Source organism: Pongo abelii, chromosome 10 (genome assembly GCF_028885655.2).
Source record: "Pongo abelii isolate AG06213 chromosome 10, NHGRI_mPonAbe1-v2.0_pri, whole genome shotgun sequence".
NCBI classification, from domain to species: Eukaryota; Metazoa; Chordata; class Mammalia; order Primates; family Hominidae; genus Pongo; species Pongo abelii.
Window position 1 is genome coordinate 93,087,549 of NC_071995.2, and position 532,701 is coordinate 93,620,249.

The 532,701-nt window shown below is 42.1% G+C and overlaps 3 protein-coding genes, 1 long non-coding RNA gene and 2 pseudogenes across 14 annotated transcripts; 2 read left to right on the top strand and 4 right to left on the bottom strand.

Moving 5' to 3' along the window:
• Positions 1–9,037: 9,037 nt before the first annotated feature.
• TMCC3 (transmembrane and coiled-coil domain family 3) lies at positions 9,038–320,103 on the bottom strand. Of its 3 annotated transcripts, none has more exons than XM_024256096.3 (4): positions 320,029–320,103; positions 22,342–23,258; positions 19,183–19,318; positions 9,038–12,525 (listed from the first exon to the last, which is right to left on the bottom strand). In XM_024256096.3, exons 1-4 carry the CDS (start codon positions 320,035–320,037, stop codon positions 12,223–12,225), a joined length of 1,365 nt encoding a protein of 454 aa, XP_024111864.1. In that variant the 5' UTR covers positions 320,038–320,103; the 3' UTR covers positions 9,038–12,222.
• On the top strand, positions 31,485–31,994 carry LOC112135866 (U6 snRNA-associated Sm-like protein LSm3; annotated as a pseudogene).
• A 17,729-nt stretch (positions 320,104–337,832) lies between the features above and the next one.
• On the bottom strand, positions 337,833–402,466 carry LOC129049194 (uncharacterized). 2 transcript variants are annotated; one of them, XR_008512050.1, is made up of 5 exons: positions 402,211–402,466; positions 375,964–376,211; positions 372,703–372,863; positions 371,836–371,948; positions 337,833–343,708 (listed from the first exon to the last, which is right to left on the bottom strand). It is a non-coding gene; the product is annotated as an uncharacterized LOC129049194 (long non-coding RNA). The 2 variants fall into 2 exon arrangements; XR_008512051.2 differs by lacking the exon at positions 337,833–343,708 and adding an exon at positions 363,256–365,441.
• Positions 402,467–418,761: 16,295 nt separating this feature from the next.
• NDUFA12 (NADH:ubiquinone oxidoreductase subunit A12) lies at positions 418,762–462,645 on the bottom strand. 3 transcript variants are annotated; one of them, XM_054527501.2, is made up of 5 exons: positions 462,468–462,621; positions 461,612–461,694; positions 450,329–450,416; positions 433,560–433,710; positions 418,762–419,052 (listed from the first exon to the last, which is right to left on the bottom strand). In XM_054527501.2, exons 1-5 carry the CDS (start codon positions 462,551–462,553, stop codon positions 419,026–419,028), a joined length of 435 nt encoding a protein of 144 aa, XP_054383476.1. In that variant the 5' UTR covers positions 462,554–462,621; the 3' UTR covers positions 418,762–419,025. The 3 variants fall into 3 exon arrangements, with proteins under 3 accessions (XP_054383476.1, XP_009246395.1, XP_054383477.1); XM_009248120.4 differs by lacking the exon at positions 433,560–433,710 and having other exon boundaries at positions 462,468–462,645; XM_054527502.2 differs by lacking the exons at positions 433,560–433,710; positions 450,329–450,416 and having other exon boundaries at positions 462,468–462,619.
• On the top strand, positions 438,534–439,199 carry LOC100441199 (MOB-like protein phocein; annotated as a pseudogene).
• Positions 462,646–478,090: 15,445 nt separating the features above from the next.
• NR2C1 (nuclear receptor subfamily 2 group C member 1) lies at positions 478,091–531,786 on the bottom strand. Of its 6 annotated transcripts, NM_001133804.2 has the most exon segments (15): positions 478,091–479,070; positions 480,093–480,223; positions 482,960–483,065; positions 486,185–486,322; positions 489,135–489,274; positions 498,306–498,427; positions 506,917–507,082; positions 509,594–509,775; positions 515,026–515,116; positions 515,204–515,351; positions 516,368–516,547; positions 517,970–518,051; positions 520,572–520,802; positions 525,444–525,517; positions 531,512–531,728. In NM_001133804.2, coding segments are annotated over 14 exon segments (1,806 nt in total). In that variant the 5' UTR covers positions 525,498–525,517; positions 531,512–531,728; the 3' UTR covers positions 478,091–479,035.
• Between the last annotated feature and the right edge of the window lie 915 nt (positions 531,787–532,701).

Sequence of the window (532,701 nt, forward strand, 5' to 3'; positions counted from 1 at the left end):
GAAAGTTTTAAGAAGTGGAATAAGATGATCTGATTTGCATTTGAGATCACACAGGTAGTTTACATGGTGGGTGGATTGGGTATGGGCAAAGCTGAAGACCCGGGATCACATAGGAAACTGTTACAACTCTCGTGGGGGGAAATAATGGTGCCCTGAACCAAGGTAGGAAAGAGTAAGGTGGACAAGTTTTGGGTATCTTTAGAAGGTAGAGTTTGACATGATTAGATGGCACTGGTTAGAAAGAGGGGGAATCGCTTTAAGATTTCTAGCTTGGGTGGGTGAATAAATGGATGGTGTTGGTGCCTTTATGGAATGAGGTAGTGTAGATAGAGCAGATTTGAAGTAAGGGCAAAAAAATGAGGTTGGTTTTATATTTTGAGGTGCTCTAAGGATGTCTATGTAGAGACGAAGGGGAAATAGAAATATGGTCTGTGGCTCGGAAGAAAAGCAGGTACTCACTACATAGAGGCGGTGGAATTAGTCTTAGAGATGATGGCTGAATCACAGGGAGTCTGTGCAAAGGGGGTAAGATGGAGATAATGCAGCCAAACAAGACTAGAGGGTGGTCAAGAGGTGGCAGGAGAACCAGAAAGCGGCATCAAGGAAATACCCAACAGGCTGGGCGCAGTGACTCACGCCTGTAATCCCAGCACTTTGGGAGGCTGAAGTGGACAGATCACTTGAAGTCAGGAGTTCAAGACCAGCCTGGCCAACATGGCGAAACCCCATCTCTACTAAAAATACAGAAATTAGCTGGGCGTGGTGGCGCGCCTGCAATCCCAGCCACTTGGGAGGCTGAGGTAGGAGAATTGTTTGAACTCGGGAGGCAGAGGCTGCAGTGAGCCCCACTGTACTCCAGCCTGGGCAACAGAGTTAGACTCTATCAAAAAAAAAAAAAAGAGAGAGAAAAAAAGAAAGAGAGAAAGAGGGAGGGAGATAGAGAGAGACAGAGAGAAAGAAAGGAAAGAAAGAAAGAAAAGAAAGAAAAAGAAAGAAAGAAAGAGAAAGGAAGAAAGGAAGGAAGGAAGGAAGGAAAGAAGGAAGGAAAAGAAAGAGAGAGAGAAAGAAGAAAGAGAGAGAGAAAGAAAGGGAGAAAAAGAAGATATCCAAGGGAAGCAAAATGTTTCAGATGGGAGGGAGCACTGCAAAGGGAAATGACTAGAAGTTTAGTAAAAACACAGGCTGTGAAGCATGCACCAGATGTGCAAATGGGTCCTCGGTGACCCCATTGAGAGAAGTTTTAGGGGAGTGTTGGGGGCTGACACTAGTTTTTAGTAGATTAAGAAATCCTGGGAGAGAGGAGTGGAGACTATTCTTTTAAGAAACGTGATAGTGACAGGGAAGAGAAGGAATAGTGAGCTGAGGAAATGCAGATCATAAAAGTGGGTTTAGGACAGCAGCAGCTGGACATTTGTGTATGCTGAAATGAACCCACTGGAAAACAGGTGCTGATGAAGGAGGTGCCAGCTCTCAGAAGAGGCAGGAGGCCCAGGTTGGAGTCTGTCTTGGACAGAGGCCTGGAGTGGTATGAAGAAGGAGGGGTGAGCCAAGGGGAGAGCTGAGGCCTGATGAAGTGGGGACCCCAGCCCTCTGCAGAAGGGAAGCTATTCAGCAAGGGGGTACCAGGGAAGGCAGCGGCTTCCTCAGCACTTGCTGTGGGAAGAAACACTGAAGTCCCAGGCTTCCAGGTAACGCCGTTTTCATCAGCAGAGCCCCGCTGGCCTGAGCTGGAATTCTGACTGGGCAGGTGTCATGGGCAAGGGCCAGGGGTGAGGCGCAGAGTCTGCTGCAGAAGCATCTCAGGGGTGCAGTAGCCAGCATGGGCGGCCCTGTGTATGCCTCGGGGCTGGGCGTCCCACAGAGGGGGTTACTCACTGCTGACTCAGCCCCAGGTGCTCATTTGCATGTTATTCATTTCAAGCCAAAAACACTGGAGCAGGAGTACAGAAGCATCTCATCCCCTTTCCAAACAGAACCACCCCAGGTCTTCCCAGCACTCCTGCTGTTGTGCTAAGTCTCTCTGACCCAGAAATATTTCTACTTTGGAAGAGTCTACTAAGCTGTGCCGTACAGCTATCTGTGAAATTGAGCTGAAAAATTCAAAGAAACACTCAGAAAGTTCATTTTCTCTGTAAGGATATCAAGGTAAGTTTAACATGCCAAGAGCCTGGGTCTTCCCCCTTCCAAATAGTATCTTATTTTCATCTGACTTCTCCCCCTCCAGAATGTAACCTCCAAGAGGATAGGAACATTGTTTTGTACTCTGTGCCTAGAACAGTGCATGGCATGTAGTAGGTGCTCAATAAATGGATTAAATTCTGTAATCCCAGCACTTTGGGAGACCGAGATGGGCAGATCACTTGAGGCCAGGAGTTTGAGACCAGCCTGGCCAACGTGGTGAAACCTCGTCTTTACTAAAAATACAAAAAATTAGCCGGGCATGGTGGTGCATGCCTGTGGTCCCAGCTACTCAGGAGGCTGAGGCAGGAGAATAGCTTGAACCTGGGAGGCAGAGGTTGCATGAGCAGAGATTGTGCCACTGCACTCCAGCCTGGGCAACAGAACGAGACTCTGTCTCACATAAATAAACTAATTAATTAAGGCATTAAATTATTGAAGGCCCTTGGGCACCCCAGGCCTTCAATAATTTAATGCATTTATTGAGCATCTACTATCTCATCTAACCCCTATAATCCTAGGCAGTTAACAGTTTAGGAAGGGGAGATTCTCAGAGGTGAAACACCGCCCCTCCCATCCCCTCATCCTCATTTAATCAAATTGCCAGTAAGGGGAAAGCCCCCGAGTTTCGAGCTGGGCTTCCCACATGTCGTGGAGTTCAGAAATGTCTTTATCAGTTTATTAGGTGCCCACTCCTGTGAAACTGATTCATGCTAACAGATTCACTCTGACAAGAATATCCCCGAGAAGAGAAAGCAAATGTAGTGATTTACATTCAAGCACATACAGCTGCCAAGGAGCTGAAACATTCTGCCCTGTCGGACAGCTCAGTCTGTCCCCAGTAGAAAGAGTTCACTGAGGCTGCCAAGCAGCCGCCAGCTTGGCTTGGTGCCTGCACAGAGTCGATAGCCTCAGGGAGGCCATGAACAAGCTCTGTGAACCAGAAACCCAGAAGACCGAGTGCAGCTGGCCAGGCAGGATCCCCGCCTGCTCTAGGGACACAGCTGCCACTCTCCAGCTCACCCAGAGAGCCAGCCACCGGCCTCCTGCATCCCTCTACCTTCTCCTTTGAGAATGATTGCTTATTGACTGAATGGGTCTCCTCCATTCCCTCTCATTCATGGTTTCCATAGACTTTCCTTTTTCTTTCTTTTTTTTTTTTTTGAGACAGAGTCTCACTCTGTTGCCCAGGCTGGAGTGTAGTGGCATGATCTTAGCTCACTGCAACCTCTTCCTCCCGGGTTCAAGCGATTCTCCTGCCTCAGCCTCCGGAGTAGCTGGGAATACAGGTGCGCACCACCATGCCCAGTAATTTGTTGTTGTTGTATTTTTAGGGGAGATGGAGTTTCACCATGTTGGCCAGGCTGGTCTCGAACTCCTGACCTCAAGTGATCCACCCGCCTCAGCCTCCCAAAGTGCTAGGATTACAGGCGTGAGCCACTGTGCCCGGCCTCCATGGATTTTCTTAGTCAATTGTTTGTTGTTGACAAGGCATAGCAGGAAGTCACCTTGCAACAATTCTGACCATGTTTGGGGACAGCCACCTTTCTGAATCCAAGCATGTCTTTGCGTCTCTGCTGGCTTAAGCCACTGTGTGTGGGGATGTATAAACTTCTACCTGTGGCCTAAGTTTTGGGGTCTTACAGTTCACTGTTCCCTGGAGCTACAAGACCTGGGCATCAAAACACAGAAGAAATACGATGAAGGAAGAGAATTCAAAACCACTTTGGGAGGAAACTCCTGGTAGAAGGCTAGGCTAGCACTGTTGCTTGTGACGTTGACAGTCCAAGAATCAGAGGATCCAGGCCTCCAAGAGCATCTTTGGCAAACGGAGTCCCTCACTGCTAGTACAGACCAGAAAGTACATGACTTTATTTTCTTTCTACTACTCAGTGGCTTATTTTAAAGCAGAACAAGAAAAAAAAAAAAAAAAAAAGAAAGAAAGAAAAGAAAAAAAAAAGAAATCCAATTCTCAATGCCTAAGTCAGAGTGGAGTAACCACCAAATAAACAGCTGTTAACATGGTTGACGCATGTTCCTGTTAACTGCTTTAGTTAAGTTAAAGGCCTGGCAAGGGAGAGATTCTGGCTGGCTTAGCAAGGAGAGAGATTTCTGAGGTAGCCACCACAGATGGTAGCAGATGTCACACAGCCTCAGAGCAGAAGCCACCAGGGACTTCACTGTCTTGGAGCTGAGCAAAAAAGCTGAGAAACACTCAGCCACGTCAACTGCCAATTACACACCTCAAGAATCTCAGGAAGCCAGGGAGTGTGTAAAAGTTTCTGTAATTAATTGCTTTCCGTTCTCTTTATCCACAAATCTGTCAGTTCATGGCTCTTCAAAAATCAAGGATGCTGGCTTCAGGTATCTCTGCCCTCACCTTGTATGGCCAGCAGCATGAAGATGGAAATGCACAATTTGTAACCACATTATTGACTGCTATAGTCCTAGGATTAAAAGTGATCCCTGACTGACAAGAAGCCAGTTGTTCAATTCCTTCTATTACAGTGTAGGGTAGCGGTCACCTGTATAGGCTAGAGTCACACAAGTTTGGGGATCCCCCAGTACCTGCTGCCTGATGCTGCTCATTGTTTTACCTCTCTGAACCTCAGTTTCTTCATCTATGAAGCAGAAATAATAATGCCTGTCTTGTTGGGTGTTGGAATGATTATATTTGATAGTGCAAGTAAAGCACCTGGCACAGTACATTGTACACAGTAAATGTCAAAGAATGCCAGGTATCATTCCAAATCTACGAATGCCCAGAAAGGTGCTGTTTGGTATTGCCATGTTCCTTACATAACCCACAAATTTCTACATCTCATAATCATACCTATTTAGAAAATAACTCTGTATGTGGGGCTGCAGATATTCATAAATTTAATTGCAAATTTTAAAAGGCTATTATTGTTATTAAGACTTTAAGTTACTTTGTCAAATGGTGACTATGGACCTCCTCAGACGTACAAGATAACTTCTTTTTTTTTTTTAATTCTTTTTTTTTTGAGATGGCAGGGGGTGGGGTCTCACTACGTTGCCCAGGCTGGTCTTGAACTCCTGGGCTCAAGCAATCCTCCCACCTTGGCCTCCCAAAGTGCTGGGATTACAGGCATGAGCCACAGCACCTGGCCCAAAATAATTTCTTATATTAGAAATTCCGGTGGGGCATGGTGGCTCATGCCTGTAATCCCAAAACTTTGGGAGGCCAAGGTGGGAGAATCACTTGAGCCCAGGAGTTCAAGACCAGCCTGAGCAACAAAGTGAGATCCTGTCTATACAAAAAATAAAATAATTAGCTGGGTATGGTAGCACTCACCTGTAGTCCCAGCTATTTGGGAGGCTGAGGTGGGAGGATCACTTGAGCCTGGGAGATGAAGGCTGCAATGAGCTATAATGAATGGCACCACTGCACTCCAACCTGGGTGACAAAATGAGACCCTGTCTCAAAAAAGAAGAAATCCATACATTACTCAAAACTGGTAAATCTTGCTTTATTCTATAGCACTACGCTTAATGAAGCTTGAAACCAACTAACATAACTTCTCCCCATTTATTTTTTTTTTCAGGGAAACACAGAATTGGTAAGGTGTTTTCCCTAATGCAACGTTTAGGAATATGCTGGGCTGGACACATATTTCATTCAATCACTTCCATTGTCTGTATTCATCCTCAGACATCAAATGACAAAAGTGTGCAAAATAACACTTGTTCCCCATAAGATTTCCAAATATTCAGCTATGCTCCATTTTCCAGGGGCTACTGTAGTTAAGAATTTTTCTATCATCTGAAAGTTCTAGTTAGTCTGTCTGTACAGGGTGAGTGACCAAAGTAGAAAACTGGTCAGGACAGGAAGTGACTGGAAGCAGAGGGCTAAAAAGGCAGGATGAGGAAAACAGAGTCGTGAATTCTTCACCAGCCAAGACCTCACGAAAGGCTCGTGTGTCTGAGCTTCCATTTCACCCGCTGATACAGCAGTCCCCTCTCAGCCACGGTGCTGCTTCTGTGGTTTCAGTCACCCGCAGCCCACCAAGATCCAAATATAGCAAATGAAAAATTCCAGAAATAGGCCGGGCGCAGTGGCTCACGCCTGTAATCCCAGCACTTTGGGAGGCCAAGACAGGTGGATCACTTGAGGTCAGGAGTTCAAGAGCAGCCTGGACAACATGGTGAAACCCCGTCTCTACTAAAAATACAAAAACTAGCCAGACGGGGTGGTACATGCCAGTAATCCCAGCTACTCGGGAGGCTGAGGCAGGGGAATCGCTTGAACCTGGGAGGCGGAGGTTGTAGTGAGCCGAAATCGCACCACTGCACTCCAGCCTGGGTGACAGAGCTGTCTCAAAAAAAAAAAAAAAAAGAAAAGAGAAATTCCAGAAATAAACAATTGGTAAGTTTTCAACTGTGCGCCATTCTGATCTGACGGTGTCCTGTACTGTCCCAACTGGGACCTGAATCCTCCCTTTGTTCAGTGTATTTACACTGTAGACCAAGCTTGTCCAACCCACAGCCCATGGGCTGCATGCGGCCCAGGACAGCTCTGAATGCAGCCCAATGCAAATTTGTAAACTTTCTTAACACATTATGAGTTTTTTTGTGATTTTGTTTTAGCTCATCAGCTGTCATGTTAGTGTATTTTATGTGTAGTCCAAGACAATTCTTCTTCCAATATGGCCCAGGGAAGCCAAAAAATTGGACACCCCTGTAGACGCTTCCCGACTGTGAGTCACTTAGCAGCTGTCTTGGTTATAAGATCAACTGCTTCTGCTCAAGTAATCTTTATTTTACTTTACTACAGTACATGGTCATAATCACTCTATTTTATTATTAGTCATTAATCTCTTACTGTGCCTCATTTATAAATTAAACTTTATCATAAGTATGTATGTATAAGAAAAATGGTATATACAGGGCTCAATTCTATCTGAGGTTTCAGGCATCCCCTGAGGATAAAGGGGGAATATTGTAGGAATAGCGTTGGTATCTGTACCACTGGACTGGTTCATGAGTTCACACACTGTGAAATCAAGTGCATTGTAGACACCAAAGCCCCAGACAAACTGGAGACAGTCCACTAAACCAACTGCTGGAGTCAGGCATCTGCTCCCTCCTGTGCTGCTGCCCTGTGCCCACCCGGATTGGCATTGCCCTTGGTGTCTCATTCCAGCTCATGAAGGCTGTGCTTTGTCCTCGCCATCACTTCCCCTTTTTCAACACAAGGACATGTTTGCTAGCATCTTAGCATGACTGTGAATAAACCACCCTTCCTTCTGCCGGGGCTCAAGCAACGGGCCACCCATCATCAACTTCCTACAATATAGAAGACTTGAGATTCATTTAAAAATTGACTACAGGGGGAGAGAGGGATGAATAGATGGAGCACAGGGGATTTTTAGGGAAGGGAAACTATTCTGTGTGATACTCTAATGGGGGATACATGTAGTCATACATTTGTCCAAACCCACAGAATGACACCACCATGAACCCTAAACTATGAACTTTGGATAATGATGTGTGTCAATGCAGGTTTATCAACTGTAACAAGTGCACCACTCTGGTGGGAAATATCGCTAAGGCGGGAAGCTATGCCTGTCTGGGGGCAGGGTTATAAGGGAAATATCTGTACCTTCTGCTCAATTTTGCTGTGAACCTGAAAGTGCTCTAAAAAATAAAATCTATTAAAAAAATTGGTCAGACACACACATTTGCTACTGAGATGGGCTCCAACAAATGTGAAAATTTAAGAAATCTACCTCTTTATTTAACACCAAAGCTAACATCAAGTGTTTATTTAAAAAAATAATGGCACCTGCTTTGGATTCACTGATGACACGACAATGGGGTGAAGATCTACAGGGAATTTACAATTTTAGGCTGACATGAAACTAAGTAGTAACTCACAAAATGAAAATTCTGCAACAAGCCTCACAATAAACATTTCCAGTTTCTACTTTCAGAGTTGCTAACTACTGCCTAAACATATCTTAAACACAGAGCACGTTTTGTTGAAATATTTCTCTTAGGACAAACACAGTAGACATGCTTTAAATAAATTAAAATTGCAACACATAAATCATTCCTAAAACAATCAAGGTGCATTACTTTCTAGCTTCTTATAAATAAAACTGTACTGATTTCAGGAAACTATAGGTTAGTTCTGTTTCATATCTTTTTTTTTTTTAGCATCTTATCTGGTTTTGATGTGAATAAGCCAATTTCATTCTTTGCAGTGATTTATCTTTTTAAACCAACTCGTTCCTTTGTGCATGTGCTAACCTTAAAACACCTCTTCATATAAGCCCTGAATTTTAAGTGATGCCATTTCTTCCTACCCCCAGCCTACTCCTCAGAATTACAGAAACATGTAAAATAGGTTGTTTAATCACACATGTTCATATGAATAAATATAAATATTTTTCCAAACCAACACAGCTATATCTGGATTCACTACAAAAACGTTCCCATTCAATGCAAAATAATTTGGTACAATCCGACCAAAAAAGACAAAAGTAATTAGTTGCCTGAGGGAAGCTAGTTCCTCATTATTACTGAGCCCATAATTAAACCTGATATGCTAGAGAAATGGCAAGGCAATAAACACAGAGTGGGGCAATATTTAAATGAAAACAAGAGTGACAGAGCTGGAAAGAGCGAAAACCACATGAATGCTAATTGACAGAGAAGGATAACAGCCTCACCGGCTGAAATGAAAGATGGAGTTTCGGAAGATTTCCTTCTGTGAATAGCTGACAAGGATCACGCAGGCAAAAAGGCTACCGTTCCAAGCTAGAAACTTGGGACTAATCCCACGTTCATTGTCCAAACCCAGCAACCGAGTGCTTTTTTGCTTTTTCACTATGGATTTCCATTTTTTTTTTTTTTTTGGCAGTTGGGGATGGGGTGTTCTGGTTTAATCATATTCAAAGTTTGAGCTTGAAATAACCAACTCAAGACCCACAGCAAAGTATGTCACCAGATAAACCAGTGCTAGAATCCAATGTCCAGCATCTTCAACCACTCAGGAATGTTTGCTGAGCGACCAGGTGGTGCTTACCCACCCAACAAGCACTTTCCATCTTTAGGTTTGCCCAAGATGTTTACCATAAATGAAAGGTGTGGAGAAAGGATTATAGTTGACACAAACATAAATTAAATATCCAATTCCAGCATGTGTCACAGCTACATCACTATTTTTAATTGTAATATTACTAAAATGTCATTTAATCTCCTTACGCATTGAAGAGAACAAACAGTGGGAGTGTTTATTCCTTAAGAGAGAATAAACTGCAGAGATTAAAAGTTTCCTTCGAGTGTATCATCTTATTAAAAAGTACAAAGTTTCATGAACTTTCAACAAGACTGCGAAATAAATATGCCAGGTAGGTTGAGCCTGTCCAAGTGAAAACAAGGTTATTTGACATTTAGTGGGAGTCAATGAAAATATGAATTATTTCAAAGGAATTCATGATCCAGGTAGGAGGATTTAGACCCTATGGTATGTTAGAATAAAGCTAGTTTCTAGCAGATTCTGTTAACAGCTCCAGACTAGAGGGGATGGAGTGTGCTGCTTTCCATTCTCTTCTCTACTTCTGTCACTGGGAAGAAGATACACGGATCACAGGTCTGAGAAGTGTGCATTAAAACACATTTGCTAGGGTGAGCACTGGAATGGTGTGGGCTGGTGTGAAAATGAGGCCTACATCTTCTTGGACCCTCCCAGAGCCCTTCACCTCAAGGGTTAGAAATCTCTCCTTCTCTAAACTAACAGCAGCACTCAATCCCTGGTGTGTCCGAAGTGGTGCTTGGAAAGATTCACAGATACCAAGAGGGGCCCACCCAGGCCCCAGCTTGATTTAGGAGTGTAAGTTACACTCAGCACTCAGCCCACGCTAAGTCTGATGCCCACAGGTAAAGGGTAATGCTGGCCATTGAAATACAAAAGCTAAAGGAAGCACAGCATTCTCTCTGCCTCCCTGCCTTGCACCTGGTCTCCTTATCTGTCCCTGGACTTGAAAGATCAGTGTATACACATCAATGTGGTAGACCAGCGGGAGTCTGACAATGAAAGGACAGACAGCCATGAGATCAGGGTGGGACTGGTAAGGGAGCTCTTCCCTGAATCCAAAATACTTTATCACCAAAGATTTCATGAAATGACATTTATTGTTTAAAAAAGTGTGAGTCTGGAATTAGATAGTGGTGATGGTTAAACAAGTTTGTGAATGTACTAAAACCACTGAATTGTACACTTAAAAAAAAAAAAAGCAAGCTTGAGCTGCATAAGTCCCATTCATACACACTGGACTTGTACTAAATGCTCAACTATTCCATTCGCTCAGACTATGGAACATTCTGTCACATTTTTTTCCTTCAGGAGATTTCCCTAAGAAGAGCTGTTTGCAAAATATTGCACTTAATTTGATTCCAGGAGACCTGATGTCTTCTGGAAGAAAATGTACACTCACATGCCTTCCTGCCTGCAGCAGATGGTGGGAGTGGTGGGACAAGGGGCTCAACAGCAGTTTCCACGAACATTGTTTACATCTTCCTCTTTGTTATACACACAGAGACACAGATTTAAAGGAAAGTACCACCTGGGCTGAAGGTGGTGAATGGTATCCCTCAAACAGGGATGTGAACTTTTGAATGTTTTCAGCTCAGAGGCAGTGTGGCCATCCTAATACCTCAGGACTTACGTTCAGTGAGATGTTGAGACAGGTGGCAACCTTGGCTCAAACACTGGACTTAATTTATTTTATTCTTGCTAGCCTTTCACATCTCGAAGAGGATGCTCTCAATCTTCATCCAGGTGAATTGCTCCCACTAATCTAGCCACCATTCAGTCACACCCTATGTCCTCATTTCCTCACGCTTTCAGCGTTCCGACACCTCGGTGCACTTTAACTTCAGAGGCTATGATTCTGTTGTCCTTCAAGGAAAAAACTGCAACATGACCATCACGTTTTCATTTCCTGAGTAAGCTTTGCAGTCCCTCACAGATCTGTGAATAAAATGAATCACATAAAGTGAATCATATCCTCCAGGGGGGCTTATCACAATCAAGATTTGCCAAAAAACAGCCAGGCATAGTGGCTTGTGCCTGCAGTCCTGGCTGCTCGGGAGGCTGAGGTGGGAGGATCCCTTGAAGCAAGGAGTTTGCAACCAGCCTGAGCAATATTTAGCAGAGCCCTGTCTCAAAAAAAAAAAAAAAAAAAAAAGATTGGCCAAAACACAAACCTTCAGAATAGTGCTCACAGGATTCCAAATTAATTTTAAAGTCACAGTCTGATGAGGGATTTGAAAACATTCCTGCACACTCTGAAGGCTGGGCATTTGCTAGCCAGTTGAGACAAAATCAGGTGTTGGTTGCCTGGGTATGAGAAGGTGAAAGCCCCATTCATAAATCCCTACGCCTTCCCATTTAAAGTGTAACAAAACCCCTCAGGTAGACTTGTTGGATAACAGGTGTGTGATAAGATTTCCATGTTACAGGGTCATACACGACTGACCGCTGTGGACACTGAGTACATGACAGGACCTATGGTCGCCTGGAGACAAGCAGGGTGGATCACACGGGGACCATAGGTCACAGTGTTTAACACTGCCCAAGCCTGTGATTCTTCATTCCCTGAATCATGCATATCCTTGCTTTTTATAGGACTCACAGAAAACAACCATTAGCAATCGTGAAGCTCAATTCTGACAGAGACTTAGGAGAGAGACCTCTTTCTTCTGGATCACCAATTATGCCAAGGTCTCAATATACAGAGGTTTACCACGCTGGGCTAGTCAGGTGGGCAGGAAACCGGTCTGATTAAGGCAGTGAGCAAGGTAGGAGAGCTCTAAAACAGATTCGTGTTAATGAAGTACAAGGACTGAGTTGGCAACTGCTACCGAGTTAAGAGAATTGTAGTTATTTACAGCACATAGCGCTAGTTTTTCTTACACACGAGTCCACACAATCATTCATTGTAAAATTTGGTAGTATGCACAGAGTTTTCTTTAAAATAAAAACTTGAAAGAACTTGAAGGCAGGAACCAGTGGCTTCATCTTGGTAGTATCATCCTTTCTATGGCACACAGGATATGGTCCCAGTTTTTACAAAATATAGCAAGAAGAGTCACGGCAAAGAAGGTGCCAAGAATGTGGCAGCGACTCTTCATCATGGGTGAGACGAACTTCGCGATGGTGGACACACACACTAAGATGACAGTCATGAAGGCCAGGATCACGTTGATGCACTTCCCCAGGAGAACTTTAGCATTCACGGTGTCTGTCTGCAGAGCTTGCTGCTCTTGCTGGTGGAGCTCCAGCTTAGAAATGCGAGTCTGGCAGGATTCCAGGGCTTCCTGTGGGCAAGAGGGAGAGCAAGGGTCAAACGGTGTTGGGATGGTGAGCAATATGTGAGTGCTCGCTCAGCTGTACACAAAAGCCCCAGCTCAGAAAGCTCAATGCCCAGGCAGCTGCGAATCCCCAAGCTGATGATGATGGTGATAGACAAAGATGTGAAACAAGAATCCCAGGCTCATTTTCTCCTGTTGTTCATGAGTAGAAGAGCATGTGGATACAACCACAAAATACCATAAATGAGGAAGTATGGCTAAGTTTTCAGACTTTATCTTTTTTTTTTGAGACGTAGTCTTGCTCTGTCGCCAGGCTGGAGTGCAGTGGCGCGATCTCAGCTCACTGCAACCTCCGCCTCCTGGGTTCAAGTGACTCTCTTGCCTCAGCCCCCCGAGTAGCTGGGACTACAGGCACGCACCACCATGTCTGGCTAATTTTTGTATTTTTAGTAGAGACGGGGTTTCGCCATATTGGCAAGGATGGTCTCGATCTCCTGACTTCGTGATCGGCCCGCCTCGGCCTCCCAGAATGCTGGGATTATAGGTGTGAGCCACCATGCCCAGCTGACTTTATCTTTTTTTTTTTTTTTTTTTTTTTTGGAGACAGAGTTTCACTCTGTCACCCAGGCTGGAGTGCAATGGCGTGATCTCGGCTTACTGCAACCTCTGCCTTCCCGGTTTAAGCGATTCTCCTGCCTCAGCCTCCTGAGTAGCTGGGATTACAGGTGCACGCCACCACGCCTGGCTAATTTTTGTATTTTTAGTAGAGACAGGGTTTTACCATGTTGGCCAGGCTAGTCTCAAACTCCTGACCTCAAGTGATCTGCCTGCCACGGCCTCCCACAATGCTGGAATTACAGGCGTGAGCCACCATGCCCAGCCTGACTTTACCTATTTTTGAAATAAAGTGATATAAAATATTGGCGCCTGTTGGTGCCATCAGGGACAAAGCAGAGAAGGAGGGAGGTTCCACTTTGTGACTACTCCACCTTCAGCCAAGGAGTGGCCAGTCCTTATTTCCACTGCTCAAAGATTTTTGTCCATCAGTTAGAGATTGGCGGAGAAAGGCAAGAGAAGAGAGGGGAAGGGACTGGGGCTGACTGTGGGGCAACTGTGCTTTCACCTGCTCTCTGAATGCGGTGTTACTCAGGACACCATCCGAGGCTATCTCCCTGGATCTCATCCATGCCAAGTCTTCAATTACTAAGACACAGATGGCTACAAGTGTATCTCTAGGCCAGTTCTCTCTTCTGAGATTGACTTACAGATCTCCGTGCCTCTTTGACATCTCCATCAGAGCTTCTTGAAAGCACCTCAAATGCAACACATGCAAATGTGGCTTCATGTATTGCAGCTACCCAACACCTGCAGTCAACCCTGTTCCCTTCCAGTGTCCTTCTTCTCAGAGTACAGCACCATGATCCACCCAGTTCCTCATACCAGAAGCCTAACGGGCAAACCCTGATGCCTTTCTCATCCAACCCATTGCCCAGCCACGGAGGCAACATCCAGTTTCTAGCTCAATTGGTCCGGTTCTCTCTCCACCCGGTCAGCACCCCAATCTAAGTCACCAGGATCTCTTGCCTGCAATAACCTTACATGAATTTCCCTATATTCCCTTTTGTTCCCCACCCTCACAAATCCATTTTCCACAAGTGGTCTTTTAAGGATGCGTATTTGATATCACTCCTTTTCATAAAACCTTTACAATCTTTAACATGGCCTTCTGAGGCCTTGCAAGGCCAGGTTCAGCTCCCTCTCCTCCCTCACTTAATGACTTCATGCCAGCCCCTTGCCCTGTCACAGTACTCTGGCCTTTTCTAAGTTCTTTTTTTCCTTTAAGAGACAGGGTCTCACTCTGTTGCCCAGGCTAGGGTGCAATGGCATAGTCAGAGCTCACTTCAACCTCAACCTCTGGTCTCCTGCCTCAGCCTCCTGAATGAATGGAATTACAAGTGCGAGCCACCACACCCAGCTTTATTCTAAGTTCTGAAAAGGAGCACAGACTCACCTCAGGGCTTCTGCATATTCACATATTCTGCCTGAGACATGTGCCTCCCCTACTCCATCCCTTCTTCACCCCTGGATCTCCCACTCATTTTTTAGGTCTCGCCTTGATTGCCACATCCCTGGGGAAGCCTTTCCTGATCCATGAGATGAGGTCAAGTCTCCCTTCAGCTCTCCTCCCCAACCACAAGACATACGCTGCCTGAGGACAGGAACTAGCCCATTTTGCATTTGCTGTCCTCTCCGGCACAGAGCCAGCACCAGGCATGCAGCACGTGCCACACACTGGCTGAATATGAAAGGGACAGCTAGGTGCCAATAAGAGAATGTGAGGCTTGACGGGTACAGTGGCGCATGCCTGTAATCCCAGCATTTTGGGAGGCCGAGGTGGGTGGATCACTTGAGATCAGGAGTTCAAGACCAGCCTGGCCAATATGGTGAAACCCCATCTTTACTAAAAAAATTACAAAAATTAGCTGGGTATGGTGGCACACACCTGTAATACCAGCTACTCAGGAGGTTGAGGCAGGAGAATCACTTGAACCCAGGAGGCAGAGGTTGCAGTGAGCCAAGATCACGCCACTACACTCCAGCCTGGGCAACAGAGCAAGACAGTCTCAAAAAAAAAAAAAAAAACCAGAATGTGAAGCTTGAGAGAGAAACCTCCAGGCCTGCTGGGCGAAAAGGATCTAACTAGAGGTAGTACAATGTGCCCCTCTCTGTTCTAACTCATTTGCCAATCTGTGTTTGCTCAATTAAAATATAGTCATCTTTTCAGGTTTTAAACAAGAATAATGGCTCCAAGATTGATTTGCTTTTCTTCTGCTGAATAACTCTATGGGCCAAAGAACAGGTTCTCTGTTACTATAGTAACTTCTATTATAGTAGGCTACCAACGAAAAGGATAAAACTTCTTCAGATCTTATATTCTAGAAAGTGCTGGCTTTCAACAATAACAGGCATGTACCTGAAATCATGTGTTCTTTTCAACTACTTGGGTTCAAGGTTTCTTCTATTTTAGGCGTAACACAGAAAAGGTGATGGAACAAGACAAAAGACCAACCTTTTAGGAAAATCCATGAATCTTTGATTATAAGATGAATTACGTGTACGAATAGACCGATCTTAGGATTGTCTACAACTGCTGTCAATTTTTTTTAACCAAAAGAAAAATCCAAGAAAATTAAGGGTGAATTCCAAGGAATTTGAGTCACAGCAGCCAGAGTATTCAGCCCCACAATTTTTGGTACTTCCTTGGGTCCAGTAATTAACTTATTGGGGATGATGACCACAAAAAGGGGTTATCTTGAAACATTTTTTACTGGGAATTCAGGGTTTAAAAAACCACTCAGTTGTTTAAAACAACAAAACCCTGACATCCCTGCAGGCAACAGCCTCCCTGTCTCTGGCAGCCCATTCCCTTTGTGTAACCCTGCCTGTAAGAACAAAACAAATAAGAAATAAAGATGAAGTCAAAAGGCACAACTGCTAGAAGCCCTGAAGAATGTGGCTACTCCCGGATGTAATAAAAAGAATGGCCAGTATTTATTTTTTGACTGTTTACTATGTGCCAGGCAAAGATTTCAATACTTTACATGATTATCCCACTTAATCTTCTTGACAACCTTTTGAGGTAGAGCTCGTTAATATTTCCATTTTATTAAGGAGGAAACTGAGGCACAGAGCACTAACTCATCCAGGGTCACACAGCATAGGTGAGGAGGGCCGGGATTCTAACCATCATGGCAGGGAAGACACTCCAGTCATTCACACAGATGTCCTCTTTGCACTTCTGAGTGACAGATGAAACCAGAAAACATCAAAATGAACCTCTCTGGATTTTTAAGTTCCCTTTTTGTGGTCCCTCCCTTTATCTGTCCTCCTTCACTACTAAAATATGTTTGTTAAAACACAGAAGAACAATATTAACCCAAACTATCCCCTAAATAAGAAAACCATGCATTCAGATACCACCCAGTGACACCCGAAACATGCTCTAAAATAGAACGACTTCGTGAAGCAATTGTACTGTTCACTTGGCAGCATTTTTATTTGTTTGCTTTTTGGAGACAAGGTCTTGCTCTGTCGCCCAGACTGGAGTGCAGTGGTGTGATCATAGCTCACTGTAGCCACAAACTCCTCCCTCCTCGGCCTCTCAAGTAGCTAAGGTTATAGGCATGCCACCATGTCCAGCTATAATAATTAAAAAATTTTTTTTTTCTAATTATGTTGGCCAGGATGGTCTTGAACTCCTGGCTTCAAATGATCCTTCTACCTCAGCCTCCCAAAGTGCTGCGATTATAGGCATGAGCCACTGCACTCGGCCCACTTGGCAACATTTAACACTTAAACGGGTTCAAGTTTCTCGAATAAGCCAGTGGTGAAGCGAACTCTCCTAATGTAGAACAGGGCCAGAAACCTCCCAAGTATCTTTTGAGATGCGGTCTCTGGGGGCAGAATTTCCCATCAGCTCTGATGTGCTGGTTCCCAGAATTGTCCAAGTAGGCATCTGGGATTAGCACAAGCTCAACCCTCAGCAGAGTGGAATAAAATGTGGCCAGTTGAAACTCCAGCTCACACATTGCGGGATAAAGTGCTATCTTTATGTTTAATTTTCTCCCTTGTAAAGTGGGGGGCTTGGACTCACAGCCTTCAGCCTTCCTAGAGCTGGAGAAAGTGACTACTGTCCACAGAGAAAATCCATGAAAATGAAGCTGGGCATTGCTTGAAGAGTACTTTTTTAAGAGACACAGGACCTCACTCTCTCACCCCCCAGGCTGGAGTGCATTGGCACAATCACTGTAACCTTGAACTCCTGGGCTCAAGCCATCCTCCTACCTCAGACTCCTGAGTAGCTGGGACTACAGGTACACACTGCCACACTCAGCTAATTTTAAAAAGTTGTTTTTAGAAATCAAGGGGTCTCACTATGTTGACCAGGCTGGTCTCAAACTCCTGGCCTCAAGTGATCCTCCTGCCTCAACCTACCAAAGTGCTAGGATTACAGGTGTGAGCCACCAGCCCCAGGCAATTTTTTTTTTTAAGGCAATCAAGGAGCCTGGGGTTGTTTCACTACATGTTAGGATCACATTAGGAAATATTGGAGCACAACTTTGTTTATATTGATCCCATTATCCTTTCCTTCCTTCCATCCACCCAGATCCTACCCATTCCTTCCAGTCCCGCCTTCTCTAGGACATTCAATTACATTCCTTCCTTAAGGATGACTTGCAAGACCTTGTTCAGGCCACTTAACCTCTCTGTGCCTCAGTCTCCATATCTGAGAAGTGGGAATAATAACAGAAACTACCTTAAAAGGTTGCTGAGAAGTAGATGGGAAAAAAAGAAACCTGTGAAGTGCTTTGCTAGTATTGAGCACACAGTATGCACTGCAGTGCTTTAATTTCTTACAAATACAAATGCTATTATTATTATTTTATTTATTTATTTATTTTTTGAGACAGACTCTTGCTGTGTCATCCAGGCTGGAGTGCAATGGCGCGATCTCGGCTCCTTGCAACCTCTGCCGCCCGGATTCAAGCGATTCTCCTGCCTCAGCCTCCCGAGTAGCTGGGACTACAAGTGTGTGCCACCATGCCTGGCTAATTTTTTGTATTTTTAGTAGAGACGGGGTTTCACCGTGTTAACCAGGATGGTCTCAATCTCCTGACTTCATGACCCACCCGCCTTGGCTTCCCAAAGTGCTGTGAGCCACTGCGCCTGGCCATGTGAATGCTATTATTTTACAGATGACTGAATAGGCTCAAGTCTTACTCAGGGCCACACAACTGATATGGCAGACGTGGGACTGAACGTGGAAATGTTTTGCCACTAAATGACTGACTGCTCCCATGCACAGCTTGCTAGGCACCACATGGCTAAATTTCTGTGGCTCACAGAGTCCGTGTCGTGTAACTTGGCCCATGTTTGTGCTGTCTTGAGTTCTTTGGCAGTTGCGCTATCCCACACTCTCCACCTAGGCAGTGAGCTTCTTGAAGCCAGAGATTGTCTCCTATTTTTACATTTTACAGTTTTGGTGGTGATGGGCTTGGGGTGGATAATAAATACTTGTTAATTGATTTAGGCATAAAGTATAAAGAATATTGTCTCTTAGCTAGGCACGGTGGCTCACACCTGTAATCCCAGCACTTTGGAAGGCTGAGGTGGGCGGATCACTTGAGGTCAGGAGTTTGAGACCAGCCTGGCCAACATGGTGAAACCCGTCTCTACTAAAAATACAAAAAAATTAGCCAGGCATGGTGGCGTGTGCCTATAGCCCCAGCTACTCAGGAGGCTGAGGCAGAAGAATCGTTTGAACTCGGGAGGCAGAGGTCACAATGAGCCGAGATCACCCACTGCACTCCAGCCTGGGCCACAAAGTGAGACTCACCTCAAAAAAAAAAAAAAAAGAAAAAGAAAAAGAAAAAGAAAAGAAAAGAAAAAGAAAAAAAAAAGAATATTGTCTTTTTACTTAGTAATGTCTATAACATGAACTAGTGGGGTTAATGTGGTGCAGATAAAATGTTTGTGCAGAGAAAACATTTTGTCCCATGTGCCAGAAACCCTCTAGGACTTAGGCATAAACATTTAGACTGTTAAATGAATTAAGGCCCGGGAAGAGGCCAGGCCTGTGTCTAATCACGAAGGGAAAGGTACCTGGATGTCCCGCGAGCGCTCGTAGGCCTGGTAGGCCACCTTCTCCTCAATGCTGGCCAGCTCCTGCTTCAGGTTGGCTGTCTCATGCTGATGCAGGTCCGTCAGGTCATGCAGCTGGTCCTCCAGTCGCTCATACCTTTAATAGAGAGGAGCCGATTCCGAGTGTGACATTTCACAGCACATTGCGGAACGATGTCCTTTTTATCTTCCTGCGCCAGTACCTTTTGGCTTGCTCTCATTCCCTGATGGGCTGTTTTTCTAAAAGAGTAAGGCTAGCTGTGGGAATTGAGCTTTTGGATAACACTGAGTCCCAGCTCTGGAAAGATCCAGTGTCTGGGGTCTTCACTCTCTGTCCTTGCCACTGAAGGTGCACACGGGTCAGATTAGCACCTTAGCTAGCTGCAGTGACCTCAAGATAGAGCTCATCAACTGATGCATTCGCCAGGGCCAGGCAGGAGACAGGGCTCTGTGGGATCCTGCTAAAGGAGGGCCAGAACCTCTGGTGTCTGTGGTGCCTTCTCCCTATTCTGCCCTGACACTGCTGTTGGGGTTCATGGCCAGAGAGCCCACAGGGAAAGCACCATGCTTTTAGTATCACCTTCTACTCTGGAGTCAACTCTACTATTTCCCAGCACACAATCACGTGCTACTTATGGATTTCAGCTCTTGGAATCTAAGTGACAATACAAAATTAAGCTTATTACAAATTACAGATGGTTCATCTTGCAGTGTTTCAAAATGTCCAAATCAAAAGGAACAGAAGTACAAAGATTCTCATTCCTGTGCCCTGCCCCTCTCACTGAAGATGATTTTTCTCATATTTGAAACACTAGCTGGGTGCAGTGGCTCACGCCTGTAATCCTAACACTTTGGGAGGCCAAAACAGGTGGATCACCTGCGGTCAGGAGTTCGAGACCAGTCTGGCCAACACGGTGAAACCCCGTCTCTACTAAAAATACAGAAATTAGCTGTGTATGGTGGCACGTGCCTATAATCCCAGCTACTCGGGAGGCTGAGATGGGAGAATTGCTTGAACCCAGGAGGTGGAGGCTGCATTGAGCCCAGATCACGCCACTGCACTCCAGCCTAGGCAACAGAGCAAGACTCCATCTCAAAACAACAACAACAAACAAAACAAAACAAAAAATCTTATACTGTGTATTTTGAAACAGGATGCACTGTTTGGAGAAGATGCATTCATTAGACTGGAATGACTTTGATCAACGCCAATTTCAGATGCTTACATAGGTCACCTGACAAAATCATTTTATATAGAGGACCAAAGAGCTTCATCCAGATTTAATGCTTATTCTCAGGCATGACTTCTCAGATGTCAAATGCTGTTACTGCTGTGAATAAGCCTTTAAAGGTCTCTTCAGTAATACAGGTGGTGACTGTAACACACGGGTCACCAATGTAACCACAGGACAGATGCAAACAGAAGCCGTCCTGAACTCACGTAAATAGGGATCCGTAACTTGGGAGAAAATGTGCATCTAGAAAGTGCTATATCCCAGACTATTTGGATAGAATTGACGTTCATACTCTGGAAAAGCTGTGACTTAAAATATAATTCTTGTGTGACAAAGATTCCAAAGATGCATATGGAAAAAAATTTTGTGTCATAAAATTGGAGAATTGAAAAGGCCACATTTCTAAATTAATACAGACATAAAATCATACATCAATTATAAAACAATAAGTAAACTAAATTTAAACTTTTAATGTTATAGTATGTAATAGGCATTTTACTATTTTATCTACATTTTTAGAAGTTAATGTATTATTAACTTTGACTAAAAAACTTTTGAAGTATCTCTTTATTGGAAAAAATGGGAAAAATGAACTTATATTTGGGCTTACACACTTTTTGTTAATAAGCTATAAGCACCTAAAAGCCAGCCTACAAAACATCTACTTTTAAAATTACCTAATATAAGCCAAAGGTTTTGAATGTATACTTTAATCTTAAGATGACTTTGGAAAGTTCTTTATTTTAGTTTAGAGTAAAAAGTTTAATGAGCAAACTACAGAACATAAAAAAATACATTACATAGGCTGGGCGCAGTGGTTCATGTCTGTAATCCCAGCACTTCAGGAGGCCAAGGCAGGCGGATCACCTGAGGTCAGGTGTTTGAGACCAGCCTGGCCAACATGGTGAAACCCCGTCTCTACTAAAAATACAAAAATTAGCTGGGCGTGGTGGCGGGTGCGTGTAATCCCAGCTACTCGGGAGGCTGAGGCAGGAGAATCACTTGAAACCAGAAGGCAGAGGTTGCAGTGAGCCAAGATCGCACCACTGCACTCCAGCCTGGGAGAAAGAGTGAAAACTCCATCTCAAACAAACAAACAAACAAAAAAAATTACATAAGGACTTCAAGATTGATGTACCAAATAAAATTAACTTTGTTGGGTAATGAGTAAGTGTGTACTTGACAGTTGTTATGGAGGGAAATCAAATATAGATCTCTGAATTAGCGTAATGACACTATAACGGAAGTCTACTGAATCAGAATCTTAAGATGCACGTGAGTTGTTTCCTGTATCTGATAATTTAAGGACCCACACATAAATCCTTCTCTAATTGTCAGCTAAAAGCCACAAATTATAAACTTAGAATCATGAAGGATGGAAATTGTTGGGTATCCCTTATCTGAAATGCTTGGGACCAGAAGTGTTTCAGATTTTGATTTTTTTTCAGATTTTGGAATATTTGCATATATATATGGAGATACCTCAAAAATGGGACCCAAGTCTAAAGACAAAATTCATTTGTTTCCTATGCACCATATACATATAGCTTGAAGGTAAAAGTGTACCATATTTGAAATAATTTTGTGCCTCAAGTTTGTGTTAAGTATTTATTTGTGGAATTTTCCAGTTGTGGCATTGTGCTGACACTCCAAAAGTTTCAGATTTGGGAACATTCTGGATTTCAGATTTTTGGATGAGGGATGCATCAATACATTAGGGATGTATTGATTGCTAAACGCCTTTTAATCCATATCCATATTTATTGAAAATGTAACCATAAGGCATTCTCATTTCAAGCAGACAATCTCTCTGCAGTAACTCATCCTTTTAAAAGAATGCCACACCTATCATGTATCCACTAAAATTAAAAATTAAAAAACATGCCAATGGAGTACTCTGAAATACCTGTATCTTTCCTCTTGCAGGGTCTGAGAAATAAAACCATATTCTCTCTTAAACTGCATCTTCAGTGCCTCGATGTCCTCAGCCAGCTGAACTTGGGTATCCTTGATCTCCCTCAGTTCCTCCAGGATTACGGCAAGCTTCCCCTGGCTGTCCAGCGTGCTGGCTCCACCAGCCCCAAACGACTGGTTTCCGTTACTGTCGGCCGAGCCTGACGTGCCACTCGAACATTCATCATCACTGCCATACTTGGGTTTGTTCACGATGGTAGCGCTGCCCCCGTAGGCCCTGGCACTCGCCTCTGGCCTAAACTCCTCTAAGGAATTTTTCAAGTGAGCAATGTTGTCGGCGCTGCCAAACTTATTCCGGATCAGGTTGGCAAACTCTCTGGACTTATTGAAAACAAACACAGGTGGAGTAAGCGAGACCCCTGGCATGCCCGATTTGCTGCTCTCCATGCAATGGGGGGCAGTTCGAGATTTCACGTGGGCATCTTTCAAAGAGCGATGTATATCCTTCAGGTGGTCTTTGGAAATGTCCTTTGAGCTCCTGGAGGCTCCATTCTGCTCGATCTCTCTGAGCTTTCGATGATACTGCTCTAACTTCTTCTGCAGCTGGGCGATGGAATGAGCTGATTTCTGATTCTTCTTCTCAAAGACTTGCTTGATACGTCCCGCCTGCTGCTTGTCCGCGCTGTTCACTAGTTTCAGATACTCCGCAACATTCCCATCGCGCGATGTTTGCTCAATTTTTATCTGCTCTGTTACCTTTAGAATTTTTTGCTTCAGGCTGTCTGCAGTGAGTTTGACCTTGTGGAAGTCCAGGATGCCATCCGGTACATCAAAGTTGAGGTTCGTGTCTGACCCCCCTCGGCGTATGTTCAGGGGCAGGCTTAAGGTATTCATGTCATGACGTTCTACCTGAAAGAGACAGGAAAGAAGCACATTAAAATTTGAAGTCAAAGAGATATTTACTGTGATAGAATCTGTGCACATACAAGACACATAGCTTAAGTCCCAGTTTTTCGAACTACAAGTGTTACGGGATAAAATCCCCCTGCTGTCTCCTCCAGTTGAACATAGGGGCAGCCTGGCTCCTTCCTGCATCCATCTACACTAAGTAGCTGTGAGATTAGGATCTCCCAGTGTATCCACTTTTTTTGTGTGATGAGACTGTAACCTGGCTCCCAGGGTAGAAAACGCAACATAGAATGAGGTCACCAGTCAGTCCTGGTCTCCCAAAGTGCCCAGGTAACTGGAATGCCTGTCACACCACATTCACTGGGAACTTCACCACTATGGGGAACGCATCCAACTCAGAATTCACTCACTTAATAGAAGGAGAATCTTTTTTTTTTTTTTTTAAAAAGAGAAACATGGGGAAAAATAGGGAAAAAGATACGAGCAGGTACATCCATCAAACAAGAACATTATTTTCTTAATGGAATCATTAAATAGATGTGATTGAATAATATGGTACAAGACTAACTTTAATAATTGGGTAATACAACAGTATTTAGACATGGAAACAACCCCAAACCACACCACAGTGATATTAAAAAAAAAAAAAAAAAAAAAAGGCTGGGGTGGGGGGGTGTGCTGGGCGAGGTGGCTCACACCTATAATCCCAGCACTTTGGGAGGCCCAGGCAGGTGGATTACTTGAGGTCGGGAGTTTGAGACCAGCATGGCTAACATGGTGAAATTCCATCTCTACTAAAAATACAAAATTAGTTGGGCATGGTGGTGGGCACCTGTAATCCCAGCTACTTGGGAGGCTGAGGCAGGAGAATCACTTGAACCCGGAAGGTGGAGGTTGCAGTGAGCCGAGATCACACCACTGGGCAACAGAGTGAGACTCTGTCTCAAAAAATAAATAAATAAAATAATGAGAAAACTAAGACCACATAAAATAGTTTTCTCACTCAAGGGCCATTTAGGGAAAAGAACTGCAAGGTAGCATTGAGTTTCCTGGTGAAGGGGGTGGCACGTTTGTGCTCTAAAAGGAAAAGGCAGAAGTAGACCATATCCCAGGGTCTATGGATGTCTCTCATGGGTTGTCTCACTTCACTACCATGCCAGACAAAGAACATGCTAGATTCATAAACATGTAGAAACCAAGGGTTAAGGCCAGGATTTGAATCCAAGTCATCCTAACTGTAACCCTCTTTCCGTGTCAGGTCACTCCATTGTTGATGTCTCTGGAGGAAGAAAAACAGCTCTTTGTAGAGTTCAAACACAATCTACAAACAAGTCTTAAGATCCAAACTGAAGCATCTCATTTGTCAATATCCCTTTGATTAGATTAATGACTTGATATACAGTCTTAATAGAAATCAAATGAGAAGCAAGACAATATTCAGCATGTTACCTTTTTTTTAAGGAATTAGTGGGCTGATAGCAAAAAAATTAGTAAAAAATTCATGAATCTCCCACTAAGTGATATGGTTTGGATCTGTGTCCCTATCCAAATCTCATGTTCAATTGTAACCCCCAATGTTGGAGGTGGGGCCTGGTGGGAGGTGATTGAATCATGGCGGCGGATTTCTCAAGAATGGTTTAGCATCATCCCTCTGCTGCTGTTCTCATGGTAGTGAGTCCTCCTGAGATTTGGTTGTTTAAAAGTGTGTAGCACCTCCCTCTCTTGCAGGTATCCTCCTGCTTTCGCCATGGGAAGTGCCTGCTCCCGCTCTGCCTTCCACCATGAGTAAAAGCTCCCTGCAGCCTCCCCAGAACCAGATGAAGCCATGCTTCCTGTACAGCCTGCAGAACCGTGAGCCAATTAAACTTCTTTTCTTATAAATTATCAGGATTCAGGTATTTCTTTATAGCAATGTGAAAACAGACTAATGCACTGGGTGATCCAGACTTGAATATGGACCATATCCAACAATGGGTATTAACACTTCACCATGTAATAAATCCTGCCCAGTGCTTTATTCCAGAGGAGGGAGCACAGCAGCACAGCGGGACACCACCCTAGATGGGCGGGTCAGACCTCCTCCACAACTTAGAAACATTCGTTAGCATTAGCTCTTAGCCCGTCTCTTCCAATGCACAATTTTGTCATGAATGAGAGACACTGGTTGCTTTATCCGGCAGAGGAGCACCATATAGGAAAAGCTGGAGGGAAATAAATGCCCAATCACTACAAGACTAGAAAACAGGATATATGAAAAAAGGATAAAAAAGTTGTGACTTCACCTGGTCAAGAGGGAAGGATGGGGATAGGGAATAAAGAAGGTATACAACAATCTTTAAGTCCTGAAGGGTCCACCACAGGAAGCTCAAGTAATCTATGTACCTGTGGCTCATTAGTGGACCCAAACAGGAACAGGTTCAAATTATAGCAACAGAGAATACATGAAACTTAGAAAATGTTTATTTTTGGCAGATGGGCAATTAATGGTAACTGTACAATCACTGAGGCTAAAAATTTGATTTTACTGGAGATATTATATCTGATCATGCTACTCTATGTCTTAGAAACTTCCTTTGGCTTCCTAATGGCTACTGAATGAAATAATATAACCTGGCATATCATTTCATTTAGCAGGCATTAGGAAGGACCTTATAGGGCTATAAGGCCCTAGCCCACCTTTCAGGCGTCACCTCACCTGAAGGACACCTTAAGAATATCTTACAACCTAAATTTCCAGAATGTATATGAATTTTCTATGGATTTTCTCACATGCATGATACTCACAATACCTGCCACCCATTTACTTATGCTTATCAAAATCCTACATATTCTTTAAAACCCATTTCAAGGGCCAGGCGCAGTGGCTCACGCCTGTAATCTCAGCACTTTGGGAGGCTGAGGCGGATGGATCACAAGGTCAGGAGATCGAGACCATCCTGGCTAATACGGTGAAACCCTGTCTCTACTAAAAATACAAAAAAATTAGCCAGGCATGCTGGCATGAGCCTGTAGTCCCAGCTACCCGGGAGGCTGAGGCAGGAGAACTGCTTGAAGCCGGGAGGTGGAGGTTGCAGTGAGCCATTGCACTCCAGCCTGAGTGACAGTCTCAAACAAACAAACAAACAAACAAAAAAACCCATTTCAAATGCCCCTTCTGCCATGAAGCTTTTCCCAATCCCAGTGGAACGCCCCCTCTGCATTCTGTGACACGCCTGTTGCTCTGTGTTGTCTTGTGGCACTTCCTGACTCCTCCTTTGATCACCACCCATGCACTTTAACCCCCTGCAGACTGCAAGCTCCTTGGGGGAGGCATGATGTCATAGCTGTACCCAACTTGAAGTTCTAGCACTTCCCTAGGAGGCTGTCAATAAATGTTTGTCTACTGAACCAAACTGCCATCATTCTTTATTCCAAGGAGTCCGCCCTGGAATCATTTAAGACACATTTCCATTGAGCCAAAAAATCACCTCAGCAGTTCTGCTCGCATAGCCCTGACATTTCCAGGTGAAGATGGTTTCCCAATACCTGGATAATAAATCCGGCACCATTTGAAACTGATTCAACTAAACAGAGATTTTTTTCCGAGTATCAATGTGCAACAAGATACACAAATACAAATAAGGACTTTTAAACTTTAACTGAAGCACAATTTATACTCAGAAAAGAGCACATTTAATAAGTACAAAGTGAAATAAGTACTCGATGAATTTTTACAAGCTGAACACATTGTGTGACCAGCAGCCAGTTAAAGAAATAGAACAGAAGCCTCCCTTGTGCCCTCCTTCAATCACAATGACATCACCTCCACCTCCAAGGGCAACCATGATCCTCACTTCAAACCGCATACATTAGTTTCGCCTGTTGTATACATGTATTCTTCTTGTCATTTTTCACTCAGCACTGTTTGTGAGTTTCATAAGAACTTGGTTTTGCCCTCCTGGAGCTCACAGATAAGACAAGATGAAGTTATTTAAAATCCGGTTGGCATTCTCTATTGAGAAGTGCACAACAACATCTAGAGGTAGAAAGGTTTTCATACTTTACCTTACCAAACCGAGCAGTAAATAAACACCTGTTCTTACTCCTTTAATTCTCAACTGCACCAGGGCTGGTCATCCAACTCTGAGTCTCAAGGCAAAGTCTCATGCTCTCACAGACCTCTCGTTACAGGACAGCCTTGTATGCAAAGGAATGTTTATGCACAGATGGCCAAATGACTTTTGGCTTACTTTATGATTTAACAATGCTTGGCATGTTCTCAAGAGTCCAGGTTGGAGAAAGCAACAGCATTTAAAGCCCCAAATCAATCAATCTTACCTGCTTGTCAGCAAATCTCAGTTAAAAATGTTTGATGAGGGTATAAAGTTGGAACTATTACTAGGCTGCTCCTTTTGCCCTTTTATAACCCTAGCACTGCATGGGATAATTGAGAGACAGCTGTACCTATCATTGTTAGATGCCTGTAAATTCCCTGAACACAAACTGAAATTACGTGTGTGTGCCAGAAGAAAGCTGTCAGAGTCCTCCACCCTTCATTTAATCCAGACTTGGCACTGACCCTATACAATACAGTATACAGTGCAGCTTGGTTTCAGGGTTAGGACGCAAGGTTCTGGTTATCTAGAATCAGTGTACACCATGTGGATCAGGACACTGTGTTCCTGTTTGGGCGCTGACATTTACTATGTATGTGTTCTTGGGTAAATTGAGTCACCTCTATGGGCTTCCATTTCTGAATCTATAGAACAAGGAGACAGAACCAGACAATTCAGAACTAATACTGCACAACTCCATCAAATGTAATCCAAGCTATCATTACTGTGAGACAGTACTGCATCATAAAAAGACCAAGGGCTCTGGAAACAGACTGCTTTGGTTTCCATCTTGGCACCACTCTTAAGAGCTATAGGACCTTGGAAAAATGACTTAGCCTCTCTGTGTCTCAGTTTCACTTCTGAAAATGGAGATAATGATTCTTCAAAGAGTTGTGAGGAATAAATGAGAAAATGTATGTAAAGTGTTCACCTCTTCAAGTGTGACCTCCTGGCACACTGAATGGTTTCAACAAATGTTTGTTACTGTTATCATTCCAATTTCATTCTAAAATGTACCTAAATTCAATTTCATTTAAAAATGTATGTAAAAACTGAAAGTTAAACAAACTCCAGAGTGTTAACAATGCTGACCTTTGCACCGTGGGGTTATGGGGGGTCATCTTTTGTATTTTCAAGTTTTTTAAAAATAAAATGTATTACTGTTTTGGCAGAAAAGATTTTGCTTTTAAGAATGACTACTAGCCTCTTTCAATTCTTCCAGAATACTTGGCTGTTATTACTTTAGATGAAAGGCAGATCCGCCTACTGAAACGCCATTCCTCATTGTGTTTTCTTTCCGGCAGTGGAGACATTTCCACTGTCACCCCAGTGCTCTGGAACAAAGGCTGAGGAAAAGCCTGAGTCCCGGACAGACGTCAAAATCTAACCCTGCACCACCTCTGCAATGAACCAGGCCTCCAGTACAACACACCAAGTTAGCTCACCTTACTCACCGGACACAGGCACAGCAACTCAGTCATCACCAGTGTGGCTTGGACACACTGTGCAGGATTCACGGAAGGCTGTCTCCCAGCACACTCTGTATTAACCCGCTAAAGCTCCAGAGGGAGATGAACCAAAAAGGAAGGGTACCAACACAGAGGCACATCTCCCACCCCTCAGCAAAGAGAACCAGAATCTAGGGCTCCTGTGGACCCTGGAATGACAGGGGCTGAGGCAGGAGTCCTCTGAGGTTCTGGAGGCCACAGAGTAGCCAGAATGTGTAGGGATGCAGAGCTATCAGAACAATGTGACAGATGACAACTGCCTGCTTAGTCTCAAGGCTGAATACAATGAACCTTTGCTTAAAGAAAGGCTGTTTGAGCCTCAGGCATTACAAGAAAAGGGTCAGATCCTTCAAATGGGCTGGCATTTCCAAGGCAACAGGTATTTCCAAGTACATGTGAGTGAAGATTTGTGCATAGGTCCACAAGGACCTGCATGTTCAATACTTGAAGGCTTTTACAAGTCTTCATGGCCTTGGTATATAAGTCAGTATCACTGACATTTTTTACTATTAATCATTTTAGTTGAAGTCTATTTCAGGTCTAGAGTCTAGGCCAACCTTGTCCAATCCATGGCCCAGCATGGCTTTGAACGCAGCCCAATACAAATTCTAAACTTTCTTAAATCAGTATGAGATTTTTTTTTTTTTTTTTGAGACAGTCTCACTCTGTCACTCAGGTTGGAGTGTAGTGGCCCAATCTCGGCTCACTGCAACCTCCGCCTCCTGGGTTCAAGTGATTCTCCTGCCTCAGCCTCCTGAGTAGCTGGAACTAAGGCAAATGCCACCACACCCAGCTAATTTTTGTATTTTTAGTAGAGATGGAGTCTCACAACGTTGGCCAGGCTGGTCTCCAACTCCTGACCTCAGGTGATCCGCCCGCATCGGCCTCCCAAAGTGCTAGGATTACAGGCACGAGCCACCACACCTGGCCAGTATGAGGTTTTTTTTTTTTTTTTTAAGCTCATCAGCTATTGTTAGTGTTAGTGTATTTTATGTGTGGCCCAAGACAGTTCTTCTTATTCCAACGTAGCTCAGGGATGCCAAAAGATTGGAAACCCCTGGTCTAGGCTGCTCCTATGATATGCCACCCAGAATGTGCTAGGCTTTGCCATCGTATTAATGTCAAAATCTCAGTGGCTATAAAAGAAAGGCTTATTCCATGCAAATGCTAAAAAGTTGGCTGTGAGTCAGTGGGGGGACCCAGGTTACGGTGGGGCCTCTACCGTCTGGACAGAGAACTCACTACACTGACCCTACCTAACTTCTAGGGGACAGGGGATTATAATCCTATTACATGCCCAGGAGATAAAATATCATGTTAGTGACATGTGTAGTAACTTTCTTAATTGTTAAAAACTCTCTGAGGTAGGTTCTACTATTATTACTATTTTATAAACTAGTCACAGAGAAGTTAAGTAAATTGCCTGGGGCACACAGCCAGTAACCGGCAGAGCCAGGCTGGAAATTCTGGCTGTCTGTCTCCTACCTGCCTAAAAACGACTGAATACTTTTATTGTGAGTCAGGCACTGTGCTAAAGATTTTTTAATGCATTCATATATTCTTCACACCAACCCGTTTATGAGAAAACCGAGACTTGTAAAGGGTATGTTTCTTGAAGCCCATGAATAATAAATAGCTTAGGTGGGGCTCAACTCAGGTTTATGAAATATGCAAGACTTAGCAAGATCTGTACCAGCTCAGCCCCAGATCCTGCGAGAACCTCTGCAATGCCCTTAACATGGTCATCCATTGCATGGATAATCTGGGCTTGGTTTAGACTACTCTGTCAGAAAATTCTCCCTCAGGCTGAACTTGAAATAATCGTGGCTGTAACTTTGTGTCCACAGCTCTGGTGTGGCTTCCTGGAGCCACATCAATCAGGTCTGATATAGTCTATAAAATCTATTTTTTTTTTTTTGAGACAGTCTCTCTCTGTCGCCCAGGCTGGAGTGCAGTGTCGCGATCTCCGCTCACTGCAACCTCCGATGTTCAAGCGATTCCCCTGTCTCAGCCTCCCGAGAAGCTGGGATTACAGGTGAGTGCCACCACGCCCTGCTAATTTTTTTTTTTTTTTTTTTTTAGAAGAGATGGGGTTTCACCATGTTGGCCAGGCTGGTCTTGAACTCCTGGCTTCAAGTGATCCACTTTGCTGCATATTCTAAAATATAAACAGTGATTTGGGCCAAATAACTTTATGAAGATAAAAAAGCTTACTGCTTGTATTGGAACAATGCCTACGCATTTACAATCACTAAGAGAAGAGAAAGAATGAGATAAAAACAGAAGATAAAAATAAAAGATGAAGGACCTCTGGAGAAAGAAGCCCTGTCCCTAAGGGCCTAGCAAGTGAGGGGTTCATACCTGCCCATGTAGGAAAAGGCAAACAGCAGATAAGCCCTGGATCTGCCTGGAGAGAAGGGAGAGTGCCCTTCTCTGTGCTGGCTGATACAGCTGGGAGACCGATGTACTGCTCAGCATGGCCCCACAGAGGGGTACCTTTGTGTGTTCTCCCAGAAGAACAGGAGCTTTTCTATCAGAAACAAGCGGGGTTGTGTCCTCACGCTTCGAGAGACTGGAGTTGCTCGTGTGTTCTCGCGATACGCGGGAGACGCCGCTGGGTCTGAAACGACGCGGACCCGCAACAAACTACCAACACTGGAGAGGAGCCCTTGGATGTTATCGGGCTCAGCCTAGATGAGCGAGTTTATGTGAAAATGAGAAATGACCGAGAGCTTCAAGGCAGATCACGTGCTTATGATCAACATTTAAATATGATCTTGGGAGATGAGGAAGAAACCGCGACTACTATAGAAATTGATGAAGAAACATACGAAGAGATATATAAATCAAGGAAACAGAATATTCCAATGCTCTTTGTCCTGGGAGATGGTCGTGCTGGTTGCCCCTCCATTGACAGTTGGCTGAAACAATTTGTCCTGTATGGAAAATAGGAGACTTTGTACAGTAGCCTTTCTAAATGTACAAGACATTCAAAAGAGAAACCTGCATACGTTCTGATATTAAGAAATAATTCTGGGGATTCTCCCACTCCTGAAATGAATTTATTTGCAGATAATTCACAACTTCTTAAGCTACATGGCATTTTAATTTTTCTAAAGCTCTTCAATAAATATGACCACCAAGATGCAGAGCTCTTTTTCAGGACTTGTTTTGCTCTGTTATCCTTACAGACAATTTCTGATTTTTTTTTCTTTAAATTAAAATTGGTGTTTCCTCATAGGAAAAAAAAAAAAATATATATATATATATATATATATATAAAAGATACAGTGGCTGGGTGCCATGGCTCACACCTGTAATCTCAGCACTTTGGGAGGGGAGATTGCTGTAGCCCAGGAGTTCGAAACCAGCCTGGGCAACATGGTGAAACCCTGTCTCTACCAAAAAAAACCAAACAAACCTAAAATTAGCCAGGCATGGTGTCATGCACTTGTAATCCTGACTACTCGGGAGGCTGAGGCAGGAGGGTCAGGAGCCTGGGAGGTGGAGGTTGCAGTGAGCATGAATCGCACCACTGCACTCCAGCCTGGCAGCATGGGCAACAGAGGGAGACCCTGTCTCTAAATAAATAAATATACATATATGAGAGATACCCCTAGCCCATCTCCCTCTTGCTATCCTGGGGTCACACTTGACATGCATTTACAAAATGTCTAGCCAGAGTCAGTGAACAGGGAACCCAGGGAAGCTAACTGAACCACCGGATCCCAGCATCCTTGCTAACAGAGCTAACCTATACTGGAAAAATAACTCCAGAGGCTGGATAAGGCTCCTTGTCATCTGTTACTAGAAACATATTAATACCTTCATGGGACACCTACACAGAATATTCGATACCTACATTTGCTAGAAGAAAGCTGCACTTTCCCCCACTGCGTGCTGGAGAGGAAAAATCTTAAGGACCTTCATATGGTATCCAGAAGGACATTTTATTAGGAGAGTGTCTTAGCACAGTGTTTGTTCTAATTTGTTTAGACAAGGAACATTTCCTTTCATAGTTCAGGTCTGACAATAGCACACTCTGAACTTTAAGTAAGTGCACTGTGTTCAGCACGGGAACTGAGTCAATAGTTTTGCCATAAAGGTTTTATTCCTCACATCCCCCCTTCTTCCTCTCTTGGCATCACTGACAAAAGAAATTCTGTAGCCTCAAGAATTCTATTTCCTGCCAGGCGCTGTGGCTCACACTTGTAATCTAAGTACTTTGGGAGGCTGAGGCGGGTGGATCACTTGAGGTCACGAGTTCGAGACCAGCCTGGCCAACACGGTGAAACCCTGTCTCTACTAAAAATGCAAAAAAAATGAGCCGGGCGTGGTGGCAGGCGCCTGTAATCCCAGCTACTTGGGAGGCTGAGGCAGGAGAATCACTTGGACCCCAGAGGCAGAGGCTGCAGTGAGCCAAGATTGCGCCACTGCATTCAAGCCTGGACAACAGGCTCCATCTCAAAAAAAAAAAAAAAAAAAAAAAAATTCTATTTCCTGAGAGCAGGTAAAGTAAAATCTCATTACTCTGGAATTAGGGATCATTTGGAACAGGAGCTAGAATACACATATCTTTGATGGCCCAATCCTTTCTCCAGACACTGCAAATTAATAGTGTAAAGGAGATTAGGCAATGTTTAAGAGTCTCAAAAACAAATTCTTCAAGCATCCTCAAGCACTCACAAACACCTGATACTGTAATTAGAAATAATTATCTTCGGCCAGGCGCGGTGGCTCATGCCTGTAATCCCAACACTTTGGGAGGCTGAGGTGGGCAGATCGCCTGAGCTCAGGAGTTCGAAACTAGCCTGGCCAACATGGCGAAACCCCGTCTCTAATAAAAATAGAAAAATTAGTCAGGCATGGTGGCAGGTGCCTGTAATCCCAGCTAATCGAAAGGCTGCGGCAGGAGAATCGCTTGAACCTGGGAGATGGAGGTTGCAGTGAGCAGAGATCGTACCACTGCACTCCAGCCTGGGTGACAGAGCAAGACTCTGTCTCAAAAGAAAGAAAAAAAAAAAAAAAAAAAGAGCCAGGCATGGTGGCGGGTGCCTGTAATCCCAGCTACTCAGAGGAGGCTGAGGCAGGAGAATCACTTGGACCCTGGAGTCAGATGTTGCAGTGAGCCAAGAAGGTGCCACTGCATTCAAGCCTGGACAACAGGCTCCATCTAAAAAAAAAAAAAAAGAAGAAGAAGAAGAATTCTATTTCCTGAGAGCAGGTAAAGTAAAATCTCGTCACTCTAGAATTAGGGATCATTTGGAACAGGGGCTAGAATACACATATCTTTCATGGCCCAATCCTTTCTCCAGACACTGCAAATTAATAGTGTAAAGGAGATTAGGCAGTGTTTAAGGTTCTGAAAAACAAATTCTTCAAGCATCCTCAAGCACTCACAAACACTTGATACTGTAATTAGAAATAATTATCTTCTCATTAAGCCTCTACCAGGAAACAGTGGTAATCTACTTTGAGTTGCATGCACTTAAAAAATGTATCTTTCTTCAAAACAGCTTATAAATCACACTTCCAATAAATACAAACTAATCCTTTACAAAATTAGTCTGACCCGGTAAAGATTTCTACGTACTAAATCTACGTAAGAATTAAAGGGGGAGGAAAGGCCAGATTCAGCATGAATGTCCCTTGAAAAGTAGAAGGGAAGGCTACGGTGATGAAAATAGACCAACCTTACATGAGCACCAATTGCAAGGCAAGGACAGCCATAGTCCCTGGGGAGGAAACTGTGGAGGGATGTGAGGCAACACCCAAAAAAGGCAACTTCTAAGAGGAGCAGGGAGTCTCTGGGGACCCTGTGTACCTTGAAAACGAGCAAGTTTGGGAAAGGGAAGTGTACATTTATTTAATATCTGCCCCTTACCTCTCCAGGCCTGGGAACTAAGAACCATGCCTTTTAAATTTATATATATATATATATATATATACACACACACACACACAGAGAGAGAGAGAGAGAGAAAGAGGTCTCTCACTCTGTCACCCAGCCTGGAGTGCAGTGATGCAATCACTAGCTCACTGCAACCTTGAACTCCTGGGCTCAAGCAATCCTCTCGCCTTAACCTCCCAAAGTGTTGGGATTACAGGCGTGAGCCACCGTGTCTGGCAGAACCAGGCCTAATTTTAGGACTAAACACAGAACAAATGTCCACTGAAGCTTTTAGTTCCTAACTCAGAAGGAGAGAAGGGGTGAGCAAGAGCTGCTAGGCACTAAACTTAAGGTCTTTTGGGGGCAGTTCTGGAAAATTTCCCATCCATGCTTGTTCATTCCCATAGGTTTCTGGCAGTGTCTGTCAGTAAAACCTCCCCAGGAAGAGGGGAAGCCAGCAAGGAAGGGGATGTGGAAATATCGAGTTTACTCTGGGAGAACTGCCCCCAGGAAAAACGAGTCTCCGAGGCCCTTAGTCAGAGAGCAGAGAAAAGAGGCCAAGCCTGGGAGCAGAGGGTCTGCCTACTGCCCTGCCCTGGCGGCCCAGTCTTCTACATTTCCCATCACATTCATTCACCACCTCACTTACCCCTAAAACACACATGGTGGGCCTTCTTAGAAGGGACCTGTACTTAGTGTAAGTTTCTAAACGATAGTTACAAATCCAGCACCTGTCTTGCAGAGTCTTTCGGCATCTCCAGCCTGAACGAGCTCTATCAGGCCATGCTGTGTTCATTATAGGCACCCTGCACAAAAGGGAAAGTAACTTGTCTCCTAAAATATAGCTTCCTAGATAAATAAGTGAATATAACAAGGGTGTGCAGTGTTATCTATCAGATAACAATAATTGTTTCCCTTTTTGCCTTGGACGCTAGGAAATTCAGAATCAAACTCAGAGTAACTGTTAGATCTGGTGATCAGCCTATATGTTTTCCCCTCCTTTTTCAACTTTTGGATATTAGCACTACTCTAACTGTATTTTCCATGTGTCTTATCATAATCATAATCTTAGTGGAAAGAGGTGGGTATACTTTAACCTGCTTATTAAAAGGCTAGGTATGTCATCTTGCCCAAAGATGAACACTATACCAGCATTCCTATGTTTAATAGTGGGAATGTGGTCAAACATACGCAGCTCATGAACCTGCACCACGACTTCCCCATCCCCATTCCCAGGGCATCCAGAGAAAGCCACATAATGGTCACAACTTGGCTCATGTCCTTTGAAAAGTTGCTATGTAAGACTGAGTTAGGAAACAGCATTTGGTACTGGAGCCCCAAAGTGCATTCCCAAAGCATCTGCAAGGCTTATAATTACATTTTTTTCTGAGGGTGAGGGTTTCATTTATTTTTGATAGTAGAACAAATACTGGAGGGAAAAACATGTACTGGATGATTTGCAGTATAGAATTTTCTTATAAATGGATCAGAATACTACTAGCTATCAGACAAGGCTTAGAAATAAGTAGCTATTCAAGAGTAGAAGAAAAACTGATCAACAGTCATTTCTTTCCCTTTTGCGATGCTGAAGCTAATTTTGCGCAGTTTTATTTTGTCTAATAGATGCCAGCAGTATTATCACCAAATGGCAATTAGAACTAAAAAGCTGCCTTTAGTTGTATCAAAATAATATAGCATTCAACTTAAAGAAAAAAAAAGTCCATGAAAAGTACATTCAATCGATATTTTGGTACAGCATTTATTTCTGGCATAGAAAAACAGCCTTACTTTGAAGTTGTGCTCGGCCTTCAAATGAGGCCATCAACATAAAAACTGATTTCCTTGGGTTGAATAAAATCATCTTTTCAAAAGATAAATCAGATTATACCCTGTTCTTTCCCAAAGATCTTTAATGTTGCCTAAAGTGTGAAATACTTAACAAAGAATTTAACGCTCTCTTGATCAGGGTCCTATCCTAGTCATTTTCCAGCAGGCCCATCCATCACGATGTTTTGAGCACATCTATGTATAGCCCCTAGGGTAAGGCTGGACCTTTATATACACTCTCCTTTAATCCTCATATCTCCATGTCATTAGCTCTGCGTTGCAGATTTGAAAGGGGGAGGCATCAAATAAGTTATGGTGACAGCTAAGAAGACACAGAGCCAGGATTTGTACTAATGCCTAGTTTTTAACCTCCATCTTATTCCATGTGTGTGACGAGCCAGTTACACCTGAACACTGCATGCACTTTGCTATTTCTGTGTCTGTTCCTCACCCTAGCATGGTCTCCTTCCCAATTCACCTTTCAAGGACCAAGTCAATGTCTCTTCCACAGAGGTTCACCCACCCCCACGCCCAGCTAGGATTGACTGCTTCCTTTGTGCTTCCCCCCATTTGCACTGACTCCTCATACAGTGCTTATTCTTCCAGGTATGACAGGTGTTTGAATAACACATTTGTTCCTCCAACATTTGGATGCCTCCTTGGAGAGAAGGATCATCTGTCATCTACTAGGCCACCTGTGTCTGCTCCACACTCTTTCCTCAATAGGACCTTAGTGCTTATTAAGTGAATCAGTTGTTGACTAGCAGCCAACTAGGGCAGCCAGTTGTTTAGGGACAAGTGGCTGCCCTAGTTGTTTACATTTGCTCAGCTGTTTGCAATGAGATCAAGAAGAACCTGCAACTGAGGTTGTACTGGGTTGCTTTCAAAACAGACCGGACCATGAATCGTTCATGGCTTGCAACACATGTGAGAGGTCAAATAGGAAACTGATGTTTCATGGCTCTTCACTGCTCCAAGCAGAATATAGGTAATCAATTACCAAATGATAAATATTGCCAGGCATGGTGGCTCATGCCTATAATCCCAGCACTTTGGGAGGCAGAAGCAGGAGGATCACTGGAGCCCTGGAGTTTGAGACCAGCCTGGGCAACACAGTAAGTTCCTGTCTCTATTAAAAAAAAAAAAAAAAAATTAGCCAGGCCTGGTGGTGTGCCTGTAGTCGCAGCTACTCAGGAGGCTGAGGTGGGAGGACTGATTGAGCCCAGGAGTTTGAGGCTGCAGTGAACTATGATTGCTCCCTTGCACTCCAGCCTGGGTGACAAAGCTAGACTCTGTCTCTAAGAAAGAAAAAGAAAAAGAAAAAAAAAATTAAGATCTCCCATGTACAGAATATGCAGGTATGATCCTTTCCGCCCTAAGGGCCCTTTTCCCAGTGGGGACCATTGTAATTGTGGCAGACAGCTCAGGTGCCTCCTCCTTTGGACACACCCATATGTTCTGACTCAATCCATTATTTGTGATGGCTTAAGGAAGCAGTCTTCAATAATTTCTCAGGCCAGGTGCAGTGGCTCACGCCTGTAATCCCAGCACTCTGGGAGGCTGAGGTGGGTGGATCACCTGAGGTCAGGAGTTTGAAACCAGCCTGGTCCAACATGGCGAAACCCCGTCTCTACTAAAAATACAAAAACTAGCCGGGAATGGTGGTGCATGCCTATAATCCCAGCTACTCAGGGGGGCTGAGGCAGGAGAGTCGCTTGAACGTGGGAGGCGGAGGTTGCAGTGAGCCAAGATCGCGCCATTGCACTCCAGCCTGGACAACAGAGAGAGACTCTGTCTCAAAAAATAAATAAATAAATAAATAATAAAAATAAAATAATTTCTCTAATGCACCAGCAAGGTTCTCAAATGTAGTTTCTTGTCACTTAGGAAATCATAATTTGATAGAACATGAACACAGAAATGAAGGAGTTCTTTCACCCTCCAAAGTCCAAGAAGGCAATGACTTGTTTAAAGGACACAAGCAGGCCTCAAGAAGAATGGCTCAAGAGAGGACAGAATCTTGCCAGGATCATTCAAGTTTATCAGAAAAGAGAAGCCACCAGTTACTAAAGACTTATCAGCATCAAATAATTTCCTAAATGTTTCCGGTACCTTATTTTTCCTTTCAAGAATCTGATATTAGAACTAAAACTCCCATCTTCTCAGAAAAGTGACTTACTAGGACTCAAAGCTAGTAAGTGGCAGAGCCGTGTGATTCCAGCCCAGGTGCACCTGGCTCCAGGAATATCCTACCTTATCTTGAGTTCTTTCTGTGTATGCCAAACCATTTATCACACATATACCTGTTTCCTATAACCCCTAAAACCTCTCAAATCTACTTAGTTTACTCAAATCATTGTGCTACCATTAAATACTGCAAATGTGAAAAACATGTATGATAGAGAAACCAGAAGAGCAAAAACAGACTCCTTTAGACTCCTTGGTGCCATGAGGCAATTACTGGAGATGTTCTCAATTTGGCATTCATAAGTAGGAGAAGAAACGAGCTTAAATCCCAAGATACCTTGCATAATAAAAAATGTGGGTTACTTCTGTTTTACCCACTACCAAAGATCCTCAAGGCCAGCTTATACATAAACTCCCTCTTTGGCTAAAGCTCCAGGAGGTTCTACAGTCATTAAATGCTCTGCCGTCAATAAGAGCAGACTTTCTTCTCCCACAGCCACAGACATTTAAAGGCTCCAAAGATTCGTGTTTCAGGCAGAGAACAGTCCTCCTCTAAGATCATACTGTTTTGTGATCTGGGATAAAAGAAACGACAAAGAAATAAAACGAATGGTGGGCTGTGATTTTAAAGATAAACACTGTATCATGACCCTTCTTAGAACCTAAGTCTATATTTGGGTTGGCTGTATTTCCAAAACACAGGCAACAGACTTCCAGGACCCACTCACAACACTCGCAGCAACCAGGCAGCTCAGACCTCATGGGAAAGCTCTGATTCCAGAGCCATGTATCCTAAATAAAGGTTTGCTTCCAGGGTGGTAGCATAAGTTAGTGGTTAAAGGCACAGATTTCAGAGCCAGACTGCCTAGGTTCAGCACTGCCATGTGAATTGCCTCGTCTTGGGCAAGTTACTTTCTCTATGCCTTGATTTTCTCATCTGTAAAATGAGGACGGCAGTATCTACTAGTTCACAGTGTGACTGTGAGGATTACAGGAATTCATGATAGGGTCTTGTACAGAGTAAGTGCTATAAGTGTTGGCCATGGTTTATTAAACCTAACACACCCCAGATAGGTGGGTTCTTCAGAAGACTCCAGAGCCAAGAACAGTGATGCTGCTGTCACCATCATTAAGCTCTTTCAACAGAAGCCAATCATTGTCCCCATTGCCCCCACATGCACAGAGTGTTTGTGTGTACACAAACTGCTGCTTATCTATGCATCTTGCAGCAGAAAGGAGGGTGGAGAGTGGAGAACAGGGTCTCAAATTCATACCAGGAGGTCCCTTAAGAATCAAGTTTCAATGAACCTGAACAGGAAAGATAATTTTTAAAAGATACCCCCGCCCCCCCCACACACAAGCCTAAGATACTGCTTTACAGAGTCTTACCTAGTATTTAATTTGACTTGTAAAAAGGTACTTTATGTAAAATGACTAAACTTTACATTCTCAACAGCCAGCTCTTAATGCTTTTATAATTGTCATGAGTTTTCTATGTTGCTATTTTCAGTAAAACTAGGACTCTGAAGACCCTAAAGACAGATGTCTAACATTTTCCACCTCCAAGTCTTTAAGCAAAACAAGAGAAAATCGTATTAGAAAGACATATCTAATGATTATAACTTGCTACTTCCTCTATAAAACCTCCTTAGCCTACTTTTTGAGAGTATTATGGCATGACCAGGCACAGTGGCATGTGCTTGTAGCCCCAGCTACACAGGATGCTGAGCCAGGAGGATCGTTTGAGCCCAAGAGTTGGAGGCCAGCCTGGGTAACACAGCAAGACCCCATCTCTAAAAAAAGGAGTGGTGGTGGGGGGAAGAGAGAGAGAGGGAGAGAGAGAAAATGAATGAATATGAATTATGCTTGGAAGCTTGTTTTTACAGATATTATGTTGGGGGTTTGGGGACTGGGTTATACTTAATTCCATGACCTTAGGGGTAAACGGCATAATTATTTTATTGATGTTCTCTCTCCTTCATCTCTTCTTTAAATCTGTCACCAAATTCTGGTTTTTTTTTTTTTTTGGCTTGGTAGTTTCTCTCCAGAATGACCTTTCCTTGCTATCCTCAGGGCCATCTACCTTAATCCACATCCTCATTTCCTATCTCACCTATAGCAAGGGCAACAGTTTAACTGGGTTTCCTTGTTTTCAGTGTTCTGTTCCTTCCATCTAGTCTATAGGAAGTCATTACACTGATCTTCTAAACTCCCACTTCCATCACATTAAAACACTGCTCAAGATGTTCAATGATTCTTCCTTTAATAAGGAGATTGGATTCCTCCCCTTGCTGGTACTTAAGCCCTGAGTAATTTTTCCTATTCAACTTCCAATGTCTTCCTCCTTCCTTCACCACGCACCAACTGGATCTCAGCACTGTGGTACATGAACATATTTCTGGACTTTCTGTTTCACCTCAATACTTAACACCATTCCCTTCTGGACACAGCATCTCAAGGCCTCTGTCATATCCAAACCCTACCATTCCTTCAAGATCTCTTCCATGAGGCCTTTCCAAAGGACTTCTTCTCCTTCCTGATCCATTTTGGCTCTTATGTATACTGTTAGGTGAGTCCCTCTTTGTTTTATCGTCTTTGCTGGGTTTTTTACTAGTTACTGAAAGCATTCACTTTCTCAGGTGCCATACAACACTCAGCATAGAACGCGCAGTATCACTGAGCAGCAAATACCTATATACAAACCCAATTTCTCTATGCCATAACCCAGTATATTACAAATTCTGAATGAGACATCCAAGAAAGAAATACATGTTTACCAATATATACATACTTATGTATGTGCACATATACATGCACACACCTAATTAAAACACAAGTTTTGTAAAATACTACTTATCTTTACTACACACAATGTAACTGTATTTACAGTTACCTAATTTTCTGGACAACTGGATATTAGAAATTATAATTACTTTTGTTAATTTTATTATGTAGAAAAAGTCCTTGTTTGCAGATACATATTAGAAACAAAGTGTCCTGGCCGGGCGTGGTGGCTTATGACTGTAACCCCAACAGTTTGGGAGGCTGAGGCTGGCAGATCACTTGAGGCCAGGTGTTCGAGACCAGCCTGGCCAACACTGTGAAAGCCCATCTTTACTAAAAATACAAAAATTAGCTGGGCAGGATGGTAGATGCCTGTAATCCCAGCTACTCGGGGTGCTGAGGCATGAGAATCACTTGAACCTGGGAGGCGGAGATTGCAGTGACCCAAGATCATGCCATTACACTCACTACACTCCAGCCTGGGCAACAGAGTGAGGCTGTGTCTCAAAAAACAAAAAAAAAGGCTGGTCGCAGTGACTCATTCCTGTAATCCCAACACTGTGGGGGGCCGAGGTGGGTGGATCACATGAGGTCAGGAGTTCGAGACCAGCCTGGCCAACCCTATCTCTACTAAAAAATTGGCTGAGCATGGTGGTGCGCGCCTGTAATCCCAGCTAATTGGGAAGGTTGAGACAGAATTGCTTGAACCTGGGAGGCAGAGGTTGCAGTGAACTGAGATTGTGCCACTGCACTCCAGCCTGGGTGACGGAGTGAGACCCGGTCTCAAAAAAAAAAAAAAAAGAAAAGAAAAAAGAAAGTGACCTGATGTCTGTATATCACTCACTTTTAACAGGTTACAAACACACACAAAGAAAATAAGAACATTTTAAATTGTTGACTCTGGGTAAGGTAGATGAGTATTTGCTGTGATGTTCCTTCTGCTTTTCCATATAAGAATATAAAGTGATAGTTGTTACTCATCAAATTTATTTCATGACCATAATCCTGTTTGAAAAACAGTGCGTTATAATTAGAAAAAAGACAAGCCACTTGTCCCTGTGTTTGTTAATCATACTTAAGGAAGGCTCTAACATTCTGAAGAACGTTCTGTGGTTACTTCCTGGCCAATAAAGGATTTAATGTTCCATTGCTGAGTCTACTAATCTCTCCTTCAAAATCCTTTCTACGAAACTTCTGTGAATCATTAAGACCTTAGCAGAAAGGTATAAGATTAGGGATTGGTTTTTTACTTGCAGAGATCAGACTCAGAACTTACCCTAAGACCTCCTATACTGAGAACAATCCTTGTGGTTTTCACAGGGCTTTAAAATAACTAAATCTAGGAACATCAAAAGTTCAAGACAGTGCGCTAAAACTGAAAGTGCCACAGCAAACATGTGCACTGGTTACATTTTCCCCTTCCTTTTCCTTTAAGAATAGGTTTTAATAAAAGACGAAGTTCCATGAACAGTCAGTAACATTTCATTTAATTGACACTAAGGGAAGTATTCTAGATGAGTGAATGAAATTCGTAGATAACTGAAACTCCAAGTCTTGCTAATTAGAGATTTCTAGATTTTCTTCTTTCTTTTAATTTCTTTTAGAGACAAGGTCTTGCTCTGTTGCCCAGGCTGGCTTCCAACTCCTGGGCTCAAGTGATCTTCCTTCCTCAGCATCCCAAGTAACTGAGGCTACAGGCATGCACCATCATGCCCAGGTGGATTTCTAAATTTCCAAGATTGTTTTCCTGTTGACTATGGACATCCACATAATCAAGTCTGAATTGTGACACAGCAACAGTGACCTCAAGAAGACAACTGAACTAGATCACTCGGGGGAACTGGGATCCAATTGACCTTAAGTCCTCATGAAGAAGCAAGGTGGCTGAACTCTGCAAACTCTAAGGGCCTTGCAGCTCTTACACGCAGCAGTTCTGTTACTACTAGGTCTGTAAGGCTGGCACCCCGCACGCAAAATGCCAATAGTCTTGTTCACAAAATTATTAGCACAGACCAACTGACACAAACTGAGTATTACTCTTTATAATGAATCTTATTTTTTATTTTTTTGAGACAGAGTCTTGCTCTGTCACCCAGGCTGGAGTGCAGTGGTGCAATCTCGGTTCACCGCAACCTCTGCCTCCCAGGCTCAAACAATTCTCATGCCTCAGCTTCCCGAGTACCTGGGATTACAGATATGTACCACCACGCTTGGCTAATTTTTGTATTTTTAGTAGAGATGGGGTTTTGCCATCTTGTATTTTAGTACAGACACTGTTTTGCCATCTTGGCCAGGGTGGTCTTGAACTCCTGGCCTCAAGTGATCTGCCTGCCTTGGTCTCCCAAAATGCTGGTATTATGGGCATGAGCCATCCCTTTATAATGAACCTTATTTACCAAAATAAAATTTAAGCAACAAGTCATTAAAAACCATACGTAACAAAAGGAATGAAAAACTGTTCAACAAACAACCCAGACAAATCTCATGTGTGTAATACTTAATGAAAGAAGCCACACACAAAAATGTGATGGTGTATGATTAGCGTGCTACGGAGGTGAGAACAGTGGTTACCCTTTGGGGTGAAGTAGGGGTAGGGAGAATGATTCACCAGTAGGTGGCACCAGGGAGCACCGGGGCGCTAACAACATTGATCCAGGTGGCAGTTACTCAGGGCATATACACAGGTAAAAATTATCCAGCTGTACATTTAAGATGTATACACTTTACTGTAAGTGAAACCTCAAAAAAGTAATAAGATGCAAAAAAACTTAGATAACAAAAATGCAGGAGCTGTCAAAACTATTGTCTTTATAGTACCTGTAACATTACAAATACACAATGAATAAATGTTTACAGTATTGCTCAATTCTAGCAGGAAAAAAAAAACCTTAAATTTCATTAGCATGTCAACCTGTAATGCATTTTGTCACCTCTTTAACATTTTTAAAGTTTCCCAAACTTTCATGACACTGTCTCATAAATATTTGTTTTTAGAATACAAAAGAGCCAATGAAAAAGAACAGAAATCCACATCGTGTACTAGCAAGGCATTAATATCTGTGGTTTAACTGAATACATCAGATTTAGATACAAAAATATGCAATTTAGAATTCTGCAAAATGCAGCAAAATCCTAATACCATGTTGATCCAGATTGCTAATGCCTTGTTTTATTACATAATAGGCATTTAGAAAGCCAATGTTTCTCAATGAGGCTGAATTCAACTAAAAGCACACAAAGTACAATTAGGGGTTGCTTACTTAGACCAAATTGTTTTTATGATAGCTAATGGAACTGATTAATTTAGGTTGCAAACCAAGCCCCCTAAAATACAGAATTGCTACTCGAAAATGTTTTTCTGGGCATCTTTTGCGAACTAAGTCCTGTGTTGAAAGAACTGGAGTCAGAGAAATATGATAAGCTCTGTCCTAAGAGGTCACTCTTGGGGCAGGGAGGTGTACAGAATTAAAAAATGTAACAAGGCCAGGCACAGTGGCTCACGCCTGTAATCCCAGCGCTCTGGGGACTGAGGCAGGAGGATTACTTGAACCCAGCAGTTTGAGACAAGCTAGGGCACAATAGTGAGACCCCATCTCTACCAAAAAAAAAAAAAAAAAATGCTGCGTGTGGTAGTGTCTGTGGTCCCAGCTACTTGAGAGGCTGAGGTGGGAGGATTTCTTGAGCCTAAGAGGTCGAGGCTGCAGTGGGCCATGATTGTGCCACTGCACTTCAGCCTAGGTGAAAGAGTGAGACTTCATCTCAAAAAAAAAAAAAAAAAAAAGAAGTAATAAGTACTATAGGAACCAAGGGGAGGAAATAAGTTAAGCAGGGGGCTTCAATGAGAAGCTTCTGAGAAGGTGATAATTGGCTTAGAGGCGGCTCAAAAATCTGCTGAGAGCCTAGCAAGGAGCACATTGTATCTGCAGAAGGGAAAACTAGAATATGTATTTAGGAAACTAAAAGTTGGAGTGTCTAAAATTGAGAATGGCTAAATGGGTCATTCTAAATCAAGGAATGATTGAGGGCTGGGGCGAAAAAGAGGTGCATGGCAAGCATTCCTAAAGGGAGGCGGCACAAGGCTCAGAAGAACACAGACAACCTGCAACAGGCTCTGTAAACCATGCTAGGCTCAACACCTGACCATGCAGCCAAGGGGAAGCCAAGGATTTTAAAGCAGGTGGCATTTTTATAATCATGAAAATAAAATACGGAGAAATAGAGAATTTGGAACATCAAAAAGAAAAGGAGGCTTATCTTAAATACAGATACTGTTTAGGTTCTTATTAATTTTTTAAAAATACAGCACTGTGACTATACTATACAGAGGGATTTTGGATTTAGTTCAGGTCACATAAGAATGGTTCATTCATGAATCTGTGTAATTGGTCATGACATGCGTATACACTTGTTGCATACCAACATGAAGTAAGCTTCTGTCTGCGATGCTGGGATCATGTAATTTGGACTTTTTCTTTTTTTAAGCATCATTTGAAGCTAAGGATAGCTGAGTTCTTACCTAAAAGGACACTGTCCATCACGTATGGAAAATCAGGCATTTTGACTCATAAATACACAATTCATAATTTATTCCATCTCCACTCATCTCTCTTCTACAGGCTCAATACTAATCGAACTCCAATTATTATCACAGCCTTGGTACTTTCCATCAGGGGGCTAGATAAAGAAGAGCAAAGTTTTCACCTATGGTGAACAAAATGGCAGGACTTAAAGATGACTTTCCTGAAGAGTGCAATGCCTTCTGTGTTTTATTTATGGACTGAAAAGAGAAATCCCTCAATGTACACGGCAAATCACATTCCCCTCACTCTAAGCCATACTTACGGAAGACATCCCAGATTCTCCTGAATGCAGGAAAGTACCATGGTTACACCTGTCTACTCTGTTGAAACAGGTACTAACTATGACTAAAATTATATGTGGAAAAAAAATCCAAATGGGATTAGTAACAGAAAAAAACAAAACAAACAAAAAAAAACAAGTATGTGTGTAGGGGGGTGGATAGAAGGCAGTCTTGAAAGCGTCAATGCTAGATGCTTTTTTTTCTCTTTACTGGGAATTGCAATCAACCAAACCATGCGTCTGTACCTGACCTAGAGCCTTAACAATGCAACAAGACTGTGAGAACTCTCACTCACGGACACCTGCTCTTAGCCTATTATGGAACTACTGCCTGTGTGCAGAAGTATCATTTGGAAACATGAATTTTATGCTCAAAGGGTAAAATGCCCAAGAGGCTTTACTCATGCCAAGTTCCCTAAGAACCATGGGGCTTCTTTTTGCCTTGGGAAAGGAGGTAAACTTTTTTCTTATTCTTTTTTTTTTTTTTTTTTTTTTTTTTGAGACAATCTTGCTCTGTCACCCAGGCTGGAGTGCAGTGGGGTGATCAGCTCACTGCAACCTCTGCCTCCCAGGTTCAAGCGATTCTCCTGTCTCAGCCTCCTGAGTATGTGGGACTACAGGTGCACACCACCATGCCTGGCTAATTTTTGTATTTTTAGTAGAGATGGGTATCGGGGGAACCAGCCCCAATATTTCAACATAGGTTCTATTTTCCCTGTTGGCCAGTCTGAGAAATAAAGAGTACAAAGAGAGGAATTTTACAGCTGGGCCTCCGGGGGTGACATCACATATTGGTAGGACCGTGATGACCCCGAGCTGCAAAACCAGCAAGTTTTTATTAGGGATTTTAAAAGGGGAGGGGGCGTATGAACAGGGAGTAGGTCACAAAGATCACATGCTTCAAAGGGCAATAAAGATCACAAGACAAAGGCAAAATTAGAATTATTGATGAGGGTCTATGTCCCGCTGTGCACGTATTGTCTTGATAAACATCTTAACAGGAAACAGGTGAGAGTAGAGAACTGGTCTGACCAAAATTTACCAGGCCGGAATTTCCCAATCATAGTAAGCCTGAGGGTACTGCAGGAGACCAAGGTGTATGTCAGTCCTTATCTCAACTGCATAAGACAGACACTCCCAGAGTGGCCATTTACAGACCTCCCCCCAGGAATGCATTCCTTCCCCACGGTATTCCTTGCTGAGAAAATAATTCAGCGATATCCTCTTACTTGCACGTCCATTTATAGGCTCTCTGTAAGAAGAAAAATATGGCTCTATTCTGCCTGACCCCACAGGCAGTCAGACCTTATGGTTATCTTCCCTTATTCCCTGAAAATCACTGTTATTCTGTTCTTTTTCAAGGTGCATTGATTTCATATTGTTCAAACACACGTTTTACAATCTATTGTACAATAGTGGTCCTGAGGTGACATACATTCTCAGCTTACGAAGATAACGGGATTAAGAGATTAAAGTAAAGACAGGCATAAGAAATTATAAGAGTATTATTAAAGAAGTGATAAATGTCCATGAAACCCTCACAATTTATGTTCAGAGATTGCAGTAAAGACAGGTGTAAGAAATTATAAAAGTATTAATTTTGGGAACTGATAAATGTCCATGAAATCTTCACAATTTATGTTCTTCTGCCACGGTTCCAGCCGGTCCCTCCATTTGGGGTCCCTGACTTCCCGCAACAGATGGGGTTTCACCATGTTGGCCAGGCTGGTCTTGAACTGCTGACCTCAAGTGATCTGCCCACCTCAGCCTCCCAAAGTGGTGGGATTACAGGCATGAGCCACCTTGCCCAGCCTGAAAGAAGGTGAACTTAATTAGATGCCAAGGATTGCTAACTACATAACAGTATTTACAACGTGGTACACTTGATTAATCTGACTCAGTCCACCTACCTTAATCAGCATTTCGAAATGTTAGGGGACCATCTGTTCATGAACTGAGAACATTATGAAGTCTCTCATTCAACTCAGGATATCACCCTGAACTTGATGAACTAAAATTTATTTGATTTCTATACTTTAATGACTCTGATGTCATTCATTGCTTTCAATGTTATGACTGATGTTTTTATAAGGCCATTGTAAATATACTGTAAGTACCACAATCTCTGTGTCAGAGAAACACTTTGCTTGATTGCTTTTCTTCCTGGATAAACATGTAGTGAACAATCAGTGAATATATACTTCATATTATAGGATTGACTCAAAGAGTTCAATAATATCTATATCAGAGGCAAGGGTATGTTTATTTTATTAAGGGACACATCCTTCAAAGGAATCAAACTTTATATATAAACAGAGGTAAAGCGACAAGCGTAATTAGACAAGAATTAAAACACAAACAGATTTGGGTAACATCATTTATTTTCCACTTATATAGCATCTTTCATCAAAAATGTCAATAAATCTTTCCAACTGTTCTTGTTCCCACCTAGGATATGATGATCCGAAAGTCTTACACATCTGTTCTGAATTTCACACTCCATAACTGACAGCTATTCAGTCTTTGGGACTCATCACTCAATCTCCCCTCTCCCTTGCCTCCCACATACTCTAACATCAGACCCTTTTGCTCCCTCCAACACTTGACACCTGCCTGGTCTAGGTCTGTTACACTGCACACCTGGACCATGCAACAATCTAACTCCTCTCTCTCCAGGTTGATCCTCTCAGTGGTCACCACCATAGATTGGCTCCAGTGTGAGGTTTAAACTCCTGAAGCCAGTAGTCAAAGTCCTCATTATCTTGACTCAAACCTGTCTCTGTCCAGATCCTGTACTCTCAGCCTCTTAGCTGGACCACATAGTTGGATCCAGGTGAACTCTGTCCAGCTTGAGCAGAGCATGCCAAGGTCATTTTACCTAACTCACTTCACCCTTTATTCAAGAGTGCCACATGTATGTAGGCGTTACCATGCCTTCCACCTCCACCATCTACTCTGTGCCTCTATGTGCACATCAGCATGACAGATGTTTGACATATTTTATTTCTAGTTCTCACCTCAATTATACTAGTTATGTTTAGTGTATCAAACATATCAAGGAATTTGGGCCAGGCACTGTGGCCCACACCTGTAATCCCAGCACTCTGGCTTGAGCCCAGGAGTTCAAGACCAGCCTGGGCAACTAAGCCAGACGACCCCTGATGCCCTCCAGTTCTACAAAAAATTTAAAAATTAGCTGGGTGTGGTGGCATGCACCTGTAGTCTCAGCTACACAGAAGGCTGAGGCAGGAAGATCCCTTGAGCCCAGGAGTTCGAGGTTGCAGTGAGCTATGATCACACCACTGCACACCAGCCTGGGTGACAGAGTGAGACTGTTGTCTCAAAAATTAAAAAAAGAAAAAGAAAAAAGAAATCAAGGAATTTGACAAGGTCACAAACTAGGGAGTAGCAAGCCAGGGTTTGAACCCAGGTGTGATTCAACAGCCTGTGTTCTTTCTAAAACCTGGGGCATCCTCATCCCCAGCTCCCTATTTACCAAAACCCAGGGGTTCCTTCAGAGTCTGCTCAATTTCACCTCTCCCACACAGTCACTTCTGATCACCCCAAATCAAGTAATCAGTGGTTACTCAGAACTTCTGCTGCTCTGACCTCATATTCTTAGAAACTTGATTTTTTTGCAGCCCCAGAGCCTCATATTAATAGTCTCTTGAACACAGCAGGCACTCAACTATCTTAACTGAGTGATGTTGCTATTTTCATATTATTTTCTATGGGTACAATTATGTATCAGGTAAGATAACTTCAGTAACTGAATAAAATCAGTTTCAATAATAAGGGCACATCTATGGTCTCCTAAACTAAGAACAGAGGGCAGGGCTAATTCAACGGCTTACAGATATCAAAGACCCAATCTCTCTCCATTTTTTCACTACACTATCCTCGGGCCATTTGCTTCTCCTCACAGGGAGGCAAGAGAGCTACTATAGTTCTAGGAATCACATGTAGACAGTTTCTGGCTATAGATGAGGATACTTATCTTCTTTTATATTTTATTAGGAAGGAAAACATTTTCCAGAAGCTCCTCAGGGGTCCCCTTGGCCAGGGCTGAGTCCCATGTCCATGCCCTAGTTGCAAGGGAGGCTGGGGAGGCAGCAGATAACATTTTCGGCCTCCACTCCAGGAACAGGCTCTGCCAGTCAAGGAGAAAGGGAAGGAAAAGGGTGTTTGGAAAGGCACTCCACAGGGTTTGCAAACACCACCTCAAATGGATATTATGCAACGATCTACTCTGTATAAGGAAAACTCCCCCATCCAAATAGATTATCATTAGAAAGGCTTGCTAATCAGGTTAAAAACAAATAATCCAGTTACCATAGAGTGTATGTGCACTGGAGGTAGAAGAAAGGGAATCGGAACCTTCTTTAGCCACCAAGTGTAAATACATTCCTCTTCCCCAGTGTTTTGGTTACATATCATAATCTCCTTCACTATCATGATCACCACAAGGAAAGAAGGGCTAGGAAGAAAAACCATCTAGCCCTTTTGGGCTTCCATATAGTTCTGAAAACACCTTAAGGCAGGCAAAAAAAAAAAATTTTTTCAAGAGATTTAAAGAACAGAAATGGAGATGAAAATATTTACAAGTCTTCTGCCTCTTTCTCTGATTCTTCTATGCTTCTTCTAAAAAAATGATAGTCTGCCACCCCTACCACCACCACCACCACCACCACCACCCACCCCATCTGCTGCCAATTCTGCAAACAGCATAGACATCCATCAATAGGGAACCTCTTTTTAAAATTCTAGTACAATGGAAAATGATGCAGCCACTAAAATGGAAACGGATCTGAATGGGCTACCATGGGAAGCTATTCAATCTAAACTTAAGAGAGAAAAGCAAGACGCAGGGCTATGCCTACTGTGCACGCTCATCTGTGCTTAAACGAGGGGTGGAGGGATTTATGATAGATATGTACAATTGTCTACTCTATGTGTATGAACATTTCTAGAAGCTGTCTTAAGAACTGTGGATGGTAGTTACCTCTGGGGAATAGGACTGGGAATCTGAGGACACAGATACTTTTTGTTTTATATTATCTTTTTGAGAGAGTAATTCATCTTATTTTCATATTAAAAAAAAAAAGTCCCCAGTGCCTGAATTTCAAAGTGAGATTAATATGCAAATACCTGCAAAATTTCATTAGCACACTTAAGATACTTCCTTGTCTCCTCCAGTGACCTATGATTTTACTAACAGTAGCAAAATAAATAATCTATAGGATAGTAAGCATTTTTATAACTCACCCTAACTGAATTTTGTTTATGTAATTACTTTTAGAAAAGTAACTCCCTACTGAAAAGAGAAATTTTAAATCCCATTTCCTAAGGAAATAAAACCATGGCTTAAAAGGTAGTTCTAAAACAAATTTTATGGGACTAAGCTGGAATTGCCAAGTCATAAATATAAGTTTTCAAGTAAAAATCCCATTAAAATATTGTATACTAATGTTACATCTTTCTTATATAACTTCATAAAATACTGTCTTTTTAAGGGACCAATGCCACTGAAATATTTCTACTGTGAACTGGGTTGCCCAAGGCTCACAGCTTTGAATCTGTATTTCATGGACAATGATGTTTTCCACAAAGACTCTTCACTGAGAATACTCATACGAGCAGACCACGGCAGTGTATGATAGGCGTATATATACAGTTGTCCCTTGGAATCCATGGGGGATTGGTTCTAGGACCTCCTGCAGATACCAAAATCTGCGAGTGCTCAAGTCCCTGATATAAAATGGTGTAGTATTGGCATATAATCTACAAACATCCTCCTGTATACTTTAAATCATCTCCAGATTACTTATAATACCTAATACAATGTAAATGCTATGTAAATAGTTGTATTTTTTAGGGAATAATGACAAGAAAAAAAACCACTCTGTACCTATTCAGTACAGATGCAATTTTTCTTCCTAAATATTTTTGATCCCTGGTTGGTTGAATCCATGAATGTGAAATCCATGGATGTGGAGAGCCAACTGTATATCCATTCATGGCAACTGAAGGGTCACAGAGTTCATCTAGAGACTGTTTACATATAGTTCATGTGATTCCTGAGGCTAGACTGTTTTACCTGTGATTCTCACGTCTGGTGTTTTTGTTTGTGTTTTGAGACAGTGTCTTGCTCTATCAACCAGACTGGAGTGCAGTGGTGCAATCACAGCTCACTGCAGCCTTGACCTCCTGGGTTCAATTGATCCCCCTACTTCAGCCTCCTGAGTAGCTGGGACTACAGGTGCACACCATCATGCTCGGCTAATTTTTGTATTTTTTTGTAGAGACGAGGTTTCGCCATGTTGACCAGGCTGGTCTCGAACTCCTGGGTTTCAAGCAATCTGCCTGCCTTGGCCTCCTAAAGCTGGGATTACAGGCATGAGCCAGCGTGCCCAAATGGTTCTCAAGTTTATTTTATTTATTTATTTTTTTTGAGATGGAGTCTTGCTCTGTCACCAGGCTGGAGTGCAGTGGTGCGATCTCGGCTCACTGCAATCTCCGCCTCCCGAGTCCAAGTGATTCTCCTGCCTCAGCCTCCTGAGTAGCTGAGACTACAGGTGCCCGCCACGACACTCAGCTAATTTTTTGTATTTTTGGTAGAGACGAGGTTTCACCATGTCGGCCAGGCTGGTCACGATCTCTTGACCTTGTGATCCACCTGCCTCGGCCTCCCAAAGTGCTGGGATTACAGGCGTGAGCCACCACACCCGGCCTCAAGTTTTAAAGTTTGGTTTTGTCCTTCAAAAATTGTTTCTACAGCAACAACTACAAAAAAGGAATAATGTTATCTCCTTAAGGTTAAAGTCAGTTTCTCAGAAGACAAAGCAGGATAGAATTACTTGTACTTTTAAAATTTTTTCAGTGGTTCTAGGATTCATTTTAAAATGAAGCAATGCTAAAAGCAGACTGCAAGGTATATTTGCAGTGTTTGAATTTAACTGATTCTTCAAACATTAAAACCTGTTTGGCATTTGAGCATGTGCATCTCCTAGAAACCCAGAAATTCCATTTGTAGGTTAGAGGAGCAAGTGCCCCTGTTAGGAGCACATTGAAAATATACATAGCAGCATCACTTGCAAAAGAAAAACAATAAAAGCAATAACAAAAGACAACCCACAAATAATCCAAAGCCTATGGGCAATAAAATGGAGAGATATATATACACACACACTGGAGATATATATATATACACACAATAAAATGGATATACACACACACAGTGTTTATTTGTACAGTGGAATGAAATAAACCAGAACTACAAGAATTAAAATGGGCCAGGCACAATGGCTCCCACCTGTAATCCCAGCACTTTGGGAGGCCGAGGCTGGTGGATCACATAAGCCCAGAGTTCAAGATCAACAGGGGTAACATGATGAAATGCCGTCTCTACCAAAAAAAAAAAAAAATTAGCCAGGCATGGTGGCACACACGTCTGTAGCTGCAGCTATTTGGAAGGCTGAGGCAAGAGGATGAGCCTGGGAGGTCGAGGCTGCAGTGAGCCAAGATCACGCCACTGCACTCCAGCCTGGGTGACAGAGCGAGACCCCGTCTCAAAAAGAATGAAATGATTAAATCTTAAAAGAAGCAAATCAAAGAACACATACTTTATGAATTCTACTTTATAAAGGTCAAATGCAGGCAAACTCTTTTTTAGGTATGAACACACATGTGATAAAAAGAGAAAAATCTTGAGAATAGTTAAACCTTATGGCAGTGATGACCTCTTGGGGGTAGGAAGGCTTGTGATGTAGGGATGCTCAATCAGGGAAGGTCACAGGGTCAAGTTCATCTCCTTACCCTGGGTATAACGTACAGGGGTGTTTCATGTATTTTTTAATGGAATATCTTCTTTGTATAATATTAGTTTACAAACATTTTAAAATAAAAACTATGGAGTAGGCCGGACGCAGTGGCTCACACCTGTAATCCTAGAACTTTAAGATCCGCTGAGATGGGCGGATCACGAGGTCAGGAGATCGAGACCATCCTGGCTAACATGGTGAAACCCCATCTCTACTAAAAATACAAAAAAATTAGCCGAGCATGGTGGCGGGCGCCTGTGGTCCCAGCTACTCGGGAGGCTGAGGCAGGAGAATGGCGTGAACCTGGGAGGCAGAGCTTGCAGTGAGCCAAGGTCGTGCCACTGCACTCCAGCCTGGGCCACAGAGTGAGACTCCATCTTCAAAAAAAAAAAAAAACAAAAAAAAACAAAAAAAAACTAATGGAGTAAATTACACAGTAAAATAAAATGTGTGTGTGTGTGTTTGCTTAAGCTGTAGAATGAATGTCTTCTGTCAATCCTATTGCTTTATCTCTGGCTCTATACTTAACTCGTTGGGTAATAATGTTAAAATCTAAATTTGAGACCCTACTTAAATTGTGACCTGGTCTCAAAGGTCCTCAGGTCACCACCGTAATGATCTTCTTGGATCATTATCCTCACTGGTTACACACAGGAATGTGAAGCATGTAGTCAGGAGAAAGCCCTGTAATTTCCCCCAGGCCACAAGTAATCCCCCTGGAAGCAAAAACAACCTCCTCTCCATAAACTGACTGGAAAGGAACAGGTGGGAAGGAGAGCAGAGGGGCGGCCAGCATTGTCAGGGTTTCTCCAGAATGGCCTGTAAACCAGGACAAGCCCTGTTCCCACATCTTTTTGAACAGCCTGGCACAGAAAGCAGCTCTGACTGTTTTACAAGCAGTGCTCTTGCAGTGTGGGGAGTCATTTTCCCTTTTATTCCAATTGAAACTGTGTGAATCAAGCTCTGTCAACTGTTGCACTCACAGTGTTACGAGGCTATTGGATGATATGCTGTCGGAACAACTGGCCTGACTTTTTTCTTTTTTTAAACAACAGATTTTTGTTTTGTTTTGTTTTGTTTGAGACAGAGTCTCACTCTGTTGCCCAGGCTGGAGTGCAGTGGCGCGATCTCAGCTCACTGCAACCTCTACCTTCTGGGTTCAAGGTTCTACCTCAGCCTCCAGAGTAGCTGGGATTACAGACGCTGCTACCACTCCCAGCTAATTTTTGTATTTTAAACAACAGAAATGTAACCTCCAAGACCCAAACGATCAAATGACAAGCAGCAAACTTTTCCAACTTTCCCTCCTCTCCCACCCCCAGGTGTTTTGGTTTCTGAAGACTGGGGATCACTATCAACAATGGGCAAACCTTTGCTACAGAACTGATTAGGAAAAAACCACCTGAATTAATAAACGGGTACAAATATTTTAATGTTCAGGGAAGGAAAGAAAGATTGCATTTTGTGTCAATATACAGAAGTCTTCTATGACAAAGAGCCACAAGTGAATACAGATTTCCTATGAGATCAAAGGCTCCCCCAGGCAGAGATCACATGAACCTGAGCCTTCACCACCCTATGGGGAATGAATCCCACACTATGGGGTGTCCAAGCATGGTCCGAGGAGGCCCAGTTCAGACGCACTCTCCATTTCCCCTACGGCTGCTTCCTCTCCCGCAGCTCGAGGCAGCCACCACACCCTTCTTCCACAACGTGGGCTGGGCAGCGTCACACAAAGTCAGTTTTACAGTTTCAAGTTTCCAGGCAAAGGCAGGACGACTCAAAGATGCCCACTTGTCGAAAGACCAGATGTTAAAGTACAAAGTTAGATTCCAACTCAGAGCCTGGTTAGACCCGGGGTTACTTTCGAACTCCCAGGGAGGTGGGAGGAGACCTGGCTCTTCTCCAGCCAGTAGCCGGCACAATCCAACCCAGATATTTGTCCATCTGTTAAATCACTCACACTGGACTGACATTTTTAAAAGGACATAACAATAAGGAGACTGGTGGTTCATTAGGCGCGTAGGCAGTTTAAATACCTAGAAACCCACTGAGAAATTAGGGAGGGATTTGGGCAAGCACAAAGATAACTATTAAGAGCACAAAGACAAATTGTATTTCTTTCCGGCATCTCCCAGGATATTAAAGACCACAAAGCTCCACAATACATATTTACACACTCTGGCTGAAACGGAAGAGTTGTGAAGAGACTTACCAAGGGCCACACAGCAAAGCCAGGAGCACAGCAGGATCGGCAGCCAGCTCACCCTCCTGCCCGAGGCATTTGAATCTGCAAGGCAGGCAGGCTAGATATTCCAAACAGCACCTACTATATGACTCAGCCTGGACTTTGGAGATACTGCTCACTTTATCTCGGGGTATTCCTGTGTTTGTCTCAGAGAAACTCCACGCCCTGCACTGTACCCAATACAAATGTCAGTAATAATGCACCATATTCAACACATTGCTGTACAAATGGGCTCTTTGTGCTGCCAGCAGAAGAGATCCACATTCTATATCTTTGCAGGGAGGACGACTAGAAGGGCGCCTGCTATCAATCACCCCGACTCTGGGATTGCAAGAGGACATTCGGTCTGGTACTCTCTCTTTACCAATAAGGAAATGGGCTCGGCTCAACAAACCTTGTTAGGCAGAGCAAATGCCAGCAGTGGACTGGGCGCAGGAAACACCAACGTGATGAAGGCAGAGCAAAGGGGCCAGCCAGCACCAAGGGAAGTGAAGTGGCTTAAAGACAGTGAGCAGTCAGGAGACTCTCTGTTGATTCATTCATGAGACAGACACTTGCTGGGTGCCTCCTAGTGTCAGGCGCGGCGAGGCGTGCTGGGGAGGCAAAGGGGCACAGCCGCCTCCTGGCCTAGTGGCCAGGGGGAGAGACACAATGACAGCCACTGATAAGTGTCAGGAGAGTACTTGGTGCTAAGCGAGCACTTGGAAGGGGCTGCTAAGGGGGAGATAAGAGGAAAGGGGGAGGGGAAAAAGTCAATGGAAAGCAGAAAGAAAGGCTTGTCAGAAGGTGAATCAGTTAGACAGAGAAGCAAAGATTTGGAGGACTTGGTGCAGATGAAGACTGGGACAGCAGATGGGTCACACCCGGAGGGTCCCACTTAACTCATGCAGAGGTGTTTGGGGTACATCCTGTAGGTCCCTTGGCAGCCGCATAGAGGATTAGGATGATCACATCCCTGTTTTAAACAAGTCCTTCTGAGAAAACAAGATGGAAAATGCATTTTCATGGAGCCAACTGGAGCCTGCTGCAGCAATCTATGGCAAGAGCTGGTGAAGGCTGGATGTAGGGTGGTCGCGAGAGGTCTATGAAGGAGGTGGAATGAGAGGACTTGACACCACCTGGATGTGGGGGTGAAGGGGCGAGTCAAGGAAAACCCCACTTCTGTTTCATTCCTTCTGGTAGCTAAGATTATTCACAAGATAGGCAAGAGGAATTTTCAGCCTCAGACATGATAAACTTAAGGTTCCTATGGGACCTTCAAACACAGACGTCCTGATGAACGCAGAGAGAAAGGGACAGAGGAAACAGCACTGGAGCCCATCAGTGACAGCGCCTTAGGCACCTCTCTGAGGAGACAAGCATAGACAACCAGACCTAATCAAATCCCAGCTCTGCGTCTTAGCAGCTATATGACCTGGGGCAAGTAAATTAACCTTTTTGGGACTCTGGTCTCACCTAAGGAAATTCCTTTTGGGATTTAATGAAATCAGAAAAGGACATGATGTCATGGCAAACAGAAGAGATTTAATATTTTCCTCTTGCCCTTTTGTGATCATACACTGCTTTGTATTATAATTGAGTACTTAACCTTTGCAGCAGATTACAAGTTTTCTTGCTGTCACTCATCTTTAAATCCCTTTTGACCATATTTGTAGGCACAGATTCTCAAATATTTGAATTGCCACAAGTCATATGAAAAACTAAGGCCAGACTGTTCTAGAGGACCAGGGGTTTCCTGCTTTTGATATTAAATAACAAAGGCAAAGATCTCAAAATTGCTATGTGGCTTAAGTGGTGTTGATTTAACTCTGTGTTGAGGGGTGGGATGGAGAGAAAAGGGCAGTGGGGTTTGGAAAAGAGGGAGAATTTTGTCAGCCTAATAAAGGCTAGTCAAAGCCTACTCTGTGAAAACTCTACTGTAATATTTAAGAGGAAGAGTGTCTACCAAAGTTAATATTGCATAGCCTCTATCCTCTGGCTCAGTTCAAGTAAAGGTCTTAAGTCATGTTAAATAATAAATTCCAGCAAATGAATCTTGCCTTAAACCAAATGTTAAGTCAATAGTACACTCTGTATATGAGACGTATATACTTTCTTTGCTAGGTCATTTTGCTAATTCTAACTCTTAAAATGAATATTTTAAAACTACAATAAGATTTTTAAAACCAGACTGACCAGTAAGGCATACATAATTCAGTTCCACAGAGCTAAGCTTGTTCATTTTTCTTCAGGGTTTGCCTTTAAATTTGGGATCCAACTTGTCTTTACCTATTTTTACGGCTGCCTTCCTAGTCTGAAAATATCTTGGTCACTAGATATTTTGTTTCATCTCCAGCTTAGCTCCTAAAATACATTCAGGATCACTTCTTCCTTCCCCATTCTTCACTGGTAGCTTCATATATTCCCATCCATTCACTCATAGCCCAGTTCAGTACACCTACCTCACATTCTGTGTCTCAGTCACAAATATCTTTTTTAAAAACCTGCCCAAGTTTCTAATATAGAATGATTTGGCAACTGCCTCAAAGTTCACTGTTTGGCTCATTTAATTATTTGGATTAAACATAGATAATGATCCAATTCAGAGCTAATGGTCTTTAGGACTACTCTTATTCCTGGCTGTCTTCAACCTGGGCACATGTGACATGCCTCAAGCATGACCAGTTTGAGAGGACACTTTGGTCCCCAAGGGCCAGGGAAGAACAAGTTCCTCCTCGCTCACATATGTAGTCCGAACCTGAGGTTCTTGCCTCTCTACGATGTTTCTGGACTCTGGGTGGCTCCCATTAAACACACAATACACATCTCCATCCTTCTTAGCCACCCTCTAAGATTTTGACACCCCACTGACATGTAGACCCAAGATACCTTCCAGTTCTTCTCTGCCTTGAATAGACTTGAACTTCTCAGATGTGAATAGACTCAACTTTTTGGCGTGTCTACAAGATGCTCTCCTATCCCACTGCCAATAGGGGGAAAAATGAAAGCAGACAGATGGCCACATTAGATGGAATCTGCCATTGAGATGGCAACTGCCCCATGGCACCCAGCCCCTGGCCTACTTGAGTTATTCCTCAGACACTGACGAGAGGTGCACAGCCTCAGGGAGAGATTACTGAGACGTAATCCTTTCCCTTTAAACATGACTTTGACATATGCATTACACACACTTACACACGTCTGACTCCACCATGACTCACATTGGAGGTGGCGTTTAAAATGAACAGCATCTCAGTGCTATTATGATGCTTCACTCAAAATTGCTCTATGGCTTCTACTACAGGAGCAGGTCACATCCAGGAAATGGTTTGCCTGATCTAGAGCAGGATTTTCTCACTATTACCTTATGCCCCAGGGCTGCCTACTTTCTTCAAAACCCAGATCAGGATCTGCGACCTATGACCCAAAGCACTCTCCTTGTAAATTCAGGATTCCCTACTAAGCCAGTCCCTATCCTTTTCTCTCTCTGAACACTTGAAATACCTTTTATATTCTTCTCTTTCTCACAGCTCATGTCATTCCTCCAGGCAGAGGCCCCTAAGGTTCCTGTGGTTAGTAGACGTGGATAGCTGCCTGCTGCATCAGACTCAGCTGAGCTCAGGAATCCTTCTGAAAATAAAAGATTTATCCTACAAATTGGTGCAACCTTTGGGAGAACAATGTGTTTGCCTCTATTCTCATTTAAAAGACACATCCCTTTGACCTAACAGTTTTGCTTTTGGAAATTTATCTAAATATGGTTATAGAGAAAAATGTACGCAAGTTTTCAATACAGCATTACAAAGCAAAAGAAACCTGAAAAAACATCATCCTGGGAGGAACTTAAATTGTATATCAATAGGCAACTGGTTAAATAAATAATAGATATGTATATTTTGTGTCAAGACTATTTCTGTAAAGACACATAAAAAACCTAACATTGCAGCCGGGTGCAGTAGCTCACGCCTATAGTCCCAACACTTTAGGAGGCCAAGGCAGGTGGATAACCTGAGGTCGGGAGTTCGAGACCAGCTTGACCAACATGGAGAAACCCCGTCTCTACTAAAAATGCAAAATTAGCTGGGCGTGGTGGCGGGTGCATGTAATTCCAGCTACTGGGGAGGCTGAGGCAGAAGAATCGCTTGAACCTGGGAGGCGGAGGTTGCGGTGAGCCAAGATCGTGCCATTGCACTCCAGCCTGGGCAACAAAAGCGAGACCGTCTCAAGAAAAAAAAAGAAACATAACATTATTATCATTGCTATCTCTGGGGAAAAGGACAAGAAGCTGGAAAAAGAGACTTTAATTTTGCTTTAAGCCCTTTAGTACTGAGGAATTTTTTTTTAATAATTATTATTATTTTTTAAGACAGAGTCTTGCTCTGTCGCCCAGGCTGGAGTGTAATGGCACGATCTCGGCTCACTGCAACCTTCGCCTCCCAAGTTCAAGCGGTTCTCCTGCCTCAGCCTCCCGAGTAGCTGGGATTACAGGAGCCCGCCACCATGCCCGGCTAATTTTTGTATTTTTAGTAGAGACGGGGTTTCACCATGTTGGCCAGGCTAGTCTTGAACTCCTGACCTCAGGTGATCCATCTGCCTCGGCCTCCCAAAGTGCTGGGATTACAGGCATGAGCTACCTCGCCTGGCCTGTGGAATTTTTTTTTCAAATGAATTTGCACTTAAGCTACTTAATAGAAAAAAATGTGAACCTTTATAATTTAGAGCTACTAAACACTTCATTAAACAATATCACTTAATCTTTGCTAAACACGAACTAGAAAAACTAGGCACAAATAGAAACTGTATAGACCAGATATACATTAGAATGGGTCTGCTTTAGCAGTTAATGGTTTAATCATTAAATATTCTCAGGTCAGGGTATTTTTCTCTAAGGCACTTTATGTGTTGCTGACTCTTCTACAATCTAAGTGGCTCAATGTAAACCATTCCCCTTGTGCTAAACATGCGTGTTTATACTTAAAGTCAATTTCACTGACGAAATTAGGGTAGGGTCAGTTTGTAAGGTTTTGCCCTAAACCTTAAAAAGAACACAAAATCCTTCAGGTCTTAAACAAGATTGATGCCCAGGCCCTACGAAGGACATATTGAATCTTCTGTATATTTTTTAACAAGCTCCACAGGTAATTTGGATGTGGCTGGCATTGCCTCGTGCACACCTAAAGTAACCATGCTTAGAAAACGCTGTGTTATCCAAAAGAAACACAGCATAGAGAATTCTATGAACAAACTATTGCAGTACTCCAAGATTTTAAAATAAGTAACTTTTTCAAACACTGATATGGGGTTTGGAGTTAACACTGCGGGTAAGCAAACCCACCAAGCTCTCTCAATTGACACAGCTCTTCTGGCTCCTTCGAGGAAGTGAGGACCAGTAAGTGGAAGAGCCTTTGGGGCTGGTGTTTCTCAAGCTATGGCTTCAGGCAACCTCAGGGACAGAACCTGGAAAGCGCATCTGACAGCCTCCTTTCTACCTCCCATCTCCACCCCATTCTTATGTCCAAATAGTTTGAAACTATTGAGCTAGACCAGTATATCCCGAACACCAAATTGTTAAGAGTGGATGGGGCCCCAGCGATCTTTCCCACTCCCCAGACCAGTGAATCAGAAATCTCTACTACTGGAGGTTCTGCAGTACCCCAGGTTCTTTATCTAAACAGGAAAGTTAGGAAACACCAATTTAGGTCAAACTCATTTTAAGATAAGGAAATCAAGGCCCAAGAAGTTTAAGTGATTTCAGCAAGGACTTATAGCTGATTAATGATAGCTGGGAGCCGTGAAACCTGGTGAGCGAATTCTTCCCTCTTAGACCAATACTGCTTATTATGTGTAATCATGAAAGCCCCAGTATCTGTGCAGTTTCTGATTCACCACGAGGAGGTCCCAAGTGATTAATAAAGCCTGAACCCAGGGGCATGTCAGAATGCACCACTGGTTTAAAGGATGACTGACACAGTAAAGTGTCCAACATCAACCTTGCCCTCGGAGTTCTTTCACTTTCAATATCAGTAGGAGGAGAAATATACAATTGTACATTTCCTAGAAAAGTAAACCCAGCCCCACACAGTTAACAACCAGGTGAAGGGGGAACACAGGACAATTCAAAGTTTTCGGATCATGCCATTTCTTGGTCAAATATTAGTACCTTCAGCAAAAGACCTCTAATTACCACACGTTTCGTTATGGCAACAGCCTGCTCCTTACTGCTGGGAGAGAGGAGTACTCCACACCCATGGCCTGAAACCAGGATCTCCAAACCCATCAAAGAGAAACATGGATGGGAAACCAAACCCCCCAAGCTTGGAAAGCATCCAGCAAGCTTTAATTCAGGGAGAGTTCAATCGAGATATAATTGCCTCTAATTGGCCCTCCCACACGGTCTCACAACATACAGCTGTAATCAGTTCCACAAAGAATGTGTTATATTTCTTTTCTCCCTTGAAAAGTCAGAATCCTCTCTTGTTAGGTACTTACCATCACTGTTTTGATTTTTGTAAATATACCGAGACATTAAAAAAGGAAGAATGAATGGGTAAAAGCAAAGAAGTAGATGGATTTTTTCTTTTTTTAAATAAGCACTGATCCCTATGACCTTAATGATAACCCAGTGAGATTCAAATCTGTAATGGAGACTGATGTCGACTCAGGAAACCTTTCTAGTCCAGGGCACATGTGATCCAAAAAACACATTCATCTGGTCAGACATTTTCCATACTCTGATTTTTATCTTTCTTGGCATGCTCAACTCTCCTTTAATAAAGTCACAACCCTTTGTTGCCATGGAACCCAATCAGACACGGAGCCTGTTACTATGACTTCCCTGCAGATATAAAAAAAGACCCAGTGACCAAAAGACCAGCAATTTCTTAAAAAAAAAAAAAAAAAAAATTACAAGGCAAAGAGGCTCCAAAAAAACCTCAACACTTCTGTATTTACTGAAGTTTAATCTTTTATGTAGGCTCACCTGAACTCTTCAGCCAAAGCTAGCTCATGTTTCAGCTGGAACTTTCCAAAGAAAATGATTTTACAAATAAATACCTGGGCAAAGAAGGTAAAAATATTCTTGGGATATCTTACTTTTTTTCTTCTTCTAGGCAAGCTTTCTGAAATTTGAGTAGCTGTTTAGCAAACATGTGTCAATCAGCAGCTGCCAAATTGCAATATTCATTTCCATCAATACTTAACGTTGCCAAGAGCTCATTATTTCTCTGAAAAGATATTCTAAACAATACAATCAATCCTGTGTTCTGGACCTGGACTAAATCTACAGGAAAAAAAAAAAAAAATCTGAGACTAAGCAGAGTGGACTGAGCAGAGCTACTTAAGGAAAGAGAATTAACATTTGTTGAGTACCTACCATGAGCTGGGCACTTTTACGTCATCATGTGAGGACCCTGTAACTGAGGCAATGCCACCTCTGTTTGGCAGATGAGGGACCAAGGCTCAGAGAGCTTAAGTACTTAGGCAGCTTGTTCAAGCTACCAGGCTAGAATGCTGCCTGGCTCCCAAAGCCAGAGCTATTCCTTCATTCAACCAGCATTTATTTCTGCTCTCACAGGTGTTGTACATTTTGTTATGCTTCTTATTCTTCAGGAGCGAATTCACAGCCTGTAAAGCTTGGCTGTAAAGACAGCATGGTGTCCATCTTTACTGGCACAGGGGCCAGTTCTGGCTACACCCACGTACAACTACCACCACATCTATACAACAGCAGCTACCCCTTGGGGGAATCCCGAATAAATGCCCTGGCTACTTGCCTAAGGAGACACGTGTGGGCTAGGCACCCATTACAACCTTCCAGAGGTTGGGCCATGGCCCAGGGCCTTCCAACCCTGGACCTCATGGTGGGGAGGACCAGGAAGCTCTGGGTGGCCTTTTCATGTGCAGTGTCATCGGCAAAGTAAAAGTCAAGCCATGCAAACCACAACAGTTTCTCCAACCTGGTTTTGGACAACCAGCTTAAAGAAATGACTAGTAAGAAGGAATGTGGCAAGGCATAAAAGTTATAATTTATAAGTATATTATTAATTATACCAGCCTCTCAGCTACTCTCAGCTAAAGAAAATTTACCTATTTCATGTACAAAGATTACAACAACTGCTTTCATTAAAAGAAATTTTTTAAATCACCCAAAACTGCAATATGATACCACTTCATACTTACTAGGATGGCTGTAATTAAAAGACAGATAATAACAAGTGCTGCTGAGGATACGGAGAAATCAGAACCCTCATACACTGGTAGTGGGAATATAAACTGGTGCAACCACTTTGGAAAACACTCTGGCAGTTCCTCCAAAGGTTAAACAGAATTACCATATAACCCAGCAACACTCCTTCTAGGTATGCACCCAAGAGAAATAAAAACATATACCCCCACAAAAACTTATACAGAAGTGTTCATAGCAACATTATTCTTCATAGCCAAAAAGTGAAAACAACCCAAATGTCCACCAAATGTCATATATCCATACAATGAAATATTATTCAGCCATGGCCAGGCACGGTGGCTCATGCCTGTAATCCCAGCACTTTGGGAGGCCGAGGCGGGTGGATCGTCTGAGCTCAGGAGTTTGAGACCACCCTGGGCAACATGGTGAAAACCCGTCTCCACTAAAATACAAAAAAATTAGCCAGGTGTGGTGGCATACGCCTGTAGTCCCAGCTACTCAGGAGGCTGAGGCACGAGAATCACTTGAGTCTGGGAGGCAGAGGTTGCAGTGAGCCGAGATCATGCCACTGCACTCCAGCTTGGGCTACAGTGAGATTCTGTCTCAAAATTAAAAAAATATATATTGTTCAGCCATAAAAAGAAATAAAGTACTGATTCATGCTACAACATGCGTGAACCTTTTAAGAGAGGGGGAAATGAAGAATAACTGCGAATAGGTATCTTTCTGAGCTGATGAAAATGTTCGAAAATGGGCCAGGTGTGGTGGCTCATGCCTGTAATCCCAGCACTTTGGGAGGCCGAGGCGGGTGGATCACTTGAGGTCAGGAGTTCGAGACCAGCCTGGTCAACATGGTGAAACCTTGTCTCTACTAAAAATACAAAAAATTAGCTGGGTGTGGTGGCACACCCCTCCCTCCTTGCCTACTGGGGAGGCTGAGGCAGGAGAATCGCTTGAACCTGGGAGGCTGAGGTTGCAGTGAGCCGAGACTGCACCAATTCACTCCAGCCTGGGCAACAAGAGCGAAACTCCATCTCTAAAAAAAAAAAATTTTTTTTTTACAGAGGTTTGATTACCTCTGTAAAGACTGTATTTCCAAATAAGGTAATGTTGTGAGGTAGTGGGGGTTAGGACTTCAACATATCTTTTGGTGGGGGACACAGGTCAAATGATAACACTGACTTTAATAGGAAATGGGCTAGGCGCAGTGGCTCATTCCTGTAATTCCAGCACTTTGGGAGGCTGAGGTAGGCAGATCACCTGAACCTGAGGTCAGCAGTTCTAGACCAGTCTGGCCAACATGGTGAAACCCTATCTCTACTAAGAATACAAAAATTAGCCAGGCGTGGTGGTGCACGCTTGTAGTCCCAACTACTCAGGAGGCTAAGGCAGGAGAACTGCTTGAATCTGGGAGATGGAGGTTGCAGTGAGCGGAAATCGTGCCACTGCACTCCAGCCTGGGCAACAAAGCAAGACTCCATCTCAAAAAAAAAAACAAAAAAAGTAAATGATATGGCAGTTCCAGAAGAAGGGCAAATAGTCTCACCGTGAACGAAGGTGTCATCACACACAATTTTTCTAACAGAAAAGTTATGCAAGGGTTGAGGCTTTCCATCACCCAGGAGGCAACAGAAGCATTCCAGATTCCACAGAAAACCTGCCCTGCAGCAGTCACTACTGTACTGACACGTGGGGAGCAATCTAGAGCACCAGTAACTTCAGTTAACATTAATTTAAATTACTACCTTTGTATTTTGTATGCATTTGTTTGAGATTTTCATAATAAAATGTTGAGGTAAAAATTTCCTCAGAATGTTGATAAAATCTGCTGTATTAGTCTGTTCTCACACTGCTATAAAGATACTACCCGAGATTGGGTAATTTATAAAGGAAAGAGGTTTAATTGACTCACAGTTCCGCATGGCTGGGGAGGCCTCAGGAAACTTACAATCATGGCGGAATCAGATCTTGTGAGAATTCACTCACTATCACGAGAACAGCATGGGGGAAATTGCCCCCATAATCCAATCACTTCCCTCCCTCGACATGTGGGGATTACAATTTGAGATGAGATTTGGTTGAGGACACAGAGCCAAACCGTATCATCTGCTAACAAAATCTTTATTCTTAAAGAACACCTAAGTAAAAACACCAATTAGCATCTTCAAACAAACATTTTTCACAAGCCAAAAGTAGAGAGAAGATAAATTTTCAAATATAGAAACAAGAGTACATGTCTTCCCTGATTAGACTTATTTAAATTAATGTAGCCAAGGCCTTACAAATCCTTTGATGTACTTAAACACTGAATTCTGGGGAAAAAAAGTCCTGCTTTCTGTTGAAATCGTGAACTCAAATATTATACCAATATCAATGCATGAAATTCTTCATGCATTATTTCTTTCCTTTCATGCTTCCTTCCATTTCTCTACCCGTTTATTCTGCAATCTCTGCCCACCTCTGGGTAGAGAGGGACAAGTGAGTCACAAGTTACAAGGATGCCACGGCTCATGCAGACTTGGGCACAGGTTGGGTGGAAGAGCACCCAAGCCAGGTATGAACTGAGAAAGGGACTCAGGGACGACCTTGTATTTACGTTATCTTGCATAAGCCTTCCACATCCTTATAGGGAAACAATTACATTTAATTTGTTGTTGTTGTTGTTGTTGTTTTTGTTTTGACAGGGTCTTCTTGTTCTGTCACCTAAGCTGGAGTGCAGTGCAGTGGCATGATCTTGGCTGACTGCAACCTCCACCTCCTGGATTCAAGCAATTCTCCTGGCTCAGCCTCCTGAGTAGCTGGGACTAAAGGTGTGCACTACCACACCAGGCTAATTTTGGTATTTTTAGTAGAGATGGGGTATCACCATGTTGGCCAGGCTGGTCTCGAACTCCTGACCTCAAGTGACCTGCCCACCTCCCAAGATGCTGGGATTACAGGTGTGAGCCACCACACCCAGCTACACTTATGGAAACTGAAGCTCAAATGGGTTAAGCAAACTGGCTAAGATGATTTCATACAGCTTGTAAGAGCCAGGGTTTTAAAACCAGGCCCATTGCCCCCAAAACCCTGGCACCATGCTGCTTCCTCACTTCACCATGCACAGCTGTCAGCACACTAGGGGAGGGCTTTACCACAGCCTGCATTTAGAAGACCTGACCGCTTCTCATCACCTCCACCATCAACATTCTAGTCCAAGCCACTCTCATCACTCCTACAGGTCTACCTGGGCCAGCCCATGCCCACCTACAATTTCTTCTCAATCCAACAGCCCAGGAGATCCTTGCAAGGCCTCTACTGGCTCAGGAACTGGCCTCCCCACCACCTCTCAGACCCCATGTCCCAGGACTCAACTCCCTGCTCACACTGCCCCAGCCACACAGCCTCCTTGCTGTGCCTCAAACACAACAGGCACACTGCTTTATCAAGGAGTCCATGCATGCTGTTTTCCTGCCCTGGAATGTTCCTCCCTTAGATGGCTGGCTGCACAGCTTACTTCCCAGGTCTTTTCTCAATGTTTCCCCTGACAAGAGCTTTCTTTGAGCGTCCTGTTTAAAACTTCTTCCCTCTACCTCCACCTTGGGCCTCCCCAGCCCTCTTGTCTATTTCTCAGCATTGCACGTATCCACATTTAACATACTATATATTTTATGTATAGGTCTGGCTTCTCTGCCTTGCCCTATCAGAATACATATTCCACAAGGGTAGGGATTTTTGTTTTGTTCCCTGAGATGCCTAGCACATAGTAGGTGCTCAATACACATTTACTGAATGAATGTACTGAATTGGGCTGAAAGCCCAATCATTTTAAGTACAATCCACATCTGTACTGCTCACGAATGGACTCTGGCCTAACGTGCCACACAGCCCGCTCCTGACTTGGTGGAAGGGTGGGCAATGAAGAGACAATTATTCAACCCAAAGAGCTAAAAGGAGCCCGTTCTTAAATCCAGTGCCATGAAAGGTGCCTGAGTGACTCCTTTCCCATACCACGTGTTGTGGAGGCATAGGTACCACTAACCTCAATGCTACTCAACCTCAAGGTGTGGTCCTGGGTGAAGGGGACTCCTTGGGCCAGGACATTAGGGGAGGCAAAGAGCAGCCTACCTTTTTGTCTTCTCTGCCCAAAGGGCTCATCAATAAAAAACCTGCCTGGAGGCTTGGGGGCATCTCTGTTTTCCCTGGTGAAGCTCCACCTATCCACAAAAGGGCTCTTTTCTTACACTGACCTTCTCATACTCACCATCTATGAAACCTCACCAGAGCTACCAATGAAAGGCACACGGGTTCTATTCTCCAAGAGGTCTCAGGCAGCAAAGGGTGAACTCTGAACCTGCCTACAGAACGACTGGCAGGAGTGAGCTATTCTAAGCATCCCAGTGTCTGCTGGATGATGAGGACACAAGCGCAACAAGGCTGCACAAGGTCAAACAGCAAAAACAGTGCAACAGCGAGATGGACCCTTTCCAAAGGGGAGCCTGCGCTGCAGAAGGTACAATGTCTGCCAGCTCTAAACTCATCCTCATGCTAAGTCCCTTGTGGGTTAGACTGGTGGTGGAGAAATGGGGGTGACAAATAATGGGAAAGCCATAAGCGCGTGACTTTTGTAAAATTCTAGGGCACTTAAAGGGTGCCATTCTGTTCTGAAATTCTACGAAGAGACTAAAATCACTGCAAGATTGCTTCCAAAAAGCAAATAAAACCTCACTGAGAGATGGTACTATAATTTCTTGAGTTTGCGTCATTCTGTTTTCTGTAGTTAGAAAAAAGGTGATGGATTTGGGTTACAAAGGCAGTGTTCCACTATAAAAACCTGCTGGTTGCCATGACAATTAACATTCCTGTTCCTCCCTCTTCTGCAGCACCCTTCTTCCATCTGAGTCAAATCAAAGAACCTAGCTATGATGCCCATGATTTAGTATTTCCTCGGCACAAGGATATAAATATATACACACATATACAAAATACATATCAAAGGCTAATCACAGGTGAACCAAAGCCTTGAAAATTGATACCATCTGTCCTCTCCCAACAATGTCTTACAAACAACAAGAAACATCCCTGCAGGAGGGTCCAAGCAGGAAGGGAGGGTGGGCCAGGAAGGCTTAACAGCCAACACCCAGTCCTCCGGTCTAGAGTCTTTCAGGATGGACTCTGGGGGGAGTTCTCCCTTGGTGGGGCGGGGCGGGGCCCATGAGAAGCCAGGGCACCGTGGAGAACAGTCTCTGCCACTCTGCACTGTCATTATCTGTCCGGGTCTGTCCTCCCCAGCCTAAGCTCCTTGAGGGCAGTGCCCACATGTGACCGATCTCAGGGCCTCGCACAGTGCTGGGCACACCGTGAAGCACCAAGCGCAATGGAGGGCACTCTGGGGTAAAGCAGCCTCCCCTTACATTTTCTACTGAGACCTCAAGATCGGGACTAGCCTGCTTCTAACTGGCCCTGTCAGAGAATAAAGCCAGGGGAGAATTCTAGATCAAAGCTCTGAGGTATGAGCTTGGGACACCTACAGCACAGTGCTGCCATGAGCTCCCATCCCTGGGGTCACAAGTCTTGACCACCAACTTCCCCAGACCTGGAGCAAAATTAAGAATAACTTAGGAAATAATAGCATGAATGTGCTTTATCTTCTTCTCAGGACAAAGGCTGACCATTCGAATTTCGAATAAGGTTCAATGGAGACCCTGCTATTTGACTATCATTATCACTCTGTTTAAATTTATTTTAAATAAAAGTTATATATGCCCATTTAACATTTAATTGCAAAACATGCTTGTTCTACAAAAGGTATGAAGATACAGGCCAGGCATGGTGGCTCATGCCTGTAATCCCAACACTTTGGGAGGCTATGGCAGGCGGATCACTTGAGGTCAGGAGTCCGAGACCAGCCTGGCCAACATGGCAAAACCCCGTCTGTACAAAAAATACAAAAATAAGCCGGGCATGGTGGCAGGCTCCTGTAGTCCCAGCTACTTGGGAGGCTGAGACATGAACCCAGGAGGTGGAGGTTGCACTGAGCCAAGATCGTGTCACTGCATTCTAGCCTGGGTGATAGAGAGCAAGACTCTGTCTCAAAAAAAAAAAAAAAAAAAAAGATACGTACGAAGATACAGAAAAGGCAGAGGAGGAAAATAAAACCCCCATCATCCCATGACCTGACCTGGAGGTAGCTCGAGCCTACATTTAGGTTTTTATGAGGCCATCCTTGCAGATGTCTGGGCGGTTCTGTCTACTGGTTTAGGTGCACAGGCTCTGGAATGCAGAGCTACCTGGGTTCAGGTTCTAGCCTTTTCACTTAGTGGGATGATCCTGGACAAGTCGCTTAACCCATTTGAGCCTCAGTTCTTCTTTTCTAACAGGAGGATAGTTGTGTCTCTTTCCTGGCACTGCGTGAGAGCTGTTTTAACCCAGGTGAAGCCTTGTCATAGTGCTGGCAATGGCACTCCTACCCATTTATGCTAGCTTCATTAATATTCTACTTGTATGTGGCACTTTTTAAACAAAAATGGTATTTTCTGTGTATATCTTGTAAACGTTTTGTTGTTGTTTTTTTGTTTTTGAGGCAGAGTCTCGCTCTGTCGCCCAGGCTGGAGTGCAGTGGCACCAAACTGGCCCACTGCAATCTCCACCTCCCAGGTTCAAGCGATTCTCGTGCCTTGGCCTCCGGAGTTGCTGGGATTACAGGCACCCGCCACCACACCCAGCTAATTTTTGTATTTTTAGTAGAGACAGGGTTTCACCATATTGGCCAGGCTGGTCTCAAACTCCTGACCTCAAGTGATCTGCCCACCTCCCAGAGTGCTGGGATCCCTCCCAAAGTGCTGGGATTACATGCGTGAGCACGGTGACCGGCATAAATGTTTTCAATCAACATAAAAGCATAACCACTTGACATGTCAATAAATATATTTTTATAACATTGATGGTTTTTCTTCTGAAACGAGCTCACTTTAGACCAGTTCTTCCTCATCTTTTTAAAAGGTTGTCTGCCACAACTGAGAATCATTCCAAAGAAAGCTATGGAACCTCTCCCTAGAAATATGCACGTATGCATATACACACATCAAATCCACAAAGCCTAGGGGATATGGGCTGACTTGTGTACTCTTAAAAATTCATATTGAAATCCTAACTCCCAGTACCCCACAATGTAACTGTATTTCAAGATAGCGACTTTAAAGAGGTAATTAGGCTCAAATGAGATCATTAGGGTGGGCCCTAATGCCATTTGACTGATGACCTTATAGGAAGAGAAAATCTGGACACAGACACGTAGAGGGAAAATGATGTGAAGACAGGACAAAGACGGCCACCTACAAGCCCAGGAGGACAAAGACGGCCACCTACAAGCCCAGGAGGGAGGCCTGGAACAGCTCTTTCCCTCTTGGTTCTCAGAAGAAACCAGCTCTGACAACACCTTGATCTCAGACTTCCAGCCTCCAGAATTGCATGAAAATAAATGTATTGTTTAAGCCACCCAGTCTGAGACACTTTGTCAAAGCAGCCCTAGCAAATTATCACATTAGGTTAAGACAACACTGGCCCTAATCTCATGTAGTATATATAGTAGTGTTTAATGTATAACCTTTTCTATTCTGAAGTAACAAAACAACATTTAAAAAGTAACAGGATTACAAACCAACCTACTTTCTAACTGTGGAAACTGACACTCCAAACTTTACATAATGCTGCAGTAGTAACATGAAAAAACAGGTAAGTTCAGAAAAAACAGATGAGGTGTGGGATTTCAGCCTTCTTCATCTCTGTTCATAGATGCATTACTCTTAAAAGTATATTGACACTACTCACGAATAAAAAGGAATGAACTCCTGTTATATGCAACAACATGGAATTGCAAAAGCATTATGCTAAATGAAAGAAGCCACACTCAAAAAGGCTGCGTATCATATGATTCCATTTATACTGCATTATGAAAAAGCAAAACTGTAAGGACAGAAATGAGATCAGTAACTGTCAGGTGCTAGGCAGAGAGAGGGCTGACTATAAAGAGGTGAAAGAGAACTTTCCAGGGTGACAGAAATATTCTACATCTTAACTGAATGTGCATTATAAGACTGTATGTGTTCTTCATAATTCATAAGACTGTGCATTTAAAGCAGGAAATTTTACTGTATGTAAATTTATCTCAATAAATATTGACACATTTGTTTTATTAGGCATTAACAAGAATAGAGATGTAAAATTATTGACTAGGTACAAAAACTGCCTAATAGCAAATTCAGAACAACTTTATATTTGCTTTCAGGTAAAATTAAAATACACATACTATATACAAATACTATTTAACACCTACATAGACAATCTATCAGCATCATAAAAATTTTCTATTACAGATATTAAAATGTGGCCTTAAAAAATCACTACTCTAAGTACAGTAGTGATTACAGTACTTGAGAAAGCTCTTTAAGAATGGATGTCAAAGTTGAAGAAATTCTTTTTCCTTTGCCCCAGTAATGTCACTTCCTGGTATCTCCCCTTAAGAAACTCTCCCACGAGTACAGAGACTGTCCCAGAATCAACCTACCTGTTCACCATTAGAAGAATGGCTGTAAACACACTCTGGTTTTATTCATATAGCAAAATAACATACAGGAGTAAAATATAAAAATGAAGTAGGATAAATTATAAAAATACCACATTAGAAAACTGTAATTACAAGGCTGGGCATGGTGGCTCATCTGTAATTCCAACACTTTGGGAAGCCGAGGCAGGCAGATCACTTGAGGTCAGGAGTTGAAGACCAGCCTGGCCAACAGGGTGAAACGCCATCTCTACTAAAAATGCAAAATTCGCTGTGCGTGGTGGTGCACACCTGTAGTCCCCGTTACTTGGGAGGCTGAGGCAGGAGAATCACTTGAACCTGAAAGGTGGAAGATGCAGTGGGCCGAGATTGGACCATTGCACTGCAACCTGGGTGACAGAGTGAGACTGTCTCAAAAAAGAAAAGAAAGAAAAGAAAAGAAAAGAAAAATTGTAATTACAAGAGATGCCATGTATGTAGAATTGTAACCCAAGAATACACATATTTAATTAAATACATGTAATACAATAAATTGTTTATGGATTCATCCAGTGTGTGAAAACACACGAAGGAATGATACACAGCTTCAGGTTATGGAGGCCTCCGAGGAAGCAGGAAGAGAGAAAGGCATCTAGATAGCTGTTTATGGGACCATTTATTTCTTAAAAACAAGTGACAGAAATTTGATGCAAACATGGCAAAATGTCAACATTCATTAAATCTAGGAGGTAGATATATGGGTATCATAGTTTTAAATTTTTTTTTCCATGTTTGAAGCACTTAATAATTCAATTTGTCTGCTTACTATTTAATCACAGAGTCACTTGGTTAATGATTACGGTTTTCTCCAGGCACCAAACATTTGCCCCTCTTTGTGAAACAGTTGCTGTTTCTGATGGGCCATTTCATTACCTTATAATTTTGGAATCTGATGTCACTGCATTTACTTCTACATTAACTTCAACCTTAAATTAACAACCATAGCAATCATAAACTTAGCAAAATTAAAGTCCACTGAGAAGTTAATAAGCTTGCTGACCTAGAAAAATATCCAGGCTCATTTTAGGCTGTTGTGTAAATAAACTAAGAAGCAATTATTTTAAAGAATTATTCACTAACAATTCACTGAATGAGTTACTAACAAGTAACTGTGATTTCTGAAATATCCAAAGTATCAGGAAACATTAACATAATCTTTGTATTCAGATTTGGTATTCTTTGTTTTTCAATAGTATATATATATTATTCTTTTTGTTTTTTATTTATTTATTTATTTTTTTGAGACAGAGTCTCGCTCTGTTGCCCAGGCTGGAGTGCAATGGTGCGACCTCAACTCACTGCAACCTCCGCCTCCCGGGTTCAAACGATTCTCCCTAACTCAGCATCTCAAGTAGCTGGGATTACAGGTGCCCGCCATCACGCCCAGCTAATGTTTTGTATTTTTAGTAGAGATGAGGTTTCACCGTGTTGGCCAGGCTGGTCTTGAACTCCTGACCTCAGGATGATCCATCCGCCCAGACCTCAGCTGGGCCTCCCAAAGTGCTGGGATTACAGGCATGAACCACCATGCCCGGCCCAGTATATGTATCATTCTTATTTATCTATCTGTTACCATTCTAATTACCCCAAACATGCAACAAATTATTTAAAAAATGAGGGTTGGGAAGGATCAACATTTAATTTAAAGAAAGCCACAAGAATGCAAGACTGCTTCATCCATTTCCTATTTGGCCAAAAAAACAAAAGTTTAAAAAAAAAAAGTCTGTTGGAATGGTAGGCTCACTTTGCAAAACTGTCCTTAAACTGCAACAAGTCTCAAGACCTCTCATTTTAAGTCTTTTTTAAAAATAAGAGCTTCATTTGAGCCCTGAGTACTTCAAAAACTTTCTTGGTATTAGATCATTTTAAACAGCCAGAGCGCTAGTCAAACTTCTCAACAGTTGAATTTAATATGCTCCCACCTACCCAAACAATAAAGCATTTCTAGGTGGTAGAAACAGATGCTGATTTTGCATAAGTAAGTGTCCCTACTGCTCCCCAGGTAGGGCATAAACGAGCCACCTGAATGAAAGAGACTCACTTTAATTTTGGTGCCCACATGCCTAACAGACACCAATTCCGTGAATGCCTCTAAATTGCCCAGCACACGAGGTAAGCTTTGGCCGGCTTTATGCAACAAATAGTACTTGATAATTTGCTTAAGTCAGGAGGCTTCTACAAGCATGGTGCCTTTCCCAAATGAAAGCACATGTAAACAGCATATTCATTCCACCCTTAATAATCAGGTTATAAAATGTTAAGTGTTAGTTTCTGGGCACAGCCCAGTTTTAACCTCCTTCTGTGTCAGATGCAGAGATACAAGGCAGGTGGACCGTTCAACAATTAACACAAGTGCATCTAGTGGTATTTAGGAAGGCACAGGAGTAACATACAAATAAGAATTAAGCCAAATAAGGAAACAGATCATTACCTACAAATCGGAAATCTTGTTATATTCGCTATCCTAACATAAGTGACAAACCAACTTAAATTTCTCAGTACAAATCCCAGCACAAGGATGTTAAATATGTTTATTAAATAGGAGGAATGTGCAGGCTTGAAAGCGGTCTGGGGCTAACAAAGCAGAAGCAGTAGCCCTGTGACCTGCAGAACACAAAGTTAGGCTGGGTTCCTGCTCTTCCATCTCCCGAGCTGCGAGCTGCGACGGTGTGTCACAAATTACTTAAGGTGGCAACAGTGGTTTGGGAAGCAACAATACACATTCTTTGTACTATAACAGTTTTTGCAAACTGTAGAAGGGCAGGATTTTATAACATTAAGTCGAACTTGATGAGAGGTAACACTTAGTTCAAAAGAGAATTAAAAGCAAAATTTTAAAACACACACGCACAAAACTTTGCTATCTTTTCTCTCTGCCTTTTGGTCTTTCCTTACTGCAAATAATACTGGAGTTATGCCTGTTTTTGCGTGTGTATGTTGGTTTTTTTTTTTTTTTTTTTTTTGAGAAGGAGTCTGGCTCTGTTGCCCAGGTTGGAGTGCAGTGGCACAATCTTGGCTCACTGCAAGCTCCGCCTCCCAGGTTCAAGCAATTCTGTCTCAGTCTTCCAAGTAGCTGGGATTACAGGTGCCCGCCATCATGCCCAGCTAATTTTTTTGTATTTTTAGTAGAGACGGGGTTTCACCATGTTAGCCAGGCTGGTCTGGAACTCCTGACCTCAAGTGATCCACCTGCCTCGGCCTCCCAAAGTGCTGGGATTACAGGCATAAAAGCCACTGAGCCTGGCCTCAAAATATTCATTTCAAATCCCTGGGGGCAGAGGTTGGGAAGGGAAGAGGAAGAGGACTATCAATCCAGAATAAGTGTGGCAGAATTACAACCTTCTGAGTTCGACAAATTTAAAACCCATGAAAAAAGCAGACATTTATAAAAACAAAACTTGATACATATGAACAGCGGTATATTTTTAAAGAGAGGTAACAATGCAAAAAATTGCCCTGGGATAACTCTAAAGACATCTGAAGAGGAATTGAATAATTCTAACTCATTCAAAGATTCAAATATACAAAAATAAAAATCATAAAATATATTAGGAGAACATGGGCATGTGGGCTTTTAAAAAATCTCAAAGTACAGAGGCCATTCTAAGAATGATACAAACCTATAAACCAGAAAATGTGTAGATTTCTTCATGGCAAAATATGGTTAGCATTTATTCAGCGCTTGCTATCCACTAGCTCTATGTTCAGCACACACAAAACATATAATTCAGGGCAACAGGCAGAATTCTAAGATGATTCCCACGATGGTACCCTCCCACAAGCAAGACTTTTGAACATGATGGAATTTCACTCCTATGGCTACATTATGTTATATGGAAAAATAAAGGAATTTTGCAGACATAATTAAGGCCCCTAATCAGTTGATCTTAATTAATCAAAAGGGAGAGTGCCTAGGTGGGCCTAAACTAACCAGGTGAACTCCTTAAAAGAGGATCTAGAAGTAAAAGACAAAATGCAACAAAGATGCTGTCCCATTGGCCTTGAAGAAACAAACTGTCATGCTATGGAACATGCCCTGTGGCAGAAAACAGTGAACAGCCTCTGGCGGCTGAGGGCCTCAGGTCTAGAGTTGCAAGAAACCTAATCTTGTAAATATCCAGTGAGCTCGGGAAAGGATCCCAAGCTTAAGAAGAGATTGCAGTACTGGTTGACACCTTGATTTCAGGCTGATGACACACTTGGCAGAGGATGCAGTTAAGCTGCACCTGGACTCCAGGCCTATGGAAACTCTGAGATAATTAAATGGGTGTTGTTTTTTGAAGTTGCTCAGTTTATGGTACTTTGTTACACAACAGTTAAAAAAAAAAAATAGAGTCAGGAATGACAAGCTGGGAAAAATGTACTTGCAAAGCAATTAATTTAATTAGTAGAAAACCAATACAAATTATGTAAAAGACCAACAGCCAATAGATAAATGGCAAGAACATACATATAAACAGCTCATAAACACAGACAAATGTCTTTTTAGTCTATGAAAATATAATCTACCGTACTATAGTTACATAGGATGCAATCATTGAGAGAAGCTGGGTGAGGGGTACATGGGACATCTCTGTATTATTTTGTGCAGATTTCTGTAGATCTGTAATTATTTCAAAATAAAAATTTTAAAAATATGACCAACCTCATCCATACCAGGAAAGATATACATTGAAATGGGCTAGGAGTTTTCACCTATCAGATTGTAAAGAATCAAAACAGTTGAAAACATGCTGTGTCCAAAGCGATGTGGGTAAAAGCATGTTCACACATTAATGATAGCTATACAAACTTTACCAGTGTTGTTCAGTGCTGCATCCTTAGCTCCCAGTGTTCAACACAGAGTAGGTGCAGTGTTCAGCTTGGTAATATCATAATTTAAAATGCACATGCCCTTTGGCTGAGCAATTCGACGCTTATGAATTCAGCCTGCTAACATATTCCTCACATGTGCAAAAATAAGTCATGACCAAAGACTGGAAGCAATATACTTGTCCTTTAACAAGAAAATGGTTAAATAAATGATGGTATAGCCATACATGGGGATCTTGTGCAGCAATTAAAACAAGGCAAATTAATCTGAATTGATATGGATCAAGAGTAGAATACACTTTCCAGCTTCTCAAGTCTCACAGTAAAATTTCACAACATACACACATTCACTCATTCAGTCAATATTTACAAAGCTCCAACTATGTCCAATGCTCCATGCCCAGATAAAGAGAAAACAACCATCTCCATGAGAGAGGATGGGGTGGGTATCCACAGGCACAGAGGGAGGCATGGGAGTCCACAAAGAAAGGAGATGGGAGTTCAAGGACCAAGAGTGGGTGAAAAGCAAAGGTCAGATGAGAAACTCTGGGTGTCTAAGAAGCTGGGCTTCTGTCCTATTGAAGAATTTGAAGCAAAACATTGACAAGACACTACGCAAAATATACATTCAATGTAAAAACAAAACAGTGATCCAGCTGCAGAAGGTCATAGTCTGGGGACCATCTCTGATGTCACTAGAGGTGTCTAAGGTATCTCAACTTGAGCACTTAAGCTGAGTCACGTGGGACATGCTCTTCCCCCATGCCTGAATATGTGCTCATATTAAAAACATGAGGACAGCATGAGGTCCTCTTGCACCATGCCATCTTACGGGGTGGATTCAAAGGAGACATTTGCCACCTCTTCCTCCTCTGGAGAAATATCTATAAGCACCCCTGTGAAGCATCTTCACATGCATCCCTCGTCCACATCCTTTCACCCATTCTGCACTCAACATGTAGGATGGAATGGAAGCAGCACGCTCTTCCTTGCATTTCTTCCATCTTCCTTCCTGTCTCCATGCTTTCTAGTGGGGCTTTCAGGCACTTTGCCTGATGCCAATACATAGAGCCTGAACAGCTCTTACTGAATGGGCTTCATATTGTCAGATAAATTAAATCTATGCCAACCAGTGATTCAGCTGCAAATAGAGGCCACCTGTTCCAATTAGTGAGATTAAAATAGTACCCTGCTGACTATCTGAAGCCAAGTTCAGGCTTTCTGGATGATCACAACATCTTGACAAAGGCAGAGAAAAGGGACTTTTGGCCCCAACACAGAATTGAACACACTGGAGTAAATATATTTAGGTGCTGAAGCACAGCTTTCACTAAAGGCATTCTTTATTTTTGGACAAGTGCTTATATTGAAATTTCTGTGCAAGGCTGCAGCTCAAGGCACCATTTAATTTCCTTCCATTACAACAAGCCTACATACACATCTTAATTAGGTTCAACTTTACTTCAGAAAAACATGTAACTCAAATTTCTTCTCCACCCACTATCTGTCCTTGCCTGAAATTCCCAAAGAATTCAAATTTTCTGGATTTTCCACTCTTCGGCCTACCGTCATCCATTACCTCAGTTTCTCCCAGGTCATGGTCGTCAGAAGACTAAAGAGGAAATAATACAGAGAGAAGCAAGCTCAGCTCATTTCCAAGCTCCTTCAAGTATTTCCACCTAGATGAGACTGCCTTCGACTTATCAGATTGGGCTTCTGTTCATCCCAGTAACAATCGTTTATATTGAATTAAATCAATTGATGAGGCCGAGTGTGGTGGCTCACTCCTATAATCCCAGCACTTTGGGAGGCTGAGGCGGGTGGATCACTTGAGGCCAGGAGTTTGAGACCAGCTTGGCCAAAATGGCGAAACCCCATCTCTACCAAAAATACAAAAAAATTAGCTGGCGTCGTGGTGGGCACCTGTAGTTCCAGCTACTGGGGAGGCTGAGGCAGGAGAATTGCTTGAACCCGGGAGGCGGAGGCTGCAGTGAGCCAAGACTGCACCACTACACTCCAGCCTGGGCAACAGAACAAGACTCTATCTCATAAATAAATAAGTAAATAAATAAATTGATGAGTACCTCATTTGGTACACAAGGATTTAAGATAGATTACAGGAAACACATATATGTAAACACACACACACACACACACACACACACACACACACATTGAAACCAGGCCAGAAAAAAATATAAATTAGAAAAGGAAGCCAAAATCAAGAGGTAAGAAAAAAAAAGAAAGAAAAGAAAAGAAAAAGAAACAGGCTATAAAAATCTCACTCGGTTCAGCTGAAATTTGGATCTGGGCTCCTGTTGGCCAAAATAAAAAAGGAAAACACTCACTAACTCAAATTTTCACAACCCATGAGTGGGAAAAATGTTTCTAAGCATCTTCTAGACCATGGGTCTAAAGATAAATATTTCATGAAGGAACGAAAGGAGATGATACATTAAGACCAGGGTTTTCCTAGATGATTCTGAATTATTTTAGGTGACATAAGACAAAAGCATTAAATAACATAGAATCACAGTGAGCGAGTTATTTCCTTTTCAATCCTCAATCCAATTCAGTTGATTCAGTCCAGGAAAAGTCTCTGGTGCTAAAAACTTTCTAACATTGCTGCAACACTTGCTAACTAGTTTTGTTGAGACAGGGTCTCGCCATCACCCAGGTTGGAGTGCACTGACGCAATCAAGGCTCACTGCAGCCTCACCCCTCCCACCTCACCCCTCCCAGGGCTCAGGTGATCCTCCCACCTCAGCCTCCTGAGTAGCTGAGAGCATATGTATGCATCACCACGTCCAGCTAATTTTTGTATTTTTTGTAGAGATGGGGTTTGGCCATGTTGCTCAGGCTGGTCTCAAACTCCTGGGCTTAAGCAATCCACCCACCTTGGCCTCCCACAGTGCTGGGAATACAGGTGTGAGCCACCACACCCAGTGCTAATCTACTTAATCTGGTGCTGGGAGGCCTCAAACTCAGAAAATATGTAGCTAAAATAGTGACACTGATACTTTGAAAATAAATTTAAGTTTTAAGGAGATAACTGATTTAGAAATATCGAGCAAATAACAGTGCAGGTGGTATGAGGCTGTGTGTCGTAGATGTGGGAATGACTGAACTTTGGGAAACTGTGGTAGACCACAAATGACTCAAAGTCAGAACAACAAATGCTGTAATGGGTTTCCCAACACTGCTTCTAATGGCTGCTCACAAAGCCACTAAGTGAAAGAGCTGACATTCAAGTTTCACTCCAGAGTCCATTTCCTGATGCTTCACTCTGTTGCTCAAATCCAGAGGTAAGCTTAAGAGAGTGATGTTTGGGGCAATGAGGAAAAGATAGATGATCGACATTTAAGAAGTAAACCATTGGGGCCAGGTACAGTGGCTCATGCCTGTAATCCCAGCACTTTGGGAGGCCAAGGCAGGCAGATCACCTGAGGTCAGGAGTTCAAGACCAGCCTGGTCAACATGGTGAAACCCTGTCTCTACTAAAAATACAAAAATTAGCTGGGCTTGATGGTATGTGCCTGTAATCCCAGCTACTCAGGAGGCTGAGGCAGGAGAATTGCTTGAACCTGGGAGGCAGAGGTTGCAGTGCCACTGCACTACAGCCTGGGCAACAGACCCAGACCCTGTCTCAAAAAAAAAAAAAAAGAAAAGAAAAGAAGTAAACCACTGGGTGCCTGGGTAGGGTGGGGGATTGAGGGAGCAGCTCAGGCACCTGGTTTGCTGACTGGCTGTATGGGAAAAGTATAATATTAACCAGGAATAGAAGGGCGGTCGAAAGAATGAATTTGATATACAGACTTTGAGGTGCCTGCGGAACAAGAGGTAGGTGGAAATGTCTTGCAGGATACAGTAAAAGCCACATTTTACTCCCAGACTGGGCTCTCAAATCGGCGTGTAAGGCAGAAGTCACACGGGCTTTTTCTAGGGGGACGCTGCACTGGGGATTGCACCAGACAGGCTGTCTCTCCATGGGCCATCGGACTCAAGTCCTGTCTTTCCCCTAGTGTTGGAGCAGATAATTGTTTCTTTGGTCAGGGACTAGGTGAAGTTTTAGGCTTGGGTTTAGGGGTTGTGTTATATTGTATGCAAATTTTATATACTGAAAACACTTGGTGCTAGAAGAGACTCTTAAGGTGAGACTCACAGAATGGGGAGCTTTGGAGACCAGGGCAGACTCGGGTTGAATTCTAAGTCAAATGCACATATGATGAGCTCCATGGCTTATGCATCTGGCATACTTTTTTGCCCAATATCCCACCCCAACAAGTGGAAGGTCAGGACATGGATGAACTCTTCATTTTGCAAAACTTTATACTGAAAAAATGAAGACACTAAGAGGAACCACAAAAAAAAATATTTTTAAGTAGCAACAATTCAGTGCAGCTAAGTAGTTTGATACATGAATTGTCACCCCTCTTTTCCCCAGTGGCCCCCAAAAACCTGTAAATACATTCAGAAGAAGAATGGCCTAACATCGTGTCATTCAAATTCACTTTTTTAACCTAGAAAAGTCACAAAAACTTAAATTAGTTCATACCTACTGAAAATAATTTTAAATTCTCATTCCACCCCTATAACTCAGCAATTAATTTGATATTTAAAAATTATGTAAAGCAATCCTTTTTAAAGACAGAAGATGGAATAATGGTTAGTCCCAATCAGTCTGTATTAAATACATAATTTTACTGGTTACAGTCTGGCTGGTGTCATTTTCTGCTTCTGCAAATGGAATGGTCTGGAGTTAATAATGTCTAAATTCCCTTCCAGTTCTACCATGGTAAAACCTTGAATCTAACTTTCCAACCCTCTGCCTTCGTACCTTTAATCCAGTCAAGCCAGGGTTCCACAGGGAGTTCTGGTGTGGACACCTGGCTATGTTTTCTAGTTGCTTTAAGCTGCCCTTTGTAATGTTTTTAGTTGGCACAGTCTCCTCGAATGCCTTTAAGACCTGAGGAAGATACAGGTTTTACAATCAGCCATTTAAAATGTGGCTTCCTCAGGGGACCGGCACTAAATGGGATGCATTTCAGGAAGCAATCCCTGAAAAGATCTGGTCTCTGGAGAGAACTCAAAGTCTTGGAAATCATACCCACGGTCTCTGCTCACTTGCAGCTCCTGCAATGGCCAGATGGCTATACCACTGTTACATACTGTTATTATTATTCCTCTCCCATCTGAACATTAACTGAGCACTTAGCAGGTGCTGGCACTCAACAGTGCTTTACACGTACTACACCGTTTAATTCTCACAACAGTCCTCCAAGGGAAGTATTGTGACAACCTTTGTAAAAACCTAACTTTGGTACCATGCGGCAGGGTACACTATAGAAAGTCAACTGGGCCAGGCGCAGAGCCTCATGCCTGTAATCCCAGCACTTTGGGAGGCCGAGGCAGGCAGATCACGAGGTCAGGAGATCAAGACCATCCTGGCCAACATAGTGAAACCCCGTCTCTACTAAAATACAAAAAAATCATCTGGGCATGGTGGCGTGCACCTGCAGTCCCAGCTACTCGGGAGGCTGAGACAGGGGAACCACTCGAACCTGGGCAGCGGAGGTTGCAGTGAGCCAAGATTGCACCACTGCACTCCAGCCTGGCAAAAGAGTGAGACTCTGTCTAAAAAAAAAACAGAAAGTCAACCGAGGCAGATAACTCCACGACTGGCACTCTTAACCACTCCAGTGCACTCCTCCAAAGTGTGATGTTCTGCAGGGGACACAAGAAGGCATGGTTTAATATTACAAGAGCCTTCACAGAAAGATCACCAGGTAGGTGACTGATGACATGGCTCAAAAGAAGGTGTGAACCCATAGGCCAGTCATGAGGATCTACTGAGGAGACACGTTTGCAGGCATGTCTTGAACTCAATGGTCACAAGGAAGCACCACCTTCATCTTGCTATTCAACAGTCCATCCTCAGGAGACCAAACATCAGGCGAAAACACGGTTCTTTAATGATCTGAAATCATGAGCTTATTTGACAGCCTTTAAGACTTCAAACTACTAGCAAAATTCTCATATCCTAGGCATTAAAGTTCACGAACTATCATTCTGTATCATTCATTCACATGTTTACTGGGAATATATGACTATGTGCAAAAGACTGGCAATGTGTATGTCATAAGAATTAGAGCACATAATTAGGGTAAGTGCCCAGCAGATGCTGTACACATCCATCCCCAGGCACCCAACTAGTTTAGAAAGACTGGGCTGCTCTCCAGTGTTCGCCATGGAGGCAGACAGGGAAGTGGTGAAGAGTCAAGCTCTGGAGTTGAGACATACACAGGTTCAAACCCTAGCTCTACCATAGTTTCCTAATAGCCACAAGATCTTAGAGAAACTATTAATCTGTCTGGGCCTCAGCCTCCCCATCTGTAAAATGGAAAAGTGGGATACTGTGGAAGATCAAGGAGATCATGTATTTGAACTGCTTCATGTTGCCTGGTATAGAGTAAGCACTCAGTACACATTAACTATTATTGTGACTGCATTCTTCCTTTCACCTATGTTCTTTTTACCTCCTTACAGAGGAATAATCCACAAATATACTATGGTTTCTTTCAGGCAGCACCCCTCCCAAGTCGATGGAAGCAGTTGGCCTATGCACAAATCATATATCCTGATGTTCTCTTTCGAAGGAATGAAAAGTCCTCATTCTGATTCACAGTACAGTGATTCATGGTTCTCTTCCTTTTCTTTTGTCACCCTCCTCCCCTCCACTGAAAACATGAAAACACAATTAAGAAACTGCAAGGCTGAAAGCTGCAGACTCTTCTAAGTCAAGCTGCGGGCATTTTCCAAGTAGGACTAGGTTGATTTCTGACTTTAGCAGCAGCCCTGGAAATTCAGGCAGAGGGTCTGAAGCAAAACACACCCTGAGATCCAACTTGGTAGCAGCTGTCTTGGTGCTCTCTACAGCGGATGTGACAGGCAGGTGAGCTGCTGGTGGCTGGCAATTCCTTCTCCTCTAAAGGGAGAGCCTTCAACAAAGTACAGATCGAAAAACACATACCGCATTACTTTGCTCATCCTAAATGTAAGAAAAACCTGGCTTGAGACACTCACCATTATTCATTCTCTTTAACGAGGTCTTTAGAATAAAACAAATCACTGGTGAAAACGGTATCTGTGTACTACTCAGCTTACCACTTCACTGGGTCAGTGTCCTCCAGGACAGAGGTCAGTTTCCACTCCCTCTATTTCCTGCCCAGGGAGTAAGCATGTGATCATCAACTTACTACATCACTACCCAACCAGTTCCACTGTGAGAAGGGCTACAGCATCCGCTTCTTCATTGCCTTTGGTCATTACTCATCGATGGATTTCCAAACCACTGAACACTTGAAGATATACTACAGGTGGCACTCACGCTTGACACAAATTTTACCTCAGATGTTAGAGATTTCTGCATGTATTATCATCATGTCTTCCTGTACAAGACAGGGGTATTGTCTGGAACCACAAGAATAAATGAGATACACCCACCAGATATTAAGTTTCCACAGAGACCAGACTGTTTCATTTACCATTGTATTCCTGATGCCTAGATCAGCAGCCAGCACACAGAAGGTGCTCAGTAAGTATTTTTTGAATAAACGAAGCATCTTGCTCTCAAAGTGCCAATGTCTATAGTTTATAAATACATGTAAGCATTAAACACATAAACAGTCAATGTCATGAGAAACATGATGCAAGGAGGCACAAAATGCTAGCAAAATGCTAGAAAAGTCTATACTTTTCACAAAATTAGCAGCCTTTCCATTTCTAACCTCACAAACCCCTCTTCCATATAGTACAGGTCCCCTATTCAAAATGCTTGGAACCAGAAGTGTTTCAGATTTCAGATTTTGGAATTTGTTTTGTTTTGTTTTGTTGTGGAGATGGAGTCTCGCTTTGTTGCCCAGGCTGGAGTGCAATGGCACAATCCTGGCTCACTGCAACCTCTGCCTCCCAGGTTCAAGCGATTCTCCTGCCTCAGTCTCCCTAGTAGCCGGGATTACAGGCACCCGCCACCATGCCCAGCTAATTTTTTTGTATTTTTAGTAAAGACCGGATTTTACCATGTTGGCCAAGCTGGTCTCAAACTCCTGAACTCAAGTGATCTACCCACCTGGCCTCCCAAAGTGTTAGAATTACAGGCATGAGCCACCATGCCCGGCCTAGGAATCTTTGTATTATACTTACTGGTTGAGCATTCCAAATAGAAATATCTGAAATCAGAAATGCTCCTGTAAGCATTTCCTTCGAGCATCATGCTGACGCCCAAAAAGTTTTGGATTTTGGAGCATTTTGAATTTTGGTTTTTGGATTGAGATGCTCAGCCTATAGTAAAAGTGGTTACCATCTATTGATTTCTTATTGTGCACCTGGCATGGAGTTAAACATTTTATAGACATTATTGAATTTATTCCTCAAAACACCCCTATTATGTAGAAGTGGGAACTAAGGCTTAGAGTGATTACAGGATCCAAGATTGCACTGGTAGCAAACAGCACTGGTACAAGATCTGTATTCTGGGGACTATCCTAATGAAAATGGTTCTGTAGGGAAAATAATATGGTCCTTGCATGCAGGATGGAACAGAAGTTGGTGAAGGTCACAAGTGACTAAGGTGGGGGATGATTGGGAGATATGGAAGAAACCAATTCCAGAGAAATGTCAGAGAAAGGTGCGCTGGTATTGCTAATAGGTTAGAGAGATGGGGGAGGGCAGGCACTCAAGATGACTAGCAGTTCTGATTAGTAGCACCAACAAAATAGAAAAAAAGTATTAACCTGACATACAGACAAATACAGCTTTTTCACCCAATGAGAGAACATAAATTTAAAAAAAAATTTTTTTAAATAGCTAATATTTGAGTGCACACACTTTTTTTTTTTTTTGAGACGAAGTCTCACTCTTGTCCCCCAGGCTGGAGTGCAATGGCACAATCTCAGCTCACTGCAATCTCCGCCTCCAGGGTTCAAGCGATTCTCCTGCCTCAGCCTCCCGAGTAGCTGGGATTACAGGCACCTGCCACCACGCCTGGTTAATTTTTGTATTTTTAGTAGAGACAGGGTTTCAACATGTTGGCCAGGTTGGTCTTGAACTCCTGACCTCAGGTGATCCACCTGCCTCGGCCTCCCAAAGTCCTGGGATTACAGGCGTGAGCCACCGTGCCCAGCATTTTTTTTTTTTTAAACAAATACTTTCTTATTTAAGACACGCAATCACTCCCAGAAGAGTGGAGTATTACCTCTTTTACAGATGGGAAACCGGAGGCTCAGAAAGGCTATTTAGGACCCTGCCCCAGTGGTCACCCAGTTACGAAGCTCGAAGAGCCAGAATACAACCCACATAGATCCAGAGCCCCAGCTGTCCACCACTATACTCAAGTGGCTGGAGAGGGCATTTTAGAACATTTAAAATGAAAACCAACTAAAAGAAAACCTAATTCACACATCATTAATAAAAGCCAGTTACTGTACAGAAAGCAGACGGCCTGTATTCTTAAAAAGATGATAGGCTTTAACTATCTAGGGCATGAAAAAAAAGTAGGAGTCTAATTATGGATGCTCTTTCTTTTAAAGTAGAGAGATATGTGCATCAAGTTAACAAGCACCATTTCTGAGTTTTACAAAGATGAAGTTTTAAAATGTGAATGATCCTGACTTGTCAGCTTAGCAACAATTACAGAATTCATTACTTACATTTTCACTAAGGGGGGAGGGGTTATCTAGCTTAGTCCACCTGGCTGTAAAAATAGATTTCTGCAATGTTGAAAGAGTACACTGCCTCATTATTACTCCAGTCTCAAAGGCTGAAATAAGCCCAGCAAGAGAGACCATGTAGTTTCCCTGTTATCTCAACAGGTATTGATTTTGAATTTAAAAAATGACCATTCAGTAACTAAGAACTTCATCTCATGGAGTCTTTGCCCACTTCTAGGCAGAAACTCCGTATCCCTGAAAGATTAATCAACTCTTCCCATGAACCCCCAGTTCTCGTTAGCATTTTTAGGGGAGCTAATTCACCAAATGAGTTCATAAAAGGGTTCTTTTTAAATCCTATACTAGTTTCCTCCCAAGGAGATGGTGACATCAAGAAATTAGCACTTGATGTCTTCCTCTCTCATCACATACTTTCTGGGTGTCAGGAAAACATATCTTTACAGCTGCATCCAAGTGAGTTCCACAATACAGGAACTACGATCATTTAAGGGGATGAATACTTTCTGCACAGTAAAATTGTTGCTTTCCCTTCATTACAACAGACTTATTGTAGCCTCAGGACAGACTTGAAATTACATCAAACCTGCTTGAGAAAAGTTCTTATTATGAGTTTACAAAAATTTCACTAGTTCTACCTATTCCTCACTGTCTCAACAATAAAAAACCTAAAAGCAGATAGTTGATAAGTTTAAACTGGGACCTCAAGAAGTCCAGCATCACTGTAGTGGAATTTGTGATTACGGTCTGCTAAAGTTCTAGCCCTTCTCTGATTTCCTCTCTTCACTAGATCTGACTGGCCCAATGTGCTAATTTAGGATAATCAGCACATATAATGTCTAACTCAGTTTTAATACACAGCTTATTTAAAAATCGGGTATCTCCATGCTAACAATACAAGGCAGCAGGTACAATAACATTGTCAGTAGAACTGTTTTATTTTATTTATTTATTTATTTAAAGACAGAGTCTCGCTCTGTGCCCAGGCTGACGCGATCTCGGTTCACTGCAACCTCCGCCTCCCAGGTTCAAGCAATTCTCTGCCTCAACCTCCCGAGTAGCTGGGATTACAGGCGCCCACCACCACGCCCGGCTAATTTTTGTATTTTTAGTAGAGACGGGGTTTCACCATGTTGGCCAGGCTGGTCTTGAACTCCTGACCTGGTGATCCACCCATCTCGGCCTCCCAAAGTGGTGGGATTACAGGCGTGAGCCACCGCCCCCGGCCCGTCAGCAGAATTTTAAAGAAAATCAAGAAATCTCCTTCACATAAGGTTTTGACCTTTTAATAGAAAAGACTGGCGTAGACAGGGAACAGTGGCAGATGCGGCAGAAACAGTCTGCAGTTACCTTACACACTTGCTTTACCACATTCCACCTAAGCAGTTGAGGCACAAACTTTATCACCACCATTTTACAGGTTGTGAAGAGTGAGTTTTGTAAAGTTGCATGAGTTTTGCCAAACCACTTAAATGAGTTGACAATGAGCCATCCATCCCGCTAAGATTACTAATCTTGTTTACACAAAGAAGATCACAGTTGTGACAAGAAAAAACAAGCTTTCACATTTCAAGTCTGCAACATTAACTTTACAGAATCCTCTCAATTACAAATGCATTCGAAAATGATCTCCTTTTCTTCATAGTTCTGTTAACTAGTATTACAGCTATCCAAGAAGAAATGTCTACCTGTGGGTAAGCACATTTCTTCAATGTTTATTCCAAATGGAGTTTGATTATTTTCATAGCAAACTGTTACGAAACTTTTAAAGAAAGTGCAAAAATAAGAGAATTATAAGGTTGAGATGAGTGCATGAGGTATTATTCCACCAAATATATTCAATCTGTAAAAACTAAAATCATTCTTCCAAAATGATTAACAGATGCTAAAGGAAAAAGGGAAAGCGGGCAAATAAACCAGAGACTCATTGCTTCACTTCTGGGGCAATCGATTACTATTTCAAATTATGAGTGAAGACCTAAATCCTGCACAAAGGGCCGCGACACAACCCCGTCACTATTGCTACTATTTCCATCCATTTGGTCTCTCGATCTCGGAGGTGGCAGGCCAGAATCTGAGCCCGGCTCTCCCTCCGTGAACTTTACACAGAGGCTGACACCCAAATCCCCAGTTCTCGGACAAGCGAGTAAGTAGTTGGCGGAGCAAAGAACAACTCCAGGTGCCTCCTGCCAGAACAGATGCCAGCGTGGAGGAGGTGCTTTGTTAAATGGCACTTCAATCAGCCGTGGGGAGAACGGGTTACAGAGCCTCACATCCAGCCTCGACGATTCAACAGCCCGGGAGGGCAAAGGTATTCACCGGGGAGGGCGAAGGCTTCCTCTCCCAGGAGAGACCCGCGCTTGGGCTGCGGCCTCCGTCTTTATTTTGAAGCCCTACAGGGCTCGTCTCTGCAGCAGGCTCAGAATGAGTTATTTTCGCCCACAGCCAAAATCAGCAACAGCAAATTACACTGCAAACAATGGCGAGGGCGCCTGCTCGGCTCGGCTCGAAACTCCGGAGAGGCAGCGCAAAGATTCTGACTTTTCACTTGGGCAGAGCCCGTCCGCCGCCTCCCCGCGTTCCGGCTGCGCACCGCGCTCGGGTTCCGGCCACACGCCCCGAGGACCGGGAGACAGGGCGGCCGCCGGGACATTCGGCGGGGAGGGCACCGTCACACCCAGGGCGAGACCCCGGAGACCTGGAGACGCGGGGCCGCGGGTGGCGGGATTCCCTCGCGGAGCGGCGGGCGCTCCCTGGCGGGGAGGACAGCAGAGCGCGGGCCGTCGGGGAACCGGGCGTCCCGCATAGCGCGCGGGGACCTGGGCGCCGTGAGGGGCAGGCGGACCTGGGATCCCAGAACCGCAGCCCGGGCTCCGACGCCCCCGACGCCTACCCTTTTAGCTCGGAGGATCGGGGAGGCACGGACCTCCGGCGGCAGCGGAGGCCGGAGGCGAAACGCTGGGGGCGCGTGGGTTAGCACTGAGCCGCCGCCCCAGCCCGCCTCGCCCCCGGGCCCGCGCGCACCCGCCGCCCCCCAGCCCGCGGCGCTCACCCGGCTCTTGCAGCGGTGGTGCCGGCCGGGGTCCGAGTAGGTCCGGTCCACGGTGAGCGCCGTGTCGCTGCCCGGCATCTCCGCGCTCCGGCCGCGAACTTTCCCGTCTTCTGGGGCTGCCGCGCCGCGAGCCGCCGGCCGTGCTCGGGCTCACCCCGGGAGCCACGGGCGAAGGGGCGGCGCGGCTGCTGCAGCTGTTGCCTCTGGTGCCAACACCCGCGCGGCCGCCCTGCGCCGCCGCCGCCGCGGGGTGGGGGAGGCGGGGCAGGAGGCGAGAGTCTCCTCCCCCTTCCCTTCTCCCCGCCTCTCCCGCGCCCCGCAGCCGTCGGGACCCCCCACCCACCCCCGACCCGGGAGGCAATGTCTTTGCCTCCCTTCCTGGCTGAAACTTGATTCCACCCGCTCCCACACAGCCCTCTTTCTCCCCAAAAGATGAGCGACATCCACACTACACTATCTGTTGACTTATTTTGTATATAAAAGGTGGCTGTTACTGCAAGAAGTTGACAGTTGCCTTAAATGCCTCTTTTTATGTTATTCTCCATTCAACAGGCGCTTACTGGGCAGCTGCCATGTACCAGACCCTGGACTAGAGACCAGAGATTTAAAGTTAAAAAATGAAATAAAAGACTCCCCCCGACCATGATTGCCCTGAGCATAGAGCATACTTCCACTTAAACTAAGATCCTACCGTGTTGTGTATTTTAATTTTGCATATCTGGCTCACCTTTATTTTATTTTATTTTATTTTTATTTTTTGAGACGGAGTCTCGCTCTGTCACCCAGGCTGGAGTGCAGTGGTGCAATCTCGGCTCACTGCAAGCTCCGCCTCCCGGGTTCACGCCATTCTCCTGCCTCAGCCTCCCAAGTAGCTGGGACTACAGGCGCCTGCCACCACACCCAGCTAAATTTTTTTGTATTTTTAGTAGAGACGGGGTTTCACCGTGTTAGCCAGGATGGTCTCGATCTCCCGACCTCGTGATCCACCCGCCCTAGCCTCCCAAAGTGCTGGGATTACAGGCGTGAGCCACTGCCCAACTTACCTTTATGTTTTAAGCTACTTGGAAGTCAGGATATCTTTTCATTTTAGTATTCCCCATTCCCAGTGATCAGTCCCTGCCCACAAGGAATTTGGAGTCTAGAAGAGAAAGGACCATTGGTGAACAATTTAAATATCAGTAACCCCAAACAAAATTCAGAACACCTGTTCTGGCTCTGTAGGGTGTACAGTGGGAGACTGGGCTGAAATATTTAAAGTGCAGCTGTTCCAGAGAGGACCTGGAGCCCAGTGTGACCAGCCCAGGGGGAGGGAAGGATTTCCCTCATAGGGTTCAAGGGGGACGGTAGAGCAGGCTGAAGAAAACTTTGGAGCCCCTAAAATCAGAGGTACATTTGGGAAAACCTCAAGTCATCAGTTTTGGGGAGTGTCCTCAGGAACAGGAAGACATGATGGAAAAGAAGGCAGAGACCATGCAGGATCTTCATTCAAGGGTAAGAAGTTCAGCCTTATTCTGTGGGAACTGGGCAGCTGCTGGAAATTCTTGAACAGGGAAATGATAGCATGGGAATGGAAGTTTAAGGAGAAGGTATATCTGACATCAGGGTGAAGCAGCGATTAAAGATGGGCAAAACACACTGGCTTCTTAGATGGCCACTGTAAAGGCAGAATAGCCTAATTATCCTTCAGAAGGAGACTAAGTAAATAAATGATGATACATCATCCAATAGAGTATTAGATAACTGGAATAGAAATGAGGCAGCCCTCTATGAATAGCTTTGGAAGCAAATCTAACATACATGGTTAAGGGGAAAAAAGGCAATGTGCAGGATAATATATATGGCATTCCACCATTTATGTAAAAACAATATATGTTATGTGCTTCTACATGCACGACATATATCTGGGAGGATAAACAAGAAACTAGGGAAACAGACAAGAAATTGATGCCAAGAGAGGGGAACCAGGTAGCTAGAAGGCAGAGATAGGAGAGAGATCTAATTTTCACTGTGTATACTTTTGAAACTTGAATGTTTATACTGTGGGCATGTATTAACTATTCAAAAAGTAAAATTTTTTAAAAAATGTTTTTTAGAGATAGGGTATCTGTTGCCCAGGCTGGGGTGCAGTGGCACAATCATAGCTCACTGCAGCCTCAAATTCTTGGTCTCAAGGGAGTCTCCCACTTCAGTTTCCCAAGTAGCTAGAACTACAGGTGTGTGCCACCATTTCTGGCTAATTTTAAGAATATATTTTTTATACAGAAAGGGTTAAAACTAACTTAAGAAGAAATTGAAAGTCCCATGTAGTCCTTAAGCCATTCAAAAACTTAAATCAACACTTCTAAAAATACCCATCTACCACTACCCCAACACACAACATACCAGGCCCAGAGAGTTTTTCAGGTAAGTTCTTTGAAAGAAGAGAAGAGAAATACCAAACGCTGGTGTGTGTGTGTGTGTGTGTGTGTGTGTGTGTGTGTGTGTGTGTGTGTGTGTGTGTGTGTGTGTGTGTGTGTGTGTGTGTGTGTGTGGAGGGAGATTTTAGCTAGGGTGGCTAGAGAAGTCCTCCATGATAAGGTGACCTTGAGCAAAGACTTGGGAAATGAGGATGCCATAAGTATAGACATTGAAAATTTCCAGCAGACAAACAGAAAGTCAAGGGCCCTGAACATTTCGGGAGTGTTCAAGGAAGAGCAAGGAGGCCAGTGTTCACTGGAAAGAGATGAGGTCAGAGACATTTCAGAGGGCCAGATCATATATGGACTTTCATTCTATTTTAAGAACTTTAATTTTAGGCCGGGCGTGGTAGCTCACGCCTGTAATCCCAGCACTTCAGGAGGCTGAGGTGGGCCGATCACCTGAGGTAAGCAGTTCAAGATCAGCCTGACCAACATGGAGAAAACCTGTTTCTACCAAAAATACAAAATTAGCTGGACGTGGTGGCGCATGCCTGTAATCCCAGCTACTCAGGAGTCTGAGGCAGGAGAATCACTTGAACTCAGGAGGCAGAGGTTGTAGTGAGCCAAGATTACGCCATTGCACTCCAGCCTGGGCAACAAAAGCAGAACTCTGACTCAAAAAAAAAAAAAAGAAAAAAGAAAAAAGAAAAAAAAGAACTTTAATTTTGGGGAATATGGGAAGATTTGGAAATTTTTGAGCAAAGGAGGGGCATGATCTACCTTTTCACTTGGATAAAAAAAAAAATTGATCTCTACCTCACAGCATAAACAAAAACCAATACCAGATAAAGGAAAAATAAAGAAAAAAAATTAGCTGGACATGGTGGCTTGCACCTGTAATCCCAGCTGTTGAGGAGGCTGAAGCAAGAGGTTCACTTGAGCCCAGGAATTCAGCCTGGGAAACAGAGCAAGACCTGTCTCTAAAAAAATTAAAAATTAAATTAAAAAAAAACAGATTAAAGACTTAAAGTGGAAAAAACATAACTTAAAATTGTCAGAAGAAAATGAAAGAATATCATTATTATCATCTCAAGTAAAAAAAAAACAGGACACAAAAAGCATAAACCACAAAGGTTTGACATTAAAAAAATTAAACTTCTGCTTATGAAAATAAACAATAAAGTAAAAAAATAAGCCACAGACTGAACTCCAGCTAAAAAAACTCAATATGGACAAATTTCACAAACAATACTGAGAAACAAAAAAAGCAAGCCACAAAAAATTACTTGCAGTAAGATTCATGTAGGCTGTGTGGTAGCTCATGTCTATAATCCCAGCACTTTAAGAGGCTGAGGTGGGAGGATCACTTGAGCCCAGGAGTTCGAGACCAGCCTGGGCAATATAGTGAGACCTTGTCTCCACAAAAAAAAAAAAAAAAAAAAAAAGATTCATGTAAAGTTTTTGTTTGGTTGTTTTTTTTGTTTGTTTGTTTTTGGTTTTGAGACAGAGTCTCACTCTGTCGCCCAGGCTGGAGTACAGTGGCACGATCACAGCTCAGTACAACCTCTGGCTCCCGAGTTAAAGTGATTCTCATGCCTCGGCCTCCTGAGTATCTGGATTACAGGTGTGCAACATCATGCCTGGCTAATTTTTGTGTTTTTAGTAGACATGGGGTTTCACCATGTTGGCCAGGCTGGTCTTGAACTCTTGCCTCAAGTGATCCACCCGCCTCGGCCTCCCAAAGTGCTGGATTGCAGGCGTGAACCACCATGCCCAGCCTTCCTGTAAAGTTTAAGAAAAGCAAGAGGATAATAAACACAAATTTCAGGACAGTATCTCTGGTGGGGAGATGAAGAAGGCTTCAATAGAAGAGGGGTACACAATTATAAATATATAATGCTCTTTAACAAATGACTGTTGGTACACTGGATGTACATTCATTCATACATACACACAATAGTTAAGAATAATTTAAAATTTTAAAGGTAACAGAGACTCAAAGGAACAGATATGGTGATATCCTTAATTCTGGAATTCAAATCACCAGTTAGGGGTATCTTCTCAAATAAATAAACGTAATAGCACTTTACGTGTGAATAAACTCAGAGAGGCCCTGACAAACAGGGTTGGGCTTTGCTTGGGGGTACCAACAGGCATCTACTTTCCATTTCTATTACTGTCTTGTTGTTTCTTAGATTTCCATTCTGGAATGCTGACCCTCAATGAGAAGGATAAATTAAAACTTTATTAGGCTCATTTAAATTTCAATTAACAAAGGATGTTCTTTTTTAGATCATTTAAATTTATTTCATAAGCTAGTTGCCCAAAAGCTGCTCTGCTGGGCACTCATACAAAATTATTTTTTAAAAATATACAAATTAAATAGCACAAGAGCAAGCTCCCCAGAACAGAAAGAAAACAAGCAGTGCTGATCACCATCTGGGTCTCCTTTTGGGAGGCAGAACCCAAGGGGAAAATAGACCACATCCCCTCCTTTGGACGCAATGCCAGTGCCTAGGGTTTTGTCAGCCCTGGAGAGAGAGAGAGAGGGAGAACGCAGGTGCAAATTCCTCCTGTCAATGTAAGAATTCTGTGCCTTTGATACCTCCAAGAGCCTCTCTCTGCAGAAAGTAATGGAAAATATAACACTGTTAAAATAACAAATGCAGTCAGAACAATCAGAAATACAAAGGTTCATACCTAAGGTGTGAAATAAGAATTTACTTGCAAAATATAAGGAAGGAGCACAACAAGGCAGCAGATGCTAAAAGCACCAAAGAAGAGACCAGGTCATTTGAGCTGTAATAGTTAAAGTTTGGAGTGATGGTGAAAGGCCTATGAAAAGAGGTAGGATTACACTTGACTTTTGTAGTGCGTGTTTGTTGTTTCAGCCTGCCCAGGATCCCACCCCTTATTCTGAAGAGAGTACCTAGGTTTTCTTTTGGGACCTACCCTACTCCTACTTTTAATCCAAATGGCTTAGATAAGGTGGACCATTCCCATCCTTAGATCCAGAGAGTGGCATGTCATCCAGCCTTGGCCAGTCAGAGTCACCGTGGCTTGTGCAGGGATGGGCACATGAGCTAATCAGAGCAGATGAGAGTCATCCCCAGACTTTTGCCAGAACTGCTGGGAAAGCCTATGCCCTTCCAGTGGGCATTGCTAAGCTGGCACAATGCAAGCCTGATGCTGTAGTGGACATCCTTCCACCATACAAAGACAGCCTCCCTGGGAAAGCAGGCCATGAAACAGAGAAAGACTTCTTACTAAATCCTTAGAGCACTAGATCCAGCATTTTCCATCTGCTATCGCTGCATGAAAAACCACCTTAAAATGCTTTGGCTTGGCCAGGTGCAGTGGCGCACGCCTGTAATCCCAGCACTTTGGGAGGCCGAGGCGGGTGGATCACCTGAGGTCAAGAGTTCGAGACCAGCCTGGCCAACATGGTGAAACCCCGTCTCTACTAAAAATACAAAAATTAGCTGGGAGTGGCGGTGGGCACCTGTAATCTCAGGAGGCTGAGGCAGAAGAATTGCTTGAACCCGGGAGGCGGAGGTTGCAGTGAGCCAAGATCACCCCACTGCACTCCAGCCTGGATGACAGAGCGAGACTCCATCTCCAAAAAAAAAAAAAAAAAATTGCATTGGCTTACAACAATAACTACCTCTCATTAGCTCATGATTCTGCAATCTGGGCAGGCCTCCAAGGGAGGTGAGGTGGCTTTTCCCTGTTCCATGTGGCACTGGGTGGGGGTAGGGTGTCCAAGATGGCTTCATTCACATGTGTGACATTATGATATATATATATATTGGTTTTCATCCATGGTTCCTGGCTCATAATTACCAATGCCCCCGTAATAGTCTCTTGTCATGATTTTGGGGCACTTTAGATCCCAGAAGCCAGCCTCAGAAGCCTTATCCTCCCCTCGTTCCACCTGCTCTTTTCTCTCCCGAAGGAAGGAAACTTCCCCCGCCTTTCTGTCATGCAGCTGGCCATGAAGAAATTCTCTGACCTACCTTGTCTGACTGTAGGACATAAGGCTCATTTCAGAAGGGGTCCTGCCCCATACCTTGGAGGAAAGAATGCTGCACAGAGAAGCCAAGAAGAATCTGAACAGACAGGCCTTGCTGGGTCTCGCCACTCAGTCTCTTAGTATTAGATCATATTTCCCTTTTGTCCAATCACATTTCTACATGGTTGTCAATCATGCCTATCCAGTGACGTCTCCATAAAAGGCCGAAGAGGACAGGGTTCAGGGGGCTTCTGGATAGCTGGACATCTATGGAGGGTGGTGTACTCAGGGAGGACACAGAAGCCCTGCGCGCCTTCCTCTACCTCGCCCCATGCATCTCTTCATCTGTATCCTTTCTTTTTTTTTTTTTTTCTTTTATTATTATTATTATTATTATACTTTAGGTTTTATGGTACATGTGCGCAATGTGCAGGTAAGTTACATATGTATACATGTGCCATGCTGGTGCGCTGCACCCACCAACTCGTCATCTAGCATTAGGTATATCTCCCAATGCTATCCCTCCCCCCTCCCCCCACCCCACAACAGTCCCCAGAGTGTGATGTTCCTCTTCCTGTGTCCATGTGTTCTCATTGTTCAATTCCCACCTATGAGTGAGAATATGCGGTGTTTGGTTTTTTGTTCTTGCGATAGTTTACTGAGAATGATGATTTCCAATTTCATCCATGTCCCTACAAAGGACGTGAACTCATCATTTTTTATGGCTGCATAGTATTCCATGGTGTATATGTGCCACATTTTCTTAATCCAGTCTATCATTGTTGGACATTTGGGTTGGTTCCAAGTCTTTGCTATTGTGAATAATGCCGCAATAAACATACGTGTGCATGTGTCTTTATAGCAGCATGATTTATAGTCCTTTGGGTATATACCCAGTAATGGGATGGCTGGGTTGAATGGAATTTCTAGTTCTAGATCCCTGAGGAATCGCCACACTGACTTCCACAATGGTTGAACTAGTTTACAGTCCCACCAACAGTGTAAAAGTGTTCCTATTTCTCCACATCCTCTCCAGCACCTGTTGTTTCCTGACTTTTTAATGATTGCCATTCTAACTGGTGTGAGATGGTATCTCATTGTGGTTTTGATTTGCATTTCTCTGATGGCCAGTGATGGTGAGCATTTTTTCATGTGTTTTTTGGCTGCATAAATGTCTTCTTTTGAGAAGTGTCTGTTCATGTCCTTTGCCCACTTTTTGATGGGGTTGTTTGTTTTTTTCTTGTAAATTTGTTGGAGTTCATTGTAGATTCTGGATATTAGCCCTTTGTCAGATGAGTAGGTTGCGAAAATTTTCTCCCATTTTGTAGGTTGCCTGTTCACTCTGATGGTAGTTTCTTTTGCTGTGCAGAAGCTCTTGAGTTTAATTAGATCCCATTTGTCAATTTTGGCTTTTGTTGCCATTGCTTTTGGTGTTTTAGACATGAAGTCCTTGCCCATGCCTATGTCCTGAATGGTAATGCCTAGGTTTTCTTCTAGGGTTTTTATGGTTTTAGGTCTAACATTTAAGTCTTTAATCCATCTTGAATTGATTTTTGTGTAAGGTGTAAGGAAGGGATCCAGTTTCAGCTTTCTACATATGGCTAGCCAGTTTTCCCAGCACCATTTATTAAATAGGGAATCCTTTCCCCATTTCTTGTTTTTGTCAGGTTTGTCAAAGATCAGATACTTGTAGATATGTGGCATTATTTCTGACGGCTCTGTTCTGTTCCATTGATCTATATCTCTGTTTTGGTACCAGTACCATGCTGTTTTGGTTACTGTAGCCTTGTAGTATAGTTTGAAGTCAGGTAGTGTGATGCCTCCAGCTTTGTTCTTTTGGCTTAGGATCGACTTGGCGATGCGGGCTCTTTTTTGGTTCCATATGAACTTTAAAGTAGTTTTTTCCAATTCTGTGAAGAAAGTCATTGGTAGCTTGATGGGGATGGCATTGAATCTGTAAATTACCTTGGGAAGGATGGCCATTTTCATGATATTGATTCTTCCTACCCATGAGCATGGAATGTTCTTCCATTTGTTTGTATCCTCTTTTATTTCCTTGAGCAGTGGTTTGTAGTTCTCCTTGAAGAGGTCTTTCACATCCCTTGTAAGTTGGATTCCTAGGTATTTTATTCTCTTTGAAGCAATTGTGAATGGGAGTTCACTCATGATTTGGCTCTCTGTTTGTCTATTATTGATGTATAAGAATGCTTGTGATTTTTGCACATTGATTTTGTATCCTGAGACTTTGCTGAAGTTGCTTATCAGCTTAAGGAGATTTTGGGCTGAGACAATGGGGTTTTCTAGATATACTATCATGTCATCTGCAAACAGGGACAATTTGATTTCCTCTTTTCCTAATTGAATACCCTTTATTTCCTTCTCCTGCCTAATTGCCCTGGCCAGAACTTCCAACACTATGTTGAATAGAAGTGGTGAGAGAGGGCATCCCTGTCTTGTGCCAGTTTTCAAAGGGAATGCTTCCAGTTTTTGCCCATTCAGTATGATATTGGCTGTGGGTTTGTCATAAATAGCTCTTATTATTTTGAGATACGTCCCATCAATTCCTAATTTATTGAGAGTTTTTAGCATGAAGGGTTGTTGAATTTTGTCAAAGGCCTTTTCTGCATCTATTGAGATAATCATGTGGTTTTTGTCTTTGGTTCTGTTTATATGCTGGATTACATTTATTGATTTGCGTATATTGAACCAGCCTTGCATCCCAGGGATGAAGCCCACTTGATCATGGTGGATAAGCTTTTTGATGTGCTGCTGGATTCTGTTTGCCAGTATTTTATTGAGGATTTTTGCATCAATGTTCATCAAGGATATTGGTCTAAAATTCTCTTTTTTTGTTGTGTCTCTGCCCGGCTTTGGTATCAGGATGATGCTGGCCTCATAAAATGAGTTAGGGAGGATTCCCTCTTTTTCTATTGATTGGAATAGTTTCAGAAGGAATGGTATCAGCTCCTCCTTGTACCTCTGGTAGAATTCGGCTGTGAATCCATCTGGACCTGGACTTTTTTTGGTTGGTAAGCTATTGATTATTGCCACAATTTCAGCTCCTGTTATTGGTCTATTCAGAGATTCAACTTCTTCCTGGTTTAGTCTTGGGAGGGTGTATGTGTTGAGGAATTTATCCATTTCTTCTAGATTTTCTAGTTTATTTGCATAGAGGTGTTTGTAATATTCTCTGATGGTAGTTTGTATTTCTGTGGGATCGGTGGTGATATCCCCTTTATCATTTTTTATTGCATCTATTTGATTCTTCTCTCTTTTTTTCTTTATTAATCTTGCTAGCGGTCTATCAATTTTGTTGATCCTTTCAAAAAACCAGCTCCTGGATTCATTAATTTTTTGAAGGGTTTTTTGTGTCTCTATTTCCTTCAGTTCTGCTCTGATTTTAGTTATTTCTTGCCTTCTGCTAGCTTTTGAATGTGTTTGCTCTTTCTTTTCTAGTTCTTTTAATTGTGATGTTAGGGTGTCAATTTTGGATCTTTCCTGCTTTCTCTTGTGGGCATTTAGTGCTATAAATTTCCCTCTACACACTGCTTTGAATGCATCCCAGAGATTCTGGTATGTTGTGTCTTGGTTCTCGTTGGTTTCAAAGAACATCTTTATTTCTGCCTTCATTTCGTTATGTACCCAGTAGTCATTCAGGAGCAGGTTGTTCAGTTTCCACGTAGTTGAGCGGTTTTGAGTGAGATTCTTAATCCTGAGTTCTAGCTTGATTGCACTGTGATCTGAGAGACAGTTTGTTACAATTTCTGTTCTTTTACATTTATTGAGGAGAGCTTTACTTCCAAGTATATGGTCAATTTTGGAATAGGTGTGGTGTGGTGCTGAAAAAAATGTATAGTCTGTTGATTTGGGGTGGAGAGTTCTGTAGATGTCTATTAGGTCCGCTTGGTGCAGAGCTGAGTTCAATTCCTGGGTATCCTTGTTGACTTTCTGTCTCGTTGATCTGTCTAATGTTGATAGTGGGGTGTTAAAGTCTCCCATTATTAATGTGTGGGAGTCTAAGTCTCTTTGTAGGTCACTCAGGACTTGCTTTATGAATCTGGGTGCTCCTGTATTGGGTGCATATATATTTAGGATAGTTAGCTCTTCTTGTTGAATTAATCCCTTTACCATTATGTAATGGCCTTCTTTGTCTCTTTTGATCTTTGTTGGTTTAAAGTCTGTTTTATCAGAGACTAGGATTGCAACCCCTGCCTTTTTTTGTTTTCCATTTGCTTGGTAGATCTTCCTCCATCCTTTTATTTTGAGCCTATGTGTGTCTCTGCATGTGAGATGGGTTTCCTGAATACAGCACACTGATGGGTCTTGAGTCTTTATCCAGTTTGCCAGTCTGTGTCTTTTAATTGGAGCATTTAGTCCATTTACATTTAAAGTTAATATTGTTATGTGTGAATTTGATCCTGTCATTATGACGTTAGCTGGATATTTTGCTCGTTAGTTGATGCAGTCTCTTCCTAGTCTCGATGTTCTTTACATTTCGGTATGATTTTGCAGTGGCTGGTACCGGTTGTGCCTTTCCATGTTTAGCGCTTCCTTCAGGAGCTCTTTTAGGGCAGGCCTGGTGGTGACAAAATCTCTCAGCATTTGCTTGTCTGTAAAGTATTTTATTTCTCCTTCACTTATGAAGCTTAGTTTGGCAGGATATGAAATTCTGGGTTGAAAATTCTTTTCTTTAAGAATGTTGAATATTGGCCCCCACTCTCTTCTGGCTTGTAGGGTTTCTGCCGAGAGATCCGCTGTTAGTCTGATGGGCTTCCCTTTGATGGTAACCCGACCTTTCTCTCTGGCTGCCCTTAACATTTTTTCCTTCATTTCAACTTTGGTGAATCTGACAATTATGTGTCTTGGAGTTGCTCTTCTCGAGGAGTATCATTGTGGCGTTCTCTGTATTTCCTGAATCTGAATGTTGGCCTGCCTTGCTAGATTGGGGAAGTTCTCCTGGATAATATCCTGCAGAGTGTTTTCCAACTTGTTTCCATTCTCCCCGTCACTTTCAGGTACACCAATCAGACGTAGATTTGGTCTTTTCACATAGTCCCACATTTCTTGGAGGCTTTGCTCGTTTCTTTTTATTCTTTTTTCTCTAAACTTCCCTTCTCGCTTCATTTCATTCATTTCATCTTCCAGGGCTGATACCCTTTCTTCCATTTGATCGCATCGGCTCCTGAGGCTTCTGCATTCTTCACGTAGTTCTCGAGCCTTGGTTTTCAGCTCCATCAGCTCCTTTAAGCACTTCTCTGTATTGGTTATTCTAGTTATACATTCTTCTAAATTTTTTTCAAAGTTTTCAACTTCTTTGCCTTTGGTTTGAATATCCTCCCGTAGCTCGGAGTAATTTGATCGTCTGAAGCCTTCTTCTCTCAGCTCGTCAAAGTCATTCTCTGTCCAGCTTTGTTCCGTTGCTGGTGAGGAACTGCGTTCCTTTGGAGGAGGAGAGGTACTCTGGTTTTTAGAGTTTCCAGTTTTTCTGCTCTGTTTTTTCCCCATCTTTGTGGTTTTATCTACTTTTGGTCTTTGATGATGGTGATGTACAGATGGGTTTTTGGTGTGGATGTCCTTTCTGTTAGTTTTCCTTCTAACAGACAGAACCCTCAGCTGCAGGTCTGTTGGAGTACCTGGCCGGCCGTGTGAGGTGTCAGTCTGCCCCTGCTGGGGGGTGCCTCCCAGTTAGGCTGCTCGGGGGTCAGGGGTCAGGGACCCACTTGAGGAGGCAGTCAGCCCGTTCTCAGATCTCCAGCTGCGTGCTGGGAGAACCACTGCTCTCCTCACAGCTGTCAGACAGGGACATTTAAGTCTGCAGAGGTTACTGCTGTCTTTTTGTTTGTCTGTGTCCTGCCCCCAGAGGTGGAGCCTACAGAGGCAGGCAGGCCTCCTTGAGCTGTGGTGGGCTCCACCCAGTTCAAGCTTCCAGGCTGCTTTGTTTACCTAAGCGAGCCTGGGCAATGGCGGGCGCCCCTCCCCCAGCCTCGCTGCCGACTTGCTGTTTGATCTCAGACTGCTGTGCTAGCAATCAGCGAGACTCCGTGGGCGTAGGACCCTCTGAGCCAGGTGCGGGCTATACTCTCCTGGGGCACCGTTTCCTAAGCCCGTCGGAAAAGCACAGTATTCGGGTGGGAGTGGCCCGATTTTCCAGGTGCCGTCTGTCACCCCTGGAAGGGGAACTCCCTGACCCCTTGCGCTTCCCGAGTGAGGCAATGCCTCGCCCCTGCTTCGGCTGGCGCACGGTGCGCTCACCGACTGACCTGCGCCCACTGTCTGGCACTCCCTAGTGAGATGAACACGGTACCTCAGATGGAAATGCAGAAATCACCCGTCTTCTGCGTCGCTCGCCCTGGGAGCTGTAGACCGGAGCTGTTCCTATTCGGCCATCTTGGCTCCTCCCCCCATCTGTATCCTTTCTGATGTAAAATATAAGATTCCCTGAGTTCTGTGAGCTGCTCTAGCAAATTAATCAAACCCAAAGAGGGGTTCATGGGAACCCCAACATGAAGCTGGTTGGCCCGAAGTTCTGAAGGCCTGGGCTTGTGACTGGCATCTGAAGGGCAGTCTTGGGGACTCAGCCTTCAAACTGTGGGGTCTGACGCTATCTCCAGGTAGAGTTGGAGGACACCCAGCTGGTGTCCAGAACTGATTGCTTGCTTGGTGTGCGGGGAAACCCCTCTCCCATATTTGGTCACAGAAGTCTTCTGTGTTTATTGTTTTTGTAGTGTGAGAACAGAGGAAAAACATAGTTTGAGTTGATTTTTCTACAAACGTGTCAGCACCTATAAGACTTAGGGTGGCTGGAATGGTGGGGGCTGGCCGGGCCTCTGTCTTTATTTTTATATGTTTATAGTTTTTTAAAAAACCTTTTATCTTACTCTGTCACCTGGGCTGGAGTGTGATGGCATGATCATAGCTCACGGCAGCCTCAAACTCCCAGATTCAAGCTATCCTGCCACCTCATTCTCCTGAGTAGCTGGGACTACAGGTACATCAGCACGCCTGGCTAATTTATTTTTTGTAGCGACAGGGTCTTGCTGTGTGCCTAGGCTGATCTTAACTCCTGGCCTCTCCCACCTCAGCCTCCCAAAGCTGGGATTATAGGCATGAGCCACTGTAGCCGGCCTGTTTATACTTTTTTAAATACAGTTTTTTATAGTCTCTCATCTCTCCATCAGGGTAGTTGGATTTTTTTACATGGTGGCTGCCTTCTAACACAGCAAAAACAAAAGCTGCCAAATCTCCTAAGGCCTAGCCTAGAACTGGCAGATTATCACTTCCATCACATGCTATTGGTCAAGGCAAGTCAAAAGTCCAGCTCAGACTCCAGGGGAGGAGAAACGGGGTCCACCTGTTGAGGGAAGGAGTGATGTGTACATAGATGGGAGAAATTGCTGACTGCCATTTTGGCAGCCGATCCACCACACCAGCCTTGCCTAGACCCCCTTTTCAGTGATATGAAGCAATGGATTCCTCTTTTTGCTCAGGCCCGTTAGAGATGGGTTTCTGACTCCTGCAACCCAAAGAACCCTGTCTAATGCAACATTCAATGCAGCGTATAGGCAGAAAGAAGACAAGGAAAAGGGCAGCATTTCAAGAGAAGGCAAGAACTTTGAACAGCACAAATAAAGGGAGAATCAACAGAGGATTCTAGTGGGGGCACCGAGGACTCTAGAGTTTTCTCAGGCCACTAGCTTGAGTCTTCTGTGGTCAGTCCACACCAGATTACCTGTGAACTGCTCAACTATTTACAGTCTGGACTAATTATTTCAATACAAAGGTTACAATACATTATATTCTTTAAATATTTCATGTGATAATTTCTATGCTTACCCCCTACACACACTAGAGTGTAGGTTACCTGAAGGAAAGGACTGTACTTTCTAGGTACAGGTAGGTATTCTGGACAGTTCTTAATATAGTATTCAATAAATGTTTGCTGAGTGAATGAGATCAACAGCCCATCTAGACAGTGTCTAGAAGGGCTAGCCCTTCTAGAAGGGACAGCCCATCTAGACAGTGAGGCAGACACCTCCAAAAACGTTGCTGTAGATGCCAGGATAGTTATGTGCTTGGCATGGTAGTAGGACAAAGGAAGGAGGTGGTCTCCTCATGCAGCTCACTTCCTTAGATGTTTCAGTCCTATGGTCATTGCAGCAGGGAGAAGGAGAGACAAGGAAAGCCAGATGTTGAAGACAACAGTGCAAGCCTCTTGGAAAGGAAAATGTATTTCTTTTCATATTCCAGTTTGATTTAATAGTGCAGGGAAGTGTTCCCTTTGGGGGAAAGATTCATAAGACAAAAAGTACAACAAGCTTCCCTCCACAAGGATATAAGAACAGAGCAAAAGGAAGAATAAATCAGGTTTTTAAAATGTATTCTACTAGCTTGAGGTGAACACATGCTGATCAGCTCTACATACCTATATTACAGATAGATAGATAGAAATGCTTATGTTGTGGATCAGCAGCTTTCCGGCCTGATGCAAACATGAATCTCTAACTACCTGGTTTATAGCCAACTAAAAATGACCACACTCTTAACATTTACATTTAATTTCTAACATAGCATGTTCTATGTGACTGCAAATAAACAATCACTGCTACTTATTTAGTATTAGCAATTATCTGGCACAGAAGCCCGAAACTTCCACTTGGCAAGATTTTGATTAAAAACAGGAAAGTAGACAGACTCAATTGAAACTCTGCAGGCTAGGGAACTTGCCTTTGAATATTCCTTTTTTTAGCAAATGCAACAATTCCATGCTATTGATTTCTCAAGAGCAATGAGAAAATTCTCCAGGCTGCCTTCAAGTGTCCTGGGAGATGGTCTTCAACATGTGCCTTGCCTGCAGACTTGAGGCTACATTAAGTACAAAAATGTATTTTACTTCATCAAAAGTAAATGCTTTTGCTTCTCAAAAAACTCTGATAAGAGGATAAAAAGACAAGACACAGATGGGAAGAAAATATTTACAAAACCAAGCATATAACAAGTGATGAGTACCTAGAATGTATAGAGAATTCTCGAAACTCTATAGTAAAAAATAAACAATACTTGGCCCGGCACAGTGGTTCGTATCTGCAATCCTAGCACTTTGGGAGGCCAAGGCGTCAGATCACTTGAGATCAGGAGTTCAAAATCAGCCTGGCCAATATGGTGAAGCCCCGTCTCTATTAAAAATACAAAAAAATTAGTGGGGCGTGGTGGCGGGTGCCTGTAATCTCAGCTGCTTGGGAGGCCAAGGCAGGAGAATCACTTGAACCCAGGAGGCGGTGATTGCAGTGAGCCGAGATGGCGGCACTGTACTCCAGCCTGGGAGACAGAGCAAGACTCCATCTCGAATAACAATAAAAATAAAAAACAATCCAATTAAAAAATGAGCAAAACATAGGAACGGACATTTCACTGAAGAGAATATACTAATGGCAGATAAATACATGAAAAGATGTTAAATGTCATTAGCTATTAGGGAAATGCAAATTAAAACCACAATGAGATGTTACTGCTCACTTATCAGAATGGCTACAATAAAAACGAGTTATAACACATATTGCTGGCAAGGATGTGGAGAAACTAGATAAATCATACATTGCTGGTAGGAATGTAAAATGGTTCAGCCTCTCTGGAAAGTAGTTTGACAGTTTTTTATAAAACTAAAACATGCAAATTCCATCTGACCCAGCAACTGCACTCTCAGGCATTTATCCCAGAAAGAAAACATGTTCAAACAGAAACCTATACACAAATATTCATAGCAGCTTTATTCATAATTGCCAAAACCTGGTAGCAGCACCATGTCCTTCAACATGTGAATGGTTAAACAACTGTGGTACATCCATACCATGGAATATGACTCAACAATAAAAAGGAACAAACTATTTGATATGCATCTTTTTTTTTTTTTTTTTTTGAGATGAAGTCTCGCTCTTTCTCCCAGGCGGGCGTGCAGTGGCACAATCTCAGCTCACGGCAACCTCCGCCTCCCAATTCTCCTGCCTCAGCTTCCCAAATAGCTGGGATTGCAGGTGCTCGCCATCACACCCAGCTAATTGTTGTATTTTTAGTAGAGACAGGGTTTCACCATGTTGGCCAGGCTGGTCTCAAACTCCTGACCTCAAGTGATCTGCCCACCTTGGCCTCCTAAAGTGCTGGGATTACAGGCATGAGCCACCGCACCCAGCCCCACTTACATAGCATTCTTGAAATGATAAAAGTATAGAAAAGGAGAAGAGATGAGTGGGTACCAGGCTCTAGGAATGGGAGGGGGTAGTTGCAGGAGGGAGGTGGGTGTGTTTATAAAAAGGCAGCACCAGGGATCCTGTGGGATGGAACTGTTCTGTATCTTGAGAGTGGTGGTGGATAGAATTGCAGAGGACTAAATACACACATGCACACACACAAACAAGTACTGGGGAAATCTGAATGAGATTGATGGATTGCACCAATGTTAATGTGATATTTGTACTGAAGTTTGACAAGATACTACCATGGCAGACAGAGATACTACCACTGGAGGACAGGTAAAGTGTACAGAGTTCCTCGGGAGTATTCCTTACAAGTGCATGTGAATCTACAACAATCTCAAAATTAAAAGTTTAATTAAAAATGTGTTTTAAGGCCAGGCATGGTGGTGCACGCCTGTAATCCCACCACTTTGGGAAGCCAAGGTGGGCAGATCAGTTGAGGCCAGGAGTTCGAGACCAGCCTGGCCAACATGGCAAAACTTTGTCTCTACTAAAAATACAAAAACTAGCCAGGTGTGGTGGTGGGTGCCTGTAATCCCAGCTACTCAGGAGTCTGAGGAAGGAGACCTGCTTGAACCCATGAGGCGGAGGTAGCAGTGAGCTGAGATCGTGCCACTGCACTCCAGTCTGGGTGACAGAGACTCTGCATCCAAAAAAAAAAAAAAAAAATTAAATTTAGATGCAACTGTAGTCATTTTCACAGAAAAAACTGGGTTTTGGGAGGAGGGGAACAACACAAGCAGGAGTGAACTTTTTCTCTGAAGAAGTTGTTCACAGAATATTCTACCAGGTTATGGCCCTTTGCTGCACCAGAGGAATCGACCAGCTGTGGAAACGGAGGGCAAACAAAGACTGTAGGTGGTGCTCATTAATATGACCACAAATGTCAGTACCTGGCCACAGTGTATGCTGTGTCTCAACCTCACAAGTTCAGGGCCAAGGGCAATGTCCATTATCTTTGGCCCATCAGTGTGGAGCATAGCGCCTGGCACAAAGCAGTGATTCTACAAGGATTTTGTGGAATAAATAATGGATAATTAAGTCCTGATTTGGTTGGAAGAACATATTAACGTTCATAGATTTGGTTCAGGTTCAAAACGACTCATTATATCAGTTGTTTAGTAAAAAGTTACATAGCAAGGTTGAGTAGAGAATTTTGCAAATTCCTTTGAGAGGCGGAGACGGGCAGATCACTTGAGCTCAGGAGTTTGAGATCAGCCCAGCCAACATGGTGAAACCCTGTCTCTACAAAAAACACAAAAATTAGCCAGGCATGGTGGCACACACCTGTAGTCCCAGCACTTTGGGAGGCTGTGGCATGTAGATTACATGGGGCCAGGAGTTCGAGACCAGCCTGGCCAACATGGCAAAACCCTGTATCTACAAAAAATATAAAAATTAGCTGAGTGTAGTGATGCACACCTGTAATCCCAGCTATTTGGGTAGCTCAGGCATGAGAATTGCTTGAACCCTGGAGGCAGAGGTTGCAGTGGGCTGAGATCATGCCACTGCACTCCAGCCTGGGTGACAGAGCGAGACTCCATCTCAAAAAAAAAAAAAAAAGAAAAAAGAAAGAAAATTTTGCAAATTCTTGTGCTTTGCAATATGATTCCTATATTGGTTTGAGTCTTTATATCCTGCACACACACATTATAATATAAGTGGTTTGCTATTTCTAACCTCTTGACTCTACCACTTGGAAAGAGTTTCACTGTCTGATTACCGTGTATGACTACTGGCTATTTGCTACTGCAGTTTTCGAGAAGTCTACAACAGGGTTAGAAAACAAATGTAGATAAAAATGCCTTACTTTGTACTAGGCACGGAATGTTCCATTCAGTTAAACCTGTAACTGGACTTGTGATGCTTGGGTTCCTACTTCACACAACCACAGAGAAAGCAGTTCTCTGGGGACCTCTAGCTGACTCCATTCTATGCACGGCCAGCCCAGGAGAATTGTCTTTCATTAAGCACATACTGAATCTGAAGGATGAGCTAGCTACACTCCAGGAACATATCGTCCGTGAATTCACTTTTTATCAACTCACTTTGCAAGATAAGGAAAGTGGGAAATGAAACTGCCAGAAAAATCTGATGTGATGTTGTTTTTAAACAGTCCAAGTCACAGTCCTTTCAAAAGAGGATGCTGCTTGCTGAAGCCTTCCTTGTCCACTCTGTTATCTCTCTCCCTTCTCTGAATTCTGACAGTATCTGTTGCTTAAATCACTCACATAAACATTCAATTATAAATGATCATGTGCTGTTACAGGGAGGCGGTATGGTGTACTGGAGACAGACTGCTTGGATTCACATCTTGGCGCTGCTCCTTACGAGCTCTAAAGCCTTGGTTCTCACATTCGTAAGCTAAGGATAACAATAGTACCCACCTCATACTGTTGTTGAGGATTAAATAATGTAATATATGTAAAGCACTTATAAAATAAAAGCTCAATAAATGTCTGCACAAACAAAACAAGACCTAAAATCTGTCTTCACTTGGTATCTCTTTCTCCTTACCAGTAAGACTTCAGTAAGGATGTATGCTGTTATCCTGGAAAGTGTCCTAGTAAGGTGGAGGATGCATTTTGATGCCGTGTGTCATCATCACAAATTTTGTGAATAGAATTAGGATGAAGGTAGGAGCCTGTGGACAAGCTCTGGACCCCGGCCATCCCTCCCCCTCTGCCTCTGCCTGTGCTGTTCCTACCATCGCAGAGTCTGCAAACTTGCACAAGTGAGAAGGGCACACTTCCTCCTTTTACACTAACCTCCAACTCTTTTCATTCCCAAGGCCATAGCTCCCATGTAGAATACAGAGTGTCTTTTTGCTGGTACACTTTGACCAAAATATTCTACTTCTAGGAAGCTATGCTAAAGAAATAATAGGCTGGGTGCGGTGGCTCACGCCTGTAATCCCAGCACTTTGGGAGGCCAAGGCAGGTGGATCATGAGGTCAGGAATTCAAGACCAGCCTGGCCAAGATGGTGAAACCCCGGTCTCCACTAAAAATACAAAAAATTAGCCAGGCGTGGTGGCATGCAACTGTAATCCCAGCTACTCTGGAGGCTGAGGCAGAGAATTGCTTAAAACCTGGAGGGGCAGAGGTTGCAGTGAGCCGATTGCGCCACTGCAGTCCAGCCTGGCAAACAGAGCAAGACTCTATCTCAAAAAAAAAAAAAAAGAAGTAATACAGGAAAATATAATACAGAAAAAGTTTTACACACAAACATCACACATTTTATCATTCTGAAAAAATTAAAACAATTCAAAGGATTATTTACTGTTTATGAAAAATCATGGACTGATTATATAAATTATGATATATTCATAAAAAAATGCAGTGCAGCTATTGACAATTATACTTAGGAAGAATATGTAATCATATGAAGAAATGTTTCTGTAATGATATTATAAAAATTATAACAGGCCGGGCATGGTGGCTCACGCCTGTAATCCCAGCACTTTGGGTGGCCGAGGTGGGCGGATCACAAGCTCAGGAGATCGAGACCATCCCAGCTAACATGGTGAAACCCCGTATCTACTAAAAATACAAAAAAATTAGTCAGCCATGGTGGCAGGCACCTGTAGTCCCAGCTACTTGGGAGGCTGAGGCAGGAGAATGGCGTCAACCTGGGAGGCGGAGCTTGCAGTGAGAGGAGATTACACCACTGCACTCTAGCCTGGGTGACAGAGCGAGACTCTGTCTCAAAAAAAAAAAAAAAAAAAATTATAATAAAAAATCAGTATAACTCTACCAGATTGACAAAAATTGAAAAGTATTATGATACTTAGTGCTGGTAATGATCTGGAGTAGCAGGAACCCTCATGCCCAGCCACTCCACTCCTCAGTATATATATATCCCGGAGGCCACACATCAACCAGGACACACGTACAAGAACGTTCACAGTGGTAACAGTCCTTATCTAGAAACAACCCAATCGTCATTCCACAACAGAATGGATAAAAAAATTGTTGTACAGTTATTTACCAATTAAGTTCGGTCATTTGTTGCCAAAAATCAAATGTTCCGTGTGAAAATGCTAACTGGGAGCCTGTTATCTTAACTCATTTTGCAAAGTAGGGGTTTTCTGTTATGTGTATCAAACCTAATACTGACTGCTACAGAGCCTAACAAAATGCTCCATGCAAAGTATCACAAATGTCGATATCTTCTGTCCCACCCCACCCCCAGAAAATATTCAGGGCAAAATGGTCAACAGAAGTCCAAAATATTTTGTTACTGAAGAGTAAGAGAAACATCTTTCTCCATTTCTTCTGTGTCTTCCTAGAGCATCTCTATAGGACTTTGCACAGAGCCAGTAAATTGCAATAGTTATTTATTTTGCCTGCGTCTTCTGCACCAGACACTCTCAATACATCAACAGAGTTACTGCCAAACTCTTGCCCTCCCATCTCTATGATGGAAGGTGCTATGATTTTCCCAATATCCGGAGTAGCAACCAGGACATCTGAATAGATCAAGTGATTTGACCAAAGGTACTCAGCTAATAAATGGCAAAATTATTGTCCAAATTCCAGGTCTAAGCTTATTTACTAGGTGCCTATCCTTGGATGAGCTCTTTAATCTTTATGAGCCTCAGTTTCCTCAGTTGTAGAATGGAATTGCAGATGGAATTCTAAAAATTATACCCATTAAACGATAACTATCTCTTGACTAAAAGTCAAGGCTGGCACTGCTGAGAACATGAACAGGGAAGAATCTCAGTGCATCTGCAGAGTCCACTGCTGCAGGTTCCCTCTCAAAACATTTAACTCAAATGAGCCTGACTTGTCCCCACTCCCTGTCCAGCCTTTCTCTGCTTCTCCCAAACAGTTTAACACACATCCACTATTGCTAATATTCCCATGAAGATGATTTCTACATTCTAAGCCTCTTGTTTCCTGTTCTTCCCAAGAAGAAAGAAAACAAAGCTTTTGAAATTCAAAATTATATCATCATGACTTTATCCTTTATCTGAAGGCTCCTTGTAAATCTTTTCCATCATTTCTAAGCACTTCTAGATTTTCAGTTTTGCATTTCAAGTTTCACAAAATTAGAAGTCAATTCTCCTATCACTTTGGAAGTGAACATTCAATTTCCTGCAAGTATTTAGAAGTCCTCACTGTCCTAGCTGACAATTTTGAAAGGTATTCTATAGTTCTATTATTTCTCACTGCTTCTTCCTACATCAGCTGTGGCTGATGCACTCCCAGTTAATATTTCTGACATTCTATTGATTTTCTTCCATTAGAAGGAACGTCTTTCACAAAAGGGGAAGAATGCTATACAAGGCACAAGATTTAAAGTATGTAATATAATACCATGGAGTGTAGGATACCCAGCAGGCAAGTACACCCACTAACATGCATGTACACACACATACAAAGGAATTAATAGAAGTTATCAGGGGCCAGGTACAGTGGCTCACACCTGTAATCCTAGCTCTCTGGGAGGCCAAGGCAGGCGGATCACTTCGGCCAACACAGGCGGATCGCTTCAGCCCAGGAGTTCAAGACCAGCCTGGGCAACATGGCGAAACCCTATCTCTCCAAAAAAATACAAAAAATTAGCGAGACATGGTGGCTCGCGCCTGTAGTCCCAGCTACTCGGAGGCTGGGGTGGGAGGATGGCTTGGGCCCTGGAGGTCAAAGCTGCAGTGAGCTGAGATGGCGCCACTACACTCCAGCCTAGGTGACAGAACAAGACCCTGTCTCAAAAAAAAAAAAAAAAAAAAAAAGTTATCAGGAAATCAAGAATATAACATGTAGGTTTTTCAGAACATTAGCAGGATTTGGTCATTTGGAGTTTACAACAACAACAAGCTTCCTTTTCAATTGCTAAAAGGAACTGAGGTAATGGAAAAAACAAATAAAAGATCCAAGAAGTTGCTGACCAATTTATAGAGCTCTATTTTGAATTTCTGCTTCAATGAAAGAGACAGAAAATCCATAAATTTCATTGCTGCTTCTTGACACTCATGATTGCAAAACCATTCTCTGGATAAAGCTCTACTGAGATGGGGCTTTTCCCATTGTCCATTGTTTCCCTCTAATCCTTTTACAAAGGGAATCATACTTTCCACAATCCAAAAATGTTAGAATGTTTTACATATAACCAATTAGAAGACAGATGATTAGAATATGGATTATTCATAAAACCGCAGCCCAGGACCTATTTAAACTACTATGCTTTAAATATTTTCCCTCATTTAGATATCAAGATTAAGTGTACAATAAATGATTGTCTGAATCTGCATACTGAATACAGTAGATGCTGGTCACATGAGTGCACCGAGGACTCGAAATGTACCTATTGTGACTGAGGAACGGAGTTTTAAACCTTACTTAATTTTAATTAATTTACACCTTAAAGACAGTACAAACAAAAGAATGTAAAATATCTCATAAATATTCTATACTGACTACATGTCAATATGAATCACAGAGCCCATGTTTAATTATCAAAATGTCAAAACACAGAGACTGACAAGTATTCTTCACATCTCATTATATAAAATGAGCCAAACATGAGCTAAACATACAAATACTAGTACTATACATGGCTCTGAGAGGGATCCCAAGGGATCTCTCAGGTTTAAATTAATCCTCCTTCCCCGGTAGCATCTTATGTATAGCTTTAGCATCATACTTATCACAGTCTAATTTATGCGAAGTAACCTGTATGTACGTCTACCATGCCTCCCTTTAGTAGACTGTAATCTTTTTAAAATAGAGGACTTATTTGCTCATTCTAAAAATCCATCAGTCCCCAGCATGGTTGTTATATTGGAAATCCTTCCATAAATGTTTGAGGATTTAAATATAGTGTATACTAATATTTTTTAAACATTCATTTTTCTATAAAAGCAAGCCTAAAACTAATATTAAGGTCATACTCATGGAGGAAAAGATGCAGTATCAAACAAATGTCAGTTTTCCCTAAAAGTCAATCAATAAATGAAACACAATCCAGTAAAAAAGGATTTTTCCAAAAACTTGACAAGCTTATTTTAAAATTTGATGGAAGAGGCCAGGCACAGTGGCTCATGCCTATAATCCCAGCACTTTGGGAGGCCAAGGCAGGTCGATCACTTGAGGCCAGGAGTTGGAGACTAGCCTGGCCAACATGGTGAAACCCTGTCTCTACCAAAAATACAAAAAAATTAACTGGGTGTGGTGGCACGTGCCTGTAGTCCCAGCTACTTCTCAGTGAGCCGAGATCATGCCACTGCACTCTAGCCTGGGCGACAGAGCAAGACCCTGCCTCATCAAAAAAAAAAAAAAAAAAAATTCAGTATAAGAGTGGGCCAGGCGTGGTGGCTCATGCCTGTAATCTCAGCTCTTTGGGAGGCTGAGATTAATGGATTGCTTGAGACCAGGAGTTACAGACCATCCTCGGCAACATGGCAAAACCCATCTCTACGAAAAAAAAAAAAAACTGGGCACGTGGGCATGATGGCACCGCACGCCTGTAGTCCCAGCTACTTGGAGAGGCTGAGGTGGGAGGATCGCTTGAGCCCAGGAGGTGGAGGTTGCAGTGAGCCAAGATCAGGCCACTGCACTCCAGCCTGGGTGACAGACCGAGACCGTGTCTCAAAAATAATAAACAAACAAAGTGAAAAATAAAATTCAATGGATGAAAAAATACAACTTGGGGGAAAAATATGGTGAGTAGGGGCAGACAGAGTAAGTTCTTCCTACTAGGTAGCCAGACATTTTATGGCCAATAGTTCAGGTGATTAGGAATTGGCATAGAGACCCAGGAAGAGAGAGCCCAGAAACAGGCTCATGCATATATAAAAGCACAAGCTAGGATGGAGGTGGCATCAGAAATCAATGTGAAAGGAAATAATTGGTAGTTCATATTGAAAAGAGTGAAACTGCAGTAGATCCCTGAATACCAAACCAAAATTTAAAATGCAGGTGCAATTGTTTCATCTCAGAATATTCTTGGTTTTTTTGCTGTTGCTGTTTTTGCTTGTTTTGCATTTTTTGAGACAGAGCCTCGCTCTGTTGCCCAGGCTGGAGGGCAGTAGAGCAATCTCTGCTCATTGCAACCTCCACCTCCGGGGTTCAAGCGATTCTCCTGCCTCAGCCTCCTGAGTAGCTGGGATTACAGGTGCCCACCACCATGCCTGGCTAATTTTTGTATTATAGGTACACATTGTAATACACCCAGCTAATTTTTGTATTTTTTGTAGAGACGGGGGTTTCACCATGTTGCCCAAGCTGGTCTAAAACTCCTGATCTCAACATCTGCCCGCCTCAGCCTCCCAAAGTGCTGGGATTACAGGCGTGAGTCACTGTGCCCAGCCCACATTTTCTATTATTGATAATTCATTGGGAATTCTAAATGGACTGTATAATACATAAATTATACATTGATATCCATTGTTCCTACCTGATCAATAGAAATAAATAGGAATAAATTAAGAACGATAAAAGGAACAAATGATTTTTAAGAACCTATCTTGAAGAGGCCTACACCACAGGGTATAAAAACACATTTTGTTCCTTCTTTAAAGTACTGAATCAAGAAAAAGTCCCTTATGGCTTTATAAAGGTCACACTTTTAGAATGGAGCTGGAGGCCATCAAATATACAGAGGGACTCCATGACTGTGCAAAGTACTTCTAAAGACTTCTTTGAAGCTAACTCTATAAAGCTGAAACCAAAATCCAGCTAAACAATGACTGCTCTGGTGCTGCTAACAGCACCTCTCCACTTATCTCCATCTGGGCTGTTAACTGAGCGCAGCTTGGTTTTATCTTAATTCACCCGGATCGAAGCGGGTTAATTCTCAGTGTAACCCCATGCATCAGACATTCCTAGCATTCAACATCAGCATGAACACAGCTCTCTGAATGCCACATAGTTTCCTTACACTTCCGTATGCCTGAACCTGTGGTCCAAATTTTTCCCTGACTTCAAAGGAGGTCAAAATTCCAAAACTGGGCTTTGATGGGGAAAAAATGTTCCAAAGATGTTATACACCTAGAACATGTTTCACACATGTGCTAGATCATCTCTCCAGAAAGTTTATTTCCTGCTTGAAAGTGGTTTCTCCTGTTTTTCTAGGTCTCCTTCTTGGATTCTCCTGTTTGATCCTGCGGCGATCTCATAACAGAAATGTGATATTGCTATAACTATTTGTATTACTTTGCTCAGGCTGCCATAACAAAATACCACAGACTCGGGGGCTTAAACAACAGAAGTTTATTTTCTCACAGTTCCAGAGGCTAGAAGTCTAAGACCAAGGTGCCAGCAGGGTTGGTTTCTCTGAGGCCTCTCTCTTTGGTTTGCAGACAGCTGCCTTCTTGCTGTGTCCTCACATGGTCATCCCTGGTGTCTCTCAGTGTGTCCAGGTTTCCACTTCTTCTTCGTTTTGCTTTTTTTTTTTTTTTTTTTGAGAAGGAGTCTCACTCTGTGACCCAGGCTGGAGTGCAGTGGCATAACCTTGGCTCACTGCAACCTCCACCTCCCGGGTTCAAGCGATTCTCGTGCCTCGGCCTCCTGAGTAGCTCAGATTACAGGCTCATGCCACCACGCCTGGCTAATTTTTGTATTTTTAGTAGAGATGGGGTTTCACCATGTTGCCCAGGCTGGTCTGGAACTCCTGACCTCAGGTGATCCACCCAGGTGGATTACAGAGGCGTGAGCCACCATGCCTGGCTGGTTTCCTCCTCTTATAGGGACATCAGATAGATCAGAACCCAGCCTAATGGTGTCGCTCTAACTTTATTACCTCTTTAAGGGTCCTATCTCCAAACACAGTCACATTCTGAAGTACTAAGGTCTAGGGCTTCAACATACCCATGTTACAGGGACCCAGTTCAGTCCCTGACACCACTCATGCGATGATGAACTTGGCAAATGTATAGAAGCAGCTGTGCCCGGAGATAAGGGGGAATAGCAGCTGGGGAATGAGAGAGTAGGGATCTTGAAACCTACAAAGAAACTCCACGTTCCTGGGAAAACAAAGCCCTGATTTCCTTTGTTGAAATCTGCTCATTTTGATTAGGTACTTTCTTAAACCCCTACTTTAATTTTACACAGAGACAGAGCTACATAAAAATTTTCATCCAAAGAGATAACTAAAGTGGTAATGACCCATAGAATGTCTTTAACAGCTCTTCCTAGTATGCAGTCTTCTTTTCTTAAGAACAGCTACAATTCTCAATATGCCATTTCTCTGCATAAAGTATATGTGCACAGCCTGTGATATATGAATAGAAAGGGAGAGTGTGGGGAGAGGAACAGAGGAGATGAGGGAACAAAGGAAGGCAGTGAATGGGGATTTTTAAAGAAAGAAGTTCAGTGTGAAAAATACACACAAACTCCTGAGAGGTAGGAATGTACTGCAAAGATGCTTCTCTGAATGAGAAGCCAGGGCAGGCCCAACCAAGTGAATTTCTGGTATGAAAAGAGGTACCAGGACGGAAAAAGAAGTATAAAGTTTTTAATAAGACCAAGTGATTCAGTTTTGAAATGAGATATAATCTAATTTAAAGGACATGGGAGACAAGTGAGAACGTGGAGTTATCAGTGGAGACAGTACCATAGCAGCTTGGGGGCAGAAAGTTCTGCCTTTGTCTGTGGGTTTTGCAGGTCAAATAAACAGTATCCCCAAAGATTCAAACCTGAGGCTTGCAAAGGACTCTCCAGTTCCAGATTCTGGTGTTAAAAGTCTGTATCATGCCTAAATAAATATATTTAAAGAGTTGTGGCCAAAGATGTGGTTTTATAATTACATATTGATTTATACTGGATTTCTTGGTTGGCTGCAGAGTTTGGAATCTTTCCAGCATTACTTTCTTGCCAATTTCTAGGTAGCTTATAGCAATTACAAAGTACCTCCAATTATACATTTTCAACAGATGGGATTGTTAAATGCTTAGTGCAAACAATGATCCATAGATGTGTTACCACCCACCAGTAGACAAAGCCGAGCTTCTCTCTGCTCCACTCTCATTCCAATAAATATTTACATCCTTCCATTTACTAATTTCAAGACTGTAGGATATGGAATTTTATTGCTCTTTTAAGGTGAGTGCAAGAAATTGTTAATGGTTTCTGGATTTTCCAATTAACTTGCTCTCAGAAGAATTTATCTTTAGTATAAATAACAGAATGGTTCATGGTCTGTAGATATTTTCATTTACACATCCGAGTATGGTATCAATTTTTAAGTAGGAACCTTTTTTTTTTTTTTAAGCATTTATACTTTTAAAGCCTAGACTGTAGGACTTTTCAGAACAAGGTGTGTGGTCCAGCCTTCTTTTTCAGATGAGGAAACTTGAGGTACAGATATTTAAAATGGCTTGCTACTTGGTAGCAGAGCTGAAGGAATAGGCAGGAGAAGAGGGAGAAGAGACTCTGCAGTTAGTGTGGGCACCTGCTGGGTGGCCAGGTCCTCATCTTTGTGGCTTCACAAACACACACCTTGCAGCAAGTATCCTTGTCACAAACTCAGGATAGCAAGGCTGAGACGGAGACAGGTTAGGACACTGGCCCACTGTCATTCACAGTAAGCGATTTAAACCCAAGTCTGTCTGACACCCCAGACCAACGCTTTTCCATTTCCCTACACTGTTCCCTAAACAGAACCAAGTTATATTATTGAGTTTAAAACTGATATTTATAATGGCATTACATAAAGTTAGATTCAATAGCTTCTCCAAACCCTAGGTTTATTTCCTAGTATTCAATCTCTGAATTGTTGTTGGTTTCTGTTTTAGCAGCATAACTGACATTTACTTAAGAAGATATGAATTAATACATATTTAGGTGTAAATCAAGTGAAAGCCTAGCTGTTTGACCTTAATTAATCATTAATGGAAAAAATTCCCTCATCCTTTGAGCCTTTCTATTTTGAATGCAATTATTTAAATGAAAATGTAGTGCAGTCTTCTTTACCATGTCTTACCCGAATAGGAAATTCACGGAGTGTATCTCATATGTCCATCCCCAGTGTTCACGGTGAGAGACATGACAAGGTACAAGAATCAGTCAGCTAGTAAGTGATTCAAACTCAAGACCACCTGACACCCGAAACCAAGCCTTTTTATTATCTAACGTTTCCCAGGTAAAGGAAGAAATACATACAAGGATGTATAGAATGCACCTTTAAAACATTATCAAGCATATTCAGATGTAAAAGCTTCTTAGAACCTTGTGCACTGGTATTCAATTTCTGTGAAGCTATCCATTAGAAATAGTTTTACTTAGCAGAGAGAAAAAATTATAGTTATTTGATATAGTTAGGTAATTAATTACTCATCCACAGCTAAACTCGCTGCCAAACACAGGTGGACCACAGGGCTATGAGGCCTAATGCTTCACACCTATCGACCCAAAATGCAGTGGACACAAAGGGCATCCTTAACCTCCATATGGTAATTCTGAACTGCACGAGCAATTAGGTAAGAGTGTGACCTACTACCACTGACATAAAAACAGCTCAAAGGCCATGTACTATTTACTATTCATAGGAGTCCCGTGGCATACATTGGTTTTCAAAAGACAGCAGGTGACATTTATCAGCAGACTTTTTGTGTCCCTCTGCTCACACTTAAAGCACAATTTTAGAGTCTCAGGTTAAGGCTGTTTTTCCTTAACAATACTCAATTTTCTTCTGAATCACTGAGAAAATCTAAGTCTACCATGGGGTCATCCTCACTAGACTGGAAATGGGGAAGAGAACGAACTTCTTTTGTTTTTATATCCTCGTGTCTATAATTAGGCAATATTTTTAAAAGAGAAAAACAAAAACGTTCCAAGCACAATAACCTTGGTGCCGTTCTGTAACCCAGAGTGGCATACTGGCAAACTGGGTTATTATTCTTTTTTAATTTCAGATAACCTTCTCTCAATTGCCAAGGGTATACTCAGCAAATCAAATCGACTTCCCTCAGCATCATAAATCCCATTTGTATCCTAGTAGAAACACACATTTCCTGAGAAAGGGAGCTGTGTCTTAAAAAAGGAAGTTGAAGTTTTTAAGCTTGAGATAAGGCATTTCAAAAGGGAAGAAACTTTTGGCAGGACTCGAGTGCATCCTACACTAATGGAAATTGGAAACCCGTCCTTCATTTCATGGACATTACTATACCAAATGTAAAACATATTGGTACCACAGCAACCAACTCTGCATAATGTACTTGCAGCTTCAAATGGCAACCCTGGGGGGGATAAAAGTTGATTTTTTTTTTGCTATCATGAAATGTTGGAATTTCTTAATTCCACAGATATTAGCAAGTGTATATTTCATGCCAGGAAATTTCCTTGGCTCCAAGGATATAGCAGTGAACACAATTAGGTTGCTGGCTTCATGGAGTTATATTTGGAGGTGGGAAATTTTAAAAATTACTGTATAATATAGCAGATTATAATATATAGGGATGGTACAACATATATTATGGTATATTAGTATATATATTTATAATTATTGTATGTGTCACATATAGAAACATAGTATATAATACTATATTATATAATATAACAAAATATGTCAGGTAGATATAGATCATATCAGATGCTAGTAAGTTTTAGAAAGCAGAGAAAAGGGGATAGATGAGTGTTGAATAATATGTTTTGGGAAGTTCTCATGGATAGGCTGGGATATCTAATTAGAGAACTGAAGGAAGTGAGGGGGTGATACATGTAGAATATCTAGAAAAAGACCATTCTAGGCATATGGACCAGCAAGTGCAAAAGCTCCAAGGAAGGGAAGCACTTGATCCATTTGAGGAACAACAGCAAGAAAACCAGCAGGGGTGGACCAGAGTGAGCCCAGCAGGAGAGCGGGGAGGGTGGAGATGAGGTCAGAGAAGCAGCCTGGGGCTAGGAGAACAGCAGGGCAGATCCTGTGGCATTTTCTGGCAGAGTAAGGACTTTTTATGGGGGGCCAGGGTGGAAGCCGGGAGACTGGCAGGGAGGCTGATCATGAGGCTATTGAAACAGTCCAACGTTTCTCTGCATCTGTCCCAGACCCTTCCCTTCCCATCTTGCTTTCTCTCCCAGACCACTGCTGGCTTTTTTTTTTTTTTTTTTTTTTTAGATGGAGTCCCACTTTGTTGCCCAGGCTGGAGTGCAGTGGAGCAGTCTCGCCTCACTGCAACCTCTGCCTCCCAGGTTCAAGCGACTGATTCTCCTGCCTCAGCCTCCCAAGTAGCTGGGACTACAGGCATGTGCCACCACACCTGTCTAATTTTTTGTTTTTTGTTTTTTTTTGAGATAGAGTTTCACTCTTGTAGCCCAGGCTGGAGTGCAATGGCACGATCTCAGCTCACTGCAACCTCCACCTCCTGGGTTCAAGCGATTCTCCTGCCTCAGCCTCCCGAGTAGCTGGGATTACAGGCTTACGCCACCATGCCCAGCTAATTTTTGTATTTTTAGTACAGACGGGGTTTCACCATGTTGGCCAGGCTAGCCTCGAACTCCTGACCTCAGGCGATCCACCCGCCTCAGCCTCCCAAAGTGTAATTTTTGTATTTTTAATAGAGACAAGGTTTCACTATGTTGGCCAGACTGGTCTTGAACTCCTGACCTCGGATGATCCGCCCACCTCAGACTCCCAAAGTGCTGGGATTAAAGGCGTGAGCCACCATGCCCGGCCATGAAGCCTCTTGCTCCTATGTCTCTTCTGACCTCCAGCCTTACTCACCCATCCATCCAGTTCATCTACACATGGATGGCTCAGTATGTTCAAATTTGCCTGCCTTCCTCCATGCCCCGCTGGCTCCTCTAGGATCCCACCTTTCAGCAAATGGCACCACCACTCAGTTGCTTAAGACTTCTCTTGGGAGTGTCCCTCCTTTAACACCTCACATCCAGGGACTCACATCCAGAGTCCTGTTGCCGCAGACGCATTTCATTTCCTTTCATGATAACACAGAGGAGTAAAAGGGGCCAAAGGCATAGGAGGAAAAGAAGAAAATACAGTGTCACCGGAACCAGGGGAAGTGTGCTGATAAAAGCAGTGGTTAGCATGTACTTCTCACTGTAGCAGACACTATGCTCACCACTTCCCACAAACTATGTCATTTAGACCTCGCTACAATTCGAGGAAGAAGGTGCTATGCCCATTTTGCAAATAATTTAGAGAAGTAACTTTCCCAAGGTCACAGTGTGTACTAAATCCCCTAAGACAGGAAATAAATTGAGTCTGAAAAACTCAAGTCCACTGAACTGAGTCATGTGGAGACCACCGGTGACCTTAACAAAAACCTGGCCAGTGTCCAGCCGGAAGAAGAGTGAGAAACAAGAGGGAGATGAGAAAATGAGGACAGGAAGTTAGCCAACTCTCCCCAGGGTTGGCCTGCAAAGCAAACAAGGAAGAAGATAAGGCTATGGTTGAAGGGAGGGCAGAGGGGCTGGGCATGGTGGCTCACGTCTGTAATCCCAACACTGAGGATGAGGTGGGTGGAGAACTTGAGGCCAGGAGTTCCAGACCAGCCTGGCCCGCATGGTGAAAGCTTGCCTCAAAAATAAAAACTAAAAAAGAGAGTGCTGGGGGAGTGTCTAGGGAAGGTTTTATTTTAGGTGACAACAAAGTAATTTAAATTTCTAAAACCCAACCCCTTTGCAGAGTGTGGGTTAGCATGTCTATGTGAGCAATCAACACAGAGAAGGTATTTGTTTTCTCTGCTTCCTGCTCCAAAGAAATTCAGATTTTGCTTATGAGTTTGGCTTAAAAAATCATTGGCTATGCATAAAATTTGCGTCCCACATCCTAGAAGATGGTAAAATCTATAGAAGAGAAGGTATATAACTGGGTCAACAAAATAAACAAAAAGAGGATCTACTCTGGTTTTCTTGGGAAGCTGAAAAATCAGTGCTTTAGAAAAACCAGTCAAGCCAGACTATTCTGTCACAATGTGGTGGAGAAACCCCAACACTGAACCCAAAAGCAGATGACCTAGTGGGCTGCTCCTTCCGGCCAGCCACTGTCTAGTTTTGTCATCTTGTATAAGTCACTCAACTCAGGGTCAGCATCCTCTGTGGATCAAGGGGCTAATATTTATTATACTGCACTTGGTTTTGGGCAGAATCAAACAATTGAATCAGCCAGAAGATTGACAGAGGATGCGTGATTTCAAACAATTGAAATCAGCCAGTGAAAACACTTTATGCAAATACAAGGTATTCCCAATATCTATCATAATTGAAGGTAAACATTAAAAGATATTTATGGGTTAGGTACAATGGCTCACACCTGTAATCCCAGCACTTTGGGAGGCTGAGGTAGATCGCCTGAGCCCAGGAGTTCGATACCAGCCTGGGCAACATGGTGAAACCCCATCTCTACAAAATATACAAAAACTAGCCAGGCATGGTGGTGTGCGCCTGTAGTCCCAGGTGCTTGGGAGGCTGAGGTGGGAGGATCACCTGAGCCTGGGAGGTTGAGGCTGCAGTGAGCTGTGATGGCACCACTGCACTCCAGCCTGGGCAACAGGGGAGACCCTGTCTCAAAAAAAGAAAGAAGATATTGTACACAGTCTGGAAGCAAGCTGTTTGGATACATGTACATTCACCAACTGATTCAAGATTTTTAAAAAATTCAGTGATAGCTTAACAATGCCAAATATATAACACCAAACACCTGCATATTTACTTTTCATTACAGCTGGTGCTGTTGAAGCTGATTTCCAGTGAATCAGGTTAAGCCAGGCCTAAACTTGTGGCCATGACTGGTCTGTGAAAATGCTCAAAGTGTGACATACTTTCAGTTTGCTCTGGATCTCACAGTGTACCAATTCGGTACACAGGTCCTGCCACAGAGGTGTTTCTGGCCTGTGATTTAACAAGCAAAGAAAAACCAGTAGAGCCAGTCTAATTATTAGAGCAGCCAAGCTTTCAGACTCTCTTAAATACTTCCAACGTCAGGCCTCCCTCAGGCAGGGCAAGATTACACATGACTCCAGCCTGGTACCAATTCCCTAACTGTCCATTTCCTGTGGAGACATGGATATGGCCTTCTCTAATTAGAGGGACAAAGACAGAAGAGAACCATTATTAGGACTTTACCTTTTATCCCCTTTTAGTTCTAAAACATTCAAGTCCTGCCCTTCACTGATCACTATTGCAAATATTAAAATGGGGGTAGGGGTGGTGGATTAAGTGCCACAGAGACCAAATGCATCAAGCATTTCACTTATGGAACATTCTGGGCTCCGAGAACCTCGGAGGAGGAGTGAATCAATCGTACATCCAAGCAGGTAACAGCTAAAATCACCAGCTCAGCACAATTCTTCTGGGCACCCTCTTCTCTATCTGCAAAAAGAGATTGGCTTTCCTTCCTCCTCTTGCCCTCCGTCCTGCCCCCGCCCCACCCCAAGCCTGGAGTCTAGGGCTGCCCAGTGACAGGAACACCCAAATCAGCACTGTCTTCTGGGCTGCGGTGGCTTCTGTGGTTGTAGCTAGGAATGGCCAGCAGAGCAGGGGTTGGGTGGGGTGGGATGGGGGCCGTGGGGTTGGCTGCACAAGGAACCATACACCTTTGGTAATACACTTAAGGTTTACAAAAAGTTGAGAGTCCACGTAACCAGGCATGCGTAATTCATGCAGCTTCCTAAAACTGCCAGGGAATTATTCTTGCCTCCAAGTCAGCCCTGGCTAGGATCATAAGTATTATACATGCAAAAAGAAAAAAAAAAAAAGACAGTGCAATTCTTATTTAGTGGGTATTCAGCTCTCAAACCTGAGGCATGGACTAGGAGATTAACATGATGCTCACCATCCTCTGACTGAGACCTTCCACAAACGCCCTCTGACCAGTCTTTCCCACCTTCCCTCCTGCACTCCCGCACCCTCTGCCCCGCAGTCATTCTGCCTCACTCACCGCGCCCTGCACGTGCCTTGCCTCTCCCTTTGTGCTTTTGCAGGTTATGGTTCCGCTGCTGCATAGAATAATTCCTCCTCTCTCACAGAAATTCCTCTCATCTGGGCCCAGATCAAATGCTCCTCCTCAAAGAAGACTTCTCTGATTGCTAGGAGCAGTATCTCCTTCTTCTTGCCACAAATAATATTTTGTTTACAGCAACAATAAGAGCTACTTATTGAACACATACTATGGGATGGGAATCCTATGAAGCACTTGATACATTTTATTTCATTTAATCCTACTACTATTCCTTGTTATAGCTGAGAAAGCCATGATTGAGAAAGGTTAAGTACTATCTCTAAAATGGCAGTGGCGACACTGGACTTGGTCAGGCAGTCGGACACCAGAGCTCCCACACTCTACTACACATTGCCTTATACTGTAATGATTTGTGCAAGGGTCCCATCTGCTCTGTGAATTTCTGAGGTCATATATCTTTGGATATCCCATTATATGAACTCATGGCTTGGCCTAAAGTGGTCACTGGAATTGGAGCAAAAGTGCACTTAGAGACAGGTTGCTATGGCTGATTCTTCCAGGCATGCTATTTTATCTTTAACCCAGCTCTGACCTTTAGGATGGGTCAAGAGCAGCAACTAAAATGGCCTCACAAAGTCAAGGATCCAAGACCCAGGAAGCAGGAGAAATCTGACCCTTGGAACGCTCTGGAAGCACTGAGGGGCCCCACAGGATATGGGCACCATTGTGTCCTAATTTGGATAACAGGTACCTGAGACATACAAGCCTGCCTCTGTGCATATCAGCTAGATCTCTTAGAATGGTGAGTCCCGGAGCAAGGGGCAGGGTAGCTTTCTTTTCCAGTATATAATAAAGGCACACTTGTTGCAGTCAATGTTTCTTCAGACTCTGTTTTCAATCTCCCAGAGAATAATAAATTCTTGTTGAGAGGGTAAGACAGCATGGCTCAAAGGTTAAAAGCAAATGGGCTCAAATGTTAAACAGACTCAGTCTGAATGAGTACAACTTTGCCCCAGTATTTGTGATCTAGGACACGATACTTAACGTCTGTACTTCAGTGTCCTCGTCTGATAATAGAGATAATATCACCACCCATTCATTCATAAGGTGACTAGGAGGACAGAGTGAGATAATGCATGTAAAATGCTTACTATAGTCCACTCAAAAACGGTTAGCTCTTATTATTTAACAATTGCTCTTTTCACTAATGCTAATTATTGTTGTTGGTTAGTCGGTTTATAGCTAATGAGAGTACATTTTCCATCTGAAAAATTCTTTACTAAAATTCACTGGTTAGTGCTACTCTTTTCTGCCCTACAGAGCTAGCAGTGAATATAGAGATCAACAATTCTGAACATAAAGAATGAGAAGATATGCCAGGCATGGTGGCTCACGCCTTTAATCCCAGCACTTTGGGAGTCTGAGGTGGGCGGATCATCCGAGGTCAGGAGTTCAAGACCAGCCTGACCAACATGGTGAAACCCTAAGTCTCTACTAAACCCTTAGTCTCTACTAAAAATACAAAAATTAGCTGCACATGGTGGCAGGCTCCTGAAATCCCAGCTACTTGGGAGGCTGAGACAGGAGAATCACTTGAACCCAGGAGGCAGAGGTTGCAGTGAGCCGAGATTGTGCCACTGTACTCCAGCCTGGGCAACAAGAGCGAAACTCCATCTCAAAAAAAAAAAAAAAAGAAAGAATGAGAAGATATATAGTGATATAGTTTGGCTGTGTCCCCACCCAAATCTCATCTTAAATTCCTACATGTTGTGGGAGGGACCTGTGGGAGGTAATTGAATCATGGGGGCAGGTCTTTCCCATGCTGTGCTTGTGATAGTAAATCTCATGAGATTTGATGATTATTACAAGGGGCAGTTTTCCTGCACTAGCTCTTTTTTCCTGCTGCCATCCACGTAAGATGTGACTTGCTCCTCCCTGCCTTCCGCCATGATTGTGAGGCCTCCCCAGCCATGTGGAACTATAAGTCCAATTAAACCTCTTTGTTTTGTAAATTGCCCAGTCTCAGGTACGTCTTTATCAGCAGCATGAAAACAGACTAATACATATAGCCTGGGCAACATGGTGAGACTCTGTCTCTACAAAATATAAATAGCCAGGTGTGGTGGTGCATGCCTGTGGTCCCAGCTACTTGAGAGGCTGAAGTGGGAGGAGCACTTGAACCCTGGATGTCAAGGCTGCAGTGAGCCATGTCTGCACCACTGCACTCCAACCTGGGTGACAGAGTAAGACCTTGTCTCAAAAAAAAAAAAAAAAAAAAAAGATATAAACATTAGGCGTATCACTTAACAAAGCTGTTCAAAATATGGTGGCCTCTGAGAAAAATGAGCTGCCCCCTTTCCCTACCCGGCAGAAACTGCCTCCTATGGCCGTTACCTTTGGTTCAATTTAAGACCCTGATATGGTGTGGATTTGTGCCCCTGCCCAAATCTCATGTCATCCCAGTGTTGGAAGAGGGGCCTGGTGGGAGGTAATAGGATCATGGGGGCAGTTTCTTGTGAATGGTTTAGCACCATCCCCCCTGGTGCTGTTCTCATGAGAGAGAGTGAGTTATTACTAGAGCTGGTTGTTTAAAAGTGTGGAGCACTGCCGCCTCTCTCAATCCTGCTCCTACCATGTACAATGCCTGTTCCTGCTTTGCCTTTCGCCAGGAATGAAAGTTCCCTGAGACCTCCCCAAAAGCAGATGTCGCTATGCTTCCTGTACAGCCTGCAGAACTGCGAGCCAACTAAACCTCTTTTCTTGATAAATTATCCAGTTTCAGGTATTTCTTTATAGCAGTGCAAGAATGAACTAATACAGACCCCAATGGTCTTACTTCTTCTAATATCCTATTTTGCTCCAGCCACTTACGGTGATGATTCTCAAACTTTGGTGGACATAAGAGTCACTTAGAGTGTTTAATACTCTTGTGTCTATTTGGGATTATGATTTAATTTTATTTACTTTTTAGAGACAGGGTCTTACTGGCTGCCCAGACTGGTGTGCCATGGCCTGATCATAGCTGACTGCAACCTTGAACTCCTGGGCTCAAGCGACCCTCTGGCCTTCCCTCTTGAGTAGCTGGGACCACCGGTATAAGCCCGACTGGGATTATGATTTAATAAAGAACATCCCAGGTGATTTCTGATACCAGTGGTCCTGTGAACCAATTCTCAAAAACAGGGTCAGTAACTGACAGCTTAGAAATATTTTTCTGTGTAGGCCAGGCGCTATGGCTCACACTTGTAATCCCAGCACTTTGGGAGGTCAAGGCAGGAAGAACGCTTGAGACCAGGAGTTCAAGACCAGCCTGGCCAACATGGTAAAATCTCGTCTCTACTAAAAATACAAAAATTAGCTGGCCGTGGTAGCATGTGCCTGCAGTCCTAGCTACTCGGGAGGCTAAGGCTTAAGAATCGCTTGAACCCGGGAGGCAGAGGTCGCAGTGAGCAGAGGTAGCGCCACTGCACCCCAGCCTGGGTGACAAAGTGAGACTCCATCTAAGAAAAGAAAGAAAGAAAGAAAGAAAAGAAAAGAAAAAGAAAGAAGGAAGGAAAGAAAGAAAGAAAGAAAGAAAACAAAGAAAGAGAAAGAAAGAAAGAAAGAAAAAAAAATTATCCGTGTAAATTTATTTCCTGTACCAGAAAAAGATGGAAAAACTTTTAATTCTCCAAATCTGGGTCTGCATTTTTTGAAAATAATGTTCCCTAAAGCCTAATCCTTGGATTCTATAATAATGAGTTTGTCTAATAGTTACCACTTATTCTGGTGAGTAATTTCTAAAGTCTCGTTTTACTTCTTTTTTTTTTTTTTTTTTTTTTTTGAGGCGGAGTCTCGCTCTGTCACCCAGGCTGGAGTGCAGTGGTGTGATCTCGGCTCACTGCACGCTCCGCCTACTGGGTTCACACCATTCTCCTGCCTCAGCCTTACAAGTGCCTAGGACTACAGGCGCCCACCACCACGCCCAGCTAATTTTTTTGTATTTTTAGTAGAGACGGGGTTTCACCGTGTTAGCCAGGATTGGTCTCGATCTCCTGACCTCCTGATCTGCCTACCTTGGCCTCCCAAAGTGCTGGGATTACAGGCATGAGCCACCACGCCTGGCTAGTCTCATTTTACTTCTTATTGCTGATGAAGCACCAGTTACTTTATTGTTTCTTCCCAAAGCTGTGTACTAGTAATAATTTTCTATAAGAGAGGCCAGGATCTTGACATAGTCCTGATTCTGGGGCCAGGAAGCCTCAGTCTTGCTTTATTACGAACTCTGAGGCTTCTTTTCAAATGGCTACAGTCAGGCTGACATTGGCAATGATGAATATGACGCAGAAACAGCTGCAGTCTCTGAAGCAGAAGGTGCTCACAAACCTGCTTCCTAAAATTCACTAACATCCAATATGATATACATCCATCCCTCAAGGGTCTCGAATACAGGATGTCAGGAGAGAATGAGGTTGTAAATATAGAATCTGCTCCAGCACTGGCCAGTCTGAACATTTCTTTCCCTTGGCTCCAGCATAGCATTAAAGACCAATAAAACCACAGACTCTAAAGGCAGAGACTTCCTGAGTTTCAAATCCCCAGCTCTAATACTTACTACTGTGTGAACCTGAGCAAGTTACTTAACTTCTGTGTGCCTCAAGTTTTAAGTTTTTCATCTATAAAGCGCTGTGGGGGGAAAATATATTTTCTTCTATCCATCTTAGGTGCATTGGCTAGTGCTCCTGTAATAAAAGCCAAATTAATAAGAGAGAAGCACACAAATTTATTTAATATGTTTTACATGACACAGCAGCCTTCATAAAGAAAGGAAACCATAGAGAAGCAATTAAACCTGAGTGTTTTTCATAGTAGGTTGATGAAGAGGATGGTGGTGGAGAAATATGATAGGGCAAAGGGTGTAAGGTGAGTGCAGTGACCTGAAGGGACTTAGCAAGGCCAGTTTGGATTCTTCTGTGTCCCATCCTCTTCAGAGATAAGGATGCTCCTTCCCTTTGAATATAGGGAAAGCAACTCTCACATGAGTGTTTCACGACCCTCTTCAAGGGAAGCTCAGAAAATCTGTCCTAGATTTTATGATGTGCTTCAGGAGGGAAGGGTAGAGGAAAGGTCAGAGAGACCTTCCTGTGTCTGCATTTTCTCATATTCCTTCAGATTAAAATATGCAGTATGCCAAAGTGCCATATATTGGGGTAGTGTGTTCTGATCCCCATCAACAGGATGTTACAAGAATAGAACTGGCACATAGTGCTATGTGAGCGTTTATTAGTATAGGATGGTCACATGGCCCAAGCTATCCATGACACTTCATTCCAGTACTTTTGCTGAATGAGATGCTTCTGCTAGAGTTGATAAATCGGTAAATATTTAAGCTGAGAGCTGCCAGGGGCCACCTGTGGAGAAAGCCTTCCTGAGAGTGAAGCTACTGCAGAGGAATGAAGGCTGAGAGGTGGAGACAGTGTGGGATTTAATGCTAATGCTTAAGACCTGGGTCCAGTCATGCCTGGATATCTCGTGTGGACTTTTCAGTGACATGGACTGTGAACTTTCTTTTCTCATTTGAGTTGGCTTGGGTTGGTTTCTATTGTCAGAGGCATTTGAACCAGAGTGACTCCATCTTGAATAGGGGCTGGGTAAAACGAGGCTGAGACCTGCTGGGCTGCATTCCCAGGAGGTTAGGAATTCTAAGTCAAAGGATGAGACAGGAGGTCGGCACAATTTACAGGTCACACAGACCCTGCTGATAAGAGGTTGTGGTAAAGAAGCCGGCCAAAATTCACCAAAACCAAGATGGCCACCAAAGTGACCTCTGGTTGTCCTCACTGTTCATTATACACTAATTATAATGCATCAGCATGCTAAAGACACTCCTACCAGTGCCATGACAGTTTACAGATGCCATGGAATTTCAGCAAGTTACTCTATATGGCCTAAAATGGGGAGGAACCCTCAGTTCCTGAAATTGCTCACCCCTTTCCTGGCAAATTCATGAATAATCCACCGCTTGTTTAGCATATAATCAAAAATAACTATACATATACTCAGTGAAGCAGCCCATGCCACTGCTCTGCCTATGGAGTAGCCATTCTTTTATTCCTTTTCTTTCTGATAAACTTGGTTTCACTCTATGGACTTACCCCAAATTCTTTTTTGCACAAGGTCCAAGAATCCTCTCCTGGGGGTCTGGATTGGGACCCCTTTCCGGTAACATTATCACCTTCCAACAAAAGAATTCTGACCTAGATTTATTGAGATATAATTCACATACCATCCAGTCCACCTATTTAAAATGTACGATGCAGTGGTTTTTAGCATATTCACAGAGTTGTGCAACCATCACCACAATTGTTGGATTGTTGATCTAAAGATCCTCAGAGGTGGCTCAGTAGGCCTGGGATGTGGAATGTGGACAGGCATGTGTGATTCTGCTTCCACAGACACTACGATTTTGTTTTGTTTTGTTTTTGAGACAGGGTCTCATTCTGTTTTCCAAGCTAGAGTGCAGTGGCTCACTGCAGCCTCGACCTCCTGGGCTCAGGTGATCCTCCTACCTCAGCCTCCTGAAAAACTGGGACTACAAGCACACACCACCACGCCTTTTTTTTTTTTTTTTTTTTTTTGGTAGAGATGGGATTTTGCCATGTTGCCCAGGTTAGTCTCAAACTCTTGAGCTCAGGGGATCCTCCCATCTTGGCCGCCTAAACTGCTGTGATTACAGGCATGAGCCACTGTGCCAGGTCTCACAATTTTGAAACTACCTTTTTTTTTCTTTGAGACCGAGTCTCGCTCTGTCGCCCAGGCTGGAGTGCAATGGTGCGATCTCGGCTCACTGCAACCTCTGCCTCCCAGGTTCAAGTGGTTTTCCTGCCTCAGCCTCCCGAGTAGTTGGGATTACAGGCACACACCACCATGCCCGGCTAATTTTTGTATTTTTAGTAGAAACAGGGTTTCACCATATTGGCCAGGCTGGCCTTGAACTCCTGACCTCATGATCTACCTGCCTTGGCCTTCCAAAGTGCTGGGATTACAGCCATGAGCCACCACAACTAATTTTAAAGTTGGAATTATCAACTTTTTGATTTGGAAGTAATGAAAGTTCAGCAGAGTATAATGGAAAAGGAAACAAACTAAGAGTTAGCACTCCTGCTTTCTTTAAAGAGACATTAGAAAATCCCTACAGTCCCCTTATACTCTCAATAACTTGACCAGGCACAGTGGCTCACAGCATTAATCCCAGCACTGTGGGAGGCCAAGGCAGGTGGATCACAAGCTAGGGAGTTCTAGACCAGCCTGACCAACATGGTGAAACCCCATGTCTACTAAAAATACAAAATTAGCTGGGGGTGGTGGCGCATGCCTGTAATCCCAGCTACTCGGGTGGCTGAAGCAGGAGAATCGCTTGAACCTGGGAGGCAGAGGTTGCAGTGAGCTGAGATTGCGCCATTGCACTCCAGCCTGGGCAACAAGAGCAAAACTCTGTCTCAAAAACACAAACAAACAAACAAACAAATAAAACAAAAAACCTCTATAGTTTTCATCAAATTATCTAATATTTCAGATGACAAAACTGAGGGCCAGTGAGGGTAACTAAACCGCCAATAAAACTGAAGGCCAGTGAGGTTAAGTAAACTGCCAGAGCTCACAGAGGTACTCACTTTTAGACACATTCAAGAATTCAGTTCAGTTTTCTATGTCGTTAGTTTCAAGCAGTTCTTACTTTTTCTGCAGGATTTCATACTTAAGACTCAAGTCAGTCTCTTGAAATGCCTGGAAGTTAAGAGAGTCTTTGTAGTACTAATCAAACATTCATTCAATTCTGTTTTGATTCATTCAAGAAATACACTGTGATTATGATATTCCCTATATTTATGTTAAATTCATTGCGTCTGTCTCTTTAGATAAAATAGTGTTCTACTTACAACCTAGAGAAAAATCAATATACTTGCCCTAAAGCAGGATATAATAGGAAATTTCAAAAATATTCTATGGTATTTATTGGGTTAGGTAAATAATAAATTGGCAAGTTTCCACAAACATTTATGAAATAGTCTTAGTTTGTAGGACTAGGAGGTTTAATTACCATGTAGTGATGCTGGGGATAAGGAAGGATGATGGTTAGGAGAGTAACTGCACTCTTTATCTAATAAAAATAAAGAGATTTGATAACCAAACTGGAAATATAGAATAATTTGACTTCTAATAGCCCTTGAGGCTTCAGATAACTTCTCAAAAACATGAAAAACAACCCTTTAGCTATTGCTAACTACAAATCTGTGTATCTGGGCACATAAGGACTCTCTACATCGGCTTCGGAAATTTTGAGAAACACATTTCCTGGAAGAACCTGAGAGGTTGGATCTGGCCAAAAAAATATAATACAGTCTGTGGCAGGATGCATTGTACTTAACCATATTCAAGGACAGAAAGGCATTTGCTGTATCTGGGATATCCTGTGAAAACACATTAAGAACATGCAGGGAAACATCGTCAGCAGGGATATTATTTGTGGTCATCGTTGTTTTTAATGTGTGTTTTTTCCTTAGTAAATCCTAGACAAAGTAATTTGAACCTTGTAAAAAAGTACTGCAGGCCAACCTGGGCATCGTAGCAAGATTACGTCTCTAAATACAAAATAAATAAATAAATTACAAGCAAGAGATGGTAGAATCTTTAAACTGAGTTCATTGGTGAGGATCTTGGATGGAGTTCAAGGGAAAACAGTGAAAAGGAGATGAAACACTGTCCCTAATCCCACCGTCTTGATAGAACTACTCTGAGAACTTTCATGCCTTTTTTGTGTTACTTTTCTTCTAAGTATTCCTTGTATATACTTGTAACTGGGAAGTGACAAAGTTCTAAGAGATCCTGGCAAGAACTGCCACCCCCAACTCATCACCACAACACTATCCTTCCCTTCCCCACTCCCTTCCAACACACATACATTCTCAGCCTTCAAAACCAACAAGATCAATCCCATCATGATTTGTTTTTAAAACTTTTTTTAGAGTCAGAGTCTTGGTATGTTGCCCAGGCTGGTTTCAAACTCCTGGGCTCAAACGATGCTCCTCCTCTAGCCTCCCAATTGCTGGGATTACAGGCATTTTAAATTCACGACCAGAAACTAGGACTGCCAATTGGCAATCCTACCACATTCCCTGGTCGATTTACTCGGCCACGCTGCTAGATGGTTAATTCATACTCCTCTTTCCTCAAACTTCCGACACCTCTTCTCCTCCTCCATCTTCACTCTTGGCTCATGATCTTGTTTTCTACTTCTCTGAAAAGCAATTGAAGCAATCAGGAGAGAATTTCCACACATTCCCTCTACCACATCTATTCCCACCTGCTCCTGTGCCCATATATACTCTGCCTCCCTCCTGCTGCCATGGATGAACTGTCTGTGACCCTGAGGCCAACCCCTTTCCTCATCTTCTGCAGTCCGAGCCCCCTTCCCTACCTAGGGGCCCTGCACCAGCAATTCTGCCCTCTTTCCTGCTTTGTCATATTTTCTCTCTCCATGCCTCACTCCCAATAGCATACAAACATGCTGGGATTCCCCTACCCTTAAATATCCCTCTCTTGACCCCGTTAACCTCTGTCAAAACTAAGTCAAATCTGGTCATTCCTGTTTGAAACCCCCTAATGGCTCTCATCTCACTTAGAGAAAAGTCAAAATCCTACAAGACCCTATATAGTCAGAGCCCATCTACTTACTACTCCACCACTTGTGTTCCCTGTTCCTAGAAAACACACCGGGCCTCCTCCTTGCTCAAGGCCTTCGTATCTGCTGTTTCATGAAAGGCTCTCTGGGTATCTGAATGTTCATTCCCTCACTTCACATCTTCACTCAAATGCCATCTTTTCAGAGAGGCTTTCTTTGGCCTCCCTACACAAAATAACAACCACACTGCCTCATATTCCCCATCTCTCTTCCCTGCTTTATTTTTCTTCTTAGCACTTAACGCTCTCTAACCTACCATACCAACCTTACTTATTAGGTTTATTGGCTATTCCCCCTATTTGAATATAAGCCCCATGACAGGAAAAAAAAATTTTTATCTGTTGTGTTTGCTGCCAAACATATTCCGTAGCTAGCACTGCAGTGCCTGGTACATGGGAGGTGCTCAATAAAAGACACAGACATAATGTAGATCATCTTAAAGTTTGCACAATCATGCTCATTTATGATTCTTCTGCAGCCTCTGTTTAGAGTTCTCTGAATCAAACCCATGGACCTTGTCTTACCATAGTTTACTGTGTACGTGTCTTTTTGTCTTTCAAATAAAGTCTGACTGTAGAACGAGAAAAGCGAAGGACCTGGAGTGCCTTCAGCAATGCACTGAGTCTCTTTCCTCACTTTCATTTTGGTTTCTACTAAGTTTGGTACGGAGAGAGGAAGCAGTTGTGTCTATCTTGGAGAGAGAGTAGAGAAGATCTTGCAGGGGGTTTCGGCATGAGTATTTGGCAACAGAAAGGATGATTCAGAGCTTGAATGTGAAACTCATACAGAGGCTAAGGGGAAAAAATAGGAGCTAGAAAGAGAAGGGAGAATCAGTCCTATCGCCTGAGAATACGGTTCTCTGGATCAGAAAGACACTGTGGCCCAAAGCAGATTCCAAAGATGAAAGGAGAAGCGGCATTCCACACCAGGAATAAATGTTTTAGCCTTGGTTAAAAGTAAACATAAAAGCAAATCACCACAGGATTAAGATTTCAAAACAATAAGGAGGCAGTGGGCTCTGGAGTCAGAAAGACCTCACTCTAAGTCCAGCTTCCACCACCTCGGAGCGCTGGGACACAGTTCTCAGGGTTGCAGAGGATTTCAATGCAAGCCTGGAGCACTGTCTGGCAAACGGTGGGGCCTCGAGGGATGTTAGTTCCTTCCCCCGCTACAGCCTCCACTGCATCCCCACAGCCCCGCACCACGTAAGACAGATAGCAGATGCTCAAGAAATACTAGTTTGATGAACGGATGAGTAACACAAGAGGAATCAGTTCCCAATCAAGTTGCCTCTCCCCTCACACCAGGCTTCATAGAATTCACTTGCTTTTTTATCACTTTCCTGCATCCCCTTGCCCTCTGCTCACCCACTCCCAAAACCATCTTCACGTTTGTTGTTTGTGTTCCCACTCCACAATGGAGCCGGCGTCAGCTACGTCAATCCTTGAGCTGCCAAACGTTCATTTCCATTTAAAAACATCATGTTTCAGCAGAGAAACGTGGACTAGGGAGGCACGGTGCAGACACCAGCCTCCATTTATTACTCCAGGCTGACAGATTTTTTTTAGCAGAGTCTTGTTTTTCTCCTCTGAAGGGAAAGCTTGTTTCCATAGAAGGATTTCCCCTCTTTGTGTTCTTGCTTCATTCACAGTTTCAGTGTTTACTTTTGCTTTTTATCTTTGCATAATCCTTGCCGTTTTAAGAATCTGAGGAGACTCTGGACTAGAGTCCCTCACCCTCCCCTGTAAATATCTCTGGTTCATGCCAATAGTGGCTGACACATTTCCCTAGTTTTCCTTCACATCTTTGTCATGTGAAAAAATGCTGGTAAATCATGTGGACAAGCCTCAGATGACTTGGTATTTGTTCACGGGACGTTTTTCAAATCCTTCTGCCAAGATTTTGTGCAATAATCCGTTTGTTTTAATGCAGTTCATGGAGAGAGGGTTCCAGTTCTGCACTGGATGCACAACCACCAACCTGTCTGTAAGTCCACCAAGGGTCTGGAGGTGGAGGGCCTCAATGCTTGGAAGGCCAGGAGGCCTGCTGCTTAGGGAACAGCTGTGCTCATGAAGTAAGTGGCTGGCCTCCAGGACTAGCTCATAAGCAATGGGGAAACTAGGGTTGGGAACTGTTTGGTGGAGCAGCAAAAAAAGTGATGCCATCAGGGCAACCCCAGTGTGAGTGAGGGCAGGGGACCCTTCTTGTCTTGTTCTCAATGTCCCCAGCACCTACCTGTGTGCACAGCTCAGGACTGGTGTTCTGTAAATATTTGTGGAATGAACAAATGAATGAATGAGGTAGAAAGGGTACCACGAGAATCCTCTTGAATAAAATGGAGAGTTTTGAAAGGGATTAAATTGCTATTGTCATGTTTAATTTTACTAGAAAATATTTGTAATTCTACTGAAACACCAGGTTGGTGTGGTCTAGAGAAAAAAAATACTAGTCACCATTTTTTTTTTCCATGTAAGACAAACCAAAGCAAGGAACTTCATTTTTAAAAATTTATTTTTTTTTTATTTTAAATGTTTTTTTTTTCTGGGTACATGGTAGGTGTATATATTTATGGGGTACATGAGATGCTTTGATACAGGCATGCAATGTGAAATAAACACATCATGGAGAATGGAGCATCCATCCCCTCAAGCATTTATCCTTTAAGTTACAAACAATCCAATCACATTCTTTAAGTTATTTTTAAAATATACAATTAAATTATTATCAACTATAGTCACCCTATTGTGCTATCAAATAGTAGGTCTTATTCCTTCTATTTTTTTTGTATCCATTAACAATCCCAACCTCCCCGCCAACCCTCACTACCCTTCCCAGCCTCTGGTAACCATCCTGTTACTCTCTATGTCTATGAGTTCAATTGATTTGATTTTTTGATCCCACAAAATAGGGGACTTTAGGCAAAAAAACAATTGATGCCTAGTATGTGCCAAATATGGTGTTAAGTAGGAGGTGAGAAACCAAGATAACTTGTATATATAAAGCTATACACCTGGAGTTATTATGTATGCAAACATACAGAGTTACAATAATTGAGCACTTGCTGCATGCCAGACACTATGTAATTCTTCTACTACCACTAAGATGTTGTAGCATTATTATTTCCATGTTACAGATTCAGAAACTGAAGCTCTGAGACATTAAAAAAAACAAAAAACCCAGCTCAGTACAAGGTAACCTTGAAAATAATATGACACTCGAATTTTCCAATGAAAAAATTACCCTCTTCCAGAGATTTTTGGCTAACCTGAATTAAAAAGCTTTTAGAAATGACAGCACAAAATCTCATACACATTGTTCAAAATAAGAAACCTACCAAGGTCACTGACTTAATTTTTCCTTTGGTCAAAAGAAGAAGAGGCAGAAATAAGTTTCTGAATTTATTTCTCAGAGAATAGCTGTGCCCACTGATCAAACTTAATGTAATCTTTGGGAGTTACAGTTACCAATTTGAATAATGTTACCCCATGACAATTAATTAGCATGTAATGTTATTTCCATTGGAGACATTATTAAATTTTAGAAAGTCTAGATGTCTCCAAGTGGGCTTCTTAGAGATAACTCTGAAAGGATATTTAATGGTAACGAAACACAGGGTAGGATTTTACTGTGGGAATGTTTTCAGGCTTCCATTTTATCCAGCAGCTTTCCTCTGAATGGCTTTACTGTTTAGCACTCAGTGTCATGCACTCACTTGCACGCTCTCTCTTTCTCTCTCTATATATATATACATATATTTTTTTAATACTGAGTCTTGCTCTGTTGCCCAGACTGCAGTGCAGTGGTGCGATCTTGGCTCACTGCAGCCTCCTCCTCCTGAGCTCAAGTGATTCTCCTGCCTCAGTCTCCCAAGTAGCTGGGACTACAGATGCACGCCACCACGCCTGGCTAATTTTTGTATTTTTAGTAGAGACAGCATTTTGTCACGTTGCCCAGGCTAGTCTTGAACTCCTGAGCTTGGGTCATCCACCCACCTCGGCCTCCCAAAGTGCTGAGATTACAGGCGTGAGCCACCACAGTCCCTATATTTACATCAACAGCCTCTCTTAGAGGCCTGGAGTTTCTTTATGATGTGGTTTGTCTGTGTCCCCACCCAAATCTCATTTTTAATTATAGTTCCCATAATTCCCACATGTTGTGGGAGGGACATGGTAGGAGATCACTAAATCATAGGGCCAGTTTCCCGCATACTGTTCTCATGGTAGTGAGTAAGTCTCACGAGATCTGATGGTTTGATAAGAGGAAACCCCTTTGGCTTTGTTCTCATTCTCTCTCGTCTGCTGCAATGTAAGATGTGCATTTCACCTCCCACCGTGATTGTGAGGCCTCCCCAGCCACATGGAACTGTGAGTCCATTAAACCTTTTTCTTTATAAATTACCCAGTCTCGGGTATGTCTTTATCAGCAGCATGAAAACGGACGAATACAACCAGCAATGCTAAAAAGGAAAAATACACTTTCAAGACCACAGGCAAGATTTTATTTGCTGGGTCTGAATCAGATACACAGACCCCAGACAAATCTAAGGCTAAGTGAAAGAATACGAGAAGAAACAGATTTTCAGGAAGGAATGTGAGACCTATAGCATTTTTCTTCCAGGGATGTAAATCATGTGATAATCGGACATCTACTATCTATCAATTTCATTCAATAAACATATTTCAAATGTCTTTATCATGATTACAGCCAGCCACTTTTGAGCCAACTAACCATTTTCTGAAGTCTTTGTCCTATCTACTTTGTTTCCTCCATAGAAACACACATGAAAGCAAACACAGCCCCTTCCTCCACTACATTTCTTAAGTAGCCGCATATTATTGCAGAATTTATTACCAATTATCTAAATTGAACATTGGGTTATTTCCAAATGCTCAGTATTACAAAGGACATTGAAATGAACATCCCTATGAAGAAACTTCTACACATGATCTTAATGATTTCCATAGAATACTGTTATGCCAGAAGTGTGCATGTGCCTAAGGTTTTCAATACACATTGCCAAACTCTCCAGAAAGATCACGCTATAGTTAAGGCAAACTTTTCACTATGTTTCTTGGTATCATCATTGCCACATTTGCCAGGATTTGGCTGTAACACTCAATACATTTTTTTCAAAACCATTTTTATTATAGTATATAAGAAGCAAAGCAGGTAAAGTACACAAGCTAAACTATATAATCTGATGAATTTTTACATAGGTGTGCCTCTGTAACATCACTTGTATCAAAATACAGAATATTTCCAACACCCAGAATGTTTCATTATGACTCTTCCAAATCAATACTTCCCAGCCCCACCCTGGCATAAGAGGTAATCTTTTTTTTTTTTTTTAACTTCCTTCCATAACCATTAACAAGTTTTACCTCTTCCTGAACTTCATAAAAGTACTCTTTTAGTGTCTGGCTTATTTCACCCAACATGATATCTTTGAAATTCATCCATGTTCCTGCATGTTTCATTAGTTTATATTTTAATTCGTTCATTATTTATATTGCTATGAAGTATTTCACTGTATAGGAAGCAGCACATTTTATTGTATCCATTCCCCTCTTGTATCCACTTGGATTATTAATTAGTTTGGGGCTGTTAGGAATAAGGCCGATATGGACAATATTGTGCATGTCTTTTAGAAGACACATGTACATATTTCTCTTGGTTGTATACCTAGTAGTGGAACTGCTATTCTTGGAGTGGGTATACGTTTAGCTTTGGTGGAAATTGCTGGTTTTTCAAAATGGTTGAACCAACTCAAATTCCCACCACAAATAATGTGTGAGAGTTTCAGTTACTTCACATAGTTACCAACATACTGCCTAAACCTTAAGGTACTTGGTAGATATATGACATGACAGTCTTTACGTGTTCAATTTTTACATCAGTAATTTATTCTAGAGTTTACCTGTAGTATACAGATTACAATAATGAGGGAGGAAGTTTAGTCAGTTGATTTAAGTGGTTGATCCTAGGTAGAGGGGGTCCCAATTATCCTGGTCAGCATGTCTGAGACCATCCAAAACAAGGGTCCCCCACTCCGGGCCCATGGACTGATACCCGTGTATGGCCTGTTAGGAACTGGGCTGCATAGCAGGAGGTGAGCGGCAGGTGACCAAACAAGCAAGCGAGCAAGTGGAGCTTCATCTGTATTTACGGCTGCTCCCCATCACTCACATTACCACCTGAGCTCCGCCTCTAGTCAGATCAGAGGCAGCATTAGATTCTCATAGGAGCATGAAACCTATTACGAACTGTGCATGCGAGGGATCTAGGTTGGGCACTCCTTACAAGAATGTAATGCCTGAGGATCTGTCACTGTCTCCCATCCCCCTGAGATGGGACTGTCTAGTTGCAGGAAAACAAACTCAGGGCTCCCACTGAATCTACATTATGCTGAGTTGTATAATTATTTCATTATATATTACAATGTAATAATAATAGTAGAAATAAAATGCACAATAAATGTAATGCACTTTAATCATCCCCAAACTATCCCTTCCCCTCAACCCGCCCACTGTCTGAAAAATTATCTTCCATAAAGCCAGTCCCTGGCGCCAAAAAGGTGGGTGACTGCTGATCTACAGTGCAAAAATGTCAAAGAAAAATCCATATGACCTTTCAAGTCAAGTTATTCACCTCCAAGATGAACCTCTAAGATGTGACAGTCTATAATATGCCACAGAGTCAACAATCTAAAGAAAGATACAGGCACCTGTATCTCAAATCTAATTTAAGAGGGCCCATGTTACTCTGCACATTAAGACTTCTCATCTCTGTGAGAAGTCTCAAAAATTGTTTAAAAAGTCTATTAAAAATTATAATAAGGCCTATAAAACCTTTAGACTTTACCTAGTTGAGGCCTTACATGTCCCTGAGAAGGATGTATTACTATGTTCATTTTACAAATAAGTGAACTGAGGTTTTTTAAGAGATATGGCTACTGAGATAATGAATCAGTCTCAAAGTCTATGTAGAAGAATCAATTTCAATTCGTTACCCTCCAACTAATCCATTGCCAGACTTTTTCCAAATGCACACTTACAAAAAGTAATTTGTAACCGTCTACCTGGAAGATCTAGCCATCTGTTAGACACCTGGAGCCAAGAATGTCTGAATCTGCACGAATGCCAAGAAGTGTGCAAAACTGAACTTGTGATCTGCCCCACCATTTCCTGGGCATACCCAGGGTGGCAGTGGGTGCTGATACCTTCCACTTGCCCCTCAAGATCCACCCCATCTTCTCTGGGAGTCCAGTGTACATGGCTGCATCCATGGACAAGGCTTCCAGCTGGGCTCGCCCCTGAGGAGCAGCAGCAGGGGGAAGGAGGGAGAAGAGGGAGGCTGGGGTGTTCATTTCCCCTGTTGCCTTCTCTATGGCTCACTGTGGGCTGGCTCCATCCTCTAACTGAAGGGCACAGCTTGGGTCAGGAAGCCCCCTCCACAGAGCCTCTTCGCCCCCAGATTTGGGTAAGTACTCCCTTCCCTCCTCAGGTCTAGGGCTGGTGTTAGCCCTTCTGTGACTAACCTGAAGGAGCTCTGCAATGATCTGCATTTTCTCTCTACCTTTGTAAGAAGTTACTTCATTAATGCTCTTCAGGTTATCTGATTTGGGTGTATCATCTGTTTCCTGTTTAGACTCTAGGTGATACTGTAGTCTTGTCAAAGCCCGGGGCTGAAGCCAAAGAAGGGCTCCATTGGAAATATCATAAGTGACACCTCTAGTCTTAGGAGGCCTGGAGGAGGAAAAAGGAATGAATGAGCTTTTCCCTACTGACTCATAAACCACCCAAGAAGAGTTGGTGGTCTCCTCAACACTGTTGCTACATAGCAAGGAGAGGGTGGGAAAAGGAAGAACTCGGAGGCAAAGAGCCACACAGTGAGCACTTATTATGTGCCAGGTGCAGTACAGGATTTTCACACACATCATGTGATCACGTGCTGTGTAATCTTATTTCGACTGTAACCTCTCTTTGTTCCAGTTTTTCATCTGTAAAATGAGAATAATAGTAGGATCTATTTTGTAGTGTTGAGATAATTAAATGAGATAATACCTGTAAAGTGGCTAACACAAGACATCATACATGTTCAGTAAGTATTACCTATTAATAATGATGATCAGGATAATAGTAATGATTTTAAAAGCCTTATAATCATCTTCTAAAGTAGATATTATTTTGCCCATTTTAAAAAGGAAACTAAGGCTCCACCAGGGATGTCACAAAGAAGAGGAAGAAGGGAAATTAATCTGAATCCTGACACCAAATCTTTACCAATTTCACCATCACCACATCACCCCGCCCCTCAGTTGCCTCCCATGTGCCACAATTCACAATCTATATAAGGGATGGCATATATGTGACCCATGTGCTGTCATACTCTTCTCCCAGATGAGTGATGGACAAGGGTCCTCTTTTGAGTTGACTCTCAGAATGCCTCCTAACGTACTCCCTGTCTTAGTCCTTTTTCTGCTGCAATAACAGAATATCACAGACTGGGTAATTTATAAAGATCAGAAGTTTATTTGGCTGATGGTTCTGGAGGCTGGAAAGTCCAAGACTATGGCAACGGCAACTGGCCAGGGTCGTCACCTAGTGGAAGGTATCATGTGGCAAGGAAGCAGGCACACAGGAAACAGAAAAAGGAGGTCAAACGTATCCTTTTAACAGGAACACATTCCTACAATAGCAGCATTAATCCACTCATGAGGGTAGATCCCTCATGGCCTAATAAGCTCTTAAAGGCCTCACCTCTTAATACCGTTACAGTGGCAATTAAGTTCCCAACAGATAAACTTTTGGGGGACACATTCAAACCACAGCACTACCTAAGCACCCACTAATAATCAATCCCAGTTGACCTGTGAGGTAAAGCTAATTTATCCTTGAGGAAAAACATTAATGCAGATGAACAGGACAAAGTCAGATTCAACAAAGACTGTGTGCTCCACAGATCAAAATTTTGCTTTGTTCGCAGCAGTATCCCTAGGGCCCAGAACAATGCTTGATATGTAGAAAGCACTCAGTAAATACTTGTTGAATAAGTGAATGAATAAAAGGTATTATATAAAGACCCATGCCTTCAGGGAACTTACAGAGAATAAAGATAGACAAAAAGAAGAACATAAACAGACCTAATGCAAACTAGCCTAAGATAGGTACCGTAAAACCATAGTCAGTTGTGGGTAAAATAAGAAGAGAGGGAAGTCTGAATTAGTCTGGGTAACAGCATTTAAAAAAGAATATGGTGTTGCTTTCAAGTTATCTTAATCTAAGCTCACCCTCTTCTCAGGCAGATATTCTAATAGGCCTGCTTTAACAAGCAGATGAAAATAATTTATAATTAGTAACACTATTTACCTTAAACGGTTTACAACTTAAGTTCATAAATCTCTTTGGAGAGAACAAATGGGACTTTCAACCCAATTCTGGGTGGGTCATTGTGAATAAATGAGATCTTGAATTATTTGAACAAGAGCCCTAAGGTGCTATCACTTGTCCTTTTCTCACTGAAACCTAACAGGGGCCCACACAGAGACTTCCTCCTCTTCCTTTGCTCTAACATGGAAATATCTTTATTTTTTTTTTTATTTTAAGAGTCATAGGCCAGGTGCTATGACTCACATCTATAATCCCAAGACTTTGTGAGGCAGAGGCAGGAGGATAACTTGAGCCCAGGAGTTCAAGACCAGCTTGGGCAACATAGGGAAACATCACATCTATTAAAAAAAAAAAAGTTTTTTAAATTAGCCAGGTGTGGTGGTGTATGCCTGTAAGTCCCAGCTACTTGGGAGGCTAAGGTGGGAGGATCACTTGAACCCAGGAGTTTGAGGCTGAAGTGAGCTACAATCATGCCACTGCACTCCAGCCTGGAAAAGAGTAATAATTGTTCTAAAAAGTTCCAAAAATACAAAAATTTAGACAGTAGAGAATGAAAGCAAGCCACCAACTTCTCCCCAACCCAAATGACAACAGGCGTCAGCAGACTATGGCCTGTGGCCAAAGCCAGTCTGCACCTATTTTTATACAGCCTGTGAGCTTAGGATTGTTTTTATACTTTTAAATGACTGAAGACAGGAATAATATTTTGTGAAATGTGAAAATTATATGAAATTCAATGTCCAATGTCCATGAAGTTTTGGTGGCACATGGCCATGTCCATCCCTTTATATACAATCTGTGGCTACTTTCAAGCCAGAGCTGCAGAGTTGAGTAACACCCCCAATCTAAAAGAATAGATTCTTTGGCCTTGCTAAAACACACTTCTCTTTCTAACTCACCATCTCTTTTTTTTCTTTTTGAGACACAGTCTCACTCTGTTGCCTAGACTGGAGTGCAGACAGTGGCATGATCTCAGCTCACTGCAACCTCCGCCTCCCAGGTTCAAGCAATTCTCCTGCCTCAGCCTCCCAAGTACCTGGGATTACAGGCATGCACCACCACACTCAGCTAACTTTTTTATATTTTTAGTGGAGACAGGGTTTATCATGTTGTCCAGGCTGGTCTCGAACTTCTGACATCAGGTGATCCGCATGTCTTGGCCTTGCAAAGTGCTGGGATTACATGTGTGAGCCACTGCGTCCAGCCCTAACTCACCGTCTCTTATTCATCCATCTATACATCAAACAAGTTGTGTAATATAACACCTCCCATTTGTCAACCTGTTTTTTTTTTCATTTAACTATTTACTGTGGCTGTCATACTCCAATCAGGTTGCTATAAAAAAATGCCATGGATTCTACATGACTGAAATTTATTTCTCACAGTCCTGGAGGCTGGGAAGTTCAAGATCAAGGCATTGACAGACTCAGTGTCTGGTAGGACCTGCTTCCTCATAGATGGAGCCTTCTTGTTGCATCCTCATGTGGTGGAACGGGCAAACAAGCTCCACTCAGCCTAATCGCACTCATGAGGACTCTACCCTCTTGACCTAATCACCTCCCAAAGGTCCCACCTCCTAATACCATTGCACTGGGGATTGAGTTTCAACATAATGACTGGGAGTGGAGGCACACAAACATTCAGACTAGAGCAGTGGCCATCATTCTTTAGGTTTTCACAGAATAATCAACTTTCTAATATGTATGTCAATATCACCCATATCCCTATCAAGTTTCTCACAGGCATTTCACGACCAGCCACGCATTCAAAAGCATCTCTTCCCTACCTCATTTATCTTGCTGGGGAAACAGCACAGAGAGTACATACTGCAAAGGGCTCATAAGAAATGGGAGCTATAACCCTGTGATTTCCCTTTGCAGTAAACACATGACCCTGGTAATCAGTCACTCTCCAACTTGGCTGGTCCGGTGTGGTAGAACACACCCTGGGTGACTGTGCAGTTTGGTTGGGAAAATATTTGCCAAGAAAATGTCTTGGGTAAGTGGGGAGTCCCAACCAAAAATGTGAGATGTTAGTCTCCTGCTCATTTAGCTAATGTGAAGAACTAGCTTTAGACTGTATAGTTTTCATACCTAATTTCTAGCAACTCACAGATTCATAGATAAACTGATTTTACATTGGCTTACTTCCTACAATTATTTTGATGGCACTTTGTTGATATTCTACTAGCAAATGTGTTTTTTCCTAGAAAGTTTCAATTTAGTCAGTAAATATGTACTACTGTAGGTGGTCTTTGGTATTTGGTTTAGTGAGGATAGAGAAAAAAACATTTTTAGCATGCGAAAATAATTCCTGGAATAATTTTCAGGGATGGCTTAATTCAGAGTTAAGTTTTTGCTAGAAGAAATTTTCTATGATAGCCCTAATATTAAAGAAAGCAAAACATTTTTTGATCTCACATATGATTCTAACGTATATTAGTTAAGCAAAATTGGCTGGTGTTCCAGTTACTGCTATATAATATGCCATCCCAAAAATTGGTGGCCTAAGACAATACTAGTCATTTATTTTTCTCATGAAATCTGCAATTTGGGCAGTGCTCAGCGGGAACAGCTCATCTCTGCTCTACGGGGCATTAACTGGGGTCGTTCAATTGAGGTGGGAGGATCCACTTCCAAGATGGCTCTCTCACATGGTTGGCAAGTTGCTGCTGGCTGTAGGATGGGAGCTAAGCTGGGCTGTCAGCCAGTGTCCATATTTCCTTTCCATGTGGGCCTCTCTATGGGCTTCTTGCAGCTTGGCAACTGGATTCTAAGAGTCAGTGTTCAAAGAAACCAAGGCAGATGCTACAAATCTTCTTACAGTCTACCTCATAAGACAAGCAATGTCATCTCCACTGCATTCTACCAGTTAAGCAAATTGTTAAGACCAGCCCAAAGTCAAGGGGGGGATAATAAGATCCCACATCTCAGTGAAAGGAGTTGCAAATAATTCATGGCCACCTTGAATCTACCACAGCACATAAAAGAAACAATATAAATGAATCTCTGAAACTCATGGTTTGGATATCGAAGTGGCAAAGAGAAGCCAAGAGTAGAATCAGAATCTCTCATGGTTGGACCAACTCTCTTGACAAGAAGGAAGACACAGTGGTCAAGCGCACAGGCCAAGGCCAGGAGCTATGGCTCACTCACACCTGTAATCCCAGCACTTTGGGAGGCTGAGACGGGCGGATCACCTGAGGTCAGGAGTTTGAGACCAGACTGGCCAACATGTGAAGCCCCATCTCCACTAAAAATACAAAAATTGGCCAGGCATGGTGGTGCACACCTGTAATCCCAGCTACTCAGGAGGCTGAGGCAGCAGAATCACTTGGACCTGGGAGGCAGAGGTTGCAGTGAGCTGAGATCGCGCCATTGCACTCCAGCCTGTGTGACAGAGTGAGACTCCCTCTCCAGAAAAAAAAAAAAAAAAAAGCACAGGCCACCCAAGTGTGACTCCTATGTTCTGTCATGCACCAGCTGAATGACCATAGACAAACTGTCCTTTCCATGTTCCCATATCTTCATCTCCAAAATGGGGAAAATAATGATGTCCACTGCAGGGTTTATCCAGAGAAATCAAGATTCTGCTTTTTAATTAACTTTTAAATTTTTTTAACCTGGTATATAACGTGCTCACAGAAAACTGCAAAATAAGTGCTCTGTGAATTTTTACTAGCTGAACAGACTTAGCTGACTACTGCCCAGACCAAGACACGGAACACAGGAAGGACTGGGAAACAACAGGGAGTGGGAACAACAGGGAGTGGGGAAGGGGAGTAGGAAACAACAGAGTGCTGGAGACTTCAGCAAACAGGAGACCACAGATTCTTGGCTCTTGCCAGTAATAAAGGTGGGATGTGTAGATTAAGCAAAACATGGCAGAGGCCAGACTTAGTCCACAGACCCCTGTTTGGAACCTTGCAAATAGGTGTTAGCTGCTTGAAGAAGTGGGGAGGGTTTTGAATAGTGTTAATGGATGAGAAGATGGAGGTGCGTGAAGAACAAGAAGGGGATGTCAGCATAGGAGAGGCTGACAACGTAGGTATAGCTCGGCATGGCAGGGTTAATGGGCATGGGGTTAACTAGGCTCAAGGTTCCAGAAGGAATCTTGGTGTGAAGTTGTCCTAATACAGGAAGAAGCCTACCAGGTGCTGAGAAAGGCTCAGAGACAAACCTCTTGCCACAAAGCCAAGTGATCACCCTTCCTAGCTGTCACCTGTTTAATCACTAAAAATCATAAGGAGCTCCACTCCCATAAGCAACTGTGCTCAGTCTTTCTTCCCCTCTCCTTTTGCTCATTCCCACACATAGTAAGACGTTTGTTTTCTCTCCCTTGCTCACTTTGTCTTGCTTTTGTGTATACTGCCCCTCTGCGTAGAGTTCTAAAATTTCTCTCTCTTATGAAACATCTCACAGCGCACACACTGTTGGAAGATTTTGGCACTTCAAATCCTTTTTGGAAAGAGGCAGATACAAATGAGGAACATGAAAAGTGAAGTCCTGTTCACAACTCTGGCTCTGAAATCCAAGGTATCTGGTAGACCTCTTGAAATAATCCCAAGCCCTCCTCACCTTGGCTACGGCAGGCAGTTTAAGAAGTGGCTAATGAGATACTCAAGAGTGGTGGGAGGAGGGGAAATTTGGAATCATTAGCAACTAACTTGGGTGACTGGCAGATCTGGAGATGACGGCCCATGGCATGCAGCTGGCAAGGGTAACATCAGGAAGAAGACTAATTTATTTAGAAATATTTAGATCAAATTCCTATCTGAACATTAGAACATGCCTGCACCTTACTAGATGAGACAGCACACAATAAGCATTTCAGTTTAGTGCTTGGCAAAGAGCAGGTGCCTCTAAACCTTTTCCCCTTACTCACCTCTTTTCCTTTCTTCTCCTACTCTATCAAGCTGTATATGGTTACGTGAAGCCTTATTTACTTAGGGACCCTGCTGGCTACAGTCAGCTCTTCTTCTCAAGCTGTGCCCCTGGCCTGATCTGAACTACATGGCCACACTAGTTTTTAATTGACTTTGGAAGAAAGATTTTTGAATCATTTCATGCATGTGTTAAAGGTGAAGTCTCTAGTTCACAGATCTTGAGTGTCTTTGGAAATATGTTCTGCCTTTTATCATACTACCCTGGAGGCAGTGTGATGGTGCAGCTGGTTAGTTCATGTGTGTGAACACTTTTTTATGTTCAGTGCATGTTCTATTGAAAGATATAGGTACTTTACATATATTTGGAAAGAGGCAAGACGTAAATTAATGAAATCAAAGTGAAGAAAATCCCATTTTCCACTGAAATCCCATTTGTCACCCTGTATTTTTAAGTATAGTGTTTTTTTGTTGTTTTTTTTTATGAAGCCCTGTTTTGGGTATTTTAACTACTGTAGTATAAAATAAAACTAAGGAATAATAACTATTTGCAGGCTTCTCTATAACACAGCTCTGGATTCTTCAAACTGTGAATGAAAATTCTTACTCAATAATTTAGGATGAACTATAATTTTTATTTAAGAAATTCAGGATTATTTTGGAGAGGAAGCATATGGGTGGTGATGGGAACATGTTTTAGGCTCTACAAAAATAATAGTAATTTATGAGAGGACAGTTTACATCACTCAGAATTTAGCACTGAGAGTCCACATTTTGGTTTAGAATTAAAACATTTTTATTTTCATTTACAGTTTAAAAGCACTTAAAATTTAGTATATGTTCTTTTAGAAGTGTACATGCACATGTACATTTTGTATAAACTGGACTATACGAATGCATTTTGAAATATGTTTTTTCAAAAACTTAATGCAAGTCTTTCTATTATGATTGCTGTATCTACAACACTGAAGCTAACCAGTGTCTGTCTTGTTGGATGTTATCCTCAGTGCTTTACTATTTTAAACAATGCTTAGATGGTCATTCTTTACATATATCTTTATATGCCTATCCCATTGTTTCCTTAGGATAATCTCTAGAAGTGGAGTGACTGAAACAAAGGATAAATACATTTTAAAGTCTGGAATATATATTTCAAGCTGCCCTTCCCCTAAATTATGTTGATCTATACTCCTGCCAGTGTACTCTTCTTCATACTCTTGCCAGCACTGGTTCCTGTATTTCTTTGCTATCTTCACAAGTTTAATTATATATCTTTTGTTATTTGCAAAGTTTAATTTTGTTCACACATGTATTGCCACCTGAATTTCTTTTTTGGTGAAGTGCCTGTTCATGACCTATGCAGGCATGAGGTCTTGCCTGTGGTTTGATCCTACACTGATAAATTTCACACATTTCATATATTGTTAATGCACAGCAGACATCGCAGGCCTCTGATGAACGGCTGTGTGTATTTTTGAGGCAGTTCTGGCTGTAAAATATAAATAGGGTAGAAAAAGGAATGACTCAAAGGTCTTACTTCTTGTCTGAAGTAAACAAAACATGCGCTCCAGTATATTTGGGTCAACACAGCCAGCATTTCTAGCTAAAGAAAAAGGGCTGGCTCTGGCTGCTGAGTCACTTAAATCATGTTTCACTTGGCAACATGACTCTAAGTCCTTCTGCAAATAAAGAGGGGCTGATAGCTACTCCAAGCTCCAAGCAATGCATTAATGACAAAAAGATAAATTTACCCACATAGAAACATAGAAACAAGAGCAGGAGTCCAGCTATTTATACAAGTTCAATCACTATTTTATTTTTAATCCAGTTCCTCTTTCTTTTTAAATTAGAATTTAAATGCCAAATGCTGTGAGGCTAGAGGTCATTTTAAACCAAACATCTGAAATCCAAAAGCCCTTTCCGGCCATTTTTATTACTTTAACTGTTAAACGGTACATCGCATTCATGGATATATCCCTGGTACCACAAGTTCATTATTTCCTATTGCAAGCCAGACTGCCTCCTACATTCTGTCATCTCTGTCCATTCGCATAGCTAACTTCCGAGGTAACCAGGCCAAAGACTTTGACAAAAATCTCTATTTCTCCTTCTCCCTTGCCCTCCTTACCTAATCAATTGCCAAATCCTAGAGATTTTTCTTAATATTTTCTTAATATAAAGCTTTTATTGTAGAACAGTTTTAGATTTATAGCAAAATTGCAAAATTCACCTATTCTAACCTAGGTCCCTGTAATGTGAACATCTTACGTGGCCACCGTAAATTTGTCACAACCAAGGAACCGACACTGATACATGACTATTAACTAAGCTCCACACTTTGTTCAGATATCACCAGTTTTTCCCTAATGTCCTTTTTCTCTCCCAAGATCCCATGTCCAGGATACCACATGATGTTTAATCATGTCTCCTTAGTCTCCTCTGATCTGTGACCGTGATTCAGTCTTGCCTTGTTTTTGATGACCTTGGCAGTTTTGAGGAATAACGATCAGGTATATTGTAGACTGTCCCTAGGTCTACCTGGTCATTTTCTCATGCTTAAACTGCTGTCAATGGCTTTTCTGGAGGATGACCACAGGGCTGGGGTGCCATTTTCATCAAATCCTATCAAGGATGCATGCTATCAACGTGGCTCTCGGCTGCTTCACTCACAACACTTCTAACACCAACCGTGGGGGTTTTTCCTCACACTAATTCTCCAGTTTTCCGGACAGCAGCCAGGTATCCTGTAAGTCAATTCAATTCAGTTCTGACACTAACTACCCAGAGTTAACACAGAGTCCCACAAGACTGCCCCATTTCAGACACCAATTGCAAGTCCTGAGCCCTCCATACTTCTGACTGGCTATAAATCTGGGGTCAGGGGAGTCCTAAAACTCCCTCCTCAGGGCTCACAGAACTAAGGAGAATACTTTCCTACTCTTACTTGTTTGTTACAAAGGATACACATAAACAGCTCAAGGAAGAGGCACACGGGGTGAGGTCCAGAAGGGGCAGAGTACAGAAGCTTCCATCCCTGTGGGGTTGGGATGTGCCCCATTCCTGGTACAAGGATGCATTCATCAATCTGGAACCCTCAGAACCCTGTCCTTTAGGTTTTTTAATGGAGCCTCCATAACAGAGGTATGATTGATTACATCATTGACCACTGGTGATCAACTCAATCTCGACCACTTCACCCCTCCCGGAAGGAAGGGTGGCTACATTAGTCTCTTCTCGTGCTGCTAATAAAGACATACCTGAGACTGGGTAATCTATAAAGAAAGAGTTGTAATTGACTCACAGTTTCATATGGCTGGGGAGGCCTCACAATCACAGCAGAAGAATAAGGGACATCTTACATGGCAGCAGGCAAGAGAGAGCTTGTGCAGGGGAATTCCCCTTTATAAAACCATCAGATCTCATGAGAGTCATTCACCGTCATGAGAACAGCACGGGAAAGACCTGCCCCCATGATTCAATCACCTCCCACTGGGTCCCTCCTACGACACATGGGAATTGTGGGAGCTATAATTCAAGATGAGATTTGGATGAGGACACAGCCAAACCATATCAGTGGCCCTGAAAGTTCCACTCTCTAATTACATGGCTGGTTCCTTTGGCAACCAGCTCCATCCTGGAGCTATCTAGGGGCCCACCAAAAGTCACCGCATTAGCAGAAACTCAGGTAAGGCTGAAGGGGCTTGTTATGAATAATAGAAAATGCTCCTATCATGCACATCACTCAGGAAATTCCAAGGGTTATAGAAGTTCTGTGTCAGGAACCAGGAACAAAGACCAAATATGTCTTACTCTATCGCGACTTGGCACTGATGATGTTGACGATGACCACCTGACTGAGGTAGTGTCTGCTGGGTTTCTCCACTCTAAAGTTCCTGTTTACCCTCTTTTCATACTCATTTTTCAGATGGGGAAACTGAGGTTAGAAGTTAAATGATTATGTCAAAACTAAAAAGTAGTAAAACCAAAATTGGAAGGCAAGGCTTCTCACTCCTTGTTCTGAGTTTCTTCCACTCTACCAGGAGTTGGCAAACGACAATGGTCCAGGGGCCAAATCTATCCCAGCACCTGTTTTTCATAAGGGCTGTAGTTTTAAGCTGTTGGGGAAAAAAATCAAATGAATAATATTTCATGACATGTAAAACTTACATTAAATTCAAATTTCAGTGTCCATAAGTTTATTGGAACATGGCTATGCTCACCTGTTTACATATTGCCTATAGTTGCTTTCATGATACAGTGGCCAACTTGAGTAGTTATGGCAGAGACTTATGTCCACAAAGGTTAAAATATTTCAGCTTAAAAATGTAAAATATCTGGCCCTTTACAGAAAGTGTTTGCCAACACTGCACTATACCATGATGCTAAGCTGCCTCTTTATCTATCTATCTATCTATTTATTTATTTATATATTTTTGTCAGGGATAGAGAAAAGCAGCAGCTTTTAATCTCTTAAGATGGCTTAATTGTGCAATACACGAAGTGTAAAACAAAATCCTCTAAAACATTTCTTTAGGGGCTCAGACTTGAGGTTTGCTCAGCTTTCCCACTCTTAGTGATGAAATCACATAAGTGCAGTGGAGAGCTTGGGTGTGGGAGAGAAGAAGAGATGCAGAGACAGGGATACAGAGCAGGGAGAGGCAGAGACACATACATTACTCTGGACATTAGAATTGTAGAGAAGAAGAGGGACTCCCCCAATTAACAGATCATAGATAAAATTTGTGCAGTGAGCCAAAAACACCCCAAAAACCAAAAAACAAAACATACCGGGGAGGCTGTGACAGGCCAGGGGTCTTTTAAATGCAAGCCTGAGATCTTCCTCCAACATGTACAGCAAAGACATTCTTAGAAATGTTTTCTGCATGTTTCCAAGTCTCAGCTGCTCCAACAGCATGCTCAAGAGACTGCCTCTCCACTCTCTCCCTCACTCAAACATGACCCCCATCATTCCTATCCGCAGACGACAAGGCTGGCTACGCGCCCAACTCCAAAACTGTTCTCTGTTTATTTCTAACTCTAGGAAATGACAGAGATGTCTCATGAGAACTGTATTCTGGGGTGTTACATTCTGATTTTTATTGTATGTATAATACAGAAAGCTACTTTTCGTTTTTGTCTCAGTATCTTTTGTGAATAGTCACTTTTCTCTTTCTAAGTTCATATCAAATACCCATGAAATTTCTTAGGAGGCCCCTCCTTTAGAAAAATATTTTGCAAGGCAAATAAAAAGCTGGCACTGTTCAAGAATCAGGAAAATGGGATACTCCTTGGAGAGGAAAATGCAACTGTCACAAAAAGACAAAGGGCGAAGTGAGGGCTGTGTGAGGATAACTTCATGAAAGCAGATAACAGAAAAAAGAACTGATGTTAGAAAGTTCAAGGTCAAGGACATTGCTGAAGCTGTGTCATCATTATGACTTCAGGAACTCTGCATTTAATACTTTATACTTTCAAAAATGTGTTTCACCATCACAGCAATCCAGTGAGGTTAGGAATTAGCTTCATTTTTCAAGTCAAGTCCAGGCATTAAATGGCTCATTTAAGTTACCTCCATGAGGTCAGGGCTCAGTATGCTGGATCATCACTATATACCCAGAGCCAACCATTATGCCTTGGAACACAGCAGGTGCTCAATAAAGACTTGCTGGGAAAATGTCATTAGGCCGATTGACAAATCCCCAAATCTTCTATCTCCTGGTATTTACAACACTAATGGATAAAGACGACCCCCTGCTACAATAAATACCCCTGTCCTTTCTGTTCTACCATGAAGGTGCAATTTGTTGATCAATGACTTCCCAGCTTAGGCATCCTCTAAGGGCAGCTCTGACACTCAGCGAATCAATCGCAGACACAGAGAGCAAGGAGAGGGCCTCGAAATCCCATTTCTTACAGGAGAGGATGGGTTATATTAATCTTAAAACACAAATGTGGACACCACAGTATTTCTAGAGGATCAGTATTTATGGAGGAGGCGTTACCTTTTAATAATTAAGTCCTAAAGCGGCTTTTCAAACTTACGGATGGGACTGGCTTACTTAACAGTTTAGCAATAAGAAAATAAAGCACAAGATGAGAATTCTGCACACTCGCCTTCTGGTAGAAGTCATATCTGTGAAGCAGAATGAGTATAAGGATTCCAAAAAAAGCAGAAGAAAATCCAGCTGTCTTTCTGTGATCTTCTCATAAGAACAGCAACTCTCAATCACAGTCTACTTTGTACAATCAATTCATTAACACCTATTTACATAATAACACCAGGGTTTGAGGCCACAGTTTTCCTTGCAGGAGGCATGATTTTAAAGCAAATGTCTTCACAATGCCACACAATGATCCTCAAGGCATGAAGATATCTAGCAGACAATGCCATGGGCTTCTGGAGCCCCCTTTAAAATTTTGTTTTTGCTTTTCAGTCCCAGGAATGAATAGGGACTTTCTGGAAATGCCATCTAACCTTGTATTTTAGAGACATTGTTGGGGATAACAAGGCATGAAATTGCTTTCCCAAAGAAATCATTTTTCTGTTTCAATAAATGGTGCTGGATATTGGGGGAGTCCATTCAACAGCCGATTTGAATAAGGGAGAGCAAAGAAACTCTTTAGATGCTGTTCAAGTTATTCCTGGATTGAGATACTGGTACTGAGAGATGATGAGAAAAGAATTTATTTAAAAAGAAAATGTAAAAAGCAGTTGGTCACGAGAGAGAAAGAGAGTGACTGTGTTATTCTCAAGAAAACAGTAGACTGTCCCCAGTTTTTGCCACCAGGCCACCCAGCTATGATGGGATAACTACATATATAAAGCCCAGTGTCTGCCAAGGGCAAATTGGTTCCTCAGGTAAAGCACAAATAAGTCACTATCTTGACAGTAGAATCAGCAGCAGTTTGTTTTGTTTTTTTGTTTTTTGTTTTGTTTTGTTTTGTTTTTCCAGTAAGACAACAGAGAGCTCACAGCCCCCAAAAGAAAAAGTTACTTTCTTGCCAACATTGGTCAAAAGTATGATTCTTTTAGAAAAAATCAATGAAGGTTTCCTTTCCCAACCCCATCAAGGCAGGAAATGGAATTGTATTTCTTAAATGAATGAATGTTTTCATAATATTTATGTTTTTAGATATATGTGATCATTAAAATGTGACTTCTATTTGCTATGTGAAGTGGAGACAAATTAGAACTGATTGCATGTGGAGATTTTGTTTGTTTCGTATCCTTTTGTATATGCTATGAAATCTTAAAATCATTAGACCAGGAGGAGCCTGGAGGGGCCATTGGATCCACCTTATGTCTCTCTGCTTCAATGTGTGGCCCTTGGACTAGCAGCATCAACATCTTCCGAGACCCTGTTAGAAATGCAGTGGACCCCATCTCAGACCTAATAAATTAGAATCTGCTTTACTACAAGCTTGCCAGGTGATTTGTATGCACTTCCATCTCGCATCTTCTTCAGCTGTAACTCTCCTGAGTCTCAGACAAACTCATCTAGCCTACAGATGGGTTAGTGTCCAAGATTCAGAATCACTTTGGCCGTTGGTAGGATGGGTGCTGACTGGCCATGCCTAGGGTCGCATGCTCAGCCCTGGATGAAGGAAGGGCCCTAGAACCATGGGGACTTAGAGTTGAGGAAGAAAATCAAGGGGCTACTATCAGAAGAACAGGGAATGGATGACAGGCAAGCAAACCAAAAGACCTTCCCAGAAGTGATCAATTACTTGGGATGAGTATCTGACCAAAGTCAGATCAACAAAGAACAATTGCATCAATGAAGAACAGAGAAGAGGAGGCTCTCAGATTGAGGTTATAAAGTTCATAGAACATAAACCTAGAGCTGCCACATGGAGAAAGCCTGCCTGCGAACAAAGCAAACCCCAAGGAAACAGGGCTGGGAAATGGAGAGAGACCAGGTCCCTGTAAGCTTAGTTGTGTCCCTGAATGTATGGCCACTAACTCCAGGGGGCAGCCTTCACACTGTTTTCTAATGCAATGTGACTGTGCCCCTGAAGCTGTGCCATGACATGCCAGCCCTCCCTAGATCCAGCTACACCTGAAGCACATTTTCTCTCTGGACTTTTGTTATATGTGCCCATCAACTTCTCCATCTTTTTTTTTTTTTTTTTTAAATTTTGATTTAAGTCGGTTTGAGGCAGATTTTCTGTGACTTGCAACTGAAACACTGCTGACACCCATGGGGTGAGTTTTAAAAATATTCATGCTCATCCCAGACCAAAACTTTTTCTCCTGCAAAAGACAGACTCTGATATGGCCAAGGCGGAGATGGGGAGAAGGGAAAGGGGTTGGAGGATGCATTTTTATGCACTGCCAGGAAGAAGTCAATGAAGAAATCCTCTACAGGAGGGCAATATGACTATCTCTATATTTAAATATTTTAAATATTTAAAAGTATACACCATTTGGCCTAGTGGTTCTATTTCTTCAAACTGATAATATAGATAAATTAGCGTATGCGCTGAAATATTTATGTTCAAGGGTAACATTTAATTACTGTTGGGACAGCAGAAGATTGTACAGCCAAAATGTCCAGCAATAAAAGGCTAGTAAATGATGGACCATCTAAACAATGTTTAACAAACATTCCTGTAGTTATTAAAAAGCAAATATGGAAGGTCTACATGTGCTAACCTGGAACAATCCCCAAGATAAGTAAAAACAAGTAAGGTGGCCGGGTACGGTGGCTCATGCCTATAATCCCTGCACTTTGGGAGGCCAAGGAGGGTGGATTACCCGAAGCCAGGAGTTCGAGACCAGCCTGGCCAACATGATGAAACCCTGTCTCTACTAAAAATACAAAAAATTAGCCAGGCATGGTGGTGGGTGCCTGTAATCCCAGCTACTCAGGAGGCTGAGGCAGGAGAATTGCTTGAACCTGGGAGGCGGAGGTTGCAGTGAGTTGAGATTGCACCACTGCACTCCAGCCTGGGCAACAAGAATGAAACTCCATCTCAAAAACAAAAACAAAAACAAAAACAAAACAAAAAGAAACAAGTAAGGTATGGAATTATATATATGTTACCATCAGTGTGAATGAAAAAGATAAATAGGTCTATATGTGTATATATATATATATATATATATATATATATACACACATTAAATGCACGTACATGGATATATCTCTAGGAATAGACAGAAAGTTAATAGGGGTTGTTTCTGGGAAGGGGACAGGATTGGGACAGAGACCTACTTTATGTCTTTTAAATTTTGAAAATACTATATGCATCCATTATATATTTAATGCCTTGGCAGATTTGGAATGTTTCCCTCCTTTTTCTTTCTTTTTTTGAGACGGAGTCTCACTCTGTTGCTCAAGCTGGAGTGCAGCGGCACGATCTCGGCTCACTGCAACCTCTGCCTCCCGGGTTCAAGCAATTCTCATGCCTCAGCCTTCTGAGTAGCTGGGATTACAGGCACGTGCCACCACACCTGGCTAATTTTTGTATTTTTAGTAGAGACAGCGTTTCACTATGTTGGTCAGGCTGGTCTCGAACTCCTGACCTCGTGACCTCAGCCTCCCAAAGTATTGGGATTACAGGCGTGAGCCACCGCACCTGGCCCCCTCCTCTTTCATTAATACAACTACTGGTCTAAAGAAACTGAGAATGCATGTCCCAAGCAAGAAGTCTGGAGACTGAGCAATCAGCGGCCCCCTCTTGTCTAATTAGGCCAAGAGCTGAGCATATCATACTCACAAATGAAAAATCACTGAAATAACTTCATTAATTGGCTAGGGTAGAGCTGCAGTGGGAGTGGAAATTATTTTCCCCAGGAGCAGCAGGGCAGAAAGATTCAGCCTTGAAAACATCTGTCCTGCTGTTAGGTGCTGCAGGGCATGTTGCAGAAATTCCCAGGACCCATCAATCAAAGCAACCCTACTGGTAAATACTTTCTCTTCTGTGATGTGAATCCTCAGTGGCCTCTGGCCTGCCCTACTGGCCATTTAGAATTACCAAGCCCTCCTTTGGAACAACACTGTTTTCTGAAGCTCTCCCCTTATTCTTTCATCCCTTCTAATACATGCGCAGCTGGAAACATTTAAAGCTTCAAGCATAGTTTAAATGAAAAGTGTAAGTAAGGCTGTGTATTGATCCTTAAGCTCCAACTCTCCTGATTATGAGGGTTAGACAGTCTCTGTCATGAGTCTGTGCGATGTGTAGTGGCCACGGTGTACTCACTGACACTGAAACAGCAAACACTGGAACACATCAGGGTGACCTGAGACACTCAGAGCCAAGTCCACCACACAGTGACAGCTGCTGTTTGGGAAGCTCATGATTGGCATTCGAGTTGGCTATCATTTTACGGGTTTAAAATGTGCAACCCAAGCATGACGATGTGATTGTTTCCATCAAGCTGTAATTAACCTACGAATTAACCACTGCTACACTGATTCAATCCAAGGCTATCTTAGAAAGAGTTTGATCCCAACTTTTGGGATTAGAAACTCGTTCTCCGCTTCTTTTTTCCCAACAAAGCTCCTCCTCCTCTCCAAATTATATATTTTACCAGTTAGAAGAGTTATTACTTGGTAGCCTTCTGAAATGATACATGCGGGATGGGTGGGGCAGTGGGAAGTGTGTGGAGAAGGTGGCCCATGTTTGTTACCAGAGGACCACAATTGATTTTGATGCTACCCCTAATGAACATTCAAAGTTTGCAATATTTATCTTCCCAGGCCTCAGCCTTCTCATCTGCCAACTTTCTTGGGGAATGAGATAGATGATCTCAGAGGTTCCTGCACTGCACCATCAGCACTTGGAACAAAAGCACCCAAAAAGGCGAGGTGGCATCTAAAAAATCCCAAAGTTTGGTTGTTTTGAATATTACTGTGGATTTGAGTGTGTGTGTTTCACAGTGCTTTTCTTAGGAAAATGCTTAGCAAATACTTGTGGAGCTGAGCAACCTTTGTCTCTAGTCCAGCTGCCTATAAGACTGTGTGTGTTCAGTTTAAACATTAAAGGACAGTTCAAGTATGAAAATTTGCAGACCACCCCATTTAAATATATTCAACATGGACTACTGTCTATTATTCTTTATAGCAAGCTGAGAGAAATGTGTAGTTCTTTTTCAGTTGGGGAGATTTTTAAAATTACACAGAAAGTCCTAGTTTAAACTAGAACTAGTTTAACTTTGAGCCTCTCAAGTTTGGGCAGATTGTGAAGCCAGCCAATGAGGGCTACAAATCATGCCGTGGTGTCTAGGGAAACAGCTTTGCCTTTGCTTCACTGCAAGCCTTCCGGTTCCCTCCTTTATTCCACAGAACATGATACGGTCACAACAGGTGCCAGATGCCCCATCTGTCCAGAGATTGCTTTAAGCACATCAGTCTGGGCAGCTGCGAACACAATCTGACCTCATTCACTTATATATGTAGTCAGTTAGCATGTGGTTGGGTTAGACTACATCATGGACAAGAGCCCTAACAAAAAACATCCTGAGCAGTCTGTGACCAGGTCTGAGTCATTGTTTTACTTCCAGCAACAATGTCAATGCTTAGGATATAGTAGGTACTCACTCAATCAAGGTTAGCTGAACGAATGAAGTATGACAGCTTTCATCAGTGTTATGACAACATGGCTGGGAGAAAAAATGATCTACGACTATGAGTTTGAATTGAGGGTTACAGAGCCTAGCTTGTAGCACCAAGTAGTTTTTAGTTTCAGACGTCATTCCCAATTGAAAGAGTTTACACTAAGTACAGTCACACACAGCAAGAAGCTAGCAATATATTGAGATATTCATAGCTTTAAGTAGAGCATATGTACATAAATATGCACATATGCACATTGGGAAACATATACATTCACTCACTAAAGCAAACTTCATGATAAATAACTAAAAGACATAAAATTGATTTAACAAAAATAGCCCAGGGGATTTCTTTTCATCACAACTGAACACTGCAAGTAACAGAAGAAGATTCATTCCTAAATGACTCTAGACTCACTAGACTCACTACAAGTGAAATTTCATCCCCCAAAATAACAACACACAGCAAAAATTTGATCAGTTTTAAGTATAGAAAGAAATTAGTTTGGACCCCATGCTGCAGTATGACACTGTATCTGTTGAAAGCCCTTCAACATGTTTCACAGCTTGAAACATCAACCGATTCCAGGGATATTGATGGTTAACAATAATCAAACTTTTTTTTTTTAACTGGAAGCTACTAATAAAATATATCAATAAGGCTGGGCACGGTGGCTCACGCCTGTAATCCCAGCGCTTTGGGAGGCTGAAGCGAGCAGATCACTTGAGGTCGGGATTTCGAGACCAGCCTGGTCAATACGGTGAAACCCCGTTTCTACTAAAAATACAAAAATTAGCAGGGCATGGTGGCATGCACCGTAATCCCAGCTACTCGGGAGGCTGAGGCAGGAGAATTGCTTGAAGCTGGGAAGTGGAGGTTGCAGTGAGCCAAGATCATGCCATTGCACTCCAGCCTGGGTGACAGAGTGAGACTCCATCTCAAAAAACAAAAACAAAAACAAATCAATGAGCCAATAGATTCCTTAGTAATTCCATAATAAGCACATATTGTGGAGTTGGACTGAGTTTAAATCCAGACTATACTGTGCTCTCTTCGGCAGCACATACACTAAACAAAACAAAAAGCAGATTACATCACTTTTTAGCTGTGTGATTTTGAATAATCTGTTTAACTTCTCTGTGCTTCCCATCTATAACAGGGGGATAATAAAAGCATGTACTTCATAAGGTCATGGTAAGTATCAAATGAGATAATTGACATAAAAACTTTTAGGAAGGAAGTTAGCACATGGCAATCAGTAAATGGTTTTTATCATTATTACATCTATCCTCAAAACATGCCCATTTAACAAATGCTCACCATTCTAATCATAACCCCATCCTTCCTAGATGCTCAACCTCAGTGTTTCCACCAGCACAATAACAACGGGAAAACCAATTTGTCTTGCATCCCTATTCCCAAGTGCCTGATGCTGTGCCTAGCCCAGAGTTCAGTAAGTCCTCACTTAATATCAGCCATAGGTTCTTGAAACTTTGACTTTCAGTGAAACAGCTGAATTGGTATGATGAAACCAATTTTAAGAGTTAAATTCCTACATATTTCTGGTCAGAAAAACATCACCAAACTTCTAAGTAAAGACCCAAAACACTTCTATATTAAACACTGAAATCAATGTGAGCTAAATATACACTTAAGAAAGATTAATGAAAACAAGTAAGATAATTAGTTACCCAGTTATTCCAGTTCAGGGTTTTATGTGGCTGGAACCTGTCCCGGCAGCTCAGCTCAGGGTGCGAGGCAAGAACACACCCTGGACAGGACACATCCCATAGCAGGGGGCACTCACATCCACATCCACACTCACACTCACTCAGACTGGGCCTATGTAGACACGCCAATTCACCCAATGTGCACATCTTTGGGATGTGGGAGGAAACCAGATTATCGGGAGAAAACCCACGCAGACATGGGGAGAACGTACAGCCTCCACACAGACAGTGGCCCCGGCCAGGAATCGATTTCTTTCCTCATCAATGCAATAACAAAACAATGTTGAACAAAATGACGTGATTCAAGGACCCACTATAGTTGCTCCAAAAATTTTGGGTAAGATAGTGAAATGATGATAGCAATATTTTAAAGCACTTTGAAAATACATCACAAAAAGTATGATATTCACTGTGTTCCTTAAGGGTTAAGGGAGAAAGAGAGGAATCCTAAGCTTAGATTGTTTTTCTTTTCCCACGGGGACGAAAGGGAAATGAACAACAGCAGATACTGAAAGGTGCACTGGCATTAAATTGTGTCAATTTCCCAGCATAATAAAACCAGAAAGTCCATTCTGGAGCCAAGGCTGATCACCTATTCATCCACTCTATTTTTTTTAAAAAACAAACCACTCTCTCACACAAATACTCTCTCTTACCAATATACATGACTCACTAAGAATTCACATTATATGAAATCACAAAAAAGCAATAGGAATTCAACAAGGCATTTTCTAACTCTCACAAAAGTTTGGCCCCCAGACAGTCGGCAACAGACAGTGCTGAATTTCCAACGGATTTACCACTGCTGTCTGACAGCAAGATCCTGTGAAAGAGGTTGGGGCTGACGCTTTGATGCTTTGTATGGGGAGGGGATCCTGTGCTGGGAAAGGGTCTTAATCAGACCAGTGGGAGCTGCCCACGGCTTGCAATTAAGGCTCTTCCTGGCCAAAGCCCACAGAGATGCCAGGCTTCAAGTACAGGTATTCAGCATAAAAAGCCAAAATTATCCCCCGGAGTGCAGAGGTTACACTGTTACAGAAGCCGAGGATTTTTTTTTTTTTTTGTCCTCTTTAGAGAAATACAATCATGAACTGCTCCAATATAAAATTAAATGGCAAAATGTCCATGATATAGCAAGCTCCCTTTCCCAAAATAAAGTTGTAGACAATATGTATTAGTGAGTCCATTTAATTAAGCAAAGCCAAAAACCAAACCCTCTCCACTATCCCCTTTCTCTCTGTAATGCATACATTGAAAGCTTCCTGAAAATAGATATCAAAGTGTTAAAACTGATTACCACTGGAAAGTGAGGGGGAGTCTTTAAATTTTATATAATCTTTCATCACAGGAAAAGTAAACAGATTAGTTTAATGAACCCTGATGTACCCATTACTCAGTTTCAGCAATGATCAATTCATGACTAGTTCTGTTTCATCTATACCCTCCACTCACTTCCTTTCTTCAGTATTGCTTTGGAGCAAATCCCAAATACTATTCACCCTTAAATATTTCAGTATGTATTGTTAAAAACAAGGAAACTTAAAAAAAAACCATAAAAATAATACCATCATTATACCTAAAATATATCAATGATAACAATTTAATACTTCAAATATCCAGCGTTTAAATTTCCAATTGTCTCAAAAATGTTTTTTACGTAAAAAGAAAAACTTGATACAAATTAATTTAATGAAGTTTAATTGAGCAAAGAACAATTCATGAATCTGGTAGCACTCTGAACCAGAGGAGGTTCAGAAAGCTCTGCTCCATAACTGGGCAGGGAGTATTTATAGAAAGAAAACAGAAGTGAGGCACAGAAACAGCTGGATAGGTGGCAGCTCAGCATTTGCCTTATTCGGACATGGTCTGATCAGTTAACAGCCTGTAACTGGCTAACACCTAACACCCAGCTCCTTGTTACAAAATATACTCCTAAATTAGGCTTTCAAGTTTCTTTACATTCCAAGTTAGGTTAGCTCGTTAAGTAGGGACTCATGGTATGGAGGCAGTCTCAGGCCAAATTTAGTTTAACATTTGTTTTGTTTCACAGTTGTTTGAATCAAGATTCAAATAAGGACCATATATAGTTATTGGTTAATATGTCCTTTAAGTCTTTCAATCTATAGGTTCTCCTTCTATCTTACTGGGTTTTTAAAAAAACAATTTATTACATTTAGAATTTTATGTATCTATTAATTTGAAATTGATCACAAATAGGTTTTCTGTTTTGTTTTGTTTTTGAGATGGAGTCTTGCTCTGTGGCGCGATCTCAGCTCGCTGCAACCTCCGCTTCCCAGGTTCAAGCGATTCTCCTGACTCAGCTGCCCGAGTAGCTGGGATTACAGGTACGCGCTACCACACCCAGCTAATTTTTGTATTTTTAGTAGAGACGGGGTTTCACCATGTTGGCCAGGATGGTCTCGATCTCTTGACCTTGTGATTGGCCCACCTCAGCCTCCCAAAGTGCTGGGATTACAGGTGTGAGCCACTGCACCAAGCTCTGTTTTTTTGTTTGTTTTTAATGAGGAAGGAAAGAAAAATTAAATAGCTGAGAGCACAGCACTGAGTTCCTTCATTGATGAAAAAATAAAAAAGCAACCCATGGTAAGAGATACAGCAGTCATTACAGGATATTCCTCTGTCTCCCAAAAAGCAACTGGACAAGAGTCCATCAATATATAAAACTTGCTTAAGAGGTTAACTTTATGAAGCTAGTGAACTATCAGTAGCACAGTAAGACCAATGGCAGTGTAAAATGTCATCAGAGATGTCATCACAAATCCATCTGAGGCAACAGACAAATCAGCTTAACTGTCAGTGTGTCTTGGTTCTGCCCTAGTTAAGAATGGAAATGGGGGCTATTAGGAAGACAGAAGGGAGAAATCATATTGGGGAAGCAACGGATGAATGTTTACTGTCATCACTGTTTATATTTGTTGTGCTGTGATGCTCTTGTTAAATATGGGAGGTGGTTTCAGTGCTGAAATTAATTTCCAATTGGTAGAAGTTGGGGAGAGAAGGTTTCCAATTGTCAAAGTACAGGATGATGCCTCACACTTGGTACGTACTACACACATTTGTTGAAAGGAACATAAAATAGCTTAAATTTTTAAGGCAGATAGCCAATGATACTTCCCAAACTTCAAGACCAAGAAAAGTAAATTTACGGACTCTCCATGTCACTCCACCTGCATTAAAAAAGAGTCCGTATTTACATACATGCTTGAATCTCTTAGTTGGTTATGCAAACAAGCAGCATTCATTGATCAAATATTTGTCATTGTGTCTTTCCTTGTAATGGAAATCAGAGAATCATACCATTAAAAAAGCCAAACTCATAGAAGTAGAAAGTAGAATGGTGGTTACCAGAGGATGGGGGTAGGGATGAGGAGATGGATGGGGAAAGAAAAGATGTTGAACAAAAGGTACAAAGTTTCAGACCATGCGCAACGGCTCACACCTGAAATCCCAGCACTTTGGGAGGCTAAGATGGGAGGATTATTTGAGGCCAGGAGTTTGAGACCAGCCTGGGCAACATAGCGAGATCCAGTCTCTATAAAAAAACATTAAAAAAAAATTAGCCAGGCATAGTGGCATGCACCTGTAGTCTTAGTTACTCAGAAAGGGGAAGTGGGAAGATGGCTGGAACCCAGGAGTTCAAGGCTGCAGTGAGCCATGATTGTACCACTGCATTCCAGCCTAGGCAACAGAGTGAGACCTTGTCCCAACTTTTTTTTTGTTGTTGTTAGACTACAGAAATAAGCTTTAGTGATCGATTGCACAGAATTTTGACTATAATTAATAATAACATAATATGTATTTCAAACTTGCTAAAATAGATTTTAGGGCTGGGTGCAGTGGCTCACACTCATAATCCCAGGACCTTGAGCAGCCAAGGTGGGAGGGTAACTTGAGGCCTGGAGTTGGAGACCAGCCTGGGCAAGATGGTGAGACCTCCATCTCTACAAAATAATACAAAAATAAGCTGGGCATGGTGGTGTGCGCCTGTAGTCCCAGCTACTTAGGAGGCTTAGTGTGAGGATCTCTTGAGCCCAGGAGTTCAAGGCTGCAGTGAGCTATGATCATGCCACTACATTCCAGCCTGGATGACACAGCAAGACACTGTCTCTCTTTTATTTATTTATTTTTAAAGTAGATTTTAAATGTTCTCACCACAAAAAGAAGATAAGTATGTCAGGTGATGGCTATGTTAATTAGCTTGATCTAATTGTTCCACAACTTAAACATATATCAAAATATTTCATCATACCCTTTACATATATACAATTATTGTCAATTAAAAAGCTTTTAAAATAATTTTAATAATTCTAGTTTCTTACTTTTTTTTGGCATATCCCTTTAAAAAATAAAATCCAGCTGGGCGCGGTAGCTCACGCCTGTAATCCCAGCACTTTGGGAGGCCAAGGCGGGCAGATCAGGAAGTCAGGAGATCTAGACCATCCTGGCTAACACAGTGAAACCCCGTCTCTACTAAAAATACAAAAAATCAGCCGGGCGTGGTGGCGGGCACCTGTAGTCCCAGCTACTCAGGAGGCTGACACAGGAGAATGTCGTGAACCTAGGAGGCAGAGCTTGCAGTGAGCCGAGATGGCGCCACTGCACTCCAGCCTGGGCGACAGAGCAAGACTCTATCTCAAAAATAAATAAATAAATAAATAAATAAATAAAATCCTACAACATATTACACATTTAAATCAAATAAGAGTTGAGTTGGGCCTGTTAGAATAAGACTGGAGGACTTGAAACCCTCTCACTAATCTAGTCCTACTTACCACATAATACTAGTAACTCTTACAATATCAGCTTGAATATCTCTAGTGACAGGGAGTTTACTACCTCACAGGACATAATCTTATTCTAGTTTCAGTTCCTGACACTAAAGCAATTTCCTACTATTGACCAAAAGTCTGATTTCCTGTAATGTCTACTCAGTGGACCAAAACCCTCTTCTACAAGTGAATATTTCAAGTATCTTAAGACAGCTGTCATCCCGCTCAGCTCTGCAGTCTGCAGCTCACCACCGCCAGTTCTTCAACTGTTACTCACCAGACATGGTCACTGCTCCTTATCCTGCTCCCCTTTCACTGGGTATGTTTTGGGAGTTTTAAATATGCCCTTGACCCAGGGGAGTATGCTAACTGCTCAGTGTCTGTTGAATTTATTTCTCAACTGGCTTTTATCAACACACACATTTTCTGTCTTTGTCAGTCAACCCTGTTTCCAATTTTCAGCCCTAAGCCTGAGAGAATGCCCATCAAAACTCATTTCTTGACTTCTTGCTGTACTTCCTGAACTTGGATTATCTTCTCCTCTCCATATACTGCAGGCTCCCCAGACTCATCATTCATGGCAAATGAATGATTTTCTTGACGCTGCTACTTTTCCCAGCTCAATCCAAAGGCCCAGAAAAAAGTTCTCCTCTTGTCCGTATTCTTCCTAAAACAAAATACAACACTCCAGATGTGCCTCGGTCACCTCAGAGTTCAGTGGGACTGTTGTTTCCTCTCTCCATAGAGTGCTTCTCTTCAAGTAAATGGGTCATATTAGTGAATGTGTCTGTGGGGTTTTTAGCAGCTGCCCCTCTCTGTTAGCTCATCTCAAGCTCACAGCTGGCTGTCAGTCTCCACTGGCCACAGCTACTCCTAGCTGTCTCCAATGAGGTGGCCCCCTGCAGATTTAGTTGGGCCCTGAACCAGTGACAACCAGGATTGATGATAGAGTAAGACAACAGCTGTCAATGCTAGCTGCACAGTAAAATCATCTGGAAAGCTTTAAAAACTATGAATGGCTGAGTCCAACCACAGAGATTCAGGGTCAATTGTTCTGAGTATCCTTTAAAAAAATCAGAGTTTTAAAAAATGCTCCCAAAGTGATTCTAATAGACAGGATTCAGAGTCACTTCTGCAAGAGGAAATGCCTCCTAACAGGTAAATATGTTCTAGAATTCATCTGTGTCTGTAAAATAGAGCCCAAAGTGCCTGGTAGAACTTCTATTCCACAATTCAAGGAAGCTGTCCTAACCATCTAATAAACCATATTTAATTTTCCCAACAATTCCCCATTGAATCAAGGCAAAAACTCAGCCTCAGAAATGTCCAGTAACCAGTGGAAGGCACACTGGAAGGAAGGGGTGAATACAGAGTAGTCTGGCGGGCTCCAAAGGTAGTGTCCTTAACCCTCATACACATTCCCCAGTGTAGCCCATTCCTTGGCCTTGCTGGAGTGCTCACCCTTTCTTCCCCGAGTCCTGGGACTCGGGCTTTCCTCAGTTTCCAGGGGGGATTAGAGTTCAACTTTGAACCTCTACCTAGTTCCTAGCAGCCCTTCTCTGTTGCTCCCGATATGTTCATCATTTTGAAGGAACTCTGTCGACATAGCCTGGATGCTTCAAAATCCAGTCACTAGGTCAGTCAGTCCCTCGGGTGCAATTCCTTCTAGCCACTGACCCAGCACTCTGTGAGGCCAAGGTGGATCTCTTTATTCCTTTCCCTTCTCCCCGATCATGCCCTCCCCACTCAATCTATCCTTTTCTCCCAGATTCTGCCCGTAGTCAGTCCTGGTTTACTCCCAGTTGTTTGCATGCTATGTGGCAAGGCCTAGCCAATTACAGCACCAATTAAATCCCTCTGATTTCTTCTTTCCATATGAAGTGCCATAAAGCTGCTTCTATTTCATCGTGTACATTTATGATCACTCTTTGAAACCTAAATGTAGGACTTCACAATTTTTGCTTTTTTATTTAGCTTTATTAGTTTGTGCCCATTATGTCAGCACTTCCATAGAATCTGAAATTGTCATTTATCATAATGAGGTATCTTTCTGAGGTGTTTATATCAGCTGCATTTTCTGTTTTTTTCTTTTGAGACAGGGTCTCGCTCTGTCGCCCAGGGTGGAGTGCAGTGGCACAATCACGGCTCACTGCAGCAACTCGTTTGACCTCCTGGGCTCAGGTGATCCTCCCACTTTAGCCTCCTGGGTAGCTAGGACTACAAGCGCATGCCACAATGCTAGGTTAATATTTTTGTATTTTTAGTAGAGACAGCATTTCACCATGTTGCCCAAGCTGGTCTCGAATTCCTGGGCTCAAGTGATCCACCCACCTTAGCCTCCCAAAGTGCTGGGATTACAGATGTGAGCCATCACGCCCAGCCCAGCTGCAAATTTTTTGATAAAGTCTTCTTTGTTTTTATCCAAGTTAGTAATAACATAGCTCTTTATTACAGGCATTACTTTAGTTTGGTCTAAAACCAACAGAATCCACATTTTCTCGCAAAAATTATCCACTTGGCTGTCTCCAGATAACTATACAATCTTATTCTCAATATTTTAATGAGGAGTTTTGTGACTGCTTTGCTGAAATTGAGATTCACTATCTAGATATTGTTCCCTGAGCCTGGTTACCATAATGAGTGTTGTTAGCAAACTCTTATGGGTTCCTGGTGATCTCTTTATTCTTCTCCAATTGCTGACATCTATTTGAGAATCTATTATAAACTTGTCAGGGTTTAAATGAAATGTCAAAGACCATTTGTGAAAAAGTGGAACAACACTCTGCATTTTCCTATATTTTGGGATCGCCCCTATTCTCCATAATTTTTCCAAATTTACTAATAGGGCCAGGCGTAGTGGCTCATGCCTGTAATCCCAGCACTCTGTAAGGCAGAGGTGGGGGGATGGCTTGAGGCCAGGAGTTTGAGACCAGCCTGAGCAACATGGTGAGACCTCGTCTTTAAAATAAAAATAAAAAATTATAAAAAAAAAGAGTACTAACAGTTGCTTTAAGGTCAGTTCCTTTACACGTGGGATGTAATCAGCTGGGTTTTCTTCACATCTTTCCACCTATCCAGTGTTTCAGTGTCCTTTTAATTCATTTATCTTTTTAATTGAAAACTTTGCTGAGATAATTAAAGATTTGCATGGAGTTGTAAAACATAATACAGTGGTCCCTTGTACATTGTACTGTTTCCCTCCATTGTTTTTGCAAAACTATAGTATGATATTGCAACCACAAAATTGACATTTGATATAATTCCCCCCATCTTACTCAGATTTCCTGTTTGACCTGGATTTGTGTATGTGAACCTCTATACAATTTTATCATTCATGTATAATTGTGAATCCAGTTAAGATATTCACGGTTCTAACTCTGCAAAGATTCCCTGTGTTGCCTATTCATGACTCTTAAACACTGCTTGCTTTACTCTCTTTGGTTTTTAGATCAATTTCTGTGAAGGAAAAAAGAGATGCAAAGTAAAAGTTGAGAGGCTGTGCCTTCACTGGGCTACTTGTTAACATTATCACTTTCTATTCCTTTTCAGCATGGTTTCTTAATCTGTGTAAGAATTTCTTTTTAAATATTATTGCTATTTTTTCCTAGAATTTTAAAAATGCTTTCATGTCCTTAGGTTTTCTTTATCTGATGTTCATTTTTATAATTTCTTTGAAATGTAGCTTGGTAAGCGGGTAGAGTGGTTTGCCTGTTTTTCTACTTTGTAGTAGAATGAAATAAATAACAGCACCCATTTGGGACACAAATTAATCGACATTGTTTCCTACATAGTTTCCAATTATAAATATGTATGAAATATCTTTTATTTGGGTATTAAACTATAACAAGCATTTGTAGCTATTTAATGCACTAAAATATCATTTCTGGGCCAGGCATGGTGGCTCACACCTGTAATCCTAGCACTTCGGGAGTCCAAGGCAGGAGGATCACCTGAGGCCAGGAGTTCAAGGTTACAGTGAGGTTACTATTGCACCACTGCACTCCAGCCTGGGCAACATGGCGAGGCCCCATCTCTAATATATATAAAATTTCCCTCAGTAATCTCTTTGAGGAATAAGATCACATTTTATACCTCTTTTGTATCTACAGTGGCCGCTGTGCTTGCCTTTTCAAGATATACGTCCCAAATGATTAGTTTAAGCCAAAGATTAGCCCTTGCTTTACAAAGTGGCAGACAGTACATATTTTAGGCTTTGTGGGCCAGTCTCTGTCACATTACTCAACTCTGCCACTACAATGCAAAAGATAATATGTAAATGAGTGGGCGTGGGACATGCCAATAAAACTTTATTTATAAAAACAGGCAGCTAACTGTAGTTTGCCTACCCCTGATCTAAGCCAACAGTGGCAACTTCCTCAGCCAGTGACTGGTTTACAAATGCACATATGATCCAATCTGGTGAAAGGGATGTGAGAAAATCTGATGGGGGCTTCTGGGAGAGATGATTTCACATGTAAGACACACAAGGAAGAGACAATCCTTTTTTCCCCTTTGGATGTTACCAAATCTGAATGTGATAGCTAGGATTGCTACAGCCATCTTGTTCCTGATCTAAAGATGAAGCCATCAAACATAAGGGGGTCGGGCCACGAGAATCACAGAGGAGAGCAGCAGCTTGGCATACTGGGCCTGGAGACAGCCCCACTTCTTAGGGAAGACAATGAATTTCCTTATTGCTTAAGCCAATGCGTTGGCCCAAAAGCATCCTAATTACTGTAGCACCCCCTCTGGCATTTAGCAAAGTACTTCACAGAGAATAGATGTTCAGCAAACAACAGTTTGCTGGTCTGGCTAACAATCTGAACCATGAATTTATGCAAATCAGAATTCCTTCCGCTGTAAATAAACTAGCTCCTCTTATAATCTTCTTTTTTTCTTAAAAAAAAAAAGAGATTAAAAAATAGAAAAACACCAATGAGAGGAATAATATAGTAAACCTATATTGTTTAAGATGAACAGAAAAGTGGTAAGTTTTCATGTTTTCTGAAAATAAATGTGTTTTAGCTTATTTATCCATTCCCTGCAGTTTTCCTCCTCTTACTTTAAGCCTCTCTCTCCGTGGTTGGCCCTTGGAAGGCCTGCCATATGCAAATGTGTGTATACTCATCAGTCTTATTAGGCGTAGTTCCAACTGGCCACCCCACATGAACACAATTAAAAGTTAAACATCAATTAAAATTCACAGAATCCATTTAGCTTTCTCAAAAAGCACTAAATAACGGTACACATTTGGGACACAAATTAATCTGCATTGTTTCCTTCATCACTCTTTAGTTATCAAACATCCTGGGCCTCATTTTAGACTCTGTTAATTGCTCATTCAGCCCACACTGAGTAAGCAATGAAAAACCAGCCCAAGACAAAAGATAAGAACAAAAGAATGAGATGCCACAGTGGATCAAGTTTAGTCAGCCAGGTGGTTCGTCAATGATGGTGGCACTGGAGAAATCCTGTGTGAGGACAAACACCGTCCAAGTGAGGGGCATGTGGGTGATCTCTCTTATGAGACCTCCACTGATACATGCAACTGCTTATTCATGGACATCGATATCTAATAGGCATGTCAAGTTGCAACATGGCCCAAACAGAATGCATAATTTTCCCCCTAAATCTATTCCTTTTCCATCTTCCTCCATTTCAATAAATGGCACTCAGTTGCATAAGCCCAAATTCAGCATCACCCTTGATTTCCCATTTTCTGTATCCCCACGACTAAGCCATCAGCAATTCCTATCGGCTCTGTATCCAAAATCTGTTCATCCCTCTTCATTCCGCTGCCAACTCCTTAATCCAGGCCTCCGTCATGTGTCCCCTGTGGTGACTGCCTCCACTTCCTGACTGGCCTCCCTCTGCTCCTCCTGCCTCTCAACAACCTACTCTGCTAGAAACTAAATACCATCCCATTGCTCCCCTCCAAATGTGTCTCCACTGCATTTTAGAATTAGAAACCTGTTTACTTTCCTATTGCTGTAACAAATGATCTCAATTCAGCAGCTTAGACTAACGTACATTTATTCTCTGACAGCTCTGCAGCTCAGAAGTCGAAAATCAGAGTGTTGGCAGGGCTGTTTTCCTTCTGGAGGCTTCAGAGGATAATCCAAACTCTCACCTGCTACAGGCTGCCTGCACTCCTTGGCTCATGGCCTCTTCCTCACTTTCTCTGACTCTGATCCTCCTGCCCCGCTCTTATAAGAACCTTTGTCATCACACTGGGTCCACCCAGATGATCTCCCCACATCAAGATCCTCCACTTACTCACAGCCTCAGCGTCCCTTTTACTATGTAAGCTAATATAGTCACACAGCACAGGCTCTGGAATGGGACACAGACATTTAGCAGGGCCTCATTCAGCCTACCACAAAACTAAAACACAACACACAAAAAAAACAGTTCCTTCCTGTGACCACCGGGACCTATGTGCCCAGCCTTGCACGTCTCTCTCAGCTTGTCCTCTACTGCTCTCTCCTCACTGCTACACCAGCCTTCTTCTGTCTGTTCCTTTGATGTTTCAGCTCGCCCTTACCTTAGGGTCTTTATCCTTGTTGTTTTCTCCATCTGAAGTGTTCTCCCTCCAGAGGTCCACATAGTGGTTCATTCATGAGAGCTCAAATGTCCTTTCCTCACTTCCCGTCCTTCGAGATCATCTCGTCTATTCTCCCAGACCATAAGCAAACTCAGAGGGAAAAGTCCCCATCTGTCTTGCTCATGCTCCACCCAGCACAGTGACTGACATACTTACCAACTTAACAGTTGCTGAAAGAATGAACTATCTAATTTCAAAATGTTAGTGATCTCTGGCTGGGTGCAGTGGCTCACACCTGCAATCTCAGCACTTTGGGAGGCCAAGAAAGGCAGATCACCTGAGGTCAGGAGTTTGAGACCAGCCTGGCCAACATGTTGAAACTCCGTCTCTACTAAAAATACAAAAATTAGCCAGGCATGGTGGCGGGCACCTGTAATCCCAGCTACTCAGGAGGCTGAGGCAGGAGAATTGCTGGAACCCGGGAGACAGAGGTTGTAGTGAGCCGAGATGGTGCCACTGCACTCCAGCCTGGGCGACAGAGAAAGACTCCATCTTAAAAAATAAATAAATAAATAAATAAATAAATAAAATTATAACCCATTTTGGTTTTATAATCCATATATTTATGTAAGTACTTTTTAAACACATCAACATTTTGACCCTAGATCAGCTCACAGGATAAGACTAAACAAGATGAAATGTAATAAAAATGACTTTGGAGTATTACTTGAGACCAGGAGTTTGAGACCAGCCTGGGTAACATGGTGAGACCTTATCCCTACAAATAATAATAACAATAATAATAATAATAACAGCCAAGGGTGATGGCTTGTGTCTGTAGTCCTAGCTATATGGGAGGCTGAGGTGGGAGGATTGCTTGAGCCCAGGAATTCGAGGTTACAGTGAACTATGATCATGCCACTGCACTCCAGCCAGGGCAACAGAGTGAGACTTTAAAAAAAAAAAAAAAAAAAGAAAAAAAAGACTATAAAGCCTACAAAATATTGGAGAGGTGGAAATGGAGTGAGGCGATGGTGCTGAGAAAAATATGAATAACAATTACTATATAAAGAAGACTTAGAAGGATTAATTATAGTTAACTCAAAACTCCATGTGACTTTTCAGCCTGGTGTGGGTACCAAAAACATGATCTTCTGTGCACTGCAGATTCCTAAGCAAAAAGAGGAAAACTAATTCTTGGACACACTAAGATGTTTTAAAATTAAAGCTAAGTTTCAACTAATCCTTAATTGTTACGGTCCTGTGTCATTTTTGTATGAGGGCCATCATCACTAAGATCTGTCATTATTGTAACAGGAATAGTGATGCTGTAAAACGGAACAGGACAAAACTGGATGCTGTGGAAATGGTAGGGAGCATGCCAACATCTCCCCTGTGAAGGACAAGCAGAGATACTCAGATCCCCAGATTAACATGGCATTAAATGGTCAATTCAAGCCAAGATAGACTCTAAGGTCCAAAGGCAAATGAGGTATCCAAGAGAGGAAGCAGAGGTCCCACGCGGTGAGGGGTGGGAACGGGAAGCACCACTATATTGCGCTGTGTCAGGTCTGCCATAGTGGAGGCGTGGAGGGCCCCACCTTGTGAACGATTTGTGTTTTATCCTAGAATGCAAAGTAGGTTCCCTCTTGACTGACAAAGTACAATGCTCCTCCTCTGCTGGTACCACTGATAGCATTCATAATATGCTTTTACAAATAATGCAATCTGGAGACATCTGAAGGATACGGCTTTTGGTCAATAAATCCAACTCTAAAAGCCCATTTTTTTAAGCTTCGCCCAACTACCTCGGCCTTCTTTAATGGAATTACTTCTGTTTTTCGCAGAACGATTTCTCCTCTGATCAAGAACCACTTCAAACTATAGAAGAGATGCATATGACAGATGTGTGTATCTTCAGGACTTTTGTGATGCTAAATGGCAAACACATGTGGGTCAGAGTTGAATTTCTTAGGACAATAGTGAAAAGCTGAGTGCCATCTCCTCCTCTCCATGTCACCCCTCTTCAGGATATGCTGAAAAACTGTTTTAAAATATCATTTCAAAGCTGTCAAGTTATGAGCTAGCTGAGCTAGATGTTCATGTGTCTCGTTTTTGTGTGTGTGTGTGTGAGGATCTCAAGAAAGCTATGGATCTTTCTGCAGAAAATACACGTGTACACATCCTTACAAATTAATGGTGCTCTTGGACTCCTAGTGCATGGCCAGGGATTCCAAGTTAAGAAACTTATGTCTTATTCCATTTTGTGTTGTGTATTAGTCTGTTCTCACATGGCTCATAAAGGCATACCTGAGATGGGGTAATTTACAAAAGAAAAAATGTTTAATGGACTCACAGTTCCACATGGCTGGAGAGGCCTCACAATCACAGCAGAAAGTAAAGGAGGAGCAAAGTCACATCTTACATGGCAGCAGGCAAGAGGGTGTGTGCAGGGGAAATGCCGTTTATTTTTATTTTTTATTATTTATTTATTTTTTTGAGATGGAGTCTAGCTCTGTCGCCTAGGATGGAGTGCAGTGGCACAATCTTGGCTCACTGCAAACTCCGCCTCCCGGGTTCAAGCAATTCTCCTGCCTCAGCCTCCTGAGTAGCTGGGATTACAGGCACCCACCACCATGCCCAGCTTATTTTTGTATTTTTAGTGGAGACAGGGTTTCACTGTGTTGGCCAGGCTGGTCTCGAACCCCTGACCTCATGATCCACCCCATTTGGCCTCCCAAAGTGCTGGGATTACAAGCGTGAGCCACCACACCCAGCCAGAAATGCCCTTTATAAAACCATCAGATCTCGTGGAGACTTACTCATTAGCATGAGAACAGCATGGGAAAAACTTCCCCCCATGATTCACTTACCTCCAATCAGGTCCCTGTGGACATGTGGGGATTATGGGAGCTACAATTCAAGATGAGATTTGGGTGGGGACACAGCCAAACCATATCATGCTGCCATAAAGGAATACGCCAGGCCGGGTAATTTATAAGGAAAAGAAGTTTATTTGCCTCATGATTCTGCAGGCTGTATGAGAAACATGGCACCAACACCTGCTTCTGGTGAGGGCTTCATGCTGCTTCTACCCATGGTGGAAGGTAAAGGGAGGCCAGTGTGTGCAAAGATCACGCGATGAAAGAGGATGCAAGAGAAAGCAGGGAAGGGCCAGACTCTTTTTAACAACCAGCTTTCAGGAGAACCAATAATGTAAGCACTCCCACGCACCCCCAGGGAGAGCATTAATCTATTCACAAAGGATCCACCCCCATGACCCAAATGCCTCCCCATGACCCAAATGCCTCCCATTAGGTCCCTCCTCCAACATTGGGTATCAAATTTCAACATGAGATTCGCAGGAGACAAACACGCACACTTATAATATCTTACTACAGTGGGTAAGTATACCTAGAGAGACTATTTTAAAGACACTCTAAAATGGCTTATGAACACCCAAGAGGCTTATTTTTCCAGCTTCTAGGTTTGTCATTGTTCAGACCTACCACAGGCACATCTGACTACCTGTGGAGCCTACCCTAGATGGAGCACGCACTGGCCTGCAAATGATTGGGTTTTTTTCAGTATAAGATTTATAAACAGATTTTATTTTTGTTTTTGTTTTGTTTTTTTGAGACAAGGTCTCACTCTGTCACTCAGGCTGGAATGCTGTGGCACGGTTTCGGCTCAGTGCAGCCTTGACCTCCCAAGCTCAAGTCCTCCTCCCACCTCAGCCTCCTAAGTAGCTGGAACTGCAGATGCGCACCACCATGCTGGCTAATTTTTGTATTTTTTTGTGTAAATGGGGTTTTGCCATGTTGCCCAGGCTGATGTCAAACTCCCGGGCTCAAGCGAGCCTCCCTCCTCAGCCTCCCAAAGTGCTGGGATTACAGGCATGAGCCACCACCACTTCCAGCTATTAACAGGTTTTTAAATTATAACATAGCTTGTCTTTGGAGAAAGAATGCCAGTATTTGAGAACAAATTAATAAACTGGCATTGTAATGTTGTATGTATGTGTTTGTACATGTGTGAGTGCCTGTGACCGCTGTGTATGTTGTATGTATGAGTTTATGTGAGTCTTCCCCTAAGAGATGAATCATCCATCCTCCTTGGGTCTGCCATTTCCTGGTTTACCAGACAGATGATTCACTCAGGTAAGAGCCAACCTGTGGGTCCCCAAGCAGCCTATCCCCTAGGAGCTCAGCTAACCTCCTCCCATCCACAACCACCCCATCATCAGGGACGCTATCATGTTGGAGACACCCGCCCACGCTGAATCCTTTGCAGCAGCTTTGAAAAGTTCCAATCCCTTCTTATCGCAAAGGACTAATCTGCTTCTTATCGCTAAGCTTCCTTAACTACATCCCACTGTGTGGCCTAAAGGGGATTACCAGCTGTCAAGTCGCTTTTATCTTTCCACCTACCCAACAGCAGACAGGAGAGCTCAAAATGGGACAGAAATAATAACTAAGAGTAAAGGAATTCCCAAAGGGGCGAATCTGTGTCTCTGAGGCAATGAAAGCATCCTACACAAAATGTAAAACATGAGTCTTGGGTTTTCCTAAATTCTGCTGTCTTTTCTTGGCTGAAAGCATGAGACTGATAAATAAGTGTCTGCCAACTGCTCGCTCTGACCAGCAAAGAAAATCGACTGGGAAAAGAAAGTCAAATCAGGAAAGGGAGTTGAGCATGGGCTTACATATGGGCAAGCAGGCACACACGCACATACACACACGCGCACATGTATGCATGCTCACACGTGCAGGGAGAAAGGAAAGGAAAGGCCACCACCCTTCCTGAATTTTCTGAGACAGACCTATAACTGTTCCAGACAACACAGGAACTCTTGGAAGTTCAGCTAAGGAAAGAGAATGTTTCCACTTCACAGGATCATAAGACACTGGCTCTGTTTCTAGGTATATGTGTACACAGAGGTTCACAGATAATTCTGCTGTCCTGTGGCAGCAAATGTCACTCTGCTGACCAGCACTTTAATTTATTTTCCCAGTTCTGATATGTTTTCCAGTCATCCTGGAGACCAAGAGCATGATGGTCCGAGTAAAACAAAAGATCTTTTTATTGCGCAAGGTCAAGTGGCCCAAATCAAGCCAAATAACTGTCAACAATGTGCATTTGTTTAAAATTTTCAATGGCTTCCCACTTCCCTAAGGATAAATTCTCAGTTCCCTAACTGTAAGAAGGGTGGGCCACATACTTTAATGGTCCAAATCAGGACATTTTTGAGAGTGAAAGAGAGTGCTATTAATAATAGTGCTGGGGCTGGGCTCGGTGGCTCACACCGGTAATCCCAGAACTTTGGGAGGCTGAGGCGGGCACATCGCTTGAGCCCAGGACTTTGGGACCAGCCTGGCCAACATGGCAAAATCCGTCTCTACTAAAAATACAAAAATTAGCCAAGTGTGGTGGCACATGCCTGTAATCCCAGCTACTCAGGAGGCTGACATGGGAAGATCACTTGAGCCTGAGAGGCTGACGCTACAGTGAGCTGTGATGATGCCACTATACTCCAGCCTGAGCAACAGAGTCTCAGAAAATAATAATAGTGCGAGACAACTGCCACACGCAAGAGCTGTCTTCACTGAGAGACCAAACTATGGGCAGCCTACCCTGAGGTATCTGGCTCTGGCTTGTGATCAACCCACTTTTCTCGCCGTCCTCTGCTCACTCTCTCCTCTAGCCACACTGGCTTCTCTCCGCTTTTTGAAAAGGGCTAACTTTCTCCAGCCTCCGGGACTTTGGCATGCCCTTTCCTTTCCCTGCTCCATGGGTTTGCAGCTTCCTCACCTGGCTCACTCCTGCTCATCCCTTCTTCAGGTCTCAGCCTAGATATCACTTGGGCAGGGAGGTGTCCTCTGCCCCCCAGGACAAGGCTAGCTCCCTCTTATGGGCTCCCACAGCATCCAGAACACCCCTCATCACATCTGCGATGATTTAATGCTTGCTCCTGCCCCCAGAGATGCTCGGTGTTCCACCACAATGAATAAGCAAGCCACCGAGCCAGCTTTCCTCACTGCCAAATCCCTGGTGCCCAGTGCAGTGTTGACCCAAGGAGGTACTGGGTTCAAGTCCCACCTCAGGCATCCCCACTCCAAAGCTTGAACGCCACTGCCCTTCCCCACACTGCTGTGATTGTGGGCTGCCCTGAGTGTTCCCTTGGACTGAGGTTGCCTTTGACCTAGTCTGTCACACTGGACTGACATCAATCCACTCAGTGCTGCGCGTTCCTCCAAGGCAGAGACTGTAATTCACTCACCAAGGCACGTGCTGATGAAGATACTGGTGAAGGAAACACAACATCACGACCCCTCATCTGAAACCTAGGGCTTAGATGTGTTTTAGAATTTATAATTTTTCACTTGACAATGATAATAATATGTAATATTGCCCGTGGGGCTGGGGCAGCACCCTGTAATCTGCCACACTGATATTTCTGCAGCAAAATGGGTGAATCTTCACACTAAACAGCAAAATAAAGCCTCAAAATCATCTCACATCCTTTCAGGTCAGGCTCTGCAAGTCATTTAGTTCAGATCAGGTGAGAATTTCTGCCCAAGTATGAAGAAACTTTGGTTTTCAATAGCTTTTAAATTTTAGAATTATGGGCAGGGCATAGTGGCTCACATCTGTAATCCCAGCACTTTGGGAGGCCGAGGTGGTCAGGTCATTTGAGGTCGGGAGTTCAAGACCAGCCTGGCCAACATGGTGAAACCCTGTCTCTACAAAAAAAAATACAAAAATCAGCCAGGTGTGGTGGCACATAGCTGTGTCCCAGCTACTCAGGAGGCTGAAGCAGGAGGATCATTTGAGCCTGGGAGGTTGAGGCTGCAATGAGCCAAGATCATGCTACTGCATTCCAGCCTGGACAACAGACAGAGACCCTGACTCAAAAAAAAAAAAAAAATTTTTTTTTCTAGAATTGTGGAAAAGGACTGTGGACTTGTAACAGCTGACATTTCATTAACACTTATATGCTAGGCACTGCTTGAGGTTTACATACTTATTATATCTCATTTAATCCTCAAAACAGTCCTACAAAGTAAGTATTATGCCTTTGTTTATTTTTCAGATAAAGAAACCAAGGCATAAATACTATAATGAACACTCAGAGAGTAAGCAGCAGAGCACAACACTGGACGCATGATCCACAGCAGGTGCTCAATGACTTCTGAATAAATGACAGGACGCTGTGAGTGTGCATGTGTTATGCATAGTAAGGTAGGCTCGAAGCAGTTACGCAGGTAGACTGCTGAGATGGCCTTGCCAGTTCCTATGGAACTGTCTGCCTCAATTGCATCTTCCAGGCATAGCTTCAAGCCCAGCTTGATGTTTACAAACACGACATGACCATATGGCCTACCCTCCTGGGCGCAGATGACTGCAGCAGGGGCAGGCTCCTGACCCGTGTTTGGGCGATCATAGCGATTCCCTAAGACTGAGGAACTGGAACCACAAAGTCATTTTCTTTCTTGGTCCCTGGACTCTAAAACATAAACATGTTTCAGAGAAAAACAAGGAACAAACACATATCATCTATATGTGTGTACCTATATTTACGTTAAAACGTAAATACCCAAATAAAGCCTGACATATTCTAACAAATAGCTTACGTTGTCTAATTTTTTCCCTTAAATAAAACATTGGCTAGCACAGGAACTACTAGGCCAGTTAGGACTGCTTCTGCTGCTGAAATGTAACTGATCGTTAGGAGTCATTTGGCAATTAAATTATTCAACCCACGTTTACTGTGTACCTACTACGAGCCAGGAACTCTGTGAAGCAGACGGTAACAAGACAGATGTGGTTCACATCCTCTCAGATCATACAATAGTGGAAAGTAACACTACAGTGTGAGTGTTATGATCCACGGGAAATAAGAGGAACAGAGAGAATTCAGAGCAGTAGGTTTAAACCAATTAGTCATTGAAACTGAAGTGGAACAAAAATTACACTGCTTATGAGTTGTTCGAGCCCAACAAATTCTTATAAAATTGAATGATTATGAAGAATTATTGATATAAAATAAATACTAAATGTATAAATAAAGTCTTATATAAACAATACTAAAACTACAAAGTCTTCATATGCATATTGAGTCACTCTAACAATCATATATCAAGCATGGACCATCCAGTCTCACCATGATTAAACAGAATATTAATAAGATTTGCATATGCATTATGAATGTCTGATTAAACCACTTGACAGTGAAAAACTAAGTGGTTTTCAGAAAACACTCAATCCAACCAAAACCTTTTCCCGGTTTAACGCCAGGGCTAGCCTAATTAAAACTACATTCTGCAGGAAGCACTTGGCAAAAATATTAGAATATATTTGAAGTTCGCAAGCTAAAAGGGCAACACTAAAAGGATTTCAGCAATAGTAAACAGGATGAGTAGCTACGGTGATAGAAACACATTTGATGTAACATATGACAGGTGCTATTAACTGTGAGTGCATTAACCTTCCTTCCCTCCTTTCTTCCTCATTAGCATAACCCCAATTTTGTTCAGGTTATTAAGATGCCGTGCTAAATATACTCTTTTCTGGCCTCTCTTGAAATCACAGATGGCCTATATCATAGTTCTGGTGAATAAAACCTAAATAAAAACCTGTTTTGAGGTGTTTTTTTTTTTTTTTTTTTTTTTTTTGTGACGGAGTCTCGCTCTGTCACCAGGCTGGAGTGCAGTGGTGCCATCTCGGCTTACTGCAACCTCTGCCTCCCGGGTTCAGGCGGTACTCCTGCCTCAGCCTCCCAAATAGCTGGGACTACAGGCATGTGCCATCATACCCAGCTAGTTTTTGTATTTTTAGTAGAGATGGGGTTTCACCATGTTGGCCAGGATGGTCTCGATCTCTTGACCTCGTGATCTGCCCGCCTCAGCCTCCCAAAGTGCTGGGATTACAGGCGTGAGCCACTGCACCCAGCCAAGTTTCTTAATAAATGGAGGCAGAGTTGGTGAGAGAAATCCTTTCCCTACCCTTCTTCTCTTCCATGCAGACATGAGCTGTAGCCACCATGCTGTCACCATTAGGACAAAAGCCAACACACTATGTAGCTCTGATGAAGCCCTGAACTCTGCCTACCTCTAGGTATTGTGTCATATGAGAAAAAAATGCCCGTTTGTCTAAACCACTATTCTTTGATTTTTCTGTTATTTGCAACCAAACATTCCTAATAAGGTAGTGCAAGACAGAAGGCTGTACTTAAAATGTTTGAACCTTGGGCAACCGTAGCTATAGAGACTGAGAATTCTGTGCAGTGAGAGACTCGGCACAGATACCAGGAAGTAGCCCATTTATGGTGAAACAGTGTAAAATATTGATCATTGTGGGACACCAAATCAGGGCTGTGGTAGAAACTGGTGCTTGTTTACTCAACGTACACTCTCCATATTCTTCCTTATCAACAGAATCCTGTATTTGTTCCCATGGTGGGCACTCACATGTCCTTTCCTAGCCCCAGGGCAAGTCCCATTTCAGGCATCTAGGCAAAGCCTAGTAGAAGACAGGAAGGGCAGTGCTCTGCCAACTGTGTAGACATGACGCTCCCTCCAGCTCCCACCTTACGTTCAGGAGATTTCAATATGGAATACAGATCTAACATGTGACTAACTCTAGGGTATGTTTAATGACATTGTCGGCCCCTTCAGGACTTTTTTGGTTTGGGGTAGAAGTAGGTGTACAGGTACCTGGTATATCTGATACAGAGTTATTACTATTCTTGAACTCAAGTACAGTTTTTTTTTTTAATTTTTTGAGTTAAGTGTTCTCATTTTGTTTTGCAGCATAATATTCCTTTTTCTTAGCTTTCCTATGACTTTACTTAGCAACCTTTGCTAAAAGAAATACAATATATGATAGACTACTTTGAAGACACATACATTGGACACCTAAAATCAACAAGAGCAGAGAGGTATGGCATAATCTTTTTCATTTGTTATGTGTTGTTCCTCGAGTCAAACTAATCATCTTAATGGCAGAAGCTAAAGCAAAATGATCCTCAAGTTAACTTTTAGGAAATTATATTGTAATATTACAGATATCTGATACCTTCATATTTTAAGTACATTTTAAATAATAATAATTATTATTATTAACAATAATAGTGCAGTGGTGCAATCTCAGCTCACTGCCAACCTCTGCCTCCCAGGCTCAAAAGATCCTCCCTCTTCAGCCTCCCGAGTAGCTGGAACTATAGGTGCATGCTACAATGCCCGGCTAATTTTTATAGTTTTTATAGAGATGAGGTCTTGCTATGTTGCCCAGGCTGGTCTTGAAATCCTGGGCTCAGTCAATCCACCTGCCTTGGCCTCCCAAAGTGCTGGGATTACAGGCATGATCTACCACACCCAGCCTGTTTAAGTACTTTTGCTAACTGGATAATTTTTAAAAATCATTATTTAAAATTTTGGCAACCTCAAATTTTCATGCTCTGGTACAAAACTACACTTTTTGCTCACTTTCGTCTTTGAATACCTTATGAAAGTTTGCTGCTAAACAGAGCAAAGCACTGGTGATTGATCCATAGAAGAGTATCTCACCAGGCAGCCAGCATGGATGAAAAATTATGGTGAGTAACTTACACTGAAGTAATAATGATTACCTGCTGCATTAGGTACAAGGTTTACAGGACAAAGTAATATTTTAATTTAATAGCAGTAGTTACTTATATGATATCTTGAGTAAATTTAATAAATAGCAATCCATTATATCCAAATTACCATTTCAACATGTAAGTATTAGAAAAATTACTAATGAGATAGATTCCATTTCTTTGAAGGCTTACAAAGCCTTCAGAATTCAGTGTGTGTTTCATACTTATAAAACATCTTATTTCAAGAGCTAAGTTTTTACTAGACATACTTGAGATACGTTAGATTTCATAAAACTTACATTTATAAGAGTGGTTTCACATACCTAAATTGTTTGAAACATATTTAAAAGTTTCCGTAGCTGAACTATCAATAAATCATTTTTCTCTTATATTCGCATCTACTTTGACAATTCTTTATCTTAGCAAAAGCATATCAACTTGAAAACTATATATGTCCAAGTATATTTAAATAGCAGATTTTAATTTAAAATTATTAATATCAAATTCAAATTTGAGTTGAAAAGCAACTCCCTAAATTTATCAATATAAATAAGTGTTTCTTTTTTTTTTGAGACGGAGTCTCACTCTGTCACCCAGGCTGGAGTGTAGTGGAGCGATCTCGACTCACTGCAACCGCCGCCTCCCGGATTCACGCTATTCTCCTGCCTCAGCCTCCCGAGTAGCTGGGATTACAGGCGCCTGCCAACGTGCCTGGCTACTTTTTGTATTTTTAGTAGAGACGGGGTTTCACCATCTTGGTCAGGCTGGTCTCGAACTCCTGACCTCGTGATCCACCCGCCTCAGCCTCCCAAAGTGCTGGGATTACAGGCGTGAGCCACCACGCCCAGCCCTTTTTTTAACTTTTCTTTTGGGTTCAGGGGTACATGTGCAGGTTTGCCATATAGGTATATTGTGTGTCACAGGGGTTTGGTGTATAGATTCTTTCATCACTCAGGTAATAAGCATAGTACCTGATAGGTAGTTTTTCAACCCTCTCTCTCCCCACCCTCCACCCTCAAGTAGACTCGGCATCTGCTGTTCCCTTCTTTGTGTCCACGTCAGTGTTTAGCTCCTACTTGTAAGTAAGAATATGCAGTGTTTGGTTTTCTGTTCCTGAGTTACTTTGCTTAGAATAATGGCCTCCAGCTCCATCCATGTTGCTGCAAAGGACATGATCTCATTCTTTGTTATGGCTGTGTAGTATTCCATGGTGTATATGCACCACATTTTCTTTACCCAGTCTACCATTGCTTGGCATTTAGGCTGATTCCATGTCTTTGCTACTGCAGCTTTTTAAACAGATATCATAGAGATAAGTACATTGCCCCTGAATATAATGATCTGTTCTTTTCCCTCTATAATTTGAGAAGTGGTCTATACTTTTTTACTCTTATATTAAGGCTTCATTTGTAAGTAATAAAGCGTAAGTTTTTAAAAAAGAAAAGAAAGCATGAAAGGGAATCTTAGAGAGCAGAGCACATTCAGAAACTGCTAATGGGCCACAAAGGCTGTAGAGAAAGCAAGAGATGAAGACAGGCAGGTGGGCAATGGAGAGTTTTGTATATCGCACATCAAAGTGTGACTTTCATCCCAGTAGCAATGAGGAGCCACTGAAGGATTTTAAACAAGGGACTGACATAACCAGATTCTTCATATAGGAAGATTAAATGGGCTGCACTATGGGAAAGCAAATTGCAAGGTGGCACAGGAGTCTAGTACAAGACAGTAAGGCCTGAATTAAGGCCACAGCAGTGGATGGATTTCAGAGGTGTTTAGGAGGTAACGGGGAAAGGGTCTGGTGACAAACTGGATTTTTTAGGTAAAGAACAAGAAGCAGTGAAAGTGACTCCCAGATGTGACAGGGGATGGCTGGTGATGCCGTCTACAGAGGCAGGGAATGCAGGAGGCTCAGGTGAATGGGAAGAAGGGGTGAGAGACACAAGGCACATTCAGTTTTTTGCACTTGGGACATCTCATGGAGATGATCACCAGACAACAGAATCTATGGGTCAGGCACTCTGATCCGAGCAGTAACTATAATTTGAATGCAAATAGCAATTGAAATCATGGGACTTCATTGGATCATCTAAAGAAAATGAAAAAATAGGAAGAGCTTCAGTGAAACTACAGAAAATACTAATATCAGGGATGGATGAAGGCAGCAGCATCCACAAAGAAAATACCGGAGCCAGGCGTGGTGGCACATGCCTATGGTTCCCGCTACTTGGGAAGCTGAGGCAGGAGGATCTCTTCAGTCCAAGAGCTCAAGGCTGTAGTGATCACACCTGTGAATAACCACTGCACTCCAGCCTGGGCAGCACAGCCAGACCCTGCTTCCACAAAGAAAAGAAAAGAAAGAAAAGAAGAAAAGAAAAGAAAGAAAAGGGGAGAGAGAGACAGAGAGAGAAAGAGGAAAGAAAGAAAGAAAGAAAGAAAGAAAGAAAGAAAGAAAGAAAGAAAGAAAGAAAGAAAGAAAGAAAGAAAGAAAGAGAAGGAAAGAAAGAAAGAAAGAGAAAGAAGGAAGGAAAGAAAGAAAGAAAGAAAGAAAGAAAGAAAGAAAGAAAGAAAGAAAGAAAGAAAGAAAGAAAGAAAGAGAAAGAAAGAGAGAGAAAGAAAATGAAGAAATGGCCAGAGAGTCAGGAAGAAAACCATAGGGGACGTGGAGTGGGGAGCAGGGTGGGAAGGCCAGGGAAGAGGGCTGTAAGGGCTGAGTAGCCTGCAGTGCTCAATGTTACAGAACTCAGCTCATGCTGACCTAAGGGATTCTCTTCCCCAAGGCACATGGGCTTTGCCCCCCACCATGTGTACATGTGATCCTGCTTCCCTGGCCACAGTTAATTGGTCAAGGGGTGATCACTGACCCAAGTAGCATAGAAACCTTCCCTGGGCTGAGCTCTTAAAAGGCAAAGGTGGGCCAGACCTGGAATTTGTGGAATGTCACCTGCTTCTGCCACATGGATTGGAAACAGACAGAGAAAGGGGAAAGAAGAGCAGGGACAGCCAGGAACAATCTTGGTCCAGGGAAGACACCCTATATTCTGATAAATGACTCTTTTATGCTGCGGCTGGTTCCAGTTGGTTTTTCTTACTTGGAACGATAAAAGTCCCAAAATACATCCAACAAGAGAGATAGAAATATAAAGGGCAGTATTACCTGACAGAATGAAACATGTGCTGAATGGGGACATAAGAGGGGGCTGTGGGAGCTCAGGAGCAGGAGACAGTCATTCCAGCTGGGCGGAGGGAATGCCTCTAGAAGGGAGGCGGCACTTCAGCTGGCACTTTAAGGATGAGGGGGTGTTTTATGGGGAAAGAAAGAAAAGGGTGCCCTATAGCCGAAGGAAGAGCACCAGCAAAGGCAGAGATGAGAGTAAATGGAGCATTAGGGAAATGGAGGCAGCGGCTGTGCCTCTGACAGTTTCCTAGTCTGGATAACTCCAATATGCCTTTCAGGACCCTAGGAAGCCTTCCTACCCTCCCACAGAACCTGGCCACCCCATCACAGCCTCTCCCACACTGTATCAAAATGCCCCGTTGACTGGTCTGCATCCCACACCAGACCTGAGGTACTGCATCTATTGATCTTTGTATGTCCTGTGCCTGACCCAAGGCAGGGCTCAATACAGACTTGATCATCTCAAACCATCTCCATTCAACCAGTGCATTCAGAGGAGGGAAAGCCATAGGAGACTGAGAAGAGGGTTTGGGGTCCTATTCTAAGGACCAGGAGTGGCAGGAAGGCTGCTATTCGGGGTTAGCTTGTCAAGACTTGCAGGTATGGAAACATTAAGACGATTAACATTTTTAAAACATTATAGTAAAATATATACCACAATTTAAACCATTTTTTAAAAGGGATGGGACTCTCTCTGTTGCCTTGAACTCCCAGGCATAAGCGATTCTCTTGCCCTAGCCTCCAGAGTAGCTGGGACTATAGGTGCACGCCACCGCATCCAGCTTATGTGAACCTTTTTCTTTTTTCCTTTTCTTTTTTTTTTTTTTTTTTTTTGAGACGGAGTCTCACTCTATTGCCCAGGCTGGAGTGCAACGGTGCAATTTTGGCTCACTCAACCTCTGCTGCCCGGGCTCAAGCGATTCTCCTGCCCCGAGTAGCTGGGATTACAGGTGCCTGCCACTGCGCCCAGCTCATTTTTGTATTTTTAGTAGAGATGGGGTTTCACCATCTTAGCCAGGCTGGTCTTGAACTCGTGACCTCGTGATCCACCCACCTCAGCCTCCCAAAGTGTGGCGATTACAGGCATGAGCCACCGCGCCCAGCCCATGTGAACCATTTTTAAGTGTACAGTTCAGTGGCATTACACTGATATACAGCCATCATCCCAAACTGAAATTCTCTACCCATTAAACAACAACTCTAAACAACAACTCTCTAGCCCGTCTCCTCAGGCCCTGGCAATCACCACTCTACTTTTTGTCTCTGTGAATTTTATTCCTCTCAGGTACCTTATATAAGTGATATCACACAGTATCTGCCCTTTCAAAAACAATTTACATTTAAATGTGTTTTCAACTGTAAACATTTACCAAGTATGGTCACTTCCTCCCCTGTGAGGCAGGCAGGGCAGAAACTATTGGTCTGGGTTTGGAGGCCCAGGGAGCTGAGGTTCAGGAAGGTTCAGAGATCTGCCCAAGCCTATGGCACATAAGATACCCAGCCTATCTGACACCCACACACTCCTCAGAGGCTGGTACAGAATCCGAATGAATCTGGATAGGCACAGGGCCATGACCACAACTCTCAGCCCACACCAGGTAACCTTCCTGTACCCACAGGCATGGTTTGAACACGTCACTGCAGATTGGCAATCAGAACAGGAAATAATCAATGCAGTAGGGTGAAGCTAAAGGAAAAGGATTCAACCTAAGGACACTCAGCCAGAGGCCAGGATGTATCTATCTATAGTTGGGTGCAGAGATGGCTGGAAAGAAGACCTTAGTTTTTAATTACTCTTTATCTATGGCCATGACTAAATGTTTGGCTAATCAGGGAGACGACTCAGGGAGGTCAAAGTCGTTGCCAGCATGAATTATTGATCTGCACACTTGTTTGGAGTCCACTGGAATAGGCAGCATAGTCGAGTCACAGTGGAAGGTGCTAAATGATTAATCTTCTTCCTGCCTGAGGCCCCCAGCTCTTGAGTGGGCATTCTTCATACTGAACAGCAGGGGAAAGATCTTGTTTTCACACTCAGGTCAAAAGGTTTGCTAACTTTTTTTTTCCTGCATAATAATGGTTGATACTAATGATCTATTTGCAAACTGCCAAGAGACTGTAGGGTTTCTTCACGTTTGTTTGTTTTCTGGAATCAGAGATGGTTCAAACTGTGCATTACCTTCTAAATCAATGTACTGCAGAAAGCTCTTAGTGAACCTGAAGAAAATGAGTGATATGCATTTTGTTCTCATCAATACTTACTAAAATAATTTATTAGGTGTTTAAATTGTTGGATGAGACAAAGTTATCAGACTGGAATGAAACTTAGTTTTCCTCTGCTATCCTGCTTAGGAGAAAAGAGGGGCTCAAGTGAGGATGGGGCTAGCTATAGAAATATAAGCTATCCTTTCTTTGCACGTAAGTGTAATGTGAATACATTTTCTGCCCTGTTACAGGATTAATAATTACTGAGTGCCTACTACATACTGGGTCCTTTCATACATATCCTCATTTCATCATCACAACAACCCCATGTAGGAAACACTATTATTTTCCTGTTTATAGATTAGGAAACTTAGGCATAGACAGGTTAAGGTTGAGCAGCATTCCCAAGGTTCCACAGGTAGCAAGTGTCTGAATCCTTACAGGAATTTACAGACTAAAAGAGCACAGAACCCATAAAAAGGAGACACTTACAATACAGTGTACTAAGTGCAAGGACAGAAATGAGTGCAGGGAGTTGGGGACATAAAGAGAGGCTAAATTTAGCCTGGGAAAGCTTTCTGGAGAAGATTATGTACGTGACTTATTTTTTGAAAGGTATTATTAATATACAACAAAATGCACAGATGTTAAGTATTCAGTTTCGTAAGTTTCAACAACTGCATATGTTTGTGTAGCCACCATCAAAAACAAGGTTTAAAACACTTCCATCACCCCCAGAAAGTTCCAGCATATCCCTTTCCTATCAATCCCTCCCTCTTCTCTGATTTCTGAATTCTTTCATGACAGATTAGTTTTGTGTGTTCTTGGACTTCATAAAAACAGAATCTTCTGATGTACACTTTTGTGCTGGCTTCTTTTGCTCAGTTGAGTCTTAAACAATGAACAACCCTTTAGCTGAGCAAAGGGCCAGTGTAAGGCAGATGCAGGGAGGTGAGAGGCAGCCTGGAGCCAGGACATTGGGTGGGAGGTAATGGGGGTGGGAAGGAAGACAAGGGGAGGGACTGAGGACCCCGAGTTTTAATCTAAGAGGGCTTGGATTTTATTCCATGGGCAAAGGGGAGCTACTGAAGGCTTAAAGCAGCTACAGATGCACCATTTTGCACCTATAATATCTCAAACTCAGTAGTCTTAGGACAAGGTTATTAGTGATCCCCATTTTTTTGGAGTCATTTTATTTTTATTATTATTAAACAACAACATTGTCATGTTTTCTTGAATATTGACAATTTGCAATTTAACTTGTTCATGAAAATAAATCTGGAAAAACCTCAAAGAGGCTAATTTCCAGCCACAATTTAAAAAAACAAACAAACAGAGCCCCAATTGAACTTTAGATTTAAATTCATTTTAACTTTATCCCCAAGACTCCCAATTTTGTCCTCCTAGATGCACCAAGACTACACAACATCCTTTGCTAATGGTGGAAAATAAACAGCTTCACAGGAAACAAGACTTCATCACACAAAAATTTATAGACTTGTTAATGATCCCCATTTTTAAGTAAAATTTCCTAGCTGGTAAGTCAGGATTCAAACCCAGACTGACTCCAAATATCCTGCTTTTTCCACCCGGAGAAAGCTTTGAAAATAAGGAGAGAAAAGCCAACATAAGCTATGAATTGCTGCCTGAGAAAGGCAATGAGGAGACTGCACAGGATGAAAAGTTACTCAGTGCATATGGCAATGGAACTGAACGGGGCTGACCCGCAGGAAAGGCAGAAGGCAGGAATCCTGGCAAATCCAGGGTGAGCAGGAGCCAGGCAGTTCCTGGCACTCCTGCTTCTCTTCTTTAAGGTGCTGCTAATGACTCCACTGAACATGAGCATGACGGCTCTGGCTCACTCAGGTGGAACAAACTTAAAGCGATAACTTATTTTCCTGGATTCTCTTAGCAAGCAACTTCAAACCTGTTTGTATGCCGCCCTTATATTGCATTAAGCCAACTCTCCATTGACCAAGTATACTCTACAACCTTGCAGATAGGTTAAAAAGAACCTCCAGGATTACTAAAAACTATATCAAATTCATATTTACTAAAGATTTTTAAACTGATTTACCTTTTTATCCTTCCCACTGCATTTCTTCACAGCATTCCTTCTACAATGAACCAAACGAAGGTAACAGAGAGTCAGTTTCTAGAAAACGTCCTCAGAATTACGCCTTCTCTAACTCCATACTCAAAATCTGCTCCAAAATGTGATAAAAAGTAATAGTGAGGAAAAGGAGGGCTAATAATATGTTTCAATTAAAAACTTGAAAAACAATTGAATTTGTCTATGTCACATGATTTAATGACATTCTGGAGATGAATTGAACAACATGAGGCCCAAGAGCTCAAGAGAAAGGCAATCTGGTAATATAATATGCAGAAAAAAGAGCTGAAGAAAGTCTGGGACATGCAAAAACCTGTTAAGCTTTCCTAACCTCATTTAACCATAATACCTATTTTCCAGGAAAAAATATTAGCACCCTACACCTTCAGATATGCTTTAGGAAAGGTTGCAATTGTTTTCTTGTGCCTGGAAAGCTTCCCTGCCTTGTCTTTCTGCACTCCTCTTCTGAGTTAGCACCTTTTTCTTTTTCCTATCTTTGCTTGGAATGACTTCTTTATGGAGACCTTCCTAGAAACATACCCCTCACAAGACCCCACCCCAAAGGCCAGATTCGTACCCCTTCTATGTTCCCAAGCCTACTCATCACAGCAGGAACTCCTCTGTGTTACAACTGCTTGTTTACTCCTCAGCCTTCTGAGCCTATGTGAACTTTTTCAAGTCAAGGACAATGTCTTGTCCACCATCATATTCCTAGTAACTAAAACAGTGTCTGACAATAAATGTTCAATAACTAATTGACAAGTGACTGACTGATTGAGCAGCCAATGAACTGTCAACCTAAATAACAGACAAAGAGGGAGCCGCTTTCAAAGAAAATAATACTTATTTGGGAGTTGCATTGCAATGGGAATGTGCATGGATATATTCAGGGAGGTCAAAGGAAGACAACGGCTTTTAAAGGAAAAATGAGGAAGATTCCATAATTTTTTTGAGACAATTATCGTTGGCTACAAGGATCATTAACAGAGGTGACATCAGTCCAAGGTTAGCCAGCGGGTTGCTGGGCAGATGTCCTCATAGAAGTATTTTTTGTATATGTCAAGTTGCAAGGGCCTTTGTGCAAGGTTGTGTTTTTGCAGTCTTTTGTGACAGTCCCGTGCTCGAGAACCCTTCATTCATGGCCTTCTCTGGCTCCATCTTTTAGAATTTTGACATAAATGACTCCATTTTGATTCTGACAGCTTTCACAGCCAATATACCTTAGATGTCAATAGTTTGAATGAGAGAAGACATTTATCATCTGTCAGGGAACGCCAAGTACAACACAGAAGGAAGAGGAGGAAGTTAGGACATGGCTGGTTAGGAGGATTTAAAAGGCCATGCTCAATTTGGAATGGGTCCCAAAGTAAAGAAATGGTATTAAAAAAAAAAAAAAAAGTATAGCAGGAATCCCTTTACTGGGAACTGAGACACCTGGGGCCTGGCCAAGCTCTGCCTCTCTCTGGATATGGGACTTGGGACAAGTTCCTTGTCACTTGATTCTCAATTATTTGTGAAATATAGAGGTAAGCAAAATAAAAATTTTAAATGTCTTTTTGCATGTCTTGAGGTAACATTTAATAAAACCATCTTTCATTGTTTTTTAAAATAAAAGTGACATGTGCTTATGCTATGGGTTGAATGTGTCCCTCAAAAGTTCCTTTTGCCATTTATTGGCAACTTAATCCCTCTGCCCTGGTGAATGGATTAATGGCAGCTCTAACTTCAAGAATGAATTAATGTTGCTATTGAGAGAGTGGGTTTGTTACTGTGAGTGAATGTGTTATCAACGTGGGCTCTCTCTGGCTCTCTTGCTCTTGCCCTCTGCCATGTCATAACACAGCAGGAAGGCCCTCACCAGATGCCAGTGCCATGCTCTTGGACTTCCCAGACTGCAAAGCAGCGAGCTAAATATACTTCATTATTTCTTTATAAATTACCCAGTCTGTGGTATTCTGTTACAGCAACGAAAAACAAAGACAGCTCACTCTATAGAATTTTTTTTTAATAAAGGATAAATAATCCTATAATCTCACTCAGAATCCCATCACCCAGAGCTTCAGGGCTTTTAAGGTGGTTGACAGGGAGTTAGAGAGTCATTTTAACTCTGCATTATATAAAACATTGAAAATATAAAACAAGAAAATGAATAACCAGGAATAAAATTTTGGAGTATTTCCTTCTAGTTTTATTTATTTATTATTTTTATTTTTTTTGAGACAGAGTCTTGCTCTGTCCCCCAGGCTGCACTGCAGTGGCGTGATCTTAGCTCACTGCAAGCTCCGCCTCCTGGGTTCATGCCATTCTCCTGCCTCAGCCTCCCAAGTAGCTGGGACTACAGGCGCCTGCCACCATGCCCCACTAATTTTCTTTGTATTTTTAGTAGAGACGGGGTTTCACTGTGTTAGCCAGTATGGTCTCAATCTCCCGACCTTGTGATCTGCCTGCCTCAGCCTCCCAAAGCGCTGGGATTACAGGCGTGAGCCACCGTGCCTGGCCATTTCCTTCTAGTTTTTAAAAATTTACATGATTATGCATTTTACTTTATACACTTCAATGGGATCACAAACTACATTCTTCACTTAACATTGGAGGGCAGACCCTGTGGGTCAGCTGACCCAACGCTCATTTCCAACCCTCATCTCCCTTGCCTGCCTATACTCTACAGTTGTGAAAAGCTATATACTCACTTTATTAACATCCTTTGCAACCAGCTGTGGCCAGGTGACATGGTTTTAGCTGATAAGATACGAAGATGTGTCAGCTAGGGAGCACTCGAAACAGTTTTGCTTTTCTGAGTAAAGGTAGAGAAGCCGTAGTTGCCAACCCCCACTCCCTCCCTACTTTGGCAGTGAACTGGACGCCCATAGCTGCAGCAGGCCTCTCGTGACCACAGGGTGTCAAGCATTAGAAAGTTCACGGGAATAGCAGAGATGTTGGTGCTGATGTTGCTGAACCAACTGAGCCAACCCCAGAAGCTGCCTATGTTGGTCTTCCTGTTACGTGAGAAAAATAAATCCCTATTTATATCAGCCCAATGGAAATAATTTTTACTAGCTGTAGCCAAATGTATTCCTGACATAAAATGTAATGTAAACAGATTTCCAGGCCATTAAGTTTACAATATCATTTTAAATGGCTACAGAGTACTCTATCAAAGCGATGTACCACAATTCATTTAACCAGTTTTCTATTGTTCAACTTTTAGATCACTTTCCATTTAACTATAATATACACTGGTCGAAGATTTTTGTAGACAAACCTTTGCAATTTTCATGATTGTTTTCTTAGAATGAACTCCTAGAGATGGAATTTCTTGATGAAGGGGCATGTATATTTTTTAAGGCCAATACCAACTTGTACTCTTCTTGTTCTCTCCCTCATACAAGGAATGCCATTTAAAAAAAATTAACAATCAGATGAGCCAAAACCAATACCTCATTACTACATAATTTCTAAGTTTCCTTTTATATCTAAACATCTCTGATCCAACTTGTGAAACACAGTAGAAGATTTGGATGTGGGTTTTAACGGGCTTTTGGCTGACTTCAGATTCATTTCCAAAGCAAAGAAAGCATTGCTTGGCAGTGTGTTACAACTCTAATTTGTACAAATCTTCCCATTATTGTGAGCCTGGTCTCATTTCAGCCATATAGGGCTCCTCAACCAAAAGTCAATATAGAACATATGTGGGGGCTGGGAGGAGAGCTACAAATGACTGGAAAACGGAACCCAGAGAGATGGGAGATTTCCGGGAAGAAACAAATTTTAACATGAATAAGGAGAGAAGGGAGTAAAGAAAAGCACGAAAGCCAACCAGAATCAGGGTCCACACACTCACCTTTCAGGCACTCGCATTCTGGTTTTCCGCCTTGCCAAGGTTGCTTCCTGGCTCTGCGGTTCTGTTTGGAAAGTTATCCCCTTAGGCACAGCAGCTACGTCTTTCTCATCCTTCGTGGGTCACCCCAAATAGTGCCTCTTCAGAGGAGTTTCCTCCAATCACCTGACCTAAAGTGGCTCTCATGTCTTCCCTGACCTTCGTTATCATCCTATGTGATTTTCTTCATGGCACTGAAATGGTCTTGCTCACTGACAAGCATCCATGTTGATTGTCAACCTCCCCCAGCAGAATGTACCCTCAACCTGAGCAGAAACCTCACTCTGTATCCTCAGCATCTACAACAGTGCTCGGTCCCTACTGAATGCACAGACTGAAAATTTCCTAACATCTAACCAAACACATACTCAGAGACGATCATGGAAAGCAAAGGATGAACTAACTGCTCCGGGGTCTTGGGAAGTCTGCAGCTCCTGAAACCACACTTCAGAGAGCAGTAGAGAGTCCAGTGTCCCTAGGCAGCTGCCACTTCTCCTTCCCTGGTTCATCTACTCCCACTCCCACTCCACCCCCACCCACACCCACACCCACACCCCCACCCCCACTCCCACTCCCACTCCACTCCCACTCCCACTCCACTCCCACTCCCACTCCCACCCCACTCCCACTCCCAATCCACTCCCACTCCACTCCCACTCCACTCCCACTCCACTCCCACTCCCACTCCACTCCCACTCCACTCCCACTCCACTCCCACTCCACTCCCACTCCCACTCCACTCCCACTCCACTCCCACTCCCACTCCACTCCCACTCCACTCCCACTCCCACTCCACTCCCAATCCACTCCCACTCCCACTCCCACTCCACTCCCACTCCCACTCCACTCTCACTCCCACTCCCACTCCACTCCCACTCCACTCCCACTCCACTCCACTCCCACTCCACTCTCACTCCACTCCACTCCCACTCCACTCCACTCCCACTCCACTCCCACTCCACTCCCACTCCCACTCCACTCCCACTCCCACTCCACTCCCACTCCACTCCACTCCCACTCCCACTCCACTCCCACTCCCACTCCACTCCCACTCCCACTCCACTCCTACTCCCACTCCACTCCCACTCCACCCCCACTCCACTCCACTCCCACTCCACTCCACTCCCACTACACTCCACTCCCACTACACTCCCACTCCCACTCCATTCTCACTCCCACTCCACTCCCACTCCACTCCCACTCCACTCCCACTCCACTCTCACTCCACTCCCACTCGCACTCCACTCCCACTCCCACTCCACTCACACTCCCACTCTACTCCCACTCCCACTCCACTCTCACTCCCACTCCACTCCCACTCCCACTCCACCCCCACTCCACTCCCACTCCACTCCACTCCCACTCACACTCCACTCCCACTCCACTCCCACTCCCCACTCCACTCCCACTCCACTCCCACTCCCCTCCCACTCCCACTCCACTCCCACTTCCACTCCCACTCCACTCCCACTCCACTCCCACTCTCCACTCCCACTCCCACTCCACACCCACTTCACTCCCACTCCCACTCCCACTCCCACTCCCCTCCACTCCCACTCCACTCCCACTCCACTCCCACTCCCACTCCACCCCCACCCCACTCCCACTCCCACTCCCACCCCACTCCCACTCCCAATCCACTCCCACTCCACTCCCACTCCCACTCCACTCTCACTCCCACTCCCACTCCACTCCCACTCACACTCCACTCCCACTCCACTCCCACTCCCCACTCCACTCCCACTCCCCACTCCACTCCCACTCCACTCCCACTCCCACTCCACTCCCACTCCCACTCCACTCCCACTTCCACTCCGACTCCACTCCACTCCCACTCCACTCCACTCCCACTCCCACTCCACTCCCACTCCCACTCCACTCCCACTCCACTCCCACTCCCACTCCACTCGCACTCCACTCCCACTCCACTCCACTCCCACTCCCACTCCACTCCCACTCCCACTCCCACTCCACTCCCACTCCACTCCCACTCCCACTCCACTCCCACTCCCACTCCACTCCCACTCCCACTCCAGTCCTACTCCCACTCCAGTCCTACTCCCACTCCACTCCCACTCCACTCCCACTCCCACTCCACTCCCACTCCCACTCCACTCCCACTCCACCCCCACTCCCACTCCACTCCCACTCCCACTCCACTCCCACTCACACTCCACTCCCACTCCACTCCCACTCCCCACTCCACTCCCACTCCCCACTCCACTCCCACTCCACTCCCACTCCCACTCCACTCCCACTCCCACTCCACTCCCACTTCCACTCCGACTCCACTCCACTCCCACTCCACTCCACTCCCACTCCCACTCCACTCCCACTCCCACTCCACTCCCACTCCCACTCCACTCGCACTCCACTCCCACTCCACTACACTCCCACTCCCACTCCACACCCACTTCACTCCCACTCCCACTCCCACTCCACCCCCACTCCACTCCAACTCCCACTCCCACCCCCACTCCACTCCCACCCCCACTCCACTCCACTCCCACTCCACTCCCACTCCACTTCCACTCCCACTCCCACTCCCACTCCACTCCCACTCCCACCCCCACTCCACTCCCACTCCATTCCCACTCCACTCCCACTCACACTCCACTCCCACTCCACTCCCACTCCCCACTCCACTCCCACTCCACTCCCACTCCCACTCCACTCCCACTCCCACTCCACTCCCACTTCCACTCCCACTCCACTCCACTCCCACTCCACTCCACTCCCACTCCCACTCCACTCCACTCCCACTCCCACTCCACTCTCACTCCCACTCCACTCCCACTCCACTCCACTCCCACTCCTACTCCACACCCACTTCACTCCCACTCCCACTCCCACTCCCACTCCACTCCCACTCCTACTCCACACCCACTTCACTCCCACTCCCACTCCCACTCCCACTCCACTCCCACTCCCCTCCACTCCCACTCCTACTCCCACTCCACTCCCACTCCCACTCCACTCCCACTCCACTCCCACTCCACTCCCACTCCCACTCCACCCCCACTCGCACTCCACTCCCACTCCACTCCCACTCCCACTCAACTCCACTCCCACTCCACTCCCACTCCACTCCCACTCCCACTCCACCCCCACTCGCACTCCACTCCCACTCCACTCCCACTCCCACTCAACTCCACTCCCACTCCACTCCCACTCCCACTCCCACTCCACTCCCACTCCCACTCCACTCCCACTCCACCCCCACTCCCACTCCCACTCCCACTCCACTCCCACTCCACTCCCACTCCCACTCCACTCCCACTCCCACTCAACTCCACTCCCACTCAACTCCCACTCCCACTCCACTCCACTCCCACTCCACTCCACTCCCACTCCCACTCCACCCCCACTCCACCCCCACTCCCACTCCCACTCCACTCCACTCTCACTCCACTCCCACTCCACCCCCACTCCACCCCCACTCCCACTCCCACTCCACTCCCACTCCCACTCCCACTCCACTCCCACTCCACCCCCACTCCCACTCCCACTCCACTCCCACTCCACTCCACTCCCACTCCCACTCCACTCCCACTCCACATCCACTCCCACCCCACTCCCACTCCCACTCCACTCCCACTCCCACTCACACTCCACTCCCACTCCACTCCCACTCACACTCCACTCCCACTCCACCCCCACTCCCACTCCACCCCCACTCCCACTCCACTCCCACTCCACTCCCACTACACTCCCACTCCACTCCACTCCCACTCCACTCCCACTCCCACTCCACTCCCACCCCCACTCCACTCCCACTCCACTCCCACTCCCACTCCACTCCCACTCCCACTCCACTCTCACTTCCACTCCACTCCCACTCCACTCCCACTCCCACTCCACTCCCACTCCCACTCCACTCCCACCCCCACCCCCACTCCCACTCCACTCCCACTCCCACTCCACTCCCACTCCACTCCCACTCCCACTCCACTCCCACTCCACTCCCACTCCCACTCCATTACCACTCCCACTCCCACTCCACTCCCACTCCCACTCCACTCCCACTCCCACTCCCACTCCACTCCACTCCATTCCCACTCCCACTCCCACTCCCACTGAAGTGGTGGGTCCAGGGGAGGGAGTGCCCAGTATCTGGGTCTGGCCGTCTCCAAAGAGATGAGAGGGGTTACTGTCACGTGGGGCTTTTCACACTTATTTCTGGTATTTTGCTCTTATCAGTCTTTCAAATATTTTAATTTTTTTCTTATGAAGATTTTCAAACAAACAAGGTAAAGGGAATGGTACAATGAACTAATGTATCCATCACCCTTATTTCATCTCTTCTCTTACACTGTGTATGTGTACTGGAGCATTTTAAAGCAAAAATCAGACACGTTGACAAAATGTGTTCCTGTGTGCTGAGACTGCCTTCAGAGCCCTGGAATTGCATAGTACACATGCTAAGAGCACCAAGGTGTCAAGGTTTCTTGCTGATGCTCAATCTAATGGCAGCTTGCCACTTTCTTCTCATTGACATGCACAAAAAGGAAGATTTCCAACTAACTGCTTAAGAAAACATTCGGAGCAAACAAAGCCTTTGATCCCTGTGGAAAGCTTAGAAGACACCAGGCAATTCTGCAAAAGCACTAGATGCTAAACAGTAATAAACCAGGTCAAACGGACATGTCTGCCTGACACCCAGTTGTTTTGGTTGTCACTTCTCTGTTTAATTTCCCTGCTTACTGCCTTCTAGATCCTGGAAGGTGCCATGTTCACCAACTGGTACTGCCTTTTCCTTCTTCTCACATGAACAAAAGGAAAGTATTAAGTAGAGGTGTCTCTGAGAACAAGTGAGTGAGCAAATGTTTTTATGTAGCCATGGAGGGATGGGTCTTGGGAGAGTCAGAGCGGCTGGGCTCTCTGACAGATGACTCAGTCAGCGATGGACATGCAGACACAACTGATCCTTGCTGGCTCAAGCACAGTGCCTGGAACAGGGCAAGCCTGAAATGAACTAAGGAATCAATGAAGCAAATGCGTGAATCGGAATTGAAGAGGCTGGGGGCTCAGCAGAACTCTGGATCCTGATCTCCCAGGCAATGCACTGTAAACAACAAGCAACTAAAACAAAACTTACAAAATAAGACATTAAAATACATTTTAAAATCTATCACCGTAACAGAAGAGTTACTTTCCTTCTTCCGTGTAAGTCTCTGTCATTTGAGGATTAGTTTTTATGCAGCTGCAATCTTGATACACAGGCAGTTTTATAAACACTCTTCCTCACTTAACACAGCAAACACGACCTGTGTTGTTAGTCTTCCTCAGAATTATTTTAAATGGCTGCATGTTTGCAGGTGTGCCAACACAGCCTAGCTTAAGTTACTTGTCTGCTCGATTCCTTTCCTTTTTTTTTTTTTAAGACAGTCTTGCTCTGTCGCCCAGGCTGGAGTGCAGTGGTACGATCTTGGCTCACCACAACCTCTACCTCCCAGGTTCAAGCGATTCTCCTGCCTCAGCCTCCCTAGTAACTGGGATTACAGGTACCTGCCACCAAGCCTGGCTAATTTTTGTATTTTTAGTAGAGACAGAGTTTCACCATGTTGGCCAGGCTGGTCTCGAACTCCTGACCTCAGGTGATCCATCCACCTCAGCCTCCCAAAGTGCTGGGATTACAGGCATGAGTCACCGCACCCGGCCTTCTTTTCCTTTTTCTTTGCACATTCATTTCCTTTTTTTTAGAGGTTAAAAGAAACTTCCCCTTGGCCTCGTCTCCCACTCCCTCTTGCTGCGACGCACCCGAACCATGGGTGCTTCCTCCCTCGAGGCATCAGCACACGCTGTTCCTTCTACATGCAACACTCTCTCAAAGTCCATTCGTTTGCCTAACCTATTCCTACCTACATTTCAGGGATCGGATTGTCACCCCAGGAAGCCTACTCTGACCTTCGTAGATGCTTTAACATCCTGTACTTCAAGGGTGATGGCGCTCATCGTGGTCTGTAATTGCTTGTCTTAGGATCTGTTTGTCCCACCAGATTGTGAGCAGGACCTATTTTTTTGGAGCCTTATTAGCTAGGTGATCATGGTGAGCCTCAGTTTCCTCACCTGTAAAAGAGGATAGTCATGCAGTCTTTCCCAACCACCAACAAGGATGTTAAGGAGATCACACCAGGCAGTACTGTGAAGATTTTCTGTGCAGCATAAAGATAATTATTACAAATTCTATATCTGCCACCTAATCCTAAGGAACGAAAGGCAGTCACATCATCTTAACCCTTTGAGGCTCACGGAGTCAAACAAATGATAGCTAACATTTATGAATATTTATGGGCACTGTACTAGACAGTTTATATGCACTTCTCATTTTATCCTCATTACAAATGAATGGGATAGAATCTAGTATTATCCTCACTTTCCAGAGGCTCAGAAGACTAAATAGATTTCCCAAGTCTACACTGTTTCAGAATATGCTGCTGAGCACCCAGTGCAAGCCTCTTCCCATAAAAAAATGCCCATACATACATCCACATAAAATAGTGCATACAATTTCCAAGTTCATGAGGCCCCTGAAGCCAAACTTCTTTTGATCCCTATTCTAGGCCTTGCATGCAGTAAAGTGAATTCTCCAGAGAAGCTCAAAGATTTATACACCCCACAGGGCTGGGAGGTTATGGGAATAAACTGTGTCAGCAAAAATTCTGGAGAAAACCTTGTAGCCTAGGAATGAGTTGTAAATCTTGAGGTCTCACTAGACACAGTTTCCTTGGCAACTTAAGTCACTGGGCTGACTGAAGACTCTTGGCCCAAGTAAGAGCCACATGGCATGAATCCTGCACTCTGATAAGCCAGGGGCTGGGAGAAGCTGGTAGTACTGCCAAACTACAGCCACCACCACCAACAGCCAGACACTTACTGGTATAGACAGTTGCTGAAGATACTCACTGCTTGATGAACTTCATATACTGGAGAAACAACAGTTAAATGGAACATGAGAGGCCTAAAGGAGCCAACGTGGGAGCAGGAATTGGAGTTGGTCAAACCATCTGGCCCGAGACTGTCCTAATCTCAGAATGGCTTTGGATGCAGTGAGGCATCACTGTAGGTGTGAAAGGTGTGTTTCACACTGAGCAGAGTGAGAGCCAACACTTCAGTCAGAGGGAATGGCGCAACACCACCCTCTGCAGAGGATTCCGTGGGATTGTGCCATGAGCCAAATAAGCGATGAAAACGTGAAAAGCAAACCGGTGAGCCAGGCTGCATTTTTCATTGTGGCACTGTGTTGGCAAAGCCTTGGAGACCACCTGGGAATGGGATAAGATGAGCCAAAATGGTTTCCATGGTGAATGCTCCCAAAATCAAGAAACAAAGGCTTGGGGAGAGTGCGGTGTCCAGGAAAGCTGCCTGCTGAGCAGTGCGAGCTGTGACGGTCCTCACACGGAAGATAATGGAAGCCAGCAACTCTCCAGATCCCTTAGAAGAGGAGAAATGGGATGCAGTGAAGGGACTGGTTGGGGTGAGGGTAAGGGAGAGCAGAGAGAACTCCCCACCCCTGAGAACTGTCAAGCTTGGAACTAAGCTACCAAGGGGACACACACAGGGATGGTGCCACAGCAGCCCCTAAATGTCGGGGAGGCAGGCATTTTGGTGGAAACAAAGTTTATTTTGCTTTTTAAACAAAAGAGGTGATAAGGGTCCTCTCTCAAACATATTTTATTGATGGTCCACAAGTTAAACTACCGCCAGTGCAAAACAGGAGAAAATTATGGGTCCACAATCCTTTATCTGCAATTCAGAAATCCAAAACGTTCTGAAAACAGAAATTTTTTTCCTAAGTGTGTGCAAATCATTTGGAAGCAAAAATCTGACCTGAAATGACATGAAGTTATTATAATCTTTACTTATCCCCGTCTAATATGAATATGTCTTACTGAAGACACATTAACATGTCTCATTGCAAAGTGCTAACCCCAAGTCCCACTGGAGGCATTATATAAGGTGTAATAAGCAAAGAATTTCCTCCAAAACTTGGGGTAGGCAAAATTGTGGACACACATCTCCTTTTCTATAGGTCAGTAAAAACAAAAGAAATGTTTGACCACCTGGAACAGAATGAATGTAATAAAAAAAGAACCTACCAGATCTCTTCAGCCTCCAGGTCGGAGGATGGCTTTGGGGCAATCTATGATATAGGTGTCCTCATGGGGTCCATGAACCAGACTACCCTTCTGTTTCTAATTCTAAATTATAATTTACCTATTGTGTTTAGTTCTATTAGACTCTAGCTTTGCACCCATATAAATCCAAAGCAACTCCAGATTTTTCATTCATGCAGTGAAATCTGGGAGACTTTCTACTGTGATGAAAATGAAAATATTTAATAGGTAATACTGTCATTGGCTCTCCTGCTCCCCCTCCAGGAGAATGTGAACTGGTAAACTTGATCTCTTTCATTTCTAGAGATCTATGATTTTAGAGGGGGAGAATAAAACAAAGTTAAATGAAGATGACATGTTTTCTTGGAGATTTGAATAGTGTTTTCTCGATGAACAAGAGAAAGGACTCTAGATTTCCCATCAAATGATCCACTTTTCCTGTTCCATAATAGAAGGCCCATTCGGCAGGTTAAAGGATAAGAAAGGAGGATTTAAAAGGGAGTACACAATGGAATACTACTCAGCCATAAAAAGGAATGAATTAATGGCATTTCCAGCAACCTGGATGGGATTGGAAACTATGATTCTAAGTGAAATAATTCAGGAATGGAAAACCAAATATTGGATGTTCTCACTCATAAGTGGGAGCTAAGCTATGAGGATGCAAAGGCATAATAAAGACAAAATGGACTTTGTGGACTCAGGAGGAAAGGGTGGGAAGGGGGTGAGGGATAAAATACTACAAATTGGGTGCAGTATATACTGCTTGGGTGATGGGTGCACCAGCATCTCATTAATCACCACTAAAGAACTTACTGATATAACCAAAAACCACCTGTTCCCCAATAACCTATGGAAATACAAAATTTTAAAAATAAAATAAAAGGGAGTACAGATGGTTTTTAGCCAAAAAGACCTGAATTCAAAGCCAGACACTACCACTTAATAGCTGTGTAACCTTGGAAAGTTTACTTCACTGTGGCTGAATATCATCTGCAACCTAGAGAAAAACAATATTTTCTTCATAGGGTTTTTATGAGGATTAAATGACATGTAAAACATCTAATACATGGTAGGCACTCAATATATGGTAGCTATTATTATGGCTGTTGCTAGATTCAGGAGTTGAACAGTGCCTGGCTTCACTTCTTATTTCACCAGATTGCCTGGCTCAGCAAACGCAGGGGATATTGACTTCATGAGCACAGAAACAGTGGATAATAAACACACATAGCAACAAATCACATCGGTAAACCAATCTACCTCAGCTAATAACTGCTTTCCAGGCTCCTGCATTTGCTTTGTTAGAGGAACTAAATAGTTCCTAATGGCTATGGAACCAAATCATTTAGAAGAGGGTGAATTTCATCAGCTTTAGAGTTTCTGTTGAGGGCAGTGTAGGAGACTGTGCAAAGCCACCTCTTTTTAAAGAAAGCTAAGCAAAAATAATCCATAAATCATGTGAGTACCTATTACAGGTGCTTATGTAACTTACCACATTTTCTAAGGAGAGGCTTATTTCCCATTCATTGAGGTGACATTTACTGAGCATGTCCAATGTACCAGCTACCATATTAAGTGCTAGGACACAAAAATAAAAAGACATAGGCCGAGCACAGTGGCTCACATCTGTAATCCCACTTTGGGAGGCCAAGATGGAAGGATGGCATGCGACCAGGAATTTGAGACCAGCCTGGGCAACAGAGCAAGATCCCATCTCTAAAAAAAAAAAATTGTTTTTTAATTTAGCTTAATTTTTAAATGCATAGTGGTGCATACCTGTAGTCGCAGCTGCACAGGAGGCTGAGACAGGAGGATCACTGGAGCCCCAAAGTTGGAGACGGCAGTGAACCATGATTGCACCACTGCACTCCAGCCTGGGTTACAGTGAGACCCTGTCTCTTAAAAAATAAAATAAAAATAGAAAATCAAAAAGACATGAGCCCTTCCCTCCAGGAACTCAGGCCTATGGGTGAGAGAGATGTATGTATGTGTTTTTTATGGTCCATGCTGGAAGTGCTAATGAGAGAGGAGTGCACAGGGTGACATAGGGTGACTATCCAAAACTGACAATTCCCTAATGTAAGGTAGTTCCACGAAGCTGGAATTATATACAGTGAACATGTGTTACTTTTAAAACCAGGAACAAAAAAATGTAAAAGGAGAAACAAAGAACTCAAAGTCCAGTGGTGGAAACAGATTATATAACAAATATTCAAATAGTGGGATGAGTACCAAAATTCAAGGACATCAGAGTGTTTTGGGGGTAGTAGTCTTCCTTTAGAAGAAAGGAAGGGCATTCCATACTGCCTGGGGGTAAAGGTGACAAGGCAGGTTTCCTTGAGAAGGTGACACTCAAGCTGAGACCTTGAGACTGAATGATCTGCCAGTAGAAGTGTGTAAGTACAGTTTCTCTAGAGGGCAATCTGGCAATATTTATCAGTATTTAAAATGTGCATACTCCTTCAACCAGATGTTCCTCTTCTGGTATTTCAGCTGACAGGAATGCCAGAAAACATACCAAAAGATATCTGTAAAAAGATGTTTATCACGTCAATGTAATAATAAAACACTGGAAATAACGTAAATGTGCATCAATAGGACATTGTTTAAATAAGGTATGATATAGCCATAAGCTAGAACAATAGAGTCATGAAAAAAATAAAATTTATGTGTAGCATATTAAGTTTTAAAAGGTAAGTTATAGAATAGTGTATCCTTGTTTTTGTAGAAATAATTTTACACATTTTTTACACATAAAAATGTTTGCATATAGATAGAAAAAGCCTGAGAAGATAAACAACAAACCACTAACACTTAAGGCATATTAGACCTGGTGGGGTAGGGGTGGGGAGAAGCAATTTCATTTTCTTATTTACTGTATATTCACATTTTTTACAATGAGAATATATTCCTTTTATATTTAAAAAATAATATTTTTTGGCTGGGCACGGTGGCTCACGCCTGTAATTCCAGCACTTTGGGAGACTGAGGTGGGTGGATCACGAGGTCAGGAGTTCAAGACCAGCCTGGCCAACATGGTGAAACCCCGTCACTACTAAAAATACAAAAATTAGCTGGGCGTGGTGGCGGGCACCTGTAATCCCAGCTACTTGGAAGGCTGAGGAAGGAGAATCATTTGAACGCAGGAGGCGGAGGTTGCAGTGAGCTGAGATCATGCCATTGCACTCCAGCCTGGGCGACAGGGCAAGACTCCATCTCAAATAATAATAATAATAACCTTTTTTTTTTTTTTTTTTTTAAAAGTTTACTAATTGGAAAGTTATGGGTACAAAACGACTGAGGTTTTAGAGAAGGCATCTGTTCAAAACAGCTTAGCACTGCTGGAATACAGCAGCCACATGAGTTCAGGAGACAGGATTGAAGGAAGACTTTGAAGAAGAAACAAATGGGTGTTTCAACTAGGAGTGAAGGTGTTTCAACTTGAAGTGAAGGGAGTAAGAGCTGTGGGGCAGTGTGAGCAAACAGTAAAAGTACAAGAACTGAAGGATGATGTTCAAAGATACAGGACACTGCAGAGAAAGGGGCTCCAGGAATTCTCAAGAGTGGGAAGCAGCTGTCTCATTCCGCAGGACTCATCTGAGGAGAAGCGCATTCTTTTAAAGGAGAGCATCTGCGAAAAACCAAGTTTTCACTAAATATCTGCTCTACCTTTCTTAGTTTGGCCAGAGAGAAAGTCAGAGCAAGAGAGGACTTTTTTTTTTTTCCTGAGCAGAACACCAGGGAACACAATGAATATTTTATTGAAAAATAAGCTAGATTAAATCATTAAAGTATCCATTTACTCAGAAATTGTTCCATTACAAATACCACTGGCACAATGGAAAAGGGCCCTTTCTTTTTCTTTTTTAATTTTTTATTTCCATGGGTTTTTGGGGAACAGGTGGTATTTGGTTACATGAGTAAGTTCTTTAGTGGTGATTCGTGAGATTTTGGCGCACCCATCATCCGAGCAGTATACACTGAACCCAGTTTGTAGTCTTTTATCACTCACCCCCTTCCTACCCTTTCCCCTGAGTCCCCGAAGTCCACTGTGTCATTCTTATGCCTTTGTATCTTCATAGCTTAGTTTCCACTTATGAGTGAGAACATACACTGTTTGGTTTTCCATTCCTGAGTTACTTCACTTAGAATAATGGTCTCCAATCCCATCCAGGTTGCTGTGAATGCCATTAATTCATCCCTTTTATGGCTGAGTAGTATTTCATACATATATATATATATTTTACAGTTTATCCACTCATTGACTGGGCATTTGGGTTGGTTCCACATTTTTGGAATTGCGAATTGTGCTGCTACAAACGTGTGTGCAAGTATCTTTTCCGTATAATGACTTCGGAAAAGGTCCCTTTCATCCAAGGTGAGTTTTAGACCAAACTGTGTTGTCCTCGACATCCCAGTTCCTCCTTTCTGGGTTTTCTTTCCTCTTGGTGGATCTCACTTCATCCCCTTTCTGGAGCCCAATCCTCCTCTCAGAAAGATCTAACGTAAAACATATGCACTTCTGTGTGAGTTTATAATCATTCTTCCCTTCCTTCCTTCCATTCTTTTTTTTTTTTTTTTGGAGACAGAGTCTTGCTCTGTCGCCCAGGCTGGAGTGCAGTGGCACGATCTCGGCTCACTGCAGCCTCCACCTCCCGGGTTCAAGCAATTCTCCTGCCTCAGCCTCCCAAGTAGCTGGGACTACAGGCACGTGCCGCCATGCCCGGCTAATTTTTGTATTTTTAGTAGAGACAGGGTTTCACCATGTTGGCCATGATGGTCTTGATCTCCTGACCTCATGATCTGCCCACCTCGGCCTCCCAAAGTGTTGGGATTACAGGCATGAGCCACCGCGCCCAGCTCCTTCCCTTTCAATATATTTTAATTCTAGGCCCTATCTCTAAATAAAAAAATCCTTCATTTAGAGAGCCATCTTTTTAAAAGGAGTTTTGAGCATCAGGCAACAGGTGGAAAAAGGAGGAGAGAGAAGATTCTTGGAGGCCACGCAGCAGAAGGTCACCTACATTTGGAAGCTGGTCCTCTTTTCGCATGACTAAACCAGCAGCCCTCAACCTTTTTGGCACCAGGGACATGGATGGGGGGAGGGGAGTGGTTTCAGGATGAAATTATTCTCTATCATTATTAGATATCATATCATTATTAGATTATTAGGCGTTAATTAGATTCTCATAAGGAGTGTGTAGCCTAGATCCCTCGCATGTACAGTTCACAATAGGGTCCTCACTCCTATGAGATTCCAGTGCCGCTGTTGATGTGACAGGAGGCACAACTCAGGCGGTAACACTTGCTCACCCACCGTTCACCTCCTGCTGTGTGGCCCGGTTCCTAACAGACCACGGATTGGTACTAGTTCATAGCTTGGGGGTTGGAGACCCCTCGTCTAAACAATGTAGGAAAGCCCCTCTCAGAACTCTCTTGACCCAGGATCTGTAGGATGAATTCTAAAACGTGGAAGGAGTGGGAGGAGGAGAAAATATTATTCCCTTGTACCACTTCCTTAAAACACATCAGCAAATGAACTGAAAATACGGCAATTTTCTCATTAATCTAATCTATTCTAGACAAGAAACTAGATAATTCTGCTGAAAAAAATATTGGTGGTTAAATTATCACTTTCGCTGTCTACATCTACTAAATTAACTCAAGAACTGTAACCTCTATTTCATACTGTGTTGTGTTAATATTACTGTGGCAGGTTTGAATGCAGAGGACCTGAGCACCTCAACATTCATCCCTTCTGAAAGGAGGGTCTAAAACCAATGCCCTTCTGATCACTGAGGCGGGATACCAGAAATGGCACAGTTCAAACACTGCCCCACTCTGAGCTGCAGCTTCAATTAGGAAATGTTATGATTTAAACTGCTTTAAGTTGACTTTACATTTCCCAATCTAAAAAATAAATAATTTTAAGGCATCTGGCAATGGATAGAGAGACGTATAGAGGGTTAATTTTTCTACACTACTGTATTTGAAATACTGTATTTTCTACACTGTTGTATTTGAAATAACAATACAAAGATAAATAGACTGCAAACTTTTTTTAAAAGTCTAACCTCACAAGTAAGAGTAACATGAGTTATCATTTTTTACCTATCAAATGGGCAAAAAGTTTGAAATTCTTTCCAGTGTGGGAGAGTATCTAAGAAAGCAGATGCTGGTAGGAGTATAGATTGCAACATTCTTTCAAAGTAATTTGAAATCTTGTTTAAAACATTTGTCTAATGTGCAGACCCTATGATTCAGCAATTCTGCTCCTAGGAATGCATCCTAATAAAATAAACATGGACACAAAGAAACACGTACAAGACAATCTTTCTAGTGATGCCTATAATAATAAAAGCTACTAAAACCACAAATGTCCATTCATAATGAGCTGTGAGTAAATTATGTTATAAAATGGAATAGTATGCAGTCATTAAAACTGATAACACAGTTATTTTGATTTGGAAATATATTTATGTTATTAAAGAAAAAGGTAGGTTATGAAACTATATACTATATAGCATGTGATGTCACTTTTGTTAACACATACATACATAATGAACATAAATTAAAATGTGTTAAGCAATTTATACACACCTACACGCACATATAAATTGAAAAAGTGTCTCTAATTCTCTTTAAAATACTCCAGTACAAGCAGTATGGTATATAGGTGTATGAGTCTTAATTTATACTCTAGGGGAAGTTGCTTAGCATTTGAAAGACTAACAAAAAATTTGTATTTCCAAAAAAATTGGCTATTACAAGGCTTCGGCTGCCTTTATCTTTAATAAACATCAGAGGGTTTGTTAATAAGCATAGTGGATATTAGAAATGATTTTGGATGAAAATACGTGTTCAAAATACAGTTATGCACTGCTTAACTACGTTTCGGTCAATGGACTGCGTAGAAACAATGGTGGCCCCGTAAGATTATAATGGAGCTGACAAATTCCCATCCCCTAGTGACTTCACAGCCATCATAATGTTGCAGTGTAATACATCACTCATGTGTTTGTGGTGTCGCTGGTGGAAATAAACCTACTACTCTTCCATTTGTGTAAAAGTGTAGCATACATACAGCTATGTACAGTACATAATACCTGATAATAAAACAACTGTTACCACTGTATGTATTTACTATGCTAAACTTTTTATTGTTATTTTAGAGTGTACTCCACTTACGAAAAAAAAAGGTTAAGTGTAAAATAGCTTCAGGCAGGTCCTTCAGGAGATATTCCAGAAGAAGGCATTGTTATCATAGGAAATGACAGTTTCAAATGTGTTATTGCCCCTGAAGACCTCCCAGTGGGACAAGACATGGAGGTGGAACACAGTGAAATTGATGATCCTGACCCCGCGCAGGCCAAGGCTAATGTGTGTGTCCGTGTCTTAGTTTCTAACAAAAAATTGAAAAAGTAAAAATATAAATAATAGAAAAAAGCTTACAGAATAAAGATATAAAGAAACTATTTTTTGTATAGCTATCCAATATATTTGTGTCCTAAGTGTTATTATGAAAGTATCAAAAGTTTCTTAAAATTTATTTTTAAAGTTACAGTAAGTTAAGGTTTATTATTAAAGAAAAAATTTTAAATGAATATAGTGTAGCCTTAGTATACAGTGTTTAAAGTTTACACTTGTGTGAGTGGTCATATTCACTTACCACTCACTGATTCACCCAGGGCAACTTCCAGTCCTATAAACTCCCTTCATGGTAAATGCCCTATACAGGTGTGCCATTTTTAATCTTTTATAACCCATTGTGTTTTTACTGTACCTTTTCTGTTTAGATATGTGTAAATACACAAATACCACCATGTTACAACTGCCTATTCAGTATGGTAACACTTTGTATTGGTTTTTAGCCTAGGAGCAACAGGCTACAGCATATAGTGTAGGTGTGTAGTAGGCTATGCCATCTAGGTTTGTATAAGTACACTATGATGTTTACACAATGACAAAATTGACTAACGATACATTTCACAGACCATATCCCTGTTGTTAAGCAATGCACGACAGTACAGTAAGGGCTCACTTCATGTCATCAATAGGAAACTGCGACTTTCAGTGAAGCAACTTTCAGTGAAACGACATATACTGAAACTGATTTTGCCACAGGCTAATTGAGATCAACAAGAGCTAAGTTCTTATGGCATACTTCTGATCACAAAAAAATTCACAAAACTTCTAAATGAAAACCAAAACATTTATAATATTAAACATTGAAATACATGTGAGCTATACATCCATTTAAGTAAGGTTAATAAACACAAGGAAGATAATTATTTGCCCAGTTATTCCTGTTTCAGGGTCAAGGGTAGCTGGAGCCTGTCCCGGCAGCTGAGGCTGCAACGTTGGGACCCATTCTGGACAGGATACATCCCCTAGCAGGGTGCACTCAGACCCACACCCCCACCACACACACACTCTCTCTCTCTCTCTCTCTCTCTCTCTCTCTCACTCAGGCTGGGACCACATGCCAGTTAACCAAACGTACATCTCTGCGATGTGGGAGGAAACTGGACGACCTGGAGAAAACCCACGTAGATGTGGGAGGATGTGCAAACTCCACTCAGACAGAGGCCCCAGCCAGGAACAGGCTTTCTCATCAAGGTGATCATGAAGTGACACCGAGTGAAATGACATCATTTGAGGACTTGCTGTATATGGATCAGCTGGAAAGGCTGTACAGGCCACTCTGCCTTCTTATGACCAGGGTGTGAGAATTCAGCAACGCCAGCAGCCTCCATCCCTCTAGTCTTATGTTACGGAGGATTCTGTGGCCTGTGTGACTCTAAGTGAGCTCAATGCTATGGCTACAACACTGCTGCTGCACAGGCCACAGCACAGCCTTTCATGCAAGGTGTTTGTCTAAGCGGCTGAAAGCTGGGAGCTTGGGCCTCTTCAGCACAGTTTACAGCACAGGCTGTGTGCCTGCTTGTTCATGCGTGTTTGTCCCTGTAGCAGGACTGGTTTGAGAACTGCTCTTGCTTTCTCCTTTCACCCTTAGAGAGGTTGTGGAGTAGAGATCTGTCATCACTGGAGGCTCCTGGTATCAACCATAAATAACCTGTTAGCTGTGAACCACTAAACTGGCTTAGGTCAGTTTAGCACAAAGGCTGTAGTATGCCTAAACTTCAGCAGGGATTATCTACAGATGGTGGGATTATATGATTCCAACCCCCGCCCCCCCAAATCCCTTTGTGCTTATCTGTTTTCTAATTCTTCCTATAATATATATGTATTTGTACAAGGTAGGTGGGTCACTTGAGGTCAGGAGTTCAAAACCAGCCTGGCCAACATGGTGAAACCCTGTGTCTACTAAAAATACAAAAAAATTAGCAGGGCATGGTAGGTGGTAGGTGCCTGTAATCCCAGCTACTTGGGAGCCTGAGGCAGAATTGCTTGAACCCGGGAGGTGGAGGTTGCAGTGAGATGAGATCCTGCCACTGCACACCAGCCTGGGCAACAGAGCAAGACTCTGTCCAGAGAGAGAGAGAGAGAGAGAGAGAGAGAGAGAGAGGTATTATTTAAATAATAAATAAATAACAAGAGAGTTAAGTAAACTGCACAGACAGCACTGTCACCACCTACTGGCAAAACCAGAAAAAGACCATTGTAGGTGAACGCTGACTGCTTAACAGCAGAGAAGGCGGCTTGCAGTTAGACTTTTCAGTTTCCAATTGTTTTTAACTTCTAAGTATAACATCTGGATTTTAGGGAGGGGAGAAGATCACTTCTCTTGAAGCATGTTACCTTGAAAGAGTTCTGATTTTCAAAAGCAAAATATAGTTCTGCTGACCATGGTTTAAGTCTGAAAGAAAATCATAGTCCCTGCTGCATGTAATATTAGTCATTTGGTCACCTGTCAAATAGTTTGTATGTTCTTAAACATTTCTCGCAATTATCAAGATATAAAGAAAAGTATGCATCTGCTGTAATCTTTTTTACAAAGACATCTATTAAGTGATAAACACAGATTAGATCTGAACTCTTCTCTTAGCTGTCCATCTGCAATGCCTCCTGGCTTTCTCCCACTGCCCTGTGGCATTCACAAACGTCCATCAGTATCATCTTCGGCCACTATTGTGCAGCATTCCCTGCGCAGAAAGTGTAAAGGCATTCCTTACCAATGCTATTATCCAGGGACCATGTGATCATCTAGGGATTTGCTTCACAGGGCACCATGCCCCAAACAAAATATTTTCCCATCTCTTTGCTCATCCTTTTGTTACTTCAAGCTGATGTATCCTTACCCTCTCCCTCACAATGCATGCCATCTCTTGGAGCCCAAATCAAAGGCCTCTACAACAAGGCTTTCCTTAATTTCTCCACCTAGAACTAAATGTTTCTTCCTCTGTGGTCCTCAAGTATTTTATTGATCTTTGTCCTTTTTTTTTTTTTTAGATGAAGTCTCACCCTGTCGCCCAGGCTGGAGTGCAGTGGCATAATCTTGGCTCACTGCAAACTCCACCTCCCAGGTTCAAGCTACTCTCCTGCCTCAGCCTCCCCAGTAGCTGGCATTACAGGTGTGTGCCACCACGCCTGGCTATTGATCTCTCTCGCCGCACTTCTTTCACTTTAATTTACAAGATACTGTGATAATTGTGAGTTGTATGCATGAGTAGACATGGAGCCAAACCATTCATATGGCAGCCTCCCATCATGCCTGACAAATGACAGTTGCTTCATAAACATCCACTGAGTATTCGATGAGTCGAAGGTATTGACCTTTGATTATATGGCCCAGATTTAAACATCAACAGGAGCCACTGACTTAGATATGCATGAGCACACATACACACACGCACAAACACACACGTACACTATGGACAACCAGCTGGCTTGGATGGTGATAAATGATACTAATAGCAAAAACAGAGAAAGACCATTGTAGGTGAACGCTGACTGCTTAACAGCAGAGAAGGCAGCTTGCAGTTAGACTTTTCAGTTTCCAATTGTTTTAACTTCTCAGTATAACATCTGGATTTTAGGAAGGGGAGAAGATCACTCCTCTTGAAGCATGTTACCTTGAAAGAGTTCTGATTTTCAAAAACAAAATATAGTTCTGCTGATCATGGTTTAAGTCTGAGAGAAAATCATAGTCCCTGCTATGTATCAGTTAGATACAGTAAGTATCTAACTATGATGTCACCACAGGCAGCAGCTTCAAATGAGAAGCCAAAGGCTGATCATGGGTTATAACAAGTATAAGTCATTTTAAAGGTCTGTTTCTTTGGATGTTTCTAATTAGGCAGTTGCCAAAACTGATACAATCAGTAAGGCCATAATCTCTCTGGTCTTATGATTTCTGCTAAATTTCTAATGGGGACCTAAGAGTCCTAGTTGCAGGTTTGGGTTCTATAAGCAAAGCAAACTCAGCACAGACACAAACAGCGAGAAAGGCAGCAGTTACGACAATGTTGCAACAGGCTAACTTCTTTCCAGGCTGATGCCTGGGGCACAGGAGCCTCCCTGTGTCCAGCAGCACTTGAAGTGTGGATCCCTCCACAGATGACCCGCCTGTCTTTCCTCTGCCAACCCGTTCTCCTCCTTGCCCAACCTCTGACACCACCTATCTCAGAAAATGGGGAGGCTGCTGCCCTCCAAATGCTCATCCTGCCATCTAGGAGCCACTGCCCTCAGACCCCTCCCATCCCTATCCTGTCTCCAATGGAAGAAGCTACTACAGAAACACCCTCCCCCTAGTACCCTCTACTCCCCCAACCATTTCATTCTCCTATGACACCCCTTATACAGTGCTCACCATATCTAGAAATTATTTTCACAATCTCTTTTTTTTATAAATATGATACTTGTAATCCCTATTTGAAATAAAGGGAAAACAACACACAAATGCTTTTTACTTTACGGTAGTATGCATGACACATCTGCATTTGCACTGGGGACCAACACACACACACACACACACACACACACACAAGAGTGGGACCAACTGCTCTCATATTATTCACACAGGAGGCAAACAAGATTTTACTGGCAACTTTTTTTTTTTTTTTTTTGAGATGGAGTCTCATTCTATTGCCAGGCTGGAGTGCAGTGGCGCAATCTTGGCTCACTGCAACCTCCGCCTCCCAGGTTCAAGAGATTCTCGTGCCTCAACCTCCCAAGTAGCTGGGATTACAGGCACACACCACCATGCCCGGCTAATTTTTGTATTTTTAGTAGAGATGGGATTTCACCATGTTGGCCAAGCTGGTCTTGAACTCCTGACCTCCAGTGATCCACCCAACTCAACCTCCCAAAGTGCTGGGATTACAGGTGTGAGCCACCATGCCCGGCCAGATTTGGGGGCAATTTTTAAAAATCATCATCTATTTGGGGAAAAGATACTTTAATCTCAAAAAAGAACATGCTATCAGAACGACAATGAATCAACTTAGCTTTGGGAGAAACTCACTTCATTGCGTTTACTTTGTCATGGTCCTGCACTAGTTTGGGGATGGACTCAGGAGTGCATCTTGGACTCTAGTGACCTTCTAGGTAGTTCCAAAACTTCAAACACTTCAAAAACCAAAATTTCAATAATTCAAGAACCACCAATATATCATAACTGTATTACTATTTCCTTAATATTTCTCTTAAATATACTCACATTTTTACTTACATAGTTTTGTTTTAAAAGGAGACTTTGTGTCACTTCCATAAAAGAAAAATCAATATCATGTGTCACAAATAAAAGGTAACCTATGAATAATGCAATAGAAACAAAACATGTTATTAAAGTCCAGTTAGACAGTGTTGCTGGCTGAGGCCTGATCTCGCGTGTAGACCAGGGAGGCTGGCAAGTGGTCAGCAGTGATTAAAGACCGTCATCACATCATGCTTTTCTCTTTAATAACATCAGAGGGATTGAAAGTAAATTGAAAATAAAAGTACTTTCACCCAAGGTGATACAGTATTATCTAGCGCTAGACTCAGGTCACATCTAAAGACATCTCTAGTGGAACTCATATCCCACTCTTAGAGTAACACGAATCATGATACTTTGGTGCATGAATATTGCTAATTCATCCAGCCATTTGACACACTTATTGAGCATCTACTACATTCCGAGCACTGTACACAACAGAAGGAGGAATGAATAAAACAGGCATGGTATTTCTTGAAAACCTTCCAGTGGTGAAACATACATTAAACAAATGGTTACACAAATTATATTTGTGTATATTTGTGTTGTTTTACATATATGTAAGCATACTGTGTGCATATATCTGATATACATTTTATATATATGTGTGTGTCTATATGCATCAATTTGGTAAGTGGTTTTATTTGTTTTGAGATGGAATCTTGCTCTGTTGCCCAGGCTGGAGTGCGGTGACACAATCTTGGCTCAATGAAACCTCCGCTTCCCAGGTGCCTCAGCCTCCTGAGTAGCTGGGCGTGCCACCACGTCCGGCTAATTCTTTGTATTTCTAGTAGAGACGGGGTTTCACCATGTCGGCCAGGCTGGTCTCGAACACCTGACCTCAAGTGATCTGCCTGCATCGACCTCCCAAAATGCTGGGATTATAGGTGTGAGCCACCATGCCCCGGGCCAATTTGGTAAGTGTTGTAAAGGAAAAATATGAGACGTTATGGCATGGTTTCACAGTAAGACCATCTTTAGGTAAGGGACCAGTAAAGACATACAGATAGGAGGGTGTAACAATTAAACTGAAGCCTAAAGGAAAACAAACTTTGGCATGTTGAAAGGGTGGGTGGGGGTAACCTCCACACAGAGGTAGTGATGTAGAAAAGGTTTGGTTCCTTTGGGGAACTGAAAGAAAGATATGTGGTAAGAGGGTAGCAAGCAAGAGGAGGGTGGAATCAGTGGGCAGGGGTTGGGACGGGGGCGGCGGTGGGGAAGCAGTCTCCTAACCTTTGCCTAAAGGGACCAGAAACTTTCTAGTTCTCTCTGGAAAGATCTTCCATCTTTGTATATCACCCTATAAATGTTTCCTAAAGAAAAATCTGTCTGTTGTTTTCACACACTAATAAATCAGTTCAACACTTTTGCATCATGTGCAGAGAAAGTTTAATTCCTCCTCCATGTGACAGCCTCCAAGTATCTGGAGATGGCCAAGTGTTATTCCAGAACTTTCCCTTCCATGATGAACACCACCAAAGTTCCCATGCTCCCTGTTGTCTGTGTCCCCCTTAAAAGGAAGAGTGGCTGGGAGCGGTGGCTCCCACCTGTAATCCTAGCACTTTGAGAGGCCAAGGTGGGTGGATCACCTGAGGTCAGGAGTTCATGACTAGCCTGGCCAGCATGGTGAAACCCCATCTCTACTAAAAATATAAAATTAGCTGGGTGTGGTGATGGGCGCCTGTAATCCCAGCCACTTGGGAGGCTGGGGCAGGAGAATTGCTTGAACCCGGGAGAGAGGTTGCAGCCAGCTGAGATCGTGCTATTGCACTCCAGCCTGGGCAACAAGAGCGAAACTCCATCTCAAACAAACAAACAAAAACAAAAAAAAAGAGGAAGGCAGATTTTCCAATGTCCATTTGTGTTACGGGACTTGAATTTCCTTCTCCACATATTCTTTGTTTCTAACTGCCTTCCTGGAAAACACCCAATAAGTTATGGTCAGACCTGAATTCCTTGAGAACTAGGAAATTCTCAAATGCATGCCATCAAAAATATTTATTTCTTCTTTGATGTCTCTTTCCTGCACCTTGGAAGGCAAATTCCATTCGTAGAGGGGAGGGAGGGGGCGCTAAGGAACTTTTTCAAATAATGCAATGATGGCGAACATTCATCTATGCTAAACTCAAAGACATTCCCAAAGTTTGCGATAGAAAATTTAAATACAATATTTACTATTTGAACTGATCTTCCATTTGCGGGTATGGGAATGCTACATTCAGGGAAGGTGAGAATAATGCAAAATCCCCGCTCTTGACTGCTGTGGCTACAGACCCAGATTCCCTTGAAGTGAGGGCAGGGTACTGGGGTGGTGCTGTGTAAGCAGGGCACTCTGCCAGGCTCGGATCACACATCTCCTCTTTGAAACTGGCGTGGAAAAAGACACATAAGAGCTTCATGAATAATACAGCAGCCCTGACATGCTGAATGCACATTTCAGCCAAATATATGCACATTTCAGCCAAATAAGTTGGTCTCTCCACATCCCCACCCTTCCCTCTCTCCTCCCTCCCTTCAGTGCTCTTTCACTACTTTTGCCAGATTTCTAGGTTTTCTTGCTGCCTCCTGTTGCAAAGCGAATCGTCCCAGGGAAGGAGGGCTAGCTTCCGGATTCCTCCCGTTGCACCTAAAGCCTTCTCCTCCTCTGCTGGTCTTCCAGATCGGTGACTGCAGCATTGCCCATTAGGCCTTCATCAGAGGAGGCTGTGTGTGGCCCAAGGGCAGCAGGTGAAATTCAAAGCAGACAAGTTGCTTCTCCACATCAGTGCTGATATGTTAGAGGCAGGCAGCCAAAGAAAATGAATATAATAAAGAAAGTCTGGTTTAAAGAGCGTCTGTTGCTTTTCTTGGAAAATTCTACCTTTTACTCATTAGCCTGCCCATAAGAGCTCTACCTCTGCACATAATCGGAAGAAGTAATATTCAAAAAAAGTTTTCAAATACGAGTGTAATAACAATGCAAACAGCATTAAAACTCAGCAGAGTGTAGTGCCGGACACAAGGTTCTCTCTCATGGGGAGTGCCCCTTATGTAAAGCAGCAGGAAACGGTGCTGGCCATAAAATTACCAACTCCTGAGGGAAGAGACCACATCTGTTCATCTTTACGTTCCTTCAATGGTTGATGCAACGTACCGATTAGTTGTTCAACAAAATAAGTTGCGTGAATTTGATTCTTAAGAAGAATAACATATACAGGCACTGAAAACAGTTATCTTCTGGGTGGTAGAGCGAAGGTGATTTTTATTTCTGTCTTTGCCTTTTCCACATGTTCCTGATTTTCTCCAGTGAATATGAATACATTTAGTGAGAAAGTTATCAGTAAAAAGGAGATTTTTAGAATTGGAAGGGACCAGAGAAATTAGTCCAATTCTCTCATTCCTTACATGTGGAAACTGAAGCTCAGAGAAGCTAAATGACATGTCCAAAGCCATGTAGCTTCTTAAGGAGAAGGCTGAAAGAAAACTGAGGCCATTCATGTTTCTCGGCCTACTGCCTTTCTTCCCCTATATATATCCTTTGCCTTTCCTGAAAGACAGTTTAGGTGAGACTCTAACCTAATGTTTTGAAAAGGCTTGGACCCAATTTAAAAGCAAACTGCGCTATCCAGTGAGCTTATTCCCCACAGAAGACATTATCTTAGAACATGCAAAGCATAATTTAAAAGTCATTAAGTAAAACATCCTCTACTGCTGTGACAGCAAAACGCTCGGCCACTCCGTCATGACAGATGGCCCCGTGCATTGACACACACCTCGAAATAGCCTCTGCAAGGAAGCTTAACATCCCAGAAAGGCGGAATAGTGAATGTCACAGAAAAGGGAGAGTTTGCGTGTGGGTTTGCATCTCCAGAAGTAAGAAGACTTAAGAGATATTTACTGTGGGCTCATCTTCCACCAAACTTTTATCGATGTGCGAACTTGAAACTTCTTATCATAAAAATTTCTAACATACAAAAGAGAGAATGTTAAAATGGATTCCATGTAACCAGAGTACAGCTTTATTAATCATTAACTTAGGGTCATCCCCCTAGCCACTGCCTCCCTCCCCATGGGTAATTTTGAAGTCAATCCCGAACATTATAACATTTTATCCTGAGTACTTTAACATGTACCTCTAAAAGATAAGGACCTTTAATATAAACATTCAAATGTCATAATGCCTAAAAAATTGATAATAAATCCTTGATACAGCCAAATAACCCGTTTGTGCTCCACTTTTCCTGATTACCTCACAAAAATGTTTAAGGCTGGTTTAATTTGTCAGGCACTGTGTATTATCTCAGTTAATCCTGACAATAACACTATATGGAGGCTGTAGGTAGCCTGGGGGAGCAAGACACATGATCAGATTAGAGATGTAGGTGGGAGCCTCACTCCCCCAGGCTCTAGACACACTTGACTTATTTTCTTTCTCCTTCAAAAGCCAAGCTGGTTCCTACTTCAGGGCATTTTCATATTTTTTTTTCTTCCTGGTCTTTCCATAGCTGTGAACTCTTCAGAGATCACCCCTGACTGCCCAGTCACTCTCTATTAAAATACCCTGGCTATGTTCCTCAAAACATTTGGTACTATCTACAGTTCTCTTGTTTGTTTATCTGCTTGTCTTTCTTTCCAACAGAGGAGACGCTCCATGACAATCAGCTCCTCATCTGTGGAGCTGAGGCTTCTGTACCTACAGCCCTCAGCACAGCCTCTGGCAATGGTAAGTGCTCCATGGTTGTGTGATGCGTGGATTAACATATGCCTGTAAACACAACAGGTATTTGTTGAATGAAGTAATGCACACATGCATACATGAGAAAAAGAACAGCCTTGTTTCCGCTGAGCTCCCCTCTTGGGCTCTCAGGCACTTGGCCGTGGCCTTTAGCCAAACTGCACTTTTATTATGTTCTATTGTCAACGGCTTTTTATAACTACAAAGGCAATATGTGTTCACTGTAGAAAATTTGGGAATCCACAACAAACACAAATTTGAAGATTCAAAGAGCCTAGAAATAGCCACTGTTGACATTGTTTTTATGCACATATTATACAAAATTGGAGTCATGCCATTCTTAGTGATTTGTGATCTACTCTTTTCATTTAACAATGTGGCATTAATATTTCATAGGTCACTTAACTCTCTTCTAAAATGCATTGTTTCAAGGCTGCATTGCATTCCATTGTACGGCTAGACAAGGTTGTCAATAACACCACATTACGGGACATTTCACTTGTTTCCTTTTCTTCTTGGCTACCATAAAAAATAACAATAAACATTCTTGCGTGTTTATGCACATTTCCATTATTAGTTTCTCCAGACAGATTCCCATAAGTGGACTTGCTTGACAAACTGAAATACAAATTAGAGCATTTGTAAGTATTGCTAAATTGATCTCTAGAACAACTGCATCAATCAATACCCCCAGCATCAGTGTTTAAAGATGTTCATCTCCTTTTCCCTTTACCAACAATGGATGCCAATATTTTTTAAAAATTTATAATACTATAATCTATCTTTTTAATTAGATCACAGATTTCTTGCGAGCACTTTCTTTCACTTCTGTATTACTCCCGATATATAGCAGGCACTCATTGTGTATGGATAGATGAACTGGATGAATTTTGTCAAGGATTACCAGGAAAATCATTGAGCAACATGAACAAGTTGTCTTTTTCCTGTTTCAAGAGCTCTCCTGCCCAGTTTACGTGTGCACCTGAGCACAGTCTTTCTTCCCTGCTAAACCTTGCTGACCGTCCTTTTGCCTTTGGTTTGAGAATGTTGGGCGCACATCCCACCAGATCCGGCTCTCCCGCCCATTTAGCTTCAGCAGAAGAGGTAGCAGAGTTACTAATTTTAGCTGACATGATGTTTACTGCTGCAAGTATCACTAATTAATGATGTAACCGCAGAATAACAAGTCCCAGATTTCCCTTAGCAAAGCAAAACTGAGAGTAAACCCCACACTGGACTACTCCACAGCATCTGAGCCTACCAACTGGAAAGAAACAATCACCAGGGGCTCAGTCTGACCCAGAATTTGTGCTAGGAGAAATTTAACCCTATAATGCCATGTTAAAGACCTGCCTGCTACCCACTCACCCCATGTGCAGATCCCAGTTTGTCAGCCCTCAGGGAGCCCTCAGGGAATAGGACCAGGTCTTGTTTGTTGGTACAGCCCTGTGTCCAGCATTGCTTGACATATGGTAAATACCTATTAAAAATCTGGTGAATACACAGACACCAAAGAGAGGGAACAGAGGATGAAAAGATTCATGGAAGCCTGGGCAGGGAGAGGGCAGGGTGAGGAGTATTCTCTGATGTTCTTCATTGTCATCCACACGGAGTAGAGCAAATGGACATTCAGGGAAGAAACAGCTGGGGCCACAGCTGGGCAGCTACATAGCTTGTAAATTCTGGGATCTGGATTTGGTCTTAAGTCAGAAACAACTCCATTCCCTTTGCCTGTTCTATGCTGCCTTCCAACACTAGAGAAAAATGTCTAATACCCTCCATCTGAGAATTTGTGTTCAATAAATAATGTTTATTATAATTTTAAAATTAAAACATCTTGAATAATCAACTTGTATTCCAGCTATTGTGAAGAGGTTCTCATAGCAACATTTCCCCTGAAATGGCCCTTATATGCTAAAGTGGGCCCCATATGGTAAAAAAAAAAAAATATGGAAGTGAGAACTATTGTCTGCCTACACAAATTGACAGTAAAATCATAGATTTTCTGGGCTGGAAAGACAGAGAACAAAATGAACAATAGACTCTCCAGTGCATTTTTGTTTTTTAATGCACATCTTCTTTGGCTGGAGATAAGAGTTAACCATTTTAGTAACACTGAATGCCAATAACAGCTTATGTGCAAATACAGCAGAAGGAGCTATATAATTCATTTATTCATTTATTTGGTGTTAGACACTACGGAAACAAAAACAGTATGTTCCTCCCCATTCTCATGAAGCTTACTGTCAACCAGGGAGATCCACAAGCACTCTATCACAACAGCTAACAGAGGCCTGTGCCCACTGGGTTACAGAAGTGCTTTACCAGGCTTCTCAAGGAGGTGAGAAAAGAAGGAATTCAGAAAAAGTGAGATGAAACAAGACTTGTGCTAGTTGAAAATATATTAATAATACTAACAGTTATCTATTTATTGAGTGGCCTACTATGAACCCAGTACTAATAACAACTCATTGATTACAGCATTTTGGGAGGTCAAGGCAGGCAGATCACCTGAGGTCAGGAGTTTGAGACCAGCCTGGCCAACATGGTGAAACCACATCTCTACTAAAAATACAAAAATTAGACAGGCACGGTGGTACACGCTGGTAGTCCCAGCTACTCAGGAGGCTGAGGCAGGAGGATCACTTCAACCCGGGAGGCAGAGCGTGCAGTGAGCTGAGATTGCGTCACTGCACTCCAGCCTGGGTGACAGAGCAAGACCCTGTCTCAAAAACAACAACAACAACAACAACAAACTCATTGAGGGGGAATCTATTATCTCCATTTTACAGAGGAAGAAACTGAGGCTTTGAGAGTTTAGTTTACCCAGTTCATAAGGTCCTAAACAAGAGAAGAACAATCTGGATTAGAGTTGAAAACTAGCATATAACAGTCATTGTCCCAAACGTCACTTGAAAAATAGGTGCACATCTTCTATTGAGTATCTGTTGCTACATAACAAATTATCCCAAAAAATTAGTGGTCTAAAACAACAAATATCCTTTATCTCAAAGTTTCTGTGGGTCAAGAATTCAGAGACAGCTTAGGTGGGTTGTTCTGGCTCAGGATCATTCAGATTTACAGTTCAGATGCCAACCAGGGCTGTGTTCATCTGAAGGCTTGACTGGGGCTGCACAATCTACTTCCAAGATACCCCACTGACATAGCTGTTGGCAGAAAGCCTCAGTTTCCTTGCCATGTGGGCCTCCCCATAGGGTTGAGTGTGAAGCCGTATGGCAGGTGGCTTCCCCAAGAGCCAGTAATCTAAGAGAGGGCAAAATAGAAGCCACAATGCCTTTTACAATCTAGTCTCCAAAGTCTAGCAATATCACTCCTTTAACTTTCTATTAATTAGAAATGAGTCTTCAAGTAACAGCCCATGTCAAGGGGAAGAGAATTAGGCTCCATCTTTCAAATGGTGGAGAATTTGTGGTCATGTGTTAAAACCATCACTCTAGCTTAGACTGGAAACTAGAATTGAGTAGGGGGATCCTATCTGGAGAAAACGGTTTGTGTTTCAAAAAGTAGTGGGTAGTAAATAAACTAGCTCTTGAGTGTTGAAAAAATAAGATGGTATCTACAAACCAGGCAAAGGAGGTTGCTCATCTACCAAGTGCATAAGTGGAATTTTTTTTTTTAGACAGGGTCTCACTCTGTTACCCAGGCTGGAGTGCAGGGGTGCATTCCCAGCTCACTGTGGCTTCAGGCTCCTGAGCTCCAGTGATCTTCCTGCCTCAGCCTTCTAAGTAGCTAGGACTACAAGTGTGTGCCACCACACCAGCTAAGTTTTTTTTTTTAAGATGGGAGTCTCACTATGTTGCCCCAGCTGGTGTCAGACTTCTGGCCTCAAGTGCTCCTCCTGCCTCAGCCTCCAAAAGTTCAAAGTTCTGGCATTACAGGTGTGAGCTACCACACCTAGCCATGGTGTAATACTTTTAGGAGAAGAGGTTGGCGGCTTGGTAAAATTCATAGTTTTAGGAACAGAAACATGAAGTTTAAAAATATTTTTTGGTTATTAACCCTTTTTATTGTTTTCCCTGCCTTTGAGCAAAAATTTCTTTGAAAATGTCAATTTACTTATTAGATATGCCTTAAGAAAGGGGTTTGGGCTACAAAGATAGGTGGGAATTAGAATCTCTGGTGGACCAGAGGAAGTGGGGGTGGTTGCAGAGATCAAAGGGAGGGAGCACAGAGGGGAGAAAAGGAAGAGCAGGGTCTCCTAAGTAAGCTGCTTCCACCAGAAATTCTTCTTCAGGGCTCTCCTTGGCATGTCCCAGGCTTCTGAACATTCTGTGCTCTGCTCAAAAGAGGAAGGCTCTTCCTTTCCAGAGCCTAGAGAAATTAGATAAAATGAACTTCCTAGCATAGAAACCTGAATGTCAAAAAAATCAATTTACATGACCTTACCAATGCAAAATACAAACCATGAAATGGTCTTAACATATTGAAGGCAGCATTTGCACTGTGGAGAAAAAGACAGCAAAGCCCAGAGCCAGCCCAGCATCGCCATTGAATGGAAAGCGCTGCGGCGGGGCCTGGGCTGAAACCCAAGCACCATCTATAACCAGCTGTGACACCTTGGGAAAATTCATCTTTCTCAGGTGTGGTTTCCTTTTTGTAAAGATAGGGGTACTAGTAATTTCTCACAAGGCTGTGAGGGTTTAATGAGAAACGTAAGAGCTCAACGAATGTCAACTATCATTAATGCATGACAGGGACTAAGACATGAAGTTAGCCGTTAGGAGTAAAATTAAAGAACATGTGTTCATTTTCTGCATCTCAATGTATGGTTTTATCTTGAACACTGTTCAGAAAGCAAATGGTAAATCACTGCACCTCCTCTCCCTCCTTCAACTTCCCTAACTTCCCATCCCTTCACTCTCCAGGGAAAGGGGAGGGACCTCATCACTCAGATCAGGCATGCAGAAACACAGAGAGCTGCTGTTCCTCGAATACCAGCAGCATTTCAGAGGCGGTAAGTCCCGGGAAGGAGCCACGGCAGCGGCTTCCCATGGCTCCTGAATTTCGTCTTTCTGAAACCACGTGTGTGTGTGTGTGTGTGTGTGCACGCGTGTGTGTGTGTGCATTGCAATAGCCCTATTCAACAGCAGCTTTTCCAAATCCCAGAAATTAGGCACAGGGGAGCCACTGGGGGACTCCTAGGAATTCTAGGGAGAGGGACCCCAGGAGAGGTGTAAAGGCTGGTAAGGACCCTCTCTGGAGCAAAGGGTGGGAAAATCATCCCCACGTGGCTTTTATCTCCTAATCAAGCCTCATGTCTCAAACCACAGAGCAACGTAAGCTCATGACCAGCAAGACGGTGGTTGTTTCCAGCAGCATAGTTCTCAGGCCTTTAAGAACAGGAAAACCAATATGCATTAGAAGGTACATAAGAAGGTACCTGAAAGACACTGATGAAAGAATAATCGTTAATTCCCATATTACATGGCCAAATGCCAGTAGATTAGATGACTGCCGTGGTCCCCCATACCCATTTTCCAACAGGGAGCTATTGCCCAAGCTTGGTCAGAACCCTGCAGTCAGAAACAGGCTAAAATTCCCTTTCCAGATCTGGTCCTGTAACATCCTATCAGGGAAATACTCCCTGATGCTCCTGAATACCTTGCCAGACAAACAGGTACCTTTAGCCCACACAGCCTTACCCATTTAATAACTGAAGCACTTTTCTAAAAGCTGCCAAGCCCAGTTTTATTAACGGTCCAAATATAAAACCTTCATCAACTATTCATGCCTCTCAGGGGCTTAACTAGGACCTTTCAGAGAACAGTATGAGAGACTCAGTATTTGGTTACACACCCTGCCTAGGAAATCATTTTATTCTGGATTCTTGGAGGAAGAATAGAGCATGTTGCTATTTACTTTTAATAACAAAACCCCTTGGCGTCTTAAGCCCATCTCTTAGTCAAAGTTAATTGTTATTCATCATTACAGGGTAAGGTCTGACCTTAAAGCCTGCCTCCACTGGACACATTCCTAGATATATACATGTTGGGGAACCTCAGATGGACCCTCCGTGGAGTCAGGAGAGACACCATCATGCACCCATCAGGCTTCTACGACTGATTCAAGGCCATCAACTTCTGGCCCTTGCCAAGCAGCTGGAATTTTTTTAAGTTCTTGCTGTCCAATACTTTCCTCAGCCTCAATAACCAACGCCACCACTCAGTGAGCCTTATTATGTGCCAGACACTGCTCTAAGTCCTTTTGGGTATCATCTGTTTTGTTTTTCATCACTACCCTGAGGGGTGGGTTCTATAACACCCCCATGTTTTACATATGCAGAAACTGAGATATAGGGGGATGGATAAGGAAGCTGCCCAAGGTCCCACAGCTAAAAAGTAGGAGAGCTGGGATCCAAACCCACAGTCTGGCCCCAGAGGCTGTATACTTGCTGTTGTGTTATTCAAACCCGCTTGCTATATGGGTTTCAGGGTTTTTTCGTGCCATTTAAGGATGAAGCCCCTCTCTCCTTTGGCATCTTAGCAAAACACTGGTTTGGCATTGGATGGTAGCCATCTAATACTTGCTCAGTGGCCATGCCTTAGCTGTTTCTACACTGGAAAGAACTACCGCTTCATGATTTTTTGTTTTTGTTTTTTTCACTTAATGTTGACTCTTTCAGCTTTCTTACCCTAAATGGTATTCTAGTGATGATCAAAGCGTCATTTTCCTTAAGAAGCAGAATAAAATAGTAGAACATGGATTTTGAAGACAAAGAGAAGCCGTTCTACTACTTCAAGATGAGTTACCTTGGGCAAGAGAATTAACATCTCTGAGTCTTAGCCTCCTTGCTCATAGTACGTAGGTGGCCATATTTACCTTTTAATATTATTATGAGAAAGAAAAGATATAAAATATATAAAGTATATAAACAACCTGTTATATGCAATAAAGAGTAACTCCCTGAGGTTCTTTCCTGTTCTAAAAGTCTGTAACTAGCTTTACTGCTTGGGTGATTACATATCCCCAAAGAAGAAAAGGTTCAGGTTTACTGGGTGTTTCCATCGAAAGCATGTCTCTCAGGTGTAGAAAATCAACAGTTACTGATATCTACCAGTTCTGCAGTCTCATGTTAAATCCAAGAGACATACATTCCAGGGAGCAATCAGATGCACGTACGGGGGGAAGATAACAAATGATTCCACAAGCAAATAACCAAGCAGGAAACCAGCACTGAGCAGGAAACTAAAAACTAACAGAAGGATCCTTCCCCCTGGGCCCTGTGTGAGGTCAGATAAGAGAAATTTTCAGAAAAGAGCAGATTGGGGCAGGCAGAGAAGATGAGGGGGAAAAAAATCCAGGAACGGCAGAGTAGAAAGGAGGGAAGAAGGAAGAGAGAGAGAGGATAGAAAGGAAGAGAGCAAAAGAAAGAGAGAGAGCAGCACACGCAAGCACTAAGATCTGGAATGTAAAGATGGAAGATCACAAGATGTACCCAGTCAACAGTAAGACAGCTGGCCGGGCAGGAAGTCAGGATTAAATAATCAATTGATGGTGTACACATTGCTGCATTTTGCTTTACCACTTACCAAGTGCTTTACATGTGTAATCCTACTTAATCCTTACAAAGGCCATGTTAAGCCTATACTATCCCCATTTTTCAGTTGAGGAAACACTCAGAGAGGCTCAGATTCACATGATTTCCACAACTGATTCTCAAAATAATTCTGAGAGATGAGTAGGGCAACCATTATTTCCATTTCAAAAAAAAAAAAAAGGTCAATTAAGGCTCAGAGAACCCAATGATCCATCTCAGTGCTTCTCAATGCTAAAGATGCAACATCCTTATTTATTTATTTATTTATTTATTTATTTATTTATTTATTTATTTTTGAGATACTGTCTTGCTGTGTCACCCAGGCTGGAGTGCAGGGGCATGATCTCAGCTCACTGCAACCTCCACCTCCTGGGCAAGCAATTCTCCTGTCTCAGCCTCCTGAGTAGCTGGGATTACAGGCACTCGCCACCACACCCAGCTAATTTTTGTATTTTTAGTAGAGATGGGGTTTCGCCATGTTGGCCAGGCTAGTCTCAAACTCCTAACCTCAAGTGATCCACGCTGGAATTACAGGTGTGAGCCGCCACGCCCACCCAGCACCCTCTTTTTATAATTAATATTTATAATGCCATCATTATTATCTTGAAATAAAACAAAACTCAAAAATAATATAACCATAATTGTGACAACCAAAATTGCCCCCCACAAATATCCAAGCACCCCTAGGGGATAGGATGCTTCAGGCTAAAAACTATTCAAAGACAAAGGCAGGACCAGTGCTCAACCTTGGGTTCTCCTGACTTTCAAAGAAGGGCTCTTGAAAAGGTGGGGTGTGGCCAGAGAGTGGAGGACACAGACCAGCAGAGCCATGACAGAGAAGGCTGGACATCAGCAAGGTCAGGACTTCAGCCTCTTTCCCTCTAACGCTGGCCACCAGTATTGAGAAAATGATGGCATTTACATCACAACCACTCACAGCCTCAGCTCTTCAATCTCTGAAACTCATCTTGCCAAAATGGAAATTAAGCACTGTCTTCTAAACCCTGTCACAGTACATATTCCATATGCCAGTTCTGATGCAAAAAACACAGGGACTTGAGAAGAATCACTTACGCTCTTCACAGCCAACTCAGATTAACTCATAGTACAAAACAAAACATCAGGAAACAAGACTTTTGTTTTAAAAGTCTGTGCAAGGCCCTGGATTCGATTTATCTTCCTCTTGGTCTAACCACTTGACAGGACTGATGGCTTTGATCAACCTGCCAACAAAAACCAAAAAGACATCCAGAGCTCACATTCCAGGGGCGCCTTTGGGAGATTCAGGGCTGACAAACCGTATGCACAGATTCTCAGGAAGAAAAGCCAAACATCTTCATTCTTGAGGTTTAATTTATGTGACTTAATGCCACGTTAGCACGCTTGTAAACCTATGTCATGATCAATCAAGCAGGAGGCAGGACGTCCTTCTCTCAGTTGGCTGTGCCACATTCTTTTAGCAGACATTAGATAATAAAACAAAGCTACTGGCTGGGTGCGGTGGCTCACGCCTGTAATCCTCACTTTGGGAGGCCAAGGCTGGTGGATCATGAGGTCAGGAGTTTGAGACCAGCCTGACCAACATGGTGAAACCCCATCTCTACTAAAAACACAAAAATTAGCTGGGCATGGTAGCGCACACCTGTAATCCCAGCTACTCAGGAGGCTGAGGCAGGAGAATCACTTCAACCCGGGAGGCAGAGGTTGTGGTGAGCCAAGATCACGCCACTGCACTCAAGCCTGGATGACAGAGCAAGACTCCATCTCAAAAAAAACAAAAAAACAAAAAAACAAAAAAAAAAGCTATCATGAAGAAACTGCTGGCTCACATCCTAAAGTTCCACCTACGTGGAATTATACATTCAATGAATGACTACAAAGCACCTACATAGTGCCAGGCGCTATGAGAAGTTTAACGACGTCCCTGGTCCTCCCTCCCAGGACTCCACAACCTGGTGAAGAAAATGTGCCAGGTATGCAGGCACAAGGCTCTGAGTGAGCGGCCCGAAAGGCAGTGAGAGCAAAAAGTCAAAAATAAACCCAATCAGCCTGGGCACGGTGGCTCAGGCCTGTAATCCCAGCATTTTGGGAAGCCGAGACAGGCAGATCACTTGCTGTCAGGAGTTCGAGACCAGCCTGGCCAACATGGTGAAACCCTGTCTCTATTAAAAAATACATACATACAAAAATTCGCCAGGTGCAGTGGTGGGTGCCTGTAATCCCAGCTACTCAGGTGGGTGAGGCAGGAGAATCTCTTGAATCGGTTGTAGTGAGCCGAGATCGTACCACTGCACTCCAGCCTGGGCGACAGGGTGAGACTCCATCTCAAATATATATATATATTTTTAAAAATCCAATTAATGTTTGGCTATGTGGTAACCAAAGCCAGGAATGGGGGGCATATATAAAATCCACAGAAACCACAGATTTAAATTAATTTAAGGTAAACCCTTTTCAGAATATTAACAGGTAGATCTCTCTCAATTAGCCTTTAACCACACCTTCCAACAAGACTAAGATTGACTTACTAGGCAGAAGGAAGAGGGACTGTTGGTTTATCGAAGGTCAGCTGAGCAGCCAAGACCAAACACCAACTGAGGAAGAAGGGCCATGTGCAAAAACGAGATAACTTTAGGTGGAAATTCTAGACATACAGTGACATGGATGCATATTACCTCACCTACAAAGCAAAAGAGAGAAAGATTCCTATGTCAAGGGACAGACAGACCCAAAATAGCTTTAAGGTTTGTTAAAGTCCTCTGATGCAGAGTTCAATTGCACTAATTCTGTCCTCATTTTTGAAAGAAGACATGCCACATTTTTAGGAAATGAATAAATATTGCCAAAATTTATTTTATTTCTTATAAACTTGGGAAATGTTTTTTCCTAAGTTTTTTCCCTGTATTTTCAATGACAAACTCCCTAATTTCTTCTCCAAAAAGACTATGGCATCCTATTTCATGGAGGGTTAAAAAGGCTATTTTGATGATATGACATCCACAAGGTGAGCTCGTGGAATGTGCGATAATGTCGCTAAAGTTTTTCCTTTTTAAACAGATTTATTAAGATGTAATTTACATACCATCAAGGGCATCCATTTAAGTATACAATTCAATGGTTTATATACATTTAGCATATTGCAGCCATTACTATAATTTTGGAACATTTTCATCATCCTCTAACAAAGCTTTATATTTATTAGCAGTCACTCCCATTTTCTCCTACCACCTGTCCCCTTCTCCTACCCTAAGGAAATACTAATCTACTTTCTGTCTTTATAGATCTGCCTCTGCTCAACATTTTATATAAACAGAACCATACAATATGTGGTCCTTTGTGACTGGCTTCTTCCACTTAGCATGTTTTTGAGGGTCATCCATGTTATAGAACGTACCAGTACTTCATTCTATTTGTTGCTGAATAATATTTCATTACAGGGATATACCATATTGTGCTTATCCATTTATCAGTTGAAAAAAATTGGGATTGTTTCCACTGTTTTGGCTAATATGAATAGTGTTGCTATAAACATTTGTATACAAGTTTTGTGTCGATATGTTTTCATTTGTTTTGAGTAAAATATACTCAGGAGTGGAACTGCTGAGTCATACAGTAAATTTATGTTTAGTTGATTTTTTTAGAGACAGGATCTTGCTATGTTGTCTAGGCTGGCATTGAACTCCTGGGCTCAAGAGTTCCTCCCGTCTCAGCTTCCCAAGTAGCTGGGATGACAGGTGCACACCACAGTGTCCAGCTATGTTTAGCATTTTGAGGAAGTGCTAAACTGTTTTCCAAAGTGGCTGCACGATTTTACCTTCCCACTAACAGTGTATGAGGGTTTCAATTTCTCCACATCCTCACCAACACTTGTTATTGTCCATTTTTTTATTACAGCCATCCTCATGGGTATCAAGTGGTATCCTGGTGTCATTTTGATTTGGATGTCCATAAGGACTAACGATATTGAGCATCTTTTCATGAGCTTACCAGCCTTTGTGTATCTTCTTTGGAGAAATGTCTATTCAGATCCTTTGCCCATTTTTAAATTGAGCTGTCTTTGTTGTTGAATTGTAAGAGCTCTTTATATATTCTAGATACAAGTCACTTATCAGATATATGATTTGCAAATATTTCCTCCCAATGTATGAGTTGTCTTTTCACTTTTTTGATGATGTCTTTTGAAACACAAGTTTTTTATTTTGAAAATGTGAAAGGTTTTGAAAGTACTTCTTAGTACATATCTTACAGGGGAGGTGAAATTAAGATAGGGGCATATTTGCACACCAATGTTCATAGCAGCATTATTCACAAATGCCAAAAGAGGAAGCAACCCAAGTGTTCATCAACAGATGAATGGGTGAACCAATGTGATACGTATATATAATAGAATATTATTCAGCCTTAAAAAAGAAGGAGATTCTGACACATCCTACAATGTGGATGAACCTTGAGGACACTACACTAAGTGAAATAAGCCAATGACAAAAAGACAAGTATCATACAATTCCACTTACATGAGATCCCTAGGGTAGTCAAATTCATATAGACAGAAAGTAGAATGATGGTTGTGAGAAAATTAGAAGGGGTAAATGGAAAGTTATTGTTTAATGGGTACAGACTTTCTGTTGGGAAGAAAAAAGAGATGTAAAAATGAAAGGAGATTGACAGCAGTGATGGTTGCACAACAATGTGATTGTAATAAATGCCACTGAACTGTACACTAGAACAGTTAAAATAATAAGTAATAAACAGATGAGGGGCCGGGCGTGGTGGCTCATGCCTGTAATCCCAGCACTTTGGGAGGCTGAGGCAGGAGGATCACCTAAGGTTAGGCATTCAAGACCAGCCTGGCCAACATGGTGAAACCCCATCTCTACTAAAAATACAAAAAATTAGCCGGCTGTGGTGGCAGGTGCCTGTAATCCCAGTTACTCAGGAGGCTGAGACAGGAGAATGGCTTGAACCCAAGAGGTGGAGGTTGCAGTGAGCCGAGATCGCGCCACTGCACTCCAGCCTGGGTGACAGAGCAAGACTCTATCTCAAAAAAAAAGTAAATAAATAAAAATAAACAGATGAGGGCAGTAGCTAGTTCCCAGTCCTCGGGTTTTAGCTTATCATTTGCTCTTCCCTGCTAACTTCTATGCCAATAAGTAAAATAAGCCAAAAGCACAAAAAGTAAAAGGTTCAACTAATCCAAAAACAAGCAGCATACAAAGTTCAATGAAACAGCAAAATGTGAAAATAAATTCCTTCTGCTGACTCCCATATTTGTAGAAGGTCCATACTATGTGAAGAACAATGCTGAGGGTGGAAATTCAGAAACGCCTGAGATAAGGACTCTGTGCCCTAAAGGAATTTTCAGACCAGGAATATATTTTCAGTCCCGTGAATGGCACTCAACCTAATCCGACCTGCATGCTTTTTGAATGGGAATCTTGTAGAGACTGGATTGAACAACACTGCAATCAGAGTTAGACTACATCTAGGGAAGCTCTTGTTTCTTCTTCTTCCCTCCTCTGACATAGCAGTATATCTTTCAACTCTATGAAAATGTAAAGCTCTTACTCATCTGTTAAATATAAAAGGAGGATGATTATGCAATTTGGAATCCAGATAGTCATTTTTCTGAATGAGTTCATGCATATGCTTATTTACAACTATTTCATTTTTTCCTGAATGCATGTAAAAGATCACTGCAGCTTAACAGTATGCAAATCTATTCATACTGTGAAATCATAACAGCAGTACCAGCCTGCTGAGAACTAAGAGGAAATGCCACATATGACCAAAGACTAAATTACCTACCAAATCAAGCCTTTGAAAAGCACAGACACATTTACTATGGAACAAGAATATGCAAGAATAAGAAAAAGTTCTAGCAGAGGGATTAGTTAGAATAATACATGCCAAAAAGTGCTTTAAGAAGCAGAAACATCTTTTGGACAGACAGAAGTTCATTCAATAACTTAATATTTATTAAGCACCTATTATATGCCAGGCACCATGCTAGGATCTAGAGGGTTAAAAATAAAAAACAAGACTTAGTCCTTCCCAACCCTCTCCCAGAACCTCAGTGTCTACCATGGGGGAAAAATAAGCAACAAATTCAATAAGATGTGATAAATGCTGTGATAGATAATGTACAAGATGCTATGAAAGCAATAGCATTATAGGATAGCATGGAGGGATCAAGGAAAGTTTGCTGAAGGAGAGGAGACTTAGGGTATGTAGAAGTAGATGGGCGGGCTGGGCACAGTGACTCACACCTATAATCGCAGCACTTTGGGAGGCCGAGATGGAGAAGCACTTGAGGCCAGGAGTTCAAGACCAGCCTGAGCAACACAGCGAGATCTCATCTCCACCAAAAAATAATAAAATCAGTGGGGTGTGGTGACACTTGCCTGTATTCCTAGCTACTTGGCGGGGTGAGGCAGGAGTATCGTTTGTGCCCAGGAGTTCGAGGTTACAGTGTGCTATGACTGAACCACTGCACTCCAGCTTGGACAACAGGGCAAGACCTTATCTCTAAAAAAGTAAAATGAAATAAAAAATAAAGTAGCTGGGCAAAAAAGGTAGAGAGGGTCAGTGTTCTGTGGAGAAAGACTAGTATATGCAAGAAGATGGCTCCCCTACAAAAGTAAGACTTTGGGTTCTGGAGTCAGGAAGATCCAGGAGAGAGTCCCACTCTACCACGTGTTAAGTAACCTTCACAAGTTAATTTTTTTCCAGCTCAATGTTCTAATCTGTAAAATGGAGATGGCAATTTTACCTCCTCATTGTGGATTAAATGAAATAAATACATAAGTAGAGTTCCATACACACAGCAATTATCATGAAGATAATATTTTTTTAAATAGGGGGAGTATAGCAAGAAAATAATTGAGAGAGTTACAAAAAGAACTGCATTTGATCCTTGCATTTTCCTTTGACTTTGGTCTCAAGTTTCAGCCTAACCATGAAATATTCATGTCCAATAAATGATAATGTCTTAACCACTTCAACTGTTGATATAGTCTCTTTTATATGAGCACATCTATATCAGTCAGGATTAGATTCAGTTGAGTAACACAGACTCAAACTAATGATTTAAACAAAATAAAAATGCATTTTTCTTATATGTGAAAGTCCAGAGGTAGGCAGCACAGTGACAGGTATGCAAGCTCTGGTCCCTGAAATCTTCACAGAACCAAAAGCCTTCCAGCTCACCGTTCCAATATCTTTAGAGTTTGGCCCTTCTTGTCATGATCTAATATGGTGGCTACAGCTCTAGTCATCACAACCATGTTCCAGGCAGCAGGGTGGAAGAAAGTATAAATAAGAGAGGGCAAAAGGCACACACCACTTTTTTAACAAAGGATTCCAAAAGCTACCAAACAATTCTTCTAGTTGTAACAGTAGAATGTATTCTATTGGCCAAAACTAGTCACCTGGCCTCCTCTGGTTGCAAAGGAAGCTGGGAAATATAGTCCTTTTTTTCGAAGTGTAAGATTTTCTAAGCACATGTGGAACCATCACATAACTAAAATAATGAACATATCCATCACCTCCAAAAGAGGAAATATAATCTTCATTCTGAATGGCCATGTGCCCAACTAAAACTTGTGAGTTCTAAGAAAAAGAGAATAGATGTTGGGATAATAGTCACTGTCACAACAATTGATGTGCTAGAAACTCAAAGTACAGAAAGTAGGTTTTTTTTTTTTTTTTTTGAGACAGAGTCTCACTCTGTTGCCCAGGCTGGAGCGCAGTGGCGTCATCTCGGCTCACTGCAAGTTCTGCCTCCTGGGTTCACACCATTCTCCTGCCTCAGCCTCCTGAGTAGCTGGGACTACAGGCGCCTGACACCACGCCTGGCTAAGTTTTTGTATTTTTAGTAGAGACAGGGTTTCACCGTGTTAGCCAGGATGGTCTCAATCTCCTGACCTCATGATCTGCCCGCCTCGGCCTCCCAAAGTGCTGGGATTACAGGCGTGAGCCACCGTGCCCGGCCCAGAAAGTAGGTATTTTTAAAGGAAGTGCTCACTACGAGAAATCTGAAGAACTCTAGATGCAAAGATTGACATGAATATCAGGAAACCTGGCACACAGAGGTGAGCCACAAAGGAGATAAAAAGAGCTGTTGATAAAAAGCATGAAGACAACAAAGAAGGGGAGGAAGAGGATGTGAAAGAAAGTTAATTGCTGCTTTTAGAAAGTAATACAGTGACCAAGTAGGCATATTCTTTGATTCCACAAACCCATTTCTTGCATTTTCTTCTACAGGAAAACAAACCTATGCACAAATATGTTTGCTGATGACCATTCAATGAGAAGAGAAAATAAATATTTAACTGGACAACAGGATAGACTTACTATACAAAACACTGTAGTATATTATACAGTCATTAAAAATGAAAATGCTTGTACATGGTTTTGTACATGTACAAGCAAAAACTTTGCCCTATGGAGTGAACAGAAAGTTTTTACTGATTATTATTAGATATACATTAAATGTATACAAATGAGGACATGAAGTTAAGTCATATGCACTCATCAGACCTCAGTGCACACATCACTCTCTCAGAGCAACCTTCTAAGGCCTTGGAATAGCTCGGGTGTTGTAAGTGCTGATAGCACCGTTACCTTTCTTGGGGCCATGCAAGACCGTCTGTAACTGCAGTTTTTATCTGAACTTCTCCCTTTGGACTTTAAGCTCCTCAAGGGCAGGGACCTGCAATGGGCACCTGTGTTTTTTTCCCTGACCAGCGTCCTCCTTTTTCAGTAACAGAACCTTGATACCTTGGCTTCAATGACGGAACATACCCCAAGCCTGACCAATCAGCCCATTCCATGCTCTGGTTGCTCCACGCCACAAACCTCCTGAGTGCTGGGTCCTTGTTCATCTTTGTCTTTCCAGGGCCTAGCACAGAACAAGTTTTACATGAATGTCTGATGTCCATGAATAGATGAATCAATGGATGCTCTTCTATCAACCCAGGTACGGAACAGAATTTGACTAAATAGATATGTGGGTTGATGCTTTTAAGGAAAAATGTATTCAAAAGCAACAATTTATTTTGCTCAAGAGTCATTCAGACTCAGGCTCCAGACCTAGCCCCACTCTTTGCTAGACTGTGTCTCTGCGTAAGTCACATAAGTTCTTTAGGCCTGTTTATTCATTGGCAATGAAATTTACAATATCTACTTTACATGATTGTGTGCATGTAACAAATGGAAACAAATGTGGTATGTACATAAAATAGAAGCGTTTAGCATAGAACCCAATACATGACACCTGCTCAATGTCAGCGGTGCTGTTATTACTATACCTGGGAATAGCTACAGGCAGATATAGAGACAGTGGGTGGGGATCTTCTCTTTGACATTTGGGTGTTTGGTATTTCCCTTGACCAAATGAGGTTATATTTAATTTCTCCTTTCTCACTTTCCTTGGAAATTTCACTGGGCTTTGGCTCTCTATGTCTTAGAGAACAATTATTTATCTTCCAAAGTGATGCCTGGCTTATTTTATTTACCTGTGGTAGACTGGACAATTTAGGATCCATCTAGTCACCACCCCTGGTCCCCGCAACAATCACTACTCAGGAAGCTTGTCACCGGCAGGGCAGTGACCACACTAGGGCGGCTGACTATGCTAGGACAGGGAAGAGGAGGGATTTATTTTTTCCCTTTGCAGATAGATGGATAGCAATCCCAAAGCCAGGCTAGTTACCAGAAAAACCAAGGGAGCTTAAAGCCAAAACAACAAATAAAAAACACATCCCTGGGCCTCACTACCTGAGAATCTAATCCAGTCAGTGTAGGATGGGGCTTGGTGGTATGTATTTTTAAAAAGCTCCCTGCGTGATTCTAAAGCTCCCCCAGGCTTGGGAACCAGAGAAATGAAATCAGTTTTTTCCCAATGTATGGGTTAATATATGGTCACTCCCAGACCAAGCATAGAGCTTTCACTTTTTAACACTGACCTGCTACATAGGGGCTCCAATCCTCAGCCCAGTGCAAAGCTAGATGAACTTTATATGAAGTCACAAGGATTTTTTAAAAATATAAATAATTCTCTCTTCTGTTGTCTTGGAGAATATTTATTCAATCAATAGATAGCACAACATTAGTTAAAATGACATATCATGTATGACTTTAACCAGAACTGTAATCGGCTGCAAAGCTGACTGTTTTGCATTTACCTGCTTTCCCTTCTCTGTATCACCTGATGCACTAGTAAGCAGTGCAGAGGCTTTGAAGCAAAAGAGTAACAGGCAAAGAAACAACAAGGGAAAGAAGTAAGCAAACGGAATGATCAAAACTGAATCACCAACTCCAGAATAACGAAGACTTAAAACTGCAATCTTTCAGAAAAGCTTTGCCTCTTTTGAGAAATTGGCATGCTCTCTCTTTTCGAAAAGTATGAGTTATGTACCTTATCATGTTTTCCTTTTTGCCACAGCTACCAGGAAGTTCCACGTAAAATCAGTCAAAAGGTCTAATTTAACACTTTTGGATAGTAGTTTGGCATTCTCTTCTTTTCCATGGTCCTGATTTTTTCTTTCTTTTTTTTTTTTTTGAGAGTGAGTCTCACTCTTTCACCCAGGCTGGAGTGCAGTGGCATGATCTCGGCTTGCTGCAACCTCCGTATCCCAGGTTCAAGCAATTCTCCTGCCTCAGCCTCATGAGTAGCTGGGATTACAGGCATAAACCACCATGCCCAGCTAATTTTTGCATTTTTAGTAGAGATGGGGTTTCACCATGTTGGCCAGGTTGGTCTCCAACTCCTGACCTCAAGTGATTCACCCACCTCAGCCTCCCAAAGTGCTGAGATTACAGGTATAAGCCACTGCACCTGGCCCTGATTTTCAATTTCTAGGTCCACTTTATTAATATTATTATTCATTGGTTGAGAAGTCACTCCAAATTTGTTTTAGGAAGGAGCAGGGTAAGTCAAATCAACCAACTCCCTGGAATCTCTTTTATATTCCATCAACATAGCATACCGCCTAGCTCTTCCCAAGCAAGCTCATCAGAACTATCCAGTGCTTAAAGCTCTTAGGACATGTACTTTTTTCCTAGGTTTAATTTGGTATTCAAAGGCGACAGCAAAAATTATATTCATTACAGAACAGACACTGCTTGGTGGCCATGCCAGCTGACACACCACCACCCTCTCCTCTGGGAGACATTTTACCTTAAAGCACAAACACTGTTTCATCCTGATACAGGGCCTGTGGCTAGAAAGCGATTGTTATCATTTTCTATTCATGTGTTCTCAACAGAAAAAAAAAAAAAGGACATTCCCTTATAATTCTCTATCACAGACAACTTCAAACCATCTTATGTCCCTTTAAATCACTGAACTAGCTGCTTTCATAAAGACTATTGATTTTCATCCTGCATAAATTATCTCACAAGATAGATAACAAAGGGAAAAGTACCAGGAGATTCAATAATTCTCTCTGGTTTTATTTAAAGGAAGATATATTCTCTTCCCTCTACAAAAACACATTGCTTTTCCTTTCCTCCCCATGTCTTTCATGTTGTGAAAATCAGATAAGATACAAACATCCCAAACCCTGCAAAACACTAGAAGGTTCTCATGAAAATCAATTATTATTTTAGCGCACAGGAAGGATTTCTGACACATTGTTTGGTGGCACATTCATTTACTAATTTCTTTCAGTAAATATTTATCAAGCACCTACTATGTGCCAGGAACTGCATAAGGAATAGACCCTGCCCGCCCCTTTCCTATACAATGTCATTTTGGGGATCACAAAGGGTTTTGGTTCAGAGCTGCTTTCCTGCTAGCATGCTGCAGTATGGTTGTGCCAGTTTCTCAACTGTTTAAATATTCTTCCACCCCAAGTCCCCTCACAGTGTCCCCCTGCCGACTGATCTCTTTTCCAGCACGCCAGACCTTCTGCTTGGATTTACGTCTGATCCAGCTGGGACCCCAGGGCATGCTCCAGCACTGTGGCCTTCAGCCCTTCCACGGGATAGTGCTGCTGGGCACCAGCTGATATGTGTCTTTAACAGATCCTCTCATTTCAGGACTGGCCTACGGACCTAACACTGCACTCCCATTCACCTACCTTGCCCATTGCCTCCCACGTTCTCACACCAACTCCTCCCCTGGCCTAGGCACAACAAGCTCTGCAGGAGACCAAAGGCTTTCTCTCTTTACCTCTCAAGAGGATCAGGGTCTCCGTTTCTCCATTTTACTATCATTGAACAAGACCAGTTGGAGCTTTTGCCTTCCTCCCACCCAAGGTGATGTTCGTGGTGTCCACTTTGTCAGCGGTAGCAAGCAAGTGAAGAGCGTCTTTCCTCTTACTTTTTTGGCAAATGTAGAATCATCACAGGGACTCTGTTTAAAACGAAAATGTGCAATGAAGAAAAAGCAACTGTGGGTGACTAGGCCATCCACACCAGCGTTTGAAAATGATTAAAACCAGTAACTAGAACTTTGCATGGGCAGAATTCCAAACAGGGGAGCTGCAGGGTGAGAGTGACAGATGCCAAATCTGAGCAATAGTTCCTGCAATGATTATGCAAAGCACTGGTCGTTCATGCTTTGATGGTAATGCACTCATTTCTCCAACTTCCAGCACACTAAATGCAAGTGTGGCTTAATGACGGCAACTGGATTGAAAGGTAATTGGGAGCTGAAAATAGAGACTTTGTCTCATTATCATAATTCTCTTCCAGAAATGTTTGTTATGTCAAAAAGCACTTTTCCCTGGGCACCAGTTTAAAGGAATATCCATTAAAGATTTTAAGGGTGTAAGCATTAACAGTGTTTTTAAGCCATGAATGCTAAGCTTATACAAAATAGATATGAGGGACCTTGGATAAGTGAATGTATTTCAGGCAAATAAGATGTGAGAGCAATAAGCTCAAGCCATGAGTCTATTCTGCTCACCTGATTTCCCTCTAATATTGTTTTTTTCTACTCCCCTCATTTCCTTTCCATCTCCAATGCTCCTTCCCTATCTCAGGTACCCCCACCATACCTTGTATAACCTCTTGTAAGAGGCAAGGTGTGTTGAAGAAGAGAAAGAAACAAAAGCCTTCAACATTTCTTCTCTTCTGCCACCTTCACACCTCTGACCAGCCCATGGTGATACCTTGGGGATGACAGTGATGATAGTGGTAATCACGACAGCAACTACTATTATGAATCTACTTTGTTCCAGATATGTTAAAAATATATTCCCCCTGTTGAACAATGAGAACACACGGACACAGGGAGGGAAACATCACACACTGGGGCATGTCAGGAGTGGGGGGTAAGGGAAGGGAGAGCATTAGGACAAATACCTAACATATGCAAGGCTTCAAACCTAGATGACGGGTTGATGGGTGCAACAAACCACCATGGCACATGTATACCTATGTAACAAACCTGCACATTCTGCACATGCATCCTGGAACTTAAAGTAAAATTAAAAAAAAAATGTTATATATATGTGTATATATACATGTGTATATATCTCACCGCATATATATACATATGTACACATGTATATATACATACATTCTCCCTTATTTTCACAAGAAGTCAATAAGGAATAAATACTTTTAAAACCATTTTTGTTGTTGTTGTAAATAACATAAAATATGGCTAACAGCAGCTTCCATAAATAGGGGTCCATTTCCTTGCATAACAAGAAATCTGAATGTAGACAGTTCCAGGGGTGCTTTGGGGAGACTCAACGATGGTAGGACACAAGGTTGGCACCTCTGTGATTCTCTTAGTCTTCCCCCTCATAGTCATGAAATGGCTGCAGCAGTACCAAGCATCACATCTTAGCACAGCTGCATGCAAAGCAGAGTGCAGGAAGCAGCACAGGCAGAGGTTCTCCTCCTCTACTTCCCTCTGATGTAGGAAACAAATTTTCTCCCAGAAGCCCCCCACCGCCACCAACTTCCCCTTACATCTCTTGAACCAGAAGACACTCACCTGTCTGCCCCTAGCACCAGGGGCAAGGCCCACCTTTCCCAAGTTTAGGTGACCTCTGCCTGGTTTTGCTAACAAGGAAAGAAAGAGTCATGGCTTTGTGGCAAATGACAGCTGCCACAGTAGTATTCTCTGTAATCTACAGTGAGGTGATGCAACAAGCCAAAGCTTTATTCTACTGAGGGGCCTCCCTGCCTGCTGCAGCCCTTGGCTGAGATCCAGTTCCCTCCATCTAGAAGCCTTCCTCCTTTTTTCTTTTGTTAACGCATATTTTTTCTTAAGCTAACCATACTAAGTCTGTCGACTGAACTGAAGAAGTATTCAAATTTCACCCAGGACCGTTCAGTTCTGCCCCCTCCCACTCATTTATAAGAACTAAGTCCAAATCAGTCAGGTCAAGAGCACCCTGAGGTGCAGACAGAAACATTTTGTGCAGAAAACAGCTATTCCCTAACCAATTTGTAACAGGGCTGGAAACTGCTCTCACCAAGGTCACCAGGGGAGCTGCCATCCTGTTAACATAGCTCCAGGAATTCACTGGCAACTGAGACATGGGGCAGGTGGAGCCTGACAAAAATGTCATCCTCAAAAACAGGAAGGGGCGAAACCCTTTTGTAGAACTCTGAAAATGTCAAGCTCCTGCTTGCACCCCCCTCAGGGTTAGATTGGATTTCACATTTCACTGCCGTTGGCCCCTGGAGGCACTGCGGCAGCGGGAGCAGGCGGTGAAGGTTGGAATCCCAAGGCAGACACCGCCGGTGTGGAATTCCTATTCCCTCTGTGCTTCATCATCCTTCACTGTAAAACGGACATAACAATGGAATCTATCTCACCGCATATTTTTTGAGAATTAAAAGACATAATATATGTTAAGGTATTAGAAAAATCTTTGCTCAATGAACATCAGTGTGTTAGCAATACTGGTAGCAACGATACCAGCAATAGAAACAAAACCAAATGGTCTCCCTGTAACGGCCAGGATTTATTTTAATGACTTAAAGGTACTAGCAAATCAGTCTCACTGTCACCTCAGTCCAGAGCTTGAAAGTCTAGCTACCTTCTCCCTAAACTCACTCAACAATGAACAATCACCCCAAAACAACAAACAAGCACAAAAAGTAGAACATCTGATACCATGCAGTGTCTTGTTTTCATTTCATTTTATTCTCGGTATATCTTGTGTGAAATATTCCAAGAAATCAAGAGAATGTACATAACATGCATCCACATTTTAAATAAAATAACAAAATACCTATGTACCCATCCCACAGTTTAAGAAATAGAATAATGACGCTGTGCGTCCTTCCACGATTCCAGGTACCCCAACCTTAATATGCAGGTAACCAACAATCTGAATCTTCAATTAATCATTCCTTTTCTTTCCTTCTTCTTTTTTTTTTAAAGTCAGGGTCTGGCTCTATTGCACAGGCTAGAGTGCAGCAGCACGATCTCGGCTCACTGCAACCTCCGCCTCCTGGGTTCAAGCAATTCTCCCGCCCCAGCCCACCAAGTAGCTGGGACTACAGGCAAGCGCCACCACACCTGGCTAATTTTTGTATTTTTTATAGAGACAGGGTTTCACCATGTTGCCTAGGCTGGTCTCGACCTCAAGTGATCCACCCACCTCGGCCTCTCAAAATGCTAGGATTATAGGTATGAGCCACTGTGCCCGGCCTCCTTTGCTTTTCTTTATACTCTCCTCGTCACATATATATGTATCCCTAAGCAATAAACCATCTAATTTTGCTATATTAAATTTTATGTCAATACAAATATAGAGCAGGTATTCTTCTGTAACTTGCTTTTTCATTCAGCATTTGTTTAGTTTTATCCATGTTTACACACATAATTATACTTCATTCATTTTCATTGTTATGTAATAGTATTCAATTTAGGAATATACCACTATTTATTTACCCATTCTCCTGTTAATGGATATTTGCCTTGTTTCTAGTCTAAGACTTCTCACCCGAGGATGGGCTTACACAGATCCTATTTAGGGTAACCATATAACTTACTGTCCTAATTGAGACACTTGTGAGAAGGAAAGAGAATGCTATTAATAATGACACAAGGACAACAGGCATAAACAACTACACTGTATGGTCACCTTATATACACTGAACATGTCTCAGGGCTTCTTAATTACTCCCCTAAAGTGCGGACTGAGACATTTAAGCCCAACTCTTCATAACTGATGGTGAGTTCACATCTTAAATGCTGCTAGCTTCTCCATTCAGATGAGAACCCTGAAGGAAAGCCCAAACAATTAATTACTGCTTCTATCCCAGGAAGAAAAAAACAAATTCTTTAAGACGTAAGATGGAAAAAATGCATGACTTCCCTGCCTCAGCCGTCTCTGACTTTCACAGTTTATCATCACTGTGTGAAGAAAATCCTAGCTCCAATGATAACTGCAGCAAAGAAAAAGTGTAAAAGGCCTCAAAATCTGAGTCCTTCTCCTGAGTTAAGACGGGGCTAAAGGCCTCGCACCCACTGCCTCCTTTCATCTTTACCATAACCCTGTGCGGCAGGTGTGGGAAATGAAGCTCAGAGCTGCAGCAATGTGTTCCAGGTCACAGTGCACGTAAGTGACAGAGCCTCAGTCACTTTGTCTAAGTAGGGAGCTGTATACTTTGTGATACAAAGGAGTAAAAGGGGGTGATTTAACAAGTGCCAGGAAAACAGGTGTAAACTAGTCTTCCCCAGGCACACCCGGACATGGGACACCCTAGTTCTAACTTTACCATATGCACTTATTTTCCAAGTGCAGATATAAATGATTTGGGGGACTGACGAGATGTGGGACCCAAATCTCTAGTGTTGACACTCGTCTTGTGTGGCGATACACTGTCCTCGCAGAGGTCACAGGGTGTGCAAAGTCCCTCCCCTCTTCCTCCTCAGCAGACTTGCAATGCCTGGTGACTTCCCAGTGGCATCCTTCCATCCACCACAGCAGGCTGGAGAGGATCATGACTCGCTTCCCTGAAATTCATAATTAAACTGGAGAGGCACTCTTCCTCCCAAAGCAGCTCCTGCTGGTGGCTGCCAGCAGCAGTGTTATGTCGCACTCACTGGAGCAATCGTCTTTCATGAGGCTGCGTCCACGTTCTCCAATGTGGGGGATTTGTAACCCTGTCCTTTGGCAGGGCCCCTGAAATCCCCAGCCTTGCGCCTTTCTGCATGTGCGTGTGGTCTCTCACACACACACAAACACACACAATAGTTTTTAAAAAGAAATATTTCAGCCAGCCACAGTGGCTCATGTTTGTAATTCCAGCACTTTAGGAGGCCAAAGGAGAAGGACTGCTTGAGCCCAGGAGTTTGAGACCAGCCTGGGCAACATAGTGAGACCCTGCCTTTACAAAAAAAAAATGTTGGTTTTTTTTTAAATTAGCCAGGCATGATGGCATGCGCCTGTAATCCCAGCTACTTGGGGGCCTGAGGTGGGAGGAAAAGAAATATTTCAGATATGGAAAAATAGAGAATTATATAACAGCATCCCCTGGGCCTGAGCACATACATATCTTTTGCTATACAAAAATGTTCTGGCCAGGTGCGGTAGCTCACACCTATAATCCCAGCACTTTGGGAGACTGAGGTGGGAGGATCACTTCAACCCAGGAGGTTGAGACTGCAGTGAGCTGTGATTGTGCCACTACACTCCAACCTGGGTGACAGAGTAAGACCTAGTCTCAAAAAAAAAAAAAAGAGAAAGAAAAAAAAGTTCTGTTCCCAACCACACCATTCACAGTGGTCCCAAAGGAGAAACAACACAAATATCCATCAACAAACAGCAAAATGGTACATTGTGGTACAATCACACACATAAAGTATCATACAATAGGAATGCCGTCCAGTAAGAAAAATCCACAAATTGCTGCTACACACAATAAGGTAATCTCACAATCAATATATTAAAGGCAAGAAGCAAAAACAATAAAGAATATGTGCGCTATAATTTCATATATATAAGGTTCAAAAACAGGCAAAAATGACCTATAATGTTAGAAATGAAGACTATTACTTTTGTGGATGAGGTAAAGGATATTGATTAGGAGAAGCCTAGAGAGTTTGCTTCTAGGATGTTGATAATATTCCAATTTTTAATCTGGATGGTAGGTACAGAGGTGGCAGCTCTGGTAATTCCTCAAGTAATATGCTTAAAGATGTGGACACCTTTCTGTATGTATGTTACACTTAAAGAAAAAAAGTTTACTTTAAAATAAATCCAGAATGAAAGCCTTTTTTAGTCAACTATTATGTTATTTATACACAAATAATTATCTTCACTGTCAAGCTATCTATGTGACCTTTGGCAAATCACTTAAAGATGTGTCTATTTCCTTTTTTTTTTTTTTGGGGACGGAGTCTCCCTCTGTCACCCAGGCTGGAGTGCAGTGGCACGATCTCAGCTCACTGCAACCTCTGCCTCCTGGGTTCAAGTGATTCTCCTGCCTCAGCCTCCCAAGTAGCTGGGATTACAGGCATGCGCCACCACGCTTGGCTAATTTTTGTATTTTTAGTAGAGACGAGGTTTCGCCATGTTGGCCCCAGGCTGGTATCGAACTCCTGAATTCCAGCAATCCACCGACATTGGCCTCCCAAAGTGCTGGGATTACAGGAGTGAGCCACTGTGCCTGGCCTTTTCTTTATCTGTAATGGCATATGATGTATAGTGGTGATGTGAGAAGTACTTGATGTAAATATGAAACATGCTTAGCAAGCACTTGGCACACAAATAAGCACCCAAAAATGTTAGCTATTTGAATTAGTGGTATTCTATCCACACCTCCCCTGCTTGTATTTGGGACTTATCTCCACTTATATCCTTCTGGACTGGGCGCATATTGAAACGAACAAGTTTGCCTATCTGTGTTTTGGGGTAGGAAGTGGAATGGGTAAATCCCTTCTGGAGGACAATCTGGCCATATATATCAAGAGCCCAGAAAATGTTTGTACCCAGTAATTCCATTTAGGAATCTACCCTAAGGAGATAAGACAAGTAAAAAAGATTTATGTGCTGCAATGCTGTTACTTATGTTATTTATGTACCATTGCATGTTATTTATAAAAGTGAAAAACCAGAAACATTTATTATATCAGGAAATAGTCAATAAAATAATGTTGATGAGCACTTTTAATCACATGAAAAGTTGAATATAAAAGAGATGTATCTATACCAATTTTTAAAACAATAAATACATATAAAGAAGATTAGAGGAAACTAAACCAAAATTTCAGGTAATTATCTCTGGGTGGTAGTATTGCAGGAATTTAAGTTTTCCTCCTTATACTCTTCTGTATTTTTCAATATTCTTCTCTGAGTATATATTACCTTTAATAACGAGAGACATAAATGTTAAAGAATTTCTATCCTCTTCCCATAAGGCCTTTGTCTCTGTTGTCAAGGTGACAGCCGGCTGCAATCCATCACATTTAGGAAGGACACTATACAATGAAATGTGTCTGAAGGAAAGTGACTGACAGGTTGGCAAAGTGCTTCAAAGATAAACCCCATGAGGAATGGCTGAAGGAACAGGGATGTGTACTTTGAGGAAGACTTGTTAGCAGGACAGCTGTCTTGGAACACCTGTCATGTGGAAGAGGGATTACACTTGCTCTACCAGGCTCCAGAGGTCGGAACCCTGACAATAAATGAAAGTTACAAGGAGAAAACAAGGGGAGGGTGAAGAGTACAGCTCAAGAAGCATCCAAGCTGCATGATCACAACATAAACTCCAAGTTTCCTTCCTGTCCAACAGTAAGCAGCTCCCCTGGAGGTGTCCAGTGAATTTTCTTGTTAGCATTTGGGCAACCACATGGCTCCATCCTGAGGCTGTGCTCTACCAGCCTCCCAGATCACAGCCTTCTCTGTGGACAAATCCATGAGTTAGGATCTCTGTATTCATAAGCAAACACCAGCCTGGGGATATGCAGGTTAATCCCTAACCCTTGCCCTTCAGCAAGCTCTTCAAAATTTACATAAATTGGTCTACTTTTCTCCATTTTTTCCACTTGACTATCTTAGTCTAAGTCGTAATCACCTCTCTTCCCTGTACAACTACAATGTCTTCCTAATTGGTTTCTCTCTTCTATTCTTGCTACCTCCGCTCCCAATCTATTCGCTACCTAGAAGCTAAAGTAACAGTTTTCCTAGGCTAAAGAAAAAAATCATTGACAGACTCTAAGACTCAAAGTGGAGACTACATATCCAGCCGTCACTGGATGCCACACCCCTTGCTTGGTGTACTCCGGTGAAGGTGGCCACCTTTTAGATCCCACATTCATGCTCAACCTTTCCACCTCAGGACATCTGCACATGCTGAAACATTCTCCATCACCTTCTGAACCCCAAATCTCAGATGTCATTCCCTAGTTTTAATCCTATAATGGGATCCCAAATCTGGAAGGAGACTTTGTGTGGCTTATCAGACTTTGTGTGACCTAGCCACAGCCGACCAGTCTGCACCTATTATCTCTAGTCTCTTAACCAGGCTCAGTATGAATGAGCCTCAGCCTCACTGAGGAAGGAGGGAGATGTTGGTGCATTTGAGGAACTCAGAGGCATGTACCAACATCCCCCTCATTCCTCAATCTTTATGCATCCTGCTTCCTACACCTGGAAAAATCTTGTGGCTAATTTTTTATCACCTTCAGGGCTCAGCATGAAATGTCACTTCCTCAGGAGGCCTTACCTTACCTCCAGATACTGGGTGGGTGTCTCTGGTGTGTGCTTATAGCAACACTAATTATTCCATCAGAGCATTTTTTTTTAAAACTATTCAATTGTAACTGTATTTCCTGCTATTTGGTAAATGAAGGCAGGAATCACATCCATATTGCTCAGAACTGTTGAGCAAATGACTTTATTCTTTAAATATGGCTTTCCCCCCATGAATAAGCATATTAAAGTCAAAAAGAACCCAGGAAAACAATAGATCTCAACAGGAAGCATTCCAATAAGTGGTATTTCTTCCTGGAATAATGAAGTGAATCTAGACTTCTGACTCAATTTCCCATGTCCTAAGGGAAGGTTCATATGCTGTCATTTTTATTTTCACTAGCTGGCATAGTAATTATTCTTTACCAGCATTTGAATGCCCGGGGGCAATCTTCAGTAGGCACACAAAAGGATCGATAAGTACTGAAGAGACTAAAAAGATAAATAATATTGAATTCATAAAATGGCAGGATAAAAGAAAAGTAAATTAGGAAAACACTGGAGGATATAAGACTAATAAGCAAAAAATAAATCACCCACAGTCTGCTTCCCCCAAAGGCATAAGCAGCTCCTGTTAATTTGATAAAACTGCTTCATGTGAAAGACCTTCAGAATCCTAAAACCAGAGCCCTGGTCTGGGCCTTGGTGTGGATTCAGGGTAGAAACTGAGCCACTTTCTAAAACACCTGTATCACAGATGACCTTGAGGAAGACCATTTGTCCAATGAACCAAGGCGTGCCTGAAGTGAAACACAGAGAATCCCTTTCACAGGGGGTGGAATATCCCTCCACCCGAAGTGCACCTCTTGGGTCCTCAGAATCAGATTCCCTAAAGGCTTAAAGGACTCTGGGAACAATTCTAACCAATGTTTACATGCTTCCAGAGTCTGAACTTAGTTTAAGGCCTCTATCATTCATTCAAATTAAAATGCCTGCCAGACAGAATGAAATATGTCACAGTTTGCCGGCCTATAGAGAGTCACCATTTCCTCCTAGGTGCTGACGGATAACAGCTTTCTAAAATAGATTTATTTACGTTGTCATGAAGAAGAACACTGATTGAGTATGTCACTATGCAAACTGAGTGTGTCACTATGCTTGGGATGCAGCTGATAAGACACAAACTCATTAGCACAGACTTCATTAATTTGGAATATGTGATCATTCTTAGTAATGAACTTTATTTTTCATTATCCATAAAGAAAACAATATGCAAAATAAATGAAGAAACCAGACCAATTCATCTCTTCTACCAATATTCATTGTAAATCCAGCACCAGGGTGGTAGTCATAGATGTGATTTTGTGTAATTCTCATTAAAAGAGAACCCTGTAGTGCAGAAGGTAATGTACCCATCTTAAAACAAGTTAGAAGTCTGGAAAATTAAATTATGGTACATCCATACAATGAAATGCTATGCAACTATAATGAAACCAATGGAGTACATCAGCTGGTGCTAACATATTAACAAGAACAAATGCTGAATGAAAAAGAGCAAGAGGTGGAACCCTCTTTAAAGTATCTCATTTGTATCAAAAAAACAAGGAGAATAGATTATGATGATGTATACATACATAAATGGATATACAGTGAAATTCTCAGGAAGGGCAGTCAAGAAAAATGGTCTAAGATGGAAAAGAAACTCATTTTTCACTGTACTTGTGTAACATGGAGTTCTTTACCATTTTCATGTTACTGTTTACATTATATCAAACCTAACAAAAAGAGGTTAGCATTAATTATTATTTATTGGCCCATGCCTAGTGCAATGTCTGGCATATAACTGGAATTCCAGTGTTAATTGCATGAATGTAAAGAAATGATGCCACTAATTACCATCTAAACACATTTATCTTTTCTATTCATACATCAGGTCCCACCCTAACATTAAATGCAAAAACACTTTGGAGTAAATTCAAGTTCCTGTATGTGCTTAAAGAAATACACTTGCAACAATTTTGAAAGATATTCTATAATTCATCCTTCCCCTTTATGTTCCCCACTCTCTCCTTTCTCAAGCTCTGCTCTCCACACAGGCGCGCACACACCCATGCACACAGGCATGCAGAGTCAGGTAAACAGTTCACTGACCCAAAAAAAAGGACTGGAATTAAGAAATGTTTTACCGCTATTGCTAGAGGTTTGGTATGATCAATAATTTTTTTAACCACATGCTGATTTGAGAAAGTCTATAACTACACATTACCACTTCATTGGCACTACCAATTAATTTTCCAAGTATATTTTTAAAAGAGTTGGTGCAGATTCATTGGAAACAATCTGCATTATTCCTAATAGTAACCACAAACATGTTCTAAATAGTCAGAGCAACCCTTAAGCATCTTGGAGGTCTATGAACACTTACCTGCCAGATATCAAACTCTCAGGTATACCTGACACATGCAGCTGCTCCCTCCCGCTGCTATCTCCCTAGGCGAGTGACAGCAAGCCAGGGAATTGGAAACTGACAGTTTTGTTTTCTCAGTGCTGACAAAGGGGAACAAATTACGTATTTTCCCTGAGTGTGCAGTGTGTTGTTTTAAATTTTGTCAAGAGTTTTTCCCCTAGTAGCAGCAACCAGGAGAAAAAGAAAAAGACATCTGGTAACTTCTTTAGGGTATATCTTAACAGATCTGTGGGTGTGATTCTACTCAATCTGTTTCATAAATAAAACCCAGGCAATGGCATCAATTAAAAATCTTTTTAAAGACGGTTTTAACAAGAGCAATATCCTGGAAACTATAGTCCCAATATCCTAATAATCACAAGAGCCACCATATATGGAACACGCTTGTGTACTGGCACTGTGGGGAGCACTTTATAAGCAAGCGGCAGCTTAATTTTCACAATTCCATGGGGTGCCATCATTATCCCCATTTTGCAGATGAAGAAACTGAGGCTTATTGAAAGATGAACTGGCCAGCACAAAGTCATACAGCTAGTGAGTGAAAGCGCTGGGATTCAAACCAGGTTTTGAAGAACTCCAAGCATTCTGGAGCTCTGTGTTCCATCTATGCTCAATGAGTTTATCTGACGAAAAAACAGTAAGAATTAGAGGAACAAGAAAGGAGCCATTCTCTCTCTGCTCCAGAATTGATAGTCTATGACTTTCAGCACACAGGCCAGGTGTGGCAGACAAAACAATAAGTCTGGCATTAGGAATCCCAGAATTGCTGTCCTGACTCTACCATGAACAAACCTGCTTGTCTCACTTAACCTGTGCAAGCCTTGTTCTCCACAGTTCTGAGATGAGGCAGCTGGATTACAATCTCCCTCAGCTTAAAAACTTCATCTACAAAGCCAGGCACAGTGGCTCATGCCTATACTCCCAGCACTTTGGGAGGCCGAGAAGAGTGGATCATTTGAGGTCAGGAGTTCAAGACCAGCCTGGCCAGCATGGTGAAACCCCATCTCTACTAAAAATATAAAAATTAGCCAGGTGTGGTGGTGTGTGCCTGTAATCCCAGCTATTTGGGAGGCTGAGGCAGGAGAATCACTTGAATCTGGGAGGCGGAGGTTGCGGTGAGCTGAGATCGTCCCATTGTGCTCCAGCCTGGGCGACAGGGTGGAACTCCATCTTAAAAAAAAAAAAAAGGCCAGGCGCCATGGCTCATGCCTGTAATGCCAGCACTCTGGGAGGCCGAGGTGGGTAGATCACGAGGTCAGGAGATTGAGACCATCGTGGCTAACACAGTGAAACCCCGTCTCTACTAAAAAAATACAAAAAATTAGCCAGGCGTGGTGGCGGGCACCTGTAGTCCCAGCTACTCGGGAGGCTGAGGCAGGAGAATGGCATGAACCCGGGAGGCGGAGCTTGCATTGAGCTGAGATCACGCCACTGCACTCCAGCCTGGGCGACAGAGCAAGACTCCGTCTCAAAACAAAACAAAACAAAAAACAAAAAAACCCCGCATCTACAAGGATAGGTGTACAGAAACATTTTGCTGGGATAGTAAAGCAGGACAAAATGGAATGTAAGCCACATGGTGTACAACTGAGCACATAATGTCCACTTTGCAGAGAAAAACCCTGACAGATGGCATTAATCAGCAGTCAGCTTCCGATGAAATTGCACCAATGACCTCCAGTGCCCACTGCTAAATCCAGCAGTCAATTTGTGGTCATCTCAATGGGCTGATCAACAGAAATCCACAGAATTAACATTCTCTCTTCTTGAAATCTCTCTAATTGACTTCCAAGACACTAATCTCTACTATATTTTCCTCTTCCTTCCTGGATGCGCCTTCCAAGTCTCCTTTGCAACTTTGTCCTCATCTTCCCAACTCCTGGAGTGCTCCAGAATTGAGTCCCAGTCTTCCTTGTCTACAGTAACTCTCTTGGTGCTCTCATCCAATTTCACAGATTTAAGTGCAATCCACACACTGATGGCTCCCAAATGTGTAATCTCTACCCCAGAACCAGACTTTTACATCCAGTTACCAACTTAACACCTCTGCTCAGATGGCTAATGGGCATATCATGCCCCCAAATGAGCTCCTGTATCTCCCCAACTCCGCCCTCAGAGTTGTTTCAATAAACGGGCCCTCAGCCCTTCATGGTGCTCTTCGCAGTCCCAGCTTGTCTGCAGCCACCCCAGCCAGCTCCAGCTTATGCACTTACTATTCCCATGACTTGGTGACTTCACCAGGTATCCATGAGGCTCCCTCTCTCACCTTTCTCTGGTAATTATTCAAACATCACCTTTTCAGTGAGGCCTTTCCCTGATCATTCCATTTTAAATTGTAACCCATCCCTCAAAGCACCTTCTTTCCCTTCCCCTTGCTTTATTTTTCTCCATAAAAATTTCATCACCTGATATATTTTATATTAGATTCATGTACTTCTTTATTGTCTATAATCCCCAACTAGAATGCATGCTCTAGGAAGAGGAAAGAGTTTGTCTTGTTCGCTGATACATCTCTAACACTTAGAACAATGCCTGGAACATAGCAGGAATTCTTTGGGGGGAAATGATGTAATCTACAAGCATCCATGCATAGCCTGAGTACACCAGAGCATGAAAAGTAGCCATTTCTCTCTGAATAGGAAAATGATGAAATATCTGTCTCAGACACTAGTTTCTTTTCCTCTTGTCTAAAAACTGGGGTCACTTTTGGATGTAAGAAGTATACACTGTAGTGCCCCATTTAGAAATCACAGTCCCAAAGAACTAAGATAAAATATAATAATATCATAAAAATAACTTAAAAAAAAATTAGAAACAGTGTGTTGTTTTCATGTGTACATTAATTTTTAACATATAAAATATATGGTATGTAGAGAGGGAGACATAAATATTTTTTCCATAAAATTGGGGAACTAGCCATGCCAGGATTTCTGTGGTAATCTTGAAACTGTCTTTACGTATCAACAGCCAATAATGTTATTTGTTTATCTATAGCTAGTTGTGTGTCTCATTTTTCTTTTTCTTTTTTTTTCATATTTGAAATCTTGTATTTCACCTACCATCACCCTGTAATGGCAAAGGATGGTCACTGAGTTAGTGGTCAAAGCTCAGACATTAGCATCAAAGAGACTGGGCCTAATTCACAGATCCCATCTATGAGAACTCTGCCAACTTTCTTGACCCCTGATTTCCTCATAGATTCACCATCCAGCAACATTTCTGTGAAGATCAGTGAGATAATCCACATAAAACCCTTAGCACAGTACTTGGCACACAGGAAGTATTCAGTATACATTAACTATTATTAATCTTCAGATCTTATCTGACATCTTTGGCTCTCAAAATTGAAAGGTCTTTTTGATCTCAAATGCAACTCCTGCCAGCTGCAATGAAATACAGTCATGTGTTGCTTAACAATGGGGCTTAATGGCAGGGCTACATGCTGAGAAATTTGTCATTAGGCGATTTCATCACTGTGTGAACATCCTAAAGTGTACTTACACAAACCTAGATGGTATAGCCTACTACATACCTAGGCTACATGGTATAGCCTATTGTTCCTAGGCTAAAAACCTGGGCAGCATGTTTCTGTACCGAATGCTGTAGCCAGCTGTAACACAATGGTAAGCATGTTTGCATCGAGACATGTCTAAACATAGAAAAGGTAATGCATTGCACTGCAACATTCTGATGGCTATGACATCAGTAGGCGATAGGAATTTTCAGCTCCATTACCTTATGGGATGACCATCCATTATTGACCAAATTGTCACTATGTGGTGAATGACTATATTCCCTTCTTCAGTTTATACCTAATGAAAATGCACCCATTTTCAGTAAACACAAACAAATCAAATCACCTTAAATGTCCTAATAATACATGTGAATGTCGGTTTTAAAGACAAAATTATTAAGGGTTAAGAACTGGCTGATAAGTAAATGAACCAAGTGTTCGCATCTGAAATGACACAGAAGGAGGTAAAGACCATGAAGAAAAGAGGAAAGAAAAATACTATCTAGAAAAGGGGTGAAACGAAAAATGAATCATAAGATATAAGTTCCATGCTTACCAATGGATTCTTTTAAAACAGTGATAAAAATAATAAATAACGCCTATGTAGGTAGCATAGATAAGAGTGCCCAGCATCGCTCCAAGGGCATTCTGTGTTTTATTAGCCCATTTTGTCTTCACAATGTCCTCTCAGTGGGTACATTATTATCCCTGTTATGGGGCACAGAGATAACATGTCCAGCAGCTGCTGAGTGGCAGAGTCAGGATTGGAACCAGGCAGGGCAGGTCCAGAGCCCAAGCTCATAACCACCACTGGACATACATCCTCACGTATATTCCCTGATTTCAGAGAGAGAGGTGTGTGTTGTTATTCTTTGGGAAATTGCCCCTTTCCCTGACCCTATGTGACTCTAGAAGCCTTGAATCTTCCCCTTACCCTATGTAAGCCACAAGTTGCAGGGGCAAAGGTGACCCAATATGACCAGACAGGGTCCATTCTCTGAAATTTTTTTTCTACTGATGCTGGGAAGAGACTGTCCTTATCTTCCCTCGGACTGAGAGCTGTAAGGCTATGATCCCAAAGCAGCCAGGACCCTTTTGCCCCATTGCATGGTGGTATAAGGAAGTGCTTAAAGCATGGGCCCTTCCATGAACAGGGACCAAAATGAGAGATGGACAGACAGAAAGAGGGAAGGGGTAAGCTGTTTAAGTCTCTGGATCCAGGTATCCCTGAGGTCTGCTGTACCTCCTCCTTTCTAAGTTCCATTTACCTAAGTCAACTACTTTCTACTTTGTTATTTAAGATATTAGTTTCTGTTGCTTACAGCAGAAGAATCCCAAGGAACACATTTAACTAGACATTTAATACCTCCAGGATGAGCTGGAGAAAACAAGCTGCCTCCTAGACAATGAAGTAGGTTTATAGCTAAAGGAACATATGTTCCTAGACTGAACGTGCATCTTCTGAGCACCCATCCTCTGTCCAGGACCATGCTAGACACAGGGGAATCATGAGAAATAAGACACTGTCCTCGTTCTTGAGGAGCTCACAGTCTAATGTAAGAGGACACATATGAAAACAAATAATCACAAGACAGTGAGCTAGGTGGTTAATAGAGTTCCTGCCTCAGGGTCTTTGTATTTCCTGTTTCCTTGCTGGAAACACTATACTCTCAGACCCATAACTGTCCAAGGATGGTGTATCAGTTTGCTAGGGCTGTCATAACAAAGTACTGCAAACCAAGTGCCTTAAGCATCAGAAATTTATTGTTTCACAGTTATTAAGGCTAGAAATCCAAGATCAAGGTGTTGGCAAGGTTGACTCCTTCTGAGGGCTGGAAGAGAGAATATGTCCCACCTTTCTCTCCTAGCTTCTGGTGGATATCTTGGCCTGCAGATCTCTGCCTTCATCTTCGCATGCCATTCTCCCCATGTGTTATCTGTATCCAAATTTCTCCTTTTTCTGAGGACACCAGTCATACTGGATTACAGACCCACTCTATTCCAGTATGACCTCATCATAACTAATTATACATGCAAGGACCCTAATCCTAAATCAAGTCATATTCTGAGGTATTGCAGACTAGAGCTTTAACATATTAATTTTTACGGGACACAATTCAATCCATAACAGCTAGCTTTGTCTCACCATTCAAGTCTCAGTCCAAGTATTACCTCTACAGAAAGGCCTTCCCTGACCACCCAGTTGAAAGAAGCTCTTCCCCAGCCACCAGTCACTCTACCTCATTGCCCTACTTGACTTTCTCCATGCACTTACCACTACCAGAAATCATCTCGCTTGTTTGCCTTTGGTCTGCCTCTCTACACAAGAACATAAACCTCATGAAAGCAAGGACTTTGTCTTGCCCACTTGTCTCCAGAGCTGAGAGCAGTGCCTGTGACACATGGTGGTGCTCAATCAATGTCAGCTGAATAAATACATACATAAGTTAAATGAAAATCACTTGGCCATTCATAAACATAATGCCAGGGAGTGCCACAGCTATGAATAAAAGTCAAGCAGGGTAAGAGGGTAGAGAAAGGTGCGCTGTTCTGAGTATGGCGGCCGGGGTAGGCTTCTGAGGAGCTGACACAGAAGCAGCAAGAGCGGTTTCAGTGAGAGTGAGGCTGATGGTCTGACTGGGGTAGGACCGAGGCATGAACAAGAGGCAAGGAAATGGAGACAGCAAGGAGACATGCCATAAAGGGAAGCTGAGAGTGGGGGCATCTGCATTTACTACCCAGCACCTAGACCTTGACAGCTGGCAAAGACTTTGCCATGCCTGGGGAAATAGTTTTCACTTATTCCCGAAGTTTTTACAAAGCTCTGAAGCCCTCCCTTCTCTGTCCCCCGAACATTTTGTTCTTGTTTTGGCACTGTACTTCTAGAATTTCTGTGGAACTGCAAGCTTTCCATTTTACATGGCTCTTTCCTCCTCCAAGGAACTCCTTGAGGGCAGGGACCCCAAGAGGTTCCCGATAGATATGGAACGAAGGGAACTTCTGGCTGTTGCTTCTCCCTGTGGGTGCCCCTTTCTACTACAAAAAAACAAACAAACAAGTTTTATCCCTTTACAAACAAGACTTTGAGATCTGTGTGGTGAAAATTATAAAACATTGATGAAAGAAATTGAAGATGATGCAAACAGAAAAGTATTCTGTGTTCATGGATCAGAAGAATCAATATTGTCAAAATGTCCATATGCCCAAAGTGATATATAGATTCAATGTAATCCCTATCAAAATTACAGTGGCATTTTTCACAGAAATAGAAAACACAATCCCAAAATTTGTTTGGAGCCATAAAACACCCCAAATAGCTAACACGATCTTGAGCAGGAAGAATGAAGCTGGTGGCATCACGCTCACTGATTAAAAATTATACTACAAAGCTATAGTAATAAGACAGTATAGTAGTGGCATAAAAACAGACACATAGGCCAATGGAGCAGAATAGAGAGCCCAGAAATAAATCCACACATGTACGGTCAAATAATGACCATACGGACAAAGATGCCAAGAACACATAATGGGGAAAGAATAGTCTCTTCAATAAGTGGTGCTGAAAAAACTGTATATCCATGTGCCAAAAAAGTGAAATTGAAACTTTATCTTATGCCATACACAAAAATCAATTCAAAATCGATGAAAGACTTAAACTTAAGACTTAAAACTGTAAAACTTCTAGAAGAAAACATAGGGGGACAGCTCCTTGCATTCGTCTTGGCAATGATTTTCTTTTTTTTCTTTGATACGATACCAAAAGCACAGGAAACAAAAGTAAAAACAAACAAGGGAGACTGTACCAAACTGAAAAGATTCTGCACAGCAAAAACACAGCAAAACGAAAAGGCAACCAAAGGAATGGGATAAAATATTTGAAAACCATATACATATGAGGTATTAATATCTAAAATATATAAGGAACTCATATACCTCAACAGCAAAAAATAATAATAATAATATCCCAACTTAAAAATGGGCAAAGGGGCTAGGTGCAGTGGCTCATGCCTGTAATCCTAGCACTTTGAGAGGCTGAGACAGTAGGATCCCTTGAGATCAGGAGTTTGTGACCAGCCTGGGCAACACAGTAAGACCTTGTCTCTAGAAAAAACATTTTAAAAATTAGCCGGGAATTATGCTGTGCACCTATAGTCAGAGCTGCTCGGGTGGCAAGAAGATTGCTTGAGCCTCAGAAGTCAAGACTGCAGTGAGTTACGATCGTGTCACTGCCCTCCAGCCTGGGCGACAGAGCAAGACCTTGTCTCTAAGAAAAAAAAATGGGCAAAAGACTGATATTTTTCCAAAGATGACACACAAATGACCAAAAAGTATACGAAAAGGTGCTCAACATCGCTAATCATCAGGAAATGCAAATCAAAACAATAAGATATAATCTCACACCTGTTAGGATGACTATGATCAAAAAGTCAAAAGTTAACAAGTGTATGGCAAGGAGGAAATTAACAACCCTTACGCATTGATAATGGGAATATAAACTGGTACAACCATTATGGAAAACAGTATGGAGGTTCCTGAAAAAAAATAAAAATAGAATTACCATATCATCCAGAAATCCTCCTTCTGGGTATATATCCAAAGAAAATAAAATCATGTTCTCAAAAAAGTATCTGGATTTCATGTTCAGTGCAGCATCATTGACAATAGTTAAGATATAGAAACAATCTAAGTGTCTAGCAACAGATTTATGGATAGAGAAAATGTGCTATATATACATTGTGGAATATTATTCAGATTTAAAAAAAGAAGATGAAATCCTGCCATATGTGACAACATGGATGGACCTGGAGGACACTGTGCTAAGTGAAATAAGCCAGACACAAACAGACAAATACTGCATGATCTCACATACATGTAGAATCTAAGAAAGCTGAACTCAGAAACAGAAAACAGAATGGTGGTTGCCAGGGGCTGGACACTGGTCAAGGATATAAACTTTCAGTTATAAGATGAGTAAGTCCTGGGGACCTAATAACAACATAGTGATGGTAGTTTATAACAATGGTAGTTTATAACAGTTTACATTTGAAATTTGCTAAGAGAGCAGATAGATCTTAAGCATTCTCTCCACACACATATGAAAAAATGGAACTGTGAGGTGATGAATATGTTAATTAGCTAGATTATGGTAACTGTTTTACAATGTGTGTGTGTGTGCATACCTCAAAACATCATGTTGTATACCTTTAATATACACAATTTTTATTTGTCAATTACACTTCAGTAAAGCTAGAGACAAAATAAAATAAACAAATAAAAATCAGGCTTTCAGGAGCGATGTCATGCAAACTAACAGAGCAAGAAGCTCCAGGAGCTCTCGCTCTACTGAAACAACCATTGACCTGGAAGGAGTGACTAGAATCAACTATTTAGGAACTGTGGAACCTAACTAGACACTTACAACAACCAGGGGAGGGCTTGATGAAGGGAGGGACTGCTGATCTTTCCTAAGACAGCAACATAAGTGAACCAGCTACCATTCCCATCACAGCTTTGAAGATAGCAGCCCATGTTCTAGGAGTGGCTGGCTCGTACCAGAGTAGGTAGTGGGGACTTTCTCTTCCAAAAATTGATGTTGTACATTTTTGTTGGTCTAGCAGTGCCTGAGGGGTTGACGCAGACACCCACTTTGGTTTTGGCCCTCTTGGTGGCAGCAACTTCCCCTGGCAGCATCCATATGAAAATTTTAAGAAAAACCTCCTACCCACTTTTCCCTTTTTGGAACCGGTAATTTAAAGAAATATTTTTCAGGTCACTGACTGACCACAGAGATAACAGAACAGAAACTTCAGTGACCACACAAAACAAGAAACACATATTTGCAAAAAGAGTTTGGAAAAGTCACAAATTAACAGCACTAGCCCTTAATGGAAAAAAGTCAGCAATCCCTGAGAAGTGGGAAAATGGCATTTCTAGAGTTATAATATTATAGTACTCAGAATTTCAAATTTTCAATAAAAACTTGCAAAGCATACAAAGAAATGGGAAAATATAGTCATTCACAGGAAAAAAAGAAATTTGTCAGAAATATTAACAAGCAAACTCAAACAACAGAATTACTATCAAGAGTGTTAAATCAATTATATTAAATATGGTCAATGAGCTAAAGGAAACTATAGACAAAGAACTAAAAGGAAGTCAGGAAAACAATGTGTGAACAAAATGAGAATATCAGTAAAGAGATAGAAATAATTTTAAAACCCTAGAAATTCTATAAATTAAAAGTACAAAAACTACCATGAAACTTACTAGAAAGGTTCAAGAGCAGATGTGAAAAAGCAGAAAACAGGATCAGCAAACTTGAAGATAGGACAACCAAAATTATCCAATTTGAGGAACAGAAAGAAAAAAATATGAAGAAAAGTAAACAGAGTAAGGAACCTGTGAGACACCGTCAAGTAGACCAACATATGCATTGTGGTGACCCAGAAGGAGAAGGAGAGAAAGAAGCAGAAAGAACTTTGAGGAAATAAATGCCAAAAACATCTCCAAATCTGATGAAAGAAATGAATATACAGATGCAAAAAGCTCGATGAACTCCAAGCAGGATAAACTCAAGGAAATCCACATAGAAAGGCATATAATTAAAGTGTGAAAACCCAAAGCAAGTGAGAAAAATTTGAAAGCAGCAAGAGACAAGTGACTCTTTGTGTACAGAGGAAACTTAATAAAGATTAACAGCTGATTTATTATGAGAAACTATGGAGGCCAGAAGACAGTGGGATGACATTCAAAGTCAAAGAAAAACAACTTCGAACCAAGAATTTTTATATCTGGCAATTCTATATCCAGTAATTCTATATCCAGCAAGTCTATAGCCCACAAAACTATCATTCAAGAATAAAGGAGAAATTATGACATTTCTGTATAATTAGAAGGTAACGGAAATCATTACCAGTAGACCTGCCATACATGAAATGATAAAGGTAGTCCTTTGGGCTAAAATGAAAGAACACTAGACAATAACTCAAAGCCATAAGAAAGAATAAATAAATTGGCAAAGTTAACTAAATAGGTAAATATAAAAGCCAATATTATTGTACTTTTGCTTTGTAACTATGCTTTTTTTTCCCAAAGTGATTTAAAGGAAAATGCATAAAACGATAAATCTGTGTTAATGAGCACAAACTATATAAGGATATAATCTGTGGCAATAACAATATAAAGGAGGAAGGATGGAGATCTATAGGAGCCGAGTGTATACTACTGAAACTGAGGTGACATTAATCAAACTAGGTTGTTCTAAGTTTTCTTTCAATTTGAAATGCTAATTTTAAAATAAAGTGTACAAGACATACAGTGTCATGATGGAACAACTAGAAAAACAAGGCAAAAAACTGGAATCACCTTAAATCATACCAGCTTTATCTTGGTTGAACTGAAAATTTTTTTAGTGACTAGATCTTTTTCAGAAGTGCCAGAATAAAGAGGGGAGCATGTCAGACAGCTGGAACAGTATGGGAAAAGAAGAATGGCAGAAAAGATTTTTCTTTCTTTTCCCTCAAAGAGATAGGCTCTTTTTTGTGTAAGATTTCTCCAAGTACTTTGTATATCAAAGGCATTAGAGTATAATAGTTAAGAAACAGACTCTGGGCTAGCCTAACCAGGTTTGAATTTGGTTCTATCACTTACTAGGTATGTGATGTTGGTCCATCTCTCAACACTTACTTATTTTATTTGTAAAATGGAAGTAATAATAGTACCTACTTCATGGGTTATTAAAATGTTAATGTCTATAAAACATTGAAAATCGCTCCAGGTATATGGGTAAAGCCTAATAAATACTGGCTTTTACTATAATCATACAATCATCTAGATACCCTAAGTGGCACCAATGAGGATCTACCAAAGTCTATGGCCGTAGCAATAAAAAAATTAAAAACTACTTACTCAATTTCAGAATCTAATCAATTAACCCATTTCTTACCAGATGTAGACAGTTTCCACTTAACATCTATCTAGGCCAAGTATAACGTCTGAAATATTTTGGTGCTTTAAAAAGGAAGTCTTCCATCAGAGTAATAATGCAGTTAGTTCTGAAAGCTTTTTTCTAAACCAGAATTGGAACATCTGTGTCCTTCTGTCCTTGCTGTTGACACAGGATCTACCACAGGACCAAGTCCCATGATGTTACCTGGAAAGCCAAAATGTCTAGCCATATGAGATTTATTCATTTATGTATTCATTTGTCCAACAAATATTGAGTGTCTTTTATGTGCCAGCACTGGGATATGGGAATATACAAAACAGATAAAAATCCAGGGGACAATAGTGCAGACTTCACAGGGCTGTGGTGAAATTTAACTGAGTTAAGGAGATGAAAAGTACTTAGAATAATATCTGGCACATATGAAACATTCAATAAACATTTTTCAAAAACAAAACCTCCCAACATTGCTTTTGGCCAATTATTTCATTTAGAGAGTATCGCTAAACTGTGAAATCACACAATCCATTAGACAAATGAATATTTAATCATTACAGCACACCAAATAGCAACTTGGATTTCGGGGGCATGGCACTTCCAGATTACAGTAAGGGCCGACGTTGGCTGCTAGAGTCGGCTTCTCTAAGAAAGAGCTCAGAACCCTGTCTACTGACTTAAAATGAGTCTTGGTGCAGAATTTCCCAGAGACATTGGCTCCTGTCCCCTCCCTCCCCCTGTTTTCCTTTAAAGTTGATTCAAGCAAGGAAGCATGGGCTTCATGGCCAGGGCCTAATATGAGTAAACACAGGCCTCCAGGGCCCTGGCCCCTGCTCACCATGATCAAGAATAACCTAGTCCTGGCCAGGTGAGGTGACTCACGCCTATTATTACAGCACTTTGAGAGGCTGAGGCAGGCAGATCACTTGAGGTCAGGAGTTTGAGACCAACCTGGCCAACATGGTGAACCCTGTCTCTACTAAAAATACAAAAATTATCCAGGTGAGGTGGTGCACACCTGTAATCCCAGCTACTCGGGAGGCAGAGACATGAGAATCACTTGAACCCAGGAGGTGAAAGTTGCAGTGAGTTGAGATCACATCACTGCACTCCAGCTTGGGCAACAGAGCGAGACTCCGTTCTCAAAAAGAAAACAAACAAACAAGAATAACCCAGTCCTCAGTGTCAAATGAGTTCCATCACAGCCAAGCACACTGCCAGCCTTTCTCTTTCCCTCACGAGAGAACTCTCCTGCGCTCGGCTTTCCTCTCTTCATTTGCATTACAAAAAGCACACCTGACCCTGTCGAAAAGGGCATTTAAGGAGATCATCAAAGGGGCCTGGGGTGCTCCTTTCACAGCACAAGATCTCTCTCCCTGATAAGCCCTCTCCCCAGCCTTAACAAACCCACATTCAGGAGCAACATTACGCTACCAGCTGCAGCTGAGGGCTCTGGGTGAAATCGAGCCAGGGCTGGGGAACAACTCAAAAGTCATCTGAGAGGTGTGACACCTCCCTGGCGTCCAGACCCATGGCAGGCAGCCTACAGACTTTTTCTCTTTGACTTTTTAAAGTAAGATTTATGAAACCACTTTTCCTATCATGGCATAAGAAATGATAACTGCTTGAAGGATTATACCTCTTTGCCATTTGATGACATCTCTATAAGTACAGGGAACTATGGGCTCAGTCATCTTTGCATCCCTAAAATCAAATTCAGAAACTGGCCCCCAAAAAGGCTATTGAATAAATACATAAGTAAATTCCATTTTTATACTATCTACTGATGTCTAAAAATTCCAAATTAGAAGTTAAAAATCCTGTGATAGATATCTAAAGGAGAACAAAGTAATCCAAAATCAATTATATATTACATGCTACCTACGATTTTATGAAACTGAGCTCAATCTCAAAATTAAAGAACTGTACTATAGGCTGGGCGCAGTGGCTCACGCCTGTAACCCCAGCACTTTGGGAGGCCAAGGCGGGCAAATCACTTGAGGCCAGGAGTTCAAGACCAGCCTGGCCAACATAGTGAAACCCCATCTCTGCTAAAAATACAAAGATTAGCCAGGTGTGGTGGCTGAGGCCTGGAACCCCAGCTACTTAGGAGGCTGAGGCACAAGAATTGCTTGAACCTGGGAGGCAGGCCATGAGCCGAGATCGCACCACTGCACTCCAGCCTGGATCACAGAGTGAGACTGTCTCAAAAAAAAAAAAAAGAAAGAACTTACTGTAAAATCTGCTTTGCTTTGTTACTCACTCATGAATATAGAGCCAATCACTGGTTCTAGCCTCACTATTATGCTATCTTAAGGGAGGAGACCACTCCTCATATTGTCTTACACCCAATTTCTGCCTCCAAATAAAGAAGTAAAAACTAAAAGGCAGAAACGAAATCCACAGGCAGACAGCCCAGCGCTGAGCCCTGGGTCTGGTAGTTAAAGATCGACCCCTAACCTAAGCGGTTATGTTATCTATAGATTCCAGACATTATATGGAACAGCACTGTGAAAATCCCTGTCCTGTTCCGTTCTGATTACCAGTGCATGCAGCCCCCAGTCATGTACCCCCAGCTTGCTCAATCGATCACGATCCTCTCACGCGGACCCTCTTAGAGTTGTAAGCCCTTAAAAGGGACAGGAATTGCTCACTCGGGGAGCTCGGTTGTTGGAGACGTGAGTCTTGCCGATGCTCCCAGCCGAATAAAGCCCTTCCTTAACTTGGTGTCTGAGGGGTTTTGTCTGCAGCTCGTCCTGCTACAATATTACTGTATATATGTAATATATGCTATATTACCATATTTTCTTATTTATAAAGTGGAAGTAAAAATAACAGCTACCTCATTGCATTTTTGTGAGGATTAAATTAGTTAACACATGTATAATAGTTATGGCACATAGTGACCACTTAAGAAATGTTAGCTAGTATTATTGTTGTTGTTACCAGGCGCTGTTCTGGCTAACATTCTATTAGACCAAGTTAAATATTAGTTCATTTAGTTAATCTGCCCAGAAAAGTATTAATAGAAGCAAGTTGCCCATATAACCTGTCCCCTTGACAATAAAATTTGCCTCTAAAAGTCATTAATGGATTCTCAAGGTACAAGAATTGCCTATGAATTGTTTACTTTTTAGAATATGATTTCCCCTTGAGGCAGAATATATATTTAACAGGTCCTAAATGTATACCAGAAACAGTTGAATCGCCAGCTTCACTAACAGGTTTCTTTAAAAGGAAAATCAGACAGCAATTTTACCTTCTGTTCAGGCCAGATGATGTTCCTAATCCTGCAAGGTCTGGGGTACTTTCATCTGATAAGAGCCCATGAGCTTCTGAGAGCTTCAAATGACTACTACTTAGGTTAAAAATAAGCACCGAGAAACAAAAACTGAGAAACAAAAGCAGAAGTATTTCTAAAATTGCTCTTTTCGCACTGTCTCGCTGCGGGTACTTTCCTGTCTCTCAGATCACTGACCTTCAGTCCAGCAATTTCCAGTGTCCTGCAGGCTGCTGATCCCAAGATGCTCAGCCACACAAAGGTGTTGCAGCCAAGTAAGGTTGGGGAACCCATACTATACTCTCCTCTTGCCACAATACCTTTTTAACTAGACTCCTTTTGTGATAGTAGGTAGCTAGTTAGACCTGAGCAGGGCAGAAGAGGGCTCCCCCGCCCCACTCCAGGAGTGTCAGGCAACCACTGGGGTCAGGAGTTGTTAACTGTCTCTCTAAAATAATAATTGGGCCGGGCATGGTGGCTCACACCTGTAATCCCACCACTTTGGGAGGCCGAGGCGGGCAGATCACTTGAGGTCTGGAGTTTGAGACCAGCTTGGCTAACACAGTGAAACCCCACCTCTACTAAAAATACAAAAATTGGCAGGGCATGGTTGCAGGCACCTGTAATCCCAGCTTCCCCGGGAGCCTAAGGCAGGAGAATCGCTTGAACCTGGGAGGTGGAGGTTGCAGTGAGCCAAGATCGCACCACTGCACTCCAGCCTAGGCTACAGAGCGAGAATCTAAATAAAAGAATAAAATAAAATAAAATAATAATTGGTCACAGCCAGCACCAGAAAAAGGCAGTCTCCCAATAGATAGAAACACCTGAAGCTGGGGATCAGCAGTTTCCTGATAAGATCTCAGGAGTTGGGCCAGTGGGCTCAAGCAAAAAAGAGGCAAAATGGCAAAGTTTAACTGGTATATGACCTTCTAGGAACATTCAACTGGTAAGGGAAGAATGCCTCGAGTGAGCATGCGTACAACTCCAGTAAACATACTGTGCATGCATCACTCCTAAGTGCTGGCAGCCACTGCGGATGCAGAGAGCCCACCCAAGGGAAGAATCAGGAGACAAGGGACACAAGCTCCTGGAAACATGACAACATACAAAATCCCAAGTCAAAGGTCAATCCATGCACTTGATCCCTCCAGTCACCCTCTTGGCCCTCTTCCAAGTTTACTTCCTTTCGTTCCTGCTCTAAAGCTTTTGAATAAACTTTCATTCCTCTAAAACTTGCCTTGGTCTCTCTGTCAAATATTTTCTTCTGAAGAGGGAAGAATTGAGGTTGCTGCAGACCTGTATGGACTCACCACTGCTAACACCTTTTTCAAGGAATATCTACTAGAATCTAGGTGTTGGAAATGCTGAAATAGTCTAAACTAACCAATTATTTCCACCTTAAAATGACTGTAGACTCATTCACCTGGCCTGGCAAAGTCAGCACTTACTTAAAAGCAGATGGGAAAGAATGTTGACCCTATACATAACCACAGTCCCTGATCAACATACATTTTCATGACGAGGTATATCTTGGATCAAGTCAAAAAGAAACTATCCCCAGATCCATCTGAGGTGTGTCTCATACTCAGGGAACACACCAAAAAATTCAGGAATGGCTCACAGGGAAGCATGATTTCAGAAGATCGGGAGCATAAGAAAAAGGAAGATGATGACACTATAAGAGAAATCCTGTCAACAAAAGGAATTTAATTCTCCTGTTTTTTTTTTTAAGTCAAGGAGAAGAATGCTGGTGCATTACAATCTAATTGGAACATGTCCAAAGTGATGGGAGAAATCCACTGACACCAGATTAAAGGAGTCCTGAGCTGAGAGGAAGCTGGAGGGTGGCAGGGTCCTCGAAAAACCATCTCCAAAGACTCCAATCTCTAGAGCATTATCTTAGTTCTATGACCAGAAATTTTTTCCAGAATCCTCAATATCTATCTGTAATGTAAGGCTCCTTTTTGCTAGCACCAGAACCTTACATAAAATTAGGCACTTGGGGAAGCATCTTGCCCCCCTCATCAGGCCACTGTGATAGTCACCCAACCATAACTGCCCCAATGGCCAACACGTGGGGATTATGGGAACTGTAATTCAAGATGAGATTTGGGTGGGGACACAGTCGAACCATATCAATGGAGGAATACATGGATATACATGCAGAAATCTGGGTGGCTTTAATTCCTTCCATGAGGTCTTACAATCCTACCATCACTATAAACTAGCCAAAATTAAAATATATCTGGGCAGACAGGAGACCCAGATGGGTAGGAACTAAATATACAAACATTTCTCTCAGTAGAAAGAAAAACCAAGGAAAGGGAAGAAATAAGATTCAAAATGATCCCAAGAGGCACATCCTGGGGAAAACCCAACAAGATAAATATAGTAAGTCCTCTAAAGATGCTAGTTACTCGTGTTATCATTAATATTAAATAATAATATTAACTGTAAATCCCTGCATTTACATTGAAAATAGCAATTACATAAGAAGAGATAATAGAGAACTGGCTTAGCCAAAATCCACAGGAGAAAATATAATTTGGGTTTTGGCTAATCACAAGCCCAACAAGTGTCAGCACTGCAATGTAGCTGCGAAGTAACTAACACCACTGGGCAGGCCTCACCCAGAGCAAAGGAGCTGACAGGCTCACAAAACTCTCCCAGCCAGGCCATATCTGATACGTAGGTTTGATTTAGGCACAAAAGATATAGAAATCGGAATTGTATCTAGCAAGTAGTGACTATCACGGCTGTAAGTCTGGAATCCAAATTAAACACAAAATAGTTGATAGAACAGGCAGTAACTACAGAAGTGAAGGTTTAAGGTACTCTTCGATATATGAAGAGCTGCCAATAAAGAATGGTACTAGTTGTTTTGTGTCGCCAACAGGTGAAATTTACAGGGGAGGCTAAGTTAGGCTCCATACACAAAATGATTTTCCAATACTTAAAATTATCCAAGAATTGACCCCACGGGCTTGAAAAGTTTTAAGCTTTCTTTTGGAAAGTGCCTGGGAGCCAGAGGATTATCAACCAACAAGAGCAATCTAAGGATTCCTCTGGTGGATGAAGGGATGCACTCTGAAGTTTCCAGGCCCCTTTCAACATCAAGAACCTGCAATTCTATGGTTCTGACTATGGCTGAGCTTCATCAGATTAGTAGACAGAGCCCAGTGCTACCCTCTCCTCCAACTCATTTTTGCATGGTGAATGGTAAACACTTAAAAATATTCTTGGGGCAAGGCGCAGTGGCTCACGCCTGTAATCCCAGCACTTTGGGAGGCCGAGGCAGGCGAATCACAAGGTCAGGAGATCGAGACCATCCTGGCCAACATGGTGAAACCTTGTCTCTAAAAAAAATACAAAAATTAGCTGGGTGTGGTGACGTGTGCCTGTAATCCCAGCTACTTGGGAGGCTGAGGCAGGAGAATTGCTTGAACCAGGGAGTCAGAGGTTGCAGTGAGCTGAGATCGCACCACTGCACTCCAGCCTGGCGACAGAGCAAGACTCCATCTCAAAATAAATAAATAAATAAATTCTTGGTAGACTCTGGAAAAAAATGATCAAATAATACTTGTGTCTCCAATATTAACTAATTTGTGTTAAATACCCTTTTATTCTACTTAAACTCTTGTATTTCTTATCTGCAAAAGGACCTAAATGAGAAGATAAAGGTAAATTAACTCTGAAAACCTTTAAAGCAATGTAAGGGATATTTACAATTATTGATGTTTATCAATAAGTAGAGAAGCACTCAATTAATTTTTTAAAAAAGAAAAATTTCCATATAAAGCAGTCATTTTCCTTAATCTGTCTTCAATTGTAAATTGCTGAGGAAGGTCTAATGTCACCTTCTATCTCAAGATTTGGTAGCCAAAGTTACCAAAGGCCTGCATAGTTACCACACGCCTGAACACACAATTCCAGGAAGGTGCCCAACACAGAGTATTAGCAAGAGAACTTGGAGGCTGGGCTTTGCCTTCTGTCCTCAAACAGGAATAAATGCAGATCCAGGGAGAATGAAAGAGTAAAAATTGGGACACCTAAACTAAGAATAAACCAAAGAGACAGGAATATTTGGGTGCTAAAAGGCAAAGGCCAAACACAAAGTATAAAAGAAAAAATTGATGAACTGGACTTCAAAATTAAAAGCTCTCTTCAAAAGTCACCATTAAGAAAATTAATTAATTACTCTACATATTTGCCAGTGAAAGAAAAGGAAAATAAAATGCAAGCCACAGATGGGTGAAAATATTTATAAATCATATCTGATAAGGCACTTATATCCAGAATATATAAAGAACTCTTACAACTCAATAATAAGACAAGGAACTCAATTTAAAAATAGGCCAGGCCGGGTGTGGTGGCTCACGCCTGTAATCCCTGAACTTTGAGAGGCCAAGGCAGGCAGATCACCTGAGGTCAGGAGTTCAAGACCAGCCTGATCAACAAAGTGAAACTCCATTTCTACTAAAAATACACAAATTAGCCAAGCATAGTAGAGCATGCCTGTAATCCCAGCTACTTGGGAGGCTGGGGCAGGAGAATTGCTTGAACCCAGGAGGCAGAGGTTGCAGTGAGCCAAGACTGTGCCACTGCACTCCCACCTGGGTGACAGAGCAAGACTTCATCTTAAAATAAATAAATAAATAAATAAATAGGCCAAAAATTGAATGGACATTTCACCAAAGAAAATATATAAACAGCTGAGTGGGTTCCAAGATGGCCGAATAGGAACAGCTCCAGTCTACAGCTCTCAGCATGAGCAATACAGAAGACAGATGATTTTTGCACTTCCATCTGAGGTACTGGGTTCATTTCACCGGGGCTTGTCGGACAGTGGGTGCAGCCCAGAGAGTGTGAGGTGAAGCAGGACGGGGCATCGCCTCACCCGGGAAACACAAAGGGTCGGGGACAGGGAAGCTGTGACAGATAGTACCTGGAAAATCAGGACACTCCCACCCTAATACTGCGCTTTTCCAACGGTCTTAGCAAACGGCACACCAAGAGATTTTATCCTACGCCTGGCTCAGAGGGTCCCAAGCCCACAGAGCCTTGCTCACTGCTAGCACAGCAGTCTGAGATCGAACTGCAAGGCGGCAGCGAGGCTGGGGGAGGGGCATCTGCCATTGCTCAGGCCTGAGTAGGTAAACAAAGCAGCCCAGAAGCTTGAACTGGGTGGAGCCCACCGCAGCTCAAGGAGGCCTGCCTGCCGCTGTGGACTCCACCTCTGGGGGTAGGGCATAGCTGAACAAAAGGCAGCAGAAACTTCTGCAGACTTACACGTCCCTGTCTGACAGCATTGAAGAGAGTAGCGGTTCTCCCAGCATGGAGTTTGAGATGTGAGAACGGACAGACTGCCTCCTCAAGTGGGTCCCTGACCTCCGAGTAGCCTAACTGGGAGACACCTTCCAGTAGCGGCCGACTGACACCTCATACAGCCAGGTGCCCCTCTGAGACGAAGCTTCCAGAGGAAGGATCAGGAAGGAATATTTGCTGTTCTGTAATATTTGCTGTTCTGCAGCCTCCACTGGTGATACCCAGGCAAACAGGGTTGGAGTGAACCTCCAGCAAACTCCAACAAACCTGCAGCTGAGGGTCCTCACTGTTAGAAAGAAAACTAACAAACAGAAAGGACATCCACACCAAAACCTCATCTGTATGTCACCATCATCAAAGACCAAAGGTAGATAAACCCACAAAGATGGGGAGAAACCAGAGCAGAAAAGCTGAAAATTCTAAAAATCAGAGCACCTCTTCTCCTCCAAAGGAACGCGGCTCCTTGCCAGCAATGGAACAAAGCTGGACAGAGAATGACTTTGACAAGCTGACAGAAGTAGGCTTCAGACGATTGGTAATAACAAACTTCTCTGAGCTAAAGGAGGATGTTCGAACTCATCACAAAGAAACTAAAAACTTTGAAAAAAGATTAGACGAATGGCTAACTAGAATAAACGTGTAGATAAGAGCTTAAATGACCTGATGGAGCTGAAAACCATGGCATGAGAACTCTGTGACACATGCACAAGCTTCAGTAGCCGATTCAATCAACTGGAAGAAAGGGTATCAGTGATTGAAGATCAAATGAATGAAATGAAGCGAGGAGAGAAGTTTAGAGAAAAAAGAGTAAAAAGAAATGAACAAAGCCTCCAAGAAATATGGGACTATGTGAAAAGACCAAATCTACGTCTGATTGGTGTACCTGAAAGTGACGGGGAGAATGGAACCCAAGTTGGAAAACACTCTGCAGGATATTATCCAGAACTTCCCCAACCTAGTAAGGCAGGCCAACATTCAAATTCAGGAAATACAGAGAATGCCACAAAGATATTCCTCGAGAAGAGCAGCTCCAAGACACATAATCGTCAGATTCACCAAAGTTGAAATGAAGGAAAAAATGTTAAGGGCAGCCAGAGAGAAAGGTCGGGTTACCCACAAAGGGAAGCCCATCAGACTAACAGCGGATCTCTTGGCAGAAACTCTACAAGCCAGAAGAGAGTGGGGGCCAATATTCAACATTCTTAAAGAAAAGATTTTTCAACCCAGAATTTCATATCCAGCCAAACTAAGCTTCATAAGTGAAGAAGAAATAAAATCCTTTACAGACAAGCAAATGCTGAGAGATTTTGTCACCACCAGGCCTGCCTTACAAAAGCTCCTGAAGAAAGCACTAAACATGGAAAGGAAGAACCAGTACCAGCCACTGCAAAAACATGCCAAATTGTAAAGACTGTCAAGGCTAGGAAGAAACTGCATCAAGTAACGAGCAAAATAACCAGCTAACATCATAATGATGGGATCGAATTCACACATAACAATATTAACCTTAAATGTAAATGGGCTAAATGCTCCAATTAAAAGACACAGACTGGCAAATTGGATAAAGAGTCAAGACCCATCAGTGTGCTGTATTTAAGAAACCCATCTCACGTGCAGAGACACACATAGGCTCAAAATAAAGGGATGGAGGAAGATCTACCAAGCAAATGGAAAACAAAAAAAAAGGCAGGGGTTGCAATCCTAGTCTCTGATAAAACAGACATTAAACCAACAAAGATCAAAAGAGACAAAGAAGGCCATTATACAATGGTAAAGGGATCAATTCAACAAGAAGAGCTAACTATCCTAAATATATATGCGCCCAATACAGGAGCACCCAGATTCATAAAGCAAGTCCTTAGAGACCTACAAAGAGACTTAGACTCCCACACAATAATAATGGGAGACTTTAACACCCCACTGTCAATGTTAGACAGATCCACGAGACAGAAAGTTAACAAGGATATCCAGGAATTCAACTCAGCTCTGCACCCAGAGGACCTAATAGACATCTACAGAACTCTCCACCCCAAATTAACAGAATATACATTCTTTTCAGCACCACATCACACTAATTCCAAAATTGACCACATAGTTAGAAGTAAAGCACTCCTCAGCAAATGTAAAAGAATAGAAATTACAACAAACTGTCTCTCAGACTACAGTGCAATCAAACTAGAACTCAGGATTAAGAAACTCACTCAAGACCACTCAACTACATGGAAACTGGACAACCTGCTCCTGAATGACAACTGGGTACATAACGAAATGAAAGCAGAAATAAAGATGTTCTTTGAAACCAATGAGAACAAAGACACAACATACCAGAATCTCTGGGACACATTTAAAGCAGTGTGTAGAGGGAAATTTATAGCACTAAATGCCTACAAGAGAAAGCAGCAAAGATCTAAAATGGATACCCTAACATCACAATTAAAAGAACTAGAGAAGCAAGAGCAAACACATTCAAAAGCTAGCAGAAGGCAAGAAATAACTAAGATCAGAGCAGAACTGAAGGAGATAGAGACATAAAAAACCCTTCAAAAAAAATCAATGAATCCAGGAGCTGGTTTTTTGAAAAGATCAACAAAATTGATAGACTGCTAGCAAGACAATAAAGAAGAAAAGAGAGAATCAAATAGATGCAATAAAAAATGATAAAGGGGATCTCACCACTGATCCCACAGAAATGCAAACTACCATCAGAGAATACTATAAACACGTCTACGCAAATAAACTAGAAAATCTAGAAGAAATGGATAAATTCCTGCACCCACACACCCTCCCAAGACTAAACCAGGAGGAAGTTGAATCCCTGAATAGACCAATAACAGGCTCTGAAATTGAGGCAATAATTAATAGCCTACCAACCAAAAAATGTCTGGGACCAAACGGATTCACAGCCGAATTCTACCAGAGGTACAAAGAGGAGCTGGTACCATTCCTTCTGAAACTATTCTAATCAATAGAAAAAGAGGGAATCCTCCCTAACTCATTTTATGAGGCCAGCATCATCCTGATACCAAAGCCTGGCAGAGACACAACAAAAAAAGAGAATTTTAGACCAATATCCCCGATGAACATCGATGCAAAAATCCTCAATAAAATACTGGCAAACTGAATCTAGCAGCACATCAAAAAGCTTATCCACCACGATCAAGTTGGCTTCATCCCTGGGATGCAAGTCTGGTTCAACATACACAAATCAATAAACGTAATCCATCACATAAACAGAACCAAAGACAAAAACCACATGATTATCTCAATAGATGCAGAAAAGGCCTTTGACAAAATTCAAAAGCCCTTCATGCTAAAAACTCTCAATAAACTAGGTATTGATGGGACGTATCTCAAAATAATAAGAGCTATTTATGACAAACCCACAGCCAATATCATACTGAATGGGCAAAAACTGGAAGCATTCCCTTTGAAAACTGCCACAAGACAGGGATGCCCTTTATCACCACTCCTATTCAACGTAGCGTTGGAAGTTCTGGTCAGGGCACTCAGGCAGGAGAAACAAATAAAGGGTATTCAATTAAGAAAAGAGGAAGTCAAATTGTCCCTGTTTGCAGATGACATGATTGTATATTTAGAAAACTCCATTGTCTCAGCCCAAAATCTTCTTAAGCTGATAAGCAACTTCAGCAAAGTCTCAGGACACAAAATCAATGTGCAAAAATAAGCATTCCTATACACCAATAACAGACAGAGAGCCAAATCGTGAGTGAACTCCTATTCACAATTGCTTCAAAGAGAATAAAATACCTAGGAATCCAACTTACAAGGGATGTGAAGGACCTCTTCAAGGAGAACTACAAACCACTGCTCAATGAAATAAAAGAGGACACAAACAAATGGAAGAACATTCCACACTCATGGATAGGAAGAATCAATATCGTGAAAATGGCCATACTGCCCAAGGTAATTTATAGATTCAATGCCATCCCCATCAAGCTACCAATGACTTTCTTCACAGAATTGGAAAAAAACTACTTTAAAGTTCATATGGAACCAAAAAAGAGCCCACATTGCCAAGACAATCCTAAGCCAAAAGAACAAAGCTGGAGGCATCACGCTACTATACTACTTCCAACTATACTACAAGGCTACAGTAACCAAAGGCTACAGTAACCAAAACAGCATGGTACTGGTACCAAAACAGAGATATAGACCAATGGAACAGAACAGAGCCCTCGGAAATAATACCACAGATCTACAACCATCTGATCTTTGACAAACCTGACAAAAACAAGAAATGGGGAAAGGATTCCCTATTTAATAAATGGTGCTGGGAAAACTGGCTAGCCATATGGAGAAAGCTGAAACTGGATCCCTTCCTTACACCTTATACAAAAATTAATGCAAGATGGATTAAAGACTTAAATGTTAGACCTAAAACCATAAAAATCCTAGAAGAAAACCTAGGCAATACCATTCAGGACATAGGCATGGGCAAGGACTTCATGACTAAAACACCAAAAGCAATGGCAACAAAAGACAAAATTGACAAATGGGATCTAATTAAACTAAAGAGCTTCTGCACAGCAAAAGAAACTAACATCAGAGTGAACAGGCAACCTACAGAATGGGAGAAAATTTTTGCAACCTACCCATCTGACAAAGGGCTAATATCCAGAATCTACAAATAACTTAAACAAATTTACAAGAAAAAAATCAAACAACCCCATCAAAAAGTGGGCAAAGGAAATGAACAGACACTTCTCAAAAGAAGACATTTATGCAGCCAACAGACATATAAAAAATGCTCATCATCACTGACCATCAGAGAAATGCAAATCAAAACCACAATGAGATACCATCTCACACCAGTTAGAATGGCGAAGTCATTCTAACTGTTCATATGGACCAAAAAAGTCAGGAAACAACAGGTGCTGGAGAGGATGTGGAGAAACAGGACACTTTTACACTGTTGGTGGGACTGTAAACTAGTTCAACCACTGTGGAAGACAGTGTGGCGATTCCTCAAGGATCTAGAACTAGAAATACCATTTGACCCAGCCATCGCATTACTGGGTATATACGCAAAGGATTATAAATCATGCTACTATAAAGACACATGCACACATATATTTATTGTAGCACTATTCACAATAGCAAAGACCTGGAACCAACCCAAATGTCCATCAATGATAGACTGGATTAAGAAAATGTGGCACATATACACCATGGAATACTAGGCAGCCATAAAAAAGGATGAGTTCATGTCCTTTGTTGGGACATGGATGAAGCTTGAAATCATCATTCTGAGCAAACTATCGCAAGGATAGAAAACCAAACACTGCATGTTCTCACTCACAGGTGGGAACTGAACAATGAGAACACTTGGACACAGGGTGGGGAACATCACACCAGGGCCTGTCGTGGGGTGGGGGGAGTGGGGAGGGATAGCATTAAGAGATATATACCTAATGTAAATGACGAGTTAATGGGTGTAGCACACCAACATGGCACATGTATACATATGTAACAAACCTGCACATTGTGCACATGTACCCTAGAACTTAAAGTATAATAAAATATATATATATAAACAGCTAATAAGCACATGCAAAAATGCTTAATATCATTAGTCATTACAGAAATGCAAATTAAAATCACAATGAGATACCACTACACACCCACCAGAATGGTTACAGTCAAAACAACAGACAATATCAAGTGTAGAATGGGATGTGGAGCAACTGGAACCCCCTCATACCCCAGAGATGGGAAGGTTAAATGGTATAGTCACCGTGGAAGGCACTGTAACAGCTTTTCAAAAGGTTAAACATACATCTACCATATGTCCCAGGAATTGCAATTCTAGGTGTCTACCCAAGAGAAATAAAAACATTTGTCTACACAAAAACTTGCATACAAATGATTATAGCAGCATTATTCACAATAGCCAAAATGTAGAAACAACTCAAATGAACATCAACTGGTGAATGAGTTAACAAGATGTGGTATATTCATATAATGAGATACTCAGCAACAAAAAGGAACTACCAATGTACATTACAACAGTGAAAAGTGTCAAAAACATGCTAAGGGAGAAAAAGCCAGTCACAAAACCCTATATTAAATCATTCCACTTATATGAAATTTCTAGCAAAAGCAAATGTATGAAGATAGAAAGTGGATTAGTGGTTGCCCAGGGCTGGGGGTGGGAGAAGAGACTAACCGCAAGTGGGCACAAGGCCACTTTGTGCTATAATGGGCATGTTCTAAACATGGATTACGGAGACGGTTGCATAACTCTACAAATTCACTAAAAATCAATGTATTTACAATGGAGGGACTTTAGATATGTAAATTATACCTCAATAAAGTTGTGGGCTCAGTTCAGAGGGCAGATCTTCCAGTCATATTCATTATGAGTCATAGGCAACCCAAAGATAGAAACATAATGGAGAGAAAGAATACATTTCCTTCTTCTTCAATTTTATTTATCAGAAGCACTTTCTTCAGATATCTCAAAATTTAAAGCTATAAGCCAGGCACGATGGTGCACACCTGTAGTCCCAGCTACTCTGGAGGCCAAGGCAGGAAAAACGCTTGAGTCCAGGAGTTTGAGATCAGCCTGCGAAACATAGCAAGACTCTATCTCTCTTTATTTTTTTTTTTAATTAAAGCTAAAATACCCAGATCCATTTTTTTGATTATTATTAATTTCTGAGACAGAGTGTTGCTCTGTCATCCAGGCTGGAATGTAGTGGCACAATCTCAGCTCACTGCAACCTCCGACTCCTGGGTTCAAGCAATTCTCCTGCCTCAGCCTCCAAAATAGCTGGGATTACAGGCGCCTGCCACCATGCCCAGCTGATTTTTGTATTTTTAGTAGAGACAGGGTTTCATCATGTTGGCCAGGCTGGTCTCAAACTCCTGACCTGAAATGATCCACTCACCTTGGCCCAAAGTGCTGCAATTACAGGCATGAGCCACCACGCCTGGCCCCGCATCTCTTAAAATACGATTTTGGAGGCAGTTTGCCTGGAGGTTAAGGGTTGGAACTGTGGACTCAATCTGTGTCTAAAACCCAGCACTTCTACTTACTAGCTGACTTTAGCATGTTACTTAGACTGAGTTTCAGTTTCTTGTTCCCATACAAAAAATTAATACATACTACAGGGTTGTTTTAAACTAGCACACTATCTATTAACGGCACATGGTAAATACTCAACAAATGCCGATGTTATTATTATTTTTATTATCAACACATCATCATTACCATCACTATGACTGTAGTTTCCTTGGGAGACTTAAAAACTTGACTGATATATGTATGTTCCTAGTGTACATTTAGTGCTTCATCACTGCTATATTCAATTTAATTGACTGCCCAAACATAACCATGTTACCTTATAACCCTCATTCATTATCTTAGGGACCTTATACTTTGAAATAAAATCCCTGGATCATTTCACTAACAGAACAAAAGCTGTACTATTCCCTGGCTAAAGCAAGATATTTTCCAAATCAACCATAGGAAAAAAACATTTTTAAAAGGTGCAGTTTTTGTTTGTTTCTAGGACAGGAGAACTGGACAAAGAAAAAATGTCAGCATCTCCTCAGAGAAGCCTGGCAAACAGGGGAAATAACACTAAACAAAGAAAGCCACGTGCAGAGGACCTGGCACAGAAACACAATTGCCAGGCCTTGCACTTGAGAATCACCAACACTCACAGAGTAAAGCAAAGGGCCACGTACAGTGCTGACTGCTTCCTGGGTGACAGCTGAAACCCAGCCAAGTTCAAAAACTCCTCATTGTGGGTGTGTGTTTTTGCTTTGTAACATCTATATGAAAAGGGAAGGGAAACTGCATGGGGTAAACTTTCTATTTTGTAAGACAAGCGTCTTCTTGTTCTCTTTTTCTTTTTCTGGTCAGCGAGTGGAGGGACAGAACCCTGGAAAAATATCTGTGCCACCAAGCAAGACAACCAGATCACTGATGTCAGGAAAAGCAGAGCAGTCACCTCTGGCTTGCCCGGCCCACCTCACTCGCCCACCAGCACACACTGCGACTAAAGAACCCCACTTTAGCTGACTGGAGCATTCTTCCAGCCACACACCTCAAAGATCATCTGGGAAGAGATACCACAACATGGCAAGGGGCCGGGTGCCTGTGCCAGGGAGGGACACATGCTCTTCACTCCCCACACTTGCTGGTGAGCCACAGAAACCCTGTGACTTCAGCACACTCAAGGGAAATATGTCATGGGGCTTACCCTTTGTGAGAACCGCTCTAACTTAGCATCCAAGAAAACCTCACAGCCCCTGTGGGGACTTCTCCTGGGCACCACCTAGCTCCTGCCTTAGTAAAGTGTGGAGAAAACCAACTTCCTCACAGAAATGTCTTTTAGAGCCAAATGTAAGTGTCCCTGAAATCAAGTAGACAATGGTGTTCCTATCATTCTGGGCCTGTCCTTGAATGTTGTCTCTGTTCTGTTTTCTTCCCACTACAAAGTCATAGACCCTGAGACCCGAGAAGGCCCACAGGGATCTAGAGAGGTGAAATAACTTACTAAAGGCCACAGAGGATGGAAGTGGCCAGGCCAAGACTAACACCCAGCTTTATCCACAAAATCTGGAAAATGCTATCAGGCTATCTTCAACCCAGAAAAGAAGCGCTCACAAGAAGAATATCAAGGGAGGCTAGTCCAGACTCTGAAGCTAGTGCCAAAGTTCAAAACCAGTTCTGTCCCTTACTAGGGCATGTAACCTGGGCAATCTCCTTAACTTAACATTTTCTCATCCATTAATAAGAGGATAATAACAGCATCAACCTTACAGAGCACTCCAAGCATGAATGTATCAATACCGAGAGTTTCTATATGACTGATCATCCTCCTCCTCCTCATCATCATCCTAAAACAGACGGGGGAATAAGAGTGAAGAAGGGATGATAGGGAAAAAAAAGGTAGAAAGTGAGTGTATGGTCAATAAATATAGAGCATAATTTAACTTCAAAAAATTCAAAGACATGACTAGGGTCATATTAACAGGGGTTAGTGAGAACATAAAAGCAAAACGTATTATAAACCATTAGGTACAGTATGGCTCCAACTATGTTAAATATTCATACCCACATGTATATACATACTTCCAGAAGAACGTGAAATAAAATGCATGAAACATTAATTCTCTGGGCACTGGGATTAAGGTTGATCTTTATTGTCTTCTTTATTACTTTTATTTCCCAAATTTTCCACAGCAGACATATATTGCTTTAGAAATCAAAATAAATGTGGGTTTTAAAGGCTGTTTTTATTTATTTATTTATTTTTTTTTTTTGAGACAGGTTTTTACTCTGTTACCCAGGCTGGAACGCAGTTGTGCGATCACAGCTCACTGCAATCTCCACCTCCCAGGCTCAGAAGCAATCCTCCTGCTCCAGAGCCCCCACCACCCATAGCTGGAACTACAAGTGCATGCCACCACACCCAGCTAATTTTTGTATTTTTGAAGAGATGAGGTTTCATCATGTTGCCCAGGCGGGCCTTAAACCCCTGGACCCAGAGCCATCTGCCTGCCTCCGTCTCCCGTCTCCCGAAGTGCTCACAGGCAGAGCCACAGCGCCCAGCCCAAGGCTGTTTTTTAAAAGAAGAAACTTGATACCAGGCCAGGCCTCAAATGGCAAAAGGGCTATTAGGTAGAATCCCAAGAGGCACGGCCTGTGTTTACTCAGACAGCCAAGGAGGAAGTGCCTGTGTCTGGGAAGAGAACAAGACTTAGGGGGAAGGGGGAAGCTTAACCACGAAGCTATGCCTGACAGCATCAGGCCAGGGAAGGACTCTGTAAAATAGGAATAAATTCCAAAAGAAAATAAAACAGAAGTGATGATGTCAGCAGTCCCTAGTTAAAAGAAGAAGAAAGAGAATCCTGGAGCAAGCCTCTGCGCAGAAAATTTTTTTTCCCTGGCTGGAACAGAAGATCAGTCACCAAAACTAAAAAGCAAAAGATCTAAGTGGCTGAAAAAAGGAATTATGGGCTCCTACTGGGGACAAGACTTGCCTGGAAGCCCATCTGAGGGCTTGCTGCCCTATCCTTCACATCTGAGATCATCCCCTGATCCCAGCCAGGACCAGGGATTTCCTGCTTTTTGGCATCCAGATGCGAGAAATAGATCTGCTGACTCTGAGATCACCAACTGACAGACACTAGCCAGGGCCCAGAGAGAACGCGCCGTGGGGTCTAAGATCGAGTTCACCTGGCATCTTTCTTGGCACATATCTTCCTGGCTTGTCTTCAGTCTCCACTCCTCCCAGTTTGAGTTCCCACCTTACCTCTTTTGCAGAGATTCCTTGTAGCTCATATGAAGGAGTGGACAGAAGACACAGAACAGATAGCAGAGAGAAGTACTGGGGGCCTCCCAGCTCTTGTTCAGGGCCCCACTCTCCTCTGACAAGCATGTTAAGGTTTATCCAGATCACCCCTCCAGTTCCCCTATTTCACAGATGAGGGAAATGAGACAGAAAAAGGGGGACTGTATGTCTGTGCCCATCAAAGTCAGATGAGATGATACACTGTCTTAAGACTATCTGATTCAGGACCTTGCCTGAGGTCACAAATATTTGTAGTGACAGAGCCAGGACAAGCACATAACCATCCTAATGGCTGCTCCTTCCTTCAGCACTGTGGGTGCCTATGAGCTGGACTGCAGTCTCTACTGCTCACTAGAAAAGTTCCAGTCCCCCAGCAGGCACAGGGGCTCCAGCAGCCGCGGCGTGTCTGTGTCCTCTGCCCGCTTCGTGTCCTTGTCCTCCTTCGGGGGGCTACAGCGGCATCCTGGCTGGGTCCAACGGATTGCTTGCGGGCAACGAGAAGCTCACCATGCATAACCTCAACAACTGCCTGGCCTCCTACCTGGACAAGGTGCACGCCCTGGAGGCAACCAACAGCAAGCTGGAGGTGAAGCTCCGTGACTAGTACCAGAAGCAGGGGCACAGGCCCTCCCGCAACTACAGCCACTACTACAGGACCATTGAGGACCTGCGGGACAAGATTCTTGGTGCCACCATTGAGAACTCCAGGATTGTCCTGCACATCAACAATGCTCATCTGGCTGCAGATGACTTCTGAACCAGGTTTGGTTTGAGTGTTTGGGTGCTGGATGAGGTGACCCTGGCCAGGACTGATCTGGAGGCGCAGATCAAAGGCCTGAAGGAAGAGCTGGCCTACCTGAAGAAGAAGCATGAGGAGGAAATCAATGCCCTGAGGGGCCAAATGGGAGACCAGGTCCATGTGAGGGTGGATTCGGCTCAGACCTGCCAAGAACCTGAGTGACAGGCAAAGCCAATATGAGATCATGGCCAAGTGGAACTGGAAGGATGCTGAAGCCTGGTTCACCAGCTGGGTCACAATATCAGTATGACTCATGGCATTGATTTTTGTTTGTTTGTTTGTTGTATTTTTCTGAGACAGAGTCTCACTCTGTCTCCCAGGCTGGAGTCAGTGGTGCAATCTCAGCTCAATGCAACCTCCTCTTCCCCGGTTCAAGCGATTCTCCTACCTCAACCTCCTGAGTAGCTGGGACTACAGGTGTGCACCACCATGTCTGGCTAATTTTTTTGTATTTTTAGTAGAAACGGGGTTTCACCATATTGGCCAGGCTGGTCTCGAACTCCTGACCTCGTAATCCGCCCGCCTTGGCCTCCCAAAGTGCTGGGATTACAGGCATGAGCCACCATGCCTGGCTGGCATTGTTTTATATACACACACAGATACAGAAATATAGGGATGTGTGTGTACATACATTATATATATATATACACACACTATATATGGGTGTACATGTCACATATATTTCCTAGCTTTGTCCACTCAGGCGGCCTTGAAGCTGTGATGTCCCTATAGCAACAAGCACACCTAGTATCTGGATCTTGGTTTCTAAATACCATCCTCCAGATGACCTCCAAGAGACCAGTGTTCCTTGAAGAAATGGCTGGCTCAAGAACTGCAGCAAGGAAAATACAAGATGAACCTAGACATCTTAGAATGCCAGAAAGCAAGGGAGGTGCTTTTTTTAAAAAGGCAAGGGTGAGAAAAGGAAAAAAGAAGAAAGATGGGGCATGTCAAATGGACGTATAAGCCAAACTGAAGGAGTTCCCAACAGCCAAAGCTGGAACAAATTAGAGGGAAAAAAGGGGGGATAGTAGTATAAGATCACAGAACAAAACAAATATCTGTCAGCCTATACTGAAATAAATAAGTGACTAAGTAAATATAGCAAAAGGGACAGATCTTCCTTACAAAAGAATACCAATTAATAATTGTAGAAAGAATTAGGAAAATAGAAAATCACCTGTATTTCACTGGAGCAGAAATATTTGCCCTAAAAAAAATTATGGCCTTCAATCTTCCTGGGAATGATCAGCGGTTGCACTTTCGGTGACAGCAGGATTGTGGACATTAATACAGAACTTGACAGTTTACAAATTTTTTTTAAGAAAGAAAAGAAGAAATCACAATTAGAACTCCATAGTAATAACTGGTTTAACAAGATCCACTGATGAAGATAAAATTAATGTGTGAAACTTTATGGAGAAACATTATCTGCACAACCTTAAAATATCTCCTAGCTGAATACTAATACAAATATTAATTACTGTGGTCGTTTTAAAATATGTCCACAGACTCTTTAATACCCCTCCATGAGGTGGAACTTAATCCCCCCACGCCCAGAGTATGGGCTGGACTTGGTGATTCCTCTCTACTTAATAAATGATGCAAAGGGAAAAACAGTAACCTTACAGTAGTGAAACCTAGCAGACATGAGACATCACCAGTACCAAGCCATCTTGACATCATGTATTCCTTCACAGGACGCAGTGAGAACAGCGTATCACCTGAATCATATTTGTCCCCAAAGTCCATGACCTCAGTCTAATCCTGAGAAGACACTAGACAAACCCAAATGGAAGAACATTCTATAAAACACCTGAACATGACTCTTCAAAAGTGTCAAGGTCATATGTCTCAATCCATTTAGTGTTGTTATAAAGCAACATCTGTATGTTTGGCTCATGGTTCTGCAGGCTATTCAGGAAGCATGGTGCGAGTATCTGCTTCTGGTGAGGGCCTCAGGCTGCTTCCACTCATGGCAGAAGGTGAAAGGGAACTGGTGTGTGCAGAGATCACATGGTGAGAGGAGAAACAAGAGAGAGGAGAGGGGCCAGGCACAGTGGCTCATGTTTGTAATCCCAACAATTTGGGAGGCCAAAAGGGGAGAATCTCTAGAGCCCAGGCGTTCAAGACCAGCCTGGGCAACACGGTGAAACCCCATCTCTACAAAAAATAGAAAAATTAGCTGGGCAAGGTGATGCGTGCCTTAGTCACAGCTACTTGGGCAGTTGAGGTGGGAGGATCTCTTGAGCCCAGGAGGTTGAGGCTGCAGTGAGCCGTGATCACACCAGTACACTTCAACTGGGGCCAAAGAACAAGACCTTATCTCAAAAAGAGAGAGAGAAAGAGAGTACAGGTGCTAGGCTCTTTTTAGCAACCAGCTCTCATGGGAACTAACAGAGTGAAAACTCACTCATTATCACAAGGACGGCACCAAGCTATTCACTGGGGATCCACCTCCATGACACAAACACCTCCCATTAGGCACCCACTTCCTACACTAGAAATCAGATTTCAACATGAGATTAGCAAGGGTCAAACATCCAAACTATAGCAGCCATATACGACAAGGGAAGATGAAAGTATCATTCATTGGAGGAGACTAAGGAGACATGACAACTAAATAAAATGTGGATTGGATCCTGGAACAGAAAATAACATTCGAGGAAAAACTGGGAAAATGTGAATAAAGTATGTAGTTAACAACTAAAGTTAACAGTGTTGTAACAACGTAAATGTTTTCATTTTGATAAACATACCATGTTGTTTAAGATACTCATATTAGGCTGGGCATGGTGGCTCATGCCTGTAATCCCAGCACTTTGGGAAGCCGAGGCAGGTGGATCCCCTGAGGTCAGGAGTTCGAGACCAGCCTGGCCAACATGATAAAACCCCGTCTCTACTAAAAATACAAAAATAAGCTGGGTGTGGTGGCACGTGCCTGTAATCCCAGGTACTCAGGAGGCTGAGGTAGGAGAATCACTTGAACCCAGGAGGTGGAGGTTGCAGTGAGCCGAGATCGCGCCACTGCACTCTAGTGTGGGTGATAAGGTGAGACTCCATCTCAAGAAAAAAAAAACAAAAATGTGTGAAAACTAAACGAAACAAAGCAATGCTCCAAGAAGATGCAGCACGTGTATCCTAAGGCTTCAGGTTCCCATAAAATCCCTGAGGTTGCCCAGACACCCCAAGTTTGGGATGCATCAGAGCCTCTCTCACTAATGAATACCATAGCCATGATGACCATGCATCCAGGAGGAACAGCATGTTATCTTCTATTTTCACTGGAGGCTGTACCCCAAGGGTCTTTCCTAATTCCCACTGCTGCGAGGACCTGGACGAAAAGTGATAAGCCCCCAAGCATGGTAAGACTCCAGCCTGTTGCTTCTGGCTATGGTCCCATCACTCAGCACTTTGAAGACCCGCATAGAATGAGTTATTAACACACCCAAAGAACAAATTCTGAAAGTGCATCAATATTAATTCATTTACAGGGAGGTTTTGCTTTCTCCTCTCTCTTTCTTGATTAAATGCTTAGTGCTTCCTCAAGAGATAAGCTGTCACGAAACTCTCAACCAGTCATGAATGAGAAGAAAAGATAAAATCTTCCCCATCACCTTAAAGGAAAGCATTTATTTAAAAGTTCTCATCAACCAGACGCAGTGGTTCACGCTTATAATCCCAGTACTTTGGGAGGCCAGGAGTTCTAAACCAGCCTGGGCAACATAGCAAGAGCCTGTCTTTAAAAATAAATAAATAAAAAATTAGCTAGGTATGGTGGCATATGCCTGTGCTCCCAGCTACTCAGGAGGCTGAGGCAGGAGGGGAGGCTGGGGTGGGAGAATCTACTTGAGCCCAGGAGTTTTGGGCTGCAATGAACTATACGATTTTGAGACAAAGTGACATTCCATCTCAAAAAATAAAGTTCTCATCACCTAAACGTATGCCTTTTAGTTCATATTTTATTTGTTTAATCTTTGGGTAAGACTCTTGTTGCTGTTTTTTTTTTTCTTTTTAAGATGAAGTAATAGATTGCTTCCAAAAACGGCCCCAAATCCTCCATCCCACTCCCTTGTAGCCACACCCTTTACTCAGTGTGATTATGTGGCTTCTTTCATCATGGGAGACAGTTTGTTTACCAAACCTTGAATCTGGGCTGGCCATGTGGATTGCTTTAGCCAACACAATGTGGCAGACAGAGTTGGTAATGTGCCAGTTCTGAACCCAGGCCCATGAGGCTCTGCTCTCTTATGCTCCCTCTCAGAACCCTGCTTCACAGCCATGAGAACAAGTCAAGGCTAGCTGCTGGAGAACAAGAACACATGTTAAAGATGAGCCAGCCCAGCCAAGAAGACAACTGCCCACATGGGACCAGCCTACATTGCTTGCCTGCAGAACCATGGGCTAAACAGTAGTGTCACCGCATTTTAGGATAGTTTGTTATCCAGCAAAATCTAACTGATACAATTGAAGTGTGTGATTTTAGTGCTGTTAATTATTCTGATCTTAAAAGTGTTACTAATTGGAGAAAGTCAGAAAATACAGAAAAGGAGAAAATTGCCATAATTTATCACTAGAATAAAACCAACATTCTGGTGGTGTTTTTCCCCAGTCTTCAGTATATTAGTGTGACTGAATGAAAATGAAATCCACTTAGTTTTAATTTCATATCTTTCTCCTCCCACTGAAAACATTCAATAGAGCTTTTCTTATGCCATTAGTGTCTGAAAACGTAATTTTTAATGGTTTAAATATTCTATTTATCATGGATGTACAATAATTTAAACCTGTGCATATATTTCTGTAGTTTCTATAATTAATAATGAAGCTATTCATTATTGTAAGTATTATTGTTAATTTGAGTACAGAAAGCTATGTTCAATTCTGTGCTTATTGCTTTAAAATAAGCTTCTAGAACTGAAATTCTCGATTCAACAAGTATAGATTGCTAGTCAAAGCCAGTCCCCTTACACACACACACAGACACACACACACACACACATCTTCTTTGCTGGCAGAGACACATTTTGTTCCATTGTTTACCCTACGTTCTACCATGTGCCCAGAGTGAGGAGCCTCTCCCCAACAAAGAAGAGAAAGGAGAATCCTGATAGTCTAAGCTACTAGCTAAATATAGCCCACCACCTGTTTTAGTATAGGCCATTTAATGCAATTCTGGCCAGTGAGACATGAGAAGAGGTCTTTTGGGAGCTTTTGGAAAAAGCTTGTCTTTACAAATACCCATGCAAGAAGGAATGGTTCCTTTTCTCAACTCTAGAGGTGAGTGTATAAAGATGCAATGCCCGGAACTGATGCAGCCATCTTGACTATGAGAACTTAAGTCTATGGGAACAAACTGATATACTCAGGATGGCGGAGAAGGAAAAGGAAAGACTCATGTCCTTTGTGATGTTTTTGAGCTGCTGAATTTCCTGGAAACACTCCACCTCTGGACAGTGAGATGATAAACCTAAACTTCTTTCTGTGTAAACCATTTTTACCAGGTTTTCTGTTCCTTACAGCCTAAAGGACAGAGACTCTTTTAAGGCTTTCTCCACACATTACCAAACTGAGCTCACAGAGAGATTGTAGCAATGAACTTTTTCTGCAGAACTACATGGGCTTAACATAAAATTTACAAAATAACTTGGAGAAAAATAATACATGTAAAATATTCAATGTTCTAATATCCACAAACCTGATACCTCCTTTGTTCAAAATTTTAAAAAATATCTCCTAGTAAATTCCATTATTTACTTAGTCCAGCAATGGGCTGTAAGTTTTTCTAAAGGTTTTATGCTTTTTTGCTGTTATTATAACTAGAAGCATTTTCTCTGTTATATCTAACAGATTGTTGCTGGTATATAATAAAGCTATTATTCTTCATATATAAATCCACAACTTTACTGAGTTGTCAATAAGTTTAGGAGTGTTACCATACATTTGTTTCTTTTTTATTGTTATGTAATTATGTTATTTTTAAAAAACTTTTTACTTCCTACTATCAGCTATATTTCATATTTTCATGCTTTATTGCATTGACAAGAAATTCCAGAACAATAAATATCATCTTAAGTTTTTTTATTTTAAAGGGAATCTCTAATGTTTCACTATTAAGTATGACATTAAATACTGGTTTAAGAGATATGTATGTGTGGGTGCACAGACATACAAAATTTATTTTTTGGTTTATAATATACATAAATCATGTAAAAAATCTTATTTTTAAAAGAATTATATTTTTTAAATTAACAACAGGTACTGAATTGCCAAATATAATTTAGGAATCTATTGTGATCATCATATAGTTTATCTTAACTGAAACTGACCAAAGAGTCTAGTTACAGACTTCCTTAAAAAAAATTCATATTTCTAGGATAAAATGTTACATATACATCCTGAATTACTCTTTTATGAGCATTTCTTTTTGAACTTTTTCATGTGCTTTATCTGGTGTTTTATTCATATGATTTGGATAGTTCTACTAGAGTGTGATAGCAGTCATAGAACAGGGGAATTATCTCATATCTGGAACTTGAATAAGATCATTAGTAAAATTGGAATAGCAACCCATGACTCCATGGTAAAAGGACAAAATTCCCAACAGATGAAGTTAAATGATTTATGGAGGAAGGGAAGGCAGTCCTTTGAAATGCTAGTATTACCATGGACATTTCTTTTTTTTTTTCTTTTTCTTTTTTTTTTTTTTTGAGACAGAGTCTCACTCTGTCATTCAGGCTGGTGCAGTGGCACGATTTCAGCTCACTGCAACCACCACCTCCCAGATTCAAGTGATTCTCCTGCCTCAGCCTCCCAAGTAGCTGGGATTACAGGTGCCCACCACCACGCCTGGCTAATTTTTGTATTTTTAGTAGAGACAGGGTTTCATCATGTTGGCCAGGCTGGTCTCGAACTCCTGACCTCAAGTGAGCTGCCCACCTTGGCCTCCCAAAGTGCTGGGATTACATGTGTGAGCCACCGTGCCCAGCCACTACTGACATTTCTGACAGCTTTGCTACATACAGTCCTTGCCTGAAGGTTCACTTTCCCTTTGTAGCACTTCACCAACTATGCTGTACTTTCCTGATGCTGAGAGTTGGCCATGGCTGGTTTGTTTTATTTTGTTTTCCTACTGTACCAGAAATACTGCTCCATGTTTTCAGACAGTGTTATATAGGAGGAGAGGAGAAAGTTTCTCCATTTCTGAACACAGGGCCAACCACCTGTCCATTTCCACCATCCCCATGTGTATCAGTTATCTATTTCACAACAATGCTGTGCAAAAGCAATCAGAGAACCTCACTAGCATACAGCAGTAAGGGCTCATAGCTCAAGTGTCTGGAGTGGTCAGTTAGGTGGCTCTGCTGATCCTGGCTGAGATTACTTGCCCTGGAGTAATTACCACCCTGCAATCAGCTGGTTCTTTACTGATTTAGGAAGTCTTTGGCTGGGAAGATTAGGGTAATTCAGCTCTGCTCTGAGAACATCCGCAACACAATGGTGGATGTGCAAGACAGCAAGCAGGATCATGCAGTCTCTTAAGGCCTGGGCTTGGAGCTGGCATACCCTCCATCACTACTACTGCATCATGTTGGCCAAAGCCAATGGCAAGAGGCCAGCCCAGGCCAGGCGCAGTGGCTCATGCCTGTAATCCCAGGACTTTGGGAGGCCAAGATGGGTGGATTACCTGAGGTCAGGAGTGCGAGACCAGCCTGGCCAACATGGCGAAACCCCGTCTCTACTAAAAATACAAAAATTAGCCAGGCATGGTGGCATGTGCCTGTAATCCAAGCTACTTGGGAGGCTGGGATAGGAGAATCGTTTGAACCCGGGAGGTGGAGGTTGCATCAGTGAGCCTAGATCACGCCACTGCACTCCAGCCTGGGCGACAGAGCAAGACTCTGTCTAAAATAAATAAATAAATAAAGAGGCCAGACCAGACTCGAGGGGTGTCTCTTTAGTTAAAAGAACTGCAAAGGCATGGATTCAGGGAGAGGTGGGGAACTGGCCGCCCTTGCAATCTACCACACCGTATCCCTTCTCTGTCTTCAGCTACATCTACACATCAGTGATCCTGCATCTTTTCCTCTCACATCTTCTCTCCACCATAGTGTTTGGCCACAAGTTACCCCTCCCCTGCAGAAAAGACAGTGGCTTTTGTTAGCCCAACACTTCAGCTGTCTCAGAGACCCAAAGGAGTAGCTGGGCCTTCCGGTCAGGGTAAGGAACAAGAACTGCTAAGTGAGCTGTTCAAGGCTCTCTCAGGTGGGAAGGGCATGGGGGAAAGAACACAGTCTCCACGGCTGGGTATGACTTAGGGAAGAATGGCCGTTGGGGAGCCATGTTCCACATCTCCACGTTATAGTGAATCAGGAATATAGAAAATCAACGTTGAGACTATACAGAGTAACACTCACTAGCGGCACAGCTTTGTCCACATCAGCAAGTCTAAGTTCAGGCTCTGCTGTCGCTAACTGCCTGACCTTGGGCAAGCCTTCTATCGCTTAGGATATTGAAAAAACCAATGGGTTGGACGAGTCTCAGTGAGCCTTCCAGCACCAACCTTCCACACCTATAGATTTTATTTCATTACCAAACTAAACTCTCTTCACACATATTCATTCTTCACGTCAACTTGTAGTATGACTATCTGCTCACAATTTTAAAAATCAAAAGAAACACTAACAACAGCATAACCTTCAACCCAACTTCTCCAGATGAATATCACACCACCTCAGGTGAGCAAAGGTGGGCTAAGATTATTATTCTATCAAAGCAGCTTCATGTAAAGAAAGAGAATGGAATGTGTACATTTTTCAGGGCAGTGCACGTTCATCCGTGATTGAAGAATGATTCAGACCTGTTTCAAGCAATAATTTAATTTTTCACAGTGAAAATTATCATTTCCCCAATTTTCAGTTTTCTTAATTCAACTTATTTTTTGAATAGGTGATACATGTACATGGCTTTAAATTCACAAGCTACAAAATAATATAAAGTTTAAAAGTAAGTTTTCCTGTCACTCCTGCCCCTAAGCTATTCAGTTGCTCTCCTCAGTGACAACCAGTTACCACATGCTCGGTACATACAATAAGTGCAAGTGCATGTGTGTGCAGGTGAGCAAGCATGTGTGCACACACACACTATTCTTTTTTTTTTTTTTTTTTAAAGGAGTCTCATTCTGTTGCCCAGGCTGGAGTGCAGTGGCATGATCTCGGCTGCATACTCCGCCTCCCAGGTTCAAACAATTCTCCTGCCTCAGCCTCCTGAGTATCTGGGACTGTAGGCACGTACCACCATGCCTGGCTAATTTTTGTATTTTTTAGTAAAGATGGGGTTTCACCATGTTGGCCAGGCTGGTCTTGAACGCCTGACCTCAAGTGATCCACCCACCTCAGCCTTTCAAAGTGCTGGGATTAAAGGCGTGAGCCACTGTGCCTGGCCTATTCTTTTTAGACTATAAATGGTATTATCTTTAAAACATTATTTTGCCTCTTTCTTTTTTCCCTCCTAATATTATGTCACAGACATTACTTCATAGAGAGTAGCCTCAGACTTTTCAAAGACTGTAATATATTCTGTTGTATAGCTATTCTATTTAACCAGTGCCTGAAAACTAATGAATATTTACGATGCTTTTGGTATTTTGCTCTTTTAAACAATGTTACCATGAGTACCTCTATACACAGGGCATTTTGCACAGGTGCAAGAATATCTGTAGGATAAATTCCTACATAGTCACTCTCTGCACAACCATGTATTCATAACTTAGATACAGCCAAACCACTTCCAGAGACACTAGACTGGGGTTGCAAACTATATCCCACAGGTCAAATCTAGTCCACGAGCTAAGGATATTTTTATGTTTTTAAAGAGTTGTTTTAAAAAAAAGAAAAGAAAAGAAGAAAAAGGAGAGGGAGAAGGAAGAACATGTGACAGAGACCTTATGAGGCCTTCAAATATTTACTATCTGGCCCTTTCAGAAAAACTTTGCTGAGCTCTACACCAATTTACAGTCCCATCAGCAATGTATAACACTGAATGTTTTTCCACTATTTCCATTCTAATCTTTGGTCAAATTAAGATTTAAGGTAATGCTTCAAGTTTTGTTTCAGTTGAAGAAAATAAGGCACTCATAAAATACTTACATCAGGGCACTATGATCTTTCCAGGCAAAAATACGGCTTGTTCTAGGACACAAACATAAACTGACACTTGAACTTCTTGCCTCACATTCACAGGTGGTGAGAAAAGGTTAGAACCTCCAACTGTTAGAACTGGAAGGAACTTTAAAGGTTATCTGATGTAAGAGTTACAGATTTTGTGTACCATTAAAATTTCAAAACAAATTTAAAGGATTAAAACAATGTTGTCAACTTTTTATGTTGCCAATAAAGTCATTAAAAAATAAAAACACACTGGGCACGGTGGCTCATGCCTGTAATCCCAGCACTTTGGGAGGCCAAGGCGGGTGGACTGCCTGAGCTCAGGAGTTCACGACCAGCCTGGACAACACGGTGAAACCCCGTCTCTACTAAAACACAAAAAATTAGCCGGGCATGGCAGCGTGCACCTGTAGTCCCAGCTACTTGGGAGGCTGAGGCAGGAGAATTGCTTGAACCTGGGAGGTGGAGGTTGCAGTGAGCCAAGATCACGCCACTGCACTCCAGCCCGGGTGACAGAGTGAGACTCTGTCTCAAAAAAAAAAAAAAAAAAAAAAAAATACAACCACCATCTACTTCTTTCACCATCACTTCATAAAGGAATTTAACATTAAAAGTAGGGCATACCCAATATTAGAATAAAGGAGAGTCCATTAAATTAAATATACTTACCTTTACGAAAAGCCAAACACATCACCATTTTCCTTCTGCCTTTGCTTCACATTGAGGAAAACTCCATGTCAAACCCATGTGGAAACCAACTTCACTGTTTCCTAAACAATCAAAAGACCCTATACCCAAATGAATGCTCAAGATTCAATTCTGGGCTGGGCACAGTGACTCATACCTGTAATCCCAGCACTCTGAGAGGCCAAGGCGTGTGGATCGCACAAGGCCAGGAGTTCAAGACCAGACTTGCCAACATGATGAAACTTCGTCTGTACTAAAAATACAAAAATTAGCTGGGCATGGTGGCGCATGCCTGTAATCCCAGCCACTCAGGAGGCTGAGGCAGGAGATTCACTTGAACCTGGGAGGCAGAGGTTGCAGTGAACTGAGATCACGCCACTGCACTCCAGCCTGGGCGACAGAGTAAGACCCAGCACCCCCCCAAAAAAAAAGAAAAAATAAAAGAAAAAGATTCAATTCTGATGACAATGAATTTATGGCAGACCTAGAACTAGAACCCAGGACCTATGTCTGCCAATCCCCCTAAATTTTTCCCTAAACCACATTCTCCACATGTCCCAAAAATCACAAAACAAATGACCAGCATAACTGGTCCCACAGCACCCCAGCCAGTCTCTTCCTTCCCACATCACTGCTCTTCCCTCTCAAGTGTGATCGCTTACCTCTCAGCCAAAATGTGTTTTCAGTTCTCTTCACTGGGAGGCAGGGGAGCAAACCAACAACAAAACTGGACATTTTTTCTCTTCTGAGTAGCTGGAGAATCCTAAATTCATGCAGACTCAAACGACAATCACCCATTCATTCTAAATGTGTTTTTCCCCCATCAATCCTTATAAATAGCCTTCACCTCACTCTCCTTTGCTGTGTAAGGTGGAGAGGGACTGGGGTCCCTGGAAACACATGCATGAGCTTCTATGGGCACTTAAGCATCAATCCAAGGGACTTCCAGATGGTTGACAAGAGGCATCTCCTACAGCTTCTTCCATAAGAAGAACCAAAATAGCGAGTAGATAGTCACACTTCAAATAGATCATCTAAGATAGAACACTGGAATTCAACAGAGAAATGACAGGAAACATCTAAAGCAGGGAAGGAGAGAGAAGCAAGGCAGCCTACTCTGCCAGGGTGGGCCAGGATCCAGGACAGGCTCCCCAATGGAGAGAAAGGGTAAGTGCCACGTTTCCACCACGGACTCCTGCAATCTTAGCCACAAGAGAGCCCCTCCACTCTGGGGGGCCCAGAGACTAACCTAAGGCGCTGCCTGGAGACTGTGCAACCAGAGACATTGCTCCAGAGGGGGAACTCATGCTGGGTTCCTCAAACCCCAAGTCTTAAGCACCTACAGCACAGTGCCACTTTGAAAGCCCAGCCCCCACCAGACTGCAACCAGTCCGGGCCCAACAGCCCCTGCATCTCCACATCCCTGGAGTCCCACTGACATTTCTCCCCCTCAGCCACCATTGCAGGGGCCAAGAAGGCAGCCACTGGAAACAACTCGACCCAGTCTTCACCCCCTGCAGAGGGGCAGCTGTGCATTTTCACATGCCCCAGGATAATTCCACTGACCACAGCTAGTCATGCAGGTAGTTATGGGCCAAAGCTAGTGAAGTACACATCCCTCAGACCCCTGCCTATGGCTGCTCCCACTGAAAGCAACCCTGCCCTCCCCAGTAGCAGGGCCACAGCACATAGGCTGCTGCCTGCACCTGGCCATTTCCCCAGCAGCCTATAGGGATCACCCTACCCCTGCCTACCACAGCCGGTGCCTACACACGCCACCAGGGGTGGGGCAGAGGACAGCTTGACTGAGATTTATCCCAGGGATGCAAGCATGGCTCAACATATGCAACTCATCACATAAACAGAATAAAGGACAAAAACCACATGATCATTTCAACACACACAGAAAAACCATTTGATAAAATTCAATATCCCTCCGTGATTAAAAAAAAAAATTCTCAACAAACTCGGCCTAGAAGGAACATACTTCAACATAACAAAGGCCATATATGACAAACCCACAGGTAACATCATACTGAACGGGGAAAAGCTGAATGCCTTTCTTCTAAGAACTGGAATAAGACAAGGATGCCTACTTTTACCACTCCTATTCAACAAAGTACTGGAAGTCCTGGCCACAGCAATTGGGCAAGAGAAAGAAATAAAAGGCATCCACATCAGAAAAGAAAACGTCAAAGTGTCTCTCTTTGCTGATAATATGATCTTATGACTAGAAAAACCTAAAGACTCCACCAAAAAACTCTTAGATCTGATAAATAAATTCAGTAAAGCTTCAGGTACAAAATCAACATACAAAAATCGGTAGCATTTCTATACGCCAATAATGAACTTGCTGAAAAAGAAACCAAGAAGGCAATCCCATTTACAATAGCTATAAAAAATAGAATATCTAAGAATAAATTTAACCAAGGAGGTTGTCTTAGTCCATTTGTGTAGCTACATCTGAGGCTGGGTAATCTATAAAGAAAAGAGGTTTATTTGGCTAATGGTTCTACAAGCTGTACAAGAAGCACAGCACCAATATCTGCTACTGGAGAGGGCTTCCCGGCTGCTTCTACTCATGGCAGAAGGAGAATGGGAGCTGTTGTATGCAGAGATCATGTGGTGAGAGAGAGGAAGCAAGAGGGAGGAGAAGAAAGCACCGGGCTCTTTTTAACAAGCACCTCTTGTGGGAACTAATAAAGTGAGAACTATCCACCCCGGAAGGACATTAATCTATTCATGAGGGATCTGCTCCAATGACCTAAACACCTGCCATGAGGCCCCATCTCCAACATGGGAAATAAATTTCAACATGAGGTTTCGCGAGTCAAATATCCAAACTATAGCAGAGGTAAAGGATCTCTACAAGGAAAATAACAAAACACTGATAAAAGAAATTTAAAAGAACACAAACAAATGGAAAGACATCCCATGCTCAAGGATCAGAAGAATTCATATTGTTAAAATAACCATACTGCCCAAAATACCAACATCATTTTTCACAGAAATAGACAATTGTAAAACTCATATAGAACCATAAAAGAGCCCAAATAGCAATACTGAACAAAGCTGGAGGCATCACACTACCTGACTTCAAAATAATTACAAGGCTATAGTAACCAAAACGGATGGTATTGGTATGAAAACAGACACAGAGACCAATGGAATAGAATAGAGAACCCACAAGTAAATCCACATATTTGTAACTAATTGATTTTCGACCAAGCCTCCAAAAACACACATTGGGAAAATGACACCCCATTCAATAAATGGTGTTCAGAAAATTGGATTGCCATATGCAGAAGAATGAAACTGGACCACTATCTTTCAACATATATAAAAATCAACTCAAGAGAGATTAAAGACTTAAACATAAGACCCAAAACTATAAAACTGCTAGAAGAAAACATAGGAAAACCTCACAAGCACAGGAATAAAGAAAAAAACAAAAATAGAAAAATGGAACTATTTTAAACTAAAAAGCTTCTGCACAGCAAAGGAAACAATCAGCAGAGGGAAGAGACAACCTGTTGAATGGGAGAAAATATTTGCCAACTCTTCATCAAACAAAGGACAAACATCCAGAATATACAAGAAACTCAAACAACAGTGAACAAACAAATAAATAATTCCATTGAAAAGTGAGCAAAGGACATGAATAGACATTTTTTAAAAGAGGACGTACAAATGGCCAAGAAGTATATGAAAAAAAAAATGCTCAACATCACTAGTCATCAGAGAAATGCAAATCAAAACCACGAGATCTCTTACCCAGTTAGAATGGCTATTACTAAAAAGACAAAAAAATGCTGGCAATGATGTGGAAAAAGGGAACTCTTACACACTATTGGTGGGAATACAAATTAGCATATCCATTGTGGAACAAAGTTTGGAGATTTAAAAAAAAAAACTAAAAATAGAACTATAGTATGATCCAGCCATCCCACTACTAAGTATTTATCCGAAGGAAAATAAATCAGTATGTCAAAGGGTAGGTACACGTGCATGTTTATTGCAGCACTACTCACAATAGCAAAGATATGGAATCAACCTAAGTGTACCTCAATGGATGAATGAGTAAAGAAAATATAGTATATATACATAATGGAATACTATTTGGCCATAAGAAATGAAATCCTGTCATTTGCATCAACACGGATGGAACTAGAGATCACTATGTTAAGTGAAATAAGCCAGGCACAGAAAAACAAATACTACTCATATGTAGGAGCTAAAAAATAGTTGATGTCATGGAAGTAGAAAGTAGAATGATAGACACTAGAGGCTGGGAAGGGAGAGGGGGATGAAAAGAGGTTAATGGGTACAAACCTAGACTTAGATAGAAGGCATAAGTTCCAATATTCGAGAGCAGAGTAGGGCCAGGCGCAGTGGCTCATGCCTGTAATCCCAGCACTTTGAGAGGCCGAGGCAGGAGGCTCACGAGGTCAAGAGATCAAGACCATCCTGGCCAATGTGGTGAAACCCCATCTCTACTAAAAATACAAAAATTAGCTGGGGGTGGTGGCATGTGCCTGTAGTCCCAGCCACTCAGGAAGCTGAGGCAGGAGAATCCCTTGAACCTGGGAGGCGGAGGTTGCAGTGAGCTGAGATCGCGATACTGCACTCCAGCCTGGTGACAGAGCGAGACCCCATCTAAAGAAGAAGAAGAAAAAAAAACTAGAGTAGGGTGACTATAGTTACAAACCGTGTATTGCAGTATTTCAAAGTAACTAGAAGCAAAAACCTGAAATACCCAACACAGAGAAATGATAAATACTAAAGGTGATGGGTACCCTGACTTGATCATTACATATTCTATGCATGTAACAAAATATGACATGTACCCCATAAGTATGTAAAATATCATGTATCCATTTTTTAAACCCACAATCAAAAAAATAAACAAAAAAGAATTAGCTTCCCCTGAAATTAAGAGCCAAGGATACTTCAACAGGCTTGGATACAGAGCCACAGAAACACCGCGTCTCTATCAGATCCAAGCCCTGGCCTTCCTCTGCCCTCCCTGGTGCTGCTCTTTCATCCATCATTTGGCTTTCTTCTGTGTGCACGGCACCATTCATTTGCTCCCGTGGCTGCTCATGTGTATGTCCTGACATAGGAGTCAGCCTCATTTTGTGCCATCTACCACGTGGGTGCAACCCTCCTTCTAGTACAGCTATGTCAGCCCCTGCCACTCAGACACCCAGCCCCTGCTCTGTGCTGCTAGGCACTGTGGTTTCCAGCTAGCCCTGCAGCTAAAGCTAAATGATGCTCTGGACTGCAAAGCTTCCCGTAGTCCTTCCAGCATCATAAGAAAAATCCATTTGAGAGCAGTGAGCATTGATAATAGCTTTAATAAATACAGTGTTGGCTCAATCTGCTCTATTTTCAATTAAGATTTTAGCTCTCACACAGCAGGGTTTTAATAGGAGTCCTAAGCCTGGGAGTAGGTCATTGAGAATTTATAACACCTTTTCTAATGAACCAAATAGCAAGACTTTTGCCGCCATCCCAGGTTGCTTTTGCATTTGTTTTTAAGTCTTCTTCTGTCTCCCATTGCTCCAAAACATAGTTGAGGACATTTTCCTCTCATGAAACTATGTTACTCCTTCCCCACTAGTAATTACTACCTCAGTTTCTTATTCCCTTACAAAGCTTTTTAATAGGACTAGTAATCCAAGGGAGAAACTAATTAGTAGATGGAATTTTTCCTTGTAATATGCTGTGGTCAAAAACACGCAAATTCTCACCAGGATCCCAAGAAATGAAACACATATCCCAAGAAGATTCAACACATGAAAGGGGAGATGTGATCTCTCTGCCAATACTTCATGTTTCCCTCAAGATGACTTCTGCAGGTTTTGGCAGCAGGCTCCAGATAACATCACATCCCTATAAATCAGCTCTGCCATGCAGATGTGATTTAGTTAGTTATTCCCAAGAACAACAGGAGGTTGATTTGGACTTCATATTGGAGGTAAATGAAGGGGCCAGCCTTAGAGACTCTGACCTCTTTGTTGTGGGACAGAGGGACTATCTTGCTTACTACACCAAGGTATTAGCTTCCTGACTTGAAGTTTGTATTCCAAGATGTGTCCCACTAAAGAGATGGGCAGGAGATGACAGGACTCAAATAGGCCTTCAGAGTTATGAAATGGCGGATATAGAAGAGGCCACAGGCGTTATCAAGAAAAACAGCAAGTTAAACGGACACATGAGTAGAAGAATGGTGAATGAAATAGAACAGATATGTGTGCATAAATGCAGTAAATTCCCAATGTCAAGGTTTGTGATATGCCACGTGCTTGTGCCTTTTTTCAACCTTTCCACTCATTCAACAAATAGTTATTGTGTGCCTAATGGGTACCAGGTTCCCAATAGTACTAAGCACTAGGGAAATGGTGGTGAACTAGACTTTTTTTTTTTTTTTTTTGAGACAGGGTCTTTTTCTGTCACCCAGGCTAGAGTGCAGCAACGCAATCATGGCTCATGGCAGTCTCGACTTCCCAGGCTCAAGCGACCCTCCCACCTCAACCTCCCGAGTAGCTGGAACTACAGGTGTGCGTCACCATGTCTGGCTAATTTTTAAATTTTTCTTGTAGAGACGGGGTCTCTATATGTTGCCCTGGCTGGTCTCAAACTCCTGGACTCAAGCGATTCTTCTGCCTTGGCCTCCCAATGCGCTGGGATTATAGGCATGAGCCACCATGTTTATCCAACATTTCTCTCTTTTTTTTGAGACAGGGTCTCGGTCTGTTGCCCAGGTTGGAATGCAGTGGCATGATCATGGCTCACTGCAGCCTTGACTTCCTAGGCTCTAGCGTTCTTCCCACCTCAGCCCCCCAAGTAGCTGGGACTACAGGCACATGCCACCACGCCCAGCTAATTTTTGTATTTTTTGTAGAGACAGGGTTTTGCCATATTGCCTAGGCTAGTTTCAAACTCCTGGACTCAAGTGATCCTCCTGCCTTGACCTCCCAGAGTGCAGGGATTACAAGCATGAGCCACAGTGCCCGACCGACGTTTCTTCACATCGCTTATAGTCTAGAGTTTACAGTTTAGTTAATAAACAAAATTACAACTGCTGCCCATTAAAAAAAAAAATGCAAGTCAAATGGTTGGAGAAGGGAGAGTTTAATACATTTATTGACATTCTGAACAACTGAGAATTATCATAGATACAATAAAAGGGTTCTCAATTTATCAGTAAGTAGACTTACCTTAACTACTTTACATATATATATATATACACACACATATATATATATATATATATATATATGCAAACCAAAATAACAATTCTATTCACTCAGAAAATGTTTATCGAGGACCAGCTATATGCTAGTCACAAAGTGACTGACAAAAGTCCTGTCCTGGGCAGGGCACAGTGGCTCACGCCTGTAATCCCAGCACTTTGGGAGGCCGAGGCAGGTGGATCACTTGAGGTCAGGAGTTCGAGACCAGCCTGGCCAATATGGTGAAACCCCATCTCTACTAAAAATACAAAAATTACCCGGGCATGGTGGCACATGCCTGTAGTCCCAGCTACTTAGGAGGCTGGGGCAGGAGAATGGCATGAACCCGGGAGGCGGAGGTTGCAGTGACCTGAGATCACACCATGACACCAGGCCCAAGCAACAGAGTGAGACTCTGTCTCACAAAAAAAAAAAAAAAAAAAAAAAATCCTGTCCTTAATGAGCTCATAATCTAAATAAAAAGATGAAAAAAACTAACAAAGAGCTGCAATATGGGTGACAAAGTCTTTAACGAAGGATGGAAAAGTTTTGAGAGAATGGGGTGGGGCAGGTTATCACCTTATTAGGGGTGGGAGGAGGGCAGTACTTGGGACTTGAAGCTGAGCCTTGAAGGGTGAGTGAGGTGATACCAGGCAGGAAGGAGTTGAGGAGTCCCTTTCAGACGGAGGCAACAGCATGTACATTCCTAACTGAAAATAGTGCCTGCTGGGTGGGCAGGGAGTGCATCTGGGCAGCAGCCAAAGAGAAGCCTAGAAAAGGAAACAGAAGCCACACCCTGAAGGACTCTGTCCGCCCTGACAGTGTGGCTGGACATGATCTCGTGGGCAATGGAAGGCTACCACTGTGTCTTGACCGACAACATGATTAGATCTGCATGTTGGAAACGTGGTTCTGGCTGACGTAACATGTACTTCCTCCACCACCGAAGCTGTGGCTGCAGATGGAAAAACCAGAGGAAGGGAAATGGCCTAGGTGAGCAATGTTGGTGCAGTGGCAGAAGGAGAAGCATCTTCCTTTTTTCTTTCAACTTTGATTCCAATGAAAGAAACATATCTAAAAAGAGTTTATCCATCATGACTCAGTCGGATCTCTTCATAACCACCAAATCCTACAATCATATTACAAGAGGAATAAAACTGCTTGACCTAGTAATTTCTTGTTTTGAGACAGGGTCTTGCTCTGTTGCCCAGGCTGGAGTGCAGTGACTCACTGCAGCCTCAACCTCCTGGGTTCAAGCAATTCTCCCACCTCAGTCTCCTATGTAGCTGGGACTACAGGCACACAAGCCACCATACCTAGCTAACTTTTAAATTTTTTTGTAGAGACAAGGTCTCACTGTTTTGCCGAGGCTGGTTTTGAACTCCTGTGCTCAAGTAATCTGCCCACCTTGGCCTCCCAAAGTGCAGGATTACAAGTGTGAGCCACAGCCCCTGGCTGATCTAGTGATTTCATTAAGGAATTCCCAAGAAAACAATCTAGATGAGAGAAAATAATTTTTCTCAAAGATGTTTTTAACTACGTTACTTAAAATAGCCAACAAATGAAAATAATCCAAACATCTAAAAATAAAGGATGGTTAAGCCAAATGTCATCTATCAACATGACTAAATACTACATAAACATTAAATTAACCACAGCCATGCATGGGAATGTGTATGGGAGCAAAAGCAGACTCCAAAACATGATATGCACTCAGCTATAAGCTGAAGTACCTATTATGTGCCAGGCCCAATGCTAGGTTCTGGGGACACAGAAATACAGCAGACAAGGTCCCTGTCTTCTGAACTCACAGTTCACTAGGAAAGCTGGACTCACACAATTATAACAAGAACAAAGCATGGCACAAAGAGAGCCCAGAGGAGGAGCTGCCCAACTTACAGCCAACACACAAACACAACACAAATGTGAATGTTCAAGTCTGCAGCAGAATCACTCATCAGTTATAAATTTTGATGACCCCAAACACATACCTGTTAATTTTGTTGGTCAGGTGTGGTGACTCACACTGTAATCCTAGCACTTTTGGAGGCTGAGGCAGGCAGATTACCTGAGGTCAGGAGTTCAAGGCCAGCCTGGCCAACATGGTGAAACCACGTCTGTACTAAAAATACAAAAAAATAAGCCAGTCATGGTGGCATACGCCCAGCTACTCAGGAGGCTGAGGCACAAGAATTGCTTGAACCTGGGAGGTGGAGGTTGCAGTGATCTGAGATCACGCCACTGCACTCCAGCCCGGGCAATAAAGTGAGATTCCGTCTCAAAAAACAAAAATTGTTAGATTATCCTGGATATGTAAAACTTAAGATGAGGAACACTCAAATCCCCAAGAATATTGCATGGAGCCTTTTAAGAGTCCTTGGATGCTAGTTTGAGAAACAAAGATCTAATAGCAGGAAGGTGCCTGTATTAGTCCATTTTCACACTGCTATAAAGATACTACCTGAGACCGGGTAATTTATAAACAAAAGAAGTTTAACGGACTCAGTTCTGCACAGCTGGGGAGGCCTCAGGAAACTTAGAATCATGGTGGAAGGCAAAGAGGAAACAAGGCACGTCTTACATGGCAGTAGGAGAGAGGTGGGGAACGGCCAAACACTTTTAAACCGTCTGTTCTTGTGAGAACTCACTATCACAAGAACATCATGGGGAAAACTACTGGGGATTACAATTCAAGATGAGATCTGTGTGGGAACACAGCGCCAAAGCAAATTAACTCCAGTGGACAGGAAGGAAGACAAAGGCCCAATAGCATCTGGCTCCTGATTAGGGTCAAGACAGAGGAAGAATCAGAGATGATGTCAAAGTTTGAAGCCTGTGCCTCTGGAAAAATGGCAACAGGGCTCCCTGATATAAGAAACCTAAAAGAAAAAATCAGGTTTGAGAGTAAGAATAAGTTCCATTTTTCATATATTGAGTTTAAGAAACATTAGAGAGTAGGAAAGTGGTGGTATTCAGGAATTTGCTGAAAATTATCTCTGGAGACTTGGAGACACATGGTAGAGACCCAGCATCCAAAGTCATCTTCCAGGCTGGGCGTGGTAGCTCACGCCTGCAATCCCAGCACTTTGGGAGGACGAGGCGGGAGGATCACTTGAGTTCAGGAGTTCAAGACCAGCCTGGCCAACATGGTGAAACCCCGTCTCTACTAAAAATACAAAAAAATTAGCCAGGTGTGGTGGTGTGTGCCTGTAGTCCCAGCTATTTGGGAGGCTGAGGCTGAAGAACTGCTAGAACCCGGGAAGCAGAGGCTGCAGTGAGTCAAGATCGTGCCATTGCACTCCATTCTGGGTGACGTAGCGAGACTCCATTTCAAAAAAAAAAAACAAAGTCATCTTCCAGAGATAGCTGAAGCTTGAAATGGATGCTGCACAACAGGTACGAACACATCCAACTGCATTACTACACGTACAAGATACTCCCCTGTTAGTCCCTCACATATTTGTTAGGCATCTACTTACTTTCAAAGGATTATCTCCTTAAAATTAAGAAAAACAGGGACATAGTATAAAGGATCAGAGTGAATACACTGATCTCATATTTTTTCCATGGGAAAAATTCTCTACTTTTATAATGAATACAGTTTGAAAGATGATTTGATTTTAAAAAGGATTAATATTAAAGCTCATTTTCTCTACAGTGATTTACTTCATGATCATCTTCCTTCTAACCTGTGAACTTCCAAGATAAGGACTGTGGAACTATGCCTTATTTAAATTGCTAACAAAGTACCTGGAAAATAGTAAATACTTAATATTTGTGGTAGGAGCTTTGCAAACAGAAGAATACTTTGCAGTGGCTCTCAAACATCAGGAAGCTGCCGAGTACTATATGAGAGCATTTGTGTGTATGTACGTACTACTGAATTCTACTGTGGTAAACAATCTGGGCTTCCAGTGTGGAGGTGGATGCTTTCATTCATTTGAAATCTACAATTACTCACATGTAAATTAGCAGCAATGCAGAAAATGTGAGAAATTCAGAATTAGTTTATCTTTTTAGAACTACTTAGATTCTTTTTGTGTTTGTGATCTATATGTGCCAACACTACAATTGCGTTATTTCCAGAAATAACTCCAAAAGACATTTTCAATGATGAGTTTTGAGTAGCAAAACTGGAAAGGATATTGTCAATCTGTTGTACATTTATGATGTGCACAATCTAGGCTTTCTTTCACAAATATGCTTCAATGCACAGAAGAAGGTGAAAACACACCACAAATCTAGGAGCTGCAGAGGGAGAGCTGAAGGGCTAAAAAACGCAATTTGAGTTCATTCACCAGGTTGGACAATGAAACACCAGCTCTCGCTCTACTTCTACTTGCTGAAACAGACGTCCCCGAGAAGATAAAGGGAAGATACTTTGTACCCCTCCTGACCCTCTTTCTTCCTATACCTTTATTGTTCATGAAGACAAATGGTATGAAATTTTAGTGAAAAAGTCCAAGCTTGGGTTGAGGGAAGTAATTTGGTTTACCTAAATCCATTGCTGAGGTTTGTGGAACATATCAGAGCTTCCCAAACTCTAAAAAATTTAGACTTCTAGGTCCTATCATAGAAATTCTGATTCTGTAAGTCTGGGATGAGCCTGGGAATTTGTATTTCCTGAAAGCCCCACTCACTCCCACAACTGATTCTAATAACCAGCCCAGTTTGTGAACCATGAACGAGAGACTACACTCAGACTTGGCAAACATAAACTGTCTCACTTGATCCTGACAAGTCAAGTGCATGTCAATCATCTCTATTTCACAGATGTGAAAAATAAGTCACAAGCCTGTATGTGTCAGTTTAGAGGTCATAGTGCAATGCTGCCTCCATTACACCACTATTTGAGCACCAAATTTCTGAGCATAGGTGAACTCTAACCTGATCTTGGGTCTCATCTCACAGGCTATTCATGCAACCAACCAACTAATAACTGTGGTGTGCCTGAACAGTTCTTGCACCTGTCCATAGTTCAGAGAGACCTCTGCATCCCAAATAACCACTATTCACTATATAAGCACTAAAAAAATCCATTCAAATAGAACTTCAATAAATTTGTATTAGAGCACACAGCTTGTAATACTCAACTAATTTCATTTTATAACCAGTAATGAGAAATTAACTGAAAATGAATAAAGAAAACAAATAGATCTTTCCAAACCCACTTCTGCAAAGGAAACAATATCCTTGCCCTCACTACTTCTGTAACATTCTGCTGAATGCTAATTGCTTTATTTTAATTTTAATGCATAATTCTACATTTCTGATTAATGTAACTTACCAGGATCCCAAAGAATAGAAATGAGATCCCACGTCATCAAGAAAGGGTACCATGAGCATCAAGTAGAGATGCATGAGGGAGAGAGAGAGGAGGCAGCAAGTGATGAAGGCGGAAGACTGAAATGTCCTGGTTTCAGTTGGGTTTCTGGTTTTCTATCCACGTCATTCTGCATTACCTCCTGAAAATGTAGACGGGCTTTGGCAGAAAAGGATGGCTCACATACTGGAAAACAATTGCACACATACCTGGAATACATTAGAGGAATCTCTAATGCTTTAGGGCAAAGGGTGGCAAATTACAATCCACCAGCCAAATCCAGCCCATGACCTGTTTTCATATTATCCACAAGCTAAGGATGGTTTTTACATGTTTAAATGATTGAAAAAAAATCAGAATAATAGTATTTTATGACATGTGAAAATGATATGAAATCCAGATTTCAGCGTCCATAAGTAAAGTTTTATTGGAACACAACCACATTCATTTCATGTGTTGTCTATGGTTGCTTTCACATTTTAAGGCAGAGTTAAGTCATTGCAATCTGATATACATTTCCTTTGATATTGGCCTGTAAAGTATATCACAATCTAGTTATCCCTGCGTGAGTGTCCCAATATTGAATTGAGACTATTCCTGTGGCTTCTTAGCCCAAAAACGGGCGGGGAGGGCCTTCTGCACATTCAACTCCATTATTGGAATGATGAATGCATAAAGAGAGGAGCCCAGCATACTAACTCAGCAGAGCCCTCTGCACAGGCTGCGTTTGAGCCTTCCTTTCAGCAAAGGGAATAGGTAGCTTTACCCTGTCAGCAACTATCTCGAGCACTGTTGTCATTTTCCCAGCATCAATATTCAAAAATCAGAACTGCAGGCCGGGCGCGGTGGCTCACGCCTGTAATCCCAGCACTTTGGGAGGCTGAGGCGGGTGGATCACGAGGTCAGGAGTTCAAGACCAGCCTGACCAACATGGTGAAACCCTGTCTCTACTAAAAATATAAAAATTAGCTGGGCTTGGTGGTGCGCACCTATAATCCCAGCTACTCAGGAGGCTGAGGCAGGAGAATCGCTTGAACCTGGGAGGCGGAGCTTGCAGTGAGCCGAGATCATGCCACTGCACTCCACCCTGGGTGACGGAGCAAGACTCTGTCTCAAAAAAAAAAAAAAAAAAGCCAGAACTGTGGCATGTAAAGCATAATTCAGAGCTGAATAGCAGAAGCCACTGTCCTCCCTTCCGCTGAAGGCAGGAGGGAAGCCTGTCAGAGGCCAGAGAGTTCTGGTCTATTAGCAGCAGCCTAATTTTTGCCATCTCTGAAGGCAACACAAATTATAAAGCATTTGCTACTGTTGTACCAGTCAGCTAATTCAATTGTCAGAACATTTCAAACCCCATAATTTGGATGGGAAAGAGAGGGGGAGCCTTGCTCTTATGAATTGCCTGTTGGACTATTCCATGTCACAGCTTGCTTGGGGGTGAGAATAAGAAAATATTCTCTATCAGGAAATTAACATTTGTAAGTACCCTGGACAGCTAAATAATAAGCATAATGGTTTAAAATCAAAGTAACCAAAGCGGTTCATTATTAACATTGCAAGTAAATATTTTAATTTGTGGCTTTACTACACACACGGATTGCTGGGTCAACGGTTACAGTATTTTTACTCATCTTTCAAACTACACATAATTCAGTCCTCTTTGCCAGTGTTTTTACCTAAACCCTCTGTGAATGACACTTTCTAGTTTCATGATATAACTAGTCCTTAGATTCCAAGGTAATAAAGGCGCCCTTCTACTCAAAAACTTCATGGGTTTATTTCCCTCTTGCAAACTTAAGTATGCTTTAATGAGCCATTACACTCATTTGAATTCCAGCTCTGCAAGGGACTAGCTGGATGTGTACGGATCCAAAACCTCATTTCCCTGAGCCCCACTCTCCACCTGAGAAAATGGGATTAATGCCACTACTTCAAGTGGTGGTTTTTGACTCAGTAAATTTACTTTAAAAACCATTGAATTATACATTTAAAACAGGTCAGTTTTACAATATATAAATCATTCCTCAAGAAAGTTATTAAAATTTTAATTTGAAAAACTGCTCGAGACCAGTCTGAGTAACATAGCAAGACCCCATCTCTAAAGAAAAAAAAAATTTTAATTGTACTTAAAAGAAGGCCGGGTGTGGTGGCTCACACCTGTAATCTCAGCCCTTTAAGAAGCTGAGGCAGGAAGATCACTAGCGGCCAGGAGTTCCAGACCAGCCTGGGCAACAAAAGAAGACCCCCAACTCTACAAAAAATGAAAATTAATAATGTGATTAAAAGTAAAAATAAAAAGAGGCAGCCATGAACAATAAACTATCAGTGAATAAAGCAAGACAGGACTGTCTGCAGAATAAAGAGTGCAATTGTAAGATAAAGGAAAACGTGCTGTTTGAGCAGAAGATACCAGGAGAAGGTCAGAGTAGCCAGATCATGCTTGAGGAAAAAAGATGGGACTTCGAAGAATATGTTCAGATGCCATGTCCTGTTTAAAATTAAATTCCCCTGACACCACAACACCTCTCTCCTGTCTGGAAAACTTACCTTTTTTTCTAGGCTGTATTTTAGATATGTTTTTGCTAATGCAGTCATCACACTGCATGGTAACTATTTGTTTAAAAGTCTGATCCTCAGTAAACTAAGTTCTTAGGGCTCAGGGGCCATGCATTTTGGCAGCCGTAGTCCGTAACTCAGCCTAAGAATGTTAGATAAATGAATGAATAAATGTTGCTTACTGCAAAAAGGAAAAAGATGGTTTTGAAGAGTCAGTGAAATATACATATGTATATGCAAAACGTGTGTATGTATTAGCATAATGCCTTGCACATAGCAATCATTAAGTGATTTTTAAATTATTACTAATAAAACATGCCAAGAACTGCACTACAGTTCAAGTCAATTTTGAAGCAAGTCTAGTCTAACAACAACAACAAAATGTTCAAACGCATGGAAAATAAGTAGACCTAAATTTAGATGATCCCCTGCCCTATTACTAAGGTTTAAAGGCCTAGATATGGGCCAGACTTCAAAAAGCCTCACAGAACCATCTACAATTTGAGATCAGAATCCTCCACATTCACTGTTAGCAGTAATTCTACTCTCACTAAACCTTGTGCTTGCAGGCTTGTTGCCATTTGAGTAGCAGTTGATGGGCTTTCTGAGGATTCGTTCTTCAAGATTTTGGTCTGAATAACAAAGGAAATGGATAAATTCCTGAATATACAACCTACCAAGACTGAACCAAAAAGAAACAGAAAACCTGAACAGACCAATAATGATTAATGAAACTGAATCAGTAATAAAAAATCTCCCAGAAAAAGAAACCCAGGACCAGATGACTGTCTTGTGGAATTCTACAAGACTTATAAAGAAGAATGACACGAATTCTTCTCAAAGTATTCCAAAAAATTAAAGAGGAGAAAATTCTTCCTAATTCATTCTATGAGACCAGCATTATCCTGATACCACAACCAGACAAGGACCCAGCAAAAAAAAAAAAATAGAACTACAGGTCGGGCGTGGTGGCTCATGCCTGTAATCCCAGCACTTTGGGAGGCCAAGACAGGTGGATCACCTGATGTCAGGAGTTCGAGACCAGCCTGGCCAACATGGTAAAACCCCATCTCTACTAAAAATACAAAAAATTAGCCGGGCGTGGTGGTGGGCACCTGTAATCCTAGCTACTCATGAGGCTGGGGCAGGAGAATTGCTTGAACCCAGGAGGCAGAGGTTGGAGTGAGCAGAGATTGCGCCATTGCACTCCAGCCTGGGCAACAAGAGAGAAACTCTGTCTCAAAAAATAAATAAATAAATACTACAGGCCAGTATCTCTGATGAATATAAATACAAAAATTTCTCAACAAAATACTAGCAAGCTGAATCCAACAACACGTCAAAGGGATTTATCTCAGGGATGCAAGGATGGTTCAACACACACAAAGCAATAAATACATCAATAGAATAAAGGACAAAAACCACGATTATCTCAACAGATACAGAAAGAGCATTTCATAAAATTCAACCTCTCTTTATGACAAAAACTCTCAACAAATTAGGCACAGAAGGCACATACCCTCAACATAATAAAAGCCATAGATGACAAGCCCTCAGCTACAATCATACTGGAAGGCTTTTATGAATCCTTCAGACTAGGTTAGGAACACCCACTACAGTACCCCAGTAATTGATCCTTCCTTTGCAACCATATATGCCACAATTCATGGTACTGCTTAACTGTCTTCTCAGAGCCTGCAAAGTCTGCAAGATCAGAGCCATGCAGAGCTTGCTTACCCACAGTGGATTCCTAGCACATAGAAGGAAGTCAATGTTAAAATATGTGTTTGATGAGTGTTACCACATTACATTTAGTCTACATGCCAACACCTATAAAACAGCTTCAGTTCTTTCCTTCAGCTTGAAGATATGCACAATTCTAAACTCAGAAAGTTGCATATTATCTGCAGTATTCATATTTTATTCTCCTGATGCTTTGGTGAATGCTGTCTCTACCACCAGAGCAGTTGATCAAAAGAAGCAAGAGGTGGCACGCCTCAAAACTAACCAGCTTGATTTTCGAATCTTTTTTTTTAAGCCCCATGTATTTTTCCACAGTGTCTCACCTCAGTTACAAGGGAGGCACGATGCCCGAAATCTTGTCAGAATTAAAATTATTAAAGTAGAAAGGCTTTTGGCAAAAGAATTTAAAGTTCCTATTTTGTGTGTATGCTGGGATTTTCAGCTGAAATCACAGCTGGGTGTACTCAGCCACTGCCAGGGACAGAGGCTGTAAGTTTACCAGCAGTTTATCTAGAGCAGAAGCTCTCAATTTTAAACTCCCAACCTTCCATCCCATCTTTTTTTTTTTTTTTTTTTTTTTGCATAAATATAAGAGCACAGACTCTGGCGCCAGAATGCCTCATTTAAAATCCCTGCTACATCATTTATTGGCCACGGTATGTTGGGAAAATTACTTAGCATTCAACATCTAGCTTCCTCACTTGAAAATGGGAATAAAACAGCACCTATTTCATAGGTTTGTTGCAAGGATTAGATGAGTTAATTACATGAAAGGTGCTTAGAGTAAGGGCTGAGTAAATATTAGCTATCCTTATTATTAAACACAGCTAGGGGCATAGGAATACATGTGGAGGAGAAGGGATGTGAAACAGAACAGAGAAGACAGCAAAAGTAATCTGCTGTGTAATGATGAGAATGGAGCACTTTCCACAGATTATCACAGACCTCAGGAAAACCTTTCAGCGCAGGTTAACCCGTCCAAGCCACATAGCCAGTAAATAGCTGTGCTGGACTTGAACCCAAACAGTTTGTCTCCAGAGATCCCATCCTGAACCACCAAGAAACACTGTCTCCCATCATCACACTTTCCCCTTTAGGGAAAGGAATTCCTGGGTTGTGAAGTGAAGCAAAAGGATGTGAGGAATGAAGAGAAAGAATGGATAAACAAGAGAAGGCCGGACTCATCTGTTTTTTCCATTTATAAGAGGTAAAATGACAGGTTTCCCTTTATCATCCCTTCACAGTCATAAAAGAGCCCGCTGTCTCTGCAGACACTTGGCTTTGATTTCAGTAGGCCAAGTTGAAATCAAAATCACTGTTAAAGAATTCAAAAGATTGACAGATCCTTTTCAACCCAGCAAGATCCAAATGTGAAATAGAAATGATGGACATGAAGTACAAAGGGTAGGCAGGAGAACAGTGGATGGGGTCATTAGGGACACCAGAATGTCACCTGTGTCTAGAGTGGCAAGACTAGCAGAGGTGCTCTAGAGTCAGAAAGACAAAGGATTCAAATCCTAGTTTGGTTCTGTACTACCAGAAAAATGACTTAACCTCTCCAAGGATCATTTTTTTCATCTGTAAAATGGGGATAAGAACATCTGCCTCTCCATGGATAAACCACTTTGATACAGTTTCCAAGAAGAAACCGGGAGACAGGCACTCACACTGGTAGACGTGTAAACTGGTTCAATCTCTATGGATACAGTCCGGTAATACTGCTCTTTTTTCAAACTTGACAAACTTATATAGCACTTAAAATGTGCCAGGCACTACACTAGGCACTTTACAAACAGTATTTGATTCTGGAGGCACGTTGTAAAAATGGTGGCAATGATTCCCGTCACTGTATCCCTGCATCCCTGACCTTGCAGAGTCCCCTCCTACACAGATTCTGAGCTTGACTCTTGCTTTGGTCAATGGAACAGCAGCAAATGTGACACAAGCAGAGGCTTGAAAAGTGCTTGAGCTCCACCCTCCTGGGCTACTCTATGGAACCCTGAGACCACCATGTGAAGTAGCTAGGCTACTGGAGCATGAGAGATTGCATGCTGTCCCAAATGAGTCCCCGATGACCAACACATCTGTCAAGCACCAGACATGTGAGTGAGGCCATCCTAGACTGCCCAGCCTCCAGCGGACCCACAAGCTGACCACAGAAGCAGAACCAGAAGAGCCACTCAACCAACCCACAGATTTGTGAGCCAAGTAAAACGGTTATTGTTTTAAGCCATGATGATTTGGGGTGATTTGTTGTACAACATAAACTGATAGAATCCTCATAACAATCCTATTAGGTAGCTACCATTATTATCCCTATTTTGCAAATAAAGCAACTGAGGCAAAGAGGGGTTAAGTGACTTGCACGACATGTAAATGGCAGAGCCAAGACTCAACTCCAAGCAGTCTGTCTACGGGTCTGTGCTCCTAACGCCTACACTATGTTGCTTTACCTACTGAAAATACAAGTATTCACATCACTTGACCCAGAAATTCCACTGCTATTTATCATATAAATATGCTTGCACACATGCAAAATCATGAATATATAAGATTATTCACTGCATCATTGTTGATAATAGCAAAATACCAGGAAAAAAATTCTAGTGCAGGCATACCTCGTTTTAGTGTACTTCCCTTTATTGAACTTCACAGATATTGTCTCTTTTACTAATTGAAGGCTTGTGGCAACCCTGTGTCCAGCAAGTCTATCTGCACCGTTTTCCAATAGTATATGCTCATTTCATGTCTTTGGGACAATTTTGGTAATTCTCCCAATATTTCAAACTTTTTTATTATTACTATATCTGTTATGGTGATTTGTGACCACTGGTGTTTAATGATACTATTGTAATTGTTTCGGGGCACCATGAACCATACTCACACGAAATGGTAAACTTACTATATAAATGTTGTGCACATCCTGACAGCTCTACCCACCAACTCCTCTCTCTCTTTCCTTGGGCCTCTCTATTCTGAGACACAACAATATTGAAATTAGGCCAATTAATAACCTTACGATGGCCTCTAAGTATGAAAGTAAATGGAAGAGTTGTCCATCTCTCACTTTAAATCAAAAGCTAGCAATGATTAAACTTAGTGAGGAAGGCATATTGAAAGCTGAGACAGGCCAAAAGCCAGGCTTGTTGCAGTGAATGGTCAGCCAAGTAGTAAACACAAAGGAAAAGTTCTTGAAGGAAATTAAAAGTGCTACTCCAGTGAACACATGAATAATAAGAAAGCAAAACAGCCTTATTGCTGAAGGGGAGAAAGTTTTAGCAGTCTAGATAGAAGATCAAACCAGCCATAATTCCCTTAAGCCAAAACCTAATCCAGGGCAAGGTGCTAACTCTCTTTAATTCTATGAAGGCTGAAAGAAGAGAGGAAGCTGCAGAAGAAAAGTTTGAAGCTGGCATAGGTTGGTTCATGAGATTTAAGGAACGAAGCCGTCTCTGTAACATAAAAGTGCAGGGTGAAGCAACAAGTGCTGATAGAGAAGCTGTAGCAAGTTATCCGGAAGATGTAGCTAAGATCAGTCATGAAGGTGACTACACTGAATAACAGATTTTCAGTGCAGACCAAACAGCCTTATATTGGAAGAAGATGTCAACCAGGACTTACATAGCTAGAGATGAGAAGTCAGTGCCTGGCTTCATGGCTCCAAGAGACAGGCTGACTCTCCTGTTAGGGACTAATGTAGCTGGTGACATTAAGTTGAAGCCAATGCTCATTTACCATTCTGAAAATCCTTGGGCTCTTAAGAATTATGCCAAATTGACTTTGCCTGTGTTCTATAAATGGAGCCACAAAGCCTGGATGATAGCACATCTGTTTACATCATGGCTTACTGAATATTTTAAGCCCACGTTGAGACCTACTGCTCAGAAAAAAAATAAAAAGATTCCTTTCAAAATATTAATGCACATTGACAATGCACTTAGTCACCCAATATCTCTGACGGAAATATCCAAGGAGATTGATGTTGTTTTTGTGCCTGATAATACAACATCCATTCTTCAGGCCACGGGTCAAGAAGCAATTTCAACTTTCAAGTCTTATTACTTAACAATACATTTTGTAATGTTATAGCTGCCATAGTGAGCCCCCTGATGGCAAAATAAATTGAAAACCTTCTGGAATGGATTCACCATTTTTACATGCCATTAACAACATTCTTAATATGAACATTTACAATATCAACATTAACAGGAGTCTGGAAGATGAGTCCAACTCTTATGAATGACTTTCAGAGGTTCAAGACTTCAGTGGAGGAAGGAACTGCACTGGAAACAGCAAGAGAACCAGAATTAGAAGTGGAGCCTGAAGGTGTGACTGAATTGCTGCAATCTCATAAAATTTGAATGGATGAGGCTTCTTATGAATGAGCAAAGAAGTGGTTTCTTGAGATGAAACTACTCCTGGTGAAGATGCTGTGACATTGTTGAAATAACAACAAAGACTTAGAATTTTACATAACTTTAGTTGATAACACAGGCAGGATTTGAGAGGATTGACTCCAATTTTGAAAGAAGTTCTACTATAGGGAAAATGCTATCAAACAGCATCACATGCTACAGAGAAATCTTTCATGAAAGAAAGAGTCAATCCATGCAGCAAACTTCATTGTTGTTTTAAGAAATTGCCACAGCTACCCCAACCTTCAGCAACCACCCCGCTCTAGTCAGTCAGTAGCCTTCAACACTGAGGCAAGACCCTCCACCAGCAAAAAGATATGACTCACTGAAAGCTCAGACAATTGTTGGCATTTTTTAGCAATAAAGTATTTTTATTTAAAATATATACAGTATGCCACAGGGTGCAGTGGTTCACACCTGTAATCCCAGCACTTTGAGAGGCCGAGGCGGGCAGATCAGCTGAGGTCAGGAGTTTGAGACCGGCCTGACCAACATGGAGAAACCCCATCTCTACTAAAAATACAAAATTAGCTGGGTGTGGTGGTGCATGCCTGTAATCCTAGCTACTCAGGAGGCTGAGGCAGGAGAATTGCTTGAACCCAGGAGGTGGAGATTGCAGTGAGCCAAGATCGCGCCATTGCACTCCAGCCTGGGCAATAAGAGTGAAAATCCATCTCAAAATAAAATAAAATAAAATATATACAGTGTGCTTTTTTAAACAATGCAATTGCATACTTAATAGATTACAGTGTAGTGTGAACATAACTTTTATATGAAACTAAAAAATTGTTTGATTCACTTTATTTAGATATTCACTTTAATGGGATGGTCTGGAATCAAACCTGCAACACCTTCAAGTTATGCCTGTATATTCACATTTACAGCTATAAAGAGAACTTGGGGCTGGGCGCAGTGGCACCTCACCTGTAATCCTAGCACTTGGTGAGGCCGATATGGGAGGATTCCCTGAGCTAAGGATAGTTCAAGACCAATCTGGGCAACAGAGTGAGACCCCTATCTCTACAAATAAAAAAAAAATTAGCCAGGTGTGATGGCACGTGCCTGTAGTACCAGCTACTCCACAGGCAGAGGTGGGAGGATCACTTGAGCACAGAAGGTTGGGGCTGCAGTGAGGCAGGATTGCACCACTGCACTTCAGCCTGGGAAACAGAGCAAGACTCTGTCTAAAAAAAAAAAAAAAAATATATATATATATATATATAAAGAGAACTTCATAAATCTATAAATACCAATCTTGTATGAGAGAAAAAAGCGTGGTGAAGAAGAGTATACTTATATGCTACCATTTGTGCTTTTAAAAACGAAAAGCCTGAATATATAACTGCTTATATATGCATAGATTATTTCTAGAGGGACAGAAGAGATGAGTTAACAGCAATTGCTTCTAGGAAAGGGAACTAGCTGTCTGGGCAACAGAATAGGAAGGCTTATTTTCATTGTAAGCTTTTGATAGCTTTTAAATTTTATACTATGTAAATGTATCACCTATTAATTTTTAACTTAAAAGGTTGTTATGAAAATGAAGGAAGCCAGTAGATGCCTGGCACGAAGAAAATAATCAATAAATAGTAGCTACCAGCCTGGACAATACAGTGAGATCTCATCTCTACAGAAAATTAAAAAATGAGGCAGGAGGATCGCTTGAGCCCAGGAAGTAGAGGCTGCAGTGAGCCGTGATGGTGCCACCGTACTGCCACCTGGGTGACAGAGCGAAACCCCGCCTCAAAAAAAAAAAAAAAAAAAGTAGCTATCATTATAATTATTCTCCCACAACTGCTTTCTAACTTTTTCTAACACAAATAATTTTTTAAAGCAACCAATCCTCTGTAACTCCTGGCTTGCATGGAAAGAGCTCATTTTGGATTCAAAAATAATGAAGGAAATACGAAGGAGCTATGTGAAGAGATGAAAGAAGACCCAACCATGGGGTTCTCTGGTGTTCAAAGCCCTGGGCAGCACGGTATACACATCAGCCTTTTGTCAGAGTCCATTTGGGCTGCTACAATCAAATCCCATAGACTGGGTGACTTATAAACAACAAAAATGCATTTCTCACAGTTCAGGAGACTGGAAAGTCCGAGATCACGGCCCCAGCAGATTCAGTGTCTGGTGAGGGCCCACGTTCTAGTTCAGAGATGGTGTCTTCTCACATCATGGAAGGGACAAGGAAGCTCTCTGAGGCCTCCTTTATAAGGTTCTGCCCTTGTAACCTGATCACCTCCCAAAGACCCACCTCTTAATACCATCACCTTGAGGGTTAGGATTTCAACACACGAACTGCGGGAACCACAAACATTCAGACCACAGCTTCCCTCTTCAGAGCAACCCAAATACCGGGCATCTTCTGTGCTCCTACCCTGTACATTCCCTACACACCTTCTCTTTCACTCAAGGACACCAAATGAAAGTAATTACTTTTGATTCTAATAGTGCGTCTGCACACTCTCTCTCTGCAGTTACTGATCTGCCACAGTTGAAGGGCTGCCACATGCGTCTGCCAAACTGCCAAATTATGTGCTTCTCCAGAACCAGACAGGGTCTGGGGCAGAAACAAAAAGTTTGTAGGTAACCGAGTGTAATGTCAAGAGCCAGGGCTTTGGAGTCCAGCAAACCTGGGCACAAATCCTGCTCTATTTTCTTCATAGCACTCATCACTATCTGAAACTACATTATTTGTACATTTGTTTACTACTTTATTATCTGATTTCTCAGTTTGAATGCGGCCTCCAAGAGAACAAGGCTTTTGTATGTCATGTTCCTCACATATTCCTAGAGCTCAGAACAGTGCCTGCACATAGTAGGTGCTTAATACACGTCTTATGGAGATGGGGGCTGGGGATTTAAAATGCAGATTGCCGAGCTCCAGTTTCAGAGATTCTGACTCATTAGGTTTGAAAACAGAGCCTAGGAATCTGCATTTGCAGCAAGCATCCATCTCTTTCATCCTAAGGCAGGTAGTAGGCAGATCACATGTTAAGATTCTCTGGTCAATGCCCTCCATCTCCAAATCGTGATTCTCCTTCTAACACGCATTTCTACGGATCTCATCCAGGCTCTTTTCTTTAATTACCCTGAGGCACTGAGGGTAAAAGGAGGTTGCTGACCCCTAAATTTGGAGTTCAAACAAGTAATCTCACCACGGCCAGTTTCCATTTCTGCTGCATGCCAAACTAGCTGGCCAGCCTGGCTGGAATCCTGTTCTCCCCAGAAACACCTGAGCAGGTCTGGACTAGCTCCAAAAGTATAAGCCAGGTAAATTTCCGTGTCAGCTCATTGAGAGTCTTTCCAGGGGCAGCTGGGGCCAATTCACATTTGCTCTTTACCCCTCCAAAGACACCTCCTTCGACACACACACACAGAACACTTAATTCTGGCACCACCAGCAAAAAGCGGCCCGAGTTCCCTTGGAAGCAGCCCAGCCGCTGAGAGGCAGAAATCTCTGAAAGGGCCACTCAGATGACCAAAGCAATAGGCGCCTACGTACCTTACAACAAGCCAACCTCAAGTTCCAACCTAGAGAAATGCATGGACTCTGGTGGGAGAGTCTTATTCCGTTTTTGTTTTCTTTTTTTTTTTTTTTTTTTGGTTTGGTTTGGTTTTCTTCCATTTCTTCTCAGCCTTGTCTCTTCAGAAAATACCCCTCCACCCCTTCCTTGGCGCGTAAACTGTCTTCAGGGTGGCCTTAGGAGTTCTAGGACAATGTGGAGGGTACCTAATAGGATTTCCTTAAGTTTCCTCTACTGCTTTTCCACACATATTAATGCCGAGATCCTGTATTTGATTAAAGCATCTTCTATTTCCAAAGTTAAAATACAAACGGCATACCGGGTCTGGTAACTTACAAAGTCGCCAGCATCTTCGTGTCAATTAACTTCCCCAGACAAGTAAGAACGAGCTGCACTAGTGCCCGCGCTCTCTCCGGGGCTAACAGCAAGCAGCCCCAGTCCCCCAAGCTGTCCCTGGAGGTGGAAGAGCCCCTGCAGCTGAGCCTGTTTATTTTTCGTTTTTCCACAGGCAGCCTTGGCTGGAGGGTGGGGGTGAGCGCGGGCCCCCTGGCACCTGCCGGTGAAGCAGCAGCCGCAGCCCCCGAGGGCGCCCCAGGCCAGGAGCTGCGCGCCGTCGGCGGGCCGTGCCTGGGGGAGACTCGCGCCTTCCAAATGCCGGAGTGCAGGCATCCTTCCTCTCCCCAACCCCAGCCCCGGCCTCGACCTGTCGCCCACCTGGCCCGGACCTGGGGCTGGTTCCTTCTCTGGGGTGTGCGCCAAGGGAGCCCCACCGACGCCCAGCAGAGCTGCCCGGGTTCCCAAGGAAGGACCGGGGCGCTGGGCAGAATTCTGGCAGCCAGGCGGGCGTGAGGGGCGCCGGAGAAGGGGCTCGCCAGCAGGTGTGGGGCGGAGCGCCGGGCGCAGCCCACCTCGCAAGCGCGGGCCCAGGGCTCCGACGTGCCAGCGCAGCCCCGAAGAGTGCGGGCCCGGGGTCCCCGCGGCGCCCCTTCCCCTCCTCAGTCCCCCGGGGGCGACCGCGCTCCCCGCCGAGGTCCGTCCCCGCCGCACCTTCACCATTCCCGCTGGGAAGACCCCGGCGCACGCCCCCGCCCCCGCACCCCGGGGCGACGGCGCACTCACCCTCCGCATGGTGTCTGGGCCGTCCGGGCGGGGCTCGGCGACTTGGGCGCGAGAAGGGCTGGGCGGGCGGCGACGCTCGGCCGGCCGGGAGCTCCGCGCTGCCCCCTCCTGCACACGCCTGCGCCGCGGCCGCCGAGCCGGCGGGGGCGGGGCGGGGGAGCGCTGGCCGCGGGGTCCCCGGGGCTCTCCCGGGCTGCGGCGGCGGCGCGGAGCCTGCCAGGGGCGCACTGAGCTCGCGGAGCTCCCGGGCCCCGGGGCCCTTCTGCAGCCGTCGCAGCGCCCCCGCCTCCTCGGGCCGCTTCGCCCCTCTCCTCTTCCTCGAGTTCCGGCCCCACCAGGAGCGGAGCGAGTCTCCGATGCCTGCTCCGCGGCCCCCAGAACTGAGTTGGAGAAGCTTAGGGGTGAAAGCTGGGCCCACCCTACAGGGACCCCAAGTTTGCGGAGCAAGAGGGGATTGGCGGAGAGCGCAGATGGCAATTCTCACCCGCCTTAAAAGTACCACCTTAAAATTCTCCCCATGGGATGGGAAGGTGGCTCGCTAATGTCCGTTCCTACTCTTCGTTTTCTTTTTAATTTTTCAGACAGGGTCTCGCTCTGTCCCCCAGGCTGAGCGCAGGGGCGCGATCTCGGCTCACTGCAGCCTTGAACTCCCAGGCTCAAGCGATCCTCCCGCCTCAGCCTCCCCAGTAGCTGGGACCACAGGCAAGTGCTCCACTACGCCCGGCTAATTTTTGTATTTTTATTATTTTGTAGAGACTGTCTCGCCATTTTGCCCAGGCTGGTCTCGAACTCCTGGCCTCAAGCGATCCTCCAGCCTCGGCCTCCCAAAGTGCTGGGATGAGAGGTGTGAGCCACTGCGCCGGCCCTTTTCCATTCTTTAGATTCTGCGATTGTTTTTTGAAACTCCTGAGCATTCATAAAGCTTTCCGGGGAGGGGTGGGAAGAGAGTTAAGAGTGGTAAACAGCAGGTCCACCTGGCGCTGGAGGAAACACCGTGGAACAGAGACGGTCTGGTCTCATTCAGGTGAAGGAGCTCGACAGGGGAAGGAGTCAGCATCCCCATTCCAGCGAAACCCACGGGTTTTCCTAGCAGTCCCCTGTGTGCACAGCTTTCTCTTCACAATTGACCTCTACCCCAACTTTTCCAAATAACACGGGAGCCCATCCCCAAATGCTAATGCTTCTGGGGGAAAAAAATGAGAAGGGAGAAAAATGTATTCCCCAGATCATGAAAACACTGCACACCCTTGAGCCCAGAATGCAGGATCTAAATCCGCAAGAACAGGATGGAATGATGTGGGAAGGTCTTCCAGGAAGAAATCTGATTTTATTCTGCTTCAACTGCTGAACAAAGTAAATCAAATAGCACAGAACTCAAGGCAGCCTGAATTTTGTGTAGAAAAAATATCTCTTGTTTGTCAAAGGATCCTTTGAAAAGCATCCAAGGACGCTTGTGTTTCCAAAGCGGCTGTGACAGGTATGCAGGCAGACAGCAGTGGGAATGCAAAGGCTTGTGCCGGGTAAACACTTCTCATGAGTGTTTCAGCTTTGGCATTGCTTTTATGCCAGTTATTCTGGCAGATCACCACTGTCAAAGAAATACCTTTATAATTTTCTAACATTGATTGAGTGTCAGCAGCACTATAGAGACCATAATATTACACGAAGTACCTTAATGATCTAATGAATAAAAACACATTTTGTCTGGATTTCTCTTTGGTGCCTATCAGCACAGATAGGGGGAGGAGTAACTGATGTGTGAGGGGGAAATGTAAGAAACGACAATTAATGACACTTGCCATGTCCCTTTTTTACTTTATCTTATGATCTGTATACAGTGGGTTTTTTCCTCTCTGGATATGAATCTCTTCTGATGGAGCTTTTATGTTTTTGCCTTTCTTTGGGAAAATAACAATGTTAGTAAGTGTACTTCTGAGCCATACCTGTCTTATCATTTCAATCCACACAACTCTATGAAGTACGTACTGTGATATTATGGTTTTTTAGAGGGAGATACTCCAGCTCAGAGAGGGCAGGTGATTTGCCCAAGATCATACAGCTTGTTAGTGGCACAGCCTGGATTTCAACTCAGGCAGTCTGACACGAGGACCCTCTCACTTAATGCCCATGCAATATTGCCCTCCTCTGCTTCATAGAAAAGGTGCAACTGTGTAAAGGTGTTCCTGGAAGTAAAAACGTGAGCTTTTGTCATAGATTAGTCACTTGACATCTCAAAGCCTTAGCTTCCTCATCTGCACAATGACAACTTGGACTAAATAGATGCATTAAAGGCCTAGCCAGAAGTAAAGTTCAAGATTTAGAGTATTACTATGTGAGTATTAGAGCATCAGTATTCTTGCTTAGCATTGTAAGAAATTTTAACCTGGAGGTACAGGGTTAGCCACTTCATTGGTTTGTGTGATCTCACCACAGCGCCTTGTTTTAACACTGCTTGTGCTGCTTTCTACAACATCACCTCTTCCTGCTCCTTCTAATTAATACTCTTTGCTTTGCAAATGTGATATCTAATCGAATTAATGTTCTTTTTTTTTTTTCTTTGAGACGGAGTCTTGCTCTGTCGTGCCCAGTCTGGAGTGCAGTGGCGCGATCTCGGCTCACTGCTACTTCTGCCTCCCGGGTTCAAGCAATTTTCCCGCTTCAGTCTCCCAAGTAGCTGGGATTACAGGTGCCCACCACCATGCGCGGCTAATTTTTTGTATTTTTAGTAGAGGCGGGATTTTACCATATTGGCCAGGCTGGTCTTGAACTCCCAACCTCAGGTGATCCACCCACCTCAGCCTCCCAAAGTGTTGGGATTACAGACGTGAGCCACCGAGCCCGCCCTAATGTTCATTTCTTACTAAACTTGAATAAGACTCCTGGTGTGGGGGAGGGGGGTCAGTTTCAGTTAAGTAGTTGTTAGGATGATCTTGAAGCAGTTAGCCTGAATCATTTTTAAATTCCCTTCAGAAACCAAAAATGTTATTCAACTGTACCAAATAAATAACAACACATCAATTGCTAATGGAACACAGTCACACTGGCCATCTATGGAAATCCTCATGTTTCCAATGCTCTCATTAACTACCCTGAAGAATCAATTTAAAAGTAAAACTAGATTGAATAAGATTTCCCCCTTTTTTATTTCAGGGGGAGGGGGAAAGTTCTTTGTTTCTTTCATATGTTTAAAGAATCTTCAAAATACTTTAATGATAGAGTTGTCTATCTGTTTCATATTATCATATCTCCATTAGCCTTGTAAACTCAGCCATATTATTTGATTCCTTGAAAACCATCTAATGTTTGAGAACACTATATTTTCCCCTTTTTTCTTAATTGTTTAACTTCTCCACCAGTCACAAACAACACTGTTATTCAGCCTTCTTTTTTTTTGGGGGGGGGACAGTGTTTCACTCTTGTCACCCAGGCTGGAGTGCATAGGCACCATCTCAGCTCACTGCAACTTCCGCGTCCCAGGTTCAAGCGATTCTCCTGCCTCAACCTCCCGAGTAGCTGGGATTACAGGCACCCGCCACCACTCTCAGCTGATTTTTGAATTTTTTGTAGAGACGGTGTTTCACCATGTTGTCTAGGCTGGTCTCAAACTCCTGACCTCAGGTGATCCACCTGCCTCGGCCTCCCAAAGTGCTGGGATTACAAGCGTGAGCCACCGCACCTGGCCTATTCAGCCCTCTTGATCTGCAGGCTGGATTCGTAGGTCTTCATCTTAATACAGTAGGAAGTATACTGGCATCAGGGGGTCAAGCTTACTTCTTTCATTACCTATTAAGGTAGATAGGCATTTGATATAAAATTGAACAAAAAGGAACTAGTTTACAATTTTACATAAATAGTAAAAGAGAAATAATAATTTCTTCTTTTTGTAGATAAGAAATGTTATCAACTGGCATAATTTCTTACCAGTCTGTCATCCTCCATTTAGAAAAGCATTAGTAATTAAATGTTGTTTTCCTTTACCGTGTTCCTAAATATGAATCCTTCATAAGGCATCTATTATATACCTACTATGGGGCGGTATACATTATTGATTAAATCAATCCATATTTCCCTGAGAAAGACCAAGAAAAATTTCAAGGAAACGTGTATCACAGCTACATGCATTTAGTACTTTATATGTTCCAGGCACTGTGAAAAGCCATGTATCAATCTGTTTCATCCTCACAAAACTCTGCAAGATTGTTGTTAGTATCTTCTCCATATGATAGACTATGAAACTAAGATTTATCGAGATGAAACAACTTGCCAAAGGCTGCATGTTTAACTAGTGACACACGTCTAGCCCAAATCTGACTCCAGAACCCAAGAGATTGACCAGTGATAGGTGGATGTTAATGTATCACACAGACTTCTCTCTCTGAAATTTCTTCAAAGTGGTGAAAACGTGAGCCAAGAATTTTATATCCGCTAAAACTGACTTTCAAGTATTTATACTAGAATAAAGTGACATTAGTTAAGAAAGAATTCTTAAAGGAGATGAGTTCTTAGCTTGAAAAAATATAAGATTTGAATGGAAAGAGTGAAGAATATTCTTTTTTCAGCCTCTCAAGTAGCTGGGACTACAGGTGCATGCTGCCACACCCATCTCTACAATTCTTTTTGTTTGTTTTGTAGAGATGGGGTCTTGCTATGTTGCACAGATTGGTCTCAAACTCCTAGTCTCAAGTGATCCCCCAACCTAGCCCTCCCAAAGTGCTGAGATTATGGCATGAGCCACCATGCCCAGCAAGAATATTCTTCAAAGGGTACAGTGGAATGAGCCACAAAGTAGAGGTGGTGAGTCAATAAACCATTCTTAGGGAACCCTGGGATGTGTGACTTTTTAATTTTTATTTTTTATTCCAATATCACAGTCACTTAAGGATATTCTGGGTCCTTTATTTTGCTGTAGGAGGTCTGCGTGGTTGCTATGCTATTTCTTTTCTTGCCCTTGACAAGGGCTGTTCAACTTCTCTGAACCACAATTTAGGGGCTTGACATTCTATTGATCTTTTTTTTCTTCTTCTTCTTTTTGTGGCCTGAAGATGCAGGGCAGAGTGGGAAAGAACTTACCTAGAGCTGTGTGTCGCCTTTATCATAGGAATTTAGTTTCTTCTTTCTTCTAAAGCTCTGTGCCAGAGTTCACCCCTTAGTGGATATTTTAAAAGACAAAATTCACCCAGACTTGCACCCCTAGTGCTACTTATATATTTAATTCCATGCTCCTTTTTAGTCTTCGTCCAAATGCATGTGCATCTGCAATCTATTTACACAGCCATCTCTCCTGCTAGACTCTGAACTCCTTTAAAGAAGGGACTGTCTTAATTCTTACATCTCCATGGCCTACCCCAAAATAGGTGTGCTTGGTACGTGTTTAATAAATGAATGAGTGATGTTTAAACCATATTATAGTCTGCTGTTTTCTCTTGGTTAATGTTTCCTATATTTTACATAGCCTTAATAATTACCTGTATTGGCTGCTCAATATGCACATCTCAGTGATATATTATCGTTTAACCATACCTCATGTTGCCATTTGCATTGTTTCTACTCCTTTGATTGAGCCCGAGAGTTCAAAACCGGCCTGGGAAACATAGTGAACTCCATCTCTATAAAAAATACAAAAATAAGCCAGGCGTGGTGACACGCACCTGTAGTCCCAGCTACTCAGAAGGCTGAAACAGGAGGTTCACCCGAGCTCGGGGAGGTTGAGACTGCAGTCAGCCAAGATCACGCCACTGCACTCAAGCCTGAGTGATAGAGCGAGTCCCCATCTCAAAAATAAAATACTCCTTTGAAATTCCCTTGAGTTAGTAAGTAGGGATATGACTTCATATTAAGAAGGATTTGGAGGATGAGAATGTGATCATGGTAGATTAAATGGTCTAGAGGTAGGAAGACAAGTGAGGAAGCTAACCTCAGTCACACAAAATGGAACTGGTGAAGGAACCAAGGTCAAGATTAGGATGGTGGTTGTGGAAATGGAAAGAGAAAAACAATTTCTACATCCACTGCCAAAGCTGGGAAGATGTAACCCTATATAGGGCTAAAAATATGACAAACAGTGGGGACATCGTCCTATGATGGGGAGCGCTATTTTAGCACCACGGACAGCTCCCAGGTTATCAGGTATTCGTTCTGGGTGGTATGGAACCATTATTGCTGTCCGTGATTGTGCCTTTTAATAAAAAATATTAAGTAACATTTTTGAACATACAATTAGTGAAAGCTTTACATACATTAATTAATTCTCATAAGGAAACAGGCACGTAAAGATTACATAATGTCGCCCCCAAAATCATACAGATAGCAAGTGGCAGAACTAAGTCCTGAGTCCAGGTAGTCTGGGTTTAAAACCCACTACGTCGGCCAGGCACAGTGGCTCACGCCTGTAATACCAGCAATTTGGGAGGCTGAGGCGGGTGGATCACCCGAGGTCAGGAGTTTGAGGCCAGCCTGACCAACTTGGTTAAAATCCGTCTCTACTAAAAATACAAAAATTAGCTGGGCGTGGTGGCGGGTGCCTGTAATCCCAGCTACTCAGGAGGCTGAGGCATGAGTATTGCTTGAACTCAGGAGGTGGAGGTTGCATTGAGCCAAGATCATGCCACTGCACTCCAGTCTGGGCAACAGAATGAGACTTTGTCCAAAAAAAAAAAAAAAAAATTACACCATACTGGAAAAGACACTGATGACAAAGTATGATTATATAGTTATAAAGGCTATATCTTTCCAGCTTTGGCAGTAGATATAGACACTGTTTCTCCCTTTCCATTTCCACAATCGCCATCCCAGTCTTGACCTTGGTTCTCTCATCAGTTCCATTTTGGTCACACTGGAACTAAGTTTTGAATGACAAAAGGAATTTAACTACAGTCCAGATGGCCAATAGGCTACCTGAAGCCCTGTGTTGAGAAGGGTTCTGAGTTCTAATCTAGGCCCAGCAAAAAGCCTCCTGTGAGCAGTTAGCAAATGTGGTAGAAAGTGATAGGAGACCTCAGGCTAGGAAGGTAGGTAAGCCAAATAATAAATGATCTTGGATGTGAGGAAGGAAGTTTAGACATTTTTCCTAAAAGTTTTAAAAACCTACTGAAGAGTTTTAAGCAAGATATGGCATTAGGATGAGATTTGCATTTTTAAAAAATAATCCTAATAATTTCAGGGTAAAGATAACAGAGTAAATCATGATCACAGATTCTCCTTTTCCTAATACCTGATAAAACGAAGAAAAACTGTAGCTCAGAAAGAGGACAACAAACTCATCTGAGATAAGGTGAGATGGGGGCCAAGGAGACTTCATCCACACTATATAACAGTTACAAAAAGATCTGGTTGGAGCTGCCCCTATGAAACAAGATTAAGATGAAAAGATGACCATGTACATGTGGTACGGTCAAAAAAGGGTGGAGTGGGGAGGAAGGAAGATAATGTATGCACTGTGAATAAACCAGTATGGAAGAAAACATGAACACATGAAACACATCCCCCAGGTAGTGCTTTGAACTATCAATGCCTTCAGAATATTAACCTGGGTAAATAAGACCTCAAAATTAAGATGAAAAAATGACCGAGAGAGCATAAAGGTGTCAGAGCTAAAGAAATGAATCAAAAACTGAAACAACACCGTTATAGACCTAATATATAAATTAGAAATGCCAAATAACAGGAAAGACATGATTGAAAATTGAATTAATGGATAGTAAAAGGTTTGGGATAATCACGGCAAATGCATAATTTGCCACGGAGGGAGTAAAGTAATTAGGGAGAGGATAATAAGAGAACCAAGAGAAAATCAAACATAAGATACTTGGTGTCCCTAATTGATGTAGATAATCCAATAAGTGTAACAAAATATGCATTTAGACACACAATACAGGAAGAGTTTTTCTAAAATGAAGAAAGAACTGAATCTGCAGAGGAAGATTTATACGGTATGCCAGACAGAAAGTACTTTAAACAGACATCAAAACATAGTCTGGTTAAGTTAATAATTTTCAAGGGAAAATAGCTAGTTAGGTATCTAGGCAGAAAAGGCAAATCATCCATGAACGTGGGGGTGGGTGGGGGTAGAATCAAAACAGATACAAACACGTCCAAAAAACCTCAAGCCAGAAGACAATGAAACAATGTCATCAGCCTGGACAACACAGCTAGACTCTGGTCTCTACAAAAATGTATTTTTTAAAATCAGCTAGGCGTCGTGGCACACGCCTGTAGTTCTTGCTACTTGGGAGGCTGTGGTGGGAGGATTGCTTGAACCCAGGAGGTTAAGGCTGCAGTGGGTCATGATCATGCCAGGGCACTCCAGCCTGGGTGACAGAGTGAGGCCCTGTCTCTAAAAACAAAACAAAACAACACACACACACACACACACACACACACACACACACACACCCCATCTACCTAGCTTGGAGAGAGAAAAAGTATGACCTAAAATGGTTACACATAGCCATCTGCAGATATTCTCAAGCATGAAAGAACTCAGGGAGTAAAACACACAAGCCCTTCTTGGGGGAAAAAAAAATCCAGCCAATCAGGAGCAGGAGATAAATGGAAAAAAAAAATCAGGAACAGAAGACACCAAGGTAAAAGGTAAAAGTGCTGATGGTCGACAGTTCAGTATTTAAATAGAGAACTAAGATTAAACAACTGATGGAATTCTAGCAGTGCAATAAATTGAAAATGTTACAAATTCTGACAAAGTAAAAGTAATAGAAAGATTTTTAACATCAGGAGGTGAAGGAGAGTGAAAGGAAGTGTGAGTGCTAATTACTTCATTATCTATCTGCAGAGAACCAATTGTGATCATCCAAAATTGAAACGTAAAAGAAACACTCAAACTTCTTAATGATTTCTGCAGTTTTTTCTTAACCTCGGGCATATCTTAGTAACTTCTCCCATGATGGAGGAAAAAAAAGGTTATCTGAAACTGAATTACTTCAGTTTAATTATAGATTTTTTATTGTGTTAAAGTAAAACAAACTTAAATTCAGTAATTAAAATAACCTTGGTAGTCATAAAACTCTCTCTCCCTCTCTCTCATCTTCTACCTTTATATATAAATAGAGAGGCTTTTTGAATTATGTTAACACTCATTTCTGGGTGGTGAGATATTGAGACATGTGCTGCTTTTCTTTTTTTGTACTTTTCCATATTGCTTAAAATTTTTTTTAAGGAACAGATATCATTTTTATTTAAAAATAATTACTTTTTAATGATAAGTGAATATGGCTGCTAAGTATAATTCAACATGGAAAGATATCCATGATATATTGCTGAGTGAAAATGTTGGTTTAAAATTTCATCTGTAGTATAATCTCATTTAGGTAAAACCTACATATCATACATGCTTATGTATTCATTCAAAAGTCTAGAAAGATGAACACCACAATGTTAACAGTATTTATTTCTAAAGTTGGTGTAGAGAATTCAGCTTATAATTTCTCAGTATCATTTTCTAAACCTTTTTATTTAAAAATAAAACAGGCTGGGTGTGGTGGCTCACGCCTGTAATCCTAGCACTTTGGAAGGCCGAGGCGGACAGATTGCCTGAGCTCAGGAGTTAGAGACCAGCCTAGGCAACATGGTGAAACCCTGTCTCTACTAAAATACAATATATATATATATATTAGCCGGATGTGGCAGCACGTGCTTGTAGTCCCAGCTACTTGGGAGGCTGAGGCAGGAGAATTGCTTGAACCTGGGAGGCAGAGGTTGCAGTGAGCCCAGATCATGCCACTGCACTCCAGCCTGGGCAACAGAGCCGAGATAGTGCCACTGCACTCCAGCCTAGGTGACAGAGTGAGACTCTATCTCCAAAAAAAAAAAAAAAAAAAAAAACAGATGGCCAGGAACGGTGGCTCATGCATGTAATGTCAACACTTTGGAGGACTGTGGTGAGAGGATCACTTGAGGCCAGGAGTCTGAGACAAGGCTGGGCAACAGAGTGAGATCCTGTCTCTACAAAAAAATTGTTTTAATTAACCAGGTGTAGTGGTGTGTGCCTGTGGTCCCAGCTACAAGCAAATGCTGAGAGATTTTGTCACCACCAGGCCTGCCTTACAAGAGCTCCTAAAGGAAGCACTAAATATGGAAAGGAAAAACTGGTACCAGCCACTGCAAAACCATACCAAATTGTAAAGACCATTGACACTATGAAGAAACTGCATCAACTAACAGGCAAAGTAACCAGCTAGCATCATAATGACAGGATCCAATTCACACATGACAATATTAACCTTAAATGTAAACAGGCTAAATGCCCCAATTAAAAGACACAGACTGGCAAATTGAATAAAGAGTCAAGACCCATTGGTGTGCTGTATTCAGGAGACCCATCTCATGTGCAAAGACACACGTAGGCTCAAAATAAAGGGGTAGAGGAATATTTACCAAGCAAATGGAAAGCAAAAAAAAGTAGGAGTTGCAATCCTAGTCTCTGATAAAACAGACTTTAAACCAACAAAGATCAAAAAAGACAAAGAAGGGCATTACATAACAGTAAAGGGATCAATGCAACAAGAAGAGCTAACTTTCCTAAATATATATGCACCCAATACAGGAGCACCCAGCTTCATGAAGCAAGCTCTTAGAGACCTACTAAGAGACTTAGACTCCCACACAATAATAGTGGGAGACTTTAACACCCCAATGTCAATATTAGACAGATCAATGAGACAGAAAATTAACAAGGATATTCAGGACTTGAACTCAGTTCTGGACCAAGCGGACCTAATAGATATCTACAGAATCTCCATCCCAAATCAATAGAATATACATTATTCTCAGCACCACATCGCACTTATTCTCAAATTGACCACATAATTGGAAGTAAAACACTCCTCAGCAAATGCAAAAGAATGGAAATCATTAACATTCTCTCAGACCACAGTGCAATCAAATTAGAACTCAGGATTAAGAAACTCACTCAAAACTGCACAACTACATGGAAACTGAACAACTTGCTCCTGAATGACTACTGGGTAAATAACGAAATTAAGGCACAAATAAATAAGTTCTTTGAAACCAATGAGAACAAAGACACAATGTACCAGAATCTCTGGGACACAGCTAAAGCAGTGTTTCGAGGGAAATTTATCACACTAAATGCCCACAGGCCCACAGGAGAAAGCAGGAAAGATCTAAAATCGACACCCTAACATCATAATTAAAAGAACTAGAGAAGCAAGAGCAAACAAATTCAAAAGCTAGCAGAAGATAAGAAATAACTAGGATCAGAGCAGAACTGAGGGAGATAGAGATACAAAAAACTCTTCAAAAAATCAGTGAATACAGGAGCTGGTTTTTTGAAAAGATTAACAAAATAGACCATTAGCCAGACTAATAAAGAAGAAAAGAGAGAAGAATCAAATAGACACAATAAAAAATGATAAAGGGGGCATCACCACTGATCCCACAGAAATACAAACTACCATCAGAAAGGTGTTTATATATAAAATATAAACACCTCTGTGCAAATCTATTCACTTTTTAAGGTTTGCAAAATAAAGATTTCTAATTCTGCATTTCTTTTTCGTTCATGAATTGAAATGCTTTTATAAAGAGGTAATTTCCCCCCATTGGTTAACTAGTATTACAGTTTATACAGAAAAGGCAAAATAAAACCTTGATTCTATGCATTTCTCTCCCAGTTTTCAAGATAATGAATTGGTTCCCTATCATCTTCTGAAGGTGAACAATCTTTTAAAATATTCATATGAATTCATGATTTTAAACACTTTTGATAATTTTAATCAATTACAATTATTAACTTCCATGAAAATTCAAATCGTCCTGTTTTTGGCCAATAAGAGCCCCTTCAATTTGGCTTCTCAGCTTTTTTTTCCCCATGTACCTAGATATGTTTGATATTTTTCTTGCTACTGAGTATAACAGAATGCTCTAAGCTCATCTCGTACATTTTCTGTCCCAGATAGAAATCAACCATTTCTCTGAAAATTATCAATTTTTCCAGGAAGTCTTCATTTATTTCAGTGGTAAATAGTGTTTCAAGACCACGATCTTGGTACTAGGAATGCTCCTGGCTGCTGACTTGGTCAGAAATTTTAGGCCTCTTCAGAGGACAGAGCTAAACTACAAGACTATCTATATAGATAAAATCTATAAACTATATACTCTCTCTAGCTAGTATTATGTGATATATATCATGCTAATAGCTCCAATTCCAAGTCATTGTTGTTTTTATTTAGCCTCTTATGTATTATATCTTCTTCCAAATGAGACTCCTGGTAGTTCGAGACCAGCCTGGCCAACATGGCGAAACCCCACCTCTACTAAAAACACAAAAAATTAGCCGGGCGTGGTGGCAGGCACCTGTAACCCCAGCTACTCAGAAGGCTGAGGCAGGAGAATCACTTGAACTTGGGAGGCAGAAGTTGCAGTGAGCCAAGGTCACACCCGTGCACTCCAGCCTGGGGGACAAGAGCGAGACTTCATCCGAAACAAACAAACAAACAAACAAACGAGACTCCTGGTTCTTAAGAACACAAGTGATGATAGAAGTAGAATATCCTATAATTACTTATTTATTTATCACACAACTCTTTCAGAATGGCAATACTAATACACTAAATATTACTACGGAGAACATTTAAGAACATTTTTGTATTTACTCTCCCTATTCTGCTGCCTCATTTTTTAATTTTAATTTTATTTTTTTTTAGCAACAGAGTCTCACTCTGTCACCCAAGCTGGAGCACAGTGGCATGATCATAGCTCACTGCAGTCTCAAGCGTGTGGCCTCAAGTGATCCTCCCACCTCAGCTCCCAAAGTGCTGGGATTACTGGCATGAGCCACTGTACCTGGCACTATATTACATTATCTGATCATTTACCCATTACATGATATCCTGTTTTAACACTCACATAGTCTTAATTTAAAAACAACTGTATTTCTAATTCTCACCACCATTTTCTCTTGTGTGACTCTTATCCTCAAGTAGAATCCTGGGGAACTGTTAATAGGAACAATATTTCTTAAGTTCTTACTGTTGATAGCAGTTTGCCTATTGATAACAGTCATCAAGTGCTTAAAAGTTTACAGAATAGAATGAAACAATTACCTTTTATTTAAAAGCCACTAAAACATATTAAGAGAATGACAGAAGAGATTTAAAAAAAATTTACTGAATATAAAGTTCTTGGCTCACATGTTCTTTTTTTAAAGTATCTTAAACTTGTTAAGATATATTTATTGAGTACCTTAAATATATTAAATACGCTATTTAATTTTCTCCTGGGGTAAATCATTGCTCTCAAAAATTCTGGTGTTGGTATAATTTTCTTTCCCTTGCTGTTTTTGCTTAGATGCTCAAAGGAAATTTTTCTTCTTTAAAGCACAGTAATTTTACTGGAATATGTCTAAGTGCTGTCAGTTTCAGTATGATATTCTCCAGTGTGCAGCATGTTCATTCATATGTAGCTTCAAATCTTTTTTTTTTACTTCAGGGAAAAATAATTTTTTTAATTTATAATTTCAGAATACATTGTTTTCTTCCGTTGCTTTTTGTCTTCAGGGATTCCTGTTATCTGTATCTTGGATCATCTTCTCCTATCTTCAATATCTGTCACTTTCTCTTGATATTAACAAAATTTCTGTCTTAATTTCTTTTTGACTTAAAAAAATCTGCCTTTTCACATTCTGTTTTTCTTTTATCACTCTGTTGCCAAGGCTGGAGGGCAGTGGCATGATCTGGGCTCACTGCAACCTCCGCCTCCCAGCTTCAAGCAATTCTCCTGCCTCAACCACCTGAGTAGCTGTAGCTGGGACTACAGGAGTGCACCACCACACCCAGCTAATTTTTGTATTTTTAGTAGAGATGGGGTTTCACCGTGTTGGCCAAGCTGGTCTCGAACTCCTGAGCTCAAGTGATCCACCCGCCTCAGCCTCCCAAACTGCTGGGATTACAAGTGTGAGCCACCACACGTGGCCCACATTCTGTTTTTCTGTTGGATTTATTTGTCTTTACTTTTCCCTTTAGTCTTCATTCACAAAGTTTAGTCTTAGTTTCTTTTATTTCTAATTCTTTATTGAAGTTTATCACCTCATTTAAAATTATTTTTTGTAATTTGATTTATGTTATTTTTCATATCTTCTATTATTCTCTTAATATCTTTTAGTGGCTTTTAAATAAAAGGTAATTGTTTCGATCTATTCTGTAGACATACCTTGCTGTGTGGTTTTGTCTGAATGGATGTTGTTTTGTTTCACATATCTTTTATTTATTTTTCAGAGACAAGGTCTTTCTCTGTCACCCAGGCTGGAATGCAGTGGTGCAATTATAGTTCATTGTCCCACCTCAACATCCCTAGGACTACAGGCATGTGCCAACTAATTTTTTTTTAATTTTTTGTACAGATGGGGCCTCACCATATTGCCCAGGCTGGTCTTGAACTTCTGGCCTCAAGTGATCCTTCCGCCTTGGCCTCCCAAAGTGCTGGGATTACAGGCATGAGCCACCACACCCAGCCTCTTTTATTCTTAAAATAACTTTGTGTGAGATTTGGTCTTGAGACTTTTTATTGCTTTTTTTTTTTTTATGTAAAACTCATTTTCCTGAAACTCGAGAAAGAAGTGTGACCCAGGGTAATATTTCTAACTTCATGGAACTCCCTTTTCTGATATTTTTATAAGAAGCTAAAAAATATATTGCAGCTTGTTTTCTGAGATTTCCTGGTCCTCTTTCTTTTTACCACTTATATCTGTTCCCTCCCCCCCTCCAACCGCCCCCCCCACCCCACTTACCTTCACCCCTTCTCTACTGCCTACTTCCACAGTTTCTCTTCAGGGTAGAAAATTTCAGTATCCTGAAAGGGATCCCTGGCTGGTCAGTTTTGAGAGTTCTAGGAGCCAGACTGCTCCAGCTCCTTCAATGTTTTTACAGCAAACCCCTTCCACTCACCTGCTATTGGAGTTGGCAAACCTCTTCCCAGTTACAAATGCTGTCCTCAGCTTGGCCTGCCATGCTTTCCAGTGAACGACTGTTGACTATTTGGGGATTCTCTTGTTCTCAGATCCATCAGAAGTCCCACAGAGAAAGCCCCTGTGCTTTCTCCTGCACAGATGCTAGTACCATGCAGGTCGTTGTGGATTTGGGCGTTTGCAGGGATATCGTCTCACCAAGTTTTGTTGTAAATGTGTTCATAGTTTTTGATTTGGCTATCTAGTGGTTCTGTTTTTATTTGGGAATTCAAAGAAATTTCAAAAACTATGCTGCAGCTATTATCTTCCCAGCTCACTTTATTTTAAAAATATTTTTACAACAATCATGTTTCTCTGGGGGGGAAAGCAATAATATTTCCATTTTTGGAAAAAAAAAGATGCACCTGGCCACATTCTATTGGACGGCTTTGAGGGATTTAAACAGATACAGTCAGCTGATATGAAGTAGCACAGCTGTACCATTGTCAAAATATTTAAATACTTTCATTCCAACTAGAAGGTAGCCAGTGCTCCAACTCCCAATGTCTGTTTCTCAACTGTCCTTTCCCTAGGTCCCCCTGACTGAAGTAGAAGCTAAAGAGTCAATGTCTATCACAAGGGGGGTCCTGTGGGCTCCTGCTCCAGCTCAATGGCTGATTGGTCAAAGCCCATGCTATAATGTTGGTTTAATACTTGGAATATCACCTCTGAGTAGACTCCATGAGATTTGGAGACAGTATGGGGGAGGTGAAAGTGAGGGTTTACAGGCCTTCTGAATGGGCCTCAGCAGACTATTTCAACCAACATTTATTAAGCACCTCCTGTATGCCAGGCACTATTCCAGGCAAAGAAGGTACAAAGACAATAAGACAAAGTTCTTGGCCTTGGGGTACTCACAGTCTAGTGCTCTGTCTTTGGGGCTACTTATCCACTGGAAGGATGCCAATTTCACTGAATTGCATTACACAGCTCAGCCTCTGAGCAGAAATGAAAGAAGAAGAAAAGTGTGGACCTAATGGCAAAGCTCTAACTGAAGCCATGACCTAAACAAGCTCAAATCTCTCTACCTTTGGGAACAGTGACTGCTGTAAGAGGCCTGGCAGCTAATTAAAACATGTGGTAAATAAGCCAAGCAAGGAACTCTCTGTCCTTGTACACAATGATTCGAGCGGTCTCCTTAGACACAAAAGCCTGTATCCTTATCTGTGGAGCAAATCAACTATTAAACGATTCATGTTCTGTGTCCTCAGTGGACTGCAATGCTTTGTTTAAATGAGGAAAAAGAGACCTGGAAGGAAATCTGGTTGGAAATACAGTGTTTGGCTAAATAATAACTGCAGTTTTTCTTATAAAATATTTTTACCCTCAGGAGTGCAATGCATTTGAGGAGATGCTCTGATTTTTGTTTGCCCAGTTACTGGAAGCACAAATCACTCTGTAGAGGGTGGGGTGGAGGGGCTGGGATCAAATGGGACTGGCTGTTTACTGTCAGAGCCCAATGCCATAAGGGAAAAAAGTTACCTCAACACCCTTATTTCCCCAAAGTCAATAAATTCCAATTGACCACATTTATTAAGCAAATACGTATTAAGCACTTACTGTGTGTCAACTGTAGTCCCTGCTATAACCAAATTCCACCTTAACCATCGGAAAATTAACATGCAGAAACCGGCTGGGTGCAGTGGCTTGTGCCCATAATTCCAGCACTTTGGGAGGCCAAGGCAGGAGGATTGCTTGAGTCCAGGAATTTGAGACTAGCCTGGGCAACAAATTGAGACCCCATTTCTGCAAAAAATAAAAAATTAGCCAGCTGTGGTGGCATGCATCTGTAGTCCTAGCTACTCGGAAGGCTGAGATGGGAGGATGGCTTGAGCCTGGGAGGTTGCGGCTGCAGTGAGCTGTGATCATGCCACTGCACTCAGCCTCAGCAACAGCTCAGCCTTGCCTCTGTAAAGAGGTATAGAAACCCAGTGGTTCCCAAAGCAGAAGTAATGCTTAGACAGGAATCAGATGTACATTATGAGTAGGACATTATTGTTTATACCTTCAGTTGTGACTTCTGAGAAACTGATCGCAGTCAAGACAACTTGATTAGTCTGTAGGAGTTTATGGGGCATTTGGGAACCCCTACCTCAGAGCAAGAAAAACAGGCCCTATAAATTACCATCTGACAAAATGAGAATATTATATTGGCAACTGCTATCATTAACTTCTAGTAATGTAGCAATTTTCAACGCAGGAAGGGAATGTATCAAAAACCTTGGTGGGAAGGCAAGGGAAAAATAAAAGGTGCTTTTCCAAATTACACTTCCCCTCTTAATAGATTTTTGTATGGTAGTGGTTAAGAGCACAGGTTTCGGAGTCAGACTGCCTAAATGCAAATCCTGGCTCTAATTCTTACTGGCTGTGTAACTCCGGTTAAATTAGATAGCTACTGCATGCCTCAGTTTTTGCATCTGTAAAACGGGAATGATGATATTCATGGTATCATACAACTGTTTTGAAGATGAGATGAGGTAACACATGTAAAGTAGTACTTAGAAAAGTGCCTCCCAGCTGGGCTTGATAACTCACACCTGTAAACCCAGCACTTTGGGAGGCTGAGGTGGGTGGATTGCTGGAGTCCAAAAGTTCAAGGCCAGCCTGGACAACAAGCCTAAATCCCATCTCTACAAAAAGTATGAAAAATTAGCTGGGTGTGGTGGCATGCTCCCAGCTACTCAGGAGGCTGAGGAGGAAAGACAGATTGAATCCGGGCAGTGGAGGTTGCGGTGAGCCATGATCACACCACTGCACTCCAGCGTGGGCAACAGAGCAAAACCCTGTCTCAAAAAAAAAAAAAAAAAAAAAAAAAAAAGTGCCTCCTTCCCAGGTCTTGTCCCACTGCTGCCTCTTCCTGACCTACATCAACCATCTTAGTAAGTGTCGCAAATCTCAGACCCTGACAGACTCAAGAAGGGAAAGGAGTCTTGGAGGCCAGCTGCTCTTATCCATTCAGGAATCCTCTCTCTGAAATCTCAGCCACATCATCTTGAACACACCCTAATGAGAAGGTTTCCTTCCTGCTAAAACACCCATTACATCTCTGGACACTTGAAAGGTCTTCTTTGCATTAAGCTAGAGTCTGTTTCCCTGTTTCCTCTGCCTGTTGGAATCAGAGATAACAAGGTGATTCACATCCTTTTCAACGATGGAGGCCACAGAGGGTATGCATGAGGGCTGTAGGGACAGCTTGCATGGATTGAACCTCAGCTTCACCATTTATTGGCTGTGTGATCCCGGGCAACGTAATCTTTCTACGCCTCAGATTCCTCATTTGCAAAATGGGCATCCCAATACTACCAATCCCCCAGGGTTGTTGTGAGGATCGAATGAGGTAACATATTTAGAGCTTGGTACCTAAGACTCAGTCTATTTTATCATGATGCTCATGCTGTGGATAGCCCCTCAGCATTTGCTTCTTCAGGCTACACATCCCCGTTTCCTTCAAGTGTTCCTCAATCAGTAATTCCCAACACACCTCACCCCTCTCCTTTGAGTAGCTCCAGTTGCCAGTGTTCTTCTTTCTTTCTTTATTTTTTCATTTTCTTTTTCTTTTTTTGATACAGGGTCTTGCTCTGCTGCCCAGGCTGGAGTGCAATGGCACAATCACAACTCACTGTAGCCTCGACCTTCCTGGGCTCAAGCCATGCTCCCACTTCAGCCTCCTGAGTAGCTGGGACTGCAGGTACATACCACATACCACCATGCCTGGCTAATTTTTGTATTTTTTGTAGAGATTGGGTTTCACTGTGTTGCCCAGGCTGGTCTCAAAATCCTGGGCTCAAGTAATCTGAGTAATCTGCCCGACTCTGCCTCACAAAGTGCTGGGATTACAGGCGCCCCACCAGTGTTCCTCTTTAATTATAGTCATGTGCTGTGTAATGACATTTTGGTCAACAACAGACTGCTTATACACAGTGGTCTCACAAGATTATAATACTGCATTTTTGCTGTACCTTTTCTATGTTTAGATACACAAATACCATTGTGTACAATTGCCTACGTATTCCGTACAGTAACATGCTGTACAAGTTTGTAACTTAGAGCAATAGGCTATACCATATAGCCTAGGTGGGTAGTAGGTGATACCATCTAGGTAGGTTTATGTAAGTGTCCTCTATGATGTTGGCACAATGATGAAATAGCCTAATGACACATTTCTCAGAACATGTCCCACTTGTTAAACAACACATGACCGTTTATCCCCAGAACTGAGCCCAGGACTTGGGTGGGCTGTGGTCCACAAAGACCAAGATGTGCCATCCTCTCCCCTGCTTGGTTGTTTATTCATTCACGTATTCATTCACAAACAATTTTAAGAGTCTGTATTTTTATTAAGTGACCCTAAGAGAGAAGTGGCTTTTTTTTAGTGCACTTATCATACTTTTGACTCAAAGTGAACTTGCAGTGAGCTAAAAGAAGGGTGAGTAAACTCTTCTGTAAAGGGGCAGATAGTAAATGTTTTAGGCTTTGCTGTTCATATGGTCTCTGCTGCAACCACTCAACTCTGCTGTTGTCACACAAAGGCAGCCACAGACAAAATGTAAAACTTTATTTACAAAAATAGGCAACTGCTTGAATTTGGCTATGAGCCATAGTTTGTCAACTTCTGAACTAAAACATAACATAAATGTGTTATTTTTCCACCTCTCACCTACTGCCTCGTGTTTGCAGTTGGCGGTTGTTGTTTTAACACAGTGCAAGTCCTTTCATTTACCTCTATTCAGCTTTATTTCGTTGGTTTGCCCATTCCTCTACCCTGCTGAGATTTTCCTGAGCCCTGATTGTGCCACTGTCCAAAGTAACCCCTGTCTCCCTTAACCTTGTGTCGTCATCTGCCAATGATAAATGTGCCTTTTTATATATTTATCCAGGTAATTGATTAAAATTTTGAGCTGGAAAGATCTGAGCACAGAGCCTTAATTTTTGCAACAAGCAATGTCCCTCCTTGTAAATTCTGTATATTGTTCAGGACTCAGCCCAGTGCCACTTCTTCCAGGAAGCTATTCTTACAACTGCTCTCCCTTCCCAAGCCACCCTGTCCAGTCTAAGGAGGATGCCCTTTGAACATAAGTCCATCCTACCTTCCACATACCTCTACCCTAGCACTACCACTGCCCTGGAATTATGCCTCCTCTGTTAGACTTTGTGCTCTGTTCCAAACCATGGCACAGAGTAGGTGCTCAACAAATGTTGCTATAATTAATGAATAAAGGAATGAATGAATGAATGAATGTGTGGTTTCATGTATGGGTCCTCCTTAGCTTCTTCCCTTCATCAAAAATTACTTTTGGGGGGCTAGATGCAGTGATTCATACCTGTTATCCCAACACTTTTGGAGGCTGAGGAGGGAGAATCACTTGATGCCAAGAGTTTGAGACCAACCTAGGCAACACAGCAAGACCATATCTCTACAAAAAAGTTTTAAAAATAGCTAGGCGTGGTGGCAAGCACCTGTAGTCTTAGCTCCTTGGGAGGCTAAGACAGGAGGATCTCTTGACCCCAGGAGTTTGAGGTTACTGTGAGCTATGATTGCACCACCGCACTTCTGCCTGGACAACAGTGTGAAACCCTATGTCAAAAAAAAAAAAAAAATTACTTCTTTCTTGTTGCGTTCCTTTGATCAGCAGCTTGGTTACTGGAATTTAATAAACTAATTGGAGAATGGTGTAAGTGCAAGATAACAGCTCAATGTACCATCTCTATCTCTTCCCAGATTGCCTGGGAGGTTAGGTTTTAGAAGTGTCCAATGTCCTTATCTCAAAAGTCCAAATAACATGGCAATTTTTGGTGCTATAGGAAAGAGATTTTGGAAAGGAAGGTAAATACTTTATCATCCCCCATCTAATCATACAGCACTGTGTTCTCCTTATTAGGCTTTTGCATAAGAAAAACCTGAACACAGCTTCTCTGAAGAATATGTATAAATGTTTGTGGATTACAAATAATATTAATAAACACCATCTGCACCCCTTAGAGTGTTCCAGGCTTGTCCCCAGAGAGTCTCTAACAAAACAACTCTTAGTCTCACCTTTAAAACCAATATCATGCTGTTCAATTACCAGGAAATGCCTGTCTCAAAATCCAGCCTCATCCTGAGAATAAACAACATTACATAAAGATAGAATTGGTGTTATATTGTTGTCATTGTTAATAAATTATTGAAAATTATTGAGGGTCTCATTCACACTGGTATTGGGGTAGATGAATCCTATACCCCGAAGTACTTGGAGTGACATAACTCCTCTTTGGTTAGAAATTCAATAGGCAGTTTCCTTTGTTACTAGTAGTTGAAAACTGAGGGTTAAGACCTGGGATATATTTCCCAAACACAGCTCATTCAGCTCCTTGACATATATTCTACTTTTTTTTTTTAATTAGAGTCAAGGCCTCACTATATTGCCCAAGCTAGTCTCAACCTCTTGGGCTCAAGTGATCCTCCCACCTTGGCCCCCCAAAGTGTTGGGATTACAGGCATGAGCCACCACGCCTGGACGAAAATATATTCTACTTTAAATCAGAGTAAGGGCTGCAAACTGGTGGCTCCAGGGCCAAGTCGAGGTAGGAGCTATGTACAGTGTTGTCTTCTTTCTTCCCTTGCTCCCTCTCTCCCTTCCGTCCTTTTATGTATAATATTTGAGCTAGATTTTCTTTTTTCTTTTTTTTTTTTTTTGAGATGGAGTTTCACTCTTGTTGCCAAGGCTGAGTGCAGTGTTGCGATCTCGACTCACTGCAACCTCCGCCTCCCGAGTTCAAGCGATTCTCCTGCCTCAGCCTCCCGAGTGGCTAGGATTACAGGCACCTGCCACCATGCCCAGCTAACTTTTTGTATTTTTAGTAGAGATGGGGTTTTGCCATGTTGGCCAGGCTGGTCTGGAACTCCTGACCTCAGGTGATCCACCTGCCTCAGCCTCCCAAGGTGCTGGGATTATAGGCATGAGCCACCGTACCCAGCCTAGGTTTTCTTTTAGCAGAGCATGCACCCTCCTATTCATCACAGTTTTTTCCATTCCCTGTTGCCTAGTAGCTTTACACATCCCAGGTAGCTTTACACATTTGAATCCTTTTCCTGACCCCTGAAGACATTTGAGTTCTGTATTCAGAACACTGAACAATTTGCAAAAGGGAGGGATATTTATAACAGTTATTATTTCAGCACATTTACTATGGACAGGTCGTGCACGACAGGTACTTTCCACATATTATTTCACATATCCTACATCTTTAGGAGGCTAAGAAAGATGAACTAGTCCAGAGCCACAGAGCTGGTAGATAGCAGAGGCAGGACTGATAAACAGAGCCTCCCCAGAGTAAGCCACATTACAACACATGACAGTGTGTGCTGTTCTGAAACGATCACACCTGGTCCTCTTCTTAACAATTTAAATAAATAATTACAGAGGCTTCAACTCAGCAGCAAACTACAACTGGATCTGAAATTTAAAACTTAGAAAAGAGAAAAAGCAGATAAGCCCCAGAGCAAAACTGTTAAAAAAAATTACCCGCGACGGCAGAAATCCTAAATAACATGAGAACAAAAGGTTTTTCTAGGCTGCTTTTAAACTAACTGTTCTTGTGTGCATATGTATATGTACTACATTTTGTTTAAAATGTTTTTATTTTACTAGATCCTGAGTGGAAAATTTTATTTCTCTCAGGACAGTGCAAACAGAGCATCAGAGCCGAAAGCTGGCAGCTGTGTCCTCAGAAGCAGAACCAGAATAGGGAAGGGGCAGCAGGAAACTGGGAAAATTCTGGAAACCTCTGGAAAATTCCAGGCTAGTCAATTTTCAGTGGTGACAGGAGCCCTCTTACCCTCCCTCTGGGTTCCTAACAGGGGCCAAGTGAAGGCGATACAGTAACAGTCCTGCAAACTACTAGTCTTCTATCTTCAGGAAGGGCTGTCTTTACTGAATTCACGTTTATCAGGGCCTGCTGCTGTGCTCTGTGCTGAAATACTGAGGCACAGTCCCTGCCCTCCTGGAGCTTAGAATCTAAAGATAAAGCCTTTCCCTTTAAATTCCACTTACTCAGAATTTTAAATATTTCTGGCAACCATTTTCAAGCATGAAATGTTTTCTAGAACCCTGAGATTTTTGTCAGATGCAGATTGTATCCTCCAGTATCTAGATCCCAGGATGCTAGAGACTGAGTTGTCTTCCTTCTCCCTAAATTCATATGTTGAAGCCCTAATCCCACATGTGACTATACCGGAGATAGGGGCTTTAAGGAGGACTAAGGTTAAATGAGGTCATAAGGGTGAAGCCCTAATCCGACAGAACTGGTGCCCGTGCAAAAAGAAGAGATACTGGAGCTCTCTCTCTGCATGCGAGTCCCGAGGAAAGGTCATGCGTGCACACGGTGGGAAGGTAGCTGTCTGCAAGTCAGGAAGAGAGGCCTCACCAGAACGCAACCATGCTGCACCTGGATCCAGCCCCCAGAACTCTGAGAAAGTAAATTTATGTTGCTAAAGCCACTAAGTATTTTGTACTTTGTTTGGTAACCCAAGCTGATGAATATATAGGAAAACTTCCAGACCATGTCATATTGATGAATACCAAGCTTGCTTGTGCAGTGGGGAGCTGCAGAAAGAATCGCCCTCAGTGTGAGGCTGTTGGCTTCTCGTCTTCACTCTTGTCTTCTGAACTTGCCTAGTGCATCTGAATTTGAAAAGTAAGGCCATTCCATGGGAAGCAAAACCTAGAAGAAAAAGACAAGCTAGTACACTTTTTCAACATGCATCAAAACTTGGATCCTAATCACAGCTAAGAAGGAGAAAACCTCTACGAGGAACTCTAAGGTGGTTAGTGATCAGTGAACTAACCAGGTGGTCTTCCCTAATTATAGAATCTATGAAGAGGAAAAGAGTAAGGCATATGTGTAACCATTCTGCATGTGAAGTTCTATATGGTTGTCCCTTGGTATCTTAGAGGGATTGGTTCCAGAACCTCTTACATATACTAAAATGCCCAAGTTCTGATATAAAATGATTTAGTATTTGCATATGACCTATGCATATCTCCCCATGTACTTTAAATCATCTCTAGATTATTTATAATTACCTAATACAATATATTATATATTATATGTATTATATATAATACCTGATATAATGTAATACCTAATACCTTCCTGCTAAAGGGAACACAGCGTTCCTTAAAAATCTCTCTCTCACCATCATCTCTCATCATCTTTCTATTATCAATCAGATCATTGGCCAGGCGTGGTGGCTCATACCTGTAATCCCAACATTTTGGGAGGCCAAGGCGAGTGGATCAACTGAGGTCAGGAGTTCAAAACCAGCCTGACCAACATGGTAAAACCCATCTCTACTAAAACTACAAAATTAGCTGGGTGTGGTGGCACATGCCTGTAATCCCAGATATTTGGGAAGCTGAGGCAGGAGAATCACTTGAACCTGGGAGGCGGGGGTTGCAGTGAGCCAAGATCAGATCAAGCCATTGAACTTCAGCCTGGGCAACAAGAGTGAAACTCTGTCTCAAAAATAAAAAATAAGATCATCAATGGGCTGCATAGATACCCATGCACCCTGTGCATAGTAAGTTCTCAATAAATATTTATTGATAATAATGATATAATAATTTTACTCTCACACTTGCCCTTGGCCAATGCCAGCGACAGTATCATTCAGTTTGGAATTTAGAAATCAAATCTTCATGGGATCAACCCTGGATGTCTCCAACAACAGATTTCCTGGAAGTTTTGGGATCTTGCTGATATGACCTCTCGTTGGTGCCAAATTCTATCAACCTTGAACACATCTCCAGAATTTTGTGACTATTCTAAAGAAGACTTTTGTGCTGAGGATTATTAAAAAGAAACTTCCTGTGACATCTCTAGCCCAGTTGGAAACAAAGCAATCATACTCCTGCTAAGCAGATATGCTGCTCCAGGCCCTGAGCATGTAGCTGGAAGGGTTTGCGGCTCCCTGCAGGCAATCCCCATCCATGACTGCACTTGCAGCTGGCGCCTAAGACAACTGCTCTATCCTGGGAAGCAGCCTTTCTATACCTTTCTGAGAGCTCTGCATAACACACAATAACATGTTAGATTATTTAACATTACATGTAAAAGTCAAGGGAAAAAAATGGTAATGCAATGCTAAGTCTAAATGACAATTGGGAATGAGTAAATCTGGTTGTCTTGGTAGTTGGAGACCTGCTTTCTGCTCCTAATAGTATTAGATGGCTTAGCCACCTAAGCTCTCATCCCCTATTCCATTGGATTCTCCTATAGCCTTATGCTCTATCTCTAATCTTTTTAAGAATATGCTACCAGCTTCTCAAGGACAAATATCAGAACTATGAAGGAGATAAAGGAACTCCAGTTATAATAAGATAAATGCAGATGAAAACCACACTAAGACACCATTTCTCAATCATCAGATAAGCAGAAATATAATATTGGATAACACACTCTCTCTGTTGGCCATTCCAAGGGCTAATAGGCATTCTTATACATTATCGGCAGGAATGCAAAATGGTACAACTTCTATAAAGGTTAATTTGGCAATATCAGGCAAAATTATACATGCATTTACCCTTTGATGCAGCAAACCCACATGAAGACTCTATCCCAAAAGAAAAGAACATGAAAAGATTGGAATATCACCACCAGACAAACCCTAATGAAATGAAGGATCTAGACAATGATCACCAGCAGCTGTTAGAAACACATAAAGAGAGACATCATGTGCTTCCTGGTCAAGTTCACAATAAACCCTGTAACGTATTATTGCAAAAAAATCAAACTGAGTCAGATCAAGCCTCTAGATTTAACTACCAAATTATAGGAACTATAAGGGACAGAGGAACATATTAAACAACACCATAGGCGATGCAATCAACAAAATCCAGACTGTAGGAAACAGTATAGGATAAACAGTCTGGCTGAGAATCTTCCAGAGTTCGGGAAATATATGAATCCTTAGATTTAGAAATCACAGTGAATCCTAAGCAAAACATATAGAAAAAAAATCTATATTTGCACACATTGTATTGAAAATGGTAAAAACAAGATCTTGAAAGCAGCCAGAGGGAAAAAATATTATCCAGAAAGCATAGCTCATGAAAAATAGGAGAAACTAACAGACTGAAACCAAAATCCATTGTTTTTAAATGTCATACAAAGATCTAAGGTCCCCTTCCCAGAGACAGGCTACCTATTGGCAACAAGGAGAAATAACATAGGTACATAAACTCTCTGCTTAAAATCACTATTTGTTTCAAAATCACTCTTGGATGGGCACGGTGGCTCATGCCTGTAATCCCAGCACTTTGGGAGGCCAAGGCGGGTGGATCACTTGAGGTCAGGAGTTTGAGACCAACCTGGCCCACATGGTGAAACCCCATTTCTACTAAAAATACAAAAATTAGTCGGGTGTGGTGGTGCATGCCTGTAATCCCAGGTATTCGGGAGGCTGAGGCAGAAGAATCGCTTGAACCCAGGAGGTGGAAGTTGCAGTGAGCCAAGATCATGCCATTGCACTCTAGCCTGGGCAACAAGAGTGAGACTCCATCCCCTGCAAAAATAAAATAAAATAGAAATCACTTTTGCCTATTTTTCTTATTTCTATTAAGGCATGGGAAGAAACTGTGTCCAGGTAGGAGAGTTGAAATTAGATGTCACTATTAGTCCTTGATTTCTGCTCTTAGGAAACAAATAAAAGCAGTTAGCCAGACTTCCTTGCTTGGCACGGTCACTTTGTTGTGCTTGCAAAGATTTGGTCGGGTTCTGAGCAACAACTCTGGTGTCTGCCGTCAACACCAAGTGGGAGATACCACCCCAGGGGTGAGGATGGTTTGCACAACTAAAGAAGCCACTATTTGGGCTGAAGACAGGAGCAGCGGGAGTATTACTTGGATGGTGCATCTGATAAGATAGGAGATCAGGGAAGTGCAAAACTCTTCTGGCTGGTCTCTGCCTCCTGGGATCCTACAATTTCTACTATGTGAAATCAAAAAGAACCACAGTACAAACTGCCTCAGGGAAGAGAAGCAGTCTTCATTTTGGCAGACTCCAGAACCACTTCTATGATCATTCAGGCCTCGCTGAACAATCAACCAGAGCAGGGCAATACCTGCTCTGGCTTGGAAAACCACTGAACCATGGCACTTGGTGGGCCAGCCTCAGCCAAGGCCATAGGGACCTTAACTGGCACAGACAGAGATCTGAGCAATACGGCCTCTCAGACAAAGCCTTCTACCATCCCTGACAGCAAATCACCCCATCTCAGCTTGGGCTGAGACTTTCGCTTCCTTCCCTTGTGGCACATGAGCCATGGAAAACCAGCACGGTATGTACCCGACTCAGTGCACGCAGTTATCTCATTTAGTTCCCACCCTGTGAAGTGGCACCTATCCCCATTATATGTGGGAAGAAACTGAGGCTTGGAGATACTAAATAACCAGTTGGTAAGTGGAAGAACTTGCAAGACTGGGTGACTGCAACACCCACATTCTTCACCACTGCCATAAAAGGTTTCCACATATTCAGGCCAGCCTGGCAGCTCAAGCCTGTAATCTCGGCACTTTGGGAGGCTGAGGTGGGTGGATCACTTGAGCTTAGGAGTTTGGGACCAGCCTGGGCAACATGGCAAAACCCCGCCTCAACAAAAAATAGCTGAGTGTGGTGGCATGCACCTATAGTCCCAGCTAGTCAGGAGGGTGAGATAGGAGGATCACTTGGGCTGAAAAGGTCAAGGCTGCAGTGAGCCGAGATCACACCACTGCACTCCAGACTGGGAGGCAGAGTGAGACCCTGTCTCAAAAACAAGAAAACAAAACAAAACAAAAAAGGTTTCTACATATTTAAGACTTCTGCTCCTAACGCCTTCAATGAAAGAAATTCAGGCTTGCACACCCCAACTGATTTCATAAGCTTCATCTAATAATCTTTATCCCTTTTACTCTTAGAGAGAAAACTGTCCTACCGGCACCCTTCAAAATATTTACTCTCTCAAGAGAGAAGAGGTTGTCCTCCAACACTTTCTCAATCTTGAGAGTGCCTGGCATGGCCAGGCGCGGTGGCTCATGCCTGTAATCCCAGCACTTTGGGAGGCCGAGGCGAGTGGATTGCCTGAGGTCAGGAGTTCAAGACCAGCCTGGCTAACATGGTGAAACCCTGTCTCTACTAAAAATACAAAAATTAGCCAGGTGTGGTGGTGCACACTTGTAGTCCCAGCTACTCAGGAGGCTAAGGCAAGACAATCGCTTCAACCGGGGAGGCAGAGGTTGCAGTGAGCCGAGATTGTGCCACTGCACTCCAGCCTGTGTGACAGAGTGAGACTCCATCTTAAAAAAAAAAAAAAAAGAGAGAGAGAGAGAGTGACTGGCACATCATTCCTCCAAAAAATACAATAATTTTTCTATTATTTTAGAGATGGGTATCACCATGTTGCCCAGGCTGGCCTCAATCTCCTGGGCTCAAGCAATCCTCCCACTTTAGCCTCCCCAAGTGTTAGAATTACAGGCGTGAGCCACCACGCTCAGCCATAGAAGCAGGTCTCCAGCCCTACAGCTGGACCATTTACTTCAGTGTCTCTGGCCAGGCCCACTGAGGATGATAAAAGCTGCTGATGCCAAGGCACTGACTGCCCCCTGAAGACAGCAAAGCATTGCCAAAGAAGCCCAAGCTGTTCAGTGGATGAACAGATCCCAGGTACCTGGGAGGCTGAGATGGAGGATCACCTGAGCCCAGGGAGGTCGAAACTGCAATGATCCGTGATTGTGCCACTGCACACCTGCCTGGGTGACAGAGTGAGACCCTATCTCAAAAAAAAAAAAAAAAAAGCCCGGCACAGTGGCTCATGCCTGTAATCTCAGCACTTTGGGAGGCTGAGGTGGGCAGATCACTTGAGGTCTGGAGTTTGAGACCAGCCCTGCCAACATAATGAAACCCCGACTCTACTAAAAATACAAAAAAAATTAGCCAGGCTTGGTGGCGCCTGCCTTTAATCCCAGCTGCTACTTGGGGGTGCTGAGGCAGGAGAATCACTTGAACCCGGGAGACGGAGGTTGCAGTGAGCCGAGATTGTGCCACTGCACTCCAGACTGGGCAACAGAGCGAGACTCCATCTCAAAAAAAAAAAAAAAAAATGTAGCAGGACATGCCCCGGGCTGCCTGCTACTCTGTACAAATGACACCCAAAGGCACATTTCATCAAGGGGCTATTGAGGAACACCTGGTTTACAAGGTTTTGAAAAGTTTTCAAATAACCATCACTTGAACTTCATTCAGCAGTTGGAGAATCAACCCAAAGATAGAAAGGGTGATATCTGATGTCCTGTGACTACTGCGTTTATTTCAGTAATGTCAATATTGGCAGCATGATGGGCATAAATTGGGTGGGGAGGGTGTTTGCTTCTTAATTAAAGGCCCTTCCTCACCTCATATCTATTCTCATTAGTCAGTAACTGGAGACAGCCATCTATGAAAGATTTTATTTTTCAACGGTGTTTTATTTTATTTTCCTAAAATGTCAGTTGGATGGCCAAGGAAATTTTTCCCCCAAGAGTCCTTGGAGATTATTTGGAGCCGAAATAGCCACCATCACGGTTGGCTGAGCACTAAATGAAAAATAGTGTTAGATGTCAAATTAATATTTTAGGACCGAAAATGTACCAACCCTCCCTGGCATGTCGGCCAGCGTGATAGCAAGCGTTAGCTATAAAACTGCAGGGTGACGACTGGAAGGCCGGAGCCACAAGTGGCCATCAGTTCAAGAGCTGAAATCCAAGAGCAGGAGAGAGAATTACAGGGAGTAGGTCTCTATTCATCAAATCTGGCAGACTAGAGGGGCAAGAAAAGACAAGAGTGATGGCGTTTTTAAACGGATTCATTTTGTGAGATGACTGCTGGGTGAAAAGCAGTGGATTAGGGCTTTGTCAAAACCACAGCTGAAGCCTTAAGAGAAAAATATGATATTGTAGAAAATGACAATGGAAAATATAGCAATGTGACAAAAGCAGGCTACAAACCAAATGTACAACATTGTCCAATTTTTAAAAAATAACATGAGAGGGGGAGCACACACAAGTGAGTGCAAGAAGCCTCGTTTTGCCATAGAATGTTCTAGAATGTTTTCTTAAAAAATACAGGTCCCTTGGCCCCACCCCTAGAGGTTCTAATTTATTAGATCTGGTTTGGGTCTCAGGTATATGGATTTCTTTTTTTTAATACTTTAAGTTCTAGGGTACATGTGCACAACATGCAAGTTTGTTACACATGTATACATGTACCATGTTGGTGTGCTGCACCCATTAACTCGTCATTTAGATTAGGTATATCCCTCCACCCCATGACAGGCTCCAGTGTGTGATGTTCCCCACACTGTGTCCAAGTGTTCTCATTGTTCAGTTCCCACCTATGAGTGAGAACATGCGGCATTTGGTTTTCTGTCCTTGCAATAGTTTGCTCAGAATGATGGTTTCCAGCTTCTTCCATGTCCCTACAAAGGACATGAACTCATCCTTTTTATGGCTACATAGTATTCCATGGTGTATATGTACCACATTTCTTTAACCAGTCTATCATTGATGGACATTTGGGTTGGTTCCAAGTCTTTGCTATTGTAAATAGTGCCACAATAAACATAACGTGTACATGTGTCTTTATAGCAGCATGATTTATAATCCTTTGGGTAAGGTATATGGGTTTTTAAAACTTTTTAGGTCGTTCTGTCTGATACAGAGCGAGAAAGAGAGGGGTGAGGGGAGGGGAAAAAAGATCAGAGATAGCTTTATGGGGCATTTCTTTTTTTTTTTTTCTTTTTTCTTTTTTTTTTTTTTGAGATGGAGTCTTGCTCTGTCGCTCAGGCTGGGAGCTCAGTGGCACAATCTTGGCTCACCACAACCTCCACCTCCCGAGCAAGCAGTTCTCCTGCCTCAGCCTCCCAGGTACCCGGGATCACAAGCATGTGCCAGTATGCCCAGCTAATTTTTAAAAAATTTTTATTATTATTATTTTTTTAGTAGCGACATGGTTTCACCAGGTTGACCAGGCTGGTCTTGAACTCCTGACCTCAGGTGATCCACCCACCTTGGCCTCCCAGAGGGTTGGGATTAGAGGTATGGGCCACCATACCTGGCCTCATGGGGCATTTATGATTTAAATGTTTTGCCAGTGGATTTTCTATATTTACATATTGCTCCGTGAATATGCATTGTGTCTACTCTCAGAAAATGTTATTAGTACAAATTCTAACTGAACTTCTTAGGAGAAATAGCCTCCGGCAACAATAATAATAATGATTAATGCTTACAAAGTGCTTCCTGAATGCCAGACACAGTTTTATTAATGCTGCCATTTAGTCTTGAAAATAACTCTGATGTAGGCACCAGTATTGCAGCCATTTTATAGATGAGAAAATCAGAGGCCAGAGATTCTAGCTCAGACAACTAGAAAGAGACACAGTGTGAGCATAGGGACTGTTACTGGGAGCCTGAGGCTTCACTCCCACATTCTATTTCATCCTAGTGAACAGGATGCTTTGGACAGGAAGAAGTCTGTGGTCCAGACACCCACCTGAGGCACCAAGGGCTCCCCTCAGATCACATCATCCCATGCGCTCTGGCTCCTGGGCCTCAAGGTGCCTGCTTTGAGCTTCCCTGGGAAGTCATGGGAAGTTTCTCCCTGCCTTCCCATCAGTGTCCTGTTCCTTCCAGAGACTTCCCAGAGTTTGCTACTTGCCTGACAGGAAGAATTCTATCACCAGGCAAGCTAAACAGAGGGAGAAAGAATGAAGAAATTGAACACCCCAGGACACTGGCTGGCTATTAAGGCATGCCATCACCAATCCTTTGAAAAAATTCTTAATTGGTTTTTTAATTGAAGTGGAGAATGAACTTCTGTGAAGTACCCCATGCCATTGTACATAAGGATACGGATATGAAATCTACAGGGGTTTTGACTGGAGAGAGGACAGAGCATTCACTGGGATTATTTCCCCATTTTGCAGATGGTGGTGCCAAGTCATTAAGGAATGTCCTAAAAGAGAAAAGAATGAGTTGATGCCCCTCCCAGAACCTAAGGTCTTCACTAGTACAAAAATGTTGGGAGCCAGCCCCCCAAAACCTGGCCATAAACTGGCCCCAAGACTTGCCATAAACAAAATCTCTGCAGCACTGTAACATGTTCATAACGGCCCTAACACGCAAGCTGGATGGTTGTGGGTTTATGGGAATGAGGGCAAGGAACACCTGGCGCCCCCAGGGTGGAAAACTGCTTAAAGGCATTCTTAAGCCACAGACAATAGCATGAGCGATCTGTGTCTTAAGGGCGTGTTCCTACTGCAGTTAACTAGCCCAACCTATTCCTTTAATTCGGCCCATCCCTTCATTTCCCATAAGGGATACTTTTGGTTAATTTAATATCTATAGAAACAATGCTAATGACTGATTTGCTGTTAATAAATATGTGGGTAAATCTCTGTTCAGGGCTGTCAGCTCTGAAGGCTGTGAGACCCCTGATTTCCCACTTCACACCTCTATATTTCTGTATGTGTGTCTTTAATTCCTCTAGTGCCACTGGATTAGGGTATCCCTGACCAAGCTGGTCTTGGCACAAAAGTATTCTGTGGATTTTAAAGATTTTCCAAAATCAGTAGGTATTTTAATTCATTGTCTTTCATGGTAAGGTTGCCAGGTAAAACACAGCATGCCCTGTTAAATTTGAATTTTGAATAACAAATAATTTTTTGTAAAGTATGTCCCAAATATTACATAAAACATATATATACGTTGTTGTTTTGTTTTGTTTGTTTTGTTTTGTTTTTTTGAGAGTCTCGCTCTGTCGCCCAGGCTGGAGTGCAGTGGCACGATCTCGGCTCACTGCAAGCTCTGCCTCCTGGGATCACGTCATTCTCCTGCCTCAGCCTCCCGAGTAGCCGGGACTACAGGCACCCGCCACCACGCCCAGCTAATATTTTGTATTTTTAGTAGAGATGGGGTTTCACTGCGTTAGCCAAGATGGTCTTGATCTCCTGACCTCGTGATCCACCTGCCTTGGCCTCCCAAAGTGCTGGGATTACAAGCGTGAGCCACTGCACCCAGCCAAAACATACTTATATTTTAAAATTATTTGTTGTTTATCTGAAATTCAAATTTATCTGGGAGTCCTGTATTTTTATTTGCTTAATATGGCAGCCCTATTTCATGGGAAACATGATTTATTTTCTCCTTGGAGATTGCTTTTTTTCCTCAGTGTCACTAGCTCAATGATTTGAAGAAGCATAAACCAGAAAATTAATCCCAGACCATCCTTTTGTGCCAGACACCCACAGGGTCAGCTCTTTTGGTAGTCAGTGAGTATCACATATTGCAAAAGCACACATGCATGCACACTCACCCACACACCTTCAAGCACACATGCACACACTTTCACATCAATGTTCTTACACTCATACATACAGATACAAATGGATTCTGTTTCTCCTAATATCCTAAAATAAAAATCCCTCACTCCATTCAGATTTTCATGGCTTCCCAAACACATCATTTTCCTTTTTGGTCAGTGTCTGTCTGTTCAAGGAGAAAGTCATATCCCCAGCTTGCTTTGTGTGCTCAGCTACGCTGACTCGGCTTCCCACAGAGAAGGCTGGCACTGAGACTTTATCTCTTGTATTTCAGAAAATTTGAATTTCTCTTTTCTTGCCATTGCATAAAACTGCCTGTTTTAGTATAAAGGGATGAAAGTTGTCTTAGGGTCAGATAATGAATGCAACTTACAAGAAAAAGTACAGAAATGAGAATTGAAAACTCGAGCCATATAATGAAAACATTTGAAAATGAGAGAGAAGAAAAAAATGTTACGTATTCACAGGAAGCAGTATAGCACAGTGGTTAAATCATCACTCCCATAGCCAGGCTCCTTGAGTTACTGGATGGCCAAATTATTTACCCTAATCCGTAAAGTGGAAATAATAACACCTGCCTCCTAAGGTTGTTGTGGTAATTAAGTAAATATATAAAAGATGTATGAAATTGTATCTGACACATAGTGTTTGCTTTTATAATGATCTTTGATTTGCCAGGCACGGCAGTAGCTTCTTCATGTGTATCCTCCCATATAATTGTCGAAACAAGCCTTGAGATGTGTGGACATGAGGAAACTGAGGTTCCAAGAGGTTGACTTGCCCAAGGCTACACAGGTAGCATGCAGCAAAGCCAAGATTCGAATATCAATCTCAGGACACAGCCACCCTTCTCTCAATTACCCAGTATTAAGATGACAAAATGTGGAAGGTTGATGGTTCTTTAGAGAGGTGACAGCATTCCGTCTATGATTGTTGCTTTTGTGGGATGGTGGTTCATCAGGAGATGTTTGCAGTGGTGCTTTTGGGGGAGGACAGGACCCTTTGTTTTGGTTACAGACCTCACCCAAGCGTCTGCCAACCAGATTTTACTTTCTTGTGATTTCTCCAAGCAAATCCCCAGGAAACGGGAAGCCCTGATCCCAGACTCTGCCTGGCTTTCCATCATTAAGGCAGTATAAGGCAGGGTCCATCGGCATGCGGTGGGGGCACAGTGGTGCCAGCAGGAGCCCCAGGACTCTATCCTCAACTCTGTTCTCTATTTGCACGCTTACCATAGATCATTTCATTCAGTCCCTTTGTACCATTTATAGGCTAATGATTCCCAAATTCATGTCTCTAGCCTAGACCTCTCCCCTGAACTCAGACTCACGACTGCCTACTCAGCATCTCCACTTGGATATATAATAAACATCTCAGAGTTTACAAATCCAAAACTAGATTTTATTTAAAAAAGCAAAAACCTGCTTCACTTCCAGTGTCCCTGGGTCAATCTATGGCAATTCCATTCTTCCAATAGTGCAGCCGTAAAGACTTGAGGTCACTCCTCACTTCTCTCTTTTTATGGCTTGGCTATCCAATCTGTCAGCTCATCCCATTGGTTCCACCATCAAAATGCCTCCTGAGCCACACTACCTTCCATCATCTCCACATCTACCATTTTGTCTCACCTGGACCATTGCAATAGACTCCTGGTCTCCCTGCTTCCAACCTTGCCTCCTGCCATGGTCTATTCTTCATACTGCAAAGTATTCCTGTTAAGACATAACTCAGGTTACATCACTCTTTTGCTCAAACTTCTCCAAAGCCTCCCATTTCAGAGGAAAGTCAAGATCTTCCATGACCTGAAAATCCCTCCATGGTCTTAGCCTGCCCTAGCTCTCTCCAACCTCACTTCCCGTCACTATCACCAGCTCCACCTGCACCAGCTGCTAGGCCTCCATGCCAGTCCTTGCATAAATCAAGCACACTCCTGCATTGGGCCTTTGCACTTGCTCTTCTTCCCACGGGACATACTCCATCCACCACAAAGTCCTCACACCTCACAACCCAATGTCCTTCAACCCCTGCTCAAATCTCACCCTAACAGGGAGGATTACCGCATCCACCTGCATAAAACAGCCACATGCCATCCTCATCTGAGCGTTCCCTCTCCCCTAAACTGTCTTATATTTTTTTTCACAGCATTCATCCTTTATCAGCACCTGATGGGATCCATTCATTTGTTCGCTTATTGCCTCCATCCTCTGGAAGGGACGATCTATGTGGATAGAGATTTTGTATGTTTTATTGACTGCTATATCCTCAGTGACTGGAAGGATGTGTACACAGAGTAGGTGCTCAATAAGTACTGAGTGAATGGAAAGAGCCTTCTAGATAGTCTCGTGCCAGCTGAACAGACTGCTTCAGCTTCCCTAACACGCCACCAGGCCTTCAGAAGACTCCATCCTGTACTCCTTTCCATCTAAGGAGTCACAGCTCTAGGATGATACTACATACAGTTTCTTTCTTCCTTTCTCCCTTTCTCTCTCTCTCTCTCTCTCTCTCTCTCTGTCTTGCTCTGTTGCCCAAGCTGGAGTGCATGATCATAGCTCACTATAACTTTGAACTTTTGGCTTCAAGTGATCCTCCCGCCTCAGCCTCCCAAAGCACTGGGATTATAGACATGAGCCATCATGCCCAGTCACACAGATCTTTTCTGATGGCTTGCTTTTGTGTTTTGTATCTCTGCTGTGTTTGATTTGGCAGAAAAGGCTCCTGCGCAAAGCCACGTGAAAGTCTCCCTGTATGTCTTGGCTGCTCCTGTGCTCCTGATGGAAATGTGTCTGGGGACATTATTCTAAAGGCTCCAAATCAAGCCGCAAATGATGAAAACCTCATTGCTCAAGTAGAGAAGAAAACAAATCCATCCATCCTGACTCCCACTGCCACGGAAACCCCAAATGAGTTCAAAAGGCCAGTACAGGCAATGCTTGCAGATTTTCTTATCCTCTCTCGTCATTTCAGGGGATTGTGTTTGCAGGCACATGCTGAGAAGAGGAGGCCTTTTGAATGGAATGCACAAGGAGGAAGCTTTCCAAAACCCAGGCTAATCATCTGTAGCAGGATCAACATAATTATTATTATGTGAGGAGTTTGTAGCCAAACACTTTGGTACATCTATTAGGGACCCTCGAACCACACCAAGTGCTCAGCCTCTCTGCAGAAATTCACTCACTGCTTAATCAAGCAAGGCTATTAGAGGAAAGCTTTGCTGATTCAGCTGGGAGGCATCAGCCAATCCTCTGGCTTCTGCAGCATCTCCTAACAAAGTGTTGCTTCTGGAACCCTAGAATGAACATTGAACATTCATTGCAAGTGTCAAATACTAGGACCTGTGATATCTCTGTACCCGTTCCTAAAAGGACCCAGATATATCCAATCAAAAGATCCAGGTAGGCTGGGTGCCGTGGCTCATGTCTGTAATCCCAACACTTTGGAAGGCTGAAGTGGGCAGATCACCTGAGGTCAGGAGTTCGAGACCAACCTGACCAACATAGTGAAACCCTGTCTGTACTAAAAAAAAAAAAAAAAAAAAAAAATACAAAAATTAGCCAGGCGTGGTGGTTAGCACCCATAATCTCAGCTACTTGGGAGGCTGAGGCAGGAGAATCGCTTGAATCACTTGAACCCAGGAGGCAGAGGTTGCAGTGAGCTGAGATTGCGCCACTGCACTCCAGCCTGGGTGACAAGAGTGAAACTCCATCTCAAAAAAAAAAGAAAAGAAAAGACAAAAAGATCCAGGCATAGCAAAAGATAAATGAATATTATTCTCCAGAATTATTATTAGCAAAACTGTCACTAGGCCAGAGTGCCTATTAATGGGTCCCAGGTTCAAGAATGCATGTTCCATCCACATAAAGACAGTGCCCCAGTGGAGGTGCTTAACTCTGTGGTTTTTGATACTCAGATCAGCAATGGCACCTGAGTATTCCTGAACATTCAGCCAGCAGAAATTTCTAGCTCATCTTTTAAGTATATATAATATGTTGGCCAGGCACGGTGGCTCACGCCTGTAATCCCAGCACTTTGGGAGGCTGAGGTGGGCGGATTGCGAGGTCAGGAGATTGAGACCATCCTGGCTAACAAGGTGAAACCCCGTCTCTACTAAAAATATAAAAAATTAGCCAGGCCTACAGGTGGTGGGCGCCTGTAGTTCCAGCTACTCGGGAGGCTGAGGCAGGAGAATGGCGTGAATCCAGAAGTCGGAGGTTGCAATGAGCTGAGATTGTGCCACTGCACTCTAGCCTGGGTGACAGAGCGAGACTCCGTCTTAAAAAAAAAAAAAAAAAGTATATATAATACGTCTGTGTACATCATATTTGATTTTATCTGTCATCTATTTTTAAGACAGACCATTATTTTGTGTAAAATTAAGAAAGAAAATGATTTTGTCAATTAAATTAGAATGAGCCATTGATTGTAAGATGTGTCCTCATCAGAGACTTAAATTGTAAAAAAACTGTGCGTCTTAGAATTGTGTGTGTGTGTGTTTGTGTGTGTGTGTGTGTGTGGTGTAGGGAGAAAGAAAGATGGAATTTTTAAAAACCAATGTAGGTGGTTTGGAGCAATTTTAATATTTAATATTCTTACCATTTCTAAGATTAAGGAAAGTAACGATTATATTGTTTTTACAAACCTACCTAGAGGAGTTTAATAGAATTTTTTAAATTATCAACTGCATGAGGCTGTTTCTATTTCAGACTATAGTGAACACGCACAGATTTCTGTAACGTGGAAATGAATTATCTAATTGCTCTTCCTGCTTGCTCTTCTTGAAAGGGCTAAGCCAGGGATAGTGCTGATGCCTCAGCAAAGCGCACACGATTCAGTAACGTGGCAAAATGGCTTTCATTCCAAGATCTCGCATTCGCTCCAGAGTTCACTCCCTCTCTCATAGCCTCCCCAAACCTCTTTTGCTGGTGGTCATTTTCTAGGTTTATCACTAATTTCTTATTTGCAAAATCAGAGAGTAGAACTAGATTGATTTCTTTTTTAAGTTAAATTTCTTTCTTTTCTATTTTTTTGTAGAGGCAAGGTCTCTCTATGATGCCCAGACTGGTCTCAATCTCCCAGGCTCCAGAGATCCTCCTGCTTCAACCTCCCAAAGTGCTGGAATTACAGGCACATGCCACCATGCCTCGCCTTGGTTGAATTCTAAGGACCTTTTCTGCTTTAATATTCACCTTTTATACTAATTCCTTCTGCTTTAATATTTGCCTTTATACTAATTCCTCTGACTTTACAAGTGTTGGCAGCAGGCAAATATTTAATGAGAATATTATAAAAACAGAATGAACTTTTTTAGAGCATTTACTATGTGCAAGGCACTAAGGTAATTGCTCTGTATACAGTGTTTCATTTAATCCTTGAAGTGGCTGTGTGAGGTAGATGTTGCTATGCCCATTTTATAGATGCAGAAGCTGCCAATGAATGCCAAGAAAGGTTTTTTTCTGTGTGACAGATTTATTGAGATATACTTCACATACTTCATAGCTCATCCTTTTAAGAGTATGATTCAGTGGTTTTTGGTGTATTCAAGGAGTGGTGCAACCAGAACCACAATCAGCTTTAGAACCTTTTCATCCCCCCAAAAGGAAACCCCATCTCCTTTAGCAGTCACACCCCATTCCCTATTTTCCCAGCTCCTGGAAACCACTAGTCTACTTTCTGTCTACATAGAGTTGCCTATTCTGGAAATGTCCTATAAATGGAATCAAAACCATACGTGGTCTTTCCAAGTAGGGTCTTGAACCCAGGTCTTTTTGACAGCAGTTATGTTCACTATATGCTCCATTGCTAGGTGCTTTGAAAGACAGACATAAAGTAGGAGACTTGTATTTTTTTTTAAGAAATCATTTTATATATTTTCTAGTAAAATTTCAGTTTATAAATTTATGAATAAATCTGGTCAGGGAAAAAATTACTCTTAAAACATAAAGCAATTGTTAAAGGTCAACATTCAGCAGGACAAAATGAAATCACGTTCATGATATCTGTGTTTTTTATTCGCTTACCCCCATCTTTCATCTCATGCTGGTAGTTGACAGAATTAGAGAGAACATCAAATGTTACCAAACAGAACCTGGCACATCAAACTCAGGGAGAAGAGCATTAACAGTTTTCCAAATTTACGCGTTGATAACAAGCATTTTAAGGCTCCAAAATGCAGTCGATTGCTAAAGAGTAAATACAAGAGGCTTAGACCATTTACAGGATGGAATTAGAATGGCATAATTCAGCAGAGGGGATAGACCTCTTAGCAGGAGAGACAAGAGAAAGTATAAACCTACAAAAAGACACCTTCTGGGGAAGCGCTCACATGTTTGAGTATGCTGTCTGGTTAGAGTAGGCCCAAACTCAAAACTTTTATTTCTAACCTGTGACCCCGGACATCTACACACCCAATCTGAGTCAAACAGAAGGAATTGTTCTTTTCTATTTCAAAAACTTCATGGGGGCCAGTCATGGTGGCTTACACCTGTAATTCCAGCACTTTGGGAGGCCGAGGCAGGTGGATCATTTGAGGTCAGGGGTTCGAGACCAGCCTACCCAACAAGGTGAAACCCCGTCTCTACTAAAAAAAAAAAAAAAAAAAAAAAAAAAAAAAAAAAAATACAAAAATTAGCTGAGTGTGGTGGTGCGCACCTGTAATCCCAGCTTCTCGGAAGGCTGAGGCAGGAGAATCACTTGAACCTGGGAGGCGAAGATTGCAGTGAGCCAAAATCATGCCACTGCAATCCAGCCTGGGTGACAGAAAACAACAAACAACAACAAAAACTTCATGTCTCAAAAAACAACAACAACAACAAAAAACTTCATGGGGGGTAAAAAACTTTAAGCACCTAGCATCCATTCTGCTAGCAAAAGCTAATAATATTCATGCAATGGAAACTTGTATTAATGAGGGTTCTCCAGAGAAAAGAACCAGTAGGATATATATACAGATATATTGAAAGAGATGTATTTTGAGGGATTGGCTCATGCAACTGTGGAGGCTGAGAAGCCCCACAATCTGCCATCTACAATCTGGAGAACCAGGAAAGCTGGTGGTATAGTTCCAGTTCAAACCCAAAGCCCTGAGAACTGGGGAGGCCGATGGTGTAAGTCCCAGCCTGCATCTGAAAGCCCTGAGAACTGGGGAGCCGATGTCTAAGGGCAGGAGAAGATGGATGACCTAACTCAAGCAGAGAGCAAATTCACCCTTCCTCCATCGTTTTGCTGTATTCAGCCCCTGAATGGATTGGATAATGCCCACCTGTATTGGTGAGGGCAACCTTCTCTACTCAGTCTACCCATTCAATTGCTGATCTCTTCTGGAAACACCCTGATAGGCACACTCAAAAATGTTTTACCAGCTCTCTGGGCATGCTTTAGCCCAGTCAAGTTGATATATAAAATTAACCATCATGAGACTAAGCCCTGTTTGTTTGAATGAGAAAGCAATTGCTTGAAGCAACAGCAGACAATACAAAATTCACATTTTATATTGAATCAGGAAGAGGAAGCAAAAGTATAAAATGATGAATCTCCCGTTCCCCAGTTCTGCTCGGGCTTTGCCCACTCTTTCCCGCCTGCATGTGGATATTTAGAAGGTGCACAGAGGCACTGGTGTTCCAAACAGTCACCCACCCACTCAGCTTCTTGCACTCTGTTTGTAACTCATTCAGAAACTGCAAAATAGAGTGAAGAAGAAAGAGCAGGTGATTTTCCCTGCCTTCTTTTACCAAAGAGGGGGCATGCTGTGGCCTTGTTTCTGCATCATCTTGAGCTGACAGAGTGTTCCTCAGTCATCCCCAAACCACAGCTGGGCTGCTCTTCCCTCCTGTGCCCCTGCTGAAAGTTTTGGTCTCTCCATTTTCCTTAAGCTACTGCAAATCTTGTCACCATAAGGGCCAGACACTTTGCCCTGGCATGTGGAAAGACACAGGGCTTGATGGCACTTGCAAAGGGGACTGTACTAGTCTCCATTTGTCCCCCATGCCTGCCACCATCGTTTGCCCTCCTCTACCTGCCTGAGTGCCCCCAAACAACTGATCTCTAGGGCTGAATCACCCAAGCTCCTCTGCCCTCAGGTTAGACCTGGGGGAGGGAAGGACAGGAAGTGGTTGGAAAGCTGGTGGAAGCACGGAATTAGTAGGGCATTACATAGATCAAGGTTCTTAGTTGCAGACAATAGAATTCACCATGGCTAGTTTAAGCGGAAAGAAATACATGAAAAACTTCATTTACTCAGATGTGATTATTATACATTATATGCCTGTATCAAAATATCTTATGTACCCCATGAGTACATACACCTACTATGTACCCATAAAAACTAAAAATTTAAAAAAGAGAAATACATGGAAAGAAATAAAGAGCTTATAGAATCTTTCAGAGGACCAGAGAACCAGGCTTGAACACTACTCAGCCAGAAACAATGCAGCCAGAAAAAAACGTCCTCTGATGGTATGCAGCTGTTTCCATGCACACCCCAGCAGAACCAAGTGCTTCCACCACTAAGCTTAGCAGAGAATCTGTTCTCTCTCTGGGCTCAGCCACCACCCTGCTGCTGTGCCTCACACATTGGCAGAAACTATGTCGTGAATATCAATCTAGCTGCAAGGGAGTCTAAGAATGTAGTTTTTTCTTTCCTGATCAAAAGTGATTTGAATACATATTGAGTCAACTTACAGTATCTCCCATAATAATTTTAGGGCTCCTTTCCTGTGGCTTTATTAATATGATTTGTGCCAGAAAGACTGTGAGGTACAGTGAAAAGAATATGGGCCATGAAATCAGATAGAGGTGGTTGTTTCTTTTCCTTGAACACACCAAATTTGTTCCTATCTTAGGGTCACTGCATTTGTTCACCTTTTGCCTGAAACACTCTGCACCAGTATCTTCTCATGGGTCTTCAAGTTCCAGCCCAAATGTTACCTCCTCAGAGAGGCTGCCTTCCCTGGCCAGCCCATCTACAGCATCCCACCTTACCTTCACCTCCCATCATCTCACCTTTTTAATTTTCTTTTTAGGACTTTGCTGCCATTTTCTTGCTTTTTGTCGTTTATGATCCAAGCTCCCCTCATCCCAAATAGAATATAAATTCCATAAGAGCAGGGACTTGCTCTGTCTTGTTCACAGCTGTATCCCTGGAGCCCACAAAAGTGTCTGATACATAACAGTAATAGCATTGATTATATAATTACCATCTGCCACGTATTGTTTAATCCTCATGCTACTCTTTATGAAATAATTACTGTTATCTTTGCCATTTGGCAGAAGAGAAAATAGAAGCTGAGACAGGGTAATAATTATTTGTCTCAGGCCAGACAGCAAGTAAATCATGGATTCAAACCTAGGTAGTCTGGCTCCAGAGTCTAAACTCTTAACTGCTATAGCATGCTGAATATAGTAGATGTTCAATAAATATTTTGTAAGGCTGGGTGTGGTGGCTCACACCTGTAATCCCAGCACTTTGGGAGGCTGAGGTGGGAAGATAGCTTAAGGCTAGGAGTTCAAGAGCAGCCTGGGCAACATAGTGAGGCCTCGCCTCTAAAAAATAAATTAAAATGTTGTGGCTAAGTGAATGGACACCTTGTAGTCATCTCACTGACACTGTGTTGCATTTAACACTGCTGGATTATCAATTTCTCCATCTCTCTCATGGGCTTCTCTTCCTGAAACCCCTTTCCCCCTTCCTTAAACACTAGCGTTCCCCAAACCTCCATCCTGTGTCAGCTGCTCTTCTTACTACATGCTCTCTTGGGTGATATTATTCAGCATCGTGATTGAACCATATTATATACTGATAAGTCCCAGCTCAACCATAAATCTCTAGCATCGACTCTCCCAGAGTGGAGAATTAAATGTTCATGGCTTCCTGATACCACTCTTTTTTTTTTTTTTTTTTTTTTTTTTTTTTTTTTTTTTTGAGATAGAGCCTCACTCTGTCGTCCAGGCTGGAGAGCAGTGGTGTGATCTCAGCTCACTGCAGCCTCCACCTCCCAGGTTTAAGCAACTCTCCTGCCTCAGCCAACTGAGTAGCTGGGATTACAGGCATATGCCACCATGTCCAGCTAATTTTAGTATTTTTAATAGAGACAGGGTTTCGCCATGTTGGCCAGGCTGGTCTCAAACTCCTGGCCTCAAATGATCCACCCACCTTGGCCTCCCAAAGTTCTGGGATTACAGGCGTGAGCCACCGTGCCCAGCCTGATATCAGCTTTTGAGGATCCTTTGGGCATCCCAAACTCAACAAACACAAGTTAACTTAATTTGCTGTATGTACAGTCAGGTTAATCCCAGCCAGGCTGTGAAAAGCATGCCATTTCATCTTCCCCCAAACAAAATCTGCTCCTTCTCCCCTATCTCCTACCTCAGCCAATATCACCACCATTTATCCAGCCTCCAAGGCCAAGAGTCTGGCAGGCATTTTGAAGTTTTCCTCCCTTTCCTCATTGCCCACCTGTGACTAAGTCCTGTGGATTCTATGTCTTAATTAGTTCTCCAATCCATCTCTTCCTCTCTATTCCTGCTCCCAGCGGGACTATGGAATATATTCCCAAGATCATACATTACAGTTGTGTTACAGGAAAGGGGTCCCGATCCAGACCTCAAGAGAGAGTTCTTGGATCTCTCGCAAGAAAGAATTTAGGGCGAGTCTGCAGTGCAAAGCAAAAGTCAGTTTATTAAGAAAGTAAAATGGTGAAAAGACAGCTACTCCATAGACAGAGTAGGATGTTCCCGAAAGTAAGAGGAGGAACGCATTCATCCTAGGTACAATGCTTGTATATATTGGGAGATGTGCTCTGCTACAAGGGTTTGTGATAAAGAATTAATTTTCTTCATTACTATATTTTGCAAGAATTGATATTATTATCTTTAAAGCAAAATTAGGAATGCCTTTGTGCTCCAGATATTGGGATATCTGCACACTCCCAAGTCTGGGTCTGTTTAGTAAACATTATTAATTTGTTGCCCTAACCGTAAACCTCTAGAGGCCAGGAATGCCTAACTTCTGAGAATGCAGCCTAGCCAGTCTGAGCCTCATTTTCCTAGCCCTCACTCAAAATGGGGTTGCTCTGGTTCGAATGCCTCTTACAGTAGCGTCCTAACTTCTCTACCTGTCTCTGGTCTTGCTCACTTATATGTGTTTCCTGAATACCCCAGCATGACTAACTGCAGTAGAAGTCTGCTTGCTCTACTCTAGCCTCCCCAGTGGCTCTGCCATTCATTGTCTTCAGGACAAAGTTCCAGCCTATTAAAAATCAACCTTGATGCAGTCCCTGCCTATGTCTCCAAATTTGGCATCAAGCCTCCCTCCCCCGACCTTTACCATCACCCTATGCTTCGGCAATAGCCAGTTCACAGCATTTCTCCAGCAAAACTCATACAGAGTCATGTTTTTCTCCTTATGAAACAGTGATCAGGGAAAGCCAGTCAACTTGAGAGGAGAGGGATGGACATCATTACAGCTTTTCAGCCCCCTATTTTAGTTTCTCCTTGAGGCCCAGCTGCAGTCCTGCCATTTTATTTCACCAGACACTCCAAGAGCTTTATAATTCAGACTCTCCATTTGCTTCTGCGGGCTCTCATTGAAGTCTGTTATTTGCAACCAAAAGAGTTCCAACAAATGCACTGATGAACCGAAAGAAAAGGCGTCTATTTACATGAAGTGATTTGCATGAGAGGAAGGAAGGAGCCACTTCCCAGGAAGAGGGAGATGGGACTGGGGAGGATGGTCGCGCCAGCCCCAGGGATTCACATCTGAGCACTGTGGCAAGAGAAGCTGCAAATGGAAGACAAAGCCTGTTTTACAAAGGCTCCCTCTTGAAGCACACAGTTTGTGTGCCCAAGGGACAAAGTGCCACACAGAGCAGGGCCTTCTTGATGCAGTGCAGCTTTGGCACATTTAGGGTTCCCAGTAACATGAAACTGCTCTGGCATCTCCACGGCTGGCTGTCCAGGGATCACTGGAAGTTGGCATTCTTGGGACAGTCTTAGGGTTATCCCAGGGGGCACCAGCAGTTTGGGTGGTGGAAATGCACATTCTCAAATGGCTAGCCGAGCAAAGGATATCTGTGGGTCAGAGCACAGGAAGAAGGCATCACATTACCCAGTAACTGTAGAGGATATGCTTGTTTGCAATATACCCTCTGAGAACTTCCAGAAATAACTGAGTGAGACTTGAGTGGGGTACTTGAGGCACCCAAACCCGAAGACGTTAGATAAATTCAGCAAAATATGGGTTATCACCATGAATGTGCCCCCCTTTCAACCCACAGGCAGGGGAACCTGAGGAAATCAGGTTCATGGCATTAGGCTCACTTTAAAAAATGAAAAAGAGAAAGAATAAAATAACCTACTAAACTATAAATGGAATTACATGCAGGGCTTTTATTCTTCCTTCAAAGTCTTCTCTATAGCTCTCAAGATATTTATGAGATGTCATCTGCTAAAAGAAGTAGTTTATAATTTAGCTTGTTAAGATTTTTCTTTTAATTCAGCAAAGTAGAATGGGATGAACTTATATTCCAGGGCCACAGGTCTGAAAGTCATAAAATTGTGAAATTATAAAGTCAGCCAGGTGCAGTGGCTCATGCCTGTAATCCCAATGCATTGAGACACTGAGGCAGGAGGATCGCTTGAGGCTAGGAGTTCTAGGCCAGCCTAGGCAACATAGTGGGATCTCATCTCTACAGAAAATTTTAAAAAACCAGCCAGATGTGGTGGCACGGGCCTGTGTTCCTAAGTCCCAGCCACTCAGGAGGCTGAGGTAGGAGGATCACTTGAGCCCAGGAGTTCAAGTTTACAGTGAGCAATGATCACATCACTGCACTCCAGACTAGTCAACAGAGCAAGAACCTAACTCTTAAAAAAAAAAAAAAAATCAAAAAAATCACAAGGTCTCTGGTTAATCAAAGAGCTCTTGCACATTTTCCTTTATCTCATTTTGGAAAGAAGTAGACAGGCATTTTTGTAAGCTTACTTTTAGTCCCACATTTTACATTATATTGCTTGACCCAATTGTGAAATGGCACATTTTGCACAGGCTGGTTGGGATTAACCCAACTGAACATACAGTAAATCAATTCACCCATGGAATGGATGTCAACAGAGCCTTAAAGAGAAACTTTATCTCTACAGAAAACTTTGAACTAAATTCAACTTGACACTTACATATCCTTCATGCTCTTCAAGTGCTTTTTTATTCCTATTAGTAATGAGATAATGAGTTTTTAATTTGAGCTGATTCATTATAAAAATCTTCTTTTAGGCCGGGTGCGGTGGCTCACACCTGTAATCCTAGCACTTTGGGAGGCTGAGACAGGCAGATCACGAGGTCAGGAGATCGAGACCACGGTGAAACCCCGTCTCTACTAAAAATACAAAAATTAGCCAGGCGTGGTGGCGGGCGCCTGTAGTCCCAGCTACTCAGGAGGCTGAGGCAGGAGAATGGCATGAACCCAGGAGGCAGAAATTGCAGTGAGCCGAGATCGCGCCACTACACTCCAGCCTGGGCGACAGAGCCAGACTCCCTCTCAAAAAAAAAAAAAAAAAAATCTTCTTTTAAAACATCTTAACTATGTTTATTATTTGAGACAGAGTTTCACTCTTGTTGCCCAGGCTGGAGTGCAATGGTGCAATCTTGGCTAACCGTAACCTCCACCTCCCAAGTAGCTGGGATTACAGGCATGCGCCACCAAGCCTGGCTAATTTTGTATTTTTAGTAGAGATGGAGTTTCTCCACGTTGGTCAGTCCGGTCTTGAACTCCTGACCTCAGATGATTTGCCCGCCTCAGCCTCCCAAATTGCTGGGATTACAGGCATGAGCCACGGCCACTGGCCAACTATGTTTATTCTTGTAACAGCCTGGAGACATGAAATGCAGGACCATTAGTTCACTGGAAGATTAAAAACTTGGGAAATTATGTTTTTCAAACATAAACTTTCAAGTAAATGAAATCCAGGAATCAAATGTGCTATATGATAGGAATTGTCCACAGCAATTCACTAAACCTTATGAGAAAGACACTGTTGTTATCCCTAGGTCATAGACAAAGAAACAGAAGCTTGGAGAGCTTATGTAACTGACTTGCCAAAGACCCCACAGCTTATGAGTGTTAGGGCAGGGATTTAAGGCAACCTGACTACAGAGCCCACATGTACTGATCAGGATACTCTGCAACCTCCCAGATTCTCCTACCTCCTTTCTTGAGCTAGCGTGTATGTCTTTGGGCTGTTTTGTTACCAACTCTGACTCCATCTATACGTGATCTTATCTTACCTAGCCCCTAAGAAAGTCTAACTGGCAGCCAGGTGGGGTGGCTCATGCCTGAAATGCCAGCACTTTGGGAGGCCAAGGCAGGAGGATTGCTCGAGCCTAGGTGTTCAAAACGAGCCTGGGTAACACAGCAAGATCCCATCTCTATTTTTTTAAAAAAGAAATTCTAACTGGTTTAGCTTGGATTATGGTCCACATTTAAAAGGTGAGGACATGGGCTGGAGAGTCCCTTAAATGCACCCACTACATCTTGTTGAATTCTCTGCACTCAAGACTGGAACAACCACCACAGGCAATAATATAGCAGGAGGAGAGTGGCAGGAAAACTAACCAGTGTTGATTACCCAGTAGGTACCAAACACTATGCGAAGTGTTTTAAATGCATTACCTCCTTTATCTTTATAACAACACAAGGGTTAAAGGAGACCAAAGACTACCAAAAGGTCAATCAAAACCATTTCTAAGGTTAAAGAATAAAGATAATGCAAGACATTAGAAGGCCCCAACAGCATAAGAGGAATGAAGATAAGAAAAATGGCACTAAGGAAGAGCCTTGAAAAATGAGACTTAATTTTTTTTCTTAATTTATATTTTGAATAAATATTACAGCAATGGGGCTGGGCGCGGTGGCTCATGCCTGTAATCCCAGCACTTTGGGAGGCTGAGGTGGATCATGAGGTCAGGAGATCAAGACTATCCTGGCTAACACGGTGAAACTCTGTCTCTACTAAAAATACAAAAAATTAGCCGGGTGTGGTGGCATGTGACTGTAATCCCAGCTGAGGCAGGAGAATGGCGTGAACTCAGGAGGCGGAGCTTGCAGTGAGCCAAGATTGTGCCACTGCACTCCAGCCTGGGGGACAGAGCAAGATTCTGTCTCAAAAAAAAAAAAAAAATATATATATATATATATATATTATATTTATTTATTTATTTTACAACAATGGTACAAAATTCAAAAGATATATAAGAGAGTTTTTTGTTATTTGCTTGTTTTATACAGTCAAAACAGTTTATTGATTGGGACCATAAACTTTTCTTTTCATAAAAGTTTCATAATGGACATTTGTCATTTGTGTCTGCCTCAAATCTTTTTTTGGTAGTTCTTCTATGTTGTGAATTCTCTTTTCCATAGGAAGAAAAAAAACAAACACGCCAAGTGCGGTGGCTCACGCCTGTAATCCCAGCACTTTGAGAGGCCAAGGCGAGTGGATCACTTGAGGTCAGGAGATCGAGACCAGCCTGGTCAACATGGCAAAAACCCTGTCTCAACTAAAAATACAAAAATTAGCTGGGCATGGTGACATGCGCCTGTAGTCCCAGCTACTCAGGAGACTAAGGCAGGAGAATCACTTGAACCTGGGAGACGGAGGTTGCAGTGAGCCAAGATCGTGCCACTGCACTTCAGCCTGAGGGATAGAGTGAGACTCTGTCTCCAAAAAAAAAAAAGAAAAAGAAAGAAGGAAAGAAAAGAAACAAACAAATACAACACATTTCTTAAGACTCTTTGCTGCTAGGATATAGACATTTGACTATCTTCCAACAAATCCAGACCTAAGCAACACTTGAAATATAGGTGACAGGCTGCAGACACACAATATTCTAGTAAGTCTGGACACAATGCTGCCTGGTTTTCTGCACGAACTGTAATGAGGGTCCTGGTGGTCAGTTCCGGTTTTATAGATGTTAAACATCATCTGGCAGCAACGGCAGGATTTCTGCTAGAAGAGTCTTAGGATATTTGGGACATGTGTGGGATGCTTGGACATTCCTCCTGGCTGCTTCACTTCTGGCTGTGTAATATCCAGGCTTTGTTTCTTGGCTCTCCTAGAAATTCTAAGTAACACCATGTAATAAAGTTCTGCTGAAACTAGCTAGACTGGATTGTTTCCCTGAAAGAGATTCCAAGGTATTGGGAATCTGGAATTGACTAGGTGACTTGGTTGGATTTGAAAGTAGTAAGGATAGGATACAGGAAAAACATGACATCTGGTGGCCAGGAAGTCACTAAAACCATTGTTAGAGAAGTTAGCATGACACTATTCCTGCCTCCATTTGTTTTTTATTTTTATTTTTTTAAGAGTGAGACTTGCTCTGACACCCAGGCTGAAGTGCAGTGGTGCGATCTAGGCTCACTGCAACCCCCGCCTCCTGGGTTCAAGCAATTCTCGTGCCTCAGCCTCCTGAGTAGCTGGGATTACAGGAGTGTGCCACCACGCCCAGCTAATTTTTGTATTTTTAGTAGAGATGGGTTTCACCATGTTGGACAGGGTAGTCTCAAACTTCTGACCTCAGGTGATCTGCCCTCGTCAGCCTTCCAAAGTGCTAGGATTACAGGTAAGAGCCACTGTGACCGGCCGCTGCCTCAGATTAGATTGTGGTATCAACAGATTAAATCTCAGGATGCCAAAATTAGATTGAGACCAACCACTGCACCCCCTCCCCTGCCACCTACCTCACCCCTGCCATGCGGAATTTAGAACAGGAGTGAAGGAGACCCTTTTCCACATCTCCTAGGGCTCTCAATGAAATGAAAGATACAAAAGGGGTCAGTGGGAAGATTTAGTAGAAGGTGGTTGAGGAGATTGTTTTGAAGAGGCTTTTGCTCTGCTGTGAGGATGAGAGGCAGAGGCTCTGTCTCCCAACCCTAAGCCTAGTGAGAAGGTTTTTATTTGTCCACCGGGAGAGCTCTGAAACGTGTGCCTTGCAGTTGGAAGACACAGAAGACTGGGGCGGCCTGACTAAAGAGCAAGAAACTTAGAGTGCACCACGAACCGAAGTCCAACTCCACCAAGAAAATTCAGAATGTTTTCCTCCATTGCAAAGCTGGCTATGTGCTTTGGAGATGGAAGAACAAGCAGGGCTTCTGTTTTGGGATCAGTGGGCACTCCTGGAGTTTACTGAGGCAAAGGATGAAGGAGACTTCCCAAGCCCTTATGGGGGTAACACAAGACAAGGCTTGGGTCCTGTCTACCAGGTCCTCTGAGAAGGACCTCCACAGAAAGCAGCTGAGCACGTTCAGCTAGATACTCAGAGGCTGAGGAAGGAGTTGAAAGAGACAAGCTGGAATAGAGATACATCCACTTGAGTCAAGGGAACTGCAGGAGAGGGGGCCTGCAGGGAGCCTCTCCAACATTCCTATTCAAGGGCCAGAAGAGAAAGAATTAGCTTGAGCCATCGTCCAGGCCCCCTGGGGGTTACCAGCTTTCATCAGCTGCAGCCCCAGAGAGCATGAAGCTACCAGATCAAGTAGTGACTCACTTACCCCTTTTTCTTCTCATCTCTACCCTACCTTCAACCCTGGAAGAGAAAGAAAATGACAGCTAGCGGGTAGAGGTGAGGGTGAGCAGGGAAGAGAAACCATAGAAGCCATCAGAAGTTTCCTCTAGGGCTAGAGGAAGGCCATGTTCTCTTTCTCTAACCCCTGAATAAAGTTAAAAGAGTTGGTGAGAAACAACTATAAAATTGCATTTTGATTAAATCATGAGTTGTGTTCATAGATGTCCACGTCACCCAGTGGCAGAACACCAAAATTATCACCTGTAGTGACACAGAATGAAGTGCCTATTGAAAGCAAGGCCCCGGGGGCTGCGGAGTGGGGATTATAAAGGCCACGAGGTGAGCAGTTCCATCTAACTGCACGATGAAGTTTAAAGAAAATAAATGACATTTTCAGGCATTTAAATTCTCACTTCGAAGCATGGTCAGTGAATGAGAAAGTTTCTGTGACTTCCTTCAAGTACTCTTTTATGTCATGCAGGTTCAAGGCTAATGAAGCTGAAAATTAGAGGCAGAGGCAGAGCCTGAAGATTGATGAATCTCAAAATCGACTGAATTCACAGTCCCGCTATGACTTTCAGGGCATTGATTGGGAAAAGATGGTTTTTCCCCTGAGTACTGGAGTGGAAATATTTTGGAGGTGTTAGATAACGCCAAGAATCTGAAACCCCAGGACTTACAGAGCCTCGTAGGCCAATAAAATGAGAGCAACCCTTCCTCCCATTCTGATGAGGCTGGTCCTGTTTTATGCAGAGACCCTGTACCGAGCTCACTGAATGGTCACCTTGCAACGGGATGTCCTCATGGCCCACCCCTTACTCTGCTCATGGTCTCCAGATCCACAACTAGAGTCAGATTCTAGAATGTCCTGAAATCAAAACCAAACCTGGGAAGAGAAGACTTACGTACCAAAAGAATAGCAAGATTATGAAGAGGTTTACGCTTCTTGCTTGGCCGTCTAAAAGTGAGTCTCAATGGTGGCCTGTGCAGGAGAAGTCAGATGCCACACAATCCTTGATGTGCTGTGGAAAAAGGAACCCAAAGCCTTAGAGAGATACAAATGTTGGTGTATTAGTCCATTTTCACGCTACTATAAAGATACTACCGGAAACTGGGTAATTTATAAACAAAAGAGGTTTAATTGACTCACAGTTCCACATGGCTGAAGAGGTCTCAGGAAACATATAATCATGGTGGAAAGCAAAGGGGAAAGAGGCACTTTCTTCACAAGGTAGCAAGAGAGAGAGCTCAGGGGAAACTGCCACTTTGTTTTTTTTCTTTTTTTTGGGGGACAGAGTCTCGCTTTGTCGCAGGCTGGCGTGCAGTGGCACGATCTCGGCTCACTGCAACCTCCGCCTCCCGGGTTCAAGCGATTCTCCTGCCTCAGCCTCCCAAGTGGCTGGGATTACAGGCGCCTGCCACCATGCCCAGCTAATTGTTTGTATTTTAGTAGAGACGGGGTTTCACCATGTTGGCCAGGATAGTCTCGATCTCTTGACCTCGTGATCCACCCGCCTCGGCCTCCCAAAGTACTGGGATTACAGGTGTGAGTCACTGTGCCCGGCAAAACTGCCACTTTTAAACCATCAGATCTCCTGAGAACTCACTCACTATGATGAGAACAGCATGAGGGAAACTGCCTGCATGATCCAATCACCTCCCACCAGGTCCCTTCTTCCACATGTGGGGATTAAAATTTGAGATGAGATTTGAATGGGGACACAGAGCCAAACCTTCAGTTGGAGTGGATTTATAATCACCGATCTACTCACCCACCTCCAGAAAAAACACACATTGGTGAGAGAGGAGTTGGCATTCTTGAAAAGCGGATGCCCTCTGTAGGCCAGGGATGATGGTGAGAGATGCTTTGATGGAAAGAAGTTTCCTTGGGGGGCAAACATCAGCTTTAACCTTCAGGGGCAAGCACGTCCTGATTCCTGAAAAAAAGCAGAAGACTTAGATGTGATTATCAAAAGGATTTGACTCTAAGGGATATTTGAGGGTGCTTAATAGATCCTAGGGCCTTTGGGGCTGAAATACATGGATGCTAAAGTCTGACCTAATTTGTATAACAACAAAATCTAAGTCTGGGGAAGAGAGGACTGACTAGTCATGATGATGGTGAGTCCAGTCCTTCATCCAATGCCAAGCCTGAGTCACTTTCCAAACCCAGAGCCCTTTGAATAGCAGGGAGACAAGATGCTCTTGAGGAACAACCCAGCAATGCCAGCACGGTGTGTACTGAAGTCTTCCTCCTATCCTTTCAGGAAGGCACTTGGGACAATTTACCAGGGCAATTGGACCCTGGGAAAAGGAACTCATAGACCTTTCAGGATGACTATCTTCTAACTAATGCTAATCCTGCAGGCCCCAAATGCCATCTGTGATTCTCTGGTAGGTGTATGGAATTTTATGGTAATAGCTGATAGTGGGGCTTACTCACAGGGGGACTGTTCCCAGTGACCCCAGTGGGTCCTTGAACTCAGTTATTTCCTCAGTTCTTGGGTGCTTAGTTGTAATCCAAGTACCGGCAGAAGAGTCACACTGGCTCCCTGACCTGTGATGTGAATGTTATTACAGTTGGAAGTGTTAAGAGGAAGGCTTTGGAATGGTCCCTTCCTGCTGAAATAATAAACCAAATGCTTTGGGTCTATTAACTCATTGAATTTTCACAACAACCCTATGATGTAGGAAATATGATCGTGCTCATTTACAGATGAGGAAACTGAGGCACAGAGACGTTAAGCAATTTGCCCAGGTTTACATGGCTAGTAAGAGTGAATTCAAATCCAGTCAAATTTTAGAGTCCACACACCGAGCAAAAATCCTTAGTCAGGCTGGGCACAGTGGCTCATGCCTGTAATCCCAGCACTTTGGGAGGCTAAGGCAGGAGGACTGTTTGAGCCCAGGAGTTCAAAACCACTAGGGGCAACACAGTGAGAACCTGTCTGAAAAAAAAAAAAAGTAGCTGGGCATAGTGGTGCATGCCTGTAGTTTCAGCTACTCAGGAGGCTGAGGCAGGAGGATCACCTGAACCCAGGAGGTCGAGGCTGTAGTGAGTTATAATTGTGCCACTGCACTCCAGCCTGGGTGACAGAGGGAGATATTGTCTCAGAAAAAAAAGTCCTGTCAGCTGAGATGCTTGCTACAGGCAAAAGGGACATCAAAGGAGTGGTGGAGGAAAGATGTTATAAACACCAATTGTGCCCTTGTGAATATTGTAGAAACAAGGAATGAAGTAGCTATTCATGTTGAGTATAGTTAAGAAGCCCAGGAATAGAATTTGAAGTCATACTGAATGGGTTGAGATCCCAGATGTACTGCTGAAGATGTTGAAAAATTTTCTTAACTTCTATTTGGCTCAATTTCCCCATAAGTTAAAAAAAAGTGGGGAGAAGGGAACACTGATAGTTGTTATTTAGTAGGCTTATTATAAGGATTAAATTAATTAACATTTATGTAAAATGCCTTGAAGGCAGTGTTTGCTATTATTATCTTCCTTACTGTATCATGTACATTTTGATGCAGTTAACTAATTTTCTATTTTATTTCTTTTTTTTGAGACAGAGTCTCGCTTTGTCACCCAGGTTGCAGTGCAATGGCACCATCTCAGCTCCTTGCAACCCCCCGCCTCCCGGGTTCAAGGAATTCACCTGCCTCAGCCTCTTGAGTAGCTTGGACTACAGGCACCTGCCATCATGCCAGGCTAATTTTTGTATTTTTGTAGAGACGGGGTTTCACCATGTTGGCCAGCCTGATCTCTAACTCCCAACCTTAGGTGATCCGCCCACCTTGGCCTCCCAAAGTGCTGGGATTACAGGCGTGAGCCACTGCACCCGGCCTATTTTCTTATGGCTTTTCTCCTACTATTTTGTATAGTCTATGTTAATGATGGCCAAGTTTACAACTTAGTTCAGGGGTTATAGAATAACAAGATGGGCTTCTTCTTCTTCTTCTTCTTCTTATTATTATTATTATTATTGAGACAGAGTCTTGCTGTGTTGCCCAGACTGGAGTGCAGTGGGATCATAGCTCACTGCAGTGGGATCATAGCTCACTGCAGTCTCAAACTCCAGGGCTGAAGCAATCCTCCTGCTTCAGCCTCCCGAGTAGCTGGGACTACAGGTGCACATCACCGTGAAGAGGGTTTATTATTAAACTTGAGGAGGAACAACCATCACTCAGAAGTCCTGGACTTGGAGACAGACTCAGGAGCTGCTATGACTTCAGGTCTCTCCTTTAGGGAAGAGAGTGAACATGTTCTCATTTTTACAAGGGATAGTAACATCTCAAATTATAGAAAGTTATATGGCTTAAAGGTAGATTTTCTTTTTCTTTCTTTTTTTTTTTTTTTTTTGAGATGAAGTCTCGCTTTGTTACCCAGGCTGGAGTGCAGTGGCGCAATCTTGGCTTACTGCAACTTCTGCCTCCCAGGTTCAAGTGATTCTCCTGCCTCAGCCTCCTGAGTTGCTGGGACTACAGGCCTGCATACCGTGCCCGGCTAATTTTTTGTGTGTATTTTTAGTAGAGACGGGGTTTCACCATGTTGGCCAGGCTGGTCTCGAACTCCTGACCTCAAATATTCCACCTGCCTCGGCCTCCTAAAGTGCTAGGATTAGTGGCATGACCCACTACACCCAGCCTTAAAGGTAGATTTGCTGTGGATGCTTTCCTTTTAAAAATTATGACTACGGTGAATGTTCACTAATACTCACCTATAGTTTATCCAATTAGTTATGATACTGGTTACTGATGCTAATGCTGATAATGGCATCAGACTGTAGCGCTCATAGAATAATTATGTAATGTCATCTATTTCATTAAACTGTAAGCTCCATGAAGGTCAGGGTCTTTTCTCTCTTGTTTTCCATCATATACCCAGAGCTACTGCAGTGTGCTGCACACGGGATCTCTCAATACATATTAGAATAAATGACCCATTTATTTTGAGTATGACGATTGTATTAGTCACCTATTGATGGATAACAGATGACTAGAAATTTAGCAGCTTAGAACAGCACACATTTAATATCTCACCGTTACTGTGGGTTTGGGTCAGGAGTCCAGGCATCCGTTTGTTGGGTCCTCTATTCCAGAGTCTCTTTGGAAAGCTGCAATCCCATTTCTGACCAAGACTGCAGTCTCATTCACATGGCTGTTGGTAGAATTCGGTTCCTTGTGGGATGTTGGACTGAGGACCTCCATTTTTTGCTGGCTGGCAGTTGAAGATTATCTTCAGTTCCTGCCACATAGGCCACTCCATAGAGCAGCTCAGAGCAGGGCACCTAGATTCATCAAAACCAGGAAGGAGGAATGTGTTAGCAAGAAGGATATTACAACCTTCTGTAACATACTAATGTACATGTAATCACATACATCTCATTATCTACTAAAGGCAAGTGACAAGTCCCACCCACACCCAAGGGGAGAGAATTACACGAGAGCATGAGTACCAGGTGGCAGTGATCATTGGGGGCCGTCCTAGGGTCTGCCTCAAAATTCACCAAATACTGTCATCAGATCAGCTAACCCGGGGTTGTTCCCTAAGGAAGGCGGGATAGTTAATGTCTGTGAAATGGCAGTGAGTCCTCATTAGCTCAGCTCTCATTATCAAAGTCTTTGCGTTGCCAGGTTGCACAGGGAAGCAAAGGTCATCTTAAGATGAAAATATGACTAATATTATCAAATTAGTCCCCACTCTAGCAGACATTTCTCCTCTTAATGCTAGTTACGTCCTTGTACATCCCATTTTTCCAGAGCAGCCGCATGCTAATTATATGAGTCTACAATATAAATTCAATCAAACCAATTGCTCAGGTTCTTCAAAAGAAAATTATTTGAATATCAGAGGCTTTGGAGAGGCTTTTGAGGAAACTGATGAAATGCTCAAATAATTTTGCACGAATGATTTTTGTTTGAATCATGTTGGGAAATTTGAGTGTGGGAGACTATGTATCCTGCTATCATTTCATGTTTGGGAGACTACTATGAAAAAATTCCAGCAAAATATATATTTTTTTCATTCTAAGAAAATTACCCACATGCAAAACAACCCAAATAATTGAACCTTAAAAGTAATTTGGCCTGGCTGGGTGCAGTGGTTCACGCCTGTAATCCCAGCACTTTGGGAGGTCAAGGCGGGCGGATCACGAGGTCAGGAGATCGAGACCATCCTGGCTAACATGGTGAAACCCCATCTCTACTAAAAATACAAAACAATTAGCCAGGCGTGGTGGTGGGCATCTGTAGTCCCAGCTACTCGGGAGGCTGAGGCAGGAGAATGGTGTGAACCCGGGAGGCGGAGCTTGCAGTGAGCAGAGATCACACCACTGCACTCCAGCCTGGGCAACAAAGCAAGACTCTGTCTCAAAACAAAACAAAACAAAACAAACAAAAAAAAGTAATTTGGCTGGGCACGGTGGCTCACGCCTGTGATCCCAGCACTTTGGGAGGCCAAGGCGGGCAGATCACGAGGTCAGGAGATCGAGACCATCCTGGTCTTTAGCAGTGAAACCCCGTCTCTACTAAAAATACAAAAAAAAAATTAGCCGGGCGTGATGGTGGGCACCTGTAGTCCCAGCTACTCAGGAGGCTGAGGCAGGAGAATGGCGTGAACCCGGGAAGTGGAGCTGCAGTGAGTGGAGATTGCACCACTGCACTCCATCCTGGGCAACAGAGTGAGACTCCATCTCAAAAAATAAATAAATAAATAAATAAATAAAATAAAAAGTAATTTTAAAAATAACATAGTTTCATAGTTTTACTGTTTACTATAGTTTACTGTAAATTTTGGTCTCTTGTGAGTGGCGCTTTGATTCAAATCCTAGCTATGTCAGTTACTAGCTGTGTGATCTTGGACAAGATATTTAACTTTCCTGTGCCTCATTTAACACATATATAACACGGGGATACCAATAATAATAGTATTTATAGCACTAACTACACCATCTGACTCTAGCAACAACCCTGTGAGGTCAGTGTTATGGCAGGTGCCTTAGACAGAGTGACTTGTGGTTGGGATAAGATGACCAGATGTCCCATTTTAATCTCTAAAATATTAAGCCTTAGCATCATAAACCAGGATGCCCAAGTAATTAGGGAAGCTCAGAGGGTATGTGCAAGTTTTGGATAATTTCCTTATCCAAGTCTAAACGGTTTTGGAAAAAGTTCTGCCTAACGTGAATTCACCTAAAAGAGAAACCAAATGATATTCTCTCCCTCTCTTTCCTCTTCTTCAACTAAACCTTTCATTCCTTAGCTCTCCCCTGCTCCCAAACCCACCTCTTAATTTCCTCCAGGATGCTGTCTAAGGTCTGTGAACAGTACCCTTAAGTTCTCAGGAAAAGAGAAACAATCTAAATCAAAAATGCAAATATGCAAATATTGAACCACCTTCCAACTGTTTTGTTTGAATAGAGAGAGAAAAACCCAAAGCAAGACTCAGGAGTGTTAAAGTTCATTTTCAAAACACAGAGCAAACAGCGTTCATTCTTAATAAGTCAACGGAGCATAACAGAATTCAGAGGGACCAAGGAAAGGGTTACTGCACGACAGATCAGTGACACAAACATAAGCGGTGGAGTCCACAGAGGGGCAAACACAGGAGACTGAGCTGCTGCTTGGGGCAAGAAAGGCTCATTGGAACTTGGGGTTCTGAGCATGAAACCTCGCATTCCCCATTCAAGCAAGTCACAACATCTCTGCTTCTTCAGATGTACAGAATAACAAAATCCTTAGAGGACAAGCTTGGGGAAAAGAAAAGAAATGGTGGTATCCAAGTAGTATTGAAGTAGTATTGGCTTTGGAAAGTAATAACTAAGGGAGAAAAGAAGCATGATTCCATAGTTGGTGCTGGATACAATCTAAAGCTTATAATAAATTTATGTCACTGTAGAAATTTTGAGTCCACTTTGATGGAAATGAAAAGAAACTATAGGTAACATAACACATGGTATTTAATTGTAAGGCTTGAAAGAGGATAATCTCCTTAACAAAAGCACATGGAGAATTCAAAATCATGTGGTGGTATTTCTCATCTCAGTAAGATGAGAAAAGGGGATTGGAGAATATTTACACTTCCAGGAACCCCAGAAAAACAAGGAGCAATAAATATTTTCTAGATGGGTCATAGATCTTAAGTTCAAAAAATTCTTATTATCACTCATAACTCTGATCACTACCATTTCAATATAACAGTTTATTACATATGTGTTTAAACTGTCTAATATATAACTTTAACCTTGAGTCTATGATATCTACAAAGCTTGTAAACCATGTCCCTGTTATAAGTATTAGAGTGTTATTTGTAGGAAATTAGATTTCCTCACTGTCTTGGATCACATTGCCTAGAAGCAGAGCCTGAGACAGGGATTGGAGTGTGCATGATTTGAAGGAATGCAATCTGGAGAAAGGGAGTGAGGGAAGGAGAAGGCGGGAGAAGGGGCTCAGCAAGGCTAGGGTCTGAAGCCTGGAAAGGAGCTTCATCCTGATCCTGCAGCCAGCTCTGCAGCATAGATTACAACTCAGAATAGGTCCCATGTTGAGGCCTGGCACGGCTGATGCCTGTAATCCCAACACTTTGGGAGGCCAAGGCAGGAGGATCGTTTGAGCTCAGGAGTTTGAGACCGGTCTGGGCAACATAGTGAAACCTTGTCTCTACTAAAATTAGCTGGGCATGGTGGTGCACGCCTGTAGTACTAACTATTTGGGAGGCTGAGGTGGGAAGATCGTTTGAGCCCTGAAGGTTGAGGCAGCAGTCAGCCATGATTGCACCACTGCATTCCAGGCTGGGTGACAGAGATCCTGTCTCAAAAAAAGAAAAAGGAATTGAAGAATTGACTCACATTGAGGCAAGGGGGCCAGCCTCAGAACCTCGGTCATTGGCTACTCCTTATGACTGGGGAGGTAGTGTAATTTATTTATTTGGGGTGAGCCAATTCTCGAAAGAAGGGGAAAGCTGTGAGTGCTCAGCAGCCAAAACTTCAGCACCTGAGGGTGAGTGCACCAGCCAGGTAGAAGGCACCTGGGGGCTGGGCGTGGTGGCTCACACCTGTAATCCCAGCAGTTTAGGAGGCCGAGGCAGGTGAACCACTTGAAGTCAGGATTTCAAGACCAGCCTGGCCAACATGGTGAAACCCCATCTCTACTAAAAATACAAAAATTAGCCAGGCGTGGTGGTGTGCACCTGTAATCCCAGCTACTTCAGAGGCTGAAGCATGAGAATCACTTGAACCCAGGAGGCGGAGGTTGCAGTGAGCCGAGACTGTGCCACTGCACTCTAGCCTGGGAGACAGAGTGAGACTCTGTCTCAAAAGTAAAAAAAGGCCAGGCGCAATGGCTCACTCCTGTAATCCCGGCACTTTGGGTGGCTGAGGTGGGGGTGGATCACCTGAGGTCAGGAGTTCGAGACCAGCCTGGCCAACATGGCGAAACCCTATCTCTACTAAAAATACAAAAATTAGCTGGGCGTGGTGGCAGGCACCTGTAATCCCAGCTACTCGGGAGGCTGAGGCAGGAGAATAGCTTGAACCCAGGAGGCAGAGGTTGCAGTGAGCAGAGATCACGCCATTGCACTCCAGCCTGGGTGACAAGAGTGAAACTCTGTCTCAAAAAAAATAAAATAAAATAAAGGCACTGGGTCAGCACACCAACAGTACCCAGCACACTCACTACAGCTGCAACACGAGCTCAGCCACCTGTGACAACTAAGCCACTATCTACAACCTCACCAGCCTGTGTCAAGGAATCTCATTACTATAAATATGGAAGACAGGTTCTTGGTTGTCTGTCACCAGTGTTCGCTTTGCCATTGAAGCCTGTTTGAAACAAATACTTTCTCTGGCAGATTCAAATATAAATACAATGGGAATTGCTATTTTTCCACAGCCACAGGCAAAACCAATTAAAGATGGATAAAAGTAAATAATGTTTAAAAAACAAACATTAGAAACTGGAAGAAAGTTGAATTGAATATTCATCATCATTCTCAAAGGTAGATGATTTTTCAAACCTAGAAGTAAGGAGGAAAAATCATGAAGGTTTTATCATATAAAAATGTAAAACCTCTGGCCGGGAGCAGTGGCCCATGCCAGAATCCCAGCAATCTGGGAGTCTGAGGCAGGCGGATTACTTGAGGTCAGAAATTCGAGACCAGCCTGGTCAACATAGCGAAATCCTGTCTCTACTAAAAATACAAAAATTAGCTGGGCATGGTGGCAGACGCCTATAGTTTCAGCTATTCAGGAGGCTGAGGCAGGAGAATCTTTTGAACCAGGGAGGAGGAGGTTGCGGTGAGCCAAGATTGCACCACTGCACTCCAGCCTGGGTGACAGAGACAGACTCTGTCTCAAAAAAAGAAAAAAGTAAAATTTCTATCCACCAGGGAAAAAAAGAAAAAACAACAGTGCATTGACAAAATTAAAAGGTAAACAACAGTTAGCAAAGAATATTTCTGCAAATTTAAAAACAAAAATTCCTTGTCAAATCAAAGTTGCTAGTGTGTACCAGATAGTGTTTTCACAGCATGCTCCTTGGCCATATTCCGGAGTAAAATCCCCACCCAACAAAAGAAATATTCCTTTTTGAGTGCTGTCAATGACTAGCTGTGACCTTGAGGAAGTTACTTAATTGCTCTATACCTCAGTTTCTTTATAACGTGGGGACAATAATAGTACCTGCCTCTTTTTTATCATGATGGCTGCAAGAGCCACGGGTCCTACTAGGAATTAATGGTCCTTATTTATTTATTTTAGAAACAGGGTCTCGCTCTGTCACCTAGACTGGAGTGCAGTGGCATGATCATGACTCACTGCAGCTTTGAACTCCTAGGCTCAAGTGCTCCTCCCTCTTCAGCCTCCTGAGTAGCTGGGACTATAGGCACACGCCATCATGCTTGCCTAATTTTTTTTTCTTTTTTTGTAGAGACAGGGTCTCACTATATTGCCTAAGTTGGTCTAGAACTCCTGGGTTCAGGCGAGCCTCCCAGCTTGGCCTCCCAAAGTGCTGAGATTACAGGTATGAGCCACCATGCTCAGCCTAATTGTCTATACTTATAGAAAGAGGAAATCAAGAGTTAGAAAGAGAAAGGGGAGCTATGGTGGGTGACACAGGACAACTACTAGGGAGGAATACACAGAGATAGGGTTGACAGAGTTCAAGGAAGTATAGCCAGGCAGGTTCTACCATGCTCTGGCATGAAGCTATCCTTGGCAGAGGTAAAGACTTAGAACTTGGGTCAGGGAATTGTCAGGGGACCCCTAACACTCCCCCTTATCTACTATGACAGAAACAAAATTCGTTTCTTCTTCGTCTTCCTCGGCTTCTTGTAGTGGATGTGGTCATAAGACCAACTTCTAGTCTATGGAATATGAGTGGAAGTGGTGGGTGCCATTGCTGGGCTGACATGCATTGTGTTCCTTCCTTTCCAACAGCTGGAAATTGGATCTAATGACTCAAACCTGGACCTTGCAGAAGGCAAGAGGCCCGAACACAGGGCAGAGCCACTAGACGGAAAGAGCTTGGGTCCCAGAATTACTCTGTGGAGCAGAGCTGCCAACCAACCTGGAACACCCACACTGGCAGTTTTGTGAGCAAGAAATAAACTTCGTTATTCCTTACAGAACTAAATTAACAGGTCTTGTTACAACAATTTAGTCTGCCCACTAATACAGCAATGTTGAGCTAAGCCCGTTGATAAATGGCACTAAGATCCTTTCCTACAGAAACATCCAAAGCATTCCAGAAGTCACCCTACCAACAAACGGCAGGAGACAACACATTCGTGCTGAAAGCTACACATACAATTTAAAGGCTACTGCTAGGCTGGGCGCGGTGGCTCACACCTGTAATTCCAGCACTTTGGGAGGCCAATGCAGGCAGATCACAAGGTCAGGAATTCGAGACCAGGCTGACCAACAAGGTGAAACCCCGTCTCTACTAAAAAATATAAAAATTAGCTGGGCATGGTGGCGCGTGCCTGTAATCCCAGCTACTTAGGAGGCTGAGGCAGGAGAATCGCTTGAACCTGGGAGGCAGAGGTTGCAGTGAGCCGAGATCATGACATTGCACTCCAACCTGGGTGACAGAGCAAGACTCCATCTCAAAAAATAATAGTAATAAATAAAGGCTACTGCCAAAAGCACTTCCCTTTCCCCTCTTGGCCTAAAGTAGGGGTTGGCAAACTTTTTCTAGATATTGTACATGGCTTTGTAGGCCATTTAGTTTTACAACTACTCAACTCTGCCAGGGCGCGGTGGCTTATGCCTGTAATCCCAGCACTTTGGGAGGCTGAGGCGGGTGCATCACTTGAGTTCAGGAGTTCAAGACCAGCCTGGCCAACATGGGAAACCCCTGTTCTCCAAAATTAAAAAAATTAAAAATAAATAAAAATAAAACTACTCAACTCTGCCACTTTGTTAGCACAAAAGCCACCATAGATAATACTGAAATGAGTGGGTGTGGCTCTGTTCCAACAAGTCATGATTTACAAGAGCAGAGTGTAGGCTATCTTTGGCCTGCAGGCCATAGTTTACTGACCCCTGGCCTACAAGGACCCCTGGAATTTCCACTGTTAGACACTTGTTTGGCCTATATGTAGGAGGGTCTTATTAAAATATAAACATAGGCAGTAAGCCAAATTGTAAAAGTCTGCATGTTTTGTGTTCTAATGACAGCCTTATGTTGCACCTGATTTTCTTAAGAAAGCTACATTATAATAGGTTGACACTCCTGACCAAGGGTCTAAGGTTAAACTTTTATAAAAATTATGGCCATCATATTTAATCAATTAACTTTATACCTGCCTGATGTAATGCTTTCTAAAATAGATAAGCATACTTTAACAGGAAAATATTGTGAATACTCACATCAATTTTTTTTTTGAGACAAGGTTTCACTCAGTATCCCAGGCTGGAGTGCAGTGGCATGATCTCAGCTCACTGCAGCCTCCACCTTCTGGGTTCAAGCAATTCTCCTGCCTCAGCATCCCAAGTAGCTGGGACTACAGGAGCACACCACCACGCCGGGCTAATTTTTGTATTTTTAGTGGAGATGGGGTTTCATCATGTTGGCCAGGCTGGTCTCAAACTCCTGACCTCAAGTGATCCACCCACCTTGGCCTCCCAAAGTTCTGGGACTACAGGCGTGAGCCACCACACCCGGCCTCATATCAATTTTATTTAAGACATTTCTAGAGAAAGTTATGATTGATTGATCTGCTATCATGGTCCAGATGCTGAGTTAGGAGCTTTAAATACATCATCACAAAAACTCCTAAGGTGCCTCACAGAGGGAGAAATTGAAGCTTAGAGGGGTTAAGTAATTTGTCCAAGATAACCCAATCAACTGATAAATAACCCCACCAGACATGTTTAGTTTCAAAGCCTCTATTCTCATACCACAGCATCCTGCCCAGGAAAAAGAAGGGCATGGGTTGAAATTTTGATGGGAAACTAGAGGCTGGCTAGAAGAAGAGGCCACATGAGTTCTGCATCTCAAGGCATAGGTTTCTATGGTCAAAAGTATCAGGAGCAGAAGCTTGGCCACTGTGCATTTGTCAATGGCCATTCCATGAATAACTGGCATGTATTCCAAGTGGGAATTATTGTAAGTACATGTGAGTAGCCTACAAAGAGGAGATATGAAATTAATAAGTTTACTGAGTACCTACCATGTGTCAGGCAGTGTTCTATATACTTTACACGGATTCTATCATGTAATCTTCACAGTAAGGTAAGTACTATTATCATCTCCATTTTATAGTCAAGGAGACAGAAGCACAGGGGGATTAAAGTAATTTGTCCAAGGTCAAACAGAAAATGGAAAAGCTGGCCAGGCCGGTGGCTCGTGCCCATATAATCCCAACACTTTGGAAGGCCAAGTCGGGTGGATCACCTGAGGTCAGGAGTTTGACACCAGCCTGGCCAACATGGTGAAACCCTGTCTCTACTAAAAATACAAAAAATTAGCCAGGTGAGGTGTCAGGTGCCTGTAATCCCAGCTACTCGGGAGGCTGAGGCAGGAGAATCGCTTGAACCTGGGAGGCGGAGGTTGCAGTGAGCCGAGATTGCACCATTGCACTCCAGCCTGGGCAACAACAGCAAAACTCTGTCTCAACAACAACAACAACAACAACAAAAGACAGAAAGAAAGAAAAGAAAAAGAAAAAGAAAATGGAAAAGCTAGGCTTGATGCTATCAGATCTCAAAGACCACATCTTCATGTCCTATGCTATACTGCTTCCTGAAACAGCAAATGGTAAAATTCTACATTGTTATAATTATTCTTATCACTATCCCTGTTCATTTCTCTAAATAACTTATCACAACTTGCAATGATATGTATTTTGTTTTCTTTCTTGTCTCTTTAAATAGTAAGTACCATGAGGGCAACCATGTCTATTTTATCTACCAGTCTCATTCCTCATACAATGCCTGGCACCTTGCAAGCATTTGATGAATATTTATTGAATGAGTTCATGGGCCAACAGGGGAACTTGTGATAGGATAATGTCTATGCGATGGAAAGTGGTTCTTTTCCTAGTAAAACTCAAAACAAATAAACAAACAAATCAGAGTTGGAACCCTTGTGTATGGCTACTAGGATTATGTGACGGTACAGATGGTAGGAAAACAGTTTGGTAGTTTCTCCAAGTTAAATATAGAATTACAATATAATCCAGCTAATACTAGTATATATGTAGTAAGTAGTAGCATTTAGTACACATACAGTAAATTACTGGTTTAATTATTAGTAATTATTATATATTCCACTCCTAGGTATATACCCCCAAAATTGAAAGCCAAGACTTAAGCAAATACTTGTACACTGAAATTCATAGTGGCATTATTTGCAATAGCCAAAAGATAGAAACAATCTAACTGTCTACCAACGAATGAATAAACAAAATCTGTTATATCATATGATAGAATATTATTATAGAAAGGAAATTCTGATACATGCTACCACATGGATAAACCTTGAAAACATTGTGCTAAGTGAAATAAGCCAGACACAGGACAAACATTATACGATACCACTTACATGAAGTTCTTAGAATAAGCAAATTCATAGAGACAGAGCATAGAGTAGTGGTTACCAGAGGTTAGGAGCAGGGGGGATGAGGAGTTATTTCATGGGCACAGTGTTTCAGTTTGGGATGATGAAAAATCCTGGAAATGAACAGTGGTGATGGCTGCACAACATTATAACACTGTAAGTACACTTAAGGCTACTGAATTGTACACTTAAAAACTGTTAAAATGAGCCAGGCACGGTGGCTCATGCCTGTAGTCCTAGCACGTTGGGAGGCCGAGGCAGGTGGATCACCTGAGGTCAAGAGTTTGAGACCAGCCTGAAAACATGGTAAAACCCCGTTTCTACTAAAAATACAAAAATTAACTGGGTGTGGTGGCAGGCACCTATAATCCCAGCTACTTGGGAGGCTGAGGCAGGAGAATCACTTGAACCCAGGAGGCAGAGGTTGAAGTGAGCCAAGATCGCACCACTGCACTCTCCAGCCTGAGAGACAGAGCGAGACTCTATCTTTAAAAAAAAATGGTTAAAATGGGCCAGGTGCGATGGTTCACACCTGTAATCTCAGAACTTTGGGAGGCAGAGATCGGTGGATCACTTGAGCCCAGGAGTTCGAGACCAGCCCAGGCAACATGGTGAAACCCTGTCTCTGCAAAAAAAATACAAAAATTAGCCAGTTGTGCATGCCTGTAGTCCCGGCCACTCAGGAAGCTGAAGTGAGAGGATCACTTGAGCCCAGGAAGCAGAGGTTGCAGTGAGCCAAGGTCACACCACTGCACTCCAGCCTGGGTGACAGAGTAACACTCTGTCTCAAAAAAAAAAAAAGTTAAAATGATAAATATTGTTATGTATAGTCTACCAAAAATTTTTTTGAAATAGGAAATATAAAACTGTTTCCACCAGCACATCACTCTGGTCAGAGAGAGCCACCAAGCAGCAGCTGTCCTCAGGATAAAGGTGCTGGTGTCTGCAGAGCCCAAGGGGGCTGAATGATGGCAGTGAGTCTCTGGCAATACAGATGATACTGATTCTTCATAGAGTTAAACTCTGAGCCACAGCAGGCAGAGCCCAGCTCATGCTGGTCATTATGATAAAGTCCTGGGCGCAAGGAAGTGGGTGCTCCACTGCAGAACGAGTGGTGAACCTCAGACACCATGGAAAACAGAAGATTCACAAGACAGAATCCTGGTGCGAACATTTCCACAGGATGGGGACAGAAACATGTCTTTCAACTACCCGTGGTATCCACCAATCCTCTGGTAAGAAAGGACCGAAGGCTCATGCCAGGGCCTACTGCATGCGACACAATGTTGTTCAAACAACAAGTGCCTGGGACTACTGAACACTGCCCATAGCTCCAAGAAAAGTGTTACACATTTTTATCATTAATACTTCGGCATGAATTAGCTTGCTAAGGAGATAAGCAAGTTAATGACTTTCTAAGGCTCAAAGAAAGAAGATCCAGGTAAATAAGTTTTTGTTTTTTGTTTTTTTTTTTGAGACAAGAGTCTCACTCTGTCACCCAGGCTGGAGTGCAGTGGCGTGATCTCTGCTCACTGCAACCTTCGCCTCCCGAGTTCAAGCAATTCTCCTGCCGCAGCCTCTTGAGTAGCTGGGATTACAGGCACCCGCCATCATGCCCAGCTAATTTTTGTATTTTTAGTAGAGACAAGGTTTCACCGCGTTGGCCAGGCTGGTCTCAAACTCCCAGTGTCAGGTGATTCGTCCGCCTCGTCCTCCCAAAGTGCTGGGATTACAGGGGTGAGCCTCCATGCCTGGCCCCAGGTGAATAAGTTTTGTAGGAGACAGAGATAGTATTCAGGAAGAAGCAAGGGATAGAGCCTAAGTGGATAGCCAGAGTGAAGCCCAAGAGGGCTGGAGGCCACAGGAGGGGAGGCTCTGAAATATCCAAAGGAAGCTCAGAGGGCACAAAAGAGAAGGTCTGGCTTCTTTCCAAACGTTAGTGTCCATGAAATGGAGCCATCTAACCTCCAGAGAGTAGCGAGAGCCTCTCATCAACTGCCCTTCCCTAGCTAAAGCAGGGGCCCTGGAGCCACAGTTACACTCAGGCAAGCTCGTTCTCATTTTTAGGCCTTATATCAATAAGCCTGCTAATCTTAGCATGTCAATGCTAATCTAGCATGACATGACAATGAGAGGAAAGACATTGGGACTTTGGAGCCAGTCTTTGGGATGAATCCTGCTTCTTCCACTTACTGGCTTAGGAATTACTTAAATTCCCTGAGAATCAGCTTATTCATTCATAGAATGGGTTATTATCAACTTAAGGTAACACCATATACCATGGTAATTCCTATTAGGTAAGTAGGTGCTATGGATTGGATATTTGTGACCCCCACCCCACCCAGAATTCATATGTTGAAATTTAAACCCCAATGTGATGGTATTAGGAGGTAGGGCCCTTTGGGGGGTGATTAGGTCATGAGAGCAGAGCCCTCATGAATGGAGTTGGTACCTTATAAAAGAGGCCCCAGAAAGCTCTAGTCCCTATTCTGCCGTGTAAGGATACAAGAAATTGGCAGTCTGCAACTCATAAGAGAGCCTGCCATCAGGCCAGGGATGGTGGCTCACGCCTGTAATCCCAAAACTTTGGGAGGCCAAGGAAGGTGAATCAGTTGAGGTCAGGAGTTCGAGACCGGCCTGGCCAACATGCTGAAACCCGTCTCTACTAAAAATACACAATTAGCTGGTGGCACATGCCTGTAGTCCCAGCTACATGGGAGTCTGAGGCAGGAGAATCGCTTGAACCTGGGAGGCAGAGGTTGCAGCGAGCCGAGATCGCGGCACTGTACGCCAGCCTGTGCAACAGAGTGAGACTCCATCTCAAAAAACCCACAAAAAAGAAGAAGAAAGCCTGCATCAGAAGCCAACCATGCTGGCACCCTGATCTTGGATTTCCAGTCTCCAGAACTTTGAGAAATAAATTTCTGCTGTTTATAAGCCACCCAGCCTGTGATACCCTGTTAGGGCAGCCCACTGCCTACAACGGCAGGTAATGCTTAATGCCATGTCCAGCACACAGTTACATGTTCCGTAGATGTTCATGTCCTTCTTCCATCCCTAATTCCAGTCCTGTGCTCTGCCTACCCTGGAGCGAGCATGTTGCTGTTTCATTCATTCTGCTCCCTGAATTTGACATGTCAGAGATCAGTGCCTTCTTTTTAGCCAGCACTGTAAGAATTTGTAGCCTTTATTTTCACACTGCCCCTCCTCTGAGGCTCTCTAAGGGCTTAGCAGCCTCCAAGGGGGAAATGAAAACAATTTCTATTTTACCAAGAGGGAAGCTGGAACACGACACAAGATCAGCTGTTTTTCAAAAAAAAAAAAAAAAAATAGAAAGAAATTTCAAATTTTCTTCCATTCCCATGGTTCATTCCACTGTGTAAATGGCTGTCCTGGAAACCAGCCAAGAGCAGCCAGCAATCAGGGACCACTGCGGGCTCACGGGGACTGCTAAGCACGGGCTGGCTGGAGGAAGATTTTCAGTCATCGCATCTTCTGCAACCCTCTCAAACTGCCCCTCCCAAATGATGACACGTTCAGCTCAAGAGTCATTTCATTCTGAAACAATTGCCAAGCACCAGGTGTGCCCAGCCTGTGGATAGGAACGAATGACGTGCTTCCTCTGATCTATGTCTGTCCCTTTGAGAAAACACTCATTGCTAAGTGATGTTAACCTCTTGTATCACCTCCTATTTTTAGCCTCTTGAGTGAGTGATAAATCAGGTTATAATCTGACAGGATGTTTAGAGACATATTAGAATCAAATTAAATGACAGGGTCTCAGACATCATACACACTTTTAAAGAACAGAGCCAGAACACATTATCCCTGCCCAGTTTCAATGCATACCCATTGAAACCTAATTTTTGTAAAAGGACTTGGCTTATGTCATAAGGTTGACTCTAAGATTAACTATGTCTCCTCCAATTTTAATCAAGCCCCATGTACCCAGCCAGCTCATTCCAAAAGCTGGAGATAGAGATGATTTCTCTGGAATATTATCATTATGCTGTGAGCTCAGACACTGCTGGTAGAAACCATACTCTCATCCATATCTGTAGGGAGCACCTACTTCATGACAGCCACTGCCTGGGGCACTGGGGGGACAGCGGTGAACAAAGAAGACATCATTCTTACCTTTGTGGAGTTAGCTTAGTGAGGAGATAGATGTTAAGCAAATAACCCAATAAATAAATGGCTGGGTCGCTGGGTTCCACTGTTGAAATTATGCTATTTGGCCTCTGTTTCAGTCTCTCTCTTCATCCATCCCTTATAGCTGTCTTCTATTTGGCTTCATTTTCCATAAGATTCTACGTGACTAAGGTGGCCACTTGCAGCTCCTGACTACTGTGGTGCTAATGAATGATGACCCCAGAGCAATGACTGTCCCCAGAGTACCACCAAAGTTTCAAGGAGGAGGCTGACTGGCCTGATTCAGATCACTTGCCCATTCCTGGACCCATCATGGAGAATTGTCGAAGAAATAATCTGGCCAGCCCAGGTCGAATGCACACTCTCAAGGTGGGAAGAGGGAGGGGTGGTGTTGGTGCCCCCGGCACCTTATGGCAGAGCAGGATTCCGATGGCACAGAAAAGAGTAGTTTCCTTTCCGCAGGATTCCGATGGCACAGAAAAGAGTAGTTTCCCAAATGAAAGGATGGTAGGCTAGTGAATGTTTGTCCACCAGTGTTAGAGAGTTGATGTTTAAAGTTGGTCAAGTCAAAGAAGAAAAGAGGTAGCACTGTAAATTGTGTGGTTTTTTTTGGTGTTTCTTCCACCTCATCTTGAGGTGTGCAACATGGTAGAAAGAGAGAGGCCTTCAGGACCAGGCAGATGTGGGCCCACATCCTGCCCCCATCACTTCTTAGTGGCTATGTGGCCTTGCGCAAGTCATCTAACCCTCTCTGAGACAGTTCCTTGCTGGTATCATGGCGATAGAAGCTCCGTATGGGAAGATGAAGTGATAGGATTTTTTTTTTTTTTTTTGAGTTTTGCTCTGTCACCCAGGCTGGAGTGAAGAGGTGCGATCTCAGCTCACTGCAACCTCCGCCCCCCAGGTTCAAGCAATTCTCCTGCCTCAGCCTCCCAAGTAGCTGGGATTATAGGCACCTGCCATTAAGGCCAGCTAATTTTTGTATTTTTAGTAGAGATGGGGTTTCACCATGTTGGCCAGGCTGGTCAAGTGATAGAATTTAAAGAAGTATGCCAGGCGCGGTGGCTCATGCCTGTAATCCCAGCACTTTGGTAGGCCAAGGCAGGCAGATCACAAGGTCAAGAGATCGAGACCATCCTGGCCAATATGGTGAAACCTCGGCTCTACTAAAAATACAAAAATTAGCTGGGTGTGGTGGCACATGCTTGTAGTCCCAGCTACTCAGGAGGCTGAGGCAGGAGAATCGCTTGAACCTGGGAGGCAAAGGTTGCAGTGAGCCGAGATTGTGCCACTGCACTCCAGCCTGGTGACAGAGCGAGACTCCATCTCAAAAAAAAAAAAAAAAAAAAAAAGAATTTAAAGAAGTACCTTATTACTGGGAACACTGGAGGTACCTACTGGACGGTGGGTATTTAGAAATCTCCCTGGAGTATCATGTCCTGTGACAAGCATTGTAAATAGTCTCCAGAACTGTGCAGTGGGATGAGTGAGTGATGCTTACAGACAAGAGAAAGAAACAAAATATAAACAAATAAATAAATAAGCACTTCCATATTCTGATAAGTGCTCTGATGGAAATAAACAATGCGACAAGATGATACAGAGTAATAAGGGTGGAGGGCTCCTTAGACAGGCGAGACCAGAAAAGCATCCATGAGAAGATGACCTGTGAACTGAATCCTGAAAGATGAGAAAGGGATTGCTATGCAAAGAATACAGGCTGAGGATTCTAGACAGAGGTAACAGCAAATGCAAAGGCCATGAGGCAGGAAAGGGGTGGGTGTGTTGAAGAAACAGAAGGAAGGCCAGTGGTTTGAATGGTGAGATTAAAGAGGTGGGTAGGAAACAGATCATAGAAGGCCTTCTAAGACACAGTAAGAAGTTTGGGGCCAGGTACCAGGGCTCATACCTGTAATTCCAGCACTTCGGGAGGCTGAGGCGGGAGGATTGCTTGAGCCCAGAGGTCAAGGCTGTAGTGAGCCATGATTGCACCACTGCACTCCAGCCTGGGTGACAGAGTGAGACCCTATCTCAAAAAAAATTAAAGGAAAAAAAAGAAGTAATTTGGGTTTTACATTGAATTACATATCTGGTTAAAATTCTAATAAGATAATTAAGATTGTTGGGTACAAAAATAGGTAGATAAGGGCATACGTGGAGACCAGTTAGGAGACCATTGCAATTGTCTAGAGAATAGACAATTAGGGCCCAGCCTAAGGTGATGGTACTGGAGATGGGGAGAAATGAATGGATTAAAGTGCTCCCAGCACTTTGGGAGGCTGAGGCGGGCTGATCACTTGAGGTCAGGAGTTCAAGGCCAGCCTGGCCAACATGGTGAAACCCCGTTTCTACTAAAAATACCAAAATTAGCAGGGTGTGGTGGTGTGCACCTGTAATCCCAGCTACTCGGGAGGCTGAGACAGGAGAATCGCTTGAACCCAGGAGATGGAGGTTGCAGTGAGCTGAGATTGCAGCACTGCACTCCAGCTTGGGCAACAGAGTGAGACTCGGTCTCAGAAAAAAAGATGTATTTTGGTTGTAGGACCAGAAAACTCAGAGATGGATTTGTACATGGGAAAGGAGTGAAAGGGAGGAATTAAAGATAAATCTTGACACTGGGGTATAAACAACTACCTGGGAGCGTATGGGGCCATTTATTGAGATGGGGAAGATTTGGGATGAAAGAGATTTAAGATGTTGAGTCTGAGATGCCTATAGGGTCTTAGGTAGTAGCAGGGATTAAGACATCAGATGGGCAAGTTTGGGTCTCAAGGGAGAGGCCAGGGCTGGGGTACAAATTTGAAGGCATGGGCATGGATGAGATCTCAAGAGACTAGATGAGAAGGGAAGAGGTGCCAGCCTTTAGGCTCTCCTATCTGAGCCTCGAGACCTGTAGAAAAGCCAGCAAAAGAAAAGAAGATCTAGGAGGGAAATCAGGAGAGCTGGAGTGACAGAGACCAAGAGAGGAAAATATTTCAAAAAAAGGAAGCATTCAACTCTGGTATAAGATGTTGAAAGACTAGTGAAATGAGGACAAGGAAATGAACTTTAAATTTAGAAGAAGAAAAAAAATCTACCCTTTACAGTGGTGCCCCCAAACTGACCCTTCTAAAACAAATCTGATCATGTTCCTCCCTTGATTAAAAGATTCAAGCCTAGCACAGTGGCTCGAGCCTGAGGCAGGAGGATTGCTGGAGCCCAGGAGTTTTTCAAGACCAGCCTGAGCAACACAATGAGACCCTATCTCTTAAAAATTTTTAAAAATTCAGTGGCTCATCACAACTTCTTATTTTATTTTAATTTATTTTTGAGACCGAGTCTCGCACTGTCATGCAGGCTGGAGTGCAGTGGCGTGATCTTGGCTCACTGTAAGCTCTGCCTCCCAGGTTCACGCCATTCTCCTGCCTCAGCCTCCTGAGTAGCTGGGACTACAGGCACCCACCACCAAGCCCAGCTAATTTTTTGTATTTTTAATAGAGATGGGGTTTCACTGTGTTAGCCAGGATGGGCATTGCAACTTCTTAACAGCTTAATTAACAATTTGGCCTCCATCTGCTCTCATTCCACAGCCTGCTCTGCCAGCTCTTCCTAAGAGCAGTGACCAGATTCCTCCTGCCTCGCTCGGCACCCTCTCTGTGTCTGTGCTCACACTGGATCTGTGTCTGCTTGGCCCTTCTCTTGCCCTGGTGGATGTGTACCCCTGACTCAGCTGAGCTGCAACTCCTTAGGTGAAAACTTCCCTCATTCTACCTCCAGACAGTGTTGTTTGGGGCATTCTCTAGGGACTCACAAACCTCCTCCGTGGATCTCTGACATAGTATAGTACTTCTCAGGTTCCTTTTTTTTTTTTTTTTTGAGACGGAGTCTAGCTCTGTTGCCCAGGCTGGAGTATAGTAGTGCAATCTCAGCTCATTGCAACCTCCGCCTCCTGGGTTCAAGTGATTCTCCTGCCTCAGCCTCCCAAGTAGCTGGGATTACAGGCGCCTACCACCACACCCAGCTAATTTTTGTATTTTTAATAGAGACGGGGTTTCACTGTGTTGGCCAAGCTGGTCTTGAACTCCCGACTTCGTGATCCGCCCGCCTTACTCTCCCAAAGTGCTGGAATTACAAGTGTGAGCCACTGCCCCCGGCCTCAGGTTGCATTTTAATCATTTTCATATTCATGTCACCCATCAGACTATGAGCACCTTCACAGTGGGGACTGTGTTTTGTTTTTCTTCAGTGCCCAGTACAATACCTAACCCAAAGTAAATGCTAAATAGGTATTTGTTGAATAAATTCCCAAAAGACCACTCTTTGAAATAGACATTCTAACCATTATAAAGGAAAAGCAAAGTTAAAATGTATCTTTTGAACTTGAATATACACACAAGTTCCCATCACCCAAAAAATCATCTTAATGGTTAGAAACATATTAATACCCGTATTATGGGTTGAACTGTATCTCTCCCACCCACCCCAAAATATTGAAGTCCTAACCCCAGTACCTCAAAATGTGATCTTATTTGGAAATAGGGTCTTTACAGATGTAATCAAGTTAAAATGACATCAGTAGTGTGGGCTCTACTTCAATGTGGCTGGTGTTCTTATAAAAAGGGAAAATTTAGACATGGAGACAGATATGGTCAGAGGAAACTCAAGTGAAGACCTGGAGTTGTGAAGACAAGGATTGAAGCAATGCATCTACAAGCTAAAGAGTGCCTGAAGCTACCAGAAGTGAGGACAGAGGCATGGAATAGTTCTTTCCCTAGCCCCTTTAGAGGGCTGTCCTCACCTTAATTTTGGACCTTAATTTTGGACCTGTGGCCTCCAGAACTGAGACAATGAATTTCTGTTAGTTTAAGCTGCTCAGGTTTTGTTTTGGCAGCCCTAGGAAGCTGACAGACCTCACAACATGACAGAAGCCAAAATATATTTTCTTTGCTTTATCCCTTTGGAACTCCGAAAATTTAATTCTTTTCTTTTTTTGCTGAAAAACTATTTTTATGCTGAAAAAAATCCAAGAAAACCCATATAGCACTCTGTGCAATTTTGCCTAACAGAGAATTAAGAAGAATCCCAAAAGATCTCACTTTAATTGGGTTTAAATTAATCTACATTTTACATTTATAATGACATTAAATTAACCAAATGCATTTTTATAATAATAATGCATTCTGAAGGGTGGAAATTGGATTATGTTAATTAGCGTGCTCTATTTTTATTTAGTAAAAGAAAGTTATGCATCTTCTGCTCATTTCATAACTCTGGATGAGCCTCATTATAAAACAAAATAGTCTATTAATTAAAATGTGCTCTATGAAAACTGTAGAATTCTGGACGGAAAGCAGCAGGATGGAGGTAAGTGGTGAAAATTTCCAGAATCCACAGGGAGGTGACAGAGAAGGTGTCACTAAGTGGTTTTGGCAGTGAAAAAAGAAAACAAGCTGATATGCTGGGGAGGCATTGGTCAGTCTAACCAGAAAACAAAAGCCACTTTAAGTGTCTTAACAGAGGGAATTTAATTCAGGGAAAATACACATAATGGAAAAGCTACACATCCAAAGGGATAATGAGGCAAACCTGCGATTACAGCGGAAGGAACCACTGCTGGCTTCAGGCTAGAGCACTTTCTCAGCCTGGGCACTCTTGACATTTCTGGTGGGATAACTGTTTGTTGTGGGCAGTTGTCCTGTGTTTCATCACATGTTTAGCCTTCATCTCTGACCATTATCCACTAAATGCTGGTAGCATGCCCCTCCCCAAGTTGTAACAACCAAAAATGGCTCCAGACATTGCTAAACGTCCCTTGGGTGTATTTGTGTGCAGGGGCTGGGGGTAGATAGTAGACAGACATGCTCCCAGTAGTAGAGAGCCACTGAGCTAGAAGGACAAAAGGAGAAGTAGTGACCAGAACCCAGGGCCAGGGTCACCCAAGCAAGAAGAGCTGGAACCACAAAGCAGAGAGGTCTGTCCAGTGAGAGACCTCTGTCCAGTAGAGAAGGGAAGGCCTCAGGCAGAGAGGGGAAGGGACAAACACCCTGGCTTCTCCCTTGTCCCCACATTCTCCTTCAGGTGGCTGTTGGCTTCCTACCATACAGAGAAGACCAAGGGAAAAGAGAGGAGTGGTTCTGAGAACATAGGCCAGGGGCAGCACTTTGCTTCTGAATAAGGGCAACAATTTAGATTTGAGGTCCGACTCAGAGTGGTGCTCCTTCAATTTGCTGGATCCCCAGACAATGACTGCTTCACACAGGGGCCCCTGGATGGCGGCCGCTTCACACAGGGGCAGAACTACTGTGAAACTAAAGGTGCCTAAACGTCAAGCCCCTTACTTAGGCAGACTCAAGGTCCTGGGAGGGCTCTATAATATTTTCCTCACAGCCTCACATTTAATAAAATTGGCATCACACTTCCCCTCCTGTTGAGTGGAACCGGAGTGGGTGTGGGCATCTGTTTAAAGGAAGGCTGAGTTGGGGATCACACTGCCCTTGGACCTGGGCAGTAGCAGCTCCTGCCCTGAGCCCCAGACTTAGGAGGGCCTCACCCTGGTTCTCCTCCTGCTGTACCCCTCCCTTCAGGATGAAAAGTCCACAGAGTCCAGGAGATATGCCACCCAAAATGTACACACCCCTCATCCCCAGTTCTTGCTCATACTTTCAGTACCTAAGACCCCAGGATTCTCTGCTCAAAGGCCCTGAGTCTGCCTCCAGGATGTACAGGGTCCTCTCCCCTGAGTCCAGACTTCCAAGAATGGACCATGCTGTCAAGAGTGCACACCCTTAGACCCAGGAAGTGGCCAAGGCACCGCTCTTTGCTGGAGGTTGTGGATAAAGCTTGGACATTGTAGACTAGGGTATCCACATACATGTGTGAGAGGCTGCTCATGGTATGGAATGGAGCAGGGTGTAGGAAGAGAATCGGGGGTTCAGAAATAAGCAATAAAATCAATAGAAATTATTCAGGGTCAAGCACTATGGTTCGCACCTGTAATCCTAGCAATTTGAGAGGCCAAGGCGGGAAGATCACTTGAGCCCAGGAGTTCAAGACCAGCCTAGGCAACATACGGAGATACCATCTCTACAAAAAATGTAAAAATTAGCCAAATGTGGTGAAGTGTACCTGTAGTCCAAGCTACTCTGGAGGTTGAGGTGGGAGGAACACCTGAGCCCAGAAGGTCAAGGCTACAGAGAGCCACAATTGTGCCACTGCACTCCAGCCTGGGCAACAAAGCAAGACCCTGTCTCAGAAAAAGGAAAGAAAGAAAAGAAAGAAAAGAAAGAAAAGAAAGAAAGAAAGAAAGAAAGAGAAAGGAAAGGAAAGGAAAGGAAAGGAAGAGGGAGGGAGGGAGGGAGAGGGAGAGAGAGAAAGGAAGGAAGGAAGGAAGGAAGGAAGGAAGGAAATTATTCTGACAATGAGAAGCAAACTGTAAGCCAAAAAAATTTTTTTTTTCAAATTATACCCAAAGTATAGTAACTAACTCATTTAGAGGAAGAAAGGACTTTCAAACAAAGAATAGGCTTTTATATTGTTTGATTATCTATTTATTTTTTATCTAACATGAAATACTGACACCATAATCCACCAGTTCAATGGGGTTACCAATGACAAACTGGCTAATGAGGGTCATCAATTCAGAATACTTAAGATCAGTCCCTCTGTGAGAAAACTTGAAACGTACATGAAGTCTTACAGTTCATCTTTGAAAGAAATTTGCTGTGGAGTTTCCCAAATTTGGCAACAATTTTAAAAATTTACATGACTTACCAATAGCCAGTTCTGAGGCTGAAAATCTTTTCTAATATATAAATATTTTAAAGGAAGAGTATTCAACCATGCTATAGGGAAGACTGAATTCTCTATCTCTAGAAAATGATATTATGAAATCATTGCATGTGAAGAAGCACATGGAGGTATGCAATTACAAAAACAGAAAAGTGTAAAGAGAGTGTCGAATAGTCCCATAATAAAGATATTATTTTTCTGGATTTTTGTACTATTTGTCAGCTTTTAAAACTTCGTAACATGCTATAATTTCTTTTCCCATTTTAAGTAAAATATTCAATTTCATACTTAATTTTATATTTATAACTTTGCATTCTTTTTCCTAGGGAAGGAGCTCACCTCCCTGCAAATTGTATAAGCCGTAGTTTCCACAAAACCTGGATCTTCCCTGGCATCATCATTTATTATGTGAGTTGTTTGGGTGTGGAGAGGTGAAGTGAGAGGTGCTTGGGGGCTATGTCTGGGGAAATTTATAGAAAATTATCTGAAAGGGCAGCTTGTGCTGACCCATAAGATGTCGAGATGTATTATTTTGAGGTAAACATGTCAGCAACTGGCACTTCTCGGATGCCTTTTCAGATGACTGAATTCTCTCCTCATTTCTCCTTGTTTTTGTTGTGTAGTCATGGTGGCAGCTGATAAGAGATGAGATAATGGGGCCAGGGACAGATACTTTAGCTGTCACCTCACAGTCTCCCACACCATAGAGAGCAAAGAAAGACAACGGTAAAAAAAAAAAAAAAAAAAAAAAATTCCCACCCAGGAGTCCCCCGGAACATGCCACCGATCCTGACAAAGAGCTGGTTTCCAACTGGGACAGATCCCAGAAGCAGACCAAGCTGGGGTGTGGGCCCCAGGGCAGGTAGGAGCCAAATCAACTTGTTTCCTCTGTGAGGCTACAGGCTGCAGAGCCAGGACTATTCTTCTCATGGAACAAAGCACAGGGATTAATTTGCAGGATGAAATTTATTATGTCTTTTACAGTAAAGACATTTCACCCTGAAGCTTATTAGGTTTCTGAGTGCTCACATTTTCTCAAAAATAGCCACTGAAATTTGCGGATTTAATTTCAACCTTAGTTGGTGTGGTTCAGGGATGTGTCCAAGATAGGCTACCCGGGGCAATGCTGCCCATCCATTTCCCAGCAAAGCTTCTTTGATTTCTGAAAGATTTTACCACTAAATAAAGTGAGTTGAACGCAGGCTTTATCTCTTCTCTCTTCTGAAACCTCAATCACATGACTGTAAAATAACAAAATCGGTATGAAGTAGGTATAAATCCACACAGAAAAAAAGAATGAGAGGAAGATAACAGCAGACTAGAGATTCAACAGAATTCTGGAAGCTGGAATCCTGAGAAGTGGGACTTGCAGGGCAGAGAAAACTGGATCAGAAATACTTACCCTGCCCCTGCCACATTAGGCCAGAACAGAACACCTTTCACGAAGTAATTTTCAATGTATATGTTATGAGATTATTTTCTAAGATGGATCACTTGTGATTATAAAACAAAGAGCTTTCCTTTACTAAATAGGAGGAGCTAATCAGGAGCAAGTTCATTGTTATTCTACGTCTGCTCTCCAATCCCTGGCCAAGAAATTCTCTTTCTGGAGAGGGTGAGCCTGCAAATCCCTGACTCAGGAGGACTTGGGTGAGACGTCATACTGCAAACAGAGGTAAAGGTGGAGTCAGCTCTATCTGAAACACAGACTGAAGAAGAGAAGAGTGGTTTCCCCAGAGGAAAAGAAGAAAAGTGGGGTAAAAATAATAATAATGTGGACAGAAAGCAAGGAAATACTGGGCAGAAGAGGGCGGTTCCCTGGCAAGGTCCCCACTTTCAAGCCTGGAAACCCAAGGGAACAGGCATTCTTGTTTTTGTGCCCAAATGTTGCCTTTTGGCCCGCCATGCCCCCTATCTTGTACCCATATAAACCCCAAACCCCAGGTTCCACAAGCAGATGAGACAAACAGAAGAGCAGCAGAGTGGTGCAGTAGAGAAGGAGAGAAGAGAAGGAGCATCTGAACATCAAGAGGAGTTCAGCTGGAGACAGCTGGTTGGGAGATCAGCTACAGGACAGCCAAACTCCAGAGGAAGATCATCTTCCCACTCCATCCCCTTTCCAGCTCCTCATCCGTTCTGCTGAGAGCCACCTCCAGCACTCAATAAAACCCCCACATTCACCAGCCTTCAAGTCTGTGTGTGATCTGATTCTTCCTGGATGCCGGGCAAGGACCTGGGTACCAGAAGGACAGGGTGTAAAAGGCTGTCACCCTGACTCTCTACTGAGCTGGTTTAGCAATTGGCTGTCCACGGATGGCAGCTACTAAAAGGGCATTAATTGTAACACCTTCTTAGATGCCACCATGGGGCCAGAGCCCAAAAGTGCTCACCCCAGCTCCTGCATCTGCCCATCTGTGTGCTCCCCCTCCTGTAAGGTGTTTGAGTGCACGGTGGTTGAACATTTGAGCCATACTCCTGTTGCACATCCTGCCAGCGGGGTCAGGGAACTCTCCCATTTCAATAACAGTTTATATATAAACCTGTACCAAACAGTGTTTAAAACACTTTCTATACACTAATTCAGTTAATTCTTACACAACTGTGTGCTGGAGGTGCAAATATCACTTAATTTTACATTTCATGAGACTGAGACACAGAGAAAGTAAATCCCCCAAGGTCACACTAGTGGTAAGTAGCAGAGCCAGGAGATGAACTCAGACAGTCTGGGGAAAATGGTTCCTGGGTGACAAAAACACAGAAGGTCTGCCATAGTTAATTTTGTGGATGGTACAATTTTATCCGGTTTCCCATAATTACAAAATGGGACAAGGAAATGCCATAAGGTTAAGTTCATTCCTTTGAGCAGATTCTTTTCTGCAGCAGCAGGTCCCCCTATAAATATGGGTCTGTGATAATCTGAGTAATGGCCCCCAAAAGATGTCTGTGTCTCAGTCCCTGGAATCTGTTACTTTACATGGTCAAAGAGACTCTGTGGATGTGATTAAATGAAGGATCTTGAGATGGGGAGATGAGCCTGGATGGGTTCTCCAATCCTCACAGGAGACCCCACACCCATTTCTACTTCCAGACCATGAGGGGAGGGGCTCACAGACTAGAAAGCCCTCTGCAAATGCTACCCTGAGCCCATATCACTATTGCAATCACTGGTAAGAATCTGGGGACAAAGGTGAGTGGGATCTCAGACGGATATCTCTCCAAGTTGGGATATAACTGAAATCGGCACTGATTACACCTGACATTGGATACCCATATAACCAGCAGTTTATGATCACACAACAGTAAACTCGCCCATCAAAATCAGGGTAAGTATACCAAGATATTTGTAGAATTCAAACACCAATCTAACTTGATTTCATTCAGGAAACAGAATGTCTAGAGTGTTAAAGACTTTGCTGTGGTTTCAAGGAAAGAATCATGAATAAAGTCTGGCTCAGCCATGTCTATAAAAAGGATTAAACTTTATGAGTCATGGATGAGAGCTGGTGTGTGATCAACAGCCCACCTGTTCCCTTGGTGGAAATCATGTCTTTTCATTTTTAAGCTACTTTTATATTGTAAATCTATAATTCTAAAATGATCTTTATAGCTGGAGGATTAGAGAGGAACCCTATTGTTCTGGAATGGGCCACCAGAGACTTGAGCAGATGGGAGAGGCAAATAATAAAAGCCAGGAAGGGCACCAAGATAGTCATTTGTCTTAGGGTATGCCAATCATTTCAGGTCTGCAACAGGACTCTGTGTTCCCTAGATAAGGAGCAGAAGTTTATTGGGTACACCCATATGAGTCATGAACCAGGAAAAGATACATTCAGCCAGGAGCTGTAGGCAGACATTGGGAGCCCATATGACTGTCAGAGGTACTAGGCTCAGACCTTGACTTAGAACAGTGACATCAAAAACATGAAGCACACTCCCCATTCCATGTCCATGGCAGACATTACTAAGTGATCACTGCATACTTTCTTGCTGAGACCAGAGACAGCCTCAGAATCTCTCTTAGCACACATCCCCATTACCTATCTCCTACTATCTATTTTGTTGTTGTTGCTGTTGTTGTTATTGTTGTGAGACAGGGTCTCACTCTGTCTCCTAGGATAGAGTGCAGTGGCATGATCATGGCTCACTGCAGCCTTAACCTCCTGGGCTCAAGCGATCCTCCCACCTCAGCCTCCCAAATCTACTACCTATTGATCAGAGTTGACCCACAAAATAAAACCTATTTGTTATTCCTGGTCCAGAACAAAAAGAAAAGGAGGCAAACTTCAGTTGGAATAAAATCTGCGTTAATACCTGTCTTGAGAATGCACCGGAGGCACGTGGCATTGAACAGAGAGCTCTGGACAAGAAAAGAAAGGAGGATTTCCAGGCGCCGAAGCCAAGGAGGCATCCAGGGAGTTGTAGAAGATGACACTAGCCACGCTGAAATCTAGATGAGCTTTAATACTTCCTCATGTCTCTTTGGCCTTAATGGAATCAAGTGCTCATCCTGAAGCAATCACTGTAGTCAGATGCAAGGGCTTTGTTGATCAGCTTAAGTTAATCAGAGCCCACCCGTGGAAAAGAAGGAAGGCATGTAAAGGAGTGATGAGAAGAAGCTGTGTGAGCTCAATGGGCAGAAAACCCGTGCATTATGGAGCAAGAAGAATTTGTAAGCAAGTAAGAAGTGAGCCATCAAAAGAAAGCAAGCTGGAAATCTGCTACAGTGTCTTTACAAGTGGCATCAGGTGGGCTGATGTGGAACTAAAGTCATTCCCACCTAAACCACATGACTCACAGTGGGGGTGAGGTGGCGCCTCAAAGGAAACTGGGGTACTATTACCATGAAGAAGAGGAGAGGAGATTTAATGCCAAGGAGTAAATAATAGGCGGCATTCACAGTAGGGTAAGATTTCCAAGGACTGGAGTGAGAGAGCTCTCCTCGAAGTACAGGTATCTACAAAGCAGGTGCAGAGTGGCCCGAAGCCCAAAGAAATAATTTCTGGAGACCCAATGGGAAGCACTTTCATTCTCTAAGGAGACCTAGGGTACCAAGCCTGCCATAAAAATGCGGAAGCAAATTTAGGTTGTAACTCAGAATGCTCCCAGGACTAGCAAATGTGCTGGCGTGAATTTTCCTGGAGTAAGTGGTTAAGGCCAACCTTCCAATGTCATATGAGAAAGACACCCTAGAGCCACTCAGGTCTTTCTTGCTGCACCTAGATTCATAATAGACCACAAAGACCCTAAGAGCAAATGATTTCTGCAATCTGTGCAAACACCCCATGTTTGTAATTCTTCCCTGGATATTTCCTTACAGTGGTTAGCAACAAATTGCTGAAGTCAAAAAGCTCCAAAGTGTTTGCCTTCTAGGAAAGAAAGTAAGGAAACTGGCGGGGGGCTGTGCCCCATTTCTTTGTCATTCCTAGAAACAGGAAAGTTCCCAGGGATGAAGAGGGGGATGGCAACGTTGAAAAGAAAGGGATTCAGGGCTGGGCGTGGTGGTCCATGCCTGTAATCCCAGCACTTTGGGAGACAGTAGATCACTTGAGGTCAGGAGTTTGAGACCAGCCTGGCCAACATGGTGAAACCCCGTCTCTACTAAAAAATACAAAAATTAGCCAGGTGTGGTGGCGGCTGCCTGTAATCCCAGCTACTCGGGAGCCTGAGGCAGGAGAATCGCTTGAACCCGGGAGGCGGAGGCTGCAGTGAGCCAAGATAGCACCACTGAACTCCAGCCTTGGACCTATGGAAAATAAGGAAGGTACATAGAAGAGCAATGTATTTCTTTACAACTAGGGTCAATTGGGTCGTGTATCTTTTAGCTTTAAGCATTAAAAAACCTTCCCCAAACTGGCTTAGACAGAAGAACTTATTGGCTTACGAAAGAGAAAAATGGAGAATGAATTTTAGCCAGGGTTTGATCCAGCAACTCAAGGGTATCCGCGTCTTCCCATCTCTACTCTTTTCATCCTAAGGTTGGCTCTCATTATTGCAAGACGCTGACCAGTAGCCCCTGGGGCTGGGAGAAGGGGAAATGTGTCCTCATTAATATCAAAGAGAAGAGAAAGGAGTCTGTGTCTCAGAATTCTTGTCAAAGGACCTCGGATTGGACTAGCTTAAGTCTTGTGCCCGCCTTTGAGCCAATCACTGTGTCTATGGGGAGGAAAATCAGGTTCTAACCAGGAGATGGCTATAGAGCCAGCCACATAAAACCTGCAGAGCTGAGAATGGTGAGAATGAGTGCTGGTTTCCCCAAGAAAATAGGATATTGTTATGATGAATGAAGGGAAATAGAGGCTGGACAGCCAACAACAGGTCTCCTAGCATCAGATGTACAGGGGAAGGTGGAATGTGTGTACTACACATTCTAAATCAAAGGTAAAGTTAACAGCTGACCTTTCTCCCCGGAAGTAACTTTGCTTAAAAAAAAAAAAAGCAACAGGAAGCGAAGGCTCCCATGATGTGATTGTGACCATGCTCAGCTGGGTAGCAGCTGCTCTGCCAGATGAGACACAGGGATAGCCAATGCACATGAATAATCTCTGAAGATGGACCTGATACATGCACTTTACCTAACAGTCTTGGAAGGACTCATAGGATACACCCCAAGGAGTGAGTTAATGTTGTGTGCTTTATTTATTCACAAGGATGGTTTCCTCCTGAAACCCAGCACTGTATTAACATTCTGCATGTCACTTTGGTTCAAGCAAGTCCCAGGAAGATGGATCACTATTCATTCACTGAAGAATTTCCCAAGTTAAAGAAGAGATACGATTAATAATGTTAGAGTAGCCCAGCTAGAAACTCTAACAAGTTATATAACATAGAAGACAGAGAATAATGAGAACACTTATTCCTTTGTGCTTCAAAGAGAGAGTAGTAAAATAGACTCGATAGCATGAAAATTTTTCAATAGTTTTTTTTTTCCCCACTCTTGGCCTAATGGGCCTTGATTCATGCCAGGGGTCTATGGGACTGAAAGAGCCAACATATCTATCTGAAATAGAGTTCTCTAACCATTATGTCAGATATTACAGTAGTTTTCAAAGTCTTGCCTGATAATGAGGCGATTGTTTAAATGAGTTACGATATACACCTACAATGAAATTGTACTCATTCATTTAAAATGATGCTATAGGCTGGGCATGGTGGCTTATGCCTGTAATCCCAGCACTTTGGGAGGCCGAGGTGGGCGTATCACTTGAGGTCAGGAGTTCAAGACCAGCCTGGCCAACATAGTGAAACCCCCATCTCTACTAAAAATATAAAAAAATTAGCCGGTGTGGTGGCAGGTGCCTGTAATATCAGTTACTCAGGAGGCTGAGGCAGGAGAATCACTTGAACCTGGGAGTCAGAGGTTGCTGTGAGCTGAGATCATGCCACCGCACTCCAGCCTGGGCAACAGAGCAAGACTCCATCTCAAATAATAATAATAATAATAATAATAATAATAATAATGCTATAGATAAAAATGCATTAACTTTGCCTAATGTTTACAATTTATTACTTTTTTCTTTTTCTTTTTCTTTTTTTTGAAATGGAGTCTTGCTCTGTTGCCCAGGCTGGAGTTCAATGTCGCGATCTCGGCTCACTGCAACCTCCGCCTCCTGGGTTCAAGCGATTCTCCTGCCTCAACCTCCTGAGTAGCTGGGATTACAGGCATGTGCCACCACACCCAGCTAATTTTGTATTTTTAGTAGAGACTGGGTTTCACCATGTTGGTCAGGCTGGTCTCAAACTCCTGACTTTGTCATCCACCCACCTCGGCCTCCCAAAGTGCTGGGATTACCGGCATGAGCCACCGCGCCTGGCCACAATTTATTTATTACTGAGTGAGAAAAGCAGATTAGGAAACAACATGGAGAGGTTATAATCATACTTAACTAAAATATTAAAATATTTACATTTTACACAGAAAAATGAAAAGATATTCTTTGAGGTGTTAACAGTGGTTTTTTCTGGATGCTCTAATCATGAATATTCTTCTTGAATCTGTTCTTGTTTATATTTTCTAAATTTTCTATGATGTACATGTATTGCTTTTGTAATAAGAAAAACACATCAGAGAGATTTTATTTTAAAATTATGCTTGCTGCATCTGTAAGTCTTTAATTGTGCTTATACTTTCCTCTTCAAAACTTTTGGGCAGCATCTCATGCCTGTAATCCCAGCACTTTGAGAGGCTGAGGTGGGAAGATCATTTGAGGCCAGGAGCTGAAGACCAGCCTGGGTAACATAGTGAGACCTCCATCTCTACTGAAAACTTTAAAAATTAGCTGGGTATGGTAGTGTGCACCTGTAGTCACAGTTACTCAGGAGGCTTAGGTGGGAGGATCACTTGAGCCCAGGACACAGTGGGCCGTGATCGTGCAACTGCACTCCAGCCTGGGTAGCAGAATAAGACCATCTCTTTAAAAAAAATGGCATTCTTTCTGTCAGCAGTGACAGTCATCTGTGGATTGATGTAGGGGAGTAAATGGATATGCGCACGGAAAAATGAGTGAATGAATAAACACAGCACCAATTAGAGCAGTGAAGGAAACTCAGGAATCCAGAGGCCAACCCCTGGTTCCCTCCATTCCATCTAGTTAACATCTAAATGAGATACTCTTCCAGGCTATCCTCTTTCCAGTCACTAGAAGGGAGAGTCCACAGGAGGCATTTTAGTGCTTCCAGATCTGGAGATGGTGTTTTCTTGCTCTCAGGGGGGGCATCTTAAGAGTCTAGACTCTCAGACCCTTGTAAGGGGTCAGCCACCTCCTGCCTCTGCCCCTTGAGGAATTTATCTTTTCATTGATCTGTAGATCCCTCCAGCCTCCCCAGGTGGGGCCACAGCTTGTCTCGGAAGGAATGCCATCCCTGCTGAACCTCAGGGGCTCCTTGACCTTCCCCCTGTCTCAGCCACCTTCTCCAGCGCTGCCACCCCCACACAACCCTCATTAGTGGCCGCCATCACCACTGCCGCCATGCTGCAGCCCTGTTAGAGACGACTCCCCTCCTCTTCAGTCCTGAGCAAAGAGACAAGGAAACACCTCTCAACAGCCTCGTGAGTCTAGAAACGCAGAGGTCCCATTCACGGGGCTTTTCCCAGGTAGGGAGGAAGGTGTGGACTCATCAACCTTCCATCTCGGCAGCACCCCTTCCTCTTCTTGTTCACCACACTGCTAGCTTGAGGGACAGAAAGTGACAAAAAAGGAGGTGAAAAAAACTGAAAGCCTGCAATTAGCTTAAATGAGCTATCCACTAGATGCTGAGCTGTAGTGGATTGTTGCAAAGGGCCCCATGTTGACAGGTTTGGTTTTTTTTGTTTTGTTTTGTTTAATTTTTCAAGAACAAGCAGAAATCTAGATTCTTATGTATAGTCTCCCAGATTTTAAACATTGGTGACTCTTTCTTTTTTTTAAGACAAAAGTCTCACTCTGATGCCCCAGCTGGAGTGCTGGAGTGCCATGGCACGATCTCTCCAGTAGCTGGGATTACAGGTGCCCGCCACCACACCCAGCTAATGTTTGTATTTTTAGTAGAGATGGGGTTTCACCATGTTGGCCAGGCTGGTCTTGAACTCCTGAATTCAAATGATCCACCTGACTCAGCCTCCCAAAGTGCTGGGATTACAGGCATGAGCCACTGCACCTGGCTTCATTCTATTTTTTAATCCCAATATAAATTTGTACCCATTAGAAATTCTATTCAGCTGCTTTTTTTTTTTTTTTTTTTTTTTTTTGAGATAGAGTCTTGCTCTGTTACCCAGGCTGGAGTGCAGTGGCACGATCTCTGCTCACTGCATTCTCCACCTCCAGAGTTCAAGCAATTCTTCTGCCTCAGCCTCCTGAGTAGCTGGGATTACAGGCGCTCACCACCATGCCCGGCTAATTTTTGTATTTTTAGTAGAGACGGGGTTTCGCCATGTTTGCCAGGCTGGTCTCAAACTCCTGACCTCAAGTTATCCACCCACCTTAGCCTCCCAAAGTGTTGGGATTACAGGCATGAGCCACCGTGCCTGGCCCAGCTGCTTCTATTTCAGAGAAATAATATGGCTTAAGAGAGAGACTTCTTTCTCTCCCACCTGAAATAAGTCCAGAGGTGGGCAGTCCAGGGCTGCATGTGGCTCATGAGCGCCCCATGTCTGAATTACATGGCTTGGGTTTCTTTCTAGCAGTTGCTAGAATGCACTGGAGCTTCAATTCCAGATCAACCAGCTAAATGTCCCTGGGAACAGCCATTTATCTTTCTATGCCTCTGTTTGCTCATTTGTAAAATGAACAATAATAGCACCTTCCTCACAGGTTCGCTGTTGAGAATTAAATGAGATAATACACAAAGAGTTGTTAGCACAGAGCCTGGAACATAGCCCCAAAAGTGTAAGAATAAGTGACCCCATCCCCACTCTTTGATTACCTGGATCATTATAAACTGTAACAACAAAGCAAAATCACTTGAAGTCAGGAGTTTGAGACCAGCCTGGCCAATATGGTGAAACCCCCGTCTCTACTAAAAATACAAAAATTAGCTGGGCCTGGTGGCATGAGCCTATAATCCCAGCTACTCGGGAGGCTGAGGCAGGAGAATTGCTTGAACATGGGAGGCGGAGGTTGCAGGGAATCAAGATCGCGCCACTGCACTCCAGCCTGGGGGACAAAGTGAGACTCTGTCTCAAAAAAAGAAAAAAAAAAAGAAATGGGAATCAGGAGCCAAAAGTTAATCTGTAAGAACATAAGCTCTACCCCTCCCTGAAGCTTTGGATAGATTGTTGGATTTTCTTCAACTGTGAAGGGAAGAGGGGCTTTCTGAGTCAATTTTATTTAGATCTAAGGAGCAGGAAGACCCCAAGTGACATTTGATTTGTATAGTTAATGCCTACTCTCCTTCTGTCCCCAACCACTTCTAGAGACTCTTGGCAAAACTGAATGGGAATTTTCTGACACTGCCTCTGCTTGTACAATACTGAGAAGTCAGGAAGAGCTTGAGTTGGCTGTAATTCTAAAGGGTGAATGGATGCTGATGGTGTTTCCTAGCAACAGCTGAAAAGAAATCAATGTCAAGTGATACAAGTTCCATGAGTAGAAGAAGCAAAACATCCACTGAAACATGGTGAGAAGTCACATGACCTAGGTACTGACTGTCAGGCCCAAACTGGCCATTGTAAGCTAATCTTGCTGTTAGGATGCTGTAAAGATGAGGCAAGAGCAAAAGGGTGAGCTGGGTTGAAGGAAGCCTCATAAAAATGACCCCAAATCAAAATGTTCAATCAAAGCCCAGCTTTGAAGCGATGGCCTTAGCCAGAGAAAACCACTTAATTTGTAGATAACCAAAGGTCATAGAAGGTTGTCAAATAAATCCCTTTAATCTAATTATGAATGACATTTACCTCAATAAAGCCACATGGTATTAAATAAGACATTAATAATCATATCTCACAAGAATGGAAATGACTGTCATCCATTACCCACCTCATAAATTTAGAAAGCATTGATTTTTAGCCAAGTACCAACTGAAGAATACTAATATCCTACTGCATTAGTCAGGGTTGTTTTTGCTGCCAATGAGAGAAATTCAGCTGGAATTGAGCAAATTCAAGGGGAGAGAGTAAGTCATAGAATCAAAGGAAGTCTCTCTCTCCCTCTCCTTCCTAAGGAGGGTGGGCACAGTGGCTCACACCTGTAATCTCAGCACTTGGGGAGGTTGAGGCAGGCGGATCACCTGAGGTCAGGAGTTCAAGACCAGTCTGGGCAACACGATGAAACCCCATCTCTACTAAAGGCTGGTGAAACCAGCCTGGGCAACACGGTGAAACTCCATCTCTACTAAAAATACAAAAATTAGCCAGGCGTGGTGGCACACGTTTGTAATCCCAGCTACTTGGGAGGCTGAGACAGGAGAATCACTTGAATCCGGGAGGCGGAGGTTGCAGTGAGCTGAGATCGCGCCACTGCACTTCAGCCTGGGTGACAGAGGGAGACTCCGTCAAAAAAAAAAAAAAAAAAAGAAAAGAAAGAGAGAGAGAGAAAAAGCAAGCCAGCCAGCCTAGGGAATAATTTGATTAGCCTGGTGTGGACCGCACATATGTCTTATTCCAGGGCCACTTATTAGGGCCAGGAGGATGGTGTCAGAAGGCAGGAGGCAGTGTGCTGTAGTTAGCAGGGCTAGAATGGGAAGGAGAAGTTTTCCAAAGAAGGGGGATGCTGTTTTCAAAAGGGAAGAAACTGATGCTGAGCAGACAAATACCAAATGCCCGGCACATTTATTGAATCTGTGATAAGAGTGAATTTTATAACCTGCCACTATCATTAGCTTGTCTAAGTTGTCTTGGCAAAGGTAAAACATTACAGAATCCAGGGCTGTCTGGAATGTACTGTGGATTTGATCTTTCTAAATCATTTGTAATTATCTATCACAGGAGGTGGAATGTTAGCTGTACATCTCTGAAAATACCAAATTTCATTTTCCTGTAAATAAAAGAAGGGTACTATAAAGATAAAAGCTAATATTATAGCTATATATCTAATTTTGCCTTCAAATATAACCATTAAGTGTTTAAAGTAAATAATTTAAAATTGAGTTTCTAGTAAAACTCAAAGGAATATTACACAAAATAACTTTAAAAAAGTCTCTAAGTCATTCTTGTATAGTGATCTATATTAACATATAATGTAAAATTTAGTTGAATGAGTTAGCATTTATATGATTCTATTTACTTAAAATAAAGAATAATAAAAGGCCAAAAATTAATCATGCTTTCAGGAACTGTAAATCAGTAAACTAAATTATCATTATTTAATATTGTTGTTAAGGCTGGGTGTGGTGGCTCACGCCTGTAATCCCAGCACTTTGGGAGGCCGAGGCAGGCAGATCACTTGAGCTTAGGAGTTTAAGATTAGCCTGGGCAAGATAGTGAAATCCCATCTCTACTAAAAATACAAAAATTAGCCAGGCATGGTGGCGCATGCCTGTGGTCCCAGCTACTCAGAAGGCTGAGGTGGGAGGATCACATAAGCCAGGGAAGCGGAGGTTGCAGTGAGCCGAGATCATACCACTGGACTCCAGCCTGGGTGACAGAGTGAGACCCCATCTCAGAAAAATAAATAAATAAAATTGTTAAAATTTTGGATCTTTGCTTATGATTCCACCAAGATCGTTAAGATATGATGATAATAATACTAATGTCTATCATATGTCAGATGCTTTACCTAACAAGTCTAAGGAAGATTTAATCATCCCCGTGTTACAGATGAGGAAACTGAGTTCCTCTTAGGAGGTGACAGTTGCCCAACGCTACGTGGCTAAGCTCTGGGATGGTCCTAGGTCAGTCCAACTCTAGAGCCAAATCTCTTTCCAATCTGTCATACTGCTTCCCTGACTCAACAGTGCTGGAGAGAAGAACACATCTGTTCAGGACGTTTGTTAATCAAATAGAACTCTAACAACTGAGTGTTCCAAAATAATTATTGAGTCCACAGCCATACCACCCTAAACATGCCCAATCTCGTTGAAAATAATTATTGAATCATAAATTATATAAATGTGCCATACAGTTGGACAAACAAGTTAACTTATTAGATTTTTAAATGTACTCCAAAAATAGAATAGACACACTTGCGAGGTGTACGATAAGATAAGTGCCAATTCTAGGATCCTAAAAGAAATCTCAACATCAAAATCAATGAGCAAATACAGACAAACAAGAAATGAGGGCAAGGCAGCCATTCCTCCGTCAAACGTAGGGGAGAAACTTTGCTTTAAGTGACCACAAGAGAAAATGTGAGAGTGAAATCTTAGTTTTTCACCAGTGGAAAATTAGTTAAGGGTTTTAATTTAGGGTTGTGGGGGCTGGGTGTGTGGAGACTGTAAGGGAGCTGGGACAAGCACAGCTATGTGACAAATATTAATGGCTATTGCAATTCTCAAACTGAGAAATTCAGGTCAGCCTGTAGGGCAAGCTGCCTCTAAATGCAACAACCTTTTTATATGGCTGACTACTTCTTCCATGAGTAATTTTTTTTATTCTTTCACTTAGCTCAAGTTGGAATTAATGGTTCTAGTGATTTGTGTTGCCTTAGATGAAATTCTTAACATTGCAAATTTATTAATCCTACCTGCAAAGAGATAGCACTCGTGCCTGTAATCCCAGCACTTTGGGAGGGTGATTTCTCATTTCTCAGAAATGAGAAAATAGTTTTTCATGTAAGTTAACATTTAAATTTCAAATTAGGGGCCGGGCACAGTGGCTCACACCTGTAATCCCAGCACTTTGGGAGGCCAAGGCAGGCAGATCACGAGGTCAAGAGATCGAGACCATCCTGGCTAACATGGTGAAACCCCATCTCTACTAAAAATACAAAAAATTAGCCGGGCATGGTGGTGGGCGCCTGTAGTCCCAGCTACTCGGGAGGCCAAGGCAGGAGAATGGCGTGAACCTGGGAGGCGGAGCTTGCAGTGAGCCGAGATCCCACCACTGCACTCCAGCCTGGATGACAGAGTGAGACTCCATCTCAAAATAAATAAATAAATAAATAAATAAATTTCAAATTAGGATCCAGGTTTTCTTGCATGTAATTTTTCCATCCCCTTTGTATTACTTTGAAAAGAGTAACATATATCACCTAAAATTGTGAGGCTGATGCTTACCCCTTATTTAGTGACATAAAAATGACTGCTAATTTTTTTTTTTTTAATCAATTTTATTGTGGCTCAAACGTCCAAGTCCAGGCTACACGCAGGCTAATCTGTAAATCTGACTTCTCTGTGACTGGAATCAGGTAGAGCCATCACTTACAGAAATTTTGAAGGCCTGGATGTATCCTCAAATGCACATGCAGAGGTTTTGTGGAATACATGCATCCATTTCAACACAAACTTTAAGTTTTTAAATAAAGCTATTTATTAGCTTATAGTAATAAATCCTGGCAAACACTACTGGTTCATAATATGCCCAGAGTTATGAATCAGAAGATTCATAATCAGGGCTACATCTAATAAGAAAGGTGGCTGGCTGGGCATGGTGGCTCACACCTGTAATCCTAGCACTTTGGGAGGCCGAGGCAGGTGGATCACCTGAAGTCAGGAGTTCGAGACCAATCTGGCCAACATGGAAAGACCCCATCTCTACTAAAAATACAAAATTAGCTGGGCATGGTGGTGAGTCCCTGTAATCCCAGCTACTCAGGAAGCTGAGGCAGGAGAATCCCTTGAACTCGGGAGGCAGAGGTTGCAATGAGCTGGGATCACGCCACTGCACTCCAGCCTGGGTAGCAGAGTGAGATTCTATCAAAAAAAAAAAAAAAGAAAGAGAAGGAAAGGAGGGGAAGGGAAGGGAAGGGAAGGGAAGGGGAGGGGAGGGGAGGGGAGGGGAGGGGAGGGGAGGGGAGGGGAGGGGAGGGGAGGGGAGGGGAGGGGAGGGGAGGGGAGGGGAGAAGAGAGGAGCAAGCAAACTTGGGCAACATAGGAAGACCTTGTCTCTACAAAAAATTAAAAAAACTAGCTGGGCATTGTGGTGTATGCCTGTAGTTCAAGCTACCTGGGAGGCTGAGGTGGGAGGACTACTTGAGCCCAGGAGATTGAGGCTGCAGAGAGTCATGATTGCACCACTGCACTCCAGCCTGGGCAACAGAGTGAGAATCTGTCTCTGGGAAAAAAAAAAAGAAAAAAAAAAAAAGGAAAGGAAAGGAGAGGGGAGGAGAAAAAAAGAAAGAAAGGAAAGGAAAGGGGAAAGGGGAAAAGGGAAAGGAAAGGCAAATGAAGAAAGAAAGGAAGATAGTACACAGCAGTAACACATTCTATTACTAGAGGAGAAGTAATAAAGTCATAAGGATGCTGTATCAGTGAGGACATTCAGCTGCAAGTGAAAGAAGCATAAGTCAATACAGATTCTAAGTCAAGCTATAAGAAAATAGTTGGGGAAATTTACTGGTTCATATTGAAGAGTGTAAATGAATGTACTTCAGGCACATGTAGAACCAGGTTCTCAGACAGCAGACTTCAGCCTGGAAAACAGCGTTTCTGGCTGGGCACGGTGGCTCATGCCTGTAATCCCAGCACTTTGAGAGGCTGAGGTGGGTGATCTGTTGAGGTCAGGAGTTGGAGACCAGCCTCGCCAACATGGTGAAACCCCGTCTTTACTAAAAATACAAAAATTAGCCAGGCATGGTGGCATGCATCTGTAATCCCAGTAACTCAGGAGGCTGAGGCAGGATAATTGCTTGAACCCAGAAGATGGAAGTTGCAGTGAGCTGGGATTGCGCCACTGCACTCCAGCCTGGGTAACAGAGTGAGACTCGGCCTAAAAGACAAAAAACATACACAGACATTACCTTCCTGGAGCCAGAGCTGATAAATGTGGCTCCATTACTATGCTCTTATGATGGGACTGCATTTCATACTATGGGCACTTGGCACCAGTGTATGAATTAACTTGTATTTGAGAAGAATGTTAGGAACAGGACATCTCCATTCATAGAAGGATGACTTAAAGCAGGGATATAGACTGAGGGGCCTTTGCAAGCTAATCACACAAGTGATCGCAAACCCTTGAAATGATCACCAATTTTTTGGAAACACAGCATGACATCACGGTAGTTAGTGTACTTTTTTCCTGTAAAAATTGCTCAATGAAACTTTAGAGATTTCCTATGTATAACTATTTGCATGTTTAGATGTTATTTCCCACAAGAATTCTTACTTTCGGAAACTTCAGAATTTACTGTTCTGGGCTGCTGCTGTTTAATTTCAGTCACTATCTCACCTCCAACAAAAATTATTATTATTATTTTTTTTGAGACAGAGTGTCACTCTGTGGTCCAGGCTAGAGTGCAGCGGCGTGATCTCAGTTCACTGCAGCCTCTGCCTCCCAGATTCAGGTGATTCTCCTACCTTAGCCTGCTGAGTAGCTGGCACTACAGGCATGTGCTGCCATGCATGGCTAATTTTTGTATTTTTAGTACAGACGGGTTTTTGCCATGTTGGCCAGGATGGTCTCAAACGCCTGACCTCAGGTGATCTGCCTGCCTCGGCCTTCCAAAGTGCTGGGATTAGAGGCGTGAGCCACCGCGCCCGGCCCTAAATCTAATCAATACAGTTTTGCTTCATTATGTCTACATGTAGAGTGCTTTTGTAGGTGGACAGTGGCTGTTCAGTAAATGCTCAATACACAGATTCTTTACTGGAATAATTTTGTTCAGGCCTTTTCCCAAAAAGTAACAATAAGTACTATGAATAAAATAAAACAAGTTCGTTCATACAAATAAACAATAACAGGAAGTTCCTGAGGAAGCTACTTTAGATTAGATGGACACAGAACATTCTGTTGAGGAGGTGATACTTGTAAAGTAAGATATGAATGATACCAAAAAAAGGAGCAACACAAAGATGTTAATATTCTAGGCAGAAGGAAGAGCAAGTGCAAAGACCCAAGACAAGAATGAATCCAGTCTCTGAAGATTAGACAGAGGCTTGTGTGGCTGACATGTAGTGGGTGATGGAGGGAGAAACGAGAGATTATATCTGAGAGGTAGGTCAGTAAGGCACATCATAAACACAAGCATTCCATTGTCTTTTTTTTTCTTTTTTTGAGACAGGAGTTTCACTCTTGTCGCCCAGGCTGGAGTACAATGGCACAATCTCGGCTCACTGCAACCTCCGCCTCCCGGATTCAAGTGATTATCCTGTCTCAGCCTCCCAAGTAGCTGGGATTACAGGCGCATGCCACCACACCTGACTAATTTTTGTATTTTTAGTAGAGCCGGGGTTTCATCATATTGGTCAGGCTGGTCTCGAATTCCTGACCTCAGGTAATCCGCCTGCCTTGGCCCCCCAAAGTGCTGGGATTACAGGTGTGAGCCACTGCACCCGGCCTCTTTTCTTTTCTGTGAAGTGAGTTTCTCCGCCATGGACACTGTCCTACATATGACAAAGCAGAAAACATTCTAATCTCATGAATGTTGATGTTGACCAAGGCATGATAGGCAAAGAAAACAGACCCAAATTCAGAATAAGTGCCTATTCCCACAAAAACAAATCATCTCTCCCTCTAATATGGAAGAAGTCCCGTGAAATGAACTTGCTGCATTGACGTTACTGGGCTTAGATATGTGTTTTCTGTTGGGATCTTCAAGAAGCAGGCACTGAGACAAAGATTTGTTCTCAGAAGGTGATCTCAGTAATCATCTGGCTACTTTGTTCTAAATCTTTTTGGATTACAGATCCAAGCCTCAAGGTTCATTTGCCAAGCTCTTCCCAAAACTTTTACACTAATCTTCCATGTTTTTTTCCATCTCTGACTATCTAGCCAGTGACTGGTTACGGTTATAGATCCTCACCTCAGATCATGTTTCCCTCAAGTCAAAGTACATGATAAAAGGCAGTGCTTGGAATTCTGCCTACAAATTGAGATTTGCCCTGTACTGTCCTTCAAGACCACCCCAAATATACACAGTACCTTTCTAGCTGATAGTGCCTATTGTTCATGGTATCTGTAAGCCAGGTTTGGCTTTTTTCATTTTCAGTTAACTGGACAATAACGCTCCACAATGGTAAAGGGACAGATTGGTAGGGGCAAGGTGTGGGAATGGAGTAGTTAAAGGCACAGGGTCGGGAGAAATCTGTTCAAAGGAAATGTGTCTTCATGGCCTGTCTGGTCCCACCTGCTAGGTGATGGAGTGCTGCTGGAAATGGTCAACTTTATGAGTAGATGGATTAAATAGCACCTGGTGTCCCATAGTCTCCAACATCCCCAGTAGCAAATTAGAACCGTTTCTCAAAAGGAGAATAGCAATCTTCCAGAAGGGGGTATGACCTTGCTCCAAAGTCCTGTGGGCTTCCGTTGTGATTCTCCTGGAGAAATTTGTCTCTGACTTCAATAAGTCTCCCAGTCGGCCAGATACTTTGAGAGGGCTGAGCAGCAGAGCTGCTTGGACTGCAGACTGGGCCACCTACAGCGACTATTTTTGCTCTGCCAGCTTTTCAGGTCACCAGGCAAATAAATAAGTGCAAAACACCTGTATGTTATATGCTGTCTCAAAAGTCCAGGGCTCAAAAAGCCAAAACAGCACACTGAATAGTCTCTTGAAGGCACTGATTTCAACCTGATCCAGCTAAGTAAGGGATACTCAGGGCATAGGGCTGTAGTAGACTAGTTTCTTATGACTGAGGAAGAGTTTCAAAGTAACTGGTTTTTGCATGTTGGTTCTTTAGCACAGTTGTTCAAAACATTGGCTGCAAATGGAACCACAAGGTGGGTGCAGGGAGAGGTTTTAAAATTTACTGATGCCTGGAACCTACCTTCAGAGATGCTGGTCTGATTGCCTGGGCTTCTAGATTATAAAAAAGCTAATATGCAGCCAAGGGTGAAGACCATTGTTCTAGTTCCTTCTAGATGTCCCTATACCAATAGGCAGCGTCCCACTCTATCCCTTCATTTTCATATAGGAAACCAAGGAGGTAAGCTAACTCATATAATTACCCTGCATTTCACTTATAACCCAAAAGGTATCTGAGACAGGTCTCAATCAATTCAGAAAGTTTATTTTGCTGAGGTTAAGGCTGTGCCTCTGACACAGCTTCAGGAGGTCCTGATAACATGTGCCCAAGTGGTCGGGGTACAGCTTGCTTTTAGACATTTTAGGGAGACGTGAGACACCAATCAGTATGTGTAACATGTACACTGGTTCCGTCAGGTAAGACAGGACAACCTGAGGCGGGGGCTTCCAGGTCATAAGTAGATAAGAGACAAAAGGTTGCATTCTTTTGAGTTCTTGAGCAGCCTTCCACTGAATACACAGTTTAGTCTGGCTCAGTGAATCCGGATTTTTACATAAACAATAAGGCAGAGGAAGCAATTGGATATGCATTTATCTCTAGTGAGCCTCAGAGATGACTTTGAGTTCTGTCTGTCCTTTGTCCACAAGGAATTTCAAGGAGGGAGATATGTAGCTTTTTATCTTTGTAGCTATTAATATCTTTTTTAGGGATAAAATGGGCGTCAGGTTTGCCTGACATAGTTCCCAGCTTGACTTTTCCCTTGGCTTAGTGATTTTGGGGTCCCAAGACTTATTTTCCTTTCACACACTTGATGCCTTGAGTTGAGATTTGAGAATCAAGGTTTATTCTCTCTTAAGTCATTCAATGCCCTTGGAAACAACCATCTGACTCCATAACCCTAGCATTTCTTTCCATTGCTATTAAATTGTTCCATGGTGGCTGCTAACCAGTCTCCAGGGGCCTTATCCTAAGGGGGCTCATGGATCCTGGTGACTAAAGGCAATAGACTGATAAGCTCCTTGATCACTGGAGCTGTGAGCTTTCCATCTGGCATGCAGAGAGATGTGGGCCTTTCACCCTACCCAGACACAACAACCAGTTCCAAAGATCCCGCATCATTTCCTTGAAGGTCTTTTGCCTACCTCTGGTACCAATCTGGATATTAAAGACTTTTTTATTTGTAAGCAACAAAAAAAATCTGTGACCCTAGTTAGCTTAAAACTAAGAATATATTGGAATAGAGTCTAGGATAGTTTACAGTTTAAAATGAACCATTAAAGAATCAGACTCAGGAAATAGGATATCTCTGATAACCTCCTTAGAGAGCTTCAATAAAAGCCACCCAGTTTTGATGACTTTCAGCCTTCATGTCTCTCCATTCAAGTTCCAAATTCCCATGAGAAAATCTGGCTTGGCTTAGGTCTTCCCATATAATGAGCTATGGTAGTAAGGTAGGGTCCCAAAGCACAAACAGGACCACAGAGGCTGTTTCCAGAAAAGGGAACTGTAAACCAGGCAGATATCCCAATACAAGTCTACTTCAATCACCATGTTTGGAAGCATCTATTTTGCAGTTGGAAAACAACAAAGGGCAAAAAGGCACGAAAGACATTGTTTAGTCACACAATTTTAATTGTGAATTATAGTGAATGGTAAACAGTAAAAGAGTAATTACATGAAAAGCTCCATATTTTGCATGTTTCAACTGTTCTTCATTGTCTTTACTTGTAAGGTGTTGAAGGTGGGATCCACTCCTGAATCTTCTTTCTAGTGGTAGAATAAGGTACATATTGTTCTGGGGTGCCAGTCACGTTGAATTTATGGTTTGTCCAAATGAATTTACGAGCAGTAAGTGGTTTTGTTGTTGGAGGATCATCAGTTATACTGTGAAGCCAATGATGCCTTAAAGAGGGGAAAAAACCCAAACAGTTATGAAGAGGCAGTACAGCATAGTGGAAGGACGGTTAAAAACGTAGTCCTGGAACTATTTTGTTGCTTGGGTTCAAGCCTCAACTCCATCAGTTACTAGCTGAATTCTTCTATGCCTGAGATTTTTTCCATCTGAACATCCCTACTCCTCAGGGATGGTATAAACATAAAAGGAGATAATATACATAAAGCACATAGAAAAATTCTTGTGTGTGGCAGATACTCAACAAATGTTAACTACTGTTCTCATTACTGTATTTTTTTTCTTCATTTTCTTTCTTTCTTTCTTTCAGAGACAGGGTCTCACTCTGTCACCCAGGCTGGAATGCAGTAGCACTATCATGGCTCATTGTAGCCTCGAACTCCTGGGCTCATGTGATCCTCCTACCTCAGCCTCCCACGTAGCTGACACTACAAGAGCATGCCACTATGCCTGGCTGACTTTCAGAACATTTTTGTAGAGATAGGATCTCACTATGCTGCCCAGGCTGATCTCAAACTTCTGAGCTCAAGGGATCTTCCTGCTTCAGCCTCCCAAAGTGCTGGGACTATAGGCATGAGCCACCATGCCCAGCCCTTTACTGTATCTTATCAAATCTGACACTATCCATTTTCAGACATGCCATGATTTTATCTACCTCTAAGAAAGAAAAGATACCAAATAAATTATGGCCACTACTGATTATAATACGTATCCTAATTTTAGATGTGAAAATGTATTTTAGAATTGATAAAAATACAGTATTACTATTAGGTGCTAGAGGCCGATTCCGGATTTTCAGTATGCTCAGGTTACTCTGGCTCATGAAGGTTTAGTTTAAAACCCATGAGGCTCCTGCTGAGAAAAGCCTCTGATGCACTGTAAATTCAAGCATGTGAGTGTAAACATTAGAGAATATGCAACTTGTTATATTAAAAAATTAAATCAGGGCCAGGCACAGTGGCTCATGTCTATAATCCCAGCACTTTGGGAGGACGATGTGGGAGGATCACTTGAGGCCAGAAGTTCAGGACCAGCCTGGGCAACATAGTGAGACTCTGTCTTAAGAAAAAAGCTAAATCGACCCCAAATTCATAAATATTTCAGTCATAAGTGCTTAACAATTTAAGAGGATATGTTCCAGAAATCAGACCTAAAAGCTGGATATCTGGAGTTGAAAGGGAAGAGACCAGCAATGCTGCTGCTAATGACAGGGAAAGGAGGAATCAAAGTTTGTGGGACACAGTGCGATCAAGCAGGAAGCTAAGCTGAAGGGTTTACATGGGAAAGAAGGGAAGACAGAATTTGTCCCAGCCTCTAAGACCTGGAGCTCACAAGACAGAGACGACCCTATTGGGGGAAAAGAAAATGAGAGGACAGCCACAGAACTGCAGCCCGGGGGTGGGGGAAAAGTGATTATCTAGCTGCAGAGAAAAGAACAAGAGGAGGATGTTTCAGTGGAATAACTAAAACTAAAGCTAATGAGAAAAAATTTTTGTTGCTATGTAAACCTAAGAATATTTGCTAGCAGTAATTGATAGATATAGCTAGGTAATTGACTAAAAACCAGTCTGAATAGAGATAAAATATGATTACAGTTGCTATATTTATGTCTAAAGATAATTGTATCATGATCAGCTTATACAATGAAGAATGCAGAAGGCTGTACAAGCTAGGTCAGTGTCTGTCTTACATCCTCTAAAGGAAGCTGGGGATTAGTGAAAGTGACCTGGACCAGTAAACTGTAACCATTCATATGAGCACACGAGCGCTGAAGCCCTTATGAGACCATAGTGGTGAGCCAGGCTCCACTAACCACTCAGAGGAGGGATTAGCTGTTAAAGTGAAGGCTGTCACTTATCAAGGGGCTTTATGTGAGCTTACGGCACAGCTGAAATATTTAACTTTTACCTCGTTGAGTGAGCTTAACTAAAGAAAAATTTTATTCAAAAAATTGCTGTCAAGACTCCTGAAAGTTAAAATGATATTTAAGGAACCATAGTCCCAAGCTTATGCCTATTCAGTTACTGAAGTGAGGAAGTGAAGAGCTCATGGAGAAATGGAAAATGCTCCAAAAAAATAAAAGATAATTTTTATCACAATACACAAAATCTGAAAATATTTATCCTAGCAAGCCTACATGCAAGAATCAGGGAATTAATAAACTGTACCCATTATGGCAGTTTATAAAGAATTATAAGAAACAAGGAAATGTTTATAGTCTGCTAGGCAAATATAACCCTTGTTATTTTATTATTAAATAAGGGGTAAAAAAATCATATCTTTCAGATTGCCACATCAGAGAGTTTTACTTGCAAAACAGACTCTTAGCTGGGTCTTTTTTTTTTTTTTTTTTGAGACAGAGTCTTGCTCTGTGGCGCAGGCTGGAGTGCAGTGGCAATATCTTGGCTCACTGCAACCTCTGCCTCCTAGGCTCAAGTGATTCTCCTGCCTCAGCCTCCCGAGTAGCTGGGATTACAGGCGCATGCCACCATGCCGGGCTAATTTTTTTATTTTTAGTAGAGATAGGGTTTCACCATGTTGTCCAGGCTGGTCTCGAACTCCTGGCTTCCAGTGATTCGCCCGCCTCGGCCTCCCAAAGTGCTGAAATTAAGGCGTGAGCCACTGTGCCTGGCCAGAGATACTGACTTTTAAGTTATTTTTAAAAATTTGGCCGGGTGCAGTGGCTCACACCTGTAATCCCAGCACTTTGGGAGGCCGAGGCAGGCAGATCACTGGAGGCCAGAAGTTTGACACCAGCCTGGCCAACATGGCAAAACCCCATCTCTACTAAAAATAGAAAAATCAGCCAAGGAGTTGTGACATGCGCCTGTAATCCCGGCTACTTAGGAGGCTGAGGCATGAGAATCACTTGAGCCGGGGAGGTGAAGTTGCAGTGAGCTGAGATCTTGCCACTACACTCCAGCCTGTGCCACAGAGTGAGACTCTGTCTCAAAATAAATAAATAAGCAAATAAGCCAACACACTAACTGCATTGTTTAGAAAACTGTGTTGTAGTTGGCATTAGACTCACTTCAATTTTATATCCCAGTTATTAAAGGACAAAATATAAAATTATATATACTTGATAAAGTCAGTGAGACTGCAAATAAGGAGACTAGGAGAAAGGAAAAAGATTACAAATACAAAAGAGAAGACAATTTATAGTGAAAAAATATTACATTGGGGGAAAAGTCAGTACTCAAATATATTGAAGTTATATCAAAATAACTGGAAAACAAAGATATTAAATCATAATTACATAATCTCCTCTACCAAAAAAATTATTTTAACTTTTGGGAATGAAGCTTAAACTTGCAACAGAACTCCAACAGAAGTAATCCCATAAATGGTTAATCCTATTTTCAGTTGTACAAGAAGAAAGTGTGTCTAAGAACAGGAGACGGAGATTTTCCCCTTCTTTAAAAAAAAACATGCTGCTTCACTTATATAACCCCTCAGTTTGAGGATGTGAGCCACTCAAAGTGGAAAACAGAGGCATTTATTTGTGAAGAAAAACCAAAATAGCCTAAAAGGAAATTTAAGGAATAAAAACATACATACAATATAAAATACATTTTTAAAAAACCATTGCATATGAAAACACTCCTAAAGAATGTTTTGTATTAATAACAAAGATAAGTAAGTTTAAGGTTCTTTTAGAAAATTGCCAGAAATAAAACATCACCAAATAACAGCCAACAACAACAATGCAGACAAGTTTTTTCCTTAATTGATACATAACATTTTACATATTTGCGGGGGTACATTTGATATTTTGTTACATGCACAGAATGTGTGCTGATCAAGTCAGGTCTCTGAGGTATCTTCATCACTTTGAGTATTTGTTATTTCTGTGTTGGAAGCAATTCAAGTCCTCTCTTCTAGCTACTTTGAAATATACAATACTGTTTTGACTCTTTCTTCCTGGATAACATACATGATCAAGTTAGGGAATCAAAGACTGCAGTGGTGTCATCACAACTCATTGCAGCCTCAAACACCTGGGCTCAAGTGATCCTCCTGCCTCGGCCTCCCAAGCAGCTAGGACTACAGGTACACACCACCACACCTTGCTAATTTTAAAATATTTTGTAGGCCGGGCACGGTGGCTCACGCCTGTAATCCTAGCACTTTGGGAGGCCGAGGCAGCGGATCACGAGTTCAGGAGATCAAGACCATCCTGGCTAACACAGTGAAACCCCGTTTCTACTAAAAATACAAAAAAAATTAGCCAGGCATGGTGGTGGGTGCCTGTAGTCCCAGCTACTCGGGAGGCGGAGGCAGGAGAATGGCGTGAACCCGGGAGGCGGAGCTTGCAGTGAGCTGAGATCACGCCAGCGCACTCCAGCCTGGGTGACAGAGCGAGACTCAGTCTCAAAAAAAAAAAAAAAAGAAAAGAAAATTTTTTTTCTAGAGATGTGGTCTTTATGTTGCCCAGGCAGGCTGGTCTCAAACTCCTGGTCTCAAGCAATCCTCCTCTTTCAACTTCCCAAGGTGCTGGGATTACAGGCTGGCTTCTGACCATATTGTTCATGTTTCAGATATTTTCACTTAGTATCACTCAGACTAGAAATGCCAAAGATTTTTTATTTTTGTTTCTTTATTTTTTTAAGACAGAGTCTTGCTCTGCAGCCCAGGCTGGAGTACAATGGTACAATCTTGGCTCACTGCAACCTCTGCCTCCTGGGTTGAAGCAATTCAGCCTCCGAAAGAGCTGGGATTACAGGCACACACCACCACACCTGGCTAATTTTTGTATTTTTAGTAGAGACGAGGTTTCACCATGTTGTTTGTCCAGGATGGTCTCGAGCTCCTGGGCTTGAGGGATCTACCTGCATCAGCCTTCCAAAATGCTGGGATTACAGGTGAGCCACTGCACCCGGCCTAGAAATGCCAAACATTTTTCAATTTTTCAAAAAATAAATATGAAAGACTAAGGAAAAACTCCAGAATGTTTTTTGAAGTAAAAATATTCATCATACTAAAACTGTTAGTCCATCTCACTTAGTTTATTTCACTTATTTAACACTCATCAAAGTATTCTAAAGTCTAGGAAACAGGATTACAACGACTTTCCCAAGGTCCCACATGATGTATGTTACAGACCTGAGGCTTGAACACAGTCTCCTAATGGTTGAATCAAGAACCTTTTGATTAGAAATTTAACTTTCAATCAATAGATGAAACTGGATTGGGATTAAAGTTTCCAAAAAACCCCTAAGATCCATCTGACCCCAGGATGGGACTGATACATTTAACAAATTTAAAAACCAAACATGGTTCATTATAAGACGGCAATTCAAACCTTGTTAGTGCACTATATTTAATTAAGTGAAATCTGAATGAAAATCCCAATGGGGTTCTTCTTAGAGTTTGACAATATGATTGTAAGCTTCAGTTAAAAGTTTATCCAAGAAAATTTTGAAAACTCAGAACAATCAGAAAGGCTGGCACTGGCATTATCAGACATTAAATGAATGTCTCAAACATTAGAATGCTGTAACAACTGACACAAAAGTACAATAAGAAAGTAGAAAAAAATCCCCCAAACAGACTAAAATGTATATAAGGTGAAACTGGCATTTCAAATCATTAAGTAAAAATTTCTCAACAAATTATGCTAGGACGATTTTGTTGGGGAAAAAAAAAAAAAACACCATAAGGTATAAGTTGAGAGGAGTGTAAAAAAAGATAAATAAACAAACAAAACAAAAGAAAAAAGTTAGATTTCCCAAGTCATCGGTGATTCCAGATAGATTAATAATGCTCAGGGCCAGGCACAGTGACTCACACCTGCTATCCCATGGGATGCCACAGCAGGAGGATCACTTGAAGTCAAGAGTTTGAGACCACCCTGGGCAGCATAGTGAGACCCCCATCTTGACAAAATAATTTTTGAAAATTTAGCCAGGCATGTGGCACCTGTAGTGCCAGCTACTCAGGAAGCTGAGGTGGGAGGATTGCTTGAACCCAGGAAACAGAGGCTGCAGTGAACCATGTCCTGCCACTGCACTCCAGCCTGGATGATAGAGCAAGACTGTTTCTAAATAAATAAATAAATAATTAATAATAATGCTCAGATACAAAATGAATATTTATAATCATAGAATATATTGATATTCATAGACTATGAAGGACCACTTGTAAAATTATTGTCAAAGGTAAAAAGCCATAAAAAGAAAAAAAGCTGATAGATCTTACTATGTAAAAATTGAAAAAATTATACAACATTGATGAAAGAAATTGAAGAGGACACCAAAAAATGGAAATATATCTCAAGTTCATGGACTGGAAGAATCCATATTGTTAAAATGTCCATACTACCCAAAGCAATCTACAGATTCAATGCAATCCCTGTCAAAATACCAATCACTTTCTTCACAAAAATAGAAAAAAAAACCCAATCCTAAAATATATATGGAACCACAAAAGACCCAGAATAGCCAAAGCTGTCCTAAACAAAAAGAACAAAACTGGAGAAGTCACATTACACTGACTTCAAATTATACTAGAGAGAGGCTGGGTGTGGTAGCTCATGCCTGTAATCTCAGCACTTTGGGAGGCTGAGGTGGGTGGATCACTTGAGGTCAGGGGTTTGAGACCAGCCTCACCAACATAGTGAAACCCCATCTCTACTAAAAAATACAAAAATCAGCAAGTGTGGTGGCGCATGCCTGTAATCCCAGCTACTTGGGAGGCTGAGGCAGGAGAATCGCTTGAACCCAGGAGGTGGACACTACAGTGAGCTGAGATCACACCACTGCACTCCAGCCTGGAACAGTAGAGTGAGACTCCATCTCAAAAAAACAAAACAAAACAAATCTTAAAAAAATTATACTACAGAGCTATGGTAACCAAAACAGCATTTTCGCCAAAGGTGCCAAAAACATACACTGGGGAAAAGGCAAACTGGACATCCACATGCAGAAGAACGAAATTAGATTCCTATTTTTCACTGTATTTTACAAAAATCAAATCAAAATGGATTAAAGACTTAAATCTAAGACCTTAAACTATGAAACTACTACAAGAAAACATTGGGAAAACTCTCCAAGAAATTGGTCTGGGTAAAAATTTCTTGAGTAATAACCTACAAGCACAGACAACCAAAGAAAAAATGGGCAAATGAGATCACATCAAGTAAAAACCTTCTGCACAGCAAAGCAAACAATCATTGAAGTGAAGAGACAACCCACAGAATGAGAGAAAATATTTGCAAATTACCCATCTAACAAGGGATTAATAATCAGATTATGTAAGGAGCTCAGACAACTCTACAGGACAAAAATCTAATAATCTGATTAAAAAATGGGAAAAAGATTTGAATAGACATTTCTCAAAAGAAGACAAACAAATGGCAAATAGACATATGAGAAAGTGTTCAACATAACTGATCATCAGATAAATGCAAATCAAACTTACAATGAGGCTACTCTGGGCACACTGCCTATGGGGTAGCTCTGGTCCACAAGGAGCAGTAAAAAAACCTACAATGAGATATCATTCTCATCCCAGTTAAAATGGCTTTTATACAAAAGACAGGCAATAATAAATGCTGGGAGGATATGGAGAAAAGGGACCCCTCAAACACTGTTGGTGGGAATGGAAGTTGGTGCAACCATTATAGAGAACAGTTAGGAAGTTCCTCAAAAAACTAAAAATTGAGCTACCATATGATCCAGCAATCCTGCTGCTGGGTATAACCTAAATGAAAGGAAATCAGTATATTGAAGAGACTTTTGCACTCCCATGTTTGTTGCACCATTGTTCACAACAGCCAAAATTGGGAAGCAACCTAAGTGTCTCCCAACAGATGAATGAGTAAAGAAAATGTGATACTTAAATACAATGGGGTACTATTCAGCCATAAAAAAGAACAACATCCTGTCATTAGTAACAACATGGATGGAACTGGAGATCATTATGTTAAGTGAAATAAGCCAGGTACAGAAAGACAAACATTGCATGTTCTCATTTATTTGTGATACCTAAAAATCAAAACAATTGAACTCATGGAGATACAGAGTAGAAGAATGATTACCAGAGGCTGGGAAGGGTAGTGGGGTTGGTTTGGGGATTAGGGGGAGGTAGGGATGGTTAATGGGTATAAAAAAAAAGTTAGAAAGAATGAATAAGACCTAGTATTTGACAGCACAACACAGTGACTATAGTCTATAATAACTTAATTGTACATTTTAAAACAACTAAGAGTATAATTGGATTGTTTGTAACACGAAGGACAAATGCTTGAAGGGATGGGTACCCCATTTTCCATGATGTGATGATCACATATTGCATGCCTGTATCAAAACATCTCACCCCATAATATATACACCTACTATGTACCCAAAAAATTAAAATTGTTTTTAAAATTGAAAAGTGTATGTCCTAAAACACTATAAACAGGATTAAAGACTATAAGAAACAGGGGAAAATATTTGTAATATACAGAAAAAAGGTTCATCTATCATTACAAATCAGAGAAAGTCAAATATCCAATAGAAAACTGGATAAAAAATATTAAGAGATGTCAACAAAGAAAAAATTATAGTGGCAAACAATGAAGTTTAATCAAGGCAATGCATATTAAGGTATAATTTTTTACTTGCTAAATTGGCGAAGATTTTAAAAAATAAAACCCAGAATCAGTGAACTTAAAGAGAAATCAATACTCATATACTATTGAATATATTTATCCTGAGAATATAAATTGGTATAGCCCTTCTAGAAGGCAATTTGGCAGCAGGTATCAAAAACTTATAAAACATGTATACTCCTGGTGGAACCATTTCCATTTAAGGAAATGAGGATATGAATACTCATGTACAAGGATATTTATCAGAGCTTTATTTATAACAGTGAAAGAATGGAAAGAACAAAACCAAAAATAAATGGAATAGCTCATGGCATATCCATATGATGGAAGACTAAGGCATTATTAACATTTATGCTATAGAGAATATTTTGGCCAGGTATGGTGCCTCACACCTGTAATCCTAGCACTTCTGGAGGCCAGGTGGGAGGATCGCTTGAGGCCATGAGTTCGAGACCAGCCCAGGCAACATGAGACCCCATGTCTACAAAAAATGCAAAAATTAGCCAGGCATGGTGGCAGGCACCTGTAGTCCTAGCTACTTGGGAGGCTGAGGCAAGGATCACATGAGCCCAGGAGTTCAAGGCTGCAGAAAGCCATGATCATGCCTGGACAGCGGGGGATCCCATTTCTAAAAAAACAGAAGAGAGAGAGAGACAGAGAATATTTTATGACTTGAGGAAATGTTCACCATATATAAGTTTTAAAAGCAGGTTATTTGCCTAATGTATTTAATACTTATAGACAGCATTTATAAGTCATGGGCACTAATCTATACACTTTACAAATATTAACCTATTTGATCCTTATAACAATTCTAGTGATAAATATTATTATCCAAATATAGTAAGTGAGAAAACCAGGCTGCCAAAAGTTAAAATAACTTGCAAACCCAGGCTACTTCTTCAAAAAGCTCAATTACATTAATAACAAAAACAAAAGAATATATAATAGCATAAAAATCGAGGAGATAAGAATAATAAACAGTTGTACCTAGTATCTACGGGGGATTGATTCCAGGACACCCTGTGGATGCCAAAATCCACAAATGATCATTTGTGGATATGCAAATGTAGCATTTGCATATAATTTATGCACAACCTCCTGTATACTTTAAATCATCTCCAGGTTTCTTATAATGCCTAATATGATGTCTGCATATCACTTCATTCATGTGGATTCAACATAATACTCGGCACTCAGCAAATCCAAGTTTTGCTTTTTGGAACTTTGTGAACGTTTTTCTGATATAATTTCCATCTAATGTTGGTTTAATCCATGGATGCAGAACCCACAGATACTGAAGGTCAAATGTATATCAAAATGTTAATCGCAGTGGTTTCTACCAATAGCACTGGTGGGATAACAGGCTATTCTTATTTCTTTTGTTATTTTTTGAATTTTCTATAATGAACATGCTGAGCAGTTCCTCATTCACCAAGAGTAATACATAGTTTATTTCCACATCCCACATATGGAATTTTCCAACAAGGCATCTTTGTAAAATGTTAGAATCAATATTAAATGAAGCAATGAATACTCAGTGAAATGTGTTAAATAAAAGCTGAGTTTTAAAAATCGAAACAATCTTGTCTTCTGCTTATAATGAACACATTTTAACAGATAAAGGGTATAAAGAAAAGTAACATTCTGTAACTTAAGAGAAACTACCTAATTAATGCAGTTTGTAGTTTCTTAGAACACAGTCTCCTAATATTCTGATTTTTCTGGAGCAGAAAATAAACATTAGGAAGGACTTACTCTGAAGAAAATATTACCTGCCATTGACAGCTAGCAATTTATTTAGAGAAATAATATTTTAAAAGACTATAACAGGCTAGGCACAGTGGCTGTCACATATAATCCCAGTGCTTTGGGAGGCCAAGGTTGGAGGATCACTTGAGGCCAGGAGTTTGACACCTTCTCTCTCAAAAACAAAAACATTAGCTGGGTGTGGTGGCATGCACCTATACTACCAGCTACTCAGGAAGCTGAGGCAGAAGGATGGCTTGAGCCCAGGATTTTGAGGTTGCAGTGAGTTATGATCACGGCACTACACTTGGCCTGGGTGACAGAGCAAGACCTTGTCTCAAAAAAAAAACACCCCTCCACCCCTGCCCCAAAAAACCCACAAAACTGTAACAAATGAATCAGTGGGTCAAAGTACTAAAAAGGACAGGTTGAAATTGCAATGTAATTCAGAGGTAAATCTAGTTTCAAATTCATTACAAGCTATAAAGAAGTAGCAGAAGATGCCATTTTTGGATCAGCTAAAGTGAAGAAAACTGATTATCATACCCAAAAAATAATGTTTGTTTCAAGTAAAATGTATATGTACATCCATTCATTCAACAAATATTTATTGCAGAAATACTATGTGGTAGGCACTGTTCCAACATGGTATTTGGGGAAACATACAATAAATTAAATAATATAAAAAAATGTTAAGCAGAGGTAGGTAAGTGCCACCAAGGAAAAAACCAGAGCAGGGGAAGAGTGTGGAGTATGAGAAGGAACAGGGCTCTTATAGACTAGATCACCTGAAGAGCCACTGGATGGGCACTTGAATAAAGTGAAGGTGTGTGAGCCATGCCAAATCTGGGGAAACAGCTAGTGCAGAGACTGAGTTGGGAGTATGCTCACTGTTCAAGGAAAAGCAAGAAGGCCAATGTGGCCAAGTCAGAGTCAACAGGGCTGTGACCAGGACAGCGCATGCAGACTGTGATCACATAACGCCTTGCAGACCATGGAAGGAGATGGGGTTTTTACTCTCACTGTGATGGGAAGCCACTGGGTCATTCTGAGGAGAGACTTGATGTGATCTGATTTACATTTAAAAATAGGCGCTCTCATCACTTAGCATGTTGGGAACGCTAGTGCACTGCAAGAATGTTATCAAACCAGTTGGGAGGTGACTGTAGATGTCCAGGCAAGAGATAATTGTGCCTTGGACTAGGGTAACAGTCATAGAGGCAGTGATGAGATGTGGGATATATGGAGAAATGAAAGCAGTATGAACTTGCTAACACACTGGACATTAGAGAATTAGACTGGGGGATGACACTGAAGTTTTGGGCTTGAGTAAACAAGAGTCATTTAAGTGCTTAGGAACATTTTGCTTGATAGGTTAATCTGCCTATGCACTGGGGATTTGAAGAATTGAAAAAAATCAAATATCAAATATGTTCAATTTATAAATGTGACCTAAAATGCTTAAAGAGATGTATTAACTAAATTTGCAAATGGGTATTACTGTTTAGGACAATGTAATCCTTTCCATTAGAGTTTATCAAACATTCATCAAAGAACAAGAGAAAATGATTGTTCCTTATTTTTATGCAAAAAGTAATTCAATTTACTAATCTTTTTATCTATTTATAAATTGAACCTCAAGAATGAAAAACAATTAGGTTTTTAAATTTGTAACTATAATAAATAGTATATTAATTTTAAATCCAAATTGCCCAACAATCCTCTCTAAATACAAAAGCCCCACAGAAACTAAAACACTCGAATTGACACAGTATTTAGTGAGACAGGAAAAATGTCTGTGACATATTAATTGAGGGGAGGGAGAAGCAAGTCAGAAAATGTTGTATACATTATGTGAGAAATGTGTAGGTATATTGTTATTTATAATAATAAGCTTTCTTCTAAAGAAGGTGTGACCAATAAACTACAATCAGTTTTTCACACTGTGGTCTTTAAAAAACATTCCTTTGTGGAGTCCCAGCTACTTGGGAGGCTGAGGCAGAGGGGATGCTTGAGCCCAGGAGTTCAAGCCTGTAGTGTGCTATGATTGCACCTGTGAATAGCTCCTGCAATCTATCCTCGGCAACATAGCAAGACCCCACCTCTAAAACAAACATCCCCAAAACATTCTTTCTCTACCCAAAAGCAGACCCTCAAATAGTTGTTGAATCAGTGAATAAAATATTAACAGTATTGCTTCTGGGCCAAAGAATTGTTTCTACCTCATATTAATTATATTTCTCCGGATTTCCAAATTTTCTATAGCAATTGTATATTCTTATAATCAGAAAAAATCTTTTAATGGTGATTATAAGGGTTGTTTTAATAACATGAAAAATTGCTTATAATATTGATGGAAAAAAGCAAGTAAAATGGAGTATGGTTATGAACATAACTACACAGAAAGGATTAAAAAGGGACCGGGTGAGGTGGCTTACACCTGTAATCCCAGCACTTTGGAAGGCCGAGGCAGGCGGATCACATGAGGCCAGGAGTTTGAGACCAGCCAGGCTAACATGGAGAAACCCCACCCCTATAAAAAAAAATACAAAAATTAGCCGGGTATGGTCATGGGCACCTGTAATCCCAGCTACCCAGGTGGCAGAGGCACAAGAATTGCTTGAACCTGGGAGGTGGAGGATGCAGTGAGCTGAGGTCATGCCACTGCACTCCAGCCTGGGTGACAGAGAGCAAGACCCTGTCTCAAAAAAAAAAAAAGGATTAATGGAACTATGTCCAATATTGACAGTGCATGTCTACTAGGGGCTATGTGGATCACTCTCCTTTGCTAGAATGTTTAAACTTCTGATCTCTCCTCATTTCTTTCAACAACAGATTCTATGTAGATCCAATGAATTTCATATTGCCAAATCACATGGACATTTTTCTGTCATCATCTTCCTCAACCTCTTGGCAACAATCAATACAACGAGGCTTCCCTGGCTGAAATACTCCTCTTTCTTCCCTTTCCTCCTACCTTGCTAGCTACTTACCTTGTTCTTTGCTGGTTTGGCAGGTTTGACCATTGTCCTAAGCTCGATTTGTGTATCCAGCTGTTTACTTGATATATATCTAATCATGTAGATTTCCTCAACAGGTATCACACACTTACTATGTCCAAAAAGAGGCTTCTGATTCTAATTCTCCACCCCTACCAACCTGCCCTTCTACAAGTCTTCTCATCTCAGTGAATAGTCCCAGCATTATGGTACCAACCACTCAGGCCCCAAACCTATGAATCATCCTTGATTCTTCTCTATCACCTCCATGTAATAGCCCTCACCTGCCACCCTGTTTCTCTACAAAGGCTTCTAGAACACATCATGCCAAATGAAAAACAGCTGACCACCACGATGTTAAGCATCTTAAACAAATTAACCTTTCGAAGGCAAAACCATTTATTAATTTTTCCCTGGCCACAGAAAAATTTTCAGGGACAAAATTATTTTCTGTTAAAAAAAAAAAAAAAAGAAACCCTTTACCATACGCTATTATTTTTTAAATGATGTATTTATGTATTACTTCGTAAATTAATTTTAATAAGAAAAATCAATGTACAAGGAGAGACTAGTGTAACTACGCTGAGAAAGACATGTTACTAAGAAATGAACAGAAAGTGCCACCAAGTGGGAAAACGGTATACATGCAATAGAGAAAAATCTAACCAAGCCATGTCTTGCTTTTTTTTTTAACTTGCTTCAAAGGACTTCAAGGTTCCAATACTTCAAACCACAAAAAGCACATCTTTATTTCTTCTGATACAAGTGAAAACAATAATTTTATACAGCCATGCATGAAATAGCCCAAACTTTCTACTTTTCTACACTAATTCTATATAAACGCTAACTACCATAACAATGAAAATGAAGACTTCTGTGTGTTACTGTATAGACGGTGGCAATTAGATAACTTCAGAATGAAACTGAAAGCAATAAAATTGGCATTGAACAAAATAAAGACAAGAACAAGAGAAAAAAAAAGAAAGAAAAAGTAGTATAGAATAGTACTTGAGCTGGGCATGGTGGTTCACACCTGTAATGTCAACACTTTGGGAGGCCAAGGCAGGTAGATAGCTTGAGCCCAGGAGTTTGAGACCAGCCTAGGCAACATGGCAAAACTCTGTCTCTACTAAATACACACATACATACGTACAAACAGTAGCCGGGCATGGTGGCCTGTGCCTGTAGCCCCAGCTACTCCGGGGGCTGAGGCAGGAGGATGGCTTGAGCTCAGGAGGTCGAGGCTGCAGTAAGCCAAGATTGTATCACTGAAATCCAGCCTGGGTGATAGACCGAGACGCTGCCTCAAAATAAAATAAAATGTTATTTGTTATCTACTTAAATACTTTCAGAGTATTCTACTCAATCAAATTAAATTCCTGAAGAAGAAATTAATATCTTGTTGCTGATCCCATAAGAGAATAAAACATATAGGAAAATGAAGGTACTGTAAAAAAAGACACTAAATTAGAACACAGTATTAGTACTAGTATTCATTAAGTGCCTATAACCTACAAGAGAACAAAGACCATACATATTTCACTCACCACTGTGAATATATAAACCCATCAAGGCCTGACATATAGGGGGGTGCTCAATATATATTTGCTGAATGAATCAAGTTTGTAAGCAGACTGTGTTAGGTTCTAGGCAATCCCTGTTTCTTATTTTCAAGGCACGTGTAGCTCAACTGCCCATCCGAGAAGTTTGTACCACCATCTTTTGTTTTTGTACTGGTGGACTTAGCAGCCTTTACTGGTGGCTGGTAGATTCAAAGAAGTGAAGGCCTTTAGACCAGAGAGATAAAATGAGCTCACTTTTCCACAAGATTTCTAATGTTTCCCATAAGATTAGAGAACATTAAATGAAACAGAGAAGCTGACTAAAATTCTATCCAAAACACTAATGTCTCTAAGGAAAATCTTGCCCTAGGTGAGATTATGCAGCTACTGAACAGACTCATAAGACTATCATAGGCCACACTTGGCACCTGAGAACTCAGGACAGAGGACAGGAATCACAGCTTGCCAGCTGGGCAGCATCAGATGTTCCTCTCCCTGGGAGTCTGTGCAGTTGTTCATGCAAGTGACAGCTCACCCAGCCGTCCAGAAGCTATTTTTTCTTTTTTTTTTTTTTGAGACGCAGTCTCTCTGTTGCCCAGGCTGGAGTGCAGTGGTGTGATCTCGGCTCACTGCAAGCTCCGCTTCCCAGGTTCACGCCAGTCTCCTGCCTCAGCCTCCTGAGTAGCTGGGACTACAGGCGCCTGCCACTAGGCCTGGCTAATTTTTTTTTGTAGTTTTAGTGGAGACGAGGTTTCACTGTGTTAGCCAAGATGGTCTCGATCTCCTGACCTTCGTGATCTGCCGGCTTTGGCCTCCCAAAGTGCTGTGTGTGAGCCACTGTGCCCAGCCCAGAAGCTATTTTCTTTAACTCCCTAGATGACACAGCTCAGGCTCAAGGGAGATGAGAGCATCATGAGGCAGGTGCAGGAGCTGCCCTAACTTCAAAGCTTTATGCTCCACCAGAGCCAACGTCTCTAATAACTCCAAAGGCATAGCTTCAGGATTCGCTTTCCCACAGGGTCATGCCAGTTCTCAGAGCAGCAGCACTCACCAGGCATTTCTAATTCCTCTCAATCCAGAGGCAATTTCCCAATCAGAAGTCGATTTTATATTGCAATACTGTTAATACAATTTTATCTGGTTTCCAGGATAACAGAGCTAGGCATTTAACTGAAGGTCATATTCTCCTAACTCTTAATTTATAAAGTTAAGTTGAATACTACACTAGATAAAATCAAACCAAAATCCTATCTCCAGCACCAATTTTTATCCTAACCAACAGGCTAGTTTTCAGCTATCTACTCACCTTCTCACGTGGTCGTCTATTTAGCTTCTCATACTAAATGTAGACTACCTCTTCTAAACCTGCTCCCCCTACTCCACTCTTCTCTATCTCAGTAACTGTACCTCCAGCAGTTCAGGCCAAAAATCTTGAAGTCATCCTTGACTGTTTTTTCTCTCAAAAGCCAGTCAGCAAATCCTGCTGACCCCATCTTACTTGGCACCCTCTAAGAGGGCCTCCAATGATCACTGCCTCCTGGTATTCACACCCTTGTATAATACCCTCATCTTAAGTGTGGCTGGACTAATTGACTTGCTTCTAATAAATAGAGAGCTGAAGTATGGGATATCACTTCCTAGATGAGGTTTAAAAAGACTGTGCCTTCCACCTTGGTCTGGGGAAGCCAGATGCCATGTCAAGAGGTGGCCTGTGCAGAGGTCTACTGAGTGAGCTGGGGAGCAAATCTTCTGAGGTCTGTCTACAGCCACATGAGTAAGTGTGGCAGTGGGTCCTTCCCAAGTCAAACCTTGAGAGCACAACAGCCTCAGAGAAGATCTCAATTGTAACCTTGTGAGACTCTGAGCCTGAGGCACCCAGCTAAGCTACACTCAAATTGCTGTGAGATAATATTTACTGTCTTAAGCTAAGTTTGGGATAACTTGTTCCACAGTATAGACAACTAATACGATCCCAAATCTCACAACCTGCATCACTAGCACCCTAGTCCAACCCCATCAACAGCCTAGGCCATGACTTACAGCAGCTTCTTAAGTGAGTAGCCTGCTTCCACACTTGCCTTGCCCCCTTCCTTTATTCTTCACAGCAACCACAGAGATGCTTTAAAAATGTAAATCAGAGTGCAAAAGTCATTAAGTGGGCCTGAGGAATGTAGACATCTGCACTTGGTATGTGAGGGAGAATGTTGCGGTAGCCCAGCAAGATGTGTCAGAGCCTTTGTGGGGAGAAGGGCCTGTCCACACAAGGAGAGGGGAGGGTGGCAAGCTGGTTTGGGGTGCTGGAGGCAAACTGGGGTAAGGAGGAAGTCCAGTGGGGGAGGGGGGATCAGAGGGCAGCAATGGGAACTTAGTTACAGTGGAATTGATCAAATAACTATATTAAGAAAAAAACCAGCTATAAATGTGGAAAGGGAGAAAACTGGAGTGTAACCTGTAGTGCTGGACTGCTGTCAGTGGTACTGGTGGGGACACACAATCACTACACAGGTTTCCTAGCTTGTCCACTGAGAAGGCCTGGGAGCACTGACATTCCAATAATGATGAGCACATCTGACATTCATTCATATCTTAGTTTCTAATACCACTCTCCACTAAAAAACAAGCCAACGGCTGGGTGTGGTGGCTCATGCCTGTAATCCCAGCACTTTGGGAGGCCGAGGTGGGTCAATCACCTGAGGTTGGGAGTTCGAGACCAGCCTGACCAACATGGAGAAACCCTGTCTCTACTAAAAATACAAAATTAGCCAGGCATGGTGGCACATGCCTGTAATTCCAGCTACTCAAGAGGCTGACACAGAAGAATCGCTTGAACCCGGAGGCGGAGGTTGTGGTTGAGCTGAGACTGCGCCGTTGCACTCCAGCCTGGGCAGTAAGAGTAAAACTCTGTCTCCAAAAACAAAAAACAAAAAAAAAAAGCAAACAAACACAGGGCTCCTCAGAGAAATGGCTGTCTCCAAGGCTGGAACAGAGAAACTCTAAGACGAACCTGGAACACCTCATGTCAGAAAGTAAGAAGGTGCTCCAAGAATGACGAAGACATTTCAAAAGGACCCCCCTCTAATGCTAACAGCCAAAAAAACAAAAAACAAAAAACATAAAATCCATATATATATATATTTGGAATTCAAAAAACTCACCATCCTGGCCAACATGGTGAAACCCTAACTCTATTAAAAATACAAAAATTAGCTGGGCGTGGTAGCGCATGCCTGTAATCCCAGCTACTCGGGCAGCTGAGGCAGGAGAATCCCTTGAACCTGGGAAGTGGGGGTTGCAGTGAGTCAAGATCGCACCACTGCACTCCAGCCTGGCAACAGAGTGAGACTGCATCTCTAAGATAAGATAAGATAAGACAAGATCAGATCAGATAAGATAAGACAAGACAGGAAAAGGTAACATAATATGACATAGCATAACACAAAATAAAGGCAAAGTGGCTGGGCATGGTGGCTCATGCCTGTAATCCCAGCATTTTGATAGGCCAAGGTGGGAGGATTATTTGAGGCCAGGAGTTACAGACCTGCCTGGGTAACATAGGGAGACTGTGTTTTTATAAAAAATAATTTTAAAATTAGTCGGGCATGGTGGCACATGGCTGCAGTTCCAGCTACTTAGGAGGCTGAGATGGAAGGATTGCTCGAGCCCAGGAGGTCAGGGCTGCAGTGAGCCATGGTCACACCACTACACTTTAGCCTGGGCAACATAGCAAGATCCTATCTTTAAAAAAAGCAGTTGGTAGGCCGGGCACAGTGGCTCACGCCTGTAATCCCAGCACTTTGGGAGGCCAAGGCGGGTGGATCACAAGGTCAGGAGATCAAGACCATCATGGCTAACACGGTGAAACCCCGTCTCTACTAAAAAAATACAAAAAATTTAGCTGGGCATGGTGGTCGGCGCCTGTAGTCCCAGCTACTCGGGAGGCTGAGGCAGGAGAATGACGTGAACCCAGGAGGTGGAGCTTGCAGTGAGCCGAGATCGTGCCCCTGCACTCCAGCCTGGGTGACAGAGCAAGAGTCTGTCTCAAAAAAAAAAAAAGGACAAGAAAAGGGAAAAAGGGAACCTGTATATTGTTGGTGGGAATGTAAATCAATATAGCACTATGGAAAACAGCATGGAGGTTCCTCAGAAAACTAAAAATAGAATTACCATATGATTCAGCAATCTCACTTCTGGGTATATATCCAAAGGAATTATACCCAGAAGATTCCTGAATTATGCTGAAGAGATACCTGCACTCCCATGTTCACTGCAGCATTATTCACAAAGCTAAGATAAAGAAGCAATCTAGGTGTCTATCATTGGATGAATGGATAAACAAAATGTGGCATATGTACACAATAGAATACTATTCAGCCTTAAAAAAAGAGAGAAATTCTGTCATTTGGACATCATGGATGAATCTGGAAGACATTATGCTAAGTAAAATTAGCCAGGCACAGCAAGATAAATACTGCATGATCCCACTTATAATGTAGAATCTTAAAAAATTGAACTTATAGAAGTAGAGACATCCAGGTACCAACCCTAGCTGCCCAGACACGGGCACCATGGTCATGGTAGAGGGGACAGCAGTGCTGAGGTAGAACAGACTGGGACCAAGGCACAAGATTTCTATAACTGGCCTGATGAATCTTTTGAGACAATGGGACAGTACACTTGTGGTTCAGCAGTACATTCAACAGAACATAAGAGCAGATTGCTCCAATATTGACAAAATTCTTGAACCACCTGAAGGCCAAGATGAAACTGCATGGAGTATGAACATTTAAAGCAATTCTGCCTTGAGCTAAGTGGACTTGATGTCAAACTTCGGAGTGAATGCCATCCAGATACTTGTACTCAAATGACAGCAAGTGAACAATGGATTTGTCTTTGTGCAACTCATAAAACAAGAGTGCCCTGCTATTGACTACACTAGACACACATTTGATGGTGCTGTGTCTTCTGAATAGCAACATTTTCCCGGCAAGGTTAGTATAAAGGAATCATTGGTAGCAAAACTAGGATCAGCATGCCATAGGACTTACATAATATTTTCACATGCTTATTTTCATCACTGGCAAATTTTTGATGAATATGAAAATGAAACATTTTTGTGTCATCGGTTTACTAACTTTGTGCTGAAGTATAATTTGATGTCCAAGGATAACCTGAGTGTACCAATTTTAGAAGAGGAAGCTCAGAATTCAGTTTCTAGGGAAAGTGAAGTATGAAGGGAATTATACAGAAAAATGTACTGATCACATAATTAACATTAATTATGTGCTGTATATATCATTTTAGACACATCAATCATGTGTCCATATTACAGTTTCTTTGTTTAGTATAGGTTTTGGTATGCTGTGTCTTTTATTAATAAAATGGGAATGACTTTTTAAGTTATTCATAAGCTGTATATTCCCCAGTTTGGCACTCATGGGTTTTCAATAAGATTAGGGCCAGGTGCGGTGGCTCATGTCTGTAATCCCAGCACTTTGGGAGGCCAAGGCAGGTGGATCATTTGAGCTCAGGAGTTCGAGACCAGACTGAGAAACACGGCGAAACCCTGTCTCTATGAACAATACAAAAAATTAGCCAAGCATGGTTGTGCAGGCCTGTGGTCCCAGCTACTTAGGAGGCTGAGGCAGGAGAATCACTTGAGCCCAGGAGGCAGAGGTTGCAGTGAGCTGAGATCACACCACTGCACTCTATTCTGGGCAACAGAGAGAGACTCTGTCCCAAAAAAAACAAATAAAAATAAAAAATAAATAAGATTAGTATTATCTGTTTACAATGCCTGTTAATAAAAGAATTTACAGTTTGTAAAACTGCTGCTAAATAATCACTGGATCACAATCCTTATCAAACAAATTCACCTATAAAAAATGAGTGAGCTTGAGGTTTTGTATAAGCCATATACTAAACAGGTGGTGATGTTTTCCTTTGGTTTTACCTCTGAGTTTAGATATTCTAGAAACTTCTGTAGTATACAGTTCCATCTTACCTGTTAACTTTCCCAAAATGAGATTAAAGTGTTATAAAATTCTGTTTAGTTTTTAATATGCATGTGATTATGTGTATACCTAAATATAAATGCAAATGAAGCATTAATATTTAAATAATCTTACTATGCTACATAAAGTATATACTAGGCTAGCATACTCGGAAAGGATTTATCTTTCTGCAACAGTGGACTGTTACATACAAGATGATGATAATGGTAAGGCAAATAAATGATGTTCCCACTGGAAACCTGCCCTGCCTGCCACTTCTCCTTTTCCTTAACCCTCTTCTCAAACTACTTTAGCTGAGAAGCTTTTCACCAGACTGTGATTTAGTGATAGATTATACCTATTTATATTCGTATTAACTGCTTACCAATTATATCCCATGTTAGCAATTACATTACACTACAAGAACAATGTATTGGCATAGGCTCTTGTTTATCTTTGTTCTGCAAAAATTGTTCTAACTACTTAGAAAACAGTCTTTAAAATAGTTTCTCTTCCTGTCAGTAGTATTAGTCTTTTCATCTAACCATCTAGGCAGCATTAAATACAGTTGAAGAAATATTTTAGTATTTATTTTATATACCCTGTCCACAAAGTTTGTTTGAATTATACGCACATGTGAGATTATCTTCAATAATTCACAGGTTCTGAGGGTGTTGGTAAGTGGCCACACATTTTTTGGACTTTGGTATAATTAAGGATCTTAAGAAGGATTCAAGTACAGGTTTAACAATCTTATAATCTATTGAATGCCATTTCTGATAAAGCACTGGAGGTCTTATTGCCAGATTGATTGTAAGGAGGCACTAAAGGTGAAAAAACTATGCACGTTGTGACGAAAGTATTTAAATCCATCTTTTGAACAAATTTAACACGAGGAAATGCTTTTTCATTTAAAACGGTTATTTTGAAATGAAGATGAAAATGTATTCATCTTCACTGTTTTTTCAAATTTAAGGGAATAATTTATACCATATTAGACAAAAATGTACAGCAAAAATGTGGGACACAGCAGTATACTGAGTGTATATATATGTTTTATACCTTTCCAAGCTGCCAGTCTTTTAGGCTTTGAATATAGCCAGCAGCCCCCATCATTGCTGTACCCCAACCCACAACTATCTTATAAAAAGTTTTATGTTCACAGTGAAAGGAATGTTGACTTTCAAATTACATATTTATATTAATGTCACTATAAACCAATGGGAATAGTAATTTTTAAACAAGCTTGCTAAACATTGGGACTAAACTGTTAAGTTAATAAATTATATGTAGCCATGTAGCTGTTCTCTCTAGACAGTGTCTCTCAATAGGTTTCTACCACTTGACTAATTTCTTAGTGAATTTTTTTTTTTTTTTTTTTTTTGAGATGGAGTCTCACACTGTCACCCGGCATGGAGTGCAATGGCATGATCTCGGCTCACTGCAACCTCCACCTCCTCGGTTCAAGCAATTCTCCTGCCTCAGCCTCCCAAGTAGCTGGGATTACAGGCGCCCATCACCACGCCCAGCTAATTTTTTGTATTTTTAGTAGAGGCAGAGTTTCACTATGTTAGCCAGGCTGGTCTCAAACTCCTGATCTCAGGTGATCCACCCGCCTCGGCCTTCCAAAGTGCTGGAATTACATGTGTGAGCCACCATGCCCGGCCTCTTAGTGAATATTTAAACAAAGGTAGTGACTGGGATTGGTGATCTGGCTAAGTATTTTGAAACATGTTTTGAAAAATATGGCTTAGTGTTAATAGGGAAATAGAATATGAGTTTTTTTCTTATTCATTCCATCTTCCTTGGACTGTGTATTTAAAATTGATCAGTTAAATCTCCAAAAGAAAACATCAGGCTGGCTACAGTGGCTCACACCTGTGATCCCAACATTTTGGGAGGCCAATGCAGGAGGATTGCTTGGGATCAGGAATTTGAGACCAGACTGTGCAACATAGCGAGACCTTGCCTCTACTAAAAATAAAAATAGGCCAGGCACGGTGGTTCACACCTGTAATCCCAGCACTCTGGGAGGCCGAGGCGGGCAGATCACCTGAGGTCAGGAATTCGAGACCAGCCTGGCGAACATGGCGAAACCCTGTCTCTACCAAAAATACAAAAGTTAGGTGGGCGTGGTGGTGCACACGTGTAATCCTAGCTACTCCGCAGGCTGAGGCAGGAGAATCGCTTAAACCCGGGAGGCAGAGGTTGCAGTGAGCTGGGATCACGTCACTGCACCCCAGTCTGGGTGACAAGAGGGTAACTCTGTCTCTAAATAAATAAATAAATAAATAAATAAATAAGCTAGTCCCAGCTACTCAGGAGGCTGAGGTTGGAAGATCGCTTGAGCACAGTATATTGAAGCTGTAGTGGGCTATTAATGTGCCACTGAACTCCAGCGTGGGAGACAGAACAAGACCCTGTCTTCAAAAGAAGAAAAAAAAAACAAGCAGAGTAGAATGGTGGTTACCAGGGGCAGGAGGAGTGGAAAGAGGAAATGTTGATAAAAGAGTACAAAATTTCAGTTAGGAGGAATAAGCTTTAGTGCTCTACTGCACAGAATGGTGACTGTAATAAATAATAATTCACTGTATATTTGGAAATTGCTAAAATAATTTTAAATGTTTTTACCACAAAAAAATGGTAGGTATGTGAGGTAATTGATTTATTAATTGGCTTGATTTAATCATTCCACAATGTAAACATGTATCAAAACATCATATTGTACCCCACAAATATATACAATTATTATTTGTCTATTAAAAATAAAATTTTAGCCTGGGCAACATAGTGAGACCCCATCTCCTAAAAAAAAAACCAGCAGGTTGTGGTGATGCACCCCTGTAGTCCCAGCTACTTGGGAGGCTGAGGCAGGAGGATGGCTTAAGCCCAGGAGGTTGAGGCTGCAGTGAGCTGTGAAAGCACCACTGCACTCGGCCTGGGCGACAGAGTGAGACCCTGTCTCAAATAAAATATTTTTAAACACTGAGAACCCCTCCCCTCTAAAAATCTCCAAAGAACTCCAAATGTAGCTTGAATGGGTTCCAACTAGTCAAATTGAGCCCAATTTGAACAATAAAAGAACCATTTATAGCAATGGATTATAACCCATTAATTAAAATAGAAGTTGATACAGATACAAATAATGAATTAAAGCTTTGATGAGTAAGGGGATACTTATATAACCTCAAAGTGTCTCCCCACAAAATGCTAATTAATTTCAAAGGGAAAATTAGTAACTTTAGAATGGAGAAAACCGGCAGACCCCTTAATCATGTGATAGAGGTTTTCATTAATAATAGGACAAAAACAAATCAGCTGCTACTTAATAGAGTGCAACAAGAAAAACATGGCTTCAGTGACAGGAATGTCACAGAAGCATAGCCTGAACCTAGTCATGAGGAAACATTCAACAAACTCACTGAGGGACCTTCAACAATATAACTGTCAAGTAATTTTCAAAAGCGTCAAGGTCATGAAAATCACGGAAAAGCTGAGGAACCAATCGAGTGTGAAGGAGACTAAAGAACTTGAGATCCAGATGAAATGTGTGACTGGATCTCTCTATAAACAGCACTGTTGGGACAACTGACGAAACCTGAGTGGCTGAAGTTCAGAACACGCTGCTCCAAAATATGCAGCTCCGGCATATTGACTATGCTGAGTTAAAGGCACTTGAAAAACAGCAGGCATGGCTGGGCGTGGTGGCTCATGCCTGTAATCTCAGCACTTTGGGAGGCCGAGGTAGGCAGATCACTTAAGGCCAGGAGTTCAAGACCAGCCTAGCCAACATGGTAAATCCCCGTCTCTACTAAAAATACAAAAATTAGCCAGATGTAGTGGCACACGCCTGTAATCCCACCTACTTGGGAGGCTGAGATAGGAGGATCACTTGAGCCCAGGAGGTCGAGGCTGCAGACTGTACCACTGCACTCTAGCCTGGGTGACAGAGCAGGACCTTGTCTCAAAAAAAAAAAAAAAAAGAAAAAAAAGGTAAAGAAAAACAGCAGGCACAAGAATAATATGGCCTTTTTCTTTCTGAAAGCAGGAGAAAAAATTCCCACATCAAAGATGTCCTCCCTATACCAGAAGGAAACTATCATTCTACATCAAGGACAGGAAACTGAGGTCAAGGGAAATCTGCACAAACTTTGTCAAATTAACTTTTATCTTCTTAGTCACTTCTCCACCCAATTAACCTACTCAAGCCCAAGTCCCTTTGTCTTCTCATTTTCACAGTGTTCTACTCCTTGTCCAATTCAGTATCTAAGTGCTCAACATGAACTGCATCTTTGGGTCTTCATCCCTTATGAGGGCTCCATGTCATGGAACTCTTATATTAAATACATTTGTATGCTATTCTCCTGTTAACAGTCTTTAATTCTCAAGCCCAGCCAAAAAGCCCTAAGAGGACAAGGGTAAAATTTTACCTCCCTTTCATAGTGTATCTTTGTTACTCTCCTGATATTTATTGTTATATTGTGGTTATGTAGGACAATGTTCTTGTTTGCAGGAAGTACACACTAAAGTATTCAGGAGTGATGGGGCATCAATTTGGCAACTTACTTTTATTAAAATATTTGTAATGATTCTGAAAGTTTGGGATTATTCCAAATGTTAAAAAACTGTAAATCAGATCACACCCTATCTTACCTTCCAGTGACTTCCAAATAAATTCAGACAAAAAGCCAAAGTATGTACCATGGCTTACTCAAAGATTCTCCCTGAGGCCTGAAAGCTTGAAGAGATGAATAACTCCTCCCTTCTCAGGCCCAGTCCCAAGGCTCAAGGCTACTTGGGCCAGCAGCGTGGGTCAGCAAGACAGCAGAAGCAGGAAGAAAGCTGGCCGAAAGACACATACCCCCTTGAAGATCGAGGGGCAGGCCGTCCAGGTACTACGTAGCAGTTACATGAGACTGAGACACTTCCTGTTTACAGGAGACTATAAAACCTCTGCCCCATCCTCATTTGGTGCTAACGCCATTTTAGGCATCAGCCCGCCTGCACCCAGGCGCTCATTAAAACAGTGTGTTGCTCCACACTGCCATGTTGTCTGCTGGTGCACTCTCGGGGTTTAAGCCAATACAAGAACCTTTCATCTTACAAGATCTACATGATTTGGGCTCTAGCTATTTCTCCTACCTCATTTCTTAACATCTTCCCCTCACTCATTCCATTCCAGCCAAACTGGCCATACTGCTGTTCTTTGAACAGACCAAGCAATACATCTGAAACATACAGCCTTTGCACCTGTGGTTCCCTCTGCTTGGAACGCTTTCTCCCCGCCTTCTACGTCTTTCCTCAAATGTCACTTTCTCAAAGAAGCTTTCTCTAACTCCTGTATAAAACAGCCACCTGACCCTTCCATTGCTCTTGATTCCCCTGTGAGGCCCAGCTTCATATTATCTTCCTTGCATTTATCATTACCACAAATATATAAAGGATGTTTTTCTGCCTTCCCCTATGAAAATAAGGACCTTGTTTTAGTCACTGCTTTACCCCAGGTTCTTGGCACCTGGTAGGTACTAAATAGTTATTTGAATAGGGATGATAAATTGTATCTGTACAATTACTCTCTACATGTGATAATACCTAGCTCTCTAATTAGAGATATATCAACCCAACATCAAATTTATTCATGAATCAAAGGTAAGAATCCACAGATTTAGAGTTCCACAGTGTGTCACGGTCAACAAAGAGGGGTTTGAGAAACAAACAGCTAAGCTTGTTCAACACCATTTCTCCCTAAAAAGACTGATCACAAGCCGTGAAGTTTCCCATACAAACAAGGGTCATCAAAGGTACTCAGACTTTAGGATGCTCCTCTCCATAAAGAAATGCAGCTTTGAATCCTCACTTGCCCTCAGGCACCTGCTGGAGTGATCCACAGCTCTTAGCTTCATTTTCATATGGTCTCAGATCAAATAAAAGGACTTGCTCCACTGAATAGAACTTTTATCTTTTCAGGTTTTTACTATTTTATAACTTTAAACATAATTAATCGCACATAATTGAAATCACACCACTACCCCTTATCTCCCAAAATGTGGCCCCTGAGCACCAACGTTAGATGAACATTTTGAAGCAGATAGATGTCAATCTGAGTAAGACAGCTCACATGCCTTCCATAGCCTCCCAGAACGAATTCCACCCAAGAAACAATCTCTCAGGCAAACAAAAACCAGGACATCTCAGCTCCTAAAGCCTGAATTCCACATTGACACCTTGGTCTCAGATAGTCCTCCTAACATATAGAATGCCCCTTTGGAGAAGGTTGATGGTTCTAAACCTAAAACCAAAGCTCAATGCATGCTGGGCTTAATACCTAGGTGATGGGATGATCTGTGCAGCAAACCACCATGGCACACGTTTACCTATGTCAGCCTGCACATCCTGCACATGTACCCTGGAGCTTAGAATAAAAGTTGAAGGAAAAAAATAAAGAGACATAGAATGTGAAAAAAAAAAAAAAAAAAAAAACCCACAGCTCCTTAGACCTTAACAGAACCACAGGTTATTATTTCCCACTAAAAAGAGTGCAACAGCAATCCCCAAATGATGTAGCATGAGAAAGCTCCTAATCAGTGCTGCTTTCTCATGTTAAGAACCAATGAGCTTTTTTATTCAGAGACAGGGTTTCACTCTGTCGCCCAAGCTGCAGTACAGTGGTGCAATCATACCTCCTTGCAACGTCAAACCCCTGGGCTCAAGGGATCCTCCCACCTCAGCCTCCCAAGTAGCTGGAACTACAGGCACGTACAACCATGCCTGGCTAATTTTCTAAAACTTTTTTTATTTATAGAGATGAGGCCTTGTTATGTTGCCCAGGCTGGTCTCAAACTTCTGGCCTCCGGCGAGCCTCATGCCTCAGCCTTCCAAAGTGCTGGGACTACAGGTATGAGCCACCACACCAAGCCCCAGTGAGCTTTTAAAGACACTATCCATTATCATATTCTTCAAATCACATCACTGACACAGTCAGTGCTCACAATTAGTCCAAGTAGTAGAACAGGGGTTGAAATCTGGTTATAGCTCAGCAAAAATGTACAGTACCAATATGTTTTGCTTAGCTCACAGTATTTGAAAAACAAACTGTTCTGTCCAATCGAGTAGCCTATTTATCTTAAATAAAAATTTTAAAATGTCCTCAGTTGCTTTATCCACATTTTAAAGTGCTCTAGAAAGGCCAGGTGTGGTGGCTCATGCCTGTAATCCCAGCATTTTGGGAGGCAGAGGTTGGTGAATCATTTGAGTCCAGGAGTTTGAGATCAGCCTGAGCAACATGGCGAAACCTCATCTGTACTAAAAACACAAAAAAATTAGCTGGGCATGGTGCCATATGCCTGTAGTCCCAGCTACTCAGGGGGCTGAGGCAGGAGGATCACTTGAGCCCAGGAGGTCGAGACTGATTGTGCCATTGCACTCCAGCCTGGGCAATAGAGTGTCACCCTGTTTCAAAATAATAAAATAATAATAATAATAATAATAATAATAATAAAGTGTTCTGGGCCACATGTGGCAAGTGGTTACCCTATTGGACAGGGCAGATAAAGAACACTTCCGTCATTGTGAAAAGTTCTGCTAGATAATGCTGTATTTAAAATGTCAAATATTTTAAAAAATTAATTGAAAAAAAAAAAACAAAAAACAAGAACTGGCCCGGTGCAGTGGCTCATGCTTGTAATCCCTACACTTCGAGAGGCCAAAGTGGGTGGATCACTTGGGGCCAGGAGTTCGAGACTAGCCTGGCCAACATGGTGAAACCTGTCTGTAGTAAAAGTACAAAAATTAGCCAGGCATGGTGGCAGGCACCTGTAGTCCCAGCTACTTGAGAGGCTGAGGCGGGAGAATTGCTTGAACAGCCTGGGAGGCGGAGGTTGCAGTGAGCCAAGATGGTGCCACTGCACTCCAGCCTGGGCAACAGAGTGAGACACTATCTCAAAAAAAAAAAAAAAAAAAAAGCAAGAAAAAACAAGAAGTCTCACAAATAAATACAGATGTCCACCTTTGAAAAATCATCCAGAAACTCTTCGCAGAATTCTCACCTGATGGAACTGCAGATTGCTGAATAAGCCTGTTGCCCTCTTTGACAAGTCTGTACTTTTCAGTTCACTGCAGTCTCCACTACGTCCTATTGTTTCATAGCTGCACTTCACTCACTTATGTCACATATCTGGGCTTCCAAGTGACTCTTTAGAACAGAGGCAAATACACTTTCTACTGAAGACAGCCCCAAACTAGCTCTGATGATCAAATTCAATTAAAATAAAATGTCACAGCCCACCAGATATACTTATTTCTGGTTTTTGGGTGAAATTTTCTAGACCACTGGAAAGGATCTCCAGAGTTTAATTGTATATCAACTGTATGGTATTATTTCAGCAATCTATGAAACAGATATAAGTACTTTGAAATACTTCATGCAAAATTTGGTAATTCAAGTGAGCATTTAGAATTTCACTTCAAAATATGTGTATTATAAAGTCATACAAGTTTTAGAGACCTAAGGAATTTTAGGGCTCTCATTTTACAGACAATGAAACTAAGCCCCAGAGAGGTTAAGGAACTTGCTTAAAGTCAAATTGCCAGATAAGATTACAGCCAAAGTTCTTCTCACCTTTCGCTTCACCCAGACAGGTGGTACTATGGCGTATTGTTTTTCCAAGACAGCCACACCATTATACATCCCAATATATACTGTGATGTTGACATACCTCCAACAAGAGGTAGGTTCATGTTTTATCATGTAGAACTTGGGTGGAGCTTTCTAATTGCCTCAATCAATGGAATATGAAAGTGACACTGGACAATCTGCAGGACTAAGTTAGATAAGGCAATATGGTTCCTGCCTAGCTCACTCTCTCAGAGCACTTGCCTGTGTCAGCCCAGGCAACATGAAGGTGTTCCAACTCACAGGCCCAGCTATACCCCCAGCTGACAGCCAGCAATAAATGCCAGATACTAAGTGAACAAGTTTTCAGATGATTCCAGTGTCCAGACTTGGAGTCTTCCAGCTGAGGCTCCAGACATCTAGGAGCACAGACTAGCCCCCCTCGTTTTATCTTGTCTGAACTCCTGACCCAAAAAAAAAACTATGGAGAGAGAAATAGTTGTTGTTTTAAGCCACTAAATTTAAGGGTAACTTATTATGTACTCAATGTAAGTAGGATAGATACTTTCAGAAGAACACCACTGACTGCCTTATAGAGAGATATTCAATAAATATTTTTGTAATGAAATAAATATTGCCAAGTTAAATAAAATAAAATGAACCAGGCATGGTGGCTCGTGCTTATAATCTCAGCTACTTGGAAGGCTGAGGTGAGAGGATTGCTTGAGCCCAGGAGTTCCAGCCTGGGCAACATAGCAAGATCCCATTTCAACTAAAAAAAATAAATAAAAGCTGGGCATGGTGGCTCATACCTGTAATCCCAGCACTTTGGGAGGCCGAGGTGGGTGGATCACTTGAGCCTAGGAGTTTGAGGCCAGCCTGGGCAACATGGCAAAATCGCATTTCTATAAAAAATACAAAAATTAGGCCGAGTGCAGTGGCTCATGCCTGTAATCCCAGCACTTTGAGAGGCCAAGGCGGGTGGATCACCTGAGGTCAGGAGTTCAAGACCAGCTTGGCCAAAATGGCAAAACCCCATCGCTACTAAAAATACAAAAATTAGCCGGGCGTGGTGGCATGAGCCTGTAGTCCCAGCTACTCGGGAGGCTGAGGCAGGAGAATTGCTTGAACCTGGGAGTCAGAGGTTGCAGTGAGCCAAGATCATGCCACTGCACTCCAGCCTGGGCAACAGAGTGAGACTCTGTCTTAAAAAAAACAAAAAACAAAAAACAAAAAACAGGCCAGGCACGGTGGCTCACACCTGTAATCCTAGCACTTTGGGAGGCCGAGGTGGATGGATCACCTGAGGTCAGGAGTTCGAGACCAGCCTGGCCAACACAGTGAAACCCTGTCTCTACTAAAAATACAAAATTAGCCAGGCGTGGTGGCTCATACCTGTAGTCCCAGCTACTCGGGAGGCTAAGACAGGAGAATCGCTTGAACTCAGGAGGCAGAGGTTGCAGTGAGCCAAGTTTGTGGCACTACACTCCAGCCTGGGCGACAGAATGAGACCCTGTCTCAAAAAAGAAACAAACAAACAAATTTAAAAACAAAACAAAAATTATCCGGGTGAGATGGCATGGGCCTGTAGTCCCAGCTACTAGGGAGGCTGATGTGGGAGGATCACTTGAGCCTGGTAGGTCAAAGCTGAAGTAAGTCATGATCATGTCACTGCACTCCAGCCTGGGTGACACAGTGAGACCCTGTCTCAAGAAAAAAAAAAGAAAGACAAATAAAATAAAATGTTGTCTTAGCTTACCATTCAGGAGGCACCATGCTTCCATCCACATCCCAGAATGTGTTTTTGCCATTCATTTCAGTAGTATATACAACCCATCGGTGACGGCCTGGGTGGGAAGATGAACATTTAAAAAGAAAAACTTTTTTTTTTAAAGCATAGATGCATAATATCAAAGAAGACAACCTTTTTATCAAGAAAAGACTTTTTGTGATCTTATATAAGAGAGCTATTGGAGGAATAACACCCTGGATGAATTCGTGAAGGCAAGCTCCAGGACGTGTGTGGCAAACTTTAAGCAGCAACCTGCAGCAAGGACTGAGATGATTCACTGCTGTGGGTGGGACTCAGGCCTTTCCCACAGAGGAGAATCCTTGCTTCCCTGCCAGCTCCCCACAGAGGGAGTAGCAGGCAGGATAGGAAAGTGTGTTCCCAGATGTACAGGGTATTCAGAAAAGAAAGTGCTCCTCTTGAGACTGGGGTAAAAACACATTTGTAGCAATCATACTTGAATTCTATATCTCCACAGAAGTATTTTTTTAAAACCACCCTAGATCCTTTTGGAAATTTGTGAATTATACACAATAAGCAAACATTAGAAATTATAGTTAGGTACATAGGACAGCTCATGTCATCAAAATAATATGGCTGCACTCCTCATTTAGGAAATTTCTGGGCACTAGTTGAGGGGCCTAACCACTATTTATTTACACTATTGGGTCCTTAAACTGAGCAAAGACTTGGGCTTTGTCACTTATTATCAGTGATTATTAGGCAAATTTTATGAGCCTCAGTTTATCTATTAAAAGTGGATGACTATACCTACATCTTAGAGTTGCTGTGAAAATTAAATATCACATACATTCACCTAGTTCAGCATCAGCCATATAAGCACATAATACATATTAATTCCTTCTACCCCTTCCTTACTGCTCTTACCTGCCAATAGGGAACACTGAATTCGTTCATTCCTATGATGGACTTTAAACCAATAAGTAAAAGGTAATCTGCATTTCATTTACAGGGTTTTCCTAGGTAAACATATAATCAACAAATATTGACTACTGGTACTTAAACACGACCTCATCTCTTTTTAAAAATAGAGATTTCAATCAACATTTACTGCTTCATTTAGAGAAATCAATCTTAAGAATAGCTAACTAAAAGTAAACTATAATCCAATGAGGCAGGGGAATGTGCAGGCAGATGGAGGAGACCTTGGGAAAGGTTTCATAAGTCAAGCCCTGACAATACAGTTAGGCTAGAATGATGGAGGGGGGCCTTAACAATCTCTCTCTCTGTCTGTCTGTCTCTCTCTCTGTATTTCTTGAAATGTTAAATGCCTATTCTCAGACTCAGAAATTCAACTTTATTTATTTATTTATTTATTGGAGACGGACTCTCGCTCTGTCGCCTAGGCTGGAGTGCAATGGCGCGGCCTCGGCTCCCTGCCTGCAACCTCCCCTTCCTGGGTTCAAGTGATTCTCCTGCCTCAGCCTCCCGAGTAGCTGGGACCATAGGCATGTGCCACCATGCCTGGCTAATTTTCATATTTTTAGTAGAGATCAGGCCAGAAATTTATTTAAACATATGAATGTAGTTACAAGCAGGTTTACAGTAGCATCATTCCTAATAGCAAAAAGTCAAAAGCAATCTATGTGTCTATCGATAGTAACAGGATTGAAGAAATAATGGTTCTTCCATACACTGGAATGTTGTGTTGCCATTTTTAAAAATGCTGTGCATTACCAGTACCATGCTGTTTTGGTTACTGTAGCCTTGTAGTATAGTTTGAAGTCAGGTAGTGTGATGCCTCCAGCTTTGTTCTTTTGGCTTAGGATTGACTTGGCGATGCGGGCTCTTTTTTGGTTCCATATGAACTTTAGAGTAGTTTTTTCCAATTCTGTGAAGAAAGTCATTGGTAGCTTGATGGGGATGGCATTGAATCTGTAAATTACCTTGGGAAGGATGGCCATTTTCATGATATTGATTCTTCCTACCCATGAGCATGGAATGTTCTTCCATTTGTTTGTATCCTCTTTTATTTCCTTGAACAGTGGTTTGTAGTTCTCCTTGAAGAGGTCTTTCACATCCCTTGTAAGTTGGATTCCTAGGTATTTTATTCTCTTTGAAGCAATTGTGAATGGGAGTTCACTCATGATTTGGCTCTCTGTTTGTCTGTTATTGATGTATAAGAATGCTTGTGATTTTTGCACATTGATTTTGTATCCTGAGACTTTGCTGAAGTTGCTTATCAGCTTAAGGAGATTTTGGGCTGAGACAATGGGGTTTTCTAGATATACTATCATGTCATCTGCAAACAGGGACAATTTGACTTCCTCTTTTCCTAATTGAATACCCTTGATTTCCTTCTCCTGCCTAATTGCCCTGGCCAGAACTTCCAACACTATGTTGAATAGAAGTGGTGAGAGAGGGCATCCCTGTCTTGTGCCAGTTTTCAAAGGGAATGCTTCCAGTTTTTGCCCATTCAGTATGATATTGGCTGTGGGTTTGTCATAAATAGCTCTTATTATTTTGAGATACGTCCCATCAATTCCTAATTTATTGAGAGTTTTTAGCATGAAGGGTTGTTGAATTTTGTCAAAGGCCTTTTCTGCATCTATTGAGATAATCATGTGGTTTTTGTCTTTCGTTCTGTTTATATGCTGGATTACATTTATTGATTTGCGTATATTGAACCAGCCTTGCATCCCAGGCATGAAGCCCACTTGATCATGGTGGATAAGCTTTTTGATGTGCTGCTGGATTCTGTTTGCCAGTATTTTATTGAGGATTTTTGCATCAATGTTCATCAAGGATATTGGTCTAAAATTCTCTTTTTTTGTTGTGTCTCTGCCAGGCTTTGGTATCAGGATGATGCTGGCCTCATAAAATGAGTTAGGGAGGATTCCCTCTTTTTCTATTGATTGGAATAGTTTCAGAAGGAATGGTACCAGCTCCTCCTTGTACCTCTGGTAGAATTCGGCTGTGAATCCATCTGGACCTGGACTTTTTTTGGTTGGTAAGCTATTGATTATTGCCACAGAGCCGTCAGAAATAATGCCACATATCTACAAGTATCTGATCTTTGACAAACCTGACAAAAACAAGAAATGGGGAAAGGATTCCCTATTTAATAAATGGTGCTGGGAAAACTGGCTAGCCATATGTAGAAAGCTGAAACTGGATCCCTTCCTTACACCTTATACAAAAATCAATTCAAGATGGATTAAAGACTTAAATGTTAGACCTAAAACCATAAAAACCCTAGAAGAAAACCTAGGCATTACCATTCAGGACATAGGCATGGGCAAGGACTTCATGTCTAAAACACCAAAAGCAATGGCAACAAAAGCCAAAATTGACAAATGGGATCTAATTAAACTCAAGAGCTTCTGCACAGCAAAAGAAACTACCATCAGAGTGAACAGGCAACCTACAAAATGGGAGAAAATTTTTGCAACCTACTCATCTGACAAAGGGCTAATATCCAGAATCTACAATGAACTCCAACAAATTTACAAGAAAAAAACAAACAACCCCATCAAAAAGTGGGCGAAGGACATGAACAGACACTTCTCAAAAGAAGACATTTATGCAGCCAAAAAACACATGAAAAAATGCTCACCATCACTGGCCATCAGAGAAATGCAAATCAAAACCACAATGAGATACCATCTCACACCAGTTAGAATGGCAATCATTAAAAAGTCAGGAAACAACAGGTGCTGGAGAGGATGTGGAGAAATAGGAACACTTTTACACTGTTGGTGGGACTGTAAACTAGTTCAACCCTTGTGGAAGTCAGTGTGGCGATTCCTCAGGGATCTAGAACTAGAAATTCCATTCGACCCAGCCATCCCATTACTGGGTATATACCCAAAGGACTATAAATCATGCTGCTATAAAGACACTTGCACACGTATGTTTATTGCGGCATTATTCACAATAGCAAAGACTTGGAACCAACCCAAATGTCCAACAATGATAGACTGGATTAAGAAAATGTGGCACATATACACCATGGAATACTATGCAGCCATAAAAAATGATGAGTTCACGTCCTTTGTAGGGACATGGATGAAATTGGAAATCATCATTCTCAGTAAACTATCGCAAGAACAAAAAACCAAACACCGCATATTCTCACTCATAGGTGGGAATTGAACAATGAGAACACATGGACACAGGAAGGGGAACATCACACTCTGGGGACTGTTGTGGGGTGGGGGGAGGGGGGAGGGATAGCACTGGGAGATATACCTAATGCTAGATGACGAGTTGGTGGGTGCAGCGTACCAGCATGGCACATGTATACATATGTAACTTACCTGCACATTGCGCACATGTACCATAAAACCTAAAGTATAATAATAATAATAATAATAATAATAAAAGAAAAAAAAAAAAGAATCATTAAAAAAAAAAAAAAAAAAAATGCTGTGCATTGTTTTTTTTTAAATAAACACTACTGGCTGGGCACGGTGGCTCACTTCTTAATCCCAGGACTCTGGGAGGCTGAGGCAGGGGGATCACTTGAGCTCAGGAGTTCGAGACCATCCTGGGCAACATAGTGAAACCTTGTCCCTACAAAAAATACAAAAATTAGCTGGGCATGGTGGCACACGCCTGTAGTCCCAGCTACTCTCGAGGCTGAGGTGAGAGGATCACTTGAGCCTGGGAGGCAGAGGTTGCAGCGAGCCGAGATCACACCACTGCATTCCAGGTGGGGCAACAGAGAGACCCTGTCTCAAAATAAAAGAAAAGAATCTTAAATATACATAAAGACTAAACTATTGAAAGAGTTGCAAAATTATAAGGGGAGGGAGCTTTCATACACCAAATATATATACATACATACATATATAGGTATACACACACATACACACACGCACACACGAGATGGGGGTCTCTATGTTGCCCAGGCTGGTCTTGAACTTCTGGCCTCAACTGATCCTCCCACCTTGGCCTCCCAAAGCATTGGGATTACAGGCATGAGCCACCATGCCAGGTCCTAATTTTTTTTAATTAGCAAAAATAAGAATATTTCCAATGCAAGGGAGAAAGAAGAAAGGAGGCTGGCTGCAGTGGCTCACACCTGTAATCCCAGCACTTTGGGAGGCTGAGGCGGGTGGATCACGAGGTCAGGAGTTCGAGACCAGCCTGACCAACATGGAGAAACCCCATCTCTACTAAAAATACAAAAAATTAGCTGGGCATGATAGCGCATGCCTGTATTCCCAGCTACTCAGGAGGCTGAGGCAGGAGAATCGCTTGAACGTGGGAGGTGGAGGCTGCAGTGAGCCAAGATCGTGCCATGGCACTCCAGCCTGGCAACAAGAGCAAAACTCTGTCTCAAAAAAAAAAAAAAAAATTAAAGAAAAGAAGAAAGAAAGGAAAGAATGTAATGTTATAGTTTGTAACAATACAGTGAGAAGTAGAAAGAATAATTACCCCAGGTTCTGCCATTAATTACTTGATTAAGTCTCTTTGGTTAAGATACTTCCTTGGGCCTCAGTTTCTTCATCTATAAAACAATCGTTTTTAGACAATCTCTTGAAATCTATTCTAGGTCTAAAATTCTGTGATTTATGGGAGTATTAAAAATATCATAACTAGGTGTGACAGTATGTGCCTGTAATTCCAGCTCCTCAGGAGGCTAAGGCAGGAGGATTGCTTGAGCTCAGGAGTTCAAGACCAGCCCAGGTAAAATAGTGAGACCTCATCACTCACACACACACACACACACACGCATGCACACACATAAATACAGAGTACATAAGATGTTTACTTCTTATAGACCAACATGCATCCAAAGCAACCACACATGGTTTACACATTCCTGAGAAATATTCCTAACTACTCAATGACTTAACTTCTTCATCTGTAAAATGGGGGCAGAGGAGCACAGAAGTGCCTATCTCAAGGAGACGTTGCAGATTAAAGTAGATAATGTATGTTTTTGTTTAGCACAGCACCTAGCACATGGTAATCACTCAATAAATGCTAGGCAATTATTTTTTCACATTATACATTGTTTCCCTGGATGAAGACTAATTGCTTTTTCCTCTTTGATACTCTTCATCTCAATCAAGAGAGTATTTTTTTATTATTATAAAAGTAACAAATGCACACAGGAGAAAATTAAACAATTCAAGAAGGTACAGGTTGGGTATCTCCAATTCCAAAAGCTCCAAAATCGGAAACTTTTTTTGTGTGCTGGTATGACACTCAAAAGAAATGCTCATTAGAGCATTTCAGATTTCAGATTAGGGATGCTAAACTGGGACGTATAATTCAAATATTCCAAAATCCAAAAAAAATCTAAAATCTGAAATACTTGTGGTCCCAAGCATTTTGGGTAAGGGATACTCAAACCGTAAAAATAATAATAGCAGTCACAGTGCTGATATTTATTGAGCACTTATTATGTGCCAAGCATTAGGCCAATGGTTCTTAACAGATGGAAATTTTGCCAAGGGGACATTTGGCAATGTCTGGAGACATTTTTGGTTGTCGGTCAGTGCTGCTGCTGCTGGTCATTCTATGATGCACAGGACAGCCCCTCACAACAAAGAATTAGCTGTCTCAAAAAAAGCAAACTACAAACCAATATCCCTGATGAACACAGATGCAAAAATCCTCAACAAGATATTAGCTAACCGAATCCAACAGCATATCAAAAAGATAATAATATATCATGATCAAGTGGGTTGAATACTAGGGATGCAGGGATGGTTTAACATACCCAAGTTAATAAATGTGATACATCACATAAATAGAATTAAAAATAAAAATCATATGATCATCTCACCAGATGCAGAAAAAGCATTCAATAAAATCCGGCATTCCTGTATGATAAAAACCCTCAACAAAATTGGCACAGAAGGGACATACCTCAAAGTAATAAAAGCCATATATGACAAACCCACAGCAAACATCATACTGAATGGGGAAAGGCTGAAAGCATTCTCCCTGAGAACTGGAACGAGACAAGGATGCCCACATTCACCACTTCTATTCAACATAGTACTGGAAGTCATAGCCAGAGCAATTGGATAAGGGAAAGAAATAAAGTGCATCCAAATTTAAAAAGAGGAAGTCAAACTGTCACTGTTTGTTGATGATAGGATCATATACCTAGAAAAACTTAAAGACTCATCCAAAAAGCTCCTAGACCTGATAAATAAATCCAGCAAAGTTTCAGGATACTAAATCAATGTATACAAATCAGTAGCACAGCTATACACCAACAACGACCATGCTGAGAATCAAATCAAGAATGCCATCTCTTTTACAACAGCTGCAAAAAATAAAATAAAATACTTAGGAATATACCTAACCATTGAAGTGAAAGATCTCTACAAGGAAAACTAAAAAACACTGCTGAAAGAAATCACAGATGACCCAAACAAATGGAAACATATCCCATGCTCACGGATTGGCATAATCAACATTGTGAAAACGACCATATGGCCCAAAGCAATCTACAGATTCAGTGTAATTCCCATCAAAATACCATCATCATCCTTCACAGAACCAGAAAAAACAATTCTAAAATTCATATGGAACCAAAAATGAGCCCACGTAGCCAAAGCAATACTAAGCAAAAAGAACAAATCTAGAGACATCACATTACCCAACTTCAAATTATACTACGAGGCTACAGTTACCAAAACACTATGCTACTGGTATAAAAATAGTAGACCAATGGAACAGAATAGAGAACCCAGAAATAAAGCCAAATACTCACAGCCAACTGATCTTCAACAAAGCAAACAAAAACATAAAGTGGGGAAAGGACACTCTATTCAACAAATGGTGTTGGAAAAACTAGCAAGCCACATGTAGAAGAATGGAAGTGGATCTTCATCTCTCGCCTTATACAAAAATCAACTCAAGATGGATCAAAGAGTTAAATCTAAGACCTGAAAACATAAAAATTCTAGAACATCACATCAGAAAATCTCTTCCAGACATTGGCTTAGGCAAGAAGTCATAACTAAGAACCCAAATGTAACAAAAACAAAAATAAATAAATGGTACCTAATTAAACTAAAAAGCTTCTCTTCAGCAAAAGAAATAATCAGCAGAGTAAACAGACAACCCACAAAGTGGGAGAAAATATTTGCAAATTATGCATTAGACAAAGGACTAATATCCAGAATCTACAAGAAACTCACACAAATCAGTAAGAAAAAAAAATCTCATCAAAACGTGGGCAAAGGACATGAACAGACAATTCTCAAAAGAAGATATACAAACAGTCAACAAACCTATGAAAAAAATGCTCAACGTCACTAATTATCAGGAAAATGCAAATTAAAACCACAATGAGATAGTACCTTACTCCTGCAAGAACACCCATAATTAAAAATGCAAAAAATAATAGATAGTAGTGTGGATGTGATGAAAAGGGAACACTTTTACACTGCTGTTGGGAATGTAAACTAGTACAACCACTATGGAAAACAGTAAGGAGATTCCTTAAAGAACTGAAGGCAGAACTACCATTCGATCCAGCAATCTCACTACTGGGTATCTACCCAAAGAAAAAGAAGTCATTACATGAAAAAGACACATGCATACACATGTTTACAGCAGCACAATTTGCAATTGCAAAAATAAGGAACCAACCTAAATGCCCATCAATGAATGAGTGGATAAAGAAAATGTGGTATATATACACCATGGAATACTACTCAGCCATAAAACAGAAAGCAATAATGGCCTTTGCAGCAACTTGGATGGAGCTGGAGGCCATTATTCTAAGTGAAGTAACTCAGGAATGGAAAACCAAATATCATATGTTCTCACTTATAAGTGGGAACTAAGCTATGAGGATGCCAAGGTATAAGAATGATATAAAGGACTTTGGGGACTCAAGGGGATAAAAGACTACATACTGGATACAGTGTAACACTGCTTGGGTGACAGATATACCAAAATCTCAGAACTCACCACTAAAAAACTTATCCATGTAACCAAAAACCACCTGTACTCCAAAAACTATTGAAATAAAAAAAAAATTGAAAAGAAAGAATTATCTGCCCCATAGTGTTAACACTGCTGAGGCTGAGAAACCCTACATCACGGTAAGTTCCTCTCATTCACTTTTCATCTTTTAATACAGCTTTATGAGGCACATATTATTCTTATTCTACTTTACAGATGAGAAAACTGAGGGTTAGGGAAGTTAATTAAGTTAACCAGGTCACAAAGTTATAAAGTGGAGGGGCAGAATGTTGAATCTCTATCATCTGATTCTATGAGTTTATTGAGTTTCCTTCCAAAATTTAACATGCACACAAAAAGCATGTATTTTCTCCTTTTCAGGATACCAAACATTGTTCTGCAACTGGAATTTTTCTATATTACACACATCTTTGACATCTCTCTATATTAAATTTATAGGTTTAAATCATTCTTAACAACAATGTATTACAGCACACGTATACATATGTAACAAACCGGCACGTTGTGCACATGTACCCTAGAACTTAAAAAAAAAAAAAAAAAAGTATTCTAAAAAATGTTTACTTCATCAGTATCCAACTTACGCACACTAATGTTGCTTTTAAAATTTACTAGCACAGTGGCTCATGCCCGTGATCCCAGCACTTTGGGAGGCTGAGACAGGAGGATGGCTTAAGCCCAGGAGTTCAAGACCAGCATGGGGAACAAAGTGAGACCCCATCTCTTTAAAAAAATTAAAAAATTAGCCAGGTGTGGTGGTGCATGACTGTGGTCCCAGCTACATAGGAGGCTGAGGCAGGAGGAAGGCTGGAACCCAGGAGGTCATGCCTGCAGGGAGCCAAGATCACACCACTGCCTCCAGCCTAGGCGACAGTGAGACCCTGTCTCAAAATAACAACAATAAAAACAAACAAAAATGCTGTGGCCAGGCACAGTGACTCACACCTGTAATTCCAGCACTTTGGGAGGCTGAGGTGGGAGGATCACCTGAGCCCAGGAATTCAAGACCAGCCTAAGAAACATAGCAAGACCTCGTCTCTCCAGAAAAAAATTTTTTTTAAACAATTAGCCAGGCATGGTGACACATGCCTGTAATCCCAGCTACATGGGTGGCTGAGGTAGAAGGACAGCTTGAGCCCAGAAAGTTGAGGCTGTAGTGAGCCATGATCGAGTCACTGCACTCTAGCCTGGGTGACAGAGCAAGACCCTGTCTCAACATTAAATAAATAAATTTTAAAAATATAATAAAACAATGCTGTGATGCGTGTTTGGTTTGCAAGAATATTTGTAGAATTAATTCTTCTCTTTTTTTTTTTTTTTTTTTTTGAGATAGAGTCTCGCTCTGTCGCCAGACTGGAGTAGAGTGGCGGGATCTCGGCTCACTGCAACTTCCAACTCCCTGGTTCAAGCGATTCTCCTGCTTCAGCTTCTCAAGTAGCTGGGATTACAGGCACACGCCACCACGTCCAGCAAATTTTTGTATTTTTAGTAGCGACTGGGTTTCACCATGTTGGGCAGGATGCTCTCCATCTCCTGATCTCGTGATCCGCCCGCCTTGGCCTCCCAAAGTGCTGGGATAACAGGTGTGAGCCACCGCGACCAGCCGAATTAACTGTTAAAAGTGGAAGTGCTGAGACAAAGGATATGTGCAATGTAAATTTTTACAAATGTTACCAAATTATCCCTCCAAAAAGACTGCATTAACCTATATATGGTTTTGCCCACATTGGGATTTATCAGATTGAAAAATACTCAAGGCTGGACGCAGTGGCTCACGCCTGTAATCCCAGCACTTTGGGGGGCCAAGGCGGGTGGATCACGAGGTCAGGAGTTCAAGACCAGCCTGGCCAATATGGTGAAACCCCATCTCTACTAAAAAATACAAAAATTAGCCGGCCATGGTGGCCTGCGCCTGTGGTCCCACCTGCTCAGGGAGGCTGAGGCAGGAGAATCGCTGGAACCCAGGAGGCGGAGGTTGCAGTGAGCCGAGATCGCGCTACTGCACTCCAGCCTGGCCAACAGAGCGAGACTCCACCTCAAAAAAAAAAAAAAAAGAAGAAAAACACTTCAAAATTTGATAGGTGAAAAATATATAACACTGTTTTTAAAGTTGCATTTCTGTTGTTACAAGTGAGAATGAACATTTTTCCATACCTTCATTGGCTGTTTACTTTTCTTTTTTCTGTAAACTATCTTTTTTCATTTTCTATTGAGTTTTTCATCCTTTTCCAGGTGTTTTGTAAAAGCTCCTTGCATAATATGGAAAATAGACTCAAATCAAATCCAAATCCCAATCCAATTATTCATACTAAAAAATACTGCACTCACCAAAAAATTGCTTGTTGTCTTCATAGTATTTGTTTCCATATTTGTCTTCCCCTACTAATGTACCAACCTTCGCATCATTTGTCCTGTGAATACCCAAAAGAAAACAGACATTTTAGAATGATTCTTAGTTCAAAACATAAACGGAAATAAAGTGAAAGTAACAACTTTCAGACACAAGGGCTGCTGCATCAACTAGCAAAATGAAGAAGTGCTGGGGATGGGAAAAGATGAATTGACAACTGATGTGCCCAAATTACACTAAAAATATAAATGTAGTCTCTTCAGATTACAGGACTACTTGTATCTACTATCCCTCAGCCAGGAGGCACTGGAATTAGCAAAACCTTTAGGAAATCAAAAAGCCAAAGTATTTCATCTTCTTACAATAATACGAAGGTCTCCAGGCTCTTTCATTCCACTCTGGGTCTCCATTTAGGTTTCCGCGAAACTATGCTGCTCGTGGGATCAGTGAATGTCAGGAAGAGAAGGGACCATTATTATTACCTTCAACGCCTTACAGACAGGGAACTGTACGGCAGTGCAGGGAAAAAAACTTTACCAACGTCACTGAGTTAATGTCTTGTAATGCTCATTACTCTCCAGGGCGTGGGAAAGGAGAGGAGCCCAGATGCCCTTGCCTCCGTGTCACAGCTCGGACTCTACAGATAGCTTCGGTCTTGTCTCGGGGATATATGGGACAGAGACCAGCCTGGGGGTGGCAAGGCAGAGATTGGGGCGGTTGTCCTTGACAAGAGCTGTGGATTCTCCAAGGTGACCCGAGCCAGGGCCCCCTTCCAAGAAATCAGCCAGCGAAAGTCCAGCGCCAGAGGCCAAGAGCATGGCTCTGGCCGCCTACCTGAAAAAAACCCGTAGATAGCCTCGGAGACCGCCGTGGCCGGTGATCCGTTGCAGCCCGCGTTTCAAGACCTGCACTAACTCCATCTTGCCCCGCAGGCCCCGCCTCCCGGGTGCGCCAAGCAAAACCCACCGGATGGAAGCTGCCACTCAGCCGCAGGAAGCCCACGCCCAGAAGGTTCCCAAGCGAACGCCTGACGTGGTGGCTCTGCGCGTGCGCAGACCTAGGTCTTCCCTACGCGGTCATGTTCTGGCTTCCCAAGTAGGCAGAATTGGTTTCCCCTGGAAGCAAAGGTACCTTAAAATTTAGAGTTTTCAGAGGTTAAATGTAGAAGGCGGGCATATGCTGGAAAGCTCATCTAGACGAGGCTTTCTCACACGGGGATTCCTCCTTTGGGAATTTCAGTTTCCTCATCTAAAAATAATTGGCTCTGGTGGGCGCGGTGGCTCACTCCTGTAATCCCAGCACTTTGGGAGGCCGGGTTGGGAGGATCACTTGAGCTCAGGAGTTCGAGACCAGCCTCGCCAACACAGTGAGACCTCTGTCTCTACAAAAAAAAATTAAAAATTGGCTGGATGTGGTGGTGCGTGCCAGTAGTCCCAGCTACTCGGTAGGCTGAGGCTTAGATGGGAGCATCGCTTGAGCCTAAAACATTTCAGTATTACTTCATTTGTTAACCACAATTCTTCTACAAAGAGAAACCTCCCTTCAACTATTTGGCTCCTGAGATACAATTAATGTAGGAAAGGCAGTATAGGTCCTTGATTCTCTTACTTTGTTTTTTTTTTTTTTTTAATTTTAGAGACAGGCTCTCACTCTGTCACCCAGGCTGAAATACAGTGGTGTGATCATAGCTCACTGCAGCCTCAAACTCCTGTGTTCAAGCAATCCTCCCATTTAAGTATGTGCCACCACCCCTGGCAATTTTTTTTTTTTTAAGAGATGTGCATCTTGTTATGTTGCCCAGGTTGGTTTTGAACTCTGGCCTCAAGTGATCCTCCTGCCTCAGCCTCTCAAAGTGCTGGGATTACAGGTGTAAGCCACCACACCCAGCCGATTCTTTCCCTTATGTATGTTTTCAAAATAACAATTTAGTTCCCTAGCTTTTTTTTTTTTTTTTTGGTAGTGGTGGTTAAAAACACAAAATATAAAAGTTACCATTTTAACCATTTTTAAGTGTACAGTAGTGTTAACCACATGCACATTGTTGGGCAACAGATCTCTAGAACTTATTCTTCTTGCAAAACAGAAACTTTATATCCATGGAACAACTTTTTCCTCTTTCTCCATCCCCTGCCAACCACCATTCTACTTCTGTTTCTAAGAGTTTGAGTTTAACTGCTTTAGATACTTCATATAAGTAGAATCATGAGGTGTTTGTCTTTTAGGACCTGGCTTATTTCACTTAGCATGATATCCACAAGGCTCATCCATATTGTAGTATATGACAGGATTTTCTTCTTTTTATAAATGTTGAATAATATCCCACTGTATGTATATGCCACCCAGTTATCTGTCCATAAACATTTCTGCTGATTCCGCCTCTTGGCTATTGTGAATAATGCTGCAGTGAACACGGGTGTGCAGATATCTCTAAGATCCTGTTTTCAGTTCTTTTGGATATATACCCAGAAGTGGATTGCTAGATCATATGGAAATTTTATTTTTTATTTTTATAGGAATCCGCATACTGTTTTCCATGGCAGCAGCACCATTTTACATTACTAACAACAATGCACAAAGGTTCCAATTTCTCCACCTCCTCACCAACACTACATATTTTCTGTGTTTGTTTGTATGTTTGTTTGTTTGTTCTGAGACAGAGTCTAACTCTGTTGCCCAGGCTGGAGTGCAGCGGTGCGATCTCGACTCACTGCAACCTCCCCTTCCCAAGTTCAAGTGATTCTCCTGCCTCAGCCTCCTGAGTAGCTGGGATTACAGGCACCCACCACCACCCCTGACTAATTTTTGTATTTTTAGTAGAGACGAGGTTTCACCATGTTGGCCAAGCTGGTCTTGAACTCCTGACCTCAGGTGATCCACCCGCCTTGGCCTCCCAAAGTGCTGGGATTACAGGGCTGAACCACCACGCCCAGGCTGCGTTCATTTGTTTTTTACAGTGGCCATCCTAATGGATGATGAGGTGATACCTCATTGTGGTTTTGATTTGCATTTACCTGATTACTGATGTTAACCATGTTTTCATATGCTTGTTGGCCATTTGTATATCTTCTTTGGAGAAATGTTTATTCAAGTCCTTTGCCCATTTTTGAATTGGGTTTTTTTGTTGTTGTTGTTGAGTTGTAGGCATTCTTTATGTATTGTGGATATTTTCTCCCGTTCCCTAGGTCATCTTTTCATTCTGTTGATTGTGTCCTTTGCTATGCAGAAGTTTGTAAGTTTGACATAGCCCCAATTGTCTATTTTTACTTTGTCTGTGCTTTTGGTATCATATCTGAGAAATCACTGCTAAATCCAATGTCATGAAGCTTCCCCCCTGTTTTCTTCTAGGAGTTTTACAGTTTCGGGTCTCACATTTAGGTCTTTAGTCCATTTTGAGTTAATTTTGGTATATGGTGTAGGGTAAAGGTTGAATGTCATTCTTTTGCTTGTTGATATCTGGTTTTCCCAACACTATTCTCTCCCCACTATGTAGCTTTGGTACCCTTGTCAAAGATCACTTGACTGGATACTTGAGAGTTTAAATCTAGGTTCTCTATTCTGTTCCATTGGTCTATATGTCTGTCCTTATGCCAATACCATTCTGTTTTGATTACTGCATCTTTGCACAATGTTTTGAAGTCAGGAAGTGGGTTCTCTATTCTACTCTGTTGGTCTATATGTCTTTTCTTATGCCAACACCACTCTGTTTTGATTACTGCGTCTTTGTACAATGTTTGAAGTCAGGAAGTGGAAGGCCTCCAGCTTTATTTTTCTTAAGATTGTTTTGTCTATTCAGGGTCTTTTGAGATTCCGTATGAATTTTAGGACTCTTTAAAAATCTGCAAAGAAAAATGGCACTGGGATTTTGATAGGTATTGCAATGAATCTGTAACTTACTTTGGGTAGTATGGGATTTTAATTTTAACAATATTAAGTCTTCCAATCCACAAACACAAATGTCTTTCCATTTATTTGCATCTAATTTCTTTCAGCACTGTTTTGTAGTTTTCAGTATATAAGTCTTTTGCCTACTTGATTAAGTTATTCCTAAATATTTTATTCTTTTTGATGCTATTTTAATTGTGATTGTTTTCTTAATTTCCTTTTTGAGTTGTTCATTGTTAGTGTTTAGAAGGCAACTGATTTTTGTGTGTTGATTTTGTACCTTGCAACTTTGTTGAATTTATTTATTAGTTCTAACCATTTTTTGGTGGAATCCTTAGGGTTTTCCACATATAAGACCATATCATTTGTTAATGGAGATAATTTTACTTCTTTTCCTTTTTTTTTTTAAGGCAAAGTTTCACCCTTGTCACCCAAGCTGGGGCTCAAGTGATCCCCCTGCCTTAGCCTCATGCACAGCTGGGACTACAAGCATGCAACATCATGCCTGGCTAATTTTTAAAAAATTTAAAAATGGTTTTTAAATTTTAAAAAACCATCCTTGCATTCCAGGAATAAGTCAAGTCCCACTTGACCATGGTGTATAATCCATTTTTTTTTTTTTTTTTGAGACAGAGTTTCACTCTGTTGCCCAGGCTGGAGTGTAGTAGTGCGATCTCAACTTATTGCAACCTCTGCCTCCTGGATTCAAGCGATTCTCCTGCCTCAGCCTCCCAGGTAGCTGGGATTACAGGCACTTGCCACTATGCTTGGCTAATTTTTGTATTTTTAGTAGAGACAGGGTTTTGCCATGTTGGCCAGGCTGGTCTTGAACTCCTGACCTCAGGCGATCCACCCACCTCAGCCTCCCAAAGTGCTGGGATTACAGGAGTGAGCTACCATGCCCGGCTGTATAATCCTTTTAATGTGCTGTTGAATTCAGTTTGTGAGTATTTTTGTTGAGGATTTTTACATGAATATCCATCAGGGATATCTATAGTTTTCTTGTAGTATCTATTGTGGTTTTGGTATCAGGATAATGCTGGCCTCATAAAATGAGTTTAGGCTGGGCATGGTGGCTCACACCTCTAATTCTAACACTTTAGGAGGCTGAGGCAGGCAGATCACTTGAGTCCAGGAGTTTAAAACCAGCCTGGCCAATGTGACAAAACCGTGTCTGTACTAAAAATACAAAAATTAGCTGGGCCTGGTGGTGTGTGCCTATAATCCCAGCTACTCAGGAAGCTGAGACATGAGAACTGCTTGAGCCTGGGAGGCAGAGGTTGCAGTGAGCTGAGATTCCACCATCACACTCTGGCCTGGGTGACAGAGGGGAAACTCTGTCTCAAAAAAAAAAAAGAGTTTAAAAGAGTTACCTTGGCCAGGTGCAGTGGCTCATGCCTGTAATCCCAGCATTTCGGGAGGCTGAGGCGGGTAGATCACCTGAGGTCAAGAGTTCAAGACCAGCCTGGCCAACATGGTGAAACTCTGTCTCTACTAAAAATACAAAAATTTAGCCAGGTGTGGTGGCAGGCGCCTGTAACCCCAGTTACTTGGGAGGCTGAGGCAGGAGAATCGCTTGTACCTGGGAGGTGGAGGTTGCAGTGAGCTGATTGCACCATTGCACTCCAGCCTGGGCAACAAGAGTGAAACTCCATCTCAAAAAAAAAAAAAATAAAGTGTTACCTTCTCTCTTTCTTCTTTTTTTTTCTTTTCTAATGAGATGGAGTCTCACTATGTTGTCCAGGCTGGTCTCAAACTCCTGGGCTTAAGTGATCTTCCCACCTTGGCCTCCCAAAGTGCTGGGATTACAGACGTGAGCCACCGTGTCTGGCCAAGTGTTACCTTCTCTTTAATTTTTTGGAAGAATTTGAGAAGGATTGGTATTAACTTTTCAATTAATTCAAATGTTTGTTAGAATTCTCCTGTGAAGTATCTGTTCCTTGGCTTTTCTTTGTTGGGAGGTTTCTGATTACTGATTTAGTCTCCTTACTAGTTATGAATCTGTTCAGATGTTTTTTTCTTTTTCTTTATTTAAAATTTTTGTTTGTTTGTTTTGAGACAGAGTCTCGCTCTGTTGCCAGGCTGGAGTGCAGTGGTGTGATCTCGGCTCACTGCAACCTCCGCCTCCTGGATTCAAGTGATTCTCCTGCCTCAGCCTCCCGAGTAGCTGGGACTACAGTCATGCGCCACCATGCCCAGCTAATTTTTATATTTTTAGTAGAGATGGGTTTTCACCATGTTGGCCAGGATGGTCTCGATCTCTTGACCTCGTGATCCACCCACCTCGGCCTCCCAAAGTGCTGGGATTACAAGTGTGAGCCACCGTGTCTGGCCTCTTTTTCTTTATTTTTATAGATGGGATCTCACTCTGTTGCCCAGGCTGGAGTGCAGTCATTCAGTCATAGCTCACTGAAGCCTCAAACTCCTGGCCTCAAGCAATCCTCCCACCTTGGCCTCCCAAAGTGCTGGGATTACAGGCATGAGCCACTGTGCCCAGCCCTTTGCTTTTGATTTCTAGCTTTATTCCACTATAGTCAGAAAAGATACTTGGTATGATATCAATCTTCTTAAAATTTGTTAAACTTGGTTTTGTGACCTAATATGTGATCTATCACAGACAATGTTGCATGTATGCTTGACAAGGATGTGTATTGTCTCATTGTTAGGTGGAATGTTCTCCGTATGTCTGTTAGGTCCAATTGCTCTAGAGCATTGTTCAAGTCCTCTGTTTCCTTTTCGGTATTCTGTCTGGTTGTTATATCCATTATTGAAGGTGGGGTTTTGAAAACTATTATTGTGTTACTATTTCTATTTCTCCTTAATTCTGTCAGTGTTTGCTTCCTATATTTGAGTGTTCTGATGTTAGGTGCCTATTTGTTATATCTTCCTAGTGGATTAACCCTTTTATCATTTTGTAATCCCTTTCTTTGTCTCTTGTGACAGTTTTTGACCTAAAAGTCTATTTTGTTTGATATAAGTATGGCCATTCCTCTTTTTTTGTTACCATTTGCATTAAAAATCCTTTTTCTGTCTTTCCACTTTTAACCTATGTGTGTCCTTACATTTACCCTACGTGAATCTCTTATAGAGAGCATATAGTTGGATTCTGGTGGGTTTTTTTTTTTTTTTTTGGTCCATTTAGCTACCCTGTTTTTTGATTGGGGAGTTTAATTCTTGTACATTTAAAGTAATTACTGATAGGGAAGGATTTACTACCGGCATTTTGTTAATTGTTTTCTGTATTTTTTGCTGTTGTTTTGTGTCTCTCTTTCCTCTCTTGCCACCTTCCCTTGTGTTTCATTGGTTTTTTGGTAGCAATTTGCCATTCCTTTTTCATTCTCTTTTGTGTATCTTTTATAGGTATTTTCTTTATGGTTATGCTGTCCCTAGCTTTTTTTTTTTTTGAAACTGAGGTGGGGTTTTAATATGTTGCCCAGGCTGGTCACATGCTCCTGGGCTCAAGTGATTCTCCCATCTTAGCCTCCCAAGTAGCTGGGATTATAAGCACATGCCACTGCACCTGGTGTCTCTACCATTTTTAAAGTACAATATGTACTTATAGATTTAAATGTTTGATATGTTTCAACCCATTGCAGTTATTATTCTAATCAATTACCAAATTGTTTTATCTTTGGTTAGTAGAGACCTCTTCAGGTTGGTTCCTGAGTTTCTGAGACACAATCTAGTCATCTTTAATAGTTTTATTATCATTTTATTTTTGGTGTGACAAGATGTTCCCAGCTCATCTTATACATTTCCTACCCTGGACCTGCAATCAGTCTTTCTTCTGGTGAGCCCTACTCCAGGGTTTATGGTTGCTTAAATCTCAACTCTGTCACTGTATTAGTACCCTCTCACGCTGCTAATAAAAGCATACCTGATACTGGGTAATTTATAAAGGAAAGAGGTTTAATTGACTCACAGTTCAGCATGGTTGGGGAGGCCTCAGGAAACTTAGTTAGGGTAGAAGGGGAATCAAAAACATCCTTCTTCTCATGGTGGCAGAAACGAGAAGTGCAGACGGAAAGGGAGAAAAGCCCCTTATAAAACCATCAGATCTCATGATAACTCACCCACTATCATGAGAACAGCATGAGGGTAACTGCTCCCATAATTAAAGCATCCTTTCCACAACATGTGGGGATTATAGGATTACAGTTCAAGATGAGATTTGGGTGGGGACACAGCCAAAGCATGTCAATCACTAATTAGCTATATTGAGCAAGTTGCTTAAGCCTTAGTTTACTCATTTGTAAAATGGGGTTAATAATATTACCCACCTCATGAGATCACTGTAGGCAATAAATAAGGTACATAAAAAACACAGTGCCTGGTGTATCATAAGTACTGAATAAAGGTTAGTTTGATAAATTACTTCTAAATAACAATAGAGACATATGTCTTCTTGAGCAAATTTTTCACAGAACATTCTGACTTCCTGTTCTAATTTTGATCAGTTGTCTTTAGGCCTCATGCATGAATGGATGATCATTCTGGGATTTCTTTTCATTGTGTTTCTGAATAAATGAGTCTTATTTTATCTTGGATCCTGCATATTTTTCTTTCTTAGAATTCTCTCATTTAGGGTTGCTTGTTTTTTTTGTTTTGGTAGAGCACATTTTTGAGACTTTTTTCAAAAATGCATGTAGGAGATAACATTTCCCTCGGTTGATCCTTTACTTGGTCATAAAACCCTAGGTTCAAAATAGTTTCCTCACAGAACTCTGAAAGCATTCCTCCACTGCCCTCTAATATCTAACATTTAGCTGGGTGTGGTGGTGCATGCCCATAGTCCCAGCCACTTGGGAGGCTGAGGCAGGAGGATTGCTACAGCCCAGGAGTTTGAGGCTGCAGTGAGCTATGATCGTGGCCACTGCACTCCAGCCTGGGTGTCAGAGTGAGACCCTGTCTCAAACAAAACCCCAAAACCTCTAACATAGTTGATGAGAATCCTGCTGCCAATCTGATACAAGTTCATTTGTTAAAAACCTGTTTTTCAATCTTTTGAAGTTTTTCAGATTTTTCTGTTTGTCTTTAAAGTTCTGAAATTTCATGAAGATTTATCTAGGGCTTTCGTAGTTGATGTTTGTTGGAATTCAGCATCATCTTTGAATTTGGAGATGTGCATTTTTAGCAGTAGATATTGTTTTAAATAATTTTTCCCTTACAGTTTCTGTTACTTGTTTCCGAAATCTGGGTATTAGGTGAACATTGGCCCTTCTGGATTGATCCCCTATATCTTTTTAACGTTACCTGTATATTTTGTTTTTCCTGCATATTTTCCATTTTGATCTTTGTGCTTTACATTGTGAACCATTTCTTTGCATTTATGTACCAGTTCACTAATTTGTGCCTTGTCTGGGTCCAGTCCATCAGTCCTGATACAGATTTTTTTAAACATGATTTTTAGTTTAAAGAACGCTAAGAAAGAGAGAGAGAGAGAGAAAGAAAGAAAGAAAGAAAACTTTCTTTAATCTCTCTTCCTTTTTTTTTTTTTTTTTTGAGACAGTCTCACTCTGTTGCCCAGGCTGGAGTCCAGTGGCGTGATCTCGGCTTGCTGCTACTCCGCCTCCCAGGTTCAAGTGACTCTCCTGCCTCAGCCTCCCAAGTAGCTAAGACTACAGGCACGCGCCACCACACCCAGCTAATTTTTGTATTTTTAATAGAGACGGTTTCACCATGTTGGTCAGGCTGGTCTCGAACTCCTGACCTTGTGATCTGCCTGCCTCAGCCTCCTAAAGTGTTAGGATTACAGGTGTGAGCCACTGTGCCCGGCCGGTCTCTCTTCTTTTTCATAGTATCCTGCTCTGATTTTTTTTGTCATTAACTTGATATCAAAATTGTTATTATAGAACAAACTAAAGTTAAAGAGATATACAGAATTCAGTTGGATATGTGAACAAACATTGCCAGAAGCCTTAATTCTTTCTTCAATGATCTTAGCTTCAATTTAGCTCATCCATTTTGATCATTTTCCCTCTTAAATTTAGTACATTGAACATATGTACCTCACTGAAGAAATCATATAGTTCCATTTTCTGAACTGATTTCCCACTCCTAGCAACTACTTCCAACCCTTTTAGCTTATTTTGTTATTCCCTACCATATTTCTAAATTACATGCTTATAATATTTCTAGATTTTTTCCAACTTTAGGCATTATTTGTTGACTTCTCAACATAGGTGAGGACTTTTAGGGCTTTCACACACTCCCCTCTTCACACCTAGCCCCTCCCCTGCCACTTCCTGCTCCATTTTTCATACATATTTACTAAATTTTCTGTTACATATCCATGTAAGGACAATTTAGTGTTTGCAACTTCTCAAGGGCTTACTCCCCTCCCTTGGATACAGGGAATTGTGGAGGAGATCTGGAGATCTAACAGCACCTCATTTTTTCCACATGAGGATTTATTTTTCTATCAAATATCACGAAATATACAAAAGTGCCTATTTGATCTTAAGAATCTACAGTCAGCTTAATAAGTAGAATAGTATCAGAGATTGAAGTTTTCAAAAAATGGCTGAAAAAACAGCTTTGATTCCCTAAACTCTTCCAGAATCTTGCCACTTTCCTGTCAAAGGGCATAGTTTATCTTCCCTTGAATGCGGGTGGGTCTTTGCATCAATAAATAAAATGACATGGAAAGCAATGTTGCTTGGTTTCTGAGGGTAGGTTAGAAAAGACCATCTGGCTTTTCCCTGGCACTTCTTCTCTCAACACTTCCTCCAGCAGCCACATGGAAATTACCCTTCATTTCCCACAAAATGGAGTCCAGTCTGTAGCTGAGTAGTTTTCTTAGTCATCTCCTGCCCATACAAGTTTGAAGGTCCAAGATGATACCCTCCTGCCTTTTTTTTTTTTTTTTTTTCAAATTTTAGAGACAGGGTCTCACTGTGTCACCCAGGCTGGACTGCAGTGGCACCATCATAGCTCACTGCATCCACCAGCTCCTGGGCTCAAGCCATCTTCCCATCTCAGCCTCCAGACTAGCTAGGGCAGCCGTGCACCACCATGCCCAGCTTAGGATGTTACAATCCTTTAAACTTCTTATGATTTCTTATGTATCAATTTGTAAACAATTCCATAAGATGAAAACCACCCCCGACCTCCCAGGCCCCAATCTTGTCCAGGTAAACCTTCTCTACCTGGGTTTCCAAGTGAGGCTGCTGAGATGCAATATTTTTTCCCCCAAATGAGGGAAACATTTCTAGTATTTCTGGTTCCATATTCTCTTCCAGAAGCTTGCCACTTCATCATTAGGAGGTGGAGTATATTTCCCCTCCTTTTCCATCAGCACAGACCTTTGTGACTTCTTCGATGAGTAGAATGCAGCAGAAGACACTGAATTAGTGTTTTTTTTTCATTTTTTTTTGAGACGGAGTCTCGCTCTGTCACCTAAGCTGGCGTGCAGTGGTGCAATCTTGGCTTACTGCAACCTCTGCTTCCCAGGCTCAAGCGATTCTACCACCTCAGCCTCCCGAGTATCTGGGACTGCAGGCACGTGCCACCAGGCCTGGCTTTTTTTTTTTTTTTTTTGTATTTTTTGTAGAGATGGGGTTTTGCCATGTTGTCCAGTCTGATCTTGAACTCTTGGGCTCAGGCAATCTGCCCGCCTTGGCCAAAGTGCTGGAATTACAGGTGTGAGCCTGCATCCCCTGCCTGACACTGGATGAATTCTACTGCCAGGCAAGAAATGGTAACAGAGCTCCCACGTGGCCTTCTCAACTCTTGTTCTTGGAACCTAGCCTCTAGCTTGTGAGGAAGGGAAACAGGACTAGGTATGTGTTCTGGCTTCAGCTCCACCTGAGTCCCAGCAAACAGTCTTGTGAGGAAGGGAAACAGGACTAGGTATGTGTTCTGGCTTCAGCTGCACCTGAAGTCCCAGCAAAGTCACTATCAACTTCTAGACATGTGAGTGAATGATTACATAGATTCCAACCTCACTATTTGAGCTGACCTAGCTGTGGCTGAAAGAAGCAAAGACAAGCTGTCTCTCCCAAGCTCTGTCCATGTTGCATATTCATGAACACAATATATGTTGTTTTAAACCGTTACGTTTTGAGGTGGCTTGTTTAAAAGCAAATAGAACTCTGTCAATACTTTTCAAGCCCCTTGTATTCTGTTTTTATCCTCTTCCTACCCCTTCAGAAGTAACTAGTATTCTAATTTAGTATTAATATTTCCTTTGCTTTCACAAAAGTAGCTTTCCCACATAAATACCTCTCAGCAATGTATTTGCCTGTTTTCAGTAAACCAGTTAAATTTATGGTTTTGTATACTTTTGGGCTTTTTTCATACAACATTGTATTTTGGGGATTCACTCATGTTTACAGTTTATTCCTTTTTTAGTGTTGCATAGTATTCCATTGGGTGATTATACCACGATTATCCATTCTCCTGTCAATGGATATTTGAACAGTTTTCCTTTTTTGCTCTTACAATGCTGACATGAATATTTTTGTATGCCCCCTGGTACATGTGTGAGTTTCTCTAGGATAATTTCATGCATGTTCAACTTTACTATTTAATGCAAGATCTTTCCCAAATTTATTGTACCGACACTCCCACCATCAACACACATATTTTTACTCCACGTACTCTATGTTTGGTTTCGCCAGACTAAAATTTTATCATTCTGGTGGGTGTGTATTTGCTTCCAAAACAGACTTTCAGCAAATCCTTCATCTTCCCTTCCAGAGATGTCACAGTACAAGAGCGTTTTGGAGGATCTGTGGTACCAATCAGATTGCTTTGCAGCTTTCCATACCGCAGGATAAAAAGTCCTTCTCAGGTTTCATAGGATCATCACTACTAATCTATTTTTAGCTTTCAAAAAGTTGTGGTTATTATTTATTTGTCTCATTTTTTTGTCTTTGTAAGATGCATTAAAAAACAAAAACCATAAAGCAAACCAGGTGTGGCAGTTCACACCTGTAGTCTCAGCTAATCAGGAGGCTGGGAGACTAATCAGGAGGCTGAGGTGGGAGCATAGCTCGAGCCCAGGAGTTCCACCCTGGCCAACACATTGATACTTGGTGTCTAAAAAAAATTAAAACAACCTACAAACCTTTAGCTGTTTCAATGCAGTTTTAGAAGGAACTTAGGGTTAAATGTATGCATTCAAGGCATCTTTCACCAGGCATTAATTTTTTAATTTCAGTAAGTTTTTTCTGAATGTTTTTTGGCTTTTTTTTTTTTGAGACAGTCTCGCTCTGTTGCCCAGGCTGAAGTGCAGTGGCGCCATCTCAGCTCACTGCAACCTCCGCCACCCAGGTTCAAGAGATTCTTCTGCTTCAGCCTCCCGAGTAGCTGGGATGAGAGGCGCCTGCCACCATGCCCGGCTAATTTTTGTACTTTTAGTAGAGACGGGGTTTCACCATGTTGGCCAGGCTGGTCTTGAACTCCTGACCTCAGGTGATCCCCCCCGCCTCGGCCTCCCAAAGTGCTGGGATTACAGGTGTGAGCCACTGCACCCAGCCTGTTTTTTGGCTTTTCAAATCTACTTGGTTATTTTTCCTGCTCCTGTTTCTTGTTTACTTTTAGATTCAATTTTTTTCTCCTTAAAACATATCATATAGTTACATTCTGCATGTGACCATTTTAATATCTAATATTGTCTTTGAGGATCTTTATGTATTGCTTATTTCCTTGTGAGTTTGATAATTTTGTGTACTCATATTTGGTTGAACCTAATCTGTGAGAATATCAAGATTTTAAATTAAGGGTTGGTAAACTATATTCCAAGAGCCAAATCCAGTCCACTGCCTGTTTTTGTATATGTTTTATTGGACCATGGGTATGCCCACTCATTTATGTTGTCTACAGTTACTTTAGCACTTTTTGAGTCATTTTAACAGACACTGCATGGCCTATGAAGCCAAAAATATTTCCTTTCTCAACTTCTGATCTCAATTATGAATATTTTCTCCAGAGAAGATTTACATTTGCTTCTGCCAGGATGCATGGGGTACTACTGACCTGAAACAACCTTAGCCTTCTTTAGGAAGTCATCTCAATTTGGTGAACTCAGCTAATAGATCAAAGGCCTTCAGAGTATCTATTCCTCTATACTGCTAAAAGTAGCAGTCATCTTCTTTGACTATATTGTGATTTCAAGATGCCATATCTTTTAAAATTTATAATGATGGATCATTTCCACCCACAGACACGTGTCCTTTTGTGGAATTTTTCTTACATTATTTAATAATTTCCTTTTCTTAAGTCTTTTCTATTTTCCCTTTCTTAAACTCTTAGTATTGAAAATGTTAGACCTTGGCCGGGCGCAGTGGCTCACGCCTATAATCCCAGCACTTTGGGAGGCCAAGGTGGGCAGATCATTTGAGGTCAGGAGTTTGAGACCAGCCTGGCCAACATGGTGAAGTCCTGTCTCTACTAAAAACAAAAAGAAATTAGCCGGGTGTGGTGGCGTGTGCCTGTAATCCCAGCTACTGGGGAGGCTGAGGCAGAATTGCTTGAACCTGGGAGGTGGAGGCTGCAGTGAGCCAAGATTGCACCACTGCACTCCAGCCTAGGCAACAGGTTGAGACTCAACCCCCCACCCCCACCCCCTGCCAAAAAAAAAAGTTAGACCTTGTTTGATTCTCTAATTTTATCATTTCTATCCTATTTTCTATTCCTTTGTCTTTTGGGTTTACTTTCAGGGTGAATTCCTCAATTTTATCTCCCAATCCTTCTAATGAATTGCCTTGACTATCATTTTTAATTTCTAGGGGCAATTCCTTGCTCCAAATTTTTTTGGGGAAAACTCTGTTCTCCTTTTATGGATACATCTGGTTTCTCTCAAGATATTAATTATATTTGGGGAATATTTTTCTGATCTTTGCATTTTGTATCTGCTCCCCACCCCTCATGTCTGGTCTCTCATGCATAGAGATTTTCCTTAAATATCTGGCTATCCTGGGCTGTAAGTTCACATTTAGTAATAGGGCACTAAAGAGCTGAATGGAAACCCAATACATACACACATGACTTGGTAATTGGAGGGCTTCATTGAAGAGTGATAAGGTGGCAAACAGGCTTTATTTATTTATTTTTTATCATAAAGGGATAACCAAAATGGATATCTTTTCTCTGGGGCCATTTAGCTTCTCCAAAGAAAAAAAACCTGGCAGAGAAAACTGTATTGATTGCCAGTATCCTGGGAAAAGGGTAGGGAGCCTACATATCAGCCAAATGCACTTTTTTTTTTTTTTTTTGAAACAGAGTCTTGCTCTGTTGTTGCCCAGGCTGGAGTGCAGTGGCGCAATCTCGGCTCACTGCAACCTCTGCCTCCTGGGTTCAAGCAATTCTCCTGCCTCAGCCTCCTGAGTAGCTGGGATTACAGGCATGTGCCACCATGCCCAGCTAGTTTTTGTATTTTTAGTAGAGATGGGGTTTCACCATATTGGTCAGGCTGGTCTTGAACTCGTGACCTCGTGATCCACCTACCTTGGCCTCCCAAAGTGCTGGGATTACAGGCGTGAGCCAACGCTCCCGGCCTCCAAATGTGGATTTTCACTTCCTCCACATTTTCAACCCTGTATCTTAGTCACACCTTTTGTTATCCCTGGTATTCTGTAAGTCCTATGCTCTTCCAGTTCAGTTTCTCAGAAGAATTATCTCTGGCCTCCTCCTGCTTGAAAAGGAAGGAGAGAAAGTGGCCACCTTTTTTTTTTTTTTTTCTGAGACAGGATCTGGCTCTGTTGCCCAGGATAGAGTGCAGTGGCATGATTTTAGCTCACTGCAACCTCGGTCTCCTGGGCTCAAGCCATCCTCCCACCTCAGCTTCCTAAGTAGTTGGGATTACAGGTGCACACTACCACACCTGGCTTTTTTTTTTTTTTTTTTTTGTAGAGATGAGGTTTCACTACATTACACAGGGTAGTCTCGAACTCCTGGACTCAAGCAATCTGCCTCGCTTGGCCTCCCCAAGTGCTGGAACTACAGGCATGAGCCACCATGCCTGGCCTCCACCCAACTTAAGTAGGGCTGGGGAAAGGCAGTCTAAGTATTCTGTATCCAGACTTGCAACCAATCTTTTTTTTTTTTTTTTATGTCTCAAGCATCATCTCTGCATCTGAGCACTGGTTCCTTCAAGGTACTGAGCATCTTGTTTGGTATCCTGGCTTCTTTCTCATTGCATTGCCTTTTGCAGTCACTCAGTTAAAGCTTCTTTAGTTCTGGTTCTACAAAATCAGTCATTCTTTCTCTACCTGCATTTTGTTTTCCAAAAATTTACTTTACTCTATCCTTTGATTTCTTCTCTCCTGTTCCATTTGTCATCGTGTAGTTATATTTTATGGACATTTTACTGAGATTTCAGGAAAGAAAACAAAAGCTAATCTACAGTATTTAGCTGGGAGTCTTCAAATTGAATTGTAAATAATCCTAAAATATAGGACACAGAAATGTTTCCATGTTTTTCTCTTCCTGGAAGTACTTTAATTAAAATCACCCCACCTAAGAGTCACCTATTATATCAGTGGCGATTCTTATTAGAGCTTTCTTAATATAGCAGATCTATACTTGCTATAGATGAAACCACAATGGAACAAACGAAGGATAAGCAATCATTGAAAAGGAAAATGAATAATATATTTACAAATATATTGGTAAGACACAGAAATTTGTAATGCAAGTCACATTTTAATATAGTTTTAAAAAGTCTTCCAAATATAGTAGCAAATTTAATCAGAAAAAACACCTGAAACATCTTAACTATTAGTACATTATTTTAAAGGATGATTTCCCTGATTCCTTGGCTTACTAAATTGTATTTATAAAGGTATAAACTACTGATTTTTCCATTTGAGTATTATACTAAATGTAATTTCTTTAGCTGATAATTATAAATAAAATTGTTGACTAAGATCATGTTTTAAATAGGGAAAAAAGTTTCCCTTAGTAAACTGGTAAAGCAATAAAATCCACATCCTCACAAAAACTTCAGCTTTTCTTCTATTGCAAAGATCTTTACAAAAAATGTACTCTGAGTGCATTATCCGTGTTTGCTTTAAAAATCAACAAACATACCAAAATAATTCATCAAGAAATCAAAGCAAAGAAACAGTTATCAGTATCAGGTTTGCTAAAAGAATAAATTACTGTGGAAGACATCCGAGGAGTCTAAAATGAATTTGTTGTAGCAGTAACAAGGCTTCAGGCTGATTCTTATACTGTTGTTAAAGCAGCCCTCCCATGCTTTACAGTGAAAAAAATCAGTGAATATTTCTTTATTTTAAAAAATTATTAATAGCTTCAAAATAATGTTTAAATTTGCCTTGAAAACATGTACTGGCTATGATAAATCCATTATTTGACAAATTGGGTGAGTTTTTTAAGTGATCTAAAAGAAATTGGCTAAAACCCATACATGACAGGTTTGGGAAGCTCTAACTCAGGTCAGAAAAGTGGGAGAGAGATCAGATCCTTTTTATGGAATGAAAGAGCAACAATTTAAATATCTTTTTTGAAATAGTGAAACATTTTGGGCTCAATTAGTCTTTATTACTTTCTTTTTACAGAGATGAGGTCTTGCTATATTGCCCAGGCTGGTCTCGAACTCCTGAGCTCAAGCAATCTGCCTGCCTCGACCTCCCAAAGTGCTGGGATTTTAGGCATGAGCCACCACACCTGGCTAGTCTCTATTACTTTCAAAGACAGCAGTAGGCCAGGCATGGTGGCACGTGCCTGTAATCCCAGTACTTTGGGAGGCTGAGGCAGGATCACTTGAGCCCAGGAGTTTGAGACCAGCCTGGGCAACACAGTGAAACCTACCACTATAAATGAAAACGAAAACAAAAAACACGAGCAGTAAGCTAAAAATATTAAAATATCAACACTAGCTTATTCTCAAAAACAATTTTCTGCTATATAAAGTGCTTGTAACTGATAATATACATTAAAAATGTCAACTCTTAAGATCATGAATGGCCTGTCTCACTGCCAGCAATGAGAGTGGTATATGCTAAGGGACACCATGATATTTACAGAAGACAAAAAATATATATTCAATTATTTCCTATAGTTGTAATACTGTCATTATACCAGTAAGCATAAAATAATCTTATTTTGATATGGTAATTAAACAAAAATTATTATGGCAGAGTAAAATGCAAGGAACTAACTCCTCCTTAGGGATGACCATTAAGTATTTTTACTAGTTCATAATGAAGTTAAATATGACTAGAACACAATTCAGAAAAAAGAGACTAATTTATTTGTTTTATAAAATAGAATGAGCGCTTAGTTTAGATAATCAAGAGGTGACAGCTTCAGGTATCATCTTCACCAAGAATAAATTTGTAGTGTTTCATATTCATTTAAAGGAATCAGGAAGAAAAATTCATTTAATTTCTGCTGCCTGCCCAGTCACTTCAAAAATTCTTAAAGAAGCTAAAATAAAAATACCTTAGATTCTGGTTACTTTTTAAAGTAAAAATTTCCAGATGCCCCAAAAGCAATGAGTTCAATTTGGTGTCTTGTGTTCTGGGAAAGAACAGTTAAGTTGACAGCACTGCAGTCGCAGCTTTCAAATGCCGTGACCAATTATTTGAGAGTTATAATCTGCAGGCTCCATTTTCAAAATATGTGGGATAACACTGTCAATTCGTATGTTGCCAATGAGACCTTTGAAAAACAATTCTTCAGTGATGGTAGCATTCATCAGTCTTAAAGCTGGCAATCTGAGTAGTAGTCTGGATAACCTAAAAAAAGAAAGAAAAAAGGGAGAGGAACAAGGTTGTAAACCAGAAAGAAATTTAGTAGAAAAATATGAGTAATTTCTGCATGTGGCCTAATTTAATAAAGATAGCATTTTCAAAAGTTAAAATCAAAACTTTAGTATTCTCAAGCCTTAGAACATATGGCAATTACCTGGGTATGAATGCAGTCTGACAGACTCCACAGGGGAAAGCCCTGCTCTTAGTGCTACACTGTACTGCCTCCACTTGGCTGTAAGGACCATGGAACTGATAAACCATGCATCAAGTTACACAATTTTTTTTTTGAGAGAGGGCTTCGCTCTGCTGCCCAAACTGGAGCGCAGTGGTGTAAGCTCACTGCAGCCTCAATTCCTTGGACTCAAGTGATCCTTCCCGCCTCAGCCTCCCAAGTAGCTGTGGCTACAGGAGTGTGCCACTATACCTGGCTGTTTTTTTTTTTTTTTTTTTTTTTTGTAGAGACAGGGTCTCACTATGTTGCCTAGGCTGGTCTCACACTCTTGGGCTCAAGCAATCCTCCTGCCTTGGCTTCCCAAAGTACTGATATTACAAGCGTGAGCCATTGTGCCGGGCCAAGTTATACATTTAAGAATGGCGGCTGGGTGCCAGTGGCTCACCTCTAGGAGGCTGAGGTGGGCAGATCACTTGAGGTCAGGAGTTCGAGACCAGCCTGGCCAACATGGTGAAACCTCATCTCTACTAAAAAAATAATGATAATAAAATAAAATAAAATCAGCTGGGCATGACCAGCCTGGCCAACATGGTGAAACCTTGTCTCTACTAAAAATACAAAAAATAATTAGCCAGGCATGGTGGCACGTGCCTATAACCCCAACCACTTGGGAGGCTGAGGCAAGAGAATCATGAGAATTGATTTAACCTAGGAGGTGGAGGTTGCAGTGAGCCGAGATCATGCCACTGCACTTCAGCCTGGGTGACAGACCAATATTCTGTCTCAAAAAAAAAAAAAAGAAAAGAAAAAGAATGGTTTAGCACCTCATTTCAGGTTTTAAAAATCGCAATGTTTTGTGTTATCAGGACATAAGACATTTTCTTGGTTTTGCTCTGCAAAAAACTACTGGAAGTAGGCAATAGTTGCTATTACTGGGAAAAGCACAGAATGTGGAATCAAGACCGCTGGGTTCAAATCTTGATTGAACTGCCCACTACTTATATAAATGTGTGCTTGCCACTTACTGTCTCTCACAGTGCTGTTGTGAGGATGAATGAAATGATCCCTGCCAATTTCTGTGCCAGGTAGTGAGGTTTCTTAGGGTAAGACCCTACCTTGTGTCAAAGTGCCTTGTAAGTTGAAAACTACTATCCAAGGATAATGTATTATTTTTAAGTAACCAACAAAGTAAAAAACTGAGAAAGTTGCAGTCACAAAGGAAAAAAATTTAAATACTGTATTTATCTGTATAATGAGGCATAGAGTAACTTTTAAAACTTAAAGATGCTGAAAAACAACCATAACAAAACCACCTTTCCAAAAAGACTGTGGTGGGTTTATCCTTCTGTGCTAAGGCCTTGCACTCTAACACCTCAGACCAAATTAAACCAGCAGCCCCCAGGATTATCTTCCTGGAGCTATGTGCTCTACTCCTCAAATTACTCAGCATCCACATCAAACTACTCAGCTTTTACAGAACTGGTAGAAAGCAGAATAGGAAAACGAGTTAGATAAAGTTAAGGCTGATATTTGAGATGAGACTGGCTTATAAATCTACATTATTTAATATATGTAAAAAAGTTATTTTACTAGTTTGAAGTATGCTAAACTAATAAAATGTTTTATTTATTATAAGCAAACACACTTATATAGCCCTTACTATATGATAGGCACAGTCCTAAGCACTGTACATATATTAACTGATTTAATTCTTAAAATAATTGTAAAAAGTGGGTATTATTATTATCTCCATTTATAGGTGAGGAAACATGCCCAAGGTTATGAAGCTAGCAAGTGCAGGAGTCAGAATTCAAATCCAGGTACTCTGGCTCTATAACCAGGTGATTAACCCCTCGGCTATAATGTCCCTCTTTAAAGAAAGTGGCTCTTATAAAAAAAGAATTTTTCTCAAAGAATATTGGCGAGAAATAGCTTGGAGGGAATTTCATAAACCATGTTTCAAAATTAATTATAAAACAATCTAATGGTATTTTATTTTTTAATTATTATTTTTTAGACAGGGTCTCGCTCTGTCAACCAGACTGGAGTGTAACAGTATGATCACACCTCATTGCAGTCTCACCTCAGATTCCTGAGTAGCTGAGACTTCAGGCATGCGCCACCACGCCGGGCTAATTTTTGTATTTTTTTGTAGAAACAGGGTTTCACCATGTTGTCCGGGCTGGTCTCTTGATTATTTTTTATCCTCCTTTTACTAACAAAATTCATTATTTTATCCAAAGAAAAAGAGTTTGGATTTTAGAGTCAGACTACCTGGGTTCACGGTCAGGTGCTATCATTTACTGTGTGACCTTGAGCAAAGTTAACCTCTCTGTGCTGAAGTCTCCTCTTATATAAAATGTAAGAACTGGATGAAATATTTTATGTAACGTACTTGCAACAATGCAATACTGCTTTTTATAGCATTAGTATTTCAAAGTTAAGGTTGCCTAAAACATTTAATTATTCTGAGAGTAGAAATAATGAGATAACAGATCCACAAAAGGTTTTTCAATTATTTTAATTATATAGAATTTAACTCTAGATACCTGTAGGTGTCATCTGGATATGTTTTGGTTATATAATCTTGGAATTCCACATAAGCCTTTTCCTGAAATTTCTCTATCTGTTCCATGTTTTCTAGGCCTGGATGATCTGAAACATTAAAGAAAACATTGGTACCCTAGCTCTGAACGTTCATTTAAGACAGAGTGGATATGAAGAGACAGAAAGAATAGTCAAAACAGAAGCTGCATCATAAAATGTGTGGCTCAGGCTGGGCGTGGTGGCTCACGCCTGTAATCCTAGCACTTTGGGAGGCTGAGGAGGATGAATCATCTGAGGTCAGGAGTTCAAGACCAGCCTGACCAACATGGAGAAACCCCGTCTCTACTAACAATACAAAATTAGCCAGGCGTGGTGGCGCATGCCTGTAATCCCAGCTACTCAGGAGGCTGAGGCAGGAGAATCACTTAAACCTGGGAGGCGGAGGTTGCGGTGAGCCGAGACAGCGCCATTGCACTCCAGCCTGGGCAACAAGCGTGAAACTCTGTCTTAAAAAAAAAAAAAAAAAAGTGTGGCTCATTCATTCCACAAATATTGATTGAGCCCACCTACTATATACCAAGCACTATATTTTACATATTTAAAATTATTTTTTATCTCGTATACATATGCTAACAACTAATAGAAAATAAGTGGGTGTTACCAAAATAAACAGCTTTCTCTCCATTCCAAAAGTAGTAGGAAGGCATTTGATAACTTTGCCTTTAACAGGAGCAAAAGGTAAATGACTCAGCTTAAAAAGACATTTTAAGGCTAGGTGTGGTGGCTCACGCCTGTAGTCCCAGCACTTTGGGAGGCCGAGGTGGGCGGATCACAAGGTCAGGGGTTCAAGACCAGCCTGGCCAACATGGTGAAACCCCATCTCTACTAAAAATACAAAAAATTAGCTGGGTGTGGTGGCAGGCACCTGTAATCCCAGCTACTTGGGAGGCTGAGGCAGGAGAATCGCTTGAAACCAGGAGGTAGAGGTTGTGGTGAGCTGAGATTGTGCCACTGCACTCCAGCCTGGGCAACAGAGCGAGACTCCGTCTCAAAAAAAAAAAAAAAGGCATTTTAAATCTGTGAAATATTTGCAGATTATATTCTATGTCATATTTTTATAAGTCAAAAATTCTATTATTTTTAGGTAAAAAGGTATATAAGAAATTATGAAACCATAAATATCATCTCTATCAGAAAAATAACAGAAATATGAAAAAATCTATATAAGCATTTCAATGGTCACTATAACATTACACAAAAACAGAAATATTAAAAGAACTTCATAAAAATTATGCATAGCTTAAGAAATGTTGAATATGGAAAGCTCTGTTCTCATGGATGAAAATTTTAAAAAGTAATAAATGGAAAATCCTAAAAATACTTAGTAAAATAAAATTACATTAGAATTTAAACTTCAAATCTATGATCTTCCAATTTTCACCTAGGGAAAATGAAGGTGACAAATTGTGCTAAGAATAAAGACATACGTTACTAACTCATAAGAAACATTAGAAGAAATAGTACAAGCTTTCATGTTCTTACTGGTATTACTGACAGAAAGAAACAGGTTTCCTCAGATAATTTTATTATGATGCACAAGAACAGAAACATATCAGAATGAAAAATACAGAACCTAAGATAACAGTCAATTTCTCTTATTCAGAAATTGATCACTGAGAGCTTACCGTCATTTTACCATCTGTGAAAACTGTAAACTGGCAGGAAAACAAGAAACCAGTTTTTTTAATTTGTTGGTAACTCATATAAGATGTTTGGAAATCTAGCCCATCAACATAGCAATAATCATCTCATTCTGCCATTTAGTAATGCCTAAAAAAATACACCTAAGAATTCAAATGTTGATGTGACAACAGAAATAAAAGTCTATAATATTTTTTACATTTTCATTTATTTTTGAGACAGGGTCTCCCTCTGTCACCCAGGCTAGAATGCAGCGGCGTGATTAGAGCTCACTGCAGCCTCAAACTCTCAGGCTGAAGTGATTCTCCCACCTAAGCCTCCCAAGTAGCTGAAACTACAGGTGCGCACCAGCACATCCAGCTAATTTTTTTTATTTTGATTTTTGTAGAGAAGAGGTCTCCTTATGTTGCCCAGGCTGGTCTCAAACTCCTGACCAATCCTCCCATCTCGGCCTCCCAAAATGTGAGGATTACAGGCATGAGCTACTGCGCCCTGCCAAGGTCTATCATATTATTTCACTGACTTCTCAACCTCCCTTTTCATACCCATATAAATGTCTAACATCTTTAAAATTCACCAATTTAAAAAGTATACAATTCGGGCCAGGCGGGTGGTTCACTCCTGTAATCCCAGCACTTTGGGAGGCCGAGGTGGGTAGATCACTTTAGGTCAGGAGTTCAACACCAGCCTAGCCAACATAGTGAAACTCGTCTCTACTAAAAATACAAAAATGAGCTGGGTGTGGTGGTACATGCCTGTAATTCCAGCTACTGGGGAGGCTGAGGCAGAAGAATCGTTTGAACACAGGAGGCGGAGGTTGCAGTGAACTGAGATTGCACCACTACACTCCAGCCTGGGCGACAGAGCGAGACTCAGTCTAAAAAAAAAAAAGTATACAATTCAATAGTTTTTAGTATGAATATACTGATAGTTGTACAACTATCACCACAATCTAATTTTGGAACATTTTTGTCACTCCAAAAAAAACACTACCCATTAGCAGTCACTTCCCATTTCTTCCTTCTCCTTAGTCCCTGGCAACCACTTATCTATTTTGTCTATACCGGTTTGCCTATTTTGCATATTTTATATAAATGAAATCAAACAATATGACTGGCTTCTTTCATTTAGCAGAACTTTTAAAGGTTCATCTGTGTTGTAGTATGTGTTAGAATTTCCTTCCTTTTATGGCTGAATGATATTCCATCATATGTATGTATTAAATTTATTTGTTCATCTGTTGACCGACATTTGGGTTGTCTCCATTTTTTGACTATTATAAATAATGCTGCTATGACTATTTATATACACATTCTTGCATAGATATATATTTTTCATTTCTCTTGGGCTGACAAGAGTGAAGCTGCTGAGTCATATGATAACTCCATGTTTAACCTTTTGAAGAACTACTGAACTCTTCCAAGGCAACTGCACCATTTTACATCCCCACTTGCAACATATGAGGGCTTCTATTTCTCCACATCGTGAAACATTTTGTTTTGAATAAAAAGTAAATGTTTATATACCTGGACTGAAGAGTACTATTGCCTTCAGGTAGGCATATTCATATCCATCAATGCAGAGTTTAACCATGCTGTTACAAAACTCCTGTAGTTTGAAGATGTGCTCCATCAATAATTTTCTTCTTTCTGTTGACATTTTATCTTTAATTAAAAATAAACAAATGCTTCTAGTGTTTGTCTAAAATGAACAACTACTTTCATCCAATATATTTCCCTCTCAAGAATTTTGAAAAATTTTTTAATTCTTAAATTTTTTTTGAGGCAGGGTTTTACTCCTGTCGCTCAGGTGGCAGTGCAGTGGGGTGATCTTGGCTCACTGCAACCTCTGCCTCCTGGACTCAAGCAGTTCTCCTGCCTCAGCCTCCCGAGTAGCTGGGACTAGAGGCACATGCCACCGCGCCCAGCTAATTTTTGTATTTTTTGTAGGATGGGGTTTCACTATGTTGCCCAGGCTGGTCTTGAACTCCTGGGCTCAAGTGATTAGCCCACCTATGCCTCCCGAAGTGTTGGGATTACAGACGTGAGCCACTGTGCCTGGCCTTCCTCTCATGAATTTCAAGCTTTGAGTGACCAATGTAGAAATGTTTAAAATTAAGTATTTCTGCAATTATAGCTAAAACTAATCATCTTAAGATATTGTTCATTCAAGAACAACAAGCGGTTAGTATAATCTGTATTACTTAAGTAGAAAGGTTTATATTTATTTTTCTTGAGACAGGGTCTCGCTCTGTTGCCCAAGGCTGGAGTGCAGTGGTGCAATCTCAACTCACTGCAACTCTGCCTCCTGGTTTCAAGCAATCCTGCCACCTCAGCCTCCCCGAGTAGTTGGGACTACAGGTGAGCACCACCATGAATGGCTAAATTTTGTATTTTAGTAGAGACGGGGTTTCACCATGTTGGCCAGGCTGGTCTTGAACCCCTGACCTCAAGTGATCTGCCTGCCTCAGCCTCCCAAAGTGTGAACCACTGTGCCCAGCCAGGTTTATATTTCATCTTAATTCTTTTGATGTTGTAAAAGTACTTTTAAAAAATGAATTATTTTCTCATGGTAATTGCTTTTGGGGAAAAAACTTTATATAAAAAATGGATTTGGATGTTTATGGCAATTGGCTTGTTAAAAACAAACAAACAAACAAAGAAAACTCTAAACATAATGGTTCCTTTTTTTTTTTTTTGAGATGGAGTCTCGCTCTGTCGCCCAGGCTGGAGTGCAGTGGCACGATCTCGGCTCACTGCAACCTCTGCCTCCCGGGTTCAAGCAATTCTCTGCCTCAGCCTCCTGAGTAGCTGGGATTACAGGCGCCTGCCACCACGCCTGGCTAATTTTTTTGTATTTTTAGTAGAGACGGAGTTTCACCATGTTTGCCAGGCTGGTCTTGAACTCCTGACCTCGTGATCCACCCGCCTAGGCATCTCAAAGTGCTGGGATTACAGGCGTGAGCTACCGCGCCCAACGCCCCCCTCCCCACCCTTTTTTTTTTTTTTTTTTTTAAAGAAATGGTTCTCACTCTGTTATCCAGGCTAGGGTGTAGTGGTGCCGTCATAGCTCACTGCAACCTCAAATTCCTGGGCTCAAGTAATCCTCTGCCTCAGATTCCTAAGTAGCTGGGACTATGAATATAGGCATGCGCCACTATGGCCAGCTAATTTTTAAAAAATGTCTGTAGAGGTGGGGTACCACAATGTTGTCCAGGCTAGTCTTGAACTCCTAGGCTCAAGCAGTCTCACCTCAGCCTCCCAAAGTGCTGGAATTACAGGTGTGAACCACCCCACCTGGCTGAAATGTTTGCTTTCAAGATATACCTTTGAGAAGATAGGATGTAAAGATAACCACCTGAAACACTAGACAACTAAAAGTATGTAAGACTCAAATTTTGGTAATAGGATTTTATTTAAGCTTATATTGGTTGGGAAAAAATGAGCAAAACCATCTACATGTTTCACTACCAAGACTACTATTAATAAAAACAAATATTTAGTAAAAACACTGTTAAGAAGAAAAAACTGAAGCAGAATAAAATTTTACAATAAAGATTTTAATTTATTGTAGAGGGACTGTTTAAAACCCATCCATTAGTAATTAGTCAACCATAGCTTTCCTGAAGGTAGGCTTTATAACCATTACAGGCATATAAGATATGAACCAGGGGTAGCAGTCCATAAGTAAGATGGGAATGTGATGCTGCCTTCTAGTAGATCTATTTTTGATGACATTTTAAGGTGATTACCCCTCTGCTGTTAAATATAAGGAGGAAGCAAATGATTTAAAAATTATATAAAACCATAAGAAATAGAATATGCTAAGGAACTAAAAGGTAGTCCCCAATTTATAAATTATTCCTGAGCTCGAAAGGCAATTTCCCCATTTGTTGATGGGGCACTGTTTTGGGTAGTCATAAGCCATTCTATAGTTAAGCATTTATAAATCAGCGATTGCTCGTCTTGTGAAATGAATGAGGGCTGCAATTACCTTGGCATCTAGGAAAGGAAAAACAGATTAAAAAGGATTGTTCCTGACTCTTCAGAACTATTTAGGTGACAGAATACACCCTGATGAATTGATACAAAATCAACCTATCTTAGGATTCAAAGGGCTATAATAAAGAAAGGTCATTTAAAAATTGCTGAGTAGTATATGTTTTAAAATATTTGACCACCTCTACATAAGCTCACCCTGGATTCTTTGATAGTTGCACAGAAATTCACAAGGCCTGGTCAGAAATAGCCTGCCAGACTTAAGTATACTGTTTTCAATTTTGTTGCAATCTATTTAAAAAATATTTTTAGAGGATTAGTAAATTTATAAAATTGTAAAAATTATCTAAAGTAAGAAGAGCACTGGTACCTAAAACACTAATATAATAATTATTAGATATCTAACTTTAGTCATAACATTTAATAAAACTCATGCCTCCTCCTACATCCTGGAAAAGGTAAGGAAGGTGCTTTTTACCTTGTTGAAGACTATTGTGAAGACAATTCACAAATGTTGCTAATATAGTTGCTACATTCATCACTTGCCAGCACTGGGCAAGACCAAGAGTAAAAAGTTCATTCCAGTAAGCTTTCACCAGTGATATGCTGTTTTCTTGCCTATTAAAAACAGTAATAAAAGCACAAATCAGATATTATTAAAATAAGTTTTATAAACCTTACAGCTAGTCCAAATACTTAAAAACAGCATATTACTAAACTAAAATTACTCTAGAAAGATTTGAGCAAGTCTGTGTTTTGTATAGCTGATAACAAAACGAGAAATGAGGAATGCTTAGACATTTAAATAGTAGCTAGCTCATCAATCAGCCAGTTTATAAGAACAATTGCAAGTAATATTCAAACTAAAAAAGTTGGGGCTTTAACTTCACATTTAATACAAATGGAATAAAGATTGTTCTTAAAAGCAAAAGCATATACTAAAAAAAAACTTTTGCTTTGAATACAGGTAAATACCTTTTAAAAGAAAGGGCAATTCAAATTATTTTATTGTTTTGAGACAGAGTCTTGCTCTGTTGCCCAGGCTGGAGTGCAATGGCGTGATCTCTGCTCACTGCAACCTCCACCTCCTGGGTTAAAGCGATTCTCCTGCCTCAGCCTCCCTGGTAGCTGGGATTACAGGCATGCACCACCACATGCAGCTAATTTTTGTATTTTCAGTAGAGACAAGGTTTTGCCATGTTGACCAGGCTGGTCTTGAACTCCTGACTTCAGGTGATCTGCCTGCCTTGGCCTACCAAAGTGTTGGGATTACAGGCGTGAGCCACTGCTCCCAGCCTCTAGAATTATTTTATAGTAGGCAAGCAACCAATTTTAGGAGTAAAATGGTTCATTGTATAAATATGTTTCAGAGGAGATATTAGTATCCCTATAAATGAGATACCCAGGATTTTACTATGAATAAAAAGAGATTAGAAAGGTCAAAAGTTCTTTCCTGAATTTCTAAGTAAGTGATCTCAGCAGCATAAGGAGGCTGAGGCAGGAGAATGGTGTGAACCCAGGAGGCAGAGCTTGCAGTGAGCAGAGATCACACCACTGCACTCCAGCCTGGGTGACAGAGCGAGACTCCGTCTCAAAAAAAAAAAAAAAAAAAAGACCCCCATCTCTACAAAAAATGAAAACATTAGCCGAGCATAGTGGCATGTGCCTGCCGTCCCAGCTACTTAAACCTATTTATCCATTTGAAATTAGGCAAATAAACTTCCCAGGTCTCAGGTTGTCTAATGATACAAAATGCAGAGACACTATACATCCTTTATCTTGCTCAGAGTTATTAAGAGGTGAAATGTAAGAATTAGCTGGGGCTGGGTGCAGTAGCTCACGCCTGTAATCCCAGCACTTTGGGAGGCTGAGGCAGATGCATCACTTGAGCCCAGGAGTTGCAGACCAGCCTGGGCAACATGACGAAACCCTATCTCTGCAAAAAATCCAAAAATTAGCTGGGTGTGGAGGTGCACGCCTATAGTCTCAGCTACTCGCAGGCTGAGGTGGGAGGATCACCTAAGCCTGGGGAAGTCGAGGCTTCGGTGAGCTGTGATCACACCACTGCACTCCAGCTTGGGTGACAGAGTGAGACCCTGTCTCAAAAAAAAAAAAGAGAGAATTAGCTGGGTGCTGTGGCACATGCCTGTAGTCCCAGCTACTCAGGAGGGTTGAGGTGGGAGGATTGCTTGAGGCCAGGAGTTTGAAGGGGTGGCACACCATGATTGCATCTGTGAAGAGACACTGCACTCCAGCCTCTAATCTGGCACAGGAAGACCCTGTCTCAAAAAAAAAAAAAAGAAAAAAAAAAAATTGAAAGTATATGCCAGTTAGTGGAGAAATAGCAATTAAGAGATTAAGTCTGCCTTCATGAAAAAGAGGGGAAATAACAAATATATAATTTCAAATATTTTATATAAATATACATATATGATTATACATAATTTTAGGTAATAAAAATTCTACATTACTATAAAGTATGTATATTAGAAAATGGGAAGGTTCAGCTAAGGTGGTTAGAGAAGGCATTTCTGAGGTGGCGACATCTGAGTGGAGAAAGATGGCAGAGAATTAAAACAAACAAACAAAAACAAAAATCAGATCTAGGGGGAATAGTATCCCAGAGAGAACAAGGGCAAATGTGCTAAGGTGAGAACAAGCATACAATAGATATTCAATACAAATTTTTGAGTGAATTACTAAATGCTATCCTATTGTCTTGGAAGGTCCTTTCGTAGCCTTGTTTTCCTGGCTAATACCTACTGATCCCTTAAAATACAGCTCAGAGTTCACTTTCTAGAAGGAACATTATTCCTCTCTCAACAGTTAATCATTCCCCCTTCAGTGTCACGCACACATGTATCCTCACTGAAGGCAGAGACTCCCTTGTGCATTTCTGTATCCAGAGACCAATGCAGTACATGGTACACAGAAAGAATTCTGCAAATGATTTCTGATCTTAGGGAGTACAGAACAGGCAGAAGTGAGAACTTTGATGAAAAGAGCTGTGGACATAGGCCCTTTTACAATTAAACAATCTTTAAACCAAACCTACAGACTTTATTATAAATAAGATGATGAAACTATAAGATTTCTTTCCTTAAATCTCTGGAGAGATATAAGTTGGTAAGAACATCCTGATAGGAAATATGTCCAACCTAATGAATGGTACTTATATATTTTTCTTCTTAATAAAGCTTTAAAATTAGGATAATCAGTATGTTTAACAGAAATCATTCGTTAAGAACCACAGCCTTCTTTATGACATTATATTTTATTAAATAATTGAACATACTTGAAACAAACGCTAATACTGTCAACTCAGTCGCAGCAAGTTTTTTTTTTCTGAGAATTATTAATGTGAAATTTTAACTTCAGGCTGATCTCTTTTCCATTCAGTATCCAAGAAGGATCACTGGCCACAAGAAACTGCCTACCATTTGAAAGTAAAGTTTAAATGCAAAGAAAACCAGTATTTTATAATATTCATATAGAAAATGCTTAAAAATATCAATCTTAAACAAAATCAAAGGAGATAAAAATAAAGGATACTATTTTCATTAAAGATGGATAAAATCCAGAATTGGGGAAGAGGTGAGGAAATAAGTATTCATTCTCATACACTGCTGACGTGAGCATAAACTGGATCAACATCTTTTCAGAGAACAGTTTGGTAGTACCCATCGAAAGTTAAAATGTACACCTTCTTAGACCCGGCAATTTCACCTCTAAGAAACTATGTTATAGAAATACAGTCATGCATAGCACAACGTTTTAGTCAACAATGTACCACATATACAACAGTGGTCCCATAAGATTATAATATCATATTTTTATGGACACTTCTCTATGTTTAGATACACAAATATTTACTATTGTGTTACAACTGCCTATGGTATTCAGTACAGTAACATGCTATACAGGTTTGTCCTAGGTTTGTAGCCTAGGAGCACTAGGTTGTAGCATATAGCCTTGATGTGTAGTAGGTTTGTGTAAGTACACTCTATGATGTTCACAATGACAAAATTGCCTAATGATGCATTTCTGAGATTACATAGCCATCATTAAATGGGCAACACATTTACCAGTGGGCACATTAAATGGGCAACACTATACTAACATGACTATACTAAAAAAAGTGGGCGAAAATACATACACAATGCCACAAAATGCACATTGTAGCACTGGATATAATAACAAAGAAAACTGGCAACAATCCAAATGTCTACTAATAAGGAATGAATAAGTACATAAAATGGAATACTATAATAGAAGCTATGAGGACAAATGGGGTAAATTTACATGTACTAACATAGGAAGAAGTTTATGAGTGTAAAAAGCAAGGCAAAGAATAGGATATGTAAATATGTGTATGTATTTAATTGTCTAATAAGTATCTCACGGAAAATTTCTAGTAGGACACCAAACTGTTAACAGTGGGGTTAGTTACCTCTGGTGAGTGAGGTTTTACTTTATAATCCTATAGTTCAATATTACTTTAAACATTAAAAAAAATTAAAAGCTAACATGAAGGAAGTTAAACTCAGTTTCACTTTTAACCTCTGATTCTGAAGTTTTAAGGAGGAAATAGCTAACCAAAGTAGTTTACTAGTAAACACAGGAAAGGAAAAATAAATGGAAAAAAATCAGAGCTGGCTTGTGCTATGCATCTTTTAGTAAGAAAGTACCCTGGCATTGCTGGAGAAGCTCAGAAAAAAAGGAGTATAAGTGCAAAGGATAAGAATACCAAAATTATTACTAAAGAAAAAAGACAAAAGTGGCAGATGAGAAATAACCTACCAGATTACTGTGTTTCCAAAAGAAAAGTGAAAAGGACTGTAGAAACCAACTACAGAAAGATATCTATTTACATTTATCCAAACCCCAAACCAAAAACCCTGATGGTATAAGCTAGCTATGTTTTTAAAAGTTCAATTATGTTAGGAAAGAAAAACAGCAAGGCTACTCTAAAAAGATGGTCTTTAAGAGAATGAAGAAGAATGACCTTTTATTATCTACTTTGCAGCAGGCAATGGCTTAGATCCATTTACATTCATTATCTCACCTATGTGATGTAGTTCATAATCAAGTGTTTCTGCTCCTAATTTACAGACACTGAGCCTCATTTAGGTTACGTGGTCCAAAGACACAAAAGCCAGCAGATGTATAAAAACAGAATTAGAACGTTTATGCTCCTTTAAACCTCATTACACAATTTAGCAAGTAAAATGCTAAAATCAGTAAATTTCTCAGTAGAGACTCCTCCATTTAAGGTTAATATTTTGGGACGGTAAGGGCATGTTTGCTACCAGTTTTTCCTGTTAGGAAAATAACTGACTATTGTAGTTTATGTTTAAAACATCTTTCCTTTAAGAAGCAAAAAGAGCTGAGTAGAGACTGTAGTTAAGGTTATCACTAAGGCATCTAAAAAGCAACACAAATGTTGAGGTTAAAAAAAAAAAAAAAAAAAAAAAAAAGGCCAGATATGATGGCTCATGCCTGTAATCCCAGTACTTTGGGAGGCTCAGCTGGGAGAATCGCTTGAGGCAAGGAGTTCAAGATCAGCCTGGACAACATAGTGAGACCTCCATCTCTAGTTTTTAAAAGAGCATTAACTTGCAAAATAGTAAATATGTTAATTTCTTTTACAAATAGGTACAGGTATTTTTCTCTAACTACTACACTATATTGTGGGTTTACTTTTTTTTTTTTGAAGCAGAGTCTCACTCTGTCACCCAGGCTGGAGTACAGTGACATGATCTCAGCTCACTACAACCTCCGTCTCCTGGATTCAAGTGATTCTCCTGCCTCAGCCTCCCGCGTAGCTGGGATTACAGGGGGCTGCCACCACGCCTGGCTAATTTTTGAATTTTTAGTAGAGACAGGGTTTTGCCATGTTGGCGAGGCTGGTCTTGAACTCCTGGCCTCAAGTGATCTGCCTGCTTTGGCCTCCCAAAGTGCTGAGATTACAGGCATGAGCCACCACGCCTGGCCTATATTGTTAATATTCATTAAAATACGTATATAGGACTCACAATTAGAGGTTATATAATTGTTTATACTATTTATTTTCATAAAGGAATATAACTTTTGAGCCCCTCATATCTGGTAATACTGAAGGCACCAGTCCTCAGGGAAAAGTATCAGTGATATGTCAAAATGAACCCAAAAAGTTACAGGTTTCAAAACTACAAAGTTACAGGAAACATTGCATTATGTTTCAGTGGTAATTTAAAAGATTCAGCTGTCTGGCTTAGCATTTAATGGAAGGCTATTGATTACATTATTCAATAAATAAAGTCTCCTGTGGTAAATGGTGGTGGTTTGGAGCTTTTGGTTATATTTTAAGAATCTAGGTAGAGATGACTGCTGCCATACTTACTCCAGGCAAATCATGACAAGTACTCTCCACTACCCCGCAATGGAATCTACCACTATTCATATAGCCACTTAACCTAAATTTTGCAGGGAGAACTTAAAACCAACAATTGAAACTACAAATCTTAAAACAGAAAATCAATACCTTTGTAAAATACAGAAGCCTTGTAAAATATTAGTAGTATTAACTGTATAATGACAATCAACACCTTTGTAAAATACAGAAGCCTTGTAAAATACAAAGGTACTAACCATGCACTGTTTAGTAAAATTAAATATTTAAGTTACTGTTCCCTTCAATTAAAGTGATCAAAACAATCTTGATTTCAGAAAATGATTAATGTTGCTTATCTGTTTCTCTCTGTAAAATTAGGACTTTGTCACCAACTTTTATATTTTTAGATAAAAATGCAAACTTGGCCAGGCGCAGTGGCTCACGCCTGTAATCCCAGCACTTTGGGAGGCCCAGGCGGGCGGATCACGAGGTTAGGAGATCGAGATTGGCCCGGCTAACACGGTGAAACCCCGTCTCTACTAAAAATACAAAAATTAGCTGGGCGTGGTTGCAGGCGCCTGTAGTCGCAGCTACTCGGGAGGCTGAGGCAGGAGAATGGCCTGAACCCGGGAGGCCGAGCTTGCAGTGAGCAGTGATCACCACTGCACTCCAGCCTGGGGGACAGAGCGAGCCTCCATCTCAAAAACAAAAAAAACAACAAAAAAAGCAACCTAATGCGTCTCTACTTTTAGAATATTAGAATAGCTTTTATTTCCATATAATAGAATTTTTCCATCATTAGCACTTTGTCCTTATCCGTATGATTAAGTAAACACATAAATAAGATCTATGAATTATCCAGACAGGGATAAAAAATGAGAGTTTGCATCATGGCCTTGATTGCTAGATCAAATTCTAATTACAAAGAATCTTGCGGTTGTTACATTGAAACTGATTCTCAATACAGATCACAGGAAAATGTGGCTACCACTATAAAAATGACTTATTTTATAAACAGAAACCTCCTGAGGCCTTATTTTTGGTTTCTTCAACATCTGTGCTATTTCCATAGGATAATTATACTCAATTTAATAGAAGTACTTAAGATCAATGGTGGTGTAAATAATTCAAGGAGTTCAAACCACTCCCCAAAATTCCTCCCTTTTGTTGTTTTATTATAATAACTGATGGCCTATCATGAAAAATATCACCAGGTTACTTTTTAGACATATGAATGTGAGTTACAAGATGACTGAACTACACTTAATATTTTAAAATTAGTCAATTGCTGGCTAGGCACAGAGGCTCACGCCTATAACACCAGCACTTTGGGAGGCTGAAGTGAGCAAATCACTTGAGGCCAGGAGTTTGAGACCTGCCTGGCCAACATGGGGAAATCCCATCTCTACTAAAAATACAAAAATTAGCTGGGCTTGGTGGTGCACACCTGTAGTCCCAGCTACTCAGGAGGCTGAGGCATAAGAATTGCTTGAAACTGAGAGGTGGAGAGTGCAGTGAGCCGAGATCATGCTACTGCACTCCAGTATAAGTACTTATTTTAAAAATTTTGGTAGATAATAGACTAATTGTTCTCCAGATTACCCCACCCTCGGTAGTGTGTACTTGGTTTTCTGTATCCTCACTATATTTGATACTATTGATCATTTCAGTAATTACAAAGTAGAAAAAAGACTATCCCAACTAAATAAAAAAAAAAAATCAATTGCCAATATGCAAATTTACATTGTATTTTTTTCTACAAACAAACACACTGGACGTTGGGCGAGGTGGTGCACACCTGTATGGGAGGCATCCATATAGGAGGATTGCTTGAGCCCAGGAGTTCCAGATCAGTCTCAATGACAGAGGAAGAACTCATCTCTTAAAAAAAAACCCAGAAAACTAGAGAAATTCTGAAAATTGAATGTTAAAAAAGGACTAACAATCATTTTAAAGGTTAACCATTCTAAATCAGGCTTTTAGTCTATGTAACTATAATTGAGCACATGATTTAACGCATAGTATAATGCTGATTAATAAACCAAATTATAATGTTAAATATGCCTTTATTCAGTTCTCTGTATGCCTTTTGCAATCATGTTCGCATGTTTCTTTGTTATATTCAAAACAGTCTCAGAGGATAAGAGGTGGGCAATTATTATTCCCATTTGGCAAATGGAAGAACAGGTATACAGGATGTGAAACTGAATTGCTTACAAAATCATACTGGTGAATTAGGGTCCTAGGAGTTGAATAAAAACTTTCTAACTTTGAATAAAAACTTTCTAACTACGGGCTTAACTTTTTCCATTGTTTTGCCTTTAGACACACCAGTTATTTTAAAACAATTTAAATACATTTGGCAAACTTTAGGTAAAGCTTGAGTTTCTTACAGTAGGCCATTTTCTATCTCATCTGATTTCTTCAGAACAGAATATAGATATACTCTTTTTTAAGAGACAGGGTCTAGCTCCGTTCCAGGCTGGAGTGCAGTAAGCAATGTGATCATGGCTTACTTCAGCCTCGAACTTCTGGGCTAAAGTGATTGGCCCCCCTTAGCCTCTAGAGTAGCTGGAACTACTAGTGTGCATCACCATGCCCACCTAATTAAAACTTTTTTTTTTTTTTTTTGGAGAGACAGGGACTCACTCTGTTGCCCAGGCTGGTCTTAAACTCCTGGCCTCAAGCCATCCTCCTGCCCTGACCTCCCAAAATGCTGGGATTACAGGCGTTAGTTACCATGCCCAACCTCAGATGTACTCTTGAGTGGTAAGACTAACCCTCTAAGTCATTGTAGTGGTACTATGGGGGTTCACATTTTCTTTTTTTTTTTTTGAACCACATGATTGGAAAACAATTATCTCTACTTTTAACATAACCACCGTAGGCAAAATTCAGCTCTTTAGTAACATGCCTGGGAAGAACACTGAAATAGTAGTGATGAGAGAGAAACAAGAACCTAGGGAAGTCTTACAGTCTATCTTTGAGCCAATGAAAGATGAGGCCTGTGACAAATGCTAGCCATAGTCTATCAATTCTACTGATCATATTCCATCCAAATGCTTAACTTAGTCAAACTACAAAATATGGATTCTCTTCCACATAAATACAGAGAAAATACTAGTTAGCTGCCATGATTTGTCATATGAATGACACAACTTAAAGCTGTTATACTGTTTTTTCCTTTAATGCAAATCTTCCCAAAATAAAAAGTTTTGTTTAATGTACATTTGTGCTACAAAATCACATTTATATTCAAGATTTCAAAACACTCACCCTAGAGCCTGGAAAGAAGGAATCGAAAGTGCCCAGTGCATTGATAAGAACAGCAGTCTGGAGGCAGACTCCCCAATGTAGTGCACATTCAGGTACTCAGGCATAGGAGAAGGCATGGTGAGCTAGTATGAACAGGGATTTAGGTAAATTATCTTATGACTGAAAAGTTCTAAATTATCATTTCTTTGAAAAAGTTTAATGTAAACATAACACATCAAATGAGAGCTAATATATTCACAAAAAAAGCTAATCTTGAAATAATCCAAGTTACTAGAATTTACACCTAACAGGGCTTAGAATAAATAAGTAGCCCATAGTTTCTAACAAGTTAATATTCAGATAAGCAGAACCTCAACAAATATCAAGGATGATATTACCTGGTTATGTTACTTCCTGTCTTGGTCTAACAGTATGTTTCTTTTCCTTCCTTCTCTCCATTAATGATAGCATACAACAAATTCAGTTTAAGGAGAAATCCTGTCCGCTAAATGTTTCTTTCATTTAGGCTAAGGGGTTAACAAATTCAAATGCTTACAAAGCCAGGAGAGTAAGGAGTGCAACAGCCTTGCTGGTACCAACTGGGAAGAGCATATTTATTCCCAGATAAAGGGCAGAGCTGTGAATTGAATTCAGTGCAGTGAAAACATATGGAATTGTGGGCTTAGCACTGCCAGCTCTTTCAGTTCTTCAAAGAGCACATTCTGTGTGAAACCTCCCTATTTAAAAAAACTGGCAGGCCGGGCGTGGTGGCTCGTGCCTGTAATCCCAGCACTCTGGGAGGCAGAGACAGGTGGATCACGATGTCGAGAGATCGAGACCATCCTGGCCAACATGGTTAAACTTCATCTTTACTAAAATACCAAAAAAAATTGAGCTGTGTGTGGTGAGTAGTCCCAGCTACTTGGGAGGCTGAGGCAGGGGGAATTGCTTGAACCCGGGAAGTGGAGGTTGCAGTGAGCCGAGATCGAGCCACTGCACTCCAGCCTGGGCAACAGCGTGAGACTGCATCTCAGAACAAAACAAAACAAAACAAAAAAACCCAAACTGGCACTAAATGAAAAAAAAATGTTTTAAAAATTACAGGTATGCCTGTGGACATACTACTAGTAAGTGGTCAGTTTATATTGCTGATCCAGTTCTTTAAAATGTCTGACCACTGTTGAAACTTTTTTCTACTTTGTAATTACTGAAATGACCCATAGTATCAAGTATAGTGAGGATACAGAAAACCAAGTACACACTACCAAGGGTGGGGTAATCTGAAGAACAATTAGTCTACTATCTACTAAAATTTTTAAAGTAAGTACATGCAATAATACCACTTCTAAATCTCTGTTCCAGCAAAATACTTGCATACATGCACAAAAAAGCATGTGTAAGGATGTCCACTGCAGCTCTACATCTAACAATGAAATTAAATGCTGGCAACAACCCAAATTTCTATCACTAGAGAAAAGAATAATCCATGCTATAGAATATATGTGGGCATTAAAATTGGAAAGATAAACTGAGATGTAATGGTATACAAAAAATCTCACAGACATCCAAGTGGAAAAAGCTGTAAAACAGTGTGTATTAAATAGATGACCCAATTTAGGTTAAAGAGTACATATATATGTATACCCAAAAAGTACAGAAGGAAACATGCCACACAGTTAACAGTGGCTACCTCTGGGTGGGGTAGGTAGATGTGCCCCTATGTATTTTTCTGGGGAACAACTATTATAGCTTTCATCAGATTCTCAAAGGTATTTTTTTTTTTTTTTTCTTTTGAGATGGAGTCTCACTCTGTCACCCAGGCTGGAGTGCAGTGGCGTGACCTCAGCTCTCTGCCCAGGTTCAAATGAATGTCCTTCCTCAGCCTCCCCAGTAGCTGGGACTACAGGCGTGCACCACCAGGCCCAGCTAATTTTTTTGTATTTTTAGTAGAGACGGGGTTGTACCACATTGGCCAGGCTCGTCTCAAACTCCTGACCTCAGGTGATCTGCCTGCCTCGGCCTCCTAAAGTGCTGGGATTACAGGCGTTGAGCCACCGCACCTGGCCCGTCAAAGGTATCTGCTATCTAAAATACTGCACCTGGCCCCTCAAAGGTATCTTCTATCTGAAAGGCTTGAGGTTTGAAACAAAGGAAAGTTACACAAAAATGTAAAAAAAACCCCTGCCTTTGTTCATTATTAGCCAAGAATGGTTTACCTATTTATAAATGGTACCAAGTAATGAAACAAAAGGGCAATTAATAGTTGAAATTCTGTAAGTGAGAAGAAAATTTTTTACATATTTAAGAATGTTTGAGAAAGGTTTACTACAGCAGTAAGTTAAAATACAATTATTTAAGACAATTCTTGGCTGGGCGCAATGGCTCGAGCCTGTAATTCCAGCACTTTGGGAGGCCAAGGTGAGAGGATTGCTTGAAGCCAGTAGTTCAAGACCAGCCTGGGCAACATAACGAGACCCATTTCTACAAAAAACAAACAAACAAAAAAAAAACCCCACACACACAACAAAAAATTAAAAATTTAGCCAGGAGTGACGGCTCACACCTGTATCCCAGCAACTTGGGAGGCTGAGGTGGAAGAGCTGCTTGAACCTAGGAATTTTGAGACCAACCTGGGAAACACAGTGAGACCTCATCTCTAAAAATAAAAAAATTAGCTGGACATGGTGGTGTGCACCTATAATCCCAGTTACTTAGCAGACTGAGGTAGAAGGATCCCTTTAGCCCAGGAGGTAGAGGTTGCAGTGAGCCAGGATTGTGCCACTGAACTCCAGCCTGGGTGACAGAGCAAGACCACATCTTAAAAAACAAAATATATCATATCTTTTCAGAATTACCCAAGGTGAGTAAAAAGAAAGTCTGAAAAACTAAGGGAATTACCAAAAATTACTAGTTTTGGGGGAAGGGGCAAGTAAGATGCAAAACAACAACAAAAAAGTCCTTTGTAGGGCTGGGCATGGTGGCTCAGGCCTGTAATCCCAGCACTCTGGAAGCCCAGGGCAGGCAGATCACTTGAGGTCAGGAGTTCAAGACCAGCCTGCCAACGAGGTAAAACCAGGTTTCTACTAAAAATACAAAAAATTAGCCGGGCATGGCGGTGTGTGCCTGTAATCCCAGCTACTCGGGAGGCTGAGGTGCCAAGAATAGCTGGAACCCAGGGGGTGGAGGCTGCAGTGAGCCAAGATTGTGCCACTGTACTCCAGCCTGGGAGACAGAGCAAGACTCTGTCTCAAAAAAAAACAAACAAACAAACAAAAAAAAAACCCTTTGCAAAATAGTTTAAAATTGCATTTAAATAAAATATTAATACTTGTAGTGTGTAAACACTGGATATAATGGTTTTGCTTTACGCAACAGTGGTGGTAACTCTGAAAAACTTTCTGCTGCTTTAATCATAAAATGGAAATAGTTTACAACACACACTAAAGGGACTCATTATTTAAAATAATACTACACCATGATGAGTTAACTTACAAAGAGAGAAAATGTTTCATAATCTGTTCTACATGCTCAATAAAACTCTAGTATTCTGAATCAGAAAGCTAATGCTGGCTGAAGAAACAATAGTCCGTTTCACAAGTCTTTGAGACTGAAAAGACAAAGATTTATTCCTATATAGTGAGCTTCCCCAAAATGCCTGTAGATCTTTAGGATTATAAATTGAATTATACACATTTTTCAAATTAGAAAAGTTCAATATATTGAGCTGAATTTTTAAAGAGCATTGACAAGAACTAAACCTGACCAATCTGTTTTAGAAGTTATTAGTTGCTTCTACAATTATCTTTCTAGCAGTTTCTGTATTGAAATCTTATAACAGCCTGCATGATATAGCTTTTTTTGAGATGGAGTCTTGCTCTGCTGCCCAGGCTGCAGTGCAGTGGTGCCATCTTGGCATCACTGCAACCCCCGCCTCCCAGGTTCAAGCAATTCTCCTGCCTGAGCCTCCTGAGTAGCTGGGATTACAGGCACCCGCCACCACACCTGGCTAATTTTTTTTTTTTTTTTTTGTATTTTTAGTAGAGACGGGGTTTCAACATGTTGGTCAGGCTGGTCTTGAACTGCTGACCTCGTGATCCACCCACCTCAGCCTCCCAAAGTGCTGAGATTACAGGCGCAAGCCACCCCACCCAGCCAATATAGCTTTTAAAAAATCACTGGATGGCCGGGTGTGATGGCTTACGCTTATAATCCCAGCACTTTGGGAGGCAGAGGTGGGCGGATCATTGGAGCTCATGAGTTAGCATGGGCAACATGATGAAACCTCGTCTGTATTAAAAAAATACAAAAATCAGCTGGGAGTGGTGGTGCATGCCTGTAGTCCCAGCTACTCAGGAGGCTGAGGTGGGAGGATGGCTTGAGTCTGGGAGGCAGAGGTTGCAGTGAGTCACGATCACGCCACTGCACTCCAGCCTGGGCTATAGAGCCAGTCTGTCTCAAAAAAACAAAAACAAAAACAAAATCCTTGGAGGCTGAGCACGAGCACAGTGGCTCAGGCCTATCATCTCAGCACTTTGAGAGGTCAAGGTGGGAAGATCACTGCTTGTGGCCAGGAGTTTGAGACCAGGCTGGGCAACACAGTGAAACCGCATCTCCACACAAATACAAAAAAATCATTTGAGTTAGGAGATCTGTATTCTGCTTCCAACTTTTTGTTAATCCCTTCGCCTAATTACCAGTATGACCCTAGATTACATATTCATTCAGTAACTATTTACTTAGAGTTCACTGGGAAACAGTAAGTGCTATTGTCTCAGTGGAAGAATAAAATAAAAACTTGAATGAGCTATAGAAAAGGGCTAAGAAAGCTAATGGCATGTGTGAGAAACCATGGGCAGCTGGGTCAGAATGCGGAGGGCCCTAAAGGTCAAGTTATAGAGACCGGACTTAATTTCATAACATATGGGCAATGGGAAGCTACTGAAGGCTGGTAAGTAGCAGAGGGACATAATTTGATTTTTAACAAATATAACGCTGGTACCAGCACATAGGACAAGATGGAAAAGAAAGACTAAGAGCGAAGATATTAGGGTAACAAATCAAGAAATTAATTTTAAAAGGCCTAAAATATGGTGAAGGAAATGAAGGGGAAAGGAGAAATTCAAGCAATGAAATGGTTAAAATTCAGTTATGGAATGAGAGGAGTGAGGCTTAGGGAGAGTAATTGCCTCTAAAGTTGCAAACATGGGTGACCAGAAAGACTGATTCTAATATGAAGATAATAAAATTTTAGAAATAAGTATATGCAATTTCCAAAACCACCTCACTTCTGTTGCATGTATATAATTTCTAAAATGGGAATATGATCTACCATACTCTTAAAATCTTCTAAGGAGATTTTAAGAATCAAGTAAAATAAAGTACATGAAATCATACCAAAAATTATGAAGTTTAATAAAAATCCTTTTTTTTTTTTTTTTGAAGATGGAGTATCGCTCTGTCACTTAGGCTGGAATGCAGCGATGCAATCTTGGCTCACGGCAACCTCCGCCTCCCCGGGTTCAAGCAATTCTTCTGCCTCAGCCTCCTGAGTAGCTGGGGTTATAGGCATGCGCCACTACGCCTGGCTAATTTTTGTATTTTTAGTAAACACAGGATTTCGTCATGTTGGCCAGGCTGGTCTCGAACTCCTGACCTCAGGTGATCTGCCTGCGCAGGCCTCCCAAAGTGCTAGGATTACAGGAGTGAGCCACCACACCCGGCCAATAAACATCTTAAATATTACTACTGCCCTTGATTTTTCAAAATCAAACTTCAAGTTTCATTATTAGACTATTTCCCCTTACTACCAAGATTGCTTTGAACAAGACGCTAAAAATCTCTACATCTCTTTCTTCATCCACCAGACGAGAATAAAAATTCTAACCCTGCCAGGTATGGTGGGTCACACTTGTAATCCCAGCACTTCGGGAGGCCGAGGTGAGAGGAACACTTGAGGCCAGGAGTATAAGATAAGCCTGGACAACAAAGTGAGATCCCATCTCTACAGAAAAATTTTTTAAATTAGCTGGGTGTGGTGGCACATGCCTGTGGTCTCAGCAACATGAAAGACTGAAGCAGGAGGATCCCTTGAGCCCAGGAGGTCGAGGCTGCAGTGAGCTGTGATTATGCCACTGCGCTCCAGCCTGGGTGAGAGTGAGACCCTATCTCACAAAGAAAAAAAAAATTAAAAATTCTAACCTCAACATATGTGGTGAGGCCCAAAGGAAACAGTGTATGTGAAAATATGCTACAAACTACAGTGTACATAGAAATGCAACAGAGGAACAAAATGCTATTCAGCTCAGCAAGTAAGAAAGGATTGAGTTGTTTGATTACAGATGTAAGGTCTTGAAACCCATGATCAGAAAACTTCAATGTGAGAACCATGAAATTACCAGACTCTAGGAGCTAAGCAGGGAAATCACTGAAAAGTAAAACATTTGACTTCACAAGGCTAATAAGTAAGACTCCGAGAAAGATGAAGTGGTCCTTTTCAGGAGAGTAAGAAAATTTATAGTGCTGACTGTGAGGATACTTAGGAAGACAAAGATGGAATGACAAAAGCCAATCCTAAGAAGAAAAAAAAGTCGTACTTTGCCAAATTCTTCTGTCCAAAACATTTCAAGGAATCAAAAACTTTGAGGACCAACATCAACAATAAACAGGTAAACTACCCCTACTTTCTAAAGAGCACTCTGGTCCTTTTCCCTCACAATGGGTCCTGTTCCTACATCTCTCTGATTTCATCCTTCCTCCCATTTAAATCCAAAGCAGAACATAAACCTAAGAAAACAAAAGAGTATCTTTTATTTAGAATAAGTAAGAACAATGGGAAAAATCAAGTTTTGCCTTGCTCCACCCTTGTCCATAAATCTTACCATAATTTTTTAGAATGATACAGATTATTCCAATTACTTTTCCTTATAGCACTCATAAAAAATTTTCCTGTAGAGTGTAGAAAAAAAATTTCTAATTTTTTCCATGTAAATTATCTTTGGTAAAATTTTACATAAAAATTGGCTTCACTGATATATTTTATTGACTACATCAAATTACACTATTTTAAGCCACTGAGTTTTCTCTGTGGCTATTTTTACCAAGTCAAATTTTATAGATACAAATATTAATTTGCACTCATAATTTCTACTGATACACATATTTGATAGCTGTATATATTCTCCTAAAAAATCCATGGAATTTTATAATCTATAGTAAAAGTATGAGCAGTCACTCTCAGGTATTCCAGGACTGCTATATGTTGCTAAGTGAAATCCATATGCATTTAATCCCTTTGCATACATCTTGCTAAGAGTATCCACAGCTGAGTGGTTAAAATGGAGGAGTCAAATCAACAGGATCTTAAGGTAGGGTCTCCACAGTGAGCATGGCTATAACTCTGTCCAAGCATTATTTGAATGACAAATCAAATAGCAGAAAGTGATTTTCTAGTCTTCTACACGTATTGTTTCTGTCATAAATAAATTAGGTTGGTGAAAAAGTAATTGCAGCCTTAAAAGTAATGGCAAAACCCACAATTATTTATGGGAACAAAATAAATTATAAATGTACCTTCTCCAAAATGGCTAAAAAGTGTAAGTTAAAAACTAAAAGTTAAAATATATTAAATAATTTGTATCTTTTTAAATTTTATTATGTAATTTTAATTTATAATAGAGATGAGGTCTCAGCATGTTGCCCAGGCTGGTCTCCAACTCCTGGACTCATGCAATCCTCCAGACTCAGCCTCCCAAAGTACTGGGATGACAGGTGGGAGCGGCTGCACCTGGCCAATTTGTATCTTATAATAATGCTGGAAGCCAGCTAATTAAGGTGATACATAACAAATGGAGCTCTTTGTAGTTACTATGGTAAGAGCAAACTATCTGGGTCTTACTGATTTACGATATAGTAGTAGCTAGGCATTGAACAAAAGCAGTCCATTCAACACATCATGAATGCCAATACTTAAAGTTTAACAAAATGTGCTGAAAAGTTATAAAAGCTAACTTTTATAGATTTAAACACAATAACTATTGTAACTGACTTAATAACAGGATGCTTTATTAAGCCATTATCTTATCTACATAAGGCTTTAGCCTCCTGCATAGATGCACACTAACATGCCCAGCTTATTCAGTATCTTGATAAACAGAAGAGAAAAGCCTAAAGATATTTTTTTTCTATATGCAGATGAGTTTTTTTTTTTTTTTGAGACAGAGTTTTGCTCTTGTTGCCCAGGCTGGAGTGCAATGGCGTGATCTCGGTTCACCATAACCTCCGCCTCCTGGTTCAATCGATTGTCCTGCCTCAGCCTCCCGAGTAGCTGGGATTACAGGCATGCGCCATCATGCCTGGCTAATTTTGTATTTTTAGTAGAGACAGGGTTTCTCCATGTTGGTCAGGCTGGTCTCGAACTCCTGACCTCAGGTGATCTGCCCACCTCGGCCTCCCAAAATGCCAGATTACAGGCATGAGCCACTGTGTCTGGCCCAGATGAGTATGTTTTAGCTGCTGTTTTGAAATTCTATCAGGGATATTTCTGACTTTAAAAGAACAACATACTTTGATTTTTGAAAGGTAGATCAAAATCAAGGAACACAACATACAAGTTAAAAAAAACATAGAGAAATACCCTGAAAGCTACATGTGAATCGCTGAGAAGTGGCCCCTCTTTTTCGGTGTAATTTATGCTTGAATCTCCAGTGATTAGGTGTACACTTCCTTCCATGCCCGCTACTGAGCTCTGGCAGGCTGTGCTCTCTCCAGGATTCAATGCTTTTGCAAGAGTGTCAAATGCCCTGTATGAAGACATCAGAAGCTGTGAGCTTGACCAAACACTGCAATAAAATAACAATTCTACATAGGATTCTGTAATTAAGATTTAAGCCTAAAAAACTGGCCAGGCTGGTCTAGAACTCAAGTGATATGCCCGCCTCAGCCTTCCAAAGTGCGGGGATTACAGGCATGAGCCACATGCCTGGCCTAAAGTCTCTTTTTAAAATCTTGCATAATTAAGGGGGAGAAGCATCTTCATATTTTCATATAATAATATGTTTTTAAAAGTTATATATTTTATCGCTTGAGCCCAGGAGGGCAGGGCTGCAGTGAGCTATGATCACACCACTGTACTCCAGTCTGGGTGACACAGCAAGACCCTGTCTAAATTAAACGAAATTTTTTAATGAATTATTTTTTAAAAACATTATATATATTATATATATTATATATATATATGATACTACAAGACTATCAGCCTATTTATTTTGTATACAAAAGTTACTTAGAACAAGGGTAAGAACTTATGTCAACTTTATTATACACAGTACAATAGGTCTTAAATTTTATTTAAAAATTCAGAAAACATTTTACTCATGTTTATTTTCGAAACACATTCTCCCTCTGTCAGCAAGGCTGGAGTGCAGTGGCATGATCATGGCTCACTGTAATCCTGAACTCCTGGGTTCAAGCAGGCGATCCTCCCACCTCAACCTCCCGAGTAGCTGGGACTACATGTGCGCACCACCATGCTCAGCTAATTTTTAAATTATCTGTAGAAACTGGGCCTCACTATGTTGCTAAGGCTGGTCTCCCAACTCCTGGACTCAAGCAATCCTGCCACCTTGGCCTCCCAAAGTGCTGAGATTACAGGCATGAGCTACTGCACCCGGGCAGAGAGTATTTTAAAATGTGTGGTCACATAGCTAAATCTAAACTGTAACAATTTGATATTAGAATAACAACAAACTAATGTTAGCAAATAATTACTCAAAATAGTTCCCCATATTTTTCAACAGGGCTCCCAGAGTTCCTTAAAATCTCATGTTCAACAAAATATTACTTATTGTGACTCTTAAATGTAGTTTATTCAGTATATATGTTATATTTTGTTGTTATTTGAGACAGACTCTCATTCTGTCGCCCAGGCTAGAGTACAGTGGCGTGATCTCAGCTCACTGCAACCTCCACCTCCGGGGTTCAAGCGGTTCTCCTGCCTCAGCCTCCAAAGTAGCTGGGATTACAGGCATGCGCCACCACACCCAGCTAATTTTTTCATTTTTAGTAGAGATGGGGTTTCACCATGTTGGCCAGGCTGGTCTCAAACTCCTGACCTCAGGTGATCCACCCCGCTTGGCCTCCTAAAGTGGTAGGATTACAGGCGTGAGCCACCGTGCCCAGCCAATTCAGCGTATTTTTATCATCTCTTTTTTTTTTTCCTTTAGAGATGGGGTCTAGTTGCCGGTTGACTCAAAATCCCAGGCTGAAGTGATCTTCCCGCCTCAGCCTCCTATACACTAATGTGTTCAGCTTATTCAATATTTTAAATGATAAACGCAGTGTAGGAAAACCCTGAATAAATTGTTTCTATATCCTAAGCATTAATATTTACAGAATAAAAAACAGAATTCTGATACTACTTTCTTCAAGTGTAACTTAAAATTGTAGTTGATTAAACTAAATCTTTTACATGAATTTTCATCACTAGAAATTGAGGAGCAGGATCAATATGATTGCCTAGAAAGACAAGTGTTTCACTCTCCATACACATCTTCATCTTTAGAAGAAAAAAATTCCTAAGTTTTAAGACTACATTTCTAATCTTCTAATATTCACTTACCGATTTTGTCATTTAGAATATAACCTTTCATAATGAATGCAGGTTTTCAGTTAAAACTTAATATGCCTTAAATTTTCTAAGTGAAAATAGAAATGTAGGTTAAGCATTCCTAATACTAAAATCCAAAATGCTCTAAAATCAGAAACTTTTTGAGCACCAACATGACGTCACCAGTGGAAATTTCACACCTGACCTCTCATGATGGGTTGCAGTCAAAATGCAGGTGTGTAACAGTTTATTCAGTGTTTATTCCCTGTCCCCAAGGGAAAAAAGATCCTCCCAGCTGAGATAAATCTTTTCTGCATATGCTCAGATTCCCCCAAGCAAGCATGCCCCCTAAGGATGATAAAATGGCACATGTACAGGCCAGACATGCCAATGGCAGGTTCCCCCGATTCCCCATGAGCCAAGACCTATGTGCATTACTCACTGTGGATTTTTGCATATTCTCTTCTTTGTGGTGTAAAGATATTTTTGAACGGGTGAGAAAGGCCTGCATGGTACCCAGAGTAATGCAAACATTCCAAAATCTGAAATCTGAAATGTTTCTGGTTTGAACAAAGCATTTCAGATAAGGGATAATCAACCTGTATTTGTTTTCTGAAACTTTTATAAATAGCATTTAACATAAAAATGTTCTAAATACTGAAAGACATGTAAACAAAAGGACATTGATAATCAAAAGATACCTTACCTTGAAACATCACCGTTGGTCTGCATTTCTTGAAATTCACACAAAGAGGTATCATCATTGCTTAAGCTTTCAATCATAGACATTTCATTACTATTTTGAGAAAGATCTTTAGTTTTTCCAAGATTCGCTAATGATGTAACCACACTGGCCAATGTACTTAAATCTCCCTGACATGATTCAGCCTTTAAAAAAAAGGGTATTAAAATTCTGTGAATTGGTATCACTATTGTTTTCAATCTGAAATATCCAATTATAGATTATGATATGCCAACAAAAGAACAGTATGATAAATGAAACCTGGAAAGTTAAAAGTGCTGAGCTTTCAGAAATTTCTTGAGGAAAATACAAGTTTAAAAACATCAGGTGTATTTCTTAAGAAATGTTTATATGTTACTTTTTTTTTTTTTTTTTCCTTTGGGATGGAATCTCGCTCTGTCACCAGGCTGGAGTGCCGTGGCATGATCTCAGCTCACCGCAACCTCTGCCTGCCGGGTTCAAGCGATTCCCCTGCCTCAGCCTCCCAAGTAGCTGGGATTACAGGCACATGCTACCATGCCCAACTAATTTTTTGTATTTTAGCTGAGACAGGGTTTCATCATGTTGGCTAAGATGGTCTTGATCTCCTGACCTCATGATCTGCCCGCCTCGGCCTCCCAAAGTGTTGGGATTACAGGCGTGAGCCATCGCGCCCGGCCGTATATGTTACTTTAAGAGACAAGGTCTCCCTTTGTCAACCAGACTGGAGTACAGTGGCACGACCACAGATCACTGCATCCTTAAATTTCTGGGCTCACGTGATCCTCCTACCTCAGCCTCCTGAGCAGCAGAGCCTACAGGTGTGCACTGCTATGCCTGGGTCGTTTTTTCATTTTTAGAGATGGGGTCTTGCTGTGTTGCCCAGGCTGGTCTTGAACTCCTGGTATCAAGTGATCCTCCCTGCCTCAGCCTCCTGAGTACAATTTCTAAAACTTACTATACAAACTATAAACTTGTACGGAATATAAAGAATACTAGTGAAGAGTGGCGGAAAAAACGGCAAATGAAGTGTTGAACAGACTTCCTAGGATGCCAACTTTTGCCAGACACTGTGTTAATTGTGTTAAAAGGCACTGTGTTAAACACAAACATTAAAAGAAATAGATCAGTTACCCATTATTCTCTTCACTTTTTTGTCACTGGAGTTGAAAACTCTCTTTATATAGGTAAGACACTGATCTTTCGATTTGTCTTTTTTTTTTTTGAGACAGAGTCTCACTCCATCACCCAGGCCGGAGTGCAGTGGTGTGATCTCAGCTCATTGCAACCTCCACCTCCTGGGTTCAAGTGATCCTCCCACCTCAGCCTCCTGACTACGGGCGCACACCACCATGTCCAACTAATTTTTTAATTTTTTGTAGAGATGGGGTTTCATCATGTTGCCCAGGCTGGTCTCAAACTCCTGGGCTCAAGTGATCTACCTGCCACAGTTTCCCGAAGTGCTGGGATTACAGACATGAGCCACCGTGCCCGGCTTGTCTTCATTTTTTAATGTTTGTTGAAAATGTGTATATTACTTGTGCATTAGCTACAATTCTTTTACAAAAAAGAATTTTCTCTCAACTCTTTGACAACTCAGAAATATAATTTGTACAGGAAAGGCAGGTAAGTACTTTATTTTTCTTTTACTTTGTTATCAATTTTCAGAGCAAGAAGTTGATATCCTAGCAATTTCTAATTGTGATACATGAGTTTTTCTGAGTATAATTTTTAATTCATAGATTTTCATATATTTGATGCTTTATATATTTGATTTAAATTTATTAAATTCTTTTGTAAATCCTTTCCCATGCTAACCTAATGAGAAGCCTTTTAAGTTGTCTTCTATGGCCTATTGGGCCAACCCCTTAATGGTATCTTTTTATTAATACTTTCTTCATGGTTTTTCTTTTTGGTGTTTTTTTTTTTTTTTTGAGACAGAGTCTTGCTCTGTCGCCAGGCTGGAGTGCAGTGGCACGATCTCGGCTCACTGCAAGCTCCACCTCCTGGGTTCACGTCATTCTCCTGCCTCAGCCTCCTGAGTAGCTGGGACTACAGGCGCCTGCCACCATGCCCGGCTAATTTTTTGTATTTTTAGTAGAGACGGGGTTTCACTGTGTTAGCCAGGACAGTCTCGATCTCCTGACCTCGTGATCTGCCTGCCTTGGCCTCCCAAAGTGCTGGGATTACAGGCGTGAGCCACGGCGCCTGGCCCTTTTTGACGTTCTTAATACTAAAATAACACATATGTTCCCATGATGTTTCATTTATTGTAACAATCAGTTTCTGTGAGATTTATTTTGGTGAATCAGTAGAATAAAACAATTTTTGTGCCTTCTCCAAATTAATCAATGGTCCAAAAATCATTTACTGAAAACCCTACCAGTTATCATGTTCTTACATAATTAATACCTATATATGCATTTTATTTAACTCCCATAACAACTCTGTGAGATAGAAATCATCATTCCTCTATTGCCAACCAGAAAAATGACCCAAATAGCAGAGGTGGGACTGGCTGACTGCCAAAGTCTATGCTTTTTTTTTTTTTGAGACTGTTTTTTAGAGACACTCTATCGCCTAGACTGGAGTGCAGTGCCAGGATCATAGCTCACTGCAGCCTTGAACTCCTTGGCTCAAGTAATCCTCTGCCTCAGCCTCCCAAACAGCTGGGACTACAGGCATGTACCACCATGCCTGGGTAATTTTTTTATTTTTAGAGACAGAGTCTCGCTATGTTTCCCAGGTTGGTCTCAAATTCCTAGCCTCAAGGAACTCTTCAACTTCAGCCTCCTGAGTTGCTGGGATACAGGCTTGAGCCACTGTGCCCAGAAAAGCCCATAATATTAAGCACCGCCCTAAGAAATTTTCTTATATTTGAATAAAAAGTACATTAGTTACAATTTTAAATGCTTTAATAGTCACCTAAAACTTAGAAGCTTATATATTCTCTTCTATCTAGCAACATATCTAACTAGATTCTTAAGTTTTTGCCCCTAAAAGCTCTTAGCCAACATAGAAAACTTTCATCTTGTGACTTCAGAGTTTTGGGGCAATTTATCAGAGAAGCTTACCATACGGTTGTCATAACAATTTAATACAAAGATATACAAGAGAGCACAATGTCTGGGCAGAGCAGTTTGTCAAGGAAACCTAGTTCCCTTCCTTTCTTAAAGGAGTTAATATGTCAATAAAACCAATTATCATTCTAACCTTGAATCATGTAGACAGGGCTAAGTGAAGTTTTCCAAAATATATGGCAAGAGGCCACTGCCTCACCTAGCAATTACATGCTAAAGCCCAATCTGTAAGATAGATACTTTTATTACTTTTATTTTACAGATGAGAAAGTGAGGCACTAAGAGGTCAAATAACTTGCCTAATGTTATATAGCTAGTAAGTGGTAGATGAAATTTGATTTCAGAGCCTAAGTATTTAGAGCACCTTAAAGCATCAAGTGACAAATATATAACAAATCTTGCATAAACAGGACAAATAATCTTATAGGTTATATAAAATCAGATCCTGGCCGGGCGCAGTGGCTCACGCCTGTAATCCCAGCACTCTGGGAGGTCGAGGCAGGCAGATCACGAGGTCAGGTGATCGAGACCATCCTGGCTAACACTGTGAAACCCTGTCTCTACTAAAAATACAAAAAATTAGCCGGGCGTGGTGGTGGGCGCCTGTAGTCCCAGCTACTCAGGAGGCTGAGGCAGGAGAACGACGTGAACCCAGGAGGCGGAGGTTGCAGTGAGCCGAGATCGGGCCACTGCACTCCAGCCTGGGTGACAGAGCAAGACTCCGTCTCAAAAAAAAAAAAAAAAAAAAAAAAAAATCAGATCCCAGCTAGGTAGGGAGGCTCGTGCACATAACCCCAGCAATCTGGAAGGCTAAGGTGGGAGGGTCACTTGAGCCCAGGAGTTCGAGACCAGCTGGGTAACGCAATGAAACTTCGTCTCTACAAAAATAGGAAAAATTGGCCAAGCACAGTAGCATGTGCCTGCAGCCCTAGCTTCTTGGGAGGCTGAGGTGAGAGGATCACTGGAGCCTGAGAGGACGAGGCTGCAGCAAGCCATTACTGTGCCACCACCGTACCCCCAGCTTGGGTGACAGAGGGGACCCTGTTTAAAAAACAAACATGGTTGAGAGAAACCCTGATCGTAGGCTTCCTAAAATCTGTCTTCAGATATGAGTTTTCAGGAGAAATTTTTGCTTCCTGTTCTCCCAAAGGGCTTCTGACAAGTACAGAAACTCTTCATGTTCAATTTAAATAACAAACTGTTTTTCCTTTAGACCCTTGGTCTAACATAGAGCTGCTCCAATCTCTAAGAGAACTGGATGACTTGGATACATAAAAGGAGAGCTCTTGCAGTCCTATTCCTACTCTTGACCCAAGTAAATATTTTGATGGAGGTGAGCTAAGAATTTCCTTTTACCTGACATATTTTAAGTATTTTGGCACTAAAAAAAAAAAAAAAAGTATTTTGGCACTAACAAATCTGTAAGGGAACATAAAAGAATATTAAGAATTTTACGGCCGGGCGTGCTGGCTCACGCCTGTAATCCCAGCACTTTGGGAGGCCAAGGCAGGTGGATCACGAGGTCAGGAGATCGAGACCATCCTGGCTAACAAGATGAAACCCCATCTCTACTAAAAATACAAAAAAATTAGCTGGGCGTGGTGGCAGGTGCCTGTAGTCCCAGCTACTCAGGAGGCTGAGGCAGGAGAATGGCAGGAACCCGGGAGGCAGAGCTTGCAGTGAGCCGAGACTGTGCCACTGCACTCTAGCCTGGGCAACAGAGTGAGACTCCATCTCAAAAAAAAAAAAAAAAAAAAAAAGAATTTTACACCTATAAATGTCTTTTACTGAGGACTCATATTTCAAGATGAGGGAAGAGTACGTGTTTGTTGCTTTCATGTTGAAGGGATAATCATCCTAGTGAAATTATGAACATTCCTGATTTTTTTTTTTTTTTTTGAGACAGAGTTTCGCTCTTGTTGCCCAGGCTGGAGTGCAATGGCGCTATCTAGGCTCACTGCAACCTCCACCTACCGAGTTCAAGCGATTCTCCTGCCTCAGCCTACCGAGTAGCTGGGATTACAGGCATGTGCCACCACACCCAGTTAATTTTTCCATTTTTACTGGAGACGGGGTTTCTCCATGTTGGTCAGGCTGGTCTTGAACTTCTGACCTCAAGCAATCCACGTGTCTCGGCCTCCCAAAGTGCTGGGATTACAGGTGTGAGCCACTGTGCCCAGCTGAACATTTCTAATTTATGTTAAAAAAAAAAAAAAAAGGCAACTTGTAATATGGAATATTTAAGAACAAAGCAATTTACCAAAGCAAAGGAAGTGATTAGGAAAACATTTTAAAATGCTTAAAAAATATCTAAGCTTTAAATTGTACTAAACACACCTTATCTGATGTCATCAGCACAGTTGACTCAGTTTTTACTCCAGATGGATGAATATTCACGAACATTCCTGAATCTAACAGTCCTGTTGACCTGTAACAAATAAGCACAAATTTTGGCCTGAGTTTCACTGGGAAGAAAAACAAAATGACCAGCTACTCAGTGTCTGTTTTACTTTACCTTGTACTTTCACTATCTGTTACAAAAGTTGGAGTTGCAGTTAATGGGCTACGAAGGTCCTTTCGGATATAGATTTTTTCTGTTGAAGCGGCACAGTTGGAAGATTTTTCTCGTGATACTTCAATGGGTTTTCTTTCACATTGGACAGCTACAAAAATGTGTTAAACTATTATATCACAATATAGGATTTACAGACAATTATAAATGTAAGCTGTAGGTAAGCTTAATGCTGCTAATAGGAGACATGGTTACCATACTAAACTCCAAAGATAACCATCAATCTTTAGAAATTATGTGCAAGTTCAACAAAGTTGCTTTAGATTAGTAAAACCAAGCAATTTGCATCCCTCATTCTTTTTTCTCTCCCTGCTCCCCATTCCTGTGATAAAAATGAAAAGGAACTCTTTTTTAAAAGTTCACCATCAAGAAGAAAGAACTAAAGTTAGGAGTCACTTACCTATCTATATGAGAGCTTTGAAAAAAATGAAGTGAAATTTAATCCATTGAAAATAATACTAGAAGGAACAAAAAGGCCTAAAGTAGATCTTTTATTAACTAAGGGCAGAAGATTTTTGAAAGTAATTCAACTACTTGGTCTTCCTTCCTAAAATATAATACATAATATTTGTAAGAATTTTATCTCATAACACTTAGGAGATAGTACAGTAAGGTTGTTAAGCTGCCAGGATTCAAAGCCAACTTATGCCACTTATATTAGTTGTATGACCTTGAGCAGGTTTCTCAACCTGTTTACCCAAATGTAAAATAGGTAACCTAGTACCTACTGCAGAGAACTGCTGTGAGAGTAAGTTAATACATATGCTAAGCGCAGTGTCTAGCATAGTGCGAGCTCAATCAGTACTAGGTATTGTCATTATCTTACTAATCACCTTTTAGTAGTTTAATCAAAAAGTAAACTGGTATCTTAAGCTAGTTAAGCTTTTTGCCAAACACAAACTACAAATACGTGCTTTTTACACAGGTATTCAATAAATATTAGTTGAATAAATAAAAAATACATACGTATGTCTGTATTCTTATATTTTTAGTTGGAAAACTGTAAACTAAAAAGTATACATATTTGACATATTTTGTTAATTTCAATACTCTTGTAGTTTGCTGGAATCTTTAAAAAGTATTTTCTCCTTAAAAGCTAATACATACAGTCTTGCTTCATTCCAAACGCAATACATCTCTGTAACCTGCAGTATTGACAGCGGTTGCGGTGGTGCTTATTAATAATACAATCCTTTGATCCTCGACATGAATATACTAAATTTTTTCGGATGCTTCTTTTAAAAAATCCTTTGCAGCCTTCACAAGTTACTGCTCCATAATGACGTCCTAGAGAGAAAATGTTTAAGAAAATATAAAAGTCACATTATTTCAGAACAGAAATGAAATAAGCCAATTTCTTCCCTTTAAACAACATATAAGATGAAACTGATTTTTGAGCTTCTGACATGAAAAACATTTTTAGAAGTTATTTTTATTTATCATAATTTTTTTAGAGACGGGATCTCACTCTGTGGCCCAGGCTGAAGTGCAATAGTGCAATCACAGTTCATTGCAGTCTCGAACTACTGGACTCAAGGGATATCCCCAAGTAGCTGGGACTACAGGCTTGCGCCACCACACCCGACCAGTTTTATTATTATTTTTTTTGTAGAGACAGTCATGCCATTTTGCCCAGGCTGGTCTTGAACTCCTGGCCTCAAGCGATCCTCCTGCCTCCACTCTCAAAGTGCTGGGATTACAGGCATGATCCATCTCACCTGGCCTAATGTAATATATTATTAAAGATCAGAAATCATCATTTTTAAATGATTCCTTTGCCAAAATTTCTAGTTTTCACATTAAAAAATGTTTCTACAGCTGGGTGTGGTAGCTCACGCCTGTAATCCTAGCACTTTGGGAGGCCAAGGCAGGTGGATCACTTGAGGTCAGGAGTTCAAGACCAGCCTGGCCAACATGGCAAAAGCCCGTCTCTACTGAAAACACAAAAATTAGCGAGGCATGGTGGCACACACCTGTAGTCCCAACTACTCAGAAGGCCAAGGCAGGAGAATTGCTTGAACCCAGGAGGCAGAGGTTGCAGTGAGCCAAGATTGCACCACTGCACTACAGTCAGGGTGACAGAGCAAGACTCCATCTCAAAAAATATATATATACATATTTTTTTCCATGTTCACTTTCAAAAGTGAAATACGCATTTTATTTCATTACAAATCAAATTAAATTGCACTGAAGTAAAAATAAGTGAATAAAGAACTTTGGGACCGGGCATGGGGGCTCACACCTGTAATCCCAGCACTTTGGGAGGCCAAGGAGGGGAGGGTGGATCACCTGAGGTCAGGAGTTTGAGACCAGCCTGGCCAACATGGTGAAACTCCATCTCTAATAAAAATACAAAAATTAACCATGCATGCTGGCGTGCACCTGTAGCCCCAGCTCCTTGGGAGGCCGTGGCAGGAGAATTTCTTGAATCCAGGAGGCAGAGGCTGCAGTGAGCTAAGATCACGCTACTGCATTCCAGCTGGAGCAACAGTGAGACTCTGTATCACAAACAAAGAAGAACTCTGGGAAAAAATTAGTTAAATGTTATAGGCTACAAATATGAACCATAAAAATGACATACTCCTTTATTTCTCTTCTTACTTTTAGTAGAAGAAACATGGTAATGTGGTAGTTATTTCAACAACACGACACATAAAAGAGGTTTTTTTTTTTCTTTTTTTATTTTTAGGAGGTTATTCTTAATGTTACCTGATGCTTTGTCTCCACATACTACGCAAAGATCAAAAACCTTATTTGGTCCTTGGTCTGGAGAAGAATTATCTGTTAGGAGCTAAAGAAAAAAAAAAAAGAAAACAAAAACAAAAACCTGTTGTTACTCAACAGCACTCATTCTATTAAAAAAATTAAAGAACATTCAGTTGGTCTTCCTTTGTTGCTTTCTTTTTCACAAGTTATTTTTAAACTTTGTACTCTATGAAGAGCTCAGAACCTTTCCACATGTAATGACATGACAAAAATAAGCTTATAATGGCATAAAGAGATAACTCTAAACCTTTTAAATAGAAAAGGGGCTATAAATAAATTTCCTTGAGGTAATCATAATCATGCAGATGTGCTTGCTATACAAAGGTATGGACTTAAAAAGCTCACCACTAGGCACAGCTAATAAGATACTGGCAAAGGAAACTAGTTTCTTCTTTAAAAAACAAAAAAAGGCTGGGTGCGGTGGCTCACATCTGTAATCCTAGCACTTTGGGAGGCTGAGGCGGGCGGATCACCTGAGGTCAGAAGTTCAAGACCAGCCTGGCCTAGGTGGTGAAACCCTGTCTCTACTAAAAATACAAAAAATTAGCCGGGTGTGGTGGAGGGTGCCTGTAATCCCAGCTACTTGGGAGGCTGAGGCAGGAGAACTGCTTGAACCCAGGTGGCAGAGGTTGCAGTGAGCCCAGACTGCACCACTGCACTTTGGCCTGGGAGACAGAACGAGACTCCATCTCAAAAACAAAACAAAACAAAAAAACAGCAAACTAGTTTCTTCCTTTAGGTTTATCTTTCAACCTTTTCATCGTTTTCTTTCAATCTTGAAATGTGAACAAATAAATTCAATTAAAGAAAATGGTATGGCATTTGAATTCCTCCGTGAATACTTCTGATTTTATGAACTATAAATGGTTCTTAAAATGACTGCCCCTTACTATGTAATATATAGCATCATTTCTTCTTATATCACCACAAAAATCAGTCTTCAATAAGTACTTAAGCTTCTGGTACTAGATGTCCTATGAAAGCATCTATGGCAAGTATTAATCTTTTCTTTAATAGCCTACCTGTTGCAAACGGTGGTAATCTTTTATCTATTATTCCTAAGTCTGGAAGGAGATATTGAGAGATTAAGAGATTTACCCACATGCATGAGAAAAACATCAGACCAAGTCCAAAAGTGGCGCATCCTACAATATACCTGGCCAGTACTCCTCACACAATTGTCAAGGTCATCAAAAACAAGGAAAGTCTGAGAAACTGTCCTAGCCAAGAGAAGCCTAAGGAGACATGTCAACTCAATGCAATAAGGTATCCTGGATGGGATCCTGGGACAAAAAAAGCCATTAGGCAAAAACTAAGAAAGTCTAAACACCTATAAACTTCAGTTAACAATGTATCAGTATTGCTCATTTATATATCGTGAATGTAAAATGTTAATAATAGGGGAAACTGTGTATTTACGGGGGAGTAATATGGGAACTCTGTTCTATATGCTCAGTTTTTCTGCAAATCTAAAACTATTCTAAAAAATCAAGTCTACTACTTCAAGAAAAATTAAGGTACATATAATGTTATACATTTTTTTGTGACTTTTGTCTTGTTGATAAAACAACTTCTTATAAATCTGTGACTGTATCCACTTGCTACCTTTATTTCCAAAACTAATACAAATATCATTGGATGAATAGATGATATCAGGATATATAGGCAAAATTTCATGTTTTATGAATTCAGAGTTTTTCAATCCCAAGAGGAATTTTCTTTTGTGAGTTTTTCATCATAAAAGATGGAACCCAATTTTAAGTAGACCCCCTTCAAAAAGTTTCTGAAGGCAAACTTCAGAATACATTATATTTGTATTCGATCATAGCAACCAGCAGTGAAAACACTGACATAACCACAGGCATGTGGTGTATAAAAGTTTTTGAGTCTTTGAAGAATAATGTGTAATTTTCTATTCTAGCGAAAACTAAAATGATGTAATGTTAACATATACTACTTCATTCCAGAGTAAAGCAGGAGACCATGACTACACTGCCTGCTATTTCATGAGATGTGCATGACAACAAAGGAGGCACAATGCTGAAGCCAGCAGCTATAGTCCAAACCTCTTGATTTGGCAGCTTCCCATTTGTAGCACAGGCAGCTTGGTTCTGGAAAATACAGCTACAAAACCTGCTCCTGATTTGACAATTTCCTAATTATGAAGTAGGAGGTCTCTTAGAAGCCAGTTTTGCAGCATGCTCCAATAGTCGATCTTGAAAACCTGGCCTAGAACTGTTTCTTCAACCTTCCTAACAATTCTGTAAGCTCTCTATATCCTTTATTAAAGGCTGTCATCCTGGCTACAACAGCCAGAGTAGATCTTAGTGTATGCAACAAAGAATCCCCCAAAATATATGAGTGTGAGGAAAGTACAGTGGCCCATAGGAGAAGGCTGTCACTGTAGATACTGTGTTGCACATAATTTTATGCATTTTTTTTTCCTACTGAATATACATAGATCTAAAGTCTTCATGGCAGGGCTTATGATTAAAATTTTTTTTTTTTATATGTAAGAGGAAAAGACACTTCTATAGTTATTTACCTGCAGGTGTTGTGCAGACAGATCAGGAGTGGTAAAAAATAACTGGTTGACACCTGCTGCATCTGGAGTTGTAAGGAAAACTTTTCCTGGAGTGGAATCTTGCCTGGCCAGAATGACTTTGCTTGGAGTAGAGCCGTCGTGATTTGTCAGAATGAACTGCTTGCCTTGGGTATTATGATCAAGTGCTGTCACAATCTGGATTTTCTGCCCAGTTTGCTGCTCTGTAACAATCTAACAAAATCATGAAAAATAATCAATGAAACTCAATCATTTTTCTTTAACGACACAATTATCTTCTTAGAAAAGCACATCATTACATACATATTCAATATAACACAAACGTACCTTTTAAACTACCGATTCTATTGCCACAAAATTCTATCCTATAGAAATAAACAAATGTGCAAACAAAGGTACAATAGTAAGAACATTTTGACCTCACTATTTTGATTCCCTCCTTCCTCTTCCCTCCCATGTTCCATTTAGACAAACATATACTGGGTGATTTATATTAGTTGTTCTGCATACTGGGATGTAGCAGTGAATAAAACAAAACTTTTGCCTTCATGAAGCTTTTATTTCAGTGGGGAAAGACAGATAATAAATAAGCAAATAATAATATTGTCATGTGGTACTAAATGCTATGAAGAGAAACAAGGTAAGGTGAGACAGTAATAGAATGAGGGCAATGAGGGAAGCTCACGCTAAGGAGGTGTCATTTTTGCAAAGGCCTGAGTGAAGAAACAGACCAAGGCTTAGGACTACCTAGGGGAAGAACATTCCAGGTAGAGGAAACAGAGCATATAAGTAGGTCCCAGGGCAGGAGGGAGGGTGTTTGACACATGTGAAGCACAAGGCACAGCAATAGAGATATATGATGAGTAAGACAGAAGGGAAGACAGGGATTACAGTAGAATATGGGATCTGAGTGACAGCTAGGACTTAGAGGGCTTTGTAGGCCAAACAAAAGTCTAGATTTCCTACTGTATGAAATGGAGAGCCACCAGAGGGTTTGGAGCAGAGGAGTGACAGGATTTTACTTTTTAAAAAGGAATCAGACAGGCACAGTGACATTATCTATAATCCCAGCTACTTGGGAGGCTGAGGCAGGAGGATCACTTGAGTCCAGGAGTTTGAGACCAGGCTGGGCAACACAGTGAGACCCTGTCTTAAAAAAAAAAAAAAGTATAAAAAAAGCATTCTAAATTAAGTGTGAAGAACAGACTGCAAATGTTCAAGAGCAGGCCGGGTGCAGTGGCTCATGCCCATAATCCCAGCACTTTGGGAGGCTGAGGCAGGTGGATCCCTTGAGGTCAGGAGTTCAAGCCCAGCCTGGCCAACATGACGAAACCCTGTCTCTACTAAAATATAAAAATTAGCTGGGCATGGTGGCAGGCGCCTGTAATCCCAGCAACTGGGGAGGCTGAGACAGGAGAATTGCTTGAACCCTGGAGGCGGAGGTTGCAGTGAGCTGGGATTACACCACTACACTCCAGCCTGGGCGACAGAGGACTCTGCCTCAAAAAAAAAAAAAAAAAAAAAAAAAAAAAAAAAAAAGGGAGGGGGGGTGCTGGACACAGTGGCTCATGCTTATAACCCCAGCACTTTGGGAGGCCGAGGCGGGCAGCTCATGAGGTCAGGAGATTGAGACCATCCCAGCTAACACAGTGAAACCCCGTCTCTACTAAAAATACAAAAAATTAGCTGGGCATGGTGGCATGTGCCTGTAATCCGAGCTATTTGGGAGGCTGAGGCAGGAGAATCACTTGAACCAGGGAGGCGGAGGTTGCAGTGAGCTGAGATCACGCCACTGCACTCCAGCTTGGGTGACAGAGCGAGAGTCTGTCTCAAAAAAAAAAAAAAAAAAAAATGTTCAGAAGTAAAATTAAGGGAGATCAGAAAGGACACTACTGCGGATACCATCAATATCTGGTTATGACATATGGGCAGAAATACTGACCAGGAACAGGGTAGGAGCCATGCTGGGGGTGAAAAACAATTAAATTGGGATTTACTTATTTATTTATTTATTTATTATTTATTTTAAGAAGAGAGAAGTAACAAAATAATGCTGATAGATTGAAAGGGAATATGAAGAAAGAAGAGTCAAGGATAATTATCAAATTTTGGCTTGAGCAATTGGGAGGACAGAACTGCCATCTGCCATCTGGGGGGAGGAACAAGTTCATGAATACACAGAACTATTTCAGCATTGAGAGTTTCTGTTATTCAGCAAATATATCCCAGATTAAACGTCATTAAGCCAATTAAATTCCTTGATTCAATTTTAAAATGGCAAAGTTGGTTTGTTTCTAATTTTCCAAAATTCCAATCCTGTTCCTTCTGTACCAAACTTTTTCTATTTTTATTTTCCTGAAATTATTTCAAGATTCTTTTCTATGCAAAATTTAAAACAAAGTTCTGATTCACTAATCAGTTTCTGTCTAAAGCAAATTGTTTGGATAAAAGACTAATAGTTCATACTGACTTCTTAGAGAAGAGCATTTGGCGCATTCATGGTCCAACTGCTCCTGGGTTGAAACATTCTGCTTAAATGAGTAAAAGGACATTGCTGCAGCATAATAATTGTAATAATTGAATATTTAGGCAATTCAAAGAGCCTTCGATAGAGAAGAGTAGTAAATTATGTAAACAGTTCTTAGCTTTTAGGACTCTTTATATTCTAAAATATTACTGAGGGTTCCAAAGAGCTTTTTTTTTGAGACGGAGTTTCACTCTTGTTGCCCAGGCTAAAGTGCAGTGGTGCAATCTCGGCTCGCTGCAACCTCTGCCTCCCAGGTTCAAGCGATTCTCCTGCCTCAGCCTCCTGAGTAGCTGGGACTACAGGCGCCCGCCACCCCACCTGGCTAATTTTTTATATTTTAGTAGAGATGGGGTTTTCTGCATGTGAGTTAGAAATTCAAAGAGAAATTTTAAAAATAGTTGATTCATTTAAAAATTAACAACCCATTAAATGTTAACATAATTTTTTAAAATTTATTTTTAATTTTCGTGGGTACATAGGTGTATATTATCTTTGGGGTACGTGAGATGCTTTGATACAGGCAGGCAATACATAATAATCACATGGAAAACAGGGCATCCATCCCCTCAAGCATTTATCCTGTATGCTATAAACAATCCAATTATATTCTTTTAGTTATTTTAAAATGTATAATTAAATTATTATTGACTGGACGCAGGGGCTCACGCCTGTAATCCCAGTACTTTGGGAGGCTGAGGTGGGCAGATCACGAGGTCAGGAGTTCGAGACCAGCCTGAGCAACATGCTGAAACCCCATCTCTATTAAAAATACAAAATTTAGCCAGGCATGGTGGCAGGCACCTGTAATCCCAGCTACTCAGGAGGCAGAGGCAGGAGAATCGACTGAACTAGGGAGGCGGAGGTCACAGTGAGCCAAGACAGCACCACTGCACTCCAGCCTGGACAACAGAGCGAGACTCCGTCTCAAAAAAAAAAAATAAATAAAATAATTATTGACTATAGTCCCTCTGTTGTGCTACCAAATACTAGGTTTAATTCATTCATCCTATTTTTTTGTACCCATTATAACCTATTTCTTAATGACTAAAAAGTTTATTTTCCAAACAAACAAAAATGTAGTGCAGAGAATGGCTTTGTTTTATATTTCTACAAATTGCTTTAATGTCTAGTTTAACAGAAGTTGGAATCTCATAACTGTTTCTTCATTTAATCTGTTAGACTATGTTGTTTTGGTTATAATGAGGCTGGGCACAGCACCTCACGCCTGTAATCCCAGCACTTTGAAGGCCAAGACCAGTGGACTGCTTGAGCCCAGGAGCTCCAGACCAGCCTGGGCAACATGACAAAACCCTGTTGCTACAAAATATATAAAACATCAGCCAGGCACGTGAGCACAAAAAATGGTCACAAAAAATCAGCCGGAAACATATTTCTTCACCATATATATATATATACATATATACACATATACATACATACATATATGTATATATGTTAAAGAAAATTCAGCTTCATATTTATTGGTTGAAAAGGGGAAGGATATTTTAATACCCTTTTCAAACTGTGAAAGTTGTTCGATACTACATCAACTCAACAAGTGGCAGCTTTTCAAAGGTTAGCAGCAAGGTAGAGTCATAAACTATATTAAAATCTGTTGGTCTATCCTGCAATTTAAATGGATCCTTCACTCATGCATAATTGTGTAACATTATACACCGGTCATCCGGAAAGCAATGATTCACTGAGTTATGTACACCTTATAAATGCTGACACATTTCATCGTATAGTATCATCACATGTCACACAGTCTGTAGAAAATTCCACTGTATACCTGGGAGAGAACAATACTGAAAAGGCAAATAACATTTCAGTATTATAAAAATGGTCTTCACCTGGTTGCTTCTCTGAAGTGTCCCCAGATAATATTTTGAGAACTTCCAAATTATGTGGTATTTCTTACTAAGTAATAGGACACAACCATTTAAAAAAATGAAGATGTCAGTATTGACGCTGAACTCCTACTGATCCCACCAAAACTGGCCTCAGATTGCACCCTCTAAAAAGCATTCCCTCCAAAAGCATTCCTACTCACTCTACAGCTCTTTAATTTCTTTCCTTCCTTCCTTCCCTTCACTCCTTTCAATTTTCTTCTGTGCTCCCATTGCACCTGATACAATGACCTGTCACAGAACTTACCACATTCTACTATGAATTGTCTGATTATTCAACTATCCCTCAGTAGCTTGAAAAGCTATCTTAAATTAGGGAATATCTATTATTTCTGGAACTCCAGAACCTGGTATATGCATTTAGTAGGAATTAGAAAAGTTTGGTGGGTCAGCGCATCAACCGTAAACTAGACATACCTCTCCCATCTGTTGTTCAATAATTTGATGTGCAATTTCTTCTATGGTTGCCATGATCTAACTGCCAAAATGTCCTGCCAAAAATAAAAAGATGCTTTATAATTAAACTCACAAAACACTTTTATTAAATAACTTACAAATAAAACTATAAGATATTTAAGATTTGCTTCAAAATAATCTAGTTAAGGTGGGAGGGTTGGCTTTTTCTGAAGTTTCTTTTTTCCATTCATGGTTGCCTTTTCCATGTGTCTTTTTTTTTTTTTTTTTTTTTTTTTTTAAAACAAGGCCTCACTCTATCACCCAGGCTGGAGTGTAGCGGGCACCATCACGGCTCACTGCAGTCTCAACCTCCTGGGCTCAAGTGATCCTCCCACCTCAGCCTCCTGAGTAACTGGAACTACAGGTATACACCACCACACCTGGCTAATTTTTTATTTTTTGTACAGATGGGTTCTCACTGTGTTGCCCAGGCTGGCCTCAAACTCCTGGGCTCAAGCAATCTTCCTGTCTCAGCCTCCCAAGTGTTGGAATTGGAATTATCAGCATGAGCCACCATGCCCACCCCTCCATGTATCTTTTTTTTTTTTTTTCTTGAGATGGAGTCTTGCTCTGTCACCCAGGTTGGAGTGCAGTGGCATGATCTTGGCTCACTGCAAGCTCTACTTCCTGGGTTCATGTCATTCTCCTGCCTCAGCCTCCCAAGCAGCTGGGACTAGGCACCTGCCACCATGCCGGCTAATTTTTTTGTATTTTTAGTAGAGACAGGGTTTCACTGTGTTAGCCAGGATGGTCTTGATCTCCTGACCTCGTGATCTGCCTGCCTCGGCCTCCCAAAGTGCTGGGATTACAGGCGTGAGCCACTGCACCCGGCCCCAGCCCTCCATGTATCTTTATATGTTTATACGGTCTTCCCTCTGAGTGTCTGTGTCCTCTTCATAGAAGGACATCCGTTATTTTGGATTACGGTACACTCTAATGAACTAATTTTAACTCAATTATCTCTTTTAAGGCCTTATCTCCAATATACTCAATTCTGAGGTACTGGTGGTTAGGACATCAACATAGGAATTTGGGATTCATATGATTTAGTGGGAGAACCGAATTCAGCCCATAACACTCAGGCATAAACCTAATAAGAAACATGCAAGATCTAGGTAGGCAAATAAAACTTTAAAATGCTGCCTAAAGACAAGGAAATCTACACTTGGGCCGGCCCCGGTGGCTCACATCTGTATTCCCAGCACTATGGGAGGCCAAGGTGGGCTGATTACCAGAGATCAGGAGTTTGAGACCAGCCTGGCCAACACGGTGAAACGCCATCTCTATTAAAAATACAAAATTAGCCAGGTGTGGTGGTACATGCCTGTAATCCCAGCTACTCAGGAGGCCGAGGCAGTAGAATTACTTGAACCTGGGAGGCGGAGGTTGCGGTGAGCCGAGATTGCACCATTGCACTCCAGCTGGGCCACAAGAGTGAAATTCCATCTCATTAAAAAAAAAAAAAGAAAAATTAGCCAGGCATGGTGGCGGGTGCCCGTAATCCCAGCTACTCAGGAGGCTGAGGCAGAAGAATCCCTTAAACTTGGAAGGCAGAGGCTGTGGTGAGCCAAGATTGTGCCAATTGCACTCCAGCCTGGGTGACAGAGAGAGACTTTGTCTCAAAAGAAAAAAAAAGAAAAAGAAAAACTACATCTTAAAAGACACATAAGAAAGAAAATGGTTCCAATAACTACCTCCAAGGAAAGAAACTGCAAGTTTGGGAACAGGAATGGGAGGGAGACTTATTTTTCATTGAATAAGTGTTTGATGCTTTTAAATTTTGCTTAAATACAAGTATTACCACAAAAATCAAAGTAATAAAAAAATAAGAAATCTCTTCCAGAAATCCTAAAATCAACACCAGTGTATTGGTGCATTAGACTCAAAGAAGTCACCTCATAATGAAAACTTAGGTAGATAAACTATTTGTTTGTCTGAATGAATTCCAGGGACTCATTAGATCAATATATAGTCACGTACTGCACAATGTTTTAGTCAATGAATGAGACTGCATATACAATAGCGGTACCACAAGATTACACCCATAACACTGTATTTTTACTACACCTCTTCCACGTTTAGATTTTTTACTTACACAAATACTACTGTGTTAAAACTGCCTACAGTATTCACTAAAGTAACATGCGGTGTGGGTTTGTAAATTAAGAGCAACAGGCTATGCTGTATAGCCTAGGTGTATGGTAAGTTACACAAAACCATTTAGTTTTGTGTAAGTATGCTCTATGATGTTCATTTGTGATAAAATCACTTAGGGATGCATTTCTCAGAACACATCCCCATAACATATGACTATATATTTTCCAAGACTAAATTTAACTCCAAAGATTAATATCCAAAGATAAGGCAACACACACATTCCTTTTTTTCCCCCACAATTTTGTGACTGGATGACTGAAAAAATGCTTTTAAACATTAATCCATCCATCCATGCGTCTATGCATCCATGCATGCATCCATCCATCCAACACTCATTGCTGCTACTGCATGGGGATTCTCAACCTTATAAAAAAAAGCAACTCTCCCTTTCCCTAACTACACCTTTCAGTTGATTGAGTCCCTGATGTGTTCCAGGATCTATGCCTGACACTGGGATAGGATAATAAAGATGGTCTCTACCCTGAAGAGATGAGAAAGAAGAAGGTAAGTAATGGTGTAAGTTAAGGCTGCTCTGATAGCAGTGTCTGTTTTCTTCCCATTCTTCCCAACTTCAAATAGGATCCAGCCTGATAAACTGGCCTTAAGTAGCCAATACAAAAGTAAAATTTACAAGTTTTTTTTTTTTTTTTTTTTTTTTTTTGAGACAGAATCTTGCTCTGTCACCCAGGCTGGAGTGCAGTGGTGCAATCTTGGCTCACTACAACCTCCACCTCCCAGGTTCAAGCAATTCTCCTGCCTCAGCCTCCCGAGTAGCTGGGATTACAGGCATGCACCACCATGCCCAGCTACTTTTTGTATTTTTAGTAGAGAAAGGGTTTCACCATGTTGGCCAAGCTGGTCTTGAACTCTTGACCTCAAGTGATCCGCCCACCTCAGCCTCACAAAGTGTGGGGATTACAGGTATGAGCCACCACACCCAGCCAACACACACATTCTTTATACACTGTTGGTAGAAGGTTAGACTGTTTTAACCTTCCTAGAAAAGTAATTTGCCAATGTATACCAAGAGCCTTAAAAATGTTCATACTGACTGGCTCAAAAATTTATTCAATTTTCTTCCATTCAACAAATCACTTGTTGAATGCTTACTATGGGCCAGGCATTCACAGAACGACTTATCCTTATTCTCCAGCTTCAGACCATCAGTGCTGCTTTAATGGCAAAGGAACAAAGTTTTAACCCCTTCCCTTGGTATTCATTCAATATTTATTATGCATTCACAAGGTGCCTGGCACTGTGAACACAATGGAGAGTTCTTTTATAATCCGACTTCCCCCTATTCTCATTTCCTATCACTCCCAAGAGGGGCCTCTGTTCAGGTCAAACTACGATGTTCTTTATTCCCCAACATATTCCTACTTTCTCCCTCATTTAAATTCCACCTGACCTTTAAGATTTGGTTCAAGCCAGGGGCGATGGCTCACGCCTGTAATCCCAACACTTTGGGAGGCCAAGGCATGTGGATCACCTGAGGTCAAGAGTTCAAGACCAGCCTGGCCAACATGGTGAAACCCCATCTCTACGAAAAATACAAAAATTTAGCCGGGCGTGGTGGACAGCGCCTGTGATCCCAGCTACGCAGGAGGCTGAGGCAAGAGAATCGCTTGAACCTGGGAGGTGGAGGCTGCAGTGAGCCGAGATCGTGCCATTGCACTCCAGCTTGGGAAACGAGAGCAAAACTCCGTCTCAAAAAAAAAAAAAAAAAAAAAAAAAAAATTTGATTCAAATAGTTTTTTACCCAGTCTTTCTTGAAGGGTCGAGCAATAATTTTGTAGACTAAGGTTGTTAACTAGGATTCAGAAATAGATTTCTGTTAACTCCTAATACTGTCTGTAAAATTTTATCTAAAGGTGCATTTTTCTAGAGACAGTTCATAAAAGACTTCGAGAGGCTGCAGATGGTCTTGTCACTGAAAAACAGCAACGAATTATATTTATACTATTATTTATTGTATGCTGTTTTGTTTTTATTCCCCAAGAGTAGGGATGACACATTGTGTGGCAGACACACAGACGGTAGATATTTTGGGGATGTTTGCTCCCTCAAAATCCTTCCTTAGGATGCGGTGCCTGTAATTCCAGCTACTCAACAGGTTGAGGCAGGAGGATAGCTTGAGGCCAGAGATCTGTCTGGATAACAAAATGAGGCCCCCCACCATTTCTATAAAACAAAACAAAAAAACCTTTCCTAGAAGAAACTAACATGCCCCTTGAAAAACTAAGATTAGCAACATTTCATAAAACCCACTTTTTTTTTTCTTTTTTTTTTTTGAGACGGAGTTTCGGTCTTGTTGCCCAGGCTGGAGTGCAATGGCGCGATCTCGGCTCACTGCAACCTCCGCCTCCCAGGTTCAAGCGATTCTCCTGCCTCAGCCTCCGGAGTTGCTGGGATTACAGTCGTACGCCACCACGCCCGGCTAATTTTGTATTTTTAGTAGAAACGGGGTTTCCCCATGTTGGTCAGGCTGGTCTCAAACTCCCGACTTCAGATGATCCGCCCGCCTCGGCCTCCCAAAGTGCTGGGATTACAGGTGTGAGCCACTGCGCCCAGCCGCGACCCACTTTTAATGACAGAAACACACATCGCTTTTTCAGATATACTAACTGGACTTAAAGTTTAAAAACAATCATCGGCCGGGCGCCGTGGCTCACGCCTGTAATCCCAGCACTTTGGGAGGCCGAGGCGGGTGGATCAGAGGCGGGTACATCACGAGATCAGAATATCGAGATCATTCTGGCTAACATGGTGAAACCCCATCTCTACTAAAAATACAAAAAAACAAAAAACTAGCTGGGTGTGGTGGCTCGTGTCTGTAATCCCAGCTACTCGGGAGTCTGAGACAGGAGAATCGCTTGAACCTGGAGGCGGAGGTTGCAGTGAGCCGAGATCGCGCCACCGCACTCCAGCCTGGCGACAGTGAGACTCCCTCTCCCTCTCAAAAAAAAAAAAAGAAAAGAAAAAAAAATCGAGTATCACCAACCACACAGCAGAAATGGTTCAAAAAACCTCAAAATTGAAGATCCATTTACAAATTCTAGCGGTACTAAACCCTAAAGGCCGTAATTTTAGGTCTGTTTGCTTTTGCTTTCCGGTTGCTTTTTTAAAGGCTGACCTACTTACTGAAGATTATGGGACAACTTGGCAACATTCGTACTGCACAAAAATGGTATCTGCCCGAGCTGGAAGAATTATTTCTTAACAAAAGAGCTATCTATCGGAAGCTTGGAGATGCCCCCTGCAGTGAGAACCCTGGGGCCGTTCCATTTCTTCTGAAAAGATCCAGGCCCACAGGCAGCGACGACCCTGGCCCGATTTGTCGTGAGAGAAAAGTGAAAGTGGAGGGGATCATTCTGTCCGTCCCGTGAAAGCACGGGAGTTAGGGACGGTATGCAGGCCGGGACTTGCGGCCACTAGCCGAGGGTCGGCCTCTCCGGGGTCTCACTCGTGCCGGCGTTAGCCGTGCGCCCTGGAAGCCTTGGCGCTGCGCGCGGCTCTCCCGGGCGGGGAAAGCTGCAGCGCCGCGGAAGCTTTCCCTTCAGGTTAAAGGTCAGAGGCGCTGCGAAAAGCACAGCTGGAAAGGCGGTTGTGTGCTCCAAGCCGCTCGCCGTCCGGCCCCGCGTCCCGCCGCCCCCGCCTCTCCAGGGGCCCCGCGCATTCGGCGCCACAGCTCCGCGCTCCCAGCCCAAGTCGAGCAGCCCAAAGCGGCGCTCCCAAACTGAACGGCTCCGCTGGCCGCAGGACGCAGGCCGAGGGATGCGCTGGGACCACGTCCGTTGGCGGTTGGGGGTGAAGGGCACCCCCGGCCCCCGCCCCCGACGCGGTCGCTGGTGTCCCCACCCAGCGCTTCTTACCGGCGCTTTTGCGCCCCGCTGACTCCGGCGTCGGGCGCCGACGCGACAGTCCCGCGGCTGCCACTCGTGGATTGGGGGGCGCTCCGGGAAGAAAGGTTGAAGAAAGCCGACGGGAGGGGAGAATCGAGATTCACGGCAGAGAGAGCTTTCTGTGTTTGGGTATTTGTGGGGGGTCAGAGTTCGTGACCCCTTTCTCGGCTTGGCGGCGCGCTATCCCGCCAGCGCCTGCGCATTAGCAACGGGGAGAAGCGGCGAGAGGAGGTCGTGACGTTCCCAGAGTAGGGTGGAGGGATCGGAGGGCCGAGCAGCGGCTCTGTGAGTCCACTGCCCCCTTTTGGCTTGGAGGCAGAGTGCCCCGCCAGAGCTACGCGTTCCCAGCCAGGTAATTTTTGAAGCCACGTGCAAAGGTTTAAGCATCGTTTGCCAAAGGTGGGCATTAGGGGAAGTTTTGAGTCAACGTTTTAGATTTGAGTAATAAATGACCCTCTGGGTCTTAGGCGTATCTGTTTCTAATTTCTGGAAAACTGGGCTCTGGGTAGAGTCCAATCATATTTAAACTTTATTTTTTTTTGTATTATACTTTAAGTTCTAGAGTACATGTGCACAACGTGCGGGTTTGTTACATATGTATACATGTGCCATGTTGGCGTGCTGCACCCATTAACTCGTCATTTACATTAGTAAACTTTATATATAATGACAAGCTGAGGCCAACTCATGCAAATGGTAAGGCAAAGTTTCACTTATAAACTGTTGTGAGTAAAGAGACATAACGCCTAAACAGGGCAAGAATATAATCACTAGAGACTGGGCACAGTAGCTCACGCCTGTAATCCCAGCAAGTTGGGAGGCCGAGGCGGACGGATCACTTGAGCCCAGTTGTTCGAGGCCAGCCTGGCCAACATGGCGAAAACCTGTCTCTACAAAAAAATTAGCAGGTCCTGGTGGCGTGTGCCTGTCGTCCCAATTACTTGGAGGCTGAGGTGGGAGGATCACCCGAGTCGAGATGGCAGTGAGCCAAGATCACACCACTGCACTCCAGCCTGGGTGACAGAATGAGTCTCTCTCTCTCTCTCTATGTATATATGTACACATATATATGTATATTCCACATCCTCTCTCTCTATAATATATATTATTATATATTGAGGATTATATATATATATATAATCCTCAGTGGCCGTTTTTTG

Bases quoted from the DNA above. Each gene is read 5' to 3' on its own strand.
- TMCC3 (XM_024256096.3), bottom strand. The intron at 19,319-22,341 runs GTATTTCAGAGT...TCTCTATTAAAG, and splicing joins CTGCAAGAGGAAAGATACAG to GTATGAGCGACTGGAGGACC. The intron at 12,526-19,182 runs GTACCTTTCCCT...TCTTGCCCACAG, and splicing joins AGCGCTCGCGGGACATCCAG to GAAGCCCTGGAATCCTGCCA.
- NDUFA12 (XM_009248120.4), bottom strand. From the start codon at position 462,553: ATGGAGTTAGTGCAGGTCTTGAAACGCGGGCTGCAACGGATCACCGGC. The intron at 461,695-462,467 runs GTAGGCGGCCAG...GGGTATTCACAG, and splicing joins TATCTACGGGTTTTTTTCAG to GACAAATGATGCGAAGGTTG. The intron at 450,417-461,611 runs GTGAGTGCAGTA...CTTCCCACCCAG, and splicing joins AGACAACAAGCAATTTTTTG to GCCGTCACCGATGGGTTGTA.
- NR2C1 (XM_009248111.3), bottom strand. From the start codon at position 525,497: ATGGCAACCATAGAAGAAATTGCACATCAAATTATTGAACAACAGATG. The intron at 515,117-515,203 runs GTAAAGTAAAAC...TATTTGTTACAG, and splicing joins ACAGATAGTGAAAGTACAAG to GTCAACAGGACTGTTAGATT. The intron at 489,275-498,305 runs GTGAGTGTTTTG...TGTTTTTAATAG, and splicing joins CCTTCTTTCCAGGCTCTAGG to GCAAGAAAACAGCATATCAC.